The sequence below is a fragment of the Meriones unguiculatus genome, chromosome 19 (genome assembly GCF_030254825.1).
Source record: "Meriones unguiculatus strain TT.TT164.6M chromosome 19, Bangor_MerUng_6.1, whole genome shotgun sequence".
Classification (NCBI taxonomy): Eukaryota; Metazoa; Chordata; class Mammalia; order Rodentia; family Muridae; genus Meriones; species Meriones unguiculatus.
This window is the reverse complement of record NC_083366.1, coordinates 57,851,772-58,318,398: the sequence shown is the minus strand read 5'-3', so window position 1 is coordinate 58,318,398 and position 466,627 is coordinate 57,851,772. Positions and strand designations below refer to the sequence as shown.

The window sequence follows — 466,627 nt, the reverse complement described above, 5'->3', positions numbered from 1 at the left end:
GAAAAAAACACGGAAAGGAAACTGCCACAATTGCCTCCTTCTAGTGGTCATAGAGAATGTGAGAATTCCACAGAAACATGATAAAGAACTCTCTCTCCTCTCTCTCTCTCTCTCTCTCTGGGTATGTGTCCATGTGTACAGGTATGAACATGCTTAGGTGCATGTGTAGAGTTTAGAGACACCCTCTGGTGTGCCTTAGGATGATCATGTACCTTGTCTTTTGAGACTGGGTCTCTTGCTGAGTGCTGGGTCTTGCCTGTTAAGTAAGCTAGGCTCAGTGGATTGTGATCCTCAGGGATCCCTCTGTCTCTGCCTCGCCAGGTTGGAAATTACAAGCACATGCTACTATGATCTGCCTTTCATCTGGGTGCTGGGGATGGACCTTGGGTCCTCCTGCTTGGATAGCAAAAGTTGTATGGATTGAGCTATCTCCCCAACAAGGGTTACTTTTCTTTAGTAGTCATATGTCATTTGAACACATTTTTTAAAATAATATAATAGGTATTGTGAAATCCACTGATGTTAGTAAACCTCAATTCCAAGAAATACAAAAGAACTAGCAATGTCTATGCTGGAGGAGAGGAGGGTTTGAAAGTATGCAGTCCTGGATGCTGGCGAGGTGTATTTGTGTATGTCAAGGGGGCTGGTATATATGAGGGGAGTGTATGGTTAGGTGTATGTGTAGAGTATGTGGGGGTTAAGTATGTGGCGTGTGTATGTGTTGGGCATATGTGCATGTGGAATGTACGGTAGATGTACATTTGCGGTGGATAAGTACCGCTGTGTATGTGTGGGGGGGGTCTGATTGTGTGTTGGAATATGTGGCTTTTCCTTCATGACAGTTGGTACTTTTGAGGGAGGCAGCAAGGAGCAGAGACTTCGGATGATCTGCTTCTAACTGCCGTCTTTCCCTCTCTGGTCCGCTAGCCATCTGGTATCTGGTTTCTTCGTTTCATGACTTGAATGTGAGCACACTCCTATTTCTGAGCCAGTACTGAGTGCTGGGTGGCTGGGGAGGACGCCTGGGGCCTGGCCTCTGGAGCTGATGATGGAATGTAAGCGGTAGCCGAGTCTGTTTCCTTCTAGAAGCCAGGAGCACCTTTCACCTCCTGAGCTGGCACACGAGGGAAGGATATAGTGACTCTGGGATGCAAGGTATCACTGGGAGAGGTGTCGGGATAGCCTTTGGTAAGGGAGCAGGGCAGGAGCCTCTGCGCCCTTCCCTGGTTCTGTGCTCCAAGCCCATCACCCAGCCATGTTTGTTTTCCTCAGCCTCACGTTTGCTCTTCTCCACAGCCTATTGTATCCATGTTGGTGCACATCACATGTGGGCACTATGAACCTCAGGTCACATCTAGATGTGGTACTTCGAGGCTATACTCCCAGCTCTCTGGAGGTGAGGAAAATGTGTTCAGGGCCATCCTGGGCTAGATGAGACCCTGTCTCATAACAAACAAAAATGAGATAAAGACCTCCCAGAAGAAAAGCAGAGAGCCCCCAGAGCATTCTGGAAAGTGAATGCCTGTATCCCTGTGGTTAGGCAGGGAGAGTGTGGCCAGATCCTGCCTGGTGAGCCGCTTTGTCCTCCACGGGCTGTCGCAGAAGAGGCCCTTGTAAAGTTCTGGGCTGAAAGCACACTTCGTTTCATCTGTGCCTCTAGCGTTTAAGACATCGTCCATTTTGCAGAACTGGCTTGGGCTGTCTGGAACTTTGATTCTTTCCCTTCCTTCCTTCCTTCTTTCCTTCCTTCCTTCCTTCCTTCCTTTTTTTTTTTTTTTGTTTTACTTTTATTTTTTGCTGTCTTGGGATGAAACCCAGGCCCGCTGTGCATGCTGAGCAAATGTTCTGTCACTGATCCTCACCCTAGAACAAAAAGAAATCTGTGCAATTTCAAACCTTTGTGTACATCTGATGTATGTGTGTGTTTGGGGGTGCATGTGTACACACAGGTGGAGGTCAGAGGACAGGCCCCAGTGTTGGTGCTTCCCTTCCAGCTTGTTGGGACAGGCAGGGACTCCTGTTTGCCACACTTGACACCAAGCTGGAGAGCCCTCAAGCCTCTGGAGAGTGTCCTGTCTATGTCCCATCTTGCTGTAGGAGTTCTGGGATCACACACATGCGCGCGCACGCACACACGCACACGCACACGCACACACACACACTGCTATATCTGGTTTTCATGGGTGCTGAGGATCTGATCTCAGGTCTCCCGTGCTTGCAAGTGCTCTGTTTACTAAGCCATCTGCCCAGTTCCCTACATATGTTTGTAACTCGACACAACACAGACAACTTGTGCGTGTTTGTGGGCTGGGATGAGACACTTCAGTGTACGCATAAAGTGTGTGATGGCTGTTTGAGAATCCTTGGCATATTTATTAACCCTAGATATTTATCATTTCTTTGTATTGGGAACATTCTAAATTCTCTCTGCTGCCTTAGGATGTTTAATTGTGGATTACAATTATCCTGTTGTGCTGTAGAACATTAGAAGCAACCACTTTTATCCAATGGCACCCTGGTACCTGTTATCCACCCCTACCCACTTGGTGTGATTAAGCTTTCCTTGTCACTACCAAGACCAAGCTGCTTAAAGTCAGGACTATGCCTGGCACCCTTTCATCCAGAGTGGGTCCCACTGGTCTCTTGGAGATGCCCACCTTGGGCATACTGTCTTTGCCTCGTGCCATGCCCCCTCCACCCCAGGGTGGGCATTACCTTTCTGTCTGTAAGGCTTAGGTCAGGTGTTGGGTGGGTGAGCTGAATGCTTCTGTCTCTGGTACTCAGAGACCCCACATTTCTGTGGTGCATATACAGCTCTGGAGCCCGTCTCTTGGCTTCATTCTTAAGTCCGTGGGTCTGGGTCACCCACGGCCACCAGTGAGCCTGCACCAGCACGAGAGGGCTGTGTTCCTTGTGGCAAGGAGGACACCTCAGGAGCCTTGGACTCCGTTCAGCATGTGTGCTCATCAGATGCCGCCTTGCAGGCCTGAGAGATCAGGACACCTGCTCAGCTGTGTCTGAGTGGCTTGTTCTGCACCATTTACCAACTGCTGTAGCTGGACAGCCAGGCCTTTCATGGGGTGGGAGGTGGGGGGAGGGTACGTAGAGAGGGAAGTATCACTCTGGTACCCTGGCAAACCATTTCCATGGCTGGGTCTTCCCTGTGAACATTCAGATCGTGTCTATTTCAGTCCAGAACTCTGCTGAAAGCTGGCTTTGCCTAGCTCCCACCTAGGAGGTGGGAAAATGGAGGCCAGTGGCAGGCAGCAGTTTTATGTGTCTCTGCACAGGGGCAGCTGGGAGTGGCGGGGGGAGCTTTCCTGGGTGCCTAATATCTGGTCTCTAGACCTGAACTGGGACTGCCAGACCATATGACAGTTGAGTGAACCCTGGTCAAAGCAATTAGAGTTGTGGCTGCTAAGGCTGACAGATCACAGGATTGCAGAGAACCGTGCCTAGGCCTGAGGAATGTCAGAACCCAGGGGAGCCTGCAAGGAGAGCCTGCTGGCCAGCCAGACAGAAGATAAGAGAAGGGAAGTTCCTGGTGCACAGCAGGTGAGAGAGGTCACCACTGTTACAAGAGTAGGCCACACCCTGTGTTCCTGCTGCCTGGCTAGCACGCGCTCACTAGCTCTGTTTTCCCAAGCTTAAAAACCCTTTCTGTGGTTGGGAGATGTAGTTCAGTGATATAGTGCTGCCTAGGACACACCAGCCGTGGCTTAATTCATAACACCGTGAAGAGGAGGGAGAGGAGGTGGGGAGCTGGGGAGCTGGGGAGAGCTCGGTGGGCAAACGCCTGATCTACAAGCATGAAGACCTAAGTTCAGTCTTCGAAGAGCCCACCTTGAAACATAGCTGGGTGTGGTGCCAGAATGTACTTGTAATTCCAGAGCTGTGGAGACAGAGACAGGAAGATACAGGGGCTCCCTCACCTAGTCAGTCTAGCCTGTTTGGAGAGTTTCAGGCTACCGAAAAGCATGTCTCAGAAACCAAGGTGGAATATGGACTCACTGAGACTGTGTGGCAGCATGCACAGGGCCTGTACAGGTTCAGGTCAGGTGGGGGTCACAGTGCTGAGAAAGGGGGGTACAGCAGACACGGCTCCCACTCCTAACCAAGGTTCTATCTGCAACTGACACCTACTTGTAAAGGAAAACTTAGCTGTCTCCAGTGGAGTCTCCAGGTTATAGTAACTACATGTGAGGCTACATCCCATACCGCAGGCAGGTGACCAGTACAAAATGAGCTCAGTGGTACTGCTGTAGACTTCTTGTCTCCTGCTGCTTTTGGGGGGCTTTTTTTTTTTTTGTCTTATTGGTCTTTTGCTTGTATATTATGGTTTCTGATTTTGTGGGTTTTTTGGTGCATGTTTGTGTTTCTTGTGGGCTTGTGTGTGTATATGTGTGTGTATGTAGGTACGAGTGTGCTTGGTTTTTGTTTGTCTGTTTGTTCTCATCTCAGTTTCAGGATGTCAGTGAGTGCATGGGGTGAGGGGCTTTCCTGAGTCCTGGTGTTCAGCTGTAGCTGCACAGAGGGACACCTCTGAAGCCAGTCCTCAGCATCTGTAGAGACCAAGCCAGGAGGCATGATGTTGAAGTTACCTCATTGCTGTAAGGGGGAGCAATGTTTTAGGTATTACAAGAGCACTTGAAGAGGGCAATGTCCTAAAACAGTTGCTCTCCAGGCCCATCCATGGCAGACAGGGACAGAGGACTCATTGGGTGATGCTGGTACTTGCAAGTGACCTGAGGGATGAGTCCCAGAAGGACCTGGCAAGAGCGCTTTTCTTAGGACTCAGCTTAGTGTTTTAAAGACTACCGTATTGTTGGGCATGGGGGCACATGCCTGTAATTCTAGCACTGAAACAGGAGGATTAGCTGGGTTGCACAGTGAGTTTCAGGCCATGCTGGGTTACAGAGTAAGACCATATCTCAAACAAAACACCTTTCAAAACCCCAACCCACCCCTGTATCTGACTTTCTAGGGATGTTTAAGAACATGGAATGTAGGCTGAGGAGACAGCTCAGGGAGAAAAGTGTCTGCTGTGCATACATGGAAAATTGGGTTTGCATCTCTAGAAACCACATAAAGCTAGGTGTGATTTGTCATTAAACCAGTGTTTCTACAGTGAGAGGGGAGATGGAGACAGGAGAATCCCAGTAAGGTCAAGGACCACCTAGCCTAGCATGTGCAGCAGCCAACAACAAAATAGCCCGTCTCAAATAAGGTGGAATGTGGGGATACCCAACGTTGACCTCTGACCTCCACTCATGCTCATTTTACACACATGATAAAAAAAGAACACATAATTCAAAGACCTCACTTTGAAGTTGAGGAAATAGAAGCGCGGAGAAATTAGGTGGCATGGGCTAGCACTACTTTCACTTAGGGAAATGTAAAGAGATACAGAAATGGAGACACCAGCTGCCTCTGCTTGGCTAGAACCCATAACCAGACCCTTCATTCCTGTGATTTTCCTCCTGCCAGGTACAGCTCCTTTGGAACTCTTTAAAAATCTTTTCCCAGCCCTTTATGCCCACAGAAAACTACATCCAGGTTCTGCAGGTGAGACTTATCAAAACCCAGAGAGCTGTGGGAGAGGGGAAAGGCAGGATGAGGGACGCCCCAGGTAGAAGGGGAGACCTTTTCTCACTCACAGTGCTGCCTGGAGCCTCTCCTGCTTATGCTTCTCTGCCTTCCTGGGAGACATGAAGCCTGGAGCCTTACCTCTGTCTTCCGGCAGCCTCCTTCCATTCATGTGGCCAGACACAGCAAGCAGCCTGATCTCTGAGGCCTGCATCTTAAGTGTGGTTCCTAGCCCAGCTGTAACACAGGCCCTGGGAGACTGTCCAACACAGGACTCCCCCTGCATCCAGACTTACTGACACTTGTGCGTCAGCAAGAATCCTCTACAAGGCTCAATGCACGCAGTCTCTTGCTGGGCTTCCTTCCAAGAGCTGCCTTCTTAACATTGCTGGGTCCAGAGTGTGAGACCCGTCAGCTTCTCTCAGGCAAATGGCAGCCCTCTGCTTCCCCAAAGACAGCCTAGTAAAAGCAGAAGGTCGTGTGAGAGAATGCTTGCTTTGTTGGATACTCAAGCCCTCAAGAAGCAGGTGTATATACAATTGTCTGTCTGTCTGTGGAATTCCAGGACCATTCCCACCTCAAATCTGGGGATGATTGAGTCTCTGGTATAAAATGGTACAGTATTCACCTGTGAGTTTTAGACAGCCTCCCTTACGCTTGAATTGATACATTAGTACCCGATGCAATATATTTGTGGGGGTCAGTAGGCATTATACTGTATGGTTTAGGAAACAACGATAAGACAAGTATGTGTTCAGTCCAAATGCAATCATTCCCATATTTTTGATTCAAAAGTGGTTGAATTCCCAGATACAGAGGGCCCACTGTTCTTAAAAGGCAAAGAAACATATATAGCTTTTGTTTGGATACAGAGGCACCCCAAAGACCCCCAGGTTATAAGCTATCTGATACCTATACTCCCAAGACCCCTGAGTGACTTACCTAAAGGCTAATTCATATTCACTCTCCCAAGACTGTTCGGGGACAGAGGATTGGGAGATTCTTGAAATGTCAAAAATGGTGGAGGACACAAATGTTCTAGAAAGCTAATCAACATGCAGCGGTGAGCAGTGTACTCCCACCCCCAAACTCTGCCAGAAACATGAGCTTGCCGGGCTCCCCGTAACCAGTGACCTCCTTCCCTTCTCCTCTGCCAACCCTTCCCCTGCCCAGCTATTTTTGTTGGTTCCTACTGATTGGTGATAAAACAACACAACAAAGCTTTTTTTTTTTTTTTTAACTTTTTTTTTTTTTTTTGGTTTGTTTTTAAAGAAACTGCATACATCATCAGAGAGAAACAATAATTTAAATACCATGCAGTTTCTGTATGTACAAAACCTAGGCCACAGAGATCCAGTTTAATTTATATTCTATGTACAGCATCTTCCTCATACAGCCATCATCTGTTAAGTTAGAACCCGGGAGGGCATGGATCGACGGTCACCACACACACTCATTCCTATACAAAGACAAACTATATACAGACACCAGGAAGCAACTGGAGAAAGCAACCTGCTTGGGGAGGAACAGACTCATGGGAGGAAGAAGTCATCAGAGACCCCTGCCCACGGGCTATGCACAGGGAGAGCCTGGGATCCCATTTATCTGAAGCGACACACCACGAAGCTCATTCCAAAAGTACAAACGTGTTCATAAGCAGGAGAAAAAGAAACTCGGAGCGTCTCCTCACGCTGACTGTCACTTGGTTTGGTTTCTCTTTCTGGCAGAAAGGCTCATGTTCTAAAAACCTGTCAGGACTTAGGGGGTGTCTGGGGAATGAAGTGGTCAGGATTTTGAGAAAGCCAGCTTGTCAGTGGCAGGCCCTCCTGTCAGGAAAGTGACGCTGGGACAGGGTTCAGCAATGCCTGATTTTGAGAGAAAACCATAAGGTCTGATGCATTTCATTTTCTCCTTTCTTGCTAACCTGAACTCCACAGTGCTCAGATTGGAACATATAGGCTCAAGATGAACAAACTTGAAAACTGTAGCTTTTTCAGAAACGGATGTTTTAAGCCATCTAGCTCTTTTTATTCCCCCCTAATTAATGTCAAATTGTCAACTTTGGAAACAATTCAAGTCACTCCAGTTGTCCTAATAAAGTGGGTAAAACATGTGGTTACAGCTCCCTAAAGAGTCCAGGTTTTCAGAAGGAGAGTGAAAGTGCCAGCCTACAGCTGGGGAGGCTGCTGAGCCGTGGTGAGAACCACGTAGGCTGGCCTTTAAATAGCGATCCCCAAAGGAGCCGACCTTTTAGGAACGTGCACGGCACACCCCTCACTCTGAGCAAGTGACTTCTGCCCAAGGGCGCCGTGCAGGAAGTGATGTGGACACTCTGTCCAATTTCTTCCATATATGAGAGAAGGGCCATCCCAGGGCATGCTTAAGGGAACAGTGAAGGCTGCTGGCTGGCAGCGGGGAGATAGAGGAGTTGGGACTTCTGTCCCCAGGCAATCAGAAGGGCCCTAGAGCCAAGGCCAGCAGGGAGCCATGGGCCTTTTCGGGAGGAGTTCCTTAGGGCTCTTCTTGGCTGGGGAAGGCCTGTCAGGCCAGACCACCACAGCAGCCAGAAGCAAACCTGCTGCTTAGAGGAAGTACAGACCTCAGGCCTGGCCAGGCAGGGACCTCCACCCCAGACATGTGCCTACCCTCTAACCCTAGGGAAGTTCAAGAAAAGATTTCTGCATCTTTCCTCCTACCGTGTGCACATTCAAAAGTCAGTAAGCCTTTCGGGAAGACTGTGTTTACAGCCACGCTAAAAATCCCCACCACATTTTCCCTGAATACCTCTCTGGACATTCAAATCATAACAGAAAGACCCAGCAATGGAGTTGTCTTTGGGCTGGACAGAGGCGTGCTCCATCCAGACAGTGCCCGGAGAGCAGCAACTGTGTGGTGCCACCTGTAGGGCTGATCTAAGCTTTCCTTTAACTCTGGTTCCTGGGTTAGCAACTGGCCACGGGCCACGGACACTCCAGAGAATTGCATGGCCTCAATGACAGGCGCTAAGAGCAACATAACCCCAGCTAGTGTGACAAGGGGACAACTCCTTGGTGGCTAGCCAGGCTTGGCTAGCCTGTATCTTCCTAAATCCCGGGTGTGTTGTGGAGTAAGCCCTCACCTATTGAAACCATGATGACTCTGAAAGCCGAGCACACCACAGGGGTTGGGGCAGAATTTTGCACCCAAGGGTCTGCGAGCTCGGTTAGGAAGGAAAACAGTGCTGCAGAAGACCTCCTTGGGGTCTGGGGTGCCCTTTCCTCAGTGTGCACACAACCACTGGGGCCCTCTCTCAACAGGGCAGCTGGAGGCACATCCCGAGAGAGAGAGAGAGAGAGAGAGAGAGAGAGAGAGAGAGAGAGAGAGAGAGAGAGAAAGAGAGAGAGAGAGGGAAAGGGAGGGAGGGAGGGAGGGAGGGAGGGAGGGAGGGAGGGAGGGAGGGAGAGGAGACAGGGGCTCTCTCTGGGTAACTGAAGCAGCCAGGGACAGCACAGACAGTCATGGCTGGTAACTTTTGGCCCAGTGCTAGGCCTCTGAGACATGGATCTCTCTGCAGAAACTCTGAAGTGCCAAGCCAGAAGAGTGGAGGCGTCTGCAGAGGCAGTGAGACATTGGTCCCCGGCACTGGCCTCCATGCATTGGTACTCAGAAGCTATTAATGGCCAAGCCACATCATCACTGTCCTAGGTGTGTTACAAGGCCAAAGAAAAACATGGACCATGGAATTTCTGACCCCAGCCCCTGGTCAGCTCATACCTTAGCAATGGCATTTATGAATGGATCACCCACGGCCCTCGGCTTTCCAAACATAAGCCGGTCAATGAAGGCGAACTGAAGGGGCAAAGCCACTATCCCTAGCAGAGTCTCCTGGAAGGCAGCTCGGGTTTGGGCAGGGGATCAGAGTAGATGTTCAGTTCCAGCTTCCTATGCCCACAGCACACATGCTTACGATCAAAACTCCAGCACAGGCTCTCCCAAGACAAGGCTGGAGGGCGGGAGGGTAAGGTGGGGGGGACTACGAGAGGTCACCCCCTTTCCAGCACGGCCCTCTTCAAGGGCCTCCAAAGTAGATGCCCCCCTCTGAAGCCGGTACGTCCGACCACGTCTGGAAGGCCAGCTGGATTACGACTGCCACCTAGCCACTCCCATGCCAAACCCACTGCCCCTGGCTTCCTTGGACTCAGGCATCAGTCCCTTGTGAGGAAGAGGTTCACCGAAGACTGAACTGATGTGGTGCCTGTTGGGTCTGGATGGAGGGGACGAGGCAGCCCCTGCACAATCCTCAGGTAGGTCCCTGCTGGAACCTGGGACACCTTTCCGAAGCAGAAGTGGTGCCAGCAACTCTGAGTGGTGGTCACCATGGCGTTCCTGCACATAGAATCCTGATTGTGTTCTCTTTTGTTCCAGCTTCTTTTTTTCTTTTTTCTTTTTTTCTTTTTTTTCTTTTTTTAAAAAGGCAGTTCAGATTTACATCGTAACAGGGGAGTGGACAAATGCCAGCACTTATGGTTCTTATAAATTTATGTTTTGAAGACAGCAGAGCACTCAAGAGTAATACCACTGTTAAGGTCGATGAAACCTGGGAAACAGAGAACTTCATCAAGACGGAGGCCCAGATCCCCACAGCAGCGCCTTCCCATCCTGAGATACCCTGGCTGACGGTGACATGCCAGTGTGACCTCCCACCCGTGATACATGACGAAGACACAGATGGGCACCCCACGTATTTGAATGCCACAGAATTCACGTAGGGACCTGTGAAAGTTCAGCTTGGAATCTTCGGAGGTCCAAACTGGGTGGCTCCACTAGGATTCCTGCATGGCAGCAAGATGGAGGTCCTAACAGTGTGTCTGAGTCAGGCAGTGCATTGATCAGCCCTGCTTTCCCACATGTTCTCCAAGGAGACGCTGGAAAGCCAGCAGCTTACTAAGTAGCCATGCCCACACCTTTCTTTCTGTGTCTCCTTTTCCCCAAGCGAAACCAGACAGGACTGTGTAGAAGAATAGCACAGGACAATAGAATGATCTTTAGTGGTCCTGTGTGCTATTTTGGTGTTCTGCCCAGGTTTGGACTCTGCTGACTATACGTTGGCCACACTCTCATCACCCCAGCTTCAGTTTTTATAAAAACTCACTTTGGGGTTGTTCAACAGTTGTCCGAGTTTGGAGTGAACTGAGCGAATTAAAGAGCAGAAGGTGACTTTTTGCCTTGGCCGTTAACATTTTAACATTTGTTGCCTAAGGTTTTGGGTTTTTTTTTGTTGTCCTACAACTCCCTATGTAGACCAGGCTGGCCTCAACCAGCGATCCATGTACCTCTGCCTCCTTGGCGCTGGGACTAATGGTATGTGCCATCACACACAGCCTCACTGCTCTTGTTTTATCAACTTAAAGGTAGAACTTGATGCTGATCTCTGTCTTGTCATCTCCCATCTTACCCACAAAGAAACTTGGCAATCCAGGACAAAAGTTTATTTACTTGAAAGTCAATATTGTCAGACCTGGGCATGATGGTACACACCTGCAAAGCTAGCACCCGGGAGGCCTAGGCAGGAGGATTGCTATAAGTTCCTGGGCTATGTAGTGAGAGTCAATTCAGCTGTGTCTCAAACAAAAATAAAGTAACATCAAAAACGGGAAAACAAACGTTGTCACGTGGTGGTGGCACATACAAGCCGGATGCCATCAATACTAACCTTGTTAAGTGTCTACTTAACTCATGGACTTCCATTTCAGTGCTTTTAAACTCATTGAGTTCCTTCCGAATGGCAGCCTGGAAGAAGAGCAGCTGGTCAGTATGCTGAAGAGGGGGAAAGGCCTCCCTGTTAAACATGTCTAACAACAGTTTTTTTCTTACACAAAAAAAATTAAAAAAAAAATTGTCCTGGGGGCATTCTTTAAAAGCTTCTTTAAAAGATTTAAAGAAGATTTAAAAATCTTCTTTAAAAGATTTCTCTTCTTTGGGTACATACATCATGAGGGTCTAATAGAGCTGGCCATGTTTTATAAGCTCTCTGCACTGTACCCTATGCCTGCCATGGGGCTATGGACGGCACACACAGTGACTTTGATTTCACCTCTGCCTTGCAATTCTCCCTCCGGGTGCCTGGGGAGGTGTCTTGACATAGAGAGCCAGTGATAAGCCTGTAGGCTCATGTTAAGAATGGCTCTGGGAGCTGGGTGTGGTGGCACATGCCGTTAATCTCAGCCCTCAGGAAGGCAGAGGCAGAGGCAGTCGGATCCCTGTGAGTTCGAGGCCAGCCTGGTCTAAAGAGAGAGTTCAGGACAGCTAAGGCTACACAGAGAAACCTTGTTTCGAAAAACCAAAAAAGGACAAACTGAAGTTTATGTCAGAATTCTCTTCTCAATGCCATGGAACTGAGTGGTCGAGGGGCCTTTCAGGGGCAATCAGAATCAGTTAAAGGAGGCATGGGGTCTTACAGAGTAAGACTACTTCCTATGTTTTCTCTCTGGCATGTGTCCATTTCCCTGATTTACATCCCATTACGGAGCAACCAGATGAGGCTGCCTGACCTTGGGCTTTCTGGATCCCAGAATCTTTAAATAACCATTCTAAATAAAATTATGAAGCCTCAGATGTTCTGTTACAGCAACAGCAAATAGATTAAGATACTGTCTTTTCTCCTCCCGGGAAGCAGGCACTGTATCGTGTCCTGTATTCTCCAAGTGAAGAACAGAATAAAGTTTTCCCACTCATCTCCTGGAGTGTTCCTGCCAGCAGTGAGCAGCCTTGAGGATGCAGCCTTTTTAGGGTAGGGCTGAGGCAGGGCTCCCCTTTCTCACCACCTCCGCTTACTTTGTCTGCAGCAGTGAGGCGGGTCCATGGCTTGTCTGCCCTGCGGTCGTAGTCCTGGGCATCTGCCACCTCCACGTAGTCACTGAATCGGATGAGGATCTTCCTCTCCCGGAGCTCTTCCACGGTGGGCCTTTGACTGAGCTGCAGGGAGGCAGGAAGGTGGGGAATGGTCACCAGAGGACATTAGACTACCGCTCAATTTGTGAACTCATAGGTGTGGAAAATGAGCCCAGGAAGACAGTTGACATATTATATAACAAGATGGAGCAGGGAGCAGAACCCAGAGTACTCAGCTCTGGGATAATGAGAGCTTTATTGTCCCTTTAAACTCCTCAGGCTCGTGAGGGTGACAACAGCCCGTCCTTCTTTATCAGGCTGCTGTCTTGGCCTGATGGCCTGGCTGTCTGTGGAGCTGTGAGTGCCTGCTGTGGATTTTTTGTCTGTCCTTCACCCAGTGGGAGGCAGGAGCCATAAGTAATGATACCATCTAAACTTGGATTGGTGAGTGCACATCTCTGTCTTAAATTTAGTGCAGTCTGCAGGATGGGTTTGTAACACAATATATGTGTGTGTGCACATACATATTGCGTAGAATGTGTGTCTACACATGCATATATGCTACCATTTGCAAATGGTAGCAGCCTCTGGAGTATGAGGGGGATGGATTGATTTAAGCATTTGTAGAGTTTCTTCCAGAAGGTCATCAGTAAGGTTAGTGAGCCAACACAGAGCTGAGCAAGGCCACACTTACACCATGGTGAACAAGCTTTCTGAGGAAGGAGGAATGAAATCACGTTTATTTAGCCATCTCTTGGTATTCTCCCTGAGCACCCTTCCTCTGTCCTTTAACAGCATAAAGCTGACATTTCTATTATCTTTCCCTGTCACAGGCTTATTTCTTCTGGAGCAATACAACCGCTCCCCTTACGACACTGTCAACTCATGTTCAACCAGCGTTATTTAAAAACAGTCTTTCCTCCGAGCCCTCGACTGTTGGCTGCTATTAATAGAAGAGGCAGTCTTAGGGCTCTGGCCTATAAAACAAACAACAAATCCAAATTACTCTGGCGGTGTGGACTGCCACGCAGCTATCTGCCTGATGCCCTTGGCTGAAGCTGGAATGTTTCAGTGTGCTGCTGCCATGGTACAGTGGGATTGCCAGGAAACAGGTACCTGGTGGTGAGAGCAAGGGCAGGACTGTACAGGCCTCTGTGGCTCCCTCTCAGCTAGAGGAGGAAGCTCCAAAGGTCAGAGGTCTAGTGATGACGGAACTGGTCCATGCCTAGACCCCGGCACCATTTTTTTTTCAATCTGTCCTGAGGTCCTAGGGGTTTTCTGAGGGCTGGACACCAGTATCTTTGTTGCTTGTCATGGGACAAAAATAGTTTCCTAAGCTGTGTGGCTAAGATTGCTAGAAATTAAAACATTGGCCATCCTGGCATCAAAATGTTCTCTTTGAAATATAAGAGCTGATAGAATTTGTACTGAAGTAAAACATAAATAAATAAATAAACACCATTTTCTTTCTTCTTTTTTTTGCCATACTCACACCAGATAAATACACAATTACACTCTCCAGTTTGTGTAATCCAGTTACCTCGGTTCCTAAGCCATGATTTTTGAATTTATCTTCCTGGAAACCACACACTGGGCTGTGTATAGTGTTTCAAACCTTCAATCTCAGGACTCAGGATGCTAAGGCAAGAGGATCTAGAGTTCAAGGCCAGCCTAGGCTATATGGTGAATTCACGGCTAGTTTGTGCTACCTTCGCGAGAGTCTGTCTGCCCCCATTCTCCCACCCCACCAAAGTAAGTGAATAAACAAACTGGTCTGGGCTGTACCAGGTGCCCATCGAGGGGCAGAACTGGCGAGAACAGAAGACTCGATAATAGACATGTTCAGGGCAGGGCTGCTCCTCATGCCCCAATCCTGTGTTGCCATCACGTTAAATCAAATCGGCATGCTATCACGCTCATGTTCTGGAAGCGGACAGGAGATTGCTGTCTTGGGGCCTTGCGTGGAATGTGGACCAGACGCTAGGCAGGCCCTGACAGAGCTCTCTGCTAGTGCTGTGGTCTCAGAAGCTGCACACCTAGATCTCCTAGCTCAAAGCCGGAGGTCCTTCCTAGATACGGAGGAGACAATCTCTGTGGCTAAAGTCCAGTTATCTGAGGAAGTTGGATGGGGAGAAGTGGCATTTGTGTTAATGTGTGCAACCAGAAATTTGAATATAAAATTGAGCCAATTAATTGTGAGACCTAAATTTCACAGAAATACAACCCAAACCCCAAGTGTACCATTTCCTCCCCCCCGCATAATGTATACATCTCTGCTTTCAATTAGGGAGCTGCCCTTTCTTGGGGTTTGTGGCGGTGGCAATGGATCCTAGGATCCTGCACATGGGAGGTGAACACTGTCATTGTGCTACATTTTCAGCTCTCAAGTCCTTGTTTGTTTTTGTTTTTGTTTTTTGTTTTGTGAGAGGGGAGACAGGCATTTATTTTTAGCACCCAATTTTTATGTTTTCAATTTAGTTACAGAAAATTATTTGTTCTGTTGGTTTCAACACCAGCTCCTGGGTTTTATTTTTATTTTTTTCCCCTCTAATATATTAAAATTCAATAGCATTTGATTAAGGAAATATGAGGGCTGAGGCTATATGCAGTCACCAGCTCTGGCATCTGGTTTTGGTATAATAAAGGCTCAAGGGAGAGGCATTTGCCCAGAGCCAGGGTAGGTTGTATATTTCCCACTTTGCAGGTGGCCACCACAGTGCTCTGCAGACCCCAGAGAACCAACTTCCGGCTTCCACTTTTCCCTCAGTCTCCTTCCTGAACAGTCAGTCATTCCTGCCCTCAAGGTCACTATTTCAACTCCACAGGAAAGCCTCAGGGGACTGGGAATGCTGGAATTAAAATTACAAGGCCATTCCCCTGCTAGGGGGTCAGGGTGAGGTGAGTGTGGGTTCGTGGGCGGTGGAAGAGACAATGATGGAATTGTAAAATCTAGGGGCTTTCCGTGGGTAAGGTTGTTAGTGTCATCATCCTGGGAGAGAGAATTGTGGGAAGCAAAACTCTTGCCCCCTCCACTACCACACTATGCACTTAAGAGTCAAAGTTCTGTCCGCCAGAACATACAATCTTTTCTTAAGAGATAAGACTTGGATAGATGTCTAAATAATCCTTCCTTCCTTCCTTCCTTCCTTCCTTCCTTCCTTCCTTCCTTCCTTCCTTCCTTCCTTCCTTTTTCTTTCTTTTCTTTCTTTCTTTCTTTCTTTCTTTCTTTCTTTCTTTCTTTCTTTCTTTCTTTCTCTCTTTTCTTTCCTAATTCCTTCCTTCCTTCTCTTTCTCTCTCTCTTTCTCTCTCTCTCTCTCTCTCTCTCTCTCTCTCTCCTGAGACAAGGTCTTACTATTTAGCCCATCCAGGTTGGTCTCAACTTGCTATTGTACCCCCAGATGGCTTTAAACGCACAGCAATGCCCTTGCCTCAGACTTCCAGAGTGCAGGGAGAGGAGGCATGAGCCACCATGCCCAGCTGATGTTTAAGTAATTTCCCATAACTACCTTTTAGTAAGCAATCTGACATGTTTGGAAAATCTAGGTGTTTCAGCTATCAATTCCAGTGAGCTTGATGAAAACTGGATTTGAACTGTTTTCTAAATGTCTTTGACTTTCTGTATTAGAAGTGAGGCATTCATCTCCTTTTCATTTTCTGTCATGTATTCTCCTCTTCTCCATCCTCCTTACCCAGCCTCATCAGTGAATGCATGTTTCCACCAAGATGGGGGTGGGGAGGGAACCCAAACCAGTCTATTCAGCTCCTATTCTTATCTCCCTCAGTGTGATGCCAGCTAGCCATGCCCCCATCCAGGCCCTTGTTAATCTTATTTCCTTTAATTAGTTTGGCATTTGGCTTGCCACCAGTGCTTGGGATGGTTTTGGGGGAAGAGAGTGTTGAGAAACACAAATCACCTCCTGAATAAGTGGCATGGCCTCTCAGGGCCTCTGAATTCCATCCTGTATGTACTATTTCCAGGGAGGAAAAGTCACTAAGGAACATCCTTAGAATTAATTTTAATGGGTCTCTTCACCATCTTTAAGACTGAGTACCCTTTTTTCAAGATGGCCACTGCAGGGGGCTGATTGAATACACTTCAGGCAGAGGGAGGAGTGTTATACCCCCCTGTGCACCATCAATTAATTAAACTTTCAACAGGACCCAAGAATAGTTCCAAGTTTGTTATTCAAGATTTTTTAATTTTCCCTCAAGAGGGCCACTCATGTTTCAGAATATCTGTGTGTCTATACAGCATGGCAATATCCTCTATTTGGTGGTGATGGGGGAATTAAAATGTAGCAAAAATTTCTAGCTGCATGAGTTTGAAATGTTTTTTTTCCCAAACATTTTCACTAAATGAATCAGTACTTTTGGTATTTTTCTGATCCAATAATCCCAATTGAATTTAGCAGAAGAAACTCAAATAGTTTTAAAAATTCAACAGGTAGTAACGAGGAATGAAGAAAAGTCATGATGTCCTACGACCATTGCAAAAGATAGTATTATATTTAAGCTACCATTTTAAACTTTTTTTTTTTTTTTTGACAAAATGGCCCACAACTCACTACGTGTGGCTCAGGCTAGCCTTGAACTTGAGGTGATCTCAGCCTTCTGAATGCTAAGATTACAGACACGATTCATCATGTCCATAGTGAGCTACCAAATTTTTCTGGATACAGGGCTGCACTATGTAGCTCTGGCTGACCTGGAATTCACTCTGTGGACCAGGTTGGCCTCACACTTACAGAAACCCATCTGCTTCTGCCTTCTAAGTGCTGGGACTGAAGGTGTGCGCCACTGTGCCTGAAAATCTTTTATTTGGTTGAATTACTAATTTTTATAATGATGTGGTGGGGTTAAAAGTACACAAATCTATTTTTTAACTTATTTTCACGTATATGGGTGCTTTGTCTGCAGTTATGTCTGTATATCGTGTGTGTTTCCGGTACCCGCAGATGCCTAAAGAGTTGGATTTCCTGGGACTGAGTTATAGCTTAGTTGACTAGCATCCCCAAGAAAGGTGTTAGGGCGTCTGAGCACTGTGGGCCTGGTGGGGGGTTGCTTCAAAGTCCTCAAGGGCCCTACAAGTCAAGGGCTGGTAAGTAACTTTGGGCACAGGGAACTGTCTTACCTTGCGAGTCAGCCTCCTCTTGATTTCCCGCTTCTCCTCCTGCTCTTCTTGTTCGTTCCGAGCTGAAAATATACGGTAGGGGCTCCTGATTACAGGGCATGGCATCCCCCATACCCACGTGTGACCTCCGATCTTTATGGGTTCTAGTCCAAGCACTCAGGCCCCGTTCCCTTTACGCCTGAAGGGACTGGTCTCCATCTTCCTACAGCCCTCCAAATTGGTGGGGAGTGGGTTGGTTGACTGACTTTTTTTTTTTTTTTTTCTCATTATTGTTCTCTTTATGTCTCCAGGGTCTTGGGGTCTAGGCAGGGATGATGGGCTGAGCAGCATGACCCTAGGCCAAGGAGGTGTGTTTGACATATGTGGGAGCGCTGTTGGCAGTGATGAACATTTGGGGAAAACCAAGGACACCTTGAGGAAGTTGTAGACCCTAGGCCCCCTTAGAGCCCAGAGCCCTGGAGGGCAGGACAGAGGATATGCCTCTCCCCGCTGTAGGACTGACATGGGGCAGAGTCAACTGCAACCTGAAAGGCTGCTTGTAGTCACTTCAGAACTCTCACTGTGTTCAAGCCCTGATCCCATTAGTTCTTTAAATCTTCCAAGAAGTCCATAGAACACGCGTGAGGCCAGAATGTGGACTAATCTTGCCTTTGTTTGGACTTGGAAGCAGTGTCTTAGGAGCACACTTTGGAGACCAAAAATTTTTGCATCTGGCTTGTCTGAGTTTAAAGAGCCAAAGTAAGGGTCCCTGGAAAGGAGTAGGGAGAAGGGCAGAGAACTTGGGCCTTGTCTCTGTCTGCACTAACTGAGTGAGCATACACAGAGTATCATTTACCTTCTGGGCCTCGGAAGGGTTCCTTGGTCTCTGTGGAAGCATTCATCAACATGGTACCATCTGATTTGAAAAATACCATGAACGCCAACTAGTGTCACAGAAGGCGTGAGATCCTCAGCCGTGGGGGTTAGGGAAACATCAGCAAAAGTAAACTATGGGTTGATTTGGGAACAGTGTCCATTTCCCTTGCATGGGAAACCTCTGTTCTTATTTTGCCATCGAGGTTGTCAAGTAATGTTTCTGCAACTTCGTTATTCTGTTGTAGTGGTACATGGTTGTAATTTGTTGTGGCTTCTAAAGGTCTCAGTATATGGGGTGGGTCTTTCAAAGAAAGACATTCCAGTGCATAGAAATCAAGGTGGGGAGTGCATGATAAATAGTCCTACTTTTGGGGGCTGGAGAGACAGCTGTTCTTCCAAAGGTCCTGAGTTCAATTCCCAGCAACCACAGGGTAGCTCACAACCATCTATAATGAGATCTGGTGCCCTCTTCTGGCATGCAGGCGCACATGCAGGCAGAATACTGTATAAATAATAAATGAATAAATCTTGAAATAAAATAGTCCTACTTTTCCCTCTCGTCACCCTAGGATGTCAGCAACGATTATAGCCAGCAGTAACCAAGGGGCAGCAGTTTTTCTAGCAACAAACAGGAGCAATTCAGTATAGGACCAAGGGCCATGAGGGACATCTCCCGGGTATGATTTTGTGTCCCTGCTTGCCTGTAGGAATCAGGACCTTGTACGGGCAGCACAGGAAATACCTACTCTTCTTGTGGAATGGGCCACGAGAAACTCCAGAGTGCCAGTACCTATTTTCTCCCCAGAGTTTCCTTAAAAAAACACACATTTATCTCAGCTAAAAACCTATGATAGCATTACTATCTTAGTATGAATTAACCTATCACATATCAGTTGGGAAGCAGATAGCAAGACCCAAAAGAAGGGAAACCCAAAGATTGACATTTGAAAAATGTAAATTACTCTGTGTTAAAATCTGAGAAACTAGCCAGCCATTAACATCAGTCTACTGGAGGCTCAAATGGAGGTAGACCCCAGGCAGCTAGCTATGCTTGTAGGGACCGGGAGGAAGGAGAGAAAGAAGGTAGCCTTGCAGTCTGCCCTAGAGTTAGCTTGAGGGTGCCATGTTTGAAACTTAGAGACCACATAGACTCCCATTCTGGGTTTCCAAATGAGGTCATGAAAATCCCAAGGAATGAAGCGACCAGTCACACCTGACATGGCTCACCGGTCAAACCTCTGCCTTTTTCTCTTGTGGCAACTTGCTTGAGGCTGGTCCTCCTTCTCATTACTGGGTCTAACCTTACTCCTGACCTACAGGCCCCATCTGAGCCATAAGGGTAGGTGTCAGAGATGACACAACATGGGACCTTCATTTCTTAAGTAGATTCTTAGGCCCTCAGAGGGGCAGGCCATTACTACCACCTATGGTCTCCATATCATTAGCTCAAAGCCATTTACAAACCCAGCGTCATGAATTCTCAGGCAGAGGATACCAAGGCAATCCTACCAGGCAACTGAAAAAAAAAAGGCCAAGAGAGGCTGGTGATGTCATCGTCATGGTGTCCACACCCAGGGTTCATTATGTGCTCAGATGCACACAGGACCCCATTGGCTACTGAACAAAGAGGACTAGCTTACGAGGTTGGGCAGGGTGGGGTTGTAGACCAAGCCAGGCCTCTGTCTCACCAGGTCTCCTGGCTCCTCTTCATGTAAAGCCCAGAAGATAAGTTTCAGCACTGATTATTTGGGGGAGTTTTGCAAATACCTCTTGAAATTTCTTATATAAGAATTAAGTAGGTGCAGACTGTGGTGACATATGCAGTCCTAGAACCTGGGAGGTAGAGACAGGGGACCGGGGGTTCAAAGTTATCCTTGAGTATATACCAAGTTTGAGGCCCAGCCTGGGCTACTGGAGACAAACAGAAAATCAAAACTAAGAATACAACACCAAAACAACTCTCCCCCAAATAAGACCAAGACCAACTAAGTCCCATTCAAGTAGAGTAACTAATAAACACAGAAAACAAATTTAGAAAGGCAAAGGACCAGCATGCAGGGAAAACAGGCACATCTCTGAAAGGTTCTGAAATCCGAAGATGGCCAATCTGTTTCAATTTGGTTAGGCGTCTGAATTTGTAGCTATCTGACAAGGGAAAGGCAGAAGACATTTGGTAAAACACAGGAACAATCACACAAATTCTCCTGTAGTCTCCCTGGGCTGGTTAGACCCAAGGAATCAACAGTAAAGCTAAAAGTATCAAACAAACAAGCAGGGCCAGGCAGCTGGCTTTGATCTTCTATTCTGGGCCAGCTAAGGGTAGAAGCCAGATGTGAGCAGCCCCGCTGCTTCTGAGGGAGAGTATTTACAGAGACCCAAGCAAGCAAGGGTGTATGCAGGTCTTTGTGCTCAGGTTTCAGAGCTCTGGACAGTGGAGAGCTGCGGAAGTGCTCAGAGCAGTGGAGGGCTGGAGGAAGTACGTTTATCTGATCTCTGACTTGAGGAATCAGACTTCCCTTCTCTACTTTTCAGTTCCCATCAACAATGGAAACTTTATAATGGACCAGATGTCTGCATAGGGCAAGAAGGAAACATCCTAAAAGCCAAGACTTCCCCAATCTCAGCAATCTCTAACAAAGTTCTAGGCTAGTTATTGTGCAGCAGGATACACTTAGAAAGGTTTGTTCTGAGAGAGGGTCTTGCTACGGAGCTTAGGCTGCCTAGAACCCAGTCTGTACAGTCTTCGAGGGCTGGCATTGCAGGTATGTGCCCCCATGCTCTGAGAAACTTTGAAACTTTAAAAATAAAACTAGAGCTGCTGAGATAGGTTCAGTGGGGAAACGTGCTTGCCACTAAACCCGACAACCTGAGTTGGATGCCCTGGACTCACTTGGTGGAGGGAAATCATGACTCTTGGAAGTTGCCCTCTGACCTCCCCATAAGTGCGAGGGTTCACCAATCAATTAAATAAATGCAAGAGAAAAAAAAAAAATCTACACACACCTCACTGTTCTGTAGGGCATGCCCCAGACCTGGGAAAACTGGTCCCTGAGAACAGCCTGCTCTGAGTTTGGGAGGGTGATGGCTGCCTTGGAGAAAGGATGAAGGACTCTGGGACAGGCAAGCAGAGGGACACCCACGGGGGCTGCAGAGCCTGTCCCAGCCTTCCCAGGCAAAATGCAAGCACCCTCCCTCAGCAAATCACTGAGTGCTGACAGGTCACGAGACCGTTGGGAGGAGGGGTAGAAAGTGCAGTCGGAAACAAAACTTTTTAAGTGGAACTAGCCAGTCACCCAGAGCAGCAAAGGCTCATGTGACTTGGGTGTGTCTGTGTGTATATCCATGCCTATAAGATACTTTCTAATATCTAATTCTTTTCCTCTTGAGAGAAATTAGAAGGGCTTTTAGGGGCTAGGAAACGAGACTCACATATTAAACTAAGCCTATTATTTGTTGGTTGTGTCGGGAAAACTGGGGAAGGATGGCAGCAAGGGTCTTGGTGCATGTGGTTTGAGCTGTAAAAGTCGAGCATCTACTGCTAAACAGAGGCACATCGGGCGGGATCTGGGGAATGCCAGTGTCTTTCGCTATTTTGTAGTTTTTTAATCGTTTTTTGGGACCGTGTGGATTCTCTGTCCAAATTCAAATACACTCTGTGTCCTGAGCTGAACAAGGAGCCCATTTTCACCCTGTCCACAGCCTCCTCACAGGCAGCTTTCCCTGAATGAGCGCGTCATACAAGCATGCTGCTGGCCAGGAGCACAAGATGAATGCTCACTCGGCAATGCTTTCTTCTCCCACTTGAAAGCTGGCGCTTTGGGGGCCGAGGGGTTCCTTCAACAGCAGCCAATTGTTTTCCGCTCCCCATTTTCAAATTTCCCATACACCAGTCACCAAAGCCCGAGTCACTGTCTTCCAGCCAGTTTGAGTGTAAAGGTGACAGCCGGTTCTACTTAAGAGTCACCTTTTTTTCTGGTACGTGATCAGCTTCTCTCTTAGCTCAGGGTGGGCTCTAGCTTCAGCTGGTGAGATCCTAACCCATAACCGGGGAAGCCAGTGGCACAGGTCGCCCACTTCTCACCAAGGAAGGTGCATCCTTGGTGTCTATAAGGCCCCCTGCAGGAAAGGTTTACAGAGCTTCCATGGACCCCAGGAGAGACCTGGTAAGCCACCAGGAAGGCTGCCCTGGGTGTCTGTCTGGTCACCCTGGGCTTAGTCAACTTACGCTTCAGAATGTTCCTCTGCTCCAGTTCCTCCGCCGTGGGTCTCTGGCTCAGCCGCCTACGAAAAAAATCCAGGAAAAGTTTTTGGACCATGTCATATCCTTCTGGGGTCGGGGGTCTCCACGGCCCCAGCAGATACATCAGGCAGAGTCAGCAGCTGGAGTCCTCTGTCCATCCTGTGCTCTGGAGACACTGCCTCGCTGCTGGTGCCTCCTCCTTGGTTCCTCAATTTCAAGCCCAGGAAGGGCACACTGCGTCAGGTCACGCAAAGCTGCCCTCTCTCCTTCCCTCTGCAGGCCCCTCCCCAGTCCTGCTCCTCCAGTGCCCCCAGGCCAGGAGACCGAAACTTAGCCCGGGCTGGCTTTTCCTCTTCACAGAAGTCCCTTTCTTTCCTTGTAGCCTCTTGACTGCTGGGCTGTGTGGCCTCCTGCCTTTCTCTCTCTGCCTCCGGGCTAACGCTTGCTTCTTGCTACCTTTGTGCACACCCAGAACACAGAGGCCAGTGGCCTGGAGGACATGCAAGAGAGGGTGTCTGTCTGCAGAGAACAATGGCTACTCTTCTTCCTGTCTCCACCCATCTCCACCAGAGCCTTATTAGCCATGGAATACCAGATGAACAGGCACAGAAATGACTCTTATTACCGGGTGCATAATTAAGTCACAGAGAACACAGCATCATAGCAGCGGCAGGAACTTCTGGTGATACCATGTGAAGAAACAGGGACAGACATGGGTGACAGGTAGTGACAGAGGTTACCAGTGGGAGTGACTCACGAGGGGAGGACCACATACTTGGACATACACAAAGTTCCGGGGGGGGGGGGAGGTTTGACGCCATACAGAATGGACCTGATTGAGAACAGGGATGTTGGTGGTTTTCAAGCTCTTGGCAGTCATTGAGCATACAGCTGTGATGGTTACAACACACAGCACATCTGCTTCACCCACTAGCTATTGATAAGGTCAGCATCTGGAGTGTGCAGAAGAGTGCTGTGGAAGGAATTCTAGGCTCCCCAGACTCCCCTGCTGGTACATGACGAGTGGAAAGGCACATTTTACTAATCACACAGCTCCAGCTCACTTCCAAAATTTCTGAAACTGAGGTCCGCAGTTGGCAAGATATTTTCAGCACAGAGTCTTAAAGAGAGACTTGAGAATGTGAGAAAGTTGTAAGGATCAAGATGGAATTGCTTTGGCCATGCCCTAGCAACAAGTCAAACAATTAAATCAAGCCTGGGTGCTATGGACACTGAAAAAAAAATCAACCTCATACAAAGGTACCAAGTCTGCCCAAATGTGAAATCAGTGTTAAACCAGATAATCTTGCTATTTATTCTTGTATTAGCTAAAGGTTATTATTTTAAAGTATATAGAGCAATGCCCACTTTGCCTTTAAAAATCTTTCCCCTGCCTCGATTTCCTCAAATGCTCATAGCTTATCATGGCACCTATGTTTTCACTGCAGTGTTCTGCTGTTCCCAAATACATACATTACTGTTTGGTGACTCTGACTGTTACGTAAGACGGAGTGTGAAAACAGGAAGTCCACCAAGCCTCCAAGCATAACTACTTCAAATTCAAGTGTTATTTGTGAAACTGACAGCACCTTGAAACTGTTGGAAACTGTATTCCAAAGTGTTTTAAAGTTTGTAAGAACATTCTCACATTTATAATTCCTTTTGCTCTAGAAAAGATTTTTTTTTTAAACATACTATGAAAGAGATTAAGGTCTTTGATCCTGTTTTCTATCAAGGAATACCTGAGCCCTGGGACTTCCCACCAGGCAGTTCCTGAATCCTTTGGGAGGTCTGATATTCCAGATGAGTCCCTGCAGACTGCATGAGACTTTAAGTTAATGAGAGGAGCTAGTGTGGGACCCTGGGGTAGCCCGAGGGAACTGGCCACTGGAAAGTCCATGTGATTGGAGGGCTAGAGCTCATGAAAACTTGAACGATGAGATCCGATGAGAACCTTCTAACCTTCCCCCATCTCCATCTAGCTGCTCATCCACACCCCAGTTTTCTTGTCATTATAAACTAGTCAATATAGGTATGGTGTTTTCGAGTTCTGTAAGCCATTTTTGCAAATTAATCAAATACTCACACTAAATATATAGAAAGATTGCTTGTAGAGACAGTATTTTATTTTCCAAGACTTAAACAGAAAAGTTAAAAACAGTACATGGACTGTGGCTGCTTAGAGCCAAAATGCTTGTGACCTTTGAGTTAAGGTTGTCAGCATTCTTCTCTCACTCCTAAACCTGAGCAGCACACCCCATAAAACCACCTTACAGTCTCAATTACAGACAGGGACTTCTTAAAGAGAAATAACTAAACCAGTTCATATTTCTAGACTTCTTTTAAAAACTGTGCTTAATCTTTTAACTGGCTGTAAATGATATCCTTTTTGGAAATCCACAGGATTGTACACATGGCCCTTGGAGACACCTCTTCTTTTCTCTTTCTCTCTGTCTCACCACTCATTGCTCGTCTTTCCTCTCCTCACCTCTCCTCTCTTACTCTCCACAGACAGAGAGACAGACAGAGATACACACACACACACACACACACACACACACACACACACTCAGGAGCATGCACACTTAAATCTAAGATGTGAGGGTCTCTAATCTCTACTTAATGAGCATGCTGACTTTACTGTACCCTGAGTCATCCTGAAAGTGTTTCCGGTATGTTCAGGAACAGGCTTCATTGGGTGGAGGTCCCTGAGGGGACCCCTCTGGCTTTTAACTGAATTTCCCCAATACTCCCGACAGATACAGGAAACAACGAGGACAGCACCTTTTCCTCAGCGTTTTCTTTGACTCTGCTTCCTGGTTCCTACAACAATACCATTACCCTTGCGTACCTCACTCTTCTCAAGACTGGGTCTCAGGAGTGCGTGCTGTGTATATAGCTGTGACAGTTACTATCAGCTGTCAACTTGCCAGGGTCTAGAATCATGTAGGACACAAGCTCTGGGCATGCCTGTTGAAGGTTTATCCAGATTAGATTAGTCTCTGGGTATGCCTGTGAGGGATTAGGTTACTTTCTCACAGGAAGATCCCTGAGGCAAGAAGACCTGCTCTAACTGTGGGTGGTACTGCTTCTTGGGCGGAGGTCTTGTACTGAATAAAAAGGAGAAAGGTCTCCTCTCTCTCTCTTCTTCCTGTCTGTAAATGCAATGTAACCAGCTCCCTCAGACCCCTGTTACCATGAATTAATTCCCTGCCATGACGCACTGTGCCTCCAACTGAGCCAAAATGAACCTTTCCTTCCCTCAACTGGTTTGGTCAGAGCTGTGTGACAAATAACTCCTACAGCCATCCCTCCTTATCCACGGGAGACGTACTCCAAAACTCCCAGTGGATGGTAGAAACTGAGACAGGCCTGAACTTGACATACACTGTGCTCTCCGGTGCATATTGATCTAGTTACGGCTTAATGCATGGATTAGGCACCCTAAGAAATTGACAGTAATTGCTAACAAAGCAATTGTAACAAAGTACTACAGCAAATGTTGAGCGACTGTGACCTTTCTCTCCTTCTCAAAATGCTTCATTTGACATGGGGTTTGGGGCTGATAGACCATAAACGGAAACACTGTCCTGCTTATGTGCCTTTATGCTATCAGATGCCAGCAGTGGGTCTTACATTTTCTTTCGGAATTTAAAGTGTACCGTGCCTTTCTTCAGTCTGAAGGTATTATCAACAAAGGACCACCAAATTAAAGTAAAACAACCAAGTTAAAGCAAATTTTCCCGTCGGTGTGAAAAGACTGCAAAAAGAAAACAAAATCCAACTTCCCACCCCACTTTTTACCCCCCCCCAAGACAAACCCAAAAGGTAGGAAGATTTGACAGTAAGATGCTTCAAATATATGCAGAGTAGGAGATACCATCTTTTTGAGATGCAGCCTCTCTCCAGAGAGGTGATAAAAACCTTGTAAGGTTTCACTAGTCTGACTCCAAGAGGATTGGTTCTGCAGCACAGAGCTCTTGAGGGTTCTTTGCCAACAGAACATCAGGGCCACAGCTTTCACCAGCATTCACAGCTGGAGAGCTCTGATTCTCAGGTCTGGATCCTGGAATCCCGTGTCTGCCTTCCAGCACCAGAGGGAGACCGTCACATTTCAGTCGGGTGGAAAGACATGCAGAGGAAGGCAAGGAGACAATAGAGGCAAGGTCCTCCCTCCTAAGACAGAAGTGACAGCATTTTCTGATGCTGCTGCTATACAAAAATACCAGAGGCTGGGTATTTTGTTAAGGAAAAAGTTTAGTTAGCTCACAGTTTTGAAGGCTGAAAGCACAGGTCACATGATTCCATACGAATGGTGGGAGGAATGCATGTGGACAAGATCACATACAGAGTCAGGAAGCTAGAGAACTGATTAAGGTTCCAGGAGAACTTTAGTCCCTAAGCGTGGGTCCTAATGACCTAATCGCCTTCTATTAGGCTCCAGCTCTTAGAGGTCCCACCACCACCCGACATGGACACATGGAGCTTCTAGCAGACAAACCAACCTGGTTCTTCTAAGGAAGCAAATCGGATCATTTCATTCCCTGCTTGAGTGCTCTGCCTGCTTTCCCATCACACACAGGACAGAGTTAGAATGAAGTTCTGTAAGATCTTTATGATCTGGCCACTGGCCAAAAATCTCCCCTTCTCTTCCTTATGTCTACCCTCTCAGCTCCTTTCAGAATTCCCTTTCTTACAGCAACAACCTTCTTCTCTTTTCTCCTTGTCTCTGTAGTTAACAGTGATCCCTAAAGTAAACTTTGAGGAATGCCTCGTGTTCAGTAGGCTGCTGGCTGAGATGTCTCTACCATGCCCTGGGCTTGCTGCTTGCTTCCTGTTACTGCCTGCCTTGCCCTAGGGCCCTCAGAGCATAACCTTTGTGGGCCAGGGGTTGCATGTGCGTTCTTTACTGTGGCTGGCTTCCTAGTCACAGGAGATGAGCTGCTCCACAGGAGCCCACCCCATGCTTAGGAGAGCTTACAGTTCAATGCTTTGGAATTTCAGATGCACTTATGTACATACACATGTATATATGTGCACTCATATATTTGGTGCAAGGGATCAGATCCAGGGCATTGCACATGCTAAGTATATGCTGTGCCACTGAGCCACCCCTCTAGTTCCTAACCATTTTATTTATTCATTTTTATTTTATTATTTTATTTTATTTTAAAGAGTCTGAATGTTTTGTCTGAAAGTGTTGAGCCACGAGCATGAAATATTCATGGAGACCAGAAGTAGGCATCAGAACCTCTGGGCTGGAGTTAATAGGAGCTAGTGAGTTACCATATGGGTGATGGGAACCAAACCCAGGTTCTCTACAAGAGCAGCGAGTGCCCTTAACTGCTGAGCCACCCTTCTAGCCCCTCACTTTAAAAACTTCTCATTTATTCACCATGGCGCCCGTGAAGCCTGATGTCTGTAAGCAGAGACACCTGATGCTTGTGAGATAAGTGAAGGGAGGCTGCTTCACGGCCATCCCACATCTTGACCTTTCCCTCCTTTCTAGTTCTTTCTGTAGGATGAACAAATGTGCTCTTCTTTTGAAACAAAACAGAACAAAACAACCATCACACAAGTTGTCCTAACCCCATTCCTGTGGCTCCCACTCCCTGCTCGCTCTTGGCTGCCAGAGGCCTCCTGAAAGGTTGGCCCAGACATGATGGCCCCAACTCACCAATAGTCCAGCTTCAGTCCATATCCCTCCACCATGCTGGCTCTCTATCAGAGGTGATTTTTACCTCCTAGGGCATACCCCTTGAAGTTATTTCTGGTTGCCATGATTGGCAGCTGTTCGGTATTTAGTGAGATATACTGCTGTTAAATACCCCACAGTGTACAGGTAAGCCTGCCCAAAAAGTTATCTGGTTCAAAGCATGACAGTACCAATGCTGAGAAATCCTGTTCTGTAGCACAGGATCTTAACTGAACGCTGACGTCTTGAAAATGTAGCCACGGTAAAAGGTTTCTGAACATGCGATGATCAGAAATGGATTGGAAATCAGATGTATAGCCAGGTGGTGGTGGTGGTGGTGGTGGCACACACCTTTAATCCCAGGACTTGGGAGGCAGAGGCGGAGAGGCACAGGCAGAAGCATCTCTGAGTTCGAGGCCAGCTTGGTCCAAAATGGCTAGGGATACACAGAGAAAGCCTGTCTCAAAAACCAAAACAAACACACAAACAAGAAGGAAATGGAGAATAAATATGTGTCTCTGGCAGCGTTCACCCCGTTGATCCTGCGCCATCAATGCTGTCTTGGCTCTGGGCACACACTATACCCATGTCACACCATGCGCAGCACCACACGTCTCACCAGTCACAAACACTCCTGAAACACATTAGCTTAGAATGGGCACGATAGCGTGCTGCAGGTTGCCGTGTCTTTTTATAAGACATATGAAGTCGTCGGCCCTTACAGACACACAGTGTCTCCTTGCAGAAAAGAAAACTTTCAGTATTTTCCCTTCATCACCCTTTAGCATGTAAACATCAAATCACTGTATCTCTGGATTCTATTGTATCAGACTGACGAGCACACCCATCCCGTTAGTATGCAAATTTGTTTCCTCTTAAATAAATTGTATGGTAAATTATATGCACCCTGAAGGATTATTCTGAAATACATTTCCTTATGATCACCATGAAATGGTTTGTATACTGATTTCGTGTACCAATACACCTGGGGTTGCAGGTATATTCTCAAGTGAAAGGAGTCAGGATAGAAAACCCTTGAGAGTTCCTCCTACTCTATTGCATCAGTGCTTAGTGAGGACACTGATGACGTCATTGCCTAGTACAAGTGGCCTCTCTCACATGACCCCTCTGACCAGAGGCTCCTGGGCATCTCCTCCCACCCCCCAGGCTCCAGAAGACTTCCTCTTCCAGCTCTTAATTCCTGCTCTTCCCCAGGTCGAAGGTATGATGGTACCTTCTCCTTCACAGGCAGAGGTGTGTACACCCATGATCGGCTTGGGTTTCCTGCTTATTGGGAGCAGAGCCGGAAGCCCTGACAAGCTGCTGCACTTCCCGAGGCCTTCATCTGTCCTTCTCTGTTTGATGGAGCAAAGCACCCCGCCAGTCTTGATCAGACTTCCTCAAATTTGGGCTGAGGCTAGGCAGAGGAGGGGCGGGTGGAAAGCGAGAGTACAGCATCTCCCTCCATGGACTGGTACTGTGTTAAACATGGAAAGGAAACTCATTCCAGCGGCGCCCTGCAACCTCAGCGTGTTGTGGCCCTGAGACCCCATCTGTCTTCCCTTCCTAGTTCCCTGTGAGACAACCTGGTCACAGATCCAAGGTTTTAGGGAACCTGAGATGTCTGACCTGCCGAGCAGGATGCCAAGTTCCTCTGCTGTGCCGCTGGTTTTAAAGATGACCTTATCCTTACCTCACAGGGTTTACGGAGGACATTGCATGGACACAGGATTACGTAACCCAGTGAACACAGATAACATCTTATTTATGAGCTCACAGCATTTAGTATTGTCCCTGGCATTCAGCAGGGGCCCAGCAGAGTTCTGGAGATGATATAAATCATTAATTTCTAAGCTCTAGGGTTGTGTTTATACAGATGAGTATGAACTCTGGGTTCATACAGAGGCCTTCATGGTGCAGAAGGGTTATTCTGGGAAGACATGGTGCTAGTTTTTCTTTTTCAGAACCTTTGTCTTTTTTCTCAGCGAACGAGGCAGAGCATCTGACGTTACCTATCATCATCAATAGTGTGTGTGTGTGTGTGTGTGTGTGTGTGTGAATTATGTCATGACTGCATGGGTATGCCATGCATGTGAGCGCAGGTTAGAGGGCAGCCTCCAGGACTCAGCTCTCTCCTTCCACCCTAGGCTCCGGGGATCTAAGTCCGGGCATCATTCTTACACATTGGGCCATCTCCCCGATTTAGCACAGTGACTTACTACCATTGCTCTCTGTGTGTCAATTATTTGGGAGCTAGGGTGAGTAGGAGAAAAGGCCCCAACTGATACCATAATTCTACAGCTCTCCAAAGCCAAGCCTGTCATTTTCAGTCTTCTCTCACATTGCCATTCTCTCAAGGTATGAATATTTAGCCTGGCTACCAACATGAGGGAGGGCAGATGTGAAGGTGGACAGGTACTGTGCTTCCTTGCCTGCTCTTGCTACCCACCACCATCAGCTGGAGTACAAGCCAGTCAGGTGCGTCCTTGACTATACCTTCCATACCTGAGTGTCTCCACAGCACATGGAGGCTTCTTGCTCTGCAGGATGTTGGGAGGGCCAAAAGAGAATGGCATACGAAAGACTCTTTTAACAAACAAGAATAATGTACAAAGTATTTTTGGCAATGAGGAAAAGGCCCCTCACTTGAAGAGATTAAATAGGTTACAGTTAAGAGAGTATTTTTGGCTTTCTGTTCTGTGAGCCATGACCCCAGTGTGACCCCAGTGTGAGGCCTTACATTGCACTCTGAGTCAATAACCAGCAGAAACAATGGGCTAATGCCACTGGTGTTGAGTGGAAATTCATCCTGGGATAACACTAGAGCTGTATCTGTTACTAGACATCTGACTTAGGAAAAGCAAAACAGAACAAGGGAGCTTTACAGTCTACACAGTGGATGCTTCCAGTGTTATTAGGGGCCACTGGACACAGCCCCATACCAACAGGTAGGCAGGTGTCACTCTGAAGGAGTATTTCAGTTGTTACAACAGAAATCAAGCTAGTTAATATAGTTACGTACAGAACACACTGATTTAAGGCAAGGCTATTCTGTTGTTTTGTTTTTGAGGTGGGGGTCTCTTTACGTAGCACAGGCTGTCCTGGAACTTGCTGTGTAGACCAGGAGAGCCTTGAACTTGCAGAGATTCACCTACCTCTGCCTTCTGAGAGCTGCGATTAAAAGTATGTGCCACCACACCTGGGCTAACAGAGCTGTTCTTAAGGCAATCAGTCAAGATGAAGGCCAAGGGTAGAAGGCAGGCACAGCTGTTTGTCTTCTGTATGTGTGTGATGCTGGGATGCAGCCCAGGGCTTTGTGCATGCTGAACATACATGGTACCAGTAAGCTGCATCCCAGCCCAAGAGATGCACAGCGTGCTGGTTAGGGGCTTAATTTTCATCCACTTGACATTTGGAAGAAGGACTCTTAACTGAGAGGTTGCCTCTATCTGTTGCCTGTAGGCAAGTCTGTGTGGTAACTGAATTTTTTTTTTTTAATTAGTGATTGATGGAAAAGGGTCCATCCCACTGTGGGTGGTACCAACCCTGGGTAAGTGGTCCTGGACAGTATAAGAAAGAAAGCTGAGCAAGCCACAATGAACAAGTCAGTAAGTAGCATTCCTCCATGGCTTCTGCACAAGTTTCTGTCTCCAGGTCCCTGCCCTGACTTCAGTTCTTGCCTTGACTTCCCTTCATGACAGGCTGTTAGGCTGTGAGGTGAAATAAAGCCTTTCTTCCCCAAGTCGCTTTTGGTCATGGTGTTTATCATAGACATAGAAAGCAAGCCAGGACAGATGGTTCCAAAAAAGCTTCCCACGTAATTCAGACCTGTGCTTCTCCAAGTGTGGACCTGGGGCCGGCAGCACCATTACCCCTTGGGAATTCTTAGTCTCAGACATATTACACCAGCGCCCATTTTGGCAAGTTTTCCAGAAAGAACCACACACAGCTGCAGTCTGAGAGCGCGGGCCCTCTCTGCATAACGCGTAGGAGGTGCCACTGGTAGGTGAGCAGTTCAGAGAGCACCCAGGATTTGGAACTAGCCTGTATATCTTGATGAATGAACTTCACTGTAATGGGGCGAGTCATGAGCAGTTAGCAAGGAAACAGACTGAAGCTTTTAAAGGGGCCAGGGAGCCATAATTTGGGCCAATATCTTAAGCCATTTATTTAATACTTAGTATTTTAACTTTATTCAAAAAGTTACTCTAACATTGATGTCTGCTGACTGTTCTCTGGTGGAGCTGTTGAGTGGGTGGGAATTAAGAAGACGACAACAATGAGGACTGACAGATATGTTAGCCTCCTGGCTTTGGGGGTGGAGGCGGGTCTTTCCCAGTCTAGAGCGTGAGCATCCCCAGGTGCTTACAGCGTTTTTACATGGAAACAGGCAAGCCGACCGTTGCTTTCTTGGTGCTGACAGAAGACAGAACGAGCCAGAGTGCACATGTGCCTCCATGAAAAAGAGGTTTCTTTTATTGGCCAAACCCAAATATTGGGGAGGGCTGCCTAGAGCTGTGTCCTGGAGGATTCTGAGGCCAGTCCTCACCTTTGCCATTAGCCTTCTTGCAAACAAGTTCTCAAAAGAAGTGATCCACCTGCTCCTGCTGAAACCCTGAGTGATGGAGGAAGCTGTGGAGAGCCTCCTTCCTGATGAAGGTGCTTGCATGTGAGACATCATGAACACCACATGGGGGAGGAGACAATGGCCTTCATAGTCACATGTCACGTTGATTGACATATGACAGAGAAGGGTACACAGAGCTCCTTTGTATGATCTCTCCTTAAAGGTGGAGGCTTAGACAAGGCACCACACTCCAACCATGAAGGATAAGTAAAGAAATATGTGAACCATATAGCATTCCCCATGTCACACAGATGCACAACCTCTAATCTTGTCCCAGTTGTCTCTGGGAGTCTCTGGCTGGTTTGCAATGTGTGTCTCAAAGCAAGTCTATCAGGTGGCACTGGCCATTTACCTCCTTTCCATCTCCAGGGTAGTCTCCCTAATTATGCTGATATCCAAAGAAAGGAAATAGCTGTCCATGGCAATGGGGCCAACCTCCCCAGGGAAAGACCCTTTATAGATTCAGAATATGCCCCGCAGATATGTACACAACTGTGTGAATTAGCCAAAAAACGGACTCCAGCAGGAATGTTTGCTATGTGTGAGTATGCTGGTGTTCCTCTCTTAACTGCAGCCTGACCTATGTGTCCTGGTATCTATTATTTTTACTTCTTATGGTGCTTTTGGCAACCACAGAGCACCAGGACAAGGGCAAAGTGATTGGACAAGACAGAGCTCCTGGGACACCACTGAGCGTGGGTGTCACAGGTTGGTGTGTATGGCCCAGATGATTAGGAACATTCTCCTCACGCCCGTGCTGAAGCAGGGGAGCTGTGGCTCTGAGACCTTGCCTCCAGAAATCAAAACCAATGAAAGAGCCCCCCCAACGCCCCTCCCCGAATGTCATAATTAATTAGATTAGTCATAAAAGACAATGGTTCTGGATCTCGCCAGCAGCCCTGCCTTCTCAGGCCTCAGCAAATGGCAGAAACAATTGTGATCATTCTCCAAAGACTAAGAAAGGTTAGAAACAGGCCCCAAGAAATCTCAGATTCTATATCGGAGCTTCAGGATACAAAAGCAGCCCATGTTCATTTAATGGTACCCATCCAAGTAGCCAAACCTCCTCTTAGGGCCATTAGTACCTCCCAAGAAGAAGTCATGGACAAAAGGGCAAGGCAGATGTCTGGAGATGGGAAGCAAGAGTCTCTGCCATTTCCCTACTCATTCAATGGGGGCTATGTTGTTACTTTTCTTATGGCTGCTTCCAGGATTCTCCTGAGTTCATGTTTCTGAAGAAAGCAACTACTCAAGTTCAGATGGTCCCATGCTGGTTAGAAATCTAGTACCCAAAACACACAAACGCCAAAGGGTCTCAGGTGCTTGAGCAGCAGGGCTTTGAGGCAGGCAATCCAAGACATAGTTTAGTAACCAGGGACTCTATTTGGTTTTAGTTACATACGCTACCCGTCTTGAACTAATACACACAGCAGCCCAGCTTTTTCACCTGTACGTACTGTGCATGCTATTTTAAATGGTGCATCGAGCTACATGCACACTCTTCTCTGTATAATACGGTAAGGTTCCGCGCCCCAACAAATCAAATTCATACAGTTTCTATTTGAACTTATTCCCAACGTATCTGGTACGAAGACCAGAAGGGCCCATCCATTCTTAGCCAGTTGTGGGCACATGTTCAATAAGTAATATTGTGTCTTTCAAGTGAACTTTTATTGGAGAATCACCTATTTGGCATTTTATGGTTCTGTGTAATTAAACATGCAGACAATTAATATCAGATGCATCATGGGAAGAACATGTGTAATAGGACCTACTCTACTATATATGACCTACTATACTATGCTATGCCATGCCATACCATACCATACCATACTATATATGACCTACTCTACTATCCAAAATGGAGATCCACTCAAACGAGGCCCCTCAGTAACAAGCTCCTCTTTTCTTTAGACCCCATAGGAAGAGTACCTAGGCTGTGACCTGGGGCCCCTGAGTACTGTCAGACATGTGGCCACTGTCGATCTTCACAGGACTTTCTTTTCTACTCTGCACTCCTGCTTTGCTCCCACAGAGGTCAGTTTACCACTCTTGCACATCTATGGGGCCCTTTGACTTCACGTCTTTGGAACAGAACCTAAGAATCAGAAACACCTGGTCCAGTTCCTGGCCACTCTAACAGTTTTGGTTTCACAATTTTGCTGGTCTCTAGAATGCATCATGCAAAGTCTCAGTACTGTCCTCTCTCTGCATCCTTGGGTCTCCAATTTTAAACTTTCATTTTTAGTGAAAGACCCCTTTCCCCCAGTTGTGTGTGTGTTTGTGTGTGTGTGTGTATGTGTTGTTTGTGAAGCATGGGAGCTTTCAGGAATGTCCAACCAATTTGAATTTGCATTCCACATCATTTAAAAAATGTATTTCTTAGCCAAGCATGGTGGCACATGCTTGTAATCCAACTCTTGGGGGCATGAGGCAAATAAATCGTGAGCTTAAGTGAGACCTTGCTCCAAAACCAAACCATATTAAAGCACCTTTCTGAATTCTAGGAGGCTCAGGATAGACAGAATGTTAATGATGGGACAGGCCTGCTCATTCACAAGTGGAAAAGTCCTGTTCATATGGGAGAAGGAAGAAAGGAAATGAACGGAAAAATGAGGCTGGGCATGGTGGCGCAAGCTGGTCCTCTCAGCACTCAGAAGGCAGACACGGGAGGATTAGGACTTCATGATCATCTTGGCTATGTAATGAATTTGAGGCTGGACTGGTCTACATGGGATTCGCCATTAAACCCAAACCAACCAGAACAAAACAAAAAAGAAAACATGAAGAGTATTTTGGAAGATTTCAGATAGACCTCATTCATGAATAAAATATAAGTGACATGTATAAGGATATTAAAACAAAACCTATTACTTTGTCTGCCCACTTTAAAGATGAATAAAAACAAAAACAGGAAATGTAAAGAATTCCAGATCTATTCAGTTTATCTAATGGACCAAGAGGTTCCTTGAGAGTGGAGATGACTGTTCTTCATGTTTCTGCCACAGGACTGTTAATTAGCCTGCAGACTCCCTTCCTTCCCTTTTCATTTCCTCATGCTGTGGTCACATCAAATATAACACTGCCTGTCACACACACACTTACTCTCTCCCTGTGCGCTTTAGCCCTTGAGGCCAGATGGAACGGCAGACCGGAGCAGTCACCCCGGGGAGAGGCAAGGGAAAACTTGGGCAGATTCCATTAACAGCCCAGTGCCTGTGACTGTCACATCCCTCATAAGAAGAGCCGGCAGTGCCAACTCCTGAAGTGTGACAAATACACACCTCCTTCCCAGTGATGGTGTCACATTCCCCTTCAGTCAGAGCAGCCATCTCCTCTCCTCAGCAAAGTGATGAGTGGTACTCCTGTGCTGACCTGACATGTCCTCAACAGAGGTCACTGAGCGGCCGAGGGAAGGTGCCAATCAGAATCCCACACATAGCAGACAGGAAGGTAGGACCATTCCACCCTGAAGCCTCCCCAGCTGCCACCATCCACAGGAGAGACACGTATATGGAGTCAGAGCTTGTGAGCTACGGAGCCGAAGGAGACTATCCTTTGGGTCTAATTTATCTGGCTCAGACGTGTGTGCGTGCATGTGTGTCACCTGAGTACAAGGTGCATTGTTAAAACATTTTCCGTCACGCAGGAAATGCAGACCGTTTCTATCTCCCCTCTGTTTTATGTGTTTCCTCATTGCTGGCTATGATTTAAAATTGGCCACAGCTGTTGCTTCATACCCATGGGCCACCCAGTTTATGTATCACCTGTCGAGAGGCTAGAGCTTTGGGGTCAGGTCCATCTTGTACTCAGGGAGTCATGATTTAGTATTGGAATTTTACTCACAAAATCTGTGTGGCAAGGCTGGTGCCTATTCTTGTAAGGACCACACACCTCTGCTAAACTGGACCCACCTTCTCCATCCATCTTCATACTTGTACTTCCAAGCTGGCTGGTACATGGTTCTTGAAGTAGCTTTTCTAAATACTCAGGCAATAAATCAAAACGGAAAACAACAACAACAAAAAAAACTGGACTCAATTCCTCCCAGCATTTCTGTGCTCCATTGTGTTTCGCAGATCAATCTGGACTGGTAAGTTAAGATGAATGGGATAGTTTTAATGACTAGAGAGAAAGGGACACAAAGAAAATTCATGCGCATGTGGCAACAATAGCATTCTCTCCTTTGCTGCTGGTCTTTTAAGTGGATTCATTTCTTAAATGGATCCAGTATGAACACTGAGATCACGGCCAGCTTCTCTTGATGTCTTCAGTTTACATCCTGATGGTGTTACCTCTCTCTACCTCAAAGGGCCAGATGCTTCAGGCGTTGTAGACCACGTGGTCTCCAGCGCACCTGCTCCATCTGCTGACACAGGCAGAATGGATTGAGATGCGGTTGTGTTCCGGTAAAGATTTATTGACAAAGGCAGTATGGAGGAATGAGTCTGGCACGTGGGCTGTCGTTCGTGAGCTCCCATGTCAAAGGGTGACATGGAAGCCTGGAAAGTGTCTCTGTGAAGCCTAGGCTATGGAGAAGAACCACAAAAAAACAAAACAACAACAACAACAACAACAACAAAACAGCTGCTGGTGTGGTGGCACATACCTTTAATCTCAGCACTCGGGGAGGCAGAGGCAGGTGGATCTCTGTGAGTTCGAGGCCAGTCTGGTCTACAGAGCGAGTCCAGGACAGCCAAAGCTACATAGAACTCCCCCACCCCCAAACAAAAACCACCACAGCCTACTTAATGCCAATTATTTTGGTTCCCTCGTACAAAGTGAGGTGGATTATTGGTTAGTAGTGACGGAAGCAGTTTCTAAGCCTCACCAAAAAGGTGTCCTCTGCTGGGTCCTTCACACTGGATTGAGAAGGCTGAGCATGACCAGCAGGTGACAAGGGCCAGCAGTATCCTAAGCCTTCCCCAATCCTAGGTGACCACACATGATGACAAGCCTGGTTTGTCTTCCTCTCTGGCATCACCCATGAAGAGAACATCTGCCTCTCACATGCTAGCTTTTCTTGTTGCGCACACTGAAAACTTTTACATTCACATGCTCTGTGCTGAGTGTCATCTTCCACAGTGTGATGTCCAGTCTTTGGTTCCTTGCTTGCACGCTGGCCCCTGGGAGATTAGCCTACCTGGTGGCTCGGCTATAGGGGTGTGGTTGCAGCTGTGAGCTCCTCCACGAGGGGCAGTGAATGGCTGGGTTATGGCTGGTTGCTGTGTCTGCTAACTGATCTTCCAATGACGACTTAGCTCTTGGAGCTTTAGGACTTTGCTACTGACCAGATGAAGGTGATGGTGAAACACACAAAAGTCATCAGGTTTTCTTCTTAGGTCAAGTGTGTTTCTCTGACAGGGCATTTGAAAACTGTATATAGGTGAAAAGTTTAATGTTCAGAGGTGTTTCACAGAGTCTTACAAACAGCTCAGTCCTGCATTATTCACAAATTCAATAATTACTCATTGACTGCATGGTGCAAACTTACACTTCAGTTAATGTCTAAGGCAATCTAAATCTTAAAAAAAAAGACTTATTTTTGTGTGTGGGTGTGTGATAATATGTGATGTGTGTGTATGTTTATATATGTGTATGTATGTGAGTATGTTTGTGTATGTTTATGTGTGTGCTATATGTATGAGTGTGATTATGTTTATGTGCGTGTATGTATGCATGTGTGCAAGTGTGTATGTTTGTGTGAATGTGTATATTTATGTGTGTGTGAATGTGTACCACAAGAGTGCCAGTGCCCAAGATGGCCAGAAGAGGATGTTGTTGCTTGTGATTTGGAATTCTAGGTGGACCTGAGCCAAATGATGTGGATGCTGGAAACTGAACTCAGGCCCTCTGAAGGTGCCCTAATCATTAAGCTGTGTCTCTAGCCCAGCTTTATATAAATATAAAAGCTGGGTTGGAGAATACATACATGTATATATGTATATATACATGTATGTATGTAGTGTTGGTTTGTTTTGACTTCAGCAAACAGGCTTATTGTATTTTTGCTCAGATGAAGCTATACACATCCGCAGTTCCCTTCTGGGGACTAGCTGAGCACAGCCCAGCACACAGCCCCGAACCAGTGCTGTGTGATGGGAAGCAGAGCTCACAGGCAATGAATGGCTCCTGACGGCGCTGTTGATTAAGGACTGTGAACTAAGAAAGCAAGTGGAGCCAGAACAGTGGCAGGTGATTCTGAGCGCTGCTGCCAGGATGGGCTGTCCTGGCTGGGTGGGATTTCAAGCCAACCTGCCACGCAGTTTCCATTAAGCAAGGGCAGGGCACTAACCAGGCTTCTCGAGAAACAATGCACAGGTGGCAGATTCACGGGTTCAGTCAAAGCGGGGGTGGGCAGTGTCTCACAATGTCACCGTGGCACATTCCAAGATGCAAGGGACTGTCTTGGCATTCTCTACGAGGGAACTTGATGACTTACAACATGAAGACAGGCAAAGCCAGGATGATTAGAGCAGACAAAGGAAGGGCAGAATTCACGGGAGGCAAGCCTCTTTTCACTATCCTGATTACCTGTCAATGCCCACAAAATATCTGCCTGCCCAGCTCCTTTCAAAGGAGCTACAGGGCCTTTGCATTTTGAAAAACTGTTGTTTTAATGATTCAATGGGCACAGATCATCAAATTTTCATGATCACATTTCCTAAAATAGAAGTGTGCTCACTTAGATTTCAAAGGATTTGCTTTCTGGAATCATGGGGAGAGCAATTTCCCATCATTTTAATCTTTGGATGCCTTTCTATTTCTCTTGTTGATAGTTTTTTTTTTTTTCCTAAACATTGCTATTTAGTTTGGCATATATACTGTGGAGGTTATTATAAAAATCCTGGCATTCTAAGAGGAGTGAAATGAATATAATGAAGACAGATAAAATGAATTGCTCCTATTATCATTCTGTGTGAGATTTGGGTCTTTTGCCAGGGAACAAAAATGTAAAGGGATACACAAGAAACAACTTAAGTGCCAAATTTCAGTTGTATCCAATTCTGTAATTTAAACAGTCAGGGCTATGTGCAAGCTCTGTGATTGGAGCAGGGAAAGCTCACATCCCATTAAACTCAAAGCCAGATTTGGTGAGTGAGGGAGAAAGAAAGGGCACTATATACCCAGCAAGTGACTATGGGGACAAGAAATGCTCTCCCCCAAACTCCAGAAAGAATTCTGTTTATTTATTTATTTATTTTATTTTTATTTTTTTGATACAAAGTTTCCCTATGTAGCCTTGGTCATCCTGGAGCTTGCTATGTAGACCAGGCTGGCCTCAGAGACCAGCTTAAAGGCATGTACCAGGAATTTTCAATAAAAATGAATGTTTAGTTGTCACTCATCCTTTTGGAGACAATGTCACTAGAATGGGCCAAGTCAAATGAAGGTACCAGCTGAAGACTCTTTTGTCATGTGTACTAGCAAATAACTGGCCAGTAAGAAGCACATGCCCCTCTCTCCCCTTCACACTCCGTGTGTGTGTGTGTGTGTGTGTGTGTGTGTGTGTGTGTGTGTGTGTGTGTTATGTAAGCATTCTACCACTGGGATACATGTCTAGCGTCCTTCCCCGCCCTCCTGGGGGATATTAATTTACATTTGATAGAGTCTAGGGACTTGGTTTTAAGCCCTTGTTCACAGACTATCACTACTGTGTGAACGTGGTCAGAAGCGTGGTCTATACGAGCTTTGGTTTCATCTGTAAAATGAAGGGTATCAGACACAGTCGCAGGCATTAGTTTAAGAACGCTATCATCCTAGAAGGTACTGGAAAAGCCGCTATGAAGAAATTGCAGCTGGCTACAATGTTGAGGCACAACCTCACAGAGGCAAAGTTTCCAGAATGAGCTGATCTGGGTGGGGCTTTGTGGCACACCTCAGTATCTACTAAGCCACAGATGCCTCGGAGGGAAACTCTGCTCAACAGAAAAACAAAAGGCAACTGCCGATTTTCTCCTAACAGACAGATAGGTCAGAAAACATGGAGACTCTGGATTGCAGAGGTGCTTTTCTTCACCATGGATTTTGTCTACGCTCTGTTAGCTCACTTTCCTCACATACAAAGCGAGAGTTCTGGGTCAGCCTTCTTGCTGAGGAGCACGAGTAGAGGAGGCACTGGTTGGAATGTATTGTACCGGCAGCAAAAGGTTTTCAAACCACACATCTCCAGGACCCAGAGCCCCGTGAGTTGTTGCTGCACGTGGTCAGGGTGACCCCGCTTTTATTTAGCCGAGCAGCTGACGGGTCAGAGCTTTCCTTTCTATATGCCAGAGTGAAGAATAGCTAGGAAAGATCACTGGGGATAGCTCAACAAGGTTTAGGAGAAAATCGTCTGGAGAACTAACCAGGGCCTGTACTGGGCTTGGGCTAGCCTTGGAAGATTCCTGTTAACTCCAGAAAAGCCCTTTAAAAAAAGTGACTAGAAAAGCAGCTCAGAGGAGTCTATGAATCCATTTACTCTGCAGTCAAATGTCCTTGTGTCCCCCTCAACCTGTGCACCTCTAGTTTGAAGTAGGCTGGAATAGTTAGGGAATAGTAACTAGGGAAGTAGGAACTTTAATGACTGGTTAGTAACTAAGAAGAAGTCATGAAATTGAAAAACAGAAGACCCATACTCTACAGGGACAGCCCCTTTCTTCTGGGAAAAAAAAAAAACCACCCTTGTAATCTTAAAACACAGCTCAATCTGTTCTCACTGGCCCAAGACAGCTCTTGTGACCCCCCCCCCCCCAACACTTACTACATCACTGAAAAATGCACAGCTTCTGAGGCAGCTGCGGGGCACAGATGCAGGGCCCAAGTGCTTGATAGAGATATGGCTTTGTTCCCCACCATCCTGGGGGTGGCTTGCAGACCAACTCCCCTCCTCCTGAGACACAGACACACAGACACAGACACTCACACAAGCATCCGTGTGCATATGCACTTAGACACACAGGCAGTTAAGACTCCATCGTACTGATAGCCACCAGTTCAGTCTTTACCCTGTGCTTCTCAGTAAGAAGCTGTGGTGAGAAGGAAAAAGATTGCAAACATCCCTCCTTGGCTTTGAGGTGTTCAGCCACCATGGGTCCTGGGACAGGAGTCAGTCAGCTCTCCATGACAGAACTTCTGTGGGCTGGTTGGTTTTTGTCAACTTGATACAAACCAGAGTTACTAGGGAAGTAGGAACTGTGATTAAGAAATTGCCTTCGTTAGATTGGACCCTGGGCATGTCTGTGGGGGGGCATTTTCTTAATAAATGATTAAGGTGGGAAGAACCAGTCTGCTGTGGGTGGTGGCACTCCTGGGTAAGTATCCTGGGTTCTAGAAGAAAGCAGGCTGGGCAAGCCATGAGGAGCACGCCAGTAAGCAGCACTCCATCGTGGTCTCTGCTTCAGTTCCTGCCTCTATGTCCCTGCCTCGAGTTCTTACCCCGGCTTCCATAGACAGTACATTGTTATACCTGGTGGTGTAAGATGAAATAAACTCTTTCCAAGTTTTATTTGGATCAGTGCTTTATCACAACAATGGAAAGAAAACTAAAATAATACTCAAATGAATGCCTATCCCCCCTGCCCTCTCCCATAGTGCCTTGCTCACACCTTCATTTAGGGCTGTTTTTTTTCCCCTTTTCATTAAACAACAATAATAAGAAACCAGTGGGCACATGGCTGTAGCCCAAGGAGATGCGAGCATCCTTCAGTGGATGTCAGCTTTCTGGAGGAGTCTCTACTTTGTGCTGTGAGTTCATGAAAGATGTGGATGATCTAAAACAGTCCCCGCTCCTCAAAGGATTGCTGTGTATAGTTTTAAAAGATTTGTTTATTTTTATTTTAGGCGTTTGAGTGTTTTGCCTGAATGACTGTATGTGGCCTGGCATGCAGTGCCCACGGAGGCCAGAAGAGGGACTGGGATCATGGATGGTTGTGAATTGTCATGTGGGTGCTGGGAACTGAATCCTGGCCCTCTGTAAGAGTAGCTCATGCTCTTCACCACCAAGCCATCTCTCCAGGCTTATAGCCCTCTGTTTTTAATGCAAATTTGCCACAGCAAAACACTGCACTCACCGAAGGTTCATCCCGGTGTGCTCCCCTCCCAAAAGTCAGCTTAGTGACTGGCCTGTCCTCTTTCATAAGGGGTCTCTGAACTCATGGACAATGTCTACCCAGTGCAAGCCAGTCCCCCTCAGGCTGTGTGAGTCTAATGACAGGCATACCACTGCTCCCTTCCCATTCCTCTCTTGTTCCTCAAAGCACGTCCACTTCCCCACCACCTACATGACCAAAATAACCATGACAACAGCATGATGATAATGACAATGGTGAAGAAGGTGCAAAAATGCAGGTTCCAGGTCTATAGGGAATTAAGAGTCTATTGCTCTTCCTTCTTCCTCCCAAGCGGGATCCATAGCGATGTTGTGCCCATAGACACTAAGCAAGTTCAGGCTGAACAGAATTCATACAACCTCTGATTGGTATTCCTATTTTTAGAAAGCGTTTCTGCAGCAGAAGAAATTATGTGGCCTGGGGTGATGCCAGCTCACACCCAGCCTTCGTCCTTAGGCCCCAGGGGACATGTTATTTGCTGCTCTGCGGGTAGGTGCTGGAGTGTCAGCCTCCAAGCATCAATCTTACCAAACAATAAACACTATGAATGTTGCATTAGAAGTTGGGATTGTTTTATTTTATTGCCTGGGCTACGAGCATAAAAAATGAGTTTCAATTTTTTTTTTTTCTCTGCTGAATACTGCCTTATGAGTTAAAGGCACACCACCCTCAGTACATATTATTTTATATGTTGTTTATTGTGATTATTGTGATGCTATGGCAGACTGTTTAGAGAACAAGGATGCCTTTCAGTGGGATATTATTCAATCTTAAGTAGGAGAGAGAGATATGGTGAGGTTTCATGGGGAGCTCAAACAACTATTTTCCCTGGTTTGCCAGGCCCTTTGCAAACACAAAGATGGGTCACTCTTCAGGTCCTGAATTTGAGCCTAATGATGCGGAGAGCAGAGAGAAATGGACATTTTAAAGCAGGAGCTGCCAGGCGCAGTGTCATACGCCTGTAATCCCAGCACTCAGGGAAGCCCAGGCAGGCGGATTATCTGTGAGTTGGAAGCCAGCTAGTCTACAAAGTGAGCCCAGGATAGACAAGACTACACAGAGAAACCCTGTATAAAAATAATAATAACAACAACAAAAAAGCAGGGAGCTACATCTGGCCCAGCCCTTGGTGCTGGATGCTGGTTTCCATGGCTTCAGCAGAGCTTTAAGCAGCTTTACCACAAGCTCCTAATTCCTAGGCTGGTGAGTGGTAAGGATCAGAGAGCCATGCGGCTCTGTCAAGCAACATCTTTATCTAACCCATATTCCTCTAGCTGACACCTGTCACTGTTCCGAGAACTGCCTGGCTAATTCCCCGAAGCACGGCAAGTGAGAAACTATCTTGTTTTAGGGAATGCGGAGTGACATTCTCGGGATCCTTTTTAACAAGAACATACATTCGGGCCAGGCTCTGTCAACTCTGAGTTGCTACAGATGCACACATGAACATGCTTGAGCTTGCATTCCCGGCACACCGGCTGGTCCTGTGTAGCTACCTCATCCACATGGTAGTGCATTCAGAGGCCTCATGGATGCTCTGCAAATAGGATAGATTATGGCTGTCACATCCAAGATTGAAACTATGTGGTCCAGGGCTGAGATGGGGGCCTTGGGCTAAGTTCAGCCTACAAATGTAGCATTTGGTATGTAGATAGTCCTGGTTTGGATAACTGTCTCTCACTGCCCATGTGCTAAAGACTTGGTACCCACCCAGTGCTGTTACTAAAACTACCAAGAGGTAGTGGTTCTTCTGAGAGGGGGGGGTCACAGTGGGAGGTCCTCAGGTAATTGGGGGTATGCCTTTAAGGGAACTGTGGGATGATTCGTTCATCTGCTTCATGGCTTCCATGAGGGGAGAATCTTTGCTTTTTCATGTGTGCTGCCATGATGGGCTGCCTGCCTCAGAACTAAAAGCTCCAGGGCCAATTGATCACAGTTTGAAAACTCTAAACCTGTGAGTTAAATCTTTTTTTTCTTCCAATTGATTGTCTCAGGTATTTTTTAAAACAGAAATGGAAAACTGACTAAAACCTGGAATTTTTATTTTAGTAGTTCTTTTTTTTTTTCAGAAGAGACAACAGAAATGGTCTTTCATTTCTTCAAAACAACAGGAGGCTTCATTTCAGCAGTGATGGCTCCTTAATGTAAGGGGTTTTTCATCTCACCCTAGCCCCCAAGTCTCCCCGTTAACAAGCCTGTAACTTCCTGGTTCACATCTATACAATACCTCTCTGTCCTCACTTGCACTTGAGGTCACGGTCCCTCTTCAAGAGTCATGTTCTGCTTCCCTGAGTATCCCTGGAATGAATTCCAAATTCTTCCAACTTGTATGTTAAAGCCTTAACCCTCAGAACCTTTGAGAATAGAGCTAGGGTCTTTATAGAGGGAACCAGTTGCAAATGAGGCTGTTTACTGGGTACTAGTCTATTACCACTGCTGTCCTTTTACAGATGAGAATTCACTCAGGGAGAAGGCCAGGTTAAACTGAGGGCAGAGCTGGGTGTGAAAACGAAGTCAAGGCACTGCCTAACATTTCCAGCAAGCCAGTGGATGTGGTGCTGGGGCTGGGGAGGGGTGAGTACCTTAGCCTACAGAGCCACAGGCCTGCCCCTCCCTGCAGTCAGCATGAGGAAGGAGTCAGCCTGACAATATCTTGCTTTCAGACTGCCAGTCTCCAGAGCTGTGGGACAATGTGCTTCTACTGTGTAAACTACCCAACCGGCCGACACTTTGTCACAGCATCTCCAGCAACCAAATGCTCCAGAGGGCTTAAATTGAGCCAGCATCTTCCTTGGAGCCCGGGGAGGAAAAAATAGGTAAAAGTCTCAAATAACACGGGCCATGTTCAGTGCAGGGAAAGGATCTCACAAGGAGAAAGTCCTTTCCCAATCTCAACCCCTACCCTCTTCTTAGCGCTTCTAACAGGGCTATGGCCAGGTGCCAGTGTAGCCTCTGTCTGCCATGGCTCTGGTGGGTGCTGAAAAATAACTTCTGGTCAACCATAATGGCAAAGAGCCTGACAGTTGGATCTCTGAATGGGAGGTGGTATTTTAGTTGCTAAAATTACATTTGTGTGTGTGTGTGTGTGTGTGTGTGTGTGTGTGTGTATTGGGAGCATGCCATGGTGTGTACGAGGAGACCAGAAGGCTCTTTGTGGGAGACAGCTCTCTCTTTCCACAGTGTGGGTCCTCAGGATTGAACTCAGGCTGTTCAAATATGGTGACAATTGCCTTCAGGTTCCGAGCCATCTCCCTGGCCTGGAGGTGGTATTTTAACAGATAAAAGAGTGGCAGCTGCTTTAGCCCTCATCTACTGCCATGCTGGATGTGGAGCGGAGGGTCCCATGGCTACTGTGAGGCACCCTTGGCTATTTGTTTCTTCATAGGCCTTTCTTCCTATCTGATCCAAATGGCCCAGAGGCCCATGGCAGAGGCCAAGCCTGTGGATCCCTGTTGGCAAAGGTGGAATTCTGGATGTCCTCCAGGGGCCTGAGGGCAGTGGGTTTTTGTGACCACTGTCAGGTCATGCTTTAGTGTTTTAGTTCCTTTGTCCCTGACAACCCCCCTTGTATCAGTCCTGAACTGCTACACAGTCACTTCACCAATAAATCAGCACACCAAAGTAGAAACAGAAGGGAAGAAACATGCTGTCCAATTCTCAGGAGGTCACTCTGACAGGACACCCTACTGATGAACTTTGAAAAGCAGGGCTCCACATCTCATTGTTTTTGATGTGTTAAATTAGATTGGAAATTAAAAAAATTGAGTCATGTGGATGGAATATCATGTAGGGGAGGAGATGAAGGAAAAGCTTCGTTCCTGAAGGAAACTAGACCTCTAACATTCTGGAGTCAAGGTGATCGCTTCTTAGGGCTCATTCTAAGCTCCCTAGAAGATACTCAGAGAGACTGCACCATGGTCTCCATATTTTTCTTGACTAGGGGCAACTGGAGAGAATAGCATTGTTCACATGGCTTGGACAAGTGACCCTTAGTCCATTAGTAAGAATCTCAGCATGTTCCCAACATATACTGTTATCTATCTATCTATCTATCTATCTATCTATCTATCTATCTACTATCTATCCATCTATCTATTATCACCTTTCTAGACAGGGTCCAGTGTAGTGTGGGTTGGCTTTGAACTTCCTCTGTAGTCAAGGATGACTTTGAACTTCTGTTCCTCCTATCTCCCTGCCTCCATCTCCTAAGAGCTGGGATTCCAAGTGTGGGCCACTATGCATGGCTGCATGCCCCTCATTTATGGCTAATATATAATAGGGACTACTGCATGGATGTGCCAAGAACATTATAATGAAGTCTAAATAGGGAAATTAAAAAGAAGGAAATAACTGAAAGAGAAGTTCTCCTCCTGTCCCACGCCTCAGGGGGCAGATTTGCTTACTCCTATGCTTGTTGCGCTATTCTGGAATCCCGAGCGGCAATGCGTAACCTCTTGTTCCTATTCCCATCTCTAACCAGAGAATTCCATGCTTCTCCTGCCTTGGATGACTGAATAAGAGTCAGGAATGCCTGCTCCAAAGCATCCGCAAGGCAATGCTAACAGAAATTGCACTGAGACAAGACACCTTATAGAAGCAACCAAGAGGAGGAAGGGTTTCGCTGGGTCCCACTTAGAGGCAGAGGAGTATGGCTGAGGTTATGGCCCAGTGGCCACATCCGTGGCACTCGCCCTCTCTCAATGGAGCGGGATGCAAACAGCTCTAGCTGGAGGAAGCTATGACCCTCAACACCCCGTTCCTCTCCTCTAGGCCCTGCCTACTCTAAGGCTTCTGCAACCTCCACCCCTACAAACAGCACCACCACCTGGAAACCAAACGTTCAAGCACTTAAACCTATATAGGAGATACTTCACATTCACACCCTAACTGAAGAACAATAATTAATTATTTAGGTAGAGATCCTACTTTCATGCTGGAAGGGTCTGTAGAAATTGACTCACTATGCCTCACTCCCACTCTCGGATTATTCTTGGATTGCTGCACCTTTCCCCGCCTTAAGCTATTAAAGCCATCAGGCTAAGTAAAGCTGTCTTTCTTGCTCACTCCGTGAGGACCGCAGACTCAGCTGGAGGGTTTCAAAGTGCTTATGGTTTCCAGTATGCTTCTGCTGTCTGTCACACAGAATGCCACAGGCCGCCAAGCTGCCAGACAGACCTCCACATTCTTACTTCACCTTTTGTAATAACCAAGCTTGCAGAGTGTATGTATGCAGGGATCAGAATTTTACCCTGGGAGGTTTGCGGGGGATGAGGGAGCACCAATGAAGACTGAGAACCAGCGCCTGAAGCTAGGCTTCTTGTCCTGGAACAGCTTGGCGAATCTCCAGCCCAGACTTTCTGCCTTAGTTTCAAGATCAGTGACTGGCTCTGGAAGTAGAGCTGGGCTCTCATTCTTAAGAGGACAGTCTCTAAAACTCTCTCTGTGTGAATCTGTGTCTACAAGGATGACTATGCAATGCGAATGTGGCCTCTCCATCTGAGTTATGAAACACTGGACAACCCTGATGTTCCTCCTTTGGGTTCAGGCTGTGTAACCTGTCTACAGCTGCCCAAGGTCTTGTCACAGAATGAAGTGCCTTGGACATCATCAGCACCACTGTTCCCACTCCTATCTCCCTCCTTGGTTGGTCTGTCCCTCTAGCCAGCATAGAAGATGGCTGAGGAGAGACAATCACCATGGCGGGTCTTCAGTGGCTCTTATGGCTTCCCAGCAGAATTTATGTATTGGTAAAGAAGAAGGGTTGTTAGAGGAAGGATGCCTTGGACAAAGGTTTGAACATAGAACTTTTCCAAACGTGGACAGCTGTGTTTCTTCCTCTTCTGAGTTTAGCCATGGCTGCTACAGCATTATGGTGGGTGGGGATTTAGTTGGGTGTTCAGCATGAGAGGCTGGGAGAATTCTCTCTTTGGGAAGAATGCTAGAGAAAAAAAATGTTCTTTCCCACTTATCAGTCTAAACCAGGGTAACAGAACTTCTTCTGCACTTCTCATTTCTTCCTGTCCTTATTTCTCACTTTCATTCTTCCTGATTCTTTCACCACCATGTTACATTAGGCAATCAGGTATGAGAAGTCTTTCACTGAGCCTCTGCATACTGCATGCTCTATCTGTCCTATAGCAAATTCTGGGGAATGGGAGTAAAAGAAAAAACATTTATAACAAAAGATATCCACATGCACGGGTGGATTTGAACTCTTGGAAGGACCAGGGCCAAGCATCTGCTCCTTTCCTTTTCCCCAGGCCTGCTGCCACCTAAGGATGGTCTCATTTGAACTACGTTTATACTGGAACACTCTTGGAGTCAGTTCAGAGCCATGCACTCCCACTCCCTTCCCCCAGATCTGGTTATATGTTGCCTGAGCGAGTAGGTCTAGGGATGCCCAGGTCATTGTCACTGTCCAACAAGACAGTAAGTGGGCATTGCCGCCACTCTAAGCATGAGGAATTGTGTGTGTGTGTGTGTGTGTGTGTGTGTGCACTTTGAGCAGCTGTTGAAGGAAGAAGACATGGGTTGTGCTTTCTGGAAAGCTGTAACTGTCACTGGCTGAACTAGATAGCCATTCTGTGGCCACGCCACTGCAATTCAATGAGGTATACAGAGATGATGATACACACATACAAACATACAGAGTAAGAGCAAGTGCATGGGACAATGTACATATGTGTGCGCTGATATTTTTGCTTACATTTGAAGACTATGTTACACAATGCTAAATCATATCAGTGTTGACTACCTCACATAGCCCCATGTCATTACTACAACACCCTCCAGGAAGAAACCAAGGTAACTGTGAGAAAGAGGCTATTTATAGTAATGTGCAATGATAGAAAAGCAACTAAGACAGTAACTGAAGTTCTCTAAGCCTGATGTCCTCAAGTGTAAATCGAGCATTAGCACACCTATCTTAAAAGAAATTCAACAAAGGAGTGATTTACTACATACGATGTAGAAATGCTCAGAAGCATGCCCAAATAGCAAGCGTTCAATACATGTTACCTGATGCTGTATAAACTTAGACTTAGATGACAAACATACACAGGGGTTTAAGATATTACTACCACACAAATCTATGCCTATGTCTTTAATAACCATACATACACCATTCAAGAAGCATCCCAGAGCAGCAACAGACACCACTACCAAACTCTTGACTATATCACAAAGTGTGCTTGGTTGTCACCATAGTTAACTAATTATAACTGCTTCACACAAAGTTCTTCAGTCCTAACCCGTGAAATCTCTAAGGTTTGCTTTAGTAAAGGGGAGGGACTGTACAAACAATCTTAGGGACCGAACAAGTTGCTACCCACTGGCTTTGCATGCGGTGAGTTGCTAAGAGACACAGAGAAGCAGGTTGGAGACGGAGGCTGTACGGTTCTATTGAGCCACAGAGCCTCTCCTGGCATCAGAAGGGTAGTGATGCTGCTTTCCTACCTGGTGAGCTTGGTGCCGATCTGCTGTCTGAGCTCCAGCCGTTCCTCGTCGGTCTGCCTGGGGAGGATGTTCTTCTCTTCTAGCTCTCGCTTAGAGGGCCTGTTGCTGAGTTTGATGGCCAAGGAGTCCTTCCTGCAGACCTTCATGGCCAGAGAGCCTGCAGGGGCGGGGGGGGGAGAACGGGGGGAGAAATTAGTCAGTTACGAGAGACACCTATCTGTTTGGAAGCCCATGAGGCTGGCCATGGGTGGGTTATAAAGCAAAACGCAGGAAGACAGGCGCAAAGGGCTGAATATCCAAGAATGCCAAAGTCTGAGCTCTTAGTGTTGCCGCCATTGCCAGGCTTTCGACACCTCATATGGTGTCGGACATATTGGGAGCGGGGGCTGGGGGAAACCCTGTGACTGAATCTCTCCCTTCAGAAACCCCTATCATGCAACAACATCACAAAGGAGGACAGGACCTGCTGTGCAGTGCCATAGAGGGGAGAGGAACAGACAGGAGAGCAGTCTCAGCAGCTAGGGACGGCTCCACAGAGTGGAGCTGCTGTTAGGACAGGGGCTATTGGGCAGCAGGCTTGTGGGCATTTATATCTGCATATGTTCAGTGGATGTTGGGAGCCCTCAGGAGACAGACGAGAGCAGCTACTTGGAGCTCAGGGCACACAGAGGGAGATAATGTAATGATGCTCTTTGGTCAAGGTGGGACCATTTGGGGTGAGAGTGGAGTCGAGGACTGTGGAATGAGCACTAGTCTGGGACGGCTCTTCCTTCGGAACATACAGGTTTCTGAGCATCCAGGGCTGCCATAAATCTGTGGCTTCCATTGGAGTTGATTTAGCTCTTTAGTGAGCAGCTGGAGAGGCCTAGAGGCAGTTTTGGTGGTTGAAGGTTAGGTGGGGGTTGGGAGGTTGGTTTTGCCATCTAGCTGGTGGAGACCCTGGTGCCTGTCAATCCCACTGTGATGCTCAGCTTCACCTCCACAAGAAAGAATGATCTGGCCCCAAGGGTCAAGAGTGCTAAGGTGAGAAACCATGGCACAGAGGCTTCAACTCTCAAGCACCACAAGACAAGTGGGCTCAGCGGCTTCCCTGTTCCACTCATGGGTCATTTCAGCCTCCTACTGCAGCTCTATGGTTCTCTCTCTCACATCATTTCCACCCTTCCTTCTCCATTTGCCAGTAAAATGGGACATGTTGATGCCCTAACACTGTTTTAAGATAGAGATGTGAGAACACAATCTTAGCTCATTGCTGGGAACCCACTATATACCCAACAAATGGCTGCTGTTATGATTAATTCACCTACTAAACAATTGGCCCCTAGTCAAGCTATAGCTCTCCTCACACCATTAAACCCTAGTTATTCATGTCCAGGGTAATAGATTATCAACTAGCTTTCTCTGATTTTTAATACAGTTAAAAGTCTTCGGTGGAGAATTTAAATCCAGGTTTTCCAAAGCTAATGAGGGTACACTGAACATGGATATGTTGCATACACAGCAGCTAGGTTTACACACGTGGAACAAACTTTTAAGCTCTCCCTCCCCCGACCCCTTGTCTGAAAGAGAGGGTTACAGCTCAAGAGAGCAACCAAGGCAGAGGAGGGAGGTGATAAAATAGTGGTGTGATGTGTACAGAGCTATGAAGCTGTGTAGGTGATTTTTACTCTCTTATTACTGCTTAAGGAGGTGGGGCCTGGAGAAGTCACCTGAGCTGTCCCTGTGACCTTGGGCCCAGGCAAAACCAGACCATCAGGCAGCTGTTCTGCGCTGTCTCTACAGTACCACGCTTCCCCCACAGCCATGGAAAGGCTGCCTGCACGTACTAGTGTACAGGGAGGCGTCGTCATCATCGTCCTCCTCCTCGTCCTCCTCTTCCCGTGCGTACAGGCAGGACGAGTCTTCATAGTCGGATTCACGAGGCACATTTTCTTTATTGTCATCACATTCAATCACAACAGTTGGCACTTGTCTGATTTCCGGAAGGCCCAGGGATCCTGCTTTCGTGACACTGTCACTTGAGTGCAAACCAGAGCTGTGGTAAGAAGTGGAACAGGGGACTCGTTGCTCGGAGCTGCTTAAAGAGAAAAGAAAGAGGAAATTTGCCTTAGCCAGCCTGTCCTATTCATGGCTTGGAGCTGCTTTAAAATTCAGCTGTCCCATTCTCAAAGGATCCCTAGGCAACGGGATCCATTGCTCACCCTATAGCTTGTCCTCTTAGGGCACTACTTCCATGGTGGAGGCAGTGGCCTGGAGGGAGACATAAGAACCCTAGATGGATGGTTGTGATGGATGCATAACAACTTACAGTCGCTGAATGACACGTTTTGAACCTGCTAAGGCGGGGCTTCTCTGCAACCCACCTACCTCCTAACTGGAGTAAGGATTGACTTGATCTCAAATCAGGGCTAGCAAGCAAGGTTCTAATTTTCAAAACCAATGTAGAGCAGTGGCAGGAACTGCTTGAAATGCTTGAGAGTTTGAAATGGTCTGGATGGACGTACAGAGGAAGAGGAGGCCTGGGATGAGTGAAGGGCTGAGCCCCGCAATTGGACCTCAAGGTGGACATGGCCATGGAGCACCCAGAGGAAGTTCTGTTTCCAAAGATGGTATCGGGGTTCAGCAGGCAGTCACAGGTAACATTAGCCTAGCTCTCTGCCCCACCCTAGTGTCAGTTTTGCAAGAATGATACCCTCGAAGTCAATGCAGATTTAATATAGTTTCAATTAAAAAGACTCCTTAAGCATCCAGTATTTGATAGTTGGAAAACATACACCTTTACAGTTTCCTAATAGTGCCTAAGTGAAGATCCCATAGTAATATAGAGTCCTCCATATGAAGTCAAGGACACCATAAGAACATGGCCCACGGAACCAACTGACCAGGACTCAAGTGAGCACAGAGATCAGGGAGCCTGTGTGGGTCTGACCTAGGTCCTCTGCATGTATGTTATGGTTGTGTAGCTGAGTGTTCTTGTGGCATTCCTAACAGTGGAATCAGCGGCTGTCTCTGATTCTCTGGCTTGCCTTTGGGACCCTTTTTCTTCTACTGGGTTGCCTCATCCAGCGTTGATGTTGAGAATTTGTGTCTGGTCTTATTGTAGCTTGTTATGCTGTGTTTGGTTGATGTCCTGCTCTTTTCTGGGGGAGAGGTGAAAGGTAAAGGGGAAGCTGTAGGGAGGACAGGGAGGGGAAACTGCACATTGGGAAAAGAAAAAGACAATAAACGTATTATAATATTAAAAAATAATAATGGGAACAAAAATCCAAAAACATGCCTTCCTTCCTTCCTTCCTTCCTTCCTTCCTTCCTTCCTTCCTTCCTTCCTTCCTTCCTTCCTTCCTTCCTTCCTTCCCTCCCTCCCTCCCTCCCCTCTTTCTCTCTGTTCTCTTTCTCTAGTATTGGATATTGAAGCCAAGTCCTCAGACTTGCTCTTCAAGCACTCTACCACAAATATAGAGCCCCAGATTAGATAGAAATTTTATTCCTTTTCAGAGTCATAAACAAATAGAGCTTATATCCTTATTTAAAGATTTCTGAACATAGGAAACTCAAAATATTTTTTTTACATCAAAAAAGTATTTGACATTCATAAACAAATGAATTGTGAAGGTAAATTATATATCAAAGCATTAGACTAAAATAGTTTATCCCAAATGAATCTTACTACATTGTATGAAAGCACCAGTTTCCTTTGAAGCTTTCAATTATATTTTAAGTTATTGCTGTGTCTAATTTAAACTCAATTAACTTTCTTCCCTTCACTGTTTCCAAAGCATTGTTTTCCTCTTAGTATTTTCCACGTAACTCTTCAATGACACAAATGGGAAATCCACTTAACACCATATGAGCTATGCTGTTCAAGGCAATGAACTAAACTTAAAAATAACAATTACCGAATAGGACAAAATCATGTATTTTCAAAAATGCAATGTTTTATTAGAGATCAGTGGTTTAAGGTGGCCCATTTCCTAGCTAATTATATAGACACAGCAATGGGAGCAGCAGGTAGGGCGAACACACGATAGTGGTCTCTAGGTGACAAATACAATGTCTAACTGTAAATCAGACTGAGTGGGCACCTTATTGCTTTGCCCATGCTATGGAGCAAATATATCGACTAAATCCTAGATGTGCCTGGGTATCTTTCTTGGGTATCATGGAAAGTAGGGGGTGTACGAAAGATACACAAAATGTAATTACATGGCTTGTGTTTTGTCCTTTTTATAAATTTAATTTTTTATTTATCACTTTATAGCCTGATCCCAGCCCCCTCCCTCCTCTCCTCCCAGCCCCACCCTTGTTCATTCCTTCCCTCTACCTCCTCCTCCTTCTCAGAGAAGGGGAGGTTCCCAAGGGGGTACCAATCTACCCTGCACCTCAGGCTGCAGTAGGACTAAACACATCCTCTCCCACTGAGGCCTGACAAGGCAGGTCAGCTAGGGGAAAGGGATCCAGAGGCAGGCAACAGAGTCAGAGATAGCCCCTGCTCCCATTGTTAGGGGACCCCCATGATGACCAACATATCTGCTTCATCTGTGTTTTGTCCTACCTTTGCCTTCTCTTTCTACTTTCATAACTTAATTAGCATGGTTCCTAAAAGGCACAGAGCTCAGAGCAGACATCTGGGAGTTAGGGATGGGACACAGGTCACAGGCATTGTTCGGTGTGAAGAAAAGTTAGAAGCTAGAAAACAAGAATGCCTTAAGGCTGGAAGCCCCAGTGAGCGTCCAAAGAAGAGAGGGGGAAAAAAAGGAGACAAGAAACTCAACCTTATGGCTGGTGTGGTGTTTTGAATGAGGATGGCCCCCCATAGGTCCTATATTTGAATACTTAGTCCCTGGTTGGTGGAGCTGTTTGGAAGAAGGACGTGTGGCCTTGTTGGAGGAGGTGCGTCCCTGGGGGTGGGCTTTGAGGTTTCAAAGGCCTACACCAATCCCAGTTAGCTCTCCCCTGCCTCCAACTTGTGGATAACTACATAAGCTCCCAGCTATTGGTCCAGTGCCATGCTCACTCGTCTGCTTGCCCGCTGCTACACTTCCTGCCATGATGGTCACAGGCTCTAACCCTCTGGAGCGGTAAGAGCCAGTTATAAGTTGCCTTGGTCATGGTGTCTCTACACAGCTATAGAAAAGTGACAAGACAGGCGGTCTGCGATTTTTCTCCTTGAAGAGTATGAGATGGGGAATAGAACTGGATTCCACAGGAGGACACCCAGCTGCAGTGATAGCTGTATAGTATTGCAAGATAAGGACCCCCATAGAGGTGGTTAACAACTGCCTGGACGGGACATTCTAAACACAGCTGGAGACTGACACCGCTCTCTTCCTGAAGTGTCAGTCTAGCAGGCACTAGAATGCCTCAGTTTGTATAATTAGGGCTAGTGTTTTCCAGGAACCTACGCGACTTCAGCAAAACGTCTGAACGTATTGTACTAATCAATATCCAAGCTGGGGCTGGTGGTGGGCAACCACGATCTTAGCACTTGGGAAGCTGAGGCAAGGAGGTTCGGAGCTCCATCCCAGCCTGGGCTACACAGTGAGACCCTGCATCCATAAACTAAGTAACTACCAAACAGCAAGTATAGATCAGGAAAGGTACTAAGAGGAAGACAACTATCCGAGAAGATAAGAAGTGAGCGGGAAAGAGGCTGGCAAGGTCATGATGGGACTCCAGCTGAGGGAATCAAGCCTTAGGCCTGAGTCTGTGTTTTCCCCCATTTATTCTCTTCTTGTCATTGGGCAAAGTTATTCAGTGTCTTTGAGTCTCACCTTCCCAACATGAAACACTGTGTAAATCATGCCTTTGTTGGGGGGTGGGGGGCAGTAGTGTGCTAGCTGGACCTGTCAACACGGCCTTAAATGAGACCCTCCCTTGTTAGTTCCAGGAATGGTCTTCCAGAAGGTTTTATCAGTGTCAGCCCACCCATGTTGGGGCAAGGTTCTAAAAAGAACGCATAGCTGCCTTTGCCATGGGAATTTTGAATGGCTCCCAAGTCCTTGAAAGCAGCAACAGAAATGGAAAATCCAGCTAGGGCAGTGCGAGCTGTGCTATCCAAGGCCAAGTACCAACTCCAGGAAGCGCAGCATCTGACTCCCCCATGTGGCAGCAAAGGAGGCCTAGAGGAACGGCTGTCTCTGTAGTGCTGGTTTTATATGACTGAGTTGCTCCAGATATTTGCTTTAAGTAAAGCTGCTCATTGACAAAGACAAGTAAAACCTATTAGCTTATTCGTCCAGTCGTTCAAACCTGGCATGGTGCCCCCTACCTGAGACAACAGGGTCTATGCTCTCTATCACCTATGTGTCTATACAAAGCTCACACTGTGCAAACAGTGTTCTTGGCCTAGAACACACTCCTGGCTCATCTTCACCTCTTCCATTCCCATCTCTCTTTTAGCATTTGTCTCCAACAGTACCTTGCCTGTGCCCGCAGAGGATCCCTCAGTTGTAAAAATGATAAGCATCTATCTGCTTCCCATCTTCCCCTCTGTTATGGTTTAGATAGATACTGAGCCCCTCCCCCAAGCTCATGTAGTAAAAAGCTTACTCTCTGTTTCCAGGGGAGTTCACAGGCGGGGTTTCAGGGGCAGTGACTGGTCCTGCCTTCATCAGGGGACTGGCCACTGGAAGAGTCACGGTCTGAACAGACTCTACGGAGGCTGTGGAACTGTGGAAGCTGTGTCTGTGTGGATGAAGCGGGGGTCCTGGGAGAGCGTCTTTGAAGGCCATCTTGCCCCAGTTGCTTCCTGTTTGCCACTCTCTCTGCTTCCAGGCTGCTGTTGTCAACAGTGTCTGCCCCATGCTCACAGCACCTTGATGTGAGCTTTGCCTCAGGCCACTGCCAAAGCCAGTTAGCATAGTTCCTGCTCTTGCTTCTGTGACCAAAGGAGGAAGAAGCTACTTCGGCCCATCACAGCCAGGAGGGTGTGGCCATATGAGCATGAGGGCACTGTTTATATTTAGAACATATTAAATACATTTTATAGATATGATACATATTTTAGTATTTATATATCTAATCAGACACTAAAACTTTTATAAAGGTTGTCCTAAACTCATTTTAGGAATCACCAGTGACAAAGACATTATTTTCCTTAATGGTGAGCCTTGACAGGCTTTTTCAACATTGGTGTATTTAACATTTTTGAACAAGATAATTCTTTCTATTGGGGACAGTCCTGAGCATTGTAGAAGATCTAATATTGCCTCTGGCCTCTTCTTATTAGATCCTTTGATGTCTGAGAGAAAAAAAAGGAATTGTGCTCCCAAAGAAAACTGAACTTGAATTACTATGCTCACTTTAGTGGGAATTCTGCCCTGTTCCAAAGCTTGACTGCTTATGCTTTGATTTTCTTGGTGCCCAAGTGTGGTGGTGCATGCCTACAAACCCAGCACTGAGGAGGATGAAGCCTGCCTGGGCTCCAGAGAGACAGAGAGACAGAAGGATAGCTGGAGACAGACACAGAGAGAGCTAACACCCACCTACACCTACCCACCCATACACACGTTCATACTCACACAGTCACACATACACTCACAAACACACTCACATATACACTCATACACATGCTCACACACTCACGCACTCACACACTCACCTATACAAATAACACACACCCCTGTACCCCCCACCTAACACACCACTCATGGATATGTCATCATGACTAGTGTTGGATAACCTGCTGGCATTTCTGTGTAGGCTGGAGAAGACAGCAATGGCCAGCATCATGTATTACCAGCATCTCCCCCTGACCTTGCAGCAGCCATGCGGTCAGGAAGCATCTCTCCCCAGTTAACTGAGAAGGAGGAGAGTTGAAGACCGCGAGGTCCAGCTACTGACTGGCCCATAATCTTCCTTGCTCTGTGTCCTGGCTTCTAGTATCATCCCTCATGCGTACACAGTCAATCATGTCCTAAGAGACAATGTCAGGTACAAACACGGGTACTGATTTCACCATCGGAAATGGAGAGTACCAGGAAGGGGCAGTCTACGATACAAGTTAGCTTGTGTATCATATATGGTGTTGCTCGTCACATACCGAACCTCAGACAGTTTTAGAAATATGGGTCATTGGTCCCTAGAAGGACAGAGAACAGGTGGGAAAAAGGATTCATTTAAATCCTTTACAACTTGTGGAAAAAGGAACTCAAAATACACCCTCTCCTCAGGAAGGCTGAGCACTCTAGCCTATTTAGGGAACAACTCAGCTTCCTGCTGACTGAAGTCCAAGGGAAAACAAATGCTCTAATGGTGCGCTTATCTTAGCAGACTAATCCCGGGCCACCGAGCATCGCACACCCGCTTTCTTAAAACGAAGCTGGAGAACTGTTTTCTTGGGCTTCAGTGGCTATTTCTGTCATTTTCCAGCCTCAGGCTCTGCAATTTGTAGCATAATTTCTCACACGTTTTTGATCTCCGAAAGGAAAAGGGCCGATTGCTCTCTCTCCCCTCTGAAATCTCTCTTTGTAATTCACGCGGATGAAATTACAGCTCATTCCTGCTGGAACTTAATTTCATTTTCCATGTCATATTTGTGGGTAATAAATTTTCTCTATCCTTTGGGGGAAGATAAATTCCTTCTTGGTCCTTTTTAACCACAGATTCGTGCCAGGAAGCAATGTCCCTTTATTACATGTTTTTCTTTAGGAATGATGTTATGGTTAACCTCAAAAAGTTTTAGCGTGATTAAGGCTGTAAAACAGTGATTGTGTATGTGAGTGTATGTGTGTGTGGCTTTGTGCAGGTAAATGTATGTGTGTGTTAAGTGTGGAGAGGCCGCAACCTTAGCTGCCATTCCTTAAGTGACATTGTTTGCTTTTTGTTTGGAGACAGTGTCTCTCGGTGGCCCATGGCTCACCATATAGGCTAGAGTGACTTCCCAGCAAGCACCAGGGAATTGCCTGACTCTCATTCCCAGCACCGGGGTTATAAGCATGGACTATGCCCTACTTTTTCTCACTTGAATTCATGTCCTCATGCTTGCCAGGCAATCCCTGATTGACCAAGCTATCTCCCCAGCCCAGGACAGTAATTTTTTTTTTTTTTTTTAATTTCACAACTTGCCCTCGATTCTTTATGTGGGCTGCAGAGATGTCCATTAGCTAATAATTTCCCATTCATGGATGGCGGGTCACAGGGCCTCCCACCCACCAGCCTGTTGCCGTGCCATGGAGGAAAAGTGATGTCTGAAGCTCACTTGAAAGGGGACCTTTCTGATGCATGACCCCAACTGCTTGCTGATATTTCCACATTAATGAAGATGAACAGCTAGTCTGTTAATCCTCAGAGACCAGAGAGTGATTTCTTGAAAACACATGACCATTGGAGTGGTAGGAAAATGAATATCTGAGAATGGCGGCCAGAGGTTGACACTGGGTATCTTCACTTCTCTCCACTTTATTTTCCTTGAGACGAGGTTTCTTACTGAAGCCAGAGCACTCAGTTCTGTTAGGACTGGCCAGTGAGTTCCAGGGATCTTCCTGCCCCCCCCCCGACTTGACCCATTGCTGGAGTTACAGACATGCGCTGCTTTTTACATGGGTGCTGGGGATCTAAACGGAGAGCCTCACACTCGACTGGCAAGTACTGCAGCAACGGAGCCATCTCGCCAGTCCGTGTAAGTCTATTTTCCAGACGGGGTGTCACTCTGTAGCACAGGGTGGCCTCTTGCATGAGCCTCCCTGGTGTCAGGATTATAGGCTTTGGCCACCGTGCCCAGCTTCCCCCCTGCATTCTTTATCTGTCTCCTACTTGATTGACAGCTGAGTTTTCCAACCTTGTCCAAATAATATTCTCGGTGGAGGTGGGACAAAGGAAAGAGGGTACAGCTTTGACTTTCCCATCGAGGCAGGAGGACACAAAGAAGAGAGTTATGCACACGAGCTTCTCATCAGAATAGGACTCTTTCACGCTTTGCAAATGACTCTACATTTAGTATTTCTTTTGTGAACATCAGGCCTCCCGCTTTTGGCAAACTGTCTTGTCCATCGATTTTCACAAACAAAGGTTCTCAGGCTGTTTTCGCTTCTAGGGAGACCCCAAGGAGAAATCAAATCATTGTCCTTGTGACCTTAGTTGTTATCGAGAAAACAGATGACAGACCAATAGATAATTATTACGGAAAGCAGGGATAGGTCACTGAAAGAAAATAGAGCAGGGTGGTAGGAGGAGAATGATGGTGGCAATATTTTATTGCCCAAGGCTAGAGTGTGGAGCTTGGTGATGGTTGGTAAGCTCTCTTCCATCTTGAGCCTGCTCTCTCTCCACACCTACTCACCCACAACCATGTGTTACACGCATCCAAATTATCAAAAAACAGCTGCACCACCCAAGTCTCGAGTTCAAACCCACCTGTGAGTGTCCTAATACACTCCCACTCTGGTGCTCCTCACAGCAAACTTAACTGCAGAAGAATAAGGTGGTTTGTAGGACCATCTGCTAGCCTTGCTTTTCATCATGAAGGTGATCGCAGCCCACTGTCGTGAATTTGTTGTGTAAATTGCATCTCATACCTAGCATGCTTGTGGAAGAGAAATTTCAGAGTGGGTGGTAGGGGAAATAATGAGCTTTGTTAGCTTTTTTTTTTTTTTTGGTGGGGGGGGGAGAAGGTAGCCACATGGTTAGTGAGGAAGCTTAAGGCCATGGGGTGAGAAGAGCCAAGTTTATATCCTTACTGGGATGGTGTGTCTTCGTCTGTGAAACCAAGATGGTGATTATACCCTTCTGAACACTGCAAGCCTTGCGAATATACTTATTCGTGTGTGGGCGCGTACATGCCACTGCAGTTGTGTGGAGGTCAGAGGACAGCTTTCAGGAGTTGGCGCTCTCCTTCCAGTACGTGGGTCCCAGGGATCTCGGGACACCAGGCTTGGCAGAAAGTGCCCTTCCCTACCAAGTTGTCTCCCTGGCCTATGTCTGCGTCTCTGAGGGAAGATGGCAGAGGATTTCAGACACTGACGGCGTGTTTTCCTGAGACACGTGGAGGACCACCCATCAGCCGGGAGGCTGTTTTTAAGGGTGTTCTTGTGCCACCTCCTTAGCACGCTTAGCAGCATGAAAACATCCCACGTGCTTACAGTTGTTGCACTCCCTGGAGCTTTTCGGATGTTGGGGAGTAGAGAGCCACTTTTCCCTCTGGGAGACTAAGGTCCATGGTGTCTGTTTGAACACCACATAAGATTTAGAAACCTGGCTGAGGGATTCAGGCCCCACAGTCCTACTCCCAGAATCAGCGATACTTATTTCCTTTAGTTCTGTGACCTTGGACAAATACCCTTAACACAGAGTGGGTTTTCCACTCTGACAATAGGGAGAAAAACAATCACAATTTTACCTACCCCTTAGTGGTATTCTGCAGCACAGACAAGTTCATTTAAATGTGTTAACTTCTATCTTGATCTTCAGTGGCCCACTGAGAACTCACAAAGGCCCCGCCTAGGAGGCTAGGGTGGGGTGCTTTATTGCTTATCTGTGGTTTTTACAATTACTCGGCCAATGGGAAGAGGGCCAAGTGAACACAGACCATGAACTGTAGAGTCTGTTTGGTCCTGAAGTAACTACGTGTTGTGTTAAGTGTCAAAGAGTGCTGACCTGAATGGTTTATGACAGACATGATGACCTTCACCTGTTGGGTGACCCTTTGGGGTACTACAGCGCTGTGGAGTGGACCATGGACCTGGGCAGCATAATGAGAAAGGCTCAAGAGCTAGGGTGGGACCCACGTATTAATGAACAAGCGCTCCGGAAGTAAAGGAGGAGCGCAAGCAGGTCACCAGCTAGAACCCAGTATTAGCGTACATTTAGCTTCCAGAATGCCAGTCGGAGAAACTGCAAATCGGGAGTCTACGCAATGGGATTAGGTTGATTCTTTGTCACTCATGGGCCACTGCAAATTTCTGGGCATCACCCTGAAGTTGCTCTTGACGAGACTTAAGAGGAGGCCACAGACGATGTGGCTGTGGTCATAGGTGCTGTCTTATTTTAATTTTCTGCCACCTGGTGGCTTGCCCACTGTGCAGCGAGGAGTGGTCTTGCTGAGAACGCCTTGCACTGAGGCTATATCACACCCCTTGGAATAGCCATTAAAGCTGGAAAAAACTTTATGTGTGTGTGACACTTAAGGGTAAGTCAAGACATTGAGATCAAAGAACTAACCTGAAATAGGTGGTTGGTAAATCTGGCTTCCAAAAAGCAGGGGCAAACACTGAGTCAGAAGCGCGAGAGAGTTTTGAAGCTCTCTTGTATGGAGAAGGACTATTCCCCCTCTCTCATTTCCATATTGCATGTAATGACACATGCCCTTTGTTGTACTACAAACAAAACGTGACTTCAAATCGATGCCAATTTATCAGCTAGCCACACTGAGACCTTGGGAGTTTTATTTTGCCAGGGCAACGAGTCATGTCTGCTATTTACCACGGGGCCTTCTGATTTGAGGGTCAAACTTTACAAATGTAAGCTGGCGCAGTTAATATGCCATGCTGGTAAGGCTGAGAGAAACGGTGGGACCTCTGAGTTCAGGACCAAGTATTATTCTTTAGAATTTCCTGTGACCTTGAGGCAAAACGAAGAAAAGCAACAAATACCATAAAATGGATCTGCCCTAGGGTGATAAGTTGAGCTGGGCTCTTTGAAAGCTTCAAACATAATCATGACATCATGGAATTTTAGAGATTAAAGGGATTTTTTTTAGAGATTAAAGGGGTATGCTGAAGATTTCAATTTCTTGTGTCCAATTTAAACATGATTTCTTTTTTTCTTATTCTCAACAACTAACAATTTCATTCCTAGCTCACATGCAAAAAGAAAAAAGGGATTGTATAAACAAATGATAAATTATATTTCTGTATTAATAATATTTTAGACAAGACACTGTATCTATTGAGACAGGTGTCCATGTAGCCCAGGCTATCCTGGAATTTGCTGTCAAGCTGAGGATGACCTTGATCTGACACCCTTGGCTCCATTTCTGAGGGCTGTGAATGAAAACTGTTCCCAGTTCCAGGTAGCACTGGGGATAGAACCCAGGTCTTTATGCTTGGCAAGCACTCTACCCTAGGCCCTGTTTGATTTCTGTATGTCCGTCGTGATGACTGGTGTTTAGTGTTTAACAGATGTTGTCAGGAATTGCAGCCGACTACGGGACCCTCCTGGGGAAGGTTGATCATGTTCACTCTGGACTGCGTGTGTTAAAACCGAAGCTTCCTTCATATCTGAGCTGAGGTGGAGCTATTCTATTTATAATAATGTTCACGTCAGAGTTAATATATACAGAGTAGAGTTTCAGATTGGGACAGGCCAGTCTGCATGACCTGTATGCTTTTTCCCCATGCAGGTACGCTATTAAACCCATTGGGAATGTTGTTGCTGGAAGGATAGTTTATCCCTTTCCTAGCATCACTCCTTCATTCTATGATCAGTCTTCTAAAAACTTGGAGAGTAACTGCCAGCGTCTCTCCTTTTCATATGTAAAATCCCAGTCCCCCACTTGGAGAGAGCACAGCAATACCCTCTCCTCTGAAATGACTAGAATGTTCTCTTATTCTGCATCATCTGGCCAGCCTTTTCTTTAACTGTCAGAGAACATGGACCCTGCGGTAACCCCTCCCCCCCAAACAGCCAATTGTCCTGTCGTAAATGCTGCTCCCACCCTGTGCCCTTTGCAGATGGGCTCACTCAGTCCGACCTCCCAGGGACTCAAGGTTCTGCTGACAGGAGCTATCTCTCCCTTGTCTTCATTGTTCTCTCCCCAGCACCAGACACAAAGGCTGCTCCACAGCAGCTACTCAGCAAAGATTTGTGGATGGATCTTCCCGTGATTAGAATGCATCCCCCCAAATCCATCCATCAGAAACCTAAGCCCCAGTGCAATCCTGTTGAGATGCGGTCAGGTCACGAGGACCCTGATTTCATGAGAAGATTGTCATTGTCAGGGTCCTTATTGTAAGAATAAGTTCGTTATAAAAGCAGATGTCACCCCGTTTTCTTACCCTTGACTGCTCTCGCCCCTCCACTGTCCACCTGGAGGTGACACAGAGAGGAGGCTCTTGCCGGATGATCTTGGGCTTTGTCTTTGCTGTTTGGGCCACCCAGGCTGTGTTGCTCTAGGGGTAGCCCAGGGGGCCACACTCTCTCTTGGAGCACTGTGCTGGGGATGGGGGAGGGGAAGGGGCAGTTGTTAGGGTAGGGGAGGACAATAGAGGAGAGCGGAGCATCAGAAGCAGGGAGTGGAGCTGCAGAAACAGGACGTGTGCACACTGCAGAGTGGGCGGGATTTGCCGACAGTCGGGTGTGGGCCTTCCCGTGGGTGACCCTAGGCTTCCATGTGAGCAGCTGTAGATATGGGCCTGCCTTTAATCAAGGAGAAAAAGGCTTCTTTAAAAGCGTAGCCCCGGGAGGATCTTTCTAGAATCCCTTCATATCCCACTTCATTTTGCCCACAGGAAATGAGAGCACGGAATGGATTGACCTCAGAAAGAGTGAGTGGCTGGCTGGAATCAAAAAGTCCAAGCTCTAGAACTGATGCCAATTAGACTGCAGAGCTTACTGTAGAGATTCAAAAATAAAAACCCTGCATAATATTTAAAATGGTAAAACAGCACTTTTCAAAAAGATGCCAGTCACCTATGGAGAGAAATAAGGATCATGTAATTCAAAGAATCTGGAAGACGAACACACACACACACACACACACACACACACACACACACACACTGAGGCCCCAGTAAGATCAGATCAAATCCATTTGCAATGTGCCTTTTAGAGGCACTGAAGCCAAGGTTTACATGCCAGATAATTTTGCTTAATGCTCACTGCCATTTACTGGACATTTATGGTATGTTGCGCAATGAACGGATTAGGACTGATTAAATCATTTGATATTCACAGAGAGCCCTAACGAGGCTGGTCTGTTAGTGTTAGCCTTGTTTTATAGATTTGCAACATGCTTCAGGTCACGCTGTAGCAGCAGCGTGCCTGAGATCCAAATCCTGATGCTGGGTTACATTCACTTGACCATGAGGTGGGATAAACAGGAAACCCCTGTGACTGTGGCTAACTACAGACCCTGGAGGCTTCTTGTTCCTGTTCTCTATGCCCCTCCGTGAAGCCTGGTGAGCCCACACTGTAAAGAAACTGTACAGCAGGGTCAAATCGGAAAAGATCTAAGGTTAACTCAGAGGAACCTGTGCAAGATGTCAAGAGGTTCAGTGAAGCCCTTAGGTAGAGAACACCATAGCTATCTTGAAAGCCTTAAGACTGTTTCCTAGGAAAGGGAGATCAGAATCAAGGCTAAGGAAGCCGAGTTTTAACAGGGAGAGCGTCATAACTTACTCAGACCATCCCCAGAGTGAGAACGTTGCCTCAGAACTCATCAAGGTTCCCCGAGCAGGTTAGAGGACAAACAGGAATTCGATATGGAGAGGGGTTAGCTACCTACAGTTGCCTTCAAGTTCCCTTCACAGGCAAGACAGCTGTTTAGATAAAAGTATGTGTCAAAATCCAGTGCTGTCTAATTGATTCCACAGTGCTACCTCTTCAGGATCAGATAATTCTGGAATGATACTCTACAGGGGACTTCCTCCTAGGTCTCAGGGGACAGTGATGACCCTAACGTGGGAAGGCCCAAGGCCCTTCACAAGCACAATGCTGTCGTGTTCTGTAATATTTCTTCCCCTTGCAGTGTCATTTGGGGTCCCTGGAAACTGTCAGGTGGATAGGGAAATAACTCGTTTTCTATGAGGCCTGGGCAGGTGAAGGCTGATACCATGTTGGAGGGTTCAGGTAGTGAAAGGGTGAGGACCACTGCCTCAGACAACAGTTCTCTTGTTACAGAACAAAGTGGCCCCTGACCTGGATGTGCTTTCAGATCCATCTCCAGCTCTCATGAGACACTAAATACTTAGACAAATCTTCCCAACTTGTATTTATTTGGGAAGAGGATTTTCTCTCTCAGGATGAGTGGTCTTGTGTTGGTTCTCTTTGTCCTCCTGCTGTGTGAGGGGAGCCTATGCCAGGGCCTGGGTGAAAGTTGAAGAGGCACAAGGAGGTAACAGGGCCCAGGGTGGTACAAAGTGTGTAAGCAGCCTTGATTCAGCTGCCAACATCACTCTGTGGCCCCTCTCCTCTATCTCGCCATCTCTGTCCTGGTATGTTCTTTGATTCATTTTATTTCAGAGCTCAGTCCAGCAAAGGACCTACATAGGGGCCACCATCACTCTAAACTTGACTCAAACGTTCCACAAATACCCACATACACTGTGAAAGGTCATGTTTGAAGTGAAAAATATGTTTAGTAATGTCCTAATATGCTATCTCTGATGTCTTTGTTTCCATAATCAAAATTTACCTGAGACATAAAAACTCATACCCTGCGCACAAAATCTATTGACTGGTATGTACCTTAAGGAAATAGATAAGAGAGAGAGAGACAGACAGACAGACACACACACACACACACACACACACAGAGAGAGAGAGAGAGAGAGAGAGAGAGAGAGAGAGAGAGAGAGACAGGGAGAGACAGAGAGAGAGTGTGTGAGTTAGGGGTAGGGGTTTGGCTAGAACGACACAGGATTGAAGGGTAGCCTCCCCACCTCCCTGTATAGGGCAGTGCCTTTCAAACCTGCATGTAGAATTAACAACTTCTTTTGAGATTCACCCTTAATGTGCATGAGTGTCTGTCCACATGTATGTGTAGCATGTGCGTGCCTGGTGCTACGGAGGCCAGAAGAGGAGAGCCCTGGATCGGCTGGAACTGGAGTTACAAACGCGTGTGAGCAGTCATGTGGGTGCTGCGAAGCAAGCCAGGGCCCCCTGCACCAGCAGCCCGTGCTCTTACCCACTGAGCTATCACGCCAGCTCCCGAAGTAAAGATTCTTACTTTTTAATTTAATTTTCAGTCGGTCACAAATGGATACTTGCATAAAATGCAATGTTTTGTTTTTTTAAATGAAGCCTTTTAAGACTCAACAAGCAAACGGATCCTGTCTAATTGCTATAAACGTATTGAAAAGCGTGCCCTCAGTTTCTGCAGTGTGGGCGCAGACAGGTAATGAGACGTTTGTGAGGCGTCCGCTGGGGAACTTCCTCGACTTTCCCTAGTTCCTTTCCTCAGTTTCCCTAGGTGGCGTGAGCGTGAATACAACACGGATGAACATGGCGGCGGTGTGACTGCGGTATGTCTCAATGTGTCCCTTAAAGCTAATGTTGCCCCTCGTCAACAATACTGGTGGCTGGACCCAGTGGCAAGGGCCAGGTTAAAGTGTGTGCTTTTCTTTGGCAACCACGGCGACTACTGACAGAAGGCAATCAAGTCAGGGCTGTTAGTGGCAACAGCGTCCCTGGGAGGTAGCCGTTTCCCCACATAACATCACCTGGCTGGGACGCAGAAGGTAAGTGTGTGTTTAGCTCTCTCCTGTGGCAGTCCACCCAGCCTCCCAGACCACAGTTTTCCTGTCTGTACGTCTCAGTAGACGTCTGCCCTTGTCGATATCAGCTCAGATGGAAACACTTTCTCCCTGTCCTTAGTGAGCTCAGGGTCAAGCAATGTGCCTTGGGGTCACATTCCCTAGGCAGGAGGTAGGGTGGCAGTGGTCCCGGCATACCACTGTCAAAAAGGCGTCAAGGATGAAGGCGCTCCCTTAGTGGAGGCCAGATTGCAGACTGGGTGGGGGAGAGCATTCTTTGTGGCCTCCCAGAAATGTGTGTGGGATCCGTTTCCAAAAGATGGGGTCACACCAGTGGCTCGCCTGGATATCACTGCACCCCCAGTGCTCTTGTTCCTCTTCGGCGGGAAGGGGGCCAAATCTTTCCACTCTTCTAATGTTCCTGCCCTTGCCACCATCCCCTCCCCTGCTGCCAGCTCTCATTTCTTCCTTTTCGTCACAGAATATGCACAATGTTAAAAGTAAGCCATATAATATGGAATACAAAATTAGTCTCTCTCCATTTCCCTACACCGGGGCAGGAAGATCATGATTAATGATCACAGGCACACATTATTCCTCAAAATGACAATGTTTAGGGGGACAATATGATCTAGTATGGATGTTACTCCTTTGTGTGTGTGATTATGTGATTGTGTGATTGTGTGTGTGTGTGTGAGAGAGAGAGCAGGTGTCATTCCTCAGGCATCTGCCATCTTACCTTTTGAGACACGTTGTCACTGACTTGGAACTTGCGGAGTAAGTTAGGCTGGCTAGTGAGTCACAGGGACCTGCTGGTCTCTGCTTTCTCGTTGCTGGGACTGTGAGCATGTCCCATCACGCCTGGCTCTTTTACATGGACTCTGGGGCTTGAACTTGGGTCCTCACGCTTGCAAGGCTATTCCTTACTCACTCTCCACTTTTTTTTTTTAAAGTAAATTTGATTACTCATTAGTTTGACAGTGGAAACATACTCTTTCCCCCACACATCCCTCAATACTTGGAGATTTGATCATGACTTTACTCTCAAGCCTTTTGTGTTCCTTGAGGGGAGAGGAATAAGGTGGCACACTCTTCCACCCCCCAGCCTGTCCCCCCTCTCCGGCAATTCCCTCCCTATCGTTACCTCTCCAGCCTCTGCATGGTCATAGCGAGGGTCTTGTTTAGCTCATCAATCATCCTGCAGCCTGAGGGGTGCATGGGCAAGGTGCCAGTGGAGGATGGGAGGTGCTGGCCGTGGCCGCCGTACTGCAGCTGATGCTGCACCTGGGATGGCAGGACGGTGTGGTGGTGCTGGGCCACGGCCTGCTGGCTGCTCTTCTGGGCCGCGTAGGATGCCAGGGAGAGCTCTGGGCCCCCTACGGGCATACAGATCAAGACTTTCTTTGGAGGTAGCGGAGGCGACAGTTTCACTGGCAGACAAGGCAATTTCACGGGGGCGCCAGGATCTGCGGCAGAAGGAGGGCGAGAAGCGGGGGTGAGTTGGGGAGCATTAGATGAAACTCAGAATGTCACTTTGGGGCCACAGCCTTGGAGACAGGCCTTTGGGATTGCTACAGCGCATCAACTGAAGGCCTCAGCACAGCATGAACACTCTCCAGCAAACATTTAGTAACTCGTTTCTTGACCAGGGTACTCCGGAACCGGGATGGGAGGAACGATGGGTCTCAGGACCAAAGTTTACTTGAAAATGCTGTAATGAAACTCATTACTCTGTATGCTAGGCTTTTTTTTTTTTTTTTTTTTGAACTAATTCAAAAACGAAACAATAGTAACCCCTGCTCGCCCAAGGGCTGGGAACCCATTGGCTACACGGTGGCACCCAAAACTTAATATATTCTGGAGCAGAGCCAAGCCTTTGGTTCTGTGACAGCGTCATCCAAGCTACCTAAACACAGTCCACAGTACGAGGGGCATGGTCAGACCAGCTCTCCGAGAGCATTCTGGGAGAGATCTTGTAGTTCTCCTACCCAGCATTCCCTGAACTCATCTGGCCCTGGAGAGGAGGTGGGGCTGAGCCTGTCTAGTTACAAGCTTGCCTAGAAGAGTCCTGCTCAGGAAGGCGTGCCACGGAGGAGTGCAGTGTCTGCTGGTCACACTCAGGGTCCCTTGTTAGGAAGCAGCGCCTTCACGGCTCTGACCACTGATCTTTGGAGTCTTGGCGTTCTCTCCATCTGTCTGTTTCTGTCCCTCTGCCTAGTTCACCCTAGAGCACAAACAGGACTGGGCAGCTCCTCAGTTCAGATTTCAGCCAAGGCCTCCACAGGCTGCCTCCTGCTTGGTTCATTCACACTTTGTGAGTAGTCCGTTCTGCCCCCTGTGGTGGGAGAGAATGCTTCCTAGGACAGCCAGAAAGCCTCTGGGAAAAGCTACTTCTGTGACATGTACCCTCCAATATTCACCCAGACATGGATATCACACAAGCTTGGGTCCCCTCCCCCCGCATGGCTGCCACATGGCTTTTGGGCTCACTCGTGATGTCTTCCTCAGCCTTCTCTGGGTTCTTTTCCCTCAGCACATTGTCTGCTGAGGATCTTGAATTAAGTGCTATGGCAGCCCTCCTCTCCTTGGAACTCCGTGGTCTGTCCTCTGCACACCCTTCCCTTCCAACTGCCGATATCCCTGGCTCCCTGAGGGTTTCCATAACCTGAACCTTGGTATATTTTGTGGTTTAGAATATTCTGTTATATGTTTTTGGCCAGTTCCTACTTTCTCTTCCAGATCTAGCTTACAAAAACCTCTCTCAAACTTACTTTACTCATTATATCTTCCCAGCTACACAGAGAATAGAATTGCATTAACAACAGCAGCAGCAATCAGGGAGACAGACATTTGAATCAAGCTCACATCAAGCCGCTCTTATCCGAAATGCTTAGAACTGTTAGTGTTTCATACTCTAGATGTTTTAAACGTTTAGAACATGAACACACACACACACACACACACACAAACACACACACACACATGTATTGGGGATCGAGCCCAAGTACAAACATGAAATCCATTTATGTTTACATATACCTTTATATATATAACAGGAAAAGACTTCTATAAAATTTTATGAAGATTTGTTTTAAGATTATGAGTGTAGGAGGCTGGAGAGATGGCTCAGAGGTTAAGAACACTGGCTGTTCTTCCAAAGGTTCTGAGTTCAATTCCCAGCAACCACATGGTGGCTCATAACCCTCTATAGTGAGATCTGGTGCCCTCTTCTGGTGCTCAGGCACACATTCGGGCAGAATACTGTATAAATAATAAATAAATAAATCTTTAAAAAATATTATGGGTGTATCTGTGTGTGGCTGTATACATGTGTACATAGGGGCCCTCGGAGGCCAGAGGCATTAGATCCCCCTGGAGTTGGCGTTACAGGTGTGCTCTTTTAACTGATGAGCTATCCCTCCAGCCAATTTCAGAGTTCATGAAGCGAGGATGCTACACAAATGAGCCATCGGGAAGGATCATTCATGGCCTCACATCTGTACCTATAATGTTGGATTATCAAACATCAGACTCTGGAGGTTTAGATGAGGAATATTCCACCTACACCATGCTTACCAACCACAAGCCAGATACCACCGTTCTAAGTGATTTTCATGCAACGACCAACACAACCACCACTTCCTGTTTATGTAACCATCTCCTTGCCCAGAGAACAGCAAACAGCTTTAACGTATGGCGTCCTTGCCATCTTCTTTAGTGTCCTGCTTGTCTGACAAAATGGGCAAAGCACAGTTCCCCATGTATTTTTGTTGTTAAGATTATCAACACCTTTTATAAAGTTAAAAATCTATTGCATTTATTATTGTTGTTATTATTTTTATTGTGTGTGTATGATGTGAGGGAGGGGGAGGTATGTCTACCACAGCAGAGCTGTGGAAGTCAAAGGACAACTCCACAGAGTCATTTCTGTCCTTCAACTTTCCTGCGGGTTCTGGGGATCAAACTTGGGTCTTCAAACTTACATGGCTGAGTGGCAAGTACCTTTACTCACTGAGCCATTTTGCCAGCCCTGAAACCCTTAAATTGACTTGAGTATTTCCCAAGTATTATAGAGTAGTGCATAAAGTAATATTTGTCTAAGGTATGAAAAAACAGAGTTTCTGAACAAGGGGAACTGTGTTTGGGTGGGGAGGAGAAGTGCTAGCAAATGGCCGCATGTTTCTGCTCCCCCTGTTTCTGGCCCCAGCGGCAGAGCAGTTGCTCTTTCTGTGCTGGGTTGGAGTTCTGCTGCCTGCAGCTTCACCTTCCGAGATGTGATGGATCTGCAGGGAGCGCTCTCTCAGGAAGGGAGAGCAAATGCTCTCTTGTTTTCACACATTCAAGCAAACAGCCTTTTTCAAGGTATAGTGAAATAAGAAACAAGACCCCCAAAATGAAGTTCAACTAATTTACATACGAATGTTGAAAAAAGTTAATTTTTAAGAATGTTTTTCTTTAAGATACTAGCTTCTCAAAGCTGTGCTTCTTTGGTCTCACCGAGAGGCTTGGGAGAGCCTTGCTGCTTAGCCTCCCCTTCAGAGCTCAGGCACTGAGGGTCTCCCCTGCAGACAAGTGCCCAGAGATCACTCTGTCAATGGAGGCAACCCTTCCCAAGAGTGTTACAACCAAACTTGAGCTAAAAAAAAAAAATGTTAAGATGAATGACACAACCAAAGCGCTACGGCAGTTTTAGCAAACTGCGCAATCATCTCTTTAATGTTTAGTTGTTCTGTCTTCCGGATGGGATGGATTCACCTGTCACGTGGCCTGTGGACCTTTAACAAGGTAAGAAACAGGAACTGGGTGGTGTGGTGCCCAGTACATATACTACCACTGTCACCATCGTTACTGCTGTCATAGGAAGCCCTTTCCTCAGCCTAGGACCCTCATGGCTCCTGGGCTTCCCTCCATCCCACAGTTCAGCACAGTCCATCTTTCTTGACTTGTTGCAGATACTCTTTGCAGTGGGTAGGAGCCATGATGTATGGATCAAATCCCACGGGGTGTGGCCATTTCCTCACGCATCTTATCACGGGAACTGAGCCTGGGACATAGTAGGTGTTCAATATCGTTTTGGTTTTCTTCTCCTCATGTCTACTGGTCAGTGGGAAGAGGTGACATGTGGCATCCAGCCTCTCCTCCACTAAGGAGCTCCTAATCAAACTGTAACCTGTGTCTGAGTGGGCCTGAGAAATAGCCTCTAAGACACTTTCTTTCCCAATTCTGTCCCCCTACAGGTAAAGTGGGAATGCTCTAAGACGTCTCCAGGAGGAAACCTAACTAGCCGCTGCTCTCAGAGCACTGGGTGTGCTGGCTTCTGGAAGTTTCTGCTACATGCTGTGGGTGGAACCAATTGGTAATATCACTACCGACCAAGCACTCAGAAGAGCGAGCTCTAATTCCAGCTCCATCATCCACAACTCCAGCCAAGATGGTCAATTAACCCCCCCCCCAACCACCAGAAGCCTGCAGCCTACAGCCCAGTTTTCCTGTCTGTGGAAAGGGTATATGACCTATCACACAGCTTTACTGCCAGGAGTAAACAGGTTAGTATATGCAGCCTTACTGTTAGGCCCCAAGGAAACAAGAGGGCTATGGGTCAGTCTGAGGCCTGAGCTGGAATAGGGCCGAGTCACCTCTGGGAAAGGTGCATCTTCCATAAAGCAGCTTTGTCTAATTTTACAAGGCCTTCATCCCATTGTGCAGAGGGTCTATGATAAGAGATCCCCAGGGAAATCCTAAAGATGAGTAGGAGTCTATCTTCAGAGACCTGACTCTGCAATAAACATAATAATGCATTCCCTTTGAAGGTCAGACGTGGTATGAGCTCGCTCTGGAAAATGCACCATTGGAAGTGTTACTATCAGGGACTCTTGTCACGCCTCTGAAAACCCAACGATGCTGATGCTTCCCAGCCTGAGGTGGGACAATGGGGGTCATGGAGGCCTCCGCGGGTTCAGTGCATGCTAGCATTACTCACGCCTGCAAGTGGGAGCAGGTCTTGGTGGTAATTGGAAAGAAGACCCCTCATCCATGATCCAGTGCGTGGCTCTGAAGTACATTGCGCCTCATGCTATAAAAAAGCTGGTGGAACAGAATTAGGAGCTGCAGGTTTGGACTTTGGTCTCATTAGCTGGGAAAACTCAGATAAAATTGCATCTTGTAACATGGATTGTGCCCAACTGAATCAAACTCTCTGCATCTACTAATACATGACATTCTCTTTCTTTCTTTCTTTTTCTTCTCTCTCTCTCTCTCTCTCTCTCTTTCTTGGAGGACACACTCTGCCTCTGGCATTTATGATGATGGATCTGGGGCTACTGGGAGAGGCGGCCCTGCTTGCTCACTTATTTCTGTAGCCAGACTGATGAAGATGCAGCTTATCCATAAAGCCATCTATGCTGATGGAGTGGAAGAAGAAAAAAATGACCCGTCCCAGGAAACAGAGAAACTGTGTGTGTCACAGAGCCTTAAAAGTACGACCCTGAGAGGGTCATACTTCCAACATGACAGCTCTGGCTCAAGATTTCAGACCAAGAAATGAAAATGGGAGATTACTTCTGCCATCAGTTCTCTTGATGGAGGAGTGACTGCGGGCCATGAATGTGAATCAGTGGAGGCTAAGTGAACCCACACGGAACAACCCTAGTCCAAAAATCCAAAACTCTCACACATCTGAGATATGCTACATAAGACCTTATATGATGGATCAAAGTCAAATGCATATTCACTGAAAATACTGTATACAATTACCTTCAGGCTAGGCATACATATGGAATAAATTGTCTGATTCTACCTGGGTTCTGTCACTGAAATGTCGCCTATATGGAAATATTCCAAAATCTCAAATAAGCCTCAAAGCTAAAGCACTTCTGCTCCCCAGTGTTTCAAAGAAAGGGCATCCAAGCCATCTACTTAGTCTTCCAGCTACCAATGAACTTTTAAACTGGCCCCTATTATAGGAGCCTAAGTGTACCTACTAATAGGTGATCAGTGCTCATCAATGGTAGCAGCTCTTGGACCCTATTGCACAAAGGTTTTGGAAGACTTTCTCAGTAATTTGTCACCTGGTTTCAGCATGTTAGATGCCCTAGGACATAAGAGACCCATAAGCCACATACTTAGGACTGAAATTATAGTACTGCATCGGAGTCCCCCTTGCACGAAGGAGGCAGCTAACAGGAACACCATCAATTTCTCTAGCCCATGAGCCTGACCCAGGGGCTTCATGGTAGCCTGAAGTCTTGTTTTGGTCAAAAGGAAAACGTTCTGACATGACCCCCACCCCCAAGGACCAGTGATGCAGAGGAAATTGAGAAGTATTCAATGTACCATGTCAGGCTAGGATGTGGTTACTACAGCAGGTACTAGGCATTTGTGAACAATACATCCAGAAACGGTCCAGAATCCTGAAACGGAAGGCCATCTTAGAAGATGCCAGTGGCAGCAAATGAGTTTGGTTTGGACCCCCTTCTGTGAGTGAACACTTTCATTCTCAAATTTGTTTTCCTCTATCAAGAGGACAACAATGAGGACTATGTCTCATTGAAAAGAACTGGTGGATGAGGGTCGCTCACCCGCTGAGCCACTCAGGCATGTCACGCTGGCAGGACATGCAATTCAATTAGACTCTTTGTAATCGAGTTACACGTGATAGTCAGGCAACTCATCTCCAGAAATTGCCACTGAAATAGAGGCAATCACGTCAACAAATGCCTGCTGAAAAGGTGTGTGACTCTTTCGCTAGACATTACAAATGACCATTACAAATAAATGGCATTATTCATTTCCATAACAATGGATGACTGCTGTCATTGGCAGGGAGAGTTTGACAGTGTCATGCCTTCGAGCCTTCCCTGGGACCAGCAAATATCATGAAAGAAGTCCAGGGATGGATGGCAGGAGGGGAATTCCCCTTCATGGCAGCCTGCTGAGGGATATGTGAAACAGATTAGAACAGAGAGGGGACTTGGTAAAAAAAAATTGTAGTCACCAGAATGAGCAAAAACAATCCCATCTCTCCATAGAACACTAGAGTCAGGGGATGTTGTCATGGGGATCAAAGCTTTAAATTTAGAGCAGAGAGAAGAAAATGTTACAGAAGGAATATAGGACTCTACCATAAGGGAGGATATGGCATGGTGAAGGTATAAATTAGTTCAAGCGAGGGATTCAAAATGGAATTTTATGTAAAAAAAAAAAAAAAAAGTCATCCCTAGCCTTGACCGTTAGAGCTAGTACACTGATTCTTAAAAGGCCTTAGCATCAGGGGCTCCTTGTCTCCCCAAGGTGGGTATCAGCAGAGCACAGCAGAGAACGCAGCAGGCTAAGTTCTCACCCTCATGAGATCTACCTCTTGGACAGATTTTTAAAATGTTCAAGAGAGCCAGGGAGCAAAGAGCTGCAGTCTTGGGGAACTTCAACTATTAAAATGGGCAGAACCTTTGTTGCTCAGGTCGGGGCACCTGTCTGTTTCTCCTTGTAAACTGTGATAGGCTCCCTGCCAGCCTCTCAGAACTCATGCCCGTGCAGTTCACAGGCACCCTGGGTAGAGCATGTCTTCCCAACAAGGTAGTTTAACTCCCAGTACAGTGAAGCTCAAGATGGGATCATGCTTGCTGGCCACTGCGAGGTCTGAGGTATGAGCGGCCAAGACTGCGACAGCCAATGTTTCGAGGGAAGTCATGTGATCAGGAACTTGCTCTCGCTGGAGAGTGGGAAGGCTTGGAGGAGCATGTGCCCTCTGATAACTCTTGAAGAATAAAAGACAAATCTATCCTCCCCAGGTCTCCTCCACGGAAAACAAAAGTCTACTTGCATATGCTGTCATGGGAATATCAGAGTTGGATCATGAACGGCAGGGCAAGAGGTTGTGAAAGATCCAAGATGGAACCGTTCTCTTTTTAAACTAATGTCTATTTTCCTCTCTCCACAGTTTGTAGGGACAATAGTCTGCAGGTGCTGGCAGTTTTTCGCTGTGTTTACACTGATGCAGAAGAGCCTGGGCAGCTTTATGGTGGACTCTGTGAGGAAAAAGACTGGGGCCCTTAGCGTGAAGAGGTGTTTTTCATGTAAATTTTGAGTGGAGGATATATCAATAGTATGGTTTTAAAACTTATTTGGGCTTAATTTCACACTTAAAAAAAAAGCCCCGTTATTTCATTGACTTTGCCAGCTTCAAGAAGAGATCTGAATCTGTATCTAGCACTAAAGGCTCAGAGTCCTTCTGCTGGCCACTGCGCCTGAGTCTCATTGGAGAGAAATTGTAGCACCAGAACCCACTCTTCCTTGTCAATCTTGACATCCCAAGATGTCACCATCCCTAGTTACTTATCACCACTTATGTGGTGTTGACTGCAAGCTTCTTTCTGAGATGGGGCGGAGCCACTTGGTTGTCTTTTCTTGTGCTACTTAAGCATAGTAGTATAGGTAAAGTGAAAGTTGGAAAAAGATGTCAAGGAGAGAGAGAACAAAGGATCGCAGGCCAACACACTTACTAGATTTTGTTCAATGCTAAACATACACACACACACACACACACACACACACACACACACACACACACCTGGTGGCATCAGCGTCCGTCTTATCTATATGAGCCTCCGTGGACGTGGTCAGCTGAAATCAAACGATTGCTGCTGAGAACGCACAAAGGTGCCCCCTCCTCTTCCAAAGGCGAAGCCTTCTGGTACTCAAGGCTCCTGGGTTCCCTACAAGTCCACTTGTCAGCCCCAGCTTTCTCTGCCTTGCTACTGGAATCCTGCGCTCCTGCCCCCGAAGGACTCCTTGCTGTTTTTTTTCAGCATAACACCCCTCCTATGCATGCTCTTGGGCCCATCTGATACCTGTGGCCACTGTACTCTTCAGGACTGCCTTACGCATACTCTCCACACCAAGCATCTCCCAGAGCTAGTACTGCCTGCATTTCCTAGGGCTGAGAGTCTTAGCATCTCTTTGAAATGTTACGTGAAGGCTCAGTAAAACCTCCGGCACCTGGTGGGCAGTGCTGACTGAATGAATGGCATCTCCACACTAACTGTGCCTGTGTCCCTCCTTCAAAGGGTCAGTTACCAAGACGTGTGAACTGCCCACCTCCAGATATGGCCTCTCTGTTATGAGCATTTTTTTTTTCTGTTTTGTGGGATGGACAAAGCCCAAGTTCACAGCACCCTAATCTTTGGAAGGGAAGGGCAGAAGCAAAGCACACAATTCTGTAGGGCTGAAGAGGGGAAGGAGAAGGTGGGTAGAATGTCAGACAGAGGACTGGGTGGGGAGTGAGTGAGACTATAGATCTGAGCGCAATACAGAGACAAAATGAAATTATGTAGCCAGATATGACTGTGGAACAGTGAAGGTGTCTGCAGAATCAGAGAGGGAGACTGCTATAAATAGGAGCATTGGTTTCAGCCTAGCGCTCACTGCATCCATTCTCATTAGGTTTGTTTAACTGCCGGCACTGCAAAGTTCTACAGAGCGCAGATGTTGTTTGTTAGGCACCAGGATGCACTGAAGTTTGCAATCACTGAAGTTTGCTGAGAGTACAGTCACTTCTTTGTGTCCGAGGGCTATCCATCAGTTGTAGGAGTCCTGGCCCTATGCATTCCAGCAGACGCTCGAGTTCCTTACATCCAAATGGCTCGAATGTGCACACAGTCCATACACAGCTCCCGTGTACCTCAAATAATCTTCATGCTATTGAGGGTGCCTTACACAGTGGGAGTGTTAATGAAAGTACAACAGTGCTCACCGCATGTTTTCATTTGTGTTATTTTTTTGTTGTTGTTGTTACTGTTGTTTGACCTTGACTTTCAGCCTGCAAAACTATGAAAAACAAATTTCTTTTTAGAGGGCTTTTTTTTTTCTTTTAAACTTTATTTTATGTGTGTGAGTGTTTTGCCTACATGTATGTCTGTGTGCCAGGTTTGTGTCTTGTGCCTTCAGAGGTCAGAAGTAGGGGTTAAATCCCCTGAAACTGCAGTTTGTGGATGGTCGTGAGACACTGAGTGGGTGCTGCGAACTGAACACGGGACACGGGTCCTCTGCAAGGGCCACAAGTGCTCTCACTCGCTGAGTCATCTCTCCAGACCTGAAAAAAACTAAGTCTTGCTGTATAAGACATCTAGTCTATACTGTTTGGTATGGCAGCTTACACGAACTAATATAGTTATGAAGCAGGTTTTCTAATTTCTCAAGTGGATGAAAATATACAAAGATCAGAAACCAAGAAAGTTGATGATTTACCAGCTGTCTAAGGCCACTGTGGTTTTCCTGCGAAAGCAGAAGTAAATCCTATGGGAGAGACTGTCCTTACGCTACTCTCTGAGTGTGAAGTTGAATACAGCTCCTGCTCAGGCTCCAATTTCCTCCACATTTTGGTGGGCCGCTACCCACTTCACTTAATCACGCTTGGCGTCTTTCAGTTGTCCGGCATTTTCTTTCAAAAACATGGACACAACGACAACAATGAGAACATTCTAGCGGCTCACAAATCTTAATTTAGAGTGCTGGAATTCTTAGTTGATTAATTTCTCCTGACATGGCCCAGCTGTCTCTAGAGTAATTAGTAACAGAACGGGGTTAACAGAGCTCTGCGCGGTGGTGCAGATTCATTACGACTGATTGCTCATTTATGAGAAAGAAGCAACTCTAACGGAGGTCAGACCCAAAAGGATAGCACCAGCTCGATAGATCCTAGACACCGGCATCTCTCCCGATCTTATCTTCACCACATTTAAGAGGCAACCACACACAAGAAAAGATCGTAATGTATTTTTGTGCATTTGCTCCAAGTGATATAGCGCTGATGCTCATAGATGGAGGAGATGCGCTCAGAGATAGCTTCAGTCCCTCATGTCCAGGGTCCTGTGAATAACTCTCCCAAGCTCACAGAGAGCTTGCCATGTTCTCTCGTGTACTAGATAACTAGATAAATGAGAGGATGTTGTGCAGTAAGTATTCCGTAGCTAGTCTTTCCTGTCCACTGGTCTGCACTCTCTCCCACTGCTAGTGGATTCTTGCCAGCTCATATCGCTTTGGCAAGAGAAGTCTTCGTGGCTCAGGTCAGTCTGCTCAGCGCCACCAGTCATTTTGAGGTACAGAGCCTACAGCTAGCTTTGTTGGCATCTGTGACAAGCCTTCAACTGCTTCCTATTTCTGTTCATTCTACACCAAGACCCAGGAAAGTTGTTTTTGTTTGTTGTTTTAAGACTAGGCCTCAATATGTATCTCTGGCTAGCCTGAAAATTCCTATGCAGACTAGGCTAGACTCAGATGCAGAGGGACCCACTGGCCTCTGCCTCCCAAGTGCTGGGATTAAAGGCATGTGATACCATGCCTATCCTCTGGGAAGATAATTTAAGGGATCATCCTGTCATAGCACTCAGCTTGCCACCATAATCTTGCTACTTTCTGAGGAATAAAACACAAATCTTTGCAGGCCACTTCCTGGTGAACCCTGACTCTCAGTGGTTTTAATTAAACCTTCAGTGGCGCCATTGAAGTGACCTAAAGCATCTCTACCTCTGAGCCTTTTCCAGAGGCTTCTTCCCAGGAACCCATTCCTCACTTCTCCACAAATGTCCTTTTCTCTGTGGAAGTCAGCCAGGCTTCAGTCTTCTTCAGGGGCCCTTTGTGAGTCTGCACTGAACCACGGCTCTCCTCTGGCATTTGCTCAAGCAATACAGCCATCCTTTGATTTCTGTAGAGGCCTGGCTGTGGATTCTCAGGGCCACCCAAATCCATGCATGCTCATGCCCCTTCTTCAAAATAGCATAGTATTTGCACAGACCCTACACACACCCACCCCCAAACTTCAAATTATCTCCAAATGACATATAATGCCTAATTCAATGCAGACGCCTGGCAAATAACTGTAACCGCATTCTGTTTAAGGGAATGACAAGAAAAAAGTCTGGGCCTATTCAGCACAGACTTTTTAAATAAATATTTTGATCTGTTGTTGGCTGAACCACAGGTATAGAACCTATGGATACAGAGGGCTGTTGGAATATGCATTCATTAAATTCATACAGAACTGTGTCCACTTTGATAAAAAGAGCAAGTACAATATGTTCATGTAGGGGTTTATTTTGCACAGTACTAAATTTTTCTTAAGGGGTGTTTGTTGTCCAAGGTTTAAAGGGTATATAATTTTGACTTTGTAGTTTTAATCCTAGAAATACCCTGGGAAAAACCTTAAAAGGACATAGGCAGGCTTCTACAGATGCTTGCCATCATTTTTTTTTTTTTTTTACAGTAGAGACTGCAGAAGAGTCTCTTGATCTGCACCAAACAGCCAGTAAAACCACACCGTGAAATAGTTACTAACATGAGGTTCAGCTCAGACATTGTTATGTGCAAAAAGCAGATGATATATCTATATATCTATATCTATATCTATATATAACAATACTTGATTTTTTGCTAGATCCTGGGTCTATGTCTTAGAGGGAAGCCTATTTCCCCTCTGATTCTCTGTGAATTAAAATGCTGGGCTACCAAACTGATGTGTTAAATGGTTCTTAGAGGGACAACAGCCCTTTTATGCTGACAGCACCCAGCTGAGCTGGATGGGGACACTGGTTTAACACAGCTTGGCAGAAGTCTCTGTTGAAGCTGTACTGTGTAGACAGATGTCCTGTTACTTCGGGAACGGTCACTGATCTGCTGGCGGGTGGGATGCCCAGGTTCCAGCCATGCTTCCCCTGTAGAGTCCTGGCAGCCCTGGAGAAGCCTCTTCCTTTTCTTGACTCTCAGCCTGTCTACTGCAAGTGAATATGTGTTCCTGTTTCCTCCCCCATCACATGTAAATGGGATAGAGGTCACTTAGATGCTATTTGTAAAGGCACAAAACACGATGTATAACAGCAGTTGATAGGCGTCTGATTATATTGCATACAATGAAATGCAATTTCATTACACAGCCAACTCCATAGCTGCACATACTCACTAACCACACAGAATGAACATACAAAAATGATTTTAGAGCAGCTCTGCTAAGCCTGTGCTTCCTCTAAAGGTGTTTTCCACACACCTTGTTGGTTATTTCATTGCTATTGCTGTGAGGGTCTTACAAAGCTCAGACTAGCCTCTAAGTTGCTAAGTAGCCAAGGATGATCTTGACCTCCTGATTGTCCTGCCTCTACCTCCCAAGGGCTGGGATTACAGGTGTGCACCAACACATTTCTTTCTTTTCTTTTTTCCTTCCTTCCTTCTTTCTTTAAAGGGAACTTACAGCAAATGAATGAAATCAGTTTTAATTGCATAAACATTCCATACTTTAGATCAATATTTACCAACATTTAAAGCCTTGACAGACTCATTACGAAAGGAACAAAGCACTTTTCTCCACCCGTGTAAACACTTTGACATTGATTCTAATTCACCCAGATGGGTGATAATAATCTTGAATCGGTCACATAAATACAGTGTACATATTTACAGATACACATATGACAGATAACACTGAAGGCTCTTGGCATATGGCTGGCAATTGTGTATCAGATGCTTCTGGACACAGAAACATAAACCCAGGTCATGACCTCATGTACCAACACATACATACAAATAACCCAAACGCTCTGTGGGGTCATCTTCTCAGAGATGTCTATTCAGGCCACAGATAAAAAGAATGAGAGAGGAAAACGCTATCCCGTGAAGGGAGGGAGGGGCTGCGTGCCTCACGAGACATTCGACTTACCTGCTAAGTGGTTGGCAATCCGGGCAGTGGGTTTAGGAGGCAGGGCCGGGGGCTGCTTGAGAAGGGACAGCTGCTTCACTGGGGTCTCCTCATGGTCTCCAGAGAAAGCAGCAGGTTTTTTGGGGGGCAGGAACAGAACTGGTTTGGCTGAAGGATCTTGGGACAGGAGGACTCCAGACTCACTGGCACAGGGACTCTCTTCAGACACTGAGGGGACAACCACATGATACACAGGAGACATTACACGAACGCAGTGCAGGCCAGCCAGGAACACAGGACAGGGACACTGGCAGGCCAACAAGACAGCAGGGGCCCACCTGCTGCAGGCCATCATGGGCACACGGAGAGCTAAAGCAAGGACAAGAGAAATCCAAGAAAGCAGGTGGGGTGTGGAGGGGCAGAAAGGGGAGGCAGGGGAAGAGAGAGGAGAGAGGAAGAGGGAGCAAGGGCGGAACGGCAAGGGAATTTCCTTATGAAAAAGGTTACCACTTCAAACTGAGCCTGTATCATCCAAAGAATACAGATGCTCCACCACGTGGCTCAGGAGACCACAGGTACAACTACAGGACGATGAGTAGAACAAGGATTCTGAGTCCCCTAAACTGAACAAGAAGAGCTGGCCTTTTCTTTAAGTCTCTGAGCTCTTCCTTTGCTGAGGGGAGAGACAGACCACAAACTGGTAGAGAATATTAGTGTTGTCCTTTGGGTCTTCCTCTCAGGTCTGGGATTACCAGTGGCAGCTGACAAGGTTGACACTGGCAGGCTTTGGTGGCTGCTCCTCCAAGCTCTAGAATGGTCAGGTCTGAGAGCCAGGCTCTCAATGAGGACTTCCCCCTCCTCTGAGAACACACTCTTGTCCTGCCTGGCCCTATACATTCTCCCAAGGCAGAGGGCGTCAAAGGTGACACCTTTTCATCTGTCCAGTTCCTTCACTTCCTGCTTGACAGACTTTTTGTCTTCTTATTTTTTCCCCTTCCTTTCCTTCCCTAGTCCTCTCTCACCTGGGTCTCATACATTCTAGGCTGGCTCCAAACTCACTAGGACACGGAGGGTGACCTTGACTTTCCAGTTCTTCTGTTTCTACCTCCTGAGTGCTGGGATTCCGCCATCTTACCTTGCATGTGGAACTAAGTACATGGTACTAGGGATTGAACCCAGGGCATGGTGCATGGTAGGCAAGCACTGTGGCAACTGAGTAACATCTTGGCTCCCATTGCCTTATTTCAACTCCCTCTCCATCTTTTCATTTGGGCCCGATTCTTGTTTGGTTGAGTTGCTATGGGTTGGTAGCCTACTGCTTCCTACTGTGCTGGCAACCTGGGAAATAACAGTAAAACTCTGTGACCCCGATGGAGTGGCAGAGTTCTCTAAAACAGTCTAACTTCCAGATTCCAGTGGCACAAGGGAAGTTGGATGGAACAAGGGGAGTTGGGTTGAAAGTTAAAACTTCAGTGTTCTTGCTTAAAATTCTAAAGGACAAACTACAGCCCAACTGTCTGTCCTCCGGCTTCCCATGACTGTCACAGGAGGCAGTTTATGAAGGATTCCTCTCCTTTCTTACCTTCCTTCTCCCCTGGAGGAAGTAATGTCTTCACAGCATCACAACCCCACAAAGAATCCCCGACACTCTGTGTTTTCCCCACCTCAAGGGGCATTGCCCTAGTCAGTGCCAAGCCGTAGCTGGCCGGGTTCCACAGTGAAACACGGGGACCAACTGGAAAAGCAGTCTCTCTCCCTCTCAACATGAGCAAAGTGTGCACGTAGGTGCTGGACACGGGGCGACAGGACGCTGGCCTTTCCAGGTACTCCCGGGGGCTCCATGGTCAGCCCACCTCCTGGTATGTGCTGACCCCACCCCATTTGTAGGGACGTATCTTTGGGCTGATTAGGAGGACTCGGCACCCCCCGAGAGAAGCAAATTGGTTACTTGGGTGACAGGGACCAAAGAGGGAGGCAGTAATCAGAAGGCATACAAACTCATCTGCAGGTGGGCGCTCGCTTAGCTGGGAAAATCTATGCAATGTAACAAACACGTAGATTGGCTGTATCAGTAGATTTACTAAACTGATAAAATCATTGACTGGGTGTATTGGCACTGGAAATTAAATGGTGTGGCTAGGTCTTCGGAGCAGGTAGAGTAGACAGGAATGGGATGTAGAGAGGAATGGGATTCTTTTGATTTATCTTAACAAAGATGAATGTTAGAAAACAAACAATATTTTAAACCATCACTATTATAAAACCTCAAAGTGAGATGAGTCACAGTGTTTTTACAAACTATAAAACATCCTGCGACATGTTTTCTTAGATTCAGTTACATACAGATAACTACGAGGCAAGTTTCCCCCACATTTCCAGGTCTTCATGCTCTGGATGGTTAAAATGGGCATCCTCAGCCCTGCCATGAGACTGGGGACCCACCCCCGGCCTCTGCCAGGTCATTACCTGGTCCATCCATGATGTCTGAAGCTTGGAGCACCTCGTACGAGCAGGGGTCCCTGGGCATCGGGACAGGCTCCATTTCCGACAGGGCAGGCAAAGACAGTTGGCTGGAGCTCAGGGATTGCCCGTTTTCCAGGGAGTCATCTTCATTGGAGATGGAGAGCTCTCCATCTGTGGGAGAGAAGGAGAAGGAAGCACCAGATGAAGTCTGTCCTCACCGTGACACTCAAGGCTGCTAACCAGTTCGGATGCTCTGAGCCATCTTTATCGACACCTGACACCGACTCTTTGCTTTTAAAACATGTACCTTTATAGAGAGAGCCCAACTAAGCTTCTGGAAAGTACCTTCCAGCCAACCATGGCAACTTGTATGTTTTCTCTCCATCCTTTCCATCATCGTCCATCTTATGTTTTATGTGTATAATTTTTTTTCCTTCTAAAAGACTTATTGAATTTTCAATTATGTGTAGTAGTTGTATCTATGTGTGGATGTGTGCACATGAATATAGGTGCCCTATGAGGCCAGCACAAGATATCATGACATGACATGTTCCTCTCTGTGGGCAGGACTCATCTTTGGGCCTACTAGGATTGCTCTGCATTTCCCAAGGGAGGTGCATTGGCTGCTTGGGTGACAATAGATCAAAGATGAAGGCACCCTAGAAGGTGGCACTGGAGCTGTACTAAGAGGCTGCTGTGAGCCTCCCAGTGTAGGTGCTGAGAACTGAACTCAAATTCTCTGCAAGGACATTATGAGCTCTTAGCCACCAAGCATCTCTCTAGCCCTTACTTTTTTTTTTTTCTTAATAAAAGCTCATGAAAATCATTTTTGCCTTTTGATCTTTAAAAGGCGTAGAAACTTAGCAGGTGACAGAAAATGGAGAGTCAAAATTAAGAACTTTTTACATTAGGGAGCAAATATTAAAAAGGCTGTGGGTGGCTCTCCACAAACCGACAGCAAGGCCCTATTGCTGAAGACACCCTCTTCACAACTCATTGCACATGGAGAAGTCAAGCTCGTGCCTACCTAGAGTCTTTACTGGCTAGTATTCATGGCATTGGTATTCTGCACTCCACCAAAGAAGAAAGGCGAATACCAACCCAGCTACAAAACCTTCAATTGATAATGGTGACCTGCCTGCAAAATATGATGACGCCGTAGTGGTACAAAGCTTTTGGGAGTAACCAATCAATATTTGGTTTGAGTTAGGGCCCGCTCCATGAATTGAAACCCATACCCAATGCTGCTTGGATGGCCCAGAACTTAAGGCTAGATAGGACAGCAGTCTGGGGGAAAACTAGCTACTGCTATTCTTTGGCTAAGGTAGGTAGCACTAAAATGACTTGTAATGACATTTTGCTGTATGCATAGATCAGGGCCTTGCTCAGCCACCATCAGAGAAGCTTCTTCCTGCAGCAAGTGGAAAGAAATACAGAGATGCACAGCCAGGCAACATGGAGAGAGAGAGAGAGAGAGAGAGAGAGAGAGAGAGAGAGAGAGAGATCTTTGAATACTCAGACCTAAAAGAGATGCTTCCATCAAATCCTTCTCCTTAGGGCTCAGTGAACACTTTGGAAGAGGAGACATAAAGAACATAGGAGTCAGTGGGGATGGAAGACACCAGGGAATCAAGGCTTTCTGAATACAAAAGGACTGACATGTATTTGAATGCATAGAGACTGAGGTAGCTTGCATGGAGCCTACATAGCTGTGCACCAGAGGGGGTCCTAGAACTGAAAGGAGAAGTGGACACATGCCCCCATCCCTAACATGGAAACAATCTCCAATTGGTAACCATTTGCAAAGGAAAAATTAACTTTTGTCCAAGGGAGTCTCACAGGGGGAAACCAACCACTCTTAAGGTCCAGTGCCCAGTAGTAGATGGCCAGCACAAAATGAACTCAGTGGTATCTTTGGAGGTTCTCTGCCTCACAATGCGAAGCTGCGGCATTTTCCTCTCCTGTGGGTCCTTTGCATATATTTTATGGCTTACAGTTTGGGATTTTTAGTGGGTTTGTTTCAAAGGTGTGCAAAAGTGTATGTCTCTGTGTCTATGTGCATTTCTTGTATTTCCCTCCCCCCCATTTGGCTCTCTTTATTGTTTGGTTGTTTGTCATATTCCATTTATTGTTTTCAATTTATTTTATTTTATTATTATTTGTTAGATACCTAGCGATATTTTCTAATGAGAGACGGAATGTTGATCTTGGAAGAAGAGGTAGGGAGGAACTGAGAGCGGTAGGGAGAGGGAAAAACCACAATCAGAATATATTGTGTGAAAAAAATCTATATTCAATGAATGAAGAAGAACAACAAAACAAACAAACAAGTCTTAGGGAGCAAAGAGGCAGTGTGAACAAGCAACTCCAGGTCCCAGGAAGGAGCTCATCTGTGTGTTTACCTCATCCAGTTCTTGGGGTGAGTAAGCATTTAGAAAAATGTAAAATCTCTACCTAACAAGCGGCGGCAGCCCCAAACAGCTGGGAAGTGTCAGAATTCTTTTGGTGCCAACCACCAACCATGTCAACTTTGATCTGCTTGAAGCTCAGTCCCCCAAAGGGCTGAGGGCTGATTGAGGATCAAAGACTCCCGTTCAATGGCCATTTGTTAAATCCAAACTCCCTGCAGCATGATTTCATCTTCACCCGGGGAGTCTTAGATAGCTGAACGTTAAAGGCAAATTAATTTTTCAAGAGGACTTAAAGCTCTTTCAGTCAGATGAATAAACATCCAGATGAAAGAGAGAGAGAGTCAGAAACAGAGCCCTGCAAAGCTATGGCCTGACTTATAATGGGAGGGAAGAAGAAGAGAGAGAGAGAGAGAGAGAGAGAGAGAGAGAGAGAGAGAGAGGTGTAGAAATAAAAGTGAGTTGAATCTGAGGTTAATCTTCCCTTTAACTATATTCCTGTCTATGTTTTGATTTTATACATCTATGATATCTAATAGCACTGAAATCCTTTAGGCCACCCCATCAGAAATTCCTTCAACAAAATGTATGTTTACCAGAGTAATTTATGAAACCAACAGACTGTAAGCAGTACAAGGTTCAAGGACCTACAGTGTTTGACCTGGATCTTCTATAAACATTAAAAAAATCTAACAACCCATTGAAGTTGACAGTCACAGATAGTGCTGGCTTTTGAAGGAAAGGCTGGATCTCTTCTTTCCATTCAACACTTCTACACACTCTAAACAGTAGTAGATGTTGTCATGGAGACGAAAGCCATGATTACTGCTTCTTAATAAGAACACAAGAGCAGGGCAGGAACTTACAGCCAAATGCTATGGATATTGCACAGCTGAGCTGCAAATCTGCAGGATGGGGAGAGCTGTGCTGTGTTAAAGTGACCTTACAGTAGTCTGGTCTTCCCAACATGCTTTTTATTTATCATGTTCAAACTGATATCATGGGAAGTGGCTCTGCTCAAAGTCCCCAGTCAGCGGGAGGATGACACAGCTGTCATTCAGTTGGGAACATCTCCAGGAGGCCACTCTGATTCTTGATGTTCCAAGCATATTCCTGGCCCTACAGAAGACAACCTGAAAAGGAGAGGCTCTAAATGCCATCGCCAGGTTTTGCCTTTTTTGGATTACTGATGCTGTTGGATGATGGCTGCCTGATTTAAGAGTTGAAAGTACTACATGAGTAACTCTGGGACAAATGATGCAGCTGCAGCTGGATTTGTCTGGAGAACTCTGTGACTCTGGGTTTCATTAAGGAAGCCAATGTACAGTCGTGCAAGTCCCATGCTACTCTGCAGAGGGATCAGTCTTGGGGATTTCGTTGTTGTGACTCACAAATGCCCGTTTTCATTAAAAAAAAAAAAAACATGGACAAAGATATTAGAAGATGTTGATGACCCCTCCACCTACCTAACAGAAGCAGCTTCCTCTTTCTGTGGATATTTTTCATGGCTGAAATCTTACTAAGCTTCAAAATTGTGTGTGCTGGGGCTGGAGAGATGGCTCAGTGGCTATGAGCACTGGTTGTTATTCAGGAGTCAGGCTCAGTTCCGAGCACTCAAGTGGTGGCTAACTATGTTCTGTAACTCCAGCTGTAGGAGTTCTAACTCCCTCTTCTGGCATCTGTGGGCGCTGCGTGCATATGACAGACACATCCAGGCAAAACACCAACACACATAATAAAAAAAACTTTAAAAAATATCTACTTTTATCTTACCATTACGATCTCAATTACAATTCTCTTAGCAATTACACTCCATGTTTAGCTAGTTCTCTCCCTCACATCCCTACCAAGCACTAAAAATTCCCAGCTGACTACTTAGCTTGAGGGTAGCATAGTATATGATGCCGTCTGCACTGTTTCCACTGAAGTATGTGTTAGAAAATGTAATAATGAAGATACTTAAATCACAAAGGTGTTTACAACGTTTTATGCCACTATGAAAGCAAAGTTGAGAAGACCGCGTTACGTAGGATTTTTCGATAATTAGAATTCTAATGTCTACCGACACACAAGTGGTTCTTGTGAAGTTATCTAAAGGCTTTTCCATTTTACAGTTAACTGCAATTTATAGACAGCCTACATCTCAGTTTCTAGGAAGGTCTTCAGTATTAACAATGTAACTATGTTTACCTACAGAGCTGCCTAGCTATCTATACTCCATACTCCTGTCTACCTACTTATCGATCCAGCTATCCACCCAACATTCATCCCTATTTCTATCCATCCATCCATACATCCACCCACCCATTGGCATATTTATTTACATATATATTAGAAGCAAAAACTGTTCAATAGATAGGATAAAACAAAAATCTTAATTATGACCAAGGTGAGTAGTTACAAAAGTGAGAATTATTTTATTTGTATACTCATGCCGCTTGAGGAAGTAACTATGGTAAAAACACACAGTATGCATGCATGAGATTTTCAAACAATAAATAAAAAACAGACATTAAAAATCACATTGCTCTATCTTAAAGAAAGACTTAAATACTTATATTATTATATTTATAACACACACTAAAGTGGAAACAGTGCAACCATCATCAGATACTATGGTACCTCTAAGCCAAGCATTTAGCTGGGAACTTTCAGTGCTTGGTAGGGATATGAGGGCAATCTGGCTGTGACATCTCTACCTCCATTGATCACCTAGGTTGAGAAAGCTGATCTGGTTGACTAGGCGGGTGTCCTCTCCCTCCCTTGCCATTGTATGTCTCTCCTAAAGTTGTGTGCGCCATTGAGAGGATGACCTTCCCTCAATAAAGGCGGACTGCTCTTCAGTTGAGGATATATATGCATCTGTGCTCCTGTGCTAGAACCTCCAAACAAACTCAATGCTTATTAGTTAAGTTTGAAGACTTCCAAGACCGCTTTGGTTCTCTACACCTTCTTACTGTTTGTAACTACTCTTTATCAAGCACCTTTACCAGCACCTTAAATCGGTACTCTTAGAAGGACTCTCCTGATGTCCCACTCCCAAAAGAATCACTCCACCTCCATGACTAAGATGAGGCAGCTGGGTTATTTGTCCCTATCACTATGTCTCTTATCATGGATAAAACAGTGAACCAGTCATTAGAAATTATTTACTGTTTTGTATTACCTTTTAAAGGTGTCTGTGCTGATGGTTAAAATGGCATATGATGACCTACAATCATGTGTTTTCTGGGAGAACTAGCAAACTGTGACCAGGAGGAGGTGGAAGGACACGAGGGATTGGCATCTTAGCAATGGGATGGGCTTGAGAACCATCATGGAAACAAACACTGAATATCTGTGATCAAGCTTTAGATCAGATTAGCTAGGGTGGGTCTCTGGGCTGGGAAGACCTTCCCTGAACGTGGGAGGTATCATTCCATGGGCTCAGGTCTTGGACTGCACTGTATAAGAAGCAGGACTCTAATCAATTAAATTTGCTCAAAGCTAAAGATAACTAAAATTTTATTTCTAGATGAATGTACCCATGGAGAATGGGTGGCAGAAATTCAAGTACTCATGAGACATACCAAAAGCTTCTACTTCTCAAAAAGGTTACTTGAACACTGGATCTTTTGTCTTGAGAAGGTGCAGGGTTCATGATCCTTTGGAATTTGAGATGAAAGAGTGACACTTAAGAATTCATTAATTTATTTACTTTACATCCTTACTGCAGTTTCTCCTCCTTTCTCTCCTGCAAGTCCCTCCTTCTCACCTCTGTTTCCTCCAGGCCTCCCTTTCTCCTCAGAAAAAGGGGAGGCCTCCAATGGATATCAAACCAACTTGGCAAATCAAGTTGCAGTATGACTAGGCACAAATTCTCCTATTGTGGCTAGGTAAGGCAGCCCAGTTAGGAAAAAGGGATCCAAAGGCAGGTGATAAAGAATCCTTGTTTTAACGGTGGAATGGGTACAGAAATTGTGGTATTTTTATACAATGGAATACTACTCAGCAATCAAAAAGGAGGAAATCATGAAATTTGCAGGCAAATGGTGGGATCTAGAAAAGATCATTCTGAGTGAAATATCCCAGAAGGAGAAAGACAAACATGGGATATACTCACTTATATAGACCTATAAGATATGATAAACATAATGAAATCTATACACCTAAAAAAGATAATCAATTGAGCGGACATGGGGTAAGATGATCAATCCTCGTTTAGAAAGACAGATGGGATGTGCATTGAACGTATGACAGGAGTCTACTGAGTGCATCTGAAAGACTCTAACTAGCAGTGTTTTCAAAGCAAAGACTCATGACCAAACCTTTGGCAGAGTACAGGGAATCATAAGAAAGAAGGGGAGTTAGTCTGATGGGGAAAGGATAGGAGCTCCACAAGGACCAAATATATCTGGGCACAGGGTCTTTTCTGAGACTGACATTCAACCAAGGACCATGTATGGATATAACCTAGAACCTCCACTCAGATGTAGCCTGTGGTAGCTCAGTAACCAATTGGTTTCCCAAAGTGAGGGGAACAGGGACTATTTCTAACAGGAACTCAATGACTGGCTCTTTGGTCTCCCCACCCCCGAAGGGAGGAGCAGTCCTGTTAGGCCACAGAGGAGGGCTTTGCAGCCAGTCCTGAAGATACCTGATAAAACAGGATCAGATGAATGGGGAGGAGGTCCCCCCTATCAGTGGACTTGGAAAGGGGCACGGTGGAGATGAGGGAGGGAGGGAGGGACTGGGAGGGAATGAGGGATCGGGACATGGCTGGGATATAGAGTTAATAAAATGTAACTGATAAAAAAAAAAGTCCTAAAAAAAAAAAAAAAGAAGAATCCTTGTTTTAATAAATTACAGTTGAAGTGAGTATGGAGAAAAATTACTTGGCATATACACATACAAACATAAATATATTGAAGCATTACTTCCAAAGGTTTCATATGCATCAAAATTTTAAACATAAAACTTCCAACTAGAATGAATAAAAAAAGAAAAAAAAAAACAGAGCAGTAGAAAAATATATATTTATTTAGGCTGCAGAAGAGGGATGCCAGATGGATAGCTTTGACTTACTCATACAACTTTCTGATTTTTAATCTATAAACTAGAATGCTGCAAAAAGAAGGAAAGAAGCAGAATAGTGGGGGAAATATTAGCCAAATATAGCCCACAAAAGAACAAAGTTTTCTAAGTTACGGTGAGTATTTGTGCCGGTAAAATCAAAGCCAAGACCCTAGGTGATGCCTTGGAAGTGTGGAACAGATCAGTGTGAGTGAAGTGACCACGTGGTGATGCTCACACAGGAGAGAGAGCGTGTTTGGAACGACGCCAAGTGCGAGTGCAGGAAGGGAGAACAATGTTCACATGTCCGTGATAGCGAAATGAAAATGGAGGGTGGGTGCGGGAGGCAGGGGCTCTGAAGAGAATCTGGCACAACGTAAGAAGAGTTTAGTGAGCACTAACTTTTCCACTACAATGCCTGCGTTTCGTATGTGGATGAGTATGTGTATATGGGTGCAGGTGTGTAATGTGCATTTGGAGGTCAGAGGCCAACTCCTTAGGGATTAAATGAGTGTGCCATCATGCCTGGCTTACCTTGGTGTTTTGAGAAAGTCTCTCATTGGCCTGGAGCTCCTGAGTAGAGAAGAATGACTGGCCAATATGTCCTAGAGATCTGCCTGTCGCTACCTCCCTAGAACTGGCATTTAAAAGTGTGTACCACTGCGCTTGGCTTTTTCATGTAGGTTCTTGGGATGAAGCTCAGGTCCTCATTCTTTCTTGGCAAACACCTTGCTGACTTGGCTGTCTTCTCTGTCTATGTACATTTATGAATATTTGTGAATATTTGTGTACATTTATGAATATTCTAACAAAGATAGAGGAGGGGCTCATGATGTTATTGACAGACAGGCGATGGCTGCTGGGGGAGGCAGAGTCAGTTTTCTTCAGGGATTATAGTCCATGATAGGCTGCCCACGACCCACGTGACATTACACCTGTGAGTATATGGGCAATAATTGGACTCAATGGGTTATAGAAACAAGATGGGGGGAGGAGGAAGAGTGGGAGAAGAGTGGTAATGAAGAAGGAGAAGGAAGAAGATGATGATGAAGACACGAAATTGGAAGGGAGATGTGGGTGGCTTGTGAAGAGTTAAGAGAGGAGAAGTTGGGGTACATATGATTTAAATACATAAAATCGTCAAAGATAAAAAAATGCTTTTATAATCTGGAAAAAAGACACAAAATTGTACATGGAACCTTATTAATTTAAATACAAAACCAAAATCAAAACAGAACAAAACATCCATTACCCCACTACCCCACACAATTTTTGTTAAAAACAACAACAACAACAACAACAAAACTCATTCCTCACTCCTCTGGTTCCTGCCAGAAATTCTCCCCAAGTGTTCCTACTTCTTGCCCAGTTCCTGACTCTCCATAGAGTTGGGACATCACTAAGATGCAACCATTGCTTCCCCATCAGGGCCCGTTGGGTATAGTTTCAAGCTATGCTTTCCTTCTTTTTCTACACTAGTGTTAATTCGAGGCATGTTTTAACACTTTCTGGGTGATTTGAGGTGTCTTGGCCTGGGAGCAGGAGAGGTTAGGTCCATTAGCAACTGCCTCAAGATCAGCCTGTTCCAGTCATCCTGATAAACCCTGCCTGGACTTCCCATTTCTATCATCTCTCGAATGGTTCACAGGCACAGAGATGCAGAGCGTGACCGCAGTGGACCTCATATACTAAGCAATCTGAAGAAGAATGTTTTTTTTTTTTGTTTTTTGTTTTTTGTTTTTTTTTTAGGTAAAAGGAACTGGGAGGAGCCACAGAAAGGCAACAGAAGAAATTAATTGTGTCATAAGCCATACATACTCTCTTGGGAAGTTTGTGTATTGATAAACAGAGGTGTGCTGGTAAGGACCCCAGCTCGATTTTCGAAGACATTGGTAGGAAAGAAGTGTCATGTAGATTGGAAAGGAGCCCAGAGCCAGAGCATGGGGAAGCCTGTGCCATCTTTACCATTACTAGCTTGCAACAAGTTACTTCACTTCTGGGTACCTCAGCTTCTGTCCTTTTAAACAAATGTACTACACTAGATAATATTAAACTTCCAGATCTTTCTTCCCCAGGGTTCTGGGAGATGCAAGAACCCCACAGCCTTAAGGACAGAAGATCTAAACAGACAAACATTTGACATTCAGGCTTTTACTCTGGATAGAAAACTTAAGAAGTGGGAAATAAATGGATGGATTTCTGGCTTACTATGGATAAAGTTTTAATTTTTTATATAAAAAACTCAGTAAAGTTTTTAGTTTAGATCTAGAGCTTTCTGTTCCTTTTATAAAAATCCTCTGCACAGCAGAAAGATGGGCAGGAAGCAAGGAGAGGAGGGAACATTTCTGCATCTCCAATGCCAAGTACTATATTGGACATTTTATTTATGATGGCAATAATAAGAGCCCTTCAAATAGCAATGCAGAAATTCAATATGCGCCAACTCTGTCTTCATTTTTCTCCTGTTGTCTCCTCATCCTCCCCTTTTTTCTCTCTCTGCTCCTCTCCTCCTCCTTTATCCTCCCCTCCCTTCTTCTTTCCTGTCTCTATTCTCCTTCTCTCCCTTCTCTATCCTCTTCTTTCTTCTATTTACCCATCCATCCACTTACTTTATATCATCTCTTTATTATCTATTGATCTATCTATCTATCTATCTATCTATCTATCTATCATTTATCTCACTTATTGTCTATCATCTATTTATATCTATGTATCTATTACATCTATTGTCTATCATCTATCTATCTATCTATCTATCTATCTATCTATCTAATCTATCTCTTTCTACCTACAATCATCCATCCATCCATCCATCCATCCATCTGATGAAGATAGTAGCCAAATGTCATGTGAAAATTTTAGACTGAAAACATTTAGAAGTGTTAGCTAAACTGGATCCTCCTTGGGGACACATATGTGTTAGCATTTACACTCACATGCATGACAATGCAAACAGATTTTAATTTGATGATGATCATTAAGAGCCATAATTAAAATAAAATAAAACAATGACTCCCAGCTATGTTCAAGAGAATAATTATCATTGTAAAGTCATGTAAGGAGAGCCTAATGCAAGAATTTGTCAACTATTTTTTTCCCTCAGAGGCAGAGCTACTGTCAAGCTTGTTCTGGGTTTTCATTTCAGCTTCCCAGACACACGTTTTGACTAAAAGGGCATCTTTTGAAGTGTCTAATGAGTTGAATGGTGATTTCTGTGAATATTGCACCAGCAATGGGCTCAACCCTCATCAGAGGGGCCCACGTCTGTGGATGTCTGTGAGCTGTGGCACATACTATCATTTTTTTTTCTGAAATTAATGCACTTTTGTCATTATGCTAAAAGATCCCCCTCCATATAATAAGAGTGGAGACACTCTATTCTGTGTGTTTGTGTATGTGTGTCTGTTGTACATGTGCATAGGAATATTCACAGGTTTATGCGTGCACACATGTGTATGAGTGTGCAAGCATGTATGCTCATTTTCATGTTCATGAGACCCCAAATTGATGCCATGTGTCTTTCTTGATTTACTTTCTTAATTGAGGAAGGGTCTCTTGATGAACCCAGCGCTTGCCAATACGGCTAGTCTACCGGCCAGCTTGCCCCAGGACTCTTGAGTGCTGAGGTTATATGCAGCTGCCACACCTACCTGCCCTGTCCAACTTTTCTGTGGGTTCTGGGGATTTTCAGTTTGTTCTTCACGTGTGCATGGCAAGAGCTTTATCTGCTGTGCCAGTTTCCCAAGCTAGAGTCATCATTCTGCAGCCCACAAGGTATCACTCAGCAGCAAGATACCGAGCTCTCTAAGAGCTTGCTAATGCCAGTAACCTTCTAAATCTTCATCCTCAAAAACACTGGTTGCTCTGTAGCCAGTGACACCCACCAGCTGACTAAGAAACAGGTCACCCAAGGATGCCATTGACGGATTAAAGCTTTAAGCCTCAGAAGTGGAAATGGTTCCCGGCACTTGCCCACTTTGGAAGAGGTACTTCCTACAGTTTGTCTGATTAAATAAATTGATGCTATAGAGAATTCACACAATTTTAAGCCTGGAGCATGGAAGGTAATACATTGTTAGGAAACATTGTCCATTAATGAATGGTTGCCATTTGATTCTTATGCATTTAAAACTTAAAACTCTTATTTCTCCTTTAATTAATCAACTAAGTCATTAATCACAGTCAGGGTGTCACTATAAAGCCCCAGAGATCCTCCTGTCGTCGCAACCTGTGTGCTAGGACTACGGTTGTATCTGGAAAAGTCTTATGTAAGAGAAACAGAAATGAACAAACAAGTGAAAAATGTTAGTAGCTTTGTGGGAATGGCTTCATTCCCAGTGAGGGAAAGTTATCCTGTACCATGTGTGTCCATGCTTTTTGTATGCCTGCTTCAAAGTGGCTGAGCACCAGTAGAACTGAAGACAGACTCTGCAGCATCCTGCAGAACCAGGGGAGCTATATTTTAAGGATACACAATCTGAAGACACTGTCAGCTGATCTTTCATCTCCATCTGCAGCCCATGGATTCTCTGGAACCAACATGTACTCAAGAAAGATCTACTAGGAGCCATGAGGTTCCCTTCTTCTCCTGCAGGCGTCTTTGGCTCACGAAAGTCTCTCTAACCAACTCTCCATGTAAATGCACTCCAGTCTTAGGATTTCATCAGTCTTGTGATACATGGGACAGACTGGTTCACATTTCAGTATTAGCAAATCTCTTGGCTCTTCTTTATTGTAGCACTGTATTATTATATTGTTGTAAATCTGTTTTTTCTTTCACTTTTTTTTAAAAAAGTAAATCCTATGTTTTCAATTTATTAGTGCCTTTCAATTTTAGCCATCTTCCCCCTCTTACTCGGTGGTATTCTCCTAAATCATCAACTATTTAAGTGACGCTGACTTCTGTGGTGGTTTGAACGAGAAATATTCCCCACAGGCTCATGTATCTGAACTCTTGGCCCCCAGCTGGTGGTGTCGTTTGGGAGGTGGTGTGCTTTTAAAGATGGGAGGTCTTGCTGAAGGAAGTGTGCCACTAGAGGTAGGCCTTACTAATGGGCACTTCCTGTTCACTCTCTGCTTCCCATGTGTAGATAAAGATGTGACCTCTCAGCTTCCTGCCAGCATGTCTGCCTGTTGCCACACCTACTTCACCATTATGTACTCTCCCCCCTCTAGAACCATAAACCAAAATAAACTCTTTCTTCCAAAAGATCATGTTACTCACGGTGTTTTATCACAGCAACAAAAAGTCACTAATATAACTTTTTTTTTTAAATCACCAAAATGACAAAGGACACTGACCATGGGTAGTGTATTAATTACTTGTCTCATTGCTGTCACAAAATACCTGACAAATGCAACTTAAAGAGGGAAAGGTTTATTTTGGCTCACAGTTTGAAGGCGTAAACCACTGTGATGGGGAAGGCGTGGTGGCAGGAATACCAAGTAATTGGTCACACTGCACCCACAGTCAAGAAGCAGAGAGATACGAAACCTAGAGCCCCATCTACTTTTATATAAATATACATAAATTCAGTCCAAGGCCCCAGCCCACGGAATGATGCTCCCCACACCCATGTTGGGTCTTCCTTTCTCAGTTAAACTTCTCTGTGAACATTCTCACGGACATGTATGGAGGGGTGAATGCCAGGTGATTCTAAATCCCAACAAGTAGACTGTGAAGATTAACCATTATCGGTTGCGTATGGCAGCAGCAGTTTTGGCTGTATTTATCAACACTGCCTGTGGCTGCGTGTTGTCTTCTACAGACTCTTCACACAAGCTCATGTGACGTGGGCTGCTTTTCTACCCTGGCGTGTAGTGGCCTGATCACTTCATAGCCTCAAATCATGATGTTTGCCTTCCAGAGGTGCCTCTGCCTTTGGTGGTAGGCCCTAAATAACAATGCATTTGTAGCTATTGAATTAATTCCAACACTGATGTGTTATCATGTCTCTGAGCACTATTTCTAAATAATGGCCTTGGATCCAAGGTTTGTAAGCTGGAAGGGGAGACCATTGTTTTCTATTGCCGACCATTTTGATATTAAGCATGCAAGGAGGACAGCGAATGCATATAAAAGGAACTGAACGGCACAGTTTCTGTCTTATACAGCATGATAGCATGAATTGCACAGAACTATATTATCTTAGTGCCTTCCACTGCTAATAGGAAACTCAGCTTAGATCAGGTTTTAAGATTACAACATTCTCTGCTGACCAGAATTATACCGGATCAGCAGCAGGCACTTACAAGGAATAAATTTGAGCCACGCTCTTGAAGAGGACACCCGCATGTAGTGGTTATTCATGGTAACTAGCATTTTAAATGTTATTTACCAGCCAGACTGATGGTTCTTAAAGCATTCTATGACTGCATGGGGTTAGTGGCTACTCCACCATGGCAGATGGTAACATTGTTACCCCAAGTTTTAGAAAGTAGACTTGGCAATCCTAATAATGGGCCTAAGACATATGTGATATTTTCTCATAGAGGGTTCAATGAAGAGTGTTGCTAAACTGGTCTACAACGCAGTTGAGTATTCTACTTTTGTAATATATTTCCATGATGAGAAACTAGGGTCCCCAGGAAATGATATGCTCTGTTTGATGGTAGAGGTTATGAGCAACACAAGACTCTATGAGTGGACACAGCCTTTGGAGGAATCCCTAAAGCCTTATCATGAGTCTCAGTTTTCCCTTGTGTGTGTTGGAGAGATGTATCTGAAGAAGAACTGGGAATCCACAGCACATCAAAGGAGAGCGAAGAGCAGGACAAGATTTGTGTGGTGGAGACCGTAGCTCATGCTGTTAGCATCTGCTTTAGGTGAGTAAGGACCTACTAGCTCCAATTAGACTCTCCCTTAATCCTCTAAAAACTCTATGAAAAAACAAGCAAGGGCCAGAATAGGGTTTAGTGGTTCATTATTCTGTTGCGCTCTCAAGGACATGGAGAGTCCACAGAGCTTCCTCAACCAAGCAAGGGAGGGACCAGGAGCAGCAAGCGAGGATGGAAGTTGGAAATGGCTCTGAAGGCTGGTGTAGGTGGGAGTTCCGAGTAAATAGTAAACTAAAAGGCACAGTCCCAGAGATGAAAAAGGTATTCTGCATCTTCTCTGAGTAGAAGAGGAGAGGCAGGACTAGAACCCCGGGGCTGTGTCTATGTGACTACTGGTGCTTGTGGATATTCATGTGGAGAGAAAGGCTGAAAGTATCAGTGACTTGTCTAACTCTACATATGCCCTAGTTAGAAGTATGATGTCAAAAAAAAGTTTTCTAAGTTATAGGCAACTCTTTTCCCTCATCTCCCCTCCTCTCCTTCCTGCCCCCCCCGAAAAAAAAGCAAATAGCCTTCAAATGTTTAGTTCTCCATGATATCACTAACATCAGTGCAGACAGTAGTGGTGGAGTGATGGGCTATCAGAAGTCAGGGTATCATATGGATGGACTTGTTTTCTGCCTAGCCCAGGAACCCTCTATGCCCTGAGCTCACAGGAGGTGTCCAGACAAGCAGTTGGAAAGGGTGGCATCAAGTGGGTCTTCCGGTGAGAGCTTGAGGAAGCAGCTCCCATCTAGAAGTTATGGCTGCAAATTCTAGGGTAATTCTAAAGAGCCTTTGGCCAAGACTTTCTTGTCTTTAGAGAGAGGACATAGCCACTTAAGAAGACATTTACTTTTGGTTCGTGGCTTGAGTGTACAGCCCATCAAGGTGGGGAATATGGCCTCAAAGTGGCTGTAGGAACACGTAGTGCCTGGCGACGTGTCTGCAGTGAGGAAGCAGAAAGAGATGAACACTGCCACTCCAGCTTCCTCCTCTTCTCCTTTTTCACTCATTCTGGAATGAATGCTGTTGTTTGCTTGATGTTCATTGCATGTATGAATGAATGACTAGTGCGTGATACAGTCTACGGTAGGGTCATGCTAGTATTGGTTAATTTGTCAACTGCCTTACCCACTCGAGAGATACCTTCATGCTACACAACTCCATGTGATGACGGGCTGGCTACAATGATTCCAGCATCGCATGTCCACAGCACAGTCCCCAGGGCTATGTCCTCTCTCCCTTATGCCTGTGACCTTTATTCCTTCCACCTTTAGGGAAACAGACTTGGGAGGAGCACAATGTTCCAGCCTCTTTGGCTCCTTACTGGGTAAACAGGAGGCAGTTAATTCTTTTTTAAAAATTTCTTTTAATTTTATTTATTTTACATCTGACTGATGTTTTCCCTTTCTCTTCTCCCAGACCCTCCCTGCCACTTTCCCTTCTTCCCATTAACTCTGTTTCTCTTCGGAAAAGGGCTGGCTTGACAGACACCAACCAGCCATGGCATATCAGGTATAGTAAGACTAGGTACCTCCTCTTCTACTAAGGCTGGACAAGGCAACCCAGGAGGTAGAAAGGGTCTGACAGGCAGGCAACAGAGTCAGTGACAGCTCCTGCTCCCACTGTTATGGGTCCCACAAGAAGATCAAGCTACACAACTGTAACATATTTGGAGGGCGTAGGTCAGGCCCATGCAGGATCCCTGGTTGGCTGTTCAGTCCCCATGGGCCCCTATGGGACCAGGTTAGTTGATTCTGTGGGTTTCCTTGTTGTGTCATTGACCGCTCTGGCTCCCATAATCCTTCCTTCCTCTCTTCTGCAGGATTCCCCAAGTTCTGTCTAGTGTTTGGCTATGGGTCTTTGCACATGTTTCCATCAGTAGTTGGGTAAAGCCTCTCTGATGACAAATGGGTGAGATGCCAATCTGTCCTCCTGACCAGTCTGGCCTTGAGGATGTTAATTCTCATTTCATTTTCTCAACATGGTACCTGTAGCTGTGCTGGACTTTCATCTTAAGCCACCCTCTCCCCTTCCCACTTTCTCTAGGATGATTCCTGCTCATCCTTCAGCATCCCTGAACACTCCTTCTTGCAAAGCATTTTACAAGGGTCCCTGCTCTGTGGAGTAACACTTCCCAGTGCCCTGTGTAAGTTTCCCCACTATACCCACTGAGCCGTCTGTTTCTATGGCCAGGGCTGTGTGTGGGGTTAGCCAGGGAGCCTGCCCTATCTTACTAGTACTTCTGCCTCTTAGAGTAATGCCTGCAGCATGACAGGGTGATCAACCCACCCACGAAGAACACGAGTTCAGTCACTGCCAATCCATAATAAGGAATAATACTAATCCATTCATTCTTTTGGCTTAGGCAGTGTTTTTTGTTGTTGTTTTGTTTTGTTTTTTTTTCTGTTAAATTGGAGATTTACTTATTTGTGTGTGTGTGTATGGTTAATCTTCACAGAAGGTGAAGTCAGGATAAAGCCGTGGTATTTGTCCTTGGGCTGGATTTCAGGCACCTGTAAGCACGTGGGTGCTAGGAACCAAACTCAGGTCGTCTGGAATGTGGTGCACAATCTTAACCGCTCCTTCAGCCTCAGCCTTGGGGAGTTTTTAATTACTCTTTCTCTGCCTCCTTTTTCATTTAAACCGCTTCTCATGCACGCCAACCGAATCCCCGTAACACTTTGCAGGTGGATTTTGCTCACAGGACCCCAGAGGACAAGCATAAGCAGGACTGATTGTAACAGGTCCTGAGCTGCTGCACTCAGTTTTAGGTTGTGGCTACTGAAAGCACGCACTCTGTCTTTCTTCTTTTTCACGTGATTACAACAGATCACAGCTTCCCGGGGATGCCATTTGTAAGCACGGCATCAGAGTAGCTAAAATGGGACAGACCTCCATGCCTGGTAAAGGTTATGAGAAGCCTTTCCCATAGACTGAAGACTTTAAAAGTCCACGCACCTGGGGTACCAGATAAACAAGGGGATTTCAGAAGGCCACAGCCAACATTTGTCTCCTCTAATAGAGAGGAGAATTTTTATTTCCATTTTGAAAAGATGATGACCTTTTAATTTAAATACCAGGCTAGAGGCAGGAGGTGCTGGTAGGAGCCGTCCATTTTGAGAGCTCCTTTTGTGCATGTAACAACATGGTCCAAAGTGGTGGTTTTCAACAGGTGGGTTGTCCCCGCCCCGCCCCCTGGGGGAGACACATATCAGAAATTTTGCACATCACGTATTTACATTATGATTCATAACAGTAGCAAAATTGCAATTATGAAACAGCATTGAAATAATTTTTATGGTTGGGGGTCCCCACACCATGAGAAACTACACTAAAGGGTAGCATTAAGGGTTGCGGACCAGTTTCAAAGCTTTTGTTCACCTGAACAGGGAAAACAAAGCAAAACAAAACAAAACCCCCAAATTCCCACCCTGATATATTTTGTTATTAGTTGCTGCAAAGCATTATTTTAAATTCTAGCGCATTCTGTAAAGCCACGTGGCGTGGCTCACAAGCACCCCAGCAGTTCTGTTCTTTCCTGGAAGCAGACGCATCCTCTTGATTTCCATTCCCCCTCCATGTGGGATTCTCTGTCCCCAGGGACGACAGAACCTTCTGGGCGAGCTGTGACAGCCTCAATTATGATATTTCAGGCTGCCCCAAGAAAGGGGCAGGCCTGCGTGACAACACAGGTTGGATGCCACATTGTTCAGGAGCAGAGAGCTAGACTCTCTCCAGCCCTCCCCTCCCTTTCTTCTTCCTCATCACTTTCCCTTTCCTTCTTTCTCTCTCCTTTGCTCTCACAGGAAACACATCGATGGGAATTAAACAGGCTCACTCTACATGATCTTAGTCACAGCGGTCATGGGAACTCCAGTGACAAGCCATAGCGGCATGCTGCTGGTGTGGCTTATATTCTGCAAATCCCGTGCTGCAGTGCCTGTGTGCATTATTTGAACGGCCTCTAACAGCAATGGTTTCCGAGGTCCTCCGCTTGCCCATACCCAAAGCCTCCTGGAGTTCCTGTAAGTTCTGAGTGAGTGGCAGAGGCTGTTGGTGAGGCCATTGCGAGTCTGTGCTCACTGGGTGGCATGGGGGTGTACCAGCCAAATCTCCACGGCCACCAACTGCCTGAGAAAATCATTTTGAAGGAGGTGAGGTGTGTCTGGCTCTCAGTTTCAGAGAGCACCTGGATTCCAGCCTCGAACACAAAGACCTGTGGAGGCCATCCAGAGCATAGACCTGTCAGTGGGGAGCAGATAACATCGCCAGGCCACAGTTGCCTTGTCTCTGCTTCACAGTGACAACTGCAGCCAGCACTAAGAGCTAAGGGAGGGCCTTGTTTAACGTGGGAGATAGAGCCGCTGTTTTACTAACGGCCAAACGGCCCCTCTGTGCTGTGTGTATGTGCATGTGGATGCATGTGTTTATGTGTGTACATGTAGAGGGTACAGGACAACCTGGAGTGTTGTTTTCACTGGCCTAGAGTTCACCATGCTGGCTAGACTGGCTGGCCACGGAGCCCCAGGGACCTGCCTGTCTTGACTTCCCACTACTGGGACCACAAGCGTATACCTTCCTTTTCTATGTGGGATGTGGGGATCAAACTCAGGTCCTCACACTTACAAGGCAAGCGCTTTACTGACTGGGCCATCTTCACACTCTACTACCATGTATTTGAATAGCTTACACAGACAGTATCAGGAAGTGAGGAACTGGCTTCCATATGCAGTAGGAGAGACCCAGCCGCTGACACTACCGTGATGCTCTGCTGTGATGGCACACAGGAGCCTAGCATAGCTGTCCTCTGAGAGGCTCCACCCAGCACCGGATGGAAACAGATGCTGAGGCCAAAGCCAAACCTTAGGCAGAGCTGGGAGAGTTTTGTGTAAGAGTTGGAAGAAGTACAGAAGGTCTCGGAGGGGACAGGAGCTCCACAAGAAGACCAACAGAGCTAACTAACCTATGTCCGTGGTGGCTCACAGAGATTGAGACACGAACCAAGGGCCATGCATGGACTGGACCTAGGCCCGACACATCTCTAACAGATGGGCAGCTGGGTCTTCATGTGGGTCCCCTAGAGAGTGGAGCTGAGGCTATCTCTGACTAGCCTGTTTTTGGATCCCTTTCCCCTAGCTGGGCTGCCTTGTCTGGCCTCAGTGGAAGAGGATGTGTCTAGTCCTGATGAGACTTGATATGCTGGAGTGGGCTAGTATTGGGGGGGGACTTCCCTTTTCTGAGGAGAAGAGGAGGGAAGAAAGGGGGAAGAGGGTGGGACCGGGTGGAGTGGAGGAAGGGGGCAGTACCTGAGATCTAAAGTGAATAAATAAATCAATTTAATACAAAAAATAAAAAGAAATAAAAAGAAAACACCAGGCACAAGTTTACCTATTTAAATAGCTGGCAATAACACTTCAGGGCCCCAAAGAGAAGGATAAACGAGGAGGGCTAGTGTTCCCAGGTGAATTGATGGCATGTGAATGGGCGGATGGAGCCCCGTGTTCGTATTTACTGTTCTTTCAATGTCTTCAGACCATCAACTATATGCCAAGCATTGTTGGGGGCACCTGGGCTGGACACATCTCTGAAAACAACAACAACATCTGCCCTGTGCTGTCTAGAGGCACTCACTGTCAGTGAGGAGCGATAGACAGGACAAAGTTAACTTGATGAGTAAGCAATTTATAGGGCCCACCAGAAGGCCGTGAGAGAAAAAGTAGGAAGGAAAGCTGTTGAGTGAGGTAAGGGGCCCAAGAACGTGGGGCTTGGTTCTTGAGTAAGTTCTATAGAGAAGACGACAGTGAGCCAAGTCTTAAATGAGGCGCTAACAGGGCTAGCCAAGGGGAGAAGGTTCTCGAAGAGGGAGTGGCCAATGGACCGTCAAAGGCTAGTGAGGTATGTAAGTGGGGCTCGGGAAGGGACCTAGTGGGTGGTATTTAGGAAGATGAACATTAGAGGGCAGGTTGGTATGCTTCTGGGCATTACAGGAAGTTAGAATTTCCCCGAGGGAGTCAAGGAGCCACCATGGACTCTGAGCAGTAAGCCCTGGGTTCGCTTTACAAAGAACCCCGAGGAGAACACAGAGCAGAGCTCTTAAGTCTAACAGAAATGCAGAGTCAACTTAAAGAATGAAGGCTTGTGAATTAGATCCCATATTGCTTTCAAGCAGTACTAGCGCCAGGCCTTAGAACACGGTGCCCACGATTTCCTTTTCAGCTGTTTGCTGGGTTCGTCCAGGCCTCCTGTGAAAGCGTCTGAGGTTCTCCGGGATTGCTTCACCCGAGAATCACATCCCACCCTCGCTCTATCCTTCTGTCATGCTTCTTGGCTTCCTTCACACTGCTCATTGCTTTGCATCAGGATGAACCCTGAGAGGGTGAGGTTTTGCCTTATCTGATGTCGCTGCAGCCCCGCCCCTTCAACAGCTATCCACACCCAAATGCTCATCAGCCAAATGCATGGACGAATGGATGTAGGAGAACTGTTTAGTTGAACTATTTGTTTACATTCAATTCTCATTTGAAAGAATACGACGTGAAAGCAGGGAATAAATAAAAAGATGTCTACCTAGAGATTATTTTCTATCGGTTAGTTTAGCATGCTTCCTACTTACTTTAGTTAATTTTTATGTTAGCATTCAAAATTATGGGGTTCATTACATCATTTTAACGTATAGATGGTATTATAATCCAGCCTAATTCATTCCTCTCCCCACTGACATGTCTTGCTCTCCGTGTCCCCTTCCTGTTGGTCTCCTTTCTTCTAAATATTCCCTCTGCTGCTTCTAAGTCACCTGGGTTCCACGACCCTGGTTCACCCTCTGTCCTGCAGAAAAGTGGACAGAACCAGAAATCATTACATTAACTAGACTAGGTCAGATCCAAAAGGATGAACACCGCAAACTGTCTCTCATCAGTGGAACCTAGATTCAGACATAAACATATACACACATGCAAACGTGTGCACACACGTGTGTGTACATCATGAAGCGAATGGACTAATATTTAGTGTTGCTGGATTATGGTAATGCTCACGATGTGGTCTTTCCAAAATGGCTACAGCCATATCAGAGAAAAATTGAAAAAATGAAAAGCAAAACACCTTACAATTTTATAACCTCACTGCTGTGTGAATAATAGGACCTGAAAGTTTCCTTTTATGTAGCTTTCTGTGCTTGTTTTGCAGATGGCCTTGTGCTAGCTGGCTGGAACTCTTCAGATTTTTAAACTCTGAGCTGAACTTTTCTTGGAAGATGAATTATGTGATTCATTGGAAAACCAATATAAAAAGTATAAGCCACTGAATAACTGAACTGAAAGACAATTTGCGGTGTTTTTCTCTTGGGTCTGACCTAGTTGAGTTAATGTAGTGATTTCTTGTCTGTCCACTTTTCTGCAGACAGAGTGCCTGAGCATGTGCAGATGGAGGCTATAAGAGGGAGGGGAGTATCTTATGCTATCGCTTCTGCTTATCCCTCGAGACAGGGGCCCTCCCTGAATTTAAAGCTTGCCTTCTCTTTTGGTTGGCATGGCTGACCAGTAAGCCCAGTGATTCTTCTGTTTCTCCCCTTCTCCCAGCGCTAGGGTTACAGGATGGCACGGACCTGACCAGCTTCTTACATGGGTCCTGGGGATCTGAACTCAGGACCTCATGCTTACACAGCGGGCACTCTCACCCACTGAACTGCCTCCTCAGCCCTTCAGCTGTTTACCCTGATTCCTGGGCCTGTTGACAATATTGGTGTTCTCCAGCCATTTCCTCTGAATTTGGGACACTCCCTGTAGGAAGGAGGAACTCACGGGACTCAGGAAGTAAGCACGCTTCACACGTCTGGGGAAGATGAAACCTACGAGATTCACAGGCGCCCCTCCTCAAGGTCGTAAAGCAGCAAACACCTCAAGATTATGGAAAGAGTAAAAAAAAAAAAATCCCCCAAAAAAACTGCTGGGTTTGGAGACTCCGCGGGGCAGCTGCCTGGAGGAGGCCTCCGAACTGTCCAGCTGCCTGAAAGTTGTTTACATGGTTCCGGAGACGCAGATTTTGTGAGTCATATCCATGCCAGGCAGGGCTTTTCAGTGACGCAACAGCCTTTGAGTCATCCCTGTAAGTAACCCCTCATCCACACTCCTGTAAAAACAACTCCAAAAACCTCATCCGCCCTTTAAGATAGACTTGTAATTGTTACTGTGCTCTGTTGTGGGTATAAATGGCTTGAAACAATGTAAGATGGGGTGATGGGGAGACAGTAATGAGAGCTGTTAACATTTCTTGAGGATTTGTATGTGTACCATGGTTATAATTCGCATTTTCTCGTGTAATCCACACCTTAACGGCAGTATCCACACTTATAGATTAAAAGAATGGAAGTGAAGACACTTGACTGAAGTCACTAAAGTCGCCTGGTGTGGAGTTGCAGTTGATTTTGTGGGTATGACTGAGTCAGGCCCTCACTGTGGAGTCCCGACTGGCCTTACACTTGCACAGATTCTCCCAAGTTTCTGACTCTTCCTCCCAAGTGCTTGGACTCCAGGTGGCCACAGCACACCTAGCTGGAATTAGAACTAAAGCCGAATAACATGATTCAGGGTTCACACTCCTACGAATAATGTGATGCAATATAATAAGGTCATAAATCAATAAGATAAATCAATTAGAATAGGGCCACAGCAAACACAAACCTATATACTCCTCTATGTTTAGTGGAGTTTAAATTTTACTTAGCATCTTCATCATCATCATGGAGATAAGGTCTTATGTAGCTCCGGGTGGACTTTCTCTAAGCTATATGGTGAAGCTGGCCTTGAGCTCCTAATCTTCTTCCCTATAGTCCCCCAAGTGCTGAGATCATGGGCATGTGTCACTGTCATCATGCCCAGCTGGAGCTGCTGCACATGTGCATGCATATGAGAATACATGTTTGTAGGTATTTGTGCATGTAACCACGCTTTTAATTCTCATTCTCTCTCTCTGCTTGCCTGACAACTGTCTGTCTGTCTGCCTGCCTGCCTGCCTGTCTCTGTCTTTCTACCCTCACAAAGGTAATGACCATAACCATTTTTGGACAGTCCGTTCTCCTCCTGACATTATTTCAAGCTTGGAGGCTCTGATGGTAGACTTCTTAAGCTCCTTGGAAGCTATCTTGGAATCTACAGCCACTGAGGAAATCTGGCCAACAAGCAGAATGAGAAGACAGTGCTAACTGCAAAGATGAAGCTGAAACAAAGTTCTTGTGTCCAGGGACAGAGAGCTAGGCTGATCCTTTCCACTAAGACAGTTACTTACTGAGTGCTTGTCATATGTCACTCTCTATCTGCTGATGAAGACAGCTATGATCCTGGTATCCTTCATCCCTGACTCCTGGCTGCTGGTGTGGCCTTGGCAGACCCCATCCCCACAGCCTTCTGCCTCTTTCATTACAAAGCACAGTTTCTGCTTTCAGCAAAGTCTGGAAGCCACATAGGATATGCTCCCCTTAATCCGGTTAGAGGTAATAAAAATAATCAGTGCTACAGTGGAAAGGTGTTCTGGGCTTCAGTGCATCCCTGAGGTTTCACAGACGGAGGTGTGAAGGTTGCAGGAAAGAAAGGAGGGAAGGAGGCAGGAGGAACTGTTTATCCGCACTGGGGCCGGCTTGGGCTGCGAGCACGGAGTTTAAGCACTCGCTTGCTTATTATCTAACATTACACCTGCAGTCAGGCATCTGCTACCTCTCTTGGGGAGTGAATGTGGAGATGTGCTTGTGCTGAAGTGTGCTGATGAAGGTTAATACCGGGCAACCTTTTGGGGACTGTATAGAAAGTGTGGCTTTCGAGAAGAGCAGTGAAACAAAGGATCTTTACTCCTGGAGAGATGCATTCTGCTGTTGAGACTCCTCCAGGGAGAAGTGGATAATGTACCCCCCTTTAAGGACGTGGGGCCCCAGGAAGTGCAGGTACTTAGCCTAGTTTGAAAGGGTACAGTGTCTCTTGTCACCAGGGCAGGGAGTATGGTGTGTCATTTTCCACTTGCATTTCAGACTGGCAATTTGTGCTACAATAAAGCATTTCAAACATATTGCTGAGAAGGTCCATAATGATAACGGATGAGGTAACATGCCAATGAGGGGTGTGTTGGATAGTTTTTTCTCATAAAACTTTAGGTCATGTCATAACCTAAAGTCATCTGAGAAGAGGGAGCTTCAACTGAGAAAATACCTCCATATAAGATCAGGCTGCAGGCAAGCCAGCAGGGCATTTTCTTAATTAGTGATTGATGGGAAGAGGGGGGTGGTATTCCCAGCCCATTGTGGGTGGGTTCATCCATGGGCTGGTGGTCCTGGGTTCTATAAGAAAGCAGGCTGAGCAAGTCATGAGGAGCAAGCTAGCCTCCATGGCCTCTGCATCAGCTCCTACCTCCACGTTCCTACCCTGTTTGAGTTCCTGTCATGACATCTTTAGATGATGAACAATGATATGAAAATGTAATCCAAAAAATACCCTTTCCTCCTTAAGGTGTTTGGGTCATGGAGTTTGATCCCAGCAATAGTAACCCAAACTAAGACAAGGAGTAAGGCCCTGTGAGGAATGAAAACTGCAACAGCTGAATCAGAGAGATACCCCAGAACTCAGAAACACAAGCTGGAAAGTTCCTTTACATACTGGAACCCACAGGGCTTGGAGAAAATCACAAAAATCACAGCACCTATAGCACCCCACTCGCAGAGGCACTTGACTATCGGGGTGAACCAATGAAGTGAAATATTTCATGCTCTGCCCCTCCAATAACACCAACTGGAGTACATGCAGACTAGACACAGACTACTACAGAAGAGCTGAACAAGCCTGGAAGCCCTGGCAGAAACTGTCATCAGAGTGAGAGAAAGAAAAGTGAGAGGAGAGAGAAAGAGCAGACAAAAGGGAAGATGAGAGAGTGGCGGAAAGAGCTCTATGCAAGCAGGCTCAATGTCAAATATCAGAGCTTTTAGAGAACAGGAACAAAGACCTGTTACTTTGTGAATAATCATCTCCTATGTTTGGTTATAATCTTTCCATTTCATATTGCTTCCTATTGTGGAGAGAGACTTCAAGGTTCCAAGGAAGAAAAAAAAATCTGCTAAGAAAATCCTATTGGGTTATGGCTTTTAAATATTTACTTTGGGAATCCCCAGAACTCATGCAAACATGGGCAATTACATTTGCCCCAGTGCCACAGCCTATACCTTTGTGTGTGTGTGTTGGGTCTGTGTCTATGTTTGTGATTGATTTGGGTAGCACTGATTACTCTTTTGCCCTCTGCCAAGTTCTCTCGTTCCTGCAGAATCGGCAGGTTCAAATCTGAATAAAGTTATACACAGGGCAAAATGTAGAATCCAAAATGAATGCGTACACCTTGTTGGGTCCTGGCATGCGCCCAGCAGACAGCCTCTTACCTTTATCATAGATTTCCTTCAGGACTCCTCGCTTGATCAGCTCCTCTCGGCTCTGCCTCATCGATATCTTCCTTTCCAGAGCTGCAAGCGAGAGACAGAGAGGCAAGTGTGAATGGTGACAATTGTCTTTCCCCTCACCAGCAAAGGAGCCATATGTTCATAGATACTACAACCCAATTAAAGAGCCTATGATTTACGTTTTGCTAATGGTAAGCTAATGACACACCAGCTAATATTTTAACGCTCTGAAAAGACATTTAACCATTATTATTATTATTTTTTTAACTTTTCAAAATAAAACTCTTGGAGTTACCTCTAAGGCAGTTATATTTATTGAACTTCTAAATCTGACTTGCGGCAGAGGATGCCTCGGCATGGAGAAGGTTCCCATTTTGTCAGCCATGTGGCTAATGGATAAAGGAACTGGGATTGCACCAGTTATACAGCCAACTGCCTGGGGCTCTGGGCAAGATGCATGGCCCCTGAATATGGATGTGGCAGATAGGCTGGCATTTCAGTGATCTGCCTCAGAGCTGATGTTTCACTGAGGGTCTCCTTGCTTTTCTAATGCAATCAATCAGTCAGTCAGTCAATCAATCAACCAGTCAATCAATTAATCAATCAGTCAGTCAGTCAATCAGTCAATCGAGGTATGCATTTGGATATTTAAATCTTGAAAAACACTCTCTGTTGGCATAGTCCCTAGGACCTCAGGGGACTGTCTGAGGGGCGGTGAGTAATTTCCTAGCAACCTCTCTGGTTCACCTCTCCATGTAGCTCCATGTGGGAGAAGCCACACGAGGAAAAGAACTTTCCCCAAGCCAGGTGCTCCTCCCGCTGAGCCTAATGTGCGGTGGGTGGGGCTGGAGAGAGATTTTTCCTACGGGAAGAGTGGGTGTAATGAGGATCAATGAAGGGGAAAGAAGAAGGATGCTGGGAGCCTTTGGAGAGAAGGAGGTCCCTTCAGCACCTGCAGTCTAGTCTCCGGTAAACAGAGGGAGGGAGCAGAAGTTATTTCAGTGGCTCATGCCAGCGTGAGCATTTCCACACCCTTCAGGCGCAAAGGTGCTTATGGGGGAACGTGCTAGCGACAGAAGAACTCCGTCGTACAAGAACGCATGCCGATTAGTTGGGCGTATTCATGTGCACACTTCAGCAGACTTCCGAAACTAGTGGGGAAGAAGTGAAACCGTGAGGGGAGCCTATGATCTCTGGCACATCAGTCAAATCTCTTGGCTGCTTTGGGAACACAGATGCCTCAGAAGTCCTCAGGAGGGCTGGGCCACCTTGATTTTGATAAAAAGCTCACTTGGTTGATATCAGGCATAGGTAAGCCCACATGCTCTGATCGTACATTTTGGTGAAGCATTTCTTTTCGCATGTGAAGTGCTCTGGTTTCAGTCACCAGTGCCATATAGAAAACTTAATGTTTAGTCTACATGATATATAATACTCTAAATGAGAAAATACTCCTCCTCTAGCCATCACCGATTTCCAAGTTAAGGTGACACCCTCGAAAGTGCTGGCTTATTTATTCTGCAGCTCTCCTTATTTGCTGGTTCAGAACTCTGTGCTCGCAAGGACCATGTACACACCATTGGAGAAGGGCAGAAAGTCCATGCTATTAACTCAGTTGTTACCGTGATTCTGGGTGCTTACCACTCCGAGATGAGGTCCCCCAAGCCCTCCCAACTCTGAACTGCTTGGGGACAGACTCCACAAGCAGAAGACCAGAGATTCCAATGTTTCTGTCTTCTCCCCAGGACACCAAACCGTCCTGAGGATAATTACATGGTATATGAGAACACTAAGGCTTTAACAAGGGAAGCCAAGTTCCTCTTTAGAATCCTGTGTATGGGGCAGAGAGAGGCGGGGGTCGGGGGAAAGGCAGGGAGGGAGGAAACCTCAGGCATTAGTCCTTGCCCTCCACCTTGTTTGAGGCAGGATCTCTCATTGTTTGCCTCCATGTGCTACAGGCTAGCTGGCTGGCTCATGAGCTCCCATGGATTCTCCAGCTCCCACAGCTAGCTCATCTCGCCATGAAATGCTAGAATTACAGGTGTATGCTACTGTATCCAGCCTTCTGAAGGTTCTGGGGATCCCAAATGAAAAGTCCTCACACTTTTGTAGCCAGTATATTACCTACTAAGCCATCTCCACATTCCCAAGGGCACATTTCCTTGGGGCTCAGGAATGTGACCCCCATTCAACTTTATTCTCAGTTGATCCCTCCTGCTAAGATGCCATTTCCCTACCATCTGTCTTTGCAAGGCACACCTCTCCTCTTACCTCAGCTGTCCTTTCAAAAGTGAGAGCTAAGCTTGGGCAAGATCAAAGCAGTCACATCACATACACATACACACGCACACACACCCACACACACACACAACACTCGCACACGCACGAGTAAAAAGACATTTTGTTGTTGTTTAAGACAGGGTTTCTCTGGGTAGCTTTGGCTGTCTTAGACTCTAGACCAGGCCGGCCTCATACTCAGAGATCCTCCTTCCTCTGCCTCCTCGAGTGCTGGGATGACAGGCGTGCGTGCAGCAGCTGGTGTAAGAAGACATCTTGAAAAACCCACCCAGGTAGTGGCAATGGCAGCACAGTTCTTTGCACACATGAAAGTCATACAGTTATTCGCACAAACAATCAGTGAATTTTAACAACTGGTTATTACTACTTTGCAGTGCTGAGGACTGAAATGTCATCTCATGTTAGGTAAACATTCTCCCACTGAGCTGCATCCTCAGTAAGGCATTTTACTTTTTAAATTTTAGACAGGGGCTGTTTAAATTGCTCAGGCTGACCTTGAACTCACACCTGCGGCCCAAGGATACCCTACCCTTTCATTCCAGGTACCTAGAAATTTAGGCCTGTACCATTAGGACAGGTTGCAGTGGAAATTTTGGTTTCACTTTGATCGTGTGTATATGGGTGCGTGTGTGCATGAGTGTCTGTGTGTTTGTGAATGCCCACAGGGGTACATGTGTGGAAACCAGGGGTCTACACTGGATGTCTTCTTCAGTAGCTGTACGTTTACAAAGCTTTAGGTTTATAGTATATAAATGAAGTTATACACACACACTTATATATAGTTTTTAAAATCACAAATCAACTCATTCAGTGCATGTTTTTCTGCATGTCTTTTTTTTTTTTTCTTTAAAGCTATCAGGCCCTGTCAGAGCTTTCCCATCCATCCACACTGGGCCACTTCATTCGGTTTTGGATGTTGGGTAACATTTCACGGGACATGACATATGTACCATAGTTTCTTTCATGAGTCTGCAACTGAAGGAAATTTGTTTCTACAAGTTTTGGATAAACCTGCTCCAGTGAGCCTCTGGGTTCAGGTCCCTGGGAGGGGCTTTTCTCACTACAAAAGCTTGACTTACAGTTTCTGGGGAAGCTGTTTGCTATGCGTTCTCAAAACCAATGGCAGTTATGTTTCATAATTCTTGGGGACTGCTTTTTTGTTGTTGTTGTTAAATAATAACAATAATAAAGCAGCAAGTGTTAGGTTTGGCCCAGGGGCTACTTAGGCCCCGCACACTGGGAGCAACCTCTGTCTCTCTCTCCCCTCACAGCAGCTGTAACAGAAAAGCCTGGCACCGTAGGGCGAGTGTCTGTGAATCTGGGATCCTTACCCCTCCAGAAAAAGCTTCCAAGCATAAAGAGCTATCAGGGGCGACAGGGAGAAACACATGGCAGACACATTTGCTGGAACCTCCCCTCCCTCCCCTCCCCCTGCTGCCCCACCTGAGGCCTTTTGGGAGATGGGGGAGGATTGATGGTGGAACAAGGCATTTGGTCCTGCTAAGAGTATCCGAGTGGAGACCTGTTTGGGTATTTTTCTTCTCTAGGACAATCTGTCTCTGCTGAAGTCCCTGCTCAATTATCCTTAAACTACATTCTGAAAGGAACAGACATTTAAAGGGAGAAGCAACTGAGAAACGATGACGTGCCACAGAGACTCTTCTACTGCCATCCCCCAAAACAGTCAACCTGTGATTAAAATCCATAACTTTGATCTTTTTAAATCCTCCAGCTCCAGGGAAAGGGAAATTGAAGCAAGAAATCTGCGAGTGACAGAAGCAAAGTTCTAGAACCTTGAGCATGCTTCAGTTTCTAGTCCAGCTTCACGGATGATGGGGAGGTTAACATGGCCACACTAGCCGTGGCCTAGGAAGAGTGCCATCACCACAACCAACCAACCACGCATTGAGATGAAGCACATCTGTAATCCCCGAACTCAGGAGGCAGAGGCAGGAGTTTGAGATCACCCTAGGCTACAGAGTGACACCTGGTCTCAAAACTGAGAGCTTGGAGTGCAGCTCAGTGGCACACTAGTCAGTGTCTAGAAAGATTAAGCAAGGGCCTGGCTTAATCCCCAGCCTGGCAAATAAGACAGAAAATAAAAAATAAAAAAAAACGAAAGAAAGAAAGAAGAAAAGGAATGTGAGCATGTGGGCACAAGACTGGTTTTTAGATAGCACGGTATGATAAGCCCTTCAAGTCCAAAGGCAAATGGCACAAACACCAAATCTGATGTCCAGGAGGGCTACAAAGAACTAAATGGTAGAGCCCAATTGTTACTAGGTAGAGAGAGTTTCAATTACTTGATTATCCAAGGAAGGCCTTACTGAATCATTCACTCAATATGTAAAAAGACGCCTTTATGCTTGTCAGCTTGGGCCAAGTGATCCTCAGAATGAGCATTTCCTATCGGGGAGCATTTTTATGTTATAGGTAGCTCATGAAGCTTCCCACAGGCTCATGTGCTGACAGTTTGCTTCTGGGACAACTGGATCATGCTACCAGCATGTGATGGAGCTTGGAGGGGGTGGGACCGAGCTGGAGAAATTTGGGTGATTGGGGTGTACCTTTGAAGGAGGAATTGGGATGCTCATACCCCCTCTTTGTATTTGTTTCCTAACCGCCAGGATAAAAGCAGCTTTGAGCCACACCACCTTGCCTGCGATTAAGTGATATTCAGCCACAGTCCGGGCAGATTGGGCCAAGGAATCTTGGACTGAGAAGCTCTGAATCTGGGAGCTAAAACAAATCTTTCTTGATTTTTAGTTGATTTCCTAAAGTATTTTGTTGCAGTAACAAAAAGCTAAATCCATGTAGAAATCCTATAGAGAGAACAGGGTTAAGTGTTCTTGTCACCTGTTGCTTCTCTGTCAGTGTGACCTTACAGCCTTTACCATCATTCTATAATAGCAGCTTCAGCAGAATTCCCAGCACACGAGTACAGGGATCATGTGGTAGTTTGAATATGACTGTTCCTTATAGGCTCATGTATTTGAACTCTTAGTTACCAGGGAGGAGAACGGATTAGACGGACTAGGGGGTGTGGTCTTGTTGGAGGAATTGTGTCACTGGGGATGGGCTTTGGGGTTTCAAAAGCCCACAGCAGGCTCTCTTTGCCTGATGCCTGCAGATCAGGATGCAATGCTCTCAGCTAGTTCTCCAATGCCATGTGTATCACCATGCCCCCTTCCCTGATGATAATGGACGAACACTCTGAAACTGTAAGCAAGCCCCCAGCTAAATGCCCCCAGCTAAATGCTCTCTTTCTGGTGTTTCTTCATGGCAGTAGAACAGTGACTAAGACAACCATCCTCTCACTCTTCCATGACAATTCTATGACTCAGCCAACTGCAGAGATTTTCCATCAGGCTTGAATGGTCCTCACGTACTGAGAAAACTGCCTAGATTATTGCTGTAAATACCAGACTAGCCTTGGTCTTGAGCAGGGATTCCTTAAACTGGGGGCTGCAGACACAACCAGGCAGGACAACCCTCTTCTTGATTCCTAGGAGGAGAAACACTCGGATACTCTGGCTATTCCTCAAATTCATGCTTGGAATGGACGATCTAGGGTTCAATACTTTCTTTGAAGTCTGAACTAGTTACCTGCTTGGATAGCCCATCTCCGGTGGGAACTCCCCTACAGCTGTTACCAGTGAACTACAGCACAGGTTTGGTGGGATGGTACCAGGGGCACATGAACAAACCTCATTGCCAAGGTGGTGACCCAACCACTCCATCATCGTCATAATCATCATCATCCTCATCATCATCATCATGATGTAGGTTTTTTGTTGCCTTTTTTTTTTTTTCTTGAGACAGGATTTCTCTGAGTAGCTTTGGCTGTCCTGAAACTCACTCTGTAGACCAGGCTGGCCTTGAACTCGTAGAGATCCACCTGCCTCTGTCTTCTGAGTGCTGGGATTAAAGGCTTGCACCATTACCACCTGGTTACTACTACTAACTACTATCTACTAACTGTTACTACTACTATTATAAATTTAGTAGTCGTCATCATCATTAGTTGGGTCAATTCTTCATGGCCCACGTGGCCAGAGATGAGTCTAACGTCTACCATGTTGAATGGTGTTGCCCACAGACATTGAATGAATGAGCGCAAGCTCACACATTGGTTACTCAGCAGATGCAAGCTCAGATGAAAAAGCATCAGAGAAAAATGATTCCTGTACTGAATATGTACCCACCTTTTCCCTCTCTATTTTCTTCTTCTTCGACAGTGTCATCCGTGTATGTAATACATTTTTGCCATTCTCACCTCCCATTTCTCTCTTCCATTCCCCCTGAGCACTGAAACTCTTCTTCCCATGCTGCCCCCTCCCCTTTACTTTATGACAGATCTTTTCTGTCACCATTCACTAAACAATACCCTATAACTGCTGCTACACGCAGCATTTCTGTTGTAGTCAGTATGGTATTGAGTGCCACGTAGCAGTGGGGTCAAGGGCACAGCAAGAAACCTGCATGCCCTATGAAAGTGTTCTATTGGATGTAAGAGACTAGATTTTGGCATCTTTGGGTTCTGGAACCATGCCCCAAGGGTACCAAGAGATGCCTGTGACCACGCAGGAGTGGGGTAAGCTCTTCCTTCATGTCTGAGCTGGAAGACCCTGATGACAAAAGTGACCAAGCATCTTCCTTCATGTGTGCCTGCAGCTGTGCTGGAAGCCCGAATCAGTGGAGCTCTGCGCTGCAATGGGTGCTCCTTGCATTCAGCCGAGGAGAAGCGTAGAGTCCTTTAACCTCAAGTATCCCAGTACTCAGAGCATTGGCCCACTAACAGTCCTGGTTTGGCCAGAATTGATACTGAGCATGCTTTCTGACATTAATTCAGGTAGTATCATTTCCTCTGGAGTGACAGGGTGTGAGACGAGACGGTGTCGCTAATAGGCCTGCTTTTCTCTTTGCTCCAGGAAAAGGGCCTCCCAGCCAGCTCTCATGCATGCCTAGGTGGGAAGGGAATGGACATAGCTAAGATGCAAGCTACATTGTTGAGAATATGCTATTCATAGATTTTAAGTCTATCCACAAGTGGGGTGAAGCATCTGGAAGAGCATCCCGGAGCTAACTAGGCAAAGGCAGTTCTGGGAGGGCACTGTTGCTCATTAGGGGTTATTCTTAGATTTGTTACATATGAAAGTGGCCCTTAAATACAAGGGACAAATTTCTTACATTTTTAGAGATGCATGACGAGAGGTGTGTAATTCACATTAGAACACTGCAGAATGGGGCTGGGGGTATGGCTTAGCGAGTAAGAGTGCCTGCTGAGCAGGCATGAGGACCCGGGTCCAAACTGGCAGCATTCCAGTAAAAAACCTCAGAGTTGTGATGACAGAGGCAGAAGGGTTGCTAAGGCTTGCTGGAAGCCCGCCTAACCAGTTCTCTCACAGGGAACAGGGTGGAAAGTGTCAAAGTCGAGCACTCGATGTCTTCCTCTGGCTGCCACACCCGCACACACACAACACACATATGCACACACCATTTCAGAAAACAAGTACCGTGTGCCACCAAAGACTAGTAATTGCTAGAAGGCAGTTACAAAACTGTCTCTCCTTCTCATATGTTTGGCCATTTTCAAAATAAGAAGCAAACACACAAGTGAATCTTACAAGAAACATTGAGTGAAGAAAGTGAGACAAAAAAACCTCCATGTATTATGATTCCAGTAGTATGAAATTCAAGAAAGGCGACAAAAGCTACAGATGTGATTTGTCCACAGATCTAAGCTTGCAACCATCTAGAAATGCAAAAGAATGCTTTAATGATAAAAATCAGGAAGGTGGCCACCGCACATGGGGAGGGGAACTGACATTGAAAGACGCACTGAAGGGCTTCCAAGCGTCAGCTGTGTCTTACCTTTAGACCAGGGATGTAGTTATGTGGTGCTTTCTTTATAGCCTTCTCATGAATCACATATGGGAACTTCACTCACTTACTCAATGCGTGTTTTAGTTCCCCAAACAAAGACATTCAAAGGATGTTCTCACTAACTCTGCTTCTCTTCGTAACTTTGCCATAGTCTCCAAAGGGGAATAAAAAGCTCAGGCGACATGTGACGAAATCATAGTTGTCCAGTAGACTGACTCCCGTCTATGGGAGAAGGGATGACAATAAGAAATAAAAACCATAATGTGCCTCTTTTTGGTCATTCCCTCAAGCAAGTCCAACAAAGTGTACGGAAAGGTAGCTCTTGATGTTCACTTAGTCTTTTTCAAGGTGGGGCCTGCCTGAGTGGGTTAAGAATCCAAGCAGAAAGTTTCAAAATTTAAGTAATTTTACAGAAGGAAATGCTCTGAAAATTTGGAAAGCAGAATGGACTATTCTTGGAGCCCACCATTAAAAGAACTGAAAGAAGATGGTTCCATAAGGAAGGAAATGATGAGGGAAGCAGGATGCTCGCCCCACAGTTTGCACCTCCTACTTTCTATCTTTAAGGTGAGCGGCACAGGGAGCCCCTCATCAGAGTCTAACAGGAGGAGCATGGCTGTCCCTTCTGAGATCAGTCAGATGCATCCTCATCACCATCAATTAGCATCACCATCAATCAATCAATCAATCAATCAATCATCAGCACCATCAGCACCATCAGTCAATCAATCACCACCACCATCATCATCATCACCATCAGTCAATCAATCAATCACCACCACGATCACCATCAAATCAATCATCACCACCACCGCCATCATCACCATCATTCAATCAATCATTGTCATCTTCATCACCACACCACCACCATCATCACCATCAATCAATCAATCATCACCACCACCATCCATCATCACCATCATCACAATCTCACCACCAGCATCGTTATCATCACAATCAATCAATCAATCATCATCACCACCACCATCCATCATCACCATCATCACAATCTCACCACCAGCATCGTTATCATCACAATCAATCAATCAAGCAATCACCACCACCATCATCATCATTATCATCATCACCACCATCTACTGGCTCCCAAGTATAGGAGCACAGTAGAACTTCGTTTTTCTTTTCTTCTTGACATTTTCATCCATATACACAATACACTGATTATGCTCTCCCTGCCCTCTGGATCCTTCCCTCCTTTCTTCCCACTTGATGACTGTATCATTAGAAAACAACAACAACAAAACACAATAGTCCCTCCTCCAGCAAATATCAGCTCCTTAGGAAGGGGTGGGGGCCTCATGTGCACCCACATCCAGGCCCGGAATGAATGGAGGGCCCAATGTCAAGCAGGTATTCATTGCAGCTGGGTAGAGGGTATGATTTAATGAAATAAAGATCTGAAAACAAATGGACACGAAGCTGTGCTCAGGACCTCTGTAGTGATGAACTTTTTTCACTGTATGTGGTATCACCCCTTGCAGTGATGGTAGACCTGGTAACATGAAGACAATCGTACACAAAGCTCTGTTGTAAGGCCAGACCTGTCATCATGTTAACCCTTGCAGCGACGGCACACACAGCGATGTGAGTGCTGGCGTTAGACACAGAGGCTGGCTGCTTTGTGGCTAGCTTCTAGTGCTTGAGAGAGCGTGTAGGGGTGTGTGATTTTCCTCCCTGGTTGCGTTCAATCCAAGCCTCTCGTTTCCACCCTGTTCCCTGCCCCTCTAACATTCTCCCCTCCCCGGGAAGAAAGACAAACTCATAGATTTAGTTTAGGGCTAGTTAAGTGAGCTTACCCTCCCAGCTGTGGCATGTAGAATGCGCTACTGTATTTTACTCTAAGTTCCCAATTATTATTGGCTGCTCGGGGATGGAGCGCATTGCCTCAAGCACCCAAGACTGGAAATCTGACATTTTGCCCAGAACAGTTGGATCCCCAAGCTTCCACCTGTTACCCAAAGGATGACAGGGCCCTTGTTCATGCCTGCTTTGCTACGTGCTTTCTCAGAGTCTCGGGTCGGATCTCCTCTGCTTCAGTGAGGTCTGGGATACAATGTAAACACAGGGGGTGGGGGTGTGTGTTCAAATTTTTATTTTTCCAACTCTTTAAAGATGGGAAAGGATAGCAGTGTCTGTTCGCTTGCTTTGGGCTGGTTTTTGATGCTGCGGCTAGAATGAAGGGCTTTGTCCGTGCTCAGCATGTGCCCTACTGCTGGGCTACACCTCCCGGCTCACCAGGTCGGATCTCTTCTTATCTACTACTGTAAATAACTTTTTCTTTTTAGAATCATAGCTATGCCATGTTTCTATTCTAACAAATATTTTGCCTAAAAAGGATGTTTCTATGATTTTCTATGACTTTCTTGACTTAGACACTTAGTGGTGATCACACTAATATAATGTATTAGGAATTAAGCCTGTGCTTCCCATCTAATTACATAAATTTCCCAATAATTCCAGGTTGGCATCACTGTCTCCACCTGGCAGATGAAAGCGGTGTTAAGTAGCCTGCCCAAGGTGCAAAGCTGGACTTGTACTCAGGTTGTGTGATCCCTGTGTGCAAATACCAATGCATAGAATTCCTCCCGACCTAAGCCTTTACAGGGTGGTAATATGCCATAGTTTTGTCAAGCCTTTCTGCACACCAGAACGTACTTGTATAGGCAGTCCCTAACCTAGCAAGAGAATATATTCCTCTGTCTTAAGACAGAAGTTTGTGGTATGGTGTATTGGTCTACTTGGGTTGTCATAACAAAATACCACAGGCTGCTTATCTCAAACAGCAGAAATTTATTTCCTCAGACTTCTGGAGATCCTTCCGCTTAGATCCTAAGGAAACCAAACCTAGAGGGCTAAGGCCCCACCCTTATGATTTCATAGCTTCCCTTTCATACATCACATGTGGGTACGCTGGGTTAGAGTTTCACTGTGAAGACTTGAGGTGACATACTGAGTCACTTGCAAACTATGGCCACCTCTTAATTGCGGAGAATTGTTTCTGAGCTAGTCTTCACACCTGAAGACCAGCTTGACTGACATGTAACAGTGAACAATCCAGAACTATGAATGTGAGTTGAGGGGCCCTTGTTAAAAAACGCTGGCCCAGAAGTGTTTAAGATTTAGATTTGGATAGAGTTTGAAATACTTATATATACATAGTGCGCTATCTTGGGCTTGGAGAGAAAGTCTACCTATACAATTAATTTATGTCTCATTTCCACCATGTGCGTACAGCTTAAAGGTAATTTCAAGCAGTATTTTTAGTGTTCCTTCATTCTGACAGTAACTCATCCTTTCAGGTCAGGTGTGGAATTTTTCTCTTGCTGTATGGTGTTGGCACACTAAAGCTTAGAATTTTGAAATGTTTCTGATTTTGGATTTTTAGGTCGAGGGTGCTTAACTTGTATTTTACTTTATTCTATTTTAGTAAAAACTCCAACTGTCCAGAGGAAATAAAACACCTCTCTCTCTCTCTCTCTTTCTCTCTCTCTCTCCACACACACACACACACACACACACACACACACACACACAAAACTATCCGCATTTAGGAAGGCAAACACCTGCTCTGGCATTTCCCAGCCGGCACTGTGGGTGGTGAGAACTCTGCATTTCGCTGCCGGTTCTTGTGCCTGGCATGACATTCTAAGCTACACTGACTTTTATACCATGGCACAATGGAAATGCTCCCAAAGAAAGGATGCAAAGCTGCTTTGCAAAACTTAATCAATTGAGAATCAAACTTTCGGCCTGTGCTTCCTTGAAGTAGTAATTCTCACTTTTGTTGTGTGGCTGTATGTGAGGTCCTTTGTCCACTGCTTTCTTCTACCTTGCACCATTCCATACTTCTTAATCCTTGTGGCCTCATGGTTCATCCTGGCATTCCGCCTAGTCCTCCAATTGCCTTTGCTATTCTCTATCTTTTGGATTTCTGCATACAAGCTAGCATGAGCTCATGCGTTTCCATTAAAAAGCATCCTATGTGATTTTTTTTTTAATTGAAATTACACTGTAACATCTTTAGGCTATTGAGCCTTCTAGTCCAAGAATATGGACCATGTCTTTATTTGTTCATGTTATTACAAATGGAATTTTATAAATTATCTTTCAGTATGTATTGCAAGTAAATAGGGATTTTTCTTTTCCTAGGGATGACAAGTCTCCTCATTGTTTTGCTTTGTTTTTGTCAACTTGACACAGGTCATGGTCCTCTGAGAAGTGGGAGCCTCAATTAAGAAACTGTCACCATAAGATTGACTTATTGGCAAGCCTGTGGTGCATTTTCTTAATTGATAATTGATGTAAAAGGGTCCAACCTTGTGTGTGTGATGCCATTCTTGGACAGGTAGTTTATAAAAAGCAAACTAAGCAAGCAATGGAGGAGCAAGGCAGTAGGCAGCATCCCTTCATTGCCTCTGCTTTGGACCTCCATATCCTTGTCCCAAGTTCCTGTCCCAACTTCCCTCAGTAATTAAATGTGATTTGAGAGTTGTAAAATGAAATAAACCCTTTTCTCCACAAGCTGCATTTGGTCATTTTTTTTTAAATCAGTGTTGTATCAGCCATAGAAACCTGAACTAAGATAGTTATGCAAAGGTCAATTTTCCCCTAGTGCACATTAATAATTCATTTCTCCCACTTGAAGGAAATTAGTATTTGCCTTTACTATTTGTATTACAAGCTGATGAATGCATAAGTGAGCTACAGCCAAGCCTTACCTTTTGTCCCTGTCACAAAGCAACTTGTCCTACAAATGGGGAAAGGTAAGAGAGAGGAAAGCAACACATGTTTTGTGTGCAGAATAGGAAGGAACATTACTACATTATCTTGATTTTTTTCTTAAATTTGGGAGGAAACTTGAATATGGCTTTAAACATTTTTTTAAAAGAAATTTCAATTACTGAATATGTTGAACAAATCATAGTTTCAAGTAAGAACAAAAGCAAAAACAGAAAGTAAACGAACATTCTCCCCACCCCCCAAATATTCATACTTTCCCAAAAGAGAATGATAGGTCCACATGACTTTCCTAATTAATATTTTTCAAATACTTGAGAAAGGTGTAATAGTAGTGTCACTCAGACTCTACTCTAGTTACTATAAGATGAAGATATTTTGTATCATGTCTTAAAGGCATGGAGAACTGGAGAGATGGGTCAGCAGTAAAGAGTGCTTGCTGCTCTTTCAGGAGGCCTATCAACCATGTTGGATGGCTCACTAATGCCTTTAACTCCAGCCCAGGGGATCCAGTGCCCTCTTCTGGCCACTAGAGGTACTCCCACGCATGTGCACATACACAGACACACATGTACATAAATAAATAATTAAGTATCACTATTACTTTGGCTTGGTCGTGGGGAATGTTCAAAATCAGTATTATTCAGACTACCAACAGAAGAGAAAGAATGCCTCACAGTCAGCTCACAGATTCAGATAAATAATTAATGAAATTCAACAGCCATTTAAGCTGTAAGCAAAGTAGAAATAGGAAGGAACTATTAAATTGTGAGACTAGTACCCACCAAGAAATAAACAAGCAACTAAAGCCCACAGCAGACAGAAGACTTAACTGTAAAGCTTATAAAGATTCCTCCTGAGACCTCAGGAAGGAGGAGGCACCAGAGGACCTAGACCAAGGTCAAGGGGAAAAAATGTTAATAAAACATTTAAAGATTAGATGCAATAAATGAAGCCCTTATTTATGAACCTCAGGGTCACAGTCACATAAGATCCAGCAGCTACATAAAGTCTGATGAATAGCAGAAAAAGATTTGTTTAACAAGGTTCTTGTGTATGACATAACTGACCCCCTATGGGTTTCATATCCACGAATTCAACCAACTTTTTAAGAAAAACAAAAAAATAACCCCATAATTTTTATTGAAACATACAGATTGTTTTTCTCATTGTCTCCTAAACACTAAACAACTGTTTACATGGTGTTAGATATAAATAATCTGGAGATGACCTAAAACGTGTGGCTGGATACACAGACATCTCGCCATTTATATGCAGGTGCGATATCCGGAAGCCCCAGAAACAATCTCCACTCATACTAAGGTGCAGCTATGTCATAAAATAATAAAAAAAATATTACCATGTCAGTTTTTTTTTATGCACATTTGTGCAGTGTTTCTGAAGTCAGTGTAGCATGCACAGTGGAACCCAGCAGAATTCACAAGTGAAAAGAAGATATATCCTTTTCTTACATTTGCTTGGATTGTTTTTGTTTTCCAAAGGCATGAGGGGTGGCCCTTGAGTCCGTAATACCGTCTGGTAGCTTTCAGGTTCTAGTGATGGACTCCCCATTGATCTGAGTAAAGGCCTGACCCGTGTTGGTGATTTAGAATTCAGATTCTGACTCTTGGCACAGTCTTGGCTAGAGCGAGTGAGGGAATGAATGAGCTCACTCAGATGGGAGTCTACCTGACTTCAGTGCTGTGCAAACTTAAACTCTCCCCCGATCCCGCTCCTGCTGGAAAAACTCATCAAAGGGTCTGGGCTGGTTTGTATTGCCGGGTTATTAGAAAATCTTACCTATGGTACTATGACATGGGAGCGTGCAATGGGGGTGAGGGTCTCTTGCCTCCTTGTGTCTCCCTTCACTAGAGGAGCCCGTCACACCACAGGGACAGTTAGGTAATCTAGCTGCTGGGAGACCCTGAAGATGGGACTGCACAGAACTCTTCCCGGACCCTCTGACATGCATCAGAATGGTCAGCTCAGAGACACCATCTGCAGAGATTTTCAAGTTGTGATTAAAATACACGAAACACAAACTGCTCATCATATCTCTTAAAGATTTTTTTTAAACTTATGTACATGGTATGTGTGCACATGATGTTATGTGAGCCTTGTGAGCGTAGGAAGACTCAGAGGCTGGAAGAGAGAGTCCAATCTCCTGGAACTAGAGTTGCGGGCAGTTGTGAACAGCCGAGTAGGGGTAGGAGGCTGAACCCGGGTCCTCTGTGAGAGCAACAAGCGCTCTCAACTACCCAGCCATCGCCCCAGCCTCCTGCCTTAGTGGGCATCATGCCACGGAGTGCTGTTAAATATGCTTGCATGGCTGTGCAAGCATCTCTAGCACCCTTAAGCCCTGCAACACTGAAACTCCATATCCACTCAACAATAACTTTAACCCCCTCGTCGGTAACAGGTCGTCCTGTCTCCTAAATTAAGTTCTAGGTATTCAACATAACACAGGTTTCTCTCTCTCTCTCTCTCTCTCTCTCTCTCTCTCTCTCTCTGGTGTATGTGTGTTATTTCACTTAGCATAGTGTTCTCAAGGTTCACCCACATGGTACAGTGCTTCGCAATTTCTTTCCTTCTGAAGGCTGAGTAATAGCTCCCCTGTGGTACGACATGTTTTGTTTCCCCACTCGCCTCTGGGTAGACATTCACTGCCTCCTCCTCTGGGCTTAGGTGAATAATACTTCTGTGAACACATCTACGTCCTGGTGGCTCTGCTTTTGGTTCTCTTTGGTACACGCACGGAGGTGAACTGTTGGGTCACACGGGAGTTCCGGATTTCTATTTTTGAGGCACGCTATGCTATTTTCCACCGCAGCTGCCCAGCTTTACATTCCCACCGAGAGCACATGCAGAACCTCGGATGTTGATACATCCTCCCCGACACTGCCCCTCTCTCCTGCCCCTGCTGTTACAATCATAATGATTCGAACAATCTTTAGGGTTATGAGGTGACTGACATAGTTTAATATGCTGAACTTTGGGGAGAAGAAAATCAGTCCAGGCTATAGCTCTAACATTTGCCTGTGAATTTGAAAAGCTGCCATTTCTTTACCCCCAGGGTACCACAGCCATAATTTCATAAACTAAAGGTCTGTTTTTGATCCTTTGGGATAAGAACTTTGATTTCTTTGTTGTGAGAAAGCAGGGAAAGATATCATGGAAAGGACAAGTAAATAAAAAAGGCAGCTGAGTGGGATGGCACATGCCTTTAATTCCAGCACTTGGGAGGCAGAGGTAGGTAGATCTCTCTGAGTTCAAGGCCAGCCTGGTCTACAAAATGAGTCTAGGACAGCCAAGGCTCTGTTACACAGAGAAAACCTGTCTCAAAAAATCAATAAAAAGATGAAATAAAATAAAAGGCTATTTTTTTCTAGAGAAACAAATATGTTATCATTGTTTTCATTAATCAGAACTTATCTAACAACTTCCTCAAAATTAATGGACAACAGCTTTGTCAGATATAATAATACCACATATTATCATAAACCTGATCATTTATTACATAAATTTATCACATATATAAACTTAGGTAGCTGGTAGCTCTGATTTGTCTCTTCAAGGCTTCATGGGGGCTAAAAACACTGGTAGTTTTTTTCAGGTTGAATGAACGGTTTCTTGGGGGGGGTATTGATGTAGGGGAAGTAATATAGATTCTGTTGCAGCTTCTACCTTCATGATCCAAGAAAACAGGAAAGATAGGTTTATCGAAAAAAAAATTGGCTAGTAGACACTTGAAGCAGGTATCAGTCACTGTTTTCTGCAGGGAGCCTGGTGGCCCGTACTTCTGGCTTTTCAGGATCTACAGTCCGTTGCGGTCAAATCATCGGGCGCATCTGGGGACAGGAAGCCCATAATGCATGCATATGGCTGGGTTGCATTAAGTAGCGAGACTCTGGAAACACGCAGACCTAAGCTAAAAAGATCTATGTGGGGGGGGGGGGGTGAGTATACATCTATGTTGGCAGAGGATAGACCAATTGATTTGGGGATGATGGTACACACTTGTAATTCCAGCACTTGGCAGGTGGACAAGGTTATCCTTGGCTATTCGGTGTCTTTGAGGGCAGCCCGGGCTACATTGTTTCAACTTTTCCCTCCTCCTTCCGGAGAGACAACTGGCTTTCACGTAAAAGTATAAGCACTTCACAACATTTGATCCCTGATGCAGGGAAAGGCAAGGTTGATGAAGATCAATGCAACATTGGATCGGTAGCCCTAAGATCCCAACTCCTCATGGCAATGTTCGGCCTCACCAAAGCAACCAACCAACCAACCGACAAACACAATCTGGTGCGATGGGCAGATATTGCATTCCTAGAACAAGTCACTGCTGGAGACACGGCTCAGAGGTAGAACTCTTGCCCATCAAACATGTGGTGGTCTGACACCTCAGCCCTGCCACAAAACAAGAAGAGAAAAACAGCAGAAAAGCAACTCACTCAACGAATGTGTGGCCAAATGCATTTTCCTCATTACAGCCTGTAAACACAGGCTCTCCCTCAGGGGTGGTAGACTGGCCAAGGTCCCCTGACATCCATCTCACCCCCACCTTCCCTTGGATGGAAATCCCCAACTGAGCTCTCATCTGTTCTTCCGAGCACTCTTCTCACAGGGCCTTGACCTTGACCTGAAGGATGGCAACTTTCAGCACCAATGAAGCTATCTGCCTCCCACACCCACAGGCTTAAATAAACACTTGCAGAGCCTGCTCCAAGCCTTGTCTCCAGAGAAAAAAGAAAAACAAGAGGTCCCTTAAAATGCCTCCCTGAGAAAGTACAAAGCCACCAACAGCTGTTAATGATAGATCCCTAAGCTTTCTTTGCCTGGGACATTTACCTCAACAGCTCTGAGGCCCCTGGCTGTCTCTAATGTGCATCTCAAAGACCTGGGGAACATCCCTGTGAAATGAAGGTATCAAGGGCAGGAGCCCTGTCTCCATCTCTGTAGGAGTTTAGAAGCCTAACTCTGTAGGTTATCAGTTAGCAGATATAGATGGCTCAGTCACACCCTTGGCACATCCCACTGTTGGAAAGACCTCTTGTCTTTTGCGTCCATGACACTGAATTTCATGGTCTAGCTGTGGTCTCTCAACTGCTACCGTCATGAGGAAAATCTGTTTAGCTTCCATTTCCCACCACTGTCTGGCTTCCTTTCTCTTTGAGAGTGATGCTGCCAAATGCTGCCTTCAGGGTACACTCTCCCGTCTTTAACACTCGAAGGCAGGGGCTGGCAGGATGGCTCAGTAGTTAAGACTGCTTGCTGCCCTTCTGGAGTTCAGTTCCCAGCACCCATTACGGATCCAGCTCCAGGGATCAGACATCTTCTTTTGGCTTCTTCAGGCTCCTGTACATGCATGAGGCACATGTATGAAGCACACACACATGCATGCACACACACATACACATAGATAGATAGATAGATAGATAGATAGATAGATAGACAGACAGACAGAGAGTGAAAGAGAGCCAAGTAAGAATGTCCCTCACCCCCACTGTCCTCAGCATGTCTTGACACATGCTAGCTTCCTGGCCAAAAGGCCCTCAAAGACTGACTGTTTTTTCACTAGTGAGTCCAGGAGACTGGTGTTTTCCTGCTCCACTTGGAGCTGGCTCTCTTGGGTTGGCATTTCTTTGAAGAGTCAGAATCTCTCCCTAGAAGAATGATGTCTCTTTCTTTCCCACTCCTAATGCACTAGCGCACAGAACTCCTGAGCTGCTGTGTCATATCTCAGTATGAAGTGAGAGCTCAAGAGTCAGACAGCACAGATAACTGAGTTCACAAACCCGAGTCTTAAGAAATTAAAAAAAAAAGTTAGACAAGAGGTGATGCAAACAGATATCTAGCAGACTTAATCCACTTAGTTTAAACCTACTACTTGTGGGAGTATTGGCCTTGGATCTTGGCCGGAACTGGAGCGCAGCTATAAATCATAAGACCCATAACTATAGTCCTGGATAGGACTCATTTCCAAAAAGTTCCATAGCATTTCCCAAACAGTAGAGACCAAGCGAACAAGCATACATTCACATGTGAGGGGCATTTCACTTTCAGACCAAAGCAGACATATCCTATAGAATGCTACCAGACTCTGTCATGTAAGGTCTATGAAACTGTTTTGAACAATACCTTTACTGGGATTTAGTCTACCACCAGTAAAGTATAATTTTACATTTTAAAAGTTATTCTCGTGTTCTAATTGCTATCAATTAAAAATACTGGAAAACAGCACACAGACATTCAAAACCTTATTTGAAGATTCCATTTGTGAAACTCCCAATAACTTACTTATTCTGATATAGAGAAAACACACCATTTTATTCTGTTTATAAGACTTTAAACAGAAAAACTAGATCTGTAGAAGAAAGACAGGTGGAGAGAAAACCCTAAGTCTTTGCTTACACGCTTAGGTGGGAACTCTGCAGAATTTGCTGCACAGTGTGCCAGGCTTTGTTCAGCAAACTACCTAAAAGGTGCTTTAAAACTGCGCCTGAGCAAAATCACAGGTTGTGTTAATTCGCTAATGAGGTTTATTAAGTAACTTTCAGGCCTTGCATTGTGGGCTTATAAGAAAGCTCAGCTACAATGTTAATTTTCTTCTGTCGAACTGCAAAAACATCGCAGGCTGCTGTTGAGTAGAATAAGAAGAATTAAATGCCCTCTAGGCTGCAGCTAAAGCTAAGTGAGGAAAAAGTCTTCCATTTTGTGTCATTTTAGAAATCTCATTTCAGAGAAACCACTGGAACGATGAGTGATTCAATGAACTAGAAACGGGCTGACCCTCAATTGACACTGTTTTCTTCAGGCTGTTGTATTTAAAAACTGATGGGGCTGGAGAGACGGCTCCGTGATTAAGAGCATTTGATGCTCTTGCAGAGGACCCGGGTCGTGTTTCCAGCACGCCCCATGGTGGCACACAACTGCTTGTAACTCAAGTTTCAGAGGCTCTGATGCCCTCTTCTGTGCACATTTACACATATAAACTTATGCAGGTACACACAAACCTAGGAAATGAAAAAAAAAAAGCAAATAATTCTAGTGGCCTGGAGAGAGTCCAAAGCTTAAGAGTGCATCCTGCTCTTGCACAGCCCCGAGTTCAGGAAGCAGCCATGGTGAGTGGCTCACAACTGCCTCTACTTCCACTCCTAGGAGGACCTGACACTTTTTAGCCTGGCCTCTGTCTGTACCTGTGCCCGCACAAAAACATCACACATATACACGCGCACACATACACACTTTAAATTAATAAAATATATTTAAAAAATTAGAACATTTCACCCTTATTAGTGGTGCGAGGCAGATCTGACAAACTGTATTCCTCTCCGTGAATCCGTCAATCCCTTCAGATTTCTCTCTGGAGTTTAAACCACAGCTTTAGGCGCACATAAGTCATGCATCTAACGAGCAGGAAGCCACAGAAAGGGTGTCGCAAATCCACGAGTTAAAATTCACTGGGTGGGATCACATGAGGGTAGGAGGAGGCTCCTGTAGTCTCACTTTTAAGCAGTTTACTTTATTGCTGTTGTTATTACTCCTATTAACAACTTCTTTCTGTCTGAGGCAGAGGTCTCACTATGTAGAACACACTCTCATGGAGGACCACCTGCCTCTGCCTCCTGGGCCTTGGGATTAAAAGCACAGGCCTCTTAAGGTAGTTTACTTTTATTTTATTTTATACTATAGTTTTGGAGACAGGGTCTGCATAGCCTGGAACTCACTATGTAGACCAAGCTGGCCTTGAACTTACAGAGATTAATCTGTCTCTTTAAGTCACGACTTAATCATTTTTTTTTTTTTTTTTTTTGCATCTTGTCATGTGTTCTAGTTCAAACCCTGCTAGAAGCATAGAATAGAAGGCAGGAGGCTGGAAGCTTGCAGAAAGGGAGGAGGGAAGAGACTGTCAAGCTAAGAAGAATAAAATCACCCTTTGGTCACCCCCTGTGAGCACCGCTATCCAGGACATGATACAGTAAGGAGGCTTTTAAAAACGAGCCTGAAATTAATTTTAGAAGAAACAGGAGTGCATACATCTTAAAGACATGTTTGTTGGTGATTAATTTATAGCATTGAACAGAGAAAGGGCTGTGTTTTGTTTTTGTAAAAACAACAATTATTTTCCTAATGCTTAATGGAGCATCATATTTCCATAATGATGCAATTCAGCACAAACCACGTGGAGACATGATTACACAGCCATAAAACACTGCACAAGCAATTAAAATGTGAATAAAATAACCAGCCATGCAGAAGAGGTGTGTTGCTGTTTTTTTTTTTTTTTTAAGACGTTAATAATTTTGGCCCACATTTTCTGAGGATCAGAATAACTTTTTCAAGCTGTTGAAACCACAATATATTCTAATTCCACCTCGGGTTGTTCAAGCATGCTTTATTCAAATTTAGATTGCTAGAGGCTGGTGGCTCTTAAGCCACCTACCACTTAAAGTGTAAGGGGACACTGGGAGTTCCATGTGGCTCTTAGATTCTAATACCTTTTTCAGTCAAACATAAGAGAATGTAAATATGAATTCAATTAAACCCTCGTTTTATATTAGCGCTTCAATACAAAATAAGGTAAAAAGTGGTTCAAAATAACCAACCAAATAAACTACCCCAACCCAAACCAAAAAGCCAAACCAAACACAGAAGCATAACAGATTACCTATACCCACTGCATTAGAGATTCATGTGTGCATATTTTATACACAAAATGACTTTAAGTTCATTCTTATATACTGAATGACATATTTATATGCTATAAACACAGTCACTATGAACCGTCACTACCGAACCTGTACAATAAAATATTTTATATTGGAAGGATGAGAAATCAAAACTTTCTGACTCCAACTTTCTAAGAGGCTGCCTGAAGAGATCTTCAGAGATGCCCAGGTTAACACTTAGCCCAGGATGTGTCAGGCCAAAAGCAGCCACAGCAGAATTAACCCCATCAATGGCAGCTGTCTAAGAACATGGGCCTCACAGAATTGTCTCACTGTGAATGTTTATCCCCTGGGTAACCTCATTCCCTCAAATGCACTTCAATATGGACCTTTCACTGAGGCGTTGCGTGAGAAGGAGAGAGAGGAGAAAGGAACTTTGCAGTGGTTAATAGCTATGAAAACCTAGAAAGTATTCAAGTCAACTGATTTGTTTCTACAGCTAATATCCATGTGATTTTTCAGAAGCGCTGTCAAATATTTGCATATGAATATTTAATAATCATTCTCCCAATGGCAGTCCCAACTCCAGACAGGAAGAGCAAATGACAATATTCAAGAATATCTCCTTGGGGCTGGAGAGATGGCTCAGAGGTTATGAGCACTGTCTGCTCTTCCAGAAGTCCTGAGTTCAATTCCCAACAACCGCATGAAGGCTCACAACCATCTACAATGAGAGCTGGTGTCCTCTTCTGGCCTGAAGGTGGACATGCTGACTGAACATTGTATACATAATAAATAAATCTTAAAAAAAAAACAGAGTATCTCCTTGAATCAAATGGGCATTGCAAATAATTAGTCCTTCATTCACTCCCTAGCCTGGGAAGTAAGCATTTTACTGTCATGGACTCCTGAATAATGATGGATTCAGAACCCTCTCCCCAAAACTGTGAACCAACACAAACCTTCTTTTCTCATAAGTTGATTGTCTGAGGCGATTTGTTACAGTCATGCACTTTGTGCTCAGCTACCCTCCAGGCCCCGCCTCACACCAAATGAGGAGATGAATGCAGGAGACTCCTGCTCTGCAGGAGACACAGGTAATTGAAGGGATATGACAGGAAACTCTAGTATCAGTGGCCACATACACAACCTCGATTCATCTTGATTTCAACTTGTCATTGTTTTATAGGAATGGTTACAGACACTTGCGTTACTGTCACATTTTCAGAGATCTCTAACAGAGCATTCTACCCATGTTTATCAAGAATGGGTTATCTGCCAATAATAAAGCCTTTCTTGCTCCCTCCTCGGAGCTGGCTATGGGACTTAAGTTTAAGGGGCCTTCACGCCCATCATTGGCCTTTGAGTATCACCAGGCTGTGAAGGGACCCTGCTCTTATGTTCCTTGCTCTCTTTCCCCTTCATTTCCACTCCTGCTGTATTCCCATCCAGCACTAACCGGCTTCGGACTGTAAGAACAAGAGAATATGAATTCCCTCCAAACACTTTTTACAGTGTTCCCACTCTGAAATCTGGTCCCTGAGGAGCTCAGCTGTAACCTGTCCATTCAGGAGCCAGATGATGGGATCTCTTCTAGACAGTCTGGGTACCAGGAGCTGCAAAAGCTACAGCTGGCTGCCTCCTGAGGGAAAAAGGGAAAGGAATCATTTGTCTTCAACAGCAAAAGCAGCACTTCTGTCTTCGTGTTTTGGGGGGCTGTTCTGTCCTCCATGTTCTGGGATCTGCTATCCTCGACCTTACGGTGTTCTTATCTTCGTGTTGTTTCCAAAGCCACCGTGTGAGCCGTATCCCTGGGACACTGCCTCTTTGGTCCCCGAGAACCAAAATTCAAGCACCACTAAGCATGAAGTGCCCTCTCAGGAATGTCTTTGGGACACTGCTGTCACCAGTAGTTACGAAAGAACCTAGGACAGTGACTTCAGACTGCTGGAGTCAGTTTAACTTTTGGAGATTAATAAGGTTCCACACATCCTTCCAGTGACCCCAAAGCCACACCACATACTCTTCAGGGAATGGCTCCTCATAGTGTCTTCCAGCTTCCAAAAGTTTCATTTTACTTTTAAAACCTTTAAACCAGGAAAAAAGCTAAGTGTTTAAAATAGGGAGATTTGTACAATAAACCCCCATTGACTAGAGCTCTATTTTCTACAACTGTGACCACGATTCTTAGGCGCTTCCATGAATGGGTTAGCATGTCCTTTGCAGAAAAGCCCTACACTGGGGCAAGAATGTGTCAAGAGGTTAGCACTGTCTGGGTGTGACCACCCTCAGGCATTTCCTAAACCGCAGGTACCATGCTGATATTCACATGTATGGTGATTTTTAAAATTTCATTTATGTGTTACGTGTGTTTGTGTGTGTGAAATCAGGGATGAACACAATATGAATGTAGTTGTCGGAGGGCAACTGTGGGGAGCTGGTTCTCCCCTTCCCCCATGTGGGTACCAGGAATCAAGCTTGAGTTATCAGACTTTGCAGCAAGTACCTTTACCTGCTGAGCCATCTTGCTGTCCCAGTTTGCATGTGCTTTGAAAGTTTCCCTCCTTATGGGTGGCTATGGCATTGTTCTGAGATCAGATGTGGTGGAGGCTCACCGTACCTTCGCTTCCTGAGGGAGAGTTCAGCCTCATCTAATTACGGACATAAACTGCCTGCATGTTCGCAGGTTTAATCACCAGCAGGTTATGCAATCCTAATTAAAAATAACTTTAGAAAACACAAGGCACAGAGTCACAGAGCACAAAGTCCTCCATATGAAAATGCTCAAAAGGGGCTTTTGAAAACCAACTTCAATTTTTGTTGGCTTGTTTACCTCTTAGGAAATGTTGGCACAAAGGATGGATCTGTTTTGAAGAGTGGCGCCTGCAAGTCTGAGGACAAGATTGCTCCATTATCATGCTCGAATGTACTATCATGACGTTAATATGTGCCTGCAACAATACTGCGTATTTCTTCCAAGGATATACTATGTGAACGTACACACACACACACACACACACACACACACAGCTCTACATACGTATAAAGCCTAGTGAGATCTTGAACTTCATGCTGCAAGATAAAGATCTGAAATCAGTAAGCTCTTCTTGTTCTGCTCCTTGACTGACACTTCACACTTTCCAGGCAAACTGCTGAAGCCCAGGAAAAAGCCCCACCTGGACAGAACAAAGCATCTTGTGTCTCTGGAGTGCCCCTCCCATGGTTCCCATCTAGCTTTCTCACAGATGCCAGAGGTATTTTTGGAAATCATATGACATCATATGAAATGACCTTGACTCCCTTTCACGCAGGCTTGTTGTTTACAGAATGCATTCATAGACAGCAAATTGACCCTCGAGGTTCTTGGCCGTAGAACCTCAAACAATAATAGTCATAATCACATATTATGCAGTATTACTTACCTCTTGCTTGGTCTCTTACACATACTATCTAATATCATATTGGCATTTTATCATTATATATTACTAGAGTTTGAATGTGGCCCCCTGGATGGGTTAAAAACTTAATCCTCAAATTCGCCTTTTTTAAAAAATAGTATTTGGAGAGATTATCAGGGTTGGATAAGGTCATCAGGGTGGGGCTTCGTGAGGGCATTAGTGACTTCTTTTGGCCATGTGATCCACCTAAGATAGTACCGCTCTCCCCAGATGCCCAACAGCCATTGAGAAGCACGTTCTTCAGCTTCCTGGATTCAGGAACCGTGAGCTAAATAAACATATATTCTTTATAAATTATTCAGCTCCAGAAAATGGACTACGACATATGTCAAGGCTAATATAAAGAGACATATGATGTGTTGAACTAGAATTTACTACACAAGTAACGTGTAAGGGGGAATGGAAACTAATTGGCCCTATGATAATATTTTATGCCCTCCCCTGTCAAACTGGCCTTTGGTTCTGCGTATCTATTTTAATGTTTTGTTTGGCTATCTACTTTATTTATTTATTTTTTCTTGTAAATACCAAGGGGGACATAACAACAGACTTTCAGGAAATCCAAAGAATCCTTAGGTCTTACTTCAGAAGACTGAACTCCATGAAACTGGAAAATCCAAAGGAAATGGACAATATTCTTGACAGAATTCACTTATTAAAGTTAAATTGAGATCAGGTAAACAGTCTAAACAGCCCCATAACCTCTAAGGAAACAGAAGAAGTCATCAAAAGTCACAGGTTTTCCAACTTACAGGGTTTAAGTCCTTTGGACTTTTGTTTATATATAGTAAGATAACTGTGTTCTTCGGGGTCTCTTGGATGTTTTCATTTCAGCCAGTCTAAGCCAGACTGCAGACAATTAACAGTGCCCCACCCCCACCGCCATGACTCAGCTGATGCTCAGCTGAAAAGGCAGAGGAGCTGCCATGCTGTGAAGGCTTCATTCTCTCTCTCTTCAAGCTGCTGTGAGAACTGCCTCTTCTGAGCTTGGTCCAGGAGGGCCGCAGATGAAAGTGCCGGGATGCCCAGAGTCACTTCCGCTATTTTTCGGGGATGTAATTAGACTCAAACGTCTTCTTATAAACTGGTAAAGCTTACATTACTATGATACCTGTTCTCATGATAGAGTTCTACAATGCCCAATGCTTTTCATGTCTCAAGTGCAGCAACAGTTAGGGTCGTTCTTTGGCAAAGACACAGCTTGACATGGAGGCTTGTGCTTGTCTGACATCTCAGTTTCCCTGGGAAGGCTAGGAACAAGTACCAACAACAAATAAACCAGGAAAATGCTAATGGAATTATATGTGATTATAAGCGTGCTTGTCATGTGAACGTTAAGTGATAAACATCTGAGATATCTGTAAGGAAACTGAAATATTAAAATGTCAATTGCTAAATATAAACCCGAGGACTCTTGCTTTCTTAAATTCTATAAAAAACATGTATCTTTAAATAAGTGTGTTTTCATAAATAGTTGGCATAGGAACAACCTGAAAATTTTTTTCTGGGCCAGCACGATGACTCTCTGGGTAAAGGTGCTTGCCATAGAAGCCTAGCAACTTAACTCCCATCCCCAGAATTCACACAAATGTGAGAGTGGAAGAGCAACTCCAGAATGTTGTCCTCCTTTTGACCTCCACACATATCAGAAACACACTCACTCTCTCTCTCTCTCTCTCTCTCTCTCTCTCTCTCTCTCACACACACACACACACACAAAACTTAAAAATTACAAAGTTTTTTAAAAAAGATTTGTTTTTTTCCCCAATCTTCATTAAGAAGCAGGGTGACTAAAAATGAAAATTGTAATTAAGAATTAGATCTAACTTACTTATTTCTAAATTCAAAAAATAATTTGCAGATTACTTAAATGTAAATCTACAGAGGGAAACAGGAGAGAACGGAGGTAGTATGTGTGTGTCTGAGTAAAAGATAGATGTAAGTACTAAAATGTTTGGTTGCGGGAAAAGAATCTGGGTGGTAAAATAAGATTTTGTTGCTCCATAGCAGGAAGTGTTGAAGGAAGAAAGATAAAAATTACAATCCTGAGCATTTGAATAATGCTTACAAGAGCCAGCTCGTTGTGGGAGCCCATTTCTTATCTCAGAGCATGCCTATATTAACCAGAAGTTCCCACGGCTGAGCAAATACCAAGAGAAGACTCCCAACTTATGGGAGGACATGATTATTTTGGCTCACAGTTTCAGAGGTTTCCAGTCCATGATGGCAACCAGCCATTGACCTCATGGCAGCCAGGAAGCAAAGAAGAAAATGCCCTCACTAGCTGGGTTTCTCCTTTTCTTCTTTTTATTCCATCTATGCTCCCCTCCTGGAAGATGGTGATTGAAATTTGAATGTTCTCTGGTCATCTTTTCTAGTTCAACTCTTTTTTAAGTGTTTATTTTTAAAATAACGGAAATATGTGTTTAAATATGTGGGTTGTGAATGTGAGCACAGGTGTCCTCAGAGAGTATGGGCAGCTGATTCCCTGGAGCTGGGGTTACAGGATGAATCATACAACAGGAGTGCTGGGAATCGAACTCAGGTCCCATGCAAGAGCAGTACAGTAGAGCAGTCATCAGGAGGCTCAGCTCCTGATGGTTCACATTTGTTCACACGGGGCATCTGTGCAGAGTTCACCAGTGCACTGCTCTGTTCTAGGTAGGATATAGGTAATCAATAACTATGGAAAAGGAGGTGGCTAATAAAGGAGATGCTGAAAGGGTGGGCGAATCCAGTGCCACCATCACAAATGACAGCCATGCAGGAAGAAAATGCTAGCATCTGCGCAGACTGAAAATTTGCCTTGTGGTGAATCACTGAAAATTGTATCACGTGGCATTTCAAGAGCCTACCTCAGTGAGATTTCAAATACGCACATGCTCATAAAGATTACACCTTCCAAAGACCACATTTTGTTCTTGTGTGTGAAACTTCCTTGTATTCACTGGTTACAAACAGGTGCCAAGCAAAACCTTGTTTGATTGGGTTAAGTCTCTCAGATGGTGCCTGAGATTCAAATTTTAGCCTTTAAAGACTAAGGATATTTTAAATCTGATATTTAATACCTTTATTAATAGTTCCCTGAGGCGCTGAATAGACATCCATTTTCCATATACGCACATATGACGTAAATAGGAAAGAGGGGCCTAAGATTCAAAGCCCACCGGAATGTTACGCAAGAAGTAAAGGATACCAACTGCAACCAACTGGCAACCCCATTAAACATGGCTCTCACCAGCACAGAGCCCACGGAAGCCAGGGCAAGCAAGTGGTACCCTACACCTGCTGCTGCAAATAATCACGGACATTTTTTCTGAAAGGGAAACCCAAGAACTGGTGGGAAATGGCATGTTTCTACAGGAAAATGCCAGGGGCTAACTGCTCCCCATAGTTCAGCTGGACTTGATACACCGAGGCTTCAAGGCATGGTGGGTCTGAGGCTCAGTCCACGGGTGACTATCACAGAATGAGAGGCCTTGTAGCACGTCACGTCAGTGGCAGCTTAGGCATTAGTTTTGTTCAGTTAAAGATGAGAACTGTCATATCGGTGTATGAAAACTCACTACCTCTCAGCAGAGTGACCTGGGACGAGATATTTAGCCGCTGTGTGCAACAATTTTGCCATCAATTTGAGATATGGATGCTGTCACTGGCTTCACAGCATGTTATGAGGATGAAATGAGCTAATACGAAGTCGGATTTGCCTGGCTCCTGTGGCATCCTTTGTGGCTGCTAGATTGTTGATACATTCGCAGAGCCACGCCCAAGAAAGGAATGGTGGCTTATCCTGAGGTCTAACGCTAAGTTCAGCAGGGGCTACGACAGACAGTTCCAAGTGAGCAGACTTGGTATCCTTTCCCAAGTTCATCTTTAGCTTTCACATCACCTTCTCCAAGGCCCTAAACACACGTGCCCAAAGACAAGTGCCGCCTGGACATGGGTGGGTTTAAAGCGACAGGCAGAGGAGCCTTGGGAACCTAGAGTGGCAATTGTAGCAACTGAGCATACCTTTACCACGGCCCTTCCTCCTCCCCAGACTTGTTTTCTGTGATCACTTCCGGAGCAAACCATTGTCTCACGTCCCCAGCTGTGAGGCTCAGTGGCATCTTGGGGTGGGATGGAATGCTCAGATTTAGCACTTTTGTTCCAGAGAAATTAGTTCTAACTCTAAACCCATACATTCCTTTAAAAAATTTTTATTATTTTTATTTTATGTATGTAATTATTTTTATGCATGTATGCATGTGCCCCACGGGCATTTCTGGTGCCCACAGAAGCCAGAAGAGGGCACTGGATTCCCCTGGAACTGGAGTTGATGATGGTTGCTGCTGCCATGTGGGAACCAAACCCAGGTCCTTTGCAAGTGCTTTTAACCACTCTCTAGCCCCAAACCTTGTTGACTCAGAATTTACTACATGATACAATGCTCCCTTCCACATATTCTTACATGTTTGTGAGTTTATATTCAGGTACCTTTTTTTTTTGAGATAGGGTTTTGCTATATAGCCCAGCCTGGTCTCCATCTTTCTGCTGCTGAGTGCTAAGATTAGAGGGTGCACTGTTATGCCTATCTTCTATTGTTTCCTTAAAATTACTTTATTTCACGCCTCCGTGGTGTGTGTGTGTGTGTGTGTGCGTGTGTGTGTTTACTTCTATGCATGCCAAGGTGCATGTGTAACAATGACACTTGCAGGAATCAGCTCTTCCACCATATGGGCCCTGGGGCTTGAACTCAGGTCATTCAGCTTGGCAGCAAGCACTTTTGAGCTGTCTCTTTAGCTCTGCATCCTAGTGTCCTAATACTTCCATGTAACAGAAGAACATTTCCTGGGGGCGGGGCTGCTCAACTCTGTACCACAGAGCCATCTCCCCAGCTCCTGATTTTTATAGAGATTTATTTTATATCTATTTGCATGTATGCCTGTCTCAGTTTATCTGTACCATACACACGCAGGTCATGTGCCCACAGAGGTCCAGTGCTGTTAAATTCCCTGGAATGGAGTAAGAGGAGGTTCTGAGCTGCGTGATATGGGTGTGGGGAATGGAACCTAGGTCCTCAGCAAGAGCAGCGATGACTCTGAACCACTGAGCCATTCTCTAGCCCTGGCACGCTGAAGTTTGTAATCCATTTTTTTTTTTTTCTGAGAATGCTGGAGTGAACCACAGATATTTTCTTCTTCTACTTTGTTAGTGTGAATTATTAACCGAATCTAAAGGAGCGAGGTAGGATGCGTCACTGCTTCTTCCTCCTCTGGAGAGAGCCAGCTAAAATGATGAAGTTCCCGTTTCTCGCGACTTTGGCAGGGGTTGCTTCCCTACCCGAGGGGCGTTGTTTTGTGTTAGTAACGGTTCATTACCGACAGAAATCTCTTAGAAAAACAACTTGGGGGAAGGATTACTTTGGCTCATCCTTTCAGTCTGCGGTCACTCGGCTTCACTGCTGCCGGGCCCACGTGAGACTCAGCGTCGTGGAGGAGGAGGAGGACAGCAAAGCGGCTCACTCACAGAGGACAGGAGGAAGAGAGCAGGTCAGGATGGGAGTTTCAAGCGTGGGTCTACAACCACCTTCTCCTCTCACCAAGCCCCATCTCCCAGCAGCCCATTCAGCTCTGAACTCACCAATGAGCTAGCTAATCGATGACATCAGCTTCCCAATGGCCCAAAGTACCATCAGCCAGGGACCCGCCCCCTGACTTGTGCATCTCTGAGCCCATTTTACACCCAAACCATAGCATCATGAGGGGGTTTTACCTATTGATTCAGTTTACTTAAAATTTGCAGGCTTCTTTAGGACTCTTAGATCCATTTGGTTTAGGTCCCCCTTTTCTAGTAACCTATTTAAAAAAAAAATAAGATAAAATGGACACAGTTATATATTATAGTCTTCTAAATTTTTTTTTTAATTTACTATGTAATTTTTGTGTCTTTTTCTTCCTGATTTTTTCAGTAACTCTACTTGTTGGCTTTTGGAAGCAGAACTTTCTAGCCCATGACTCTGCTCCATGCTTTGCTTTTTCTCCTGTACTTTTTCTCCTGTACTTTTTCTCCTGTTCTTTCATGTGGTTGCTGAAATTGGAGGTTTTTAACTTTAGTTCTTTTCATAGATGAACATTCCTGAGGTTGAAATGTCACTGCTTCACACAATAATAGTATGTGCTCTTTTAATCAATTTGTTCTGAGTATTTATATTTCCATTATGAGTTATCCCTTTTGCCAGTGAGCCACTTCTGTGCATGCCTTAAAATGCACACAGAGTAATTTGTTGTAATTTGTTGACACCTTTGGTCAGGATTTGCTTTCAGGATGATCCCCTTCTGTTTTTTTTCTTCTTGCTAAACAAGTCCAACTAGAGTGTAGGCTCAAAGTATTTGACTTTTCCTTTTTATTTCAGTGGCTTCTTTATGCTAAGAAAGCTTAATTTTAAAAACCACTTCCCCCCAAACTCATCCACATTCTAAAATATGCCTTTCCAAGGTCAAACTGCTTTATAGTAAGAGGGTCCTGTACAGAATTTGGCCCGAATTAATGTTAGAGATGCAAACCTCAGGCCTTATTTTCAAACATAAACCACAACCAAATGCCACCTGGAACCAGAGAGGAAACTCTTATTGAAAAAGAGCAATAGAAGACAAGGAAAATGAAAAGTTGTTCCAAGAGAAACAGGCAGATAGAGAGCAGCAATGTCCACACACCAAGCCTTTATTTAAATAAAGGTGAACTGTATAATATAAAAAAGGAAGGGAGAACAATAACTTTTAAAAGTAAAAAAAAATTATAAAAATAAAGTCTTATGCATATGGGAAGAATACAGAATCAAGAAAATGTTCCTCAAATCATAATCAAGAAACTAGGTCAAAAGATAGAAATATGAAAATAAAGACCAGATGGGCTCACTCATTGGATTTGACTGATGAAAATTCCAGAATAAAAGAAGGGAGGAAACCAAAGCAAATAAAATATAAAAATAAATAAAGTTTTCCAGAGCCCAAAGAACAGGCCTTTAGACGGAAAAATGTCAACTAGATGCCAAACACAATGATTATGAAAGCTAGCCATCATGGAATTCTAGAACATCAAGGATACAGGGAATTTGTAAACTAAGGAAAATGTTCTAAAAAAAGAGAGAGATTATCTGAATTAAGTGCAACCAGAATTCATCTGACGTCTCAAAACTAGTCAATACCCAAAGCCAATAATATCCTCAAGTGTTTACAAAAATTATTTAAAATATGGAATTCTATATTCCAATCAGACAAATCAGGGTCAATAGAACCACGGAAAATCAAAGTGAATTCAGGGATCAGGAATCTAGGGTTGTACGCATGAACAACCATGGGAGGGATGAAAAGCAGCCAAGTACCGGGATGAATGTATGGATCAATGAATTGGTGATGAAGATAAAAATGTAGGCATTGATAAATGTGCTGGGACAAAACCATAAAAAAGATCATAATGAAGGTATTTCAAGAATGAGAGAAAAATAAATCAAGCAGACAGCAAAAGGGCCACGAAAGCTGTGCATGAAGAGAACTGTGGTGGTGCGGGCCCCTGCAGAGCATCACCACACAGCCAGGGTGCTGCTGCTGACACTCTGCTGACTCAGTTTAACCACAGCAGAGTGGGGGAGGGAGGGGGAGGGCATGGGTAAGAGTCACACGAGAGTAGGAAGTGAACAATACTTATCCCTGAGGCTTAATAACTGAATTAGCAACAGGGTTCGGCATCCTCATTTGGAAATCCAATGGAGTTAAAATTCATTTGCTCTCATCAACGGTACTGAAATAGCCAGGCACGGAACAGGAAAGGCTTGTGCTCACTGTACTACGTGGTATTTTAAAAACGCATACATATGTAACACGGTAGAATTTAAATATGCAAATGGCCGAAAGACATTATGCAAATTCGAGCATGATAATTGATGTTGATAACTGCTGAGGCTCTAAGCGATGTTCCCACAGTCAGTCAGCTATTTTACTTAAACTGAAGATTAAAATGTATTTTAATAACCAGTGCTCCCAAGGTCATGGAGGCATGTGTCTCTCATACAGTGATGTGGGATTTAAAGCAAAACTCTCCTTTGGGACAGTAATGCATAATTTGTATCAGATAACAATCAATTGTTTGGTTTTGATACAGCAATTTTATTTTTTCCCAAAGAGATAATGAAGAAGCACATACATACTGATATACATCAATTGGAGTCAATGCTTTACTTAAATTATGAAGGGCTCTCATGTAAATTATAGCATATTCATTCAGAGGGATGTTCCCTGGTCATTAAAATGAGAGTTACTAAAGTTTATACAGAACATACTTACAAAGAGAAAAAAAGAAAAAACAAAACACAAAACAGGATATAAAACTGTAGATCTGAAGACAGCTCAGTGCTAATGTGCTCTCCTAATATGAATGAGGCTGTTGAGTTTGATCCCCAATATGGAAAACATAGTGACAACAAAAAAGCAGCAACAGAAATGATAGTTGTTTTCTGTCCCTGTCCCCACCTTTTGCCCTTATGGGAAGGACAGAATTTTTGGTTTTAGCATCTGGACCAACCAGACCTGACTTTTGTTTGTAAAACTAAGAAACCTTCAAAAAACAAAACTTTTTTAAAAAAAATTAGTTTTCAGACAGTTTAAATAAGCCTGTAATCTGGGAAAGCCAACAAAGGAAGCGGGCCCTTTGATTGCTCCAGTTTGCGTCCGGAGACTTTCCTAGACCTTGGCCTACGAACCAGACACTAAGCCGGGCTCTCCAATCCTCGCATGTTGAAGAGATGAGAACGAAGGTTCAAAGGGAGGCTGAGGGCAACTGAAGACAGAAGTGAAGTGGTAGAGATGAAAGATCTGTGGAACGGTGCCAGCAAAACTACCTGGGTTTTTAGCTGGGATTTAAAGCTACCGACGATTTAAAACTATGGAGAAGTTGAAGAGTTCAAATTCTCTCCAGTGAGAGAAAATCTAGTGAACCTGCATCAGACTATACACACCTAAAAAGGCCTTAAGGATGAACTAGCCCCAAGAAGACAAAGCCACCTCAAAGAGCTTAAAACAGGCTTAGGAAGGATTATGGAATTAACTACTGTCCAGAACACAAAACAAAACGAAGCAAAAAAATCAAAACAAACGAAAAAACTTCAGGACATGTAAAAGAGTAAAATAAATGTTAGCGTCAACACAGACACCGTGTGTACCCCCCTGCAAACACACACACACACACACACACACACACACACACACACACACACACATCACTGAGGGAAAGGATCAAAAAATAAGGGGAGAAACGGGAACTAGATAGAAAGAATGGGTCCATGAAAACCTAAACGTATTGATAGTCACATTAAAATGAAATGTTAATTAAAATACAGAGAGCTACTATATGCTGTCTACAACAACAACAACAACAACAAAAACCCAACACTTTCAATATGCGCTTTTCAGATACTACTAGTAGGAAGCTGAAATGCTGCATTAGTATCAGACCAAAAACCAACCAAACAAACAAACCACTACCACCAACAAAACCTGTCATATACTAAGAATGCCACAACAATTGAGGCACTTCCTGAAAACATTATCCAACAGTCCGGAACAATCAGCTGCAGAAATACAGTCATCAATTAAGAAAGAAAGAGGCAAACCCATAGCCACAGTCAAATTGCTAGACATTGCCCGAGAAGTGACAAAATCAGAACACGCACACAGAAATAATGCTATCAACCAGGCTGACCTAAACTATTTAAAGGATCTTTTACTCCAAACTGCAAACTACACATTCTTTTCAAGGACCTGTGGAATGTTCACTGAGTCATTTTACACGTGACTAAAGCAAGTTCCGGTAGATTTAAAACGGCTCAAAGCATATATGGCATACACTTTCTGTGACTACAATTTAATTAGAAGTAAAAACAAACAAACAAAAAACATTTGAAAATAGTTGTATATTATGGAATCAAACAGTAATGGTAAATATAAACCACAGGTCCCCGAAGAAGTCATAGAAATTGAAATTAAATTGAAATTGTTGAAAGGGGCTAGCAATGGAAAAGAAGCTTAGTAAGTGTGGGGGCTAGGGCATAGGGCTGTGGCTCAGGGGCAGAGCACAAGCTCGATGTAATAACACAAGGCCTGTGTGTTCAACTGCCCAGTGCCAAGGAAAAAGGAAAGGAAATTATAAAACCATATATGCTTACGTTATGGAAAAATCAGTGATGTAAGCTTCCCACTTCAGTGGAGGTGAAGAAGAAAAATCAAATTGAACTCAAAGTAAGCTGAGGAAAGAGAATAACAGAGACTAGAAAGTAATGAGAAAGAATCATCATGGGAGAAAAACAACACGGAAGGCTGGTTCAGTAAAATTGACAACGCTTTATGGAAGCTGATCATGAATAGAAGAAATGGTTAAAAAGTTGTCAGTGACAGGAGTCAAAGAAAAACAGTGAGACACTTTTACAGCTGCAGCAGACACCAACAGAAGAGAGACCACTGGGGGCAAATGCTGTGCAACTTCCATGAAATGGACAGAATACTTGAGAGGCAGAGACTTCAAACTGGTGCAAGACAACAATGAAGTGAAAACTTCGATATATATATATATATATATATATATATATATATATATATATATATAATAGACAAAGACTGAAATCTAAATCCATCTCATAAAAAAGAAACCTCAGGCCCAGAAGGGCCTATTGTAGAATTCTACACTTAAAAAAAGAAATAGGAACAAGTTTGCCTCAAACTTGTTTAGAGAAAAAGAGGTGAATGAAACTTTCTATGATGTATTTTATTATGTTGGTGGAATCAAAGTCATGATAGGAAAATGACAGGTGGCTGTCTCTTGTGATCATAAACATGAAAATCTTTAACAAAATATCCAGATTTCTGCTAACCCCAGAAATGTAGATTTAGTGAAACTTTATTTACTTACAAGTTCACTTTATGAACAAGGTGGAAAATCAAATAATAATTTCAAAGACAAGAAAGACTTTCATAGCATTCAGTGTCCACTCATGATTTTTAAGGAAAACTGGGAGCAGAAGGCAATTTCTTTATTAAGCAGCACCTACATCTAACTTACGGCTAACACAGTAAGTACATCATGAGGAAAAGATGGAATCCTTCCCTTCTCAGATCAAGGCCAAGGAAAGGTCTGACAGTTTGAACTGAGCCCTGACCTAAGACCTCTATTTAGAATAAAAAACAAAGCCAATTAATAAGTTTAAACCAAAATTTTCTAATTTTATCGTTACACAAGGTACAGAGTACTAAGGACGCTGTGTTTTGTTTTCACATTTTTACAAGTCTAAAATTAGTTCAATATTAAAGCGCAGAACAAAGGAATGTTTTTACCCCATGCAAACATTTTCACATTCTTTTAGAAGTATCGTTTATTTTAGAAAGAAAAAGTGGTCCACTTGAAGAAGCTCTTGCAGGTATGGATTGTCAGGGGACTCTCAGGGCCCCAACACCTGTTATTTTTAGTCTAGTTTCTTATTGTGAAAGTACATAATTGCCCCTCAAGTGCTGTGCTGCCAAGTCTTTGCAAATTCTCACAATAACAAACCTCTACTGGCACCCTGACAGAATCTTTCTTGTTTCTCCTTGGGAAAGTATTGCGATGTTCTATATCTGAAGCTGGTATAGATCTTGTGCTCCACATCCTTCATGTCTAATTTATAACATGCCTCCAATTATATCTGCAGCTTCACACTGATATGCTTGCCAGGAAAGTAATAAAATTAACAGCATGGCACTTTTTTTTTTTCTTTTTCCACCAGGCCAAAGTAATTTATTTAGAATGATTCCAAGCCATATTTGTGACAAACTTTAATAGGTGGAAATAAGCAGAAATTTATCTCTTTTGTTTTGATAGCATCATAAAGTGAATTCTAATCACATTAGAGCCAGGCAGGCTGAGCCTCCTAAGTTGCATGAGGAGGCAAAGGGATCCAGCTCAGACTGCTGTAACCACAGAGCAAGAAAGGTCATGAGTTCCTTTTACATGATGTCTTTTTTACTAAGTCTATTAACCGCTCAGGAAGCAATGGGGAAATCGCACTTCAGAGATGACTAAAGCAAGGCATGGTTTGCATAGAGAATACCCATTGTAACATCGACTGAGTGTTCAAGGCAGCATATACCATGGTCACACTAGCACATTTTGTGAGGCCTTTAAAATAACAACCATTTTCCTGCTAAGTGAAGATACAGACACGGAAACTGGTTATCTCCCAAGGTGGTCTCATACATCCTTGAACTTGCAACAGACACCTAAAATGGATTTGGCAGCATTTTGGGTTGCTCTTTTATGTTCCCAATTCCAAAAAAAAAAAAGTATGTGGATGTGTGTGAATGCATCCGTGTGTGTGTGTGTGTGTGTGTGTGTGTGAAAGTATATGCCTGTATGTGAGTTTCTGTGTGTCTATGTGTTTGTGAGTATGTGTGTATTGGGAGATTTGGACTAAAAAAATACATACAATCATAATGTAGTTGCCATGAGCAAGCAGACTATGCTGTTAAGTGGAAATTTTTTTTTCCTTGTCCTTCATTTCTAATTGGAGAACTACTGTAGGGACTTACAAATTTTGCTTACTGAACAGGACTTCAGTCGTTCAGGAAATGCCAACAATCGACAAGTGAGACCTCATGAAATTAAAAACTGTGACGAAAGGATCATTGTCTGAAGAGGTAGCCCACAGAAAGAGAAAAAACAACCTTGCATGCTAAACATTCGATACAGGATTAGTGCATACAGTATACCAATAGCCTACAAACTAAACATCAGGAAAGGAAACAACTTGATTTTGAAAATGGTGGCATGGAACAGAACAGAGAGTTCTCAAAAGAAGAAATAAAAGTGATTGGTCGATACCTTTAAAAGGGTCCAGCATATTTAGTCTTAGGTAAATGCAAATGAAAACTCTTTGGGATTTCATCTTACTCCACTTTGAACAGCTCAGATCAAGAGAAGAAACCCCTACCAGTGCTGGAGAGGATGCAGGAAAAGGGGAACCCGCTGGTGCTGCCATGGCGGAAATCAGCATGGAGGGTACTAAAAAGCTAAACACAGAACTGCCATGTGATCAGCTGTACCATCCCTGGGCATAAAGCAGAAGGAACTCTGTGCCCTACAACAGAGACACATGTGCTTCTATGTTCACTGCTGTTCTATTCACAGCCCCGAGGAGGTGAATCCAGTTTCGTTGTCCATCCATGGATGAGTATCCTGACTGCAAACATGGTACTTATATGCAGTGAGCTTTTCTTCAGTGGTAAGTAAACATGAAATTAGGAGAACTGGAGGTCAAATGGAGGATCTGGAGAACATTACATCTACGGAGATAATCCAGGCCTAGAGAGACAAATGCCACACTGTTCTAATTTGCCTCTCTGTTGCGATGATAAAACATGCTGACCAAAAGTGAGTTGAGGAGGAAAGGGTTAACTTTAGCTCCTGGGTTATACACTCTGGGAATCCGGGGCAGGAGCTCAAGGCAGGAGTCAAAGCTGAGGCTGTCAAGAAATGCTGCCTTACAGGTTTGTTCTCTGCTCATCTTGTTTTTGTTAGTTTGGTTTAGTTTGGTTTGTTTTTTAATACAGCCCAGGCCCACCTTCCCGGGGGCTAGTACTGTCCATAGTGAGCTGGGCAACTAGCAACTAGCAAGAAAGCCTCACAGATATGGCTGCAGGCCAATCTGATCTGAGAGGTTCTTCAGTTGAGGGTCCCTCTTCCCAAGCAATTCTAGTTTTGTGTCAGGTTGACCTCAGGAGCTAACTACAACACCTAAGAGAATATCCATGAAGTTTTAAAGTAATGTGCTTACCAGTGAGTACTGGTAAAGACAGAAAGGTGGAAAGGCAAAGATTAAAAAAAATGGATGGAGGGAGGATAGTGAAACACAATAGATATGAAGATGGAGAGGGAGAAAGATGGAGCATGGAACTGTCTATGCAGGGAAGAGGTGGGAGAGGATGGGTAGGAGGGAGAGGTATCCAAAACTAAGCATATATGAAAAAGCCAAATAAACATACTATTTTATAATAATATTAAAGAAAATAACATAAAAAAAACACAGAATTTGAATGGAGGTACCCTCCCTGGATGAATGAACAATGCTCCTTCCAGAAGCCATGTTTTATTGAGGGGGAATCCCAGCGCTCACGTGTAGGAAATGTTTCCGTGGATTACTGGTTCCTAAAATGATACAGGCTATAGCCATTTCTTTAGTTGTTTCCCCAGAATGTGATGGCAAGACTCTATTGCTGAAGACCTGCACACATTGGTCACAAGACATAGAGAAATCAAGCTGGAGCTGATCTGGAAGATTCCCTCATATCAGCCATTCACAGTGCCAGGAGATACTATGCAGGGTGCCGGAGGAGAAAAGGTACTGCTAGTTTTACTCATCTATGAATTATCTAAGTTACAATAATGACCTGCCAGGCAGATGCAACCTTTAGTGCAATAGTGGCATACCCGTTACAGGGATAACCAACTGCTTTCTGAGTGATGATGTTAAGGCTGGATTCACAGAAGGGAACTCATGTCTGGTTCTATAAACCTGGTCAAGAGGCTATGACTTGGGAGGCCATAGGAGGACATGGGAGTTCCTAAGGGGAACTCTGCTATTTTTGTTGTTGTTCTTAAGTGGTCAGATCAAACTGCCTTCTAAATGTTCATGTTCTTACCCATAGATTAATGTTACACCCAGCCTTAATCAGAGAAGTTCCTCATTACAGTGGGTGGTGGTTCATTCAGAAACTCATAGCTGGCCAAAGTGTTAAGTGATGGCAGAGAGTTTAAAGCCAGCAGTGGGACAGCGGTATAATTCCTTTAAAGGCTCAAAGAAGAATGCAAGAGCCGGAGGATGAAGAGATATGAAGAAAAAAAAAAAGGCTCTGGACATAACATGGCTATTGTGCTTATGAACCTACTGCAGTTGTACTTATCTGCATAAAACTTGGTCTGTTAACATGACGAATGGGGTGTGTGTGAAAATGACTAACATTCCTTAGATACATGTATGAGGTACATTTCATTCAAATATCTTGCCAAACAATAAATAAAATAAAATAAAAGCAAACTTATTTGCATGGGAGAGAAATCCAGAGAATCTCCATTAGTTTGCAAAACCTCATAAAGGAAATATTTTTGCCTTAATGTTTTATAAAAAAAGAAAAAAAAATCTTATTGTAGTTTTGTCCTTCAAGATTATTCCAAGTTGCAGAATCATGTCATTTCATGGTGCCCATGACCTTCTCCTCAAATCAAAAGCTCCCTTACTCTAAGCCAAGGAGAGGATTTTAACGAATCCTTAGAGTCATCTGGTCAATGCTGAATCCTGAAGCAAGGTCTAAAACTTAATTGTACTTGTTTTCCTCCTGCTCAATCAATAGTTCCTCAGATGGGGCTTGTTAGAAGCTCATTGCTAAACACTTGGCATCTGCTCTGCCCCACAGGGAAAACAGGAAAGTGCTTCTAATTGCAGAGGTGAAGCCTTGGGTCAATAAGCAATTCAAGAGTGTTTTTAGTTAGGCAAAGTTCTTTTTTTAGTTTTGATTAGCACATATTAATTACATATAATAATGGGTTTCATTATGACATTTTCATATTTTTATAATTATCATCCATCACCCTTTCTTGTTCCCCTCCTTCTCTCATTGATCCTGTTCTCTTTTCCAACTAGTCTTCCTTATAATCTCATATATTCTCTGTGTGTGTATGTGAGAAAGAGAGAAAGAGAGAGAGAGAGAGAGAGAGAGAGAGAGAGAGAGAGGAAGGGAGAGGTATCCAATGACTTTCATTAGAGTTGCTTACAGTAGCACATAGAGGGTTTATTTATTGAGCTATGGGTCATCTTCTAGTGGTTTATACTACTGAAGAAAACTGTCTCTCCCTCCCCCTAATCCCATAACAACTATCAGTTAAAACTACCTATAGATCTTTGGCAGATGGGCCTCTTTTTTTTCCTTCCTTCCTTCTTTTCTTCCTTCTTTCCTTTCTTCTTTTTTTTCTTTTGTTTTTGTGGGTTTTTTTTGTTGTTGTTCTTGTTGTTGGTTTTGTGTTTTCTTTTTTTTTTTTGACACAGGGTTTCTCTGTGTAACCTGGCTGTCCTGGACTCACTTTGTACACCAGGCTGTCTTTGAGATCCACCTGCCTCTGCCACCCAAGTGCTGGAATTAAAGGTGTGTGCCACCACACCCAGCTCAAAATTATTTCTGTATTTTTTCTTTTTCTTTCCTTTTCTTTTGGATTTTCCCAGTAGAAGAGGGGACAGATTTTTAAAATGTATTTATTTATGTATTTTTTTAATGTCTGAGTTCTCTGTCTGCATGCACACATGCATGACAGAAGAGAGCATCAGATCCCATTATAGATGGTTATGAGACACCATGTGGTTGCTGGGAATTGAACACAACACTTCTGGAAGAGAAGCCAGTGCTCTTAACCTCTGGAGCCATCTTTCCAGCTTCCATGAGCTCCCTTTTTAAGAATATTTAGGGCAAATATTGACAACTATCCACTGGCTGATGGGGAAGACGTTTGCAGACTCCTGTGGGTTATCTAGAGAGTAGATGTCCAGCAAAACCTATTTGAATATTAACCTGTAAGCAGCAAGACCATCCCAGGAAAACTCAGCATTATAATAAATACCTGACTCTACCCAAGGAGGCAGGATGGGTCTCCACTGGGTAGCATCACTGAACTGCAGGGCTGAGTTTAAGACCAACATTCTAATTGCAAATGCTAAGTTTCTTCTTTTTCTAATCTTATCAGACATCTTTTCTGCCTTGTTCTCTCCTGCCTATTCAAACTCAGAGTCATACTTTCTGCATCTGAACACAGAACATGGTTCCCACATTTTTGTGTGGCTAGACTGTGTGCTATTTCTTACTGCTACATCCACCTCAATCTGACCATACAACTCTGAGTTCCCCAAATAAGGATTTGTTTATATTTTCTCAGCTTTCCTTCTGTTTCCCCATTAAAAAACACAATTTGATTAAAACTTTAATACAACAACAACAATATTTTCGTACCCCCCAAAAAAGGAAGAGTAGCATTGGTGTCTATATTTTTGCAGAGTCTCTTTGAAACTGAGGGAAACTTTGAATAAACCCTGCTGCTTCGTTTGCTCTTGGTCACTTGCCTTTAAATAAATGTTAGAGGACATGCACCTGAGAGATACAGGTGATCTCTGTAAGCTTTGATATATAGAAGCCTCTGGCCTACAGACCACATGATAGTACAATTTGCTCAAGTTATTTGGTAGGCAACTGGATGGAGCTTTTATCACAACCCCACTGAAGCCATTAATCCAAGCCTTCATTTGGGTATGTGACAGTGTCTGATGGGTGACATCCATTGGCCTTAATGCCACCATTTTCTCTACTCTTCATCTATGAAGTCATGAAGTGTGGTTATGCATGTGTGGGGCAATGATTGCTTTTTCTTACCTCCAATCATTTTCCCCATACTTTAGACCATACTACTTCTTAATTCCACATATTCTAAAATTCTGTCCAGAGAGGGATGCAGGGAGAGGAAGAGAGAGAGGGAGAGAGCTAGAAGAAGAGAGGAAGAGGGAGAGAAAGGGATAGAAGGAGAGAGGGAGAGGGAGAGGGAGAGGGAGAGAGAGGGATAGAGGGGGAGAGGCAGAGAGGGAGAGAGAGATAGAAGGAGAGAAAGAGAGAGAGAGAGACTTGGGCCATCCTCTTCATCATGAATCAACTCTCTTTTGCAAAATTCATTGTTTTAATAAGCACCACAGTGTGCGGTGGGAAGACAAGCCTTGTTTAGGGATATCTTTTACTTCTGGCTTAGATCTCTACCTTTAAGCTCGGTCTATTGAGGGACATAGTTTGGCTGAAGTATAACACAATCATACACAGTAGTCAAAGGGGACAACATTTTAACAATCCCTTTAAATAACTGGATCTTTTGCATACCATCCCCAAATTATAGAAGTGCTATATTTTTGAGACCACTTGTACGGTAGAATCTGGAACCAGAAGAATGTACTTATCACACTTTAATATACTAGGCCGTGTTGTTCTGTCTCTCATATCAACTGGATATTTTTACATGCAGAATGTAATGATATCGTTGAATTAATCACTTGGAAAATATTAGTGCACAGAGTTTCACAGACCTCCCAAATACTGTTGTATTTCATTTTTACAGCATAAAAAAATATCCTTTACTACCCTACTGATTCCTTTAGACAAGTATAGATATTGAGACAGAGCCAACCTCTTGGGGGTGGATATAAATTTTACATTCTAATGTTTGCTTATAAGCTCAATTTTATCACTGGCAATAAATCCCACAATTATTGGCAGTAAATCCTACCACCAACTTAAAGCTCAAGGTTCTACTGCTTTCCCTTTAGAGAAAAACCTTTACTCAGTACCTGTCCCAGTTAGTTTTAACTGTCACCTTGACACAGGCTCCGTTCTTTGGAGAAGTGAGTAGCGAAGGGACTGACCAAATCTGACTGGCCTATGGGAATGTCTGTGGGGGATTGTCTTGATTGTTAAGTGCAGGTGGTCTTGGCTGTAGAAGAAATCTGGCTGAGTGTGAGTCTGCAAGTGGCTAAGTCATCAAGAAAGTCACCCCCGACACAGCTTCTGCCCCGACTTTCCTCGATGATGGATTGTGACCTTCGTGTTTTGTCGCAGCAACAGAGAGAAGAGAACAATGCACCGGAGGTGAGTAACTATGGTTTGTTGCTCGGTCTTTCTTTAAAGTAAAAATGGTGTTCCAGGGAAAAAATGTATCTGGGCTAGCTCAGGGATCAAAAATCTTGCCCAAATGCTTTTTTCTGGACATGGAGAAAGCACCTGTGATGTAAAAGCCCTGTGTGTGCTGCGCATTGTCTCATGCTGAACAGACAGACTAACATTCACGTGGCAAATACTAAGTCACCGGAAGAGATGAGTTTTTCTCTGCCAAGGAAAGTTCCTAGGAAGCAAAGGAGCATGATGAGTATGGTGCTGAGAACAGGTGTGTGTGTGTGTGTGTGTGTGTGTATTTCAGTCACTGCGTCCAGGTGAAGAGCAGGATGTGCTGTGCAGAGGCTGTGGAGTGAGAAGAGCATGAGAGCATCACATGGCTAGGGCAGCTGATCCAGGAAGGGGCAGGTACATCTGATATCTGGAAGACAGAACCAGCTCATGCATAGCCAAAAAAAAAAAAAAAAAAAAACTTAGGGTTTTGGACTTGACAACCTTGTAAGTTTGTGCCTTACACAGATCCATGGCATGGCAATGACTGTGGTTTTCTAGTTGACCCATCACCATGGATACGTGGATGACACTTACCAAAGGTTGCCCAAGAGGATAGAGGCAGATGATAGGAGGTTATTGGGATGGTCCAGACAAGAAATCCTGGTGCTTGACAGAGGAAGATGCCACAGGAACTGTAGACAAGGCACTCCATAAGTAATTAAATTAGATAGATCAACAGGATTCAGAGGCTGACAGGGAATAGTGGTAGACGCTGTTTTCCCATCTTTGATGAAAGTAGATGAAAAGCTACATATGAAGGAAGGATTTGATGTAAGGTATACAGGAGAAGTTTGGATCATGCAGTACTGCACTTGAAACTTCTTCTGAGATGAAGTGGAGGCAGCCAGGCAGGAGCCCAACACTTGGGAAAGACTCTAGGTAGAAACAGAACTGTGAATACTGTCAGCAGGTAGATGACATACAGCTAGAGGTGTGATGGGAGTCTAGAGAGGGGGAAGGGAAAGGGCCCAAGACAAAGCCTACAGATGTTCTCAACAGGTGCCGTAACGGCCAGAGAAAGGAGGAAAAGCAAGAGAAGGCTTTGGACAACATCGGGAGAGGAAAACGTTGAACAGGAGAAGGGAACCGGACACTTGGCCAATGTAATCACAATGCTGACGGTGACAAAAACTGTGGTAGCAACATGGAGGACATGGGACCCTTGGGGAGCAGCCTCAGCAAAGCCATGAGCATCTTGGAAAGTGCAGCCCTGAGATACAAACCACGACCGCTGAAGGAGAATTTAAAGCAAGGGTGGGCTTTCTCAGAGGGGAGAGGTAACAGTAAGGCCGATGGAGAGAGAAAAGATGCAGGCAAGGATGAGATCTGAGATACAGGAGGATGGGGTCATGAAGTGGGGGTTGGAATGGATGGGGAGACTAGCACTCAGACTAGGCAGTAGAAGGACCCACCTTTCTTCCTAATGGGATAACTACTACGGAGAACCAGTGGACCAGGTGGGGGCATTTCTGTCTGGGGTTGCTAGGAGATGAGTTAGGTTCATAGGATGGAATCCTATGGATGACAGGAGAAAAGGCTGATGAGGGTGTTGGGGGATGGGAACACTGAAGGAAGTCCTGGGAAGAGTAGGAAATGGAACACTCCCAAGAAACACAGGGTGGCCAGAGCAGGCTCCAGGCCTGCTCATACTGTTGGGTTTACAGTACGGCCATCTGCCATGCCTGAATGAGATCTGGACGTTAACCATTCATTGCCAATTCTGGGCATCTATCCAGGGCAGAAGGGCATGCTTGTGCCTTTGAATCTGCTTCTGTGTATAAAGCCAAATGATTTTTGTAAGGCTCAAAAAGCCCAGTAACTTTTTCTTTGCTATAATAAACCAGAAAATAAAAGTCTCAGAGTGCTATACAAATAACTCATTGTGATACACAGAAGTAAAAATAAATTACCCCAGTGAATGATTCTAGAGGACAATCAGTCCGCTATAATATCACCAGTGGCACATTACATGGAGGCTGGCTGCAGGGAGAGGCTCACAAGGCCCAGACAGGGGTAGGTATGAACTAACATGGATAATGTTTTCTTAGAAACAAGTTTATCTTTAACTGGTACAGTGCTTTCCATTTTCCACAGAAAATATAGAAAGCGATGCTAGAGCCTGTGCAGAAATCGAGAGGCCATCTTGCCAGCATGGATGACCAGAGCCTCTGTGGGCTATAAGGAGTTAACTTTTTTTTTTTCCTGGAGTAAACTGTTAAGTTTGATGTATCCAGATTTACATTTATGGAAAACTCAGGTTCTAAACCACTTCTCTTCCAATTATGTTCATAGTAAAAGGGACTTGAGTCTTGTCTGTTTTCCTTTTCAATAAAAGAATAGTTCTCTTAAGCACTAAGACTTTTTAATGCCTTAGGGTAGGGGTGCAGCTCTGTGGTAGCTTGTACAAAGAATGAACATAGCCTTGGCATCAACCTCCATCACCATCTAACAAACTATACCAAACCAAGGAAGCCTTCAGTAGCCTTCATTTTCACACCACCCTCCTTTTCCCTATCATGCACATGTAGAATAGAAGGCGGTTAGGCATCTCAGGGGTCATGGCTGAGCTCAAGAGGAGCTACACGCCTCTCAAACCAACTCCTACCTATATCCTATCTTTACCCGTTATTTTTTCTTCCTCGCACCTCTGTAAACAAGGATTTTCTCCCCCCCCCACCCCCAATGCTTAGAAAAGCCACATTTTGCACATCAATTAGCTGCAACACTGACTGAATTCTAAAATAGGAATGGTTAAAAAGCAAGCAGGAAACTGAGGCTGCCAGAGTTTCTTCACAAGCTTAAATTTCTTGTGCATGCATACATACATGTGAGTATGTTCACATGTGTGAATGTGGTTCGTTTGTATGAACATCTCTATCTGTGTTTACCAGATATCAACCTTGGTTTTCATGACATAGCGATAGTTTTCATGACTCTGGATCTCGCTGATTCGGCTGAGCTGCTGGCTAGAAGGCCTCAGGGATCCCACCTGCCAAGGGCTGGGATTACAGCTGTATACCACCATGCTTGGTTTCTTCTTTTTCCTCCTCTAGTTAATAAAATCATGGGTTTTGGGGACTGAACTCAGGTCCCCATGCCTGTGTAGTAAAGCGTTCCACTAACTGTGCCATCAACCCAGACCATCTTTTTTGTTCGTTTGTTTGTTTGCTTTTTGTTGAAGACAGGGTCTTAGGTAACACAGACTGGCTTCCAAATTCACTATGTAGATAAGGAAGGATAGCCTCACACTCCTGTCTGCATTTCTGGTGTGCTGAGGTTATTACAGGTGTTGGCCACCACTCCTGGTTCAATTCTTTAGTGATAGCTGATTGCAAATAGTCTTTGCACCATTTCTCCTGCCGTGCAAAGCGTCATCTCTTCGAATGCCTCTCAAATCCAATGAATACTATAAAATTGTACCCACTGTCACCAAGGTTCAATCTGCTTCCCCCAGAAGTTTCCCAAGTGGAGCTCCTTGTTTCAAAAGCTAAAAAGACCCATGTGTAGGAAGCCCTCCCTGTCAGGCTGTGCCCCCTCAGGGCTATTTCCAATTAGTCAATGACCTTGAAAGATCTTTGACAGAAGAGGGATTGTCACACTCAGGGTCTTGTGGATAAGCCAACACCGGTGTCCTTCCTAGGACACCAGGATTAAGAGCAAGAGGTGGGGAAAACGACCCAGCTTAGTCTTCTCTTACCAACTTGATTTCGGTCCAGTGGAGTATGCAGGTAAAAGAAGCAGGGTTGAGAGGCCAAACCCAAGTGTGGGCGGCACAATCTCATCATAATCTATCCGAACACATTGGCTACAAAGTAGTGTGAGAACTCAAAAGTGATCATTTGAGAACATGAGTTTTAAACAAAAAAAAAAAAAAAAAATCACACATTGAGAAGAGGTGGCATCCCTCGGAGCTGAGGTCCTTTCAACACGCCATGCAGCGAGTCCACGTTGAGAAGAGGTGGTACGCGGATCAAAGGGTCTCCCCGCTACCGTCTGTCTCAGAAGCCACGACTGCTCGTACGCACAGGCTTGCTTGTACTCACGAGAATTAACCCTCAGGACACGAAGTGTGGCAGAGCCTGTGGATCAAAGCCCAGTTCTTCCTCTCGATAGCTTCCCCAGTAAGTTTCACTAGTCTTTGTTGTACCAGAAAACTTCAAAATGCTACACGTGAATTAAGAGGTGGCGCCAGGTACAGTTCTAAGCTCAAGGTCGTGTCCTTCCTCCACTCTTCGTTTCAGCCCACGGTTTGTTTAAACCTTTGGATGATCTTCTGCTACGGCTATTCCGTTTTCAGCCTGCCCAGCCCTCAATGGGAATACCAGAGAAGGTCAGGATAGCCTGTGCATTCTGGAATGCACAGGTCTTTTGTTGTTGTTGTTGTTTTGTTTTGTTTTAATTATTCTTTCCTTGTCTTCCCTTTCTTTTGCCCTCTCCTTCTCTCCCTTCCCCATTTCCACCTTCCCCTCTCTTATCCCCACTCTTGGTTAGAACAGAAACTAGAGTCACAATGAAATGAGAAGAGGACAAGTCTACCCCTGTGCTTCCGTGGTCACTCACGCCCTCACTCCGAAGCAGCTAACCGAGTGACCCAAAGAAGAGTAAGTGAGAATTTTTCAGGCAACAAGTTCACACATTCCCAGATGTACAGTTGGACCCAAGAAAGTGTCTGCCAAGCTGAGTTCCTGGGAACACCTCCCTGCAGCTCTGGGATGAAGAGTATGAACCAATGGCATATCCACCTGAAGTCTGCGTGCCCCTCTTAACCACGTTCCGGGCATCTGGGACCCCTGATTCCCTGTTGGGATGGCATTCCAGGGGGTGGGATAGTCAAGAACTAATGACGAACAGTCAAGAACCATTTGTCCTCACAAGATCCCTTTATACACAACACAGTGATAAAAAAGGGAATGGGGATAGAGGAGATGAAGCCGTCCCTCCCACCAGTCTTGGAAAACTGAAGACAAATTTCTGTTTTCTGGCTTTTTAAAGCTCTGTCTAAATCATTTCAAAGTATAACTGGCACCCTCTTTTCTGCAAAACCCTGTTAGGATCCGAGGACAGAAAGGTGGTTGCTCTTGCTGTGATGAAACACTGTGACTGAGGCAAACTGGGGAGGAACAGGTTTATTTTGCTTAATATTTCCTTATCATCATTCTTCACTGGAGGAAGTCAGGACAAGCACTCAAAACAGGGGAGGAACATGGAGGCAGGAATTAATGCAGAGGCCATGGAGGAATACTGCTTACTGGCTTGCTCAGGGATGGCACCACTCACAAAGAGCTGGGCCCTCCCCATCAATAACTAATTAAGAACATGCCCTACAGCCAGATCTTATAAAAGCATTTTCTCCATTGAGGCTTCCTCCTTTCAGATGATGCTAGCCCATGTCAAGTTGACATAGAACTATCCAGCAGAGCTGTATAACACGCCCTGCTCTTGGGCAGAGGAAAATGTCTTGCTGTGCCCCGAGCTGGGCTGGGTTCCTGGTTTTCCTGCAGAGAAGTCATTGAGTGTGGAAGGGGACTGAGAAGGGATGACTATACATCAGTGCAGAAGGTCAGAATCAAAGCTGGACAGATTCAGCAGAAGCTGGACACAGACTAACAGACACTGGGGTCAAAACATCTGACCCATGCTTAGGAGGCTTTGGCTGCAAGACAATGTGAGGAAGGGCTTTCTTTTTTTCTTTTTTTTTTTTTTCCAGATCTGAAAGCACCTAACATGTTAAACAGGAGCCAGACAAAGCCAAGTGTCTGACACACAGCAACTAAGTAATCAAGGCAAGGCAGTACAAGAGCAGCAACATCGAGAATGCAGTTAGCGAAATATCCCTTTGTTCAACTCCTCTATGACTGCTTCTGCTTCCGACTACTTGAAAGCACTTAAAATGCTACCTGGGAGCTTATTTAAGTAAGTGTGGGCTTGTCCCTCTAGTTGTGGGGGCTAGAGAGACAGATCAATGGGTTTAGGAGACATGGGGCCAGTAGAGACATACCAAAAGGACAAAGCCACCTGAGTAGAGATATAGTCAAGAAATCGGAGAATACAGGAGAACCCAGTTTCTCCTAGGAGGCCACGTGAAAGCCCGGGTCCCTCATGTGAAATAGCCCCCAGGTACCCTACCCACTGGTTTAATGTGTTTCATTGAGTCTGTTGTTGATGATACAGTGATAAAGGAGAAGGGAAACAAAAAGACAGGAACAGACACCTGTAGCTAAAGAAGAAAAAGGAGGAAGGAGCCGTGAGGACCAGAGGTAGGACATGAAATACTGCAGGGTGGGAGAGGGGCCATCAGGGAAACTTCTGCAATCCTGTGTTGAGAGCTGTGTATCTTTCAAGGCTCGTGATTGTTCTTTTCCATTAAGCGAGGAAGTGTGGCAAGAACGGTTTCTCTGTGGGCTGTTAATCTAGGAAAGAAACTAGCAGTGTCAAGGGAGATGTCATTTGTTAGTTTTCTTATCCTCCTGCCAGCATAGCCTATTGCTATAGCTATGTATGCATGCATGGGTACACATGTGTGCGTGTATGTGTGTGTTCCATGTGCATTTGTGCATGAGTGTGCACACAGGGCTATGTGTGTGAGAACCAGAGATCTCTGCTGGATGTTTTCCTCTACCATTCTCCACTTATAGAAAGGGTCTCTCATGCAGGGAGAGGACCTAAAACCCCTGCTCAGATGTTGCCCATAGACTCAGTTTTGAAGTGGGTTCCCTAGTAAGGGGAGCAGAGCTGTCTCCAGTGTGAACTCAGTGGCCAGCTCTTAGATCACCTCCCCTTGGGGGGGAAGGGTGCAGCCTTACCAAGCCACAGAGGAAGACAGTGCAGCTAGTCCTGGTGAGACCTGATAGACTAGGGTCAAATACAAGAGAAGGAGGCCCTCCCCTATCAGTGGACTAGGGGTGGGGCATAGGGGGAGAAAAGGGAGGGAGGGTAGGATTGGGAGGAGAGGAGGGAAGGGGCCACAGTCGGATACAAAGTGAATAAAGTGTAATAAATAATAATAATATTTTTAAAAAAGAAATAGGAAAAAAAGAGTAAATAGCAAGAGACAGAGAGAGAGACAGAGAGAAAGGTTCTCTCAGGTCTCTTAATAAATCTGATGCTTACTGACTCGCTAGAGTGGCTGCCCAGCAGACTCCAGGATCTGCCTGTTCCCTACTCCGTCCATTAGGGTGAGAGGCAAAGCCCCTGCCTAGGTCTTTACGCGGGTGCTGGGGATCTGAACTCCATCTTCACGTTTGTATACCTTACCCACTGCGCCATCCCCCCAGCCTCTGTTGTTATAGCTTTCCCTCTAAAGGACAGGCCACACATCCACATTTACTTAAACAAGCCTTTGGGTAGCATTTTCAGTACCTTCCAACAGAACCAGAAGCAGGCACTGGGGAGCTGGCCAAAGGGATCTTTTGATTACAGAAGGTTAATATTATTTTGGCCATTTTTTTTTCTGTTACTGTACTTGAATCCAACTGAGAAAGCACTTAAGAAAACTTGACACATTTTCCTCAAATGTGCTCATCGAAAAACCACAGACTATTGTAGCTAACAGAAGCCTCTGAGAGCGTCTATTCCGAACTCTTCACTTCATGCAGTGGGAAGCAAGCAAGCTCCCAGGGCATTCATCAGCTCATAGACAAGTAAAACCTTGTTCCAGAAGCACACTGGGGTTTCCCCAAGGACTTCAGATTTGAGCAGAGCCCTGTCCGTGGTCATTGTTTTATTTTCCACTCTTGGGATTGTTATGCCTACCTACCAACTCAGGGAAAAAAAATCTCCATTCTATGAGCGATACATTGGCTATTCTCAGCTTCCCACTTAATGTTGATGTAACAAACTGTGTTCCAGGTGCCTGCTACACTTTCCTAAGAGTGCTGTCTTTATCTTAGTCTAAGATTCTTTTGATTTTCTGTCAGTCATGGAAGCAAGCTATCAAAAAGATTCCTCATAGAGAGTTTCAACCAAGGAGGATGTAAACTTCACGGAGGGGGGAGCTTCACCATTGTGCTGCTTACTAGCTAAAAAAAAACCCCAAAAACTCATAATTAGTGGGTTTGTGGGTGTTCGTGCATGTGAGCACCTGTACATGCATGTGCAGAGGCTAGAGACCAGTTACGGTCATGTGTTTGCTCTACTTTTTTTTTTTTTTTTTTTTTTTGTGAGACACACTCTCTTACTAAACTCTGAGCTGGCGCTCGTTGATCCTGCTAGATTGCTAACTAGCAATTCCCTAGGATCCTCCCGTCTCCACCTTCTGGTGCTTGAATTCTGAACTCAGGTCCTCATGACTGTAGAGCAAACAGTTTACCCCTGGGTCAACTTTCTAGACGCCTGGGTTTTCTCCTTTTATTTCTTAAAGCGTTGTTTTTTTTATCCTCAAGGACAACCTAAGGTTGGCTTTTAATTGTTTTCTTTGAGAGAGAGAAAAAGAAAGAGAGGGGGAGAGAGAGAGCATTGCTGCTCTCAAGCTCAAGAGGTCATTCCACGATCATTACTGCTAGACAGCAGATAGAGGAGGTCCCAAGGAGGGAGGGAGTTTTTCTCCTGTTTAATTCACTGAGATTTAAGTCACCGGTTCTTAGAAGACCCTCCATTCAGAAGATGATGCCATTTTATAAGCCTCTGCAGAAAGAAACCCAACGCAGCTCTGATTTGGTTAACGGACAAAATCAACGTAAGCCCTTTCCATCCTGATCCTGAACACAGCCCACATCCAGTCAAACAAGCCGGGGAGAAAACTCTGATGGGACAAAGGAGATGGTGATTCCTGAGACTCCAGCTTCCTTACAGATATGTCTGTACTGCCCTGTCCAGACAAACAAAAACAACAACAACCCCACCTATATCACAGCACGTTGAAGCAAGTATCTTTAGGGTCCCTAAAGAAACACATTTGAGCTTCTGAATGGGGAATGAAGTTTGGGTTACATCACATCTTCCAAGGTCAGATGACAGCATCCAAGGTCAAGCCTGACAAAGGGCTGTTTCAAGATTTCTATGTGTCATGTTTCCTTTTTGAAACAGTGTTTCCTGTAGTTCAGGCTGGCCTTGAACTTGTTATTCAGCTGAGAATGATACTGACTTTCTGAACTTTCTCCTGGAAAGTGCTGGGATTTACCAACCTGCCTGACTTTATACAGCGCTAGGGACTAAACTCAGGGCTTTAAGCATGCTGGCAAATACCCTGTCAGCTGAGTCACATCCACTGGCCCCATGTTGCATAATTCAGTATCACACTGCTATTCTTTTATATATTTTTTTAAAGGTTTTATTTGTTTACATTTTTTTTAAGACAAAAGTCTCTGCATAGGCCTGGCTGTCCTGGAACTCACTATGTAGACCAGGCTGGCTTTGAACTCATCAGAGACCCATTTGTGTCTGCCTCCCCAGTGCTGAGATTAAAGATGTGCACCACACCTGGGCTGACGTTGCTGTTCTTACATGAACATCCAATCAAAAAAAAAAATTGACTCACTTCTTATCTGGGTGCTGGGACATCATATAACTTTTCCCGAGGTCTCATGGGAACTTCATAATTAGAGCGCCTGCAGGGACTGACCATCTTCCCTGTCAAAATCCCCAGAGGGATGCCTCTGAAGTTTATTGCTGGATGGCAGTGGTGGCTTGCCAAGTATTCTTTGGCCTATGAGCCTGGTGCTGCATGTCTGTGTGTCTCCTGCAGTGAGAGGAGTGCAAAATTAATGAGGAGCTCAGAAAAGCTCATTTTTATGGCTTCAGAGATTGGAGGGCAATGGAGACTGGAAGGGAAGGGAGAGGTTTTGTGCTAGCAGCCTCAAGCCTGGCAAATCATGTAAGTAGGGTGTAAATTCAAATATACCACACCAAAAAAAAAAAAAAAATCAATACCATGAAGGAGCTATTTAGGGAAGGCCTGGCTCCAAGTTACAAATGACCAGAGAGGAACTCTGGCATCATTCATGGCTGCCTGTCTATCTTCGTGAGACTCAGACCTTCAGTTAGCTCATCTACACCATACATCAAGGCATCCCTGACTTAATAGTTTGTTTTTGTTTTTGTTTTTTTTTTTTAAAGAAAGAAGCAGCCTGTACCTTGAGTCCAAATATGCTTTCCTCTCCCTCTGACTGGCCACAACAGACAGACCTTATGGGGATAAAAATGGATGTGGACACGTGTTACTCTTTTATCCAGGAGACGCCACTCGTTTTCTAAGAGGAAAAGCCCGGATTTTACTTAAAACACTGTAAGCTAGCCAGGTGGGGTGGTTCATGCTTTTGATCCCAATATTTGGGGAGCTGAGGACGGAGAGCTGCTGCCAGGATGAGGCCAGCTTTGGCCACGCAGTGAGACTCTTTCTTGAACAAACAAGACCAAAGTGAACGTACTAAAAAACTTGTCAGCTCTTTGAAGCAAAGTCAGATGCCCAGACTCGGGTGAATGGGTGCTGAATGTGGGTGCCATTTGCTCCTGAGCTTCTGGGGTGCTCCTGCTTGAGCTCCAACTGTTACTTGTTTTTTTCTCGCAAGCAGCTTTACCCCCAAGAGAGAACCCTCTAGCCAGCAGGCATGTGCTCCTGGCGAGAGGACTACTTTTCCTGGAACATGTTTTTAGGGGAAAGAGCTTATCTTGCTCTGGAGCTGGGGCTCAGCAAAGGAGTACCAGTCATAGGAATAATTCAAGTCCTGGCTTTCTTTGTCGCCCTAAGAATGTTTGCAAGTCCTCATTATAAAGTTCTCATGAGGCCTCGGGAAAAGCTATGTGATATCACAGCACCCAGATATGAAGCGAGTCGATCTTTCTTCCTTTTTAATTGGAAATTAACGTGAGAACAGCAATGTCAGCCAGGTTTGGTGCACATCTTTAAAGAATTGCCAACAGACCAGTTGACGTGATGGTGTTTTGAAGCCAATGATGAGTTGCTTATAAATGCCTAAGAATTACCTCAGGACAGCAGAAATCCAGCGCTCTACTGAGAGCCCCTAGCCTTCATCTAAAATGTGTGTGTGTTCTCTTGTTTACTATTGCATAAGCCAGCTGACCCTTGGGCTACCAGGATTTTCCCATCTCTGCCTCCCATCTCACCCTAGGATTGCAAAGATTACAGATACACCCACTGTGTCCTGCTTTATGTGAATCCTGGACACCCGAACTCAAGTGCTCACACTTGTAAAGCCAAGTGCCTAACCCATTAACCTGTATCCTCAGTCATCACGATCATCATCACCATCACCATCACATTTATTATTTGAGACAAAGTCTCAAAATTCTAGGCTGGGGTCAAGCTTGCTATTTAGACGAGGCTAGCCTTGCACTTCTGCTCCCCTGACTCTGCCTCTCAGAGCTAGGATTAGAGGCCTGTGCTATCACACTAGGCTTAAGTTCCTTTTAGTTTTCTCTTGGGCATGGTCTTCTGTGACACTGCAACACTTCTTCTTATGTCTGGGATGCCTCTCTTCTCTTATCAACAACCTTGACTACCTATTCCGAGGTCCACTCAACTCCGCTCTGTTTCCTTTGCCTCTTTTCTCTCGGTCACCATCTCTGCTTTCGCACTAACTGCATCCTATGCAGCCATCTCCAAGGAAGGAACTGTGCTTTGCCATTTTGTGTTTAACTGCATAACCCAGGGCTCCTCACTAAGTGCAAAATGAAGCCTCAAAATAAATGGGAGCCAAATGTTGAACACTGGCAGGGCATCAACATTCAATGGGCAGAAGCTACAAAATTTTTCTTTTTGTTCTACCTATGCCTACTTTGTGGGGAATTATGAGGTTTTTTGTTGTTGTTGTTGTTGTTTTGTTTTGTTTTTTTCCTTTTCTTGTACGTACAAGTACATAGGCAATGGCTAAAATCAGTAGATAGTAGGTCACTTTCCTGGACAGGAATGACCAATTAGGACTACTCCAAGATAATCCAGGAGCTGAACCACTTCCTTTGTGCTTCTGAAACACAGTGAATATACCTCATGATCGCTTCCTGTGTAGCCTTGTAATTACTGGTTGCCATTCTACCTCTCCCAGAAGTGTGTGCTCAGTGTGGGTGGCTCTGTATTTTCCTCTCAACTTTCTGTGCCTGGCATTCCAGAGATCTTGGGCAAGTGTCTGTTGAACAAAGGAGTTTGTAGGAGAAATCTGCAGTAATAATGGGGCGATGCGGATGGAAAGAAGGGGTAAAGGGCAGGGAAAAGTTGCTCCCTTGCATTTTTTTCCACAATTCATTGCTAAGAAAAGGTGATTGTCATTTCCAGAAGATTCTGAAAAGAGGAAGATGCTGAACCGCATTTATCTGATCACCCTGGCTTTAGGTCCTGCTTGACTTGCAGGTTTTTCATTCCAAAGTTTGATACAATGAATCAGAGGCTGGAGACATCCCTTGGCATAAGACTTCAAGCTCTGTAGAGCTCTGCAGTGGAGGGGTGTTCTGACAGCCATGGCTGGCAGCCTGCTGTCTCAGATGATGTGGAGGATAAGGGCTGTGAACATGTCCTGCTCAATAGCTGGTCTCAGGGGGTCACCATGTAGCAGAAAGGAATAGTTCTGTTCTCTTTTTAGGAATAAAAAACAGTGATTAAAGGGTGTGTGTGTGTGTGTGTGTGTGTGTGTGTGTGGCTATCTGGGGCACATGTTAGCTCTCCATCACTATGACAAAACACCTGAGATGAATCAACTAAGAAATAGGATAGAGGCTGGCATGATAGTGCATGTCTGTAATTCCAGTACACAGGGCTGCAGAGGCAGAGGCAGGTGAGTTCCAGGCCAGTCTGATCTACAAAGTGTGTCCAGGATAGCCAAGGCTACACAGAGAAACCCTGCCTCAGAAAACCAAAAGGGAAAGAGGGAGAGAGAAGGAGAGAGAGAGAAGGAGGAGGAGGAGAAAGAAGAAGAAGAAGAAGGAGAAGGAGAAGGAGAAGAGGGAGAGGGAGAGGGAGAGGGAGAGGGAGAGGGAGAGGAAGAGGAAGAGGAAGAGGAAGAAGAAGAAGAAGAAGAAGAAGAAGAAGAAGAAGAGGAAGAGGAAGAAGGAGAAGAAATAGGCAGGTTTATTTTAGTTCTAGTTGTGGTACATGGGCCCCACTGCTTTTGGAACTGTGGCAAGACAACAGAAGACGCTTCTTATCTTGTGGTGGTCAGGAAGGAAAAAGGGACAGAAAGGAAGCAAGACTCTAATAGCCCTCTCGGGTCTGGTACTTCAGGAGTGCATCACCTCAGCCATCCTTCCTTTTGGTCTTTGAGAGTTTTGTGATCTCACAGAAAGTACTTAACAATTCTGTGTCTCACTTGCTCCATGTGCAAAATGGGAGTAGAAACAGCTCATGTTCATAACGGTTTGTGATAATTAACATGAGTTAGTAAATGCAGATCATGGAAGGGTACCAATGCCACTTAAAAATGCACGTGTTGATGACCAAGATTGAGTCAGGCAAAAGTGATTATGTGGCTAGAATTCAATGATAGTGTACCTTTTACTATTTTTTTGTAAAGTTAACTCACAGACATGACAATAATTCCAATAATTATCATCTGAATACATATCTCTGTATGCCTTAAGGCCATTATACTCTAGAATGTTTCTTCCATATTTTTAGGAAAGTATTTATTTAAAATGGATAGGTATATATATATATATGTTTATAATCTACTCTTTAAAATCAATGCAAACAGCATCTTAGCACAGTGCTGTTCTCTATCTCATCTTGGTTTTTCCCCACTTGACGAAGTGTTATGTAGCATTCTCCATTTCCAAAGACATAAATCTTCCTTGGATGTGTTTGTAGCTGATCTATTGTGTAGCAACACAGTGGTTTAGGCAACTGTTGGACTAAATGCTGTGTCCCTAGCCCAGGATCTTGATTTCTACAGCAGCCCTCCACTGATGTCATTTATCTTATATCTTATATTTTTCTACCACAAACAGTCTGGGATAAACAACCTTGAAAATCCATTTCTCTCCATTTCTGCAAGCACACATGTGGGTTAAATTCCTGGCAATTTGCAATTTCACCCAGATGTGACCATCCCCAAACCTAGAACTTTACAGCATTGATTGTCCTGTGTCTAGAATGTTCTGCCTGGCTTCCTCCTCCTCCTCCTCCTTTGCTAGACCAATAAAGCTCAAGGTCAGAGATAAGCACATTTACAATGCTGATGGCTCTTGCTATAGCATATTCCAGTAGGTTTGTGTGGCTCCCTCCCGTCAGCAGCAACCTGCTGAGATTCTAGGGCATCTGGCATGATAGCAGGTCTCAATTTCCTTTATTTTTCCAAAGTCATAAGTGAAAACTGCTGTGGCACTAGTTTCAAATTTGTGTTTCTTTAATTATAAACGGGAGCAAGCCCTCTATATTTCTGGGACAGTTGTGTTTTTCTTTGATTTGCTAACTCGGGTTCTTTGCCCAGACAATCTGTCTTCAAATGAAAACACAAACTCTTCTCTAATGCTCTATTTAAAAACTCTCATAGTGATCTGTGAAGTCTGGATTCCCTCACACGATGGGAAAAGGCCCCATGTTGTCTCTTCTATGTCTCTTCCCCATGGGGTCCCCTTCTCCCTTAAATGTGATGACCCAGAAAAACCTGGCTCCCTGTGGTCCCACTAGGCCTCGCTTATGCACTGCTTCATGATTGGTTGAAGGGATTACAATTTTCATGTACTCCATCTTAAATCAGGGGATGTTAGGAAACAGTTTGTCTCCTCCAGCATTCCTTTTCTTGGTGTTAATACTGTCATCAGAGGCCCTGATGGTTAAACTACATTGTCAACTTGATTGGCTAGCACATGCACCCCTGTGAGGGGCTTTTCAGAGAGCAAGTGGGAAGTCCAGACCTAATGGTGGGCCGGCTCTTCTCTTCTCCGTGGGCTGGAGTGCTGGGCTGGAAGCCAACTGAACGGAAACATTGGTCTCTCCCTCTCTGTTTATGACTACAGATACAATGTGACTAGTTGTTTCAAGGCTTTGCAGCCACACCTTCCCTGTCAGGATGGGGTGCTCCTTCTAACTATAAGGCGAAACAAACTTTCCCTTCCTTAAGTTGCTTTTGGCAGCTGTTTTGTCACAGTAATGAAGAAAGTAAATGTTTCCGAGATGATTTACACTGTGTGCCTGTCTCTTCTGTTGTTTATACTGGTGTGGATATCTAGGTATTTATTTCCCTGCTGGCACTTAAGAAACCTCTCACTTTCTGAACTGCAGTTCTAGTGTGCAGGACAAAGGTACGTTAGAATACAGTGGTTGTCCTATGCAGCCCCCCCCCCCACACACGGGGGCTCCAATAAGATACAAAAGAAGAAATGAATCCAAATGAAGATCAGCAAGCCCACCTTCCCCGAGGCCTCCCTGGACAGAGTATGGAAAGCTGAAAGGTCCTGGGAAACCTTCTCATCTCTTGTACTTGATTTCTCACTCACTGCATTCACTTCACACCACCTTGAGTCTCTCTATTCCAAGCCTGCTGAGTGTGAAGTCATTACTGTCCTCGTGGCAGGGGGTAAGAATTACTACAACCTTTGTGGCAAGAAAGACTGTGAACCTATTCACACAGCAAAGAACCCCTGAGCCTGGCTTCTACTTCCATCACCAAGAGAGAAAAAAATGTCTAAAGAAATCAATGCTATACACAGATGGTTGTGGCAGGGTTATTTCTAATCATTCGCACTGAGGGGATATTATATATTTATGGTGGAGGCTGTGGACAATCAACAATTTTATCATGTTATAGTAGAAACATTTTACGTAATGTTGTGTATTTCTGCTACAACATAATGTCAAATTAAAAACTACAGTTTGACAGAAAAAAATTAGGAGGTGGAGAGATGATTAAGTGGTTAAGAGCCCCAGCACCCACACGGCTGCTCACGGCCACCATTTACCATAGTTCGGGAGGCCTCTCCCAGTGGAACTGTACACACGCTGTGCATTTACATGCATGCTGGCAAAATGTTAGGATTTTGTGACAGTGTTACTGTTAAGAATGTATTTCTTCTTTTATGTTTTCAAGCTTTAATGAAATTTATCATTTTTTAAACATGTATTTTTCTGCACAAGTATGTGCTAGGGCATGTGAATGGAGGTCCGAGGATAGTTTCCAGGAATTTGTTCTCCACCATGTGGGTCCCAGGGATCGAACTCAGGTCATCATGCTTGGCAGCAAGTACCTTTTTTGCTCACTGAGCCATTTTGCCCATCCTTTATCATTTCTGTTTATAAGGAAAAGAGGGGAATCATGAAAAATCATGGCATGTATGTGTGAGGTGCCATAAGGAAACAACATTGTTTTGTCTGCTAACTTAAAAAAGAAATCCCGGGTTTTCTGTTTGGACTCTAAATGCAAAATTATGAAAGGGTGAACACACAGATAGTGATGAACAAGATGAGTAGATCATTATAACATTTAGTTATCTGTTTGTTACTGGAATGCGCCACCCAGGAAAGCCACGGGGAGGGGGGGAGACACACTATTATATTTCCCTGAGAATATCTAGCCCAGATAGCTCACTTGATGCTTCACAGTTATTTACCAGGCAGGGGAAGATCAGCCACGCTGTGATTGGCAGACTTTCTGGTAATGAATCTTCCCAGCCGTCCATGCATGAAATAGAGTTTTGAGCTACAACGGAGAAACTGCCTCACTCTCTCCTGCATGGGAATATGTTCCTGCAAAGGGCGGCCGCACAGTAGAGTTTCTAGCTGTTTTTATAATCTCCATAGAAACACCTGGAAATGTAATTAGCTTGATGCACAACAACCACGTCCTGTGTGCTGGAAGGCATTGAAAGCCCCTGTCTCCACAATGACACCCAGATCTGGCTATCGATGTCTACAAGCTGCTGGTTCCCCACTCAGTGGAGAGAACAGATCCCTGATGATAGAGTATGGGAAGGTTTATTGAGGATGTAGAATGGCTGGCATTCTGGAGAAGAGGGAGTCATTCCTTATGAACAGACACTGGATCAACTTGAAGAAAAATGAAACTGAGTACCACGACAGTCTTTGGTGCCCAGATTTCTATCTGGCCTCTGAATATCATGGCTTCGGAATTCTATTTCCAAAGCCTGCCTGTATGCTCTCAGTTACCACTTGTGTTAAGTAGAAAAATTCTTGCAGAGGTCAGCGATCACCCACAACCTGCTCTCCCACAGCCTGCTCTCCCACACCAGACACACAGGCTCTTTAGGCACATGATTTCTTTCTTCATTCGATTCCATGACATCTTACAGATTTTATGTTTCCACATCAAAGTCCCAGCTCCCCTGACATAGCATAAGGAAGGCAGACCCTTAGAACTCATCGTGAAGAACTCTGATTCATTCATAACCTCGTGGTCCTTGGTTCTCTATGGTAAGGTTACTAAATGTTTGTTTTAGTCCAACAAGCCCAGACTACCATCATCTTGTTGCCAAGTGTCATTCCTGTTGTCTCCTACAGCTTGACAAGGAAACCAGCAAAATCCATCCCCTGGTACCCCCTCACTACAAATTGATATGAACTAGGTAGTTACTGATGCCTCAGGAACCCTAAGCACTGATAAGTCTTGCTTGTAATATTCATTTCTCTTTCCTAATTACTAGGATCAGATTCCTGAACGTAAGTATATTTAAAACTTTTCCCAATATTTGGTGTCTTGTCTGTTTCTCACATTTTCAATTCCTGTGCCACAGAGCTCTTTCCAGGCAAAGCCCAAAAGACCACGAGCTGAGCTGGACTTGCATCGGAATCCCCTAAGGTTGTATCATTCTCTAGCTGTGTGATCCTCAGCAAGCTACTGACCTTTTCTGAGCCTCATTATCTTAGTCTATAAAACAGATATTAGGAGTAATTGATTCCACAGACCACTGGGAAAGCTACACCACAGCTGGTTAAGTATTTATAATAGAAGGGACACACAACTATTAGCCATCTGTCTTATTACTGGTAAGACGAGGGCTTAATAAGTAATGCAATTCTTAAGATTCAGTGAATAAAATTCAAAAGGAAATCACCAGAGAAACCCAGATAAATACATGGATTACATGAGAGCAGAGAAAGGAAAGTGTATGTCAGTAATTAGCCTGGACTTGAAAATAAAATTGAGACTTGATTCATCACAGATGTCCCCAAAGCAAGAATGACTCACAAGATGTTTCTAGACGGGAAGCCTATTAGGATTCAAATGAGGCATTTTAGCATCTATGGACTTATTTCAGTTTGAAACATTGAATTTAATCTGCATTATGTCACAGTAAGAGGGAAGACCAGGTGAGACCTCTCGGAGACAACTAGAGTTCTGCCACCATAAAGAGAAGAACCCATTCATTCAATTAATGGGTTAATAAAGCATCATCTTCAGACAGGGTATTCAATGAAAGCCAGTTTAGTAGATCTTTGGGGGGAAAGGCAGCTGTCCTTTCATCCCGTGATCCCTTCTGCCTCCTCAGGACTGCCCACAAGCTATCATGAGAAACAGCCCTTGATCTTGGACCAGAACCATACCCAAATTAACCTACCTATTTTCTTCATAATTCAATTTTTCCACAGTATCAGCAACAGAAAACAGACAAGGACTGTGCTTGGAAAACAGACAAGGATCTGGTATCCTGCAGGAGACTGGTCTCAGAGCAGAGGTGGTACCTTGAAAGGATTCAATTTGAAGCTTTGAATTCAAACAATGAGGGAGGCAGGCAGGGAAGAGATGACAGAAAACCAAGCCAAGCCTACTTGAAGGCCACACATCCCCTCCTGGGAAATGTGTCACTGAGTAACGACATTACTCCAGAAGATACTCACACAAACTGAAATGCCATCATTAATTAGAAGATGAAATCTCATGAGGCCCCCTCTGAAGCGCCATTATGAAACACAGGGCTTAGACTAGCATTTGTGTGGTGGATGTAGCTAAGCTGGTGAAGGAACTGCCCATTATGGACAAAACCTTGGGCTCCATCCTCAGCACGGCATAAATCAGTCTTGGCAGTGTGTGTGCATATCTTTACTCCCAGCATCTGGGAGTTGAAGGTCATCCTTGGCTACACAGTAGGTTTGAGGATAACCTGGGCTACCTTCACTAAAGACAAACAGAAACAATGTATTTGATGCAGAAATACTCCAGGAAAATCAACGGTGATTCCTAGGCTTCACCACAGAGGAGACTCCAGTGAGAAGCATTTATCAAGCACCCTGGAGGACCAAGACGTGGAGTGGAGGATCTGGATGGGGCGGCATCACTCGGACTTCTGATGGGACTGAAAGCAACAGCGAGCAAGAGTTCTGGGCTGGGAGACTTGTTGGTGAGAAAAGCTGACACTGGGACAGACTCCCCAGGCAAGACCTTCTGCAGACGTGCCTCAGGAGAAGAGAAGGAAATGGGGGATGAAGGCTGCAAACACATTTAATTCTGGAAAGAAGCAAGGAACCCTCACTGCCCTTGCCTCAGGCTTGGCAATTTGTGTGCTGAAGGGACCACACTCCCATCTTCCCCTTATAATTCTCACTCCCAACTTAGCTGTAAAGCATACTCCAATTCACTTTCAAATCAACCATCCAGGCTTGCAAAGTAGACAAGCAGTCGCTTTGCTTATATACCATCTCTTTCTGAGCCTTATGGCTTACCATAGTTTTCAAAGGGGATCCTGGCCATGCCCACCTCCTAAGGCACCTTCTATCATTCATGTTTGTGTCTGTGAAGCAGCAAGGAGACACAGGAAGGCACACGTCCTCTGGGCCATCATGCTTGCCCAGTTCACTATATATTGAGGGAAATGGAAGAAATGCTTTAGTGATCTAACGTGTCGGAACCAAAGCAAACAGAACAGACCCCAGCTCTGTGAAACTATCCCACAGGTCTAAAAGCAGCCTTCTCCATGCAGCCCCTCAGCAAACATTGCCAGGATCTAAGAGCACTGAGGGTGAGCAGCATCTCAGGTGCAAGATACTGAAAAAAAAAAAAAAAAAAAAAAAAAAAAAGCTCTTCCTTGTGCTAGGTGTTGGGTTTCCACAACACACACTCTCACAAGAAAGCTAACAAAAGATAAAACCTACCTTGCTTCAGGTTCTCTTAGAGTTTTCTTCTTTAATCCTCACAACAATCTTACCATGTACCGGTTTTATCCATATATCAAAGAGGAGAGAATCCTAGCAGATCAAGTATGACCTGCCCTGGGTACCACGCCAGTTGGACTCAAGCATGTGTCACCGGTCCATTGTTCATGATCAGCTCCTGATGCAGAGCTTCTAGGCTGGGGAGCCCACAGTCAAACACACATCTTATGACAAATGACAAATGCTTTGGGTCCAGTTTTTGGAATTAATTTTATGGGGGCTGGGAAAATGGCTCAGAGGTTAAGAGCACTTGATACTCTTGCAGAGGACTGGGGTTTGGTTTCAAGAGCCATCTGTAACTCCAGTTCTGGGGAGCTCTAACAGCCTCTCATCACTTCCTCAGGTACGAGTCACGTACATAGCACACATATATACATGCAGGCAAACACTCAGATGCATAAAATAATTTTTAAAAGAAAGGATTGGTTCTACAAGTACCTAGCCCCCCACTTAGTGACCACGCCAGAAGCCCTGTGATTAATGCCTGCATACAGCAGAATAAAGTGGCATTCCAACAAAAACATAAAGGCACTAACCTTTGTATGAGACTGGTTATGGCACAATATAAATAAAGTATCCATTTTCCCAAATGCTCAGGGCCAAGAAGTTGTTTAAATTTTGGAATATTTTTATGTACATAATGAAGCATCTTGGGGACTGGGGTCCAAATGTAAACATCCTTAGGTTTCATACATACATATACTTTATAAATTTATCCCAAAGTAATATTACATATATTTAATTATGTGCATTAATCAAGCTTTCAAATACAGACTTATTCAACTAAAAATCTTGGAAGGCATTGGAGATTTTGGATTTTACAACTAGGGATAGTCAATTAATTTATTCCTTGTGAGCCATTCAACAAATCTAGGTCCTCCACCATGTGTAGGCCATTGAAGTAGACATTGTGGGCTACATACCAAAATGTGTAAGATGCTACCATCTGTCTTTTTTATTTTTAATTTTCTTTAAGATAAGTTTTTACCAAGTTGCATCAGGACTGAACATATCCTCTTCCCCTGTGGCCTGTCAAGGCAGTTTTACCAGGGAAAAGTGATCTAAAAGCTAGCAAGTGAATCCCTGTCTGATGCAGTCCCCACTTCCCATAATAGAGGACCCACTTGAAGCCTAAGCTCCCCATCTCTACTTCTTTGTAGGAGGCATAGGTCCAGTTCATGCATGGTCATTGGTTGATGCTTCAGTCTCAACAAGCCCTTCTGGGCCCTGGTTAGTTGGCTCTTTTTTGTTGTTGTTGTTTTCTTTTCTTGTGGAGCTCCTGTCACATCTGGGTCCTTTTCTCTTTCCTCCCACTATTCCCCAAGACTCCCTACGCATAAAGCAATGTTTGGCTGTGAGTCTCAGCATCTGTTTTGAGGCACTGAGAAGTAGAGCCTCTCAGAGGACATCTCTGTCAGGCTCCTGTTTGCAAGCTTAGCAGAGTATCCTTCATAGTGTCAGGGGTTGGCACTCTCTGATAGGGTGGGTTTTTGGTTGGGCCAGGCATCATTTGAGCATTCCCTCAATCTCTGCTCCATCTTTATCCCTGCATCTCGTAGGCAGGGTGAATTTCGGGTTAAAGTTTTTGTGGGTGGATTGGTGTTCCGCACACTTTCCTGGAAGACAGTCTAGTTAGAGGGTGTCTTCTTCAGTCTCTGTAGCCTCTGCTACTGGGAGTCTCTGCTTGAATCCTCCCAGGAGCCCACCCTGACTTAGGTCCCCAGCTTGTCACAGAGATGTCCCCACCCTTAGTTTCTATTTTCTCTACTGGCCTTCTATCCTCATGCCCTTGCTCTGCTCAAGTTTGATCTCTACCCTTGTTAACTCTCTGTGTCCCCTCTCCTACCTTGTTCCCTCTCTTCATCCATTACCTATTCTGTCTCCTCTTCTGAGTGAGATTTATGCTTGGGTCCTCCTTATTACTTATCTCCTTTGGGTCTGTGCCTTGTATGCTTATCTTGTGCTATATGGCTAAAACGAAGGGGCTACAAGGATGTATACTGAATAAAATAAATAAATGAGAAAAAAAGACCTAACAAAATAAAATAAAATTTTACTGGAGCCCAAAGTGAGTGAGTTTGGATGTATAATGGGATACTTGATTATAAAAGATAACTTGGACTTTTAATGTACTGAACATTTAAATACAGGAACTCAGTGTTATACTGTTTGTACTGTGATATTAAGAGATTAATATGAGAACTGGGGAATGAACAAGAAAGAGAATGTTATGCTTTATGGTGTAATAAATGGTTTTGTGTTTCAAATTAAAAAAAAAAAAAAGAAAAGTTTTTACTATATAACCTAGGCTGGCTTTGAAGCAATTATCCTGTCTTAACCTTCCCCGTGCTGGGATTACAGAAGTGGGCAACCACATTTCACCAGCCCTTTAAACTACCTTTAAAACCAGTTAAGAAGGATTCCCCTTGAGGCTCTCAGTGTTTTTCTTCATTCACATTTTAGCTTTATAAAAATATGTCAGAAAAAGAAAACAGTGAAATTCCACTATTAAACACGGCAAGTTAAATCTTTAAAAATCATGTGAATTATAAATTCCTAAACTCACAGATCTGAAATGCAATCCAGTTTGTGAGGCTATAGAAGCCAAGTCAAATCCCAGCTTTGCAATTTTTAATTTGGGATTCCTGGGCAGGTTTCTCTAGCTACCAAGGGCGGTTCACCAAACCATGTGAAGGGCTGCGAGATGAAGCTGTGTCAGTCATGGAGCCCTTGACTAGCATGTTTGAGGCCCTAGATTCAGTTCCCAGAGCTAGCAACAGTGATGATACTACACAGGTCCGTTGTATGATTAATGACAACAAGGCCAGTTCGGAGTTGTGCTCATCTTACACGACACTGGAGAGCCAGCAGAACTATTGCTGTCACCAGCATCCGAGTGGGAGCACACTTTCCTTGACGGGAAGAGTACAGGGCAGTTGTTTTGTGTTATACCTTGAACAAGGGTGGGAGCTGGCCTCCAAAGACAGCCCCGGTACCCGTGCCCTTGTCCATTCCACTCCAGTGGTGATTCTTTGTCGGCCTTGGGACTTAACCATGAGCATACTGTGACTGTGAAGCTCCACTGACTCTGAATCTGTCTTTTAAAAAAAGGATTTGTGTGTGTGTGTGTTTAAGAAAGAGTTAGTGTGTGTGTTTTTGATATGATGTATCTGTGGGTGCCCACGGAGGCCTGAAGGCGGCTTTGGAGCTTCTAGAGGGTTACAGGTCCCCTGGGAAAGCAGGAGGCCCTCTTATCCCCATATTACCAGCTCTCTGGATCTAAGCCTTAAGACCACAACCCTTCCTTGCTTCATTAATGACCTTCCTCTCTTCTGTTAACTACAAGATTATAAACACCAAACTGGCTGGCCACGTGACTGACTTTCAGTTCAAAATACACTTACTTGGCACCCACATTCTCTGCTTCTTGTTGGGACAGTTTAGAGGAAAAAAAGAGGTATTTTACAGTTTTGAACTATAAGCAAAAATACTGGATAAACTTCACACTGAGAGGCAATGGCTGCATCTTTTATAAGCCAACACCGAAAGATACTGATTTCACATCCTTTGTCATCTACTTTGCTTTGTAAACCCTCGACATTCCATTTTTGGGCCTCAGATAGGACACAGGAGGCAGAACGGTTTTGGCCTGTCCACGTTTGACCTCTTTTTATCTCTATCTATTTTTAGTGCTCAGGATCAAACCAGATGGTACACTCCCAACAAGCGACCACAGGGGATGTGTGACCCAGGCAGATGCTGAAGGTTACTCAACTCGATGTGATGCCCTCTTACTGAAACCAAATGCCAACACTTATTTGCATGTTTGTCTTTCCCAAGCGCGATGCTGCCATTGCTGAAAGGTGTGCGAAATGCTGTTTCCTTGGCTTCATGATCACTCCATGGATGTTTCAGTTTTCCTTGGTACACGAACATCACAGAAAGCAAACCAGGCAGCTTTAAAATCTGACCAGCCTTGAACAAAGACACCTTCCGATGCTAGTCCTCTTTCTCTTCCTTCTGCTCAAGCAAACCTTTAAAATCTATTTCCTCTCCTCACGCGCATTGTCAACTGTATGGCATGCTAACTGAATTCCAGCCAAACGGCCTCCTCAGAATCATTATTTCAAAGACATGAATGGTGAAGTGTCAGTGAAAATTCCAGATAATCCCCAGGCTAGTGTCAGGACCGTCAGCATTGATACTTCCCCTTCCTTACACCCTTGTGCCCTGATTTGGTGGCATTACCAGCTCCTCTCTTTTACCTCTCAAGCCTAACCTGCCTTCTCGGTCCCTACCCATGGCCTCCAGACCAGAGGTCCTCAGGAGCAACTCCCAAGCAACCTCCTTTTTGCTTCCCAAGTACCTTTCCAAGTACCTTTCCAGTTTATATATTGTAGCTTCAGGGATAACCCAGGTGCCCATGACTTCTGAGAGACATTTTCAGCCACATCTCTCTCTGTGCCCAGTGTCTATCCCCAGTGTCCCCTCCATCTGATGCCTTGAAAACACACAGAAGTCAGCATTTCACCGAACAGGTCATGTTAGCCAGAAACCTTGTCTTGGGCATCTCTGACACAGGGAACAGTACCCTGATCTCTAACTGCTCAGCAAGGAGTCCAAGGGGAGTTCATGCTTCCCTCCTTCCACACTTTATCTGTGCTCCATATTGTTCATTCTGTGTCCTAAATGTCTCCTGGTTTGTTCAGCTGCTGCTGTCACTATTTTAGTCTGGTCTGTCTTCCCTTCTTCCCAACATTATAATCAGCCACCTGCTAACTGTCTTTGCTTGCTACCAGAACCAACAGAAACAATTAATATGACAATTAATGGGACAATAATGAGGTATCTTCTTAATTCTATCCCAAGTTAATTTTCTTCTGTTACAAACATATATGTAGATGCTTTGATATTACAAACTTGAAAATAACATTTGGTTCCAGGCCAAGTTTCCCCACAGGATAGAGACTGACCTTTTAAAAAATGCAATGCAGTCATGAGAGAGAGAGAAAGAGAGAGAGAGAGAGAGAGAGAGAGAGAGAGAGAGAGAGAGAGAGAGAGGGCCAGAATTCAATCTTAGGTTTCATTTTTGGATGCTATTTGCCTTGCTTTTTAAGATAGGGACTCTCACTGCTCTGGAGCTTTCCAATTTGGCCAGGATGGCTGGCTCCCAAGCCTCAGAGATCTGCCTGTGTCTGCCTACTGTGATTATAAGTGTGCCATCACATCTGGCTTTTCAATGTGGGTTCTAGTGAATGAACTCAGGTCCTTATGCTTACATAGCAACCTCTTTACTGACTGAGCTATCTACCCAAGTCCTTAAAGATTTTTTTTTAATTGCCCCAGGATAAAGTCTAGCTCCTTAACATATCCTCATCAGGGTGTTCAACATGATCCCTCATCTACTGCTTCAAACCTTGTTCTCCTATCCCTCCAAACCCTCTTTAAGCCAAGAATTCCTTTCAAACTGTAACCTGTTTTGGAGGCTACAGAGTTTAAACTTCTTTTCTCTGTGGGCTCTGGGCCACTCTGTTCTGTTGGCCAGGAGAGAAGCTGATGTCTCCATCATCTCACTCCTTGGTTAACCATCCACTTCTCCGGGAAACTCTACTGATGACTTGTAACTACCTGGTGTGTGTCCTCTGCATGCTCAGAGGTTCTGCGCATCTCCTCTCACATCACATATATGTTCCTACATGTTCTAGCCCAGTTATCTGCTTTTCCCCCAAAACCGTGACCTTTAGAGGAGGGAGGAGTCCAAATCATGCTTGTCTTCACTATTCGCATTTCATGGACAATGGCCTGCACTTCAATAAAAGAAGCATGCTAAGTTGGGATCCTTTTTGAATTTTCCATGATTTGTAGAAGTCTAAAAACCTAGGTTTTCAGGAAGGAGGGGACACTGTTACTTTGTTAGGAAAACGGAGACATTAAAAAAGTCTAAAACAAAGGTGTCAAGACTCATGGTCTCTCTGTCTCTGTCTCTCTTTCTTTCAGTGTGATCCATCAGTCTCATCTGTTCAAAGCAACAGGGAAGAACATAAACTCCCGGGGTATCAGCTATGCCAGTGACGGCCCACAGAGCTTGCCCACACAGATCAGATCTTGCGTTTCTGAAAAAGGGTGATCCTTCCACCTTCCATCAACGGGCTGCAACACCACACAGCAAAGGGTGGTCAAGACAAGCCTTCCTGTAATCTTAGGTTTCAATTCTCTGCCCCAAGGATTGCAAATGTACTTCCCTAAATCTTGTGGCTTGCTAGGAATTCCTAGTAGAGCAGAATTAGGGATCTAAGATTAGCACAGGGGCTTGCCATCTTGAGCTTCAGGAAGAGCCCAGACTTCCAGAAGATCCCAGAAGCCTATATATAGTACCAGGTTCAAAGGCATAATCCAACATTCCAGTATAGACTGTCTTCTCCATTTAAGGAGTTTGATCTAAAGATGCACTTGCTGGAAAGGGATCGTAATGTCAACAGTGACTCTGGACCATGGGTGGTTTGGTTGGTTTGGTTCAATGGGAAAAGGACAGCCAGCAGCAAGATGAAGCCACTGCCTCCCAGACCAGGGTTAAAGGCTAGCTGCTATCGCACTGGAGGCTTTCAGGATAAGAAGCTCTTTCAGCAGAACAAATGGTGGGCTCAGGAGCCAAAGGAGAAGCTGGTGTTCTCTGCTTATGAGAGTCCTTATGTTATCCTGTCCACAAATTCTGTTTTTTATGCCTTATCTGGCACAGAAAACCCGTGTGTAAAAGCAAGCGGATTATCTCTGGGTCCCACCAACCGAGTGCTCCTGTTTCTGGCTCAGTCATACCGCTGTCATCTCGGTAGGGCTGAGTGCCAGCGTGACTCATAGGTGGGAAGGAACCAGGCAAGCAGTGACTACTGTCTGGGAGTTGCTATTCCACTACACCACTGCTTCTATTAGGAGTGCCTGCTAAGAAAAGGATAAAAGGACTGGAGAGCAACTCTTTGTCTCCATGACTCAACTAAACGGTAGCACTTCAGTCATTTACAGAGGTGGTGGACTAAAACATCTCAGTGTGGAAAAGAATGGAGAATCGTCAAGAGAAACCGTTAGGTCAGTAGTTGAATATGCAGCTGATGGTCAGCTCGGTCCTTGTGTGGGTCCCTTAGCAACTGGAGTGGAGGCTATCACGGACACGGACATAGTTAGCTGGTACTGGATCCCTTTCTCCTAGCTGGGCAGCTGTGTCTGGCCTCGTGGAAGAGGACACACTCGGTCCTGATGTTCTTAGTCTTGATTCGACATGAAGTGGTGGGGCGAAGGGGAGGGAGGAATGTGGAAGGAGAGTGGGAGAGTGGGACTGGGAGGAGAGGTGGAGGGGGCTGTAATGGATATGTAGAGTAAATGAATAAATTATTTAAAGAGAAATAAAAAGAAAGTGAACCAAGAAAAAAAATAGTTGACTCTGAAAGCTACATGAAGTCACATAAGTCAGCATGGAATTTTACAAAGAAGACAGGTAGTTGAGTCTATACCATGGTTTTAGTCTGTGTTTTGTTTCCATATAGTACGATCTTGAGGAGCCTTTATTTGAGGATCTGGGTTCTGTCTCCTCATGTCCCCGTCCTTCCCGGTGCTTCTGCTGCTAACCCTGCTGATAGTCTGAGATTCTTTGACCTCTCTGGGACTTGAAGTCTATTGGCTTTTTCAACTCCTGTCAATCTACTGGTGTTCCATTTCCTAATCTACATGTCTATTTTAACCCTTGCTACCTCCCAAAGGACATGTGAAAGTTCCTACTGGCCGTGAATGAGAACTTACTTGAAAAAAAAGCTAATTGCAAATATAACAAAGTTAAAGTATTTTTGTTGATGCTGTTGTTTTGAGATTGGGTCTCTCTCTGCTCACCTAGTTGGCCTGGTACTCACTATGTAACAGGTCTTTCTAGTACTGTACTGTACTAACAGGCGTGAAACACAATACCTGGCTCAGAAGCATCTTTGAATGGTGTTATTGTTCCTAAGTATTATTCCTAATGCCAATGTTCTTGTAAGAGAAAGGAAAGGGTCTGAGCCCTAGAGACACAGGGGAAACAGATGAAGATACAGGCAGAAATGAAGCATAGCGAATGGCCAAGCAACGCTGGCATAGTCAGCAGCAGGAGGACAGAGGTGGAGAACTTCTTTCCAAATGCTGGGAGGACCCAATCCTACTAGTACCTTGATGGTAGACTTGGTCTTTAGAACTGTGAGGCAGCACATTTCTGGGGCTTTATATCACCGAGTTCATGGTAACTCGTTTCGGAACTCTTAGACATGAATACAAATACTCTAGGTTTTCCTTTCCTTTCCTCTTTCCTTTTTTTTTTCTTTCCTTTTTTTTCTTTGTACTCATCTGGCAAAATTCCAACTCAGGATGGCTCCCATAGGTATGTCCACAGCTGTGATGGACAGCTAAAGCTAACAACAATGTCATCGCTGTTGTGTTAGTTACTTTTCTGGTTCTGTGACCAAACACCTGATGAGAAACAACTCAGAAAGTCTCACAGTGTGAAGGGGTGTAGGTCCATTGTGGTGGGGATGTGGCTCCATGGCAGCAGGAGCTCACGCCAGATCCCTATTCGTATCTCTGTTGATAGGGGAGCAGTGGAGGGGCCCGGCAAAGGTCTGGGGCTTCTGTGCTTCTCTCTGCATCATCCAGTTTTAGCCAGAATCCTCCACCTTTAACACGTGACCAACCTTGCTCCCCAGAGGGGTTCTTTATGTTATACTACACCTCTTTCCAGTGAAAATTAATCATCCTGACCTGGTTTCAGAAAAACATCCTTAGGTTGACTGAGCCAGGATTTCTCCTACTCCGGAAGATGCTTTCTCTGAGTCATTACCCACCCACTTACCCTCATCTCACCCTCATTCAGCATCCTAGGATGTGTGAGACTTCAGGGTTAAACTGACTGACGGACCCCACTGCAAAGGCTGCACTGCCTACTGTGATAGTCCTGAATGAACCAGTCTTACCAGCCTCAATGAGCATAACTGAATAATGTCTTTTCTTTAACAGCATACACATACAAGACAAATATATGCCCACCAGCTGAAAACGGATGACCAGTTCACATTCTCATAATGTGAACCCTCTTGTATATTTCCTGTGTTTGTGACTTATCCAAACATAGGAACGTCAACATTTTCAATTATATACCAATATACAACTCGTCCTGTTGACTATCCCTATGTTCTCAAATCACCCCTTTGAGCTAAGAAATAACTCACAAGGTTTTTCCTCTGCAAAAGTAATAAATAACATCCTGGAATCCAATTAAGAAAAAAAAGGATGCTACAGGGTGAAACATGGGATTTCAAATAAACTAGAAATAAACTTCAGTAATGTGGTGTGCTCATCCATCTATCATGGTAAAAAGGTGTTCCATAGCGTATGCTGTGCTCTCTAAGCCAGGAGCTATGTCTTTTATTTTTTTATTAATATTCTTATTAATTCTTGGAGAATGTCTTACATTCCTACAATGCATGTTGACCATATCCACATACCCCTTCTCCCCCTAGCTTCTACTGGATCTACCCTTCAATCATTACACCCTGCAAACCTAACTTCACGTTCTCTCATTTTTAAATAGCAACTCACTGAGTCCAATTAGTACTGCTCATATATATACGGGTACAGAGCCATCCCCTGGACCGTGGCCAACTACCGGGGGTCGCAACCTTAAAGAAAGCTGACTCCCTTAGCAGCTAACAACCTTCAACGTGTCCTCAGAGGGCACTTTCAATTCCTTTTCCGTCCTGGTGTCTGCTGCCTTAGGTTGCCTGCAAACTACATGTCACTTAGATTTCCTCTCCACTTATTTTCCTTTTTTTTTTTTTTTTTTAATGGACATGGACCCTTTTCTGGTCCATGCTGGGGTTGCACACTGGCTTGATTTCGTGAAGCTATTCTGCAGGCAGCCATAGGTGCTGTGAACTCATGAATGTGTACAGTGGTCCTGGCAAATACAGAGGAAGCCAGTTCACCCCATTCCTTCCTGACCTGTGGCTCTGACAATCTCTCTGCCCCTTCCTCTGTGACGTTCTCTGAGTCTGGGGGTGAGGTGGTGTGATATAAATGACTTTATGGTTGAGCACCCTGCCGGCACTGATTCTCTGCACTTTGACCTTTGTGTTTTTACAGTAGCCACCAATCATGGCACAAAGAAGCTTCTCTAGTGAGGCCTGAAAGCTGACCTCAGGTACAGGTAGAGACACGAATTTAGAAGGCAATTTGACACTATGCCCACTTAGGATCTGTGCCTTTTAAAGAAAAAGAGACAGGGGTCATGTAAATGGCATTCCTAGTGGCCAAATCAAGCACAGGGAAAACAAATTTAAAGTTAGCAAGTCTACTGGCTATAGGCTGGGAGGCTGTCTTAAAAGAGCTTTACAGGCAAAGTTTTCATATTTTTAATACTTGACGAGTTATCTGAGACCCTCCTACTTGCATTTATCCAAACGGAGAAGGAGACAGAGTCGGAGTGAAGGGACTGCTTCAGAGAGGTGATGATTTGCACACTCGTGGAATGAGAAGCCCACTCTCATTTCAGAAATGAGCCAATCAGAGCTCCCCGACAGCGGCGCTCGGGAAGCAGGTACTGGGAGTGTCTGTCATGAGAACCACATCCCTTTAAAAACCTTCCTGATCTTCATTCTGCTTTCCTTGCGTGGACTATAGATTCTTAGATCTGTGGCCTGACATTGAGGCACAAGAAGCCACTCACTCCTGAAGGGTCTCACTTGTGAGTGGAGCAGAGGGCAGAAGCCCAAGAAACAGGGGAGAGAATGGTGGTGAGGAGAGACAACAGGATGAGCTCTTAGAAAATGGTGGAAGAAGAGAACAGAAGCCTGGAAGAGAGCCGAGGGAGTGTTGGGATCCATAAAGAGAAACAAAGGGGCTACCGACTAACTTGTGTTATTCTCAAGGTCATATAGCGAAGCCTTAAGCCTCGGTGTGAATGCAGGTAGAGAAGTGGGTCTTTGGAGACTAGCTATGTTTAGAAGATCATGCGGCCTCTGATAAGTTCCCCCTCAGAGGACACCCAGACAGCATTTGCTCCATGCATGAGTGTGCAGCAAGACAGGGACCAGGCCACTAAGAAGTCTCCAAAAGAAACCAACATATTTTTGCAACTTTACCTGGGACTTACCTGCTTCTGTGCCTGTGAGGAATAAACTTCTCTTGTTTAAGCTACCTACTTCATAGTATACCAACCCAAGACTATCACAAAACCACATCCAATCCAAACAGACTGCCCACTGTCTCCTCTAAAACCAACAGGATGAAAACTCCTTGTCATTCTCTATACATTTTTTTTCTCTCCATATCTCTGTGTACTTGAAAATGGCTACCTGTTTTGCTTATCAAGTCTCCAGAAATAAAAATTCATGTAAAGTATTGATTCTTACCCTCGTGCTGTATTAATGAGAAAGCTTAGGTACAGGCAACTAAGCAAGCTCCTATAACCAGCAAGCATCAGAGCCTGGACTTGAACCCTGGCAGTCTGGCTCCAGGAATGACATCTTGTGGTTGAGCTTATCCTCTCCCCTCACCCCAGATTTTTCCAGCTGGCCACGGAGCTAGGAAACGCATGGTTAACTTCCCACTGCAGTGGGGATTCACTTCCATACTTTGTTTTCCTGCCTTGTCCAAGAATCATTTATTCATGATTCTTCCTCCGTGAAATAAGCCGATCTTATCTGCCAACGACCGTACATAAGTCATTTTCTGCTCTGTGTTGAGTTTTACTGGAGCAGTGAAAATCAGGGTGAATAATAAGAAATGGATTGTCAGGGCTCGAGTGAAAGTATTCAATTATAGAAAAGGTGGAGTTCGAAGTTCAGATTATTTATAGATCAAGCAAAAGCAGTCATTTTTTGAATTAAAAAATAGCCAACAAGAGAAAAGGAAAAGCCTACAGGAGAGATGGGAAAGCAGCTGAGACTTAAAAGCAATTCGTTATCATATCAGGAGTTATTAAAGGCGAGAACAATTCCAAGGCTGGCATTTCTGCTTTGCATCTGACAGAGACGATGGTAATCCAAATCCAACAAATTAAGATATGGGGTTTAACTCAATAAACAGCCAGTGAGGAACAAGGCCAGCAGCCACCTTACCTGCTGATGTGTGTTTGAACTTTTCACTTTTCTTCTTCCTCCATTTCCAAGGCTTGAAAATCCTTCCCAGGTTGGCAAACTTACTCCTCCTCCGAATGGGCGGGGTGTGAGTCCCCGGGACCAGCGAGTCCGAACGCATTGCTGCCAGTCTCTCCACTTCTTCAGCTGGTTTTTCCCAAGAAAGTGATGGAAATAAAGAGAAGAGGGGGGAAAGTGTTAAAATGGGAGGCTCACAGATGGCCTGCATTTTCCATGGTGACAGATAATGGAAACCACGTGACGTGAGCTCCGTTTGCCTTTTGGAATGCAAGTCATACCAATGTGTTCCGAAAGCATGGAGACAGTCAGCCAAATCCTAGAGATCTAGAACACCTTTACCAAATGTGCTTAGGCTGAAAGAAACAGGCTCTCACTGTGACATCCAGACTGGCCCTAACCTCAGGCAATGCTCCTGTCTCAGCTCCTTCGCTAAGCTGGAAGGAAAGGGGGATGAAGGTTTCAGGGGCTCGCTTGGCAGGTGACAGGATTCCCCAAAGGCTGTCTAAAGACTCACACAGGAGTTGGTGTGGTAATTTCTCAACCAATACATGGTAGGTGTAACCTTTATAGAACTGTTTGCTGAGAAAAGTGGAGGTAGAAGACATTCATCTGTATCTGTTCTGGTGCCCCTGTCTCTACTACCCATTGCTTGCCACTTCCTACTGCCCTGCTGCTATATTGAGACCCTTGAAGCACTGAGATCTGGGCAGGGAGTGGTCCCTTCCTATTAAATGGGCAACATTAAAATAACTCACACTTTCGTTAGATTTTCATGATTTCCCCACTTTCTTTTATCCTGGAGTCCTGCTTTAAAATGTTTCTTAGCCGTGAACTCTGGGGAACTTTTTAGAGACACTCAGACTGATCCCAATAATCACATTACTATAATTTGGATTTCCAGTGTTCCCCCAGAGTCTGATGTCGGTGCTATCAGAAGGTAGTGCAATCTTTAGAAGGTGGGGTCCACTGGGGAAAGTTCAAGAGTGTACCCTTGAATAGGATATTGGGACTCCAGACCTTCTTCCTCCTGTCTCTTTGCTTTCTGGCAGCTAGGTGGGTTGGCAGCATTTGTCCACCATCTGATCCATGATCTGCTACCTCATTACACGCTCAAGACAATAGGAGCAGTTGGCCACAGACTGACACCTCCAAAATGAAGTATCCCTCTTTATAAGCTGATCGCCTCAGGTGTTTTGTTACAGCAATGAAAAATTAACTAACACAAGGTTATTAAGACTTTCAGTCTTAAAGAAGGGTTATGGGCCTTCCTCAAAGGCTACAACCACCCACCCTCCTTTACTGTAGAGTAAAGGAAACTCTCCCAAGTTGTGTGGGTATTTACATATTTCAGCAACCTAAATATACTCCAATTTAAATTTCTAAGATAAGAACAATAAGTGAAGCCAGCTTCATGGGCAGAATTGAGGGTGGAATGAAACCAACCTTCCAGAAAGCAAAATTACATTTAATATTGTGGTGAATTCAAACCACGGTATACGGTCTCCAACAATGTCTTCATAAAAATGTCCCCTGGTCTCCTGCATCAAACACAGTCCTTGAGAGCTTGACCCTGTGGCTGGAGAGTTGCCTGTTGGCGTTCGAACATGCTTTCGACATAGGCCATCTGTTCCCCCGACAAATACTTTGTGGTATCAGCTATGTGTCCGTGTCCTGTGGCAGTCATACTGGTGACCGATGATTAGATGGAACTTTTTGAGCAGTGGGATTTATGGGATTTAAGGGCCATCAATGCGCCTGGGAGGCCTATAGGAAACAAAGTCTACTCATAGGTCCTGTGACTGCCTGAGCGACATGAAGAGCAGGAAAGAGATCATTCCCAACTCCCAGACTCAGGTCAGCAGAATGGAAGCTGCATTATTAACACAAGGAACATAGTAGGGCGGACACAATTTTGGGGGTAAAGACAGGAAAGATTTGAACATGCCAAAATAAAGAGGGCACTTAGCCCTTCAACTGCAGGTGCTCTTAGACCGAGGATGGGGTTACATCCTGATAAGATGTCACTAATTAAAGTGCCATTAAATACCAGACTCACTCACTGCATGTGACTTACTAGGCATCAATCCTTAGCCACAAAGAGAACTGCAAAACATTGCTATTTCCTCTTGAAACTGACTTACTAGAGATGGTTCCTGATGCTGTGAGCATTGCCAGAGAAGATGTTACCCAGTCAAGGAAAAGATCTAAATTCAAAATGCAAAGTGCCATTTCAACTCCACTATCACCTTCACACCACCATGAAGTTGAAAGATCCAATGTAGGATCTAGCCTTGTAGAGTTGGGGACCGTCTGTACATGATACATGACTCAACACATAGACAGCTCCTCTTCCCCATTGTTTAATCAACTGATCATTTAATAATGTGATAGACATTATGGTCACTTCTGCGGGGGCGGGGCATCAAAAAAGATGAACTAGATGTAATTGTGAGAGCAGGAGTGAGGAGCACAGGAGACAGAGGTCACTGTGTCCAACACTTCAAAAAGGGCATTCGGCCTAAAGAGTAAAGGACTAATGTTGATTCCCAGAACTGGAGAAAACCCTGGAGAGAGCTTGTGTTTTTAGGTTTTGATAGAGAAGAGTAATTTTCTCCCATGGAAAGACAAAGAGAGAGAAGTAGATGCCTGGCAGAAGAAACACACCCGGGGGGGGGGGCTGAAAACATGGCCCATATTGGAACATCAAGGGTCTGAACCCAGCAGTGCCTTAATGGAAAACTTTTCTTGGAGGAGTCTGGAACCTGCTCGCCTCAACTCTTGACAGGGCTTTATTGCTGCGCATTTGGGTTTTTAATCTCAGAATCAGAAGGGAGAGTATGAAAAAATTTTAAAGGCTATCTGACAGTACTGTATCCAGCAAATGTGTATCAAATGCTCACTTTTTACTAGAGACTGGGGCTATATCAGTATCCCAAACAGCACACCAACTGGTGAGGTTATACCAGGACATAGGGTAAACAATAAATGCTGAGGCTGAGGCTTAGAAGACGCTAGAAGCTATAAGCATTATGGGGGTGGTTCCCTCAAAGAATGAGTGCAACCTAGTAAAGGAGATCAAGAGTCCTTGGAGGAGGGGCCCAGTTGTAATTGGAAGGTAAAGGCTGTCTTGCTGGAGACTATACCATGAACAGTATTTCCGTGAGCATTGTCCCTCAAAAGTCTGTGGTGCAGAGTGCTTGATTCAGCAGTGCTCTTAGGCAGGACTTTTGATGAGTAAATCACAAAGCCTCTGACTTCATCCACGGGTGAGTCCACTGACAGATTCCTGATTTGGTGGCATTACTGGGAAATTAGGAAGTGGGACCTAAATGAAGGAAGCAGTCACGGGGAGCATGTCCTCAAAGAGACTGTGTCTCCAGCCCCTCCTACCTCTCATCCTCTGTCTCTGTGCTTCCTGGCTGCCATGAGGTGAGCAACTCTGCTCACAACACACTCCCCACCAGGTATTCTGTCTTCCTCTGAGCCCAGAGCAACACAGGCAGCTGACTGAGGACCAAAGTCTCCACACTACAAGCTAGAACACAGTTTTAAAACCTGTTTCTCTAAGGTGTTTGTCACAACAGCACAAAGCTAACACTATTAGGACACAGTAGTACATCAAGAGCAATCAGATGTTTCTTAGGACTGTCACTACAGCAGACAAGGGCAGATATGCTGGAATGTAAGGAAGCAGGGGCCAAAGAGACTAATCAGAAGCAGTACCGAGTACCTGGGCAAGGCTAGGCCAGGAGTGCAGAAATAACAGACGTGATTCAATCAGGGGCATGCAGAAGGAAGAGTGACTAAAGTTTGCAATGTTCACAACTACGATGTTGATATCTTTAAATAGAAGACTGACAAGAAAAGGAAGAAGCAGAACACACTGGCAGCTCAAAGTCAAGGACTTTGGGGCCAGATAATGTGACCTCTTTGCAAAGGTTAGGATTTTATAGCTCAAGGTCTTGGGGAAGCATTTTAAGAAATTTTCCAGGTGGGAGAGCAGAAACAAGCGAGTCTGTGGGCACATTGCAGAATCCACGGAAGGTGAGGGATGGAGATACTGGGAAGAGGGTAAGAAGCTTGTGAAATGGGGTTTCTAGGAAAGAGAAGAGGAGAGAGGACCAGCACACACAGCAATGCTCAGTGTCACTAGCCTTTATGTTATGCTGTTGGAAGTTTTCACCGAGGTTCGCATCAGATTGGATGTGGGCAGAAGAAAGCTTCCCCCAGCAGCACTGGGGAAGGCAGCCTGGAGGCTGAGGAAAGGTGAAGATTCGGGAGAATTTTCAATAAGTATGCATTGCAGAGAGCTAAGAAGGGAGTTAAAGTTTAAAAATAAAATAAAAAATGGACTAAAATAAAAATTGAAAGGAAAACCAACTAGAATGGGCAAACAGGCTGTGGTGCCACAGCAAATTTGGACCTCCTTTTCTCTAGCTAGTACCAGCAGCTGGGTTGAATCACTGCTCTAGTTTTGATCTGGACACAGAAGCAGGGGTGTGGCTCAGTGGTACAGCCCTTGCCTAGCATAAGGAGGCCCCAAGAATAATACCTAGTGCCCCGAAACAACAACAAAAACAAGAAACAACAACAAAAGAACCTGAATGCAGGGATATGCTTCTTGTTACTAATTCACAACTTATTAAAATAAGCCCAAGAACGATTGCAGTTGATTCAACTCATTGGGAGTGGTATGAAGATAAATATCACTAGTAGAATAAAAAGAAAAATTAACCACTATGATTGTGCTGGTCAGTTCTATGTCAACTTTATATGTGCTGGATTTTTGAAGAAGGAACCTTAATTGAGAAAAATGCCCCTAGCTTACTGTCCTGTAGGTAAGCCTGTGGTGCATTTTCTTGATTGGTGATTGATGTGGGAGGGCCCAGTTCACTGTGGGTGGTTTCAGTTCCTGCTTTGGTAGTCCCGAGTTCTCTAAGAAAGCAGGATGAGCAAGCCATGAGGAGCAAGCCAGTTTGCAGCACCCCTCCATGGCCAGTGCATCAGCTCCTGCCTCCAGGTTCCTGCTGTGTTTGAGATCCTGCCCTGACTTCCCTCAGTGATGGACTGTGATGTGAAACTGTGAGCTGAAATAAACTCCCTAAGTTGCTTTTGGTCATGATGTCTTATCACAGCAATAACACAATGGCCAAACCTATTCTCAGCTACCTCTTTAAGCAATGGATAAGAATGATTCTGAAGTTGTTGTATTAAAATAATTATAATCAATTAAGAGTGCTTTTGTAAGCCTAGAGTGGCAAGGAGAGGAGAAAGCATTATAAAGGCATAATTATAAGTTTAGTTAAATGAAACCTTCATAAGTGTATTATTAAACTCAAGATTCTTAGTCCTTAAGTACAGAAGATTACTAAGCCAACTAGGTCTAATTGACTTATATTTTAAGTACTCATGTTACATTTTCACCAATTCATCTGACGACAGAGGCTAGCTCTCAACCTGGCTGCTCTGCCATCAGATAATGAAACTGAAGGCACAAGGCCAACTTTGAATACAGTTTAAAAAGGAAGAACACCAAAACAAAACAGAGCTTGGAATCAAGTACTCTCCTGACTCAAGGATATGAGAGAGAATGGGATAAAGGCAAGAGGAGGGGAAGGGGTGTGGGCCAGGAGTGATTTTGAAATCAGTCTCTTATTAACACAGATCAACAGAGAGGCTGCTTTGCTGGAGCCCTTTGTTCTCAGCCTCAAAGGTACTTTTCCCAGGCAGCTGGAAGGGGAAGGTGCTCCCTCACACATGAATCAACTCAGGGTCCAAGGCGAGGAAGGAGAATGATGGCTCCAGAGATGGGAAGCCAGGCAGCTGAGTTAAATCAGCCAGCAGGCAGAGGAAGGCCTGAGCCAACATCTCCTGGGAACTTCGAAGCAGCTGATTCAAGGGTCTTTCAAAGGCAGTTAGGTCTCTCTGTATTACAACTGGATTTTATTCAATCTGGAGAAAAATGTCTGGAAGATGCTTGCTCTTTTTTTTTTTTCCTCTCTCTTCATACTTAGGAATTCAGGAGAAATCATAAATCATATTTGACTCCTACATGATTTTAGTGCTGATGAACCCAAAGCCTCTGTGTGTGTGCTGGTGCTGTGATTAACCCCTTGTGTGATGAGTTGATGGTAGGTAGGCACAGCACTTCACTTGGCATCCTTCCTATTGCATTTCTCAGGGCGGCTTGGCTTTCAAAAGGCCCCTCCCCTCACAAGTTCTTCCCGGCTCCATGGAATGTTGACTGGCTTGATCTTTTGAAGGTCTTGTGCAGGCAGCCATAGCTGCATGAATGAGTTCATGAATGCAATGGCCCTGTCATGTCCAGAAGGTACAGTTTGGACCTTCGATTCTTAAAATCTTTCTGCCTACTCTTCTGCAATGTTCCCAAAAACTTGGGGTGAGTGAATATGATACGGAGGTCTCATTTAAAGGAGGTAGGTAGGGTGGCCTGGGAGAACCTGGAGTGGAGGAGCAGGGATGGATAGTGTATAAATTCATTTTGTATGAAATTACAAAGAAAACAATATTAAAATGCCCCCTTTGGGACAACACCAAAGGCCTAGTGAGTAGCATTTGCAGAGCCTCCCATTGGGCCACAAGTCAGAAGGAAGCCATGTCTGTGCTATCTGATGTTTAGCTGGAGATAAAGGGGACAGAAGGAACAGGACATGTGGTCCTATTGAGAGGCTATGCCTATGCGCCAAGTGGAAAAATTCAAATTAAATCCTGGACAGGGTTTCCTGTTTCTTGTGCTAAATAGGACAGTACTTCCCTTAGGCTTTGATGGAGACAACGATGACAGGGGCAGTGGTGATGATGATGATAACAATGATAATGCCACTGATGACTTAAGGATTTGGGATCTGAGACATCATCCAGAGGCCCATGTGGTAGAGGCTTAGCCTCAGACTGTAGCACTTTCCGGACAAAGTGGAACCTTAAAGAGGTAGGGCCTAGTAGTGAGAGAAAGGTTACTAAGGAGTTTTCACTTGAAGGGGGTTTCAGAGCCCTGATTCTTTCCTGTCTCCTCTTTGCTTCCTGGCTGCTAGGAAGTAAACAGACTTTCTGTGCCTCCACCGGGATGTTCTGCTTTCTCACAGGCCCCGTGTGACAGGATCCTGTGACTAGGGAATCTCTGAAGGCATGAACCAAATTAAAACTTCCTGTTTACCCACACAGGACCAGCACAGTATCAGTCCCAGCAACATTCTATCATGGGAATGGGTGGGCTCGTGGGACTCTACTCCTCCTTGAGAAGGTCTGGGCAGTTAACGATTGTAGGGGGAGTCGATTTCCTTGGTGGTGGAGCCACTGGTAGGTTGCTTGTATTCCTCTATATAGCTCCATCCGTGTTCATGCAAGCCGCTCTAATTAGATTTAGTGGGTCACCGAGAGAGACATGAAAGACGACGTGAGACTCTTTGGAAAGTACAAGAACATTAAACCAGAGAGGGAGGGGCCAAAATAGACTAGTTAGTGGTGAATCTGATCAAATTAAATTGTATACATGCATAAAATTGTTGAACCAAATCAACACAAACCCTTTCCTCCATGTAAGTTGATTTAATTTAACTATTTGCCACAGGGACAGGAAACTTAACAAAATGACAACGATGCCAGGAATGATGACAATGGTGGTAGTAACGGTATTAATGGCAGCTGCCAATTTTTTTAGCCACTGCATCTGGGCCAAAATGCTGGGCCAAGCATTCGTATTACACCACCTTTGAAAGCCCTCGCACTGCTGTGTGAGGCTGTGTCATGCAGTGTCCCCACTGTACAACTGGGGCAACTGGAGAGGGGCTAATGAATAGGAAGCAATAACTTTGCCCAGAAGCAAAGAAACACATGCTTTTTAATTAAGACATGCTGAATTTTAAGACATCTCCCCACGGCGTGAGGGTCTGGCTCTACAAATTTGTCTCACTGAATGAACCATAGGAGGTCTTCAGGGGTGAGGAAAGCCGTGATCATCTATCTGTACAGGAAACGGTTACAAAACAGATGCTGGTGTGAACAGATTCGTGCTGAGCATGGGGAAATGGGTGTGATCTTACCCTGTGCATTCCCATCTGTGGGTTCTGTGGAGGGTGCCCACACTGGACGACAGGGCATCCTCTACCAAGTGCCTATGTTATGACCTATGGTTAGAAGATCAGCAGGTGCCAGTTTAGAGAGGAATACACCTGAACCTGCTTCTTAAATGCTATACATCATGTATGGTGAAAAACAATGTTAATTTTGAAGCCTAATTTTGAAGAATGTGAGTTCAAATTTACCCCTGGTAGATTTTGGTGGATCTGAATTCTTTTTAGCCTCCATCAGGGGGATTCCTTCCAGGGGTTCACAATGAATCTTGCCTTAACCCTAACACTAGAATTTGCCACGGGGAACCTATGCTGGCCAGTTGCCTTCTACCTCCCAGTGATCCACTCAAGAATGAGACCAAGCAATGAGACTCAGTTCTGGATCTTGTGAGGACTCTTGACTGAGATGCTAGGTTTCGTGTGGGGTTACAGACTACAGGTGGGACCCCGCCAGAGTCAACATTGGAGCCACAAACGGAAAAATCTTTATCCAGCCTTGGTTAATAGTGAAGGAGCCTCTAAGTCACAGAAACAGCCCATAAGCTGAGGAGACATGATCCTGTTATGCCAACCACTTGCCACTTCATAAGCGTGGCCCGGAAATGATGAGGCTAGTTCTGATCCATGTCCACAGGCAGTCAAGGAATGCAGAGCACAGCTCACAGGCCAGACACGCAGGTCCCATATTAACCTACAATTACACAGTCTCATCTTGGTGTTACAATTACCAAGATGTTATCAGCAGAGTTCCTCCTGAGACACTCAACACAAAATTCCTGCTTCAGCTCCAGGAACTGAACGTTCAACCACTGACATGTGTAGTGACTGCAGAATCTTAGCTAACAGGCTCTCACTCATTTGATCCACAGGATGTATGTGACCTGGGCATAGAATGTGCTCTTTAGCTTGTGAGTGAACGTGTTAAAGCCCGTGTTAATCCGTGGACAATCTTTAAATGGTGTGGACTCTTTGTTCATCAGGTCGAATGTCCTTTCAGTAAAATAATTTGTGCCTTCCAGAGTCAAGTCAAACTTCAGCTAAACCTGATTTCTCCTACAGAGATGAGTGGATGCTCTCTGTGAAGCCCGACAGTAAACACTGTCGGCTTCGTGGACCAGACAGTCTCCATTGTAAATGCTTATCTCTGAAACTGCCCCGGAAAGCAGTGACGGGCCAGCCTATACAAATAGGCAACACAATGTTAGAACACAACTTTATTTAAAACCAAACAAGCGGCTGGTCGCCAGGGCTCAGAGCCGCAGGTGACCTTCCTGCCGCTTTGAGCGAAAAGGCTGCCTTGGAATTGAGCCAGGACAGGAGAAGAGAACAAAGGATGACTTGGGTGACAAGACACTGTCATGTCACAGGGGCCTTGGATCCAGCAGAACCTGAATGGAGTCAAACCCTGGACACCTTTCTCTCATGAGCCAATAGCTCTCTCTTCTTGCAAACCTGGTTAGGTTAGGCCGGGTTAGGGCTCTCTTACTTGCATACCAAAGGGAAGGACATAGAGTTTTAAAACTGTACACAGTCTCAACTGTCCTGAGCGTCCCCTAACCAGTAAATTCCACCGCCCACTGCTGCACAAAGCAAATTCACTGTGTAATCCTGGGGAAGTTCCACCAGCATTCTCTCAATGAAGCAGGGATAGTACTGAGTCAGAGGGATTAACAGGTGCTTTAATCTGGATCATAATGCTCCCATAGACCAAATGTTTAAGATACAGTAGCAGCCGATGGTCCTGCTGGAATGTGACAAAACCATCAAGAGATGAGGCCTTATGGGAGCAAGTTTAGATCATTGGGGCAGTGGCCTGGAGGGGGATTTTGAGATCCCACCCCTTCCTGTCTCTCTCAGTGCTTCCTGGTTAGAGTGAGGTGAGCAGTGTTATTCTGCCATGTGCTTCCTGCTGTGATGCCCTGAAGCTTTATGGCTGGTCCTCAACAATAGAGCTAGTGACCATGGACCAAAGCCTTCGATGCCAGGGGCCATTAAATCAGTCATTCTTCCTTTAAGATGATTCTTCTCAGGTACTTAAACATACCACCACAGCAGGCATATCCTGACAGTTCCCTTTGTGGTAGGAAGTTTGTGCTCAAGAGGGGCCATCTAAACTTGAAAAGGCTCCTCAGAGGCCAGGCAGACAGCAGGGCCAATAACAGCTCCTTTGGGACTGGTGCTTCGGATCCCTTCACCACCTGCATGTGTCTTGGGGAATGACATGGATTTCAAGTGGTCTCAACTGTGTCTAGAGTTTCCTAACCAGTATACCGCAAGCTCCACAGCACACAAGACCATCAACTGAAACACTGGTTAAGACGTTTGGCTCCTCTTCTGCACTACAAGTGCTGAACATGGAATACGAGTGCCGCCTAAGAAGGAGCCCTAGTTGTCTTCTGGCCCTGACCCCTCCTCATGCGATGATTCGTGCTAAGTATCGGGTTCCCATTCTTTCTCTAGAGCTCCCAAACATCTCCATCCCATAGGAATATGTTTTCCTAACTTTATTTCCCTCCAATGATGGCTAACATACATCACCTCACATTACAAACTAGCATTTTAAAGGCCCCAGATTTGTGAACGTCTGTCACAAATCTCTTAAGCTTTCTTGAACCCTTGTCACCCAGAATCAATTACAGATATGACTGATTGGTGTTTCTCTGTGAGACAGTATGAAGGTCTTATAGGCCCCTCATAGACCAATTGTCTTGTGTGTGGTATTACACAGTTGCAAGAAAGAAGAAAAAGAGGCATCCAAGAGACTTGCCCAGAATGTACCAACTTACACAAGGAGTTAAAAGTCCTGTCTTGGGCTGGTGAGATAGCTCAGTGAGTAAAGACGCTTGTTGCCAAGCCTGATGACTGGAATTTGATTCCAGGGACCCACATGGTAGAAGAAAATAACTAATCACAGGTTTCCCTGTGACTGTCACATAGAAAGTGAGGCATGCAGACACCCATACACATACATACACACACACACACACACACACACACACACACACACACACACACACACAGGTAATTAAAAGAATAGAGAGGATTCCTGGGTCTAGAAATTGTTCACCAAGGATCATACATTGCGTTATGGGAAACACTCAAGGCCTGGCTACATGAGCCCTTTGCAAACAGACTTTCTACTGTTTCAGACATTGATTCTGTCAAGATTTATCTACTTCTCAGCGTTATATCATCCTTGATCTTGTCCCAAGATCTCCTGCTACTGGCCCATCTATGGAGGGCAAGATGCTAGAGAACCATATGAAAGCATGCATTCCATTTAAGAACCACATTTCAGTCTATTTTCTCTTAAGGTCTGAGTTCTCATTTCCTCTCTCTGATAACATGACAGTTTCCTTCTTTGGCTCCCGCTCGCAGAGCAGTTTTTCAGTGCCATTTATCATTTGTGTAATGACTCTATGTGAACACCTAAACAAGATTTCTGAGAAGGATATTTTTGCCAGGATATTGATTCTTGGTAAAGTAGCCTTATTTTCTTCTTCCCTTTCCAGGTATGTGTAATTTTAGTTACTATCCATAGTAACTTGCCTTGACTATTGCTCAGAAGGTAAGAAACATTGTTTGTGTGTTTCTTAAGGAATTTACAAGAAATTTTCCATTTCCCTTGTGTAGGAACACATATAGACAGTGAGTTCTATTAGTTCATTTTTAGAGGCAAATGTCCTTTTTGTAGTGTTCTACCAGTGACCCTGAATGATATTCTGCATGGGAGACCTTAGAATTTTAACACTATCAATAGGATAAGTCATTGGTTAATTTTGCCCCATAAGAAGCTTAGAGGGTCTGGAGAAATGGCTCAACAGTTAAGACCACTTGTTGCTGTTGCAGAGGAGCCAGACTTGTTCCCAGTACCCACACGGCCGTTTATAACCAGCTCTAACTCCAGTTCATCATCTTCTGGTCTCTGCAGCTCCACGCATGTATAAAATGCGTGAACATACATGCACTTAGGCAAAACACTCATACACGTAAAGCTAAAAAAAATTGAATTCACTTCCAGCCTAGTGCTTACTTTTCATATTTTAAAATTCTTTTGAGCAAATACATGGATTTCTGAATTTGGACTCTGAACATCAAGGCTGTAAATACCCATCATCACTTAGCCCTGAGACCTCAAGCAAATTAACCTCTCAGAGCTGAATTTCCTTAACTTCGAAATTGGAAACAATGGCATTTACTCTGCTCATTATATGCATCATCACTATGTTGGCATGCAAAACCTGCAAGTGGCACTTAGTTTAATAGGTGATCAATAAATATCGTTTTGCTCCACACTTTGGTTATTGATTCTTAGGCCTGCTGCCCTATCTATAGTCACTTGGGGTTTCACCTGAGCCTCTGGGTTTGCACAGGAGGAGCTGCTTTGTCTTAGCTGGAGGGCACCAGAAAGCTCAGTTAATAACTATGAAATGGAACCATTCCCTTCTGCAGACAATCAGCGCGAGTCTCACCTGGGACTCCTCCACAAGTTGCTTAAGGGGAATTTTGCTAGGATTTGAGCTTGCAATCTGTCAACCACCTTTTCCTATTTCCTTGCAATATGGTGTTTTAATTGATATAGCATCTTTGCAGTTTTCCTCTAGGTTCCTTAATGAGACTTGATGTAACTAAATTAGTTCCAATTGAGCCTGTAAGTCCCTTCTCTTCCCAAAGCTTACTATTGACTGGTTAATTTATCTCTGTGATGCTTGGGTGGAATTCAGGATTGTATGCATGCTAGGCAAATGCTGCAATGTTAGGCTTCAAACCCATCTCTTCTTTCCAAGATGCCTGAGTATTGAAGGATAAGACACCAGGTCTAGAAAAAAAAGCAGGGACATTGCAAAAACAGGCTCTGTGTTACAACTCATGAGCTATGAGGGACTCAAGTCCCTTTTGGATCTCTTGAGGGAAGTAGAGTTGCCTTTCTATATCCACATATGGGGTCAACTACATTTGAAAGTATTCTAGAGGACTGTGGCCTTTCCTGAACACACTTTTTCTTGCCATTATTTTATAACTTAATTCAATATACTGACTGTTGTCATTATATTGATGTCATCAGTGACATCATGTCTTGTATAATAATCCATCTAGAGATGACTTCTATAAAAGACTACGTGTAGGCTCTTTGCAAATACTATGCTTTTTTACATAAGAGACATGAACATGCAAATATTTCAGCATTTGTGGGGACTATGGAGCCAGAGGTTATAATGCATAGTCTTGACAAAATTTATTAAGCATGTATTAGACAACTCAACATATGGGGTTATTGACAATTTTGAGGAAAATAGAAGAAATCCTTATTCTTTCAAGCCCTGAAATGAAACCACAAAAAAAGCCAACACTATCTCATCTTCAGGTGAGAGAACATATCCAAAATCTATGTCCTGAAAGACAAAAACCCTTGGCTTTTGAGACGAACGATCTTCAGGGCATTATTCAAAAGAATGACTGTTTCTGAACCCAAGTTCCAAATTTCAAAACACCATCAGTATGTGCAGGAATCCTTGACTGCCTGAGACTTATGTTGACCAAAAATAAAATAAAATAAAAATAAATAAAGCCACCAAAACCCAAAAACAAAACAAAATCAACCGACCAAATAAACTCATTGATTCAGACTTATTACACCCGGGAGTGTGCAAGCCATATACAAATTCCAGAACTGGAATTCCTCACTGAAATTGCATCCACTCCGGGTTCCTAAATTACTATCTGAATGGCAGAGTCCCTCTCTCCAACACAGCCTCCATGAGATAGATCAGTCTGGCTTGGCCTGACATACTTGTTATTCTCCTAGCCAGACAAGGCAATCAGGGCCAGGTGGGCTAATGAAACACACAGCTGTCTTTCCCAATGAGGTTTCTACTTTATCTACTGGGAAAGAGTCTTTATAGAGCACAGAGCTCAGCAGAGAACAGATGATGACTCATTGGAAAGATGTCTTATGGAGCTCATCAAATAGCCATGCCAGTTACTGTGAAATTGGTGTGGAGAGTCAGGCTCTGTCCCTGCAATGCAAGACCTATGTGTGCTATGGCAATCTCACCAACCCATAGTTCTGACCTTTGACCCTACTACTGCAAGAGATATATTGATTTCTGTTAAAACTATCTTATTGAAAACATACTTAAGTGCCTACAGTATACAAGAGAATCAACAGACAGCTGATAGTAGCCATCTGAGTAGTGTTTTGTCATTGTTGAGCACTTGGGTAGTTATGATACCCCCGGAGCCTCCTTATCTTAAACCAGCAAGAGGTGGTGTGAATATGTTTGGAAAATACTAAAGGAACCATCAAAAGGCTAAATAAGACAGAACTTCATCTTAAAAATATGTCAAGAAGCCACATGACAGAAATTCCAGGGTCAGTACTTACTGCAATCAAATGATATGCTCAGGGTTGTACGTGGTGCCCAAACCTGCATTCTGCTACTCAACTGCGTCATTTTAAGCCAGCTGATCATATAGGAGTATGAGCGCAAACTCAGACCACTCAGAGTGAGCCAAAGGGGTTCTGTTTATCACTAGAAATAAAAACAGCATGGGAACTCTGGGTGGATTTGTCTGCCTGATTCCTTTGGGGCTGTACACCCTTCTGCAGAAGTAAAACTTTTTGATTTGCCCAAAGACTTTGGATTATATGATGCTTTTCTTGAGACCCGAGACCCATTTCTCATAGGACAACACACTTTCTTTACTGAAGAACAGATTAGCAATGACCTGCCAAATCCTATTCCCCTTTCTTTTTTAATGAACATAAAATCGATATTTGCCCACTCAAAGACTGCTTCCTAGCCTCCTCTAACTGTGGGTGTGGCCTACACTGATCAACCTTTGATCAATGAGATGTAAGCCATTAAACAGCTTTCATCAATCTCCTTTTCCCTTAAGGTTCCTTTGGCAGAGATACAGTGCCCGGCACATGGCAGCTGTTGGGAAGGGCAGACATCACTTCATATGATCCGGTAGCTTTGCATTCTATCTACGCACTTCCCTTATATGAGAGAGAAATACCTATTTAACTGATATTATCCTTGTTTTATTTTACTTTTATGTAGCTGGAACTAATTCTAATGCAAGGAAGTAACTTGCTTCAGCATATATGGAGTGTTGACATGTTCAAATCTTTCTCTTTTTCTCTTGCAGAATATCAGGAACTTTCATAAGCTGTTTCTCAATCTGTAACGAATCCGAATCCCTTCATGGCTTTCATTCCAATACTTGAATATTCATTTAAAGGAAGCCGATCTATAAAATGGAAAATATGTATGCTCACCATGCACTCACACATACACACACACACACACACACACACACACACACACACACACACACGCAATCATTCCTCTCTGACCCTGAGCAGTGTTTCTCCTTCTCGGTAGACTTGATTTAAATCATAGACTGTCCCAGGGCTAACTCTCCCTTGGCTACTTTATTCACTCCCATGGCTTTAATTAACATGGATAATCTGAGTATTTCTAAATTCATACTTACAAGGTTCTCTTAATTGGCACAGTGCTAGCTGTGTGACTCCAGTCAAGTTTCTTCTCTGGTCTTTATCATATTTATAAAATGGAGATGATAACAGCATGGGGGAGAATAGGAGAGTGTTTCATGTGAATAAAAAGCTTACAAGAGTGATACGGGAACTGATTGCCTGAAGTGAATGATTTTTGGTCTTAATCATTTTTCCATCTTGTCAGTGTCTGTTGCTAACTGCTCAGAGAGAAATCCCTTGGTTGCTTTCAATGACAATATTCCCCTTATTTCCATCAGAATCGATGGTTTTACCCAGACTGGTCAGAGATGGTAAGAGTTACGCCTAATTCTCTCTCTCTCTCTCTCTCTCTCTCTCTCTCTCTCTCTCTCCTTCCTTTCTTCCTTTGGTAGACCAGTTAGCCATATCACAATTGCTGTTGCTCCTATGTATTCATACAGCAGCTAAGGATATCTATCACGAACTTGGGTTTAGTATTCACTGGACTCACTCTATTCTTAAAAGAAAATTTAGGGTCTTCAAATCTGCTTGCAAAAGGTTTACACATGCCAACATTGATGGACAATGACAAATCTGGTCCTTGAGTGACCAGACATGAGATCCATGAGTAAAGGCAAATGTGTTATTTACAGGATTGTGTATTATACAATCCCTCCTCTAGCCAAGATTAAGAGCCTAACAATTATTATAAACTTATAATGAAATTACATAAATTCATATATTTAGTATAATAAATCTTGCATTGGTATTCCACTAGCTATAACTAGAGAGTTTCTTTAAACTCTAAAATACAGTTGTAGGAATAATTTATGCAGGAAGTTAAAATGCACTAAAATGGTACATTGGGTTTAAATAACAAATCCAAGCTTCAATTGGATCCTAAATCTATTTTTATTCTTTAGCATTTAATTTACATGGAAATGGTAATAAAGAATGGGAGTACAGACAAATGACAACAGCAGAGCACACTGGCTCCTCTAATAAGACATAGCTACAGTTAATTTTTGTTTTGGGAAAATAAAATAAATTGGGTTTTAATATTATAGCTAAATCAACCAGAAAGACCAAGAGTAATTCAAACACTTTCACAAACATGCAGCAAGCAAACACCAATGATACCTGAAGAACTTATTTAAATGGAAATGGCTTGAGAGCTGGAGTAGAAAGAAACTGGGTGACAGGAAGCCAGTGTTTTCACAGATCTGCTATTGCCTTTGATATTTGTTGAGCAATCCCTCAGGAAACATTGGAAGCTAATTGCTTGATTCACTTCCTGCCTTTTTCCTACTACTCGTGTGTGTGTGTGTGTGTGTGTGTATTACATTGCCATTTTTATTGGCTCTAATGCAAATATAATCATCCCCTTTGACAGTTATAAAAAGTTAGAGGACTTACAGAACTTTGCTGATTTGAGAAAGAGTCAACTCAGGAGGGTAAGCAAGCCACACTAAAAATTCTCTTTTGACAATGCGGAAGTCTGCACAATTAGAACCTGTTGGTTTAACAAACAATTCCTCTGTGTAAGTCACAGAAAAGACCTCAACCCGGAACCAGAGGCTGTGGATGTTCTACCCTTAGCCCTCAGCCACACCCACCAGGGACAGGTTCTCGGCTCACAGACAGGAGATAACTAAACTTCTGAGATAAAGTACAACATGACAGGAAGTTGTTGGAGGAGAAAATCTATAGTAAGTACTTTATCAAAAGTTGTTATGTCCAATAGACCAATACTTGACTTGTAGGAATACAATTCAATGCACATTTGTGTGTGGGAGAGAATATGAATCTACTGGTCAGACAGATATATAGAAACCAATTTTCAGATTTTTTTCTTTTGAAGATAAGACGGCATAGGGATTTTAGAAGAACTATTTCTCAGGGCCTTTTTTTCCCCTCAATTCTATTTTATATAAATTGCAGGCCATTTTATTAAAAACTATAAATTGGCTTTGTTTAGGGCGCTCTGGGGGACAAGAGGATGGCCCGCCAGCTATCCTTAGAGCCGAAGCTCTTCTCTAGCGTTCTGGCACCGAATAGGATGAAGCCGTTTTAGTGACGGTCATGGTTGCAGATTCTGGCAGACTGACTCAACTGCTCTGGGGCTAGCCAACTTGGGTAAACAGCTAGAAATAAACAGCATTATATGACTGCTGTAAAACTAATTGCCAGTGGCTGCTACCTACAGGTTCTGTCAAAGGACCCAGTACTTTCGTGAGGCCTCTCAACAGATGGCTCATTAGGAAAAATTTGATCATAAAATTGGTGACTATGCTTTGCTTTGCTGTGTTCTCATGATAACGTTAGCTAGGCTATGTCAAGGATAAGCAGTTGCTGCAGAGTGAACTCAAAAGGAAACTAGAGTTCCAGCTGCGGTGTAGTTGGGACTGGAATGTGGTGTAGTTGGGAGGGGTGAAGGTGGAATCAAAATATTCAGGACCCTGTTAAAAAAATAGTGGTGCAGACGTTATGGCTGCCTCACATCGAATGGCTGAGAATTGGCAGGTAATCCTGTGTTGTTCTTAATATTTGAAATCTGGGGGTGGGGTACATATTGATATACACAGGGCTGCTGGCTCTTTCTGTGGGGCCTCGTGTATCAATCCTGTATTTATATTCCTGTGTAGAAACTGTATCCAGTGCCTTGTTGAGACTGTGCTGGCTTGGGCTGCTTTCCTGTGTTGTTTGCTTTTGTTTTGTTTTGTTTTGTTTTGTTGCCTTTCTTTTTGTATACGTGGCTGTGCAGTAAGATTGATGCTCAATGCCAAAGAGAATTGGGAATCTGGAGGTGAGATTGGTTCATTTTACAACATTCAGGAATAAAAGCAAATGTGATAGCAATTGATGAGCCACAGGCTTCACAAATGCTCGGCAAACACTGCCTCACAGCTGTGTCACCGCTCCAAAGGGACAGTTTTGTCTTAGCGTTTGAAACAAAGTCACTACGCAGCACAGGCTGGCCTTGAACTCTCAAAACTTCCAGCCTCTGCTTCTGATTACAGGAGGGCACCACCACATCCAACTCTTTTTTTTTTTTTTAAAGTTGAGACTTTAACTACAAATATTGGCCAGAAGTCCAAGATAACAACAAAAATTATAATACCAAAATTCAAACTTATCTTTTGCAGTTTGCAACAACACACAGTTTACAACATGGTGTTTCAGAAGCAAAGGCGCCACAGATATCCTGCGGATGTGAAAAAAGGAATCTGGAAAATACTGCTGGGAACATGGCAGCAATAGGATTTATTCTACTGCCCTGCAGAGACTTCACAAGGACAGGGAGCTGATAAATAAGGGATCACTTTGTCATCTATTTTTCACGGTTCCTGCCAGTCAAACAGGAGCAGGAGGCAACAGCAGGTAACTACACACACACACACACACACACAGTATAAATAAACATATTTTAGAAATGCTCAGATTTAAAATACTATGGGCTGCAATAAAACTCAAAGCACTCATGCTTTGTGCAAAATCTTTCTCTTTAACAAGTGGTAAATAAAAGAATAGGCTCAGAAATGACTTGGCAAGATTATTCCGCAGCTATATAATACTAGGAAAATGTCGCCATGACTATTCTACAGCATTAAATAAAACGTTCTATTTTTGAATTGCTTCCCGACAGTGAAAATGTGACGTTTTATTAGACTAGTAAATTCTGTAAGTCTCAGGGATAGTGACATGGAAATCTACATGCACATCCGAACATAGGTATCTTCAAGATCTGATGTGAGTGCTAAACTTTCACCATTCTCTGCAGCCTGGCTTTCTTTTTACAGGTTAAATAGCCTCACCTCGAGGCAGCACCTGACCTAAGAGCAAACCTTGATTTCAGTTTTCATTGCTGGCAAAACTAATTTTTACAAAGTGGTCATTTCTGATACCTCTTTCAAAGCCATGATGACTACTACTTTTATTTTAGTACATGAAACATGCCCTAAAGAGAATGATCACACTTCAGACCTTATAAGCATCTTACCTGAAAGGTGTCTGGGTAGAGAGATAGAACAATGCTCATTCAAACATTCGCACAGCCACCTCTCCCTGTCTATATCACATCTGATGCATTACTGTATAATATGAAACTCCACTGTAAAGGATTAATCTTTTTACCATGGATATGGGAAAATCACATTAATCAAAATATATTGTTCTGGGGCTGGAGAGATGGCTCAGAGGCTAACAGCTCAGATTGCTATTGAGCAAGTTTGGTTCCCATCACCCACACGGGGCAACTTGCAACCACTTGTAGCTGTAATCCTCAGGGATTTGATGTCTCTTCTGGCTCAACAGTCATCCATATACATCTCTCTCTCTCTCTCTCTCTCTCTCTCTCACACACACACACACACAGACCTTTAAATCTATATTGCTCTGCCTAAAGTTTTAAGTGAAACTAATTTCAAGAGATTATAGCACTGTTGGGAAAGAAATACAGCCACGGTGATGAACCATAGTGAAAAGCATCAATTATTTGCCTGAACGATATATATAAAGATACAGAGAGAATGACGACCCAATAAATGTGTTCACATTTTAGGGTCTACCTATGACAGATACTATATAGTCATGGAACCAGGGTTTTTTTTTTTTTTTTTTTAAATCAGGACACAAAGGAATCCTGTTAGGCGAATCAACAGAATATATAAAAATAAAACTCTCCTAAGAAATCTGAGATGTATAGCAATAGAGATAAGCTGTTGTTGCTCATCTCTGATACTCTCTTTCCTTTCTCTCTCTCTCTCTTTCTTTCCAAGACAGGGTTTCTCTGTGTAGCCTTGGCTATCCTGGACTTTTGTCGTAGACCTGGAACTCACAGAGATCCACCTGCCTCTGCCTCCGGGAGTTCTGGGATTACAGGCATGCTCCACCACCACACCCATCTCAGACACTCTTAAATCACCTGTCTATACCAGTGGTTAAAAACTGGGGGACAGGTTTGCTTCCTATTAGACATTAAGCAATGCCCGGAGATGTCACCTGTTAGGGCAGCTGAGGTGAGGGTTTGGATCCTGGCACTTAGGGGGAAGGGGAGGAAGTGGCTGTTCACTCCATCATGCACAGGACTTCCTTCCACCTGGAAGACTGACCCGACTCGAGTGTCCTGCTCTCTCTACCTGAGAACACGCCAAGCTAGAAGCTAGAGGCTGTGTGGCCGTTCCTCCTTCGCCTCCGCCACACAGTGGGATAGCGTCACTGATTCGGCACAGGAGTGACGGTTAGAAATGAGTCTCAACTGGAGAAAGGAGAGTGATCTTCACCCCAGCAGACAGCTGCTTCCCATGTGTGATTTACCCTTCTTGGTTCAGCTATAACGTAAATAGAGCGTTTGGAGAAGCAAGCGCTTTGACGGGTTTTAATGTTTCTAGTTTATGAGCGATGGATTCCACTTCAGGGAATCCCTAATTAACAGAGCCAAGCGGTTAATTGATTCCACATGTGAAAAGCTGAGCTATTTATGCTCACATAATGCTAAAATCTCCCCCATCAGAATTCCTGTTTAATTGAAATTCCACAAGATTTCCAAGGCATTAGTTCATTCTTTCCCCACATTCTTCATCTTGTAATTCTTCACGCTTCCCCCCTCCTCCCATCAGCTACAGCAGCACAGCGTGTTGGGCTCCGTGCCAGGCCCTGTGTGTAAAGTGCCTAGGGATTTTATGCTCACCGTCTGGCAGAGGCCATCAACATACATATTATCCTCGGAACTCAAGCAATCTGGAGATATTGACAGGTGAGTGCAAATGCGCATTTGATGCTAGCACTCATGAGCAGAGTTCAATGTCAGTTCTCTTAACACAGTGCAAAGCAGGAAATAAGACCAGGAAGAGAGAAAACATTTACAATAATATCTTCTACTTACTATATGCTTGGGTCTGTGCCCATTCCTGGATATTATAATCTCATTTAATCCTAACATCAACCCTATAGGCAGCGGCCAGCAGACTCGCCACATTACAGATAAGGAAACTGAGTCACAATCTAATGACGGTCACATAGCTTCCAGTGGCATAGCTGGGATCTGCCTGCATTATCAGGCCTTGGACAATGGGTGTGCTGGGCTACCTCTGACCCTTTTTTTCAATTCTGGTCTGTTTGCTGATCTTTGTAAATCAAATTTTATCGGCACGTGGGCATATTCATTTGTTTATATATTGCTTACAGCTGAATTTGCTTTATGAGTCAGAGACCTTATGGTGAAAGCATAAAACTTTTACTATCTACTGGTTCCTAAAGGAAAGGCTTTCCAGCATCTGCCTAAACTCTTCAATCATGGGTAACATAAATTTTACACTATGGTCCTAAGCAGCTTTGATTCCAGTCAGTGAGCACTGCTATTCCTTGTCGTTATCTATCTTGAGGAACCAGTTTTACAAAAGTTCAGATTGAATTGTTTTTAGCTGATATACAAAAATATAACGTCTGTACATAAACAAGTTATTATGCAATAGCACTATATATTTAAATATGTATGTTTAAGTTAGGCTACCCATATCTACCTATTGTTACCATTTCTTTATAACGGAAGTTCCTTCTTTCTGGTTCTTCAGCATGAGTGCACCGCTATTCTATATGCTCCTCACACTATCCACTAACACACGAGAACGTCCTGCTTCTGCCTGGCCAGAGCTCCCCAGCCAGCTCACCTTCTCCCTCCCCAACCCGTGGGAAGCAGGTCCTCTTTTCTTCTCAGTGGAACGGACAATAATCTACAAGTGACCTTAGGAAGTCCGATTTCCTCACTGTGGGAACAATTTTTTTTTTAATGAAACAATTAGCATTCTCTTCACAACAAGCTGTATGCCAGCTTTTTAACTTACTAATATTATTTTTAATGAAGAAAATAGGGGTGTGAAACGGCTCTGTGCATTAAGGAGCTTGCCATGCAAGCTGGATGATCTAGAGCTGAAGGACAGAACTGACCCTTGAGAGGTGTGCTCTGACCCCTGTGGATTCACTGGGGCATCTGTGTGCCTCTATGCACACACAACATCACACACACAACAACAACATAGTTTTTAAGTTAATGAACAGAGTTAGGCCTCCAGGGAAGGCACAGATGAGCAGGTGGCTTTCTGTGCCCTCAGTTCACAGTCCTGCAAGACCTCAGGGAGGGGAGAGAAAACCTGTTCCCAGCAGGAAGAAATGGTGAAAACCCATTTCCTTTTAAAAGAAAGAAAGAAAGAAAAAAGTTTTCACTGTACTGAATTAAGTAACTGAATCATGTCCGATTTGTCCAGCAAGCAAAATTTATTATTCATGAAGCATAAGGGCTAGAGCCTGAGGGGATTCATAAGCTCAGACCCTTTGACTCATAGATGAGAAAAACTAAGAGACTCGTGATGTCTCCAGGTGCTGGAGGAGAAAGCTGCTTATGGTGCGAGCAGATTGCTCAGGAGGTGGCTGGGCAGATGTCTGAAGAGCTGGAAGCCTGCAGGTTAACGGACAGGCTGAGCCTCAGTTTCCATATCTAAAAAATGAGGCCCCTACTCAGGTGAGTAATGAGTGGAGGACACAAAAATACTGCAGAGCAGTGGATGCCTCCAAAGAGGGAGTATATGAGTGTTTGCTAATAAACAATTAGAAATATCTCAGAGGTGGAACGCTTGCCTATTATGCCTAAGGTCCCAGGTTCCATCTTTAGCATTACATTATGTTTTTTGTTTTTTTTTTTAAGTGAGCTGCCAAAGAGAACTAGAACCTGAGACATTTTATGAGGCCTGTTCTGTATGACTGACTCCTATAAAGAAGGCCCAGCCTGCTTCCTGGTCATCTTACACCTTTTCATGGGCAGGTAGAGGGAATTATCATTCATCTACTCTCTAAACTTTCATTTCTGTTTGTTTGCTTGCTTGCTTGAGACTAGGCTTCCCTGTGTGACTGACATACACTGGCTTAGAACTTCCTACCCAACTCAAGCTAACACTGAACTTACCATCCTCCTGCCTCAGGGTATTGAGTGCAGGAATCACAGCTGTGTACCACCTTTCCAGCTTGTTTTCTATTGTTGCGTAAAGCACTATGACCAAAAGCCGTGTGGAGCGGAAAGGGTTTATTTGGCTCAGGTGTCCATTATCATGAGCAGAAACTCAAGCAGGAACCTGGGGGCAGGAACTGATGCAAGGTCGTGGAGGAATGCCGATTGCTGGCTCCTCCTGGCTCGCTCAGTCTGCTTTCTTATTCCACACAGGCCCACTTGCCCAAGGGTGGCACCATTCACGGATCAGCCACTAACCAAGAAACTGTTCCACAGGCTCATCTATGGGCCAATCTTATTGAGATATTCTCTCAACCGGAAGCTCCCTCTTTCAGTGTGACAGTGGCTTTTTGTTGGGCACACACACACACACACACACACACGTACACAAATCTAACCAGGACAACTCCCATTCCCACTTTCCTGTAAGTTTTTGTGTAGCCTTTGTTTCCCTCCTCTGACCTTGCCATGAGTGCCTTTGACCAAGATCCATGCACATTCATCTCCCTGACCATAGCTTTTTCAGCTCCAAGCCACTCAATCTACCGGTAGCGATCCCTGTCCCTCCACACAGTGGCAAGAATTCAACACATCCCTCCCGTCCTACCCTCCCCGCCGCTGTTTTCCCGAGTATGTTTCCTAAAGGCCAGAGAGGTTTATATGTGATTTGCCATCCTTTAAGCTGCCTGACGTCATTTCTAGTTCATATCGTTTAAATACTGTCTTGTAGTTTAAGGTCTGGTTGGAAACCATAACCTCAACACTTACTATTAAAGAAACTGGGGCATACTGCTTAACTCCTCCAAACCTTGTTTTTATTTTCTACCACACTGAAACAAAGGGTGTGTCTTCCCTATCCTGGGATGATCACTGATTATTCTTATAATTGGCAGTGGGTGAGAGATGTTGTCTGTAATCCAAAACACTGGGGGTTGGGGGTGACTCTTCCCTCTCTTTACCTGTATCATAGTCTTCACCATCTAAGGGTTCCTTTCATCCTGACTCCTCTCTGTCCAGACCAGTCTTCCTGGACAAGAGGCTAAACCCACACTGATCCCTTGGTGAGCTCTGAAGCATAATCCACCTAGCCTGTGGTTCTCCCCTCGAGGCAATGCTATCATCCAGAGGACAACAGGCCATATCTGGAGACAGCTTTATCTGTTAGGGTCGTTAGGGTCGGGGGGGGGGCTCGGGAAAGGGGGGAGATGTTCAAGACATCCAAATGTTCGAGGCTAGCATGTTGCCAAACCCCACACCATGTGTAGGCTGCTGCCTTCCAATATGAAGAATTTACTGGAATAAAATACCCCAGACACCCTGATCCAAATTGTTGCAGGCATTGGGATCATAAGGTCTCTGAAAGCCCCAGCCTGACCCAGGGTGGGAACATACACTCTGGCTATGGAAGAGATGAAGGCCCTCCCTCCTGGACCAAAGGAAGCAAACTTGCAATCAATTCAGCAATCTAATTAGCATCCACTGCTCCGGTCACTAAAGGTCACCGAATAAATACAGTCAGCTGTTTCTCCTTGGTTTTGGTGGTGGTGTAGCATGAGCTCAGCACTTGCTGGGAAAGAAGAACCCACGAAGAACCCTCAGCGCCATGTTGCTCTGTCCCTCATGGTGGGGGTCACAGCCCCCTGTGCCACACGTTCTACAGGAGAAATCTGGAGGGGCACACTAACTTTCCTACAGGGCACTGGTTACTTGTGATACTTTGCCCAAAACTCCCCAACCAACCAAACAAGAGGGCCTGTTGTGATGCTGCATGCTTGCTGTCCAGGCTACTCCAGGGCCAGGAGTGAGAGAATAGGAGTGCCGGAGCCTGAACTCAGCAGGGTTTGTTGTTGTTATTGTTGTTTGTTTTGTTTTGTTTGGGGGTGAGGAAGGGTATGACCTGATGAGAGCCTGCCTCAAAACAGAAAACAAAACAAAACAAAACAAAAAAAAACAAACCCAAAAAACAAAAAACAAAACAAAACAGGGGTCTTTTCTGAGACTCATACTCCAGCCAAGGACCATGCATAGAGAGGACCTAGACCAGATATAGCCCATGGGCAGCTCAGTCTCCAAGTCAGTTCCCTAGTAAGGGAATCAGGGGCAGTCACAGGCATGAACTCAGTTGCCTGCTCTTTGATCAACTCCCCCTAGTGAGGTGGCCTTACTAGGCCACAGAGAAAGAGGATCCAGACAGTCCTGATGAGACCTGATAGGCTAGGATCAGAGAGTAGGGGAGGAGGACCTCCCCTGTCAGTGGACTAGGAGAGGGACATAGGAGGGGAAAGGAAAAGAGGCTACAGCTGGGATACAAAGTGAATAAATTGTAAATAATTAATAAAAATAATAATAATGGAAAAGGATGGCTGTGGAGTAAGGGTGTGGATCAGAGAGGAGGTAAGGCAGGAGTTGGGTGGGGGTAGATATGATCAAAAGGCATTGCACGCACGTATGAAAGGAACTGCTGAAAAACTAAAAATAAGGCGAAGGGCAGTTGAAGGCACCTGACATCAATCCTTTGCCTCTGCATGGCCATGCATGCCCACACATGCACAGGCGTGTGTACGCACACACAGAGACACAACTACCAAAAGCCAGCCAATCAAATAAATACAAGAAAGAGTGCAACAAGATAAATTTGGGGAAAGAAGCACAAACACTCATTACCTCAAGAGACTTCTAAAGCTCACAGGCAGGGCCATCTGCCTAGCGTAGCTAGCTCAGTTCTCCTTACTGTTTGGTCTTGAAAACTCCACATCTATTTCCAGCCCATGAAGCAAGCATCAAGAGAACACATTTTGGAAAACACTTCATTAAAGTCGGCAAAATGTCAACACTGAAGTTCAGAGGGTTTTTTTTGTTTGTTTTTTGTTTTTTGTTTTACACTGTAATCAGAGAGGTTTGGGGGACATTAAACTGGGATGTGGCATGCTCTCCCAGACCCCCACTTCAGAAATCTAGGCAGGAGGACCATTACTGATGCTGACCTCCGTGTCAGCATTCTGACCAGGCCATATTCCCATCAGCATTTAAAAAACAAAGGGAAGAATTTCTTATTGTCACCTTAGCAACTGAAGAAAGCAATACTGAGTTTGATTACATGCAGATGCTAAGCAGAAAATTCTTACTTCTACGTAACTCCAAAACTAACTGAAACTTTTTTGAGAGGAAGAAAAACCTATCTCAACAAACAAACAACCCTGCATTTCCACAGGGAAACATCAACGCGGAGGCATTTGTCTCTTACCCACGGGAGAAGCTGCTCAGTAGTTTCCCCTGTTAATCTTCAAGCAGTCCCTAATCCTCTTCAGTGTCCTTTACCTCTAAATCTCAGACCCAGTGGCTCACTGTAAAAGTTCTGTTAGAACGGGGACTGTCAAACAATGGCAGAAAAAGCAGAGGGCTGTGAACTCAGATTAGCTGCACTTCCTCTAGGACCCTAAGCTTAACCACCCTGACCTTTCTGCAGAGAAAGAGCCATCCATCGGGGAAGCATGCCAGAGTGTGTAGCAGCCTCCAAGACCACTCTTGAGAAGCAGGTCCCTGCCCTGTGACTTGGGCTGCAAGGCTCTACCAGGCACAAGGCAAGGAAAACACAAAACATCACTGCAGCAATCTGTCCCTCTAGCTCTGTGCTTTCACCTTCAGGCCCTGTGAGTCACACAGCATAGCACCCCCATTCCTGTGCTTCACAGTGGAGAGGAGGGCCCCTGGAGAAAAGAGAAGTTTGCCTTTGACAGCGTCTTGGAGAGGAAAAACTACAAAACCCCTGTGTTTGAGTCTGTGAACAATTCCCAGATGCCTGCTTCCTAGATTCTCCCAGGACTCTAGAAATAAGCCTGATTCTCCTATCCTGAACCCCATTTCACAAGAAGGGGAACAGAAGTATGGGGGTGGGTCAGGTCCAGGTGTTGTCTGGCTAGGCTGGCTAGGCTTCGGGAGCCTAGTGCTCCTCATCCCCTGAGGCGGCTAATTCCTTCTTGGTGGTAAACACTGCCAGAAATTGCACTCCTAGGATTATGCAAGAAAAATAAGCCCGCCTGTTTTCTGAAATGGTGATGGGATAAATCCCCTCAGCTAAACCTTGCTGGGATTTAAGACTAGGCATTTTCCAAGTGAATTCTTACTATCTAATTCACAGCTAGTTAGGGATGGGGCCCAGAATGAACACTGGCCTGTCTGCCACAAGCTTACATGGTGCATGCTATCACTGTTGGGTCCTTTCTGTTTGTTTACAGATCCAAAGTGGAATTCCAGGGCAATGCCAAGAGGGGAACTGGCAAAACAGATTCCTATTCTGACTTTATTTTAAAAGGAGGTGATTATTTTTTTAATTAAAAAAAGTTATTAGCCTATTGTTTGTATAAGAGGCTTATGGCTTTTTTACACATGTACAATGTGTAATATGTATGCCCAAACGTTTGACTTGGCAATAGGACACTGTCATCTACACGAGTTGGGGCATATCCGCAGCTATCCTGGGAAGGATGAGGCCCAGGGACCACAGGCTGGGGATGCCTGTTGATACTTTGAGCATGTTCTTTACCCTGCTTCTTAGCTTTTCCCTCCCCCTTCTCCCTTTCCTCTTCCCAAATAGTTCTGTTCCACTATTTTTTAAATGAAATTTTTAAACTTAGCATAAGAAATGCTAAGTTTTATCTGACATTTTCATGCATATTATATCATGCTTTCTTTTCTTCTTATTGGAGGAGAGTATTAATGTTGGCACAAGAAGAAACATTATTCTTGACATAATCTGATTGCAAAAATGTTGTATTCACACACACACATACATGTGATGTAAATCTTTATTTAGCTAATATATATAATATATATATATAATATTTTGTTTTTTCCCTAAAACCAACTTTATCTGGAATGTAACTCTAGAACTCACTTCACTCAATTTTACACCTGTCACAGCTGCCCTATTAGATATTTTATTATCTCCATGAAATGAAAACCTGGGCTATGATATTGCTCGTAACAGAGGATTGTTCATATTCTAGAGACACACACAAAGCGCTGTATAATGCATTATCACCTAAAGAGCTAGAGTGGAGAACAGTCTGAGATCCTGCAGGGCTGCCCAGCCCCAACACCCTGTCAAGCAGGCTCCACACTGACTTGAGCTCCAGCCCGCCACCTCCTTCCCTCTGGCTGACATGCGGACATCTTCCAAGATGCGTGTACTTTCTTTCTGCCAGAGAATAGATCTTCTACTGTAAGGCTCTTATTGTTATTTTTATTCCTTGCATAAGAGAGTCCATTTTGGACATATTCTCCCCGATTCATTTTGTCTTCTAGCATAACATGAGAAAGAAAACAAGGCTCACAGTCCTTAGCTCACCAGGTATCCCAAGCTACCTCTCACAGCCTTACCAAGATAAATCTGATTCTGTGCACAGGTTTCACCTCAGGGACCCAGGGCAAGGTGGAAGAGGTCCACAGGCCTGTCATTTATTACTTCCTCCCCTCCCCCCGTGAAGGGTGCTCTCAGCTTTGGCTATTTGAGTGTCTGGGTGTTTGGCTATTTGAGTGTCTGGGTATTTCTGTGTTCAGTGTGAGTCTGGGTGGTAGCCGCAGGGCTGTTTAACAGTGTGTGAATAATCCATACCAAGGCTGGGAGAAAAGTATAGCATACTGTTTGTTCTAGAGGAAAATTCAGGAGGGCTTTGGGCAGCCAAAACGATTCACTGTGTGCTCATTTGGGAAATGAGGCGCTCCTGCCTCGTGGCGGGTGTCATTTACAGCGGACGGATGGCGAGCCCTGAGAGGCGCAGAGCTTGCTTCTTGATCGCATGGCAGATCCTTGGTGCTGCCTGCTGCCGAGGCATGCTTTCTGGTCCATCCTTCCATCTTGACGAGCTCCGCTGTCGGTTGATGAGGTTCCCAATGTGAATTAAGTACTAGTTACAGACTCTGTGGCATCCATCAGGCCAACGGGGCCCACTGGCAGGTTTTAGGTCCCTCAACGAGAACCTAGCCCTGCTGTGATGCCTCGCTCGCTGCTGAGGAGGTTGGCTGCCAAATGTGCAGCAGACTGTGGGTACTAAGTGAGGTTACCCTTCAGATTCAGAAGTCTGGCTGCTGGGAGCCTCTTTATTCCAACCAACAACCGGTATTAGATTCTGGGAGGCTGGGGTTTTTCTTTTTTGGCTCTGTTTGTATGCTTGAATTTCTTTTTAAATTTCCCATCTCCAGAAGAACTCCACCTAATTTATATTCTCTCCCTACCTCTCTCTTTCTCTCCCTCCTTTCTTGGCAGCAATGAGGGATTGAACCTTGGGACTCATCTATACAAGACACTCTACCACTACGTTGCAATCACAGCCAGACCATCCACCATGCCTTTCCCACCTTTCCCTCATGTTCCTATACCACTGCTGCTGTGCTAAGTGGGTTACGTCCAGAGAAGCCTGGTGCTGGGGCTCAGCAGAAGGCTACCACTGCACTTGAAATAACAACACAACAGAGGTGAGGGGCGCAGAGAAAGCAGAATGTCACAGCCTTCAAAGTGAAACTTACAGAAGAGAAACCCCTCCATACCCCTCCCCACACACACACCCAAAACCATTGCTGGGGTTACGGCTTATTTAGAAGATAATTATTTGAGTTTATAATTACTTTTGTGGGTTGCAAAATAATTATGGTGCAAGCCCGTCTCCAAGTGCCGAAATAGCACAGGCAATTGTTCTAAACTGCGCAGCAAAACAACGAGAGAGTCAAAATGGTTAGCTCCTAGGTAGAGATGAGAAAAATCCTTCCCCCTTTGGTAAAAAGTGGCAGCCCGAGGCCTATAGAAAGGTCACAGTGGATGTGGGGAAGCTAGAGAGACCCCACAAACCAAATTTAGAAGATAGGTTCTTTCTTCTTAGGTTGCTTTTCATTTTGAACCTGTCTTGACTTTTCTAGGAAATCTAATGGACTCCTAAAAGGACAAAGACCTGAACCAGGAATGAAGGTTAAAACTGAGGTCCCAACTCTTCTGATCTTAGTCACCTATAGTACCCTGTTCAGTACACAGACACAGACACACACCAAACAAATACCAAGAGTGCTAAAAGTTGGGCATACCAGAGCACACCCTTAGTCCTACCTACTTGGAAAGCTAAGATAAGTGTTTGAGGGCAGCCCAGGTATCACGAGAGTCAATTACACCTCACAGATAAAGACTCAAAACTGTGATTTGCATGAAAGCCACATTAACAAAGGACTGGATAATTGTTAGGATCCTTTTCAACTCAAAGATCAACAGTGATAAATTTCTTGGAGATGGATGGCGTTTTCTAGCCACAGGCACTTTGCAGTCATGTGGGCCTAGCCGACACTTTCTGTGAAGAATGGGCCTGTGAGCACCCTTGGCTCCTTGGGGCTGTGCTGTAGGTTCTGAACGGTTACAGTGTGTAACAGGCGTGTGAAGCTGTGAGCCAGTATACATGTAGAGGTGGACCCCGGCAGGTGAGGTTCATATGTCTTGTGTATTGCATATGTCAATAATATCTGTTGGTTATTCTTCAAACACTCCAAGTTATGGCAAACTTTCCCAACCGACAAACCCAGGTGGGGAGCCCCAGGGCCAGAGTGAAACAGCCCCCTGGGGTTTCAGCACCTCGGGCCAACTGCATTTTCCAGGTGGGAGAAAGTGGGGATGGAAGTGACTAGATGGCAGGGAGAGAAGAGCAGTGGTCCCCTGGGCCTCCACACTTGAAATGAACACCCCCTTCCCACGTCAGCTCACCCGTGTCAGCATTAGCAGGTGTCATGAGGATACTATAGCAGCTCTGAAGGTCTGAGCTGTTCTCTGTAAAGTGTTCATAGCGGTAGCTACAACCTCAAAAGTCTGTTCAAACGTCTACGAGAAAATAAAGTCTATGAACTAGAAAATCATACACATACACACACAAACACTTATAGCCAGCCTCGGTCTGACTTACTGGTTTTCTTAAATAGTCTGCATTTACCCTTTCTTGACCAACATGCCTCATAACCTTCTCTTATGCTGTCTCAAATGCCCTCCAAAGTGGCTATAATCCACGTCACAACCAACGCGTGTCAGGAAGGAGGTAGACAACTTAATATTTTCACACACATTGCCACCAGAATGTAAATAAAATAGCGTGGTTATTTTGGAACACAGTTTGGAATTCTCCAGTGATTAGTCCATGGGGTCCTGTAGGACACCGCATGCCGCTTCTAGGTACTATACTAAGGAAGAACGAAGACCTGTATCTACACCCAAGTTTGCCCCAGAATGTTCACAGTGGGGTCTTCACAACAGCCATGTACCCAGCTGATGGCTGGATGATTAAATGTTCCACACAGTAGAACACACATTTAGCCATGAAAGAAGGCATGATCCCCGCTATAGAGTATGGATGAGCCTTAAATACATTGTGTGTAGTGAAGGGAAGCCAGGCACAAGGGGCTACATAGGACAGGACTCCATTTGAATACAATTTCCAGAGTAGGGAAATGTACAGACATGAAAAGTAGGTTCGAGTTTGTCGGAGATGGGAGCTATAGAATGATCATGCAGAATGACTAAAAGGATCGGAGTGTTTGTGTGTGTGTGTGTGTGTGTGTGTGTGTGTGTGTGTGTGTGGTGGGGGGTACAGAATAATAAAATGCTTTGCAACTGCCTCTAATGATGAATGTAAGATTCCGTGGAGCAACCCAAACCACTTCCATGCTTTAACTTAGCGAATTAGGTATGGTATGTGAATTATGTCTTAATAAAGCTGCTAAAATATATTTCCCCCAGGGAATCTCGAATCCTGTCATCAGGCAGATCCAAACTTCTAGACCCTTCTTCATGTATGGCCTCCACTTAAATCTCACCACACCCCAGCTCCTGCGTGCTTCCCCTGGGTGCAGCAAGCCATTGTCCTTGAAGTCACTCCAGTGAATGGATTTGAGCTAGATGGGTGATTAATAAATCAATACACACATTCACGTACTGAACCCATTTTGTCCCACTCCTAATATCCATGCACTGGGCAAGATAGTAGAAATAAAACACCAAAGGGGAGTCATGGTAAGATTCTGGCTGAGCAGGCTCTACCCTTGACCTGCCAACTTTCCTCTCCACTTGCTCTCCATCCTGTCCCCAAGTGGACCTTTCTTAGCCTAATCCTATCTATTCAATACAGTGTACCTCAAGAGCCATCTCCTCCCACAAGATCTAGGTGGCTTTCTGCCCTCCCCCCCCCAAAAAAAAAAAAAAAGGAGAAAGCATCTCTATCTTTGGCCTCTGACAGCCAAGAATTAACCTCTGTCACAAATATCCCTCTCTGGACAGGCATTCAGATTTGTTTCTTTCCTCACACCAAGTTCACCGCAGCATCAATATCTGACACATGAGTCAACCAACTGCCATGTTCCGCCCTCCCCCTGGCCTTAGGTATAGAAACAGCACAATGCTAAGGAAATCCCATCATATCAGTCCTCATACAGTCTGCTGTTAGCACGGCAGGTGATTTCTCTGCTGTCCCGAAATCTCTGCAGCTCATTCCTTCTTTTTCCAATTTAGCACCTGTACCCTTGCTTACATCCATGTTCTCTTACCTGAAGCCTTTTCCTCTCTGGGCTCCTCTTTTCTGCCCAACAATGTGAGGGCTGAAGGGAGGGTCACCTCTTTCCCTAACCCTGGCTAGCTAGCTTTCAGCTGGACCCTATTCATCCCCTTGCTCTCATCACAACTGCCAGCCAGAAATAGTACATTATACACAGCCAATGGCAGATCCCAGCTGGTCAAGGTGCCTTTTCCTATAGATTGTCATTTTGACATTTTTTTTTTCTTTTTCAGTGCTAGGGAAATTGAACCCAGGGCCTCACACACGCCAGGTGAATGCTATACTCCAGAGCTGTACCTAGCTCCCAAACCTTAGATGTTTCTTGAAGCCTCAAGTGTCCAATCAAGTCCAAGAAATTCTTCCCATTTATCTTGATCAGTAAACCACAGATAGAAGCATTTGGGGCTAGAAAACAGGCAGAGACCCCTCATAAATTGTCATGCAAAGATTCCAGCTAGCAATCTTTCAGCTGGAATCATCACCATTACGTGTAGGATTCCACATGAGGCTACAGGTTTCACAAATACTTAGAGACCCAATCTAAACAAAGTAAACGGGAGCAGATGAGTCACGTGTCAGAGAGGTACTTAAACAGAGGGATTTATGAACAAGAGTGTACACAAATGGAATTGTCACGCTAAAGTCAGGCCTGGTGGTACAGGACTGTAATTCCAGATACTCAGAGGGGAGAGGCAGGAGGATAGCACACCCTCCTTGGGCCACACGGTCAGTTCCTGCCTCAAAATAATCAAAAAGAGGGTTGGGGGTTACAGTTGATCGATGGGGCACTTGCCTACTGCGAGCAAGGCCCTGAGCAAACCCTCTGTGCAGCAATTAAACAAGGAAATACGTAAGAGAAAGAAATGAAGAAAGAACATGGTGCTAAAAAAATAAAGTTAGGTTGTGATTTTGAATGGCTGGTGTTGAAAGTATACAAAGTACATTTTGAGCACAGACCAGATTTGCAGGATCTCTCTCTCTTTTGACATTGACTGCTTAAGCTGAAGGGACTATTCATAGTCCAGGACTCTTTCCTGGACTATGAATGGACATGGTGGCTGAGTCCTTTCCCTGGACTGATATTTCCCAGTAAGGCAGTAGTTAAAACAAACAAACAAACAAACAAACACTGAAAAATAATTCAGAATCATTCAGGAGAGAGCAGTCTAGATGAGAAGCTCATGCTGATAGATAACCTGTCTGGTTCCTTTTGAATACTGTACAGGTTTTCCTAAGATTGTTTTTAAAGATTGGTGAGGTCATCTGTGCTTAAAAACCTCTGCTGCTTAGTAGGTGAAATCGGAACTCCTTTCAAACCCTGCCTGGGCTTTCTATGACTTCTCTTCCTCCAAGGGAACCCTACCACCCTCTCTGTTCCTGAAACCCACAACTTTCCCTCTTAGACACTTCAAACTTCAGTGGATTTGTGTGTCTACCTTCATCTCCCTGGCTATTCTCCTATAGTTATATATATATTTTTTATTTCCATCTTCCCAGTGCTTCCCATAGCACATCAAGTAACCGGTTGGGAAAGACTGGCCACTATGTTTATGGACGCCTGTTGGCTCATGTCATTTTAATTCCACTTTCTGCACTTTGCCCCTGAGAACTCTCTGTCCTGGATACACATTGCTCTTTCAGTCCCCCATTTCCCCTACTGAAATGCTTCCTCATTTTACTTGGAGACTTCTCCCTTTCTCATAATCCAAATGTGCCCTTCTTGGGGGAGCTTGCCTGGCTTCCTCACACAGTGATCAGTGTCCTCAAGTTTGTGTGACAGTTGCTTTCTTACTGTCGCCAGGTCCAAGCCTTGGAAGTGGAATAGCTGGTATGACATCCCTCTTGCTGTCTACCCTTAACAGGGACAGGCCCACATGCAAACAAGCTGTATTCACAAACAATGTAGGAAAGCCAAGAGAAATCTCAGCTCTTTGAGGACTTGGCTCCTGAACAGAAGTTGAAGGTGCATCTTCATTAGAATTGCCTGGCTCTGCACACTCCTTAATTTCTTGCTAAACCCACTTCACTTTTCTTGCTGGCCTTTCCTAACCCTCTCTACATGCTCGAGTTCAAACCCTGGGTCTCCCAGATGTTCAGGCAAGTGCTTTCTCACCAAACTACATCCTAAGTCCTTGTGTCCTCTTCCTCTCTCTTCTCTGTGCCCCCTTACTGGATCTCTCTCAATCCAAGTACTCTGATTAAGACGGTAGAGCTCTCTGTAGAAGGACTTCATTATAGGTACGCACATAGGATTCTTTTACTTAGGATATCAAAACATATGTTTTAACCCATGAGCTATGGAGAAGAATGAATGCTTTAATCTTGGACCCAAGCCAAGGAATTTAATTGCAGAAGAGGCAATGCAGCATAGTAGAGCAGAAGGAAAAACCCAAGGCAAAATTGGACTAATAATTCTCAGGCATGTTCTTAGCCAGGCACCACGCTAAGTGCTTTGTACCAATTATCTTATTTAATCCTCACAATTTCATGCAGTAAATAATACTGCAATATCCTACCATAGCTAGCAAGTGGAGGAGGCTTTATTTGTGAGCAGACAAGGAAGTTCCAGGGTCCAGCTGTGGACCACCGCTGAAAACGGCATCTTTTTTCCTGAACACTTGTACTAGCAGCCCAGGCATCAGGTGGTAGCTTGGCCTGGAAGAACTAGCCACTCTGCATGTCCTTTATCTCCTCTGTAAAAGGCAGGGGGTGAGGTCGGCAGGAACTCAAAGGGCATGTTGCCCTGAAGGGTTGCCTTGCTGAGAATTCCACATCCGTGAACAAAGATCCAGAACAGTTCTTCTTTGAACATTCACACAGAAGAGTTAGGCCTAAGTGGTGCACACCTTTAATCCCAGCACTAGGGAGGATGAGGCAGGGAGATTCCTGTGCTTTGGGGGCCAGCCTGGGCTATCCAGTGAGACCCTGTCTCAAAAAAATTTCTTTTTAAAAAATCATATAGGAGCTGACTAAGAAACATTTCCTAAAATGAAACTTGGAGGTCCATCAGGAAAGTCAGTGAACTAATGAGCTCTTAACTGAGTATCCAGAGACAGGAATCACTGCTAAGTGAAACAAGAAAGGCTGACATAATGACTAATCACCAATAATGCCTCGTTTTCTAACTGCCATTTTGTTACTTTTTAAATGTCACTGCAAAAACAAGACTGAGCCTCACAAGTATTTCTCAAAAGGGTTACAGTGTTTCCTTCCTAATAAAATGACCTCTTCACAGGGATGCTTTTGTTTGTGTCATGCTGGGGATGGAGCCCAGAACCTCACACAAGCTGAACACATGCTCTACCCGTGAGCTACGCCCCCACCCACACCTTAGCTATCATCAGTGAGGCTGCCTCCTAAAAATAATTCACCATGATTAAGACTCAAAAGGAATTAAAATAAGAATAGAAAATGTTCATGAAATTATATGCAGAAATACTTTGCTTCTGTTTTGGACTTTTCTGTAAACTCACTTTTCAACAACTTATATTAAGTAGTATTGACTATTAATTAATCCTATTTGACTTCCAAGATAAACTTTTAGTGGAAATGTAATAATTTCTTATAGCTTTATAATGTATATAATTTCCACCTATATTTAGTTGTGAATTTTTCCTCTCTTCCTACCCATCAGCCTGCTTAACAAATAGATAAAGGAGTTTTTAAAAATGTTCCAGAAACCGTGGGTAAGATGCTCAATCCTCATTCAGAAAGGCAATGGAATGGATATCTGGACAAAATGGAATGTCCATTCATTGGAAGAGGGCAAAAACAAGGAACACTTCAGGAGCCTACCACAGAGGGCCTCTGAAAGACTCTATCCAGCAGGGTATTAAAGCAGATGCCAAGACTCATAGCTAAACTTTGGGCAGAGTGCAGGGAATCCTATGAAAGAATGGGGAGATAGACCTGGAGGGGACTGGAACTCCACAAGGAGAGCAACAGAACCAAAAAAATCTAGGCACAGGGGTCTTTTCTGAGACTGATACTCCAACGAAGGACCATTCATGGAGATAACTTAGAACCCTGGCACAGATGTAGCCCATGGCAGCTCACAGTCCAAGTGGGTTCCCTAGTAAGGGGAACAGGGACTGTCTCTGACATGAACTCAGTGGCTGGCTCTTGGATCACCTCTCCTTGGTGGGGGGCAGCCTTACTAGGCCACAGAGAAAGACAATGCAGCCAGTTCTGATGAGACCTGATAGGCTAGGGTTAGATGGAAGGGGAGGAGGACCTCCCTAACAGTGGACTGGGGGAGGGGTATGGGAGGAGAAGAGGGAGGGAGAGTGAGATTGGGAGGTGATGGGGGAAGGGGCTACAGCTGGGATAAAAATGAAATAAAAGTGAATAAAAGTGAATAAAAAATTTAAAAAAGAAAGTACAAAAGAATATTCTTTTGCTGCCTAAGGCTCCTTGAAACACCTGTTAAAACACTAAATTTTGGCCACCATTCCTGGAGATTATGCTTCAGTGGTCCTGGGGCACAGCCCAGAAATTTGTATCTTGAATATTTACAGAGCTTAATAAGTAATGTTGATGGCCAAACTTAGAAATAAAAATAAGAAATGAAACTAAATCTTGAAAATATGGAAGACCCTATACTTTTAAAATTTTGCTATAAGATGTAAACCATAAAAGTGGATAAAGTTGGTTTCTCAAGAGATGATTGTAATGACATTTATTTCAAGCCCTCTAGTTTGTAACTGTGTTAGAACACATGTAGCATGAGATTTGCTATTTGAACCACTGTAAAATATAGTTTGGTGTATTTAAAAAAAATGTACCAGAAAATTCTGCAATTTCTCCTCATTTGTGACTCCAATAAACTTAGTTCATCAAGACAGCAAATGTGCACGACAAACACATAACTAGGAACACAGCTACCCCCCACCACACAGACACAACACAGATAGACACACCACATACACAAGATATACACAAGATACACACACACACACACACACACACACACACATAAAACAATGCCGGATTTTTTAGGTCAGGGGTTCTCAACCTGCTGTTCACAACCCCTGTGGGGGTTTGAACAAGCCATTCCTAAGGGTTGTCTGAGACCATTGGAACACACAGATGTTCACATTACAATTCGTAACAGTAGCAAAATGACAAATATGAAGTAGCAAAAAAAATAATTTTAAGATTGGGATTCACCATAACATGAGGAACTGCATTAAAGGGTTGCAGCATTAGGACCTTTGGGAACCACAGTCCTAGATCCTATGGAGGGGAAGAAATAAAAGCCATTTAAAAGCCAACATGCTATCTGCCTTTGTTTTTTCCCATGTCTGCAACTCTGTGGCCTTTAGCACTGAAGTGTTACATCCATCCGCCCCCTTTTCTGAAAGCAGGTTCAGTATAGAATGCAGACAGCAAAAAGTGGGCAGAACCAGGAACTTGCTTTGAGTGAGTGGTGGCTTTATTCTAACGTTTATTGTTATCATTAGCATTAAAAAGATTTACTTAGAGTAAGGTCAGCAAAACCACCTTTAATTCTGATGCACAGATATTAGAAACATTAAAAATAAATTGAATGAAAGGGTAATGGCTGTGGCAGCAAGTGGCTCAGCAAATAAAGGCACCCGATTCCACAAGCCTGATGATCCAACTGCAGTCCCCAGGACTCACAGTTTGGAGGACGAGAACTAACGACTAGAAGCTGGCCTCTGCCCTCCAGACATGTATGATGGCATATGTACGGGTACATGTACATACATACAGACACACACAAATAAATACATTTTTAAAAAGCTAACGGCTAAAATGTGATTTTGTGTACTCTTCAACCAGTCAAGACTATTTTTTTTTCTTTTAAAATTTACTATATATCAGCTAAAGACATTTGGTTATATGGAGATCTTTAGATGGCAAAATTATTAAAATATGCTTTAAACGTTAACGATAATTGTCGTTTAAGGGAAGACTTCATATATAGGCCTCTCGGCAGTTGGATAAGAAACTAGAGTGAGATCCTACTCAGGTGAAACCCACTGTAAACAACCATCTTTCTCCAGCTGGGAATGTGGCTGCTCAGCACGAGGGTGCTCACCTGCCATGTCTAAGGTCCCAGGACCACAGAGAAAAAGCAGGGAAATGAGGGAAAAGTCTTTCTCTATCGAGCCTTACCAAAAATGTGCCTTGGAGCTGTCTGCACCCTTAAAAGCCTGAGCATACATTTTCTTCAGGAGTGCCTTTGCTCAGTGAAATGCTGAGCAGGCGAAAGCGCTTGGCACAGACCCTGATGACCTGAGTTTGACCTCTGTGACCCACATAGTGAAAGGAAAAAAACTAAATCCTGGAAATTCTTCTCTGACTTCCATATGGGTGACATGGCACACAAGCACACCAACACACACACACACACACACACACACACACACCAGAATGAATGAATACAATGAAAATTTCTGATGTCCCTGCCATACATAAAAAAGAATGAATCCAACTGCACTACCCTATTTCCATCAACAACTGAAAGTACCACACACTCAGGACAGCGGCACTGAATTAGGGACAAAGTAGATACTGCAGCCTTCGCCCTCCTCATGAGGACCTGCTGCTACTAAACACGTGTGTGACGTTAAGTGATATAAGAATGTCCTTGGGAACAGATGCCGAGGGCATTCTGAGGCTCTGGAGAAAACGTGTGTCCTAAGAGGAAGGCGGGCTGCAGGTTAAAATACATTCCTGCCTTGAGCAGCACGTAGAGGGAGCTCATAATTGCACACGTGAGTTTCCATCCTTGCGTGTAGAAACACCCTTTCCTTCTTATGGCAGTGCACAGAGGCACTAATTTAAACAAACTCCCGCCAACGGGGAAGCGGCTCTTTGGGGATACCGTTCAGTCAACAGAGTGACCGGCTTTTAACAAGCAGCTCGGCATCACATTCTCCACTGTACTGCATGGGAAAGCTCTAGTCTGGGGTCCCGTTAATCTGCTCGTAGGCAGTCACCTTGGTGTCTCCAGTTTACGGCCGGCACAAGGAACAACCACCCATCAGGAGGAGCCTAGCTCTGTCCTCCCACCTCCCCGACTGTCCCAGTTTGCTCTTGCGTGACTTGCTCCACGCCACACAGCCTCTCTCACATTTTAATCAAAGAAAACTATAATTAAGCTAGCAGGACTCTAATTTTGAAAAGACATTAGGCCATCCGCAGTCACTTCATTACCCAGCACTTCGGAGGCCAGCCGAGAACTGGAGGGATTCTAAGTGACATCTTTTTCTAAAGGGCACATGGGCACAAGGGCTCAGGCAGGTGGACAGGAGCTAGGCGGTGAGCTCAGGGCTGGCCCTCAGCTAATGCTCCCTTGGTCAGATCTGCTGCTTAAAACTTTTCTGCGACCTTCAGTGGCTCTCCGGAGTCTGCATAGCCAGCTGCTCGGGAATTGCCTGGAGGATCCTAGGAAGGCACAGCCACAGTCGCCCACAGGCAGAGGCTTCTGCCTGCTTCTGGGCCAACTGCCCCTGGACCTTGGCTCTTCTTTCTGCCCGGAGTCGCGGCCTGCACTTCCCCCTACACTGGGCACTAGACACCCAAAAGAGACCACCAGCAGCACTAAGTAAATAAATAAAATAAACAAACAAGTAAATAAATAAATATCACAGCCATGTTTTACTCCAAAGAGACACCATTCCACAAATGCTCTGTGAGCTGGGCCCCCGCAGAGGTCAAGGCCAATGACCTCTTTCAAGGGAAACCCACCTGAAGGAAGCCCACAATCTGGTAAATGTAAGATGGCAAATCCCACAGTTAAGGGGCCCACGGAGATGGGGTGGGAGTGAGGGATGGGGTGGGGGGAGCAGGTGTTGCATCTTTTAAAAAAAGCTTTAGTTGCTGCTGTGGACAGATTTCCCCCCACCCCCCATCTTCTTAAATCAGTTGTTTCTTTTGGGCGCTGCTGCAAAGCCCACTGGGCTCGGCCTGCCATTCTGCAAAAGTGCAGGGCCCGGGTGGGGGAAGCAGACGTCCCCGCAGCTGTCGGGAATGCAGACTCCTGCCCGCACCCGGGACCGAGGACCGGCGGAGCCACCTTCCCGCCACCTCCCCGACGCGCCCGGCACTCACCGTCGCGGCGGTCCTCCCCCCGGCTGCAGTTGCTGCAAATGTGCTTGATCTCCTTGCCCAGTTGACAGTGGATCACAAACGACACGTTATTATTGTTGTTGGGGGCGGGGTCCTTCGGGGGCTTCATGCTCAGCAAATAAAAAGCTTTCTTTTTGGGCTTCACGGCGGCGCCCGCGCCTGGCCCGGCGCCCTGCCTGCAGCGCGGCTTCGCGGCGCGCGTGGGCTCCGCCATCCGTTCCCCGGGCGTCCGGGGCCGGTCGCCGATCACCACCCCGCGCGCCGCCCCCCGCGCCCCCCGGCCGCGCCCGCATTCCCCACGCCACACCAGCGCCAACGGACTTGCGGAGCGGAGCGGGGCGGGGCGGGGCGGGCTGGCGCGCTCCGAGGTCTTGACCTCTTGGAGCCCGGTCGAATCCCAAGACCCCGGGCGGGGCGTGGGTGGGAAGGGCTTCGGAGTGCTGAACCCGCTCTTCTACCCGCGACGCTCTGAGGTCTCCAGGGCACGGTCTCCCGGGGCAGCCCCACCCCTCGGTGAATCGCAGCACCGGCAGCTCCCAGCCAGACCGGGTTGTGGCCACCTTCACTCTGGAAACTCAGGGCAGAATGCCACAGCCACCCCCTTCCGAGATTCCCGCTGCCAAATGCAAGCAAGATGTAGTACAGGAGGCGGCTGTCCCGACTGTAGGGTGGAATCGAGGCCAGAGCAAATTATATTCTCTGGTGGGTCCAACCACATCCCAGGACTAGACAACCTGTTACAGCATTCTTGATTGGTTTGTTTGTTTGTTTGTTTGTTTGTTTTTTCTTCCAGTGGAAAACCTTCCTAGAGATGAAGGGGACTGTGCTCCTTTGCTGCAGTCAAAGGGGAAAACCCGTTTCCCGGCCATTCTCAAACAATATGCGACTTAAGGATACTTGCGGATGGACTGAATGCCCTTCCATTGCTTTGTGATCACGCACCTGGCAAGGCGAGTGAGGCTAGGGAGACTTTCAGAGAACACTACCCAAAAGGAGGCAAGTCCAGCCTTATTTGTTGGATCTCGGTTGTTCTGAGTGACTTTAAAAAGTTACATTGTGTTCAAAACCCATCAGTCATTTATGGGACAGCCACAGACTGGTTGTAAAGCGTCTTTCAGGGAGGCTAGGCTTTGGGAAGCTACACTTCCCAAATATCTTCAATGCTTATTTAAAAAAAAAAAAAAAGACTGGGACCAGGAGATTCTGGTTTAGTAGGTCATTGTAGAGCCGGGGTGGGGGTGCGAGGGGGGCTGTTTTGTAGGCGTTAACGAGCTTCCCAGGTGATATTGATGAGGCATACACAGAGAAACAGTTGTTTACAGCGAGCTGTGGCAGAGTGCCAAGCCCATGTTTTTTCCCCCATGTCCCATTCTCTCTGAGTCCCAACCTTGCCCTCGTTTTCTTCCTCCTTTTCAAGCCTACCAGAATACTGCCAATCAAAGAATATACAGTCACTTCCGGCTGTTACCAAGAACTTTCTGGGAAACCGACCTACACGAAAGACAGGTGTCTGCAGTCTCTCCCCTAACGGGACAGGTTTGGGTTTGGGGGTAAAGGATGCCTTCCCAGGTGAGAGTCAAATTGCAGGTGGGATGCGGCCTTGTCATGTTTCTAGGCACTAATCCTGTCATTTGTCCCACTTCTCATCTGCAAAGATTCAGCCCGAACTTGGTGCAGTCGGTTTCACTTTGATCATTGTTAAGTCAGTGTCCTACTGCCCCCTCTCTGCTCTGGAGATGATGTCAGCGACAGGGTAGGAGAGGTGCTCTCTTTAATTAGATCCCCCTTACTACAAGCGTCCATCGAGGGCTTTGGTAACATCCCCCTTCTCACCCAGAACAGACCAGCCATAGGTAAATGTCACTGCATCTGCTCCTGTCAGATTAAGGACCACTGGGTCCCCAGCTCATTATAGCCTGTATCCGGGAGATGACAAAGATGCATCTGTAATATTGCTTGGATGCCTAAAGGGATGAATCTCATTATGTCAGGGGCAAGCAGGTTTCCAATCCTTAAGCCTTCCCTTCATTGTATGTTTCCTTTTAGCTCTGCCAAGAAGAGAGAAGCGGTGTGTTCGGAGCGCATTACATCTTTTCTGAACTGTATGTTGTACACTGCCAGCCTTTCCAACTTCACGTTCTGCCCCACGGGTCGGAATAAGAAGACCTTCCTAAACCCCATCTGGCCTTATTAAAACAACTGGGCTGGAAGCAATCTGTTATTCACTCCCTGAATACTAACCCTGACCCAAGGCTGTATGTCCTGATCTTAATTGGCCGAGAATCGTTGTGATTGCGGAATAGCAAACTCGAGCATGGACATAGCCGCTAGCACAAGCTCACATGTCAAAGGAGCCCCTGAAGGTGGGGGCTCTGTAGCCTAGAAAAACGGGCAGGAGGCACTGCCTTGGGTTGGATGGCTCCTTGTTTGGTGCTCCCTCTTCCTAGCTGTCCTCCCTGAGTTGGCATCCCCTAACTGGTGATGCCCAACGTTACCTGCTTGGGATGTGGAGCTGTTTACGTTTTAATAAACCGAAACACGATAAAGTTGAGACCCGGTTTCTCATCGGGGCACGAGCTACAACGTCAGATGATGGCGAGCACACGTGGCCCCCCGGCTGCTCTATTCAACAGGCAGGCTGACTGGACATTTTCGCCCTCACATGGTGTTCTTAGAAGATGTCTGCAGCCTTGGACCTCAGGCTGAAGGATGGAAGTGACATCTCCTATTGCTACCACAGGAGGTGGGTACAGGGGACCAGACACCACACACGCATTGCGGGTGGTTGTATATGGCGGCTTCCGGCACCACCTTACTTCAGCAAGTAGTGGGGCCGATGGGGATGTGTTCCCTGTGTTTGCGCTTGACCTCCTTCTGTGCGCTGTGCACCTCTTCCGTGAAGCCTGCTTCTGGTGTCTGTTAAAACATCCTAACGGATAGCTCGTGGTCCCAAGTGCTGCCTTTTACCCGGCCTGTGCTTGCCTCCACCCACAGACAGCGATAAGCTTAATGATTGGCCTGTTCTGTCTTAACTCAGTTGTTATGGTTGGTAGTTATCTCCTCCCTTACACCATGAAAACAGCCATCCTAAAGCATTCTATGAAAAAAAAAATACAGTGAGACTTTTCTTCACCTTTCAAAGCAAGAGAGAATATATTGAAGGGAAAGACAGCCCCACACAGTCTGTCCCTTAGAGCAGGACTTCCGCACACCAGGCCCAGGTGGCTTTCATGAGATTTTTATCCAGATGTCTAAATAGTTAAAAAAAAACACCCTGCCAATCAGTCTCACTGTCACTTATTTGGATAACAACCTTTTCCCATCCTATCTACACTTGACTGGAAGAGCCCGTTCTTAAATTGGTTTGGTGTCCAGAGACTCTGCTAGTCAAAATGCAATTCCAAAGACCTGCAGATCCAGGGCGCTTATTACAATGGCAGATCCCGAGCTCTGCCTCCAAATCTGCATTTTAACAAGATCTTGAAGTGACCTGGACGCACAGGAAAGGCCTAAGAGGCCCCTGTGGAAATTAGCCTGATGATGCCATTGATTGTCTACAGGAAGAATGCATATTTCAGCTCAAAAGCAAAAAGGTAGGGCTTCTGGTGTCACAGGGCTTAAAGTTTGGGTGGGGAAGAGGAGACACTTGGTGAAAGGACAGATATCAGTAAGAACAACAACACACACTGAGCAGAAACATCAGATCTGTAACCGGGAATAGCCAGGGGGAGCAATGAGTTCATTATTTGGCCTGGGATCACATGCAGAGGGAATTCTGCAGAGATTTGCATGGACAAGGAGGAGCAGTGTTGAGAGAGGTGTCTGTGGAAGGCACGTACATAGCAGTTGGTGCTGGGTGGTGGTAGCCATGGTGTTAGAGGCACAGTGGGGAGAATGCAAGCTTGTAGAGGGGAGGAAGTTGTGCTGGGACCTAGAGGTGAGAAAGGACAGCCAGCCATCAGCCAGCAAGGCAGCAACTGGAAACTGGGCTTTCCAGATGAGTGCACAAAACGCCCCCAATCTAAGTGTGAGAAGCAGGGAGAACTCTATTCCAAACCCAGTGTGGTTTAGGAATGGGGAATGGGCATTGTTAAGGGCAGAGCTTTTGGGATGCTCTTTGTCTTGGCTACTTTTCTTGGTGCTGTGCAAGAATTCCTGGCAAAGGTCACTGAAGGGAGAGAGGATTTGTTTTCACTCCTGGTTGGAAAGCATATCACGGTATGAAAGGCATGATGGAGGCCCAGTCTGCTGAGAAGGGAATAGACCACTCTAACTTCTCACTTCGGGGACTATGAACAGATCCTAGATCAGAGGCAAGGCCCACCTATAACCTGCACGGTGGGCCCTGTGGCCATATGTAAGTCTGTCAGCTCTCTGTCTGGAGGCTTTTACAACCTCCCCCAAACAGCACCATCAGCTAAGACCAAAGCACTGAGCCTGTAGGGGACACTGAAGAAGTTCCCTAACTCTTAAGGAGATGGCAAAGTAGAAATGCAACACATTATGGCCGACACCAGGCAGAGTAGAACCGTTCAGAGAGGTATGCTTTGAAAAATAAATTTGTTACACATCCATGATGCAGGAAGAGTGTGAAAATGCTTTCTTCTTCATCATTGTCTGCCTTAAACTCCTACTGTGTGTTCTGCTTCCCCACTGTCTATCTCTCCTTTCTCGTTCCTAGCCCCAGTGAGTTGAGTGGTGCCTTCCCCTGTTAACTATGTCTGTATCTGAAACATGTGGATGTGACCTTATTGTATCTTTTCAGATATAACCAAAGACCTTGAGATGAGATGATCATCATAAAGTATGTGGGCGGGCCCCATAGCCAAGTATTCTTATAGAAGACACACAGGAGGATGGCTCAGGGACAAACCATGTGCACTGAGAGAGGTTTCAAAGTTGATTCCCAGCTCCCACATCAGGTGGCTCACACCCTTCTGTAACCCCAGATCCAGAGGATCTAGCACCATCTTCTGGCCTCTGTGGGCACCTGCACTCTTGTGCACATACACTCAGCCACTTTACACTTACTTAATTAAACTTAATTACACTTAATTAAAAATAACAATACATCCTTCCTTTAAAAGACATATAGGAGAGTGAGACAAAAAGAGGAGGCACCACGAAGATGGATCCATGATGGGAAAGCTGACATGAGAGCCAGGAAAAGGAAAAAGATAAAAATCTTCCAAAGATTTTTGCTCACCTTAAACTTGGACTTCTGGTCTCCAGAATCTTGACATGATAAAAACCTGTTATTTTTAAGTCGCAGCTTTGCTGTCATTGTTACATCAGCCCAAGACAACTAGTACAGTCATTAAATATTAATAACATGTTATTAACCACAAAATAAAGAGGTCTTTTTCAGATCTGGCCTGGGTTTGTTTGTTTGTTGGATTTTGTCTAAAAGTACAGTACAAACTGAAAATTAAGTCAAGGTTAAGAATTCCAGATTGTCCACTAATGCAGAAGTGGTACACTGTTGTTATTGGCTAGATCTGTGTGTGTGTGTGTGTGTGTGTGTGTGTGTGTGTGTGTGTGTATTGCTTGGTGGGTGTTTGGTTGTGGTGGCAGGAGCTAGAATAGATAGATGGAATGGAATTGAAATGGGCTAGGGTTAGAGGTCACACAGCCTCTGGGTATTTTCAGAATTAGTAGTGTGTTCCAGGACTTCTAGTGGGTTCCTGAAGCCAGCAACAGCCTGGCCTGTGCTGTGTCTACTGTATTCCCTAGCAAATTCAACATGTGATTTTTTTTTTCAGTCCTTGTAAGTAGAGACCCTTTCCTTTTCATTTAAGGAAAGCAATTTACACCTTCTCTTTGGCACCTATAAATGGCTGACAGTGCCATTCTTGTACACCAGGGCCACTATTAAGTATAATAAGGACTACTTGAACACAGACACTGTAATACCAGGGCAGTTGAGCTGTTAACTGAGATAGCTACTAAACGAATTAAGAGCAGCCTATGAAGCACCGGCAAGTGGAAGGCTCTGGCTGGAGAGATGGCTCAGTGTGCAAAGCGCTGTTGCCCAAGCATGAGTACCTGAGTTCAGGTCTCCAACAGTCATGTGACAGCTGGGCACGGGGGTGCAAGCCTGTAATCCCAGCAAAGCAAGTCTGTGGGATCAGTGGACATAGGAGGATCGCAGGGGCTTGCTAAACGAGCAAGCTTCAGGTTCAATGAAGAGACCCATAAAGTGTACAGCAGCCGAGGAAGATTTTTGTCCTCCATACCCACATGCCTACCTGTGCACACACACACACAAACACACACAACCACCTAACTGTTTAGAACGATCTGTAGTTGAGAACGTATGAACCATTCATGGAATTTTCTATTTAGTAAATTTGGACCATGGTTGGTCACGGGTAGCTGAGACCGGGGAAGGCAAAGCCACAGGTAAGGGGCCACGGCTCAGTGCATCCACGTTCTGTGCGTGAAGGTGTGATGGGCACTTGACGTGGAAGGCCAAGTACTGTAGACAGCCGGCGATGTGTAAGGAGTCGTAGTCAGCCCTCATGAACTGGTCCTGATGTGTGGACTGGCTCCAGCTGGCCTCTGGTAGAATGAGATAGACCCTCTTCCTGAACCTTCCACATCTAGTTATTAAGTATTTTAATTATTCCTGCAGATCGAGATTAGAAAGCAGCCATACAGGCCACAAGGTTTTTATTCTCCCAGGAGTAATGTTTTCCTGTCACAGGTTCTTCAAATTGAGTACTGTAGCCTGTGACAACATTCTTTCAGCCTTTGATTCTCCCCATATTGTTTCACACTCCAACCCAGCATATGTTTGATGCAGGATCCAGGGAGAGATCTGTGGAAAATAAGGTTTATAGAAGCAACTTCGTCTGTCTGATTTTAGAACCGGAGTTGGACTTCTTAAAAATGCACTTGAGACATCTAAATGGTGAGCAAGATTGTTTTTGTAATTTTGACTTTTGTTTGTTTTAGCTAAGGGAATTTCTCCCCCTGAAAACGCTGAATAGAAAGCATTTTTTTTTATCCTCCAGGATTATGATAATTATGCTTACTAACAGATTGTTCTGTGAAAATTCTCCTGAAAGCAACAGACAGCAATGTGAAGAGAAGTGATTGAAGACATGGAAACGAAACAGGTGGAGAAGGAGGCAATGGAAGAAGGACCTCCGAAAAATGATCTGCGCCCGTTCCCAGTTACAGCTCTGTCTTAGGAGGTTCTGTAGGTCTCAGTCTCCTGCCATGTAGTCTGACCCATGTAGGCGGGTGTGGCCTTGAGGCCCTGATCCTGTTGCCTCAGCTTCCCCAGGGCTTGAATTACAGGCCCAAGAGGCTAATGTGATGGGTCTGGAAAGGCTTATCTTTCTGAATTAGCCCAGGTAGGGAGAGGATTGACCTGGTGCAGCTCCTGAGTCCAGTAGAAGGATCTTACCCCTAGTAGCAGAGAGAGTACCACTTTACTGACTGGTATGGAAAAAGATCAGGTCTGGTGGGGCACACAGCAAGGTCTCCCAGGAGTGGACATCTTCAAAGTCAGAATTGCTAACACTCCCGAAAGGCTCTCAGCCCTAGCTAAAAATCAGACAAGAGACGTCGCTGCTCACATCTGGGGAAGACAGAGCAAAGATTAGGCTGAGGATGTGAACTGCCAAGTGTTAATATGTGGGGCTTGTCATTCTAAAGTGTCTTTACATTTTGTTCCAAATTATGAATTCTATTTTAAATTTTATATATATATATACACACACATACATACACACCCTTATGCTTTATATATAACATATATAATCTTATGTTCCTTTCAGAACTAGGCTTCTTAGGGGACAGACTTCAATCACTTGAAGCTATTTACTTCAGGAAATAAAGGCACCAGAACACAGAAATGATATTAAGTGTTTTATATTATAATAAAAAAATGAATGAGAAAGTATATATACATATATACATATATACAGACATATATACATATATATATACATATACATATGTGATATGCATGGTCTTTTTTGTTCAAGAAAAAATAGATGCATGCATACACATATTGTAGCCCAGGCTGGCCTTCAGTTCACAGGCCCCTGCCATGGCCAGCCAAGTGCTGGTATTTTTAGGTATATGTCACCATGCTTGGTCTCACAAAACATTGTTAAATGAGCAAAGTTAAAGCTCAGAGACCTTACCATACCATACCATGACCTGATTTTTTTTTAGAAAGCAGATAGTATAGATGTTAACCTTGTTCTCCAAATACTCCTGAATCCTTGTGTGCATGGTGGTGCCACAGCATGTGTGACTAAAAGATCCCGTAAGCAAACAGGGCTGGGTGGACAGTCCAGACTTGTGCACTAGGAAGTGAAGGCCAAGACAGTGGCCTCTGCTTCCAGTTGTGTTCTAGAGTGAGACAGGGATGGGGTTCTCTAGCTACAAATGCAAATGTCCCCCCCCAAACGCTCGCTGCAGGCTTGGTCCCCAGCCTGTGGCACTGCTGGGAGGTGCAGGAACTTTTAAAAGAAAGGACAAAGAGGGAGGGAGCTGGCTCATTGGAATGTGTCCTTGAGAGGAAACTGGGAGCCTTGCCCCTTCTCTCTCCCCGTCTTTGCTTCCCAGCCATCATGAGGTGGGCAGGCTCCTCATTGCAAGTGCTCCTGTCATGATGTACCCCAGGATTAGAATCCAATGGGAAGCAGCCAGGAGACTGGGTTGAAATCTTTGAAAGCCCGAGCCTCAATAAGAATTTTTCTTTCCTCTCCTTAAGTTAATTATGTCCAACTTTTGTCCCAGTGACATAAGGCTGACTAAAACAGAAACTGTGACAATGGACTGTCATAAGAGAAGCACACTTGCATTGTGTCAGTTTATTAAAACATCGGTGGTTTTCCCTGCGGGGCAATCTAGCTTGTCAAGATGAAGACAGCAGTGAGAAACTCTTGTGTATGGCTATCACCTTTTTAATCATCACACCAACATCCCTTTAAGATGAAACTATCATTATCATTTTACACCTCAGAAAAGAAACAAAAAAAAAAAATCAATGAGATTAAACACATCTCTAAATTAACATTTTCACCAAGTAGAAATTTGAGCCAAAATATGTTTAACAGTGAAGCACATAGTCCTCCCCCGAAACATCCCACTGACATTCAGGGAGCAAGCTGATTGGTGGCTTTGCATCGGAGGACCCTCGCACTATTTTAGGAAAGAAGCATATGGTATCATAAAATACAACCAAGAGAGGTTATCAGACTGCAGGCATAGGACACAGAAACCTTGGCTGTCATGCAGGGCAAACTGCTGGTGGTAAAGGGGACAGGAGTAAAAATAGGAAGTATGCTTTCTTATCTATCATCTGCCGTTTCACTCAGTGAAACAGACCCCAGCTGGATACCCTCTGAGGGGTCTTTTCAGAGCTGACATTGTTTCTTTGGGTGTGCTGAGTCCCTCGGGGCTGTTTCATGTATAATTAGCTAATGGTAACTGGCCTTCGCAGTTGTTTCTACAGACTGATGCAGGTGAACTGAGCTCATGGGTAATGCAATATTGGCAAGAAACAGTGACTCCTTTTTTAAGTGTAATAATATTCATTACACTGAAATGGAGCTGTGTGTGTGTGTGGGGGGGTATCCTGAGGTGGCCAGCCATGGGGAGATTTCAGTTTTTATCACAGGTGCACAAGCATGTGACATGCAAATGACTTCCTCCAACACAAGGGTCTAATTCTCCAAGGAAGGCATTAAAATATGCTCTAAGATTCACCAAGCATGTGATCAAAGGACCATCTCTGTTTCTAACAAGCCGGGTTGTCTCCTCTTTCTAACACTCCAGGATCCTGGGATCAGGTGAGCTTCCCAACAATTTTATACAGCAGAGAAGTTGGGCCAAAGGGAGAGGAGGCCTAATTTCACTTGTTATATTTCAATAGAAAATTTCCTCCATGGGACATGCTATAAACACACTATTTACTACAGGAATACTTTGTAGCCATTTTTTCATATGAAAATGTCTGTAGGAATGAGAGAGCCAATGAACTAAAAAGCTAAATGAAGTCTAAAGAGATTTTAACCGAGCATGCTACTACAATTTAAGAGAGCAATATATGTTAGATAATGTATAATATATATATACATATGCAGACAAAGGAGAGAGAAGAAGAGCATGAGAGAGAACTGTAAAGTCTTTTAGGGTCACAATGATGTGCTTATGGGAAGAAGAAAGGCCATCATAATGGGGGCAGAGAAATCAGAAAGGATTTGACAAGCTTCTAATGCATTTGAGAAACTCTGCTGGGCTTTTTATTAATGAAAATGTTGAATGTATTTATTGATAGCATATATTTAATAAAATACATCCAATACATTTTAGCTAGTTTTTATGTAACAATCATGTTACAAGATTTACAGCTAATTTGTAGTCTAGTGACTGAAACTACTTAAAGGGACTTGCACAAGACTGTAACTCTGAAGCCCTTTCCTTGCCTCCCTTTTAATCAATTCCCTTCACTGGTTTCAAAACTGGCACTATGTAGGGAGACTGAGAGCACTTAAGATCCCTGGGTTGGCTACCCAGAGGCTATTTAAGCTATGGGCTGGCTTTCCCCAGGGTCCGAGGATTGTTCAAGGTTCCTGAATAAACTGCATTGAAAAAAAAAATAAAGAAAGAAAGAAAGAAAAAAAAAAGATCCCTCGTTTTAAGAAGATAAACATGCCTTTTCCAGGTTAGCACATCCTACCAAATCCATCATTTTTTTTTTAATGGTAAAGAAACCCGGCTTATGAAAGAAGGGGGAGACAGAAAGACCTGGAGGGGAAAGGACCTCCACAAGGAGATCAACAGAACCAAAAAAAATTTGGGCTCAGGGGTCTTTGCAAAGACCTATACTCCAAACAAGGAGATAACCTAGATTTCTTGCTCAGATGTAGCCCATGGCGGCTCAGTCGCTAAGTGGGTACCCTAGTAAGGCCGTCTCTGACATGAACTCAGTGGCTGGCTCTTTGATTACCTGCCCCTGGGAGGAGTGCAGCTGTACCAGGCCACAGAGGAAAAGAATGCAGCCAGTCCTGATGAGACCTGATAGGATAGGGTCAGATGGAAGGGGAGGAGGACCTCCCCTATCAGTGGAGTGAGGGAGGGGCATGGGAGGAGAAGAGGGAGGGAGGGCAGGATTGGGAGTAAACAAGGGATGGGGCTACAACTGGGATACAAAGTGAATAAATTGTAATAATAAAAAATAAATTTTAAAAAGTTGAAAAAATGAAAAAAAAAAAGAGAAAACTGGGAATTAACTTTATATCTAAGTCCTAATCTGAAAGTAAGAGAAGAGGAGAGAGGAGGGTGGGGTGCTGAACCTGATTATCGAAAGTTCAAGCTCTCTATCATGCTGTAGGGAAGGACTGACACCACTCGAACGTGGGGAAGACCAGTTCCTGCATCCACCTCAGCTGGTTTGATCATCAAGTTCTGCTAGTTTTACTTTTCTTTTAAAATGTTTTAAAATTTATTTACTTATTACAACTTATTCACTTTGTATCTCCACTTTAGCCCCCTCCCCCATCTCCTCCCAGTCCCACCTAGCCTCTCTCTTCTTCCCCTATGCCCTTTCCCTAGTCCCCTGATGGGGGAGGACCTCCTCCCACTCTATCTGATCCTAGCCTATAAGGTCTCATCAGGACTGGCTGCATCATCTTCCTCTGTGGCCTGGTAAAGCCGCCCCTCCCCCAGGGGGAGGTGATCAAGAGCCAGCCATTGAGTTCATGTCAGAGACAGTCCCTGACCCTTTACTAGGAAATCCATTTGGAAACTGAGGCCAATGGGCTTCCTTTGAATGGGGGGTCTAGGTCCTCTTCATGCCTGGTCCTTGGTTGGAGTATCAGTCTCTGCAGGGCCCTGGGCCCAGGTATTTTGGTTCTGTTGTTCTCCTTGTGGAGTTGCTGTCCCCTCCAGGTCTTTCTATCTCCTTCTTCTCCCATAAGGATTCCAGCACTCTGCCCAAAGTTTGGCTATGAGGCTCAGTATCTCCTTCGAAACCCTGGTGGTAGAGTCTTTCAGAGGTCCTCTGTGGAAGGCTCCTGTCCTTTTCCTTGTCTTTTCCTCCTTCCAACATCTATCCTGTTTGCCCTTGGCACATATTAAGTCAACTGTGGGATGTTTAGAACATTTTATACACACTTTGGGGACCTTTACCCACCATTAAATTCATTTAGAGTGAACTCTCCAGGCCGGCTTTGGCAAAGGCAAGTATGGTGCCGGATAGTTGTACCAGATCAGACCATAACTGAGGCTGCTTTGGTTTTAAGTGTCTTTTGGTCTTCCGCAGAGATGGGCTCTGCACTTCACATTGCTTTTAAATCAAGAGGAGAACAGGAGACATGGACAGATAGACACAGGGAATGCTGTCTGTTGACAGTTTTCCTAAAACGTTCACGACAGGAGCTACAGATCTCTCCATATGGAAAAGAAGTAGAGCTATTTTAACTGAGAATAAATGTTTGTAACTGATAATGCACAGGAAAAGTGCAACTGGCTCTACTGTTTTGTAGCTTATGGCGGCATTTTGCCAGGCCATCAGATAAATGTAATGGCTGAGCAATCTGATGCAGCATTTTTTGTGTTTACCTAGAATATTGTACTGTTTGAAAAAAAAAAAAAAGATGAGTATTCAGCTCTAATGTTCTCCAAAATGATCTGCGTTCAGACTTCAGACAGGAGGGAAAAGATGGTTGACCCAGGCAGGAGATTCCATTCCCTGCAGATGTATAATTCAATTTTAATTGTAAACACAGGCGAGTAGGGCCAGGAGGGATCCACTTCTAGGTACTGGGCAGAATTACAGCAGTGTTAAAAACACTGTTGGGTTCTGGTAAAGTTGCAGTGTTAATGATACTGTTAAGGGGTTCTTTAGGCTTATAGTGTCAGCATTGTTTTGAAATTCACTTTCCTGTAAATAAGCACAGACACTCGGCATTGGGCAATTGGACTTCCTAATTAGCAGCAAAAGACTATCAATCGAGTAGCCAACTGAATCACCCTATGCCCCTGATCCACTCCTACGCATGCTCCCTAGGTCTATGATCTTAGAACAACTGTGTGAAAGATATTAGCGGATGTCCTGGCTCTTGAACGTGCAGCCCCGGCCGGAGCTGTGTGAAGCCACAAGCCTGGAAGAACCATTTCCTCCTAGCCAGACGGGGCGCACTTCCCGGGTGCAGGGACTGAGGGCAAGGCCTTGGCGGGCCCAAAACACAAGCCTTGGCGACCGATTTGTGCTAGAGGCAAGGCGTGACTGGTCATTCAAATGGCTGTGATTTGTCCGAGTCTGTGTGAGCAGGCTTCTTTGGATCCCACAGCCAGTTGCCTGGGAAGTACATCCTAGCGCTCACCCTGCCTCCCCCTCCCCCATCCCGTTCCCTGTAGCTAGTTAACACTTTTCTAGAGTGGTCTTTTTCTGCCTCCTTTCAGTAATTCAGGCTGAGGAGGGCCGTGGCATCCATCCGGGAGGCCTTCAGAGGCCGTTCCCCAGGCTCCAGTTACCTAGGGGCAGGTTCCCAAACAGCCCTGCTTTCAACAGCCACCTGGTTCTTTAGCTTGAGCCCCAACAGCCAGCTCTTGACTGCAGGAGAGGCGGTGGCCAGTAGAAGCCTGCACCCTTTCCTTTAGCAGTGCCCCACAAGCCTGAATCCATCAAAGCGAGCAGCAGCGTGTGGTCCTACTGATCCACTGGGCATCCCAGCCATTCCCCCGGATCTTGCTCCTGGTGGAAGGGGATGCCTGTTAATGTGGTACTCAGTTCCTAAACGGACTTCCCAGATGCCCCGGTACGGTACCCAAATGCTGTCCCGCCAGCACCCATGAGCACAACTGAGGTAGCAGCTGAAAAATCTCCAGTACATGCAGGGAAGAAGGGGAGCCGAGGCAGAGGTGACTAGAGACTGACGCAGGTGGCAAAGAAACAGTGATGAGAACCCATAGGGTTTGGTTGGCTAGAATAAATCCAGACAGCTGTCTTTAGGAGAAAGGTCTCAACCCCCAGGCTGGGAGTTGAAACACTGGTTCTTGCCAGGAGGCAAGAGTCCCAATAGCGGAGGCTGGCACAGGGACTTTAATTTTAGGGGCTGACACTCCTGCTGTGACCACCTGCCTACTGTCCCTGCTGACTGCTGTTAAATGCCGAGGAAAACAAGCATTTGAAAAGCTTCTCACCTACACACTATTTCTATCCAGCTGGAGAACCCCACACGAGCTGATTGGTGATGCCAGCACATGTCTGACTACCCACTTGGCTGATGATTGAGCCATCTTCATCTTCAAACTGTGAGGACTGGAATCCGGATTGATACATCTATCCTTTTACTGTTCACACTCATCACCTGTCGCTGTCACCTGGACTGAAATGTGGGGTGATGTTAGTCTTACAAATTGGAGAAATTCTTGTCAGACATTCTAACCCACCCACAGCGTGGAGCGTGGAACTGAAGAATGAGAAGTAGGAAGGCTTCAGCCCCAGACTGGAAGAAGAGAAGAGCAGAAATAAAGGCGTCCTCCTCCCCCAAAGTGGGAGGGACCAATTTCTGGGTTTCAATTTAGTTTTGTTTTACAGTGCTTGGCTCGAACCCAGGCCTGCTGGTGAGGCCCTCTACTACTGATCTACACCTTTGCCTGGAGTTCACTCTTTAGGCTGGTTCCTGTTGAATCACATGTAAAGAGAGACTTGCTTTTTATGGGAGAAATTATTTCAGAACATCGCAGAGAAGCCTTGAGAGAGACTTGATTATGCTCTTCAGCTGCTGCAGGTGGTGGTGGGAAAGAAATTACTCAAATGGTTTGGGACGTAGAGACGCAAAGACATATAGCATGAAATTCAACAGTCCAACCGTCAAACTGTCCTCTGCGGTCACCTCTCCCGCCCCAAGTCACGTGGGCTTAAGCCTCTGTGTGGTTCCCGATTCCTGCTTTTTTGTCTTTTGCGCACAGTGCCTAGGTTCCTCTGCCCTGCATCATTTATGTTGAAAAAGTCTCCAAGACAGTGAAGGAACGAAATGGTATTCTCAGGAAAGTGAATTAGGGAGGCTTCTTTTATTATTAATTTTTTATAATTAAAAATCCATCAATACTGTTTATAACATATTAAGCACCTACCTGTAAGCATTCCACTATGACATGATGCTTGTGAATTTTTCTTTCAAGAAACAACTGCCCCTTGGTGTACATACACCCCTGATTCCTTCATAAACCTTCCTGAAGGAGCCATTCTTCTAGAAAGCCAACCCAAATTAAGTTGGATTGCAAAGATGAAAACTTTCAGTAGGGTTACCCTAATACATGCTTTGGTTAGTAAGAAGATGGGCCAGGGGAATAGTGATCAGGGTGGCCTTTCTGAAAATGCCAGTCTTTTATTCTAATAGACTAAACTGCAAGCCTTAGAAGTGTGTCTGGAGAAAGAAGGAAACAGCTGGAATTGATAGTGTTTGAAGATAAAAATGACTCTAAGGAGACGGGGATGTTTCTAGGATACTGAACCTTGATCTACAGCTGGCATCTTCTGCACTCTCACTATTCATGGTTACCTAGAAGGCCCTGCCTGAGTGAGGCTTCTGTATGCCACTTCCTCCTCTTTCTCAGGAACCTCTTTGTCTTCTACAAGACAGGAGCAAGCCAGCCATTTTCGAAGACCCCCCTCCACACACCCTGGCATAGTCCTACTCAGTCCCTCGAGCCCCTCAGAAACTGGCTGCTGAGTGTCAACACTAACACTTTGGAAGCACTGCCATTTGAAGGAAAGAAGGAGGCAGTGTGTGCAACCCTACCCACGGGTTTTAAGCATACTCTTTGTTTCAGCACTTTAAAAAGAAAAAAAAAAAAAAAAAAAAAAACAGAAGGAAAATTTCCAGGTTTAGCCAAAAGACTAACAGTCCTTCCTTTCCTCCTCATTTCCGAATACTGCCTCCTCTCCTGAAGCTGATGTTGGTTGGCCCATCTGTATTTTTGCATCTTTACCATGCAATTTCAAATTTCGACTATTTATTTGTAGGTTTTAAATGCACCATGAGCAGTGTTACTTGTTTTCTTTTTGAGATAGGGTCTCAGTCCAAGCTGACCTTGAACTTGCTAGATCGTTGCAGATGACATTAAACTCCAGATCCAGTAGCCCCCATCCCTGATTTTCTTTGGTGAGGAAGATTGAACTCCGGGCCTCAATCACTCTAGGCAAGCACTCTTCCAGATGAGCTATAACCCCAGACAAGAAAGGTGTCAACATTCTTACACTTTGGAACAGTCTGCATTTAATTCAGCACTGAACATGATTATTGCATGTTAATCCATGTAAGCCAGTTCACCTCTCCCACGGTACTAGCATTTCAATATAAGACCAGACCATCCCTGGATTTACAACACTGATACAAAGTTATTTAGATGGCCTCCAGATCTGTGGCAATTACAGTCCCCGCCATGCCCTCCTGCCACCCATAGGCATCATGATAAACTCTTTCCGGAGTTTCTGTTAGTTGCCCCAAGGAAGATAACAATGATTGGAGCACCTGGCCACAGGATATGCACAGCTCTAAAAGCTGCTTAGCAGTTATCACTCAACAACAGCAAATGAAGTTTCCTTTCTGTCTCTTCAATATTTCATATTTATCACTATTTTAATTGGCTTTGGTGCTAGCTATTTAATTGCTCTGTCCTGGTTACCTGTTAGATAGTCAGAATGTTACATATCATTTCCTCATATTTTAAGTGTTCCCTGTTTCTTACTTTTCCTATAGACTCCTTTTACTTCTAATAATTTTATGAGCTTTATGTGTTGACATATTTCAGTCATGTTTTGCTGCATTTTTCTCCATTAACCCATTAATGTCTAAACTCTGCAGTTCTTATGTTAGCATTGCTGTGGTTCTCATTATTTCTTGAGTCAACCTTCAAGTGCTAATTCCTTTGTATATGCTGCATATAATGCTTACCAATTTAAATGCACTTCTACATTCAAGCGCTATCCGTAAATTCAGTATGTTCTGAAAATATTACAAACATTTGTTAAGTTCCAAGTAATGACCAATTACATTTTGCTTTACTTTTACTACACAAATTTCTTAGGTATTTAATTCCAACCATGATTCCACCAATCTTTTATAACTGACTAATAGTTTTATTGCATTTTAGAAATTTGCTTTGTATGTATTAATAGTTTAGAATTTATTGACTATTGGACTATAATTAATCTTTAAATGCTATATATTAAAATAATATGTATTCTTCGGTTGACTATGTTCATTAAACAAAATGTGTTAGTCACTGAAATCTTTACCAGATTTATTGAAGTTGAACCAATCTATCAGTTACTGAAAAAATGTTTTTAAATAAAATCTCCACTTACGTTTCTAGCTAAACAATTTTTCCATGTAATTTGGATCATTTCTTTATCCTATATTTAAGCAGTATTTTATTAGTCTTTTCTATCTCCCCATGAGATAATTTATCATTAAGAGTAATGATAATCATTAAGTATTAACCACTTAACATTAAGTATTAATTGTTTTCATTATGGAACAATTTTCATTACCTTTAATGAGGCCATTATCTTTGAAGTCACTTGACAGTAACATTGGCTTGCTAGTGCTGCTTTGGCTAATACCTACCTATGAGCTATTGGCTCATTGTTTTCCCATTGATTGAACAGGAAGATTTATTCAGTCTATTTACAAAGGCTGTGACACATTTATACTATATTATTTTAGTTTCCTATCCTCCTTTCCTCCTCTTCATATCTGATGGCTACAATTTTATTTCTATTTTTGACCTTCCTCTGGTGTAGAAGTTACATCTACCTGATTGCAACTGGTAGGGTTTTCTCTTGCTGTTAGCTTTTGGCTGGGCCTGCTGTTCATTCTTTTATGAGGCTTGGGTTTGTTGTTGTTGCGAGTTTATACTCAGCCCAGTGCTGTTTATCTATATGTATCAGCGTTTTACCTGTATGTATGTATGTGCACTGTGTGTGGATGTATGTGTGTGTGTGTGCCTGGTGCTTGTGGAGGTCGGAGAAGGAGCTGGAGCCCTTTGAACTAGTGTTACAGGTAATTGTGAGCCAACAAGTAGATGCTGGGAACTGAACCTGGGTCCTCCGTAAGAGCATCAAGTGCTTTTAACCACAGAGCTACTTCTCCAGTCCCACTGCACAAGTGTGTTTAAATTTGCTTCTACCACTATCTCAGTGATCTCAATAATATCCCCAGGATCTGGAAGTCCTGTGGGGGCTACCTGAATCCATAGGCTTCCAGTTTCCATTCTTCCCCCTGCCCAGATCCCTAGCCCAAGGCCCCTTTGCTACTCCCAAGGCCTTACAGCAAAAGTTCTCCAAAATCTACTCATTTATCTCTCCCCCGAGGGTTCCGTTGGGCATTGGCTTAGCCCTGGCCTCTCATCCTTGACTCAGGCATGGAGAAGGCGCCCCTCAGTGTATTTGGAATACAAGGCAGATAGATAGCTCACAGGAGAGACACCTCGGTCTCCCCGTGGCTGGAAGTTCTGGTCACATCTTCACATGTTTCTCTCCATTCTCTTGAGTGAGTAGGGACTGGTGCGCTGCCCGCTTCTCCCTTCGTATCTGGCCGATTGTAAGCAGGGTTTGGTAAATTTATTGAATGCATGGATTTAACTCTGGTGGAGTCAGTATCTACTGACAGGTTACAACAGCTCATTCTTTGCATTATGATACAGACTTGTCCAAGTCATAGGTAGGAGATGTGGGAGAGGTAGCAAGGGCTGGAGAGAGATGCCTGGAGGAGTCTAGGGTACCAGATTCTTTTGACCTCATCGTCAGCTAATTTTCTTCCTCACTTTTTGAAAGATTGTTTAAATTTAATAATTAAAACCATATCAGGAATAGCACTCTTAACGCTAACTATAGCTCCTGGCTACCTACTTATGCAGTACACTGCACAGAGGTGAGAAGCTTTTTGACAATGTAATTAGTCTATGTCTAGATCTTTGATTTCATTAAAAAAAGGGGGTCCTTCATTTTCAATTTGCTGATAGTACAAGAGAAAGGTACCCTGAGTTTTTGTTCAACTTCTCTCACTTGGCGAAGGATCTTGGGAAAGGTCTGGAGGAATGAGAAAGAAGAAAGAGCTTGGTCTTTAATTAACCTGACAGTCTTCCTTTTCCTGCAGTTACTTTAAGTCAGTTTTCTTTCCCAACGTGGTAAACAATGATTCATGTGAGTGAATTTGGAATATGAGAAAACAGAAGATATCAGGGCTTGGCGCGTGGGTGGGGGTGGGGTTATAGCTCAAGAATAGAGCACTTGTCCCACACATAAAAAGTCCTAATTTCGATACCCAGCAAGCAAACAGACACATGGACATCAGTGTGGATGAGCATGGAACTCATGCATCGGCTCTGGGGTAGTTTATCGGGGTTGAAAAGGAGAGAGATGGGGAAGGAGGAAGGGAGGGAAGAAGATAGAGAGCTAGGCACTAATTAAGATTTTGACAGATGTGTCATAATAAATACAAAGACACAGGGACATGCTTATGTCAATGTCATCATTAAGGTCATGCATTTTGGTTGGAATTGTGAAAGCTTACCACACTGAGCGCTTGGTATTTGTATTACCTGAATCCTTGGCCGGGCTTTAAAGTGTGCAAGACAACACTGTGCTTGTGATTTTCCACACACCCCCCCCCAAGACAAAGTCATTATAGCTTAATCTAATTAAGCCGAGTCCACCGTGAGAGTGCTGGCCTCCCAATAATGTGCCTCTTCATAGCTCTCAACTAATTCCTCGGAGGCCAGCCAGCTCCAGATGCTAGCAAAATGCTGATGAGGGAGTTTGAGTTCTTCAGTTTTAGGATTGATTTTTTTTTTTTTTTTGGAAGAAAAGATGTAGGACAGGAATCCTGTCAGACAAGAACAAAACCGGGGGGAGGAGGGAATATTTTTAATGGAATCTGGGGAACCATAGAAGACTACTTTTCTGTGTGTTTGGCTCCTCCAGAAAGCACTGCTCAGGGCAGGTGCTCTCACGGTAATGGAATGAACTGTTAATTACCGAATGCTGATCTGCTGGAGAGCTCTGCAAGCGGAAAATTTCCCAGCATTGGGCAGTGCTGGTAAGACTCAGATTAACCTCACCGAATTACTGCCCTGTCTTTCTAAAAAATAGCAGGGTCCTTTACTATAGAAACAACTATGCCACCCGGATTTATCAAGGAAATGGCATCCCGGTGAGCAGGCACAACCCTATCAGGCGGGTACCTTCTTATATCAAGAGACCTGTCTCAGGGTCCTACATCAACCATAATGGATTGATGCCACGAGCTAGGGAAGGGGTGGGGTGGGATGAAACTGGAGGATATCTCAACAAGGGGAAACACACGTCCAAGAGTCCTACCGGTTCATACTGACATCATGGCTTCCAGGGCAGGCTGCTGCCACTCTGTCTCGGGTATCTGATGAGACCTTAAAAACACTTTCCCCGGGAGAATGAGAAAGGGGACTCTGGGGCCTAGAGCCAGGTCAAACACTCGGTGGCTGCATTGACCTAACCACTGATGCAAACCTAGTGTCCCGTGCAGAGGACCAGAGGTCGAATGTTATCACCTGGACGGGACTCTCTTGATGATCTCAGCAGAGTTACTCTCGTTTCTGTGTTGTGCCTTTGAGGCAGCTTCTTCGAGCCTTGCCCCTGCTGGTTTAATGAATCTGGACTCTATAGGAAGTAGTTACACATGGTGTTTCTTTGTGCCTTGATCCCTGACCACACGGCATAGAGCAGTGATGTTTAGAAAATAAGTAAGGAATGGCTTGTCTACCTTGGAGTCACCTTACACACAGTATTCCATGGAGAGATGGTTCTCGACTACGTACAGGAAATGTGAAGCTCTGGGAAGGCTGTATGAAGACTAGGAAATAGTCACATTGATTGGATAGTGTATAGTGCTCTTCCTTCTTGAAATTCATTGTGGCAGCAGACTGAACAAGGAGCACATTGTTCTAGAACCTGTGTTCTCAGAAGAGCCTGCCACAGTTAGGGATTCTTTTTGGAGCTCACCATGCTAGCTACACAAATGGCACCTTGCACGTGAGTCTTCCATTGTAACTTTGATACTCCTAGAAACCCCACAAGATGTTACTGCCACTTCACAGAAGCCAGCAAGGCAGACTGGCGAGGTGATGCCCAGGTAATCCTGGTCCCACATAACAGGGTGATGCCAAAAGTCAGACATGACTCTTGATTTACCAGGCTTTATCTTGTCTTTCATTTGCCACCATGATGCTGGTCAAATAGCTTTGCCTGCTGGCTTCAGTTCTCTTCTCTTGCAAGAGGAATAATGTTGTCCACACAGGAGGAGTTAAGATTGAAGAATTAAGAAGCTGCTCAGATAAACTGCAAACATCCTCATTTTGTATCTTGGTGGTTTTCCATGATTGATGGACATATATCTTTATTCATAATGCATCACATTGGCTGGCACCAATGATAATTCTGGAGCCAAGGAGCCAAGGCAAACCTTTAGCTTCAATACTTCACTATGAATATTTAACAGGGCAACCAAGCCCTTCTCCCACTCTGTCGTACTACCCATGGAAATTGGTGATCAGCATGATGTGGCTACATGCCAGACAATACTTGGAGACGATTTCTGGGTCATCTGCAGCAATCAGTCTGGATGAAGGCTATTTAATTTATAATTGCTTATGACAACTGCTCTATCTTTGAGAAGTCTGTGAAAGGAACGGTATCTGTAGTCCTTTATGTCTTTTGCCAAATAAGATGTACTGCAAGTGGACCTCAAAGTGTTTAATTTCCATTATCAGTTCTCAGTGATTGCTTTAGTTGAATGTCATGTGGTGTGTGAGAGAGGAGCTGAACCCTCAGTTCTGTAGTCATCTGGGTTTTGTGGCATGGGGACCATCGAGGGTCCTCACTGGGAGTGGCTTGTCCCATCCAGCCTAATTCCTGAAAAGACTACTATCCTTTCTATCCTTACTCTGGGCATTGGTGATGCCACTTCTGTATGATACTATGTTCTGGTATTTTGTCCTTTTCTTTGGGACTTTGAATCTTTCCTACAGTAGAATCACTCTGAAAGCCTTTCTCACCTCTAGTCTCTAAGGTGAACTGTATCTGTCCTGTTGCTTTTCAAGTTCTGTAGTGGGTCCCTCCGCTACTGTCACCTGCCAGTACCCCACATGAGAATGGAGTGGGATGCCATTTGATCTCCTTGAAAATGGCTGTCTAGTGACCTTTACTTGTTCAAAAGCCATTTTGAATCTCATGTTCTCCTACTTGAAAACCTCTGCCATGATCTTTCACATGATCGAGTTCAAAGCCTTCCTTCTACATCCAGAAACCACCTTAACCTGCACTTTTGTCACCCAGGCACCCCCAGACCTCCTTTTTTTTTGTTTGATTTGGTTTTTGGTTTTTTGAGACAAGGTTTCTCTGTGTAGCCTTGGTTGTCCTGGCCTTGCTTTGTAGACCAGGTTGATCTTGAACTTACAGAGGTTGGTCTGCCTCTGCCTTCCTGAGTTGCTGGGACCACAGGCGTGTGCCACCACGCCCAGCTCAGATCTAATTTTGGTGGAAAGATTTCAGTTATACTGTGTTTGATAAAGCACTGATTTCACCTAACATGTTTGCTCCCTGCTTTACTCTATAGAAATAATTCAGATCTTGGAGGATTTAGCTCGGTGGTAGGGCTACACCTGTGCCTAGAATGCCTGAGACTCTGGGTTCTTATCCTTAGGGGCGAAGAGAGAGACAGAAAGAGAAAGAAAGATGGAGACAGAGGCAGAATCCCTCCTTACTACCCTCCTTAACACATTTTCTTGTCCACAATGCTACTTTCCATTTCTGACTTTTTCTATATGTTTAAGAAACACCTTTTGGAGCCAAATCAAGTCCTGCTCAAAATCCTCTTCTAACTGTTTCAATTGACAATATTATTCTGCTGTAAAAAGGGCTTTATGGTATCACATTCATCTATAGAATAAAATAAAAATCTTTAGTGTTTCAGGTCTTTCTAAACCTTTCTTAACCTTAATCTAACACTATAGATTATAGGTTATAACCAGAATGTTCCAAAGAGCATGCATGTAAAAATAATATTCCTGATTATGAATATGGAACATTCTCATAAATAGAGTCTTATACTTCTACAGAACTCTAATGCATGTAGAAGAGGAAAAGCCAGGCATAGACTGAGCCCTCTGTGACAGTTCCTACCAGATTATGACAGGAGTGTCATCTCTATCTTTGATTTGCTTACACAATGCTGGTCATTTAGTCTTGGCTGGGCTTCACTCTATCTTTACACAAATCCCCATGTGTTCCCTGTTTAGTGCTGACATGCTCTGAGCCCATCATGGAAGGATGTTCCTCTTTCAGATCCAATGTGAGAAGATTCACCTTGTTCTTCTGAAGTAAGCTATTAAGTTGGAAGAGCTGTATCATTCCCCAGAAAAGATAGTAAAAAAAATATTTAGAGATGAATTTTGGCAACAACCTTTATTAAAAAGGTCCAAATTTGCATCTACAAAATGACTCAACTACAGAGGTCATATTGCAAGACTCCCTTTGAAGTGCTTCCAAGGGAACAATGATTGAAATCCGTAAGGTTAGAGTTGCTGATTCAGTTAGTTCTAACTTGGAATGCTAGAAGAACCATCCCTTCCTGATCCCACCATTTGTGATCTCCTCCTTTTCCACTTCCTCTTAGCGATCATCTCCAGAAGGAACTACTTCCTTAGGAACTTCAATTGTCTCATGTCCTTGGACTTTCAGACACCTTCAGAGAACTACTGATATAAAAATAAAAGGGTCCACGCTGTGTGTGGCCTCAGATTACTTTTGGTTTTAATCTACTTTTGTTTGTGTCTTTGCTTTTTCAAAGACAGGGTTTCTCTGTGTAGCCCTGGCTGTCCTGGACTCACTTTGTAGACTAGGCTAGACTTGAACTCACAGAGACCCTCCTGCCTCTGCCACCTTGAGTGCTGGGATTTCAGCATCAACCATGTCTGGTTTGATTTTAATGTAATTTTAAACACATGCCCTTAGATATTTTTTTACTCCACTTGACATCACCTCTCCTCCTCTGTATTTTGTGTCTCAACTGCACATTTCCATGACTTTAGTTTTACTTTTATGAGTTATCTTCTCTGGAATGTTCTTGCTATCCCTCACTTCTCTACATATCCAACTTTTTCCACACCTACCAAGGCTGAGGCTAAATGCTCACCTGCTCTTTGAATTAGAAAAAGGCAGAATTTATCTTGCCTTGCTAGGGAAGCATCTCCTTTTACAATGCATGGCACCAGATATGTTTTAGGTTTTGAATTTTTTCTTTCTTTCATGGACTTTGGAATATTTGAATTTTGAAAAATTGGAATATGAAATGTCCCAGGTTTAAGACCCACAGTTACACATGAAGTTCATTCATGTTTATATGATCACATGTATATATATATATGTATATATATATGTATATATATAGCCTGAAGATTGTTTTAAACATTTTTATACTTTTGTACAAGAAACAAAGTTTCATGATTTATATTTCTCACTTGTGACATTGTGCCAATGTTCAAAATTTTTTTCTGATTTTCAAGTATGCCAACTTTCACATTTTTGGATTAAGGGTGCTAAACCTATAATAAGTTGGTGACATAATTTTCTTCTCTGTGTGCTTATGAGTTTTTGGACAGCTGGGCTTTCTGTCTGTATTTTCTGAGATTACCCACAATTCCTTGCACTGAATTAACTTGAAGTTATTTGTTTGCAAGCTTAGAGTCCTTTATAGGGAACACACAAACAAAATGAAAGGACCTAATGAAGCCTTGGGCACTGCTTTGCTACAATCTGTCTGTGGAGTCTTAACATGCCACTTTTCTTACATATAAAACCAGTATAATGGTCTTCTTATCTTTAGAGATCTTAGTCTTAAGAATGAAAGAAGAAATTTAAACAGCTTTTTTTCCCATTTACAGGCCATAGCTATCATGAATGTGCACTGCATTAATTGTAGCCAGAGAAGAAGAGTATTTTTTGTGGATTAGGAACAGATCCACTTGTCAGGTAAGAAATCAGTCTTTACAACTGGTACATGCTGGAGTTTGATGTACTATTTTCCTCCTAGTCACTTTATGTAAGAGAACTGACTCTTAAGAGCAAGCGTGCTAAGGAAGCTTGAGAGAGAGTAAACAGGTAAATAACGGGCAGACAGTGGAAAGGCCGCCATGGGACGCTGCAAGCATAGATTTAAACAGTAGCGGAAAGAAGCTGCTTTTGGGGACTGTACCCTGGGTAGTTCCAGGTACACGGATATTTGGGGTCATGGTGCCTGGCAAAGCTGGAAGGAGGTGCCAGTTCCCTGGAAGAAATCTTGTTAGGTGAAGCCTGAACAATGTTAGGTCAGAGCCTGGGACACAGGTTAAACGTGGGTTCACAGCTTAACAAAGTTTCAGTTCCAGCACGAAGTCTCCTCCCCAGCATCGTTAGGAGAAGAGGCTTATTGGACTTGAGAAAAGAGAGGAGAAAAACCAGATACAGGAAATCAAGCTGGGGAAGTGGGAACTTTGGATGAAAGCCTAAGTGGAGTCTGGGAATACAAAGGATAAGATTGGATTCAAGTCATTTCCCAACTCGTTTTGACTTGATCTAGACTTTAGGAATAAGAAGTTGAAACATACAACATTATACATGAGTTAAAATAAGTTGAGACATATTATTAAGCTTCCCACTGCAGACTGGCCATAGATTTGTATTCTGAAGTTCAGTCAGTTCATTAATACATGTGATCTGATTGAGGATGAAAAATGAACAATGGGTAATACAGTGGCCACAAGGTAAGACTCCTGAAGAAAACTAACGCCTTATCCAAGGGAGAAAAAAAAAAAAAGGCCTGGACATTGACACATTATGTAAAGAAAAGTGCCTATTTTTAAGGATAACTTCTGGAATATTTTCTTTCCCACCATTACAGATATTGTTCCAATGGAAGGTTTCCTCAGACGGCTTGTGTCTCACATGATGGAGGGTGGGGATGCACTCTTTCTGTCAGTTTAAAGATTGGTTTTCTCTATCTGCGGTTAAAACCCAGACACGCCTAGTCACATAATAAGCAGAAAGATATTTAGCTAGACAACACACGTTGCTTTGCAAGAATGGCAGGGGGGGGGATGGTTTTGTTTCATTTTTCTATTTAATCATCCTTTTGGGTTGCTTGCCCCCACCAGCAGTGGTATTTAATAGACAATTCCAAAACCAGTCACGTTAGCCCATTTCCAAGGCTAGTCTGAGCACCAGCTGCTGAAATGATGCTGTTACATGAGGAGACAGGTGAATCCTAACCTTTCAGGGCTCCTACCGTTTAAGTTGCCTGTTGCAGGCTTCATGGTTGAGGGCTTCAGAGCTGTATAATCCTGTTTGTTGAGAATCTCTGCCAGTAAACTTGAGGGAAGCTGGCCAGGTTTATGACAAGCCAAGTGGAGGCATATCCCAAGACATCTGTATAACCTGTGCCTGGCTCAAAACTGGGAGAGAGAGAGTAGGTGGAGCCACAAGTACTGAGTTAGTGGGAGTCTAATTTTAAAGTCATTGTGTATGCAGATTTCACCATTGTGGGGAGTTTTGGAAAACGAAGAGTGAACCATGGAAAAGATTCAGGAACATTATTTAAAAAAAAAAAAAGTCTTCTGAGTTGTGTTTGTCTTTGGTCTGCATCAAAATCTCGGGAATGCAGTAATAGAATTTCTAGAATTTCTGTAAGCCTGAGATGAGTCTCAGCAACACCGGCTTTATAGGCATTGATATTTAAAACAAACAGCCTCAAGTAGTTTTCATAGAAACGCTTGCTTTTTTTTTTTTTTTTTTTTTAACTGCCCACTCTCTCCCCTTCTGCTGGCTGCACTCACAGACAGTCCTTTGTTTGTTTATCTGGTAAGCCTAAACTCTGCAGTTTTAACCCTTAGCTCTCATCTGCAGTCAATCTGATGTTCACTGGGCTGTTCGAGGCTAAGTTCGAGTCACTGTGCTACGCTGCTGCCAAGGACCACGGAGGGCTCTCATCCCCTCAAGGAATGTAGAGGATTGCAGGTGTCGGAATAACAGAAATGCAAAGCGTGAAGCCGGTAAGAGAGGTGGAATGCAACCCGACAAGAATGCAGGAGAGAGAAGACCCATCTGCTTTGAGGAGGGGCGCACCAGGCTGGGGAAAGGTCACACATAGACTCATGCAGGCAGAGGTGGGGAAGAGGCAAAGAGAAATTCTAGGCATGGAGAAGAGGATAAGCAAGACTAAAGAGGTCATCTAGTGCCAAGCACATCTCATTTTAAGGAGCATGTAGGTGCCCCGGAATGGTCACTGCTTGACATCCTGGTCGCTGTCTCCTGAAGGGCTGGGTCTAGGAAGGTGACAGCTGAGAGATAATGAATCCTTCTCTCATCCCGGCCACTGAGAAGATAGACAAGTAGGAGCAAGAAGGGTGAGCTGGGCCAAAAAGTGAAGCTTTTAGCATCTGTCACCTGTCACATGCCCATACAACGTGCAATTGTATTTTCTGTAGATTCTTGTGGAATAATCAGTATTTTCGCATTGCTAAGTAATAAATCACGCTACTGTGATGACTAATGTGCGCTGCCCTCTGTCACAGCCCAGACTGGCTCTCCTTCATTTGACCAGGATGTCCCAATTATGCTTCGCATTTATCGCTCTGCAATCGGTAGATCAAACGTGTCTACTTTTTGTCACGGGGACTTTCTCTGCTCATGGCTAATGAGTCCTAATTGTGACAGCAGCTTCACATCCATGTCAACAAAAAAGACCAATGTTGACAGCCGCTGAACTACAAGAGATCTTCTGAACATCAATACAGATAAGCTGTGTTAGCTAGCAAATATTTGACAATTATATGAGAAGAGAGGGCTTTAGTATTTGGTTTCTTTCTTTTTTTTTTTTGAGAATCCTACTATTTACAGAATTCCCTGAATACAGCGCAAAAATGTCTTGTTTTTATGTTTATGTATATGTGTGAGGTCTTCTCCTAGGAAGGTTCATTTGTTCAAAATGAAAACTTATTATACTGAACTCCCGTTCCATGCACAAAAATAGAAAAGGAGTAGATTTGTAAATGATGTGCCTGTGTGCAGGGTTACAGTGCTATCCTGTCAGCTGGGAATGACACAATAAAGCAATGAAGGCGGGCAGGTACATCTGGGTTAAGCATCCTTCCAAGGTGTGAATGTGGAACGGAGTTACGCAGATGTCTGACCACCGAGGGTACACTACCAGTGGCACACTAGAGATTTGGGCCCTTCAGACCTCTCTCTTAATCATATTTTTACTGTGAACTCCTGAAGGTGAGTCTCGATGGCAGCTCTGCATCTTTTGTTCAATGCCTAGCACTCTTCCCAGGTGCTCGGTGGGTTGAGATGTATTCGGTGATTATAATGACTAGAGGGAATGAATCCAAAGAGAGAACATGGAAGCCCGGATGAATTCTTCAAGTATCAAGAAGAGAACGCCGGGAACTGGAAACGTGGCTCAGCTGCTCTTGCAAAGGATCAGAGTATGGGTCCCAGCACCCACATGGCAGCTCACAGTCTTCTGTAACTCCAGCTCCAGGAGTTCCAATGCCCTCCTCTGACCTCTGTGGGCACTGCATGCATGTGGTTCACATACATTCATGTAGGCTAAACACACACAGCACACGACCCCCCCCATACACACACACACAAGAACACTGCATACAAAGTGAATGCAGCAGAACTTGTCTGTTGCAGTCCCTGTTCCACAAGGGACCACGTGCTCAGGGTCTGGACAATCGATTGGGAGAGGTCTTGGGATACTTTCAGCCTCTTGTAGGAGACAGGTTTTTAAATCAACGGTCTTTTCAAGTGCACTCTAGGCAAAACGGGGCTAGGAGTGGCTCCTCTTCCCTTAGATGGATAGCCTGACCCATCAAGAAAGATCTACAGAAGAGTTGGCCTGGCCAAGTGATTCTGGTATTGATTCAATAATACAAATGGAGACATTCTGAGCTTCAGATCTTGTTACCACTTTATGTCCATTTCGCAAGCTTGGCACACACATCTTTCCCTTGGGACTCAGATTGCTACAGGGATTAGGAGGTATTATGAAGCTCAACTCATTCCACGCTTATTTCTCATCAAGTATGTGTCAGCACTGCTGCAGCATGAAGGCATATAGAACTAGTCTGGAGGTTTAAAACAATGAAGAAGCCCCATAAAGCAAGAAAGTGACACTGGCATGTAAAAGCATGTGCAGCAAGGGGAGGAGAGCTCGTTTTTATTGGGGAACCCAGGGATGGTAGAGCGTTGGAAATGGAAACAGGAGGGATCTAAGCTGCTTGGGAAGGGCAGGTGTCACAGTGAGAGAGAGGTGTGAGATGTCCTTGTAGCTTGAGAGAAACTTTCAGGTGTTGAGTTCCTCCAGAGTCAAATGAGAGGGCTGAACTAGATGTTGTATGGAGCCCTTTATGTTAATGCTCTGAGGTGCATGTAAGTCAAACTGTGTTCATAACTCACGCGAGGAGTCTCACCACCTCTGGGAGCAATTCCTGGAGGAGTTCAAACAGTTAGCTTCTTTGGAATATATGCACCTCTTTTTTTTTTTTTTTTAAAGATTTTATCTATTTATCTTACATATGAGTGCTCTATCTGCATGTAAACCTCCACGCCAGAATAGATGGCTGTGAGCCACCATGTAGTTGCTAGGAATTGAACTCAGGACCTCTGGGTAAACAAATAGTGTTCTTAACCACTGAGCCCCCTTGCCCCCGCCCCATAACACCTCTTAAGGCAATGCAGGAGTCAGAAATCCTGCTCCTTTGCTCTGAAATGCATTGGGTGAAGTTTAGAATTGGCTCTTTCTCCACTACCCTGCCCTGCACTGTGGTTAACCTCTAGTCCTCTTCTGTATGCCATAGATGTTAGGTCTCAGAAATAAAGCTCAGAAGGGAGAAAGTGAGTTAAATGATCCCATTCTTTCCACTGAACGTATTTTCAGTAACATACCTAGGTGCCAAAAACTTTTAAATGGATAATAACAATAGATAATTAACTGGCCCCTTTTACAGATAACATACCTGCTGTGCAACACAGGAAGGATACAAAGTATACTCTTGGCCAAAATGAACCTTCTAGAAATACCAAGCAACGGGTAAGGAGCTTTTTATTTTTTTAATGCCACAACTATATGATATGTTAATATCATTTCTGCAGAGTGGGTAGAAAGAGAAAATTGGGTTAAAGATTTTTAAAAAACAGAGTTTTTAGACTATTTTCATATAAATAATATATGGGATCCACAGATGACTGAGACAAAACTCTTGCTACTCTGTCCAGGACTTCCTTGAACCCCCCCCCTTTAGTCTCTAGCTAAAGATCAATGTTCTTGTCCATATTTGCCATGGGTGGTAGCATGTGTATGTACATGTTGCTAAGTAACCAGTGAAGAACCAGGACTTGCTGTTGCTGCAACATTCCTAGCAAGCTTCTGAGACGGCTATGTTTCCTAATTGACCATTCATTTCTCCCATCCTTCCGCCACACCTCTCATTACGGCAGATGTTGGCAGCATCCCGCCGGAACCCAACAGCACTGGCTTCCATAATTAGAAAGCTTCCTGGGATGGGGACACCTGCAGGTCTATAGTGGGCTTTGTTTTCTCACTGTCAGAGCAATGGCGAGTAAGTGCCAGGGACACAAAGCTTACCCTGTGCTCAGCCAGGGATGAAGAGAGCCCATGGATACCCATCTCAGCCCGTGGATACCTATCTTGTTTCCAAACCGATGTGTTGAAAAATAGCCCAGCGGTGTGTTGTTCCCATTGGTAGCTGGCTTGAAGATACACTCTTTCCTGCCTCCCGTCTCTTTTCCTTCTTATTTCCTAAAACCTCTTCTGGTTATTGCAGAGTGTAGCTCTCTGAGGCAGAATAATGCACTCAGAAATCTCATCCCTGGGTCTGCCTTGTGGCAATCCCAAACCAACCTGCAAAGCCACTGTAGTATCCACCATGAGTCCTGAGACAATGAGATCTTGGAATTGAAAAGCACCACTGTAGATGCATTTCTTGACCTCAGAGAGTCAGATATCCCTGTGGAAAAACCCAAAGCCAAACAGACTGGCTCCAAGGCCACCCGAGTCATGAAGGAGTCTTCTCTTCCCTCCAGGGACTATCTCTAAAAGAAGAATCTGATTTGTGGTCCCAGGACACAGAACTGAAACACCACTTATCACAGAAGCCTGTCATGTGATTTGGACTGAAGCAAATACAGACCATGACAATGTGCTGAGTGTAAAGAACAAAAAGCTAAGAGCGGGGTAACACATTACAAGGAGGAAGCAGTTAAGGAACGTACTTTGGTCAGGCAAAGAGAGGTGAGGATGTTTAGGAGGAGTGATTCCCAGCTGAAGGAACACCCCAATCTTCAACCCCAAACTCTCATTCTTCAGTATTGTGAGCACCCGTAATATTTAAATTTTATATAATCAGAACATATATTTACACAATGTTTTGTGGTGCCGTTGCTCTACCACCAAGACACCGAACTATCCGCAAGCCCCCTGATTTATTTGTCTGCTTTTGATATTGAGAAAGGGTCGTGGTGGTGAGTTGTCTAAGCTGCTCTTGGACTTTCACTGTGTCTCCAGCAGCCCTTGGGCTTGCCATGTTCTTGCCTTAGCCTCTCAAATATCCAGGATTCATGGGCTTGCCTGAAGCATCAGCCTCCTTATACTTAATGAAGTTTCTTGCCTTTGAAGTGACAAGCTCATGGTGCCTAGCAGCTCTGGATGACACTAGAATAAGCCTGTTCTCTAACTGTGCCTTCTGTCAGGATTCCCAGCTGTCTTGCGGCCTCTGGCATTGCTCTTCACCCGTTACTGAACTACCCTGTCTTTCTGCCTAGACTTTGACACTTCACAGCTGTGGAAGTAGTGTGTCAACCCAGAACAAAATAGCTATCACAAAATCTTTAAAAACAAAATACTGGCCTATTTAAAACATGCCTTATGAAACTTATGTTTGTTTTAAGTGGAACTGCAGAAGACAAAGTATGTCTCAAAACAGGTTATGATGCAATATAAATATTATTCTGTGTGTGTTTGTGCTCATTTGTCCAACTTCCACATTTCTTTGGCACGGGATCTCTCTGAGGGCTTGACATGTTGACATTATTCTGTAATTTATCAATGAATAATAATAACATTTCCAGATAAAAATAATATCCTTAACTGCACATGATCACATTTTTATTTATTTTATTCCTCTAATGTTTCAAGTGGAGGGCATTTAAAATTAGATATAAATAACTCAGAGTATTATTTTATTCTAGTCTTGATTTTGTTGTTATGATTAGACAAAAGGCTTTAGGCTCATGTTCAAGGTCAAAACATTGATGATACTTTTATTCTCAGACTCAGATCAAACAGATATCTAGAGTTGGGGTGTAGTAGGTAGAATGATGATCCATCCCCAAATTTGTTGGTTAGCTGGTATGCCAGATGTCATCATCATCATCATCATCATCATCATCATCATCATCATCATCATCATCATTATTGAACAGATGTGCTTAAGTGAGAAACCTTGAGAAGGGGAAAGAATTCTGAAACATTCCAATGGGCCAAAATCCTTGTAAGCAAGAAAAGTGAGAAAGTGGAGAGGGGAAGATGAAATGGAAGGAATACAAGCTATCGCAGGGAGGGTCACCTGGACTCAGAATGTGGGTGTCTCAGTGAGGCTGGAGAAGATGAAGCCCTGGAGTTTTCCAAGATCCTCAGAGGGAAGCAGCTCCTCCTTCATCTTGGCTTTACCCTGGTGAGGTTGGCTTTGACCTTCTGGCCTCCAGAATTAGGAAAGGATACATTTATGTTGCTTTAAGCCACAGGGTTTGTAGCAACTTGTTCCATCAGGACAAGAAAAGGATGGACCAGAGATACTTATGTTCTCGCGGGTCAGCCTACCAAGCCATTCAACCCAATGGCATGTATTTTTCTTCACTCCATGTCATGGCAACAGGGCAACAAAAACACAAGTGAAAAGCTTTAGGTCAGACATTACCTATATTCTAATCCTGTGCAAAGCTTTGGTCAAGGTGCTTCACCCCTCCAGAGCCACGACTGTCTCACAGATAAAGCAGTGGCCACTTCTGTTTCTGACCCATTAGAATAACACTCCATTGCCAGAGCAATGGATGTATCCATAGCAAAGGATGTCAGCACACGTGGTGGATTTTAAATGTGATGATGTGCGTGAGGGGCCTGCAGGTGTTTCTTAGACAGTAGGTACCCAATAGGGGATGCTCCTCTTTGCTTCACTTCAATCTTGCGTGCAGAAGCTATGCACTACTCAAAGTATTTAAAAAAGCAAGAACATGGACTTGCATCACTCATGTGGGATGTTGCCGAAGTCCTCACTATGGGATGTTTTCTATTTGAATGATCTTATCAAGTTTTTAAAAATTACTTTGTTATTTTATGTGAATACTTTGCCTAGATGTGCGTCTGCGCACCATGTATGTGTGTGTGTGTGATGCCCACGGAGGCCAGAAGAGGGTGTCAGATCCCCTGGAACTGGATGGTTGTGAATCATATAAGTACTGGGAATTAAATCTGGGTTCCCTGGAAGAGCAGACAGTGCTTTTAGCCCCCAAGCCATCTTTCTAGCCCCTCAATTATTATTACCTGTTTTTTTTTTTTATGTTAGGGGTTGAATCAGGGCCTTCCTTATTCATGTCAGTCACATACTCTGTTACTGAGCTTACACCCTCAGCCTTTGAAAAAAGCCTTACTAAGACATACTCTGTGCATGTTCTAAGTATGTAAGTCCCCATAATTATGAACTTTAATGTGTTTAGTGTCTTACTACGTATTACAGAATTGACATCACTGAAATCTCTGTTTAGAGCATTTCCGCCATTCCCCAAAGAACTAATTCCCAACTTACTGTCCCTTCTTTGTACTTCCACCCTAAATCTGAGCAGCCACTAATCTATGTCTTGTCTTATAGACTGACCTTTTCGGACACTTCCCATAAATGGAAGAATCATAGACTGTACAGGCTCTGTCCTGGCCCATTGTCACTTCTCCAAGCTTGCCTTTTTTTCCCATCCTGCTTCCCATATGACAGGAAATGAAATGAGTTTTAGTTCTCTGGGTTTTTACAATTGATGCTCCCCTGTCTCCATCCCTGCATGTGTGAGCATGTCCACGTGTCTGGAGCAGCTTTGACAACCTGCAGGTCTCAAACTGGAGTCTCTTTTTCCCAATTATGTCTTTATTGGATTCCTTTACAACATGCTTTTGATGCTCCTTATAGTATAAGCTATTGTGTTATGCTGTAATTGCCTGTTTGTTTCCTGTAATCCTGGAGAAAGCAGGGGCTCTGTCTCTCTTTTTCAACACTGCACACTGTGCCTTCTGTACCTTGCATAGGGCTCTCTACCTTCAGACATTTATTAACAGAGAGGATGAAAAACATGTCCAATTTTAACAAGTTCCAGGCTTCTCTTCTTGTAAACTCAGAGAAGCTAATTGCAAGCTGAGGCTTCAGAGATGTATCTCATGCTCTTCGTCACACACATATTCCTAATGGATACTTGATGGGGGAGGGACAATATATTATATAGACCAATCAGAATAAATAAGGCATTTCTTATGTTGCATTTTCTTCACCAATTTCCAGAGAAAACATGGCTAAATAATTTGCATAGCAATGTTCCACTTAATTTGAGACACATTTTTTTTTTCAGGGAGGTATGCTGGAGAGGCTTTTTCCTCCCCAAGTCTCTGCTGACTCCCATCTTAGCCTGTGTATAAAAGCTAGCTAGGAGAGCAGAGGGAGATTATACACTTGAAGGTGAAATCAGGCTGGGAGTGGCTCCGTGGCACAGCCCTAATCTGTGGGAAAGACACTGGGTTCAATTCCCAGTGCCATCCCACAATACAGAATTAATTTTAAGTCACATTTTAAATCTCAAACCCAAGAAATTAGTACTGAAAAGCTCTTCCTCCTGTGGCTTTCTGTTACTGCTTGTATTTAAGAGGACAAGCCTTTGTGGACAAGCTCTGTGCACATCTGCCTGATGGAAGTACAATAGGAATGACACACACACAGTCTAACATGTTCTAACGCTTTGGGTGAAGCTCCGAAGCAGACGAGAGGCCCCACGTTAGATCTCAAACAAGAACAACAAAAACATCTAGCATCTGTCTTAAGAAGGTGAAAAGAAATTGGTCTAATTATTTCTTAAGGTCTGTCTGGCCATATGGCTCAAAGGGCAAAGGCACTTGCCCCCAAACCTGATGACCTGAGTTCGATCCTTGGCACCCACATGGAAGAAAAAGAGAACCAACTCCTGCGGGTTGTACTCCTGGCTCCACACCTTCCGCACGGCTGGCCCCGTTCCCCACAGAGCATGCCTCCACAGCATCGTCTCACCGTGTAACAACATGAATATGTTTTATGGATCTTTTCATGCTGCATCTTCAACATTCCACATTAACACAGACTACCACGGTTGCCCTTGTGTTCCCTTCAGAGGTTCACTGGCAACGCTGGGCTGCTGCGTGTCACTTGGACTGTGTGGGTGAAGACTATCCACTCCCAGGAAACTTCCAGGTAGAGCTACTCCAGGGGATTCATTCTTAGCGTGCATTTGACACCGCAGGGCCTGTGTGTCTGACATCCCTATCTCTGTGTAAGACGTATAGAGGTTTTCAGTTGGTTGCTCCAGAATGAACCTTGTGAGTGAAATTGCCAGGCTGCTCAAATGAGAACCAAGAGGAACAGCTGCCTTCCTGACTCAAATTTGTCTTCTTTTTTTTTAAAAAAATTAATTTTTGCATGCTTCCATCTCTGTCGCTCTGTCTCTCTTTTTCTCTGTCTCTTTCTCCCTCTGTCTCTCTATCTCCCTCTGTCTCTATCTCCCCCACCCCAACAATCTTTCTACCTGGCCCATGGTGGTCTGTGACTCTCAATTCTCCAGACTTGGAACTACAGACAGTTGCAAGATACTTCACACAGGTGCTACCAAGAGCACCTGCAAGAGCAGCAAGTGCTCTTAACCACTGAGTCATCCCTCAAGCTCCCAGACTCTTTTATTTATTTATTTTTAAATCTGGAGATGACCTTCTGTTTCTTTGTTCCCTCATTTCCTACCATCTTATTTGCTTTCATCTGGATCTGCATCAGCCTGACTCTGTTATTTGTTTTTAGGGTTGAAAACAATTCTCCACTCTTATTTTGGGTTACTTTCTTATCAGAAGCACATCTCTTTCGATGCCTCTAATCTATCATTGGAAACTGCAGACTCTGGCTGTGAGAATTAAGGACCTATCTCAGAGATCACCCTGGATGGAATCCCAGGCTTTTTTTCCTAAAGTTTAGATAAAATCCGAATGTGAATTGTGCCGCTGTGAGAATGGAATTACATTGTCTCAGGGAACTGACATTTATGAGCTCATTGGCCATCACTTCAAATTACATAATGGATATTCTTTTCTTCAGAAATGAAAAATTGGTTCTATCTGAAAATATCCCAAAAGAGACTTGAGTTATCTGAGTTTCCAGTAACAGGGAACTGGGATATAAAGGGTATATTTTTCAAATCACAATTTCAAAAGAGGACAGCCAACCTCAGTCCCCATAAATTCCACAGCAGAGTTCAACCATCCATGGATGACAATACTCAAGAAAAAAAAGGGCATCAGAACTGAACATGTAAAACCTTCCCTTAATCATTGTTTGTAAATAATATAGAACAAAGTTATTTACACTGTCTTGCATTTTCTTGGGTGCTACAGGTGATCTGGAGGTGACTTGGAGTTAGCAGGAAGATGAGCATAGGTTATATGAAAACACAGTGCCATCGTATGGAAGAGACTTGGACCCCTGTAGATTTGGGTATCTGAGGGGGAACCTGGAACCCATCCCATGTTAAAGGTAGGATTGACTGAGAACTGACGTTAACAACACAGTTAATGGCACTGGAGAAAATGGCCAAGGAATGAATTGTAGGCTCTAGGACTCACAGTGGGTGGAAGTGGGGTCAGAGAAAATAAAATGAGCAAGACGGAACCTGAATGATTTCCCTGAGCCCTGGCTGGCCACACACTGTGCTCAAAATAGTGTTTTGTAACAGAAACTATCTCTTTGTGTTTCTGGACAGATGGCTCAGTGGGCCAAAGTCCTTGCTATGCAAGCATGAACACCTCACTATGGGTTCCCAGAAGCTGCGTAAAAGCTGAGCACAGCCGTGCGTGTCTGCAGCCTAGTGCTGGTGGAGTAGGGATGAGATAGGGGACTCTGGCAGCTCACTAGCCCAGACTAGCCCAAACACTGAGCTGCAGGTTTCATAAGAGACCGTGCCTCAAAACATAAGATAGAGAGGGATTGAGGAAGACACCTGGCATTGCACTCATGTATAATCACAGGTGAATTAGAACACACACACACACACACACACACACACACACCACACACATATCTATCTTCATGACTGTCCTGGTCATGTCTGTTCTATTAGCAATCATTCTTCTACTTCCGGTCATTACAATACAGTTTATTCCTGGGGGAAATGACAAAGTCTTTCATAATGATTGTTTTTTTTTTTTTTTTTTTTTTTTTTTTGGTCAGGTTTTGATTTATGCCCACAAACTACCCAGAGCACAAAACGGAAAATATATATGACAGCAAAATTTATAATTCTTTAAAGCCTGTCACTAGCTAGTAAAAAAGTGAGAGTAGCTAAGAGTGATTTCTTGGTAGGTTAAATTTTGCCTGTAAAGTAGCATTGGCACAGTTAAAGTCCCCATCTTTGCTGTTAAGTTTGCTGGGCACCCACCTACGAGATTAGATTGATCCATGCTACAGTAATTTATTTAGTGTGTGTGTGTGTCTGTCTGTCTGTCTGTCTGTCTCTGTGTGAGGCTTATATACCTCACACAGGTGGGAATACGGAGGCCAGAGGACAAGTTGTGGAGATTGGGTTTTGTCCTTTCACTATGCACACTCAGGGAGCAAAAGGCCTAGTGGCAAGAACCCTTGCTGGACCACAGTAGCTCCTGTCGTCAGAGATTAGGAGTGACTAAAGCAATAGCCAAATTATGAGAAAGAGAAGTTCAGATTCAATTAGGCTAAAGTGGAAACAGCTGCATTTCGTGGGCACGCTTTAATATTTAAGAACGTGATGTTAATTACACCAACCATAACGGAACTCTCAGCTTCTTAAGGGTGTGGTTTGCAAGGGCCTCATCCAAGGAGATCCATCAGTGTGCATTTATAAGAGGAAGCCTGTGTCCCACAGAAGTAAGATTACATTTATTTTACAATGCAGTCAAGCGGATCGTAAACATTCCAAGCATTTGGAACACAGGGTTTCTTGTGATGCTTTCAATGTAGGGTTCTGAGTTATCGATACATAGCTAAACATTTGTGCACATCAATGTTTTTTTTTTTTTTTTTAAGTTTGAGAATTTGCGTTAGTTCTGTACGTACGTTTCCATGAACCTCACCTGAATATGTGGGATGCCCTCTGCATAGGTGAGACTACAAGGTTGCTAGATTTTTCTAGCTGAATGTCAGCTATGCAGACAACATGTTAGGAATCTAAAGCATTTGGCTCCTTTTATCAAAGGCGTGGAAATAGCTGCTTGGGGCTCCTGTTACAGAAGTATGTATTCACTATAGTTAAACACCCACCGGGGGCTCACATGAATTATTTGATTTAGGAAGAGACAGCACAGAGATATGAACTGCATTTCCAAGTCAGAGGTCCTCCTTGCTAGCTGTAGGGCACTTAAAAAAATTCCAGTGCCCAACACTCACCCGAAATATTTGATTAAGAATTTTAAGGGCTCCCTAGGGTCATCCACTCGTCTTCTAGAACTTTCTTTTACAAAATGTGGTTCAGAGAGAAACTGCACCAGCATCATTGGAAGGCAAGGCATGGGATACCCCAAGTTCCATTCCAGATCTGAGGACTGACTAATCGCAAGGTCCCTGGGAGAGTCTAGTGTGACTGCAATCTAAGGCCCGCTTGTCTTCTTAGAAGGTCTTTCAGACTTTTTATATTTTTTGATCATTACATCTTCACTAAATTCTAATTTCATGACTTGCCTGAGGGGTTGGCCTAGTCAATTACTTTTTTTTTTTTTTTTTTTTTTTTGAGAAAGGGTCTCACTATGTAGCCCTGATAAACACATAGTTCCTGTCAAAACATTTTCCTGGACTATACCCAGGATTCCTCACACAAGCATACACACACAGTAGAAGAGTAAAGTTCATAGTACCAGATGAATAAAGTTACTTTTTAAATGGGACAGTGGAATGGTGGTTGGTAGAGGCCTGAAGGATGGGAAATGGAATGGGGGTGGGGGTTGCTACTACTTCAGGGACACAAAATTTCAGTTTTGTATGAGGAGGGATTCCAGAGAAAAATGCTGGGGATGGTTGCTTAGCACCACTGAACTGTACACTTAGATTGGTTAGGATGCCTACCCTAACATTATATGTGTGTCGCCATAGTAATTTTTTACTCTTTTTGAGTCAATGACTCTTTGGAATTTAGTGCTTTCCAGGCCCATTTGTGGAAGTCTACTTAAAAACAAAATAACAACAAAAACAAAACCCAAACCATAATAAAAACAACCCCCCCAAAAAAAAACAACCCAAAATCAATGGTGTCTCATGCATCATCTATTAGCCTTCAGTTCACTCTGTAGTCGAAAATGACCTTGAACTTGATTCTCCTGCCTTGCCTCCTGAACAATGGAACTGCAGGACTGTATGTACCACCATACTGCATTTTATATGGTTCTGGGGTTCGAACCTAGGCTCCGTTTATGTTCGGTAGGCACCCCAACCCTCCACTTTTGCTTTCTACTGGCTGCACGTTAACACTAACAAAGAGCTATCTCCTGAGATACCGCTTAGCAGGTGGAATGTGGTGAAGGGCAAAGAAAATTCAGATATCCAGAACAAGTTTTCAGACAGGATGGGCGGGGGCGGGGGTGGGGGTGGGGAGGTGCTCTACCAGGTTAGGAAAGCTCAGGATCCAGGCTTCCTCTGCCGAGGCATCTGTGAGCTCTTGGCGCACGAAGGCTTCCTGTTTTTCAAGATAATGTTTTTAAATGGTTCATAAGGATTTTCTTGGCCACTACTAGTCCTCGAGAAGCAATGTTTTGATGACTGAACTATAAATGAATCAGAAACATATGCAGCGAATTTCCCATGGGTTTGGCAAAACGCATTTTGGACTCAGTTCTGTCCGGGATACTTGAAAGATGGTTTCTAGTGTCTGTTGGATCAAAAGGAGCTTCACTTTCCCAGCTCCCTTTCAGGCTGTGGCCAAGTCAGAAGGCAGAGATCTCAGAGCCTTTGTTCTCACATTACCAGATCTCTATACAAATTAGGGATGGATTCACTGAAAGGCTATGGTCTTCCAAGTGTAGAAACATCTACTGGGTCATGCTCCCTCCCTACTCTTTCAGGTTCAGTATCCTTCAAGAGGTTTCTTTTTTTGATTTATAAATGAAGGGCTTCAGACGGGTTATTTCGAAGACTGGAAGTTCCCTTTGGGTGAATTGTATGTTCCTACAGCAATTCTAGATCTGTGGTCTTCCCTACAACTCTAGGCCTTGAGCACTGGGGATTATCTGAAGAACTACCATGGCTTGGGAGACAGCACTTCCCTGTGGACAGAAAGAATGGTCACACACATGGTATATACTTACTTATAAGTGGATATTAGACATATAATATAGGATAAACATACTAAAATCTGCACACCTAAAGAAGCTAAGCAAGAAGGAGGACCCTGGGTAAGATGATCAGTCCTTACTCAGAAAGGCAAATGGGATGGACATTGAAAGAGGGAGAAAACAAGGGACAGGACAGGAGCCTACTACAGAGGGACTCTGAAAGACTCTACCCAGCAGGGTATCAAAGCAGATGCTGAGACTCATAGCCAAACTTTGGGCAGAGTGCAGGGAATCTTATGAAAGAAGGGAGCAATAGAAATACCTGGAGGGGTCAGGAACTCTACAAGAAGAGCAACAGATCCAAGAAGTCTGGGCAAGAGGATCTTTTCTGCGACTGATACTTCAACTAAGGACCATGCATGGAGACAACCTAGAACAGTTGTTGCCCATAGCAGCTCAGTCTTCAAGTGAGTTCACTAGTAAAGGGAAAAGGGACTGTCTCTGACATGAACTCAGGCTCTTCGATCACCTCCCCCTGAGGGTGGAACAGCCTTACCAGGCTACCGAGGAAGACAATGCAGCCAATCCTGATTAGACCTAATAGGATAGGGTCAGATGGAAGGGGAGGAGGGCCTCCCCTATCAGTGGACTTGGAAAGGGACATAGAAAGAGATTAGGGAGGGAGGGTGGTACTGGGAGGAAATGAGGGAGGGGGTTACAGCTGGGATACAAAGTGAATAAACTGTAATTAAGAAAAAAAATTTGAGAAAAAAGAAGGAATGGTCACTTTCTTAGACATCTTCAAAGAGCATTTCAAAAAGAAGCCCAAGACTCTGGATTGAGTCTCCATTATGTATTGTTAACTCGCTTTTGAGTATTCTAAATGTCTCTGAGCCGCTGGCGTGGAATATCCCCTGTATTGTTATGGAGCTGTTTTATCCTCAGGCACTAAGAGTGCTGTGAGAGTAACTTAAGTGTTGGGGAATATATTATTACTTATAATCTCAGAAAATTGGCAAATAAGGCTCAGCAGTCCAGACTTGGGACATCCACAGAAAAATCGCTATCTTAGAAGTCAGAGATTGTTGATGTCTGAGGTGAAATATGAATGAGAATCGTGACTCCAGGTTTTCCAGACCTAATGGGCAAACAGTACAGACGCACTTCACTTCCTTCCTCTTAGTGAGCACGCTCGTAAGTAACCTCTACTGATGTGGACCTAAATAAGACACTTAGAGAATAATTCTCAAAAACGTGTATTATATCCTAGGAAACACTGCGATGTTAACTATTTTAATCAATACGATAACACATACAACATAGCATGTCCAGTTTCTGCAGCTCCCAAATAATTCTAGCAACTCCTTTGCAGTACAGACGAGGAGATGAAGAAAGGGGATAAACAGACGAAAAAAGAGGGAGAAATCTAGAGGCCAGAAGAATAACATCCCTTTGGGAGAGGGGAATTCGAACAAAATCGGCAGATAGGTATAGAGATATGTAGTAAAGGTGAGAGAATGAAAATACAAGAAAAAGCACAACTGAAAACAAGAGACCGGAGAGCAAGGAAGGGCGTCATTATCATCATCCACATGTCTTTCAAGCTCTTGAACCCCTTAACACATAGGTATGTCTTACTGTGTTTCTGTTTAAACACGTATTCAACATACACTGTTGATTTGTCAACAGCGCTGTAACTCATGCCTTGAAGGGAGCTTATGAGTGTGTGTGTGTGTGTGTGTGTGTGTTCCACCAGGCACAGTGCTACATGCCTGTGGTTAGGGGCAGCATGGAGTGTCGACACCACAATGGTGAAGGCCATTCCAAACAGCAGCATCACCCCCAAAGTCACCAAGGTGTGACCATTAATTAGTACACCTCGAAATGGAACACTGACAGGATGGGAGCCTAAACAAGAAGGCAGAGTGCATGTCACCTTGTTTAGCTCTAGTGAATTTCTACTGTCCCGCACACTCCCGTGATCAAGTTGTGAAAGTGCCTGGAGAACTGATTTGGTTCCCAAACGTTGCATTCTAGGAGACAGGTGAATATTGCACAAACAGAACCCATGGAAAAATCAGGACCAGCTGCCCTGGACATACCTGGTGGGTTCAAGGCCCAGTTTAAACCAGAGAACTCAAGCATCTGCTGTACAAAAAAAAAAAAAAAAACTATCACCATTTGCTGTTGTTAACATCCACTATCTCTGTCTCTCGATTCATGCCACCCAAGTAGCTTTAAGAGATCACCATGTCATTTCTAGGGTTGCCATCCAAGGCGTCTAACAATGGGTTACTTTCTTTTTACCTGCCCCTACCCTGCCACCAAGAAAGCTGGCTTGGCTACTTTGCCTCATGCACCCCTAGGTGAGTCTTCTCTAGGAATCTGTGCTCTCTCTCTTCTTTGTTGGGAATGCCCCTTCCTTCCTCCTCTGCTTCTTCACCCTATATGGAGATAGAGCTACCCTGCCCTCCAGATTCTTCTGTTAAAAACAACTCTGTATCCCTTTCCAGAAAGAATAACCCTCTCCCTCTTCTCCACTTCGATAACCACATTTTTCTTTTCTCATGGAAGCTGTCATTTTCTGCGTTTTGTTAGAACTCTTGAGCACATGTTTCATTTTTTTCTGAAAAGGTATGGGTTGATGTGATTCATCCTTTCATGCACTGCAAATCTCTTAACACAATACCTTGCCCCACGTACAGTAGATGATAAATGCTTGCTGATTAAACACCATAACAACAACAGCCCCCACACAGCACTTAGCATTCCCTTTACTGAAAGAGCCATGATATTTATAAAGCACATTTTGATTTGAGAAATTCAACGTATGAACCAACCCTTCTTCTCCCCCTTCCTCCCAAAAAACAACACCCCAGAAGTGTTTACAATTTATTACAAAAGCCAAAGAACCCTCACTGGGTTGGTAAAAGCTGACTTGCTCCCAAATGTATTTTCAGCGCCAGGGCCTCATTTAGGGACAAGTCATGAACCTTGAAATTTAGATAGCAAGGTGTTCTAAATCACATCACAGTTTCTTCCAACAATCTCATTCTAAAGGCCAAAAGGAGCACTTAATACTGTCAGTCAACTTGCTTCCAAATAGCTTGGAGTTTGAGCCCAGAGAAAGGAGCCGAGGATGGCAGCGTCTACTAATGATGTTCTTGACTTCCTGGGTACCAGGCATGATAGTCATGGCCTTTCTACATGAAGTTGGAGGGATGCTGTTCATGGGTGTGTCTATGGGGTAGATAGGTTTGTGTGGGCGCACATATATGCAGGTGCATGAACACATGTGAGCATGTGTGTGTGGCTGTCATTTCCTAGATGCCGTCTCTGTAGTCTTTTGAGATAGGGGTTCTCGCTGGTCGGAAGATCACTGGGTAGGTTAAGCTGTCTGGCCAGCAAGCCACAGGTATCTTCCTGTCTCTGTCTCCTGACTTCTGGGATTACAAGTACACACATCCCTACATTTGAGTTTTTACTTAGGTTCTGAGTCTTGAACCCAGGTCCTCAAGCTTGTATGGCAAATGCTTTACCAACTAGCCTCTCTCTGCTCCCATGCATACCTTATTTTCAGCGGAAAAAAAATGGGATGCTTTACATATCACTAAATACGGACTCCTTTGCTCTTCTTCATATAATTTCTCATCATCAGCAGCAAACTCAGAGGAAAATCAATGCATGTCTTGTCTGCAAAATCTGGCCCCGCTCTCCATACACACTTCAGCTTGAATTTTCTCGTTTTGCTAGAGCATTCACACTGCCAGTTGGGAACTGGGATATGTCCCTTGTCATGTGTGTACAAATGGTCTTGCTAAAGGAGCAGAAGCTTCCTGTTAGTGGGAGGTAGAGAGGAAATGTGTGCACGCTCACCCTCACCTGTGCACACCTGAATCAACCTCTCCATCTGTTACTCTTTTCTGCTTTGTGCCTTCTCGTGTCTGTAAATTTGCAACAGCTGTCAATTCCCAGGCTTGCAACAGCCCTGAGGAACCTTTTGATCAATTTCTGTGGACTCAAAGAGCTAAACTTTAGAGAGGAAATGATTTGCAAATACCATGTGCGAATCTTTTTACTCTCTACACCCAAACTTTGTTTCTACATTAAGTGTGTACATGAGGATGGGTGAGAGTACACATGTTTCAAGGAGCTATTTCACGGGCTGTGCTGTTCTTGAAGAATGAGAACAGAGAGGGCCAGGGTCAGACTGCAGGAATGGTGTGAGCCTACATGCTCACGTAAACCATGTTAGGAAGCCAGATGAAAGCATCAAGTTTCAACTTCCTTTATGAGGCAGGGGAGTGAAAGGAAGTGAAAAGTTGTCTAGAGAAGTGCCACTATTCTTTGGACCTCAAGAGAACAACTGATCAAAATGACATCTTTCTTCCTGGAGAGGTGTTCCAGCTGAGAGATAGCCTTGTTAAAGCCAACACATTCAGTTCTTTGACAGAACGCCTAGCGGGAGTCCATTGAAAAAAAAGGGGGTGGGTGAGGGGCTTGCTTTTCCAAATACTTCAAATACCTCAGAAAGCCAAGCTTCTCCTGAAGCTTGCTTGGTCCAGGTGACCTGCGGTGGTTGGTACCTATAGGCGGGCCTGTGACCAACTGAAGAAGGGGCCATTTCCCTCTAGGGAAATGCTGGGTTCCTTTACTGATCTGCCCAGCTCTAGAAATGAGGATATACACTTAAAAAGAACAACTCCTTAACCTGATAGCTGTCACCTCACACTGAAACGCTGACCGCCAGCCTCTGGGACCCCACGTGAAGAGCAGACATTAGAGGAAACGGTTAAGGTGAGATGAGAGTGACAAAGGAGGCTTTCATCCAATGGCTTCCTCATAAGAAGAGGTTAGAACATAAACAATACAGAGACCAAGCATTAGCACTCAAAAACAGTGAAAAGACAGCCACCTGTCACCCAAGGACAGACACCACAGAGGAAGCCTGGCCAAGCCTGGATCTTGGACTTCCTAGTCTGCTGAGCTGTGAAAGGATCGTTCCTTTTGGTAAAGTTATCCAGCCAGTGGTTTCCTTATGGCACACAGCCCTAGGCAACTAACATAACACCTGTTGGTTATTTGCTAGTTAGAGAGTTTATGAAGTTATTACCTTCATTTTCAGAAAATTTATGCTTTTACTAACATACATATCCCTTTTTTCTTGATTGATTTTTTTTTAATGCTGAATACTTTTAATTCCTTTTGACTAGATTCATACTGTAGGTTTCTCTCTCTTTAGGCTTGTTTTCCCTGTTTGTTTTGCACATGTATATATTTGTATATTTGTGTGTTCTCATGTATGTGATAACATGTGTTGTGGCTGTGGGTGTGTATACATTGGAGGCCCAATACTGATGTTGGATATCTCCCTTGGTGACTCTACATCTTATACTGAGGTAGGGTCTCTGGTTGAGCCGGGAGTTCACTGTCTTATCTAGTCTGACTAGACTGCTTACTCCAGGGATACCCTGTGTCCTCCCTAGCTCTGGGATTACGGGTAGAAAACATCCACCAGGCTTTGGGTTCTTGCCATCAGCATGGCAGACACTTTGCCCACTGAGGCACAGCCCTGGCCCATCTCTGTAGTTTTCACACAGATTTTCATTTGTTTCTTTCTAGTACTTTGAGGAAAAGCTAGAGATTGCTACGTATTATTTTGTAACCAAGGAAAGAAAATTCAACTAAATGACTTATTCAGAGCTCAAGTTGGGCTTGTCCCTACTCCTCTATCCTACGCTGCCTTTTCCACACATGGCCCCTTAGGCTTTCCTCTTAGCACTGTGATATGGTCATGTTTAGAGTGGTTTTTTTTCAATCAACATGTACTTCCCTGTTTTAGAAATGTCTGTCTCATTTCTCCTTGAAGTTTCGTTGGGTTATTTGTAATATTCCTTTTAAATTTTGGCATTATCTTGTGGGTTTCCCAGGAATAGAGGCCTGTGCACTTCTTCACCATTTCTTCCTCATGACAATCCTCAAGGGGAAATTCTATCTACTTAATTACTTTTTTTTCGAAGCTGGAAACTAGGCATCCGCATGCTTTTACCTCTTAGCCTGAAGCTGTGGATTCTGGACCCAACAGCATGTTAAACACTCAAGGAATGTAACAAGAGGGCTTTGAGCACCTTTAGATTAATCATACTGCGGTCTCAGAACCTTGGGAACATAGTCATAGATCACTGTGGCCCTTCTATTCTAGTGGGCTAAAATCCTCAGGATCCCTAAGCCCAGCAGATTCAGGCTGAGACAAAGGTAGAGGAAAAGCAAACAGGCTGCATCAAGTGACATCTACCAGTGTGTTGGATTTGCACAGACAAGGACTGCCTATATTGGGACACTCGAGCTGTTGGATCAGCAGGGTGGTATTCCGCAGTGGGTAGCACTCAGGGGCATCTGGAGACCAATATTGCCCACCTACTGCCGCCATTGATATCCTGTGTGGCTTAAGCCAAAGCATGTCTAAAGCATTGGGACAAAAAAATGCCTCCTTTTATAGAGGAATAGACAAGTTAGTGAACTAATTCCAAAGCATGCCAAGGACCACAGATACTAGGGTAAAGACTCACACCTGCTTTTTATTGTCTGACACAGGAAAGGACATGAATGATGACCTGTTTGTTTCAAATATTCTATGGTCACCACATGTCCTAAATGAGACCAGTGATGACAGCAGTTAAGTTTAAGGTGCTGCGATTCCCTAAGCTATGCTGCTTTATTCTACTTTTAATACAACTTGATATCATCCAGTTTCATAGATGGGGAAACGAAGGCTTAGAAAGGTCATAAGCCCACCTATTGTTCACTCATTACACTGGTGGCAGAACTGGAATGGGATTACAACTCAACCTGACTTAAGAACCTATTAATTTAACCAAAGCTCCTGTATTGATGGAAGAACTGGATCTTCAAAAATCTGTTCTATGTTGCATCTTTCGGACCTCTTGTCCTATAAAGTATCGAAATACCGAGTAAGGGGCAAAGCTTGGCTTCTACAAGGCACTTCCCAGAATGTTCCTTGTATAGAAAGTAACACACAAGTCTTCTGTCAAACTGTAAGCCTGAGTTGTTGGCATAGAAAATGTGGACAGCCAAACCTAGGCATGTCATCAGATTGTAGGGAATTAGAGCACAAGTCGGTGTTCCCAAAGATACATGGTTCAGAAAAGCCCCATGCTCGGCAGTGTCTGGGGGCCATCCCAGCCTCCTGCACATAATTGCACCACAGAAACAAGGGTCTCCAGCACATTTCGTCTGACAGAAGTCCAGACAGAGGGAACTCAATTATTTAGGAAAGGTTTTCCCCAGGGACCACTCTGGCCTTTACAAGGCGGCCCCCAGCTGCTCTCATATTCGTCATAAATATTGATGATATTATAGCGCCTATATTTCAAGTGTAGGTTTTAATTTAAAAACTTCAGAATATCTTCTGGCTTTGTCCTTTAGGTTTATTCTGTATCAGAATAAAGGTGGCATCAGGTACCCAGGAAAGAGAAAAATGACAGAAGTCCATGACAAGGCTCTTGAATTTTCAAATATGGTATCTGGTCCTGGAGACTTAAGAGCCACTGGTAAGAAATTTCTATTTGAATAGCGTGAGGCCCTGCTATGGGATCGCTGTACCATTTTAAAGAGTTGTTTAAATCCAACACAATCACCTCACACCATTTTGCCGAAATCTGGAAGGTGAGAATTGTAAGATACAGCAAAAACTTGCATATCTCTTTATAATCAGCATTCCTAAGGACATTTCCCCTCCTGCTTTCAGCATCATCATGATTTGTTTAGTGCATCTCATGTGTCGAGAGAAGAATAACAATTAGAAACCAACTCTTGTAAGGTAGGTCTTTTCTAGAAGCTTGTGCCCACACACTGTGAACTAAAGCCATTCTTATCCCGAGTGTGCTGGTGAAAAGGTTTCCTGTTAACTAGCATCTCCTTGCAGCAAGCAACGCCCTGGCTGCCCATGCCACCAAACCCAGTCCTTGTTTTCTCGTTTTGCAGTTTCAAGTCATCTTTTATTTGTACCCACAGCCTCCCCTCCCCCAAGAACAGCTTCTGATTTCAGGGTTTGCCTTTCCTGTGTCTTTAAGTCAGAAACTTCCCAAGGCTTCTAAGAGCTGGCTTCAGCAGGCAGCCAGGGCTTCCCGTGCCTCTGCTGCAGTGAAATCTGCAACAGGATATCCTGGGTTTACAAAACATCACCAGATCTAGACCGGGGCCCTCAAGGAGAGAATACTCGACAAATCAGAGACATCCTAGGAACCGTGCTGGTGGATTTCAACAAACACCAAACCAATCGATGCTGGCAGTTCCCGAAAGGATAAAATCCTGTAAATCAGGCAAAGTGAAAAGCCAATACAAAATGCACCTAAGAAACCCGAAACCCACAAAAGCACCAGAATGACTTCAGATTCCTGCGCCTACCTTAAAGACCGCCCAGCTCTCTGGGCTCACACACACATCCACACGGGGTCTCGTCTCTGGCTCTTCAACAGCTGTGCTTTCTCAGAGTGAGCTACAGTCTATCCCGGGGCTGGGCTCGACACACATGCTGCACAACACAGCCTAGCGGTGCCAGGCAGCCCCTTCGGCTCCCCTTCCCGAGGTTGCCCGAGCTTGGCCGCTGACCAGCTCCCTCGTGGAGAAGTTGGGGGACAGATCCAACCGGCCTCTCAGAAGGGGGCCACGTATCTGGGCAGCAGGGGGTCACTCTATCCCTTTTTCAAAGCTCAGATACTCCCCCACACACACCCGGAGACTCCCAGACCGGACAGATCACCTCCTGAATGGGACCACCCAGAACCTGCAGGGCGGTGGTGACCCCTCCCCGTCCCCGTCCCCGCCCCCGCCCCCGCCCCTGAGACGGGATGCTGTCTCCTCTCACCTTCACAGAGCCCGAGGTCTCCAAGGAGTCCAGCTTCTCACTCGGATTGGGAAGCCAAAGGTTTTGGAAGCAAGGGACATTTCGAAGTGAAACAGAAAGTAGCCCGGGGACGCAACCCAGACCCTGCACCTGGACTTGACCGCCCCCAAGCTCTGCGAGTCTTCAGACTCAGCCGGCGGCTCAGCTCCGCTAGCTCAGTTTGGGAGGATCCTAAGGACTGAGCCGTAGAGAAGTCTGGAACTCACAGCCGCTGCCTGAGCTGCTTTTTTTTTTTTTTTCTTTTTTCTTTTTTTGAGTATTTGTTGAACTTTTTAATATGCAGCTTGTCGCCTTCTAAAGGGAATTAACGCCCCACCATCCGATTCTCCTGGCTCTATTATATAATTTAAACCGATGCAGCAGTGACACCCCCCCCCCCCCCCCGCCCACCTTAAGTTGTCAGCCCAAACCCCAGGCAGCATCTTTACTCCCAGAACGGGAAGACACTCAAAACACAAACAATAACAGTTAACCCTGCCAGCCTGCCAGAACTTCCGTTTGGGGGCTGCCTTTTGGCAGAGTGCTTATTTTTTCCCTTTGGTCTGATTCTTGGATACAGGACGTCCTAAATGCCAGTGCTGGGCAAGCAGGCATTTCTCACGATGTAACTACAGGAACTTTGAGATTAGGTACTGGATGGTTTCTGCTCTGTGTCTGAGCCCAGGGTTGAAAGCCCCAGATAGCTTCTTAACACGCGCGCCATTTCTAAGGCCGGCAGGGTTTATTACTGCTCCCATATTTCTAAATTCTAGGAGTCGAAAAGGTAGCTGGATTTGAGGGGTCTTTAGCCGCCCTACCCCAAACCTGATCTGTCTTCACCCTCCTCCAACCACCTCAAAGACACGTGATGGCCAAGTATGGAAAATGACCTTCAGCTCTACCCCACCATGTCACCGTCCCCAAGGCCAAATGACATATTTTGAAGCCACCTTCATGAAGAGAATGGGACTCATTTCATTCTGTTCCATTCTATCTGGTTTACACACAGCTTCTCTTGCCAAACGGCGCCCGCTGAGAGGCCACTGAGAACTGGCTGTGAACTAAGAGGCTCTTTGCCAGATGGCGATGAAATTACGTGAGTCTATGGTGGTGATCAGATTGACAAAACCGTAGTCCGTGGGTCCGGTTTACATGACGCCATGACAATTTTTATGCATAATGGGCTCTAGGTCCTCCAGTCTCCAAGTTAGCTGGGCCTGGCTGCAAGGTCTGGGATGGACTTGAAAAGGATCGCCGCTGTTTGTGGGAATAGACACTGAACTTCAGTCTGCTCTGTTTCCCTTCTTTACCTTCTGTCCACGTCGACGAAGGGAAACCGATCCCATGACCTACATCAAAGCAATTATCAGTAGACCAGTGGCGTGCCTTTAGAGTTGTCTTTGAAATACTGTGGAAACTACCCGCACGTCCCTCTGAGGAGAGCTGGTAGGAATCGCTACTACCCTTTTTAGACCAAAAGAAGCCAGTGACAGAGGCAGGAATTAGCAGTCAGGTCTTCTCTGCTCTGATTTGCAAAGACTCAGCTATGTGTGAGGGAAATCTAAGTGGAATGACAAATCGGTGTTTATGTCTCACCCTGCAGGTGTAGTAAATACCACACAACTTGTGACAGTTGCCACAGTAACTACTTTCTTAGTAGGAATAAGGACACACTGGGAGATATTAGAAAATATCAGGTAATCGGACCTTAGTAATGGGCAAGGAACAATAATGGGGGGAAAAACCATGGATTGTCTGAATAACTTGAATTTCATAGATCAGCGCTCATTGCTAGAAATAGATATAGAAATTATAAATTATATAATCTTAAAACTTACAGGAGCCACGTTAAAAAAAACTAGAGAAATTAGTGTTCTAAAATAAATTATATTATATATATGTATTTTAGAATATATTCAAAATATCATTTCAACATGTAATTGGTGTAAACATTACTAGGCTGTTATGTATGCCTTTTCCTATTTTTGATTTCTAATTTGTATTTTACACTGATATCACACCTCAGGCATAGTCAGTCCTATTCAAAGCCCTCAGGAGCCACATACGGAGGTCACCACATTAGACAGTCTAGCCCTGGATTATATTAGCCAAGGTGGGGTTAGGAGTCATTCTTTGACAACGATTTTCCTATATTGCCTAAAAGTTTTAGAAGAAGAACTTGTGGGGCGCCGAGATGACACAGAGGGTAAAGGTCCTCGATGATGGCCTGATACCCCAAGTTTGATCTCTGGGACCCGTATGGTGGAAGGAGAGAATCGACTCTCCAAAGTTGTCCTCTAATCTCCACACATGTGTCCTGGTATGTGCAGCTGTGTAATAAATGTTATAATAAGACGCAATAAATAATGTGATAATAGATGCAACAATAAAATAAGGGTAACAATAAAATAAATGAACAGAAGTGGATTTTGTATTCACTTGGTTCTAGCCCCATGGCGTCACTCAAATAATATCTTCCTAAGTAGGACAGGAAGATATTAAATAAATTTGGAACTGAGATAATACCAGAGATTTCGTTTCTTCCATGCTACCAGGAAAGCGGGAAGAATAAAACAAATAAATCTTGAAGATTGCAGAAAGTTCCTCCTTCGGGTCACCTATACTGCTCAAGTTGGAGTCCTCCGTGTCACATCTGACCCTATGTCCTATATCCTTTCTCCTCTCTGTTTATTTCCTGAAGCCCCTGGCCGGGGGCAGGGGCAGGGGGAACATCCAATCTTAACAAATCTACCACCACCTTCCTAAGCCACAGGAGCTTGGCTGTCACCCCAGCCACCCCAAGAGCCCATGCCAGTTCTCAAGCCTCTGCCTCCTGCCCCTCAGATTCATTTCCCGCCCTGCCTTCACTGTGCATATGCGTCAAATTCAGGCATTACATCATATAACTTCTCAACTTAAAGACTTTAATAGAAAACTATTCCCTTTCAGATGAAATCCCCACTGTCTGGAGTGATAGACTGGAGATTTATTATAAACCGGCTTCAGGGACTTTTCCTCCTCGCCTCATTGCTTCAATTGCTTGATTCTGTTTTGTCTGTGTCTTTTCCTGTGACATGGTCTCCATGACTCTGTGATTTTGATTGTAGTCATATTTTTGTGCCTGGAATATCCATCCTTAAAAGGCCTACTCCTGCCCAAATACCATACACTTCTAAGGGTTGCTCAACTATTGACTGTAGCTCTTCACTCTTATAATTCTCCCACCTACATCACCGAACCACTTTGATAAATAGATACATGGTGATGTGTGTAATTCCAGCACTCAGGTGGAGTTGACAGGAGGTTTGCAAGCTTGAGGTCGGTGGGTGATACACAGTAAGACCCAGCCTAAAGAAAACAGAGGCACTGTAACACTTGTCTCAGTCCTCTACAGTCACGTGATAATGATCTCTTCAGGTCCAGGAACCGTGTACCCTTTACCTCTGAGTTCATCTTGGAACACGAAGTCATCTTCATTAGCAACATGACTAATAAATACCTAAGGGGTTCATATACCTTCCCTCCCATCTTTCTTCCTGTTCCTGCCCCTAACCGCTTGATACAGCTTGCTAGGTTCGCACCGACAGCACCACTAGTCTCATTATTACATATGTTCCACATACCAGTGTTTTCAGCACTTAGTGTCAGACGCCGTCCTAGGCATTTTGCACTTTTTTCTTAATTCCAGCAGCAACCACAATAACAAATCAACAAGGTGATGATTTACATCCATGTTTTACTAGGTGAGGCATCTTCAATTCAGTCCTTTTCTTTGAACGAGTCTATTTAGGTCATTCTTATGTTCACTGCCTAGTGTGAATTGGTAAAATATGACAGCTCCAACACATTATGAATTGCATCCTCACATGCTAACTTATTTGTAAACATGTGAATGCATGTGCGTTCTATGTTTTTTTTTTTTTTTTAATGTATCTAGCTTTTTTTAAGGCCTCAAATTTTTAGACATCTGGGGCAAAGAAGATACACTCTGACAGTGTTTTGTGTGGAGTGAGAACATGGCGGCTTGTGACACCCAGGACACGACTCTTCGCTTTAATGTTCAGCCTGTTTGGTTTGGCTCTTCTCTACTCGGGCCCTTCAGTAGTTTCTTCATTCTCCAGTCCAGTGGGTCTCAACTTTCCTAATGCTGCAACCCTCTAATAATGTACAGTTCCTCCTGTTGTGGTGACCCCCCAATCATAAAATTATTTTTGTTGCTACTTTGTAATTGTAATTTTGTTACTGTTACGAATCATAATGTAAATACTTTTGGAGATACAGGTTTGCCAAGAGGGGTCTCAACCCAGGGGTTGAGAGGCCCTGCTCTGGTCTATTGGTGCTTTAACCACTAGAATGACTGATACCATATCCAAGGAGAATTCTTACCCCTTGTGGAAGCCCACTGAACACTTAGCACCAAGTCTGAGCCCTAGTGTAAGCTATGAACAAGGGTGTGGCAGTGAGACACAGTCTGTTACACTGAATGCAGCTTTCAGATGCTGACAACGGGGAAGGCTGTGCGTTGCGGATATGGAAAAATATTACACTATAGTCTGTCTTAAAACCAGGGACCTTAGAATGTCTTACCTTCAGGAGACCAGCATTTTACTCACTGGGCCCTGCTATATTCTCCAAGCTGTTTCCTTCTTACATGTCTGTTACTCGACTATTTGCTGTTTCCTATGCTTTGTTCCCACAATGAGGAACTAAACCCCATGAATGGCTGCACATGGCTGAAGGCTTACCAAATCCTTATTGAAGTGAGACAAGTGGAGAAAACACCGTGTCATAGAGTAGACACATGCCCTGACCTACATAGACAGTGGGACAGGTTTGACACAACACAAGAATATGTCAGTGGGATTTCCAGGGACCCAGGCATCTGGGACAGGCTCGAACTTGGACACATGGCTTTGCTGAGGAAGCAAAGAAACTTCTTATGGTGAGGGGGGTCTGTGGGCCCTTGGTAGGTTAGCGACTGTGGCATCGCTGCACGGAAAATGTTTTCTCTTAAGACTGAGAGTTGTGAGGTTGTTATGAAGCTGCGGAGATTGAGTCAGGGAGTCTGTGGTGGAGTCTCTCTTCTTCTCCATCCTCCCATTTTCCCCTTCCCACTGGGCACCTATGCAGGTGATAAACTGACTGCTGTCCCCATCTGTTTTCCTCTCCTCATTCTCTTTCTCCCTTCTGACCTCATTTTCCTCCTCTCCCTGCCCATCTCTGTCTTCTCCCTCCCTTTTTCCCATTTGTTATGAGTTTAGTGTGAGTCGGCGTTGGTGCCTTGCTATTCTTGCTGAACTCTGTACGATGCTCTATGTGGAGATCTTTTTGCCAAAGCTGTATTAAGCTTACCAGGCTTCTAACCTTAGATTAGTTTGCTTTCACTTCGTAGTGGGAGGCCTGAAATTCCATGAACAAGAGAAGTATGAGACCAAAGTGGTTTTGTTTGGAGTACAGGGGGCTGTCTCTTAAGGCTTCCCAGAATGAAGGCAGAGCCTGACAGGAAAAAGGTCTGAGGGCTCCAGAGTAATCCATAACACAGTGGTTATTACCTTGTTCCCTGCCAAGTCAGTGCCACTGCCAATCTCAGAGGCCATTTTTCATACTGCGTTCAGTCATCTCAGCACAATGCAAGTGGCAGCCTCACTTGGGGTGAGCAATGGGAAAAGGCAGTTTCCTATGGGGTGAGGCTGCTTTCGTTGCTCCCTTTAATTCTCTGCAAAGCACTGGATGGGTTGATGTCATGACTTGGGTCCAAATAGGACCGGGACAGGAGGGAGATGCAAGCGGAACGGGAACAGAGTCAGAAATGGCTGGTAGAGCAGACTCGACAGACCTGGGCTTGGATCCGAGCCATTCCACCTGATCGTGCAGGTCATTCAGCCCAGTTTTAGTGAACCAAAGAGAAAATCTGGCCTGGTGCTTGTAAACCATCTCTAGGGCATGACATACAACAGGTGCTGACTGCTCCTAGCCAGCATAGCTCTGAGCCTCCTTTTCCTGGCTTCTGAAATGCAGACAAGACCCCTTTTTGTGGAGTGACTTGATGGAAATTGACTGAGGCCCCCAATAAATGATAAACCTCACACGAGGGTCTTCTAGCAAATTTTCATGTTATAGATTATATTTTCTAAAGGTGGACATGACAGGCCATGTCTGTCATCCTGTACACTCTAGAAGCTGGATGTTTTCCCATCAAGCCACAAAATCTGATTCTCCCTCTGAATCTAAATGGGCTTGGAACTTCCTTGGCACTGCTTCAGTCGGTTAATTCCGGACGCTGAAGAGGCTTCACTCTAAAAGGCAGTCTCGTGAAAGCTGATTCTCCCTCCCCCAGGAGCCACCAATTGACGACAGCTCCTCAGTTAGAAAGAAGTGTGTGTGTGTGGGGGGGTGAACCCCTCATTCTTCATATACTCAAGAAGAATGTTGGGGTTGGGGATTTAGCTCAGTGGTAGAGCACTTGCCTAGCAAGCGCAAGGCCCTGGGTTCGGTCCTCAGCTCTGGAAAAAAAATAAAAATAAAAAGAAGAAGAATGTTGATGAGCTTGCTCTATGCAGGTAATCACAACTGCTGTGAGCTCATGACTGCAGTGGTCTTGTCCTTCAGTCTTACAGCTGACATCTGCCTCTTAGCATCATTTTGTCCCTTCTTCCACCGTGGTCCCTGAGCCTTAAAGCGTGTGTGTGTGTGTGTGTGTGTGTGTGTGTGTGTGTGTGACCAATCCAGCTTGATTAGTGAGGTTTTCCGATCATAGAAGCATCTGTCTTTACACTAAATCTCAAATTAATGTCACTGGTTGAATGTAAAATGTTCTCCAAGGCCTCCTGTGCTAGCCCCCAGCTTGCAACACTGTTTTAAGGAATCTGGGGATCTTGTGGAGGCAAGGCCTCCCTGGAAGGTGGGCCTTGGAATTCTATGGCCCACTCAACTTCCTGTTCTCTCTCTCTCTGCCTCCTGGCCTACTGGCATGTGAGCAGGTGGCATCATTATCTTGCCACTACAGACTTCCCTGCAACGATAGACTGTACCCTTAAATGGTGAGCCAAAATAAGCCCTTCCTCCCTTGTTTCTGTCAGCTATTTTGTCATAGCACAGAGAAAAAGCACTAACACAGTTGTCAAACCAAACCGCTTTGGTTTAAAAAGACATTAATATTAAACAGTCTCTAAAAGTTGCATGTGAATGTATTAGCATTTAAATAATCTTTAAACTTGTCTTAAATAGTAGTATCATAGTCACCCTATCCAGACTCCTTCCTGGTCGCACATCTTCTACAATTGATGTGCTCTTTTGGATAATTTTTATCTAGGCTACCTTTAAAGATATTACCCAAGGAATACCTCCTCCAGGAAGCTTCCCCAGACAACCGTAGTGCTTTGGTGTCCCTTTCCATGGAGCACCTATGTCAGGAAAACAGCATGAATGCCAGAAGATACTACCCCTGAGATAGAAACACTTCGGGGTGATAGATGTTTTGCAGGGAGTTCACAGGTGTTCCATTCTTTGGTGTAGGGTTTGGAAATGGGGATCAGGTTTTCTATTTTCTCAAGCTCATGCTTACAGTAATTCCTGCCCACCTGACTATTTCAGAGCTATGCTCTAGTCTTCAAACACATCTGTTCTATTTTATTACAGTGTTTGGGGTCTTAGCATACCAATGAGGAGCCAGGTGGGGACTGTTCAGAAACAAAATTTAATATAATACCGGTTAGGACATATTTAAGTATATCAGAGGATGAGAGCCACACGTGCAAACTAAGGAAATACAGATGATGAACCTAACTGAAATGGAAATATAATCGTCCCTATATCTGTACCTTCCTAGCGAAAGCAACACAGGTTCCAATGCTCAGGCCATAGGATCATGTATGACCAGCATTTACACCTCAACAATGTGGCCTCTGACAGGCTCATGTACCTAAGAGGGACGATAGATCATGATAAGGTCTTAGGATGATCATCAAGGTAAATGGATCATTCTGTCAAATGGTAGCATCTTAACAATCAGAGAGAGAGACAGAGACAAAGATGCAGAGAGAGAGATAGAGACAGAGACACAGAGAGAGGGACAGAGATGCAGATATATATATATCGAGAGAGACAGAGACACAGATAGAGAGAGACAGAGAAGACACACATCTTGGATACTGTTTGTCTCACCAACAGCCCACCCAAACCCTACTCCAGTCACCAAGAAGGGCTTTGCTACCAGGGTCTTAAAGCATCTTTTGCCTAATGGTGCTTCCATCCTTCTGACAAGTCCTCTTCAGTGATGCCCCATATCACTGCAGTTCTCAGCCTTAATGCAAATGCCACAACCATGAGGGATTGCTTTAAAAAAAAGCAATATATTTGAGCTGCTTGGTCCAGCTCACCCACTTCGGGTGATTCTTGAATGTCTGAGTCAGAATCTCAGACTGGTCAAGCTGTTTTAGGATAGGAAGTGCCTTCTCACTAAAGAGAGAGAGCCAACCAGTTCTGAGATCTCTCAGCCAGTCAGCTCAGCATCTCAGTGGCTCAACAGAGGGCATCGTTAATGTGGAAAATGACTGGGGCCACTGGAAACAGAACTAGGTTTAATTGCTCACTCACATAGTTAAATGTTTACCGTTTATTCAATCAGCCACTGGTTACTATCAACTTTCCATGAATATGCAGGCCCTAGAGATACAGACATGAATATAGTGGATATGGTTTCTATTCTCCTAAAGTTTTCAGAGTGGTGTGAAGTAACTGTCACGTCATCAAATAGCCCTGGTATAAAGGTATCCCTAGAGTTATTTAATTTAAAAGTTATCTTTTATGTATGTATGTGTTTGTGTGTGTGAGTTGCTGTATAGGTGTGTGTTTGTATGTACTTGTGGGTGGTATTTGTGAATGTGTGTGTGTTTGTGTATGTGTTTGTGTGTATATGTGTTGGTATATGTCTTTGTGTGTGTGTATGTGTGTGTGTGCCTATGTAGGCTAGAAAAGTTCATCAGAACCATTGGAGCTGGAGTGACAGGTGGTTGCCAAATTTGAGGGGCCGCTTTTCCCCTTTCCCTCCTCTATTTGCTCACTTCTTGAGCACTGGCTTGTGCATGCAGCTCTCTCTTAATCTTAATCTTTTCTGTAGGAGCCTCTGACCTTGAAATGGATCAGTCCAGTTGCCTCTTCTACACCAGTTACCATTTCTCTGGTCTATATCCTTAGCCCCTCTTCACCAGAACAATCACAATAAATGCACTGGCTTTCTGTTCGCAAAACACTCCTTTATTTTCCATTATGCCACTGGAACCATCTTTGTAAAACCAAGCGAGCGTGTGGCACCCTTTTCACAGCTTGTATTCCTCCAGTGCGGCACAACATTCAGGTCATTCAGCACCATCCTGGTGGCTCTTCCTGATCCCGCACTGCATCCCTGCGCATCTCCAATTGCGTCTGTGCTTGGTTGGTGCCAGTTTTTCTGCTATGAAAGTCTGCTTAGCTTTTTGTACAGTTTTAATGCTTTCCCCCATCTACCTTCTCATCAATCAAGGCACTTGTTTTCTTTCTTGGTTTCACCCACTCCGTAGTGGTCTTATAAAATGCTCTGTTTGAGGAAATGGAATCTCTGGTCAAGGGTTCTAGGTGATGTCATTGGGCATGCCAGCTTTCCACCTCCCTTTGGAGATTTCACACACTTTAGCAGTTCAAATGCTCTTAGAAGTCCTGAACAAATGAGCTGGGGTAACACTGCTTAGTCCAAAGTTTCCTAAACACCAGAGCCCCAAGCCCACTTTCCTTGGAATCTCCGTCTAACAACAACATTAGGAAATAGTAATCTATTCAAATATTCTTTATTCATACTTCCTAGCTCATTTGTTCAACATTCATTTGCTTGACAAACACTTACTTAGCACCAATATTGAGAGAACATTCCCATCTAAAAGGAAGATAAACATAGCCTTTACTGTTATGGGACCTGTGGTTTTAGCCCAATAGCAGGCAAGTTGACTTGCAGTGAGTGACACGGTGCTGAGAGATTGGTGTGTGTGTGTGTGTGTGTGTGTGTGTGTGTGTGTAGAGGAGATGGCTTCACATAGAGACCTGAAGAGGAGTGAGTAGATGGAAATCAAGAGCAGGAAAGGAAAGTCTCCTGGGCAGCATCAGCAGCTGGTGCCACAGCACTGAAAACAGACAGCGCATGAGATCGTCCTAGGGACATTTAGAAGTTCTGTGCCCCTGGGTGCCAGACCTCTTCCCTTAGAGCCGAGGCTCTCAACCTTCCTACTGCTGCGACCCTTTCATACAGTTTCATGTTGTGGTGACCCCCAACCATAAAATTACTTTTGTTGCTGCTCCATCGCTGATATTCTGCTACTGTTATGAATCTTAATGCAAATGTCGGCGTTTTCTGATGTTATTGGGTGACCTCTGTGAAAAGAGTTGTTCGACCTCCAAAGAGATCATGACCCACAGCTGGAGAACCACTGCCTTAGAGACTCTAGGCAGGCACATTTCAAGTGTTCGGAGAAGTCCTAGCTCTGATAGGCTGAGTGAGATTTTCCTGGCGTGTTGCCTTCTTTATCTCTTGTTCCTTTTCTTTTCTTCCGTTCCCTGTCCCACGTAGCTTGCAAAGTGGATGTAGAGAAAACCTTCGAACACTGCAGCAGTCTGATCAGACACAGTGTTTTAGGGAGGTGATGGGTATTTTGAAGCACAGAACCATACACTCCCAAAGACAGTAAATAAGTTTATTTTTAAAGAGCTTTATCATTTGAGATGTTTATATTGTAGATATTGCTTTAATGTTCTTTTAAATTTGTTTTTAAATGGAAGAATTAAAAATATAGATACCTAATCATGAATGGAGAGTTGTTTTTTTTTTTTTTTTGTTTTGTTTTTTGGTTTGTTTAAAAAAAAAGAATGTTATTTCATGCTCTTTAATAGATATTCCATTCTTGGGCAGATTTTGTCAAGTAAATAGAGACCTGGGGATTGTGCTAGAGGCTTAGAATTGAGTGTCCCTGGGAGCAGAGCAGCTGGACTCAGGGACTCTGTCTCTGCAGGCTGGGGCTCCTGTCCTCTGGGTTGCCTTCCTTCTCAGACACTGTTTTCCTTTGGAGCCCTTTCCTTTCATGGCCACTGTCTGGTAATTGAGGAGCTGTCCCTTTTGTTATCAGTAGAACGGAGGGTAAAGCCTATTAATTAAGGAAGGGGAGTGGTGTCCTGTGGCAAGAACAGTGCAATTGTTTCCAAGTAATCGCACATGGAGTTGGGAAAAGTTAATAATCCCTATAATGACCTAGGAGGTAAATATGCAGAATTTTCATCCTTTATTCATCATTTTTCCCCCTGTGGCCCCAGAAAGAAACTCAACAGCAAAATTCAGAGAAGGGTTTCCCCAGATCCACAGCAGCATAAATCCTTAACTTTAACCTAAAGTGTCAGCGTGAGTCACCTGGACCACTCAGACCCTATCAATTCCCAGATGTTTTACAGCCGGGGATAATCTCCATATCTTGAAAGATGTGCACTGAACCATGGGTGGAGAGGTCATTTTCTTGTGTATGCTAGTTGTCACCAATACGGGGCCACCTTCACATCCACACGTGAGTGGAAATGAACCACACTTTAATTTCGTTATTGGTACATTTCAAAAGTCCTTTCACAAGAACTGTCTTACAGATCTGTGAACTCCTAGTGATGTCCCTAGCAAAGGGAAGTGAAAAGCTTACCCACCCTTACCCTGGGGAGAGTGTACGCGCTCATGATAAAAGACACATATTTCCCATTTTAGCATGTAAGGCATTTACATGAACGCCATCCCGTATTTTTCTGCTCTATGGCTGCTTTGTAACTATCTTGATAGGAGGCACCTGTGCCTCTCCTCCAGCTATCAGACATGGGCCCCAAGAAGTTGAAATTTCATCAGGAGGTTCGTGCTGGGGGAAGGGGTGACACATAATGCTGACAACTTGACAGACATTTGGGGTGTTCCTACCTTTTGGCTAGTGTGAACAATGCTGCTGCGAACCCCTGATTTTAAGTCCCTTGGATCTCTGCTGAGGAGTGGAAACGCTGCCTGTGTTTATTCTCCATCTAATTTCTCAAGAAAGGATTAATAAATCGTTTTTAAAAATGATTAAAAATCGCCAGGACTCTGCAGAGGTAGAAGGTGCTTGGCAGGGAAAACCTGCTTCAGAGAAAGCGTGTTAAGAACTCCGTGCGCCTGTGCATCTTCACGACAGCTTGGGTAGATTATTGCGGAGGGTTCATTTCTCGTCCCACTGCTTGTAAGCCGCGTCGGGCGGTGGGCGGCTGACCTAAGGAGACGCACGCACGCGCAGATGAGCCACCTAGCGGCCCAGAGTCGCTGAGTGACTAAGTCCCGAGGACCCGGTCTTGCTGGCCCCGGCGGCCCCTGTATTGTGAAGTGCAGCCCGCTTCTGCTCAGCCGCTTTCCATCCGTTTTTATCTCCACTGAGTATTTCACCAGCTCGTGCAGCCTGTTGTGTCACTGAAGTCATCTGAGGGACTGTCACTGTAAACTAGTGCGGGGGTGGAGGGGTGGGGGGGAACATGCTGAAGCGCAACCCAAACCTCTCACAACTAAGTGCCTGACGTGGAGTGTTCGTCCTTTAACGCTGGGAGAAGGAAAGCAGCCTTGCAGTGGCCATGCTGTCGGTGCTGGACGGCGAGTTACTTAATCACCGTGGGAATCCACCTGGCAAGACTCATCCAGTAATTGATCTAAAACCTTCTGCAGCAACGGTTGTTGGTGTCGGGTCCGAGCTGATCAGCGGGGTGTGCTTCTGCTGTTGCGTGGCGGAGCAGGGGCTGTTAAGGCTTTATTTCAAAAGTCTGGTTAATTATAACTTAAACTAACGGCAGGGGAAATGACTCATTGACTATTCCCCTTTATTTCCTTCTGTACCCTCCATTTCCCCCATTCTCCCGCCCCCCAGCATTTCCTTTCTTAAAGCGGGTGAGGTGTCGCTCTGGGTCCCCAGGCAAAGAACGATGGCACTTGATCACAAATAGCGAAGTGAAAGGTACAAGGCGGCTGATCATCACTCTGATCCTCTAAAGCTGAAGGCAGTTTCGCCCTTCAGTCTGTTTTTGACACTTGCACTGTCAACAGGAAGCAGCTCTCTCTCTCTCTCTCTCTCTCTCTCTCTTTCTCTCTTTCTGTGTGTGTGTGTGTGTGTGTGTGTGTGTGTAGAAGATCCAGAGGTCAGGAAAGCTTGGCTCAGACTCACCTTTGCCAATGACAGCTCATGGGGGGGGGGGTGTTGAAGAGCACAGTGCCTAAAAGCTCTAAGGCAGTGGTTCTCGGCCACGACCCCTTTGGGTGCGACCCTTTCACAGGGCTGACCCTAGACCATCAGGAAACACAGATATTTGCTTTATGGTTCATCACCGGCAGTAAAATTACAGTTAGAAAGTAGCATCTGTGGACTGGACCTAGGCTCCCTACACATACGTAACGGATGAGCAGTTTGATCTTCATGTAGGTCCCTAGTAAGTTGAGTGAGTGCTGTCTATGACAGGGACTCTGCTGCCTGCTTTTGATCCCTTTGCCCTAGCCAGGCTGCCTTGCCTGGCTGTAGTGGACGAGGAGGAGAAGGAGGAGAAGGAGGAGGAGGAGGAGGAGGAGGAGGACAAGGACGAGGACGAGGACGAGGATGAGGACGAGGACGAGGAGCTCAGTACTGATGCGACTTGATGCATGGGGGTGGGTTGGTGGGGGTCACCCCCCTTTCTGAGGACAAGGGGAGGGGGATACGATGAAGAGGTTGGGAGGGAGGGACTGAGAGGAGAGGCTATGATCAGGATGTAAAGTAAGTCTATAAGTGAAGAATAGATTTAAAAAAGAAAATACTCTTCTGGTTGGGGGTCAGCACACCATGAGGAATCGTGTTACAGCTTTGCAGCGGCAGGGAGGTTGGAACCACCGCCACCCAGCGGCCCGGGACTTCTCGCACTCTGTCTTCTGTTTTCAGTGCTGTAGTACCGGCTGCTGCTGCTGCTGCTGCTGCTCAGATCACGTCCCCTTTTTGCTCCTGACTTCTCTCTAGTAACTCAACTCCTGTCTCTCCTCCGGTCTCCATACTAAGCCATTAGTTCCAGGAAGGCTGTCCCCCTCATCAGTCTCTCTTACCTTGGTTTGCTTAAATGTTTTTTCAACCCACATGCACCCCTGAGATGTGGCTTTTTCTAAATATGAGGTGCTGTGGAAGGGTGGGGTATAATGAAACCAATAAGCCACCACCTTCCTCCCATTGTCATCAGCCCAAGTCTCAGCCTTGGGCTTGGCTGGGATTTGACCACCGAGGAAGGGACAATAGAAAGGACAGGAACCTGTGAATATCAAACCACTAATCACCGAGGGACAGAGTGCAAAGCCAGGCTCCCCAGGCTGGGTTACCTAAGGCAACCTCTCCTGAGATGACAGAGGAGCCCAGTGACGTCTGAATCACAGCTTCTGTGACTGCAGCCTTTGGCGGCTACTCATTATCCTTAGCGTAGGGTGGGGTGGTAGATCTTAAAATCTGCTAGGCTTGGTTCTGTTCCAGTTTGATTTTACCACTCAAAGAAGTATCTTTGCGTTCTATTCTCATCGTTCTTACATAAGGCTAAAAGTATGGGCCAGATATAGATAGAGGGATGGTTCCAGCAGCTTGGCTTGTAACAGTTACAGCTGGAAACTGCCCTAACGTCCATTAACACTAACGGGTAAGTGTTCAGTTGCCAGTGGTGCACTGCAGTGCTGCTCAGTGACAGGAAGGAAGTTGTTTTCTCGGAAAGGGCACGGAGAAAGCAGGGAATAACCCTGCAAGTGGCAGGTGCCACACCCCCACAAAAGCACATACCCTATAGAACACTATTTCATGGATGGTCAAGTGCTTACGTAGAATGGTGTGGCATTCATATAGACCCTGTGAATACTTCATCTCTTCATCACCTAGACTATTTATTGCAAGGTAAATGTCACATGAATAATTAATTGTTCTAGTGTGTGGCTGGAGAACAATGACCAGAAGCACGTGAAGAAAAGAGTGTGTATGTCAGGCAGTTTGCTTCCCAGGAATACTGTCGAGACAGAGCTAGCTGGCTCACGGCTGTAGACCATGTGGTAGAGAGAAGGTTGACTGTGTTTGCTATCTGGTTCTCGGGTTCTCTCTAATGATTCACTTTCTGGGACAGACCAGGGGAGAAGTGGGTATCAGAGGACAGGTACAGTTAGCAGCGCAGATACACACTGCTGTTACGGTGACACAAATCACAGCAATGATTACTGAATGCTCATGCGATTGTTTGAGGTCTATTCTGGGCTCTGTGGCATTTCTCTTTCTGTTCATGCATTCCCAAAAGAGGTGTATCACACACACACACACACACACACACACACACACACACACACATACACACACACACACACACACACACACACATACTCTCTCTCTCTCTCTCTCTCTCTCTCTCTCTCTCCCCACCCAAAGGGAAGGTTTGAATGTTTATTCAACAGATTGAAGGCCATTCATCTGCAGTGCCTGAATGATAAAATATTTTATCTACAAAAGAGAAAAGCAAACAAAGTTTAAGGGAGACAATGGCTATGTTGATGACTTGAAAGACACTGTGTATCACTATCAAAAAAAAAAAGGGGGGCTCCGTCAAGAAGAAGTGCCACGAAGGTATTTACAGGAAATTTAAATGATTACTTTTGAAAAGCTAGAAGGAAGGAGCAATCTCAGTGGGGGGCTAATGAGTTAGAAATGATTCAGGACTATCACATGGAATCTGAATGTTTTAAGTGAAGCCAAGATGACTGAGCCAAGAGGGGATAAGGGTTGGCCATGCACACACAGTCCTCAAAGCAAGCGGGTGTGGCAGCCACTTATATGGTCTGATGCAGGGCGATGAGTCACTCGTTCTTGAGAGGTGTGTCAAGCCTGAGAATCACTGTCACCTTGGGGTCTTGGGTTAAGGCAACTGTCCTCTAGAGCCTTTCCCATAGAGGGTCTGTGACTTCCCCGAGGATGGCCCCACCTTTTAGGCCTGCTGTTTGTCCCTCTTGGCCAGTTCATTCACCAGCTGGGCACCAGCTGGGAGCTACCCTTGTGGTGGGATGAGAGGTGAGGAGGCAGGACAGAGACTCCTGGTGGAGTCTCCAGAGATGGGCTTCACACTGGAGCCATCTGTAAGTCTACACACAGCACCATTACCTTGCCCTGACATACACACGTTTCAGCTGGAGGAGCCTTTGCACGAATCCCGACTCCCCCTTTCCCTTTACTGTCCTTCTGCTCTCCTTCAGTGTCACCTTGGAGGACTGGCTCATCAACTTTACTCTTTCCAAGTGCCTCCATATATTCTAGGATGTTACATTGATCACCCCCTGGAGCGGTCCCTCGACTGACCTGCCTCACCAGTTCCACTGGCCGCTTTGTGTAGAATATGGGCAGAATTTTATCCATCCCAGCTCCTACCACAGTGCTCACCACATAGGACAACTCCAGCGTTCATGGTATGCGCGAATGGGTGAACCCACGGATAAATGTAAGGATGCAACTGCAGTTTATCAAATGAGTTGCAAATGCTCCTGAACCCGGAAGAGGAAACGATCTAGTGGGGCTGCAACAAGTGTTGGGGAAAAATTACAAGATGCAAAAAGTTTAAGAATCAACAGAAAACTCCACCCTGCCTTAGATTTTAGAGTGATGAGCTACATTTTAAGCCAATTTTGTTAGTAGAGAGAGAGAGATGGTGGTGACCGAGGGATGTTCAGGAGTTCCTTTAAGCAACCTTACAGAAGGACTGAGTGTTGTTTTAACACACATAGTAAAGACATCTTTGGGGATAATGCCTTCCCTTGCTTCCACAGTTGAAAGAAGGTGCTCATTCATTAGTAGGCTTTCTTTCTGGGGAAGTCTACTTTGTCTCTTGCTCAGGGTGTGCATGAACCCGGGGGTGAAAGAGCAGGGCACGTGACTGGCATGTTACCCTGATGTGATGGATACTTCAATTGCTCTTCTTCATCCGAGTCAACAGGGGCTTGAGAGCTGAAACAGAGCCCTCTGTGACTGGAAATAGACTGTGTGCCAACAGCTTGGCCAGGGTTCAAGTCCGGCAGGAGGGCGATGATGCCGGTGGCAAGAGGCAGAATGAGAGATGTCTGTAGGCAGCAGAGTGAGGCTGTCCCCTGAAGTCTGGGTGGCACTGACCTGCAGGGATGGCCGTTTGTTCTAAGCCAAGTGGTTCTCAACCTTCCTAATGCTGTGACCCTTAAACACAGTTCCTCACGTCATGTAATCCCAACCTGAAATTATTTTCATTGCTACTTGGTAACTGTAATTTTGCTACCATTTATAAATAGTCATGTAAATATCTGACATGCAGGCTGGTCTTAGGTGACCCCGGTGAAAAGGTTTTATAACTCTAAAGTGACCTTGACCCACAGGTTGAGAAATGCTGTTCTGAGCTCTCAGGCACTAGTAGGAGTTCTGCTCACTATCGCCGCACAGGAAAGCCATCTTCCTCCAGCGGCTAGGAAGGTGCCTCTGTGTGCTCACAGTTACACTGCTTACTGTAAAATCACACTGGAGTCTCACAGTCCTGGGGCTCAAGGTTTTGTCACCACTGGCTGGCAAGTTCTCTTTTTGGGGGAGGTGTATGTCATGGTGGATGTTAGGACTCTGGAATGAGACAGACCTGGAGTCAAACCCTGACTGTGTGAATTAAAGCAAGTCAGTGAGCTTCAAGTTCCACCTGCCTCCCCTTTCTCATTGTGAAAAATGGAAAAGTATGGGCTGGCACCTTGTCTATAGACTCATGACCCCTAAGTGAGATTATCCATGCAAAACATTCACAGTAAAGGACTGAACATGTTGCTGTGGTTATTGTACCATGAATCTTCCATAAGGTACAGTCTTTGAAGCTTGTCTAAGAGGCTCCATTACGCTGTAAAGGTATAAAGGTAGAGAGATCTGGTTACCTAGCATTAGTGGTCTAGGAAGGCAGATGTTCTGACCTGAAGTCCGTTGGACTCTGAATCACCATTACTCCACATTGCACATTACATCTGTCGGAAAACTGATGTTTTCTCTGTGATTAGCCTGGCGTTTAGACCCTTGTTCTCCAGGCTAGGTGTTTTCGCGCAGTGAACAACCTTAACCACTCTGTGTAAGTACCACCTGTGACACGAGTCGTGCCAACAGCATTAACACAATTGTGATGATGGCATTTGGGTTCTAGAAAAGTTGTTGCATTTTTATAGAGAGGATGCTTACGATCCAGATTGTAAGCGGTGGCTCGGTTCGACAAAGCTTGACGGAATGAGAAATAAAGAAGAGCCAGCGGCTTCCAAGGCCAGGCCGGCAGGAACAGCCAGGGCTGGGCCTTGAGTTCGGCACAAAGGATGTGGCTCTTCAGTCTGTTAGTACTGAGATCTTATGATCAGCTCCTCAGCCACGCCTCCTTCTAGATATTTATGGGTTTGTAGTCAGTGGAAAGAGGCCACCCTGAGGCCCTGACTACAGGAAGTACCTAAAGCAGGCCCAATGGAGAAGCAACTGAAGTCAGAAATGCCATAGAAGATGCCTCTCTGGGCTATGGTGAATGTCTTTGTACCAGGAGAAGCATTTCTTTGTGGTTTTTCAGTTACTATGGGCCTCAGAGGTAATGCCTGGACTTGTACTTTTTGCTGTCAATGGAGATAGCACACTTCTTCAGAGCCGTAGACAAGTCCGCCATGGGATTGGTGAGCACCCTGTATTTGGGTTGCATGTACTTGGCTTTGTTTCCTTCTATGTTTTCTGCTATCATTGAGGGAGCAGGATTGCTTTGTTTGGGGCACTCAAGGCACCAAGAGTGTATGAGTAAAAGGGCAGCCGGAGCTGAGAAGACTGAAGACAACACACAGACAATCGTCTATGAGAAACACTTTGATGTTGCCCGCTGTTGCTCTGTTTGTGGACCTGGCTTCTCTGTACCACCCCTAGTTCTCTGAACACTCAAACGGTGCATCTAGGTGACTGCTGTGAGCTTTGCTTTACTCTCTAGGAGTGCTATTGGCCCTGCATAAGCCAATTCCCACATCCTTGCTTCATGTTCCCTGGACAACAGTGCCGTTTACTACAGAGTCTTAGTGCTTGACCACACTGTATTCCTGTGAGTACCTGAAGAGCAATCTCTTGTTCAACCCTCATACCATTATAAAGAAAACCCTGGGATGCCCTTGTTCCCATCTTACAGACCAAGAAACAAAAGCCCATGGAGAGGTCGTGATTCAGCTCCTAAATTCTTAGTCTTGGTTTGATCCTGGGCACAAAATTCTAGCAGCCAGGGTGTATTCCCGCCTGGCTCAGTTGGGAGATAGGGTACAAATTAGTGAGGCTTGAGAGGACGGGCTGATGCAGCAGGGGACCCTTGCAGTGTGCGTGTGTGTGTGTGTGAGTGTGTGTGTGTGTGTGTGTGTGTGTGTGTGTGTGTGTGTGTGTGTGTGGTGAAAGTGGTTCTCTAGTATGGCTTTTACCATGGACACGCTATGGCATTGTCTGAAACTAGCTAGCAACATGATGGATTATTGAGCAGCTACTCCATGTCAGGCTCTTTACAAGAACTGTGTAACTGATTCCCCAATGGAAGTCCTGAGCAGCTTTATCTCCATTTATATTCTGGAATACTAGGACTCCAAGAAATGATACAGAAACATTTGCCAGACAGCTAGTAATGGGGAGTCAGAATTTGAAATGTACCATTGTGTCACCTACAACCTCTGAAGACAATGTGGTGAAGCAAGAACAAAACACCTCAGATTCTGAAGACACACATAAACCAACGCAGACTCATGCACACACACACACACACACACACACACACCCCAGTTCGGAAGCTAGAGATCGAATCCAAGGCTTTGCATATGCTAGGAAAGCATTTTACCTTGAACCAAGTTGCCCGAGCTGTCTTTGAACTTACAGTCCTCTCACCTCAGCCTCCCACATAGCTGGATCATACCACCAAGCCCAGCTTTAACTGTTCTATATGTGATAGTCCATACATAAGTCTCAACTAAATGAGTGTTTCCAGTGCCCTTCCCATGGTCAGCCAACACTCAGCAATATTTTCACTTATCACCCTTAACGGGCGTCATTCATGCAAATTTGCAAGACTTAGAAGCCAATCTTATTGAATGTGTTCTGGTCTTTGCACAGTAAGACAGCACTGCAAATAATTCTGTAAAAGGTACATAACATGTCCCTCAGTAGTTCAATCACAAAATTATGAAGACCTTGAGTCATCTCTACTCTATTTTTCTCATTCAGTAAGTGTGGAAACCAGATCTTTTGGGGAGGAAGTCTTCTGTGAAGCCAAACTGCCTAGGAGACACAAAGCTAGGATTTGGAACCCACAGATTCCAGTTACCAGTCTTTGCTCCCCAAGCTTCATCCAACAGCCCATAAACAGTGGGGAGGCCTCTGGACTCAGCGGATGATCTCTGGGCCCTGAAATTCGTAAAACGCAGTAACATACACTCCTCCTGTGCCTCCTTTATGTTGCTCCTCCTTCCTGTGGCCTTGGCCTTGTTCTGAGGGCAGTTTGACAATGGTAGACCATTTGCTTTCATTGATTCTGCAACTTGCTAATGCATAGATAAGGATCTACTTTACCGTTGCATTCTGCCTCCATCCTTAAAGGTCTCTGGCAAGGAAACTAGAAACAGGATGATAAGAAAAAGCTTGATAATGAATGGATTACCATTAATTAAAAGATAATGAAAACCATTCATTTGCATCTTTGTAAATCACTCTGGCACTCATGGGTTTGAAAAAGTTCTTAATCTGCTCTCTTAACCTGTCGCGAAATGGAAACGGAAGACGAAAGAGGAAACGAAAGACTTTAATAATAAGAGCAAGTGGGGTGCGAAATGTTTAAGGTTACTCGACAACAGGGATTCAGACATTTCTATAATTTACTGGAGATTTTTTTACTCACTCCTGGGAGCAAATGCTTAATGCTTCAGTGTGCTCATTGTCATGTAAATGTGGGGATGAAACAGAGAGCGATTTAGTTTGAGACAGTTTAGGGTAGGATCAAAATCACTGTGTGTAAGAGTGAACTTCTGACCCATACCCACCTCCCCAAGTGCTGGGACTACAGGCGTGTGCCTCCAGGACCACTATGTCTTCGTCTCCCCTCCTTGATTCATACTTACTAGTGTCGTTAGGAAACTTACAGGTGATAGTTAAGCAGATATGTGTCTTCGAACAATTATGACATCAGTAATACTAATGCCAGCATTTCTTGAGCGAATTATGGATTTTAGAGGAAATATGTGCCAGCGATCCACCTGTTGTCATCTTGCAACGTGATGTTTTTGAAGATGAGAAAATTGCCTGTAACTGAGGCCAGAAGGTGACTTTGCCAGTGTCATATAGCACTGTTCCATATAGCAACAAACCCTTGCCTTTTCATTTGTACTTCAGAATTTTTTTATAGGACTGGACTCTATGAATACAAATAAACGATGGAATAGACACTGTAGTCTCTCCTTAGAAGATTAGAATTGCCAAATACTTAACAGTGTGTTACATTTAATTTTCACACATAATATTATAGTTTGAGGATTTTGAACCTCTTGATGATGGCAGTGAGAAATGTGAGCCAGAACCCGTTGCATAAGAAAGTTAATTCCAAATTTTTAAGGTATCTGGGTTAAACAACACACACACACAAAAAAAAAAAACTGGACAGACAACACAAAGACTGGACAGACAACATAGAAACTGGAAAAAGATACAGCTAGCTTTCCAGGGACTTGACCAATATCTAAAATTTTTATAGGACACCCAAAAGCCTACAGGACTTCCTTATTCCCAAAAGGTGTGTGTGTGTGGGGGGGTATTTTTGGTTGTTTGATGTGTTATTTTACCTTGATATGGATTAATGTAGATTGATAGAAATTTAAGGTTATTCTGGGTAACTTTGGAAATTTAAAAGCTACTTTGTTTAATTATTGTATACTGATGGAAATTTAATGTTATTTTGTTTGACTATTGTTCTATGTAAAATTCTAATTTTATAGTTCCCATAATTATTCCTATTGTATGTAGGTTGTTGATGTTAACAGTGAAAACAATTTTTTTTAAATTTTTAATAAACAGAAAGGGGACTATGAAGTGGAAATTCCTGGACTCAGTGTTGCCATGTGATGTGATGTTTTGCTTCAAGCAGAGCATGTGATGTTTTGCTGTAACCCCTCATGTGTTAGGGGCGTGACTTTGGCCAGCTGAGAGCATCTGCGGGTGGACTTTGAGGAGAGGACATACATAGAGGCCAGCACAGAGTGAGACACCACAACACTTTTTCGATTGACATCGCTGCACTGTCATGCTTCGACACTTGACTTTGCAGAGAGAAATGTTCCAGAGAGCTTCTCCAGGCAATCCAACTTGGTCTTGCAGCTTTCGCTGACTTTGTGTTGCTGCTTGGTGTTGGCCTTTGGACTGCACTGCTGGTACCCTGACGACCGAGTCTGGTAATCCCCTAGTGACCCATCGACCCTGATCAGCAGGAAGTAGATAAAAGAGAACTACAGCCCTATTTTCTATAAATCTCCTACTAAGGTTGTAGGGGGTTAGAAGGGAAGTAAAGGCACATAAGAACCCCAAATAAAGTAGGTTTGGTAAAAAATCTAAGCCTATAAAAATGTCTATTAAAATTTTCTTGATTCTAAAATACTATTTTTAGGTTATTGAATACATCTACATACGTTGGTCAACTTTTCATTGAAACCACAAAAATGCCTAAACCACTAAGGAAAGAACAATTTGTTCGGGCTCATGGTTTTAGAGGTGTCAGTCCATGGTCAGCTGTCTCTACTGCTTTTGTTTCAGGCCTATGACAAGGTAGAACATCGTAGTGGGAGACTGTGGAGGGCAGCTGCTCACCTCATGTCAACCAGAAAGCAGAGCGACACGCGAGAAGAGGGAGTCCAGAGACAAGACAGGCCACTCAGGATGTTCCCAGTGACCTACGGCCTACAAGCCTCTGCCTCGCCTGGTTTTAATGACCTTCCAATAATCATTCAACTATGACTCCATCAGCAATTGGCCCATTGAATATAACAGATCCTTCCTAATCTGATCTTTTTTTTTTTTTTTAAGCTCCACCTTTGCACATTACGCTTGGGACCCAGCCTTCAATGTATGATCTTTCAAGGAACATAGCGTATCCTAAACTTAAGAACAGCAATGTGCGTATGCAATACGCTTGTGGTTTTTCTGTTTTTCATCAGTCTTTCAAAGTCAGTGATGAGCCTTATGGAGTGATGGAATATTAGTAACAAACTACAAGATACCATTTCTGAAAACATAGTCTCACAATGGCATTTCAGAATTAAAAAAAAAAAATCAAAATTCTTTCCTTTTAACTGCCACTAAAAGGCTTAATTTAAAATTTGAGTGACCAGGCTCTTTCCACCCTGAGTACAAATTAAATTCATAGTCTCTTTCCCTCAATAAACTCTCACCTACTTCCAGGGCTCTGTCTAGCGTATGTGTCTTTTGTTTACATCTTTAGATTTAATAAAGTGTCCTCATGGTTTTACATACTGGTAAGTTATTTCATGCAATGGGAAAGACTGAGGGAGCTAAATACACAATTTATTTTATGCTTAGAATGATATCATGTTACATTAATGTATATTTCGAAATGCAACTGAACAACTTCTATATGCTAATAAGATGATGGTTATGAAGCTTTCACAAAGGATGACTGATCCCATATACCATCACAGATGCCATGTCAACATCCACAATTATGAATTCATTGTCCAAATTTAAGCTCAACTTCTTTCAGTAAGTAGCAAGGTAATTATGTACACACATAGTTTTGTTTGTGATGGGTAGTGTGGCTATGTGTGTGGGAGTCCTGTGACTATGGGTATTGGGAGAAATCATGGGGAGTTTAGAATGTCAGCCCCATATTTCTTCAGAGATGTCTGGCAGTCCTTGGGTAAGGAGGAAAGTGTCAAGAAGATTTGCAGATGGACCACTTGCCAGCCCTCTATGGAAGACAAGTCCTGCTAGGCAGAAATAAATTCATGGCTCCATGTTGGGGGTTGTGCTAGACTGATAAAGATGATGAGGCCAGAACTGATACTGCATGAGAGAGCAAGGATAAAGATCATAGGGGGACTTAATACTTTGCTTAATATATATAATATATATATTATATATATGTATGTATAATTACACACACACACAAACACACATACTGACAGACACATCTCCTGTGTGTATGAGCACATGTACCAAGGCAAGCATGCAGAGATTAGAGAACAATATTGTGAAGTTGGTTCTCTTCTTCCACCTTTACATGAGCTTTAGGGTCAAGCTCAAATAGTCAGGCCTATTCAAGAGAACCTTTACCTGCTGAGCCATTTCTCTGTCCCCACCTATGTTTTTCCCCCACATATGACCAATGCTAAGGCTCCACATGTTATGGTTTGAATTTTAAAAGTCCCCCACAATTTTAGCTTTTGATCTCCAGCTGTTGGTGCTGTCTGGAGATGCTGTGAAATCATCAGTAGGTGGGGGCTAAGGAGGGCAGGTCTTTCAGAGTAGAGCCAGGCTGGCTTCTGGACCAATCCCTTTGCTTCCAGAAGAGTGAGGTACTATATTAATTACTTTTCTGTTGCTGTTATAAAACACCACGACCAAGGCAACTTCTAAAAGAAAGCATTTAATTAGATGCAGGGTCCCAGAGGGTTAGAATCCAAGATGGTGGACTGAAGTCTGATTGGCAGGAACAGGTCAGAGCTTACATCTCAAACCCATGTTTTTCAGGAAGCAGAGAACATACCAGGAACGACATGAGTCTTCTGAAACCTCAAAGCTGGCCCCAGAGGCATACCTACTCCAACAAGGCCACACCTCCTTATCCTTCCCAATCAGTTCCAACAACTAGTAGTCAAACATATGAGTCTATTGGGACATTCAGACCATCATAGGCATCTCAGCTACACGTACTTGCATCCTTGAACTCTGCCTCTGTTTCCCACTTACGATAGACCATGAACTAAAATAGACTTTTTCCCCCTTAAGCTGTTTCAATAGGTACTATGTCTCTCTCTCACACACAATTTAACTAATACACCAAGGTAGGCAATGTAACTTTTCAGTATTTCTTTTTGCGATTGAACACAATCAGGACTGTGATTTCATTGGTATCATTGGAGTAATGTTTTCAAGGTTACCGTTCATCCCGAAATCCCAGAGGTTCTGAACACATCTTAGTAAGGGCTGGTGTTGACCCAGGGAGCAGCATAGACCTCTTGCCTTGAGCTGCTTTTCATTTGTGTCGCTCCTTAGGGAGAAAGCTCCAGATGTCCATGAATGATTCTTGAATAGCCCACTCCCTTCTTGGAATTAACCCCCAAAACTGTCTATCTAAAGTCAGCCTCAATCTTCCTCAAGCATAGACAACCCATGATACTGGCCAGCTAGAAAGAACACCAGGCCATGCTTTCAATCTCATTGTGAGAAAGTTACTACTATCAGCATCCTCACTAAAAAAAGGCTGATTGAAAAGAATTCACCAGCATTTTCATTTATAGGAACAATGATATTATATGCTGTAACACTAGTGTTGCTCTTCTCCAACCATGAGAAAGGAGCTAAGTCAACGTGAGTGAAAGTGAGATAATGAATGGACAGCCCTGAACCTTAAGCCCGGTACAGTTACTTAGATTAGTTACTTATGAATTAATCAGTTACATGAATTATCAAGTATATACATTGTTCATACCATATTCTAACCAGCCTTTAAAAAGGTAACTAACAATATCTTCAACCAGAAAAAAAATTTTTTGGATGTCTGAGCTAGTCTGGGTGAAGTTTGAGGTGAGGATACCTGGATATCAATACGTTGAAAGTAAAACAACCATAACTTTAGTCATTTATCACTTTGACAGATTATTCAGTCCAGGAGCCCAGGTTCATGAGATTCTAATGCTCATGAAATACATTGGTTGTTAATCATTTGAGCAGTGATTGAACATTGACTGTCAACATTGCACTTCATATTAAGGATGCATAGAGAGGAGAGGAGGGTGGAATGTTTCCATTTTTTTTGTTTGTTTTTTTTTTTTGTTTGTTTTTTTACAAGATAGGTACCTTGATGCTTTATATGGAAATGCTCTCCCAACTGTAGAAACATGACAGTAAGTTTGCCACCCAGGCTGTAAGTACTCTTGACATCATTCATTACTACATTATTCCATAAACACATTGAAAATGAGTCGTTTCTGTTTACCAGCGACTATATTGAGTGTGGGGCATAAATAGTTACAGAAGAGACAGTCCCTTCCTCTGGTGCATAAACACATGGCAAAATGTTCCATGGAAATGAGTAATTTAAAATCTCATATATTGAAAAATGAGATCGGGGAGAAAGAACTGGGTGCCTGGAAAGGGTTCAGGGAAAGTAAGATGGAACTAAGGAATTAGTAGGAAGTTTCCAGCAGGAATAAAGCAAGGGAGGGGAATGTTACACAAGAGCTGGGGAAATCCAGGACTTCGTAACATGAAATTCAGTCAAGTGAGAAATGACTTGTGTGTGTGTGTGTGTGTGTGTGTGTGCATGTGTGTATAAAGGCCAGAGTCTCTCATTGACCTAGAACTCACCAAGAAGGATAGGCTGGTTGACCAGCAAGCTCCAGGGATCCTCCGATTTCCTCGACTCTGCCTTCTGCTGGAATTACAAGCACAGGCTGCCACACCCGCCCGTTTGTTAGGTTTGAGGCTTCTGAGTCCTTGTACTGTAAAGGCAAGTGCTTTACTGATTGAGCTATCTATCTCCCTAGTCCTGAGTCCTGAATCTGGTCTTCCCTCCCAGCACTGGCCTTAAATCTAGGCCCCTGCAAATTCGCGGCAAGCACTCTGCAGCTGTGTGATATTCTAGCTCTGTTTGGTGAGCAGTGAAAATGAGGCTGCATAGGCAGAAGTTTGAGACACCCCGAGGCCAAAATAAGGAGCACGGCAAAGTCACAGGGAAGTTTCCTTTTGTTCTGATTTTTGTTCTTGTTTGTTTGTTTGTTTGTTTTTAGATATTTTTTAGTGTAACAGGAAAGAGTTCTCACAGAATGCTTTCCTTCCATTTGGTTTCTTCTGGTAAGACTGTGAATTTCCAGGCAGCCACTGCAGGTCTTATAGCAAAGGATTCGGTTAGTTTAGGATGAGGTGAAAGTCAGAATCGAATGGTAGCTTGAACATGTGCCCCAAGGCTGTGTCTAAAGACTACCTGTCAGCTAAGAGAGGTGTAAAGAAGGAAGGTGGAGAGAGAAATAAATTCAGCTCTACAGAGCTAAGCCTTTAGAAAGATTCAGTGATCAAAAGTGGCAAATGGGGCGGAGGTTCCGTTTGGGCGACGGAGTGGATGGTGAATGTTTTTCTGATCAGCTCCACCTTCACAGGGCCTGTTCTGAGGTAATGGGGTGGAGACTAAGTGGTCCCACTCCTCCACCAGGCCAGTAGAGGGCACTAGAGGGACAGCCCGGAGGAGGCAAGCTGTGCTTCCTGGTTTGGGAGAGGAGTCTTGCTTTCTTGCAGTAGCAGCATCGATGCCTGTAGGGACATCCAGAAGCCCGTGACGCAGCCATACATGCCGAGTGTGTAGTCCTCCTGTCCCTGCCCTGCTTTGGCTCACGCTAGCGCCCTATTGCCGCAGCTCTCTCCAACGCGAACATCCCGACTGGGATGTTCCTGGACTTCCTTTCCTCCAGAGTCTGACCACCCATTCTTCAGCGGGGTGTGAAGGCCTGCCCCAGAGATCCAGCTTCTCAAACTTGCAGGCATGTCCTTCAGCGCCCCTCCCCTCGCCCTGATATCCAGGTGTGGAAATCCGAACATGTTTGCTTGTGGGGGACGGAGGAGAATGGCAGCTGTCTGGCCCCCATCACTCTCCTCTTCATTCCCTGAGACGAGATCTATCACAGAAGCTGGAACTCGTGTTTTTTTTTAGCTAGCCTGGCTGCCATTAAGCACCAGCGATCATCTTGCCTCTCCCTGGCTCCCAGTCCTCTTTATCCTCCCAGGCACTCTCCTTTTGCAGCGTTATAATATTCTGTGAAGCCATCTGTTGCATGAAGACATCTTGGTCAACAATGGACCACGTGGTCAATGGCCGTCCTGTCAGATTACAACGGAGGGGAGCCTTTGCAAGGTGCTTAGGGTTCATAAGGTCACTAGGATAGAGTGCCCATGAATGAATCCTGATAAAAAGACCAGAAGGGCCACACATGCATATCCAGGTACCTATACTTCTGCAGTGATGTGAAGCAAGCCACGAGAGTTCTTCCCAGGGCCAAGGCAAGGCCAGCACCATGCCCTCGAGCTTCCAAAATTCTTAAAAAAAAAAAAAAAAATCTCTTTTCTTTATACCGTTAGCCTGCCTGGGGGGATTTCCTCATAGTAATGAAAACCTCACTAACACATCAAGAAATCTTAAAATCTCCCCTAGACCGTTCAGAGGAATCGGGTTTCCTGACTGGCCAAGTTACTGAGGAGAACGGGTTGTTTTCTGAAACATCTCCCAAAGTATCAGGATATAAACAGGTCCCCGCTGTGTGCCCTTCCGGATTTCAGCAGTGGCATGTCACTAACCGATACTTGGTACATAACTACTTTCTCCACAGTGTAAGCCACACCCGCCGGTCCACAGCCCTGGTTTCTCTGGCTTGTGAAATCTCTCGGAGCGCTCAGGCTCTGAGACCCTCTCTGATTTCAATCAGGGCTGGGCACAGGGGAAGTGCTTAGATGTCCCTGCACTGAAGAGTTGTTGGCATGTTAGAGGAATCAACCCCGGTCTGAGTTCACTTAGATTAGGGAACGAGGACTTCTGGAGTCAGCTGGCTGCCCTGGAATGATTTGAGAACTGTCTCCTTCACTCAGGCTTTTCCCGGGGAGAAGTCGTCTCCTACGGAAGCTGTTCGAGACTGTTCAATTCCACCCAGTTCACAGTGGCTCAGCGCCCAACTGCTCTGTGGCGCTTTGGGTTTTCAGCAAGGGGGCCTTGGAACTTCGACTGCTCACATTTACATTTGTTTTGACATTTTAGGTGCACTTGGGACACAGTGGGAGCTGACAGCCAATTTGAGAGGCAACCTGGTTTCCCAGACTACAAGCTGATGAACCTCTGGATCCGGGGGGGGGGGGGGGCTCCTATCACATGGTGCTGTCTAATTTCTACCTGTTGGTCACCTGTGTACATTGGATTTTTCTGTAGGAAAGCTTGATGACTAATCTGATATGCTAAACTGTCCTTGTTGGTGGTGTGGGGAGCCTGGATGAAGCTCTTTCAAGTAAGATGCCTATCTCCTACAATGCATATCTGTGGTGGTTTGAATTGTCAGTTTCTTAGATGCAGGAGACAAAAACAGGCCATTTATTACAGTAGCTTGCTCTCTGGGAGGAGGAGGAGGTGGTGGCCGGGAAGGTTTCCCCTGGGTCACATCTGCATGCTTGGCATCTTGCCCAGAGCATATCCTGGCTATATAGACAGGCACAGGGATTACCAGCCAAGGAAACCTTTGCAAGACCAAGAAGCTGTTTCTCTCTTGGTATAACTCAATCTGTCCATGATAGACAGGGGAAAAAAAAATCAACCACGAACCAGAGCCCTCTGGTTAGCTTTGGAAACAGGGTCCTCTGAAAGCAAGCAGTGGCCAGCTGAAGCCTCTGGAAATTCAAGGTCATCAAACATCTCTTTGTCCTCAGTGATGCCTTTCCCCTCTCCTGTCTGCTGCTTTCATGAAGTTAATTAATGGTGTATTCAGGCAAGAATTTTATGGCTGATGTCTGGGAAGGTTAACAACCTCCAATCACAATGAAGTGATTTTGTGAAGCTCTCTGGAAAGCGGACACAGACAGACGGTAATAAAGGTGTCTGGACGAGCCTCCTGAAAAGCCTGCTGGTCTTTATTTTTATTTTTTAATAGCTGAGATGCTGGTAGACATTTTGGATTGTTTTTAAGACAAACAAACGATTGCTTGGCTGTTTTATGGGCTCTGGGTCTTGCTTTTGAATTAAATAAACCTTGTGTCATCTCCCAAACAAACTTTTCCATTATTATTTAATGTTTGTCGCCCTCTAGCAGATGCCTTGATATTGCAAGCACTGCATTCAGGAGTCGTGTTTCTTGACCAGTGCCTGGACAAGTTTACTAAAAGGATAGACTTTCTCACCAGCTGCCACGGCGTGGATATAGAATTCCCCAAAGGCCTGAGTTGAAGATGTGGTTCTCAGGTGGTGCCTTTGGGAGGGGTGAGGATTTAAGGAGTAGTGCCTCATGGGAGGCCTTTAGGTCACTGCGATGTAGCCTTGAAGGGCGGTGAGATCCTGACCCTTTCTCATTCTCTTTTGCTCCATCATGAGCTCTCACCACAATGCACTGCATCCCCCGTGGGCCCAAAGCAGCAGGACCAAAGGTCATGGACTTGAGCTTCTTAAACTGTGCCACAATGACCCTCTTCCTTACCAGTGGGTTATCAGACATTTGTTATATTGACCGAAAGCCAAAGCACATACCAACAGAAGACAAACACTGCTTAAGTGACAGGGCATTTTCATTTGGGACGTCTTTTCTAGAACAAGGCACAATGATATATATTCTGGTTTGTCAGCTTTTGTTTTTCACACAAAGCACCAGACGATGATTTCTGCAGAGACTAGAACAGAAATAAAAAGTGAAAATGGGCTCACCGAGAGCCAGGAAATAAAATACAGCCGCAGTACCCACACTGCCATTTGGTCTGCACAGTGCAGGGAGGCAGGTAGAGCAAAATACTAAGGTTAAGAAGCTTGTGGGTCAGTGAGGACCCTCAGCATTTGCTGTGCTTGACTGCTGGGAGTCAGAGTGTTAAGGATTTGCTTACAAATCACTAGGTGGGAACCACATCTCCCTCATTTCCATCCCTTCTCTTTCCATCCAAATGTTTGAGCCAAGTAGACATTTTATGTTTCCCTTCAAGACCCCTTTATCATATTCAAGGTTCCAGCTGCCTGTGGGTAGGTCCATTAAATAGGGGCAAACATCTGCCTTCCCTGAGTTCAGGCTGCTTGAGAGCTTCCCAGTCCTCCATGAGGGAACTGCTGTAGAGTAGCAGAGTCTAACTGAGCTGGTTCAGATCTGGACTTTCATTTTTTTTCACCTTCACAGTGGGAAAGTATTTTCATGGCCATTTGGAGGGTTAGGGCTGGCCTGCTTATACCTGGCCAATGGGTGTCTGGCGCAGTGGTCATCATGATTACAAGCAATGGCTTTCCATGTCCGTTCGCCCCGCTAGGAGTGAAGCTGAAAGTGTGTGTTTGCCTGCCTCCTCCTAGCCTAATGCAGTAAGATTAAGTTGTGTCTGTACTTTTCGCTGGAGAAGACCATGAGTTTCCCTGTGTGTTCAGTACACAGTGGAAGACTGTTTTTTTCTCAAAGGAAAACAGCCTGGTCAAGCAAGCTTTCTTTTCTTTTCTATTTTGTGGACCTGTGATCAAGCGTAGGTCTGCACTGCTCATGCAAGTCGATTTTGTTAGCATGAGAGTTAGCCAACTAACATTGGCCTGGTACTTTCTTCCTACTATTTTTCTATTCATGTCTCTTGATACAGGAAGGTTATAAGACAGATGTGTCCTGGTGTGGTCATTTTCAGTTCCAGAGGTATACACAACGCTATCATTGGTGTATGTGCAGAGGCGCTCCCTATCACTCGAGACTGTTAGCTGTTACTGTGGAGTTCATCTAGAAAGCTGTGCAGGGAAAACCTGCTTCTCCTTGCTTGACCATTGTGCTGTGCCAAAGAGTGGATGGGGCCATGGAAAAGAGCTGAGTCAAGTGAGATGAAGCAAATCTTTGCCCAGAACTCAAGACCCGTGAAGGATGTTATCAGGACCTAGAGCAATATCCTCACACATCTCACAGTGGCCACTGAATGTTAAATACAAGGAGATTTCCTTCAAAGGAGAATTACTAAATGTCATTCAAGGGATGAATGATGTCATTCATGATGTCATTCAAGAAAGCCTTACAACAGGTTCTAATGTTTACAATTTGGATTTTTGCAAGCAAATATTTTACATTTGGAAAGGTGTGCTCTCACACAAACACACACACACACACACACACACACACACACACACACACACACATTTTGAGACAGGGTTTTTCTGTGCAGACCTGGAAATCCTGGAACTGACTATGTAGACCAGGCTGACCTTGAACTCATAGAGATCCATTTGTTTCTTCCTCTTAAGCACTGGGATTAAAAGCATACATCAAGCTATTTTTTACTTATTATTATTTTTTTTTACTGTTTTATGTGTGTGCATGTTTTGCCTCCCTGCAGGTCTGTGGGCCACATGTATGAAGTGCCCTAGAAGCTCAGCGGAGAGTGTTGGGTCATGGACAAGAGTCCATGTATGGACAGGAGTTACGGACAACTGTCAACCTCCAATGTGGGTGCTGGGGTTCAAACCTAGGTCCCCTAGGAGAGTAGCCCGTGCTCTCAACCCCTGGGTTACTTTTCCAGCCCCTGTGTCCATGATTCTTGATGATGGAATTTCCTTCCCCTTCACAAGCTGGAGGCTGAGGTGTTGTTAGGACTGTTGTTGCAGTTTTAATTGTCAGTCAAGTGGTCTGGACGCTCCCAAACGCTTACTTGAGCCTTGTTTGTGCTGCAAGTTAGCCTTATAGCTTGAGTCACAGAAATTCAAAAGCCAAGTTTCTACCCTCATCCCTGGCAGTCAAGAAAGAGTCACTGCTATTCAGAATCAAACAGGGCACATCAATTCATGCTGCATCCTTGCTCTTAACAGCAGTGGCGTGGACTGGAAAAATGATTATCATGAATCTGAGATGCTGGACCACTCCAGGAGCATTTTGATTATCTTCCCTCTCTTTATAAATTCCAATATTGAATGAGCTCAACCTCATATTTTTATGCTACACGACCTCATTAGGAAGGCTTCTATTAATGTAAATAAGGTCCACAGGACATCTCGCTCACCGAATTACTCGTGAGGTACTCTCTCCAAATGACTATGGTGATTTGTGATGCTCTGTGCCTGAAACGCCATTTTGGCTACAAGTTAAGTGAGGTTCTTCCCATGAGGCTTAGCAAGGAGAAACTTGCTTTGGGGGTGATATTTGCTACATCACTGGATAGAATGGTTTCGACGATTCCTAGGCAGATGTTCCTACAGATGGAGAAAGGTCTCACTGGATCTGCTAGATCATCAAGCGGTCGCTAGCCAGGAGCCCTTCATATTCTCATTACACTAGACACCTGGGGATGCAGGGTCCTTTGGTGGCACCAACTATCAGTCTAGCCAACCAGAGAGGCCCACGCAGTGTCCTCAGACCACAGACTCTTCCAGAGATATGATGGCACATCAAAGCTTATCTTTGGGAGCGAGGATGCTTAAGATTGCTTAACTTAAGAGTTAAAAAAAATTACATTATGTTTGCATGTATTCCAGTACCACAGCTTGTACCTGGAGGTCAGAAGATGACTGGTTGGAACTGGTTCTCTCCTGCCACCCTGAAGGTATTGAAGTTCATGGGTATTGAACTCGGGCAGTCTGGCTTGCCAGCAAACACCTTTAACTGCTGTGCCACCTCACCAGCCCTGGGGGGGGGCTTTGACTGATGGGACTTTGGAAGGTAGTTGAACTATTATGTCCCTTTGCCCTGCTGATGAGCTTCTGTATGGCTCTGGCTGTCACTACTATGTAGAAATTTGTAGACAGAACGTACGGTTTCCTTCATTGTGCCAGAACTGATTGCTGTTTCTGCACGACTTACACAGAGCATTCAGATACGGTTTCGGGGGAAGTCTAATGGAGATGTCTTATCAGGGTGTCCAGTCAACTAGTTAAAAATCTACACAGGACTCGGGAGAGAGAGACAGTAGATCTCTGTGAGTTTGAGGCCACCCTGGTTTACACAGCAAGTTCCAGGACAGCCAGGGTTCCACAGAGAAACCCTATTTCAATATATATATATATCCTCCCCACAAATGAAATCCTCCCTCAAGTTGGAGGCATAATTTTCTACTCTTTCCCATTCTGCTTCAACCTCTGTTTGCTTCTCTGCAGATAACAAATGAAGTGATTAGGCTGAATTCATTTGCTTTTATTCTAAGCCACTCCCCCAACCCTTCTTTTTGTGGCGCATTAATTACATGACCTGGGGGTTCTCCCAGACAGCTGAATAACGACAGAGACAGAGACGCTGGCAGTGTTAAAGAAAAGGGAAAGCGGGGAACAGCAATAAGGACTTACACCGGAAGAAATACCAACCCAGGATCTAGTTAATTTCCTACTGGATCTTTGTTTTTATTTAGTGGAGACGGTAAAGTTGTACAGGGAAAGCAGGAGATCCCTGTGTTGGCAGGGTTAGGTCTAATGGACAGCTCTTAATTGTTTGCCCCAAATAGTAAATAATAATAAAGGGAACTTTTCTTTCCCTTTCCCTGCTTTTCTCGGGGGTCTGTTTCATGAAGGGGCCTTCCTACCACAGTGGTAAATGTCACCAGAACCAAACAAAACCCAAACATATTTCTCTAAACACAGTTATTGATCTAACCTGGTCACGGGGCCCAACCAGGAACAACCAGGAGTTCTTTGGGGGCTCGGAGCTTCAGCCAGGGAGTTTCCCCCTCAGAGATCTTGATCGGTTTTCACCTTGGGGCCATTCACTTGCTAGAACCCAGCTGCTCCGTGAAGAGAACATCTGCTCACGAAGAAAACTGCAGAAGAGGGGTGGAGACTTAGGGGCTCTGTGTTCACCTTGTATGAACTGGTGCTCTCTAAAGCCAATCAGTTCTCCTTCTCCTGGTTTAACTATGGCAAAGGAACAAGTGCTAATTCCACCCTGCATCGAGGAGTTTTTTTTGTTTTTGTTTTTTCCCTCAAAGGCAAACATACAAGACAAAACAAAACACAAAACAACAACAACAAAAAATCCATCTTATTATCAAGAGGACTTTAGTCGTGTTTAAACAGGAGGCTTTGGGCAAGAGCAAAAGATGGTCTTAAGTAGTTCAGCTCTGTGATAGGAGGTTTAAAAAAAAAACAGAAATGCAGAGTTTACTTACATATGTTTTTCATAACAGAGCAGCATGGACTGAAACAGTAATACATATCAGGATAGCTGCTGCTTCAACTATTCTGTCTCATCTATGAACAATGAAAAGGACACGGATTATGTCTTAATCCATCTGGCACAAGGACGGAAGATGCGAACAAAGTGAGAGGAGAGCAGTAAATGATTCTGCCTCTTTTCTAGAACTGTAGAAACAATGTAGAAATGTGCTCATGCTACCCACGTCAGGACACTGGTACAGGCTTCCCAGAAAATGCAGTTCATGAGACACTGTCAGCTAGGGCTATTCTGAAGCCCTGCGTTACTCTAAATGTTTGGGCCACTGGTACTGATGTGTCTAAAGTGTGCCTTTTTAAGGCAAAGCGAGACCAATTCTTGGTTCTCAGATGGGAAAGGGCAAATTCTCCTTTTCCCAAAAAAAGCCCACAGTTTTTGACACATGGTAGCATTATATACCATTTGGGCTCTCTCTCTCTCTCTCTTCAACACACACACACACACACACGAGTTAAAGGATAGAAATATCTGTTTAAATGGGTTTCACTTTATAAACAGGCTTGGGTGGCTGTTTACTCCTGGTCTTGGGATGTGTGCAGATAACACATCCTTACTTAAACCATGCTCCCCAAAGGTGAGTTCTAGGTATCAGAGTTTTTCAAAATTCTCCAGGTGGTTTTAACTTTGAGCCAGTGGTTGAAAAACATCGAAATCATGGGCAGGAGGGCTCCCTGAAAGTCTTGCTAAGTCTATGATGTAGTTGGGAATCCTAGATCAGTAGCATTCCCACTGGAATGGGTACTCAGACTGCAAGGCAGTTTATACAAACCATCTAAACAGAATTATTTCTCTCCCCTTTATATCTAAGGGCCAGGACAGTGGGGCCTCAGGCGGTAAGGATAGCAGAGTCAGAACCTTTTAATAGCTAGACCAAGTCCTCCAGTCAGTTCTCTGTAGGCCAATCAGGTGGAATTCCGATGATATTGTATGTAGGCAAGCCATCTGTCTGTGGCCTTGATGTGTGTGTGTGTGTGTGTGTGTACTGCCCTATCCTCTAGGTCATGAGTCATTTATCCTTCCCCAGGTCAAAGAGGGAAGAGGAAAAGGAAGCAAGATTAGTGCAATGGTCCACGTGTGCCTCAGACCATGTAAGACACTGCGAGTTAGAAACAAGGCTCCCAAGGAGAAGCCTACTTCCTGCCTTTATAAATGGCTCTTTCACAGTTCATCCTTATGCCAGCTATTTGAAAAACATAGATGAAGATCTTTCTTCCAGACGCCGAGCTGAAGCTAGAGGGCGAGAGCCGTGAGAGAGAATAACTCATTGCTTCCTACCCTCTACAATGGAAGTGTTCAGTTGGAAGTGTAAGCAAGCACTCCAGATCAGAACACCTTTCAGAAACCCAACTTTTAAAAGTCTTAAGATTGTTGTTCCTGGGGCACAGTGGCACACGCCTTTAATCCCAGCACTTGGGAGGCAGAGGCAGAAGCAGAGGTAGGTGGATCTCTGTGAGTTTGAGGCCAGCCTGGTCTACAAAGTTCCAGGACAGCCAGAGCTGTTCCACAGAGAAACCCTGTCTTGAAAAACAAAACAAACAAAAAGACTGTCATTTTCTAACACAACCAACAACAACATTAAATTATACAGCAAGTGACATTATCGGGAACCAAAAGCCCCTCAGTTTTACAACTAAATTTTTGACCCATTTAAAATGGTTTAGGGCTATTAATAGGCAGAACTCTCATCATTTACCCCGGGCTCTTTATTTTTTAACATAATTTAAAAGTCAGCTGCTGGGAGTGTGTAACTACAGTCAATACTTTAAAAAATGTTTTGTTTTATATGACCGTAGAAGTCTAGACATGTTTATGTTTAATAAAGTAATTAAGTTCCGTTTGGCTTGCCATTTCATAATAATTACATGCAGAGTTATTAGGGAGCCAGCTACAAACAGCTCCAAAGGCCAAAGAGAAGGGGCGAGGAAGCAACTGAGTGGGAGGCGTGGCCAATTACAGCGGTGTGGGCTCTTAGATAGAAAGGAGGGACTGGTCAGTGGGAAGCAGGATGGAGTCCAATGTGGTACCCCCTGGGAGGAAGTGACCTCTGTTTAGCTGTGTACTTACTCTTGGGGAGACAAGCCTTTCACCAAGCTCACCATCTGATGGGGACATCTCTAGTTACGTAGACAAGGGTGTGACTGTGGGCACCCCCACTTCTTTGCCAATGACTTCAGGCAGTGTTTCCCTTTTAATAGCATTTCCCCTTGCTGTGTGCCCTAGTCCAAGTACCTGCCTTATTCTTACTCATGTGATCCTCCTTAGCAGCCAGAAGGAAGCCATGCTTCATGAGTGATAGTCTTGGCCTAGCATGTTTGTGGCCTTGGGTCCACACACGCACACACACACACACACACACACACACACACACACACACACAGAGTGCTTTCTCCCAAAGGTTCCCATCATCCTTTTTATCAGGCCTCCTACGTTGCCCTTTGTAAAACAAGAAACTTAACAATGGTTTGTTAACATCAGAAGATAAAACATACTGAATAATAAGAGAGAGAGGAGGCAAAACAGGCTTTAAAAGGCCAGTAAACATGTTAAGGAAAACAAGCTCACAAGAGTTAGAGGTGATTAGGGAAATGTAGACAATGTAAAGACTAGACAAAGAAAGTCATCCCTACACAGGAGTCAGAGAAACCTGACCCTAATAGAACAATCGTTAAAATATTAAAATAAACAAAGACAACGTGAAGGGAAAGCCCAGGATGTTTAAAGCCAGAAAACTTGTCAACTACTAGATGACAGAGAAGAAATGAAGAGTGACAGCAGAAATGAACCACAGTGAAAACCCAGTTCAGGGGGAAAATGGGATTAAACAAAGTGCTAAATAATAGCTCCGGGTTTCGTAGTGCATGCAATAGCAGCACTTGGGAGGCTGAGGCAGGAGAATTGCAGCAAGTGTGAGGACACCCTGGACTGGGGAGTGACAGCTTGTCCAAACACAAACAAACAAGAAACAAAAGCAAGTGGAACTAAAGTGGAGAACTAAAAAAAATAACGAGAAGTATTTTAATTTTGAAGCAATTTAAGATCAATCTCTTAGAGGAAAGAAGAGTGAGAAGGTGAAGACAGATCACCAGGAGCCTCCTAGAAACTGCTACAGTGGGTATGTCTGGGTTGGGGGGCAGGAAGGGGCTTTCTCTCAGCCAGAAGGGCACCTAGGACACTAGGGCCCAGACTAGGGCCGGCGACCTCTTCTACAACAAATTTAGGCATTGAAGAAGGACGGAAGTCACCACCCATCCTGGCCTACCTTCCTGTGTTCTTTTGCAGTCCCTACAATCCCAGAACCGGTACCTTTGGATTTATCATCCTGAGCTATTCTCAGGTTATTCAGAAGAGGGCGCAAGCAAACTCACATTAACGTTAGCAGCGGGAAACCCCAGCTTCCTTTTTACTTGCTGCTAAGTTACCTCAGTGTCAGAATCCCAAGTATCTACATAGCGACACACGTTTTTGTGGTAGTTTTGCTCACTTAGATAAATGGAGGGAAGCCTATTGGCTGAAAAATTACATGCATGAGAGTAACAGCTGATGTTACCCTCTGACCTGTTTTTGTTACTGGGGCCGTCAAAGCCGTGCTATCACCGAATCATGCTGAGTTTATTGGGTCAACCTCGGTTGATCTGGAATCAGGAAAGACCCAGGCCCACGAGGCGATTTCAATGTGGTAAGCGATGGACCCAACTGCAGGGCCCCAGGGCTCCGAGGAATTCCAGGGAGCCACTGTCGGGGCTGCAAGCTGCGCCAGGACACAGAGCTTCTAGCCCTGCTCTGAGACGCTGTGGTGCTCTCGGTCACGGGTGTTTCATCTCGAGCCGTGCACAGGACACTAGTGAGATCTCCCCGGCGTGGGCCTTGTGAACCATCCGATTCTCAGCCCCAGCTTCGGGTTATAATTATGGTCGACTCCTTTCTCTGTGGGAATGTGTGCCAAGGCCCGGAGAGAGTGCCGAAGGCGCAGGCAGTGGCAAATCTTGGACGTGCTGCCTTGCCAACACGGATTTTGAACCCTAAATCCCGCCCTCAGTGATTCACTTCCTCCCCTGCCTCAAGGGTCCATAATCTTCCCTAACAGCGCCAACTGCTGGAGACTAAAATCTCCAAACATTGAGTTTACAGGAGGTTTCACATTCAAATCCCAATTGGGAAATATATATATATATATATCTGGATTACTCTGAATAAAATATTATTGTTATTACAGGGCAATCATGCGGACTAGTCAGCTCACATTTATTTAATAAAAAGCTTTCTCTGTGCCAAACAGTGGTTTAGGCTGTACAAACCTGGTACAAACGAAGAGACACGATAGTACACTTAAAAATTAGGTTGAAAACAGCGCCCGTGTTGCGTTACCTTATAAGGTTTATGCATTAAAATTGGGAAGATGATACATGAAGAGCTTAATGAAAACAGTTACGCCACGTCACAGTTTTAAATACAATTGTACTCTCTCATCTCTTTTGCGTTTCTTTATGCAGGACACTTAGGATTGATGCATTTTGAAGCAGGCTGTGCTATTCCTCAGATGCCTCAGAGCTCAGACATGTGCTAATTGTCATGCATCAGGATATGCATGTTTGATGTGGACGGAATAATTCACGTGCAATACCAAAGATGGCCACGAGATGGCGGTGGAGATTAAAAAGTGAAAGCGAAGCGGGGGTGGCTCCCACAGGGCTCCCTTTCCTCTCTAGGCCATCACTCAGGGGAACAAATCGCTAGATACAAGCAACCCCGAGGCGTCTTTCCTCCCTTGTGCCTATCAGGCGAAGGGCGTCGCTGGCCTCAAGAAAATACAACTAGGGTCTTTCAACGTTCTCTGCCTCGAACACGGGGCTGCTTTGGTGAACCTGGATGTCTGTGTGTGTCCTCCATCTGCCTGTGGGGAGAGGCCCTGAGCTGCTTGTCCAGAGAGGGAGGTAGATGCAGCGATGCCGGAAGAAAACACTTAGGCTTTGGTCAGCGTGAGAACAAACGTGTCAAGGGTAGAGCAGGCTAGAAGAGAGGACTGGGAAGGGACCCCTAAACATAGCTTTCAAATCTCCCCTTCTCTAGGTGTCTATCCCACCTACAGCCTGAGCGTCCACTTAGGTCCTCTCTGGCTGCTCACGACCTTCTAGCTCATCCTGCACTGCTTAACCCAGCTCATTTCTTGTGGAGATTCCGCTGAGGTAGGGAGAGCCAATGAATTCTAAGCTCCATCCAAGAAAACCCCACAGCCTTGCTACATATGTAGCACAGGTTGGCCTTGAACTGAAAATCCCCCTGCCCCCGTCTTGTCTCCTGGGTTCTGGCATTGCAGATGTGCACTACCCGTCAAGCCTAGATAAAAGCATGCTGAGAGATAGCAGCAAAGACTGTGTCTGTCGCTACACGCCCACGCCTCCCTCTCCTGCCCCTTTCTGTCTGTCTCTCTCCTCTCTGTCCCTTCCCTGCCTCTCCCTGAGCTTTGTGCACTCCTCAGCACTTCTCATCCAGCCAGGGTTTTAACTTCCCGAGATCCCAGTGACCTGCAGCCAAGCACGATACCAGAGTATTCAGTGGAAGATTCTAGAAACAGCCCTTCGGTTGCAAGTTTTTCTTTCCAGGAACGGAGACAGAGTTTCCGACGGCCACCAAGAAATAATAACTGAGAGGCGAGGAGGTGGATGAGTGGGGCCACTGCTTACTCTGCAAGCTTGGGGTTTCAGAGCCTCAGCACCTAATCTAAACAGCAGCACGGTCGCACAGGCCTGCAACCCCAGCTCTGGGGCACAGAGACAGGAGGATTGGAGCCTTTCTAGCTGAGACAGTGTTCTCCAGGCTCACTGGGCAGAACTGCGTCAAAAGGCCAAGGGCAGTAGAGGAAGACAGAAGAAGGTTGACCTCAGGTGAGTGTACACACGTGGGCCATCCCATCTACGCACAACAAGCAGAAAAGAACTGAGCCTCAGCAAGTAGACGGAGGGGAGACAGGCAGCCTCCTGGGGCCTTGGTGGGGGCGTGGAAGCTGGGGCGCAGGCAGTGAACAGACAAGATACAGTTAGGAAGGGGGAGTGAGTTCTGCCTCTTTGCTACACAGATAGGGAGAGGCGACCCGATTTCCACTGCGAGGAGGACTGGCTCTAGTTAACAATAGGGCACTGTGTATCTCTGTGTATCTCAAGACCGCTGCCAAGAGACTGACGAGTGTTCTCACCGTGAATGCCCAGTGCCTGCAGAGCAGGACACCCTGAGAGCCCTGGCTTGAGCACCATAGTGCGTCTGTGTACCATCGCCACAGACAGCAGCCCGCAAGTACAGGCCGTTCAACACTAAATAAAAACAAACAGAGCCCAGAAAACACAGCAGCCAAATGATTAAGGGGGTTCAAGATGACAAATGGCTGATGGAAAAGAGAGAGAAAGAAAGAAAGAAGGAAGGAAGGAAGGAAGGAAGGAAGGAAGGAAGGAAAGAAAGAAAGAAAGAAAGAAAGAAAGAAAGAAAGAAAGAAAGAAAGAAAGAAAGAAAGAAAGAAAGAAAGAAAGAAAGAACAGTGCTAAGGGACTGGAGGCGTTGTGGGAAGTTTTAGTTTTCAAAGCTAGCGATCCACGCACTAGTTTTTCTTGGGGACACAGTAGCCCGTGAGGCCAGGGCTGAATGACAAGAGAGGTCGGCGAGAGGGCACGGAATCCCAGAATCAAGGCGTAGCTCAAGGATGATCTTGCCAATGAAGGTCAAGGCTGACTTTTTCTTCTGAGGGAACCCGGGTTCCTTCAAGGTTGCAGGAGCACAGGGAGGGTGGGAGGCTCCCTCTGGTGGTGATTCTGGGAAATGCAAGGGCAGGAGCACAGCAGCTGACTGTGAGGACCGCGGCAAGATAGCCTTGGTCCTGGGGGTGGAGACAAAACCAGGGCTGCAAGACCTCGGGCAGCCTGGCTCCAGGTCAGCCCTGCCAGTGTAAGGGTACTTGAGAAAAGGAACCTCGGGAGAATTTCTATTGTAGTAAAAATTTAAATCCGTCTTTCATTCATCTCATTCGTTAAACAAACGAGCCTATGAGCAGAGGACTTGAAGCTCTAAAACTCCCCACATCAGCCTGGGGCCTCCACATACATGATCATGTACCTGCATACTCAGGTGCGTGTGCACACACACATGTGAACATGTGTACACACCCATGTACATCACACACACACACACACACACACACACACACACACACACACGCACGCGCGCGCGAGATGCATAGAAAGATAAAAAAAGAAACTTCTAAGTGCTCAGCAATCTAATTCGACAATAATCTGAAACTCGCTTCTGTATTTGCCCTTTTAATGAAAGAGTAGGCTTATTTATGAGTTTGCATAAAAAAATTAGATAAAATCCCTCAGTACACAGCAGCCCGACAGCCACTGAAAACCAAAAATGTATAGAGTCGTTCCCTGCCTTTGTATTCCTGTGATCAAGATGGGAGTATGGGTGTGACAATGCATGTGGCCGGCAGGTGAAGGCTTTAATGTATATACTGAACTATCACAAGACAGGCTAAAAGCTAGTCTGGGTGAGGAGCATGACCATGTGGGGAAAAAAAAAAGACCGGAGAACACAAGAAAGGAATCAGGCATGAGCAGGATCCAGGACGCCACGTCCGTCCATCCACCCCGGAGCTGGGATACGCGAACTCATCCTCAGTCTGTCCCAGCTCCGAGGTCTTTAGGAGAAAGGGGTATAGGAGCTTGGATCGCTTCTCAGAGTTTGGGCTATTGAGAACTTACACCTCTGGGGACCTGGAGTTGGGGAGGCATTTCTTTGTCTCTTCATTGATATAATTTTAAAAAGATCTTTGTGTTTGGCTAATGCCTGGTAGTCTTGGTTTAATAGATCAGAGAATCTACAGTGTGGAGATGGTTCTCCCAGTGGTAGCTGGGGGGGAGGGGGTGGCAGTGGTCAGTCCTTTTGACACAGCATGGGATCCCTGGGCAGTGCATTACCAGGGTCACTCTGCCTCCTTCTGGGTCAGTGCCTTCTTGAATGAGTGCCTTGGGGGGGGCTTTGCAGTGGGCTGCTTTAGCCATTCATCACCTCTGGGTGGGTGTGGACACAGCTGTCTTGTTCCACGTGAGATGATGGAGTGCTTGCGAGCATCAAAACAGAGCTCGTATCCACGTGCTCCACCCAGCTCACATCCACGCACACAGGCCTGCCTAGCATTCCTTCTGCATGCTCTCCTGTTACTTTTCACTGGTTTGAGGTTATGACCATGTGATGAGACCCTCTTCCACCAGCCATAAGCAAATCATTTTGGGATTGGTGGGATTTCTTTATCTGAGCCTGTTCAGTTTGTCCTGCCTCCTGTGGTGGATATAAAGTTTCTTTTCATTCACTGTTTCTTGTTTCCATCAATCTCTTCTTTTCCTGCCTAAATCTCTTCTATCTGGAACTGCTTCTTCTTATATTCTTTTCCCTTAGGTTCTACCCCACTTTTCAACTGTGGTTTTCACTCACTCTGGGAACTGACAGGTCCTGGCCATGTGGCAGTGCTTGCCTTTCTACACCTACTCCCGTTCACTTTACCCATGTCCTCACCGTGCAGCGACTGTCCTGCCCAGAATGTCAAATCCTCTCCTCGAATTTCATTCTCCTTCATGTCTCTGCATTATCTTATCATTGAATTTTGCTTAGTATTCTTTTGGTCTTTAGTCTATTTTGCATTAATGTAACAAAATACTCGAGGGCAGGACTTTATAAAGAAGAAAGGTTTATTTGATTCAAGGCCCTAGTATGTAGAAAATTAAAGCAGTATAGTGCTCCTGTCTCATAAGGACTACCTGATGCTGTCATAACAGGACAGAGAGGCAGAAAGGAATTAGCTGAGCGCAGAAGGAAGCAGGATAGTTTACTTTCTAAAAACATAGTCATATTAGAACTGCCCTGTCCCTGTGCAAATAGCTAATCCCCTTGGAAGGAAGAGCACTCAGGACCTGATGCCTCCCATGATCCCCTGCTTCTTAAGGGTGCCAACAGCTCTCAGTGGTAGCAGTCTTCCAGCACAATCACCTAGGGGACCAACCACATCCCAGGACATCCTAGAAGCCCTTGGTCTTCAGGACAGTTCTCAGTCTTTGGTCTTTTCTTACTTTGATGACACCATTTCTCCCCTTTAGTCAGCTCTTTCCTGTTTTATACACAACAAACTTTACTAAGGGATTAGGTCACAACTGTTTGCTTCTTCTTTTTCCATAACCCGTCTACATCCAAAAACTATAGTTTGACTACTTACACACTTAGGTGCATTTGAAGTTTTAACACCCAACACCACTTAATACCATTTAATAGGATGCATGGGGTCTCCTTATATCCTTATGTTCGAAACATTTATTTGCACACTGTGGAGATGCAGTACCAAGCAGGGCCAGTCCCTGCCTGCTTGGGTCATGTGCTTTGCTAGGAACAGGGAGGGATAACTTTCCCAGGATGAGTAAGACAGGATAGAGAGTGATGGCATCTTGCCCTGTCTTAGAGTGGCCAGGCAAGGAAGGCTTCCCGTGGGAAGTGACATTTGAACAGAGCTCCGAATAAGGAGAAAGAATGAGCCATCAGCCTATGCCGTAAAAGCGCACTCCATGTGCCCCAAGTCGGGGCCACACACCAAGACTTACCCAAAGAGCTCTTGTTCTCTAGCTCCTCCGACCTACTAAACATGGCTGCCGTGTTTAAAAATGGTTTTTCACCAAACTTTGCCAGTAGCAGGAAGTGGCAGGACAGGCAAGAGGCGATTGTGTCACTAGACATCCGCCCTGGTGAAGGGATTGCTGTTGCCTTGATGGGTGTATGAGTTCTCACTCTTAGGGAGACTGGGTTAGTTGCTGTGACAGTGAGTTACAAACGTGGGTTGCTGCTCGTGGGCCCACTCAAAGCACCACTCTCTCATCAGAGCCAGGTTCTCGCATTTGCCAGCCTCTAGAACCGCATGTCCAAACGAACCTTTCCTTTATAAATAACTCGGCCTCACACACACACACACACTGATATGGCAACAGAAAACAGAAAAAAAAAAAGTTGATTCTCTCCTGACTTCTCTACCTTTCCATTTCCTGCCAGGCTGGACAGTTTGCAGTTTTCCAAGATGGACTGTTCTTTCCCTAGACCGGAATGTATTTTGGAAAGTTTTCACAACCCTTCCTGCCCCTCCCCCACCACTTCAGTGCAGACCCAGTTGCCAAGTCCTTACCTTGCCAACCCATCCCTTGACCCACAGGTGGGCAAGTGACTACACTGACTGGACCCTTGAAGCACCTGGGCTTGTGGTTGGCATTTTACAGACAGGGGCATGTTGTCCCAAAGCCACTATTAACAGCCCCATCATTAGATGAAGAGACTGAAGGTTGATCTCTTAGATCATGGCCTATTCTGTGACTTTTACAAAAAAAATATTGATGGGAAGACGATCCAATTTCCTTGCTTGGATTCAAACTTTCTTTTGAGTCACAAATCACCTTTTCCATCACCACACATTCTCTGTCAATGCAGAACAGTTAGTTCATTTTGCTATTCTGTGTCTTCTTGCTCTCTAATCCTTGCTGCATCTCCCTGCTCATTTATTCAGGTCCCTGAAGCTTTGTTCTGCTCAGATCACAGACAGCCACGCTATGTATCTTAGGACAGATGTTTTTAGCTTTTAATTATTCATATTTTTTTGGGGGGAGCATGAGGTCTTGCTGTGAGTTAAAAGTGTGACTGTTGAGATAATGTGAGGGTTTGACTCGTGTGTGTCTTTGCATTGCCTTGTGGTTTCTGGGGCATTGCTTCATTGCTGCTTCCTTCATTGATGGGTCTAAATGCATGAGCCTGGGGTATGATAAACATCCAACCCACATATTTCACACGTGTACTCAATATGAGATTTAGGAATAACCTGGCTCTGAGGAATATACTTTCAATAGAGATCCAATCGAATCATCAAATAGTCTCTGAGCTACCTAATTACCAAGAAAGAACAGTCCATACAAATGATTAGCTAAGGCAGAGTGGGCTGGATTTACCATTGTTGGTATTTATGGAAGGCGGCTGGAGTGCGGACCGTGGAACCGAACGGCCCAGGTCAGGTCTAAACACATCGCCTCTCTGTATTTTGCCATCTTGCCACCCACCAAGGGCACCTAACAGTATCTTCTGACCGGAGACTTCATGCGAGGACCAAATAAGAGAATGAACGGAAAATTCCTCACATCCAGGAAAGGCTGGCAGATGATAGGACGGTGCATTCACACTGGCCCGCTGTCATGTCAAGTCTCTGATGGGGGTGCAGATCAGGCTTAAATCATGACAAGAGAAAGGAGGGAGAGGAACATGAACCCGAGACTTCTGGAAGAGTCTGTTTACCCCAGGAAAGTGGGAATGCGATGAAGAAAAATTCCAAGGAGGTTCCCAGGGTCACCTGGTGACCAGATTCACAAGGCCTCTTAGCTTGGGGCAGCAGACTGCCTGGACAGCGGCCATCCTCTTTCTCAAATTTTGGATTCGGTTGGCAGAACTCCTTCTCCTGTCAGGGCTGCGCGCTTCTCACCCGCTGCTCTGCCTAAATTTCTTGCTCAGGTGACTGTCACACAGTCTCCTCACCAATTCCTGGCCTCCATCAATGGCCTCTGTGGTCCTTTCTACACTCAACCAGAAGTCAACCTGCTTGAAAAACATAACCACAGATAAGAACTGTATTGCAGCACTGAAACCAGTTATGATACGCATGTGCTCTTAGCACACTCCTAGCAGCTCCCGGCTCCTCCGCACGCCATCCCCCTGCAGTTGGCGTGAGCAGAGCGGAGTGAGCCTTTAAATGACTGAAAGGCTGATTGCGTGAGCCCCCGATTCTAAGTGAGTGCCCTGTAAACAGCGCATCTAAATCCGTCTAATGCCCCTTTATCTACCTCCTCCTCCACTCAACACAAAACAGATAAGATCCCCTCAAAGGTTCTTCCTTCCCTTAATGTCTATTCTGGCTTTCATTTGATACACTGATACCCCCCCCCTTTTTTTTTTAAATCGGGCAGTCTGCCAAGTCCCTCTAGTCTTAGGTGAAAAGATGATCTCAGCCACAGGGACTAAGCCCTGGAGTCCTGTAGGCGAGCAGGAGATCTGTATCTGAGACCTTCTAAGTTTTACATGGGCAGGTTGAGATGGGCACCACGCAGATCCTCCCAGATGGATGGGATTTCTTAAGTAACACACAACATGCAAGGTCTGGGCTGTCTGTGGCTCCATGTGGTGTCTTCATCCTCCCTCAGAAGAGCCCGAGAGACCCTGAGACAAGCCAAGCTTGCTCAGTGAGTTCTTCACGTACAAGGATGAATGAAGCATTCCCATTCGTGCACGGGGGACCCACCTGTGTCTCCACACTAGTGAATTCTCTCTGTATGCGTTGTATGGTGGATGTGTGTGCCTATGAACACACATGTGTAGAGGTTTGTATGCCACGGTGTAAGCACATGGAGGCCACGGGAGGAAGTCTCGGCCTTATGTCCTGGAGACAGAGTCCCACTGAGCCTGGAATTCACCCTTTGTGACCAGGGAGGTGGTCAGCAGGCCCTGGCAACCCTCCTGTCTCTGTCTTCCCCTGCACCGGGTTCCAGCTGTGCATGGCTGTGCCCAGCTTTTTGTATCAGGACTGAAACTCAGTTCCTCCGGCTTGAGCAACCATCACTCTTACCTACCGAGCCATCTGCACACACCCCGAACAGCAGTGTGGCCACTGGGACAGGGCTGGAGGGTTAGCATCTTGGCCAAATCGGGTGGTTCCCACTGCTGTCCTTTTAGGAAAAAGATGGTAGAGTGTGATTTGACTCGCAGGGCAGCATAAGAAATTCTGGGCACGTCCTCTGGACTCTACTTTTAATAGAGCAGGGAACTCTCAGCCCTTATTTCTGCCTGGTCGCAGAGGTTCCCGGAGAAGCAAGAACCCTCTGGGGTTGTGACGAAGAACAAACTTGCAGACTGACTGTAACATGGACTCTGTGGAAGATACTAAATGTAAAGTCTGTGTGTAACACTTCTCTGGAAAGTCAAGCCTCACAGTTCTGAGCCATTTCCACCCACACCTACAGGATAGTGTTTTGAGGGTCACTGATAACCACAGTGCCTTTTAAAGTGTGATTATTCTTTTAGCTGATTGTTTACCTGAATTTATTTATTTGTTTGATACAGCACCAGATTGTTCTTTGCCAAGATTAAATGCACTCAAACACCAGAGGATTTTAAAAACTGTTCTCTTGAATTCAATGTCTGCCAAAGTTAGTTCTAATCCTCTATTTAGAAATAAATGAAGGGAGAATGAAGGCGTTCCCAGCTCCAGAACTCACACTGGCAATTTGGAACACACAGAATGTACCTTAAGTCACTTGAGCGAGTGACTTTTAGTTCACTGTGAGGTTACAAAGCTTCGGGGACGGTAGGTGGAATTTGGTATGGCTTTCAGAACTGCAGCTCATGGTGGAAACCCAAGGAACTGACTCTTAAGAGTGTTTGATGCGAAAACCTTTTAGTTTGATATAACATTTGCTTTTTGGTTACCAAACAGCTGTAGATAAGAGGGAGTGTAGATGGTAATGGCTCAGGGGGGATTAGGTGCAAGGAAGGGTCATACAGAGATGACTGATCGATACATCTTTGACTAAAAGGCATCGAGATGAAGGCACGAAGCATGAGCAGTTTCTGTTGTGACTATGGAGTAAGTCTTGTTTGGAGGAAAAAGCATGCTTTTCAGTGCAGAAAAACAAAAACAAAAAAAACCCCACGAGAGCAGTTTAGGGGATGAAGTTCTGGCTCACAGTTTGAGGTGCATCCCAAGGTGGTGGCAAAGGCATGGCAGAGGAGCAGGCCGTGGCTGGTGATATTGCAGCCGCAGCCAGGAAGCCTGGTGGTCAGCCTGCTTTCTGCTAGTCACCTTTTAATTCAATCTAGGACTCTTGTCACAAGGAGGTGCCTTCTATATTCAGGGAGAGTCTCCATTCCTGATTTAACACTCTAGAAATGTCATCCCAGACACCTCAGGCAAATCTCCTAAGCGATCGTAAATCCAATTTGACAATGACCACTGGATTTTTCTGAGCATCAACATTTTGGGTTTCTCTGCTTTCTTACTATGGCTACAGTGTGGCCAGTTTCCCTTTGTTCCCACATCCTTGTCTCCACCACAACTGCTGTGAGCCTCCATAAGCCCTTTCTTTCTTAAATTGCTTTTGTCAGGTGTTTTTGTCACAGCAAGGAAAGTAAGTTATGCCAACGGTTGGTGTTTCCTCCTGTATCCTAATATTTACACTGTATACCAATATTTACAAAGAGGGAGCTGACTCATAAAAAGAAAGACAATGAAAGACAGGAGAAGAAACATGAGAAGAAAATAAGCCAGGAAGTAAACCAGCTTTCTTAGCTGTTACTGGTCCAAAGACGCCCTCCTGGATGGCAGGGGAAGCAGGAGAGTCTTCCAAGGGCTGATGCACTCAGAATGGAGGCTTAATGTTCTCCCATGTGCAGCATGCGCTAAACAAAAGAACTTACATGGATGCATGTCAACACCCAGCATGCATGTGCAACAGCACGTGGCGTGGGGGCTCTAGGGAAATTCCCATGCACTCAGCCTCCAGTGTATTTTCTGGGTGACTGTAATTTTAAACCTTCCAAAGACTGACATTTTCTAATAAAAATCAGCATACCAAATCCCCTCTGCGAAGGGGGAATTGATAAAAACCCGCCCACAAAACATATAATCATACATTAGCGAATCTTCCTTTTATACGGCAACAGTCTGGGGGAAAAAAAAAGACTTAAAAAAGAAAGAAAAGAAAAAGCAGAGGGAAAGCATCCCAAACAAGATGCGCATTTCCTGTTGAAGAATCTCTACTTGAAATCAGAGTGTCAGAGCATCTCTCTGAATTGACAGAGCAACGTGTTATGACGCCCATGTGCGCAGCTGCACTCCCTGACATCTTATTCAGGGCAGTGTGTGCTTGCCTTGGGCCGAGTAAGGATGCTGTTAATGCCGAGGAGACACTCGCAGCTTTCACTTACATTTGTTAATTTTGTCATGCCCCCTTTCAGTGACAGTGATCACTCAGCCAGCTAATTTGTTTCCTTCTTTTCATTTCCTGATAAAAAACAAAAACAAACAAAACAACAACATACCAAGCACCTGTAACAGGCATTCTGCCAAACACTGGTGTAGCATGCAGACAATCAGACCACGTACAGAGCGAGGTCTTATGAGTGAGTGACCTTGTGACCCCAGCAGCTAGGATGAACAGGAGGACCTCAGATCCAAGGCACAGGGTGCAAGTTCATTGACTTGGCAACCGTGCACTTGCTTGGGAAAGCTGTTCATGAAGGCACACCTCTTCTCCACCCAGGGTTCCTGTTCATTTTCTGTCACATCCCCTGGTGATGTTTTATGTGACGGCTGATGAGAAGGTCCTGATAATCCACAAGTCTTGGCGGACTCTGGATTATTTATCTCCTACCCTCCTCCCTGCTTCACATTCTCCCTTCCCTATGAAGCAGAGTATCTCTAAGATATATCTTTTCATGTCAAATATATCTTTGGAGTATGGGCTCAACTATATATCACACACACACACACACACACACACACACACAAAACCAACAACAACAACAACAACAACAAAAAACAACCCCAAAAAACCCAAGAACACCCCAGCCAGGAAAAAAAGATGCTTATCATTATTTAAGAAGTTTATAAAGACAAAGAAGAGTCAGGGGGTCATCTTGGGTACTGGCCAGCATGTGAATTTCTCATGCCCAGAAGAGATGCCAATCAATGTTGGGGTAGTAGTGTGAAAGCAGCCCCTGCTATACAGACTGGCCCACACAGCTGCCCCCCCCACCCCCCAGGAATCATGGATTCTGGCCTAATGAATGACTTGACAGATGCATAACATGATAGCATTACTGTGAGGTGGGAAAGGCAGGAGGTATGGGCTAGCAGGGTGACATCAGGATGTGTCCTTTGAGGCTGTATCAGCCCTATGTTCTTCCTGTGTTCTTTCTCTGCTTCTTGGCTGCCATGATGTGAGCTGCTTTGCTTTGACACACACTCCTTAGCCTGAGGGACTGCTGTGCCTGAAACCGTGTGCCAAAGGAAATCTTGCCTCTTTCAAGTCGTTTCCTCAGGAATGTGGTCACAGATACACAAAGGTGACTGAAATAACATTATTTCATCTATTTAACTATCTTATCTATCTCTATATCCCCCGTTTCTCTAGTTTAGTTTGGAACCCTTACTACTCAGGCCCAGGGTCTGCTGGTTCATCTCATACCTAATTCTATCCAGATGCTGTGTCCAGAGATGTCAGCCACAGCCCCACAGGAAAAGGAAACCTGTGTTCGCTTTTCCTCTCTCTCCCTCTATCTCTTTTTTCCTCTTTTTTTCCTCTCCTAGCTTCTCTATGCTACTATTTCTGAACCATTAGCTAAGTTTAAAATTTAGCAAACATAATAAACAGCAGCAGGGAGGGAAGAGGAAGAAAGAGAAAAGCATTATTATTTTTTTTTCTCTCAAATTGGGCCCAGAGCCCAGTAACATGCAAGGGACCATGCATTTTCTTTGAAAGCTTTGTTTCAGTTCCACAAGAGCAAGAAACTGAAAGGCTGGCTGAGCACTCCCAGCACACAAGCCTGCTGAAACACCTCCTGTCCTTCCATTGTTGATAACTTGTTTGCAGTCAGGAAGGCAACTTATGTAACACTGCCCGTTCAAAGGGAGGCAGAGACCCCACCGAGGCTCCTTAGCCTCAGCGAACAGAAGTGGTTCATTTTGAATACGCCTTCTCAAATACCCCCATCTCAGCCTGCAAAGATTCGGGGGGGTGTGCGTGGGAGGAAGGAAGCCTGAGCAGCCTGACTTTAGGCACCAATTCTTCCTGAGAGAAAGACTAGCAGCACTGAACTGCAGGGGAACAGTTCTGGAAAGTTTCATGTTCTTCTGAGGAAGGATTGGCTGGTGAGGGAGTTGCAGAACTGCCTGAAAGTTTCCTTCCCGCAGGACTGTAGGGACAGTTTGGGGAAGAGAAGAAGGGGTTAAATGAGACCACAGTGAATTTTAAAATGCAGCCTCAATGTTTCTCTGTACTGCCTTTTTTTTTTTTTTTTTTTTTTTTTTTTTACTAGAAAAATATCGAGTCCTATGACACACACAGCTGTTTACTTAGTACCTATCACATTCCTTCTGCGTGGAAGGCCACACAAAGGTCTGGGCGTTCAAGCCCAACTGCCACCAGCAGCTTGCAGTCTCTTAGGCACAAGCAAAGACTCAAACCTTTTGGCAACGTTTAGCGTAATGGTTCTTGCCCAGAACTGTTTGGGCTGAGGTTTGCTGAGAACCGCGTCTATCTGGGGCCTGAAACATAACCGCCAGACCTACAGATGTCCTCCTGGCGAGTGTCACTTTGTCAGCCACAGAGATAGTCACTGAGGGGCACCTTCGGACATTTCTGTTACAGGTGGGCGCTTTTGATGGAGGTGAGACGGGGCAGTCGAGGTGGCAGGAAAGGAATGGCACAAGGGACTCCAATCTTTTTCTTTCATTCAACTTCACTTCGGGGTTTCTTTGTTCTTTGGCAGGAACAGAAAACCATGTGTTTTTATGGCCAGGAGAACAAACCATAGTATCAAAGTCTCTAAATTCTGACTCCCAAATAAATCACTGAATCCAGCAAAATGAATGACACCTTTTTCCCCCCTTGCAGGCAATGTAACTGTTTTGCAGGATCAAGAATGCAACCTTGAGTTCTACAGCTCTGCCACGTGCAGTAACTGAATAGTGCTGATTGGTAAGTGGAGCATTAAAGTGCCTTTACCATGGAACTTCATCATAGCGCTGGACCACGAAGCAGGTCGCGGCCCCTGCCCATCCTAACGGTGTACAAAAGTACCTGGACGAGAATTTCAAATAAATGAAGCTGAGGCAGGAAGGCTTGGTACACACATGTACTCCTTAGCCAGTGCTATGGCATCCAAGCAATGGCTGCATGCTGGAGTCTAGTGAGCAGGCAGAAGGTCTATTCTTGCCAATATCTGTCCGGGCAATTTATCAATATTGAAGGATGTTTCTAAGCTCCCCCCGATACCATCATTGTCAGGGAGCTCGCCAGTCTGAACCAGCAATGTTAGTGTAGGTAGCATTATCAGTTAACATCCTCCCTTCCCCACGGCCCCGCAAGGTCACTAGCAAGCAGTCTGTCCTTCCCCCAGAGTGACCAAGTACCCTGGTTTACCAAGGACAGGGGATTTTGGGGGAAGGGGAGCTTTCAGGTTTAAAAGGAATCTGGCTTCCCTGTCTCTTGTCTCCTTTCCTGCCCCCCACATCCTGCCCTTGGCTTTCAGTAACCGTCGCTAGTTCACCAAGCTTAGTGATACAGACAAGAGCTGAAGAACATTTAATCAGTGACACAGAGAGAAGAAGCTCAAGAACCGAGAATGAAGATGATTATAAATGCTAGGCTATAAAAACCAAGCATGAACCCTCTTTGCCACCGAGAAAAGCCACGCTGGAAACTAAACTCTGCCAGCTTGCGGGAAGTCTTCATGCTCACCTCATTTAAAAACCTCTGATCTACTCAAAAGGACAAAGTAGCCAAAATGGCTACTTCCTAGAATGTGTGAGTCAATGCTGGGGTGTAATTCAATCCTTGAATTACAAGGAGTGCACCAGAGTTTGAACCAGGAGCCTCAGTATCACCGGAGAACATGTTAGAAGTGAAAAATGTCAGGCTGTACCCAAGACCAGACCAGTCAGAGACTCAGGGGAGAGGACAGCCATGTCTGCTTGTTTCACCTCTCCGGGGAATGCTGGTGTACACAGCAAAATTTGAGACCCCCCTCCCCAATGAATACACTCACATCTTCTGTGCAGTATATAGGGACAATACCTCCTCCTCCTACTCTGTATTAAAGTGAGGTGAGGAAGGATTGGGGATCCCACCAACAGTCAGTGTCACACTGGTATCAGACTCATGATTCTTCCCCAGCATCTATGCCACGACAGTGCTCTCCTCCAGGGTTCCCCCAATTCTCCCTATCTGCTCATGAGCTGATAATATCAATTATGAACTGGCACAGTACTTCATTGAATTGGCTCTCAGGTCTTGGTTGCCACTGCAGCTCAGCAAAAATTACCTGGATTATCTTTTTTTTTTTTCCATTTATTTTAGAATCATGCAAAAGATACTTTATTCCTTTGAAAGCTAGGAACACATGAATTTTATGAAGAGGATAAGTACCACATGAATTATCCGTTATCATCAAATGAAGTCGTTGTTACTCAAACTGGTTTTTATGAGCGTCATTCAAACAGCTTTCCTAAGGTTTCCTTTTCAAGGACTGTCTTTCTGTGGCCAGGCAGAATCTGGGGCTCTTCGCTTCTGACTGGGAAAAACTCATTCAGATCATTTTGCATAGCCCCACATCCTTGCCTTTCTGCCAATTTACTAAAAATAATGGTCATGTCAACGTTACTGTGTCATGCTCTGACTGTTCATATGCTGAAGCTCTGAATTTTGATGTGATGGAATCTGGAGGGGTCCTTCGGGAGATAATTGCATTTAGATGAGTCTGGGAGAGTGTGATCTCCATGATTAGATCAGGCTCCTTACAGAATGGGAAAGAAACCAGGCTTCACTTTCTTTCCATCACATGAAGATGGTGTAGGTCACAGCATACAAGCCAGGAAGGAGGCCTTCGGGGTGACCTCGGCCTTTCAGCTCCAGAACCATGTGGAAAAACTTCCTTGTTTGAACAACGCTGTGTGGTATTTTGACGTATCATCTTAAACAAATACACACAGCAAACACTACACTAGGTATATCGTTACTACCCATTCCATATGCGGGTGAATGATGACGACAGAGGTCAAACTTTAGACTCACTAAGTCCTCCCATGGGCTACGATGAATTCATATCAGAGATCCCATGAAAAGGGGGAAAATGGGGTTCTTGGAAGCTTAATGTCTTCCTTGGTGACACAGCTGAGCCAGCATAACTCTAAGGTAGAAATCCTATCTCCCAGCTCTGTTGGCAACAACATGGTTGTTCCAGACTCTGCCACATAGACTCTGGTTCAAGCTGAGGACGCGATAGCTCACCACCGCTGCTTGTTTCCTCTCTGGAGCTTGGGAGTGAAGGGAGTGTGGTTCTCCACATAGCACCATCCTAAGAACCTTCTCTCATGGGCTAAGTAGCCCTGAAGGGACAATGATGGCGTCTCTGCAATTCTCAGGGTCCTCCATTCAGGCATCTTCTAGCAGACATGGGTTATGATGTCACAGATACTTCTTTAGGATCTATACCTCGTCTTCGTGCTGGCAGCCCTGCCTGCCGGTCAGCTGCCATCATTGTGCGATGCCTTTCCTGCCTTTCTCAGCACATCTGACCATCACCCCTATCTCCACAGAGTTCTTTCTGCTCGTATCTCCTCTCCACTTCAGAACCCTCAGAGTCCTCTTTATCATGCCCAGCTCACCTCTGTACCCAGCATGAGTGTGTGTTTGTTTAAGGAGGCGCTGATGGACTGAATGACCTGCATAACCCCAGCGTTCTATCACTCTTTGCAGAAATTCTGCTAAGTCTTGCAGAACTACCTGCAACATGGCCAGGTTTTGCAATCTGGTTCATGCTCTCACACACTCCTAGGGAGCTCCCATGACAGCTTTAAACTCAGCTTTCCCCACTGCCACTCAGGAGACTTCCTGCTGGGGAGAAGAGGCATAAACCTCACCTATACCAGCCTTGTGCTGTGAAGAAAAAGAATCAGGCACCATCTGCAAAGTCATCTGACTTGTAGCTAAGGAGAGCATTGCCTGTCTTTGCAACCCTAGCTAGAATAATCACTGGCAATTAGAGGCAATCAGATTAAATGCGCTCTGAGAAATAAATGCAACAGGAATCAAAAAGCCTTATTTTATTGGTATTTTAGTTGTTGTCATGAAGCTTCTATGATTTTCAGCTGTTAGTTCAGAAAGTTAGAGAAAGGACAGAGAGAGAGAGAGACAGACAGACAGACAGAGACAGAGAGACACAGAGACAGAGAGACACAGAGACAGAGAGACACAGAGACACAGATAGAGACAGAGACAGAGAGACAGACACATACACAGATAGAGGAAGTCAGAGAGAGACAAATACACACACAGAGTGAAGACCTACAAACAGAGAGAGAGAGAGAGAAAGAGAGAGAAGGAGAGAGACAGAGAACTCCAGCTACTTTTGGATTGGCATGGAGGATTTCTTTCTCCAGGGAATTTCCTTATTGTTCTCTGACAGCGGAAAGCCATTTGAAAATAGCCGAGAACAAGAAACCCGGCCATTTCCCTCTTTTCTGCTCAAATACCCGTGTCTTGTTTTCAGTGTGATCAGTTACACTGAAATGTTTATCAGTGAAGTGGAAGAGAATGCTATTAGATGTCATTTAAAGCGAGATTGTCTGCAGGCACATTGCAAGCCAATTGTCTCCAGAAATCTTTTATCAAACACCTCCTCCCCTTACTGTGCTTAAATTTCCAAATAAAAGTATCGCCTCTTTACACCAGATTTTTCATAGAAATGAGACAGCTGCTTTGATTCAGTCCATTGGAACCTCAAGAATTGTGGGGAAAGGAGGAGGCAGAAGAAAAAGGAGCCAACTCTCATGCATCTCCGAGTCAACGCAAAATGTGATATATTTGCTATTTGGATAAGTACAAGAACACAGAGAAAATGGGCCTGTTTTGATCAATGGATGGACATTTATAATAAGTCAAGGATAAAGATGGTGCCTTAGTCACCATGCTATTGCTGTGAAGAGACACCATGACCATGACAGCTCTTATAAAGGAAAGCGTTTAATTGGGGCTGGCTTACAGTTTCAGAGGTTTAATCCATTATCATCATGGCAGGAAATATAGCAGCATGCAGGCAGGCATGGTGCTGGAGAAGTTGCTGAGAGTTCTATAGCCTGACCCATAGGCAGAGAGAGAGAGAGAGAGAGAGAGAGAGAGAGAGAGAGAGAGAGAGAGAGACTCTGGGCTTGGCATGGGCTTTTGAAACTTCAAAGTCCACCCATAGTCACACAACCCTCCAACAAGGCTACACCTCCTAATCCTTCTAATCATTTAAAATGGCGTCACTCCCTGGTGACTAAGCATTCAAGTATAGGAGCCTATGAGGGTCATTCTTATTCAGGCTCCCACAGATGGGAGCACACACACCCGATCTCTATGTGGGTTGATAACCCTACACTGTCTATACCCAATATGTGCTTTTGGTCCAGCCTAGAGTTATAGATGGACGAGAGTATAAATTCAGGTTCACTCTAGCACAATTAGTCTTCAGCTGCTGTTGACGATTTAGTACACTTTTCCTCCTTTTGGAGACAATTGGCCATAGACCAGCTGTTGTCACAAGGATGCTTTCCTTCAAACACATCACGATGGGTGTGTATGAAAGCTCAGGTAGCATAAAAAGCTAGCCAAAGGTGGTAACAACAGACAGCAAAGAGGGCCGATAGGTTTCATCCAGGCACTGAGCAGCATTTTTCCCAACTAGGAGTCAAGAGCTCTGTGTCTTCTAGGCAGGTGAGTGAGATCTTTTTGGTATTTAGTTGATGTCTTTCATAATAGGTAAAGTTGCTTTATTCATAAACAGAGGAGCTATTATTTACTGATCTCTCCTTCCTATCTATATCTGTATATCTGTGTTTTTTGTTGGGGAGGGATACATTAAAATGGGGTACCACAGGATGGCTTTACAAATCATATCACGTAGCTGAGGCTGGCCTCAAGCTTGGCAATCTTCTGCCTTAGCCTCCTTAGTAGTGAAATTATGACTGAACAGGACTTCTAATTGTTATCATGCTCCACTTAAATGTATATATTGCTTATACACGTGTGTTCTATATGTATGTAGCATATAATGTTAAGTTTACTCTTTTTAAATTTTGTCTTTTCTTCCTTTTATCTGCATGTGTATGAAGCATGCTTGTGTGTGTGGAAGCAATGTGGCTGAGGCTGAAATCTTCCTTGTTTTCTTTTCCACCTTATTCTTTGAGTCAGCACTTCTCAACCAAATCCATAGCCCACAGATACGGGTAGTGTCTCTAGCTAGCTAGCTCTGGGGACCCCCTGCCCCTGATATCTGAGGCTGGAACTCCAGGCAAGTCACAATAGCCATTTGGCACATTTCTGGGTTCTGGGGAACCCATACTCTGCTTCAACTGCTTGAGTGGGCAAGAGTTTTAACTTCTGAGCACTGTATAGAAGGTTCCTCTGACGTGGAATAATCTCCTCCTTTCCGGGGCGAAACAGCGTGTGAGCGCCCGTTCGCATGAGCGTGCTTGTGCACGTGTGTTTTGCTTCCCGAGAAAAGTCTCACACAGCCCTGAACCCTCTCTACGTACGCATGCACAAGCAGGTGTAACCCCCAACACACACACACACACACGGTGCAAGCGCACGCCCACTCATAAAACACGGAACCCGGCATCACTAAGTGTGGTTTCTCGGATGTGAAATCACCCACAGCCTGAAGACCCTGCAGGAGCACGCAATACTGAGTCCCGAACATCATCCTAAGGTAAAGTGGTGTACACAGCACAGCTAATTCCCACATGTGTGGAGGAGAAGCTGTGTGTGACCTTAGCTATTAGGTGACGGTGCTGCTACCACAAGTTTTTGTATTTTCGTGTATTTCTATGTTTTCAAAGTTTCTGTAAGGGTCGGCATTATCTGAAAAGCCAGTAATTGGAAAGAGTGACTCAAAAGCCCAACGAAATTGCACGCTAACCTAAAGAGTTTAAAAATAAAAATAGAAAAATGCTCTTCCCCAGCTTCAGATCCCCACCCTGGAGGTGATAACTGCCATCTGGGTTCAGATACTGAGTATTCTACTAAGATTTTATATCTCACAGCAGTGACGATCAAGTCCTCCTCTGTGAATGCTTACTAATGACTCATCCAGGGAATGTTAAGGTCCAACCATGTCCAGCCAATATACGGGCCACAAAAAGTACAGCAGGAATTCGATGTTGGACAGGATCCTTCCAAAGGGAAAGGCTGGACACTGAGTGTTCCCACTCAGTGTTAACTTTTTTTATGACTTCAAAATGAGTTCCCTCCTGTCGGTGTTTCTCGCTTCTGCTACCTTCAAGTGAATCATGCCAGAGGCGGGAGGCCTGCCTCCAGCGGGCGTGTGATGTCTGCCCACAATCAGTTGCTTCTTTCAACGGGATGCTAAGGGCAATGAAAGCGCTCTTTTCAACACAGGAGCAAAGGCTACTTTTGCAGAACCCTAGCAAAAGCTGCCTTCAGTTGCAACCAATCATCCCTTTAAAGGAATAAGATAGCGTCTCTTGCAGGGATGCACAGCGGTCACCCCGTATCACAGTCCACGAAAGGAACTTAATACGGCACAGAGGTCTGCTGTCCAGACTGGAGAGATTAACCTCCCTGGGTATCTCCCTTTCAGGGCTTTATTAGGGAGGGGGCGTTAAACAATACATAAAAGAGTATAGGTGATAGTAATCTCAGCCCGTTGGACAGTCTCAGCAAGGAACGGAAACGGTGATCCCCCCGGGGGCGGTACCTGCCGCGCTGTGAATGAGAAATGACAGCGTCAGCACCAAGAGGGGCTGTGCACAATGGCATCTTGGCATGCTTCTCTCTTTTTCTTCCTGCAAAAGAGCGAGCGAGCACCTGGCAGTGGAGACTGGAAGGCGCGGGAGAGAGCGAGCAAGGATAGGACGCGGGGTGGCATTTAGGCCCTACGAGCTCTGGTGGAGACGCGAGACGGAAGTAACTTCGCTTTCCCTCTCCTAAATCATGCGAAGACGTACAGGCACACCAGGCAGGCACACATTTACTCTGTAAATAAAGTGGAAGCCCCAGTATTGACAAATGTAGCTGCAAATGTGCATAGATACATGTTTACACTAGTACATCGCTGTGGGCTTATTTTTTTTTCTTGAAGCGGTTTGTGGTCCCTGAGAATGCCTTTTCCTGGAGGGGGCCTGTTGCGGTCATTGCTTGTTCTTACCATTAGAAGGCGACACACGAGGGTGAGCTCTGTCCTTGGTCCACAAGTAGCCTTACCTGTGTCCTGATTTCCAAGTCTTCCTGGGCTCCCTAGCGCTACCTCCTGCTGCTTATTTTCTCTGTCTCACCTTTTTTTTTTCCTTTTCGTACTCAAACATTTGTCGAAGCGCTGCAAACACTGCCGGCTTTTGAAGGTTAGTTCCTCGGCTAGTATTTTTTCTGCCCTCTACCAGGTGGCATTTGCACGGGTTAGCAAGAGCTGTCATTTGCTGAACACCTTTGAGAGTGAGCCACTGGTCCCAACAAAACAAACAAACAAACAAACAAACAAACTACACACAGTTACAAATACACTAAAATCGGAGTCAAGATAATCTGCTTGGCTTTGAGGCTTACTTCATCTCTTCATCCCAACAGATGCAAAGAAAGGGAAGGCTTTTGTGGCCATTTATAACGATGTAAGCCAAAATATCAGTTTCACTCATGTTCAATTGTCTGCAAGGTGACATTCCCAGTAGGGGGACTGTTCTTTCTAATAACACTTCCCTTAATGCCAGTCTGCAGAGTGTCTCCGAGGACTTGCAAAGCTCAGTTGCCAGTGCCCATGTGAAGTGTTGGCTTATGATGCAGAACTTAATATTTCATTTAAATAATCAGTGGCTTCTTAGCAACTAACTGACTTGTTTTTCGGTGTCAAGAGAAATAGACTCTTGTAGGCAAGTCAGTCTTTTTGTCTATATATCCATCCATCCATCCATCCATCCATCCGCACATACATGGGTATATGTAGGTGCACATAAACACAGTTCCATTTCCTTGGCTTCTGCTGCTTTCCCTGACACAGCTGTCCAAATGTTCTCAGCTCAAGTCCTTGCTGGACAACTATAAGTGACTTTTATTTTAATGTCTTTTAAGATTGTTTAAAATCGACTACTGCTCTTCCTAGTAGTGAGGTTTGTAATATCCTCCTCATTAGGAGAAATTTGAGAAGTGAATAGTGAAAGCTCCAAGAGAAGATACTTGAGACATTGAACGTTTTCTCCACATCCTTGTACCTTCTGATAAGGAATCTCAAGAAGGCATTTAATTCAACTAGTACACAAAAATGATGCAGGATTTCTTTGTTTGATGCCAGAGACCAGAGGCAGAGTTGAGAAAACACGGAAGGGTTCTAGGAGTACTCTTTTATTTTTAAAAGAAACGTTTATGGATCCCTCAGGTAGCTGATAAAAGTAGCTCAATTAAGTGATAATCTAAGCAGAAAAAAAAAAAACAGTCTCAGATGCTAGTGCTCCCCACAAAAGACATGCCAGATGCAGCAAGGTAATTATCCAAATGAATTTCAGCATACTGTTGATATGTTTACAACACCCCTTGGTCAGCGCCATTGAATTCTTTAAACACGGTACCTATTTGTTAAACTACCATTTCTAGTTTCTTACGGCTGCACAGCTACAGTAAACACTGAAATACTGAAATACTTTACCTAACTAAGATTTGTTCCTGAGCGTGATTGGAATTTTGTCTTAGCCTAATCATCACCATCCCTAGACTCATTCTTGCTTTCCTAGTGCCACGGAAAAGCAGCAAACCTTGACATCTGATGTTCAATGTATGTAGATCATGCTTTTCTTGCAAGGAGCTGAGAAATTCCTTACATTTAAACTTGATCAGTCTTCAAGAATCCAAAAATTACAAAGCAGTATCCTCTGAAGAGCCCCTTAATGTAGATATTGTGGATACATATTTAAAACATTAAAAAAATTTTTTTTGCATGTATGGGTGCTTTGCCTGCAGTGCCTATGGACACCAGAAGAGGGCAGTGGATCCCCTAAAACTACAGTTACAGACAGTTGTCAGTTACCCTGTGGGTGTAGGAAGTTAAATGCGGGTCTTCGGGAAGAGCAGCCAGTGCTCTTAATGGCATAGCCACCTCACCAGCCCTGAGACATTTTTTTTTTTTCCTCAGTAGAAGGCATAACCCTGTGCAGTAAGTTATCAAAAGAAGGAAGAAGCAGAGCAGATCTGTCCTGAGCCTGGGGTCACAACCCTGTCTGACAACAGCCGGCAACTTATCCAAATCTATAGCTTATCCATGAGAAGGATATTGTAAGTGGGGATATATTTCAGTGGGTAAGGTATGGAGATCCGAGGAAGATCCCTAGAGACCAGATGGAGAGCCAGGTGTGGTGGCTTTCATCCACACTCCCAGCATCCTCGAGTAAGCCATGAGCAGGGACGGGCTTGACTGCAGCTCACCAGCTACTTAGCCTGCAGCATGCAGTTGCAGCTGCGGCTGTAGGAGCAGCAAGGAGACCCTGCCTCACTATGGGAGAAGATGAAAACCAATTCCCCAAAGAAGGTTGACTTCTGACCTCTGCGTATGCGCTGCGGCCACGTATCCTCTCCCTAATGCACACACCGACACAGACACACACACCCATTGTCGCCCCCAATACACACACAGACACACAGACACACACACACACCTCCCTAATACATACATAGATCCAGACACACAGACACAGACATAGACACACACACACATCCTCTCCCTGATACATACACACACACACAGCTGAGAGGATTCAGTGAAGTAACTGCTATAGCCCAGAAATGTCTCCCACAAAGCTTGTTTGTTAAAGGCTTGGTTCTCAACCTGGAGATGTGGCCTTCCTGTGCACATTCTCTGCAGAAGCACAGAGCACGAGGGTCAGCGGATCTGAGACAAAATAACTGCTATCTCCGACAGTAAAAACCCCATTAGCTCTTGTACACTTCACTATAACTCACTCAGGTGTCTTCTGTGAACCTGCAGTGTCACTTTAACGACTCTCACATTCCCCTGTAAATCTTGATGCTCAGAGAAGTTCATTAACTTGTCCAGCAAGCAGCATACATCCCCCTTAAAACAGGGCTGTCACTCTTAGGGAGGAAGATGTTTTGTGATCACTTTGCCTTTTGTTTTGGCAAATGATGATGGGCTGAACAAATGATAACTGTTTTCTTAAAAAGAAGGAGAGATGATAAGTAGCCCATTGCTGTTCTCGTGCCTTTTGCCCCCCTAAAGGAAGGCTTGCTAGTGCAATTAATATTTGAAACATCTTAGAGACGTTAAATTGTGAGAGTTAACAAGGGGGCTCTCGCTCTCTGGGAAGTCTTACCCTCGGCAACAAAAAGACAGGTATATTAAAAAGCATCTAATTTATGTCTCTGGCAATAATATGGCAAATATTTCAATTATTGTTTCTAAAAATGGACCCCAAAGCTAAATTAATCCCTCCCTACTCCTGGATCTGTAATGTGTCTGTTTATTGTTATTTATGGCATCCGTTCTGGAGATGTTGCAAAGATGACAGCAACCAGTACGTGAAGACGTCACTCCCCCTTCCAAATGGTCAGGGGCTCTCTGCGCTCACGTTGTCTGCTGTCTATCTGATAGATTGCACTTTCGTCCAGTCTGCTATCTCCCACCCTACACAGGTGTTGGCTTCCAGTGACACAGTGGAAGAAAGACTAGTCTGTCAGTGTCACCAAGCCCAGGGAACAGCAGCTTAGTTCCTATTCTAGCTTCATGGCACCCTGCCAACCTCCCAAAAGATTGACATAACTAATAGCAGAGCCCCAGACCAGGTTCCTGATTTTGTGGAGGGTTTTGTTTTGTTTGTTTGTTTTGATTTTTGTTGTTGTCTCTTTGTATTCTTTTTAAGAGTCACAAAACTCTGCCACTAGACAAATGCAGAGAATTGGCCTGTTTCTTCATTCATCTTGAAATGAAAACTGGAGAAAAAAAAAAAAGAGGCCAAGTTGGCAGGAGAGGAAAAAAAGAGTTAAAATTCAGAGGCAGCTCAAGCTTCCTGTCTTGTGCTGCCGTGGCGATACTCTGAGACGCTGTTCAATATCAGGAAAGCCTGGCAGCCTCCTGATACTTCCAGAAGGTAATCCACACTGAAACCATCACTCCATAATTCCTAAACATCACAGTCATCATTAGTGTGGCTCTTGTGGTATTACAGAAAACACCATTGTGGATAAACTCCTGGACATATACCCAAAAGATGCTCCTCCATTCCGCAAGGGCACTTGCTCAACTATGTTAGTAGAGGCCCTATTCATAATAACCAGAAACTGGAAACAACTGAGATCAACTGGAAACAACTGTCTCTCAGCTGAAGAATAGATAGAGAAAAGGCGGTACATTTACACAATGGGATACTACTCAGCTATTAAAAACAAAGACACCATGCAGGCAAATGGATGGAACTAGAAAAGAGCATCCTGAGTGAGGTAACCCAGACCCAGAAGACACTCAAGGTACGTACTCACTTATAAGTGGACATTAGCCACAATGTACAGGATAACCATGCTACAATCCACAGACTCAAACAAGTCAAGGAGGGCCCAAGGAGGTTTCTTGAATCCCACTCAGAAGAGGAAATCAAATAGACATTAAAGTAGACAGGAGAGAGGGTGGGGAGGGTAACTGGCCAGGGATCAGGTGTGGGGAGATGGGAATGAGTGGGAGGGGGAAGATCAGGAGAGAGAATGGAAATTGGTGGGGGAGCATCCCTAGGGCAGGGGAGCACCCCAGGAGTCTATGGGAGTGATCCTAGCTGAGATCCCTCACAGTGGGGGACATGGAGCCCGAAGTGCCCATTTTCTGTAGCCAGGTGGACTTCCAGTGGTGGGAGGACAACAGCAAGCCACCCATAAAACCTTTGACCCACGATTTGTCTTGCTTACAAGAAGTGTAGAAATAAAGATGGAACAGAGATTGAGGAAATGGTAAGCCAATGACTGGCTCAACTGGAGACCCACCCCATGGGAGAGAGACAACCCTTGACATTATTAATGATACTCTGCTATGTTTGCAGACAGAAGCCTAGCATAACTGTCTTCTGAGAGGCTTCATCCAGCAGCTGATGGAAACAGATGCACAGACTGCAGCTAAACGATAGGCCGAGCTTGGGGTATTGTGGAAGGGTGGGAGGAAGGATTGAGGGAACTGGAGGGGTCAGGGACACCACAAGAAGACCTACAGAGTAAGCTAACCTGGGCCCATGGGGGCTCACAGAGACTGAACCACCAACCAAAGAGCTTACATGGGCCAAATCTAGACATATGTAGCAGATATTTAGCTTGGTCATCATGTGGGTCCCATAACAAAGGGAGTAGAGGCTGTCTCTGACTCCGTTTCCTGTTTGGATACCTTTCCTCTAGCTGGGCTGCCTTGTCTGCCTTAGTGGGAGAAAAATGTGCTTAGTCCTGCTGTGACCTGAGGTGCCAGGGTGGGTTCACACCTAAGGGGCCTCCCCTTCTCTGGGAAGGGGGGGAAGGGAATGAGGAAAGGGTTGTGTGAGGGCAGGACTGAAAGGAGAGGAGGGAGGGAAGGGCCTGAGATCAGGCCGTAAAATGATTAAATCAATAAAACTATTAAAAAAATTGTGGATACAATTGGTGTATCGGCAACTCCATTCGCAGTCCTCACTGATTTATTTTCTTTATATTCTAAAACCTTGAGTCTTATTCTAGGTGTTTTTGCTAAAAAGTAATCATTACGTTTTGGTTATGTTACTTTGACGAGGCACATTTTCTTGTCAGAGTAGATAGAAGAGAAGTAGCATCTACTTCCCTGGGCATTCAAACGGTGGCAAAGAATAAGCTGCTTTCTCTGGGCCTACTCTCATTATTGGGAAGGCCAAGCCAGCTGGCTGCTTGTGCAAGGCTAGCTCGGGCTATCCAGCAACACCTTGTCACACAAAAAAGCTGAAACCATAAGCCACACATAGTATTCTACCAACATTCACTCTGTCTCCCACCATACATCTCCTTCTTTGGAGATGAGGGAGGGTGCTACAACTGGGATATAAAGTGAATAAATAATAGTAATAATAATAATAATAATAATAATGAAAAAATTTTCTCTTAGTAAGAGTTTTTGACCTCAGTTCATAGAAAGGAGATTTAAAATTTTTTTCTTGTATAGCCTTTTGAAGCTTTTGGATTTCAAAATGATGATGTACAGTTCATTAAAACTAAGTATGTTAAATTATAGCTGATAATGTTTGGAAGTGTTTCTTCCACTTGGCTTTTCTCTTCAAGGACGCGTCCTCAGGCCTGGCCCTCTCCATAGTAATCACTCAGGTGTAAAGGAATTCGCAGCTGGGAAACTATTTAGAAGCCCTGGTTGCGTATTGCCAGAGATGCCTCAGATGCTCGTAGTTTTAATACGGAAAACAAACAAACAAACAAAACAAAACAAAACAAAAAAAAAACAAGCAAGATATGAACGGCACGTGAACAGTTTGGACATAAAATGTTCCCAGAGAGTCACATGCTGCAGCTTGGTCCCGGGCTGGCGGTGCTGGTGAGAGGATGACATGGCATGGATTGGCCCATAGCTCTGTGAGCAGGTAGGAGGCAGTCTTTGTCTGTCCCTGACAGCCTCTCTTCACTCTGCTTCCTGGCTGTCAGGTGAGCCAACCCTTCCTGCTACCAGGACATTCAGCCTCTTCAGCCTCCGAGTCAGTGGCTCTCAACCTGTGTGTTGTGACCTTTTTTTTTTTTTTTGTGTGGGGGGGGAAGGGAGTTGTCTCATATCAGATATTTACATTATGATTCATTACAGTAGCAAAAGAACAGTTATGAAGTAGCAAGGGAATAATTTATGGTTGGGGGTCAAGTCAACCTGAGGAAATGTGTTAAGAGGTCACAGAGCATTTGGAAGGCTGAGAACCGCTGCTAAGCAATAGAGCCCCATGACCTCGGATTGAAACTTTTAAACCCAGGATTCAAAGTCAATCTTTCCTCTGTTACTTTGACTTGCTGAGGTATTTTGTCAGTGACACAGGCTGACTAGCACAGGCACTTGATGTCATAGAATTTTAGAGACAACAGTGAAGACAATTGGTCTTGGAAGGTAAAGTGGCTTCCTTAGGAACATACAGTTAGCTGTCTCCAGAACCTTGGTCCAGCCTCATACCCCATCCTCCTCTCTCTTCTCAAGCTAACTTGGGCTTTGCCTTTTGAGTTACGTCATGGCCAGCAGTCTAAAGCTACAGTTTTCTTGAAGATTATCCTAAGAAGACTTCTCTTATGTAAGTATAGTTGTCCCTTCATGTCCTAGGGACATTGATTCCAGCATCCTCCAGGGACACCAGACTCACATAGAATGGTGTCAGTTACTTGCACACAACTTGTACGTGTCTTCCTGTATACATTAAAGTACCCCTGGATTATTTATAACACAGGATGCGATATAAGTGTTGCATGGGGTTTTGATACTGTGTTGCTTACAGAATGTCAGCACGTGGTTAATATAGATGCGGATTTCCTTCCAGTTACCTTTGGTCCCCAGTTGGCTGAATCCACAGATGCAGAACCCACCCACAGTTTCAGGGGCAAGTCATATTTTAGTTAAATAAGACACTGACTGAATGTGTTAGGAAAGGAGCCCAGTGTCCTGGGGCAGAGAGCAAAGACACTCCAGCTCTTAGGATTTCTTTCCCATCTGAGTTCATTGCTGGGGTGTGTGTGTGTGTGTGTGTGTGTGTGTGTGTGTGTATGTGTGTGCCTCACAATATAAAAACAATAGATGAAGGGATTTTTCTTTTTATTATCCCAAATTAGAGTTTAGAGATGTGAAATAATTCTTTCTGTAGGCAGAGAGAACTTTGAAATAAGCAATAGGGTAAATGAAATTGTAGGCCTTACACTAAATTTAATAAAAAACATTTTGATTATGCTTTGAGAGTTCATTAGCGTTTGTGGGAGAAGTTCTGGACTCCCCAAAGAGTTTATTTACATCCCAATTACCAGGGCCAGATTGAGAGAATCCAGTAGTGTTTCCTACTTAGAAGAGATGAATTGTCTCGCTATTTGAGGCACAGACATCTGTGTATGTGTGTCTATCTGTGTCTGTGTTATTTTTTCTTAGTGTTACTAATTCTACTGTTAGACCAGCAGCCTAGCGTGTCTGACTAGTCACCTGGGCTAATGGTTACACAGTATGGACTCCATGTCAAACTCCTCGTTCAGAGACAGTGTGACTTGGAAACCTCCCATTAACAGACAGCGTGGGCTGGACTTTCAAACTGCTTCCTTCAGGAGCATGAGGCGATGCTTACAGGTCTCACCGTGAAGCCGAGGGAGTTGACTATCACTCTGGCCTGACCGGATTATGACTTCAAAGATCCATTTCTTTACTAAACTGAAAGACATAGTCATTATGATGAAATTCTCAAAAAAAAAAAATTGGAAAATAAAAAGTCCACCCAGCAATTCTTAGGAAAAACAAACAAACAAACAAACAAACAAACAAACAGAAACCATTAAAGGGCTAGGGAGATGGCACAGAGGGTAATGTGAGGATCTGAATTTGAGTCCTTGGATCCTGTGTTCTGGGCTGATATTGGGGAGGTGGGAGGCTGAGAGAGATGAGAACCCAGAAGTTCCTGGGTGAGCTTGCCTGACTACACAGCTGGGCACAGGGGGCACCAGACACCGTTCCAAACTCGTGGAAGCCGAGAGCCAACACCTGAATGATCCTCTGACCACCAACATATGCCATGGACATATGGGCACACACATTAACATACACTAATGTACACACACACACACACACATACAAAGGCCTATACACGGAGCTTATTAAAACTCATGTGTACCAAGAATATTTAAGATTGTAAATGAGCATATTTCCCTTTCCTGGCCTTGCACTGGCCTTTCCTTACTTTTGCTAATGCTTGAAACTCAAACTTTAATGTTACTGGGCAAGTATTGATGACATCAGACGGGTTTAAATCTGTGGTTCTCAACGTGTGGGTCGGGCCCCTTGGGAATTAAAAGACCCTTTCACATGGATCGCCTAAGACCATCAGAAAACACAGATATTTGTATTACAATTCATCACACTTACAGTTATAAATTAGCCCCCCTAATAATTTTATGGTTAGGGGGGTCACCACAACATTAAAGGGTCATAGCATTAGGACTGTTGAGAACCACTGCTCTAACTCAGGCCTTAGGGTTCTTATGCTTGGCAAGGGAGTTGGCAGAATGTAGAAAAATATAATTGGCTGAAGTCTTCTGAGTGGTAAGGAACACATCACTGTAAGTTCCACCTGGGGTGAGCAATGTGGCTTAAACAAGGGAGGAACTTCAGATCTATGCTAAGTGTCCCTACATCTACGCAAGACTCCCACGTCAGCCACCCCGTTATGAAATAATAGGTGGCACTTCTATTTAAGGGTTCTTTCTCCCCATGCCCTTGGGTCACTGACATTCAAACTACACCAAATGTGTCCCCGAGACCCAAAGGAAGGGCTCTTATCTGGATGGTTTCTCTCAAGTGTTCTGAGACTTTAAAAACAACACCCCCTAAGTTCAGTTTTTTCATTTGCTGTTCATGTGTCTAGTTGTGTAATGCAGGTTTGTTGAACATTTACTATGTATTAGCGCAATGGGTTTTCAGTACAGAAACAGTAACATGGAGGAACATTGGACGTATACTTTCTTTTATTGGGAAAGAAGCCAAACTATAATATTTCTTTGGTAATTTTAGATATTTAAATTTGCATAATTAAACTTTTAGAGTGGTTAATTTTGACTTGGAAGCAATGAGCCTTCATTTAATACATTCTGTTACTAGGGAATGACAAAACAGTGACTAAATGTCACTGTCTTTCTCTCTCTCCCTTTATCAGTTTTCTTAACACAGTGTATGTGTGATCAGTGTGGACTAATTGCATTGATTCCACAAAGCAGGGATTTACATCAATGCATTTTCAAAGGTTTTATTTTATGTTAATATTTTATTTTTTGTGACAAGGTTTCTCTGTGTAGCTCTGGTTGTCCTGGAAGTCATTTTGTAGACCAGGCTGGTCTTGAACTCCCAGAGATCTGCCTGCCTCTGCCTCCCTGAGTGCTGGGATTACAGGCATGCGCCACTAAGCCCTGCAGGTTCTTTTTCATTTTTTGTTTAGTTTTGAAACTTCAGTTATTACAAAACAAACAAACAAAAGCTTTGACAACATAAAGTCAGGACACCTTTAATAATTAAAATCCTGTGTGTGTGTGTTTGTGTGTGTGTGTTCGTGTGTATGTGTGACACTCCTCAGAGGTCATCCATCTATCTTGTCTGTCAGCTTAATTTTTAGATTTAATCTGAAAACTCTCTTGTACGGATCCAATTTATATTAATCGTATCAACTCCTCATTCACCCTCCCCCTCCCACTTTTCCCAGGTGTCCCATTACATCTTCCCCTAAAGTTCATGTCCATATCTATCCATCTATCCATCCATCCATCTATCTATCTATCTATCTATCTATCTATCTATCTATCTATCTATCTATCTGTCTGTCTGTCCATCTATCCATCTGTCCGTCCGTCTGTCTATCTATCTATCTTCTATGTATCTTTCTCTCTCACTGAGTCCATTTAGTTCTGGCCACATGAGCATAGGAATAGGGGTTAGCCACTGGGACATGGAGAGCTTACCAATGGCCAAGCTGCTAAAAAAAATAAAATAAATAAAATAAAATAAAATAAAATAAAATAAAATAAAATAAAATAAGGACTATCCCTCCCTTCCCCCTAACTTTGTTTTTTTTGGAATCAGAGCCTCTCCTTGGCTTGGATCTTGCTGATTCTGTAAAGCTGACTGGCTAGTGAGCCTCAGAGATCCCCCTGCCTCAGTTTCCTCAGTGTTCATCTTATACCAAGGTGGTATAAGAACGTAACCCCTTGCCAGCCATTTTTGCTTTGGTTCTGGGGGTGGTGCTTAGGTCCTCATGTTTGCCCAACAAGCACTTTACTCACCTGGCCCCTTAAAATTAATGTTTTATGCATCTTTCTTTATGCTTGTTTCTCACTCCCCTCTTAAAACTAAAGGCCGCTTCAACATCCCATCTGGCTTATTTTAAAGAATCCTCTCCCATAATTTATCCCTCTTTCCTTCTATGCCCCACGCCACTGACCCAGGACTTTTTCTGTAAGTCTGGTGATCTCATCACCCACCTACACAGCCATCTCCAACCAGACTCCCATCGCCCAAGCCAAGCACAGCACTCCACTGTTTTGTACCCAACACAACAAGGCACTGAATCACTCTCCCTAGAGGCTTTCTCAGTGTCTCCGGAGGTTGCTCTAGGTGTGTTCATCTTCATGCATTTTTCCTGCCTGGAAACTCTTTTAATTTTGCTCTTCTTCCTGCTGAGAAGTCCTACTCCTCTTCCTTCAAATCAGCCATCTGTCTGCCTGCCTCTGCAATGACATTCTAGGTCAAGCACTACCAGGCATATCTTGCCTCTATTACAGACTGCGTTTTTGAAGTTGCGTGTGTCGGGACTGGAGAGATGGCACAGCAATTAGGAGCACTGGCTACTCTTCCCAAAGATGCAGGTTCAATTCCCAGCACCCACATGGCAACTCCCAACCAGAGGTAACTTCATTTCTCGGGGTATCTAATGCCCTCTTCTGGTTTCCATAGGCACTGCACAAACACACATGTAAGTAAAACACTCATGAAAAAAACGAAAACCCCAAACTTTAAAAACACAAAAAAACCCAATAGTGTGTCTTTTATAACATGGTATTGTTGTTTTTTAACCCTTGGCAAAATTCCTTAATCCTTTGGACTTTTAGGAAAGCAATACCTTTCGTTAAAGAAAATCTGGAAGAACACAGAACAAGGAATAGGGAGCTAGAAGTCAGCTATGATCCCATCCATACAGACACAGCTACAGATTCCCACAGCTCCTCCTTTTGTAAGAATATCACAGCATGGAGAGCCCCCAAATGTGGATTTAAGGTAACACTAACGCACTAATTATCACAAACAACAGAACAAAGGTGAACAGAAACTGTACCAGAGAATAAGCGCAATTAACTTCTTCTCCTACTCATTTTCCTATAAAATTACATATCCACATAATTTTGCACCCTTTTATGCCATCTAAGCTTGCTTTCATGGCTTGGCCCTCACGTGTGATTTTTCCCATACTGAAAATATATAAGAGTGCCTTAGAAAATGTTCTCTATAAGAACCGGGGCTTCTTAAGTAGGTAACGGCGAACGTCTGTGACAGTTCCTAATTAGCCAGAGAATAGAGGAGCATAATGTTCAGCCTGAAAGCTGAGAATTTCATGATTTCTTTTCCATAAATAAACCCCTTTGACGCACTGGCATCATGCGCGTGGAAGTCACGGGACGGCAACTTCACTGCCAGCCCACTCGGCCCGCTGCGATTGGCGAGGTTAGCAGGTAGTCGAAACCCACAGCTACCTCTTTGTGGAGATAATTCTAGCTCTGATGGCCCTGACAATCACATCCCAAATTAGGCGTTCTATAGGGAGGAAGGACATTCAGCGGTGGCTGAAGCGACTAATGAGTGTCACGAAGACCCAGATCCTGCAGCACGCCAGCTCAAATAGTCTTACACCGTGGCCTCCACCCTTCCCACAAGAAAGGAAACAATGCCTGTGATTTTCTTTCTTTTTTTTTTCTCTTTTCTTTTCTTTCTTTCCTTATTTTTTAATGCAGGGTTTCTCTGTGAAAGCCCTGGCTAATTTTCATGTTCTCACAGGGAGAACGGTATGCTACGTTCAACTCTACCTCAGCTTTCTTAACGCCATCAGGCTGCTGGCCTTTTAAGGAAAGATGGACGATTTTAGGTGTTTGCCTCCATGAAAATATTAAATCTTGTCCACCCCAAGAACAGTTCAGTCATGAGCACTAGATTCTGCTAGACTGAATCTGTATCTATGGAGGGCGGGTTTCTGTTGCTTTTCCATGAACTGAAATGCTGTCTTTGACAATGTCTGTGGCCACTGATGTGCTCTTTGCATGTTAAGCCCTAGAGGTATATTTTCCATATGCAGCCTTTCATTTCCATGGATATTATCTTATGATATCCAGAGCTGAGCTATTTAAGTCAGAATGAATGGCATCTCTTGGATCAAAGGTCATGGTGTGTGTGTGTGTGTGTGGCTTTTAAGTTAATCACATCCCTGAAACAATGCATTCTAATGTCATAAATCTTTGTGCATTGTCTGTGGGAGGGGCCCGCAGGTCTGTTCATTTCCTCAGTTGATTTGTCAGCCTTAGAATATCTGAGAATCCTCACTTTACTCTAAATAGAATTGGGCACATTCGCCTTTAGAGTGATGCGGCAACATCACAGCAGATAGTCAGTCCTTACACTCTTGGGATTAAACAGGAGGCAGGAAAAGTCTTTTCCAGAAAGCTCCCAGAATGTTATCCAGTACTATGAGTTCAAGATGGACCATCTATTAAAATAATCAGTAATGTACTGACAGTTTTATGCATAGAAGCATTAGGAAGGACAGAGTGAGTCGGCAGGGGGATGCTTTTATCCCACAGAAATATTGTTACTTGGTACATTTTAGGGTATTAGCAGCAACCCATTTTAAAAGCTGTTAGAATAAGCAGTCTGCAGAATTCCTTGGTACTGCTTCTATCAGAGTGTCCAAGAGAAAGATGCCTGCTGTGCATGCACAGCATGCTCCTGAGGAGTCCCATGGGCACCCCTGCTTGGTCTGCATAGCAAGATTAATTATCCTTATGCAGAGTGATCTTTTCCTTATATTGATTTATGGACATGGACAAACTGTGCACATCTAGAAGTTTTGCCCAAGCACTATATGCTTCAGAGGCATTGAGTGACATTTATTATGAATATAAAACGACAGCCTTCGAAAATTACATACTAAAGGAATAGATTAGAAAGGGCTTAAAGGTAGCCTACAATAATGTCAGCCATTTCTATTGCCAAATGCTTTCTCCTTGAGTGATGAAAGAGGTAAAGCAACCAGAGGCAAGCTGGCCGCAGCTGGGTTCTGCAGAAGGATTTCCTTTGCAAAATCATCTGTCCTTGACGGTGGAGGACAGAAAGGTTTGGGGATTGCTACTGAGCTTGATCGAGTTTTCCACTTTTCTAGCCAAGTCAGAAACCTCATTGAGGTCATTGACACAAATATCAAATATAGACTTGCTCATGTGTATATATCCTTATTTATGATTCCATTTATTTCCAGAATAAAAGATAATTACTGAAATGGAAAATTATAAGAAATATATACTTTACTGGCTTTCTTGACTCCTTGACTTTAAATCATTCCGCATTGGATTTTCAGAGTTAGACATGGGAAAAATTACTTTTGCTCTCAATTATTACAGTGTTGTGCCAGCTATGCAAGTAACAAAGCTAGACTGAGAGACACTCCTCATTGATTCAAATTATTAATTAAAGTTCAAGCAAAATTTGAGCCTGAAAGAAAAGCTGAGCAGGAGTCTTTTCAGTTATGAAAGTGTCTAAAGTTCTCTTGTTCTGTTTGGATGTTTTCCCATCCATACACTACCACTTATACCTCTGTGACAGAAAAAGCTGTTGAGAGCAAAGGTGAGCACCCAGCAGATGAACTTGCAAGGACTGCCAGCAAAGTAGGAGAGAAAAAGTAATTAGTCCTCTGTTGGATGACTAAAATCCAAAATATATAAAGAATTCAAGGAACTAGCTATCAAAACACCAAATAATCCAATTAAAATGGGTTACAGATTTAAACAGAGGAATCTCAAATAGCTGAGGAGCACGTGAAATGTTCAGCATCCTTAGCCATGAGGGATTACAAATCAAAACTACTTTGAGATTCCATATTACACTTGTCAGAGTGGCTAAGATCAATAGCACAAGTGACAGCTCGCAGCGGTGAGGATATGGATCGAGGAGAACACTCCTTCATTGCTGGTGGGAGTGCAAACATGTACACCGCTATGGAAATCAATATGGTGGTTCCTCAGAAAATTGGGAATTGATTTACCTCAAGACTCAGCTCTACCACTCTTGGGCATATACCCAAAGGACATTCCATCCTACCCTAAGGTCACTTGCTCAGCTATGTTCACTGTGGCCTTGTTCATAACAGTCAGGAACTGGAAACAAGACAGAGGTCCCTCAATCAAAGAATGGATAAAGAAAATATGGCATGTTTATACAATGGAATACTACTCAGCTATTCAAAACAATGACATCATGAAATTTGCAGGCAAATGGATGGAACTAGAAAAGATCAACCTAGTGAGGCAGCCCAGACCCAGAAAGACAAATATGATATGTGTTCACCTCTAAGTAGATACCAGCCTTTAAGTAAATGCTAACCAAACTTACAAGACCCAGATCGGTTAGGTAAAGAGGAGGGCTCTAATGGAGAGGCGGGGATATCCATGGGAAGGGGAAATAGAATAAATTTTAGGGGTGGACTAGAGGGGGTAGAGAGGGAATGGGGGGATTAGGTTGGGGGAGATGAATGGAAGGAGAGAGTACAGGAAGAGGCAGCCAGGACTGGCAGGCATGGAGGGAGTGGAAACTTCTGGAATCTATGAGGGTGATCCTAGTGGGGACCTGAAGTAATGGGGGAAGAGAGTCCTAACTGGCCATCTCTTGTACTTCCCTGCTCCTTTAAATGTCCCAAAGTTCATATAAGTTTTCTTGCCAGAGAGGCAGATTGAGAATAAAAATGATTTACAGTCTGGGAGTTGGTGGCACATGCCTTTAATCCCAGCACTGGTGAGGCAGAAGCAGGTGGATCTCTGAGTTCAAGGCCAGCATGGTCTATCGAGTGAGTTTCTGGACAGCCAGGGCTACATGGAGAAACTCTGACTTGAAAAACTAACTAACCAACTAACTAACTAAATTAATTAATTAAGTAAGTAAGTGATTTGCATGGTCCCCCCCTTCTTTGACAGTAGGTATATATATAAGCTCACAAGGAATCCTAGGCAAACCATTGACATTTTCTGTTCTTGGAAGGCATACATTAGAAGTTCATCAAATCAATGTGTAGTCACACTGGAATGAAGTGGCAAATGATCCCACTCACTGATGAATTCCAGCCTGTGTGTGTTTGTAAAATGGGAGGGGGTGGGGAAAGGGTATGGTTATAACAAATGAACACTTAGTAGAAGCTTCTAAAACAGCAGGAAATGACTTCTGCCCTGTTCTTAAAAACAGACCAAATCAGAGGACAAAGCAAAACAGAGCATGAACCTGAAGTTCCAGCTGACAGAGTAATTTTATAAAGAAAAAAAAAATCAATTAGTTTAACTCAGTACAACACCAGGCTCGGAAGACCAAAGTGGGTCATTGCTTCCAGAATGTTCACATTCCATACTACTCCAAACTGGTGTGAAAACGGACAAGACAGAACCATCCCCTAGTCCGGAGATGGGCTTACTGTGCAAACACTAATGTTGAAAGCCTGCTCAATACACTTAATTTGCTTCATTATAAGAAAAGCAGAAACATGGACCAGTGTCTGATTGGAACACTCTGCATGTCTTTGTTTTAAAATTCACTGATTAGATCCATGGCATTGATTCTAGAAAGGTTCATTCAAAATAGCAAGAAGGTTTGTATGTGTTACATTTTTAAAGCAGTTATGACCATATTTACTTCCCTCCTCAAATCAGACAACAAAGGACACATCTTCCCATTTTTGCAGGCATGGAAATGTACACATGAAACATATATATGACCCACTCAAGGTTGTGTAGGAGGTGGGAACCTGTGTCATTAGATGAATTCAGCACATCAAGTTTTGGGGTTTGCTTTGACATACAGCCATTCTCTGATAGGATGCCAAGATGTCCCTGACTACAGCATCATTCAGTGAATCCATTATCTGGTCACGGGAGCCTTACTTGTTCCCAAGAAATCTCTTGTATGCCTAACTCAAAAATAGCCTTGTCAAAGAGAATTCAGAAAATAAATCTAAAGTCATTTATTATGATTTTCATCCCCTTTATTTTTCTGTAACTTCATGTTTATTCAACTCTGCAGAAATAGTTAAAAAAACAAACAAACAAACAACAACCCTTTTCTTACTTGAGTCATTGACTGTGTCTCAATTAATCTTTGTTATGTCCACTTTAGGTTTGCTATCCACATGCTGACTGTTATTTGAAGGTGAATTTGTAGGGTAGGCCTCCAAGAAAGGATGGGAAAGGAGCTGGTCCTTTTCTTTAATTTCCTGGCTTGACTTTGCTCTCTACCTCCAACCATCTACTCAATAGCTTCCTCCCTTCTTCTGAGGCTTGAGAAAGTAGGAAAGGAAGAGCATCTTGGAGGGCAAGGGATGTCCTAGTGCATTAGCATGACTGAAAGTTGCCTTTGAATTCTGCTGGCATTGGTGAAGGCGCTGGCTTGTTTTATGTCAACTTGACACAAGCTATAGTCCTCTGAGAGGAAGAAGCCTCAACTGAAAAAGACGCCTCCATAAGATCTGCTATAGCCAAACTTGTAGGGCATTTTCCCTTTCCTTCCTTCCTTCCTTCCTTCCTTCCTTCCTTCCTTCCTTCCTTCCTTCCTTCCTTCCTTTCTTCCTTTTTTCTTTCTTGAGACAGGGTCTCTCTGTAGCCCCAGTTGTCCTGAAACTCTCTATGTAGTTTCAAGACCAGGGTGGCCTTGAACTCACAGAAATCCACTTGCCTCTGCCTCCCAAGTGCTGGCATTAAATGTGTGCATGAGAGCTCGGGGACCTAGAGCACTTTCCTAATTAGTGACTGATTGTGGGAGGGCCCAGCCCATTGTGGGTGGTGCCATCCCTGGGCTTGTGGTGCTGGGCTCTATAAGAAATCAGACTGGGAAAGCCATGGTGAGCAAGCCAGTAAGCAGCACCCCTTCATGACCTCCACATTAGCTCCTGTTTCCAGGTTCCTGCCCTGTTTGAGTTCCTGTTCTGACTTCCTTTGATGATGAACAGTGATACAATGTATAAGCAGAAATAAACCTTTTTCTCCACAGGTTGCTTTGGTCGTGGTGTTTCATCACAGAAATAGTGACCTTAAGAGCCCCTACAGTCACTTCTTTGGGGAGTCAGGAAGACTCAGCCATCCACCACTCCTACCCCCATTTAATTACAATCTCTCTACTAGCTTTGAAAACGGTGGATGGCTTCCTACTTATGCTTCCCAGAGTCACTCTGATTCTCTAATTCTGTTATCACATGGGCTATCCCTATTGGGGTCTTTGTTATTTTTCCAGTAAGGTGCCTATATCAAAGTCTAATTTAGAGAGGGCTAAGTTGGCTTTCTATTTCTCCATCCTGGAGAACATATCTCTATATCTTCTCCAATGGAAGCACATGTTTTTATACTTTTGAATCTATAGGAATCTAGTGTGTTGCCAAACCACAGATCTACATTGTGCTGTCCCAGATGGACTCTGTCCTCCATTCTCCTCCACCCTACTTTTCTCCAGAATCAGATAGTAGCCAATCATGTCTGACAAATTCTACAGGACATGCACCAAAGTCTCTTTGTAACTTTTTCAAAATTTCTTCTTTGGTTTGACACAAAGGTGATGTTTTAGAATCACAGCCTCCTTGTGTAGCTTATAATTAAAGTGATTTTTCTTTAAAAGTTTCCTGTTGTAGAATTTTCAGAGTAATGAACAACATTTACAAATTCACCATAAAAAAAAAATCTCATGGCTCTGCATTTGCATCTGACCTAGACTGTGCAATCTTTGGCAACTTAATTAACTTCTCCTGGGCACTATAAATCTGAAGATCTTTTAAAAGTTGATAAATATATCTACAAAGTATTTAGCCAAGCAAAGAATAAGAAGCCCACAAGGGAAAACTATTACTATTAAAAATCTCTTGAACACACACACACACTGAAGTGTTTGGCTGCAGGGTAGAGTTCAGTGTGGTTAGAGGTAAGAAATGCCCTGTGTTTTTGTTTGTTTGTTTGTTTGTTTGTTTGTTCCTGCGGCTTACTATCTGAGCCATGCTCACTGCTATTGACTTTCTCCTGCACTTGGCCTCTGTTTCTGAAACCCCAAATACAATCCTATTGACTAGCTGCAGTGGTTGACCACAGAAAGACTGAATGTGTAGCCTACACCTGAGCTGAAAAGGAAAAGCCTTCCTGAAAGCTCTGGTTCTCTATGCCAGGTTTCCCAATGAGAAGTCTTTTTAAAAATGATTCTCATACTTTGGCTTTTAGTTTCTCTTCTTTGGGGCATTTGTTTTTTATTAAGAATGGAGGGTGGATTATGGTAGGGGTAGGGATGGAGTAAGTGTAGGATGGAGCTGAGATCTGGTCTCAAGTAGCCCAGGCTGGCCTCAAGCTTACTATGTAATGGAGAATGATGTGAACTCAGGGTCTTCCTACTGTCGCTCCACAAGTTGGGATTACAGATGAGTGTCATGGTGCCTGGCTTAGTCCCTATTCTTAATAGAAAAAGAACCGTTGTAATAGACTTCTAAGTTTGACAAAGACACAAAATTCAATTTTTCATTACATCTTTAGCTCTTTGATTTCAAATTAATTTCTAATTTCCCATGACAAAGTGGAAGATGTGTGTTCATGCAGCTCTCCCTGTAGTCTGCCCTTTCTGTAAGGTGACAACACTCCATGGCAAGAGAGGAGACCAGGAGCAAAGGGAAAGTGGGAAGGAGAAGCCCAAGGTAAGGACTAGGGTCCTGGCGTAAAGCATGCCTTTGATCTGAAGCAAGTCTCATAATTCTTTCAAAGCAGTCAATTCACTGATGCCGTATTCACTCCATGTGAAATGGAGAGGCCAAGGAGAGACTAAATCACACATTTTTGTTTGAGATACCCTCCTGCTCCCACAGATATTTAACTTTTCAGCTTCTACTTCTTTCTCATGCGAATCAAGTCCTGTTAACATGTGGAGTGGTTATCTGGGCAGCATTCAAGTCTCGGAGAAGTAAATGATGTAACGTTCTGTACCTTGGTAACCCAAGAGTGGTAGGAATGACCATAATTAGCAGAGCTGGCACTGAGGAGTCCTGGCCAATAGGAATGGCTTTTCGTTCTCTTCCTGATGTGAGATTATTATTTTGATCTCATACATATGAAACGGACCTTTGTTGCTTTGTTGCTTTGAGTAATTTCAGACACGGTTTCTTTGAAACAAACAATAATGGTGATAAACATAACTTAATCTCTCTAAATTTTTCAGAAGCAAAAATAAATTTCCTACGTAAAATTTCACATGAACAACATCTCTTGAAATAAGAAGTGGCGGCGGGGGGGGGGGGGGGAGGAGTAGAAAGTTCACGGAAAAGGAAAGCATCATATGTGATTAAAACTTCTGTGTCCTTCTCAGTTCTATCTTCTAGCATTGCTTTTATGGTCCTGGTCCCCTCTGTCAAAGACTGCCTTTTTACACCACTCACTAAGAGTATGAATTGGTAGTGCTTGGGAATAAGTATCGTTTATAGGTTACGACGCAAAATACAACACTAATGTTGTCTTCCTACCAGCCAAAGAAACGTTACCGCCACAAAACCATATCATCACATATGTCCATAGAGACTTATGCAAATGTGCATGCACATGCACAAAAACATATCATCATACATGCACATATAGACATGTATATCCTCCACACAGCCCTAGGTGACCGCCATCTTCTTCCTGCAGTATAAATTATGAATGTCAAAGTAGCTAAACCCCAAGGGGGTGACAGTTAACACAGACCAGAACTCAGTTGCATACCTTGCCTGGGGGTAGGTAGTATGAGGTCTTCCTTTACAATGCAAATCCCATTTGCCGTTTGTCTACACGTACACCTGACTGGTCTAGCTAGTAGGAGATAGATATTTTTACGACAAAAGAAAGACAGAAAAAAAAAAAAGCCTCTCTTCTAGGCTGTGGTTATTGCAATTTATATAGACAAAAACAGGATTTAGTTTCTGAAAAAGAATATGGTGTTCTCATGTACGCTAAGATTTCGCTTGGTAGCAACATCATGACAAATGTCTCCCAACCACGATGTAACATAACACAAGGTACTCAAGAACAAAAGCCCAATGTCCCATAGTATTGACTTCTTTCCCTGGGGAGTAAATTCAACCAGGCTTTATCTCTCCCTGATGTGAAATCTAAGACCCACACCTGCAGAATTTAATTACTTTACTAGAAGACTAACGGGAATGATTGCATTTACCTTAAAGAGAACCTGAGATTCTGAGTGGGACAAATGCTCAGGTGATGACGTTCATTCACTAAAATTCAAAAAGAAATGGTCTGCTAAAAGGCCTCTCACAAGAGAATAATGGTTCTTCCCTTTGAGGGTATTCGTTATTATCCAAAGTTTAAAGGTGAGAATGGATGGCTTCTGTGCTGGTTCTTTATGTTGGTGCCAAGGTTATGACTCTAGGAGCCAGTACTATTACACTTTTGAACTGGCATGGAACTTCTTAGCACATCTAGAAGGTTCCAGAACTAATCCTATTTATGCATCCCTGAGTTCACTTACAGAATGTGATCTACCTGCAAGGGTGAGGAGATGTTTTGGCTTAACTTGCTTTTTTTTTTTCCTTGTCCACATTGGAGAAATTCTTGCACATGGAAACTGAATCTCAGGAAATGTTCTTTCTTTTGGAAAATGGGATACCTTCCATGCCCCTCTAGAAGGTAGCATCCACACGAAAAAGAAAACTGACTTCTCTTTCTCGCAGGAAGGCTCTCCTTATCACTGTATGTTTAATTAGATGATGTAGCAGCATGGGCCAGAAGAATGACAAAGGGTTAACAGAAAGAAAAAAATCCAACAACTAAACAACAACGAAACACCTCCTTTCTCTGCCTTCCTGAGAGATCTGCATTTGGTCCCTCACTTGAGATAACTGCGATTTTTCTAAATCGTAATTTGGAAGAAGGTGAACTATCTAAGTGGGTACTTGTGCACATCTCTCTCTCTCTTCCCATGCACCTACCAACCCACGCTCAGTAATAGGAGGATGACTACTTTCTTTCCATTTCAAAATCACAAAGCTGTAACAGAAGTTTTATCGGCACCCAGCGACCACTCATGGATAGATTGACTCGTCACATTTGCTGCATCATAGCAGAGATCTGGCTTCGGAAGGAATGATCAAAATGAATAAGTTTTGGCATCAAAAGTTCCAAAGTTTGAGTCTCTCAAAAGCAATGGAATTTTTGAGTGGCCACATGGCTGGAGGAGCAGTCTGGAGCTTCAGCATCTAAGGGAAAAGGCATTACCTAAGTCATTCTGAATCTCTCCAGTTTTCAGGGGCCTCTACAAAACGTTCTAGAAAGGAGATGCAGTGTCTATTGGTTATTAATAAATTCATGAAATGTCAAAATAGTTATTGCACAGGGGATGTGTCTATACTGAGTGATAATTTAAAGCTAAGCAATTAGAGCAGGCTTCCCGAGCGTGATCTTCAATTGTCTGCATTGGAGACTGTGTCATTGCAACGACAATTGTCACCAGGCTGGATAAACACAAAGTACTGAAGCTTAAAATTAATCTTTTCATCGAATCACAGAGGGAGTTGCAACTCTACTCAATTCGCACCAAGCGTGCTGTATTTCGAGGCAAACTTAATAGATATCTCACAGAGGACCGAAGATTTGGGGTCGAGGGAGAATAAAGCAGTCACAGCCCCCCAGACTCACTAATGAAGGGGGATTAATGTTCAGGGAAGTGGAACAATGAGACTGTATTGGTCTCATGGGATAGCTTCCACGTCTCCAGCTAATTCCATAGAGTACAGCTACTCCGACATCTCACTGCTTATAGAGCATCTGTTGAGCACGGGAGAGGGCGGCTTCCTCTGTGAAGGAATACACAACAGGACCAATCAGCAAGAATCATAAAGAGCATTGCAATCAAAGCCTCCCTTTTTTCCCCTGAAAAACTGAGGGCAAAAAACCTACTTAAATCCATGCAGAACTTGCTACAGCCTGACCAGCTGTCAGAAGAACAGACCTTTCTCTCTAGTTTCAGTGAGAGTATCTGTGCTTTCCGCTTAATGACTATAAAGCTGTCTCCTTGTCTGTTTTGACTTTCCATATTTTAGTTACTCAAGGTCAAATGCTGCCTGAAATTATTAAATGGAAGATTCCAGAACTGAACAATCCATCAGTTTTAAATTGTGCACTGTTCTGAGTGCCCTAATGACATCATGCCCCATTCCACTTGATCCTGTCTTGAGGGAGAATCATCCTTTTACATGGTGTATCTACTCTAAGTACATACCTCCTATCTCTCAATCCCTTTTGTTTTGTTTATTGTTTAAATGAAACTATTTATGTTGTTTGACTATTGTTTATAAGGTGGCTGTTTATAAGGTTAGCTATTGCTTGTATTCAAGTGACTCTTGTTTGTTTGGGTTTGTTGGGTAGGATTTGATATCCTGAGACAGGCACTTGTCATAAGGTATGGAATTTGGGTTCCTCCTGCCTCATTACCCTGCAAGCAGCAGACAAAACACATCTATAAAAATTAAAAAAAAAAGATTTTAATCCAACTGTAATTTGTAAATATTTAAACACGTATTCCCGTAATAATTAGGGCCTCATGTTTGTTTTCATTGCTCTTCAAATGCTTAATACCAACATGCAACAAAGTTTTTCCATATTTTTCAGATTTTAATTGTTTTATTATCTCTTGGTTAATAAAGCTTCACAGCCAATTAGAGAAATAAATTGGCCTAATGAATTAATTATTAAAATCCACCTCTGCCATTGCTGGCTGGAGATGCTCATGAATGTTGGAAACACATCCTCTTCTTGGCAGTAGGCAAAGAGCAGGAAGTGGGCCTCTCTGATGAGTGCCAGGTGATGAGGAGAAAGATTCGGGCCTTCAAGCTGATGGATGGAAATCCAATTATATAACAGAGTACAATGGGAGGCTTTTTGGTTTTTTTTTTTACACTCTTTTAAGCATGTGTATTATTTTTAAGTTTGAGACCCGATACACACGGTTTTAAACTGAGGACTCCAAGAGAAGTGACTCATTTGGCTCAGTCTGAGTTGTGTAGCCAGCAGCGCTAATAGGCCAGCTGATGTGGATACAAAGATAGGACTTTACAGACCATCACCTGGACAAGAGACAGCCATTCCACGTTCTGCAACGAGGGAGACCTGGAGTAGAAAGGCAGGGAACTGAATCCCAGACCTGCCTGGGTTGCTCAGCACCTCTTTGAACGCTGGTCCTCAGATGGGCTTTGTTTTTTATTTTTATTTTTATTTTCTTTTTACCTTATATAGGATCTGTCTGGTTAGCTTTGTTCCGTATCTACTGGTGCTGAGAGTGTGAATCCTAAATGACCTTTTAAGATACTGGAGCTTGAACCAGTGTCTTGATCCCACTACACACACTCTATCCCACTTGCAAAATGGGTCTTCAGAAACAATGGTGTCCACTTTGACAACAGAGGTTGGCTGCCTAGACGTTCTGAGTAACTTTTCCCTTATTCCATGTCTCCTTCTCTGACATTAGGAGTTTAGATACTTCAAATGTGATGTCTTGGCCTTTAACAAAAAGGTAAGGATCATTGTAGGATGTATTTTTCTTTTTTTTAAAGTCACGAGCCATAAGAATAATTGGACCTTAATTTTGCTACCAACAATTTTTTTTTTTTTTTAAGGCAGGGCATCATTTAATCTAGGCTGTCCTGGAAATCACTCTCTAACAGAGGATGATCTTGTATTCATAATCCTCCTGTTTCCACCTCCCAAACACCGAGATTACAGGCATGAAAACACATCATCATTTTTTTTTTCCAAGAAGATTCTTTTTTTTTTTTTTTTTTTTTTTTTTTTTACTGAATATGATACTCCCTGAAAATAAGAGAAGCACAGACGCCGCCAAATGAGAAGCTGAGTGCAGAAACCCTTAAAGCTAAATGTCACCGGACAGGGTTGTGGTTCATTGTATTTATTTTATTATTTATTATATGTGTATCTGTGTGTGTGTGTGTGTGTGTGTGTGTGTGTGTGTGTGCACGCGCACACGTGAGGGCGGGTACCCAGAGAATCCAGAAGAGCACACTGGAGCCCTGGAGTGGGAGTTACAGGTGGTCTGTGAGCCTCCTGCTGGGTTTAGGAACTGGGCTCAGGTCCACTGCAAGAGCAAGAGCTCCTAATTCAGTGATTCTCGAACCTTCCCTCCACTGCTACAACCCTTTAATACAGTTCCTCATGTTATGGTGACCCCAACCATAAAATTATTTTTGTTGCTACTTTATAACTGTAGTTTTGCTACTGTTATGAATCCCAATGTAACTATCTGTGTTTTCTGATGGTCTTAGGTGACTGCTGTGAAAGGGACATTTGACCCATCCCCCAAAGGGTCATGACCCACAGGTTGAGAACTGCTCTTCTAAGTGTTCTGTCATCTCTTGAGCCCTTTGTTTAGTGTTTGACAGAGGTGTCAAATGGGGTTCATCCCTTATACCAACTTGGCTGCATGATAAAGCCTGCCAAAAGCTGATTGCTAAGAATAATTGAGGTTCGGGAGAAAGCTTGGGGCAGGGTGTTGGCATTAACTGATGAGGTCTACTGTAGCACGGGAATGGGGGCTGGTGGTCAGAGAAACACCCTTCTTGCACGATTACATGCTACTCACACCATAGTGAAAGTATGTATGTAAAGACCAGCAACGACGTTTGTACTCCCAATCGCCAAATACGGGGTTCACTGCAGCAAGTTAGAAAGAACAGTTAAAAATAAGGCAGTAGACCTCATCAGCAAGCTCTTCACTTGCAGGTGTGTTAGCCACTGCGAGGCATCCTTCTTGCCCACCGAGGCACCATTTTCTGAGAATGGAGTTTTCATCAAGTTGTAACCCGACTCAATACCTTCCTGAATCGTTTAAATTACCTCCCTGGCATTCCTTTATATGAGTCTTCCTGTAGTTTGACCAGCCCTCTCTTACAAGGCAGTTGCCAGTTTGCTCGATTTGAATTATCCCAATTCCGTGAAAATTTCGTAGTCAGATCTTTGTGCATAGGCATAATTTGCATAGGTATTTATTTTTTATTTTTAATTGCATGTGTGTGTGTATGTGTGTGTGTGTGTGTTTATGAGCACATGACAGCAGGCACCTGTGGAGCCAGGGGCATTGGCTCCCAGCCACGTGGAATTACAGGAGGAGGTGACACACCTGTGATTGAAGTAGAACTCAGGTCCTCTGGGAGAGTAGCATGCCCTCTTAACTACTGAGCCATGTCTCCAGCTCTGTGATTATTATATTAAAACACATTCTTACAACAAATTTCTGGAACAACACAAACACAAGTTATTTTTTATATGTATCAATACAATTTCCTGAAATGTTGCTGAACCATGTTCATCAAATTTCTAAAGATCAAAAATGGCAGTTTTAAGTGTGCCCAAAGACTGCATAAGATTTAAGAGACTGATAAAGAATTCTACAGTTTACATGAACAACTAGCTTCTCCCAAACTAGTCTCTGCACATGCGATTATAATGAGTCATAATAATGTCATATTTGGAACTATGTGGGTGACAAATTACTTTTTTTTTTAAACACAAGATATAATAGAACAAGATACCTGCTTGTCACGAATATCTTGACTCATTAGGGGGTCAGGACTTGAGAGTGAACTCTGCTTTGAGATGTGTTGGAGAAATCACAAAAAGTTCATATAAATATGAAGAACAAAGCTCTACGCTGCTCTCCTGTGTCAGCATGACCTGGTGTTTAAATCAAGACCAGGCAGGACGAGTTGAGCCATGGAATGGGCCTGCCGCTTAAGTGGAGAATTCGATCTGAAGGTTAAACTTACACACTGTAAATCTCTTTTAAGTCCCCGAGGCAGAGGTGTGGCAGATGTATTTCCCTCCACCACATTCAGTTCAACTCACTTCACAGGGCAGTTATGGATGCATTTGGCACAGGCGAAAATCATTAAAAGATTGAAACAGTCTTAGCCTTTCCTTGGGGTTGAGTGTAACAACTCTTTGGATGGGTGAGAGAAAGTCCAAGTTATAGTGGCAAAAGAAGATACAAGCAAGCCGGAGACCATTATAAAAGACACTCACTCTAAGATGGCCCCATTGGGAAGGTTTGGTTAGAATAAAATTTTGGTGAGAGACCCTGTATGCTCTTCGTAAGGTCTTCATTTGACTATTCTAACCTAAACAATTTGTTAGCAAAGCAAGGTGTCTGGACAGCAGCACTGCTTAGAAGCATCCATCAACCCAGCATTCACTCTACATTTTTCAGTTCCTTTCTATCCTTGGTTTATGAAATAAATTACATATGGGATAAAACTCTTCATTGCATACTATTTACTCTGCATACTAGTATGGGGTAAAAACTACCCATTACATAGTACCTCATTGATTTGAATAATCTGAAAAACTCTATCTATGTATCTGTCTATATCTATCATATCTATCTATCTATCTATCTATCTATCTATCTATCATCCATCCATCTCTCACCTCGTTAATCTTTCATCTAACTGCCTTTCTTTCTTTCTTTCTTTCTTTCTTTCTTTCTTTCTTTCTGCTGTCTATGTGTCTGTCTGTCTGTCTGCTGTCTATGTGTCTACCTGCCTCTCTGTCTGTTTACTCACTCAATCTACCTGTTGCTACCCTCCTGCTAGGAAAGAAAAGAAAATTAAATCACTAAATATTTTGTCTTTTTTATTCCAAGTTGCTGCCACAGAAACAAATAATTATTGTTGAATGATATGATTAAATAATTAAAATAATATCCATTTACTCATTCATTCATAAACCACTTGGATATCCACTCTATAGTCAACACTGTGTGGTATTTACAAAAAGCCCGTCCTGTCTCAACTAGCTAAGGAAGCACTGGGAATGTATGAAAGCACACGTGTCACATCATCTTTCAGAATCAGACTCTGTTTTGAGAAACAGAAATTTGTTTGCCAATACATTGTAGCATGTAAAGAAAAAAAGAAAAACAACAAGACTCTTTGAAACCACTACAGCTGCTTTGAAAAAAATTATAAAAATAGTTAGGCATGCAATGGTAATTGCTCAACTTGTCATTTGATTGCTGGATTAAAAACTCCAGATTTGTAATTACAGCTCACAGGAAAACAAATTCCCAACTCTGAAAATATATGTCCTCTTGGTGATATTTTTAAGAACAGCATTTGTCGAGGGATTTTTGATGTGTATTCTTAGTTATCCTAAAGATTCAATTCATATTTATTACTAGAGAAAAATGTATAATGTAGGCCTGGTTTATTAAAATGCGTTGTCGTACTATGTAATATCCTACAAAAATTAATCTTCTAGTATTACAACTTGCTAAGAATGGCAGTACTCATGCTCTTTAGGATTTGTTTTACTTGTATGTGTGTGCGTGCACACATATGAAGAGGCTAGAAGAGGGCATCAGATCCCCTGAAACTGGACTTCTAGGTGTTTGTGAGTGGACTCACATGGGTGCTGAGAACCTCTGCAAGAGCATCAAGTACTCTTAACCACTAAGCCATCTCTCCAGACCCCCTCCCTCCTGAGCCTTTTTTATTTGGGTGCTGGGAACTGAGTTTTGATCCTCTATAAGAACAGCAAGCACTATTAACCGCTGAACTATCTCCACACTCCTGATAATATTCTCTAGATGAAAGGAAAAAAGAAAGAAAGAAAGAAAGAAAGAAAGAAAGGAAGGAAGGAAGAAAGGAAGGAAGGAAGGAAGGAAGGAAGGAAGGAAAAAGAAAGAAAGAAAGAAAGAGAGAGAGGAAGGAAGGAAGGAAGGAAGGAAGGAAGGAAGGAAAGAAGGAAGGAAGGAAGGAGGAAAGAAAGAAAGAAAGGAAGAAAAGAAGCGGGACTTGTATGCAGCTCTCTTTATAGCCGAGTGCTTGTCAAGCATACACAGGCACCCTCAGGTCAAGCAATACTAAGGACTTAAAACAGCCATCTTTCTAAGAGATTTAGAAATCCAAGCAGACGTGTTTTAAATTGGCACCACATATTTCTGTGTGCTACAAGACCAAATATCAACACTCTACTATCAATCCTTCAGAGGATGTGGCATGAAGTCTTCTAAGGGTCCTCTGGTACTGCAATCCGATGTCGTATGTGTTGCCCCTCTTTGGTCACTGCCTACAGCTTATGCCTTTTGGGCTTTCAAACCCAGCAGCAACTATCCGGAAAAGGCGGGGTGAGAAGGTATGCAGTGAGGGGCAGAGGTGAAACGTTCAGACACCCCCAAGCTTCGCCCTATGGGAACAGGGAGAAACTAGGCTCCAGAATCTGGAAGACAGTGGGCTGCTACACAGAGATCTACTCACTGTCCACGTGACGCTGAGGGGCGGGGCTGAGGATGTCTGCACACTCACCAGTGCCGTTTTACTGGAGAAGGGGACACACTGAGGTTTGTGCTGATTCCGGTTGGTTTGGGACTTTGTGTTCCTAAGCGTGAACTCAATGATGGACAAGGGCTGGCGGCACAAAAAACCAACTGAGCATCCTTGAAGCTAATCTTTGGAGGGGACTCAGTAGTACCGGAAGTTGCATGATTTCCACCCCTCCCTCCCATGCAGCCTACAGATGCCTGCTTCAGGATCTTTGCTTTCTGGATGTGTTTCCTATCTCCCTTCTGGAAAGCTTGAAGTACTGGAACAGTATTTTTTGAAGTGCTTCGTGCTGAGCACATATTATCTTCTTCTAAATTAGGATAATTACTTTTTTTTCTTTTTTGTCAATCATCTGACGAGTTAATTAACTATTGCTTCAACAGCTGGCCCAACCCTGAGTAAAGCAATAGAATAATTTGGGTTTCCTGAAGTTTATGGCTACATTTGAAATTATGCAGTGTTTATTGCCAACCCTGTTGCACCTCTCTTTCCCACATTTTTCTTTTCCAAAGAGTTATTGTATTATTTTTACAATTGTGTGTGTGTGTGTGTGTGTGTGTGTGTGTGAGTGCCTGTGCCTGCGGAGGGTGGAGGCCTCTGATACTCTCAGAGTTGGAGTTACAGGAGGTTGTGAATCAGCAGATGTAGGTGCTGGGAACTGGAACTCAAAAGTCTTCTGCAAGAGCAGCATGTCTTCTTAATTGCTGAGCTGAGCCATCTCTCCATCCCCATCCTCTCTGCTGTTTCTCCCCACAATATTACTCTCTTGCTGGAGAAAACCATGAATGTTTTTAAACTGGGTATACACACATGGTTACCTCTATTTATGTTGTTACTAAAGAATACCTTGAGTAACTCAATACAATGCCAAAGCACACGCCTGGTGCAGACTGCCTCTCCCTTCTTCAGCAGCCATCAACTGCCAACAGCTCTTCAGGTAGGGATGGGCTCCCTGAGTCTCTTCCCGACCCATGCTGGGATTTTGGTTGATCTTGTGCAGGTCTTACAAGTGGGCAACAACAGGCTCTGCGAGTTCATTAATGCTGAATGAACTCATGGCCTGCCACGGCCAATCAGGTTTGCAGCAGTCCTTCTCAGCCTTTGACTCTTAAGTCCTACTCCCACCCCTCAACTGATGTTCTCTGCGAATCAGTGGGGATGAATGAGATGCAGATGTCCCACAGACGGGGAGCCCTGATTGGACAGTGGAGTTTTTTAAAACAAGAGACATGAAGTTGGGAGGGGAAAAGGTGGAGGGAGGCGGTCTGGAAGGAGTTATAGTGGGAGGTGGACACGCTCAAAATGTATTATGTACATGCATGAAATTCCCAAAGAATGAATAAAATGTATCTATAAAATAATATTACAAACCTGGATAAGTGTTCAAATCACAGATATAAGATGGTGTTAGTGGCTTTTGTGAGGCTGTGACCAAATACCCGACACAAACAACCTACTGGATGAAAGGTTAATTTTAAACCTTTAAACATTGTTAAAATTTCAGTCTGTGGTCAGTTGGCTCTTGGTTGTGGCAAAGAAGTTTTTTTTTTTTTTTTTAACAAGAAACAGAAGAACACTAAACACCTCGTGGAAGCTTTAATGGTAAACTGCCTGCAATTAGACCCATTTCCTCATGTTTCTATGGCCAAGCAGAACAAAGTCATTAACTGGCAACCATGTGCAACCCATGAGCTTGTGGGGCATTTAATATTCAAGCCATAATAACCACAGTGAATTAAATATATGTCTGAAGAGCACATATACACACACACCTTTCAACCTAAAGTCCGTCAGGAAAGAGTCATCACATGCTTACATTTGAAAATACACGAAAAAAAAATGCCATGATGAAAGCACCAAGGAGAGACAGGAAAGCAGCACAGGGAATGAGCCAATCTCAAAAGAGACAGAATTTAATGTACCCTTTGAAGTGTATAGCAAACTCTAGCAGAGAAAGTAGGAGAGGCATTCCATGCTTCCAAATATTGCAGTTGTCAGAATTGCCGGGCAGCTGCTGATTATCCCATTTCCTGGGCTGACCTTCAGAGTCTCAGGAAGGTCCAAGTACTTGCTTGGGGACAAGCTCAGTTACTGCTGGTGTTGCTGGTTCTGTGACTACTCTTCCACAGAACCACATAGTGACCCAGGGCAAATAATGTTTCGGTAATATGGACCCTGAGGAATACTGTGTAGGAGTCTGAGCACGAGAAAGCCACTGCCATTCCTCAAAAAGGGAAGTGCCCCAGCAACAGCATGTGGGAAAGTTTAGAAGGTAGAAAACAAGAGAGAGGAGACTGGGACCAGACTCCTGGTTCTGGGAGTGAAGAAGAACAGAAGGAATAGCAGGGATGTCACAAAAGTCCTTCCTATGTGGTTTGCACCTAGAACAATGAATGGCAGGAGAGAAAGGAAACTAATGCTTCCCTTCAGACTTAAAGTCTTAGTGGCAACACTGGTCTTAGGGCAACATTGGTTCTGATGTTAGAAGACTAGGATGGGAAGCAAGGAGTACCCATATGGGAAAAGGGTTCAGGCACTTCTGCATGTGTTGAAAAAGATTGTTGGGAGATGCAGGCAGGGAGCTTAAGTGCTGTACGTCTTGGATATTACCATCTTGAGGGACTTCTACTACAAAGGGTGCATTGAACCAGAGAGAAATGAACCAGGCTGAGGCCTCTGAGATACACTGGCAGGCAGAGATAAAAGAGTAGGGGATTGGAATTTGAGAAAACAGAGAATAAGAAATGTTCATCTCTTTGAAGTTAATGGACTGAGATTTCATGATGGAAGCCCTTGTCAACCCTGGGAAATGGAACTGAAATATAGCTAAGGCTAATCAAGTATGAAGCCTTTCAAGTTGACAATTAGCTTGTTGGCATCTTTCAAAACCAGGAGCATCATGGGGGCGGCCATCGGGGATTGAGGAATGAATGGGAAGACCACAAGAGAAAGCTGCTGAGTGTCTTACCTACTTTGGCACTGCCATGACAAAGTACCTGGCACAAAAGATTTGAAGAAATAAATTTGAGTTTGAAAATTTGTTTTGGCTCATGGTTTTGATGAGTTCAAGTCCATTATGGCTGGTAAGTCATGGCAGCTGGAAAAGGAGGCTGCACATCACAGCAGGACAGGCAGGAGGCAGAGTGTATCCAGAGCCAAGGGCTAGATAATAACCTTCCAGTCTCCATCCCTAGAGATTTATTTCCATTGTGTAAGACCTGCTTCGTAAAGATCCACAGCCTTTCAAAATAGAAAAGACCAGATGGGGACAGCACATTCCAAACATGAGCACACGGGACACGTTTCAGAGTCATACCATAACATCGAGGGATAGAGGAATGAGTCCTTGAGGCTGAGGGAATGTGAGACAGCATTCAAAGCTATGCAGGCATTTCACACTTCCAGAAAAGCCAGAGAGGGGACTGTCAATGACTGAAGGCACCATGCCCTCAAGCAAACCAGATTATTTAAGAAGAAATTCATTTTAAAGGAAAGTGGAAATGTTTTGGCACCTAAAATGTATTGTTAACCACATTCCATACAACGTGTTAAGTGATGAATTCCAAGTGTGATGTTTTCAAGAGCAAGGATGAGTCATTTCCTTCGTGAGAAGAATTTCTAACTGAACTAACAAGATAACTTGATAGGCTCCAAACTTTACTAAAAAAAGAATCTTAAGAAGGCAAATACCAACCCACATAATAACAGAAAAGTAAAATCCATTTGCAGTATATTGAGGACCGAAGAGTGACGGAGTCTCAAGCATCATATAAAGTAGGGATGGCTATTCTTGTATAGTTTTGTAGTGATTACATTTGGCGATAACTTGACATGGATCAGTTCTTGTCCATCTTTGGAATTCTTATCTTTAAACATACAAGGAACTAGTGTGCTCAATTTTTATCTACCAAGAAAAAAAAAAACCCAGGTTAAATGACATTTAATAGCATTTTTTAAGGAAGTGCTTTCATATCAAGGATTCATTCTGTAATTGGCACCCTTCATCATCTTTCAAATTAGATTTCCGGAAAGTGTTCCCTCTTAGGCAGTTAAAGGTAAATGTGAAGTTTCATCATTCCCCTTAGGCCAAGGCTTAGGACATTACAAGCCAGAGAGAACACACAAGAAGAGCTTAGGGAAACTCATGAAACCAAAGAGTTTCCAAACCATCTAAGTCAACACTGAAAGTTCCCTTAGAAACCACCAGAATACAAGCTGGTGGGGTGGGGAGGGGGGATTCACCTGAAAAGACAAGTCATCAGATAACCTAGGCTGGAGATATATCAGTGAGCATTTGGTGTGAGACTGAACAAATGAAAGAAGTCTGCAACCAGCCAAAGATGGTTCTAGACAATATGTCATAGGTAGTGTTGGTCTCTGTTGGAGAATGAATGTGCTCTGTATCTAGCCATGTGGAGGTTAGATAATACATCAGAAGTACTGGCCCCCGTTTATTTACCTTTAGGTGATAGTGGTGAATTATACAAAAAGAATCCCTAAAAATCCTTTGTGAAGGAAGAACTGATGACCTATTCCTTTCCCTAGAAATGATCTTTCTGAAGAGATCAAAGCAGGGGTTCTGAAAATGGCACCATTGTGTCCTTCAGGATCACTTGTCAAAATCTAGGAAGGCTTGGTCACAACACGGGTTACTACAAAAGGACTGTTATTAATCTAGAGTGTATTAGAGATAGCAACACTGCTGAGTTGTCCAGATCTGCAGATAAATAACGATCCTGCCATAAATGTCACTAGCACCAAAGCTGAGAAACGCTGGGAGCATTCTTTAGCATAAGAAGGCAGCAATAGTTTTCCTTCTCCTTCCTATTATAACATACTTTACTGAACACACTTTAAGAACGCAAGACTTTGGGCTGAGCTAGATCTCTGTCACTGAGCATGGCCTAGCAAAGATGGAAGATGCAGATTTTAGTAGCGAGGGAGCTTGAGAGTGATATCGCTTGGGCCCATGTTCAGCATCTTAAATCTCCAGCTCTTGTTTTCAGCTACTCTGTCTACTTTGAAATGAAATGTTTCCCGTGGTGTTCCTCTGCCCCCCTCCTCCTTCCAGGCAACAGTGGTGGATCCCATCCGAGTGAGTGAGCCCTGGAGGGTGGGAAAGTAACAGCCTACCACCCTAACTTCTGCCATGGCCTCTTCTCAGCCCCTGTAGCTGGATTATCCTTCATGCTTGGTGCAGAGTTGCCAGAGCTCTGTATGTCATTGGGCACAGAAGTGTCAACCCCTCCATCTTTCAAACCAGCGAGCACAGAGAAGTGTTACAAGAATGGGACCACGTGGAAGCAGTGTTCATCAGTATAGAGTAATACACTGCAGCGTGCCAACAAATCAGTTACACACACAAGCTCAGAAAGGGTACACTAATTTTGGGCAGCTTGACAGTTTTGTATCTATGCTCTTTCTTGTACTCTGTGGTGAAGTGTCTCTTTCCTCTTATATAGCTGTACACATAAACCTTCATATTTTTCCCATCTCGGTTTTCTAAGAACAAAGAAGATCAAAAACAGAAGATCAAAACTCAGTGCTTTCGATCACTTTCAAACTGGAATAAAAATGATCTTGGGGGCCAAAAATTATTGCCCCCAAGAAGACCGTCAACATTCTCTGAGTTTGGAGCTGTAATCATTCTTTGTGTCGTCAACTTTCCAATATTATATTTCATCAGTCCTGAGATTGATCTAAGAAGCGTTGCAACGCTTAAAATCTCAGAACATATCTGATAGTGGAAGCAACAACAACAAAAAAAGCACCGTGTCAGAGTTTAATTGGTTTTGCCTTCTTTACTGGCAGTTAAAATCACAGTGCAGCTTCAACTAGATGACATTTTAGATTCAATGAAATAAAAGTAAATGCCTTTCCAGTTTCTAAACTCAGTCTGCTCAGGCAGGTCATCTCTAATTGCTCCTTTTAAAAATGCATGTATACAGATTAGCCATCTCTCTTTTTAAAATTTGTTCCTGTTCGATTTCTATTTTTGCCTAATTATATATTCTGTTTGTGAGGACATAAAAATGATTAGTTTTGAGTGTGGCTTGGCTTTTTGTTCTCCAGACTGTTCCTTTTACGTTTACACTGTCAGGAATTGCTAATGACAACTCTGATATATGAGGTCTAAACATATTTTTTTATTTTAATAAGCTGTTGGGATTCAAAAAAAAAAGAGCAGGGGTCCAAATCTCCTCAGCGTCTTTGGCATTAGCTGACTTTATAAGTTTTATAGCAGTTACTTGAATTAATCTACTTTAATATATAGTTCAATTTTGTCTGCAATTCAAAGGGCTGTGTGGAATGAAATTATCATACGAGAACCTAGAAAATATATTCTCTGGATGTAATTATGTAAATCTGAATCCAGTGATGCCATGCACAATGGTGTTGAATAATGCCCACGGGCTATCAGATGATGGCAGCTGCCACCGCTTTGTTCAGTCACATCTCAGGACAGGAGCCAATTCCTGACCCAGGTAAGCAAAGATCCTGCCTGACAAGCTGCAACAAGATACCCTCCTCCTGTACTCCAGGATTCAAAGGAAGAAACTAGGCATTTGGATTTCTTCTTGGGTCAGTAAAGCCCTATTAAGCAGTTCCTCTTTTCAGGCAGTTTTCCTTGCTTTTTACCTCAAGTTTCCTTAGCTTAATTTAGCCTCATTAATTCCAACCAAAGCTCCAGATGATCGCTGAGATGCCACACAGCCTGAACATCCCAGGATTCTTGCTAAATGCTTCCTGCTTGAACTTCCAAAGATGTCTTAGCTTCTTCCTTGCAATTAATTCCTCCTCCTCCTGCTGTCCCCGCCCTGGCATAGCTGTCAGCCGAGCAGTGAGGAACTTCTGTTCTTTTTTATTTTTATCCTGATGTATGAACCTTTATAGTCCCTGCATGGCCCCCTCTGAACTTGCTCTAGTTGGCTTATGTTCTGTTGCGAGAGCAATGACCCAGGCACACATGGTTGGATGGGTGACCTGCTGACCATGAGGCTTCTGACAGTGCACAGAGCATCAATACCGCTGACTGGACATTGGGTTGCTTGGCCCCTGTTCATCTCCTCACTAATTTATTTTTCCTGCACAATTGAGCTTTGTGCTTTCCTGAATTCATCTGTAATGAGTTTATTAATCTTTTTGTATACTCTCCCCTCTGCATTTGCATCAACAATAAATAAATCTTGTCCAAATTACTTTATCAATACAAATGACTAATTTGAGGAGCACTGATCCGTCCATTATTTGCTTTCCTGTCTTTAATACAAAAGCACTAAAGGACCTATGCATGTAATTATTATATAGTATTTTCCCAATCGCATTATCCTATTCAAAAATGCTATACTTAAAAATTTATTGGCTTCAGTTGCTTCTTGGACACTGACAGCTAGAAGGAGCCCTGGGACATTAACTAGCCTGATGGACCTGAACTTTCTAAATTCAAATGTTTTCTAGAAAGGTAACTCATCATGTTGGTTGTAAAGTTCTTTGCTAAGATGAAGAAGAAGAGAAGGAGGAGGAGGATAGGAGGAGGAAGAAGAAAGGAATGGCATGTAAATCAGTTACTTTAACTGGATGCCAGGAAGAAAGCCTGTGATAGGCACCAAGTAGCAGACATAGAAAATTAGCCTCTTTGCATGTGCTGCCTGCTCCCTTTTCCTCTCCTTGGGTTGTAGCCTTTTGGTGAAATGCCCAGACTTTGAGTTTTCTTTCTCTCTCTCTCTTTCACATATGAACTAACAATCCGCGGATTAAAAAATTAATTCCAAGGATTTCTAATACCCCCAAACTCATTCTACCCAAATAAACACCTGGCCTCAGAAGGTAAGGAGGGTCTTGCATACAACCTCTTGCTCCTGCTGCTGTTCTTTATTCCTTCTCCATGGAGTCATGGAATGAAGATGACCTGTGACATCACAGGATCTGAGCTTATTGCGGGTTTTCATTTATTTTGGCTTGGATGGTTATCACTAATAAGATGGCAACCGTAAGAACGGTTGAAAATGATCATATAGTGCTGCTAGGAAGATTATGCCATGCTATGAATGTGGTTTGTAATTGGAGAGTGGAATGCCATGCTACTGACATCATTGCTGCCTGGGTTCTGAGTTCAGTTACTGGTAGCATCTTCAGCTAACTTGTATCTATGTCCCTTCCCTTGTAAAAACAATCGCCTATGAAAAGTTGTATTCATGCCATGATTTCTCTTTTCATCTTCCAGGTCATATTAAATTTAAGCTGAGGTATGATGGGAACATTATAGGCTGCACATTATCATGAAGTATGACCACAGGATGACACAGCTGGGCTGGGGTTACCCAGATTAGTGACACATACTGCATAATATGTCAGTTTCTAGTGTTAATGTCTGAGTTAGGAAAGGTGTGTGTCCTCATCATGGATCTCATGTTCAACATGAAAAAAAAAACCACTATTTTTTTTCCTTTTTCTGTGTGCTATAGTTTGGATATTTAGTGTCCCCAAAAGATCCATGTATTAAAGGCTCAGTCTTCAAGATGGCACCATTGCAAACTGGTGGTACCTTTAGAAGAGGTGAGGCAAAGACTCTGGTCATTGGGAGTGTGTGCTTTTGAAGAGGGTAGTGCTCTCTCTCTTCCTCTCTCTCTCTCTCTCCCTCATCACCTCAATCACCTCATCTCTCTTTCTCTTTTTCCATCTTCCCTTTCTCTTTCAAACAATTTTGTTCTGCCATACACACTCACAATATGTTATCTGGCCAGACGCCCAAAACAGTGACTGAAATGACCTCTTGCATGAAATAGCTTTTGAGTAGACACCAAAGTAACACAAAGGAGCAAGAATTCACCTAAGGCAAGGGTGTTCTAGAAAGAGCAGGTGGTGCAAAGACCCAAGATAGGGAAAGAGAAGAATCCATGAGGAAATTGGTACTATACATGTTGAGATGACCCTGGGTCTTCATCAGCCACTCCATCTTTCTCCCTCATCAAATGTCTCTTTGATACAAGCAGTTAATCTCTTGTATGGTTAGTGTTTATTTTCTCTGTATTCCAGTCAACAAACTCTAAAATATCAATTTAGGAAGTGCTCAAAGAAATAAGTTGTCAATGAGTCACTTTTTCACGTACATGTCTCATTGGTAGAACACGTTTTGCAGGGCCAGCAAGTGAACAAATGTACCAACTTTCAGATTGGAGCTCAGTAAAAGTACTTGGCTTTGATTTACTGTACGATGTACAGTCCATGAATGGGTCTTTTTAGGTGGCTGATCTCCAGTATACAACCGTCCCCACAAGACACAGGAAATGCTTGGCTGCCCTTAGCCTCTTGTAAGCTGGCCGTTAGAGAATAAGAAGTAGGGTTTTTGTGCCTTCAGTCTCCCCTCTTTCTGCATTTCTTCATGTTAGCCTAGCCACATACATTATATCTGGAAAGGCCATGAGCTTTAAGGTCTGGTCCTTACTGACAAACTTGGTGCTCTTGGGCAAATTATTCAATATTTCTGAGTCACTATTTATTTTAACTGAAGCCTGTAAAGCAGTACTTATAGCTAGCCATTGGTCCTGGTAAGTAGATTATGAGATATTTTCAACACAGCCTCTGGAACACAGTGAGCAGAGATGGGTATCCACTCTAGCTTTGGAGTGATCTTCATTTTTGTGCTCTCAGGCCCAGAGAGAGTCCAACAAATATGCAATTATCATTTATCCTGAATCAAACCTCCCACTCAGTTCCTTCTGTGGGAATCTTGAGATTCTAGGTACCACTAGCATGTAGATTTTTACTTTGAAAACAAGGATCAAGGGTCAAATTAGTTATATAATGAAGAACACATGACTGAGAATCAGGTCATTCTAATATTGGAGTCATTTTGCAGCATCATTAGCTGTACATAGCAGGTGGGGACTCAATCAACAGATGGGACAAGAGATAGCAAGTTCTGAAAGTTCAGAGTCTGCTGGGAACTGCGTCACATTAAATGACAACGTAACATACAGTTTGAGGTATCTAAAGTTCTATAACCTGGGAAAAATCACGTTTTGATCCAATTTATGACCAATATGTAACCACTGCACATAAATAGCAAGACAGCCTTACTTAAGTCAGAGGGTCCTCAGATATTAGGAGAGAAAATGCATGGTTAGAAATGGCAGCCGTTATTAAGTGTTCCTCTGCCATATGCCCACCAAAAATTCTTTTTCCTTCTTTTTCAAATCTTTCCAATCAAGAGAACTTAGGCAGCCTGTTGGCCTTGGCAGAGTTTAAATAACGGCACAGTTTAAATTCTTGGATTCTAAAAGAACATAGACGCACGTGTTGGAATTCTTCTAATTTAAAAGATGGATCATCTACTTACTTAAATCACTGGGTATTTTTAACAGTTATCATTTGTGAGTCTTTAATACAGTGTGACCTCTTCTGCCTATGTTGTTCCAGGTACTAGAAGATTAATACTCTAAAATATAAATTCTGATGAAGAGAGGTCTGTATTTCATCAAGAATTACTTTTACTGTGATTTCAGAAAGTAAATACTGTTAAATACTGTTTAAAAAGTGGGAGGGTAATAAAATTATAAAACTTCAAACACTGTGGCGTTGCTGTCAGGCAACTGACCTTCCCCAAAGGTCTGGACAAACACGATGAAAAATACACTAATTCTGTTGCCATTCCCACTGTCCCATCACTCAGCTGCATATTATATCAGTCAAACAGGGATTCATTAATCATACTTTCCTAACCCTTGTACAGGCAGTTTTGCTATAATCTCCCAGTTCATATGTAAGTAGCAGTGCTCTTCCCTGGGAGCAGTAAATCACAGGCAGTTTGTGTTCCAGTGCCTTTATCCTTTTAACATGGATGAATGAGTTTCCTAGAATGGTTTTAAATAAATGAATTGCATGACAGTGGTTGCCATTCATGCCCATATTTCACACTGCTAGTTATCCAAGAGGGGCATTCACTCTGCAGCTAACCACTAACTATCTCATGCTAGAGTGCACAATACAATTCACTACAGCTTTTCCATTCTCTAGGTAAAACCACCTTTGAAAGTGTTCCTTCATTTCCGTTCTAGATCCCAGCTACTTATTTATTACACGTGAATACAAAACGGCCCCATAGACTCATACACTTGGTGCCAAAAGGTGGTGTTATTTTGGGAGGTCTTGGGCACTTTGAGAGATGGGTACTGGGTGAAGTGCATCTTTAGGGGTGTGCCTTTGGAGGTTATAGGTGGTCTCTGTTCCTTATTCTCTGCATCCTGTTCAGCATGAAGACTCCTTCTATCACTTACTCAAGGTGTCGTGATGCTCTTTGCCCATGTGCCTGGGGCCAAGTGACCAGGCACTGAACCTACTGAAACCGTGAGCCAAAACTGTCATAATAAGAAACAGATAAAGTAGGAAAGCCTTTTCCCATCACCTTTGTAAAACAGTGTTAATGATGGAAAGAACAAAAAGATGGTGGTCATAGCTTGTAAATTCCAGCATGGGTTTGGCTGACGATGTAACTTTAACAGGTTTCTCTGCCTTCTTGAGTTTGGTTTCTTCATCAAGATGCAGTTTGGAGCACCAGATGTCTTCCAGTCCATAGATTTCTTTGAATTTTGTTTTCTCTACTTAGCATTTCTTTTGAAATATTGAAGGATAAAGAGTGATATCATTTCTTAAGATGGCTTTTTGTTCACTTGACATGCCAAAAGGTGAAAGAAAGAGCAAAACAAAACAAGAGAACAAAAATTTTATAATATTCCACTTAGTCCCTGCTCCTTAAATATGAAAGCTCTCTTTAAAAAAAATGCCAAGAAGGAAAAAAATCTGAGTAAACAAAAAGCTAAATAAAAAGCTTTGCAGATACAAGCATTTATAACCCAATAAAACTCAAGAATCAGATCTCGGAGGGATGGATGCCAACTCTCGCAGAATGAAACAGTTCACGGGTGTTCAATTTTGATTCTAAAAACTCATGAAATGCTTACTTAATAATCGTCCATCAGAGTGATGAGAAACACTGCCATGAAGAATAAAACCGTTCCTAGAAGTGCTACCTGGAAACTGTCCACTTCTTTCTTTCTTTTTATCTGGGGTTAAAACTGACAATGACCTTGGGGGAGGGAAGACAGCTTTAACACACTAAATTAAATTAGGGTGACACAGTTCACAAACTTGATAGGGAACAAGCACAATCTCTAATCTAACCAAAGCATTTGATGTGGAGAAAGCATACCAAAAATAGCAAACACGTAGGTGTCGCCAACTTAGAAACACTTCAGAAAGCCTTTGATGATCGTTCAGGTTTTATTTAAAATGCCAGCAGAGTGGGAATATCAACCTTTGGGGATCTACATCTTGATTCTATGTCACTAGATCTCCTTTTCCACTTTAATGGAATCCAAAATGCCCCGGGGTCCAAAGACATCAGTAATCTTTTCAGCACTCTGATGAAATTAGAAAATTATATTCACAACAGATTTCTTCTAAGATATAAACAACACTGAAATGTTTGCAAGTGTAAACAGGTAGGGGCAGGCTCGTGGTGTCTGTAGGTAGCACCGTGAGTTTTCCAGGTGACCAAATTATTTGTGCATATTCTGTAGGACAGTGTCAAACCCTTAATATTGTAAGCACAATCTAGGATCCAATCCTATTGATATATAAGTGCATGCAGCTGTGTAAGACACACCCCCTTTATCTACTTCCATATGTTTATGTGATACAAGCCTATTAACAGCTTCTTTGGGCATTTTTTCAACTGTTGCAGCATCAGACACCTTCCTTGTCACCTCTTAGTCAAATGGGCCCATACCCAGTTCATCTCACCCCCCTCTCCCTCTTGCCTTGTTTCATTCTTCTTCATAACATTTATCACCACCCACATATGTTAAAGCATGTGCTATAACTCGTGTGAGTCACCATCAGAGTTTACACTTTCACCCCTAGTGGACCTGAACATCAGAGGGGTCTATGTGAGGAGAAGCATGACCTGCCTGTCAATGTAAAAGGACCAGTGTATTTTCTGTTTAAGAAGAGAGTTTTCATGAAATGGGGTAGACACAGAGAATCACTCAGAGGCCGTTGGAAACAAATATGAAGTTGAGATGAACTAGGCCAAGGGCAATGATGGGGGGAACATATGGTCAGAAATGTTTAAGGACTTGACAGTAGGCTCTTCAAATGTTTGTGGTAATAAAAGATTCAGGAATGGCTGCACAGTTTTAACTAGCATAGGAAAGAATGAGGGTGGATGATATTTGGGTATCAGAAGGTGAACATCACAGTGTTAAATAAATGTTGGCCAATGAATAAGAATGAAAAATAGAGCCCAGCAACTTGAACTTAGTCTGGAAAGAAAGTTAGATAAGGAACATAAGATCTGATGTTATCTTAGAAAATACAGTTTAAGAGCGTGACAGCAGATGAGATGACCAAAGGAGTCCATGTGGGTGGAGGAAAAGGGATGAGCATGACATTGGTCCTAAGATGCTCCAGTATGACAGGATCAGGGACAGGGATGAGGACTATGAAAGAGGCTGGGAATAAGAAATTCTGGAGAGAAACCAAGAAATGAAACATCAACTAAGGAGCATGCATGGTCTGGACCTAAGCCCCTTGCAGTATGTGGTCAGTGGGTAACTTGGTCTTCATATGAGGTACCTGGTGAGCGTGTCTGTGGGGGAGGGTGTTTCCAACATGGACTCTATTGCCTGCTTTTGGATAACTTCCCCCTGGCTGGGATGCCCTGCCTAGACTCAGGGGATGAAGATATGCTCAGTCCTGATGTGACTTGATGTGCTGGGGAAGGTTGCTATGGGGAGAGGGGGAGCTCCCCTTTTCTGGGGGTAAGGGGAAGGGGAAGGGGAAAATAGGAGGAGAGGGAAGGAGCACCCTTGGGATGTAAAGTAAATACTAAAATTTTTAAAAGTTAATTAATTAATTAATTAATTAACAATAAAAAAACGAAATGCCCTAGGAGTCAGGCATGTGATTTCCCATGAGTGATATGGAAAGTCTATAGTGACAAATGTTGCTGGCAGGCCAGGTAGGATAACGATGAAAAATTAAACCTCACTTTAAATGCATTGAAGCTATGAGTGCTCTCAAGAAGGGTGAAGAAAAACCAGCATAAAGACGAAAACAGGTCATTCAAGAGGACATGAGGATAGACTCTGGAAACAGGGCCCAGTAACAAAAAGAAGCATAGGAATGGTGGTTGGTGTCTTGCAAAGGGCCTGATAAATTGTGTGATGCCCCTGCCTTCTTGGGTGACGCCCCCTTTTCTCCTTCAGACTCCCCAGGTCCCATCTTCCTTTCTATGTCTAATTTGCAGTCTTCTCTGACAATTCACCTTTGTGTTTATTTCCTATGCCTGCTCTCCAGCATTCAATCAAGCCTGCCTCATTGACATTCTGCTTTTCTCTTATATGTCTGTGCCCTCCATCTCCAATCTATTAGCTCCTGGAAGGCAGAGACAATGCTTTAGATTGCTTCTTTATTCTTCTAAATGACTGCTAGAATAGCACACACAGGGTCAGCATCTAGTAGGGCCCTTGTCGCTGCTCTCTTTCAGGTTACTTCTTAGGCTTAAATGAACTGATTGTCTCTTTAATGATACTTTGAGAGGTAAACATAATGACAGCCATTTTGGAAACTCATTTCAGAATCATATTCTGTCTGAAAACCAGAAGTGTATCAAAGCGAAATAAAGTTTCATAGTAGAGTCCAATGCACTCTCTGTGTCCCAAAGAGCTCATTCTCATTTATCTTACACCCCTCATCATCTACAAAGTCCTTGTCTCAAAGGTAAGGTTAAAAATATTATTGCCAAGTCAGTAAAAATCTTTAGAAATTTGTCTGCTAATATGCCTCTCTTTCGTGTTGTCTCCAGGAGGCCATTTCTACAAAGCCAAGCCCTTACCCTGCTGGGTGGGGAACACTGGACATGTCGCCATTTGGTCTGCTGGTCAGTGTCAGGACAGCTTTGCTAATGGGAGAAGGACTCAGTGGTGCTCTGCTTATTTTGCTTCCTTTGATCCTGTGAGACCTGGGGCTCATGTTAGGGTTGAGGCTGCTCTCCCCAGATCCTTACTTATTTTCAATCCCAAGAGAATCCCTCTTGGGAAAGCAGCTCAATTGAGCCAAGTCAGGGAGCCCAGAGGGTTTTCAGTCAGGGCTCCCAGAATCTTGCAGAAGCAGGATGGTGATTCAATTTTTAAACCAGCTGGACCTGGCAATTGATTCTGAACAACCTTTGTCAGCCTGTCTGGGGAACCAGACTATAAATCAGAGGCAAATTCATCAATTCTCCAGGGCCTTCCTGATCTTTGCATAAAGACAGGTAGGGAAACCCGCAGCTTGGCCTTTGGTTAGTATCCAAGGAAAACCTTGTTCAAAGCACACTGGCATTTTTTTTTTCCATTCTGGGCCTGTGCCCTTGCATGTAAGTAGAACACTCCTTATTTACAGGGATTTATTCCAAGACCTTGATGGATGCCTAGAACCATAAATCATAATTCCTCAAGTTATAATGGGGTTATATCCCAATATACCCATTGTAAGTTGAAAATGCATTTAGCATTCTAGTTCAGTCTCTGCAACTCTAATGTCTACATCACAGTTGGTGCAGTGGGGCCTAACTAAAAGCTTATTTTACAATGAAATGTTGACCATGATATTGACCATGATGCTGACCATGAAATGAGATCATGATATTTACTGATTACTGGGCTTACATCGAAAAAAAGAAGTGTGTGGGATATATACTTTCCCATTACTGTAAAGACAAAAGAATTGTAAGTTTAACCATTAAGAATATGACATTCTACGGGTGCAATACTATATTTTTGCCTATACACACACACCTATGATAAAGTTTAATTTATAAGCTAAGCACAAAGCACTCGGGGAGGCAGAGGCAGGCTGCTCTCTGTGAGTTCTAGGCCAGCATGGTCTACAAAGGGAGTCCAGGACAGCCAACACTTTGCAGAGAAACCATGTCTTGGAAAAAAAATAATAAACTAAGGATTGTAAGAAATTAGCAGCAATAGAACAATTATAATAACACACTGCAGTTATAAAAGTTAGTTAAAACTTAGAAACCATTTATTTCTAGAATTATCCACTTAATGTTTTTGGACCACAATTGGCCAAGAATGATTGGAACCACAGGAAGGGAAGCCAGGGGTAAGGAGGAGACATCTGCCTGAGACTTGGCAAAACCAGGTCATGGGAAGGTACTGGTGTCGTTTTCAGGGAAATTACTGCAGAAAAAAACATTAACCACAGCACTGTGATAAATGTTCAAAATTCTCTTGTTTCATATCTTCTTTTAATGCTGTAGCTACTTATTTCTAACTTATAAACATAATAATAACACATTCTGACACTATAGAAAGCAACTGTTAAGTTGATCTGTCCCTACAACAGAGGCTAATACCACACACGAATCAGCTTCAACCTTGGTCTTGTCATTTCTGTCAAGCATGAAAGGCGAAGGCAATCTCTGAGCTCCTTTTGTTCCTACGTCCAGTAAGAAATGTCCATTCCAGCTATCTATTCCTTCACTCACTTGGAAGAGGTTCCTGATTTTCAGCTGCATTGTTAACTCACATACTTTCCTTGGGAGTACAGACAGTCACTTGTTTACAATGGTTTGACTTGAGATTTTTTGTGGCCTCTTGATGGCAAATGTGACATGCATTCATTGGAAACTGAATTTCGAATTCTGAATTTAGATCTTTTCTGGCTGGTAAAATATGGTTCAGTTACTTCTGGTGGTCCTGGGCAGTGCCAGTGAGCCTCAGATTCCAGTAATCTCTGTGACCATGGGGGAAGCATCCGACACCCATCAGAGTGTTGTCTTGTTCACCTGTGATGTTCTACAGGTTATGTGGGTTAAATGTAGTTTTGAATACAATATTTTCAACTTAATGATGGATTTACCAAGACTAGTCATAGCAAAGCTTGATTTCCTATCTCTCTGAATGTATGTAAAGCTTCCATTTCCCACTTAGTGACAGAAATTAGAACATGGTTCTGTTTGGGGAGATTTAACTTCAGAGGCATGAAACACATAATTTTATATGTGAGGTTCTTTTATACATGGCCGTGGTTTCAAGCATGCCTGTCTGTCACTGGGCTCAGCCCAGTGGTTTGAAAGCAGATAAAAAACAAACAATGACTATTTACATTGTGACTGAGCACTGAAGAGCTGTGCCCTCATGTCAGAATCAGCTGTCATTTCACACTCCACTCCAGAAGAGCAATTTCCAGATGTTTAACTTATTTAACACTTAGATGCTCCAAGCAGCTTGGCCACGGGAGCCTGTCAGTTAAATCTTATCCAAGCAAATCTGTACTTCTGCGTGACCACTCACAATGTACTTTCCAGGAATCAGGAGTTCAATTCTCCCTCCCCCCCACAAACCTCTTCTGCTTTCTCTTTTTTGAGTGCTAATTTCTGAATCTCAAGCATACATTATGTTTTGGAGTGAGGTGATCCATGTATTTCAGGCTTTGACATGGATGGTAAAATAACAGAACTGGACTGGGAATTACCTTCCTGTTCAAAGGAGTCAACTTAGGAAGCAATTGAGTCATACTTCTGAACACACACTCACACACACACAAACAAAGGGGGGGAGAGAGAGAGAGAGGCTTTGTTTTTAGACTGCTGTCACTCCATGAAAAATGAAGGAAACCTCGTAGCAGCAAGCTTGCAGAAAGGGTGATTTAGAAGGATGGAGGAAGAGTATATCTGTGTATGTTGTGTGCACAAAACATCACATTGAACGCCACATTCATGTGCAATTAATATGTAATCATTAAAAAGAAAGCTCAGCCACATTTTTATACAACTGAAAAATCACATACTATTAAAGACACATAGGATAATATTACCAGGCAATGATTACAAAGGTTTCCTTTCCTGGGGATGAATGTTGTCTCCCTTGTTACCACATTGACATTTTTGAGCACTCAAAGGCAGATGGTGACACAATACCAAGAGGAGTTTTTAAGAGGCTGGGGAGATGGCTTCGTGGTTAAGAGCACTTGGTTAACAGCACTTGCTGTTCTCACAGAGCATCCTGGTACCCAGATCAGAACTCTCACAACCATGTGTAACTCAAGTTCTGGTGGATCCGATGTCCTCTTCCTGCCCCCACAAGCCCCCGTGTGCAAATGGCACACATATAGAAAAGCAGGCATGCTCAAACATACATATTAATGAAAATCGAGTAAGAAAACTTATTTCCCCCATGACTCATGATACTAAATCTCAAAATGGCTATTAATAGTACAGTGCAACCCTTGACCTTTGGTGGATTGACTTGTCAAGAAAGAACATCCTTTAGGAACCTAAGAATAGATATCTGGAGAACACACCCCACTGTCTTATGTAAAGTGGATACTCATCAATCTCTCTTGCCTAAATTAAGGCTGTATGAGGGAACAATGCCGATAATGTAAACAGCACAGTACATTATACATCACGTGTAACATAACTTAAAGAACATGAACAGAATAAGTTTAGCAAGGTTTATTTAAGCACAATGTGCTAAAGGGGGTCTGGTACCTGGGGGCTGAGCCTGCTAGGAGAATCTCTTCTCTCAGATAAGCAACTTAGAAGCATTTCCATTTTGTGATGGCAGAAACTTGGCTCAATACATCACGCACAAGGGAAGACGTCTCCTGCACCTCTACTCCATTGAGTGATTCAGAGACAGGTCAAGCTTCTGCCTGGATACATCCAGGCACGAAAGAGCTGCTGCCGGAAGGTTGCTTTGTGAGTACAGAGGAGAGTCTCTTCCTGTCCTTGTGTCCCAGGCACACGCTCCTGCTGACTGTCTCATTAACAGCTCTGCTGTGGGCTGGAAATGGCGGCAAAGGAAGGGTGGACGCCTCCCTCTTTTCTAGTGATAAGACTGATCTTGTGGTTGGTGAGGGCTGGTAGCTATTCACCCTGAGCTCCCTTGAGATCTTCTCACTTATGGCTTGTTTCTTCTTAGAAGCCCCTAAGAAGGGCTGTATCTCTTCTCTTTCTCACTAGGTTATGTATATTTCCTAGATGCATATAATATATATATATGTAAAGATATACATGTACAGTATACATGTGTTTATCATTCATATGTACATGTCACATATGCATGCACACACATATGTTTTATATATCGTATGCTGTATATGTAATATAACATAGAATATGAGTTACACATTTATTTGTGTATGTATGATCATGCATGTGCTTATCCATGTATAGTTGTGTTCCCTAATACTATATCCCACGGTGGCTGCCGAGCAAATATGAAACTAATTACCTCATTTGTTGCCCCTTCATCTAAATTTGGATAGTGATTACTTATAGATTACTACTCTATAACTACATACTACAGTAGAAACTGTGGATTTGAATTCAGGTAATCTGAATTTGAACCTCTATATCTGGTCACTCAGGCTGGTCATTTATGACTGATAGCAATGGAGAAATCTGATTTTTTTTTTCTGTTACAGTTAGGACCATATCTAAAGCACCTAATGTATGATAAAGGTGAACTCTTCTGGCCTTTGCCATGATTTTTGTTCATATCTTCCTCTGTGGTATGAGTGAAAGCACCTTGAGATTCAAACTGCTACTTAGGAGTCAGCCTTGGATCTCCTTCTCAGAGCTCATGCCTATGGCAGCTTTTAGTAAGTACCAGTTTAAAATAAAACCATGAATTTTGGAGTGTAGTTAAATAATCTTAAGAACAATTTTAAAATATACTCAACTGTTAAATGATTATACTTTTTTCCATTAATGTACTCTGTCATTTAACCATCACCAAACAAAAATGGAAAGATAATCAGTTAGATAATCAGTTAGTAGTACCACTATATATAATTCTGATACTTTCAAAATAAGCCTAATCTAAAGATTAATTTTATTAAACATGAAACATTAATACAGATTAATGTCATACAGACTATTTTCTGACCAAGTTACTTCCTGGAATCCATGAAAGAAAATTATTTGTAAGTTGCAGGCCACCCATTTCCTCTCTGGACAGTGGATTCAGAAAAGCAACAGCCAAACACAGCGACTTTTGACTTGAAGCCAGAGTCTGATGATAAACAGACGAACACCCGTGTCTTAGTTTGGATTTTATTGCTGAAAAGAGATCCCATGAACATGGCAATTCCTATAAAGGAAAATATTTAATTGGGGCTGGCTTACAGTTTCAGAGGTTTAGTCCGTTATTGTCATGGTGAGAAGCATGTCAGCCTGCAGGCAGACACAGTGCTGGAGAAGGAGCTTTGAGTTCTATATATTAATCTGCAGGCAGCAGAAGGAGACTGTGAGTGACACTTGGCAGAGCTTGAACACAGGAGAACAAAGTCCACCCCCACCGTGGCATGCTTCCTCCAACAAAGCCACACCTACTCCAATAAGGCCGCAGCCCCTAAATAGTAACACTTCTATGGGCCAAGCATTCAAATACCTGAGTCTATGGGGGCCACTCCTATTCAAACCACCACAACCAGTAAGATAAACGGTAGCTAGCATTCATTCATTCATTCATTCATTCAAAACCAATTAAAGCTCAAACATTTTCAACTCTTATGAACTGAAAGTGCCTCATTGTCTTGTCTAAGTTGTGGTGGCATTCATCATTGGGATCATGGTTCACAAGGAAGACTCATAGCTGACCATGGTAAACATTTGAACCCAGAGATGATGAATGTTGAATACAAGCATTCATCTCTTTTTCTTTCTCTATCTCCCAGCTGAGTCTCCAGCTGGCTGTATAATTCATAAAATAATAGCAGTAAGATAATTACTGTGTGGACTGAATAATTCTTGCCATTGATGGCTACACAGCCTCTCATTTCCTGTCACCAGCATGCCACCCAAAGACTTTGTTTTCTGTTTCTCTGCCTGTCTACTAAATAGTAACCCTCCCTCCTAATTCTTCAGCTGGCCACTATCCAGCCTCATAAGACATGCTCTAAGGAGGAAACACATCTTCCTTAGTTCTTATATTTCGTTATTACCACTTTTCTGATTAATGACTTTACGTGTTACCATAGTCTAAGCTCATCAGAGGTAAAACACCAGATTTAGAGAATTGGGTGGACGCTTTGTGCATTTTGAATATTTTTGTGAAAATTCTTTGTTATATGTTTAGTGCAAATCTATGTGTACATGTTAAAGGAGTCTTAAGAACTCAAGCTGAGTCTAGCTTGTTCGTATGAAGGGTGTTTTCTTACGGCCTGGCAACATGCTGGCAAACTCAGATCCACTGTGGCGCCTCAGGACTTTGTCCTAACCTCATGTCCTGCTGAAGAGAAGAGCTTAGCCACGCCCTATCTAAGAGGCCATGTTTTATGCCTCCAGAACCGATGAATGGACCAGTACGTGTTCCTGACTACCAACCATCCGGATGTTCAGCAGCTGATGATAATTTGACAAGACAGCTGAGTTCCAGTTGAGTCAATGTTGATTTAGGACAAATGTGTGCCTTCTGCGGGAATTTTTAAAGGGAAACTGAAATAAAACCAGTCATGAAAGAAGAAAGCACGTTAACTGCTACTCCTCTGTCTAAAAAGAAGCAACATGGGCCACTTGGAAAAGCGGAACTATGCTACAGCTACAGAAACCACAGTGAGACTGAAGGTCTAGTGAGACCACCCATCATGACAAAACAAAGAGCGGTTCATCTCAGACTTCTGGGCGTAACTACTCACGCCATTAAAGTAAGCACCAAGGACTAAAACTTCCAAGTTGAACCTCCATTGCTTCCACACAGGCGTCTAGGTCTCAATGGGTGTACTGGATGAAAAAGTCCCACCTCCCAGTGTGTGTGTGTGTGTGTGTGTGTGTGTGTGTGTGTTGTATGCATGTGTATATTTGTGCTCACTGGTGCATAAGTGGAAGCCAGAGGATGACACTGGGTGTTCTTTCCTATCTCGCTCAGCCTCCTCCCCATGAGACAAAATATCTCATTGAAACTAGAGTTAGGCTTGAGGCCAGTATGTCCCAATGTGTTGTTCCTGTTCCCCACAGCTCTGGGGTTGTAGATGCACATGTGGCTACACATGCCTCTTTATGTGGATGCTGGATGAGGACCTCAGATCCTGAGCCATCTCCCCAGTCCCAAGTGTTATTTTAAACAGGAGAAAAAGGTTTCTGATCCTTCGTGGACAGTAAACAGCAAACACAGTCTTAACGGAGTTGGCACTGAGTTGAAAGCAGCTTGTCATTACAGGTCGCGTAGTGAGTGTACCTTAGCACATTTCTGTTTCCATATCAAATACTACAGGCTGGGTACCTTATCAGGCAAAGAAGTTGATTTAACTCACAGTCTTAAAGGCTGGATGTCTAAGACCAGGCAATCACACACAAAGTGATGGAGAAAAGAAAAGAGACTCAGCCATGAACAACTAAGCCAAAGAACATGGAGTGGTTGCATTTTGAATTCACCAGCATTAATCCATTCTAATGGCAGGATCTCCTTGACCAAACTCCACCCCACAAACTTCGTAAGGTCTTACAGATTCTGCCACCTAGAAGCTATCATAGAGCAGAGCAAGATTACAGCGTTCAAACTCCTGGAGCATTTGAACTATTTCCACATCATATCAAAATGAGAGAACTATGCAGGAGTTAAAACAATCTGAGAACACATGAGCGGCAGGTACCTAAGTAGTCTGGACATTCTACCCTGAAGTCACCATGGTAGAGGAGACTCCCATCGACACCTGAGTCACCTCAGATCCAGATGGAAGGACTCAGCAGTGTAACTCTAAGCCTGTGTTCAAACACCATAGAACTCAAGAGTAGTTGGATTTGTTCATTTCCATTCTTCAAGTTCTCCAGTCCCTGAGGGGAGAGTGACAGGGATCAGCAGGCTCTGCTTCTAATCTCAAGTCTTTACTCATGACTATAGGCCTGGGAGCAGCATGAGCTCCACAGAGCATAAAAGTTCTTCATGGGTTCTTCCTACAGCAGAGGGGGAAGACACAGCAGCAATCTCAGTCTCCAATCTTCCTCTCATTTAATCTCTCCTCCAAAGCTGCTTACCACAGAGGGAAGGGCTCTCAGTGCTTTCCACATGTGAACCCTTTTCACCTAAGAAAGTTCTACATGATATTGGGTATATAGGTCTATAAACATTCATTGATGATAAATTACAAAGACATTTGTTTTAAAGCAATTCTTTTCTATACGTATAATTCTATTATTTGTCAACGACAAAAGGAAATTTGCTGCTAACTGGATGGGTGTGCCTGTTCATTTTATGTAAAGAATTAAATCTTAGTACTGAGGAACTTGGTCATTTTCAGCATTTTTCAGAGTTGATTGTATTTTGTTTCTATAATCATCACTATACCGCTTATAATTATTATAATCATCACTGAGAGTGCCGCTTTATATAAATGCCTACTACAAAATGGCAAGAACATGTTTAGGACCATTTCAGAGATTGTTGAAATATTTGTTCTAATAGCAAGCCAAAATTCATTTAATGTTTTTTTTTAAATAAAACATTCAAGGCAGCAACCCAAATGGAATTTTTAATAACAAACATTATATACCAAAGAGACACCGGTTTGAAATTTACGTGCTGAGGACTGGAGGTAGGAAAACATGGAAAGTCTTTGTTTTCTATAATTAAACTGTCATGTTTGTCTAAGAAAACTTTGTGCATAGAGCAGAACATTGCAATGAGTAACAAAGCAGTTCTGAGTCTGAACTCGTCGGTGCTTCTTGGCCTGTCAAAGCACACACGTTACGTGCTCAGAACCAAGGCTGCAACAAACTGCACAAGGCAACATGGGTCAAGTGCTGTAAAAACGCCCAGGTTCATTAAGTTCTGAACTTTGATTTTCGTTGGTTGTGCATATTCAGAAACTTTTAATTACGGGGCCATGAAGCGGGGCCAGGCCTGGGGATGTAGTTGAGTTGGTAAAGTGTCTGTTGTGTGCACATGATTTGCTGAGAGCAGCTCCTCTGCACCCATGTTAACAGCTGTGTGTGGCTGTGGGCACAGGTAACCATGGCACTGGGAACAATGGACAGAGATGGGAGGGTCTTCAGAGCCAGCTGGCCAGTTAGGCTAGCCCATCAGTAACCTTTGGTGTAGTGAGAGACTCTGCCTCAAAAAATAAGAAGAAAGTGATGGAGAAGGACATCTTGATGTTGACCTCTGTCTTTCATATACATGTACACATGCACAAAATAAATAATTAAATAATACATCCATCCACATGTGTTTACATCCATCCATCCATCCATCCATCCATCCATCCGTCCGTCCATCCATCCATGCTCAAAACAGAAGGCAGGACAGAGAGGGTGATACAGATAGAATACAGGCCAGCTCTCAGCCCAGAGAGTTACTTAGATACATTTGCGCTCAGCATGCATTTGCTAAGTCTGGGGACCATTTGCAAAACTGTGCCTCATGTGTTTGTTTCAGCTGACCTCATCGGGTGGATGCAATGGATGTCCTCAAATGCCAGGCAGGCTGTTCATCAAGGTACCTGCCTTAGCATGCTGCTGTCCTTCAGCTGGCACAGAGGCCATCTCCTTATGAGCATACCCACAGATTGTGGACTGGTGTGTGCACAAGCTTGGGCTCCAGGTAGAAGGCAGTTTCTAAGGTTTGCTCAATTTTGTGGGTGCTGGCACAAGATTTACTGAATAGTAAATGACCAGTAGGTAAAACCACCTCTGTATGATTCTGCTGGTCATGAAGATTAAAGGAGAGAAGATTTACTGCATAATATTGCAATCACATAATAGCAGCTACGTGCTACTCTGTGTCAGCTTTCTAGTTGTCATGTATGAAGTGGGTTCTGCAGAACACTTCAGTGTATATGGTCATGTGCATATGCAAAATGGAATGTGCTTTCTCTTATGCTCACTTCCACTTCTCCATTTTCTAATTGAGCTTTCATTAAATCAAATAATTGTCAAATGTTTTAAATACTTAGACAATAAGAATTCCACTAAAATACAATGAGCTTCCTAAGACCCTAATTTCTCCTAAGCATTGTGGCTCTGACCTGAAGGCATTACCCAGAATACCCTGTCATAGGTTCTTGACAAATCTCCCTCCTCTAGCCATCCCTCTGGACTAGGGCAGGCTGTGGATGCAACTGGACTTTAAGAGGGACTTACACATTGAGAAACGACCTTCATATAGCACTGAGGTTCAGTGAGTGCTATTCAAGGTAACAGCATTATATAATCCTCCATGATGCGTGCCTGTTTGAGAGGCTCTCTATATCTGGAAAGAGCTTTATTTAAACTGCGCAAAAATGTGTGTGTGTGTGTGTGTGTGTGTCTATATATGCACATATACACACATTCCTGTTGCTAAGAGACATGGACATAGCAGACAGTGAGAGAGTTCTTTCTAGTCCCTATCACACAAGAAGACAGTCTTTGCAATAAAAATAATCTGATCAAGAAAGGATTGAGGGGGCGGGGCTTGATATTGGTTTGGATGTTTAGACAGTTATACCAAATAAAATCAGGGACATAAGGCTGATGGAAGAAATGTGGGGTAGACGGTATCTTTTGTTTAAGATGAGTTAAGCAGCAATGATTTCCCAAGGGAAACTATGAGGCACATGCCCCACACACCTGTTTTAATTAAATGAAGTAAATATGATGTTATAAAAAGGCTTACGTTAACCAATAAACTCATTGAGAATCAAGATTTATTTTTAAATGAAATGAAGGACAGGATATCTGTTTCACTAACGTTTTTCATGTCCTATGTCAGTCATAGACAGCTGTGATGTCCTTATAATGTGGAGCTCTGAGCCAAGGGGCAGTGCATCTGATATTCCATTTGGTAGTGTGGTTAAGCTACAAGCCACGGCTGGGGGTTTGCCTGATGGGATGGAAAATCACTTCTCATTTTCACAAAGGCACAATATGGTGTTAATAGCAAACTGCATTTAAATGGGCTGGCAGTTTGGCAGGGTCTTTCAAAATTTTGTTTTATGATATATAGATAACCCTTCCAGGTCTCGGATCAGAATAAGTTTGATGATTTCTGTAGTTAGCATCCGTGGTTGCCAACAATGAAGGCTGGAGAAGGCTCACACACATTTGTAACACTCCACACATTCTCTGTGGGAACTAATTTCATTCTATGTATTTATAGACTATAATTAAAAATTAACATAATACTTAGGGGCTGAAGAGATGGCTCTGTGGTTAGAAACACGGGTTGGCCCTGCATGCATGTGGTATACATGAAAGCAAAACACTCATACACATAAAAATAAATCTTTTGAAAAAAAAAACACATAATTCTATGTGGTGGTAATAAGTATTACTGACAGGATTAAAAGACAGACTTTAAAGTAAGTGATGTGTTTGTGCCAAGAAAAACTGAAGAATTAAATGAATGCTTCTCTCTGTTCTTCTGGAAAACTCTCATCTACAGTTTGAAATCTTTGGCATGGTTAGATGAAAAACAACCATAGCCATAGCAGTGTGGAAATCATAGTTACGGTTTGAGTGGTAATTTCATCTAACTATCATGTTTTTTTCACATTAAATTAGCTTTGTCAACTTGATTTTAATTGAATTTTCAGCTTGCACTTGATTTCCAATTTGTTTTGATTTTTATGGATGTCCAAGGGCTCTGAAAGTTATAACCTGCTTTGCATATGGACCTGTTTAATATGCTCATTAGGGTAAATATGCTTCTAGCTAAAAATATAAATTCTAGGGGTCTGATGGCATGTTTTGCCTTCACTTTTTAGTTTTTAAGCAACCAGGGTCTCAGGTATTAAGCAAATAGCATCAAACTACATTCTAAACCCTATTTTTGACTCTGAAATGGATCAGTCTATAACTCAGTGTTGAGGATCTTTCTTATACTGCCCTTTCCCCATTTATGCAGTGGGAACTAGTTCCAGGGTGATCAAAGTCTACAGCCACATGTCTAATCTTAATAAGTCCCAAGAATAACCGTACTGGCAGTCTTCAGATGCATCAAAAATACTACACCAAATAAAACACAAAAAAAATTTTCATCAGCTTCTTTGCTGTGTCTCTGGATGGTAAACACAAAGACTGTGTGTGTGCCATGTATACTTTTTAATGGGTCAGCTTGAAAATGTCTAACTTTGAAAGTGACAGTTTCAGCTTAATAAGCAATGGGAGCTGCTGCTTCGGAACCCAGGAGGCCATTATTATCTTTACCCTCTGGAAAAGTGCAAGAAGCCTTCTTATTTTCTTTGCATTAAAGATGGTATTTTTGCAACAAGCTGTATCATGTAAGGGCACAAAATAGTATGTCTCCCTGAGTCTGAAAAACAGTCTAAGCATAGTCAATATTATTCTCCCACCAAACATCTTATTTCCTCAAGCTGTGATTGAGCAGGAAGAGAACAGCATATATCGATTTGGTTATGTAACTGGTTAGGGAAGTTAAGCATGGACGATGGGTAAGAATGAAGCAATGAATCCACGTTGTTTAAGTGGCTGTTTAATAATTGTGTGGTACTTAACTGGAAATAAATGAAACTGAAAATGTTGAAATAGAACAATATAAGTGGCACAAGGCATTTCCAGGTCCACTGGAACCTGATTCCCTCTTTGCCTACAGGCAATGGCCACCGGTGGGTGGAACCTTTGCATGCTGGGGGTGCAGACCTGGTCAGGACTTCAGTTGGCAGCTAGCTCATTCTGATTCCCACTCTCCAGAGTCATCCTTTACACCAAAAATAGAAAGGCCGCTCTCCTATTTGGCACATTAAATTTGTAAATGGTAAAGAGGATTGTGTTAAATCTCTAAGTAAACAAGAAAATGAGAAATAAAGACAGTGTTGCCTACCAAGGAGATACTTCCTAGTTTGACGTGATTTTGTGTAATTTTAAAAAAGACGGCTGACAACCAAAATGTGAAACAACCTCATCTGATTAAAATATTGTATTCAGATGTCAAAGGAAAGCATCCTCTGAAGACTTAGCTTTCTTTCAAATGTCCCTCCTGTGTTCACACTAAGGTGATACTTATAACATAAGGACTATGAGAACAGTCCTGAGTGTGCCAACCACTATGGTCTTTCTATTCTGAAACATACAGCCTAGAAAGCGATAAACACCTCGCAGATAACCGTTCAGTGATTTCTTTCATGTTTGCGTTCTGTGTGTGTTTATTCAGTGTCTGCTCACTGAACGGGAAGCTTGCCATTTTGTCTAGACTAGTTTGCCAGGAAGCCCCTGAGACCTGCCTGTCTTCCCCTACAGCAATGGGTTTACAGAAGTGCACTGCGGTGCCCGGCTTTTAAGTGCGTGTTGGGGATCCGAACTCAAGTCTTCTGCTTGTGCATTAAGCACTTTCTCTACTGAACTATCTCACCAGCCCTGGATAATTATTATTTTTGCTGCATTTTCTTTCTTTTTTTTTAAATAATAAAATATAATCAGATGAAACAAAAATTAACACTTTGGAACTAGATAAAACAAATAAACAGAAGGAAAAGAGCCCAAGAGAAGGCTCAAGAAACAGAGAGCCACTTGTTTGCACACTTGGGAATCTCATAAGAACACTAAACTGGAAGCCATAATATATACACAAAGGACCTGTTACATATCTGTGATTTTTAATTAGATACTTTTAAATGTTTTTATATCTATAAGTAGTTTGTTGCCTGTGGAATCTCTGGAAAGGCCTGATAATGTCTTCAATCTAATCTGGAGGTAGGCAGACCTCTTAAGGACACTGTGTTCCAGTCAAAACTATTGGCAGGAGATTATCTTGGATTCTGAAATCTTCAAATACCAGGCTTCTAAAAAAAAAAACTGACTAACATTAGGGCAAAAGAAAAGCTGTCTGCTCCCAGTTGCCCATATGTACAAACTGCATTTCACTTCACTTCACTCCATTTTGCGTCTTGTATCAATTTGCATATTTTTTTCACCATAATAGACTTTTGTTCTTTCTTTCTTTCTTTCTTTCTTTCTTTCTTTCTTTCTTTCTTTCTTTCTTTCTTTCTTTCTTTCTTTCCTTCCTTCCTTCCTTCCTTCCTTCCTTCCTTCCTTCCTTCCTTCCTTCCTTTCTTTCTTTCTTTCTTTCTTTCTTTCTTTCTTTTTCTTCCGCCCCTCTCTCTTTCTTTCTTTTGTAACAGAGCCCTGGTTATCCTAGACTTGCTTTGTAGACCAGGCTGGCTTTGAACTCTCAAAGATCCACTTACCTCTTCTGGGATTAAAGGCATGCTCCAACACAACTGATGTGGATTTTTATATAAAAAAAACACACCACAATACAACATTAATTTTTAATTTGTTATTTGGTGATCACAAATAAACGAGATGTCCCAGAGTTATCCTGACTATGAGAACAGAAATTTAGTACTGGAGGGCATTGCCATTCTGTCACCTTATGCCCCGGAGTAACGGTTCCCGTGAGTGGAAACAGCTTTGTGCCCTACACTGTGTTTACTATGTGACGAGTTGACGAGGTGGCAACAGATGGCTGCATCCAACTTTCTCCAAATAAGTGTTCTTTAAAAATTAGTCAAGATGTTTATTTTAATTTTTTTCCACAGGAGGTGTTATTTCATTAGAGGTGGTTTGAGGATCCATTTAAGATTGGGTCACATATGTTAGGGACCTGTTCATTTGCAATGTTGAACAAAATGTGAAGCAGTGTGTGTGTATGGCCCTGGGTAATTGATTAATGTGTCAAGAAGACGGATGATGAACCTTGGAAATGGGGGACAGTGATGGAACTAGAAACTATAGTTGCTCATCCTTTAGTTGGGTTACCGAGGCCAGAAAAATGCCTGCTTAACACTGAAAAACCACTGGGAAGTCACAGGTCATTGAGTCTGTACGCATGCTCTAAAAATGACCTACAAACTGTCAAGGGATGCTGTCTTTTGCTAGCAGTAACGCACTACTTACCAACAGAAACACAGTTTAAGAAATGTGTTCTTAAGTCATCCTGTCACATGTGTGTTCACAGGAACCTGATGGTCCAGCCTAGCACGCATCCATGCTTCATGGTACAGACCAAGGATTTCAGGGCCACAAGGAATCAACCCAGAGATTAAACCAAGCACAAGAAGAAAAGCTGCAGTCAAAGATATGATAAAGTGGAGACTCAGAAGGCGTATGCCTGCCTGCCTAACAGCAGACTGATAACGGGAAAAATGTTTGTGGGTATAAGCACATTCTAAAATAATAATTCAAAGTATCGAAAATATATAAACCAGTGACACCAACATCATTGTCACCTCTTCCTCCTCCTCCTCCTCCTCCTCCTCATCATCATCATCATCATCATCATCATCAACACCATCATCAAATGTTATGCACTATCCACAGAGGTATGTGTTATACTTGGGTAGACTGACTGCACAGCGGCTGTGTTTAGCATCGTTGGTGTATGAATTGAATGTTCCACTGTGATGCTATGATGGTTACTGTGCCACATGAAAAGCGTTTGGCTCCATTACACTCCTATGGCAACATCGTCAGATATATGCTCTGTTGTTGACCAAAAAGCTGTGTGACACTTGTTTTCAATTAAAAAAAAATGGCTTTGTCCTTCGATATTTAAAGTGGATCTGACACAAAGACATTTGCTTCTTGCCCACAGGCTTTAGGAAAAATGCATGGATGTTCAATCACACAGCTGTTGGTTACCCACAAGACATAAGTGCCGTTACTGTACCACTGGAAATCCTTTCAGGTTGGTCATAGGGGTAGGACTGTTGATTGCTGTCCCTCCATGGTAGGTTATATAGTACCAGCCTTGATAGGTTAACTAATCCTAAGTAGTCAGCCCGAAACACATGTGCAGGTGAGCAACGCGAAATGGACTCCTCAGTAGGTTCTGTGTATCTCTGTGTGTATTTGTATGTGTATACACACGCGCATGCACACACACATACACACACATAATTAAAGAAGTCATAAATTTGAAAGAGAGCAGAGGAGGATTTAGAAGGGGAGAGAGGGTAGAAATGATATAAGTACAGTTCTTGTGTACAAAATTCTCAAAAAATAAAAAAATAAAAATTCTGATTGGAAGGTTTATGTCTCTGAGTACTATGCTGCCTTTAAACTTCCCACAGACACATAAGGGCTCAAAACATGATTAGCTTGGGGAGACTTCTACTGTTGGCTTGACTCTATTCTCTATGAAGCCCAGCAGAATACCATGCACACATCTAGGACTCAAGGACCCTAACACAGAGCTGAAAAGATAACTTTCGAGAGGACTTTGTGAACTACAGGGGGTTATCATCACAAAGCACACATGGGCATCATGCACAAACAAATATTATGCGCAAATGAACATATATGTAGAAATAAACCTAGGAACATGTACCGTGAAAGACCTTCCGAATAGATTGTATGCCTGTCTCGGCTCGAACCAACAGCAGCACCACGTATTTTAAAGTATGATAACTTCTTCATTGTCCTGCGGATCAGCTTTCTTCGGCACAGCATGACTTTTGTCTTTCACTACAATCCAGACCACTTGGTTTCAACAGGAGAACCTCAGCACAGGTTCTTAGAAACAACCGCTTTGTATGTGGTTGTAATATATTTCCTAGGTAGGGCATTTAATTATCTTCTCAACTAAGTATGCAATACAAAGTACAAACGGAATATGGGCCAGCCTTGGAATGGACTGGGAGGAAGAAGGGATGGACTCATGGAACAAGCAAAGATTTCTATTTCTGATTCAGGATGGGATATTTTTGTTGAAGCTTGATATTTTTAAGCATTATACGAGAAACGGATATTCTGGCAAAGTGAAATGTCCATGTGGTTTTTAAAGAATTTTTTTTTTTTTGAAAATGCCAAGTTGATGCCTGAAGCAAATATTCTCAGCTCAGATATTATGAGATCTGTGAAATGTAAGGGTTTATATTAGAACCGAGATGGTACTTTAGCTGACAGCCTTCTGGTTCCATCATCATGGTTCTTCAGGCTAGTTTGAAACGCAGCATTTTAAAAAGATCCCACTCAAGACAAAGGAATCAAAGAAGTAAAAATAGCACCCTCTATCCCTTTAGGAAGGTGGCTGAAAAATACACCAGTGGATCACGTGGGGTGACCTGGTACAAATCATAACAACTGCACCTTAAGACCTATGTATACATGAATGTCTACTGTAGTACCACCCAAATGTGAAGTTTCACTGTCACTCACCGATTAAGACAGAGGTGTAGGCATGGTGGCACATGCCTTTCGTCCCAGCACTCAGGGAGGCAGAGGCAGGCGGATCACTGTGAGTTTGAGGGCAGCCTGGTCTACAAAGCAATTGCGAGTCAGCCAAGGCTACACAGAGAGATGCTGTCTTGAAAAAAAAGGAAAGAAGAAGAGAAAGGAAGGAAGGAAGGAAGGAAAGAAGGAAGGAAGGAAAGAAGGAAGGAAGGAAAGAAGGAAAGATGGAAGGAAGGGAAAAAGTGTGAAATAAGTAGGCTTTTTCTATGGAGATTCAAAGTTTTTTATTTTTGTGGTTCTGAAGAAGGAACCCACATCCCTATCTAAATAGATACAGAAAAATGCAAATGGAAACCACTGTCCATGGACAATTACGTCCAGAATTATGAAAAAGACAGTTGTCTTCTATACCTTCAATAAGTTCACCAGAAACGTCCTAGTTGTTTCATTATTTAAGGATGTTATTACTATCACATATTATTGTTGAAGGTGTACAAAAAGGACTTAATATCTGACTGGTTTTGTTATAGATTTGAAATCGGAAGGGGAAGACGTAACAGGACTGTTGTAGTCATGAGCTCACTGCGGCTGTGGTCGCCTGCACAAGACCCACGGGAGACCAAGCCGGTCAGCACTCTCCAATGGAGGGAGAAGGGGTTCACGAGCCTACCTGAGAAGCTATGGATAACAGATGGCTTCTGGTGAGGAACAGCCAATTTGTTTTAAGCGTGTGGCTCCTAGTGGATCGGTCAGGCTCCGACGGGATGTCCCACACGAAAGAGAACATGGATAGCATAAATTGGGAGTCAGCACTTTTTATTTTATTTTTTTAAATAGGAGACAACACAAATTTTGGGGAGTAGAAAGATTGGGGTGGAGTGTGGTATGAGGTAAGGGGAGGAGTCAGGGTGAAAATGATCAAAATCACACTATGTGAAATTCTCAATGAATTGCTAAAATATATATTTAAAAATCCCAAACAAATCAAATATGTGATTGATCCACATGCTGTAAATATAACAACAACAACAACAAAAACCAACACAGAATTGGACAATATAACTGGGTGAATTTTATGTCTTATTGTTTAAATCTTTATCAAGCTATTCAAACTGTATCTTTGCTGGTGCTTACTTTAAGAGCATGTAAATACCAGAACCAACATTGAGACGAGAAGACAGAGCCGCCTAGTAGCCTTAGGTATTAAGAAAAACCAACCAATAGTTCTGAGGTAACCCAGACCCAGAAAGACAAACTTTTCATGTTTTCCCTCTTTGTGGGTGTTAGCTCTGAATCTTCAGGTATGTGTGTTTGATTTGTAACAGCCATACAAGTCAGGAAGTTCGTAAGGAGCCGTAACAGGCTACTGTCAAGGGAAGTGGTAGAGAAGAGAGTGGTACAAAGGGATGAAGGGGAAAGATAGAACAAGAAGGGTTAAGTTAGGGTTGGGTGGGAGAGCAGGGAAGGAGGGAACATGGAGGGATAAATACCACTAAAGACCTTTTAAAAAGTCACATGGAAGTCTGCTTCTGTGAATACACACACACGCACACACACACACACACACACACACATACAAACACATATCTGTATGTATGCGCCCAGTTTCTATTTGCAGCAGATGGTGTTTAACACAGAGGCCCACCCACAACTGGACTAAGTACAGAGAAGAGACTTCAGAATGCTCAGCCCTAAATAGGAGATATATAAATGTATGTATGTATCTTCTATATATGCAAGCGCGCGCGCACACACACACACACACACACACACACACACACACATCACCACCTTCCTCTAAGGCTCAGGGACCATTCTAGAAGAGGAGGAGAAAGAATGAGTGGTAGCTCACTGTATAAAGACAGTGTCTTCTAGGCACAGGCAGGAAGCTGTGCATGTGAGCGTTCAGGTGTTACGACAGCATGCACAAGACCTGGGCAATCTCAGGCAAACCAAATCCCCACCATGGAGACAGGAGTTAGACCCCAAGTCCCAGCCTAGCTGAGGAGCTAATGGCAACTGTCAGCTCCTGGGAGAGGGAGAAGCAGTTTTCTTTAAGAGTGTAGCTCCTGGTTAATTCAACTATGCTCTAATGAAAGACAGACAGAGAGAGAATGAGAGGGAGAGAACATAAAGTCGAGCAGGTAGGCAAGGAGGTATGGATCTGGAAGGGGTTACAGCAGGGACAAAGACTATCAAAACACGCTGTACAAATTTCCAAGAATTAGAAAAACAGTCAACAACAACAGGATGGCTTGGGAATAAAAGAAGTTTAGCAGATTAGTTTTCCAGTTGCTTCCTTATTTCTGAGATGCTTACTGTAATCTGAGCTACGAAATCATTTGCATAACAGTTTGCTGCTGTGTGGCATGTTCACTCAATGAAATGAAGCTGAAAGGAGAGTCCGCTTGCTATGATCTGCAATCATTTTAAATACTTTTCTGAGTGTAAGCAATACGTGCCCCAGTAGTCAGAAGGTTTAAGTGGCAGGCAATAGTGTTTTTAAATTTTTTCATTATTTATTTGTTTGTTTATTTATTTTTACATCCTGACCTCAGTTTCCCCTCCCACATCTCCTCCCACTCCCTTCCTCCACCTCACTCCACTCCATCCACTCCTCCTCCGTCGTCTCTCTTTAGGAAAGGGCTGGCCTCCCATGGATATCAACCAGCCCTGGCATATCAACAGTTGTGTTTTGTTTGTAATGCTTCATCAAGTATAGAAAGTAATGGGCTTTTTAACTTAAGAAGATGGTGAGGGTGATAGTTTTTGAATTCGTAAATTGTTGCCTGGGATGAGTTGATATCATGCCGAAACCCAGTTAGTCTACATCAATAGTTGAGAGTGAGGAGACTCACCTCCAAATACCATTTACCCCATAAAAAATGTCAAAAGCACTGCAGAAAGAGAACATATGGTCCAAGCGCTGTGGCGGAGAAGTGTTACTTAACAGATGAATGTAGGAGAAAGGCCGCTGTGCAGAGCAGAGGCACAGAATATCTCCTATCACTTGGTAGTAAGCCCAGGTGGATGATTAACTCAAGAGAAGGACAACACTGTCCATCCACGACTAAGGTTTTAAGAGATTCATTATTGCTAGCTGATGTCACACGCTACACTTCTCCCTCGTGAAATCTGTCTATCCAACATATCTGTACATGCAGTAAGCTGTTTAGAATTGGAGTATATATCAAGAATTATTCAAGGTTGTTTGAATAATTCTGTGACAAAGTTGACATGTGAACCTTGCATGTCCTGAGTTAGGATATGGAATGTACCCGGTAATGTAAATCTGCTGAGTCAAACTGGAGCCCCAAGCAAGGCACACTCCCTCACCTTTGCCACAGCACAGCTCCACTATGGCCTGTGTGTCTTTCATTCACAGCCCATGTCTTCAAGTGACAAAGGCTGTCACTGTCTTCTCAGTCGTCTCCCCTCTGCTGCTAAGCCTCTGCCCCTTGACTGAAAGAACCCTCGGGGGAGAAAATATCACAGACTATTTTCTCTTTGCCAAATAAAAGAAAAGATGCGAGGTCCTGGTTGGACTGACTGCTGCTTTTGAAGGTTCTGGCCCTTCTACTTCTCTAATAAGCACTTTCTGCTCCTCTTGCTCTCCTCTCCCATGCCACCTCTTTATTTTCCCTTAGCTGTTTTTGGTGTGGTGCCTCTTCTTCACAGGTTTTTACAAGGAAGATCCTTGGCTGAGAGCGTGGTTCAGTGACAGAGTTGATTGCCTGGTAAGCACAGGGCCCTGGGTTCTACCCCCAGCATTGTAAGAAAACAGAAAAATGAAGCCTTAAGGGTTCTTTCTGTGTCCTCTGTTAATCCTTTGTCCATGGCTTCCCTAGCCTCAAGGTTCTTCAGTCATGGCATGGAAAATATAGAACAGGGTGGAATTTTAAGGCATGGTAGGGTAAAATGATAGCCCTGAACATACCTGGTGTGTGTTCACTGCTTGCTGGATCCTTCAATGGGATGTCCCCAAATATACAAGCTAGCAGTGAATTTTGACTCATGTGCTCAGTGAATAGCAAATTCACTCCCAGTTCCTTAAAGGAGAAGGCTTCATCTACCTAGTTCCCCCCATTCGTCCTTTATAGGCAAATGATTATGAGATCTTGACATTTACCTATCTTTTAAAATACCTTGACTCCAAATCACTCCCCAAGCCTTTCACCCTTTCAAGCATTTACATCTTGTTATATATCAACAAACCATCTTCCCAAAGAATCAATGGTCCACTTTCCTGTTCTCAGGGGCCTTGGAAATCATCATCTATGGAACGATGGATTGTCATTTTTCTCTACAACCTCACGTGAATTTTTGGACTCACATAATATGATTCATCCTTACCAGGTCTCTTATTCTTTACACCAAGTGCATGGAAACTGCCTTCACAGAAATACTCTTTTCTCTGCTTTATGGGGGGGACATCCCTCACTCTTGAAATCCTGCCTTCACTGAGAAGCCATAATCCAAATCCATGCTTCCACTGAATAATGATTTTGTGTTGTCTGCCGACCTGTGGGTCTGAAGACTGATGCTCTGATGATCCATCAGCTTCCTTTTCTCAGCTGTGTGCCCTTGCTTCTGTGCACCTCCACATCAAGCTAACCTGATTCCATGGGGCTCCACGAATAGTTTTGAAGACATGCACATAAAACCTTATGAGCTAGGAGAAAGTAAACACAGAATGCATTTTATGCTATTTTCTCTGAGTAAAAATGGCTGTTCCTCCATGAAACCCTTTGCCATGTCCCTCCAAAGATGGTTTCATTCCTACTCATTCTTTGAGAGGCAAACCAAGTGCCTTTCTTTCTACATTGTCCTGACACTCTTAGACAGTTTGCTGTCTTCATTTTCTGTGTCCGATGAGGCCTAGTGTGAGCCTTGACGATGCCCCCATCTTTTTATAATGCTACTGTGCATGAGCCAGGCTCCTAAGAATGAGGGGACATATTTGCCTACATATAGGAAATGCTAAATGTTGAACATTGTGAAATAGATTGATTAATGCCTGGAGCTCTGGTCCCATTATTACCTCCTTTGGGTAATTTGGTGAAACAGTTTCATAGTCACTGCAATAGAAGGACACAGCAAGGAAGCTCTCCAATGACAGGGCAAGAAGACCTGGAGTGTTCCCCTGACTCATTCCCTGCCTCCCACATTTAGTGACATTTCAGATTGCATAACCATCCCAAGCAATTAGAACCGTAAATGACTAAACACTGTGACTCTGTCACATCTTTGACCTGCCTACTGGGTTAAATACTTTGCCTTATAAGTTGAGTTGCCTCCGGGAGATCTGGATCTGCCTAGTCACAGCCTGAGATGCGGGGAGGGACAAATTGTTTCAGGCAAGGCTCGACCTAGGGGGCTAAGGAGGTTTTTCTCTAAGCAGATCTTCACAGAAGGGAGGGCCAAGGCAAAGACATGGACTCTTGGAGGGATCTTGCTGCTCAACCAGCTGGCCCTGCTGTCTGTAGCTCTTTTCTCAGCAGGGGCACAGTCTCCGCAGCTTATTAGTGTCTGTGGCCCACTGGGCTTCTGTCCCTTCTAATCACACTGGAGACCATTTTCAGACTGCTGTGTATCCCAAACTACCCCAAGATTGTTAAGCAGACTGTCTTCTCCAATCCCAATAACAAACACAAGCTGGATTAAGTCTCCCCTATGAAAAGTAAGACACTGAGGGCTTCCTTACCTAGCCCTGGCTCTCTTGTTAGTGTAGGCTGCAGTAGGCTTGAATCCCTAGCTTGTGGTCTTGATGAGACCCACACCCTCACCAAGACTGGGACTCTTTTCCTTTCTCAAAAGAATTAGAAAGAAAGTAGAAAACAATTCTCCCTTATCCCAACACATGATCTTAATTAGATAAAATCTAATCACAATGGATCACAATGGACTCTCCCCAATGTCTGCTTCCCATGAGACTTTGATGGCAGTAATCATTCATCACAGGATCTGGTCCCTAAAGAGGGCTTGCTGGTAACTTTCTAACTTACAGCTCCAAGAAAGAGACATCACTAAACTCCCAGTCATAACAAAACTGTGTTCTCAAAGAGCACACAGCTGCCAGGCCCCTTTTGGCTTTCTCCTTGGTGTGGGAACTCAAACCCAAAACCTCATGTATGCAAATCAAACCCTCAGTCAGCTGCTCTGTATCACAAGATCTCATCTTCTATATCAAAGAACAACAGCACACCAACTGTGGGATAATATTTAGGGTCAATGCTGCTAAAGCTTTCTGCATGGTTCATTAATTCGCTAACTTAGGCTTAAGCAATACAAACAAGTTCTGTTGATGCCTGTCAGTCTTTTCTTGCCCTTTTTTTCATGAAATTCTCCATCTTCATATCCTATTTTCAGTGCACAATCTCTTGTTCTGAATCCATTGAAATCCTTTTCCCTATATACCCAAACTCCTGGGAATGACAAGGAAATTTTTAACACACTCAAGAAAAACAAATATTGTGGTCTTATATACCCCATAGAGCCCCTGCACAAAACTAGGACCCCCTAGCCTGATTTCCAGTGTTTGCACATTAATTCTTTATGGTTTGCACTGAATCACGCTTTGGAAGGAAGAACACACAGGAGATTGTTCTACTCTGCAGCAACTCAAACACTTAGCCGAGGCCTCCGGCTCATCTGCAGCTGCATTTACTACGAGTTAACAGCTATTCACAAAACAAGACGAGAAGGCAAATATTTTTCCGCATCACTTAAAAACTCATGAAACCTTCAAAAATTGAAACATAATCCTCAGAGAATCCTTTATGGAGGCCTACTATGATGACTTTTCAAAATTCTAAAGCAACTGTGCCGTGGAGGAAAGACAGGCTGGGTGAATTCTAAAGAGCTCTTGACTTCTTGCTTCAAGATGTGACTTTCCAATTTGCAAGGCTGGTATGGAAACATGTCGAAAGACTCAACATGCACTTGATTGAAAGCGTTTTCCAAACAGAGTTAATGTATTACCCTGGCAATGGCCAGTGAGTGTGGCAATGTTGCATAACACACTGGAATGCTGATTACCCTAATCCTGCTGCTGAACAGACTGCAGGAAACAATCCACATCTTTCTTGGAAAGTATCCAAAATACAAGGTGAGATTGTAAAATAGTTTCTATAATAACAGTTCCAAATGGCCCATGGCATACACGTGATATCCATTTTAAAGGTGGAAGCATATTTTCATCAGATATGCGTACAAGCCATCATCCTAGCCACGGTGAATTTCCATTTAAAGCAACAGAAAAACAATAATAAAATTACCTATCAGCATGCTTCTAGGTCATTCAAAGTAAATAAACCTTAGAAGGCCAACTGGCCAGATTAAGTTAGCCAAGCAAAACGGGACCCTTCGATATTTTTAGCAGAACAAATGATAACATCTGAACTTCATGCAGGGGTAGTTCAACAGTTCCATAAGTCTACGGAATGTCACTGTCAACTCTATGAACCAAAGGGGGCTTACTAAAAGAGCCTCTAACCTCCAGCCCTCTAACTGACAGGTTGTGTGCTGACCCGCATGGTGGACACACTCTCTTTGGGACCAAGCTCCAGCTACCACTTTGCTGACACCAACCATGAGGCTGGGATGCAATGAACAAGGGCAGACTGTGAGAACCTACCCCAGACTGCACCATCACAGTGCTGGAGACCAAGATGCACTAACATGTAGATTCCATGGTTGTTGTGCATCCCAAGATTGTGAAAGACCAAGGACAACCTCAAACACAGACTTGATCCAGGTTTCACTATGTCTTCTTTTATAAAACTTAAGTACGTCATTTTTAAAAAGCAGACCGAATGCTATTATATGAACGGCAATACAAACAGAAAAGAAAACATTCCGAGACAACAAGCAGAGGCACACTATTCCATAATACCTGCTTCGGTTTTTCTTGTGAATTTTCGAGATGGACAGAATCAAAAGTATTGTTATCTCTGGAACACAGAGGACTCAATGCCTCAAGTGCTTTGCAAAAATGTCATTACAGTCAGGCCCAGTGGTGTAACCCTGTTATCCCAACTGCTCAGAAGGCTAAGGTAGAATGATCAAGAAGATCAAGGCCTTCCGTGGCTAAAACATGAACTCAAGGACAGCTTGAACATCTTGGACCCAGACCCCATCTCAAAACATAAATTAAAAAGAGGGTTAGGAGAACAGCCCAATGGGAGAGCACTTGCCTAGAATGCAGGGCTGGGGGAGGGGAAGAGACTGTGTGCTAAATCCTCCTTACTGTCTAGGAAATCACTTGGGCAGAGACAAATTAATGATAGCACTGCAAAGGAATGTGAGAACTGTCAAATAAAAGGAATAATCAGTATTTTCTTTTCCATATTTTAGGACTTAAATACAAATGATGTAGTGATTATAAGCTCCATGAACCCTTCCTCAAGAAAGAGCGGAGTGGGAGAAGCAGCTACGTATCACATGGCCTCACTGGCTTGTGGATAGCTTGAGGGGGATGAGTAAGTTTGTCTTCTGGCTCTATAGCTTCTGCATAAGATACTGTTGGCAAGGAGTTAGGGCTGGATCTGTGGAGAGGCCCACAGATGTTACCAGATGAGGAAGAGAAATCCAACAGTATGTTTGAAGCATGGAGTTGGTTGTGGTTCTCATTCATTTCTTCTTCACTCGACAAATCCTCCTGAGTGTCTATATGGTAAGAGGCTCCTGCCAGCCACAGGCATTTAAGGCAGAATAAGACAGATATGGCCCCTTCGCTCAGGAAACAAGTGCCTCTTTTTCTGGATGTTGGATCTACTTATGGATTCCATTGTTGATGGAGGTGTGAAACACTATTAAACAGATAATGTGACTATTCAATGAAATGTCAGAAGAACGATGTCATCTTTCCTTTTGCTAAAAAAACGACCAAGTTTTTATACAGACCCTTGATAGGCTAGCTAGTATCTGTCGCTAAGATACATCATCAGGGTTTTATGTTATTAAGATGAACCAAGTCTATTTCTTCCTAGATTCATGTGAAAGGGGCTTTCTGAACACCTGTTGTACTGGTTCCTCTGTGATACTTCCCTTCATCATCAGGTGGCCAGACCATTCTTCACCACATGCTGCGTGGCTACAGCAGCTCCTGAATGAACCAAGGGCACCTAGACCCTTTTATTCTTCTGTATGATGACATGTTACAAGTCCATGGCAGCCCAACTCCCTGAGGGAGGCCAGAGGTCTGGCCTTGTATTCACAGCTGTGCTGTGTGCATCTGCACTTGGCCACATCATGTCTAGACTTTCGCCAGAGCAAGGTCACTTATTCTAGAATAAAGTGAGGCCAGGGACGGGATAGGGAAACTACCACAATCCAAGCCCTGTATAGAGCGTGCTCTGCCTCTTGAGAGGAAATGGACTGAGCCTCAGCAACAGATCTGCAGAATCTAGATTGAGGGAGAAGATGAATATTTTTATAGGCTTTTGTGACCCACACATTTGTTTCCCTTTAGGTCACCAAAGAGCAAGTCTGAGAGAAACGAGACCAGTTAGAATATAGGAAAGACTACAGTGCACTCCAGGTGCATTGTGACAACTGGTCTGTAGTTGATCTTGGCAGAAACTGACGGAGGAGAGTGCTCTAGGAACCTGCGACCAGAAAGAATACTGCAGCAGCCTTAACACAGCCTGGTGTTGCCACATGCATTTGCTCAGTTGCCACAAAAGAGCACATATTGTCAATCAGTATCCTAGTGCCCATTCATGCTTTCATTTCCCCCTTTTCTGGGTGAGGAAAACTTTCTCTTGAACACCAACAGTTTTCCTGTGTTTTGTTTCCTTCTCTCATATCACGGTTTCTTTTCAGAACCAGTACCCCCACTTTGACACTATGTGGGGGATCATACTCAGCAACAGAGTAATAACAGATTTGTATTGTTTGCTTTGGCATCATATGAAAAGGAATTCCATCTTTCACAGTTGGGACCCTCCCCTCAGTATATTGTTTGATAATAATAATGAACGATGTGTTTCAATCGCTAGTTCTCTGCAATTCCACACCAGGGATCTTAACCAAGAACAGTTATGACTGGGTTTAAATTAAATCACCAACTAATATATTTTAAGTGGGTTACAGACAAGTGCATACCAATAGGTCAGTGGGCTACTGACAACACTTTCCTATTTGTTTACAGTTTGTCGTTATGTTAGAGTGTGCTGCCTGTTGTGAATGAAGTTAGTAGAAAGGGAGAACTAAGACTGACCCTGATAGAATGGTTATGTCAGGCCTGTCAGCCCTGGCTAACCTCAGCCATCATTCTGCTCCGTCTCAGGATTTCCACTTCGCTGGTTCAGTCAGTGGGCTCTGGGAGGCTCCAGGACACAGGTCCCAGTGGCTAGAACTCTACTGGGTTGTTCTTATAATCAGGCTATGAAAGGCCTCTGAAGAGGCAATGCTTCTTTATCAGGAGGCTTTACAACAAAATTTGTTCAGACAGATTACATTTCATGAGTTATAACCCAGAGGCCAGTGGCTGGACTTAAAGGCTGACTTGAGCATCCTTTGACCTGACCTGATATTATTTTTATAGATGCTCCAGCTGCTCTTATATTTAATGCACACTCCATTTATTTAGCTGCTTTGCTATCAACCAAGTGGGACATGTTTGGGTTCAGATTTTTTGTTCGTTTGTTTGTTTGTTTCTAGAAAGCTAAGTGTCCCCAGGGTACCTGGATGTTCCCATTTGACCTTTCGATGCAAATATGGGAGTCAAATTTGAAGAAGAAAGAATCTTCAGACCAACAAATGGGCCAAGCAAGCATCCTTTACAGCCGTTGCTGGCAGGGATGTTTGCACAGTGGGTTCTGTGGAGAGAACTGAGTGGAATGTGGAGTGGGGCCGCTTTTGGCTAAACTTCACAAACCACATGAATGATTTATGGTTGCATATATGCAGCAAGCACCTTCCAGGGGAGGGTAAAGAAAACTAACTTGGGCATTTTAGCACTTGAAAAAAATGAAAAAAAGATGCAGTCATTGAGAAATCTTGCCCAATTTGCAGAATGTACCGAACACCTAATTTTCTTCAAAACTATTAACCATCATCAGTATCAAATATTATAAAATACATGCATGAAATTACATGGACTGATTAACTGTGTACAGCAGGGAATTAGTGCTAGACCAGATTTGGGTGTGCTCTGTATTATTTACCCTAGCTTTGGCCCTAGACAATTTGTTGAAAATGTTTACTTGTCCTATGAATGAGATTCATACCATGGGGAAAAGAGCCTTGGAAGAGTATGACCCCCAAATAAATAAATAAGACCCCAAGTCACTGACACTCTTCTTTCTGCCCATTCTGTTTCAATTGAACAGTTTTAGCAATGAGAAATTGTTTCTAGAATTGCTGTTTCACTCGCAGAGTGACTCAGTTCTAACTGAAACTGCTGTCTCAAGTCACTTTCCTATGGAAGATGTGGCTTAGCTGGATCCAGCCGGCTTTGCTCTCAGTCTCTAACAGGGCTCCTGCCGCAAGGCAGCGCGAGCCAGGTCTGGAGTGAATGCAGGGCAGCTGCCTCCACAGCTGTGCAAACCGTAATTCCATGGTGTGAGTGGGTGGTGATGCACAGCCCCCGACTTCCGCATATCCGCAGGGGACATGTAAGTCTCCCCCTCTCAGAAATAAAGACTTTGCCTCGAAACTTCTGCTTATGCTTTTGTAAGGCTAAAGCAAATGATTAGGGTGTTTAGTTGGGGGAAGAGAGGGAGTGAAGCAAAGGAGGAGAAGAGGTCATGAAAAAAGAGTGCCATCTGTTTATTTGGCTGGCATGTGCCCAGTTAGGTCAATGCCCTTGTGGCATTCCCTGTGGTTCTAGGGCGGGATGCAGGCGCTTTCAACTCAAAACAACAGGTTCCTTCTTGAACACCGCTTGCGCATGGGAAGTTAAATGAGCGCAGGACAGCAATGAGAGGTCAAGAGAACTTTGAAACCCAAAAGCGCCTGTAAAATTCAAGCACTTTGTCTTGTAGTGAGAAGGAGAGTCTGTGGAGACCACAGTCAGCACAGTAGGGATTGATAGTAGAAGCCTGAACAGGACATCAGTCGATACAACAGTAAATGTTGTATTATGTCTTTGGGGACTACTAGGTTGAATTGAGGTTTGGGCTCTGGCAAAGGCAACACCGTAGGGAGATTGGTTTGTTTTTTCAGTTTTTATCCTTGTGTTTTACTTGCCAGAGGTAGGCACTGAAAACTGTCCCAGTCACCCAGACCACTTGTTCTTCTGCCCTCCATCTAACACTTCCCTATGGGAAATCATCCTCATTCTTGGTCCTCAAAGGGAGAAAGACAATTAGTCAGGCTATCATCTGCATATTACAGGTTCAGTGGTCAGCTCATATGTGGGGACTTGGGCTTTGGGAAACAGCAGTTCTGTGAAGCATCACGGAACTCTGTATCCATCCAAGAAAGAGAAGGTACTCTTCTTAACTCTTCTGTTTCCTCCCTTTTTCTCTCCCTCCCCTCTCTGTTCCTTCCTCCTGTGTGTGTGCCTGTGCATGTGTGTATGTGTGTGTGTGTGTCTGTGTGTATGTGCATGTCAGAGGATAACCTCAGCTGCCAGTCCTTGCCTTCTACCTTGAGACATGGTCTATTAGCCACTGCATACTCAGGCTAAGTTGCCCATGAACTTCCCAGTTTTGCCCTGTCCCTGCTTCCCATCTTGCCATAACAGCGCTTCCATTACAGGTGTATCTATTGATGTGTGCTACTATACCTGGTTTATGAGTGTCTGGAGATTTGAACTCAGGTTCTAATGCTCCCGCAATGCTCTACCTACTGCGCCATCTTCCTAGCCTAGGTGCTGTGGTGTTCTAGCCTGTCCTTTGTCATGTATGGGTGGTCTCTCAACCTCTAAGGTTTTCTCCTTCATTTCTCTTATTCACCCTGTATTTCTCTATTTTTCCCTTTTAATTTCTTCTTCTCTTTGGGGTATGATATAGGGAGAAAGTTTCAGGTAGATCAGGCTGTCCTTGAAATTGCTGTGTAGTTGAGGATGACTGTAAACTTTTGATCCTCCTGCCTCCACCTATCAGGGCTGGGATCTTAGGTATGTACCAGCACTCCTGGTTTGTGTGGTGCTTGGGATGGAAAGCAGGGCTTCAGGAATGCTCAGCATTCCTGCAAGTGGCCAAGTGAGCTACACCCACAGCTTCATGGACACCAAAGGTTCATCGGATTCTCCAGTAGGTTTTTCTCAACTTTCCTGTGGTCACCTTGAAAGTTGATCATTCAACCATCATTACAACATAAACTATTCCTCACACAAATTTTCCTAATATTCAGAGCCCACAGTGGCTTCCTATCTCAACTTGGTCAATTTATTTTCTTTCTGTAGCCTAAGACAATAATATTAGAGGTAAAATGTAACCCCAATAATGTTAGCATTTCTGCATCCATAACTCATAAGCTCTGCTTCCAGGACATAAGTATAGCCACCGGAAGGGCATCAGTAGAGGGTGTGAAGTTTTGTGTGTGAGGGTGTGGTGGTGCTGGCAGTGGGAATGGTGGTGGCAGTAATGGTTGTGAGGCAGGAAACCTTAGAAAGACAGACTAAAGATGCAACAGAAGAGAGAAGCAGGAGGGTGCTCATTTGTTCTCCACTTTGTGCTAAGAAACACTCACGGTGTGCCCAGCATCATTCTGGGTTTCATATTTCTTAAATTATTAGATCTTCAAAATGAACCTCCAAGATGGCCAGAGCCATTGACTCTGTTTAACAGAGAACACAGAAGATGGAAGGAGGGCGAAGGTGAGATGTCACACTAAAGATTGCACAGCTGGTGGAAGAGCGGGAAGCAGGACTCAGGAAGGCTCAGATTTTGTCTTTATAACCAATCATGGAAACAGAAGCCCCCTCACCAGCCTTTTTCCACCTTGTCCAGGCTCATAAACCACGTCTTATGCATTATTGGTATAACAACAAATACATTTGAAGGGCTTGTTGGTTCATTGTTTTTTAAACTGTAAAGGAAATTACAATGTCCCTGTGGGTTTCTAAAAATATCTCCAGTGTGGCCCTGTGGTACCTGAGGGCTACAGCAGTCCTGAGTTCTTAGTTCTTTCTTCAGTCCCTTTTTTCCTCACCCCCCTCCCTTGGGGGGAAAAATTTACCTCACTCTCAATCATTCAGAAGAAACAACTATTATTTTGTTTTGCAAATATTCCAAGCTAGGAACTAGCCCCCAGAAAGTAACCAACTAGGTAGTATTTATCAAACCGTGAGCTGTCAATTCACTTAGGCAGATGATAAGTAGCAGTTTTATAATTGAAATATATGAAGCTGGCCCAGGGCAGGAAGGATAGGACAGAACTCTACAGAAAGCACCAGAGTGTACTAATCAGTTACATGTATGAGTTCATTGCAGTGAGATGATGAATTTTTCCTAAAGTGAGTCTCAGCTACAGTTTCATCTTGTTTCATAATGCTGACTTGGGATATTGTTTGTATCCTCGTTTTTTTAAATACTTCAGCTATATTCAGCTTCAAATGGTACCTCTGAAAATAGTTGGTGATGTTCGCTTCCCGTTTGGGGTTAATCATAACCTTTCAGAACACAGAGCTTGAAGACATATGACATGACCTGTACTCCACTTGTCTTTTTTTGGCTGTAGTGCCCTCACTACATTATAACTTCTCTATCACTTTGTTTGCATGTCCACACAGGAATAATGCCAGGCTCCCTGAGTCATGGATGAACAAATGCCTAGGAAGACCTTGACACAGCAAAGTTAGAAGATGCTGTCTATTTCGTACATGCCTGTACATGGTTATAACTATTGATTTTTAAGAATAACCTTATTTGAATTAGGCACCTGTATAGTTGCATTTTGATATCACCACTTAGCAAATGTTTCATATTTGACAGGTCTTCCTTAGAACTCTGCCGTTCTGCCAACCCTAGAAGGCTTGTCTGTCCTCCTCCCTGCTCAGGTCAAGCTTTGGAGATACCTCAGGCTTTTCTCCCCTCACACTGCACATCATTCCATCACAGAAGCCCATTAAGCAGGTATGGAGCTATAAGTGGAGTCTGTTGTGTTGACTGCTCCATGATGACAATTCACTTGTTTCCCTGTGTTGCCATAGCCCTCAAACTGGTTTTCCTACTTCCTCATCCAAGGATGACCAGATCCTCTTCCTTCTGGAATCGCCTCTCTTATTCATCTCCCTCATTCAGTTCTCTATACCTACACTGGGCTTCTTATATGCCTGGAAAACCCTAGCGGGAGGCCTTCCCTCAGCTATCTCCCCTACCCACACTGCTTATTCTCCTACCTGAATTAAACAACTTGAAACAAATTCCTTTTTCTCCCTACCGCCAGTATTGTAGTCTCCCCTTCTTCCTGCCACATGAACCAACCTCTGAGCTGGCTTTATTCATTTTGTCCTTTACATACATTAATTTTTAAAATATTTTGCAATGTCCTTATAGACTACACAGCAAACATTTTTAATCTGAAAAAATATCCTCAATCCAAATGGTTCAGAGATCAAATCTTTGTTGAATGTGGTAGATTTGGGCACAGGGGGTGGATTTTTTAAATTTCAAGTTTTGCAGAGTAGAGTCACCAAACTGATAAAACCATGCAAATGTCTGGAATCTGCAAATATCTGAACTATGAAACACTTCTGATTCCAATCATTGGACAAGGGACATGCCACTCTACATTACTTCCCAGAATCCACTTTTAGAATGTAAAATTCAAGAGAGTAAGATACTATTTCTTTTCATCACTCATGGTTAGCAGTGTCTGAAAAGGTCCTGATACACAGTTAAGTGCTCAGCTAATATTCTTAATGGGATGAATATCACTAAGTCAGTAATTCTCTTGAATAAAGGACCCAGGTGGTGTATTGGAGAAATGTATGAGTAATAGAGAGCAATAAAGCCCTTCCTGTGCCTTTGGTTAAGCCATAATTTTAATATTAAACCAACAAGTAATTTGGTAGAAATCCAGGGATAATGGGGCATTGTTCAGAATACTTTACACACACACACACACACACACACACACACACACACACACACTCCTCATGCCTATAGTCACAGCCTAGCTACTGCTGACAATTGGTAGCTTTGTGGTACATGAATGGGACAGGAAAAGATTGATATGAAGCATACAAGCTTTCGTACAGCCCTTTCGTTCACATACATCAAAGAGGCATTACTTATGAGATCATTCCTGCTGTCTTTTGTAAACTCATCTAAAAAGTTGCACAAATCCACCATTTTTGGATAAGACCATAGAACTGATTTCATGTTCCATTTAATTATGATGTTATGTTAAAGAATTATGAATTAAAAAAATTCTAAATGTCAACATGGTCTTCTTCCCCTCTAGAAGACACACCCACTCTTCAAAGTGGCCAGGCATGCAATGAAACAAAGAAAAGAAGACACCAGAGTCTGCTTTGTCTCTTTCACTGAACAGCACCTGACACCGGTTGTTTCCTCCGGGCTTGACCTCGTTCACATTACACACTGGCTGTACCGTCTCCTTTCACTCCATTAACTTGAGGAAGGAAAACATTAGCTTTTTAAATTATCTTTAGTTTCCCCTTAAATTTTAAGTATACTAAGTTTTAACTATTTCATCTGTACACTAAGCAGTGATCCAGATGAATTTATTTAGGCCAAAGAGTAGCTCTACAAGTCACTTTGAAAAATGGTTTGCTTTAGTTAAAAAAAAATCTGTAAAAATGTAAAAATGCAAGCCAGATATGGTGGTGTCTGCCTTTAATCCCAGCGCTCAGGGAGGCAGAGGCAGGCAGGTTGCTGTGAGTGTCATTTTGGTTAAATAAAAGACATGACTCAGAAACTTTCTGTTCTCTCTCAGGCTAGATACAAACAAAGTTAACATTTCCACCTAGCAGTGGAAAAAAAAATCCACGTTTTAATACTGTCAGTTAATTGTTGTGGAACCGTGGATGAAGAGGTGTAGCATACACTCAACCTGTAGACATGTTTCTAAGATGGTGTTATTAAGTTCTGTCAGGGATGGGGTAGAGTTAGAGGAATGCTGAAGAATTTGATTAGTTTTCAGAAAGTCTAGTTCACTTCAATCCAGGAAAATCCGGGTTAGTGGAGGGAGGTTTGTACCCAAAATGATTTCATGATCACCAGGCAAAATAAATATATGTGTAGGTATCTCCTTCAAGTATTACAAAATGTATAAAATATTAAAGATTGTCGTATATACAATGGGGGGGGTTGGGGAGAAATATTTAAAATAAGTGCTTTAAAAGGATGAGGGTGTATTCAGAAATAACAAAAAGTAACTGCATGTTTTGGGAAAGGAGGAAAAGGCAGAGGAGTGCTTGCCTGACCAGATGTTTATAAACTGCTGTTAAGAGGCAAACAAAATTCTTGCTATGCCTAGATTATACAATTTATCGGGAGTGCGCAGGCTTTTCTGTTCAGCAGCCCTGATAACGACACTAATAGCTTAATTACAGCTTTCTGCTTAAGGAGATAAACAAGGCTGTTTGCCTTTTCTCTTCCTTTAAATCAGGGGTTACAATTACTTTTAAATGTGGTGGAAAGGCACATCTGCGAGTGTATCTAGTTTGTTAAGAAAGCAACCAGAAACCAGCTGGAAAGTAAAGAAAGCCCCAGGAGTGAGCTGGCGGCCTGAAATGAGAGAGGGGAGGTGGGAAAAGTCCCACTGGAGCGGAAGGCATGAGAAGCACAGCAAACAGGCGACAGTGATAATGTGTGTGTTGGGGGGGAGGGGTTCAGGAGCTGAAAAGTTTTTGGAGTACAGGTCTTCCACATTTTCTCCCTGGGATTCCCTCACAGAAACCCCAGGAACACTCCTGTCTTTGCTGTCCCTCTGGCAGTCATGTGTCTGCCTCCCTGTCCTTCACTTCAGCACCATGGAGAGAGGACAGCCCCTCAATGTCCTTACTGAACTGTGGCTGCCCAGCCTCCTTCAGCATTTCTTGTCACTGTTTCTTTAGGGGTACATTAAGAAAGACACGAGTGGGGGAGGGGGTGGGGATCCATGTTTGGGTTGTTGATTCCCTGGTTAAATGAAGACATGTCCCGACTGAACCAAACTTTCAGTTGGACTCCAGAGCAATTTAAGCAGAATAAATGATTAAGTCATTGGTTTGAATCTGTGGCTGAACATAATTGAGTAGTGGCTGAAACTTGATACTCTTCTTTAGTGCTTTATTTCATTAGGTGTAACCCTACTAGGAGGTAAGCAATCTTCACTAACTGTAGTTTAGTTCATTTTTTCCCCCTACCAAATTGAGGACACCAAAAATTCCTAACAACGTTAGCCGGAGGAAACAATGCTGGTCCTAAAGGAAGCCCTTCCCAGTTCTTTGGAAGACCTGTCAGAAACACGTGGAAGACGCAAGCAGGGATTCCAAAAAGACCACCAGGAACCACTCCAGCATGGCGCAAACAGTGACCAATGCTCCACAGCCAAGGTCTCCCTCCTCCAATTCCAAAGCCAGAGCCAACCGCTTAGGAGCTGGCCATCTGACACATTGTTTAAAGAGTCAAACCACTAAGAACAAAACACACTTAGTTACTCTGGCCCACTCAGTTCCCATTTTTTTTTTAGCCAGAAAAAGTTGCTTGCCCAGTGAATTTTTTTTTCTTCCCTAGGCAACAGTCTTGGTCTCAACCCTTTGCTTCAGAGCATGCGGGTGCGCACACCCTCACCCACGCCCATTAAGTTCTTTAATTTTTTTTAAAGTGTTTTCTGCTTTTCAAAACTTATTTTGAAACTGAGTCTTAGGAGAAAAGCCCTCACTCTTTCTGCCTGGAGAAAGGCAGCATGGATAGGAAGAAACACAGGTAGGGCCGAGGGTGAGGGTTGGGAGCCATCCCGAAGAAGCGTTCTGTCAAGTTAGTGGTGAGCAACTTCTTCAGAGCGAGCAACTCCACTGTGAGTTTGGAGTGAGGAAGAAACAGACAGGCATTTTCTATTTTTTATTATTATTAAATGACTGTCTGCCTGAGTGCACACATCTAAAGCATAATAACTTTCTGTCCCCTTCATTTACCCTTCTGCTCCCTCCCTTTTCCTCTCTCCTTCCTTCCCGTTTTCCCCTTTTCCTCTCCTTCCTCTGCCCGACTCATCCCTTTCACTTCACTCTATCTGGGCCACTTGGAACAGCATGGAATCACCCAACTGCACGCTGTGGACCACCGAGGTAGCTTTCCAACCGCTGTACCCGGGTCAGCCCCGCCCCCCTCCCCACAGCAGTGCGGTGGCAGCCTCCAGGCACAAATCACTGGCGTTTGAATGTCACCAACAAGTTCCACCCTGTAGTAGCCCTGCCAGCGACAGCCTCACCCAGGAAGCCCTGCCGTTCCCTCCGCCCACAGCCGCGCGCCATCCCCACCCCGCCTGGTGATTCTTGGGGTCATTGTTACCACGGACACTTTTCTTCTTGGAAGGGGGAAGCCCGCGTGGGTGTCACTGGTTGGATGGGAGGCTCTACACGCTACCCTCCCCCCACCTCTGCAATACACACACTCACACACGCCCTCCCCGCGCGGGCGACACAAAGGGAGCGAGTGTGAGAGCTGGGCGCCCACAGGACAGGAGGGCGCAGAGGAAGGGGGCACCAGGGAGGGGCGGGGGCTAACCCGGCCCGGGAGGAAGGGAGGGAAGGAAGCAGGTGCCTGACATCCAGAGGAAGGCGAGGGGTGTCCTTACCTGCCCCCAGGTTAAAGGAGATCCTGGCCTCCGCGAGATATGGCGTGTCGCTCTTGGAGCGGACTCTTCTGATGGGCCGCCGGTCTATGTCATCCTCCGAAGAAGCCGCCATTAATGTGGGAGGCAGGAGCAGGGTCGCCCGGCGAGCTGAGAGGAGAAGGAGATGGAGAGAGGGGGAGGGAGAGAGGCGGAAAGGGGGAGGAGGGGAGTGGAGGAGGCTCACACACATAGAAAGGGGGAGGGGAGGGGGAAGGAAAGGAGGGGAAGGGGGCAGGGAGGGAAGGGGAGAGAGGGAAAGAGGGGAAAAAGGAGAAAGAGAAAGAATGAGAGAAAGAGAGCAGAGAAAAGGGGGAAGGGAGAGAAAGAAAATCCGTTAAGGATTGGTGGACTGGAGCAAGATCAGGTTAGCCCTGGTCTGCGCCCAGGGCTCCCCTTCATTCCTTTCCCAGAGCTGGGCCAAGGGGTCAGTGCTCTGGACCAACACCCCGCCTTCTGCCGCAGCCCTGTTTCAGCCGCTGGCACAGACAGACTAATGCGAATAGGAAGACTCCGAAGCCAAGATGCCCAGTCAGCATTGTGCCCTCTCCCGCCAAATATGCTTCCTTGCCTTTCAGGAGCAGGCAAATACTGTCTGCCCAAACCCAGGGGACTCTACAGCCTGAGGCTGCTGCAGGACACAGAGCCCAGCTTTTCCTCTCCTGATGCCACTCCTGGAGCCACGCACTCTTGCCCCTTGGCCTGGGGAGCAGGGCACCTGCCATTTCCAGAACAAGCCCTCTGTTCTATCTGTCCCAACCAGAAGTCCAAATAAAGTTCAAAAATAGATATGGCATCTTCGGAAGCTCCCTTATCTGCCCTTACAGTTTAGGGGTGGGGTGTGGAGGGAGAGTGTTTGGTAGGATGGGTTTTATAGTAGATATTTTCAGTGTAGACCAGGCTTATTCACAGAACCGATGGCCTTCATCTACGAAGTTGTAGGATGTGTTTATCTCTATCAGATACCTACTTCTGTGATCCTTCAACTTTTTCTTTCAGTCACATATAATGTTTGCTCCCGACTCTCTTCAGCAGCTCTGCGCCATTGTTCCTGAAGGAGAGCTAGCAATCAAAGGAGCTTGGATTCCTTTGAACATTTGTACTGCCTGACTGCAACACTCCACAGAAACACAGCACAAGAACCAGAAGGCTTTCTGGGGGTGGGGGGGGTGGCACCTGTTGGATGCCACTACTGAAACTACTGATGGACGAAACTCCTCTATGTTTGCTTTTTCTGAATCTTCTGACACTACTTTTTTTTTTTTCCTTCCCTGATGTCACTACTCTTCTGTCTGATAAGTGCCCTCCTCCAGTAGGTGAATCACCTGACGCCCTTGGCCCAAAGGTGGGCTCCATGTGGCTTCACACCCTGTGGTCTCTCAGTGCAGGCTCTTCAGTTCCCTCTCTTTTGATATTCGCACCCCTCTGGGATCACGTCTCTCTCCAGTGGTCTCTTGCCTTCCCTTATCACTGTTACTCTTGGCCTTGCTCTTCCTCTTCCACAGTCTCTGTGATTCTGCTTGACCTTCCTATGGAACTGTCATCCATCCCCCAAAGATTCCCATTTTTCTTACTCCTGGTTCCCTTCTTTCATTCCACCTACTGCTTCCTAACTTAACCTAGTTACCAAGGTCATTTTAGAAGGCCCCATCTTTCCAGCAGTTAAATTCATTCTTTTCTTGATCTCTTTGAGATATTTCATAATTCATCTTCCTTGAAATTATCTCTTCCTGTGCTCTTCCAGTACTGAACCACCTCCCTCACCACTTGATCGCTGATCGTCAGCCAGTTCTCTGCAAGTTGGTCTAAAGTTGCGTATCCTGACACTTGCTGCCTGACCCTACCCCCACCTCAAACATAACTTCAACCTATCACTGTACCTTTCTCTCCCGCTGTTTCCTTGGAGTCAGTCTACTTGGACTGTCCACATCTGACTCATTTTGCATATATCTGCACCATTGTTAATGTGCTACACTACAAATCTCTCCAAACTTTCCATGTATTTCTATGAATGTATTTCTGTTATAAGCCTTTCTGCTCTGTTTTTTGTCCTGTTGCTGCAATAAAACACTGACCAAAAGTAACTCTGAAGAGGACAAGGTTTTCTTGGCTTAAAGGTTATAGTCTGTCAGTCGGCATCTAGGGAAAACAGGGCAGGAGCCCAAAGGCAGGAATTGAAGCAGGAACCATGTAGGAACTTTGTTTACTGGCTTGCCTCCAAAGTCACTTTCAGTTATGTTACCAAGAGTGCACAACTAGGGGTAGTGCCACCCATGGTAGGCTAAGACCTTCTCCATCAACTAGAGAGGATGGCATTCAAGAAAATGCCCCCCAGGCCAAGCTAATGCAGGCAACTCTTCAACTGAGGTTCCTTTTTCCCTAGGTGGCTCTAGTTTGTGTCAACAGCTTAAATTTAACCAACAGCTTAAATGCTCAAAAGACATTTATCAATAAAAGAAGGGCAAGAAAGAGTGAGGAAAAGGAAAAGGCAAAAATGAATGAAGGAACGTTAAGTAAGTAATGAGTGGCTGAGTTGGGGAGCAAGTCAATGTTCTCCCTGAATTTGGATTCTGTGCCTTCAGTGAGTACAGTGTTCACAGGGCTTTGGTTCCAGGGTTCATCATGGCTACCAAAAGCCTAGAATGTTTAAGAGTATGTAAAATATTCACATGTCCTTCTGTAGATCATTACAGTTCCTTTTTAATACTTTAACATAGAATTTATGTAAATAGCCGTCACATTATATTGCATGGGGAATTATGACAAGAACAAATAGTCTTTGTGTATATACAGTATGGATGCAATTTCCCCAGTTGAATTTAAGGATGTAGCATAGATATAGGCGGCCAGTTGATTTGCTAATTGCATATATTTGGTGTACTACATTGATTTTTTTCTATATCTATCAATCTATCTGTATCTATTTACCTATCTATCACCTACCTACCTACCTACTCATCTATGTATTTATGTACTTGGAACAGAATCTTGTTCTGGAGCTCAGGCTGGCCCTAGACTCACACTATTGCTCATTCTGGCTTTGAACTCTCTATCCTCCTACCTCAGCTTTCTGGTTGCTAGGGTTACCGGTATACACCACTATGCCTTGCTCTAGTTTAAAAGACTAACTAGTTGTTTGAAAACTAGCTAGTTATAGATTTCCTGAAATTTCTTTTAATTCCACATATTTATATATAAAATATGTGTGAAAAATTCCCACCTCTTAGTCACTTAATACTTCAGATGGCAATTAAGAACTAATGCTACTAATATTTTTGCTTTACTTTTCTTCATAGATGTTCAAATTATTATTATGATTATTATGATAATGATGATGATTTTTATTGGCGAGGTCTGGCCATATAGCCCTACTTTGCCTAAAAATTTGTTAGGTGTATCAGGGTGGCCTTGAACCGCAGTATTTCTCCTGCATCTGTATCTGCATGCTGAGATTACAGGTGCTACCAACTGGCTACATACATTTTCATAAAGTTTACTACAGGCTATTCTGCTATTGAATACTCTTAATTAAAGTGGTAGCAAAACACTATTGAATTCGGTTTTTATATTTCATTTGTAATTGTTATCTTCCATTTCTTGCTTTCCTAATATGCTCTCTTCTGTCTTTCACTGTTTTTTTTTTAATAATTTTTGCACATTCTTTCTTGCATCTTTCTCTAGAGCTAAACATTCTCTTACAGAGTCAATTTCTTTTTCTGCATTCCCTCTCATCTTATATGAAGCACTCATTGTTATATTGTTACAATATTTCCAAATTCTTTATTTCATATTCATAACTTCTTTTCATGAAATATTTCACTGAGTGGTGTCAGAAGAATTCTGCTGTGGGAATCAAAGGTGGTGAATCCCATTCAAGGACTAGAATTAGCTAACTAAATAACACTGGATGATGGGTAGAAATCAGTTACATCACTTGTAAAAGTTCATGGTTCAGATCACATGCAAACATAAAAACACCCTGTCCAGTTTCAACACTGCATAGTTATTTGTAGCTATTGTATTACTTTCCTGGTTAGATTATATACTTTTATTAACTTATTACAAGCCAGAGTCATTTGGGAAGAGAAAAATTCAATCGAGAAAACTCTTCCTTTAGAATGACCCATAGGCAAATCTATAGGAAATTTTCTTTTATTTATTAATGTATTATTTATTACAATTTATTCACTTTGTATCTCAGCTGTAGCCCCCTTCCTCATCTCCTCCCAGTCCTTGTTTTCCCTCCTTCTTCTCCCCCTATGCCCTTTCCCTAGTCCACTGATAGGGGTGGTCCTCCTCCCTTTCTATCTTACCCTAGCCTATCAGGTCTCATCAGGACTGGCTGCATCCTCATGCTCTGTGGTCTGGCAAGGCTGCCCCCCAAAGGGGGAGAAAGGGACCAAAGAACTGGCCATTGAGTCCATGTCAGAGACAATCCCTGCTCCCATTACTAGGGAACCTACATGGAGCCTGAGCGACCTATGGTCTACATCTGAGCAGAGGGGTCTCGATCCTCTAGAGCTGGGTAGGTGGTCCTGTGTTATATAAGAAAGCCAGTGAGCAAGCCATGGGGTGCAAGCCAGTACATAGCACTCCTCCATGGCCTCTTCTTCAGTTCATGCAACCAGGTTCCTTCTTGTCTGGCTTGCCTCGAGGGATTGTAGTTTGGCATATATGAAATCAAGTAAACACTTTCATGTCCATGCTGCTTTTGAACATGGTCTTTATTGAAGCAACGAACAGCAGGCTAGGAGTTATTCCGATATTTTCCATAAAAAAAATCTTTAGCACCTCCTGTGTCTCTCAGTCTTAGAGACATTTCCCTTTGTTGTGTAATTATAAGTAATTATATTTAGGAAATAACATGCTACCTGCTAGCCTCTCTCTTGATTCATAGTATTCACATGTATTTCACAGAACTGGTTTCTTTAGAATCTATCCCCCCCCACACACACACACCCTGTACAGTTTCCATCATGTGACAATACCCACATGATTGTATGGAGACCTATGTGGATGTGAGAATGTGCATCCAGAGAACTGAATTCAGTTTTGACTTCAACAACTACCTGTAAAGGAATTTTAATGTACAACATGGCTCTTCTGCCAAGAGAATACATCCAAAGACCTTCTAGGTCTGTGGGATCCAGCTATAACGCAAACATGCCTTTAATCCAGGAGACAAAGGGAAGCAGATCTGAATTCAAGGCCAGCCTGGTTTAGAGCAAGTTTCAGGTAAAGAAAAGCTTAGGTCCAGGCATGGTGGTACAGGCCTTTAATCTCAAACAATGAAAGTAAAGTTAGTTTGTAGAAGGAAGTACCATGTTTGAAAGTGAAGTCTAAGTGAGAGGCAGAGAAAGTAATAAATCAGAGAAAGATCTGACAGAAAAGGATATACTCAACTCTAAGGAGAAGAGAGAGGAAAGGGAAGCTACTTAAGAGGCAATTCAGAGAGAGAGGGAGGAGGCAGTTTTACAGGGATAGTTTTGCAAAGAGAGTTTGAATGAGAGAACAAGCTAGACACAGGTGAAGACAGGAGGAGCCAGAGAATAAGAAGGAACCAGAAGATTAGGAAAGATTGCTGGAGTTAGTCCGAGGCCAAGCAGAGGGATTCAGACGCCAAGAAAAAAAGCCAGCTTGAGTAAGTCAGCTGGGAGTAGAGTTTGAGCCAGACAGCTGAATTGGACCAGCCAGCCATGAGCTCAGTAAGAACAAGAAAGGGTGTGCTTATTAAGCAGTAAGTCTCAGAGGCTCAAAACATTCTAGGCCCGGGTTAGCAGATGAAGGCAGTAACCTTCCAAGACAACAATTGAAACAGGGGAATGAAAGTTTCTTTTACAGCTACCAAACAGAAATTAAAAAAAAAAAAAATGTTTTATTTTTTTAAAAATATGCCTGCCAATCCAGGAGAGCACAATGCTTTCTTATCTTTTCTAAAGCCAGCGAAACAGTTAAAATTCCAGAGCCTTTGTGCATATTCTTTTAGAGCTGGAGCCATAAACAGAAGTAATACACTAGGGTCTCAAAATAAATATTTTATGCATCCATAATTTCTAGAGAAAAGGATGGAAACAGGAAGACAAAGAAAATCAGGGTGATAGATTCTTACTACGAAAATTCTTAAAGTAAAACTTCTTCAAAACTGCAGCTCAGCATTCTGGAACATCTTGCATGAGAAGCAGGTGAGAGTTGACCTTTGATTCTTTATTGTTTGGGGATACACTTTCCTGGCTGCAACCACACTTGACAGTGTTTCAGCCTCCAAGTGCTGGCATTTTAGGGGTGTACCATCGTGGCTGGCTTAAAATGTAGATCCTCTGTGTCCCTTAAAATTAATCTACTGAATTAGAATTTGAAAGATGAGACGGAGTATCTAGATTTTTCAAAACTGTCCCAACTACATTGATTCTCGCGATATCTATTCAGCATTACAACTAGAGAAAGGTGACTAAAGCAAGCAAAAATAAAGGGAAGAGGTAATGAATGTGAAAGCAAGAATAAACATTTTCCTGGTCCTATCTGTTGGAACAGTGTCTACACAGAATCCTTAAGAGAACATAGGCTGTTATACATTTCACCATATCACTAGATACGTTTGCATAAGACATCCATTTCATACATATGGTTTTAAAATAAAATTTTATTTTTAATTAAAAGTTTTCTACCTGTCTATTTATTTATTTAGTCATTTGTTTGTGTGCATGTTTCTGTTTTTTGGGGGGCTAAGCATGCCTGTGCCAAGGTGCACATGTACCGTATGACTTTGGAGGTCAGAGCAAAGCTTGTATGAGCTGGTTCTCTTCTTCCACTATGTGGCTGGGTTCCAGGGGTTAAACTCAAGTTGCCAGGTTTGGTGGCAAGCCCCTGTACATACTGAACCATCTCACAGGCCTGAGAATAAAAATGTTAGAGAACCACACATAATGACATTAAAATAGCCAAATAACTATGAAAATATTTTTCAAAAATGGGTAATAACTCTACATAAAACTATGAAGCTTCATGAATATAAATTAATAAGACCTAAATTAAACAGAATTAATACAACATGATGATTTTTATGAATTTCAAGGCAAATTATTGTTAAAGTGTCAACCTTTGAAAATTCACCTATATATCCAATGTAATTCCAAATAAATCTAAGGATTTTTAAAGAAAATTTGACAGCTGATTCTAAGATGCACATGGGATGCAAAGAGAAAGTAGTTAGCATGATTTTGACAAATGAGAACGAACTTACAGGATTCATAATAGAAGACACTAAGGTTTATGAAAGCACAGAATAAAAAATTGTAAAATGAATAGATCAGTGGAAGACCTAAAACAGACACATATTTGAACAGGCCTATGACTTAGATGAGAATAGCTTTGTAGTATAGAAAGGAAGGGATATACTTTTCAATAAATACTTTTCAATAAATTGTTATTTGGATATTTATAGAGTGAAAGAACACTCTTGATCTTCTCCTCATACTGAACACAAAACCCAGTTCCACATGGATCATGAACTTATATGTGAAAGATAAATGGTAGAATTTCCATATAAAAATTTCTCTAACAGGAAAATAATTTTATGACTTTGGAAGACAGATTTAAAACATGATATAAGAAGCAATAAGCACAAAAGTAAATATTCATGGTGATTGACCGATATTAAAGAACTTCTATTCACGGAAGACATCATTTAAAATGTAGTATACCATGTATGTGGGGTGCAACTAGGACAGTGCTACTCAAGGGATGTATAACACTAAATGCTTACTTAGAGAAAAAAAGCCTCAAATCTAATGTAAGTTCCCATCTCAGGAACACAGGAAAAGTTCCCAAGTAAAAAGAAGGAGATACAGATAAATTTAGAAATCAGTGAAGTTGAGAACAGAAAAATAAAAACAAAAAAACTTAAATAAAATATATTCCTAAAAAAAATCAATAATATTGATTACTTTCTGGGAAAACTAATAAAGAGAAAAGACTGAAGACACAACTCACCAACATTAGGAATCAGATAGGAGTTACCACTATGGATGATGCTATAGCCTTTAAAAGAATATAAGAAAAAGAAAACTACAAATGTCTCTATGTTGTCAAATCCTTTTGCAAAACTTTAAGTATGTTTACATGAATAGAGGTAAAACTGAATTCATCCTGAAACACGTCCAAAGCAGAATCACTTACAATAGCCTCAAATCCAGAGGCAAACTGAACAACATTATCTCTTGGCGTTGTTCTTGTTTTCTTGCCATAAGCAGATGGTAAGAGTCTTCTGTTGAAGGCACCACTCGCTTTGCTCTCAGGACATAACTAAATCAACCACGTCTGACCAGGAAATACTTACTCTGCTGGGAATCGTATATAGTGCCAGAAAGTGATACAAATGGATGGAGAAGATACATACCAATTATCTCATGCAGAGCTAGACCTTCATACTACAATAATGACCTACTTGGCATGATATCACCACTGGTGCAATAGTGGCATAATGGTTATATAGGCAACCAGCTGCTTTCTGACAAGCTATGAGGTCTGGTCCATAGAAGAGATTTTATTTCTGGTACTGGGCAGTGGCCCATGATTGGAAAGACAACAGACCCCAACCTACTCTTGTGGTTTTGATTAGTGATCATGTTGTGCAACTGCCTTCTAAATATTTATGCTTACACCTATGAAGTAGTCTTGCCTTCAATTTTGGTCAGAAAAGCCATGTATAACTAATGGTGAATGCTTGGTGGCGTGTAATCATCTATATATGAACATCTCTCCCCATTCAAGAAGGGAACATTGTGGAAGTTGGGGCATAAAGACTGTATGAGCTGCCAGATGGAGAGGAGAAACATGGGATGCTGAGTTTTGGACATTACATATCTGTTTCACAGACCAACTCAGTGGTTGGGGATGACTTGGACCATTTTTGGGGAATGTTCATATTATCCTATACCAACATTTTTGGGGTTTTACTGTTTATTTGGCCTTAACTTGGTGATATTAGCTTAACTATCTCTGGTACGTATACTTTTTATTTTATGTTCAATATTTATTTATGTGTATGAATGTTTTATCTGAGTATCATGTGTATGCCTACAATTTTTAATTTATTTAAGAATTCTTTATTTATTTATTTTTTTTGTGTGTGTTTTTATTTTTATTTATTTATTTTTTTTCAATGCAGTTTATTCAGGAACATTGAACAATCCTCGGACCCCGGGGAAAGCCAGCCCACAGCTTAAATACCCTCTGGGTAGCCAACCCAGGCGTGCCACGGGGGCAATGCAGATAGGTCCACATACATGGAAGCAAGCCAGATCCTCGGCCTTAGCCAAATGTGGAGTTGTTCGTGACAGAGAGCACTCACCATCGGGAAGGTGGAAGGCGGAAACCAGCTCCATCTTTAAGGCATAGCATTCTGCAGCTCTCTACAGTTCCCCCTTTTTAATGTGTGGATTTAGCATCTAATTTAATTTTCTCTTATTGAAAATAGGTTTTTAGATGCTTTTAATTTTTTAAAGTACCTTGTTCTGACAACATAATAAGGTAACTGTGTTAGAATGCGTGTAAGCAATAAAATAATTGCTAACGGTTGTTGTGCCTTGATAAAGGTTAAAGTGAAAAGAGAATAATCACAGGAATAGGGAGCGGCTTGAAGAGGCTTACATTGATCTCACCTGAGATAACCTGAAAACAAAGATCTGTGATGTCCACTAAGGAAAGGTGTTACACTGAAAAAAAGACACTCGTGAGTCCTGATGGTAAGTGAGTGAGAACTGGTAAAAATGCATGCCTGTATGAATGAATGAGGAAAGGAAATAGTTCTTGTTTATTTCCCCCAGTGGAGTGATGAGAGCTAAGTAATTAATATGGAGGTAGGCGCTGTAAAAACCACCATTTTATAATCATTATAATAAATAATCAAGCAAGCGGATGGAGGTGGGGGATCGTGAAAGAACCAACAGGGATGCTAAATCTAGGGGAGAGTTTGATGAGGATCAGGGTGTTATTGGCTTTAAGGGTTCCTCCCCACACTGGTAAGTTTCAAGGTAGAACTGGACAGCACTTTGCCTGGGCAATGAAAATGAAAATGGTCACCTCTGGTGAAGGATATCTGGGCACTGGGAGTCTCCACCTATGACACACAGAGAAAACTGTAATGTTACCTTTGGAGTAGAAGAAAACTCAATTCTCGTTGCGAGCGTGTGATGGACAACACCAGATTAGGAGCAGTCAGTTTAAAAGGGAGAAAAATCATGTGGTTCACAAATGATGATGTCACAAATGGTAACTTCAGGGTACAGAAATGTTCCAGGGTCAAAAGAGCAGAAGAGCCGGGTGAGGTGGCACACGCCTGTAATCCCAGCCGTTGGGGAGGCAGAGACAGGCGGATCTCTGTGAGTTCATGGCCAGCCTGGTCTACATTGTGAGCCCAAGGCAGCCAATAGCCAAGGCTACACAGAGAAACCCTGTCTCAGAAACAAAACAAAACAACAACAAAACTCTGAGGGTAGACTGGGCTGTCCTAGGCCATAACCTTGGGCTGGCCTGAACTTGGCCTGGATTCTGTCCTGCAGCAGAAGGTGATTTAAGGAGACATTCCCAGCCAGCTTACACTGGAATGCAAAGAGCAGGTTAAAATAAAATGTTCCTATAGCTGACAAATGTGCTGCGGGTATAAAATAACTATCTACATATGCACATCTCTCTAGACAGATTGTGGATGGATAGATGAGAGAAGAGGAGGTGATAGATTAATTATAAAAATAATAATGGCAACTAAATTAAATACAGAAAACCCGATTCATTTCTTTCTCTTTATGAGAATTTCCAGGGATTAGATAGAGACGGGGGCCCACCCCCTTTTCTAAAAGTTATGCAAAATTGTCACTGTTAGGTGAATCCCGGGTCTGTGGAGAAACAGTATTAATAGTACAAGTGTTTTGTTTTGGATTAATTGGGGGCACTTGACATTTTGCTTAAAACGGAGTCCCCTGTACTTTATTTAAGCAGATCAGGGATCTGGGCTGCATGAATGAAACATACTTCACCATTTGGCGTTATCTGATAAGATTTAGAAAGCAAGCTTAGGTCTCCCAATTTAACCCAGTACGATGCGACTACGGCAAATGATCCCGTGGAAAACACAAAATGTGCATGATGCAAGTGGATGTCATTGATTGCAGTACCCACCCAGCTCACAGTAGTTGATTCCACACAGTAAGCAGGTTTAACGAGAGCATACCAAGAATGTACTTTGGGCTGGGTTTTTGTCACCACTAAATTTAGCGCGCTGATCCTGGAACATTTCTTTTCCTTTCCATGCATGACATCCTTTTCTAGAGAATCAAAAATATGCGAGAATGTTACTGGTGCCTTTTCATTCTCATTCCTCAGCTGGTCATGAAAAGAGCGCTGTCTATTTTATGCACTTCTGACACTAGTTCGCTCTTATCCTTGATAAATCTGCGAGGGTCCATAACAAAGAAGCAATGGCTGCTTCCATTTTGCCATGTCTGCCCAGATTCTAGATACATGATCTTTCTCCCGGGTCCCACTTAAGTCTTCCCTGTTGTACAATTTTAGGAGTATGCTGCCCACCACAGAGTATATCAGAGTAGAACCAGACAACAAGGAAACCCACACTCCTGATGCCATGTCAAAGGATAGGTCCACTTCTGGGCACCGAGCTAGCCCTGTTTTCTATAGCCATATGGGCCTAGTGACTTTGGTCTGAGTGTTCTGTAAGGCTCGGATTCCTATCTTCTCTTGCATTGACGCCTGCATGTAGATGGATGCAAGACAAACACTGGGACTGACAATCCTCTCCCAGAGGGCCTATGTTTCATGTACCTAATTTGAAACTGCTTATTCACAGGAGACATATTAATAAAAACTGTTTGTCTTTCTGGTGGAAAGCCTTTCTTTTTCCTCTCCTCATCTTTGCATGTCCAAACCGCCTGTTTTCTGTGGCTGAAACATTTTTGTCCCCGCTTCTACACTTCTGTACCACTAGGAAAATTAGTTCTGCCATTTTTACCTCTGCCCACCTTATGACCCTTTAATGCTTTTCACTTTGCCTGAACATATAAGAAAGATGATGACGTTATTCCTCTCAGAAACGATGAAGTACTATTTTAAAACAGAGGTTGTGAGGCCAGCATTCTCTAATTTGTATCTAAATTCCATACCTATAGTTTCAGGATTTCATGCAAATCAGTATCTCTGTGAATCTATGAGACCAACACAGCACCCACACTTTCCAGTCTCCATGGGGATTCACACACATAATTTTTATTAAGTCTTTGGCAAAGGATATTCTTGATAAACCTTGACTGTATGTAAACTATTATTACTCACCAGCCCAAAGCAAGGCTGTATCTATAGCTGTGAAATTAAACCTTGGCATAATTCCAAAGCTTGATACCTATCAGACTTATTTTTAAAAATTAGCTCTCCAAGCCCTGCTTCCCTTAGATGCAAATGAGAAATGAAATGAACTCTCTCACTGGGCCTCGAGAGGATAAAACATTATGTAATAAATGTAAAACACCTAACATGGAGCCTGACAAATGGTGGGTGGACAACAAATGTTCACTGCTTCCTTTCCTCCCCGTCTTAAAGTAGACACTGTGCAGAGTGGCAGGGGGCTGGCTGCTAACACATGCTAGATGCAGAAAGGAAAATGTGTTTCGGGCTTTGCATGTTGACTTGAGTCAGACAGAAACCCAAGCAACTTCTATTATTCAAATGTTGATAAATCCCGGGTTAAAGTATGTAAGTCACTTTCCAGGTCTCATTCAACAGAATAGGTAACGGCAAACCTTATGACTTTAATTTTGTATTTTCTACATGGCTTGTTTTAAATACAGCTGTAATTAATGAGAACAACATAATCTAAAGTGTTAAGGTTGTCATAGCCCTGATTCATGGTCAGTATAAAGAAAGGTGACGTATACTTGGAGTAAGCCTCATGTGGCAAACTGCTGGCGTTGTTCATTTGGAAGTCACCTCAAAGTTAAAAGGCTATTAGCTTGAGTTATTTGAGTCACCTTATAGGATGGTGATAGCATGTAGCGATATGAACATCAGTATACTGGTTAGTTTTTTGTCAACTTGACACAAGCTAGGGTCATCTGAGAAGAGGGAACCACACTGGAGACAATGTCTTCATCAGACAGTACTGTTAGCAAGCCTTGGGGGAGATCAGATTTTTGATTAGTAATTGATGTGGGAGGGTCCAGCCCCCTGTAAGTGGTGCCACCCTTATGCCGGTGATCCTGGGTTGTATTAAAAATCAGACCACATGAGCCACAAAGAGCAAGCCACTAAGCAAGCTCTTCTACAGCCTCTGCTTTAGTTCCTGCTTTCAGGTTCCTGCCTTGAGCTTCTGCCCTGACTTCATTTTCTGTGACAGACTAGAAGATGTAAAGTCAAATAGATGCCCCCTCCCCCACCTTGCTTTTGGTCATGGTGTTTATCAAAGCAACAGGAATCTGACTAGGACAATCAGTCTAGGCACCGGGATCCTGGATTTTGTCTATCTCCTCTGCAACAACCCAGCTATGGTATCTAGATAAATACACCCCCGACCATCTAGTCCCTAGAAATGTAGGAAACTACAAAGCTAGGGAGACTTAGGTTTGAATCCTGGATTCTCACTGACATTAGATACATATTTTCTTTTAAGCTTTAATTTCATATGGATTGAGGCAATAATATCTAACCAGTGACAATTTTGTAGTTCTGAGAGAAACGTGCGCGCGCAGCTTCCGGTGTATGCTGGGTATTAATAGGCCATGCTTGCTTTTCCTTTCTTCCGCAAGGCTTACTTTTATCATCTGTAAAACGAGCCAGTTAACTGTAGCAGTTTCAGGCCTCTAGCGTCCTGCCTTTGCTACTTATCCACCGTTGAGTAAAAGGTTAGAAAGACCCGGGTGGCTGCTGGTGTGTCTTGAAGGAGAAGAAAGGCATGCTGTTGTTGGGAAGTCTGGGATCACAGACTCTCCTTAACAGATGAGTCGGAAGCAAAGACCCAACCAGGGCAGATTAGGTGGCTATTTTATTTGCATTCTGTTGGGTCTACAGATGGGCTGCTGATGGTAATCAGATCACAGGGCATTAGTCAGACTCTCTCTCTCTAGTAAATAACAGAAGAACTGATTCAGGGACACAGTCCAGCTGGCAAAGTTACCTTTGGGGCAAAACCAAAGCACAATGAACCTATCTCCCTTCCTTCAAACTGTGTCTGGTTATTAATCCATTGATAGAATCAACAATCCTTTACTCTGGACGAGTTTTTCGTGAGTTTTAAAATTAAAACAGAAAAATTAAAAATAATCCATGGATCTTGATTTAGGTTCAGAACACACACAAAGGCATGTTCATGTGCACAACAGGGACATCAGCATGTGCCCCGGGTTGCAGATCACCTGTTTTGGGTCATGGGGAATGCTTAAGTTGGTTTCCTTTTATGGTCTGCATTTAAAAAAATTTTCATAACTATTATGCACCACGTTGGTACTGAGGAGGAAAAGTGAGTTATGAATGTCGTAAGAAATTCCCATGGGCACCTGGGAAGGTTGCCTCACAGGCAAATCATATGCTATCGAATTCAAAGTAAGTATGGAGGTCTCTCCTCCCACTGTGATAGTTTTCCCAGGAAAGAAAAATTAAATATTCCTTTAGGGAGCTTCTCCTATAGTATAACCACATAAAGTGATGGTGGTGTCACATTCTTATCATAAAGCTCCTGAGACATTCTGCCTTTGAAATGTGAACCATGTGCACGATCTAAAATCCGTCTGCTCACATCGTCTGTGCTGGTAAACTTGCTCAGCCATGGGACCTTGATCTAGAAGATGTGATATGGAGGATGAAAAGGTTCAGATTTTAATTATGCTTTATTGAAGTGGCTGTGGGATCTTGAAAAGTTACTTGATCGTTGGAACCCCTGCAAAATGGGGATAATAAAAATATGCTCCACACGTTTCCCTTTTGTGAATCAAGTGAGACGATGAAATAGGCCCTGGCACACACTGAGGCTTCAGCACATGTCAGCCTTATCACTGCAGTGGCCGGTGTTCTCATAGCTTTAGCCTTTCCCCTCATAACTGTAGCCTTCATGAAAACACATTTAAGTACAGATTCTCTTTAGTGGACTCAGCATCTGCTTTGGAATTCCTTAGTTCAAATCCTTGAGCACTTTGGCTTCTGCCAGCTGATGCAGCAGTCTCTCCTCTTGTCATTTTGCATCTTTGCCCTGTGACCTCTTTGACCCTTATAACAAACACAGGATTCTAACTGATCTGTCACTTCAGATGTGCAGGCCTTCGCATATATCACTTCACACTGCCTAGAACACACATTGTCCTCACTAAACCTAGCTGCAATGAAAGTTAGTTGTCGCTGCATCTTGAATACCAACTCGGAAAACACAATGGTTTCTCTGATGAGCTAGTCTTTGCTACAAAGTCCTGAGAAATGAAATCGACAAGGTGGCCAATATTACTTGACAGTAAAACTACAAAAAGGAATCTTTTGGAATCTGTTAGTAAGTTTGTTTTAACATCAATTGTATAGTTTTTCTTATTTTTGTGTTTTTTAAGGATTTATTAATTATATATTTACACCTGTGAGTGTGTGTGTGTGTGTGTGTGTGTGTATGTGTGTATTTCATCTGCACATATGAAAGTGCACTGTATGCATGCCTGGTGCCCACAGAAATCAGAAGAGGGCATCTGACTGCCCTGCAACTAGAATTCTGGACAATTTTGAGATGCTAGAGTTATGAGCCACCATGTAGATCCTGAGACCCGAGCCCGGGTCCTCTGTGGCAGCCGTCAGTGCTCTCAGCCTCTGAGCCATTGCTCCAGCACCCTCCCTCCTAGTTTTATGTTTTCAGGCTGTGTCACATTTCCAAAGTGCCTAGAAATGTGAGTGAGGAATAAACAACATTCAAGAAGAGATGGAATGAGGTGTGACTTCCTCTGGGGAGATGAAGTCCTGCCACTTTCTTTTGAGAAATGACAAAATTAAAGGGGGATTGACGCCAGAGCAACCATTCATTGTATAGATATTCGGTGCCTAACATTTTGCTAAGTGTTTTACACTTATTTGTTCACTACTTAGGAACTTTGTATTCCTCTATTGCTTTCATGCCTCTTGTGAGCCCTAGATGCTGTCTGTACTATTATACAATGTTTTTCAGCAAATGATCTTAACTCATTTTCTATTGCTGTACTTATGTTCTTGTATTGGTGCCCTCAGCGATACTTTATAAAGATGCAGTGCTGGCTAGACATTCTGTTTAGATGAAATATTTTTATGTAAAAAATTCCTAAAGCACAATAGAATAAATACACTACCATTTTAAAAGAGCAAATTTTTTTTTTTTTAATATCATGTTGTATGACAGTTTGTGGAATGCTATTTTGTTTCATTTAATCCTCAAAATTGCCTTTGGGGTTAAGAACTCTTGACTTGATTATCATTTGCCATGGAAATGCAGAAGGGAAGCAAAAGAGATTAAATTCTTGGTCCAGCTACACAAGCTAGGAAGTAGAAGTCACTATTTGAACTCAGGACCATGGGAAGGTAATGGTGAATTCTAAAACACAGCCTGCAGTCAAGATGGGGAACTATTTGATTCCTATCATCAATTTTTACATGCCATCATTGTAACTGTAATGTTCCAATGCATGGAAAAGGATAGAAAGTAAGTATAAAAAGTGAATAGTTGCACAGAATTAAACAGTTAATTGGTTCTATGGCTTTTTTTTTTCTTTTGCCAAAGGCTTTGATATTATTACTCTTATTTTGCTCTTCTGATTGAAAATCAAATAGATCTTGAAGATCATCTCTCTGTTCAGTACTTCGGAGTTCTGCTTTAACATACCAATGTCCATTGGGGGGTTTGCTCAAGTCTGTGTGTCTAACGGCTTACTGGGAAATTATTAAACATGTTGAGCATGACCCAGACTATGAACTGACTTTGGTGTGCTAGGCTCCCATCCTTGCCTTTGTTGAATAGACATAGAGGCTGGCACTGGAAGTTTTTTTTTTTTTTTTTACATTCTTTAAAAAAATTTTTTTTTTTTGAGAAAACAGATTTGTTTGGGCAAATGAAGAGTGAGAATTCATTCCCCAGCACCTGTGAATTGTTTATGCTAATTGGGTCATGGCTGATGGGAGCTGAGTGTGGGCTGCCTTTTAATCCACTCTTTCATAGACCGTATGTGAGAGTGGGAGTTATTAATTGATTGATTGGAAGTGTTTCCTTGTATTTTCGTGTCACTTTCTTCCTCTCTTGTGTCTCATTATTTCAGGTTCCCTCTCCCTCTCCCTCTTTGTTCTAGATAGGAAACCTGAACCTCAATATGTGTTAAAGCAGATGGTTACTGGGAGCAAGGTACCCCAAATACCAAGAACCCCCCACCAGGAGCTGCTTTGTGAGCAAGAATGTCCTGTTTGAAAGGCATCCTCCGAAGCTGGGGCTGGACTGAGTGGCCCTTTCTATTGGACTTGGAGACTGGCTTTCCCTAGGATATTTTCCCTCTCTATCTGCTTCCATTCTCTCTGTCACACACAGGGTTCTCTCTGTTAAGCACATGTTGGGAAAGCCTGCGTGTGAGCAATTAGAAGCCTAAAAGGGAGCATGTGGGAGGCCAGGAGGGCAGGCTTGGTAGTTGCTTTGTCATCTATGAGTGAAGCACAGCTTCCAACTTCCTTGTTAGAGTTGCAAGGAACAAATTCCCAACCCCCTCATCAGGAGTTTGCTGAGGGCAATAACCTGAGCACCATAAAGGTGAGAGCAGAATGGATTTTGTAAGGTTTTCATATGAAACGCTTCTCTGAGACAGGATCTGGAAGTTAGCGAATCTGTTATCTAAGTAATAAACCAAGACATAGGACATAGGAAGGCATCTCCTGTGTGGGGACAGGAGATATGGCTGATATTGCTCTCCTGGCACTTAGGGACTCTAAGGGTCAGACAGGAAGGTGTTAGTGTGATGTTGAATGTTAGAATCCACTTGTCAGTCATTCTTTAAATGGGCACTGAATTGACTTGTGGTCATTGCTTGTTACCTTAGTCTTTCTGGAGAAAACCAGACCTCCAGTTTCAGGAATGAACCACACCTGAGGTCTGAGGGGACAGGGATGGAAAAAGAGCACAGCTTGCTACTAGCTGAATGACCAAGACTCTTAAACACATGGCAGATACCCTGTGAGTTGTTCTCACAGTGTATTTCCAGTAAGTGACTTTGATGGGTCTGCACAGCTTCCTCCATGGTGTCTGGCTGGAAACAGGAGTGTGTACAGTGGCTGCACTGAGGATCAATTAGCCAAAATATGTAAGGCCTGGACTGAGCAGTAGAGGTTTAAAGAAGGAAGGGAAAGAGAAAAGGATCTTGCTCAGGGACAGTTCAGAACTCAATTTCTGAACATACTCAGAGTGTCCTTTGAATTGGTCTCAGGAAAGGTCATCACAGGAAAGCTGGGGTTCTTCTTCAGAACTTCTTATAGACAGAAAAAGAACTTAGCCATAGTGGACAGCTATGCATTAAAATCTCCATTGCCTCTGGAAATTTAGTTCCAAAGTCTATAATAATATACCTAAACTTTTCCTGTACTGTTTTCCTTTCTCTTTTGCTTTTTTTTTTAAACAAGGATTGATTTTTTTTTTTTTAAATAACAGATATATCTGAATTGGTGACTTTCTCTCATTTTCTGCATATTAATTATTCCCATCATTCTTTTTATGCACCCTCCTTCCAGTCTTATGTGCTTTTTCCAATTTCAACTAAAGTCATTAAGTCTTTAAAGGAATTGGGCATGGGGACAGGTGTTTTCCACATCTGGAAGCCTTGAGTCTATCCTCTGAATCTGAAGTTTTTCTTTGTAGGTGCAGACTGAAGGATTCTTGTTCTCCCAGGTCTGCAGAGGCATTTAATAAATTATAATGCCCTTCTTTATGCCAAGGATGATGTTACCCACCAAGAAAATGGTATTTAAGGAGATGGCAGGCATTTAAGTAACAAACATCAGTATTAGGACTGCTTGACAAACACACACACACACACACACACACACGTAGATGGAAGGCATCTAAGTAATAAAAGGATAGTATTAGTGACTAATTGACATGTGTACACACACACAGAGACACACAGACACACACGCTACAGACTCCATTTAACCCTTCAACTCCCTTTGGATCTGGAGCTAGCCAACCATTTCTATGAAGAAACTGGGACATAGAGAGGCTGCCATTTTCTTGAGTTGCTATATCAAGTATGGGATAAAAATGGAACCCTGTACTGTGACAGAGGCTATCACGTAAGTATGGGAGAAACAACTGGAAACATCAGGAAAAACTCACTGGGAGGTGATGAGGTGATGTTGAAGTTAGGTCTGGCCTTAAGCACACACACACACACACACAAAAAAACAAACCAAAAACAAAACAAAACAAAACAAAAAACAAAAAACAAAAAAACAAGAAAAAGAAAAACAAGAATGCAATTGTTAATTAACCATTGCTAATGACTTGCAACTAATTGAGTGACACCAAATGTCTTTGTCTCCTGGGAATCATGCTAAGAAATCCCAGAGGTGTAAAGCTGAAGATAGTTGGAGTGCATTCAGTTGGAAGCCAAAGATCCAAAGCCAATGTTCTGATGGATTTTGTAGGGGGGGAGGGGTGCACATAAGAAAAGGTTGAGATGAGAAAAGCTCCTAAGGGGAAAGGGTTCACTTGACAGGGGGTTTCAGTGATTTTTTTCTCTCTATTCCTAAGACAACTTGAAGAGACTCTGAGAAGCTCACCGTGGCATTTATCAGTTGTCAAAACTGGCATTTCCCTTTGTTGAACAAGACAATGCAGACAAGAGAAAAAGTACTTTAGGATGCGTACCAATGGTTTCGAATCCATGAGTTATGTAAAGTGATGGGGGTATGTGAGAGGGGTAAAAGAAGGGGCTCTCTCTTCCAGCCTCCTGTTAGAAGCTGTGTGATGGGGGCATGCGATGAAATCACTCAGAGCCTCAGCTTCCCCATCTCGGGAAGTGTGATATGGTCATTCACCTCCTTGGCTGATTTCATCAGTCTGGCCAGATGAAAGGGCACCTGTTTCCAGCAAGGAACACTGAGATATTTCAAATAGTTTTGGCTTTGGAGTCAGGTATAATTGAAATAGATCCTAGCTTTGCAGATATCCAAATGGATGACCCGTTTCAAGAATATTCCAGCCACCAATTTTAAATTCTCTCTCCCTCTCTCTCTCTCTCTCTCTCTCTCTGTGTGTGTGTATGTGTTCACATATAAATGCCTGTGACTGAGGATGTCAATGTCAAACTTGGTTGCTGTTTCTCAGGCACCATTTACATTGGTAGTTTTTGACACCCCGACACTCCCTAGGTCCTGGAACTTGGCAATTAGGCAAGGTTGTCTGTGCACTGAGCCCTGGAGACCTCATGTCTGCCTCCTGCCTCTGCAATGCCTCACATACACGTGTGTCCTTGAGTTTCTGTGGCAAACATTTTCCCAACTGAGTTACCTCCCCAGCGCAGAGTCCTAATTTTTTTCTAATCTGTAGGATGCGCATAATACTGCAATTCCCGCTTTCCAACATTTCACTGGGGATAAAAACATGCATGACTCTGTAGCGTGCTGTCTTTGATCTCTCTGTGTTTCTTGATGTCGATTTGCCACTTTGGATTGTTTAAACTCATTTAAAAGTGAAAGCCTAGGGGGCTGAGTGTGCGGCTCAGTGGTAGAGTGCTTACGACCCATCCCGTCTATATCCATCATGAACACAAAATACTTATAATATATGATAGCTTATAACATGTAACTGTCTATGTATGGCCGAGAAAGATAGCCAGGCAAAACTAGCCACAGAAGAATGAGTTATATGTGGCTGAATGGTAAAGTGGGTTCAGTCCCCAGCACTCACCCCATAACCCCCAACATGAAACTAAAAATAGCTGCAGGGTGTGATAAAATGGTCAGTCTTCAGATCACAGCTATGCTTGTCTATTGGAAGCAACTAACAGGATGCTTTCTGTGACACTGCCCCTTAGAGATTACGATTCAGCTGGACTGCAGTGGGTCTCCAAGCTATGGGGGAGGCTCGTGAAATCTACTGGGGTGTTTCTAATCTACACTGGATACGATGCTTTCTTTTTAAACTTTGCCACTAATTATTTAGAAAAGTGCTCAGCGCCCTTCAGAGGAATAACCCAGAAGCCTGTTGGAAACAGGGGCTCTGGAGACCTTGCCATTCCGATTCCATTCCACTTAGTAGGAGCTTGAGAGTATCCATTTCAACCAGAAAAGTCCACAATACTCATTTTGTTAACATTTTAATGATGCCCCTCTCAGTTCAACTGGGCACTGTAAAATCACAGAGTCTGAAGTTGAGGGTGAGGATATCATTGTCAGAAGCTTATGATGGATGAACTTGAATTATGCCACAGAGACATTTGCCCATATTATCTTTGAAGTCACATGTGCCTCCGGTTTCCAGGATCTTCCTTTTGAGCTACAGGTGGTCTTTACAGAGCTCCCTCCACGTCACCAGGACTTTCTGGGGGCAAACCGCCCCCAAACTAACCAAGAGAGCATCATCTGCCTCCAGGAGACAAACAGGAGGCCTGTGGGTTTCACCACCCCCACCCCGTTGTCCAGGACATATCATGCTTTTGATAGTAGAATTTCAAGTCAGCCAATGTTCCTTGCCTAACACTCAAACCAAAGAGAAATGAAATCTGGAGGAAACAAGATATTTCATTAACAGAACAGGACACACACTTGACAAACACGAGGGCTTCCACGGGGACTTTGAAAGGCCAGAGACTTCTTTTTGCACTCTCTTAAGGAACTCACGTTTTTCTAGACTCCTCTCATGTTAACTAAACAGAACATCCTCCTCTATTTTGGAACAGGATATTTTCATTTTCCAGGAAAAAAAGGAAACAAAAATACCTATGAGTCAGTCAAAAACATACTTCTAAAACTATTTTGCTTTAGATAGACATTTTGTCTATAATTAATTTTGAAGGTTTTTTTTTTTTTTAGAATTTTGTGAATACAGTAAAGAATAAAACACACAGGAAAGGAAGAAGGGGAACCCCCAGACTCTTCTCTTTCCTCCTTAAAGGATTTCTCTCTCTGAGAACACTTGTTCAGTCTATAGAAATAGGCAAATGAATGAATGACAAAGGCAACAAACATATGACAGCCTAGCCAATCAGGTCTTGGGTAACCCAAGATTCTGAACGCTGCATGAAACTCCCAGCTAGACCTTTTTAGAAGAGGGTATCACATCCAGGCTTTCGGACCTTCCTCGTACTGCTCTGTACTGGACTAGTCTGGCTGAGTGGAGAGCTGCCTGGGTCGAGATTAACTCTGTTTGCTCCACAGGCCTTTCATTAAAAAGCAGCTCCCACATACCCTTCTTTCCTCTGCTTCTCAGTGCCTTGACATGGGTTCAGTCATGCACTGGAAACATAAATGTTTACTGTGGGAAGAGAGCGCTGCACGCTGTGGTGTTCAGCCTTCACCCACTCACCATTCACCTAGAGACCCTTTATAAGGCCTAGGGGTTTGGTGTCTTGGAAAGGCTCAGCAGCCATACGAGACTTCCAGGTCAGTGTAGTGAGAAGTTCCAAGTTACAGGGGAGGCAGAGCTCCTGAGAGGAGAAGACCCTGTCTGTGGTGATGCCCCTAAGTGTTGGAGGAGCTATGTCTTAAAGTGAAAGGCCAGGTGGAGGGATGCACCCAGTGTGATTTTACCATTATTGAAGTGTGTCCTATCATAGGTTTTTCTGGGACAAGACACAAACTCCTAGTGATTTTATGTCTACTGAACATTCCTCTTTCTGTGTGTGCACTCAACTACATGTATGCATGCTTGCTTTTCTCTAGAGACAGGAGGTTGAATTCCTGTAAGATAAGATTTCTTATTTCTTATTCAGTCAGAGAAGGGAGAGCCTTTAACATGGAGTATCTGTTTTATTGATTTGCTGATGTACCAGGTCTCATGATGCAAACATTGTTTTAAGCACTTTAAAACCCCGACTCATTAAGGCACTTAACAATTTGGAAATCTGTCACCGTTACCATTTACAAAGGACTGTAAGAACTGATTTTTAAATATGGGTCCCTGGAGAAGTGTGCTGGCTCTATGACCATTGCTGTCACTCCAGTTTAAGTATGAACTCGGAGGTTTCAGAAACACCTAAATTTATGACTTGGGGACTACGGCCTCGCTGATGTTTGCAGAGCCCACTCAACCCTGAAAATCCTGGATTCCTGGAGTGAAATAGCATCCTCCTCACCCGAAGGCACACGTGACTCCCAGGAGAAGGCCATAGCTTATGCTACCACCTCCCATGTATTTTCCAGTTACTGCTGCTCTGGAGTCTACACCACCGTCACTGCTGGTGACAATTCTGACCACTCCGCCCCCAGCTCCATCTGCTGCAGCCACCAGGCTGCCTTGTAATCTTCAAGCCTCCCACACACCCTGCCTGCTTTCCTTCCATAAAAGCCAAGAGTCCACCGTCTTCAAGGCATCTTTCCCCTCCACAGTTAACTATGGCGTCCTTTCTTGACGGGCAGCTCAGCTGGGTGAGCCTGCCTCACCCAGAATGGAATGTCCTGGGGAAGATGTGGCAGGACAGGAAGTCAGGTCTCGTGATGGGGTGGAAACCCCCTCCCCCTCCCCTTTCCTGCGGCTCCACATACACTTCTATCCACCTTTCTACTTGTAGATCCAGAGCAAGCTGGAAGTGTTAATTACTCCTCTGCCTCTTCTTCCCAGGAACATTCTTACACCCCTTGAAGTGGCAGGGAGTAGCAATGCAATCTCCTCTTAAAGGATGGCAATTAGACATGCTATCACCTTTGCTGCTGAGCCTGTTGACCCAAACAAATCCTGCGGAGAATATCCAGCCCCTCTTGACTTTCAGAGCCATGGGCTCACACCCAGAAAATGGAACCAGGAGGCCCGCAAGCCCTTAAAGTTACTACGAGCTCCGAGCCAGGCACCTAAGAACACTTGGGAAAACCTGAGGCAGGAGCAGAATTGTTGTCAGTGCCCAAGATGAGCTTCCTGTCATGCAACAGTGAAAGATGCCAGGATTCCAGCACAATGCATCTCCTTCTCAGCTCTGCTTCGTGACTTCCCAGAATTCCACTACTTTCCTATTTAAACAGGACTCTCTTGCATGCTCTGGGACACAGTCATAATCAAGGTCATTTGACCAGACATCTTATATTTTTATGAAAAACACAAGCTATGATTTAGAAAAAAAAATACCCTACACATCAAGAGGATAAGACATTTTGAATTCTTTTGTTTGTTTTTCTAAACAGTGATAAATGTTCTAAATGAAACCTGGAACAGAAGAGCAAGCACACTAGAGCCTAATCAACAGCCTTGAACTAGGGAATGAAAACACTTAGTCTGCCACACTTCACAGAAGGGGACGGAGGTCCTTGAATGTGCATTGAGCATTCTCCAGGCAGCAACTGAGATCACTGAGATTAGGTAAGGCAGATACAGAAGTGGCCCACTTATCTCAGAAGCCCATAATCCTCCGGCTGGATGGCACTCAGCTAGGTCAGGGTGCCCCAAGATGGCCATGAGTGCAGTAGCTGACTGCCTAAAAATTTCCTGGGCGGGGGGGGGGGGGAAGGGAAGCACCCCCCCCCCAATTCCCTTAGGCATAAGCTACAGAATCGAGGAGGTTGGGAATCATTTTCTAAAGCAGCTCTTAGAGGTATGCTCCCAACACTTGTCTACACACCGGGGGTGATGGATTTCTTTAGTCTGTTTCAAAATTCCTGCAGCACTTTGGGAAATGTTGTCAACATTTGATGAACTTTCAAGACACAGCTTAAGCAGCTGCGGCTGATGCTACACTGTTTGCAGCAAAGCACCGTGAGGGTGAGGGGCTTCTCTCTTCCCCATTTGTTACCTTGAGCTCCTTGGCTGTAGAAGAACCTCTGTGCCGACTCCACATCCAAGAGTCTATGAGCAGACTCGACGTCCAGGAAATAATCCATTTTGGGGTAATCCATCTTCAGTGTTCAAAACAGGATCTTGAGAGAAGGTAATCGCTTCGATGTCTATAAAAAGGGGGGAAAAGGCCACAGTATTTCAGGCCGTCAAGCATGCCTATTCTTTAATTTAAATACGAATACCCCATTATCATATGCCACCAGTTGACTGACATTCCTAATTTCAAAGCCCCCATTGCCGGAGCCTTTGTATTGTATGAGGAAATACAACTTTTAGTTAACACTGATGTATTCCACTTGCAAAAATGAGATGATCCAGGTTAAGGAAAAGGAACGCACTTTTTTCTCCTCGCTGTATGTTAGCTGACAAGAGGTATGCTTTTAAATCCATATACCACCAGTCTTTAAAAGTCTACCTGATAAGTGGTATTAGAAAGTGTCATCCCACCTCCAGGTTGCTGCTTCGGTTGATCCAGGGGCTTCTGGTGTCCCCCTCTAACAGACGGAATTCACCTTGCAATGCAGGCTGCCTTATTTGCTGTAGGAATGCCTTGAATTTCTTACTCTTCAGCCATTTCCTTCAGCACATTCTATACAGTGCTACTGGCTTAGCTGCCTGTGCCCGATATAGGCTGCTTGTGGCACAGAACTGTGGTTTGTGCAGCAGCGACTAACATCACAGCCTTGCAGCGTCTCCCATAGCCTGCCCTAGCCTGGCATGAAGAATAGCCAGCCCCTTTTCATGGGTTCTATGGAGTTCCCCCTAATCCTGGAACAGATGAACTCTATTTCTGCACTATTATATTTTTTTTTTAAGGAGAAATAAGACGAAGTCCTTAAAAATCACACTCTCAAGGCTAAAGAAATCGCTTGCTTTCTAAAGCTACACACTCTAATCTAAGAAACCGTGTGTTGTAAAGAAACTTTAAAAAAAATTAGCCAAAGGTACCCCAACAGCAAATTATACTTACTGCAAAAAAAATCCCGGTAAAACCAAGGGCTGTCGATAGTCCAAATGAGCAGTTTCAATCAGCTGCCTTTGATCTCACTAAATATTCCCAGCGAAAGTAAACAGTTTTGATTATCTGATTAGATCAGTGATGAATAATGTATTCTGTCCACTGGACTTTCTCTATCAGATAAAATGGCCAGAACACGTTACCTTAGCAACAGAAGGTGACGCCAGTTTCAGCCTCTCCACGCCCTCCTCTGTGAAGGAAGGAAATTACCACTTTCCCATGTAAAACTTTGGCAGAGAACCATCAAAACCTACATGTAGGTTTTACATCACCCAGGGCCATTCACAGCCTACTCCCCCACCTCTTAAGCAGGGATATCTCACAGTTATTTAAAAATCAGAATTCTGAGTTAATAATCCATCTTCACAATCTCAAATCCAAGTCTGCTTTGCAGTTACAACAGAACAGCGTGGTAAATGATTAGACAATAGACCAAGGACTAAGTTGGTTAGACCATGTTCGGGCACCTGTCTTTACCTCACTGCTGAATGGGGCAGGGTGATGAAGAAAGGCAGTATTCTCAATATTCCCATTATAATTAATACACAGTAACAGTCACCGGCATCTAGGCTGAAAATAACTTTCCTTCTGTGAACCAGTCCCTAGAAACAGCTTAAAAAGCTCTCTGAAATTTCCCAGATTTTGAAAGACGCGTTATAACGCAGATCGTACGGGAGACACCCTCCTAGCCCACCAAAGGCAAGGTAGCCAGAAAGACCCATGCAGGGAAGAGTCTCAAAGTTATACTCACCAGCACTTGTCCTCTGCAACAGGGTGCCGCCAGAGAGCAGAGAGCAAGCTGAGCAGGGCTGCTGAGCCTGCAAGCCCAAATGCACAGCTTCTAATTTTCCCTTCAATCTCCAGTCAAGAGCACAGAGTGGAGGGGAATGATGGATCTGCCCGTTTTATATTGTGATGAAATGTTACCCACCCCAAGACGGGATCTGAGCGGGGCTGCTCTTTAGAACACATTAGCCTGCTAATTTAAGAAAATTGAAAGGTTTTGTTTTACCGTCTTTTATGTGTTCTTTTCTGCTACCCCCTCAATTTAATTTGCATTTAAAATGATTCTCCTGTCTCCTAGGCTCTCCAAGGTGTGGAGTACTTTCTAATCCTGAAGGGTTTGGTGCACTGCCACTTTCTCTGTGAGCTTCCAAACAAGGTGGGCAATTAAAACCCTGAGCTATTTTGTGGAGAAAAACACAGAAGGCTGGTCAGGTTTCACACTTCCTCTTTCAGTCTCTGCCTGGTCAAAACGCCTAAACGCGCTCCTCTTTTCTGAATGCGACAGAATTATCTTGACAGCAAAAAGACACTCTGGTTGGGTCACCCAGGTTAGCCTGGTTGATATTCTCCCTATCACACCCCAGGGAGGACGTGTAGGCACAAGTCTTTGAGATATGTTCTTAAAAACCATGGTGTTAATCAAGTCTTGCCCTAGTGTGTGATTTCTGCAACCTTCCTCCACCTCGTATGGACCAAGCAGAAGTGACGCATCGTGATGGCTTGTTAAGACAAGAGAGGCAATGTTTGCAGGGGCCTGGAAGGACGATCAGGCTCCCCTTCCCTAGGTACGCAGAGGACAAATGCTGGTGACTGTGTTTCTGCTAACTTTGAAAAATCATCTTTTTCTGTGTCTTTCATTGGTGTGTTAGGAGGCTGTCTCGCATAAGAGAAACCAGAAAACGCTTTGCTAGCTGTCTTGTGGGTCAATAAGGGGTGGGCTTTCCCACTCCAAGGGGAAAAACCGGGTAACAAGTTAGTGCTGCAGAGAGATCAGTCTGATGGAAGAAAGAAGGGGAATGACCATTCAGAAGACCTTGAAGGGAGGTCAGCGTGGCTCTGAATGTGCGAAGTTTTGCTCAGACCCCAGGCTTTAAGGCTTTTAAGGTTGAATTTCTATTCATCCCTCAACAGAGGCAGGTGAACACTTGACATTTACAAACCGAGAAAGCTGTCTTCTGGTTCCTTTCACTTACAGTAGAATGTAGGCGACAGGTTCTAACCCTCTATTGTGCTTCTGCTGAAGTTATAATGAGTCATAGGTGCGAGAGACACACGGGGAGGGAGAGTGGAGAGAGAGAGGGGAGAAACAGCGAGAAAGAAGGGAGAGAGAGATTAAGCTGAAAAACATCAGGTACTGCGCTAAGTGTAAATGAGCCTGTGGTGGGAGATGATGCTAAATAGCATATTTGAAAAATAGACTGTGTTTCTGAATCTGAGAGTGGGTTTGGAATTTAGTAATCTTTGGAGAACTGACCAAGGGAAGGAAACTTGAAGTACTTGCTAAAGCTCTGGGGCTGGGGAGATGCCTCAGTGGGTAAAGAGCTTGCTGGGCAGGCCTTAGGACCTGAGTTTGAGTCCTCAGCACCCATGGAAAAGCCAGATGGGTGAATGCATGTCTGTAATCCCAGTGTTCCGAAAGTGAGATGTAAAGTGGAGACGTGAGGATCCCTGGAGCTTGCAGAGCAGCTAGCCTGGCATGTGCAGTAGCGACCACAAAAGGACCCTGCTTCAAACATGAGGAACTGTGGTGACTGACACCTGGACTTGGCCACTAACTTCCACATGTATGCTCTAGCATGTGTGTGTATGTATGTATGTATGTTCTCTCTCTCTCTCCCTCCCTCTTCTTTCCCTCCCAAGTGATGGAAGTGAAGTGAAAGGTCTATGATTTTAAAAGATGGGTGTGGTTTTAACTTAAAAAAAAAAGGAATGATTTGGGAAGGAAACGATTTACTCACAAAAGGGACTTTATTTTTACTAAATAATTGTTATATGTTCAAAACATTACCTAACCAGCTCCTGAAATTGATCCCCTTCCTTTCTTTCTTCTTTCCTCTCATATACCAAAAAAAAAATTCCCTAGGTAACCCCTTAATACCTGATACAGTGTACATGCCATGTAAGACATTTTTAGACATAACTATTACTGCCGAGAGAATGATGGTAAGAAGGGCATTCTGTGTGTATTCAGTACAGTTGCAATTTTTTTCACTGAGTGTTTTGATCCATGGCTTGTTGATTTCATAGATTGGCCCATAGAGACACAGGCTGACTATAAGAAATCTTTATCCATTCATCTTTATTTAGTTGACTCTCAAATTGGTACAGTTCAAAAGCAGTAGTTTGGGGATAGGAAGATGATTCATCAGGTCAAAGTCAAGTCATGGAGGACTTGAGTCTGGATCCTCAGTACCATGTAAAATGCTGGGTAGGCATGGTAGCCAATCTGTAATCCCAGCATGCATGAAGCAGAGACAGAAGCCATCTGGAGCAGTTGGCCATCTAGACTAGCTGACTGGTGAGCTCTGGGTTCAAGTGAGAGATTGTGTCTCAACATGTCAGGTAGAAAATGATCCAGGTAAATACCTGATGTCAACCCAACCTCCAACCTCCACACACATGTATGTACAAAGACGTGTACCAAACACACATGTGGCTATGCACGTAAATGTGAAAAAGAAAAAAAAAAGAACAGGGGTTCCTCTCTGCTTGGCAAATAATTCTATTAAATCTTAACCTTTGACTAGTGAGAAAACTCTTATTTTCTCCTTAGGCCATGCACATCTCAGAGGACCAAGTGGATTTTGGGGGTTTAAAAGAAAGAAAAGAACACATGAGGTTGGGAGGGAAGAGTTCTTGTGGGGACAGAAGAAGAACTGGAGGAGAGAGGCCTTGATCAAAACATTATCTACATGTATGAAATTCTGAATCAATAAAAAAAAAAGACTGCCATCAAATAGCATGGTTCTGCAAACATTTTATCTAAGGTTTTATTCATATGAAAATTTCCCTGGAAGAAGAAATACTTTCAGCCGCCGTCAGTTATTTTTACATAAGAGCAAATTAATTTCTACTGCTGCTTTTGGAGGAAGGTTTGATAATAGTTGGAAGCTAAAATAAAATAAAAAGGCAGGGAATTAAGACAGACAGAGAAAAAGAACTTTTATGCTGAGGAGGAGTTTAATTTTATTTCACACAGGTTCATGGTCATAATGGGCAGCTTTCTCATATATAAGGTGTTATCATTGGTCTGCCAGAAGAGAGCATTGAATCTGTAGACATCGTAATTAGGATCGTGGCTTGAAGATAGCGGGGCAGTCCAGAGGTAGATCTCTTTATCCAGATTTTATTATTATTTAAAATGAGTGTGTGTGTGTGTATGTGTGTATGTGTGTGTGTGTGTGTGTGTGTGTGTGGTTGCAACTGCACATGAGTAGAGGCCAAAAGAGGGTGTCTGATCATCTGGAACTGGAGTTTGTGGGCTTCCCAGTGTGCATACTGGAGACCATACTGGGGCCTCCTGCAAGAGCAGTGTCCATTGTTAATCCCTGAGGTTCTGCTCTAGCACCAGAGACAGATTTTAGCATCCTATTCAAGGACATTTTCTACTGAAGCATCTCACTTGCCAGTCCTCTCTTGAGGCGGCACTGGGGAGTAACCGCCCCAGAGAAACAGGCTTGGGAGTCCTGGCGGAGAGGCAGGCTCACAGCAGCACAAGTTTTTTTGGCTCCTCTTGCTGCTGCTTCTAAAAATAACCTTTTCCCTCTGTGACTACATTGGAGAAAACTCAGTTCAAAGCATAAATAACATGAGTTCGAATACCATCTTACCCTCTGCCAAACAGAATCTGATACGTTCGTCTTGCTTATGATATGCAAATCTCTTTGCTTTGCAGAAAAAAAAAATAGCCAGAAGTCTTTTCTCTCTGTGTCTGTAGATAATGGCCTGAAGGAGGAAAATGGAGGAATGCTGAGTTAAGAAAAGGAGAAATTGCCAAGCACCTCCGCTCACCACGTCTTCCAGTTTCTAATTCTGAAGTTATGAAGAGGAATACCTAGTGGCAGATGTAGCCTTTGAAACATGACTTTTAGGATACATACACTAATTGACTTTACTTCCATTAGAATGAAAGCACAGTGCCCTGGATTCTCTGTATATTTATCGTTTATTTTCAATTCTCTTGGAGGGGACTAAAATTTAAGCACAAGTTAAATTGTATTTTTCTAGTCCTAAAACTCAAGATCGAAACTTGAAAACATCAAAAGATATGTTGAAGGAAAAAAAAAAAAGCATTAACGGTCTCCAAGAGACACAACTCTACCAGACCCCACAGGGATCCGAGGGCCCTGAGCTTTCAACACACATTACGAAAATCACGCTGAACCCACCAGTGAGAGCCTACAGGGAGGCAGAGAGAATGGGGCTATCAAAGTAGTACTTCAAAGGGACTTTCATGATTATTTACCTCATTCCGGGATTTAAAGACGCTGTCAGGCTCTACAACAAGATTTCTATGCCTTAACTATTAATGCTTAAGGCTTTCCCTGTGTGCGCATATACAAGGGTGTGTGTGTATGTGGAAGGCTGCGGGATTCTCATGACTGCATAACAAACATTATTATCCACGATAAGAGTCCTGAACGAATGCAATTTGTTGTTTGGAGTTGAATACCTGTAGCATATGTCACCCAATAGAATTGAAGACATCGGTTTCCCAATCCATCATTCCAGATCTAGCGATTCCATTATGCTCATACACTGCTTAATGTCACAGGTGGGGGTTACTTCTGAAACAAAGGAAATTTCATTGGTATTTATAAATGTTAGTAGTACCTAAAAGGAAAAAAAAAAATCTGCCATAGACTCCAAACACTTGTGTCTGCAAAGTAAACCTCCCAAAGATGTTTTATCCAACCTTTCAGGAGACAAGCAGTGAAGAACACTGGTTGGGAATCTGGGTGCTAATACTTAGAACCAGCAGGGCAAGCTAAACTTTTGTGTGAGTAGAGGGGCGGGGGCGGGGGGAGAGACAGATTTAATCTATGCTCCATTGGACTGAAAACTAAGGTCAAAGGTGATAGTGTATGTAGACAATACAGAACATGACACATAGACAGTGCTAAGTTTCACCACTGTTTGGAAATACTTTTTGGACAGTAAACAGCTACAAAGATTTATGAAAGGTAGGGACTCCATCTCTCCCACCAAAAGGCATCCATCCACAATATAAGATGATGAAACGTTACCTCCATCATTTTAGCTACAAGTCAGGTCTAATGAAATCCATTTGTACCATAATCTGTCTGTTTCTCTTACTTGTGCTAAGGTCCGATATATATATATATATATATATATATATATATATATATATATATATATAACAGATTCATGCATTCTAAGTACCTAATGTGTGTCTGGCTTGTGATATGCCTCTGAGGAGCTTTAGCTATTGAAATTATTTTCACTTACAGAGAAGTCTGCAATAACAAACAAGCTACAGAAGAATATTACAAAGTTCATCTCATCCCTTGCCAAATTTAAATGGCCATCAATCATCTCCATATATTATGTCCCTGTGACAAAACACCTGGCGTAAAGAAGCTAATGGAGAAAATATGTATTTCAGCTCATATTTCAGAAGTTTCAGTTCAGTCTCAGTTGGCTCCATAGTTGTGGGCTGGTGGAGAGGAAAAACCTCATGGTAGCTGGGGTAAAGGAAAGGAAGAGAAAGAGGAAGGAGGAGAAGAGAAAGAGGAAGATGGGGAAAAAAAGGAGAAAGAGGATGAGGAAGGAGGAGGAAAAGGGAAAGGAGGAAGAGAAAGAGGAGGTGGGGGAGAAAAAAGAGGAGGAGGCACTGAGGGTGAAGACACACCATTCAAAGGAATGGCCAGGGAGATTTTATTTCTGTAGGCTTTGACTTTTTTCAAACCTACTTTAGATTCCACTCTTTGTCATCAGGATATCCAGCAGTCAAGTAAACCAGCAAACCTAAAGCAGTGGCAAACACAGAATGAATCAGCAAACCACCAATCCAGCAATCTAGTAATCCAACAATACAATAACAAAAGCAGCAATAATAAAAGCAGCAATAAGGACCACCAGTAGCAGTAGCAGCAAGGGCAGCGGCAACCTCCTTGAATCGTTCTCAGAAGCTTGTCTCTCTAGGAGCATCCTGAAGCAAAGCCAAGTGCTCTAGTGCTCTCTCTCTGCTCCTATTTATACCTCCTCAGAGTCCAAACCACAATGTTTTTCAGCTGGCAAAAACCACATACCCCTGAATGAGGCAGTTTCCAGCTGACAAGGATCACCTGCCCTCTCATTCAGCTATTATCAGCTGTCAAAGACGAGGCTGTTATCAGCTGTGGAATCCCGAATCCAACACTTGGGATTACAACAAAAACATATTTACATAACATAACCAAAACTTCCACTGCATATTTCCTTCAAAGAGGTCCCACCTAGTTTCTTCCACTGCTTATTCATGGAAACAAATTGTCAATTCATCAGTGAATTAGGTCCAGGCCGAATCAGTCATCTCTCAGCGACTGCCTCCACTAGCCTTCACTGCCTTCCACGCATGATGCTTTCAATGGACACTTCACAGACAAGTCATAAGAGGGGATGACAGTCCAGGTGTCATTTGGAAGGCTGACCCTTAAACACCCTCAGGATGTTTAATTTCTCTAACCTTGTTCAAGTTAGGTGTAAAATACAGCTGCTTGATAATGGATAAGGAAGGAAGAGACACCATGAAACATGACATTATGTTTAACATTGAACTTATAGGCTGGCACTCTTGTATCAAAAATTTGAATTTGCAACAGAAAAAAAATTCCCCCCTGTTGGACGGGGGGAAAAAAAAAGAAAACATATATGCCACCATATTTGAAACAAGCAATCTTGAAAATGATGTCAAAAGATATTGGTTACTAATCAAAATAATTGTTTGATTTTCAAATGTGATTCTACACCATCATAGTGGCAGTTGGCCTTACATGAGAGGCTGTCCCTTCCATTCTTTTGTGGATCCCAGAGGCTCTTCCTGAAAGGACAAATAACAGAACCGCACTGCCCTTCGCCAGCTTAGGAAGTGTGTGCTGCAAAGTAATTGAGAGAAGTCCATGCTCTTCAGCTGTTAGGGCCTTGGGAGTGACATTTTTGAGGTTGGTACAACCTCCTTTGACAAGGAAAACATTTGAACTGCATTTTTTTAAAAGAGCCCTTGATTTCAAAAGCTGGTAGTGGTAAACAGCAAGAATCCAGCATAGCAATTTAAACCCTGCTTCAGAGGAACTGTGATTTCAAATCAAAAGTCTCCTCATTCCTATGGCAACCACCAGAAGCATTCAACTCATGCCGCTTGCTGTGTACATTAACGCTGCTGCTCCTCCCCCAGCTCCTCTGCCACCCCCACCCCCATTCAGTGTGAGCCCCACTAAACTGTGTCTCCTTTTCCCAAAGGACACCAGGCTGCTTTCTGACATGCAAGCCATCAACATGCACGCATGCAGGAGAAAAAGAGTCCTCTCAAGGGACATCTTCACAAACCCCGAGGGAAAATGTACCTCAAAAAAAAAAAAAAAAAATAGAGCCATGGTCTGCTTCTATGATTTGACATGTTTGAGAGCTCCTTGTTTTAAAGCCAGACATAAATCTGCGAAGAGATTCCCTTGAGTTACAACGCTTTCTGGGAGCAGGCACCATGAAGATAACATATGTGGGGAGACACAGCCAAGAAACACCCACTGGGCTGCGACAGAGACACCGGAACACTTCTGACACACTCCTGGGAAGCTGCGATGGTTAGTCATGGCAGGAGAGATACCCGCTCAAGCTGACAGGCTTATGGGCTGTGGCTGTCACCAGCCATACTAGCTCCCCAGAGAAGATGTGGTCTCTCCAGCATCTCTTGGAGCGTTCCAATTTTTTTTTTCCCCAGGAAAATGAAGCCTGAGATTCAGAGGTGGGAAGGTGAGGGAAAGACAGAGCTTAAAGCCTGAGTACATGTTATTTAAAGTTCCAAAAAAGATTTATTTTTATGGGCTCATGAGAGCACGAGTTTTTGTTTCTTTGTTCATTTTGTTTTGTTTTTAATTGTTTCCTCTCACTCAAATAGTGAGAAAATACGGACTAGTCACCTGTCTTTGGTCCTTTGCAAAGGTGTAGAACAGCGGTTCTCAAACTGTGGATTATGACCCCTTTCATAGGGGTCACCTAACACCATTGGAAAACCCAGATATTTACACTGATTTGTAACAGTAGCAAAACTATAGCTATGAAATAGCAATGGAAATAATTTTGTGGTTGGGGTCGCCACCATGGGAGGTACTGTATTAAAGTGTCACAGCATTAGTTAAGTTGGAGAAACACTGGTACAGAAAATTCCAGATCAGAAAGCATGAGACACGTCCTTTCCCTCTGATGCTTTTTCTGTGAAGTGTTGTTGCTGGCTCTCTGTTCATGGGCTTTTTAGTCAAAATGTATGTTCAGAGGAAACATGGGTTAAGAGTGTCCTTGATAACTGTTCTTATGGAAATCATAAGGATTGAGCCACCTGTTGTTTTCAGACTCAGTCGTAGGACTTTTCAGCTATGGGCTTTCCTTTCTCTTGCTTAGGAACGGCAAAGGCAAAGTTAAACAGTAGTCATTGTGTCTGAGGCATCTGCCATTCAATGTATTAACCTGTTTTCTCTTACTGTTAGTGTAACGAAATAACCGGGGCTGGATGACTTATGCAGACATTTGTTCAGCTCACGGCTCAAAAGGCTAAATGTCTAAATAACATGGAACTAGCCAGAAGGAGGGCGCCTCTGGTTGCATTACACAGCAGATGGCCTCATGGCGAGAATGTACCAAAGAGGAAGTCGGAGCAAGGGGGAGGGACCGAGCTTGCCCTTTTACAATAACCGCCTCAGAAAGGCTAACCAGGATCTTCCGAGAATATTTCTATTCTTTCTGTGACACGAGTGTCTTTCCAACTAGGAAGCATCTCTTAAGGAGCTCGCCACCTCCTAACATTACCCAAGTCCCAATACATGGGTTTTCATGAACGGGACATAATTAGGACTTTCTGACATGCTTCTTATGAAAAGTGAAGGTGCTTAGATGTGGGCCACAGTGTGAGCTCCATGAGCTATGTCTTGCTGCTCAAAATCTGTCCAAGGGTATAAAACCATCATTTGAAGACTTGGGAAGTCATGTTGCTCTCTAGACCGTGTGTTTCAGAATATGTCCTGTGTTCTCATCTTTATTTACAAGCACAGTTAGAGGTATCTGGTGATTGTGTAATCTGAGTGCTGATTTCTGTGTCAGCACATCTGGATGCAAGCCTTGTTCTGTGACTCTCCTGTCTCAATGTCATACGAACTCTGCTCCCCAGTTGTCCCCTTGTATGCCAATAAAGCAGCTTAGAGCCAATCGCTGAGCAGGGGATAAAATAAGGCTTGACTTCCTGCCAGCTGGGGGAGGAGGAGCTACAAGAGGGCATAAGGGATTCAGCCACAGGCAGAGGTCCAGGAGACATGAGGAGAGAGAGCTCATCAAGGAAAGCTACAAAAATGCAAGTGTCGCTTGGATGTATGTTGGGAGAAAACCAAATTAGCTTAGAGGGTTAAGATTGGGGTAATAACTGCTCAGTTGCTGTGCTGTGAAGCTCAATATAAAAAAAAATGAATGAAACTAAGAGAAACAAACACACACAGTTACTTAAAAATAACTGTAACACATAGTTTTACATATGATGACCAGGGGCCATGGAATACTTATGGACATGTGTTCTTTTGCTAAATGTCTCGAATGACAGCAAGGTGCTCCGAGCACCATGACCTGCCCCAGTCCACCTTCTGTGAGGCCATTACTGGCTGTTAGTCCCATTGGATAGATAATGTAACATTAGTACCGAGAATGTTTCTTCGTAAGTGTGTAGTGGTCAGAGTATGCTAGATTTAAGGAGGACTTTCATAGACAAGTCAGCCAGAAGGGTGAAGAAGCAGGTGAGCTTCAGATTGTCCACCTTAAACTTCCGTTCATACTCGCCCTGTTCACTTCCTCCTCTAACTTAACACAAGACTGTTTTTTCAATCAGAAAATTTGGGAGCTGCCCATGGTGGTGCATGCCTTTAATCTCAGCGCTCAGGAGGCAGAGGCAGGCAGATCTCTGGAGTTTGAGGCCAGCTGGGTCTACAGAGTGAGTCTCAAGACAGCCATGGCTACGGAGAAGAACCCTGTCTCAAAAAGCAAAGCAAAAAAAAAAAATTTGTGGATTATAAGCTTGCTCTATTTCACTCTATTCTCTGCTCTGTAGAGTAAGTCAGATACCAGAGAAAGTGTGATTATTGTAAATGACAGAGTCTCACAGCCAGGTGTTTGGGAGTCAAGTCCACTATTTTCTCACCTCTTCCAAACTGTGTTTGAGTCAGGATATTTGCCTTGCTGCTCTGTACATCCACACTGACTTCAAAGACCACAAAAAATGGGTGAGTTAGGAGCTTTTTGGAGACTTTTTGGTTTTAATTTGTTTTAACTGTGTCAAGATATACCTGTTGTAAAATGCACCATCATAATAATTTTAAGCGTATGGCTCAATGTTGGGTGATAAACTTTTCCTGAGGAAACAACACAGACACACACACACATGCCCTATTAAGCCCAGATAGGGAGCCCATTATAGCCCAAAGTATGAATACTACCTTAATACTACCTCTTGCTGGCCTGGGCATGGTAACCATCCCTCTGGCAGGCCTTGCCCCTTCCTTCATTTTCTCAGCCTTCCTACAAACTGTTAGATTACATTTCTAAAGTCACCAAGGTCTAGTCCCTTATTTGGCCACTTCCTCCCATTAAAGTGGACTAGCAAGGTCTAGCTCTCAAAGTATTAAAGTCTAGCAATCAAAAGCCTCAGTTTGGCTGCTCTAATTAGCATGCCCAATTAAAACAAAGCAACTCATTCTAACATGGGATTTACCCTTTATCTTCATATACTGCCATTTGCTTGTGGCCATGTCTGTCTCCTCTCTATCCAGAGGCAGTCCTTTGTCCCTCCAGGACAAATATCCCTTCCCAATCTCCCTGTTTCTTTCCCCTTCCTTGTCTCCTGCCTTTGTCTCTTATTTCCTTTCCTTTGTTCCTCTGGGACAGATAAATCTCCTTTGTGCTAAAAAACTTAGTCTTGGGGTATTTGGTACCAATACTGCTCCTTTCACTACCAAAGTCCAACTTGGTGATCCAATTCGTTTATTGAGGTTACTTATAGGTATATGTATGAGTGGTTACTTAGGGGAATAGAAATGAGTCAAAGATGGCTGTATCACCAAAGTCTACCCAAGCATGGATGACAGCTCACAAAGCTGGGAATCTGGATTAGACTGAACTGCCTGCAGGAAGATCAACAGGTGTCCATGTAGTTCAGTTGGTTGGAGCCTCTTCTAAGCAGTTCACTAGGTCTCTTCTCCTTTCAGCTGGCCAGGACTGTCTGAGAGTGTTTTTTTGCATCTTGTCTCAGCTGAGAGTAACTATAAGCATTTCTCTTGGGGAAGGAGATGCTAGGAAATCTGGTCAGTTTCAGGTACTTCCTGAAACTGTTTCTGAGATGTTTGTTTTCTGTGCTGAAGAGCTTCCCTGCAGAATAGAAAGATTCAATCTGACAGGAAACTGCTACACAGCCTCAGTGGGAAGGGATGCTTTTGCCTTGTTGAGCCACCATCACTGCTGTCCTGTCTATTCAGAGCTTTTCATCTTACAAAACTGGGATCCCCCAACCCCCACGCCTCTAGCCCCTAGTAGCACCTATTCTTTTGGCATCTGGCTGAAGCTGACTTTGGTTTCTCTAAGTGTTTCATGTAAGTGAAACCATACATACATTTTTCTCTATCAGGATTGATTTATTGTACTCTGTGTGATACTTTTCTTTTTTTCACTTTTGGGGATAGGAACTAGGGTGTCGCTCATGCTAGGCGGCCACTCCACCATGTGAGATCGATCCACATGGGGTAATGTTTTGAAGAATCGTCATGTTATAGCATGTGTCAGAGTTTCCTTCAGGTTCCAACCACTCACTTACAGGTACAGTCTGCTTTTACTTTTCACCATTGTCAACAATTCTGCTGAGAACACAGACATAAATTTCTTCTCAGGATACCGCTTTTCCTTTTGAAATATGTTTTGGGACTCATTTGTTGTGAGGCTATACCCAAAATAGAATTGCTGGATAACATAGTAACTACATTTTGTTTATTTTTTAGATAAATTTTTCTTTTATTTACATGTTTCAAATTACCATACAGAGTAATGGCTTTTATTATGGCATTTACCTCCACATTTTTTTTTTGTTGGCCATTCGTTTCTGCTTCTTGCCATCACCTCTCTGCTTACCCTCCGTTTGTCTTCTTTCTCCCCTTGTAACACTTCTATTTTTATTTTTTTGACGTGTGTGTGAGACACCATTCTTGGCAAGACAGGATCAGACATCTACTATGCACAGATACAGATGATAACAGACCAAAGTATAGATAACGGAAAAGTTCAGCCTGGTGTACCAATGAGTTTTCTTGGGGTTACTTAACAGGAAAATGAGTGAGGGGCCATTTATAGAAGAGAAATGACTCAAAGACAGGTCCATCTCCAACAGGCAACCTCAGCATTAGTGGTAAACTGTGAAAGTGGAACCCTGGAGCTCACTACATGGCTTGCAGGCAGCTCGTTAGGCCACGGAGAATCTCTTCCAAGGCAGCTTGGTAAGACCCTGCTTCTTCTAGGCAGGTGGACTGAGCTGAGCTTCTGGGCAGGGTGGCTCGTCTGAATGTCTTCTAAGCAGTCTGACTGCCCGAGCATCATATTTTAGCAGTCCTTACAGCTTATACTCTGGTGGATGGAGGGCACCCTGATCTAATCAATCTCATATGCTTCCGGAAGCTTTGGAATTGAGCCTAAGGCACTTTCCTGCAGGGTGAAATGTTTTACCTCCCCTTAGAACATCTTTCCTCTCAGCCAGCTTCCTTCCAAGGCACAAGGTTTTTATCTCAGAGGAAACTACAGTACAACAGAAGGGACTACTGTACTGTTTAACACAGCTTCTGTACTGTTCCCCCAAAGAGGACACAAGGATTCTAACCTTCCTCCATTTTCCCTAGTACCAGTTATTTCCTCTTTTTGAAAGTAGTGACTATGTGGCTGTGGAGTTCTTTGTGGTATTTGAAGAAACATTGCTCTGTGAGTAGCACAGACTGAGTATTCCGAGAGGCACCAATACAAGGGCCAGGGAAGCAGCTTGGTGGTGGATCACTTACCTGACATGAACTTGTCATAGGGTAAGGTAAAAATTATATGTTAATAGAGTGAAAAGAGACATCATGCACAAGGTCAGGCTGCTTGCAACTCAAACATTTAATGAAAAGAAAGAAAACCCTTTAACCTCAGTAAAAATAGATAAATCAACAAACAAGGAAGGGAGAGGCAAGAGGGCTGAGGATGTAGCTCAGAGCTTCAGTGATTACTTAACATGTGGTAGACCTAAGATTCATGCCCTGACACCAAAGAAAATTATGAATGACAAACAAGGCCATCAAAAGCTGTTTGACATCACTGGTCATCAGGAAAGACAAGCCAATGCTGAGTGGAATGTCTAACCAGAAAGAGGATGGCACTACCCAGGGAAGAATTGATCAACTGGTGCTTACATTGCTGGTGGCAAAACAAAATTATTATAAATCTATTGGAAAATGGACTATTTTTTTTAGTGAAATGTCAATTAACCGTACAATCTACCCATTTAATTCCTAGAACATCCATGAGAAATTAAAGTATGTATTTATAAAAAAAGACATAAATGATGGCTCACTGCAGCTCTGTTTTCATGGCTCTAAACCAGAAACAAACCAGATGTTCCTCAGCAGGTAGCCAAAATCTTGTGATACAGTTAGACAATGGGACTGTACCCTTCAAATAAAGTCATGGGTGTGACTTGGTGAGTGGAGCTACTAACAGCATTGTGAATCTTAGGATTATTATTTCAACTAAAAAAAAAAAACCCAAAAAACAAATATTGCATGATTCAGTTTATACGGAAGTCTAGAGAATGCAGACCAATCATCCCAAGATAAAGCGGGTCAGTGTCTGTCTAGAAGTAGATTATGTGAGGCTGGGAGGTGGGAGAACTCAGCACTAAGAAAAATTGGTGGAGTGAAACTGAGGGTGGGGACATCTCTGTGATGAAGCTGGAGAGCTAAGTGAGGGTGGGCTTCTGGGAAGATATGAGGGGGACTCAAGCAGAGACTCCTAGTAGCAGAGGCTATCGAGACTAATGAGGACACCTGCTAACTAAACCAGTCTTCTAGCAGAGGAAGGGGAATACCAACCCATCCACAAAAACCTTGATCCAAACTTTGCCCTGCCTACAAGATGTGCAGGAATAAAGATAGAATAGATAGAGATTGAGGAAATATCTAACCAATGCCTGGCCCAACCAAAGACTCACTGTATCAGAGAGTACCAACCCCTGACACTATGAATGAAGCTCTCCTAAGCTTGCAGACAGGAGCCTGATGGAATTGTCCTCTGAGGGGTGCTACTCAGGAGCACCTCTAAACAGATGCTGAGACTCAGCCAAACATTGGTCCATGCATAAGGAATCTTGTGGAAAAGTGGAAAGAGAAAAAGACCTGAAAGTGACAGCAAGAAGACCAACAGAGCCAACTAACCAGGGCCCAGAGGGGCTTGCTGGGACTGAAACATCAACCCAGGACCATGCATGAACTGGACCTACGCCCCCTACAAAGATATAGCAGATGGGCAGCTTAGGCTTCAAGTGGGTCCTGTAGTAAGAAAAATGGGGACTGCTTTGGACACAAGACTCTGTTACCAGTTTTTTGATCGCTTTCCTCTGGTGGGACTGTCTTGCCAGGCCACAGGAGAAAAGGACATGTTCAGTCATTATACAACTAGATGGGGTGGGCTGGATGGAAACAGGAGCTCCCTTTTTCTGAGGAAAATGATAGGGGGAGGGAGGGAGTGTAGGACTGGGAGAGGAGAAGGTGGGGCTACAACAAGAATGTACATAGCTGAAGAATAAATTAAATTATAGTCTCCCAATACAGCTATATTTTTACTACAGACTTTTCCAATGCCTGCTACCATCATCAGTTTTTCATGGTGTAATTCATAGCTCTCTGTGACAATGAGAATCTTTGTCGTTTGATTTATCAAACACGAATTTTCTTTACTCTCCTATAAAGTTTGTGAAAAGCTACAGAAAAATTTAGTATCTACTTGATTTTGATGCACATTTTCTGTGTCATTGCTTTCGGCTAAATCCTGAGACATCAGAAGGGCAAGTTCTGAAGACTCAGGCTACTTGATACTGTTTCACGCCCCTGGAAAGTAGCAATGTCAGCATCATGTGTTTCTTAATTCTAAAATATATCAACTGTCAAGTGTCTCTATAAGGCATGAAGCAATTCTTGCTTTTTTTTTTATCAGTGATAAGTTGAGCTAAATACTAATGCTGGGAGTTAAGCTGGCATTGGTATAGAAGCTGAGGTGAAATAATACATCCAGTTGTGGCTTTGCCTATGAAAACTGAAATATTTTCGCCCAAGAAGGAAAAAAAGCTTTTTTTTTTGAGATTTTAAAAGTTAAATTATAGTGACAGTGAAGCCAAAATGTCACTGAATCATACATCAGACAGTGAAATGTTCCTTTGGAATGGTTACGTGGCAGTGCTGTGTCACAGAAAGAACAATCATTGCAGGAGAATAGTTGGCACTATTAGAGATTTCTCACGTCATCCATTGGACAATGTCATTTACAGCTCTATGGTTGAGTCTGTCTCCAGGGACCCAGAGTTCCCTTTTTCAGGTCTTGTTCATGTTGATAAAGAGTGTTAAAATGCACTCAAAGTGGAATTCAGGTACAATCATTGCAGACAGAAGTGGGAAAGGAGCAGGACAGGCAAGCTGGGGTTGCTGGTAGCTTCCGGGATGGAGGTGCTAAAAAGAGGAGAAAGAGAGAAAGCTGGGCTTTTAATGGCCTCAGGTAAAAGCCGTGCTCCCTGCAGACAAGGTCAGCACGGCAGGAAATGAGGAAGAACCAGGTGTCCGGAGCTTTGTTCCTTTCTTCTGTTGAAGGGGCATAAAGTTGTCCCTCTCTCCAGATGACAGGAACATAAAAAGCTGCTCTTCTCCTTAGGGCCAACTAAAAAATGCATTTGTGCATGTGTCATTAATCTTGTTTTAGCCTTGGAGTCAGCTATGAGTGGCCTAGAACTTAAGATGTATCTAAGATAGGAAGGAAGAATAACTAACTAACCACACTTGTTATTGTCAATTTGCCGTCTAGTTTTGTAGCTTCGGTTCAGGAAGATTGGAGAGCAGCTTTATCTATATCCAGTCACCATCCAGCTTCAAGCCTTTGTTGTTGATTCTTTAGCCATACAACGTGTTATAAGCAACTTGTGGATCTTGGTCATTTGCTGAAAGAGCAGTGTTGGTTGATTTTTTTTTCATCTAGCCATGGGAGACCAGGACTTCCAATGAGTTATATGCAGCAGGCAGATTTTCCATGATGATATTTTAACTTTCTCCTTTTCAAAATTTACTCACTATTGACCATGTCATTTGCACCACAGGAAGTAGACGTCTGGTATTCCTGTGTCCCAAAGGGTATCTGGAAAGAAAAAAAACTCCAACCATTTTATTCCTGCTTCTTGCTTGGCATCTCCTATCAGGTCCAATCTGATTTTGACTGTGAACTTAGTTAGACTTTTAGTCTGAACTTCAGAGCTAAAATAGTCTCTAGAACTTCAGAACTAAAAATATCTCCAGAACTTGAGTTGACTCATTAGAAGAGATGAAGCCTAGAGTTATTATTTGGTCTCTATAAGGATTGGGTGGTTGGCACAGGAAAACCCTTATGGTATCATGGCAGTAGGTCTACTAACCAAGTGCCCCAACAGTTCATCAACCTCACAAAACATGAAAGTCATGAAATAAACGTTAACTTTTTTGCAATGTTCATCCCTAGTAAAGAGGGTAAAAGGGTGAAGCAATTGGTAGAGAATTCATTTGTTAAATATTGAACAATTACTAGGGTAAATAATAAAAGTCTCGGTATTGAACCACTTTGAGCTACAAAAAGCATCAGGCACCAGCCATGAACATTGTTTAAAGACAGATTAAAAATAAAATCACTATGCTGAAAGAACTCACAAGCTTTGGGTGCCCGTTGACTAATAATCAGATAATCATGTGTGCCCTGTAGCAGAGGCCAGCCCAGTGTTCTAGAGGCAGGTAAGATAGAAGCGGAAACTGCTTCAACAAGAACTTTGTAGCCCACTCTTCCTTCATTGGCAGAGATAACCTGTTCCACAGATTAATTAGCCTGTTTTGTCCTGTGCTCACAATCTGTTGCAAAGATAAGACCGTCCACAATGTTACATGAGACAGTGGATGGGCTCTGCCCGGGAATAGCTGCATCTTGTGTCCAGAGACCAAAAGTGATCTGTTCTTCCATGTTCTTCACTATCCTCTTGGAAGTCCTTCCAACAGGAGCAAGTAGAGCATTGCCAGATGGTTCCTGTGGAGCTTAGCTGTGGTGCAGCTCTGTGCCAGTCAGCTCTGCAGACTGTGCCCATCAGATTCATATTCATCATAATAATTCCAAGTCACAATCTCCCTTGAAGATAGCTTCTGTCTTTCTGGGGACTTCTGTCCTTTAGTCATGAGCAACATTTAAAATTTGCTGTAGCTAACATTTTTAATCCTTGTAAAGAATTTGTTTCTATGTTAAATATATATATATATTTAAAAAAACCACACATTAAACACCTAAAAATTTGAAATACTTACTCACCTTTGGAACAACAACAACGAAACAGTAACAGCACCCTGAACCTTTTGATGTCAGGCTCCATGGCTGTTGCCATCTATTGTTGTTGATTCTATTTCTGTTCTCTTAACCATAGCTTCGGGTTTCACTTCAAGATCTTAGCTTGAAATTTTGGCTTTGTTCAAAGTTCAATGGTTACAGAGCCCTGTAAAGCATGCGTCAATAGTATTACTTTTGAAACCACCCAACCAGTTTTAGATAGATCTTGAGTTTTATAATGAAACACACTTATGGTTTTTTGTTTGGGGACTGAATTGTGGAATAAAGGTACAGAGGGACAAGCTGTACTGTCACCCCACAAAGAAACTTCATTTGTACATTTGAATCCAACCTAATACACCACAAGTATTTGGTTTCTTCTTTTTTTCCTATTTGCTAAACTGACATTTTTTTTTAAAGCTCTGCCAGTCTCTAGGGAAGCAAAGCAATCAATTTGCGCTTAAACAAATAAATGCTTATTGAATAAGAGAATGAAGCAAATAAAAGCTGAATTTGTTTAGCAAGTCAAAGAAAGCAGCGTGAGTGACCACTCAGACCATTTCATTAAACTGTGCTTAAAAAAAATCAACCAAAAACTGAGTTCTTCCTTAGGCGAAGGAAAGGAAGTGGGAATCACAGCAGTTCTCAGTTTGTTGAAGTAGAAAATGAAAGAACACAGAATTGCAATGCAAAGGTGTTTTGGCAAAACCAAAGCAGGGTTTTGGTCAGTTCACGGTGGGGTTTAAGAAGCATTAAGAGCGGGTGATGTTTTGAAGGAGCTTGCAGAAAGTTTCTCAGAGGGCATGAGAGTCAGAGGAGGGTGCAGAATAAAAGGCAGAGAGCAAGGAGGGGCTCAGCTTCCCTCAGACAGAATCAGAGCTTGGAAGGGCCTCTATAAATGACAGGTCCCCATGCTGAAGGGGCAAAATGAAGATATACACACTCAAGGCTGTCACATGTTGGCTTTCCTCACTAAGGCTAAGACATCTTAAGAGGCAGTGGAAGAATCCAGACAAAACATAAGTTGGCATGGGACAGGAGGGTTCACCTTAAGTCATTTTGACTTTCAGTGTCTTAGAAATACCAAGAGTAGATGTTAAAAAAAAAAAGAGTAGGAACTGTATTAAAGGGAGAGGTCACACAAGTGTGGAACCCACCAGCACAGCTGCAGCTTGAAGCAATAAGAATCACTGTTAATCCTACCGAATGAGAGTAAAGGCCGCTATCCAAACTAGCCAAATTCATAACAAGCGTTATTACATGTGCACAGAACAGCTGGTCTGACAACTGCCTCTTCCTAAATGTGGGATTTGAGATGTCAGCCTTGAATGCAGGCTGAATATAGAGTTTTTATGGCCCCCAAACTGCAAGGCTGAGGATTTTCAGAGGAGTGTTAGTTAGGTAGGTAGGAACTTGGCTGAACAAACATCTTATCAGGATGGAGGTCAGGATACAGTCAGGGAAGAAGTCAGATTTCATAGGGTGTAGAACATGTCTAATTACACAGGTCAAGACATGGTTGAACTCAGATTTTACAGAAAATCAGCATGAACTTATTTTAACCCTGTAACAAGATGGCTTCTAATCTTAAGACAGAGCCAGGCTGGTCCATCATATGATCCGTATATATAATAAGGGATAGGAATCAGAATGACCAGTTTTTTTTTTTTTGGGGGGGGGAGGAAGTACAACTTTAGGCCAGAGGAAGGATTCAGAGAGATGTACAGGGCCTTCAGTTGAAAGAGAAGCCAAGGAAAAGGGCAAGAAGCTAAGATGATGCTATGACGTATTCTCTCCTGGATGGAGCAATTGAAAACCTAGAGATGATCAGTGCAGCCAGAGACAAAACCATAAGACCTCTCCAAGAAAGTTCAAAATCTCTTGCCTGGGGTCTTGCTGCAATATGCAGACATTAGCTTAACAACTTTGGTTAGTGAGCAGCATGTGTCTTCAGCAGGAAATGAAACATTCTTCAATGTTTTCTTCCTCAAATCTTTTTCATCATTTACTCTGAAGTAATATCCCGGGGATGTTACCCCAGTTAGTCACAATGCCACAATGTACGTGCCACAACTACAGAAACTGATATTTAGCTTATTCCGTTTGGTTTTGCTTTCTTGAGATGCAGTCTCCTATAGACCGAGCTGGCTCAAATTTGCTGTGTAGCCCAGGATGACCTTGAAGTCTTGATTCTCTCACCTCTGCTCCTCTCAGGTTGTATCACTATGCTTTGAGTTTTAGTCCTATAAAAACAAATGGGGGAGGCTGGAGAAACAGCTCAGTAGTTAACTTTACTGCTCTTGCAGAGGGCTTAAGTTCAGATCCCAGCACCCATGTTAGGCACCTTACAACTGCTTATACACACAGAGGATCAGATAATCCCTTCTTGATTTCTTGGGCTCATATACATTGTTAAAAGAATGATTGTTTTGGTAAAAACAATTATTTGGTAAAAAAAAAAAAAAAAAAAAAAGAAATTGCTGTAAACAGTGAGGACTTGACTGAAAGTGGTCCACAGAGCACCAGGGTTTTACCTGGAAGCTTACTACAAGTGAAGAATCCCTTCCAGACCTTCTGATCCAGCGCACCCAGTTTAAAGAAGTGTGAACACTGAAGACTTGCTGAGCATGCTCTCACCATCGCTTAGGTTGTAAGGCAAGTAAGAACACTCTATTGTTCCACCTCTCATAACATACCAGACTTTCTCAAGGAGCTTTTTCAAAATCCAGACAGGGATGATTCACATCTAAGACTGGTATCTTCTCATGAGCGCAGCTCAATGTTCTCATGAGTGAGGCCCGGGCACTGTTGTTTCTCAAGATCTCAGCTTACACGTGGAGTTAAGAATCATCAAGTAAAATGACCAATAACGCTTGTTATTCTCCCAGCTCCAAGTGGTCCACAGAATCCAGCTGGTG

At 44.0% G+C, this 466,627-nt stretch overlaps 1 protein-coding gene and 1 long non-coding RNA gene across 12 annotated transcripts; one reads left to right on the top strand and one right to left on the bottom strand.

Annotated features, from left to right (window-relative positions):
* Window positions 1–6,873: 6,873 nt before the first annotated feature.
* On the bottom strand, window positions 6,874–446,013 carry Phactr1 (phosphatase and actin regulator 1). 10 transcript variants are annotated; one of them, XM_060372699.1, is made up of 15 exons: window positions 445,819–446,013; window positions 444,006–444,156; window positions 419,002–419,148; window positions 186,850–187,014; window positions 110,788–110,868; window positions 85,102–85,269; window positions 82,657–82,863; window positions 69,103–69,424; window positions 52,378–52,628; window positions 50,552–50,708; window positions 22,669–22,724; window positions 17,589–17,650; window positions 12,400–12,540; window positions 11,279–11,355; window positions 6,874–10,162 (listed from the first exon to the last, which is right to left on the bottom strand). In XM_060372699.1, exons 2-15 carry the CDS (start codon window positions 444,106–444,108, stop codon window positions 10,147–10,149), a joined length of 1,953 nt encoding a protein of 650 aa, XP_060228682.1. In that variant the 5' UTR covers window positions 444,109–444,156; window positions 445,819–446,013; the 3' UTR covers window positions 6,874–10,146. The 10 variants fall into 10 exon arrangements, with proteins under 10 accessions (XP_060228682.1, XP_060228681.1, XP_060228684.1 ...); XM_060372698.1 differs by lacking the exon at window positions 445,819–446,013 and adding an exon at window positions 445,020–445,195; XM_060372701.1 differs by lacking the exon at window positions 445,819–446,013 and adding an exon at window positions 445,020–445,194 and having other exon boundaries at window positions 52,378–52,625.
* LOC132649172 (uncharacterized) lies at window positions 237,868–255,713 on the top strand. 2 transcript variants are annotated; one of them, XR_009587610.1, is made up of 3 exons: window positions 237,868–237,950; window positions 253,093–253,180; window positions 255,089–255,713. It is a non-coding gene; the product is annotated as an uncharacterized LOC132649172 (long non-coding RNA). The 2 variants fall into 2 exon arrangements; XR_009587611.1 differs by lacking the exon at window positions 237,868–237,950 and adding an exon at window positions 248,065–248,213.
* Window positions 446,014–466,627: the final 20,614 nt, after the last annotated feature.

What these genes read in the sequence shown, in the direction of transcription:
- Phactr1 (XM_060372699.1), bottom strand. Translation starts at nt 444,108, where the DNA reads ATGGATTACCCCAAAATGGATTATTTCCTGGACGTCGAGTCTGCTCAT. An exon ending in CTACAGCCAAGGAGCTCAAG is followed by an intron (nt 419,149 to 444,005) that starts GTAACAAATGGG and finishes TTCTCCTCTCAG; the next exon opens with CTCGCCGGGCGACCCTGCTC. An exon ending in AGAGGAGGCTGACTCGCAAG is followed by an intron (nt 12,541 to 17,588) that starts GTAAGACAGTTC and finishes GCCTCCCTGCAG; the next exon opens with CTCAGTCAAAGGCCCACCGT.